The sequence below is a fragment of the Phyllobates terribilis genome, unplaced genomic scaffold (genome assembly GCF_046119375.1).
Source record: "Phyllobates terribilis strain yellow unplaced genomic scaffold, ASM4611937v1 Scaffold_9__5_contigs__length_417890890, whole genome shotgun sequence".
Classification (NCBI taxonomy): Eukaryota; Metazoa; Chordata; class Amphibia; order Anura; family Dendrobatidae; genus Phyllobates; species Phyllobates terribilis.
In genome coordinates this window covers 308,216,662-308,793,377 of record NW_027362769.1, presented here as the reverse complement: position 1 = coordinate 308,793,377, position 576,716 = coordinate 308,216,662, and the positions used below count along the sequence as shown (strand labels likewise).

The 576,716-nt window shown below is 47.0% G+C and overlaps 1 protein-coding gene and 1 long non-coding RNA gene across 7 annotated transcripts in view; one reads left to right on the top strand and one right to left on the bottom strand.

The window, feature by feature from the left end:
* Nucleotides 1-155,049: 155,049 nt before the first annotated feature.
* On the top strand, nucleotides 155,050-460,602 carry LOC141162151 (uncharacterized). Of its 3 annotated transcripts, XR_012250742.1 has the most exons (4): nucleotides 155,050-155,529; nucleotides 193,604-193,717; nucleotides 241,883-241,962; nucleotides 250,137-250,204. It is a non-coding gene; the product is annotated as an uncharacterized lncRNA (long non-coding RNA). The 3 variants fall into 3 exon arrangements; XR_012250744.1 differs by lacking the exons at nucleotides 241,883-241,962; nucleotides 250,137-250,204 and adding an exon at nucleotides 460,513-460,602; XR_012250743.1 differs by lacking the exon at nucleotides 241,883-241,962 and having other exon boundaries at nucleotides 250,137-250,171.
* A 53,605-nt stretch (nucleotides 460,603-514,207) lies between these two features.
* HIBCH (3-hydroxyisobutyryl-CoA hydrolase) overlaps nucleotides 514,208-576,716 on the bottom strand; it is a 535,761-nt gene continuing 473,252 nt past the window's right edge. For all 4 annotated transcript variants that reach the window (XM_073647944.1, XM_073647946.1, XM_073647947.1 and 1 more), the window contains 2 exons: nucleotides 558,142-558,175; nucleotides 514,208-514,348 (listed from right to left, as the gene is read on the bottom strand). In XM_073647944.1, the coding sequence (XP_073504045.1) occupies nucleotides 514,227-514,348; nucleotides 558,142-558,175 (156 nt within the window). In that variant the 3' untranslated portion in view covers nucleotides 514,208-514,226. The remainder of the gene's footprint in view (nucleotides 514,349-558,141; nucleotides 558,176-576,716) is intronic.

Here is a 576,716-nt window from a genome sequence, read left to right as displayed (position 1 = left end):
TGTATAACATAGGAGATATGCAAAAAACTATTTCAAACTGAGATGTCCTCTGCTGTATAACGTTAGTAACAGAAGGAAGTATTTTTTCAGTGTGGATGATGCTTGTATAACATAGCAGATATCCTACAAACCATTTCAAACTGAGATGTCTCCTGCTGTATAACGTTAGTAACAGAAGAAAGTATTTTTTTTTTACTTTTGTCATGGGTGTGTCAGAGGTGACAGACCGTCGCCCTGCAGTTGGTTACAGGAGATGTCTACGTTTGGCATTACAGACATCTTCTTAGAGGTTGTCTCTAGGACCCAGCGGCTACCTCCCTCTGGCTAATTAACACCCTGCCTGGGTGTATAAATACCTGCTGTGTTTCAGAGGGAGGTGCCGGCGATATTCATTACTACTTATGAAGGCTTTTGCAGTGCAGTACTCGTCCTCTCTGGAGCTTGAGGATGTGTGCGCATTTGTCTGGATTCATCTAAAGCTAAACAAATTCCCCTGTTTTTCCACCCTTGTCTTTAGTGTTTAGTGGATATCGACTAGTGCTCATCTCCTCCCTTCCCTAGCCTTAGCCATCCACCAGGGAAAGACAGGGCGAGGCACAGGTGGGGTTGATTGGTGAAGAGCCAATACAGGGACATTAGGGGAGACAGGGTGATGCTAGATCAACCTATGAGGTCTCCACTTTCCCCCTTTCCCTAGAGTCTGGGCTTCCTTTCCCTCTTCCCTTTGTATTGCACTAAGTCTTTCCCACACCTTCAGTGACAGATATGCTCCAAGCTATTTCAAACTGAGATGTCCCATGCTGTATAACGGTAGTAACAGAAGAAAGTATTTTTTTTAGTGTGGAAGATGCCTGTATAACATAGGAGATATTCTCCACACTATTTCAAACTGAGGTGTACCCTGCTGTATAATGTTAGTAACAGAATAAAGTATTTTTTTTACTGTGTATGAGGCCTATATAACATAGAATATATGCTTCAAGATATTTCAAACTCAGATCTAGCCTGCTGTATAACGTTAGTTACAGAATAAAGTATTTTTGTAGTGTGGATGACGCCTGTATAACATAGAAGTTATGCTCCAAACTAATTCAAACTGAGATGTCACCTGCTGTATAATGTTAGTAACAGAAGAAAGTATTTTTTTTAGAGTAAGTTGACGCCTGTATAACATAGAACATATGCTCCAAGATATTTCAAACTCAGATCTAGCCTTCTGTATCACGTTAGTCACAGAAAAAATTAGTCTTTTTTTTACTCTGCATACAGCTGAATTTCACCACCACAAAATGACACGGTGACATATGACGTAATGTATCACATTTGTCAAAGAAAAAAAAATATATTTTTTACTCTTGTTAGCAACAGAAATAAAAATAGTTTTTTTACCCAGTCTCTACCCGTGCTCCATGCCAGACTGGGATTACAGGGGTGAGCTGAAATTTTCTCTTTATTCATATTATCCAGTCTATACATAGCTTAATTTCCCGGCCACAAAAGGACGAGGTGGCTTATGGCAGACTGTATCACGTTGGCTACAGAAAACAACATTGTTTTTACTCTGGTTAGCAACAGAAAAAATAGATTTTTTTTTATTGTGAAAACAGTTGAATTTCACACCCCAAAAATGACAAAGTGGCTTATGGCGTGCAGCGTCACGTTACTCACAAAAAAAGTTTTTTTTTACATCTGCATACAGCTTAGTTTCACCGCCACAAAAGGACTAGGTGGCTTCTGGAAGACTGTTTCACGTTTGTCACAGAAAACAATATTTTTTTACTCTGATTACCAACAGAAAAAATTGATTTTTTTTTACGGTGCATACAGCTGAATTTCACCCCCCAAAATGATAAGATGGGCTACTATAACTTGCACTATCAAATTAGCAAATGAAAAAAATAGATTTTTGTACTCTGCACTCAGGAGCTCTGCATACAGCTGAATTTCAACCCCACAAAATGAAAAGGTGGGCTAGTAGGGCTTGCTTGCTGTATCATATTAGCAAGTGAAAAATATTTTTTTTTTAAGGGATACTCGTGCGTGGAGCACAATAGAAGCAGTGCACAACAAAATTCTATGACATGGGCCCTGCTGTGTTTGTCTGGACCGTAGTATTGGCACAAGAAAAAAAAAATCTGCTGGAAGGTCGATTTCACAGACACACAGGACACTAGTTATCTAAACTATCTGACGTAGAAGCAACTGCCTATCTATCTAGCTAAAATCGCTCACTATGCAGGAGCAGGGTCCAGCAGCATCGTCTGTGACAAGTTATAAGCATAAAATGGCGCTCACACTCCGCACTTTATATAGAGAGAACGTAATTTCAGCAGCCAATGGCACAAGCCCTTGTGTCTGGACAGTGTGTATGCTTCCTGCGACCTGACTGGCTAATCGCGATTTGCAAACATAAAGTTAGGGGAAAAAATTATATGCACGGCGCTGCTCTCAGCCTCTGTCAGCTCTCCTCCCAGCCCCTCCCCTCATCAAACATGTCCCCCTGCTCATCATACACAAGCAGTATGCTAGCTAAACTGTTAAACACTTCAGTTGCACCGCAATCATTTTCCCGCACTTTTCCACTGAATGTTACCGATTTTTGCCGATTTTAAGAAAAAATGCTTGTGTTTCCGATCACGAATCCAAATGTGTCATATTCGTGTTGAATTTAACATTTGCAATCGGTTTTCGAACATATTCGCTCATCACTAGTCATAATCATTAATGGATGTCATAATCATTCGATGATGTCATAATTATTCAATGTTGTCATAATCATTCAATAATGTCACAATTATTTGATGATGTCACCATTATTTGATGATGTGATAATTATTTCATGATGTCATAATTAACTGATGTCTTAATTGTTTGATGTTCTCCTAATTGTTTGATGTTGTTATAGTTAACTGATGAGGTCATAATTATTCGATGGTGTCATAACCATTCAATTATGTCATAATTATTAGTGTTGAGCCACCCCCGTAGTGTTCGAGTTCGGTTCGGTTCGTCGAACACCCGTGTGTTCGCCGAACTGTTCGTCGAACTGTTCGTCGAACACCTTCGAACACCGTTAAAACCAATGGCAGGCAAACAAAAACACATAGAAACACATAGAAAACACCTTCAAAGGTGTCCAAAAGCTGACAAACTGCTCAGAAGACACAACTAACACATGGAAAAGTGACAAGTACATATAGTCATGCGAAAATAAAAGAGGTGGAGGAGTAAAAGGAGGGGGAGACACAGATATAGGCATGTCATGCCCTTCTAAAATCCAAAAAGTGAGAAGCCGACACGGCCAGTCCGCTCCTGCCCGTGCCACCTCCGTGTCGCCGGGTTTGTGCCAGAGCCGCGGTGAACCCTGATGGCCAGCCCCCCTCTCCCAATACTGGTGCCTGTCCGCTGGTGGGTCGAGCGAGCCCCCCTGTGGTGGAGGCAGCTCTAAGCTTTTTAATTTAAATTGTCTCTCTAATTTGAATGAATACACTTTAAATCCATTTACAAGGATCTATTGGAGGGCAAGTCTCATGCCAGCAGCCGCGGTAATTCCAGCTCCAGTAGCGTCCACTAAAGCTGCTGCAGTTAAAAAGCTTTTATAAGGATCGAGCTCGGCTTTCCACCGCAAGGCATCCTACTGCCAGTCCCAGCCCCTATGCCTTGGGGTGCCTCCTGATGCTCTTCACTGAGTATCCCATGGTCCCGAAGCATTTCCTTTGAAAAAATTAAGTGTCTAAACTACAGGTGGTGTAGCTTGCTTAACAGCCGGGATAATCCGCTGACTAGCAGACACTGCTACTAGGCACAAAGTATTTCCTGGGCTAGATGCAGTTAAAAATTTGTAATTAGATACTCTCGTTGGATGCTGAGAAAGCATTCCATAGAGTCTCCTGGCACGCCATATATGATTCTCTTAAAAAGCTTGGGGTAGGGGTCTAGGGGACCCTTTTATAGCCAAAATCACGGCCCTGTATCGCAATACGTCACCTAGGCTGAAGATAAATGGAACTGTAGCACCCTGAGGGCTCGGTTGCTACAGACGTATTGCACCTCACCCAGAGGTGTGATATCTCACTCTCAGGTAAGGATGGAGTGTGGATCAGGACCCGACACCTGCATGCATTACACCACATTGCCGTGGGGCAGGGCGACCAATATGCCCCTGAGATGGGCACGACAGTCCCTGTCCCTGGCTGGAGTGGGGGGAGGGAACACTGAGGAAGGGGAACCCTGTAGTGCAGGAGCAGGGAGGAAGCAGTTCCTGGGTGCATTGAGAAGGGAGTATAAAAGGTGGGCACCATCTTAGTTCAGTGCAGAGAAGTCTGAGCAGAAGTGGCAGGGAGCAGGGGCTCTGCATGAGCTCTGCTCCGGAGGCGGGCCTAGTAACAGAGGCCCAGGCCTGGAAGAGGGAGAAGGAAGGAAGAGGAGCGGAGAAGGCTCCAGGAACGAGAAATGAAGGGATCCCAGGGGTGCGGACGGGCGAGTCGCCACCGCACGTCCGAATCCACCTGCGTGGAGGGGTCAGGCCAAAGGGGGAGACCGGTCCCCGAACTAGTGGAGGCAGGAAACGACCCTCAGCTAGAAACCGGAGGCTCTGACATTTTATGTGGCGCAGCCCCTCGCTACACCCGCTAGGAAGGCACCACATAGGGTCAGGGAAACTGGCGCCAAGTTTACCAAGAGGAGGCCCGAGGCAGCCGGACAGAAGTGTTGGTAAGAAAGGCCAGACAAAGGACACACAAAGGGGGTCCTGTGAAGTGCTCCAAAGTTATCTGGGAGTTGTCTGAGCCCCTCACCTGGTGAGCACAGTACGACGTGGGCAGCCGTTACCTGCAGACGTGGTCTGGATAATAAGAACTGTGAGTAAAGGCCCTGGACTGCATCACTGACTCCGTGTCGTTACTGCTTCTGCCCTGCACCATCACCCCCATCCTCCGCATACACTGCCCTGAGGCTATACTCCTCCCGTGGGGAGTTATGCTACGCTCTGCTGCACCCACAACACCAGCCTCAGCGGTCTGCCCTGTAGCGGCGGTTCACTCTGACCGCAATCCACGGGTGGCGTAGTCGGACATTTAAACATCAAAACCACATAAATAGTTCCGCCACTGGTTTGACCGCCCTGAGCCACGGAACCGGGTCGCCGCCACGAAGACTACAACCACCAGCATCCACCAAAAAGGGTCCGGCTCCGGGTGTCCCAAGGCCCAGGGGGTGCGTCAGAACATTTTCATCACCTTTCACAATCACCAATGGGACAAGGCAGGGATGTCCTCTGTCCCCTCTCTTATACATCCTAGTGACGGAGCACCTGCTCTCATCAATTCGCCATAACCCCAATATTAAGTGGATTGAGGTGGGAGGCACCGAGTACAAGTGCTCTCTATTTGCTGATGATGTCCTAGTATATATCACTCAATCACATATATCCATCCATGCTGTTATGGCTGAAATAGATCACTTTGTTACATGGTAAAATTTTAAAATCAATGCAGCGAAGTCTGAGGCCCTCGATGTCTCCCTCCCCAAATCCATATAGGATTCCATCCAGTCCAACTTTCCCTTTGCCTGGCCCTCACAGGGTATCAAATACTTAGGAATTCCTATTCATAGAGACCTCTCCCATCTATGTTATCTTAATTTTGGGCCCTTTATTGAACAATTCCATACAGACCACGGTTGGCAAGTTAGAACTGTAAGATTCACTACGTGAACCGCTGGTGTTTTGTGGAAAAGCACATGTACACCGCGTTCCAAATTATTATGCAAAAAGTGTTTAGGAGTGATAAGGGAAGAATTTGTTTGTCAGTTAAACTCATTGATGGTGATGTGTGTCAGGGCTCTTTATATCACTGTAAGCAATTGCAGACACCTGTGCTAATTAGTTTGGCAGGTGTGTCCAATGAAAGGCAAGACTACTTAAGAAGGCTCTCTCACATTATTAAGCAGCCTACATTTTCTGCCAAAATGGGAAAGAAAAAGGATGTGTCGGCTGCTGAGAAGCAACAAATTGTGGAGTGTTTAGGTCAAGGCATGACTACAATCAACATTGTGCGATGATCAGGATGAAGTGTCTTGGCAATCAAGAAGTATGTAGCTGATTCACAGTACACACGTGTGCGTGCTGATAAGGGCAAATTGAGGACTCTTTCCTACAGGCAATTACGTCAGGTTGAAACAGCAGCGGCAAAAAAGCCTTGTCATAGCAGCAGACAAGTTTTTGAAGCTGCTTGTGCCTCCAACGTCCCCCGAACAACAAGATGCAGGGTCCTTCAGAGGTTTGCAGCTGTGCATACGCCATCCTGTCGACCTCCTCTATCCACTTCACACAAGCAGAAACGGCTCCAGTGGGCCAAACATTACATGAAGACTGATTTCAAAACTGTTTTGTTCACGGATGAGTGCCGTGCAGCGCTCGATGGTCCAGATGGATGGAGTGGAGGATGGCTGGTTGATGGACACCCCACGCAAACACGTCTACAGCGCCAACAAGGAGGAGGTGGAGTAATGTTTTGGGCTGGAATCATGGGGAGAGAGATTGTCGGCCCCTTTAGGATCCCTGAAGGCGCTAAAGATGAACTCCATAATGTATGTGGATTTTCTCAAACAGCACTTCCTGCCATGGTTCAAGAAGAAGAACCGTGTATTTCACAGCAAGATCATTTTTCTGCATGATAATGCACCATCTCATGCTGCACATAAAACATCTGCATCTCTGGCTGATATGGGCATAAAAGGGGACAAACTTATGGTGTGACCCCCATGCTCCCCTGACCTCTACCCCATTCAGAAACTTTGGAGCATCATTTAAAGGAGTGTCTATGATGGCGGGAGGCAGTTCACATCTAAGCAACAGCTCTGGGAGGGTATTCTGTCCTCATGCAAAACAATTGAAGCAGAAACCATCCAAAACCTGACAAATTCAATGGACGAGAGAGTTCAGAAGCTCCTTTCGAACAAGGGGTCCTATGTGAAAATGTAACATCACCTAGAATAAAGTTTTGAGTTGAAAACTGTTTGATTTCAGTTTCTAACAACCTGCTAATGCTTATAATTTCAAAAATGACCATTTTTTTGGTCTTTATTAAAATGAAAAGGTTGATCGAAAAGTTTTAGGAATCTAAGAGTGTGGCAACCCAGTAGTCATGATTACTTCGAATTCTGACAATATGAGGGTCATGCTGCAGGTAGTGCAGCAAGAAGGCACTTATGTGTCTTGCGCATCTCGGAGCCCCAAAATTATTTTCCGGGCTAGATGCAGCTAAAAATTATTTTTAATTTTAAATCTGGTGGAGCTTATTATAGATGGCCTAATAGGATCAGTGCTGCACACTGCTACAAAGCCCAAATTATTTTCCAGTCAAGATACAGATAAACATGATTAGTAATTTGAAAGCTTAAAACGGTTGGTAGGGTGATTTTAACCAATCATCAAGCTTTTACTCTCCCCAGGATGACACAGGGGTAGAAAAGTCGTTTCGGATCCATGATTTGTTCATCTTTATGAACGTGAGTCTGTCTACATTATCAGTGGAGAGCCGCGTGCGCTTATCTGTCAGCACACCACCAGCAGCGCTGAACACACGTTCAGACAGAACGCTGGCTGCGGGGCATGACAAGATCTCCAAGGCGTAAGTGGCTAGCTCCGGCCATTTATCCAGATTGGAAGCCCAAAAAGAGCAAGGGTCCAGTGACACAGTCGTGGCTTCAATGTTTACTTGGAGATACTCCTATACCATCGTCTCTAGGCGTTGACTATGTGTCAGACTTCTTGTCTCCTGTGGCCTTGCAAAGGATGGGCTAAAAAAGTGGTGAAATGATTCCGCAAAATTGATGTTACCAGCAGATACTGTGGTTCTGTTACGGTTTGAGTGCTGAACACTTGACGGTCCCACGGTTGGCAAGTTGGAACTGTGAGATTCACTACGTGCACCACTGGTATTTTGTGGAAAAGCACATGTAAGATTCTGCAACAGTCTCTGCTGATACTCCTGCATGCGTGCATCCATTTCTATGGCAGGAATAATTTCTGCAAATTTACTTTTGTACCGGGGATCTAACAGTGTGGCAACCCAGTAGTCAGGATTATTTCTAATTCTCACAATTCGAGGGTCATGTTGCAGGTAGTGCAGCAAGAAGGCACTCATGTGTGTTGCGCATCCAGGAGCACCAAGTCCCTGTTGTGTTGGTGGCGAGGTAACAATCATGCTTCCTTCCTCTGTCCTCTCCCCCCAACCTCGCACAACAGAAATGTGATCAAGGTCTCCCTCATCTGATGAGTCTTCCATCAGTTCGTCCTCCACTTCTTCCTGGGCTCCTGCACCTTCCTCACTAGTTTGGCTGCTACCATGCGCCCTGGTAAAACCATCTCCCCCACCCTCACATGCCTGCCGCCTTGGTGCTGCCGACCTTCTGGACCTTTCAGATGTTAGCCCTTCCGCATACAACTCCTCCTCCTCTACTTCCTCCACCTCCTCTTGTGCCACCACCTGACTCCGAATTCTGTTTAACATGTGCTCCAGCATGTAAATCACCGGAATAGTCATGCTGATAATGGCATCGTCAGCACTAAACATCTTCGTCGCCATTTCAAAACTGTGCAGAAGGGTGCATAGGTCCCTGATCTGAGACCACTCCTCCAGCGTGATTTGCCCCACCTCTGAATCTCGTTGGCCCAGGCTATACGTCAGAACGTATTGCACCAGGGCTTGTCGGTGCTGCCACAGTCGCTGCAACATGTGCAGAGTTGAATTCCACCGGGTAGGCACATCGCATTTTAGCCGGTGAAGTGGCAGGCCCAACGACTTCTGTAGAGATGTAAGTCGCTGAGCTGCGGGATGCGAACGGCGGAAGTGAGCACACAGCGACCGTGCCCTCTGCAGAAGGCCATCTAGTCTGGGATAGTGGGCTAAAAATTGCTGGACAACCAGGTTCAACACGTGAGCCATACAAGGCACGTGTGTGACATTGCCCCGGCGAAGGGCCGCACCCAGGTTTGCAGCATTGTCGCACACGGCCTTCCCTGGTTTCAGGTTTAGTGGAGACAACCATTCATGAAATTGGTTCTCCAGAGCTGACCACAACTCCTCAGCTGTGTGACTCACATTTCCCAGACATTTCAATGTAAAAACCGCCTGATGACGTTGAGCCCTACTGCCAGCATAGTAAGGAGGTGTGCAGGATCCCTTCTGCGCAGTTAGAAAGCTTGTGGCATGACCTGACAGGCTTTGGGTGCAGGTGGAAGACCGAGAGGAGGTTGAGGAGGCAGAAGCAGTGGAGGAACTTTGACATAAAGAGGATTGACGCACAACTCGTGGGGACGGCAAGACTTGGACAGCAGCCCCTTGTCCTGCTGTCACCATAGTTACCCAGTGCCCAGTCAGCGACATGTAACGCCCCTGTCCATGCCTACTCGTCCAAGTGTCTGTGGTGAAATGCACCCTGTCACACACAGAGTTTCTCAAAGAAGCGGTGATGTTGTGTGCGACATGCTGGTGGAGCGCAGGCACACCTTTCTTTGAGAAGTAGTGACGACTGGGCATCTGGTAGTGGGGCACTGCGACGGACATAAGGTCTCGAAAATCCTCTGTGTCCACCAGGCGGAAAGGCAGCATTTCTGTAGCCAAGAGCTTGCAGATGGTGAAATTCAACCTCTTAGCTTTCTCATGGCTAGGAGGAAATGGTCTTTTACTTGTCCACATCTGAGGGACCGAGGGCTGGCTATTGTGCTTAGACGGGGTTGATAAGGGTGTCCCCGGCAAACTGCCGGTCTGTGAGGAAGATGCAGGCGGACATGTTAGGTTGCCTTCATCCAAAGGTGGTGCTATCGATGTCGGACAGCGCTCAACACCAGCTGGTGTTATCACCTCCAAAGAAAATGATGACCTGCCAATCACGCTGGCTGTTGCGGGTAAAGAGGTGGCAGGTCTGCGCCCCAAAACAGGTGTGACTGCTGTCCCCCCAGTCACAGAGGATGAAGAGGCCGCGGATGCACAAGATAAGGCAGACGGTGGTTGGCCCGGCCGGCTAGGCCGCATTGTAGCACACTGAGCTTCCCACTGCAACTTATGCTTCATGTCCATGTGCCGGTTCATGCATGAAGTACTCAAACTATGTATTTTTTGGCCTCTACTTAGCTTTTGCTGACAAATGTTACAGATAACACGAGTTGGGTCATCTTTATCGATCTGAAAAAATGCCCAGGCTATGCAAGGCTTAGCACCCATGCGACCTGAAGAGCCACCACGACTTGTGGTGAGAGGCAGAGTTGTGTTTGAGGATGCAGTTGTTGACGTGCTTCCAGTACTACGTCTCTGTCCAGGAAGGCGCAACCTGACCTCGTCGTCACTAGCATCTTCCTCCACCTCCTCTGCTGACCTCATCTCTTGGCTGACTGTGGGTTGACAGTAAGTGGGATCTCCGACCTCATCATCATCACCCTGTGCGTTATCACACCCGTCGTCCTCAGAGCCAACCTGTTCCTGCCCTGACAAAAAACTAAAGTTGTCGCTCCAATCAGGTATTTGAGTCTTATCATCGTCTTCCTCATTGTCTCCACCAACAGGAGTTACAGTTTGGGAATGAGGGTCTACATTATGGTCAGAACCTTCTGCGTCTGATCCTGGATCCGACTCATAAAGATTCTGGGCATCAGTGCAGATCATTTCCTCGTCTGGATTCACAGAAGCGCTGGAGTCGACCTCTGATTCCCAGGCTATAGTATGAGTAAACAGCTCTGCAGACTCAACCATCTGTTCTACCTCATACTCAGACGGGCAGCTGGAGATTTGGGAGCTGTGAGGAAGCAAGTTCGATTGGGGTGACACCTTTGAGGACTGGAGTATTTGTGATGTTGAAGTTGATGTGGAGGAGAGCCCACTTAAAGGAGCACTTGATATCCGTTGAAGCACCTGCTGTTTTTGTGCCTCATCTGGAATTTGTAGCGATTGGCGTGGCCGTAAGAAAGGGATCTTATCACATTGTCCGCTAAAAGAAGTAGACATTTTAGTTTGGCTGGAAGATGGTCTTTCTTCTGCAGATGTTACTGTTGCTTTAACACCTACCCCACGGACACAACCTTTTTTCCCCTTCCCAACACGCCTATTCCCCTTTCCACCAGCAGCAGGCCTTTTTCCACTCATTTTGGTGGTTAACTAATTCACAACTCTGGAGTTGTTTGCACAAAAAAACAATGGATGGTAACCGAGCAGAGCTGAGTGGCCAAACTGTGGTATTAGGCCAAAACTATTGGCTGGGTTAGATGCAGAAAAAAATTATTTTGAATTTGCAACCTGATGGAGGTCAGTATAGATGGACTAATACAACAAGTCCCACACACAGCTAGAAGCCCAAATATTTTTTCAGAGGTACTGTAGATGCAGATAAAAATTAGTTTTAATTTGCAACCTGATGGAGGTCAGTATAGATGGACTAATAGAGAAAGTCCGACACACTACTAGAAGGCCAAATATTTTTTCAGAGCTAGATGCACAAAAAAATTATATTCAGTTTGCAACCTGATGGAGGTCAGTATAGATGGACTAATAGAGAAAGTCCGACACACTACTAGAAGGCCAAATATTTTTTCAGAGGTAGATGCAGAAAAAAATATATTCAGTTTGCAACCTGATGGAGGTCAGTATAGATGGATTAATAGAACAAGACCCACACACAGCTAGAAGCCCAATATTTTTTCAGAGGTAGATGCAGAAAAAAATATATTCAGTTTGCAACCTGATGGAGGTCAGTATAGATGGACTAATAGAACAAGTCCCACACACTGCTAGAAGCCCAAATATTTTTTCAGAGGTACTGTAGATGCAGATAAAAATTAGTTTTAATTTGCAACCTGATGGAGGTCAGTATAGATGGACTAATAGAGAAAGTCCGACACACTACTAGAAGGCCAAATATTTTTTCAGAGGTAGATGCAGAAAAAAATATATTCAGTTTGCAACCTGATGGAGGTCAGTATAGATGGACTAATACAACAAGTCCCGCACACAGCTAGAAGCCCAAATATTTTTTCAGAGGTACTGTAGATGCAGATAAAAATTAGTTTTAATTTGCAACCTGATGGAGGTCAGTATAGATGGACTAATAGAGAAAGTCCGACACACTACTAGAAGGCCAAATATTTTTTCAGAGGTAGATGCAGAAAAAAATATATTCAGTTTGCAACCTGATGGAGGTCAGTATAGATGGATTAATAGAACAAGACCCACACACAGCTAGAAGCCCAATATTTTTTCAGAGGTAGATGCAGAAAAAAATATATTCAGTTTGCAACCTGATGGAGGTCAGTATAGATGGACTAATAGAACAAGTCCCACACACTGCTAGAAGCCCAAATATTTTTTCAGAGGTACTGTAGATGCAGATAAAAATTAGTTTTAATTTGCAACCTGATGGAGGTCAGTATAGATGGACTAATAGAATGATGCTATGCCCAAAAGATTTTACTTCACTAGGTGCAGTAAAAAAATTGGTATTCTATACACAGGTGGTATATCTTGCAACACAGATAGGCTACTCCACTGACTAACACACTCTGCAATAGGCCAAAAAGGATTAGCTTTGCTAGATTCAGCCAAATGCTGTGAAAAAAACTTGCACAGCACTGGCACAGACCTGCCTGGCAAAAACTGATAGGAACTCATGTAACCTAGTCCTGAAAAGGACTCCAATTACAATTAGTCTTTACTCCCACAACTTATCTATTTAAGAGCACAGACCTCCCTGATAAAAGTCGTAGGAAATGCTGTAACCTAGTCCTTAAAAGGACTGCAATCACAACTATTCCCTACTCCCAAGCTATCTGTATATTTGTGCGAAAATTGGCTTGAAATTAACAAGGTATAGCGCACACAGCAACAGCGGTGCAGTCTAACACGCAGCTGCAGCAGTGAGAAAATGGTGGCGACGGGGAAAATGGCTTGGTCTTATAGGGCAAGGACATGTGACATACACTGCCAATGACACATGCCCTTGCTTGTGTGAAAAAAAGCACTTCGCTCCGTGTGTGCGCTGCTGATAGGCTGACAGATTGCACCTCCCCACTGTAAATGCGGGAAAGAAAAAAAAAAATGGAGATCTTCATTGTTCCTGCAGAGATCCATCCCCTGCCCCTCCCCCCACCCCGCTGTACACTCAAACTGCGTATTAACATTAATTTTCATCATTACTGAGAAAAAAATCCAGTTATGATTTTGGTGCACGAACAGTTATCGAACATAACCTCGAACAGCCGAATTTTTCTCAAATCGTTCGTGTTCGCCGAACGGCTCGAACACCGCCCAAAACAGCTCGAATTTGAGATTGGCGAACAGTTCGAGTAGAACAACGCTCATCTCTAATAATTATCTCATGATGTCATAATCATTTGATGATGTCATCACTCTATGATGTCATAATTATTCAATGATGTCATCACTCTATGATGTCATAATTATTCAATGTTGTCATAATCATTCGATTATGTCAAAATTATTCGATAATGTCACAATTATCTGTTCATGTCATAATTATTACATGATGTCAAAATCATTTAATGATGTCACAATTATTCGATGATGTGATAATCATTCAATTATGTCATTATTTCATGATGTCATAATCATTTGATGATGTCATCACTCTATGATGTCATAATTATTCAATGATGTCATCACTATATGATGTCATAATTATTCAATGATGTCATCACTCTGTGATGTCATAATTATTCAATGATGTCATCACCCTATGATGTCATAATTATTCAATGTTGTCATAATCATTCGATGATGTCAAAATTATTAGATAATGTCACAATTATTTGATCATGTCATAATTATTCCATGATGTCAAAATCATTTCATGATGTCACAATTATTCGATGATGTGATAATCATTTGATGATGTCATAATTAACTGATGTCTTGTTTGATGTTGTCCTAATTGTTCGATGTTGTTGTAATTAACTGATGAGGTCATAATTATTCGATGGTGTCATAATCATTCAATTATGTAATAATTATTTCATGATGCCACAATTAATAGCGATGTCATAATTATTTGATGTCATAATTATTCAATGATGTTATTATCATTTGATAATGGCACAATTACCATTATGTCACAATTATTCAATTAGATCATTAATATTTGATGATGTCATAATTATTCCATAATGTCATAATTAACTGATGATGTCATAATTATTCCATGATGTTAAAATCAACTAATGTCATAATTATCCGGTGAACTCGATGGCACTGTGAGCCACCCTTCTTCTTCTAAGACTTCCCTTGGGGGACCTCGGTCACTTTCGTCTGAGGTCCGGCCACAGTGCGCCCTTCTGCTTCAGAAGAACAGGGCTGCAACATGTTTCGGTGCAACACCTGAGGTAACGCCCCATCATCTTCCTCAGGCCTGACCTCGTAGACTGGGTTATCTGGGTGAATCTTCCTCAATAATCACTAATCAACTGATGTCATATTTGAACCATGAGGTCATAAACATTTGATGATGTCACAATTATTCAATGCTGTCCTAAATATTCGATGATGTTATTATTCAATTATGTCAATCATTCGATGGGGTCATAATTATTAGATGATGTAATATTTATTTGATGATGTCATAATTATTCGATAATTGTATAAAAAATGTGATGTCACAATTGTTTGATGATTCCATGATGTCATAATCATTCGATTGTGTCATAATTATTCAATGATGTCAAAATTATTTGATAATGTCATAATTAACTGATGATGTCATAATTATTTGATGATATAATTATCCAGTGAACTCAATGGCATCGTAAGCCATCCTTCCTCTTCTTCTAGAACTTCCCTTTGGAGGACCATTGTCACTTCCATCTGAGATCCAGCCTCAGTGTGCCCTTCTGCTTCAGAGGAACAGGACTGCAACATGTTTCAGGCCTGACTGCATAGACTGGGTTATCTGGGTGAATCTTCCTCACTACTCACTACTCAACTGATAATGTCATCATCATTTGATATTATAAACATTCGATGATGTTATAATTATTCGATTATGTCATAATCATTCGATGAAGTCATAATAACTGATGATGTCATAAACCTTAGAAGATGTCATAATTAACTGATGTCATAATTATTTGATGTCATAATTATTCATTGATGTCATAATTATTTGATGTAATTAACTGACGATGTCATAAACATTCAATTATGTCACAATTAACTGATGACGTTATAATTAACTGATGTCATAATTATTCATCGATGTCATCATTATTTGATGATGTCATTATTTGATGGTGTCGTTATCAACTGATGTCATATTTAATCAATGAAGTGATAAACATTCAATGTCACACAATTATTCTAAAATCTTGTTATTATTCGATGATGTTCTAAAAAATGTTATGGTGTCACAATTGTTTGATTTCATAATTATTCTGTTACGGGTCCAGATGGTGGAACCACTGCGCCGTGGTACAAGGACCAGAGGCGTGTAACTAAGTGCCATCATCATCAGTATCATTCGATGATGTTCTAAAAAAATGTATGGTGTCACAATTGTTTGATTTCATAATTATTCTGTTACCGGTCCGGATGGTGGAACCACTGTGCCGTGGTACAAGGACCAGAGGGGTGTAACTAAGTGCCTACCCGGACCGACCATGGCTGCACGGCGGCTTAGTCGACTCAGTGAACCAAGGAGGGACCGGAAAGGTGAACCAGGTGCCACTCTGGGACCGACCTCATGTGAGAACAGGCGACTCCCACGGGGCTGATAACCAAAGCGGACTGGCACCACAGATGGGCAGACAGATGTGCCCGGCTGGTAGGCAGACGGACGGAGATGACTGACGGACAGGCACGGCTGGCAGGCTGACTGACAGGCACGGCTGATGGACAAGCTGGCGGGCACAGCAGATAGGCAGGCTGGCGGGCCCGGCTGAAAGGCTGGCGGACACGGCTGAAAGGCAGGCTGGCGGACAGCACTGGGACCTGAGGGCTGGAGAGAGTGTTCACACATAAACTACTACATTGCACAGGCACCTCCATTTTGGAGGAGGTGCCTAAAATATCAGCTGTCCTCTGGCCATTGGCCAGGGACATATTAGGACGGCGCGCGCGGCCCCTTTAAGAAGCAGGGAGCACGCGCGCCCTAAGCACAGTGTCCGGGGATTTGGGCGCGGCGGTAAGGGGGTCGGCGTCTCTGCCGGGCAGGAGGCAGAGACGCCTGCGCTACACTACCCCCCCCCCCCTTTACGCCCCCTCTTCTTCAAGCCTGCAAGAAATCTTTCCAGAAGAAGGGGAGCATTAATGTTCTCCCTGGGCTCCCATTATCTCTCCTCAGGACCAAACCCCTTCCAATCCACACGAAAGAAAGTTTTTCGTCTTACCCTCTTGGAGGCCAAAATGCTCTCTACCTCAATAACGTCCTCAGCACTGATTGGAGCTGGAACAGTACCTGGATCATCAGAGAAAGAATTGAGAACAACAGGCTAAAGGAGAGACACATGGAAGGAAATGGGGGATCCGTAACGAGGCAGGGAGTTTCAACTTGTATGCCACTGGATTAATTTGGCTCAGAAGCTCGAACAGACCAATGAACTTCGGACACAACTTGTAAGAAGGCATCTTGAGGCAGACATACTTAGAGGAAAGCCACACCTTGTCCCCTGGACGGAATAGAGGTGGGTCCAGACGTCTCTTGTCAGAATGTCTCTTCATTTGCTCAGAGGATTGTAGCAATGCTGTTTTAGTGTCCTCCCAAATCACCGAAAAGTTTCTGATGAGAGACTCCGCAGCAGGATTGTTCGCCGAAGTAGAAACATGAAACGGATTATTGGGATGCTGACCGTACACCACAAAGAATGGAGATTTGCCTGAGGATTCACTCACATGGTTATTGTAGGAAAATTCAGCCCAAGGAAGGAGCTCCACCCAGTCACTATGGTGAGCGTTGACGAAATGCCGAAGGAAACTAGTGAGGGTCTGATTGATACGTTCAATCTGACAAAAGTACTGAGGATGATAGGCCGAAGAGAAGCACAAAGCAACATTCAGCAGCTTACATGTTGCTCTCCAGAAGCGTGAAGTAAACTGAACTCCTCTATCCAAGACAATATGGAAAGGTAGGCCATGGAGACGGAAGATGTGAAGGATGAAGTCTTTAGCTAGCACTGGCGCAGAAGGAAGACTTGGCAAGGGAATGAAGTGAGCTATCTTGGAGAAGCGGTCAGCGACCACCCAAATGACAGTACAACCAGCCGATACAGGAAGATCCGTGATGAAATTCATCGCGAAGTGTTGCGACGGAGCAGAAGGCATGGGAAGAGGAAGAAGACAACCAGTTGGAAGTTGCCTGAGTGTCTTGCTGCGGCCACAGGAAGAACAAGCAGCGACAAAATCTGCAATGTCTTTGTGCAGAGTCGGCCACCAGTAATGTCGGGAAATTAACAGAAGCGTCTTCCTCTGACCAGCATGTCCAGCCAATTTGGAAGAATGACCCCAGATTAAGACCCTCCTTCTATCTGGAGCTGCCACAAAGGTCTTACCAGGAGGAAGATGAGACAGATCAAACGGGGCGACAGTCATTATTCTGCAGGGATCAATGATGTGCAGAGGCTCCTCCTCTTGATCGGTAGACAGGAAGGAATGGGAGAGTGCGTTTGTCTTAATATTCTTGTCTGCTGGACGGAAATGAAGGGGGAAGTTGAAGAGAGAAAAGAACAGAGACCATCTGGCCTGATGTGGATTGAGTCACTGAACGGAGTGCAAGTAGGAGGGATTCTTTTGATCCGAATAGATGACCACAGGGTGCAGAGCCCCCACTAGCAAGAACCGCCATTCCCCCAATGCCAGTTTAATAGCAAGCAGTTCTTGATCACCAATGCAGTAACATAGTAACATAGTTTTTAAGGTTTAAGGAAGACTAAGTACATCTAGTTCAACCCATAGCCTAACATGTTTATCCAGAGGAAGGCAAAAAAAAAACCCATGTGGCAAACACTAAGCTCCACAATGGGAAAAAAAATTCCTTCCTGACTCCATACGACAATCAGACTAGTTCCCTGGATCAACGCCATATCAAGGAATTTAGTATATAAAACCTGTAATATTATACTTTTCAAGAAAGGCATCCATGCCCTTCTTAAATTTTAGTAGTGAATCACTCATTACATCATGTGGCAAAGAGTTCCATAGTCTCACTGCTCTTATAGTAAATAATCCGTGTCCGTGATTATGATTAAACCTTTTTTCCTCCAAACGTAGAAGATGCCTGCCCCCTTGTCCCCGTCTCAGGTCTCAGAGTAAAAAGATCAGTAGAAAGGTCTTTGTACTGTCCCCTCATATACTTGTACATAGTAATAAGATCACCCCTAAGCCTTCGCTTTTCCAAAGTAAATAACCCCAAGTGTAATAACCTGTCTTGGCATTGCAGACCCCCCAGTCCACTAATAACCTTGGTCGCTCTTCTCTGCACCTGCTCTAGTTCAGCTATGTCTTTCTTATACACCGGACACCAGAACTGTACACAGTATTCTAAGTGTGGTCGCACCAGTGACTTGAATAGAGGTAAAATGATGTTCTCCTCATGAGCATCTATGCCTCCTTTAACCACTTTGCACCAGAGCCTGTTTTTGTCTTCGTGACCGGGCCAATTTTTTCAATTCTGACCACTGTCACTTTATGAAGTAATTACTCTGGAACGCTTCAACGTATTCCCCTGATTCTGAGAATGTTTTTTCATGACATATTGTACTTCATGATAGTGGTAAAACTTCTTCGATATAACTTGCGTTTATTTGTGAAAAAATCGGAAATTTGGCGAAAATTTTGAAAATTTTGCAATTTTCAAACTTTGAATTTTCATGCCCTTAAATCAGAGAGATATGTCACCAAAAATAGTTAATAAATAACATTTCCTACATGTCTACTTTACATCAGCACAATTTTGGAACCAAATTTTTTTTTTGTTAGGAAGCTATAAGGGTTAAAAGTTGACCAGCGATTTCTCATTTTTCCAACAAAATTTACAAAAACATTTTTTTAGGGACCACATCATATTTGAAGTCACTTTGAGGGGTCTTTATGACAGAAAATACCCAAAAGTGACACCATTCTAAAAACTGCACCCCTCAAGGTGCTCAAAACAACATTCAAGAACTTTATTAACCCTTTAGGTGCTTCACAGGAATTTTTGGAATGTGGAAGAAAAAAATTAACATTTAACTTTTTTCACAAAAATGTTACTTTAGACCCAATTTTTTTTATTTTCACAGGGGAAACAGGAAAAAATGGACCCCAAATTTATTTGTGCAATTTCTCTTGAGCATGCTGATACCACATATGTGAGGGAAACCACTGTTTGGGCGCACTGCAGGGTTCGGAAGGGAAGGAGCGCCATTAGACTTTTTGAATGTAAAATTTGTCTGAATAATTAGCAGATGCCATGTTGTGTTTGTCGAGCTCCTGATGTGCCTAAACAGTGGAAACCTCCCACAAGTGACACAATTTTGTAAACTAGACCCCTTAGGGAACTTATCTAGATGTGTGGTGAGCACCTTGAACCCCAAGGTGCTTCACAGAAGTTTATAATATTGAGCTGTAAAAATAAAATTTTCACATTTTTCCCACGAAAACGTTTTTCATCCCTTAATTTTGCATTATCATAAGGGTAATAGGAAAAATTGCACCATGTAATTTGTTGAACAATTTCTCCTGAACACGCTGATACCCCATATGTGGAGGCAAACCACTGTTTGGGCGCACGGCAGGGTTTGAAAGGGAAGGAGAGCCATTTGCCTTTTTGAATGTAAAATTTGTTTGAATAATTAGCAGACGCCATGTCGCATTTGGGGAGCCCCTAATGTGCCTAAACAGTGGAAACCCCCCACAAGTGCTACCATTTTGGAAACTAGACCCCTTAGGGAACTTATCTAGATGTGTGGTGAGCACCTTGCACCCCCAGCTGCTTCACAGAAGTTTATAATATTGAGCCGTAAAAATAAAATTTTCACATTTTTCCCACAAAAAATGTTTTTCATTCCCTAATTTTGCATTATCATAAGGGTAACAGAATAAATTGCACCATGAAATTTGTTGTGCAATTTCTCCTGAACACGCCGATACCCCATATGTGGGGGAAAACCACTGCTTTGGTGTACGTCAGGGTTCGGAAGAGAAAGGAGCGCTATGTTGGCTGGGATAGGTGGCAGACACCATGTCACATTTGAAGAGTCGCTGACATGCCGAAACAGCAGAAACCCCCACAAGTGACCCCATTTTGTAAACTACACCTCTCAAGGAATTCATCTAGGGAAGTAGTGAGTATTTTTAATTTTTAAATTTATACCATTGGGCAGTGAAAAAAGCATAATTATATTTTTACCACAAAAAAATGTTTTACCCCCAGATTTTACATTTTCACACAGGGCAATGGGTAAAAATGGTGCCGAAATGTGTCACACAATTTCTTCTAAAAGTGGCAATACCCCATATGTGGCTGTATCGTACCGCTCAGCCATACGGCGAGATCTGGGGGGGACGGAGTGCTATTTGACAATTGGAGAACAAATTATTGTAGAATAGGCATTTGGATTTAGGAGCACAACATTTTCTGAATTTCTTTTGGGGGGCAAGGGCCATTTCACTTTTCCAGAGCCTTTCTGCTACCAGTAACTTGAAAGTCCCTTATATTTTTAACAGATGACGGACCTGAGTGGGGACTAGCTTTTTTTGAGGACTGAGTTGAAGCTTTTATTGGGAACATTTTACGTAACATTTATCCGGCACTCAAGGCTGAGCACTTACATCGGGGTTTCCATCTAAATTTCCAAGTGATGTAATTCAGATGAAACCCCTGCAGGATCCATTCACTGTAATGAGGCAGCAGAGTTACTCTGGACTCCGTCTGGCCTCTTTTTAGCGGTGTCCTTTTTTTCAGAAGTGCACAAAACTGTGGCCAACCGCACTTTTATGCATGCCTAAAACAAATGACACCGTGGGATCCCAGGCTACACGGCGTCCACAGTGGCCTATATCTGCCTCATTACAGGGAATCTTCCATTATGGGTTCCGTCTGAATCACGTATTTCAGAGATTTACACGGAAACTCTGGTGTAAGCGCTTAGTGCAGAGTGCAGGATAAATGTGAGCAGAGCCTTACTGCGATCTTTGGGAGACAGAATAAACAAATCAGTAGCAGGTGAAGAATTGTTTTTATTTATTTATTACGCCGTTCCTCGTGTGATATAACTGATTAGATTACTTTATTCTTCGGGTCGGTGCGATTACAGAGATACCAGATTTATATCTGGTTTTTATGACTGACAGCTGTCACACACTAAGAGACGCTTTTTTTTGCAAAATCTAGTTTTTGCATCACCATATTTTGAGAGCTATAATTTTTCCATATTTCGGCCGACAGAGTCATGTGATGGCTTGTTTTTTGTGGGACGAGTTGACATTTTTATTGGTACCATTTTTGGGTACGTGACATTTTTTGATCGCTTTCTATTCCATTTTTTGGGAGGTAAAATTAACAAAAACCAACAATTCAGGAATTGTTTTTTGAGGTTTTTTTTATGCCGTTCTGCGTGTGGTAAAACAATTTTCTAGAAAAAAATATTTTTTGCATTGCTTTATTCTGAGCGCTATAACTTTTTTATTTTTCGGCTGATGGAGCTGTATGGCGGCTTTTTTTTTGCAGAACAAGATGACGTTTTCAGCAGTACCATTTTTATTTCTATTTTGATTTTTGGTCGCATTTTTTTCCACTTTTTGTTTGGCGATATGATGAAAAAGCATATTTTTTTGCTCCGTTTTTATTTATTTTTATTACGGTGTGCACAGAAAGAGTTAATTAGTGTGACAGTTTTATAGCTCGGGTTGTTTCGGACGCGGCGATACCAAATATGTGTACTTTTTTTGGTTTTGTAAAAATATACGGATTTATTGGTTTAATATTTTATTTATTTATTTTTATTTATTTTGTGATTTTTTTAAACAGTTTAAAAACATTTTTTTTTACTTTTTTTTACATTTTTATTTAGTCCCTGTATGGGACATTAATTTTTATTTTTCTGATCACTGATCTCATGTAATGTAATAGACATGTATTACATTACATGAGATCTTCGCTGACTGTTTCACAGTCAGAGTCTCCTGCCTGGCTTCAGCTGCAGGCTGAGCCAGGCAGGACACCATATATGGCAGATCTGGAGGCGGTCATGTGACCTCCAGCTGCCATAGCAACCCCAGGTCCTGGAAGGTATCGGGGTCGTCGGAGAGGTAAGTAAGACGACCCCCTCTCCTCTGTCTATGTTCTATATGCCGCGATCACTATAGATCGCGGCATATAGAACATAGCAAAAGGTTAACATCACTGGGACCTGATCCAATCAGGTCCCGATGATGTCCCCTGTCAGAGCTAATGCTCTGCACCGGAATCGCAGCACTTGCAGAACCCTGGGGGTCCTGAGCGCTGCGAGACCACCCACCGTTTTTAAACGTCGGCGCTGCACAGAGCCCAGCAAGCGCCGACGTTTATCTACAGTGGGCGGTCGGGAACCGGTTAATGCATCCCATTATTTTATTTTCCTTTGCAGCAGCTGCCTAACACTGGCCACTAAACGTGAGCTAGTTGTCCACCAATACACCCTGGTCTTTTTCAGTTACAGTTTTGCCCAGTGTTTTACAATTAAGCATATAATTATACTTTTTATTTCCTCTGCCCAAATGCATTACCTTACATTTTTCCCCATTAAAGCTCATTTGCCATTTATCAGCCCAAGCTTCTAGTTTACATAAATCCTCCTGTAATATAAAATTGTCCTCCTCTGTATTGATTACCCTGCAGAGTTTAGTGTCATCTGTAAATATTGAAATATTACTCTGTATGCCCCCTGCAAGGTCATTAATAAATATGTTAAAAAGAAGCGGGCCCAATACTGACCCCTGTGGTACCCCACTGTTAACTGAGACCCAGCCTGAGTGTGTTCCATTAATAACCACCCTTTGTTTCCTATCACTGAGCCAGTTCTTAACCCACATACATATATTTTCCCCTATCCCTATTGTTCTCATTTTATGTATCAACTTTTTGTGTGGAACCATATCAAAAGCTTTGGAAGAGTCCATATACACAACATCCACTGCATTTCCTTGGTCCAGTCCGGAACTTGCCTCCTCATAAAAGCTGATCATATTAGTTTGACAGGAACGGTCCCTCGTAAACCCATGTTGATATTGGGTCATGAGGTTATTCTTCTCCAGATACTCTAGTATAGCATCTCTTAGGAAACCCTCCAGGATTTTACCCACAGTAGAGGTTAAGTTTACTGGCCTATAATTCCCAAGTTCGGTTTTTGTCCCCTTTTTGAATATTGGCACCACATTTGCTATACACCAGTCCTGTGGTACAGACCCTGTTATCATGGAATCTTTAAAGATTAAAAATAATGGTCTATCTATGACGTTACTTAATTCCTGCAGTACTCGCAGGTGTATCCTTTCCGGGCCAGGGGATTTGTCAACTTTAGTGGTTTTTAGATGCCGCCGTACTTCCTGCTGGGTTAAGCAAGTGACATTTAATGGAGAATTTTTGTCATCACTAATCATGTTTTCTGTCATGCGATTTTCTTGTGTAAATACGGTTGAAAAAAAATCATTTAGCATATTGTCTTTTTCCTCATCCACTATTTCACCCAGACTATTTTAAGGGGCCAACACTATCATTTTTTAATTTTTTACTATTTATGTAGTTAAAGAATATTTTGGGATTATTTTTACTTTCTCTGGCAATGAGTCTCTCTGTCTCAATCTTTGCTGCCTTGATTTGGTTTTTACAGAATTTATTTAATTTTCTGTATTTAATGCCTCATCACTACCTACTTGCTTTAGTTCTCTAAATGCTTTCTTTTTGTCACTTATTGCACCCCTTTCAGCTCTATTTAGCCATAGTGGTTTCCTCCTATTTCTAGCATGTTTATTCCCATAGGGTATATACTGTGCACAGGTCCTATTCAGGATGCTAATAAATGTCTCCCATTTGCTTTGTGTAGTTTTATGTCTCAGGATATCGTCCCAGTTTATTGCACTAGGCTCATCTCTCAACTGTTGGAAATGTACCTTCCTGAAGTTTAGTGTCCTTGTAACGCCTCTACTACACATCTTATTAAAGGATACATGAAAACGTATTATTTTGTGATCACTATTACCCAAGTGACCCCCAACTCGTATATTTGATATGTGGTCTGGCCTGTTGGTTAATATTAGGTCTAGCAGTGCCCCCCTTCTTGTTGGGTCCTGAACCAGTTGTGAAAGGTAATTGTCTCTCATAGTTGTCAAAAACCTATTACCTTTGCTTGAACTACAGGTTTCTGTTCCCCAATGTATTTCAGGGTAGTTGAAGTCCCCCATAATAATGACTTCTCCTTGAGTCGCTGCTTCATCTATTTGCTCTATGAGGATATTCTCCACTGCTTCCATTATTTTTAGCGATTTTTAACAAACCCCTATAATTAATTAATTATTTTTCCCCCTCCCCTTATCTCCAGCCACAGGGACTCTACATTTTCATTAGATTCACATATATTCTCACGCAAGATGGGTTTTAAGGATGATTTTACATATAAACACACACCCCCCTTGTTTGTACGGTCATTTCTGAACAGACTATAGCCCTGTAAATTCACTGCCCAGTCATGGCTCTCGTCCAGCCATGTCTCAGATATCCCCACTATGTCATACTTATTTTCCAAAAAAATTAATTCTAATTCCTTCATTTTGTTGGTGAGGCTTCTGGCATTAGTGTACATGCATTTTATGTATCTCTCTGTACCTCTATTCCTTCTTACTATATTGACTGTTCTAACCCAACCCCCAGTTTCTTTATTTGTGCCCAGGTCACTATCTGCACTATCTTCCCCACTTATAAAATGAATACCCTCCCCCTCAATCCCTAGTTTAAACAATCCTCCAGCCTTCTAGCCATATTCTCCCCCAGCACAGCTGCACCCTCCCCATTGAGGTGCAGCCCGTGCCTAGCGTAGAATCTATAGCCAACCGAGAGGTCGGTCCAGTTCTCCAGAAACCCAAACACCTCCTTCCTACACCAGTTCCTGAGCCACTTACTTGTCTCCTTAATCTCCGGTTGCCTCTCTGGCGTGGCACGTGGTACAGGTAGTATTTCAGAGAATACCACCTTGGAGGTCCTTGCTTTAAGCTTGCAGCCTAATTCCCTGAAATCATCTTTACGGACCTTCCACCTACCTGTAACTTTGTCATTTGTGCCAATGTGCACAATGACCGCTGGGTCCTCACCAGCCCCTCCCAGTAATCTGTCAACCCGATCAGCGATGTGCCGGACTCGAGCACCAGGTAAGCTTCACACCTTTCGACTATCCTTGTCTTTGTGACAGATTGCCCTATCTGTTCCCCTAATAATTGAGTCCCCCACTACCAGCACCTGCCTGGCCTGCTCTGCTCTCCTATTTCCCCTTACTGGAGCTGACACTCCTCCGGCTTTCAGAGAACATTCCTTGCTGCAGCAGTGCTACCCCTGTACCGACACCCCCCTCATCTGCCAACTTTGCAAACTTATTGGGGTGTGCCAGATCAGGACTAGCCTCCCTGGCACTCTTCCCTCTACCCCCCTTCTAACTGTCACCCAGCTAGCTGCCTCACTGTCCTGCAGCTCTGATTTTCGAGGTATAAGGCTACGTCCCCACGATGAGCTTCTAGTGAGTTTTAGATATAGCAGATTTTCTGCTACATTAAGTAAAATAGGTTACTTGCATTTTTTCTAAAATATACAGCATAAAAAACTCACCCAAAACTCATTGTGAGAACGTAGTCTAAGGGTATGTGCACATCATTTAGACGCCGGTGAGTTGTCCTTGGTGAAGCTCTGCCACCGGCGGTTTTCACTCTATACTTTAAAGGAAACCTGTCATGTCCCTAAACGCTATTAACCTGCAGATATGGGGTTAATATGCAGGTTTATAAAGCTGCCGGGCGTCTTACTGAAAGGCCGGCTACCGGGAGGAAATGCACTTTATTCCCCACGGCAGCCTCCAGCTTTCAGTCATAGAGGCGCGGCCGGCGTGGCTTCAGTCATTGTTCAGTACATAGTGAGCGGCGGCTATAACCGCACCCTGGCACTGACTGACAGCCGGCTAAGCGGCCCCTGTAACCTCACCCTGGCACAGACTGACAGCCGGATCTGTACTGCTGAGCTGTCAGTCAGTGCTGGGGCGTTGTTACAGCTGCCGATCACTGTATATTGAGCGGTGTCTGAAGTTGCGCCGGAACCTTTAACCCCTTTCTGACATTGTGCATAATAATACGTCCCTGTGCCCTGGGCCTTATGTGGCGCCCCTGAGGGTTCAGTCGCCACAGAGGTACCACACCTCACCCAGAGGTGTGGTTTCTCCTTCTCTCAGGTAAGGAGAGAGTGCTGCCCGGAACCCCAACACCTGCATCCAACACTACACTGCTCCAGGCCGGCTTAAAGGGCAAGAAGCAATGTGTTTCCTGCTGAGCCCTGACCCTGGCTGGAGTGGGGGGAACCTAGAGGTAGGGGGAACCAGTAGTGGGTGTGGGTGGAGGAAGCAGTTTAAGGGAGCACTATAGAGTGAGGTATAAAAAGGGAAGCCATCTTAGGGTGGCAGGTTCAGTTCAGAAGAACAGTTCAGGAAGTCAGTCAGGGAGCAGAGTCTCTTTAGGAGCTCTGCTCCACAAGTTGGGGCCTAGTCTTAGAGGCCCAGGAGGGGAGCAGAGGAGTAGGCTCTGATCTAAGGAAGGGATCCTAGGGGTGCGGCAAGTGCAAGACTGCACCCGTACGCCCCAAATCTGTCAGAAGACAGAGGGATCGTAGGCCACAAGAAGGGGACCGGCCCCTGGTCTAGCCGTGTTACTCCAGGTCTTGGCTGGGAAAACCGGAGGCTTCTGGCTTATATAGTCAGTTGCCAAAGCTGCATTCTAATCCCCGTGAAGGTCAAGCAGGTCCAGGAACTCCGATGTAAAGGAGGGCCTTCAGAGCACCCGAGCGGGATTGAGAGTGGGCAGCGCAGGGCAGGAGGGAGAAAGACCCAGCGTGAAGACGGTCTAGCTATGAACACAAGAAAGTGGGGTTCTGTCAGGTACTCCTAATCTGCCTGAGGAAGTGCTGAACCCTTGCCTGGTGCACCAGTGAAACTGTCATAAGAACTGTGAGTAAAGACTCGGATGACTGCACCATACTGCCTCCATCCCTTCTTTCATCTGCGCCATCTTTCCCTCCCGGCACTACAGCGCCCAGCGCGACTTACACCACCTACACTGCCCTGGAGCTAGTGACGCGCCCCCTGGGCCTGTGCTGTGCAAGGGGATACCCGGAGCCGGATCGCTGGGGGTTGTAGTTCTCCGTGGCAGTGACCCGGTCCGTGCCCAGGGTGGTCAAACCAGTGACAGTCTATTGGTGTTATAAAAAGTGTCCGACTACGCCACCCGTGGATTGCGGTCAGTGGGGACCGCCGCTGCGCTGCAGACCGCTGAGGCTGATGTTATATGCGCAGCCAAGAATGGGATAACTCCCCACGGGAGAAGTATTGCCTCAGGGCAGCTAGAGTAGATGATGGTAGTGATGGTGTGAGCGTCCCAGTACTAATGGTGCTGGTGCGGCGATGAAACACAGAGACGTGTGGTTGCAGTTTCCAATGCTTTACTCACAGTTCTTTACTGGTCCTAGTCACCTCGGTACCGGCGGTGACTGCCCAAGCCGTGCTGCGTCCACCAGGCAAGGGGCTCGACCAACTCCCAGGCAATTCCAGAGCATGGCACAGGACTCCCTTCCTTTCCTTTCTCTGGCCGTCCCCACCAGTGACCCACCTTTGTCCAGCTTCCTCGGGCCTTCTGTCGGCGAAACCTCTCTCCGGTTCCCCTGACCCTATGTGGTATGCTTTCCTGGTGGATGTAGTGAAGGGTCGCACCAAGATGTGGTCACAACCTCCGGTTTTGGCTGAGGATTAGTCACCTCCACCAATTTGGGTTCCGGTACCCTGCTCTGCCAACCCTTCACCCTGTATCTCCTGGGCCTATGGGGTTCCTTCTGTCCTCGTGTCTCTGGGCCTTTCTCTGTGTTTCTGTTCCTTCCTTCCTTTCTTACTGTCCTTTCTGTTCATTCTCCTTTCTCTCTCTCTCAGGCTCCAGCATCCTGACAAGGCCTGCCTGCGGAGCAGAGCCCATGCAGGGGCTCTGCTTCCTGTCTTCTCCTCTCACCCTTAGCTTCTTCTCTGCACTGCACTGACCACTGTCCTAAGATGGTGCCCACCTTATATACCTCCTTCTAACACCCGAGCCCAGGTGACTAGCAACCAATGGGCTCCTACCTATGCCCAGAGACCCACCCCTATCTGCTCCTACACCACTGGGTTTTCCTCCCCCTCCCCACTCCAGCCAGGAACAGATGCTGTCGTGCCTGCACTTCTGTCTAGTGGGAGCACCGTTGAGCTGTCCCTCGGAAATGGGGTGTGTGTGGTGCATGCAGCTTACTGAGTCCTGGTCCACACTCCATCCTTACCCGGGAGTGGAATATCACACCTCTGGTTTGAGGTGCAATACCCCTGTAGCAGCCGAGCCCTCGGGGTGCTACATTCCCCCCTGGTAAATCACAGCACGTCCTCGGGCTGGAAAAGAGCAAAACAATTTAAAACATACAAATTTTTAGAATGCATTCGCATATAAGACATTAACTTTTCACTCATCCCTTTATGGGAGGTACTCTTTTCTTTCCAACGTTACTGGTATAAACATTATAAGACTTTCTTCACACACACATAAAATACCATAAACTCTTTTAGCAGCATATAAAACTTTTTCAGTATAAGACATTCTTAAGTAAAACATTTTTTTTTTTTCAAAAACACATTCTTGAGTTCTGGCCGTGGTGCGACTTGCGACCAGGTGTTCTTTCTTCTCAGGGGAATGGCTGCTCTCAGTCCCCAGCCAGATTAGGAAAAAGGGATGGCTGTTCTCAGTCCCCAGCCAGATAAGGGATATAGGGGGTAACTTCTACACAGTTCTATATCAGTCCCAACGGGGACCACACTCCACTCAGTAACAGTTTTTATACCCTTACGGGTAACTATATACAGTTCCATTTACCGTTCACTGGTAACGGTGTCCTCCTGATGCTTCCTTCTTGTACTCTTCAGACCCGTCCGGGCCCTCAGGGTAGTCCATGTCTGGGCGGTACCGCAGCTCCTCCTCTGTTAGACGGTGGACATGGAGGGCGTACAGTCCCTTTGCGCCCTTGTGCCGGGTGTAGGTGACCACGTCGCCGGGGTACAGGTCACGGCCGTGATGTCCCTCTGGCAAGTGGCTTTCAATGTCCCTTCTAGTGACGAAGACGTCGGTGTCAGCCTCCGGGTCTCTTATGAAGCCCCAGCCGTGCTCCAGCTGGAACTTTACTACGGTCCCAGTGGCTCGGGGACCGCGGATGGCTTAGGAGTCCTGACGGGCTCTCCTCTTCTGCTCCGCGCTCCGGGCTTGGAGTCGATCCTCCCTGATGCGCCTCTGCCGCCGCTCCCTTTCAAAGGTGGCCAGCTGGTGACGGCAGCAATCCAGGTGACGAGCTGCGTCCGCCTGGGTTTCTTGGGGGAACTCCATTAGATCTTCGCCGGTAGGGTCCCATTCGCGCTGGGCTTCCTGCAGTGCGGGCTGGGCGACTTCCGCGGGCTCCGGAGCCGGTATTAGAGACTCACGCGGGGGTGGAACTCTCCAGGGCTGACCGCTGGTCAGTTTGGCCGGCCACACCAGGGGCATTCCATCTGGGCCCGTATGCTGGGCGAAGAGATCCGCGCCCAGGGGTGGTATGGCGCGGGACCCCCTTTGGGGAGCAGCGACCGGGGGCACTCGGCCTTGCGACCAGGCCGGTGGTCGTCTGATGGTCGTGCCCAGGGATGGCACAGTCACGGTAGGGGGCGCTGGTGGGGCAGCGGCGCACGGGTGTACTAGGCCCTGCGTCCCGGCCTGTGACGTCTCCTGCTTTACGACGCCCGGATTCAGAGGGCACAGCGCGGGGCGGGGCGTGTCAGCGACGCCTGCAGCCTGAGGCCTAGCTGGCGGCGGTGGAGGCGTGGTGTCAGGTACGGTCCCCAGGGCTTCGGGTCCCGCAGCGGAGGGTGGGGGCAGGCTGGTGATCTCAGGGCTTGGGGTGATGATGTCCCCGTTACCTGCCTCGGCCTCCGTGGCTTCCTCCGCGGTGTCGTCTGCAGCCGCCGGTCCATCTTCTCCGCCCTCAGAGGCAGGCGCACTGCTCGGTCCTCGCGGTGTCTCCTGCTGGCCGGTTACGTGCTGCCGGGCCAACTCCTCCTTCCACCCGGCAAACACATCTCGCTGCGCCCGGACCATCCTCCGATTTAGGTCCTCCAGTGCAGCTCGGGCGCACCCCGGGTCTCTGGGCAGCTGCGCCAGCAACTCCATCAAGCTGCAGGGTGGCTCAGCCTGTAGCAGGCTGCGGGCCAGGGTGCTGATGGGGTTCGCTGCTCCCTCCATCTCCGGGTGCAGTAGGTCCAGACTGATCCAGGCCGCACCCGGCCCCACAGTTTTCTTTCCTATCCGCCCCCATGGGGGGTGGTCTTGGGGGCATCTGCTGACAATCACCTTTAGGGGCAGCCCCCCCACGTTGATGGACATCTCCACTGCTGCATTCATGGCTGGTGGGGGCGGGCTCCTTCTTTGGCGCCATTCTGGGACCTGGCCCACGATGGGAGGCGGCTTCCTGCTGTCTTTTGGTTCGCACATAATGGAGTCCGCTCTGCCAGGCCGGGAAAGGCGGATGAAGATGGCGGGAAACGGTCCAAGATGGCGTCCGATGGCGGGAATCGGCTCCGGATGGCGGGAAACGACTCCGGACGGCGGGAAACTTCTGGAAATGGCGGGAGACTTCTTTTCAAGGTACATGTACAATCTTCTTCAGGCACGCAATACCCGCTTGTGGCAGGTTGGTAAAGATCCTGCCGACTACGCCAAAGTTGACGCGCCCCCTGGGCCTGTGCTGTGCAGGGGGATACCCGGAGCCGGATCGCTGGGGGTTGTAGTTCTCCGTGGCGGTGACCCGGTCCGTGCCCAGGGTGGTCAAACCAGTGGCAGTCTATTGGTGTTATAAAAAGTGTCCGACTACGCCACCCGTGGATTGCGGTCAGTGGGGACCGCCGCTGCGCTGCAGACCGCTGAGGCTGATGTTATATGCGCAGCCAAGAATGGGATAACTCCCCACGGGAGAAGTATTGCCTCAGGGCAGCTAGAGTAGATGATGGTAGTGATGGTGTGAGCGTCCCAGTACTAATGGTGCTGGTGCGGCGATGAAACACAGAGACGTGTGGTTGCAGTTTCCAATGCTTTACTCACAGTTCTTTACTGGTCCTAGTCACCTCGGTACCGGCGGTGACTGCCCAAGCCTTGCTGCGTCCACCAGGCAAGGGGCTCGACCAACTCCCAGGCAATTCCAGAGCATGGCACAGGACTCCCTTCCTTTCCTTTCTCTGGCCGTCCCCACCAGTGACCCACCTTTGTCCAGCTTCCTCGGGCCTTCTGTCGGCGAAACCTCTCTCCGGTTCCCCTGACCCTATGTGGTATGCTTTCCTGGTGGATGTAGTGAGGGGTCGCACCAAGATGTGGTCACAACCTCCGATTTTGGCTGAGGATTAGTCGCCTCCACCAATTTGGGTTCCGGTACCCTGCTTTGCCAACCCTTCACCCTGTATCTCCTGGGCCTATGGGGTTCCTTCTGTCCTCATGTCTCTGGGCCTTTCTCTGTGTTTCTGTTCCTTGCTTCCTTTCTTACTGTCCTTTCTGTTCATTCTCCTTTCTCTCTCTCTCAGGCTCCAGCCTCCTGACAAGGCCTACCTGCGGAGCAGAGCCCATGCAGGGGCTCTGCTTCCTGTCTTCTCCTCTCACTCTTAGCTTCTTCTCTGCACTGCACTGACCACTGTCCTAAGATGGTGCCCATCTTATATACCTCCTTCTAACACCCGAGCCCAGGTGACTAGCAACCAATGGGCTCCTACCTATGCCCAGAGACCCACCCCTATCTGCTCCTACACCACTGGGTTTTCCTCCCCCTCCCCACTCCAGCCAGGAACAGATGCTGTCGTGCCTGCACTTCTGTCTAGTGGGAGCACCGTTGAGCTGTCCCTCGGAAATGGGGTGTGTGTGGTGCATGCAGCTTACTGAGTCCTGGTCCACACTCCATCCTTACCCGGGAGTGGAATATCACACCTCTGGTTTGAGGTGCAATACCCCTGTAGCAGCCGAGCCCTCGGGGTGCTACATTCCCCCCTGGTAAATCACAGCACGTCCTCGGGCTGGAAAAGAGCAAAACAATTTAAAACATACAAATTTTTAGAATGCATTCGCATATAAGACATTAACTTTTCACTCATCCCTTTATGGGAGGTACTCTTTTCTTTCCAACGTTACTGGTATAAACATTATAAGACTTTCTTCACACACACATAAAATACCATAAACTCTTTTAGCAGCATATAAAACTTTTTCAGTATAAGACATTCTTAAGTAAAACATTTTTTTTTTCAAAAACACATTCTTGAGTTCTGGCCGTGGTGCGACTTGCGACCAGGTGTTCTTTCTTCTTAGGGGAATGGCTGCTCTCAGTCCCCAGCCAGATAAGGGATATAGGGGGTAACTTCTACACAGTTCTATATCAGTCCCAACGGGGACCACACTCCACTCAGTAACAGTTTTTATACCCTTACGGGTAACTATATACAGTTCCATTTACCGTTCACTGGTAACGGTGTCCTCCTGATGCTTCCTTCTTGTACTCTTCAGACCCGTCCGGGCCCTCAGGGTAGTCCATGTCTGGGCGGTACCGCAGCTCCTCCTCTGTTAGACGGTGGACATGGAGGGCGTACAGTCCCTTTGCGCCCTTGTGCCGGGTGTAGGTGACCACGTCGCCGGGGTACAGGTCACGGCCGTGATGTCCCTCTGGCAAGTGGCTTTCAACGTCCCTTCTAGTGACGAAGACGTCGGTGTCAGCCTCCGGGTCTCTTATGAAGCCCCAGCCGTGCTCCAGCTGGAACTTTACTACGGTCCCGGTGGCTCGGGGACCGCGGATGGCTTGGGAGTCCTGACGGGCTCTCCTCTTCTGCTCCGCGCTCCGGGCTTGGAGTCGATCCTCCCTGATGCGCCTCTGCCGCCGCTCCCTTTCAAAGGTGGCCAGCTGGTGACGGCAGCAATCCAGGTGACGAGCTGCGTCCGCCTGGGTTTCTTGGGGGAACTCCATTAGATCTTCGCCGGTGGAGTCCCATTCGCGCTGGGCTTCCTGCAGTGCGGGCTGGGCGACTTCCACGGGCTCCGGAGCCGGTATTAGAGACTCACGCGGGGGTGGAACTCTCCAGGGCTGACCGCTGGTCAGTTTGGCCGGCCACACCAGGGGCATTCCATCTGGGCCCGTATGCTGGGCGAAGAGATCCGCGCCCAGGGGTGGTATGGCGCGGGACCCCCTTTGGGGAGCAGTGCCCGGGGGCACTCGGCCTTGCGACCAGGCCGGTGGTCGTCTGATGGTCGTGCCCGGGGATGGCACAGTCACGGTAGGGGGCGCTGGTGGGGCAGCGGCGCATGGGTGTACTAGGCCCTGCGTCCCGGCCTGTGACGTCTCCTGCTTTACGACGCCCGGATTCAGAGGGCACAGCGCGGGGCGGGGCGTGTCAGCGACGCCTGCAGCCTGAGGCCTAGCTGGCGGCGGTGGAGGCGTGGTGTCAGGTACGGTCCCCAGGGCTTTGGGTCCCGCAGCGGAGGGTGGGGGCAGGCTGGTGATCTCAGGGCTTGGGGTGATGATGTCCCCGTTACCTGCCTCGGCCTCCGTGGCTACCTCCGCGGTGTCGTCTGCAGCCGCCGGTCCATCTTCTCCGCCCTCAGAGGCAGGCGCACTGCTCGGTCCTCGCGGTGTCTCCTGCTGGCCGGTTACGTGCTGCCGGGCCAACTCCTCCTTCCACCTGGCAAACACATCTCGCTGCGCCCGGACCATCCTCCGATTTAGGTCCTCCAGTGCAGCTCGGGCGCACCCCGGGTCTCTGGGCAGCTGCGCCAGCAACTCCATCAAGCTGCAGGGTGGCTCAGCCTGTAGAAGGCTGCGGGCCAGGGTGCTGATGGGGTTCGCTGCTCCCTCCATCTCCGGGTGCAGTAGGTCCAGACTGATCCAGGCCGCACCCGGCCCCACAGTTTTCTTTCCTATCCGCCCCCATGGGGGGTTGTCTTGGGGGCATCTGCTGACAATCACCTTTAGGGGCAGCCACCCCACGTTGATGGACATCTCCACTGCTGCATTCATGGCTGGTGGGGGCGGGCTCCTTCTTTGGCGCCATTCTGGGACCTGGCCCACGATGGGAGGCGGCTTCCTGCTGTCTTTTGGTTCGCACATAATGGAGTCTGCTCTGCCAGGGCGGGAAAGGCGGATGAAGATGGCGGGAAACGGTCCAAGATGGCGTCCGATGGCGGGAATCGGCTCCGGATGGCGGGAAACGACTCCGGACGGCGGGAAACTTCTGGAAATGGCGGGAGACTTCTTTTCAAGGTACATGTACAATCTTCTTCAGGCACGCAATACCCGCTTGTGGCAGGTTGGTAAAGATCCTGCCGACTACGCCAAAGTTGACGCGCCCCCTGGGCCTGTGCTGTGCAGGGGGATACCCGGAGCCGGATCGCTGGGGGTTGTAGTTCTCCGTGGCGGTGACCCGGTCCGTGCCCAGGGTGGTCAAACCAGTGACAGTCTATTGGTGTTATAAAAAGTGTCCGACTACGCCACCCGTGGATTGCGGTCAGTGGGGACCGCCGCTGCGCTGCAGACCGCTGAGGCTGATGTTATATGCGCAGCCAAGAATGGGATAACTCCCCACGGGAGAAGTATTGCCTCAGGGCAGCTAGAGTAGATGATGGTAGTGATGGTGTGAGCGTCCCAGTACTAATGGTGCTGGTGCGGCGATGAAACACAGAGACGTGTGGTTGCAGTTTCCAATGCTTTACTCACAGTTCTTTACTGGTCCTAGTCACCTCGGTACCGGCGGTGACTGCCCAAGCCGTGCTGCGTCCACCAGGCAAGGGGCTCGACCAACTCCCAGGCAATTCCAGAGCATGGCACAGGACTCCCTTCCTTTCCTTTCTCTGGCCGTCCCCACCAGTGACCGACCTTTGTCCAGCTTCCTCGGGCCTTCTGTCGGCGAAACCTCTCTCCGGTTCCCCTGACCCTATGTGGTATGCTTTCCTGGTGGATGTAGTGAGGGGTCGCACCAAGATGTGGTCACAACCTCCGGTTTTGGCTGAGGATTAGTCGCCTTCACCAATTTGGGTTCCGGTACCCTGCTTTGCCAACCCTTCACCCTGTATCTCCTGGGCCTATGGGGTTCCTTCTGTCCTCGTGTCTCTGGGCCTTTCTCTGTGTTTCTGTTCCTTGCTTCCTTTCTTACTGTCCTTTCTGTTCATTCTCCTTTCTCTCTCTCTCAGGCTCCAGCCTCCTGACAAGGCCTGCCTGCGGAGCAGAGCCTATGCAGGGGCTCTGCTTCCTGTCTTCTCCTCTCACTCTTAGCTTCTTCTCTGCACTGCACTGACCACTGTCCTAAGATGGTGCCCACCTTATATACCTCCTTCTAACACCCGAGCCCAGGTGACTAGCAACCAATGGGCTCCTACCTTTGCCCAGAGACCCACCCCTATCTGCTCCTACACCACTGGGTTTTCCTCCCCCTCCCCACTCCAGCCAGGAACAGATGCTGTCGTGCCTGCACTTCTGTCTAGTGGGAGCACCGTTGAGCTGTCCCTCGGAAATGGGGTGTGTGTGGTGCATGCAGCTTACTGAGTCCTGGTCCACACTCCATCCTTACCCGGGAGTGGAATATCACACCTCTGGTTTGAGGTGCAATACCCCTGTAGCAGCCGAGCCCTCGGGGTGCTACATTCCCCCCTGGTAAATCACAGCACGTCCTCGGGCTGGAAAAGAGCAAAACAATTTAAAACATACAAATTTTTAGAATGCATTCGCATATAAGACATTAACTTTTCACTCATCCCTTTATGGGAGGTACTCTTTTCTTTCCAACGTTACTGGTATAAACATTATAAGACTTTCTTCACACACACATAAAATACCATAAACTCTTTTAGCAGCATATAAAACTTTTTCAGTATAAGACATTCTTAAGTAAAACATTTATTTTATTTTTTTTCAAAAACACATTCTTGAGTTCTGGCCGTGGTGCGACTTGCGACCAGGTGTTCTTTCTTCTTAGGGGAATGGCTGCTCTCAGTCCCCAGCCAGATAAGGGATATAGGGGGTAACTTCTACACAGTTCTATATCAGTCCCAACGGGGACCACACTCCACTCAGTAACAGTTTTTATACCCTTACGGGTAACTATATACAGTTCCATTTACCGTTCACTGGTAACGGTGTCCTCCTGATGCTTCCTTCTTGTACTCTTCAGACCCGTCCGGGCCCTCAGGGTAGTCCATGTCTGGGCGGTACCGCAGCTCCTCCTCTGTTAGACGGTGGACATGGAGGGCGTACAGTCCCTTTGCGCCCTTGTGCCGGGTGTAGGTGACCACGTCGCCGGGGTACAGGTCACGGCCGTGATGTCCCTCTGGCAAGTGGCTTTCAACGTCCCTTCTAGTGACGAAGACGTCGGTGTCAGCCTCCGGGTCTCTTATGAAGCCCCAGCCGTGCTCCAGCTGGAACTTTACTACGGTCCCGGTGGCTCGGGGACCGCGGATGGCTTGGGAGTCCTGACGGGCTCTCCTCTTCTGCTCCGCGCTCCGGGCTTGGAGTCGATCCTCCCTGATGCGCCTCTGCCGCCGCTCCCTTTCAAAGGTGGCCAGCTGGTGACGGCAGCAATCCAGGTGACGAGCTGCGTCCGCCTGGGTTTCTTGGGGGAACTCCATTAGATCTTCGCCGGTGGGGTCCCATTCGCGCTGGGCTTCCTGCAGTGCGGGCTGGGCGACTTCCGCGGGCTCCGGAGCCGGTATTAGAGACTCACGCGGGGGTGGAACTCTCCAGGGCTGACCGCTGGTCAGTTTGGCCGGCCACACCAGGGGCATTCCATCTGGGCCCGTATGCTGGGCGAAGAGATCCGCGCCCAGGGGTGGTATGGCGCGGGACCCCCTTTGGGGAGCAGTGCCCGGGGGCACTCGGCCTTGCGACCAGGCCGGTGGTCGTCTGGTGGTCGTGCCCGGGGATGGCACAGTCACGGTAGGGGGCGCTGGTGGGGCAGCGGCGCACGGGTGTACTAGGCCCTGCGTCCCGGCCTGTGACGTCTCCTGCTTTACGACGCCCGGATTCAGAGGGCACAGCGCGGGGCGGGGCGTGTCAGCGACGCCTGCAGCCTGAGGCCTAGCTGGCGGCGGTGGAGGCGTGGTGTCAGGTACGGTCCCCAGGGCTTTGGGTCCCGCAGCGGAGGGTGGGGGCAGGCTGGTGATCTCAGGGCTTGGGGTGATGATGTCCCCGTTACCTGCCTCGGCCTCCGTGGCTTCCTCCACGGTGTCGTCTGCAGCCGCCGGTCCATCTTCTCCGCCCTCAGAGGCAGGCGCACTGCTCGGTCCTCGCGGTGTCTCCTGCTGGCCGGTTACGTGCTGCCGGGCCAACTCCTCCTTCCACCCGGCAAACACATCTCGCTGCGCCCGGACCATCCTCCGATTTAGGTCCTCCAGTGCAGCTCGGGCGCACCCCGGGTCTCTGGGCAGCTGCGCCAGCAACTCCATCAAGCTGCAGGGTGGCTCAGCCTGTAGAAGGCTGTGGGCCAGGGTGCTGATGGGGTTCGCTGCTCCCTCCATCTCCGGGTGCAGTAGGTCCAGACTGATCCAGGCCGCACCCGGCCCCACAGTTTTCTTTCCTATCCGCCCCCATGGGGGGTTGTCTTGGGGGCATCTGCTGACAATCACCTTTAGGGGCAGCCCCCCTACGTTGATGGACATCTCCACTGCTGCATTCATGGCTGGTGGGGGCGGGCTCCTTCTTTGGCGCCATTCTGGGACCTGGCCCACGATGGGAGGCGGCTTCCTGCTGTCTTTTGGTTTGCACATAATGGAGTCCGCTCTGCCAGGGCGGGAAAGGCGGATGAAGATGGCGGGAAACGGTCCAAGATGGCGTCCGATGGCGGGAATCGGCTCCGGATGGCGGGAAACGGCTCCGGACGGCGGGAAACTTCTGGAAATGGCGGGAGACTTCTTTTCAAGGTACATGTACAATCTTCTTCAGGCACGCAATACCCGCTTGTGGCAGGTTGGTAAAGATCCTGCCGACTACGCCAAAGTTGACGCGCCCCCTGGGCCTGTGCTGTGCAGGGGGATACCCGGAGCCGGATCGCTGGGGGTTGTAGTTCTCCGTGGCGGTGACCCGGTCCGTGCCCAGGGTGGTCAAACCAGTGACAGTCTATTGGTGTTATAAAAAGTGTCCGACTACGCCACCCGTGGATTGCGGTCAGTGGGGACCGCCGCTGCGCTGCAGACCGCTGAGGCTGATGTTATATGCGCAGCCAAGAATGGGATAACTCCCCACGGGAGAAGTATTGCCTCAGGGCAGCTAGAGTAGATGATGGTAGTGATGGTGTGAGCGTCCCAGTACTAATGGTGCTGGTGCGGCGATGAAACACAGAGACGTGTGGTTGCAGTTTCCAATGCTTTACTCACAGTTCTTTACTGGTCCTAGTCACCTCGGTACCGGCGGTGACTGCCCAAGCCGTGCTACGTCCACCAGGCAAGGGGCTCGACCAACTCCCAGGCAATTCCAGAGCATGGCACAGGACTCCCTTCCTTTCCTTTCTCTGGCCGTCCCCACCAGTGACCCACCTTTGTCCAGCTTCCTCGGGCCTTCTGTCGGCGAAACCTCTCTCCGGTTCCCCTGACCCTATGTGGTATGCTTTCCTGGTGGATGTAGTGAGGGGTCGCACCAAGATGTGGTCACAACCTCCGGTTTTGGCTGAGGATTAGTCGCCTCCACCAATTTGGGTTCCGGTACCCTGCTTTGCCAACCCTTCACCCTGTATCTCCTGGGCCTATGGGGTTCCTTCTGTCCTCGTGTCTCTGGGCCTTTCTCTGTGTTTCTGTTCCTTGCTTCCTTTCTTACTGTCCTTTCTGTTCATTCTCCTTTCTCTCTCTCTCAGGCTCCAGCCTCCTGACAAGGCCTACCTGCGGAGCAGAGCCCATGCAGGGGCTCTGCTTCCTGTCTTCTCCTCTCACTCTTAGCTTCTTCTCTGCACTGCACTGACCACTGTCCTAAGATGGTGCCCACCTTATATACCTCCTTCTAACACCCGAGCCCAGGTGACTAGCAACCAATGGGCTCCTACCTATGCCCAGAGACCCACCCCTATCTGCTCCTACACCACTGGGTTTTCCTCCCCCTCCCCACTCCAGCCAGGAACAGATGCTGTCGTGCCTGCACTTCTGTCTAGTGGGAGCACCGTTGAGCTGTCCCTCGGAAATGGGGTGTGTGTGGTGCATGCAGCTTACTGAGTCCTGGTCCACACTCCATCCTTACCCGGGAGTGGAATATCACACCTCTGGTTTGAGGTGCAATACCCCTGTAGCAGCCGAGCCCTCGGGGTGCTACACTAGCTCTACCTGTGGAGAGCCACACCATCCCTGCTGCTGTAACACCAGCTCCAGAGGACTGCTCCGCAGCGGCGGCACCCTTTAGCCGCAATCCACAGGTGGCGTCACAAACTTTTCCAAAATCCCATATAAATAGTAATCGCCCTTTTCATTTACCGCCCTGGGTCACGGACCGGGCCAGCCACCGTGATATCCCCCATACCGGCATCCATATGTCCGGCTGCCGAGTACCCCATGGCCCAGGGGGCGCGTCAACCTTGGCGTCACGAACAGGATACGTGACCAACCCGTTAACCGCGGGTATTGTGTGCCTAAAGAACTGTGTTATGTTACTGAATGTGGCGCCCGCCCCAGAAGAACGGGCGCCATTATGTGCATGTTCAAAGACAACAATATGGAACCTCCCATCGTGGGCCGGGTCCCAGAATGGCGCCAAAAGCACACCCTGCCCCTTGCAACAGTGACTGTCCATGTAGATGTGTCCGTCAAGGCAGGGAGGACGTTACAAGGAGTGACCGACAGCAAACAGCAATGGGACCGCCCCCGAAAGGGGAGGGGAGGAAGAGAAAAGGAATGGAGACAGGGTGTGGTCTTAACCTGTCTAGACAGACCACACCCGGCAGCCAGCATGGACGGACGCCAAGACCAAGCCTCCACCTCTGGCCTGCTACAGTGGCAAGCGAACCCCCTCACCCTGGAGGGAGAAGCCAATAAGTTATCCCCGGAGGACGAGGAGTTCCTCCAGAGTGAAGTCCTGGAGCTGAGCCAACAAGTGGAAAGGGCTCAGCAGGAAGCGGTCACCAAATGGAGGAGCGAGCTTCTAGAGAAGTTGGCTGCACAGTGGATAGCAGCACCGGATGCCAGCAGCGGCACCCCAGCCCCGGTGGAGCCAGCGGAGCACCAGAAGGTCGTATACAGCACAGGAGCAGCTAGGAAGGAATCCCCTGTCCCGGGCGCTGCAAACGCCAACCTACTCCTGGGCCTCTTTCACCAGCACTCCCCGTATCCTCCCATGCCCTCTCTGGAGCATCTGCTCTGCCTGGAACCTCCACCCCCGGGCGCTGACCCTGAGGATCCTCCACTTAGTGCCCTCCCGGAACCTTCACTCCTGGGCACTGAAACCAGGAACCTCCTACTTGGTTCCTTCCCGGCACCTCCACCTCCGGCACCCGAGTGGGTGTACGGCGCGCCGGTCTTCGATTGGTCCGCCCGGTTCGAGGACCAGCAGCCGTGCCTGCTACTCCCGACACCAGCACCCTCGGTTGCCTACTCCAGTGCACAGGAGTTTTGCTGGGACAACCAGGGGGGGGGACACCTGATGGGGTTACCGCGGGAGACCCTGGCCGAAGCCCTGCAGAGGAAGGAATTCTGCAGGCGGGAGCTCCAGCAGCTGGAGAAGGAGCAGCGCACTCGGCGGGCACGTTGCGAACGGCTAGAGGCCCGGAACAAAGCCGCGAAGGCTCAAGTCCGGCAGGCGGAGTCTGCCCACCCCAGCCCCCGCAATGAAGGACTCGTGGTAAAGTTTGACCTGAAGGCTGGGTGGTGCTTTATTAGAGATCCTAACTTTGCGAGGGATATTTTCGTAAACCGGCAGGATGTGGAGCCCGAGCTGGAACAGGGCCATCCCGACCAGAACCTCTACCCCGGTGACAAGGTCACCTACACACGTCACCACGGGGAGCGAGGGTGGTACGCCCTACAAGTGTACCATATAATTGAGGACGCACCCCCGCAGGACATAACTTATGACCCGGCTGGGTCAGGTAAGAGCGAGAAGTATCCCAGGCGGGGACCCCACTACTAGGCCAGTAGTTGGGACTAACTGTAAATAGTCACCCGGAAGGGTGCAGTAGTTTAAAGTTTGAAATAATGTTTTTCTTTTACTAAAAGTGTTTTCATAATTACCCATCAGGGTATACAGACTCCAGGCTGGGGACTGTGAACAGCCAGAAACTGATTGTGTAAATAGTTCTGCACTTCTTAAAGTGCTTCCTATTGGTTTTATATTAGTAACCATGACTAGAGATGAGCGTTGTTCTACTCAAACTGTTCGCCAATCTCAAATTCGAGCTGTTTTGGGCGGTGTTCGAGCCGTTCGGCGAACACGAACAATTTGAGAAAAATTCGGCTGTTCGAGGTTATGTTCGATAACTGTTCGTGCACCAAAATCATAACTGGATTTTTTCTCAGTATTGATGAAAATTAATACGCAGTTTGAGTGTACAGCGGGGTGGGGGGAGGGGCAGGGGATGGATCTCTGCAGGAACAATGAAGATCTCCATTTTTTTTTTCTCTTTCCCGCAGTTACAGTGGGGAGGTGCAATCTGTCAGCCTATCAGCAGCGCACACACGGAGCGAAGTGCTTTTTTTCACACAAGCAAGGACATGTGTCATTGGCAGTGTATGTCACATGTCCTTGCCCTATAAGACCAAGCCATTTTCCCCGTCGCCACCATTTTCTCACTGCTGCAGCTGCGTGTTAGACGGCACCGCTGTTGCTGTGTGCGCTATACCTTGTTAATTTCAAGCCAATTTTCGCACAAATCTGCAGATAGCTTGGGAGTAGGGAATAGTTGTGATTGCAGTCCTTTTAAGGACTAGGTTACAGCATTTCCTATGACTTTTATCAGGCAGGTCTGTGCTCTTAAATAGATAGATTGTGGGAGTAAAGACTAATTGTAATTGGAGTCCTTTTCAGGACTAGGTTACATCAGTTCCTATCAGTTTTTGCTAGGCAGGTCTGTGCCAGTGCTGTGCAAGTTTTTTTCACAGCATTTGGCTGAATCTAGCAAAGCTAATCCTTTTTGGCCTATTGCAGAGTGTGTTAGTCAGTGGAGTAGCCTATCTGTGTTGCAAGATATACCACCTGTGTATAGAATACCAATTTTTTTACTGCACCTAGTGAAGTAAAATCTTTTGGGCATAGCATCATTCTATTAGTCCATCTATACTGACCTCCATCAGGTTGCAAATTGAATATATATTTTTTCTACATCTAGCTCTGAAAAAATATTGGGCTTCTAGCTGTGTGTGGGACTTGTTGTATTAGTCCATCTATACTGACCTCCATCAGGTTGCAAACTGAATATATTTTTTTCTGCATCTACCTCTGAAAAAATATTGGGCTTCTAGCTGTGTGTGGGACTTGTTGTATTAGTCCATCTATACTGACCTCCATCAGGTTGCAAATTAAAAATAATTTTTATCTGCATCTACAGTACCTTTGAAAAAATATTTGGGCTTCTAGCTGTGTGTGGGACTTGTTCTATTAGTCCATCTATACTGACCTCCATCAGGTTGCAAATTGAATATAATTTTTATCTGCATCTAGCTCTGAAAAAATATTTGGCCTTCTAGCAGTGTGTGGGACTTTCTCTATTAGTCCATCTATACTGACCTCCATCAGGTTGCAAATTAAAAATAATTTTTATCTGCATCTACCTCTGAAAAAATATTGGGCTTCTAGCTGTGTGTGGGACTTGTTGTATTAGTCCATCTATACTGACCTCCATCAGGTTGCAAACTGAATATATTTTTTTCTGTATCTACCTCTGAAAAAATATTGGGCTTCTAGCTGTGTGTGGGACTTGTTCTATTAATCCATCTATACAGACCTCCATCAGGTTGCAAACTGAATATATTTTTTTCTGCATCTACCTCTGAAAAAATATGTGGCCTTCTAGCAGTGTGTGGGACTTTCTCTATTAGTCCATCTATACTGACCTCCATCAGGTTGCAAACTGAATATAATTTTTTTCTGCATCTAGCTCTGAAAAAATATTTGGCCTTCTAGCAGTGTGTGGGACTTTCTCTATTAGTCCATCTATACTGACCTCCATCAGGTTGCAAATTAAAAATAATTTTTATCTGCATCTACAGTACCTCTGAAAAAATATTTGGGCTTCTAGCTGTGTGTGGGACTTGTTCTATTAGTCCATCTATACTGACCTCCATCAGGTTGCAAATTGAATATAATTTTTATCTGCATCTAGCTCTGAAAAAATATTTGGCCTTCTAGCAGTGTGTGGGACTTTCTCTATTAGTCCATCTATACTGACCTTCATCAGGTTGCAAATTAAAAATAATTTTTATCTGCATCTACCTCTGAAAAAATATTTGGGCTTCTAGCTGTGTGTGGGACTTGTTCTATTAATCCATCTATACAGACCTCCATCAGGTTGCAAACTGAATATATTTTTTTCTGCATCTACCTCTGAAAAAATATTGGGCTTCTAGCTGTGTGTGGGACTTGTTGTATTAGTCCATCTATACTGACCTCCATCAGGTTGCAAACTGAATATATTTTTTTCTGCATCTACCTCTGAAAAAATATTGGGCTTCTAGCTGTGCGTGGGACTTGTTCTATTAATCCATCTATACAGACCTCCATCAGGTTGCAAACTGAATATATTTTTTTCTGCATCTACCTCTGAAAAAATATTGGGCTTCTAGCAGTGTGTGGGACTTTCTCTATTAGTCCATCAATACTGACCTCCATCAGGTTGCAAATTCAAAATAATTTTTTGTCTGCATCTAGCTCTGAAAAAATATTGGGCTTCTAGCTGTGTGTGGGACTTGTTCTATTAATCCATCTATACAGACCTCCATCAGGTTGCAAACTGAATATATTTTTTTCTGCATCTACCTCTGAAAAAATATTGGGCCTTCTAGCAGTGTGTGGGACTTTCTCTATTAGTCCATCTATACTGACCTCCATCAGGTTGCAAATTCAAAATAATTTTTTGTCTGCATCTAGCTCTGAAAAAATATTGGGCTTCTAGCTGTGTGTGGAACTTGTTGTATTAGTCCATCTATACTGACCTCCATCAGGTTGCAAACTGAATATATTTTTCTCTGCATCTACCTCTGAAAAAATATTGGGCTTCTAGCTGTGTGTGGGACTTGTTCTATTAATCCATCTATACAGACCTCCATCAGGTTGCAAACTGAATATATTTTTTTCTGCATCTACCTCTGAAAAAATATGTGGCCTTCTAGCAGTGTGTGGGACTTTCTCTATTAGTCCATCTATACTGACCTCCATCAGGTTGCAAATTCAAAATAATTTTTTGTCTGCATCTAGCTCTGAAAAAATATTGGGCTTCTAGCTGTGTGTGGGACTTGTTCTATTAATCCATCTATGCAGACCTCCATCAGGTTGCAAACTGAATATATTTTTTTCTGCATCTACCTCTGAAAAAATATTGGGCCTACTAGCAGTGTGTGGGACTTTCTCTATTAGTCCATCTATACTGACCTCCATCAGGTTGCAAATTCAAAATAATTTTTTGTCTGCATCTAGCTCTGAAAAAATATTGGGCTTCTAGCTGTGTGTGGGACTTGTTGTATTAGTCCATCTATACTGACCTCCATCAAGTTGCAAATTAAAAATAATTTTTATCTGCATCTACAGTACCTCTGAAAAAATATTTGGGCTTCTAGCTGTGTGTGGGACTTGTTCTATTAGTTCATCTATACTGACCTCCATCAGGTTGCAAATTGAAAATAATTTTTATCTGCATCTAGCTCTGAAAAAATATTTGGCCTTCTAGCATTGTGTGGGACTTTCTCTATTAGTCCATCTATACTGACCTCCATCAGGTTGCAAATTGAATATAATTTTTATCTGCATCTAGCTCTGAAAAAATATTTGGCCTTCTAGCAGTGTGTGGGACTTTCTCTATTAGTCCGTCTATACTGACCTCCATCAGGTTGCAAATTAAAAATAATTTTTATCTGCATCTACCTCTGAAAAAATATTTGGGCTTCTAGCAGTGTGTGGGACTCATTGTATTAGGCCATCTATACCAAGCTCCACCAGCCTTGAAATTAATAATAATTTTTAGCTGCATCTAGCCCTGAAAATAATTTTTCCCAATAGTGGTAGCAATAGAAATATGGGGCGCGCGCCTGGCTAACAAAAATATACGCTTCATAACACAAAACACCAGCCTAGCGCACTGCATTAATAAGATGGCATCATCGTCTCTCCCAGTGCTAAGCCTACTACGCAGGCTAGTATTCCTGTGCCTAAAACACAATGTATGGGTCCGCGCTAGCCACTATGCTGAGGGGTATAAAGCTGCTGCTAACGCTTTATAACAATTCAATTGGCAGATTTTCACAGAGCTCTTCCACAACGCCCACCCATCGGGCAACAGTTGCCCACCCTCCCTATGGGATCTAGTGGCGAATAGTTGATGCCATTAATCAGAGCGTCAGTTGCCCCGTCAACGTGGCAAGCATACGGTAAGGCATGGGAAGAGTGGACACGACTAGTAGCAGGCAGACGGGTTGACCAATGTGAACAAGCCAGATCACAAGTCACCATAGAATTTCTCCACCAGCTAATGATGAGGGGCATATCAGGGGCGTCAGCGCAGCGGTGTCTGACCGGAGTAGCATTTCACTTCCAACTACTGAATTGGGGAGATGTGACAAAGATTCATCATCAGACAATCCATAAAAGGGTGGAAAAGGGGTCAGCCAAGTCAGGAATGTAGACGTCCCGTCCCGTGTCACTAAAACTGATTTCTCACATCTTATCCCTAACACCATTAACATGACACTCACAATTTGAAGCAACACTAATGTCTACTGCATTTGTGATCGCCTTCTTCGGGGCGCTATGTATAAGCGAATTAGTCCCTCAATCCTAAATTACCACCAGTGGACGCTTATTACACCAGGAAGTAGTCATAGCCAATAATGCAATACGTGTACGCATACACCAATCGAAAACGGTTCCAGCGGGCAGGGGTACTTGGGTACTTCTACAACCCACAAACGGTACACTGAGTCGGGTAACAATAGTAAAAACATATCTAACCATCAGATCACAAAGTAATTTCTTCGTATCACACATTGATGGAACGCCATTATCAAGATACCTGTTCCAAGCTATATTTAATAAATGCATAACATCGGCAGGGAACCACCCCAAAGATTACGGGACACACTCATTCCGCATAGGTGCGGCCACGGAAGCAGCAAGAGCAGGACTGTCAGAAACGGAAGTTCAGAGGATAGGGAGATGGCGATCCACGTGTTTGGCGAGATACATAAGACCGGACTTGTTATCCTAACGTGGTTTGTTTCTTTTACAGGTGACGCTAAGCCAACAGTGTGAGTGATAGGCCACTCGCATATATATTGGGCACAAAAAAGGGCGAAAGTCCGCCCAGGCGGGAGGAAATTAGAGTTTCATAACACATATTTCAACTGGAGAGGTATTAGAGGCCTGCTATGGCCACAGGTACTAATGGAGGTAATCAAGGTAGGGAGAGAGGCAAGAGGTCCGGTCATCTTAGTTATACAGGCCGGGGGAAACAACCTAGGTCATCACAAGAGCGCATAACTAATGGCAATAATGAAACTAGACACTGAGCGCTTCAGAGAATTTTTCACAAAATTAGCTATAGTATGGTCAGAGATTGTGCCGATAGCGGTATGGCAAGGTGCGCGAGACATCACGGCCATCGAATGGACAAGGCGGGTAATAAATATTCGGATGGCAAAATTTAGAAGAGACAGAGGCGGTGTAGTGATACGACACCGACAACTGGACGGAGATAAAGCAGGCCTCATACGGCCCGACGGTGTTCACTTAATAGATATTGGACTGGACATATTCCTGTCAGGACTCCAGGACGGAGTGGAACAAGCATTAAGAGTGATGGGTGGGGGTCAGAGTCCTGCATACGAGTTCGCTGGATCCTCCGTGGCCTGGAAATAGAAAGGACATGTTGGAGAGTTACACTTGTTGGCCAACTTGCCGGAGTGGGGACCCAGGGCATGCTGCAACAAGCTGAATTATTTTAGAAATAAAATGCCTTTCTAATGGAATGAGTATAAAGAGTTAGTAAAGCTGTGACCGATCCTCACCCATCCAGTTGTAAGAGTTACATTATTGGGTTGTCCATGAAAGGGGGGCGGTAGGGGGGCTGAGCATCTGGGTTTGGTTGGGGGTCCCCACAGTCTGCCTAGGCTAGATTAATTTAAAAATTCTTATTAGATACACAGGCGGTGCAGCTTGCTTCGCAGCTGGGCTACTACGCCCAAAGTATTGCCTAGGCTAGATGCAGTTAAAAATTCTACGCTGACTAGCAGACACTGAAGATTTGGAGCAGACCTCTGAGTAAACAGCTCTTCAGACTCAACCATCTGTGTTACCCCAAGCCATAGTGTATGTAGTTTCTTACAGTTAAAAGGGGGGGGTGCGACCCAACCCACCTGGAATTGACGATGCCAACATCACGTAAGACACAGCAAGGGGACTCCCAAAATTGTGGCACAGACACCACTTAACCCTAGAACGCATACCTGTGGCCTTGCAGGCCCGCCCAGTTAATTGTTTTCTATTTTCTGCAAGATTGCTTTAGTTAGAATTTTGAAACTCTAAGTATTCTTCATGTATATAGTTGTTTGTCATGTGAGTTTGAGTTATTCCATGTTATTTGCACACGGGCCTAAAGGGCCCCAGGTATGTGAAAGTGTAGATTTTTATGGTCATGCGTTCTAGGGTTAAGTGGCATAAATTGCCCCACTGTTGCTTAAAACGGTTGGTGAGGTGATTTTACCAAATCCCCAAGCTTTTAGTCTCCCAAGGATGACTCAGCGGTAGAAATGTCCTTGCGAATCCATGATTTGATCATCTTTATGAACGTGAGTCTGTCTACATTATCAGTGGACAGCCGCGTGCGCTTATCTGTCAGCACACCACCAGCAGCGCTGAACACACGTTCAGAGAGAATGCTGGCTGCATGGCATGACAAGATCTCCAAGGCGTGAGTGGCGAGCTCCGGCGATTTTTCAAGATTGGAATACCAAAATGAGCAAGGGTCCAGTGACACAGTCATGGCTTCGATGTTCACTTGGAGATTCTCCTGTACCATCCTCTCTGGGCATTGACTATGTGTCAGACTTCTTGTCTCCTGTGGCCTTGCAAAGGATGGTCTAAAAAAGTGGTGAAACGATTCCACAAAATTGCTGTTACCAGCAGATACTGTGTTACTGTTACTGTTTGAGTGATGAAGACTCGACAGTCCCACCGTTAGCAAGTTAGAACTGTGAGATTCACTACATGCACCACTGGTGTTTTGTGGAAAAGCACATGTAAGATTCTGCAACAGATACTCCTGCATTCGTCAATACCTTTTTATGGCAGGAATTATTTCGGCAAATATACTTTTGTACCGGGGATCTAAGAGTGTGGCAACCCAGTAGTCGGGATTACTTCGAATTTTGACAATCCGGGGGTCATGTTGCAGGTAGTGCAGCAAGAAGGCACTCATGTGTCTTGCGCATCCAGATTGACCAAGTCCTTGTTGTGTTGGTAGCGAGGTAAGAATCATGCTTCCTTCCTCTGCCCTCTCCCTCCAACCTCGCACAACAGAAATGTGATCAAGGTCTCCCTCATCTGATGAGTCTTCCATGCCCATTGCCAGTTCGTCCTCCACTTCTTCCTCGGCTCCTGCACCTTCCTCAACAGTTTGGCTGCTACCATGCGCCCTGGTTAATCACTCTCCCCCACCCTCCCATGCCTGCCGCCTTGGTGCTGCCAACCGTCTGGACCTTGGAGATGTTATCCCTTCCGCATACGACTCCTCCTCTACTTCCTCCACCTCCTCTTGTCCCACCACCTGACTCCGAATTCTGTTTAACATGTGCTCCAGCATGTAAATCACCGTAATAGTCATGCTGATAATGGCATCGTCAGCACTAAACATCTTCGTCGCCATTTCAAGACTGTGCAGAAGGGTGCATAGGTCCCTGATCTGAGACCACTCCTCCAGCGTGATTTGCCCCACCTCTGGATCTCGTTGGCCCAGGCTATACGTCAGAACGTATTGCACCAGGGCTTGTCGGTGCTGCCACAGTCGCTGCAACATGTGCAGAGTTGAATTCCACCGTGTCGGCACATCGCATTTCAGCCGGTGAACTGGCAGGCCCAACGACTTCTGTAGAGATGTAAGTCGTTGAACTGCGGGATGCGAACGGCGGAAGTGAGCACACAGCGACCGTGCACTCTGCAGAAGGCCATCTAGTCCGGGATAGTGGGCTAAAAATTGCTGGACAACCAGGTTCAACACGTGAGCCATACAAGGCACGTGTGTGACATTGCCCCGGCGAAGTGCCGCACCCAGGTTTGCAGCATTGTCGCACATGGCCTTCCCTGGTTGCAGGTCCAGTGGAGACAACCTTTCATGAAACTGGGTCTCCAGAGCTGACCAAAACTCCTCAGCTGTGTGACTCACATTTCCCAGACATTTCAAAGTAAACACTGATGCGTTGAGCCCTGCTGCCAGCATAGTAAGGAGGTGTGCAGGATTCCTTCTGCGCAGTTAGAAAGCAGGTGGCATTACCAGACAGGCTTTGGGTGCAGGTGGAGGACCGAGAGGAGGTTGAGGAGGCAGAAGCAGTGGAGGAAGTTCGAGATAAAGAGGATTAACACACAACTCGTGGGGACGGTAAGACTTGGACAGCAGCCCCTTGTCCTGCTGTCACCATAGTTACCCAGTGCCCAGTCAGCGACATGTAACGCCCCTGTCCATGCCTTCTCGTCCAAGTGTCTGTGGTGAAGTGCACCCTGTCACACACAGAGTTTCTCAAAGAAGCGGTGATGTTGTGTGCGACATGCTAGTGGAGCGCAGGCACACCTTTCTTTGAGAAGTAGTGCCGACTGGGCATCTGGTACTGGGGCACTGTGACGGACATAAGGTCTTGAAAATCCTCTGTGTCCTCCAGGTGGAAAGGCAGCATTTCTGTAGCCAAGAGCTTGCAGATGGTGAAATTCAACCTCTTAGCTTTCTCATGGCTAGGAGGAAATGGTCTTTTACTTTTCCACATCTGAGGGACCGAGGGCTGGCTGTTGTGCTTAGACGGTGTTGAGTAGGGTGTCCCCGGCAACTGCCGGTCTGTGAGGAAGATGCAGGCGGACATGTTAGGTTGCCTTGATCCAAAGGTGGTGCTCTCGATGTCGGAGAGCGCTCAACACTAGCAGGTGTTTCCACTTCCCAATGAACTGACGACCTGCCAATCACACTGGCTGTTGCGGGTAAAGAGGTGGCAGGTCTGCGTCCAAAAACATGTGTGACTGCTGTCCCCCCAGTCACAGAGGATGAAGAGGCTGCGGATGCACAAGATGGGGCAGACGGTGGTTGGCCCAGCCGGCTAGGCCGCATTGTAGCACAGTGAGCTTCCCACTGCAACTTATGCTTCATATCCATGTGACGGTACATGCATGAAGTACTCAAACTATGTATTTTTTGGCCTCTACTTAGCTTTTGCTGACAAATATTACAGATAACACGAGTTGGGTCATCCTTATCGATCTGAATAAATGCCCAGGCTATGCAAGGCTTAGAGCCCATGTGACCTGAAGAGCCACTACGACTTGTGGTCAGAGGCAGAGTTGTGGTTGAGGATGCAGTTGTTGACGTGCTTCCAGTACTCCGTCTCTGTTCAGGAAGGCGCAACCTAACCTCGTCGTCAATAGCATCTGTGATGCCCCGCTGCGCTTGGTATCACAGATCCTACAAGAGTGCATTGATGGAATCCTCCACAAGAGGCCCCCATAAACATTCACACATCTCCACCTTCCACCTCAGACCAGCAGAGGGAGCCCGTTAGGGATATAAATAGGGAAGGTGGAGCTAGGCAGTTCAGTTCCTCTGAAGAGTTCCTGCAGTAGAGAAGCCTAAGAGAGGTCAGTCTGCAGTGGAGCTCAGTCTAGTCTAGAGAACGCAGTTAATAGTTCAGCAGTGGAGCACGAGGCTCCTGCTTGCTAGATTCAGGGAGCCCAGATAGAGCTTAAGGTGTGCCGGTGCCGTAAGATCAGTGAAGCGCGGCAAGCTGCCGTTAGTGTGTATAGCCTAGTGAGGGCCCGAGTAGGCCGAAGGCGAGTGGTGAGTTAGTACATAAGGGGCAGAGGAGCTTAACCAGCTCACCCCGAAGCATTTACCGGACACAGGATCCGAGCTTACCGGTATCTCTATGACCCAGTAAGGCATAACCGGAATCCCTGGAGAACTACAAGTCCCAGGATCGCTAAGGTGCTGATATGTAACAGAGCCAGGAGACGCTTAGGCCCCGCATACTGGGAGCGTGAACTCCAAGAGAAGGCCCTACCACAAGGTCAGCCAGCGCAGGACAGAGACAAAGTTAGGCCTAGCTTCAGGCAGGTCAGAAACTTACTACGCAGAGGCAAGAAACAGGAGGCCCTACACCCGCTCATTGGGGAGGATCCTGATATGCACCCTTCACCCTACAGTGCTCCGGGATGTGCCTGAATTTCCACCAGTAAAAGGTACTGAAGTGACTACCGTGTCTGTTCCCGTTCTTGCTCTGACCCAGCTGGGTCTCGCCTGTCCTGCATTCCCCCTGCATACGCTGCCCTGAGACCTAGCTCCACCTGTGGGGAGCTATACCATCGAGCTGCCTTATCACCGGCCTCAGTGGACTGCTGCAGCGCTGGTGCTTGTCACCAGATACCACAGGTGGCGTCATGAACTCTTATAAAATTAACAATTATCCACCCTTTTAAAGAGAGACCCCAGGGTACGGGCCAGGGAGCCGACCACCGCGACATCCCCAAGGCCAGGCAAATGCCCGGGTACCGAGTCATCCCCATCCCCAGGGCTAGTCACATCCTCCTCCACCTCCTCTGCTGACCTCATCGACTGTCTGACTGTGGGTTGACAGTAAGTGGGATCTCCAACCTCGTCATCATCACCCTGTGTGTTATCACACCCGTCGCCCTCAGAGCCAACCTCTTCCTGCCCTGACCGAAAAGTCAAGTTGTCGCTCCAATCAGGTATTTGAGTCTCATCATCGTCTTCATCATTGTCTCCACCAACAAGAGTTACAGTTTGGGAACAAGGGTCTACATTATGCTCAGAACCTTCTTCATCTGGTCCTGGATCCAACTTATAAAGATTCTGGGCATCGGATCAGATCATTTCCTCATCTGGATTAACAGAAGCTCTGGAGCAGACCTCCGTTTCCCAGGCTATAGTATGAGTAAACAGCTGGGCAGACTCAGCCATCTGTATTACCCCATACTCAGACGGGCAGCTGGAGACTTGGGAGCTGTGAGGAAGCAAGTGCGATTGGGGTGACACCTCTGAGGACTGGAGTATTTGTGATGTTGAAATTGAGGTGATGGAGAGCCCACTTGAAGGAGCACTTGATATCCGTTGAAGCACCTGCTGTTTTTGTGCCTCATCTAGAATTTGTAGCGATGGGCGTGTCCGTAAGAATGGGATCGTATCACATTGTCCACGAAAAGAAGTCGACATCTTAGTTTGGCTGGAAGATGGTCTTTCTTCTGCAGATGTTACTCCCCCCCCCCACCGTGGGGGGCCTCGACCCACCAGCGGACAGGCACCAGTATTGGGATAGGGGGGCTGGCCGTCAGGGTCCACCGCGGCTCTGGCACAAACCCGGCGACACAGAGGTGGCACAGGCAGGAACGGACTGGCCGTGTCGGCTTCTCACTTTTTGGATTTTAGAAGGGCATGACATGCCTATATCTGTGTCTCCCCCTCCTTTTACTCCTCCACCTCTTTTCTTTTCGCATGACTATATGTACTTGTCACTTTTCCATGTGTTAGTTGTGTCTTCTGAGCAGTTTGTCAGCTTTTGGACACCTTTGAAGGTGTTTTCTATGTGTTTCTATGTGTTTTTGTTTGCCTGCCATTGGTTTTAACGGTGTTCGAAGGTGTTCGACGAACAGTTCGGCGAACACACGGATGTTCGACGAACTGAACCGAACTCGAACACTACGGGGGTGGCTCAACACTAACCATGACCTCAGAAGAAAAATCCGTTTGGCGTGGTGGAAGACGTGGTCCAACTCCAGGATCACCTATGCCCTGCAGCCAGGCCCAGGGCCTACGTTGAGGGTTTGTGGACGGGTCCCTCATGCTGCTACATTTGCACTCGCTTACCAGTAAAAAGGGCACCCTGTTGCAAGAACGTTATGAAAAGTGTTTTATAATGTTTGATAAATATACCCTGTAAAGTTAAAGTGATGTGCCTCCCATAAAGGGAAGAAAGTTTTATTATCTTATATGCGAATGCATTCTTAAAAATTTGCATGTCAATAATATCCCTGTTTTGCTCTGTTCCAGCCCGCGGACGTGCTGTGTTTTACCAGGGGGGAGTGTGGCGCCCCTGAGGGTTCAGTCGACACAGAGGTACGGCACCTCACCCAGAGGTGTGGTATCGCCTTCTCTCAGGTAAGGAGGGAGTGCTGCCCGGAACCCCAACACCTACATCCAACACTACACTGCTCCAGGCCGGCTGAAAGGGCAAGATGCAATGTGTTTCCTGCTGAGCCCTGACCCTGGCTGGAGTGGGGGGGAACCCAGAGGTAGGGGGAACCAGTAGTGGGTGTGGGTGGAGGAAGCAGTTTAAGGGAGCATTATAGAGTGAGGTATAAAAAGGGAAGCCATCTTAGGGTGACAGGTTCAGTTCAGAAGAACAGTTCAGGAAGTCAGTCAGGGAGCAGAGTCTCTTTAGGAGCTCTGCTCCACAAGTTGGGGCCTAGTCTTAGAGGCCCAGGAGGGGAGCAGAGGAGTAGGCTCTGATCTAAAGAAGGGATCCTAGGGGGTACGGCAAGTGCGAGACGGCACCCGTACGCCCCGAATCTGTCAGAAGACAGAGGGATCATAGGCTGCAAGAAGGGGACCGGGCCCTGGTCCAGCCGTGTTACTCCAGGTCTCGGCTGGGAAAACCGGAGGCTTCTGGCTTATATAGTCAGTTGCCGAAGCCGCATTCTAATCCCCGTGAAGGTCAAGCAGGTCCGGGAACTCCGAAGTACAGGAGGGACTTCAGAGCACCCGAGCGGGATTGAGAGTGGGCAGCGCAGGGCAGGAGGGAGAAAGACCCAGCGTGAAGACGGTCTAGCTAGGAACACAAGAAAGTGGGGTTCTGTCAGGTACTCCTAATCTGCCTGAGGAAGTGCTGAACTCCTGCCTGGTGAACGCAGCACGACGTGGGAGGCTGACACCTGTACAGTGCACTAGTGGAACTGTCATAAGAACTGTGAGTAAAGACTCGGATGACTGCACCGTACTGCCTCCGTCCCTTCTTTCATCTGCGCCATCTTTCCCTCCCGGCACTACAACGCCCAGCACAACTTACACCACCTACACTGCCCAGGAGCTAGCTCTACCTGTGGAGAGCCACACCATCCCTGCTACTGTAACACCAGCTCCAGAGGACTGCTCCGCAGTGGCGGCACCCTTTAGCCGCAATCCACAGGTGGCGTCACGAAGTTTTCCAAAGTCCCATATAAATAGTAATCACCCTTTTCATAGACCGCCCTTGGTCACGGACCGGGCCAGCCACCGTGATATCCCCAATACCGGCATCCATAGGCCCGGCTGCCGAGTACCCCATGGCCCAGGGGGCGTGTCACTTATGGACCAGGTACGTATTATTACGACACAGGCTGTGCGGGCTCAATCGCCGCCGGGTGTCAGCTGATTTTGACAGCTGACACCCGGCACTTTAACCCCCTAAATGCTGCGATCGCAGCATTTAGCAAGTGAGTGGAGGGACAGAAGCACCTCTGCTCTTGGATCGGAGACCCTGCGCTGTCCTCACGGGGTCCCGATCGTTGCTATGGTGACCCGATGTCGTCATGATGACATCTGTGTCACCAGTAGAGATGAGCGTTGTTCTACTCGAACTGTTCGCCAATCTCAAATTCGAGCTGTTTTGGGCGGTGTTCGAGCCGTTTAGCGAACACCAACAATTTGAGAAAAATTCGGCTGTTCGAGGTTATGTTCGATAACTGTTCGTGCACCAAAATCATAACTGGATTTTTTCTCAGTAATGATGAAAATTAATGTTAATACGCAGTTTGAGTGTACAGCGGGGTGGGGGGAGGGGCAGGGGATGGATCTCTGCAGGAACAATGAAGATCTCCATTTTTTTTTTCTCTTTCCCGCATTTACAGTGGGGAGGTGCAATCTGTCAGCCTATCAGCAGCGCACACACGGAGCGAAGTGCTTTTTTTCACACAAGCAAGGGCATGTGTCATTGGCAGTGTATGTCACATGTCCTTGCCCTATAAGACCCAGCCATTTTCCCCGTCGCCACCATTTTCTCACTGCTGCAGCTGCGTGTTAGACGGCACCGCTGTTGCTGTGTGCGCTATACCTTGTTAATTTCAAGCCAATTTTCGCACAAATCTACAGATAGCTTGGGAGTAGGGAATAGTTGTGATTGCAGTCCTTTTAAGGACTAGGTTACAACATTTCCTATGACTTTTATCAGGCAGGTCTGTGCTCTTAAATAGATAGGTTGTGGGAGTAAAGACTAATTGTAATTGGAGTCCTTTTCAGGACTAGGTTACATCAGTTCCTATCAGTTTTTGCCAGGCAGGTCTGTGCCAGTGCTGTGCAAGTTTTTTTCACAGCATTTGGCTGAATCTAGCAAAGCTAATCCTTTTTGGCCTATTGCAGAGTGTGTTAGTCAGTGGAGTAGCCTATCTGTGTTGCAAGATATACCACCTGTGTATAGAATACCAATTTTTTTTACTGCACCTAGTGAAGTAAAATCTTTTGGGCATAGCATCATTCTATTAGTCCATCTATACTGACCTCCATCAGGTTGCAAATTGAATATAATTTTTTTCTGCATCTAGCTTTGAAAAAATATTGGGCTTCTAGCTGTGTGTGGGACTTGTTGTATTAGTCCATCTATACTGACCTCCATCAGGTTGCAAACTGAATATATTTTTTTCTGCATCTACCTCTGAAAAAATATTGGGCTTCTAGCTGTGTGTGGGACTTGTTCTATTAATCCATCTATACAGACCTCCATCAGGTTGCAAACTGAATATATTTTTTTCTGCATCTACCTCTGAAAAAATATTGGGCTTCTAGCTGTGTGTGGGACTTGTTGTATTAGTCCATCTATACTGACCTCCATCAGGTTGAAAATTAAAAATAATTTTTATCTGCATCTACAGTACCTCTGAAAAAATATTTGGGCTTCTAGCTGTGTGTGGGACTTGTTCTATTAGTCCATCTATACTGACCTCCATCAGGTTGCAAATTGAATATAATTTTTATCTGCATCTAGCTCTGAAAAAATATTTGGCCTTCTAGCAGTGTGTGGGACTCTCTCTATTAGTCCATCTATACTGACCTCCATCAGTTTGCAAATTCAAAATAATTTTTTGTCTGCATCTAGCTCTGAAAAAATATTGGGCTTCTAGCTGTGTGTGGGACTTGTTGTATTAGTCCATCTATACTGACCTCCATCAGGTTGCAAATTAAAAATAATTTTTATCTGCATCTACAGTACCTCTGAAAAAATATTTGGGCTTCTAGCTGTGTGTGGGACTTGTTCTATTAGTCCATCTATACTGACCTCCATCAGGTTGCAAATTGAATATAATTTTTATCTGCATCTAGCTCTAAAAAAATATTTGGCCTTCTAGCAGTGTGTGGGACTTTCTCTATTAGTCAATCTATACTGACCTCCATCAGGTTGCAAATTCAAAATAATTTTTTGTCTGCATCTAGCTCTGAAAAAATATTGGGCTTCTAGCTGTGTGTGGGACTTGTTGTATTAGTCCATCTATACTGACCTCCATCAGGTTGCAAACTGAATATATTTTTTTCTGCATCTACCTCTGAAAAAATATTGGGCTTCTAGCTGTGTGTGGGACTTGTTCTATTAATCCATCTATACAGACCTCCATCAGGTTGCAAACTGAATATATTTTTTTCTGCATCTACCTCTGAAAAAATATTGGGCTTCTAGCTGTGTGTGGGACTTGTTCTATTAATCCATCTATACAGACCTCCATCAGGTTGCAAACTGAATATATTTTTTTCTGCATCTACCTCTGAAAAAATATTGGGCTTCTAGCTGTGTGTGGGACTTGTTCTATTAATCCATCTATACAGACCTCCATCAGGTTGCAAACTGAATATAATTTTTTCTGCATCTACCTCTGAAAAAATATTGGGCTTCTAGCTGTGTGTGGGACTTGTTCTATTAATCAATCTATACAGACCTCCATCAGGTTGCAAACTGAATATATTTTTTTCTGCATCTACCTCTGAAAAAATATTGGGCTTCTAGCTGTGTGTGGGACTTGTTGTATTAGTCCATCTATACTGACCTCCATCAGATTGCAAATTAAAAATAATTTTTATATGCATCTACAGTACCTCTGAAAAAATATTTGGGCTTCTAGCTGTGTGTGGGACTTGTTCTATTAGTCCATCTATACTGACCTCCATCAGGTTGCAAATTGAATATAATTTTTATCTGCATCTAGCTCTGAAAAAATATTTGGCCTTCTAGCAGTGTGTGGGACTTTCTCTATTAGTCCATCTATACTGACCTCCATCAGGTTGCAAATTGAATATAATTTTTATCTGCATCTAGCTCTGAAAAAATATTTGGCCTTCTAGCAGTGTGTGGGACTTTCTCTATTAGTCCATCTATACTGACCTCCTTCAGGTTGCAAATTAAAAATAATTTTTATCTGCATCTACCTCTGAAAAAATATTTGGGCTTCTAGCAGTGTGTGGGACTCAGTGTATTAGGCCATTTATACCAAGCTCCACCAGCTTTGAAATTAATAATAATTTTTAGCTGCATCTAACCCTGAAAATAATTTTTCCCAATAGTGGTAGCAATAGAAATATGGGGCGCGCGCCTGGCTAACAAAAATATACGCTTCATAACACAAAACACCAGCCTAGCGCACTGCATTAATAAGATGGCATCATCGTCTCTCCCAGTGCTAGGCCTACTACGCAGGCTAGTATTCCTGTGCCTAAAACACAATGTATGGGTCCGCGCTAGCCACTATGCTGAGGGGTACAAAGCTGCTGCTAACGCTTTATAACAATTCAATTGGCAGATTTTCACAGAGCTCTTCCACAACGCCCACCCATCGGGCAACAGTTGCCCACCCTCCCTATGGGATCTAGTGGCGAATAGTTGATGCCATTAATCAGAGCGTCAGTTGCCCCGTCAACGTGGCAAGCATACGGTAAGACATGGGAAGAGTGGACACGACTAGTAGCAGGCAGACGGGTTGACCAATGTGAGCAAGCCAGATCACAAGTCACCATAGAATTTCTCCACCAGCTAATGATGAGGGGCATATCAGGGGCGTCAGCGCAGCGGTGTCTGACCGGAGTAGCATTTCACTTCCAACTACTGAATTGGGGAGATGTGACAAAGATTCATCATCAGACAATCCATAAAAGGGTGGAAAAGGGGTCAGCCAAGTCAGGAATGTAGACGTCCCGTCCCGTGTCACTAAAACTGATTTCTCACATCTTATCCCTAACACCATTAACATGACACTCACAATTTGAAGCAACACTAATGTCTACTGCATTTGTGATCGCCTTCTTCGGGGCGCTATGTATAAGCGAATTAGTCCCTCAATCCAAAATTACCACCAGTGGACGCTTATTACACCAGGAAGTAGTCATAGCCAATAATGCAATACGTGTACGCATACACCAATCGAAAACGGTTCCAGCGGGCAGGGGTACTTGGGTACTTCTACAACCCACAAACGGTACACTGAGTCGGGTAACAATAGTAAAAACATATCTAACCATCAGATCACAAAGTAATTTCTTCGTATCACACATTGATGGAACGCCATTATCAAGATACCTGTTCCAAGCTATATTTAATAAATGCATAACATCGGCAGGGAACCACCCCAAAGATTACGGGACACACTCATTCCGCATAGGTGCGGCCACGGAAGCAGCAAGAGCAGGACTGTCAGAAACGGAAGTTCAGAGGATAGGGAGATGGCGATCCACGTGTTTGGCGAGATACATAAGACCGGACTTGTTATCCTAACGTGGTTTGTTTCTTTTACAGGTGACGCTAAGCCAACAGTGTGAGTGATAGGCCACTCGTATATATATTGGGCACAAAAAAGGGCGAAAGTCCGCCCAGGCGGGAGGAAATTAGAGTTTCATAACACATATTTCAACTGGAGAGGTATTAGAGGCCTGCTATGGCCACAGGTACTAATGGAGGTAATCAAGGTAGGGAGAGAGGCAAGAGGTCCGGTCATCTTAGTTATACAGGCCGGGGGAAACAACCTAGGTCATCACAAGAGCGCATAACTAATGGCAATAATGAAACTAGACACTGAGCGCTTCAGAGAATTTTTCACAAAATTAGCTATAGTATGGTCAGAGATTGTGCCGATAGCGGTATGGCAAGGTGCGCGAGACATCACGGCCATCGAATGGACAAGGCGAGTAATAAATATTCGGATGGCAAAATTTAGAAGAGACAGAGGCGGTGTAGTGATACGACACCGACAACTGGAAGGAGATAAAGCAGGCCTCATACGGCCCGACGGTGTTCACTTAATAGATATTGGACTGGACATATTCCTGTCAGGACTCCAGGACGGAGTGGAACAAGCGTTAAGAGTGATGGGTGGGGGTCAGAGTCCTGCATACGAGTACGCTGGATCCTCCGTGGCCTGGAAATAGAAAGGACATGTTGGAGAGTTACACTTGTTGGCCAACTTGCCGGAGTGGGGACCCAGGGCATGCTGCAACAAGCTGAATTATTTTAGAAATAAAATGCCTTTCTAATGGAATGAGTATAAAGAGTTAATAAAGCTGTGACCGATCCTCACCCATCCAGTTGTAAGAGTTACATTATTGGGTTGTCCATGAAAGGGGGGCGGTAGGGGGGCTGAGCATCTGGGTTTGGTTGGGGGTCCCCACAGTCTGCTTAGGCTAGATTAATTTAAAAATTCTTATTAGATACACAGGCGGTGCAGCTTGCTTCGCAGCTGGGCTACTACGCCCAAAGTATTGCCTAGGCTAGATGCAGTTAAAAATTCTACGCTGACTAGCAGACACTGAAGATTTGGAGCAGACCTCTGAGTAAACAGCTCTTCAGACTCAACCATCTGTGTTACCCCAAGCCATAGTGTATGTAGTTTCTTACAGTTAAAAGGGGGGGGTGCGACCCAACCCACCTGGATGCCAACGTCACGTAAGACACAGCAAGGGGACTCCCAAAATTGTGGCACAGACACCACTTAACCCTAGAACGCATACCTGTGGCCTTGCAGGCCCGCCCAGTTAATTGTTTTCTATTTTCTGCAAGATTGCTTTAGTTAGAATTTTGAAACTCTAGGTATTCTTCATGTATATAGTTGTTTGTCATTTGAGTTTGAGTTATTCCATGTTATTTGCACACGGGCCTAAAGGGCCCCAGGTATGTGAAAGTGTAGATTTTTATGGTCATGCGTTCTAGGGTTAAGTGGCATAAATTGCCCCACTGTTGCTTAAAACGGTTGGTGAGGTGATTTTACCAAATCCCCAAGCTTTTAGTCTCCCAAGGATGACACAGGGGTAGAAATGTCCTTGCGAATCCATGATTTGATCATCTTTATGAACGTGAGTCTGTCTACATTCTCAGTGGACAGCCGCGTGCGCTTATCTGTCAGCACACCACCAGCAGCGCTGAACACACGCTGGCTGCATGGCATGACAAGATCTCCAAGGCGTGAGTGGCGAGCTCCGGCGATTTTTCAAGATTGGAATACCAAAATGAGCAAGGGTCCAGTGACACAGTCATGGCTTCGATGTTCACTTGGAGATTCTCCTGTACCATCCTCTCTAGGCATTGACTATGTGTCAGACTTCTTGTCTCCTGTGGCCTTGCAAAGGATGGTCTAAAAAAGTGGTGAAACGATTCCACAAAATTGCTGTTACCAGCAGATACTGTGTTACTGTTACTGTTTGAGTGATGAAGACTCGACAGTCCCACCGTTGGCAAGTTAGAACTCTGAGATTCACTACGTGCACCACTGGTGTTTTGTGGAAAAGCACATGTAAGATTCTGCAACAGATACTCCTGCATTCGTCAATACCTTTTTATGGCAGGAATTATTTCGGCAAATATACTTTTGTACCGGGGATCTAAGAGTGTGGCAACCCAGTAGTCGGGATTACTTCGAATTCTGACAATCCGGGGGTCATGTTGCAGGTAGTGCAGCAAGAAGGCACTCATGTGTCTGGCGCATCCAGAAGGACCAAGTCCTTGTTGTGTTGGTAGCGAGGTAAGAATCATGCTTCCTTCCTCTGCCCTCTCCCTCCAACCTCGCACAACAGAAATGTGATCAAGGTCTCCCTCATCTGATGAGTCTTCCATGCCCATTGCCAGTTCGTCCTCCACTTCTTCCTCGGCTCCTGCACCTTCCTCAACAGTTTGGCTGCTACCATGCGCCCTGGTTAATCCCTCTCCCCCACCCTCCCATGCCTGCCGCCTTGGTGCTGCCAACCGTCTGGACCTTGGAGATGTTATCCCTTCCGCATACGACTCCTCCTCTACTTCCTCCACCTCCTCTTGTCCCACCACCTGACTCCGAATTCTGTTTAACATGTGCTCCAGCATGTAAATCACCGTAATAGTCATGCTGATAATGGCATCGTCAGCACTAAACATCTTCGTCGCCATTTCAAGACTGTGCAGAAGGGTGCATAGGTCCCTGATCTGAGACCACTCCTCCAGCGTGATTTGCCCCACCTCTGGATCTCGTTGGCCCAGGCTATACGTCAGAACGTATTGCACCAGGGCTTGTCGGTGCTGCCACAGTCGCTGCAACATGTGCAGAGTTGAATTCCACCGTGTCGGCACATCGCATTTCAGCCGGTGAACTGGCAGGCCCAACGACTTCTGTAGAGATGTAAGTCGTTGAACTGCGGGATGCGAACGGCGGAAGTGAGCACACAGCGACCGTGCGCTCTGCAGAAGGCCATCTAGTCCGGGATAGTGGGCTAAAAATTGCTGGACAACCAGGTTCAACACGTGAGCCATACAAGGCACGTGTGTGACATTGCCCCGGCGAAGTGCCGCACCCAGGTTTGCAGCATTGTCGCACATGGCCTTCCCTGGTTGCAGGTCCAGTGGAGACAACCTTTCATGAAACTGGGTCTCCAGAGCTGACCAAAACTCCTCAGCTGTGTGACTCACATTTCCCAGACATTTCAAAGTAAACACTGATGCGTTGAGCCCTGCTGCCAGCATAGTAAGGAGGTGTGCAGGATTCCTTCTGCGCAGTTAGAAAGCAGGTGGCATTACCAGACAGGCTTTGGGTGCAGGTGGAGGACCGAGAGGAGGTTGAGGAGGCAGAAGCAGTGGAGGAAGTTCGAGATAAAGAGGATTAACACACAACTCGTGGGGACGGTAAGACTTGGACAGCAGCCCCTTGTCCTGCTGTCACCATAGTTACCCAGTGCCCAGTCAGCGACATGTAACGCCCCTGTCCATGCCTTCTCGTCCAAGTGTCTGTGGTGAAGTGCACCCTGTCACACACAGAGTTTCTCAAAGAAGCGGTGATGTTGTGTGCGACATGCTAGTGGAGCGCAGGCACACCTTTCTTTGAGAAGTAGTGCCGACTGGGCATCTGGTACTGGGGCACTGTGACGGACATAAGGTCTTGAAAATCCTCTGTGTCCTCCAGGTGGAAAGGCAGCATTTCTGTAGCCAAGAGCTTGCAGATGGTGAAATTCAACCTCTTAGCTTTCTCATGGCTAGGAGGAAATGGTCTTTTACTTTTCCACATCTGAGGGACCGAGGGCTGGCTGTTGTGCTTAGACGGTGTTGAGTAGGGTGTCCCCGGCAACTGCCGGTCTGTGAGGAAGATGCAGGCGGACATGTTAGGTTGCCTTGATCCAAAGGTGGTGCTCTCGATGTCGGAGAGCGCTCAACACTAGCAGGTGTTTCCACTTCCCAATGAACTGACGACCTGCCAATCACACTGGCTGTTGCGGGTAAAGAGGTGGCAGGTCTGCGTCCAAAAACATGTGTGACTGCTGTCCCCCCAGTCACAGAGGATGAAGAGGCTGCGGATGCACAAGATGGGGCAGACGGTGGTTGGCCCAGCCGGCTAGGCCGCATTGTAGCACAGTGAGCTTCCCACTGCAACTTATGCTTCATATCCATGTGACGGTACATGCATGAAGTACTCAAACTATGTATTTTTTGGCCTCTACTTAGCTTTTGCTGACAAATATTACAGATAACACGAGTTGGGTCATCCTTATCGATCTGAATAAATGCCCAGGCTATGCAAGGCTTAGAGCCCATGTGACCTGAAGAGCCACTACGACTTGTGGTCAGAGGCAGAGTTGTGGTTGAGGATGCAGTTGTTGACGTGCTTCCAGTACTCCGTCTCTGTTCAGGAAGGCGCAACCTAACCTCGTCGTCAATAGCATCTGTGATGCCCCGCTGCGCTTGGTATCACAGATCCTACAAGAGTGCATTGATGGAATCCTCCACAAGAAGCCCCCATAAACATTCACACATCTCCACCTTCCACCTCAGACCAGCAGAGGGAGCCCGTTAGGGATATAAATAGGGAAGGTGGAGCTAGGCAGTTCAGTTCCTCTGAAGAGTTCCTGCAGTAGAGAAGCCTAAGAGAGGTCAGTCTGCAGTGGAGCTCAGTCTAGTCTAGAGAACGCAGTTAATAGTTCAGCAGTGGAGCACGAGGCTCCTGCTTGCTAGATTCAGGGAGCCCAGATAGAGCTTAAGGTGTGCCGGTGCCGTAAGATCAATGAAGCGCGGCAAGCTGCCGTTAGTGTGTATAGCCTAGTGAGGGCCCGAGTAGGCCGAAGGCGAGTGGCGAGTTAGTACATAAGGGGCAGAGGAGCTTAACCAGCTCACCCCGAAGCATTTACCGGACACAGGATCCGAGCTTACCGGTATCTCTATGACCCAGTAAGGCATAACCGGAATCCCTGGAGAACTACAAGTCCCAGGATCGCTAAGGTGCTGATATGTAACAGAGCCAGGAGACGCTTAGGCCCCGCATACTGGGAGCGTGAACTCCAAGAGAAGGCCTTACCACAAGGTCAGCCAGCGCAGGACAGAGACAAAGTTAGGCCTAGCTCCAGGCAGGTCAGAAACTTACTACGCAGAGGCAAGAAACAGGAGGCCCTACACCCGCTCATTGGGGAGGATCCTGATATGCACCCTTCACCCTACAGTGCTCCGGGATGTGCCTGAATTTCCACCAGTAAAAGGTACTGAAGTGACTACCGTGTCCGTTCCCGTTCTTGCTCTGACCCAGCTGGGTCTCGCCTGTCCTGCATTCCCCCTGCATACGCTGCCCTGAGACCTAGCTCCACCTGTGGGGAGCTATACCATCGAGCTGCCTTATCACCGGCCTCAGTGGACTGCTGCAGCGCTGGTGCTTGTCACCAGATACCACAGGTGGCGTCATGAACTCTTATAAAATTAACAATTATCCACCCTTTTAAAGAGAGACCCCAGGGTACGGGCCAGGGAGCCGACCACCGCGACATCCCCAAGGCCAGGCAAATGCCCGGGTACCGAGTCATCCCCATCCCCAGGGCTAGTCACATCCTCCTCCACCTCCTCTGCTGACCTCATCGACTGTCTGACTGTGGGTTGACAGTAAGTGGGATCTCCAACCTCGTCATCATCACCCTGTGTGTTATCACACCCGTCGCCCTCAGAGCCAACCTCTTCCTGCCCTGACCGAAAAGTCAAGTTGTCGCTCCAATCAGGTATTTGAGTCTCATCATCGTCTTCATCATTATCTCCACCAACAGGAGTTACAGTTTGGGAACAAGGGTCTACATTATGCTCAGAACCTTCTTCATCTGGTCCTGGATCCAACTTATAAAGATTCTGGGCATCGGATCAGATCATTTCCTCATCTGGATTAACAGAAGCTCTGGAGCAGACCTCCGTTTCCCAGGCTATAGTATGAGTAAACAGCTGTGCAGACTCAACCATCTGTGTTACCCCATACTCAGACGGGCAGCTGGAGACTTGGGAGCTGTGAGGAAGCAAGTGCGATTGGGGTGACACCTCTGAGGACTGGAGTATTTGTGATGTTGAAATTGAGGTGATGGAGAGCCCACTTGAAGGAGCACTTGATATCCGTTGAAGCACCTGCTGTTTTTGTGCCTCATCTAGAATTTGTAGCGATGGGCCTTGTCCGTAAGAATGGGATCGTATCACATTGTCCACGAAAAGAAGTCGACATCTTAGTTTGGCTTGAAGATGGTCTTTCTTCTGCAGATGTTACTCCCCCCCCCCCAACGTGGGGGGCCTCGACCCACCGGCGGACAGGCACCAGTATTGGGATAGGGGGGCTGGCCATCAGGGTCCACCGCGGCTCTGGCACAAACCCGGCGACACAGAGGTGGCACAGGCAGGAACGGACTGGCCGTGTCGGCTTCTCACTTTTTGGATTTTAGAAGGGCATGACATGCCTATATCTGTGTCTCCCCCTCCTTTTACTCCTCCACCTCTTTTCTTTTCGCATGACTATATGTACTTGTCACTTTTCCATGTGTTAGTTGTGTCTTCTGAGCAGTTTGTCAGCTTTTGGACACCTTTGAAGGTGTTTTCTATGTGTTTCTATGTGTTTTTGTTTGCCTGCCATTGGTTTTAACGGTGTTCGAAGGTGTTCGACGAACAGTTCGGCGAACACACGGGTGTTCGACGAACCGAACCGAACTCGAACACTACGGGGGTGGCTCAACACTAGTCACCAGGCACCAGCAAGTTCGTTTGACCATGCGCAGTGCATGATCAAACTAGCTTGTGTCTGCAGCACTGACAGTTTACAAGGTATAGCAGTGAACAACACACATACCTCCTTATAGGCAACATTAAGGAGTATACTGGAGTATGGACACAAGTGAAAGTTTAAAATTTTTCTATATTTTATTGAATCATTATTAAAACAATCATCACAACGTTAAAAATTAAGCAGGAAAACGATTTCTATCAGCACACAGGATTGTACATGTGGGTCTCAAGCCAAGGCTGAATTTTAGGATTTTAAGTAGTCCAAAAGTAGTTAGATTAGTAAAAATAAAGTTCATCAATAAATTTATAATCTCCAAATGGGTCTAAAGTGTCCATACCATAAAGTGACAGTGCCGATAACATAGGCTTAGTGCCCAGACTATATGATCTAAAGTGACTGTGCTAGCAGCAATACTATATTGTTAAATTGATACCTGAAAGAATAATATCCATCAATGAACTATTGCTTCCAACCCGGCCAATCTAAATATCCTGGCAAAATTATAATTAATAGGTGGACCTTTGCTCACATCAATGTAAATTCAAAAGAACATCAAGTCTCAAATAAAAGATGGAGTGGCTCAGCAGGAGAAGAGTTGAATAAATAATTGAATAAATAAGTAGTTGTCAAAAACTGCTTACAGCCAAATAGTGTAATCATCAGTGGACCTCCAAACAGTATTATGGGAATAGAAACTAGCTCACATTGATGTAGATTCAAAGGACTGGACACCAAGTCCTCAAGGAGCGATGAAGTAGCCCAGCAGAGTAAGAATAAATGACTAAATGGTTACAGAGAACTACTTACAACCAAACAGAATGAGAAAAGGTAACCCACGATTCCAGGTGCTGCACCCCAACGATGCCGTTTCGCCACGCTTCTTCCAGGGGGCGTTAACTATTCCAAGTAAACCTGCACCTTAAGTAGTACCTGTGCCCAATCAAATCGCGTTGCAAGTGCGTCGCTTGGTATTCTGGACGCATGAGCGCCATCCGGCAGCCCGCATTACAAACAGAAGACTTCCGCTTCCGGCGCTTGGAACGCAAGCGTGGAACGCTTCGCCCTCCTGTGTGCGCCCAAGCGGAAGTCAGCAAGCCCCGTCAGCTGCGCATGCGCACCTACCAAGCAGGGCATATTGCGTGCGATATCTGGCAGCAGAGAACTGACAGAACGGAGACACTGCAATGGTGGTGAGAGAATCCTAGTAACAGAAATAGAAGAAAATGGAGGAGAACACATTGGATTGGAGTACACAGAGGAAGGAAGAAGAAAAGAAAAAAGAAAAGGTAAGTGAAGAATGAAAAGATAAATAAACCGATGAAAACTGGGAAGAAATAAATAGAAAAAGAGAAAACAAATATAATGTACAGGTCTAGAGGGAAAAGCAAGAGACAAAAATATGTGAATACAAGAGGGGGAGACAGAGAACACAATCGTAGATAAAGAAAAGAATGAACATAATCATTCATAGAGGGAAAAGATGTTGAACGGAGAGGAATGAAAGGGGCAAGCTTTAAAGAAAGCTGTCCCAACTGACACTCACTAAAAATCCCTCCGACGTTAATCGCATAATCTCCAACCATTGTAAACTTAAAGCCCTATCATACCACCCAAATTGAGGTCATCTCGAAAGGAACCAAATGGTTATGTATTATGTGTGAATAAGGGTGAAAGGAGGATTAGTCCAAGGCCAATTGTATCCCAAGGTACAACCACCCATATTGGAATCAAAACAAACACATATACCATTTGTCCCTTATAGGCCAATTGCCCTTAATCACCAATTATACAATGGGTGGTAAAACCATATATCAGAAATCTGCTAGAGTCCAAAACTTGGTTAGCAGCCCAGGCAGTCTTCCTTTTTCTCCTTCCATGGAACCTGATGTTGGTAGATAGAGTATTCTTCCAATGTGTAGTCATCGTCAATTAATTCAGGGATTCTCCCTAGCAAAAACTCCCAGATGTATCGTACCACTAAAGAGCAAAATATAAAATACACACAGTGAATATACATAATTAAAAATCAGGATTAAAAACACACACTTAGACCAAGAGATTACCACTATAAATCTATCACAAGAAGGAAGCAAACCCCAGGTTTTCATTTAAGCCCTGTGGAGATATGGTACCCAACCTATATATCCACTTGCTTTCAACTTGGGCCAAAATCCTCCCCAGGTCACCTCCCCTAGGGCCCAGGGTGACCTGATCAATAGCTTTGATCACTAAACCCTCTGTTTTGCAGCCATGATATTCTTTAAAATGTCTGGGTAAAGTTTTCAACATTTTGATGTCATTTACAGTTATAACCTTCTCAATATCTCTAACATGTTCACGTACACGTACCTTCAATTCCCTCGTTGTCAGACCTATATAAATCATCCCACAGGGACATTCGGCGTGGTAAATAACACCTTTTGAGGTACAAGTCAGGTATTTCCTCATTTGGAACGTTCTTGAAGCATCATGGTTAGAAAAGGTCTTACTCTTTTTCAAATTCCTACATGCCTTACAAAAGCTACAAGGAAAGAAGCCCACCGATGTACTGGTGACTGTATTCATAAGTGCAGTGTCCGGTTGGTAGTGGCTATGTACCAGGACATCCTTCAAGTTCCTGGATCTTCTAGCCACTATGGATGGTGTCTCAGGCAGAATTCTCTTCAATGTTGGATCCATTAACAATATGCCCCAATGTTTCTGCACTATATTTGAAATCTCTTTCCATTGCTTGTTGTACGTAGTGATAAGTCTTATTTGGTGACTTGATGCCCGCGTTTCCCTTGCGGTCGTTCCAAATAATAATTCCCTTCTCGGGGTATGATGTGCTCTTAGGAATCCCTTCCGTATACATCTCTTGTTGTATCCCCTTTCCTCAAATCGACATGCCAGATCTTTGGCCTGATTCATAAAGGCCTCATCACTCGAACAGATCTTCTTAGTCCTCAAGAATTGGCCAATCAGTATTCCTCTGATTGTAGAGGGGATATGTGATGATGAAGCATGTAAAAGAGTATTTGTAGAGGTGGCTTTTCGAAACACATCGGTGACAATCCGTCCATCCAGGAGGGTCCCAATACGGATGTCAAGGAAATCCAATAATCTCCCATGATTGTATGTCAATTTGATGTTCAAATGATTGCAATTCAAATCAAGGGGCCCTCCCAGATGAACCAGACGTCATCGATGTAGCGCATCCAACCATGTACATTGCCTATACCAGACACCGGTTCAACCTGGAAAATTTGGCGTTCCCAAGCTCCTAGGAATGCATTTGCATAGGAGGGGGCACACGCAGCCCCCATTGCTGTCCCTTGTGTTTGCAAATACACTGTATTGTTAAACATGAAAGCATTGTGCTCCAGGATGGATTCCAGGAGAATAACTAAAAGTTCAGCAAGGGGGGGATCCATTCCACTTGATTCCAAAAACCATTTCACTCCCCTAATGCCATCGGTATGTTTAATTGAAGAGTATAAAGCTTCGACATCGGCTGTCACCATTGTCATATTGTCTTCTAATTGAAGATCACTTAACCGTTGCAATGCATCCGTTGTATCCTGGATAAAGGAAGGCAGGGTACGGACTATAGGTTTGAGGTAATGGTCAATGACAAGGCATACAATTTCACACAGGCCCCCGTTGCCTGACACTATGGGCCTCCCCGGGGGGTCTAGCTGGTTCTTATGTAGTTTGTGTAATAAATAAAAGGTGGGAAGTTTGGGATGTAGATTTATCACAGCATCGAGGAATCTTTTAGGAATAATATCCTGTTCATATGCTTTCATGAGAATATTTATTAGTTGTTCATGAAATTCATTGGTCGGGTTCCGAAAGAGTTTCCTATAACATGTGGGTACTAGTGTTGAGCCACCCCCGTAGTGTTCGGGTTCGGTTCGGTTCGTCGAACACCGGGATGTTCGAGGAACTGTTCGTCGAACTGTTCGTCGAACACCTTAGAACACCGTCGAACACCGTTAAAACCAATGGCAGGCAAACAAAAACACATAGGAACACATAGAAAACACCTTCAAAGGTGTCCAAAAGCTGACAAACTGCTCAGAAGACGCTTTCTTTAAAAAAGCCGGCCGGCAATTCAGCAGCGGCATACACCGGTACCCGACAATTTAGACATGAAGGAATAGAGCATCACACATAGATTAGATAGATAGAAACATGTCAGTCACATATATATGAAGTACAGTGACAGTGTTGCTTACTGTACTTGTCATTTAGTGTAAAGGATTTATTAAAAAATATAATAGTGTTTTCGTGCACCGTCTCTTTAAAAAAGCCGGCCGGCAATTCAGCAGCGGTACCCGACAATTTATAACAGACAGAATAGAGCTTCACACATAGATTAGATAGATAGAAACATGTCAGTCACATATATATGAAGTACTGTGACAGTGTTGCTTACTGTACTTGTCATTTACTGCAAAGGATTTATTAAAAAAAATAATAGTGTTTTCATGCACCGTCTCTTTAAAAAAGCCGGCCGTCAATTCAGCATCTGTACCCGACAATTTATAACAGACAGAATTGAGCTTCACACATAGATTAGATAGATAGAAACATGTCAGTCACATATATAATAAGTACAGTGACAGTGTTGGTTACTGTACTTGTCATTTAGTATTAAAATAAAGGATTTATTATTAAAAAAAATTGGCGTGGGGTTCCCCGTAATTTTAGTCTCTAGCGGAGGTTAAGCAGACAGCTGGGGCAGATGTTTGAAGCCTGGGAAGGGGGTAATACCCACGGAGCTTCCCAGGCTACTAATATCAGCCCCCAGCTGAATACCTAGCCTTTACTAGCTATTAAAATGGAGGACCCCCCAAAAAAAATGACGTGGGGTCCCCCCTAATTTAATAGCTAGCAAAGGCTAGGCAGACAGCTGGGGGCTGATATTAATAGCCCAGGAAGGGAACCATGAATATTGGCCCCCTCCCAGGCTAGAAACACCAGCCCTCAGCCGCCCCAGAAATGGCGCATCCATAGGATGCGCCAATTCTGGCACTTAGCCTCGCTCTTCCACGCTGCCCTGGTGCGGTGGCAGGGGGTAATAGGGTTGGGGTTGATGTCAGCTTATAATGCCAGCTGACATCAAGCCCAGGTTAGTAATGGAGAGGCGTCTATAAGACACCCCCATTACTAACCCCATAGTCAAAGTTAAAAAAAAAACACAAACACCCAGAATAAAGTCCTTTAATTGAAATAAAGACACAATTCTTTATTGTTCTAAATTAAACCATACTTACCATCACGCCCATTCCAGCTGAAGCCAAGGATCTCCTGCAATAAAAGAAAAATAATAAAGCAACCTCATCCTTACCTTTCCATGGTTCCCAGGACAGCTCCAGCTCTGCTACATCGAGATGACAGGCTGGACCGCAGCAGAACGCTGCCATCCAGCTTGCCATGCCGCACACACTGAGAAGCGCAGGCATGCTTGCGCTCCTCAGTGTCTGACTGTGACGGCATCCAGATGAGCCGACAATGAACTCGGCTCACCTCATGTACGTCACTGACAGCGTGGGAAAATTCTCCTGCACTCAGCGCTTCAGCGTGAGAATTTTCCCACGCTGTCAGTGACGTGCATGAGGTGAGCCGAGTTCATTGGACATGACCTCGGCTCATCTGGATGCCGTCACAGCCAGACACTGAGTAGCGCAAGCATGCCTGCGCTTCTCAGTGTCTGCGGGATGACAGGCTGGATGGCAGCGTTCTGCTGCGGTCCAGCCTGTCATCTCGATGTAGCAGAGCTGAAGCTGTCGTGGGAGCCATGGAAAGGTAAGGATGATGTTGCTTTATTATTTTACTTTTATTGCAGGAGATCATTGGCTTCAGCTGGAATGGGCGTGGCGGTAAGTATGGTTTAATTTAGAACAATAAAGAATTGTGTGTTTATTTCAATTAAAGGACTTTATTCTGGGTGTTGTGTTTTTTTTAAATACTTTACTAGAAATTCATGGTGGTCATGTCTAATATTGGCGTGACCCCATGAATTTCGGGCTTAGGGCCAGCTGATAATGCCAAGCTGGCCTTAACCCCTTTATTACCCAGTGAGCCACCGCACCAGGGCCCTGGATGAGTTGGGTACAGCGCCAGAAGATGGCGCTTCTATGAACGCGCCATTTTCCGGGGCGGCTGCGGACTGCAATTTGCAGCGGGTGGGGCCCAGAAAGCTTGGGCCTCCCTGCGCTGCAGATTCCAGCCCCCAGCTGCCTAGTTGTACCTGGCTGGACACAAAAATAGGGCGAAGCTCCACGTATTTTTTTTTTAAATTCATGAAATTCATGGAATAATTAAGAAAAAAAGGGCTTCCCTATATTGTTGTGTCCGGCTAGGTACAAATAGGCAGCTGGTGGTTGGGAGCAGCCCGTTCCTGCCTGCTGTACCTGACTGGACACAAATATAGGGCGAAGCCCCACATCAATTTTTTTTTCATTATTTCATGAATTTCCTGAAATAATTTAAAAAAAATTGACGTGGGGCTTCGCCCTATATTTGTGTCCAGTCAGGTACAGCAGGCAGGAACGGGCTGCCCCCAACCACCAGCTGCCTATTTGTACCTGGCCAGACACAACAATATAGGGAAGCCCTTTTTTAAAAAAATTATTTCATGAAATAATTAAAAAAAAATTGACGTGGGGCTTCGCACTATATTTGTGTCCAGCCAGGTACAGCAGGCAGGGACGGGCTGCCCCCAACCACCAGCTGCCTATTTGTACCTGGTTGGACACAACAATATAGGGAAGCCCTTTTTTTCTTAATTATTCCATGAATTTCATGAAATAATTTAAAAAAAAAATGCGTGGGGCTTCGCCCTATTTTTGTGCCCAGCCAGGTACAACTAGGCAGCTGGGGGCTGGAATCTGCAGCGCAGGGAGGCCCAAGCTTTCTGGACCCCACCCGCTGCATATTGCAGTCCGCAGCCGCCCCAGAAAATGGCGCGTTCATAGAAGCGCCATCTTCTGGCGCTGTACCCAACTCATCCAAGGCCCTGGTGCGGTGGCTCACTGGGTAATAAAGGGGTTAAGGCCAGCTTGGCATTATCAGCTGGCCCTAAGCCCGAAATTCATGGGGTCACGCCAATATTAGACATGACCACCATGAATTTCTAGTAAAGTATTTAAAAAAACACAACACCCAGAATAAAGTCCTTTAATTGAAATAAACACACAATTCTTTATTGTTCTAAATTAAATCATACTTACCATCACGCCCATTCCAGCTGAAGCCAATGTCTTCTGCAATAAAAGTAAAATAATAAAGCAACCTCATCCTTACCTTTCCATGGTTCCCACGACAGCTTCAGCTCTGCTACATCGAGATGACAGGCTGGACCGCAGCAGAACGCTGCCATCCAGCCTGTCATCCCGCGGACACTCAGAAGCGCAGGCATGCTTGCGCTCCTCAGTGTCTCGCTGTGACGGCATAAAGATGAGACAAGCTCATGTCCAATGAACTCGGCTCACCTCATGCACGTCACTGACAGCGTGGGAAAATTCTCCTGCACTCAGCGCTTCAGCGTGAAAATTCTCCCACGCTGTCAGTGACGTACATGAGGTCAGCTGAGTTCATTGGACATGAATGAGCTCACCTCATGCACGTCACTGACAGCGTGGGAAAATTCTCACGCTGAAGCGCTGAGTGCAGGAGAATTTTCCCACGCTGTCAGTGACGTGCATGAGGTGAGCTCATTCATGTCCAATGAACTCAGCTGACCTCATGCACGTCACTGACAGCGTGGGAGAATTCTCACGCTGAAGTGCTGAGTGCAGGAGAATTCTCCCACGCTGTCAGTGACGTGCATGAGGTGCGCCGAGTTCATTGGACATGAACTCGTCTCATCTTTATGCCGTCACAGCCAGACACTGCAGAGCGCAAGCATGCCTGCGCTTCTCAGTGTCTGCGGGATGACAGGCTGGATGGCAGCGTTCTGCATGGAAAGGTAAGGATGAGGTTGCTTTATTATTTTTCTTTTATTGCAGGAGATCGTTGGCTTCAGCTGGAATGGGCGTGACGGTAAGTATGGTTTAATTTAGAACAATAAAGGAATGTGTCTTTATTTCAATTAAAGGACTTTATTCTGGGTGTTTGTGTTTTCTTTTAACTTTGACTATGGGGTTAGTAATGGGGGTGTCTTATAGACGCCTCTCCATTACTAACCTGGGCTTGATGTCAGCTGGCATTATAAGCTGACATCAACCCCAACCCTATTACCCCCTGCCACCGCACCAGGGCAGCGTGGAAGAGCGAGGCTAAGTGCCAGAATTGGCGCATCCTATGGATGCGCCATTTCTAGGGCGGCTGACGGCTGGTGTTTCTAGCCTGGGAGGGGGCCAATATTCATGGTTCCCTTCCTGGGCTATTAATATCAGCCCCCAGCTGTCTGCCTAGCCTTCGCTAGCTATTAAATTAGGGGGGACCCCCACGTCATTTTTTTTGGGGGGGTCCTCCATTTTAATAGCTAGTAAAGGCTAGGTATTCAGCTGGGGGCTGATATTAGTAGCCTGGGAAGCTCCGTGGGTATTACCCCCTTCCCAGGCTTCAAACATCTGCCCCAGCTGTCTGCTTAACCTCCGCTAGAGACTAAAATTACGGGGAACCCCACGCCAATTTTTTTTAATAATAAATCCTTTATTTTAATACTAAATGACAAGTACAGTAACCAACACTGTCACTGTACTTATTATATATGTGACTGACATGTTTCTATCTATCTAATCTATGTGTGAAGCTCTATTCTGTCTGTTATAAATTGTCGGGTACAGATGCTGAATTGCCGGCCGGCTTTTTTAAAGAGACGGTGCATGAAAACACTATTATTTTTTTTAATAAATCCTTTGCAGTAAATGACAAGTTCAGTAAGCAACACTGTCACAGTACTTCATATATATGTGACTGACATGTTTCTATCTATCTAATCTATGTGTGAAGCTCTATTCTGTCTGTTATAAATTGTTGGGTACCGCTGCTGAATTGCCGGCCGGCTTTTTTAAAGAGACGGTGCACGAAAACACTATTATATTTTTTAATAAATCCTTTACACTAAATGACAAGTACAGTAAGCAACACTGTCACTGTACTTCGTATATATGTGGCTGACATGTTTCTATCTATCTAATCTATGTGTGAAGCTCTATTCTGTCTGTTATAAATTGTCGGGTACAGATGCTGAATTGCCGGCCGGCTTTTTTAAAGAGACGGTGCATGAAAACACTATTATTTTTTTTAATAAATCCTTTACACTAAATGACAAGTACAGTAAGCAACACTGTCACTGTGCTTCTTATATGTGTGACTGACATGTTTCTATCTTTCTAATCTATGTGTGATTCTCTATTCTTTCTGTTCTAAATTGTCGGGTACCGGTGTATGCCGCTGCTGAATTGCCGGCTTTTCATGTTTCACTGTGAGCACTGTTCCCATCGATTTGGGCAATCACTGTAATGCCACAACCACCATGGCTGTGGCATTACAGTGAGTGGCAGACAATCCCTGCATGATTGGTGCTCTAAATAGCGCCAGACATGCAGGACACGCTTTTGGTGCACGAACAGTTATCGAACATAACCTCGAACAGCCGAATTTTTTGCAAATCGTTCGGGTTCGTCGAACAACTCGAACACCACCCAAAACAGCTCGAATTTGAGATTGGCGAACAGTTCTAGTCGAACACCGCTCATCTCTAGTGGGTACATCCAGAATTTTATGGGCTTGCTTCTCATAGAGTACATTGGGCCATATTACCAAGTTCCCCCCTTTATCTGCCGGTTTTATAGTAACACCCTTTAGAGACTGTAGTTCCTGAAGTGCCATCCTTTCATCTCTAGATAAATTAGATACCCATTTAGGGCTGGGTGGAAGTCTTTCAATTTCGGCCACAACCATTTTTGTAAAGATATCCACAGAAGCACACAACCCTAGAGGGGGAAAGTTTTAGACTTTTTAATCAGATTTAGAGGAAACTTACCATTATTGAGAGGCGGCTGTTCCTCAGACAATTCTTCAAGAATCTGTAACGCCTGCTGTTCTTGGATTGTCTGGAGTGTTTGGTCGTTACCCGTTCGGTGGTGAAACTTTTTTAAAAGAATTTTTCTGGCAAATAAGTGTATATCTTTCACCACCTCGAAATTATCTAAATGACACGATGGGGAGAATGTTAGCCCTCTTTCCAATAACCGAAGTTGCGGGTCAGTAATGATATGATCAGACAAGTTCACTACCTTTAGTTGGTCATTCCTTTTTCTTGTTCCTTTCCGGGAAAAAATATCCGGATATCTCCTTGCTCCATTCTGACCTGCTCTGGTCCTAGGGTATGAATCTCCTATACTCTCCGTCTCACTACAGGACGTGCTTCCTTCAGACCTAGAGGTTTGGCTCTCCTGTGGCTGGTTATTGCAAGCCATATATGTTTGTTTTCTCAAATTCTGCCATTTAAAAATTTTGTCATTCTCATAGTCTCTCATGTCTCTCTGGTATTTCTTAGATTTTATTGCACTGATGTCATTCTCCCATTTATCCAACTCCTTCTCAATATTCTTTAGAGATGATTCCAATTTATCTTTTGAGACATCTTTCTGCAGAGACCTATGGATATCATCAATTTCCTTATCAATTGTGTTCAAAGACTGCGTATTTTTCTCTATAGTGATGTTTATAAATTCTAGAGAGCAAGTTTGTGCCGCCAACTTCCACCTCTTTACTAATTCCGTATCGTCCAAATCAAATGACGGATAGACTTGAACACTGAAGCCCCGTGGTATGATTTTTTGTTCGAAGTATTAGTTTTTTTCTGTACTGCATTCCTATAGTGTGCAATAAGATCTTTACCCTCTTGAGAAATCTCTTGGGAAGTATATGTGTTTCCCTGCTTAAATAGCATTACTGCTGTAGAAAATATAAATAAATGAGAAATCTTAGCACATAAATTGGCCAATTCATGTGTACCTGACAGCCGCGGTAAGGCGTTTCGCAGAGCCAGGACCCTACCAATGTGAATACCTCTCTAAGGGACAGGTACACATGAATTGGCCAATTTATGCGCTAAGATTACTCATTTATTTCTATTTTCTATAGCAGTAATGCTATTCATATTCCATATTTCATGTTTACATACTTAGCATTGCAGTTTGCTACTTTATTTGTTAATTGTATATGGAGGTAGCTTCTCCTAGTAAGCACCTGTTCACACCTATTTCTCGTATTGGAAGTGCTGTCAGTTTTTTCTGTTTACAGTGTCCAGAGTAAGGCCGGTTTCACGTGTCCTGATATTTCCAGTATCGGAAAAACCGGTACGGGAGATATCCGTGTCCATGTGCACCTGTGTGGCAACCATGTGCCGCATCAGGAGCGCAAGTTCCGCCACCTTGGAATCAGCAGTAAAGTTACCGCTGTTCCCAAGCACTGGGTGCTGAATGCTGCCCTCATCATTGTCCCCTGCTGGTGCTGCGATCAGCACAAGCAAGGGACAATGATGAGAGTAGTAGTCTGCTCCCGCTGTGTCCTAGTGTAAAAATAAGAATAAAATTAAAAAATCCTTATACTCACCTGCCTGAAGATGTCCCCCATTGTAACCCATTTGACTGCTCACGCCGAGGAGAATGACCCACTCTAGCAAGTGGGCCCCGGAGCTGCGCTCAGCAAGCGGTGTCCTGTCACTCACTGAGCTCAGCGCAGCTCCTGGGCTTGCTCACTGAAGTGAGTCATTGTTCCCGACTCCTCTGCGTGAGCGGTCAGGTAGATTACAGCGGGAGACATCTTCGGACAGGTGAGTATAAGGATTTTTTTTATTTCATTCTTATTTTTACAATAGGGTACAGTCGGAGCAGAATACTAAGAAAGAGGAAAACCAGCTTACAAAAAATGTCAAGATTTATTGATTAAGTAAATCCACGCAGTTAAAAAATACATGTCACTGGGGAATCTCACATGATGGAATGAGCAACACGTTTCTAACACAGTCCTGTGTTCTTTGTCAAAGCTTTGCTCATTCCATCATGTGAGATTCCCCAGTGACATGTACTTTTTAACTGCGTGGATTTACTTCTTCAATAAGTCTTGACATTTTTTGGAAGCTGGTTTTCCTCTTTCTTGCTTTTTGAACAAACACATGAGGCCGCACGTCTTCTTGCTTCCTTGCACCAAGAGCCTACAGCAATCAGATGATCTGATTATCTTCTTCCTTTTTTTCATGTCGTTGGAGCAGAATACTACCTTCATCATTGTCCTTTGATGCCCTGATGAGGGCAGCGTTCAGCACCCAGTGCTTGGGAACAGCACTAACTGTAGCACTTATTCTCAGGCACCAGTACGTGTCACACTGATGAAAGACGGATTTCATCAATATTATATACATGGCGCTCCTTCCCTTCCGAGCCCTGCCGTGTGCCCAAATAGTGGGTTTCCCCCACATATGGGGTATCCTCATGCTCAGGAGAAATTGTATAACAGATTTTGGTGTTCATTTTTTCCTGTTCCCTTGCGAAAAGAAAAAATTGGGGTCTAAAGTAACATTTTTGTGAAAAAAAGTTAAATGTTCATTGTTTTCTTCTACATTCCAAAAATTCCTGTAAAGCACCTGAAGGTTTAATATACTTTTTGAATGAGGTTTTGAGCACCTTGAGGGGTGCAGTTTTTAGAATGGTGTCACTTTTGGGTATTTTCTGTCATAAAGGCCCCTCAAAGTCACTTCAAATGTGATGTGGTCCCTAAAAAATGGTTTTGTAAACTTTGTTGGAAAAATTAGAAATCGCTGGTCAACTTTTAACCCTTATAACTTCCTAAGAAAAAAAAAAAATTGGTTCCAAAATTATGCTGATGTAAAGTAGACATGTGGGAAATGTTATTTATTAACTATTTTGCGTGACATATCTCTCTGATTTAAGGACATGAAAATTCAAATTTGAAAAAAAGGCCATTATATCAAATAAATGTTACCACTATCATGAAATACAATAGTGGGATCCGTTGAAGCGTTCCAGAATTATTACCTCATAACGTGAAAGTGGTCAGAATTGTAAAAATTGGCCTGGTCATTAACATGCAAACACCCTTAGAGGGTAAAAGGGTTAATGTTCTTGACCAAGTTTGAAAGCCCAATATCCAAATGCTATTTTATTGGAATCTGAGGTAACAGAAGGGACCCCTTCTGTATTCTCATCCATTAGTCAGAATGAAAACGACCACCAAACAGCGTCTCCTGCCCTGGAGGACTCAACACTTCCACGATTTCCATGTACAACCCATTGATTACAGAGAATCATATGTAATACTTCATTTCTCCTTTGGAGGCGCTGTAGGGAAATTCAGCACCTGCTGCTGGGTACTCGCTTACTGCAGAAGGGATCAGTTTGGTCTTTATCCGCAGCACATTGAGGCTTCACCTCTGACCCATATGGAGAAACCTTACATGAGACCGGACAACCCCATCAAGACTCAGGGGCTAAACCCACATTCACTACATGGACGATCGATGGAATAAAGACTAGAACAACGATGCAGGGGGTAAACAAAAGATTTTATTTATAGATGGGGTTATTATATGTTATAGTATCATGTATATGTGTAAATTATTCATCTATTACAATAATCCTATTTATGGGCCGTGTTGATCCAGAGGAAGGCGAAAACCCCCTGTGAGGAATAAGCCAATTGTCCTCATATAAGGGGGAGGGAATTCCTTCCTAACCCCAAATATGGTGATCAGAATAAATCCCAGGATCAAGGGCTGAGACCCAGATTAAATTAATTTCTAAAAAATGTATTAAACTATTTATCTTTTTCTTATTTTTGTACAGAGCTACTGTATATATTATACATTATCTAAAAACCTGTCTATACTTTAAAATGTGTTTTATGTATTTATAATAAGCAATTAATATGGGAATTACTTATATAACTGTCAGTTTATATCTATTTAAGGCCGTGATGATCCAGAAGAAGGTGAAAAATTCCTTCTTGATCCCAAATATGATGATCGGGATGAATCCGGGATCAAGGGCTCATAGCTAATGTGTGATACGTAAGTGTAATTTAAAACTAAATATATAAAGTGATTATTATACAGTATATTATATAAATTGTTATGATATATTATTATTATTATATACAATTTTATTATCTAAAAATATAAAAGTATTTTCAATTTTTAGACTCATTTACGTTTATATTTGTGTCAACTAAATTATTGTAAATCAAAAATATTACATTTATATTATTATTTTACATAAATTCTAATACTTTTTATTTTTATTTTAATTTTGTTATAAACATGAGAACCTACTTATTTATTGTATCTTACTAAACCTATCTATGGGCCGTGTTGCTCCATAGGAAGGCGAAAACCCCACGTGAGAAATGGGCCAATTATTCTCATGACGAGGGAAAAATTCCTTCCTGACCCCAAATATGGCGATCAGATTAAATCTCAGGATCAAAGGCTCGTACCTCCCTGTGTATAATGGAAGTGAGATTTTTTTTTAAATATTTTATTTATTTGTTATATATTTAGATTTAAAATGTTTTGTGTAAAATAAACTATTTTTAAAAATACTTTTTAACATTTTTAAAACTTTTTTTTTCGCTATTTATGTGTGAATCTACTTATTGATATATTACTAAACCTATTTAAGGCCGTGTAGATCCAGAGGAAGGCGAAAACCCCCTATGAGGAATGGGCCAATTATCCTCATATTAGGGGGGAAAATTCCTTCCTGACCCCAAATATGGCGATCAGATTAAATCCCAGGATCAAAAGCCGAAATCTCTATCTACGTGCTATGTGTCTATGTGTGTGTGACTATACCTGTAGTGTAGTGTGGGGTCTACACCTATCATGTACTGTGGATGTAATGGATGATGGGTGCAGTACTTACCGGGCCTGTGCTAATGTGAGTTCAGGGATAATAGCCTATATTAGATAATTATTTCTGAACTCACCAGATGGACACTTAGCAAAGGCCGCTCCTGGGGCGCAGAAGACCTTCGGGCTGGAGGGATCTCAGATTCCAGCCCTGGATTGGAGGAGGCCAAGTCAAGGGCCTGGTGCAGCAACACAATGGTAGTGGTCCGACATGAAGATGTTAAGGAGAGACATGATGTTCTAGGGCAGCCGAGGTGACAAACAGCAGCAGAGATGAGGTACGGGTCAGGAGTAGAGATGATCGTTGTTCTACTCGAACTGTTCGCCAATCTCAAATTCGAGCTGTTTTGGGCGGTGTTCGAGCCGTTCGGCGAACACGAACAATTTGAGAAAAATTCGGCTGTTCGAGGTTATGTTCGATAACTGTTCGTGCACCAAAATCATAACTGGATTTTTTCTCAGTAATGATGAAAATTAATGATAATACGCAGTTTGAGTGTACAGCGGGGTGGGGGGAGGGGCAGGGGATGGATCTCTGCAGGAACAATGAAGATCTCCATTTTTTTTTCTCTTTCCCGCATTTGCAGTGGGGAGGTGCAATCTGTCAGCCTATCAGCAGCGCACACACGGAGCGAAGTGCTTTTTTTCACACAAGCAAGGGCATGTGTCATTGGCAGTGTATGTCACATGTCCTTGCCCTATAAGACCAAGCCATTTTCCCCGTCGCCACCATTTTCTCACTGCTGCAGCTGCGTGTTAGACGGCACCGCTGTTGCTGTGTGCGCTATACCTTGTTAATTTCAAGCCAATTTTCGCACAAATATACAGATAGCTTGGGAGTAGGGAATAGTTGTGATTGCAGTCCTTTTAAGGACTAGGTTACAGCATTTCCTACGACTTTTATCAGGGAGGTCTGTGCTCTTAAATAGATAGGTTGTGGGAGTAAAGACTAATTGTAATTGGAGTCCTTTTCAGGACTAGGTTACATGAGTTCCTATCAGTTTTTGCCAGGCAGGTCTGTGCCAGTGCTGTGCAAGTTTTTTTCACAGCATTTGGCTGAATCTAGCAAAGCTAATCCTTTTTGGCCTATTGCAGAGTGTGTTAGTCAGTGGAGTAGCCTATCTGTGTTGCAAGATACACCTGTGTATAGAATACCAATTTTTTTACTGCACCTAGTGAAGTAAAATCTTTTGGGCATAGCATCAGTCCATCTATACTGACCTCCATCAGGTTGCAAACTGAATATAATTTTTTTCTGCATCTAGCTCTGAAAAAATATTTGGGCTTCTAGCGGTGTGTGGGACTTGGTCTATTAGTCCATCTATACTGACCTCCATCAGGTTGCAAATTAAAAATAATTTTTTTCTGCATCTAGCTCTGAAAAAATATTTGGGCTTCTAGCGGTGTGTGGGACTTGGTCTATTAGTCCATCTATACTGACCTCCATCAGGTTGCAAATTAAAAATAATTTTTTTCTGCATCTAGCTCTGAAAAAATATTTGGGCTTCTAGCGGTGTGTGGGACTTGGTCTATTAGTCCATCTATACTGACCTCCATCAGGTTGCAAATTAAAAATAATTTTTTTCTGCATCTAGCTCTGAAAAAATATTTGGGCTTCTAGCAGTGTGTGGGACTTGGTCTATTAGTGCATCTATACTGACCTCCATCAGGTTGCAAATTAAAAATAATTTTTTTCTGCATCTAGCTCTGAAAAAATATTTGGGCTTCTAGCAGTGTGTGGGACTTGGTCTATTAGTCCATCTATACTGACCTCCATCAGGTTGCAAATTAAAAATAATTTTTTTCTGCATCTAGCTCTGAAAAAATATTTGGGCTTCTAGCAGTGTGTGGGACTTGGTCTATTAGTCCATCTATACTGACCTCCATCAGGTTGCAAATTAAAAATAATTTTTTTCTTCATTTAGCTCTGAAAAAATATTTGGGCTTCTAGCAGTGTGTGGGACTTGTTCTATTAGTCCTTCTATACTGACCTCCAGCAGGTTGCAAATTGAATATAATTTTTTTCTGCATCTAGCTCTGAAAAAATAGTTGGGCTTCTAGCGGTGTGTGGGACTTGGTCTATTAGTCCATCTATACTGACCTCCATCAGGTTGCAAATTAAAAATAATTTTTTTCTGCATCTAGCTCTGAAAAAATATTTGGGCTTCTAGCAGTGTGTGGGACTTGGTCTATTAGTCCATCTATACTGACCTCCATCAGGTTGCAAATTAAAAATAATTTTTTTCTGCATCTAGCTCTGAAAAAATATTTGGGCTTCTAGCGGTGTGTGGAACTTGGTCTATTAGTCCATCTATACTGACCTCCATCAGGTTGCAAATTAAAAATAATTTTTTTCTGCATCTAGCTCTGAAAAAATATTTGGGCTTCTAGCAGTGTGTGGGACTTGGTCTATTAGTCCATCTATACTGACCTCCATCAGGTTGCAAATTAAAAATAATTTTTTTCTGCATCTAGCTCTGAAAAAATATTTGGGCTTCTAGCGGTGTGTGGGACTTGGTCTATTAGTCCATCTATACTGACCTCCATCAGGTTGCAAATTAAAAATAATTTTTTTCTGCATCTAGCTCTGAAAAAATATTTGGGCTTCTAGCAGTGTGTGGGACTTGGTCTATTAGTCCATCTATACTGACCTCCATCAGGTTGCAAATTAAAAATAATTTTTATCTGCATCTACAGTACCTCTGAAAAAATATTTGGGCTTCTAGCAGTGTGTGGGACTATTTGTATTAGTCCATCTATACTGACCTCCATCAGGTTGCAAATTCAAAATAATTCTTTTCTGCATCTAACCCAGCCAATAGTTTTGGCCTAATACCACAGTTTGGCCACTCAGCTCTGCTCGGTTACCATCCATTGCTTTTTTGTGCAAACAACTCCAGAGTTGTGAATTAGTTAACCACCAAAATGAGTGGAAAAAGGCCTGCTGCTGGTGGAAAGGGGAATAGGCGTGTTGGGAAGGGGAAAAAAGGTTGTGTTCGTGGGGTAGGTGTTAAAGCAACAGTAACATCTGCAGAAGAAAGACCATCTTCCAGCCAAACTAAAATGTCTACTTCTTTTAGCGGACAATGTGATAAGATCCCTTTCTTACGGCCACGCCAATCGCTACAAATTCCAGATGAGGCACAAAAACAGCAGGTGCTTCAACGGATATCAAGTGCTCCTTTAAGTGGGCTCTCCTCCACATCAACTTCAACATCACAAATACTCCAGTCCTCAAAGGTGTCACCCAAATCGCACTTGCTTCCTCACAGCTCCCAAATCTCCAGCTGCCCGTCTGAGTATGAGGTAGAACAGATGGTTGAGTCTGCAGAGCTGTTTACTCATACTATAGCCTGGGAATCAGAGGTCGACTCCAGCGCTTCTGTGAATCCAGACGAGGAAATGATCTGCACTGATGCCCAGAATCTTTATGAGTCGGATCCAGGACCAGACGCAGAAGGTTCTGACCATAATGTAGACCCTCATTCCCAAACTGTAACTCCTGTTGGTGGAGATAATGAGGAAGACGATGATAAGACTCAAATACCTGATTGGAGCGACAACTTTAGTTTTTTGTCAGGGCAGGAACAGGTTGGCTCTGAGGACGACGGGTGTGATAACGCACAGGGTGATGATGATGAGGTCGGAGATCCCACTTACTGTCAACCCACAGTCAGCCAAGAGATGAGGTCAGCAGAGGAGGTGGAGGAAGATGCTAGTGACGACGAGGTCAGGTTGCGCCTTCCTGGACAGAGACGTAGTACTGGAAGCACGTCAACAACTGCATCCTCAAACACAACTCTGCCTCTCACCACAAGTCGTGGTGGCTCTTCAGGTCGCATGGGTGCTAAGCCTTGCATAGCCTGGGCATTTTTTCAGATCGATAAAGATGACCCAACTCGTGTTATCTGTAACATTTGTCAGCAAAAGCTAAGTAGAGGCCAAAAAATACATAGTTTGAGTACTTCATGCATGAACCGGCACATGGACATGAAGCATAAGTTGCAGTGGGAAGCTCAGTGTGCTACAATGCGGCCTAGCCGGCCGGGCCAATCACCGTCTGCCATATCTTGTGCATCCGCGGCCTCTTCATCCTCTGTGACTGGGGGGACAGCAGTCACACCTGTTTTGGGGCGCAGACCTGCCACCTCTTTACCCGCAACAGCCAGCGTGATTGGCAGGTCATCATTTTCTTTGGAGGTGGTAGCACCAGCTGGTGTTGAGCGCTGTCCGACATCGATAGCACCACCTTTGGATCAAGGCAACCTAACATGTCCGCCTGCATCTTCCTCACAGACCGGCAGTTTGCCGGGGACACCCTTATCAACCCCGTCTAAGCACAATAGCCAGCCCTCGGTCCCTCAGATGTGGACAAGTAAAAGACCATTTCCTCCTAGCCATGAGAAAGATAAGAGGTTGAATTTCACCATCTGCAAGCTCTTGGCTACAGAAATGCTGCCTTTCCGCCTGGTGGACACAGAGGATTTTCGAGACCTTATGTCCGTCGCAGTGCCCCAGTACCAGATGCCCAGTCGGCACTACTTCTCAAAGAAAGGTGTGCCTGCGCTCCACCAGCATGTCGCACACAACATCACCGCTTCTTTGAGAAACTCTGTGTGTGACAGGGTGCATTTCACCACAGACACTTGGACGAGTAGGCATGGACAGGGGCGTTACATGTCGCTGACTGGGCACTGGGTAACTATGGTGACAGCAGGACAAGGGGCTGCTGTCCAAGTCTTGCCGTCCCCACGAGTTGTGCGTCAATCCTCTTTATGTCAAAGTTCCTCCACTGCTTCTGCCTCCTCAACCTCCTCTCGGTCTTCCACCTGCACCCAAAGCCTGTCTGGTCATGCCACAAGCTTTCTAACTGCGCAGAAGGGATCCTGCACACCTCCTTACTATGCTGGCAGTAGGGCTCAACGTCATCAGGCGGTTTTTACATTGAAATGTCTGGGAAATGTGAGTCACACAGCTGAGGAGTTGTGGTCAGCTCTGGAGAACCAATTTCATGAATGGTTGTCTCCACTGGACCTGAAACCAGGGAAGGCCGTGTGCGACAATGCTGCAAACCTGGGTGCGGCCCTTCGCCGGGGCAATGTCACACACGTGCCTTGTATGGCTCACGTGTTGAACCTGGTTGTCCAGCAATTTTTAGCCCACTATCCCAGACTAGATGGCCTTCTGCAGAGGGCACGGTCGCTGTGTGCTCACTTCCGCCGTTCGCATCCCGCAGCTCAGCGACTTACATCTCTACAGAAGTCGTTGGGCCTGCCACTTCACCGGCTAAAATGCGATGTGCCTACCCGGTGGAATTCAACTCTGCACATGTTGCAGCGACTGTGGCAGCACCGACAAGCCCTGGTGCAATACGTTCTGACGTATAGCCTGGGCCAACGAGATTCAGAGGTGGGGCAAATCACGCTGGAGGAGTGGTCTCAGATCAGGGACCTATGCACCCTTCTGCACAGTTTTGAAATGGCGACGAAGATGTTTAGTGCTGACGATGCCATTATCAGCATGACTATTCCGGTGATTTACATGCTGGAGCACATGTTAAACAGAATTCGGAGTCAGGTGGTGGCACAAGAGGAGGTGGAGGAAGTAGAGGAGGAGGAGTTGTTTGCGGAAGGGCTAACATCTGCAAGGTCCAGACGGTCGGCAGCACCAAGGCGGCAGGCATGTGAGGGTGGGGGAGATGGTTTTACCAGGGCGCATGGTAGCAGCCAAACTAGTGAGGAAGGTGCAGGAGCCCAGGAAGAAGTGGAGGACGAACTGATGGAAGACCCATCAGATGAGGGAGACCTTGATCACATTTCTGTTGTGCGAGGTTGGGGGGAGAGGACAGAGGAAGGAAGCATGATTGTTACCTCGCCACCAACACAACAGGGACTTGGTGCTCCTGGATGCGCAACACACATGAGTGCCTTCTTGCTGCACAACCTGCAACATGACCCTCGAATTGTGAGAATTAGAAATAATCCTGACTACTGGGTTGCCACACTGTTAGATCCCCGGTACAAAAGTAAATTTGCAGAAATTATTCCTGCCATAGAAAGGGATGCACGCATGCAGGAGTATCAGCAGAGACTGTTGCAGAATCTTACATGTGCTTTTCCACAAAATACCAGTGGTGCACGTAGTGAATCTCACAGTTCCAACTTGCCAACCGTGGGACCGTCAAGTGTTCAGCACTCAAACCGTAACAGAACCACAGTATCTGCTGGTAACATCAATTTTGCGGAATCATTTCACTACTTTTTTAGCCCATCCTTTGCAAGGCCACAGGAGACAAGAAGTCTGACACATAGTCAACGCCTAGAGACGATGGTACAGGAGTATCTCCAAGTAAACATTGAAGCCACGACTGTGTCACTGGACCCTTGCTCTTTTTGGGCTTCCAATCTGGATAAATGGCCGGAGCTAGCCACTTACGCCTTGGAGATCTTGTCATGCCCCGCAGCCAGCGTTCTGTCTGAACGTGTGTTCAGCGCTGCTGGTGGTGTGCTGACAGATAAGCGCACGCGGCTCTCCACTGATAATGTAGACAGACTCACGTTCATAAAGATGAACAAATCATGGATCCGAAACGACTTTTCTACCCCTGTGTCATCCTGGGGAGAGTAAAAGCTTGATGATTGGTTAAAATCACCCTACCAACCGTTTTAAGCTTTCAAATTACTAATCATGTGTATCTGTATCTTGACTGGAAAATAATTTGGGCTTTGTAGCAGTGTGCAGCACTGATCCTATTAGGCCATCTATACTAAAGCTTCACCAGATTTAAAATTAAAAATAATTTTTAGCTGCATCTAGCCCGGAAAATAATTTTGGGGCTCCGAGATGCGCAAGGCACATAAGTGCCTTCTTGCTGCACTACCTGCAGCATGACCCTCATATTGTCAGAATTCGAAGTAATCATGACTACTGGGTTGCCACACTCTTAGATCCCCCAAACTTTTCGATCAACCTTTTCATTTTAATAAAGACCAAAAAAATGGTCATTTTTGAAATTATAAGCATTAGCAGGTTGTTAGAAACTGAAATCAAACAGTTTTCAACTCAAAACTTTATTCTAGGTGATGTTACATTTTCACATAGGACCCCTTGTTCGAAAGGAGCTTCTGAACTCTCTCGTCCATTGAATTTGTCAGGTTTTGGATGGTTTCTGCTTCATTTGTTTTGCATGAGGACAGAATACCCTCCCAGAGCTGTTGCTTAGATGTGAACTGCCTCCCGCCATCATAGACACTCCTTTTAATGATGCTCCAAAGGTTCTGAATGGGGTAGAGGTCAGGGGAGCATGGGGGTCACACCATAAGTTTGTCCCCTTTCATGCCCATATCAGCCAGAGATGCAGATGTTTTATGTGCAGCATGAGATGGTGCATTATCATGCAGAAAAATGATCTTGCTGTGAAATACACGGTTCTTCTTCTTGAACCATGGCAGGAAGTGCTGTTTGAGAAAATCCACATACATTATGGAGTTCATCTTTAGCGCCTTCAGGGATCCTAAAGGGGCCGACAATCTCTCTCCCCATGATTCCAGCCCAAAACATTACTCCACCTCCTCCTTGTTGGCGCTGTAGCCGTGTTTGCGTGGGGTGTCCATCAACCAGCCATCCTCCACTCCATCCATCTGGACCATCGAGCGCTGCACGGCACTCATCCGTGAACAAAACAGTTTTGAAATCAGTCTTCATGTAATGTTTGGCCCACTGGAGCCGTTTCTGCTTGTGTGAAGTGGATAGAGGAGGTCGACAGGATGGCGCATGCACAGCTGCAAACCTCTGAAGGACCCTGCATCTTGTTGTTCGGGGGACGTTGGAGGCACAAGCAGCTTCAAAAACTTGTCTGCTGCTATGACAAGGCTTTTTTGCCGCTGCTCTTTCAACCTGACGTAATTGCCTGTAGGAAAGAGTCCTCAATTTGCCCTTATCAGCACGCACACGTGTGTACTGTGAATCAGCTACATACTTCTTGATTGCCAAGACACTTCATCCTGATCATCGCACAATGTTGATTGTAGTCATGCCTTGACCTAAACACTCCACAATTTGTTGCTTCTCAGCAGCCGACACATCCTTTTTCTTTCCCATTTTGGCAGAAAATGTAGGCTGCTTAATAATGTGAGAGAGCCTTCTTAAGTAGTCTTGCCTTTCATTGGACACACCTGCCAAACTAATTAGCACAGGTGTCTGCAATTGCTTACAGTGATATAAAGAGCCCTGACACACATCACCATCAATGAGTTTAACTGACAAACAAACAAATTCTTCCCTTATCACTCCTAAACACTTTTTGTATAATAATTTGGAACGCAGTGTACATGTGCTTTTCCACAAAACACCAGTGGTTCACGTAGTGAATCTTACAGTTCTAACTTGCCTACCGTGGTCTGTATGGAGTTGTTCAATAAAGGGCCCAAAATTAAGATAACATAGATGGGAGAGGTCTCTATGAATAGGAATTCCTAAGTATTTGATACCCTGTGAGGGCCAGGCAAAGGGAAAGTTGGACTGGATGGAATCCTATATGGATTTGGGGAGGGAGACATCGAGGGCCTCAGACTTCGCTGCATTGATTTTAAAATTTTACCATGTAACAAAGTGATCTATTTCAGCCATAACAGCATGGATGGATATATGTGATTGAGTGATATATACTAGGACATCATCAGCAAATAGAGAGCACTTGTACTCGGTGCCTCCCACCTCAATCCACCTAATATTGGGGTTATGGCAAATTGATGAGAGCAGGTGCTCCGTCACTAGGATGTATAAGAGAGGGGACAAAGGACATCACTGCCTTGTCCCATTGGTGATTGTGAAAGGTGATGAAAATGTTCTGACGCACCCCCTGGGCCTTGGGACACCCGGAGCCGGACCCTTTTTGGTGGATGCTGGTGGTTGTAGTCTTCGTGGCGGCGACCCAGTTCCGTGGCTCAGGGCGGTCAAACCAGTGGCGGAACTATTTATGTGGTTTTCATGTTTAAATGTCCGACTACGCCACCCGTGGATTGCGGTCAGAGTGAACCGCCGCTACAGGGCAGACCACTGAGGCTGGTGTTGTGGGTGCAGCAGAGCGTAGCATAACTCCCCACGGGAGGAGTATAGCCTCAGGGCAGTGTATGCGGAGGATGGGGGTGATGGTGCAGGGCAGCAGCAGTAACGACACGGAGTCAGTGATGCAGTTCAGGGCCTTTACTCACAGTTCTTATTATCCAGACCACGTCTGCAGGTAACGGCTGCCCACGTCGTACTGTGCTCACCAGGTGAGGGGCTCAGACAACTCCCAGATAACTTTGGAGCACTTCACAGGACCCCTTTTGTGTGTCCTTTGTCTGGCCTTTCTTACCAACACTTCTGTCCGGCTGCCTCGGGCCTCCTCTTGGTAAACTTGGCGCCAGTTTCCCTGACCCTATGTGGTGCCTTCCTAGCGGGTGTAGCGAGGGGCTGCGCCACATAAAATGTCAGAGCCTCCGGTTTCTAGCTGAGGGTCGTTTCCTGCCTCCACTAGTTCGGGGACCGGTCTCCCCCTTTGGCCTGACCCCTCCACGCAGGTGGATTCGGGCGTGCGGTGGCGACTCGCCCGTCCGCACCCCTGGGATCCCTTCATTCCTCGTTCCTGGAGCCTTCTCCGCTCCTCTTCCTTCCTTCTCCCTCTTCCAGGCCTGGGCCTCTGTTACTATTCCCGCCTCCGGAGCAGAGCTCATGCAGAGCCCCTGCTCCCTGCCACTTCTGCTCAGACTTCTCTGCACTGAACTAAGATGGTGCCCACCTTTTATACTCCCTTCTCAATGCACCCAGGAACTGCTTCCTCCCTGCTCCTGCACTACAGGGTTCCCCTTCCTCAGTGTTCCCTCCCCCCACTCCAGCCAGGGACAGGGACTGTCGTGCCCATCTCAGGGGCATATTGGTCGCCCTGCCCCACGGCAATGTGGTGTAATGCATGCAGGTGTCGGGTCCTGATCCACACTCCATCCTTACCTGAGAGTGAGATATCACACCTCTGGGTGAGGTGCAATACGTCTGTAGCAACCGAGCCCTCAGGGTGCTACAGTTCCATTTATCTTCAGCCTAGGTGACGTATTGCGATACAGGGCCGTGATTTTGGCTATAAAAGGGTCCCCTAGACCCCTACCCCAAGCTTTTTAAGAGAATCATATATGGCGTGCCAGGAGACTCTATGGAATGCTTTCTCAGCATCCAACGAGAGTATCTAATTACAAATTTTTAACTGCATCTAGCCCAGGAAATACTTTGTGCCTAGTAGCAGTGTCTGCTAGTGAGCGGATTATCCCGACTGTTAAGCAAGCTGCACCACCTGTAGTTTAGACACTTAATTTTTTCAAAGGAAATGCTTCGGGACCATGGGATACTTAGTGAAGAGCATCAGGAGGCACCCCAAGGCATAGGGGCTGGGACTGGCAGTAGGATGCCTTGCGGTGGACAGCCGAGCTCGATCCTTATAAAAGCTTTTTAACTGCAGCAGCTTTAGTGGACGCTACTGGAGCTGGAATTACCGCGGCTGCTGGCATGAGACTTGCCCTCCAATAGATCCTTGTAAATGGATTTAAAGTGTATTCATTCAAATTAGAGAGACAATTTAAATTAAAAAGCTTAGAGCTGCCTCCACCACAGGGGGGCTCGCTCGACCCACCAGCGGACAGGCACCAGTATTGGGAGAGGGGGGCTGGCCGTCAGGGTTCACCGCGGCTCTGGCACAAACCCGGCGACACGGAGGTGGCACGGGCAGGAGCGGACTGGCCGTGTCGGCTTCTCACTTTTTGGATTTTAGAAGGGCATGACATGCCTATATCTGTGTCTCCCCCTCCTTTTACTCCTCCACCTCTTTTATTTTCGCATGACTATATGTACTTGTCACTTTTCCATGTGTTAGTTATGTCTTCTGAGCAGTTTGTCAGCTTTTGGACACCTTTGAAGGTGTTTTCTATGTGTTTCTATGTGTTTTTGTTTGCCTGCCATTGGTTTTAACGGTGTTCGAAGGTGTTCGATGAACAGTTCGACGAACAGTTCGGCGAACACACGGGTGTTCGACGAACCGAACCGAACTCGAACACTACGGGGGTGGCTCAACACTAGTCAGGAGGCAAGAAGTTCTGGGCAGTTGGCACAGGTTCATCCTGCAAGACATAAGGAGGAAGACATTTCAATAACTTCTATCTCTTCGATCTTCTGTTATCTTAGAGGAATGGTCATTATAATGAACCATTCCCCTATGTAACATCAGATATAATGTACACATCTAATGATCGGTGTACTGTGTGTACAGCGGTCACTCACCAGATGATTCTTTCACAGCCCAGATATTCTCATCCACCTAGTAACAAAGATACAGTCATTGACAGAAACAGTGAGAGAAGACAAGGATGGTCATAATGGCCACAAGGTGAGAAGAACATTTGATGGAATTTATCCTCAGAGAGGATGATCTTACCGAGCCCAGCTTGATGATACGTAATTAAATCTGGGCACGGGGTTAAAGGCTTTCGTATCCTCCGGCCACTGCAGATGATTGTGTGAGGCCCTCCCTGAGAAATGGGGTATACTCGGAGCCGGGTCGGTGTAAGGGTAGCGGGGGATGCCGTCGTGGCCCGGACCTGGTCCGTGCCCAGGGCGGTCACATAAAAGATTTTTGGGCTTTCAGGGTTGAGTGGTATTTTCCGACTACGCCACCTACGGTTTCCGGTGATAGTCACCAGCGCTGCTTCAGACCACTGAGGCCGGTGTTAAAGGGACAGCTTAGATGGGACTGCTCCACCCAGACGGAGCAGGCCTCAGGGCAGTGTGAGGAAGGATGGTGGGTGCAGTGCCGCGCAGGAAATAACAGGCTGAAGCGGGGTGTGAAGTCATCCAGGGTTTTTACTCACATTAAGATGAACTCTAGCCGCAAAGCTTCCCTCTGCTCCTCGCGATGTGCTGCGGCCACCAGGAAGAGGGTCCAGCACTTTCCAGATAGATCAGGAGCACCTGTCGAGACCCCTCTGGTGTGTGTGTTCCTCTCCTTGGTGAGTTCTCTCACTAAGTCTTCACTTGACTGTTTGTGTGGTTAGAACTAGGTGTAAGGCCGGGTCCCACTGGATGAACGCAGGTAGAGAGGTACAGGTGGCGTATGCCGCTCCGTCTGTATCCCTCCTGGGATCCACTAAGCCTCCGGGCTTTTCTGACTGAGACGTGAAGTAACAAAGTCAGATATCGGGGGCCGGTGACCCCTCTTGCAGCAGGAATCCCTCTGACTAGGCCAGTGTAAGAAATACAGGTGGCGTGTGCTGCTGGCAACCTGGACCTTATAGCTGAGCAAAGCTAATCTATCGGTATAATGCACTATCTGCTCCATGAATGCTCTATGGAGAGGTCTTAAAGGAGCATTCCATTATCACCATATGGGAACAAATAGGACAAACACTGGATGGCAGTTTGAGCTGGTTGGGGTCAGTATTGGTCTTATATCAATGTGCAATTTGTAACATACCTGGCGGCATCCTTGCATAGTGGTTCATCTCCCACTGTGCAAGAGCGCGCACTTGATCTCCAGTCCAGTCTGCTAGCCTGGCTTCCCTCCATGCTGTTTGCTTGCCTCTGTTTCTGCTGCTTAAGGGCGGCGCCCGATCACTTCCTGTTTCTTGTACCTGCTGCGGGCACACCCCTTGTGCGTCCTCAGCCTATTGTTGTCTGTCATCTGGTATTTAACCCAGCTCCACCCAAGAAACCCTGCCTGAGCATTGTGTTTCATTCAGTGTGCTCTTTCACTCTGAATGTGCCAGGTCCCTTTCTGTGTTTGCTTGCCTGCCTTTCCTGGAGGCTGTATTTCCAGGCCTGTCTGAACTCGCTCCTTGCCTGTTCGTTCCGCCTTCTAGGGGCCGCATACCTAGACCCGCTCCTGTATCTTGTCTGTCCTGTCTGAACACGCTCCTAGCCTGTTCCTTCCGCCTTCTAGGGGCTGCATACCTAGACCCGCTCCTGTATCTTGTCTGTCCTGTCTGAACACGCTCCTAGCCTGTTCCTTCCGCCTTCTAGGGGCTGCATACCTAGACCCGCTCCTGTATCTTGCTACTGTGTCTGTTCTTGTCTGAATACTCTTCTAGCCTGTTTCCTGTTTTTCTCTATGTCCGTACCTTTCCTTTTTCTGCAGAGTCTGAACTCGTACCTAACTCCTGTTCGTTGTCACTGTACTTCCGTTTGTGAGTTTGTGGTCCACTCGCTACTTCACTGCAAGTACCCTGTGGGTATCTGGCTCTGCCTTTCCCTTCCTGTCTGTTCCGTGTGAACAGAGCCCTGTCCCCTCTGCCCTGCCTCGCTCTCCGCTCCTGCGGTTCTTGCTCTGCTCTGACCCTTTGCTCGCTGCTCCGGCAGTCTCGCTCTGCTCTGACCCTTTGCTCGCTGCTCTGGCAGTATCGCTCTGCTCTGACCCTTTGCTCGCTGCTCCGACAGTCTCGCTCTGCTCTGACCCTTTGCTCGCTGCTCCGGCAGTCTCGTTCTGCTCTGACCCTTTGCTCGCTGTTCCGGCAGTCTCGCTCTGCTCTGAGCCTTTGCTCGCTGCTCCGGCAGTCTCGCTCTGCTCTGACCCTTTGCTCGCCGCTCCGGCGGCCTCGTCCTGCTCTACTCTTGCTCACCGCTCCAGGCGGCCTCGTCCTGCTCTACTCTTGCTCACCGCTCCAGGCGGCCTCGTCCTGCTCTACTCTTGCTCACCGCTCCAGATGGCCTCGTCCTGCTCTACTCTTGCTCACCGCTCCAGGCGGCCTCGTCCTGCTCTACTCTTGCTCACCGCTCCAGGCGGCCTCGTCCTGCTCTACTCTTTCTCACCGCTCCAGGCGGCCTCGTCCTGCTCTACTCTCGCACACCACTCCAGGCAGCCTCGTCCTGCTCTACTCTCGCTCACCGCTCCAGGCGGCCTCGTCCTGCCCTGCTCTCGCTCACCGCTCTAGGCGGTCTCGTCTTGCCCTGCTCTCGCTCACCGCTCTAGGCGGTCTCGTCTTGCCCTGCTCTCGCTCACCGCTCTAGGCGGTCTCGTCTTGCCCTGGTCTCGCTCACCGCTCTAGGCGGTCTCCTCTTGCCCTGCTCTCGCTCACCACTCTGGGCGGCCTCACTCTGCTGTGTTTGTCCGCCACATCTGTAGTTCTGTTCCTGAGTCCCAGTGCGTACTAGGTCCTATCCCGCCTGTGTTCCTACCTGCTAGTGCCTCCCTGTCTGCACTCTAGCCGTGCTTGCCTGTACCCCCCTGCCTGCATACCCGCCTGCCTGCATACCAGTCGTGCTCGCCAGCATCCACCCGTCTGTATTCCAGCCGTGTCTGCCTATACCCACCAGTCGGTGTGCCAGCCTAACCAAACTGTTCCAGTATTCCCCTGTGTGGGTCAACAGCCGTGTCCGGGGTCTGACCTGGAGTAGCACCTGGTCCCTCTGCCCGGTTCCTCCCTGGTGCACTGGCGTCGTATGCCATCGTGCGACCTTGGTCGGATCGGGCAGATACTTAGTTACGCCCCTCCAGGCACTCTCCGGTTCATGGCACAGTGGAATCACTACATATACACGCACACGCCGCTCAGCCCGGGCGTGTGCATTACACAATTGATTTAAAGTTTACTGAAACATTGAGGGCAACGAATATATTGTATCCCGATTGCAGCATATATGGACCAGGGCATGGACAGAAATAAACCATGTCTCCCCAACTCCCCACAGATGTGATCCCAGAGATCAGCTCTCCGATGAATCAGAATACCCATTTATAGCAGCACTAGATCTAACTATGGTGATCAAATGAGCCAATATGTTCAATTATCAAAGGCTCAGAGGAGCATCTGGATGTTTTTTCAGTCATCCCATAGAAGAGCACTTCAATGAATATCTACCTACTGAAGATAACTAATGGAGATAAATTGGCAAATATAGGTTGATAAAGAAAAATATGTCAGATAAATTTCAATTTAACCCAAATTTTTAGATTATCGGATATACTCAAGTATAAGCCGACCTGAATATAAGCCGCGGCACCTAATTTTACCATAAAAAATTGGGAAAACGTATTGACTCGAGTATAAGCCTGGAGTGGGAAATGCAGCAGCTACTTGTAAATTTCCCCATCCTGGTAAGCATTGCCCACTCATCTCCAATCCTGGTATGTATGGCCCCCTCATCCCCAATCCTAGTATGAATGGGCCCATCATCCCCAATCATGGTATGCATGGGCCCCTCATCCCTAATCCTGGTATGCATGGGCCCCTTGTCCCTAATCCTGGTATGTATGGCACTCCTCATCCCCCAATCCTGGTATGCATGGGCCTCTCGCCCCCAATCCTGGTATGCATGGGTCCCTCGTCCCCAATCCTGGTATGCATGGACGCCTCATCTCCAAATCCTGGTATGTATGGCCCCATCATCCCCCCAATCCTGGTATACATGGCGCCCATCACTGTGCACATGAAAAAAATAAACACTTCTACTCATCTTCCTCCCCTCTGCTCCAGCGCTGTGTCCTGTTCTCAGCATCTGAGCAGCGCATGACATCACTGACATGCGCCCTCAGATGCTGAGGTGAGCTGCGGGGATATTCACTCCTTTCCACGCCGGGACCATGGGAGTGGAGAGGAGTGAATATTAATTTCTTTAATAGCGGACGCACACTGTCAGCAGCGCCACAGCTCCCGCTGCTGTTCAGCGATCCTCCATGCCCGCTACTTAAGAGAATGAATATTCACTCTTCTCAACGCCCATGGGAGTGGAGAAGAGTGAATATTCATACTCTCTAATAGCGGGCACAGAAGATTGATGAGCTGCTGCAGGAGCTGCGGCGCTGCTGACAGTGTGCGTCCGCTATTAAAGAAATTAATATTCACTCCTCTCCACTCCTATGGGCATGGAGAAGAGTGAATATTCATTCTCCTTTAACAGCTTGCACATGTGGTAGCTGCAGCAGCCGGCCACTGCATGTGTCCCGCTCCTCTCCCGCCTAAACCCCCCACACACAACACTATCCACCACTGGAATGTATATACTATATAAAGAATATACACAAGTATAATCCTAAAAAATGTGCTGAAAAAGTCGACTTATGCACGAGTATATACGGTAATTAAAGTCCCCATAAGCCACAAAAGCAAATAAGTAACCAAAGAGAAAAAAGGAGGATGTGCCAGGAACAACGTACAACAGTGTTTTTAATAAAAACATTAATTTTATTGAGTCAGTCAAAAAATATATATAAATATATATAAGCAGCAAAACAGTAAAAGCAAAAACAGACACAACACAGACACTGGCGACAAAGAAAGTTGGTGAGTGAGCTAATCACATAGAAGATTGAGTAAGTAAGTACACGTGTACATGGGTATACCAAAAGCAAATCACTGGTTCACCTACACTGCTAAAGCCTATCTAGAGGGCCTTAAGTATGGCAGCTGCTAGTAATGTATCACAATTACAGGTGAATCCCCTTTAAGAGGAATAATGTATATAATCCATAGCAGAGAATAAATACAATAAAAAGAAGCGGAAGAGTTGCAAATGGTATACATACAAAAGATCAATAATATCTAAATGTGGTCAGCTCACCCATCAAGAGACCCGACACGTGTTTCACCACAGCTTCATTAGGGGTCAAAAGAAAAATATATAAAAACTTACTTGGCCAAAACTGCCCCTTCCCAAGATACCATGGATGGTAAAATTGCTCATGTTAAGCCTGGGGTAGGTGCTGGATGTTCCGGGGTCCCTGCTGCATCCAGGTGTTGGCTCTTCATCCTCCAATCCATTGCCTTTGGCCTCTCTCCTCTTCTTCATGATCTTCTTGAATCCAGAAGTATCACTGTCCTCTTCTCTCTTCCTCTTGACTTCTCTCTTCTTCTCCTCTCTTTCTCTGTGTCCAGTAGACGCCATTTGCAGTAATATCTTCCTGCCTGTAGACCTCCGTCCGATCGCTTCAGCCGACAGTAGAGAGTAAACGGCAGTTGGTCGTGTGCAGGTGATGTCAGAGGTGACGGAACCTCAGGTGGCCCCTGCCAGGTAGCGGCTCATGGCCTGCTCTGCCCTATACACTGATGTGGGCATCATGGGTGACAGTTTAGAGTCCAGAGGAACGACACAGAACTTCATGGCAGCTTCTAGTGCTGTTTTTTTAAATTTCACAATACATTCTTTTTATTCACATTATACAGACAGGTAATAATAAGCCAAGAATATACATATTAAAAAACCTAATATAATATAAAATACCAGCTCTTCCCATTACCAATGTAATTCTAATTTTTCCAAATATTTAAAAAATCAGAACTTTTATCTTTCGTGTTATAATACTATTTCTCATATATCACATCTGGAGATGAGTAAATCAATATGATGCAAGTTTAATTTGCATCAAAATTAAACAAATTCTCTGAAACCGGCTAATTAGAACAATTTGTGATTTAAGTCAACTGAAAAGCCAAAAATGGCCTCTACCATTATAAACAAACCAAAAGTAAGCAAGAGAAGGCTGAGATGACCTCCAGGGCGGCTGCACCGGCTTCTCCATACAGCCCTGCAGCTATCCCATCACATGATATTACACGGCCTATTACGAGGGTGTAAGAGTTCATCTGGTAAGGAGGTTTCATGACGCTCCAGGTAAATCAGAGGCTTCCACTGTGAGGTAAAAGGGCCTGCTGACATGAGGATGGTGTGGGACCGGAGCATTGGAAATATTCGATTTTACTTCTTGGAAGGCTCGGTGTAATTTAGTGAAGATGATAGCACCTTTAATCCTGGCATATGAGTTTGAAATGGAGGGCAATGGATAACGGTCTTCCAGCATGATTTTATTCAGACCCTGATAGTCTGTGCACGTTCTCATAGACCCGGCTTTCTTTCTGATGAATAAGCAGCCTGCACTGGCTGGAGATGAAGATTTTCGGATGAACGCTTTTTCCAGATTCTTTTTAATGTAGGCGGACCCTCCTTTCCCCATACCTTATTGGTTTCTCTAGGTCACTGAGTATTGGGTCATAGATGTCATGTGACTTATCTGCCATATTGCCTCTGTTACATTAAGTCATTTCTACTTATTGAGTATCTTTTATTATACTTGTATTTTTCCTGGGAACCCTTGCTCTTATTTGGAGTATGGGGTGGTTTGTTCTTTCCATCCATAACTTAGGACATGGATTGGTCATTTTACACACATTGATGTGTTTTTAGCTTTCTTTATTCTGTGGATTTGTTCTGCTTTTTTCTTGATAGAATTTACAATAAGGATATCCTATTATTTATGTGGATGTCCTGATGAGACTTAGCTCGCTCTTCCATCGTTGCTTTTAACTGTATCCAGCCCTTTGCAGGTCTACAATTTTGTCCCTGGTGTTATTAGACAGTTCTTTGGTTTTGGCCATGGTGGAGAGGTTGGAGTGTGATTGAGTGTGTTGACAGGTGTCTTTTATACAGGTAACGAGTTCAAACAGGTGCAATTAATACAAGTAATGAGTGCAGAGCAGGAGTGCTTCTTAAAGAAAAACTAACAGGTCTGTGAGAGCCAGAATTCTCGCTGGTTAAATACTTATTTCATGCAATAAAATGCAAATTAATTATGTAAAAATCATACAATTTGATTTTCTGTTTTTTTATTTTTAGACTCTATCTCTCATAGGTGAAGTGTACATACGATAAAAATTACAGACCTCTCCATTCTTTGTAGGTGGGAAAACTTGCAGGATCAGCAGAGAATCAAATACTTATTTTCCCCACTGTAGATGATGAAAACACTTGGACTGTAAGGTACAAATCAGGTGAAATTATGTAACCTGGAGGGAATGTAACTTCAGGTTGTGTGTTATCCATTGATAGAAGTCATTATTTATCCGCCATTAATGAAATGTTTTGTCCATTTTTTCTCTTCAAATCTGAGGCCGATGAATGGGGGAATGGCACCAATGCTATGGAGAATGCCTTGAAAATTGAAAAGGGCGTAAATCAGGCTCTGCTGGACCTCCACAAGATTACCACGCGGACCCTCATGTAAATGACTCTCCTATAGTATAGAGATACCACATGTTCATTTTAAGGGTATGTGCACACGATGCAGAAATGCTGATTTTTTTTCCTGAGCATTTCTGCATCTCCCTAGCAGGAAAAAACGCATGCGGATTGTACATGTGGATTGTACATGCGGTTTCCTGCCAGGGACATGCGGAAATGAAGCGGTCTTCACTTTCATTTCCGCATGCGGGTTGACAAGCGCTTCCCAAGCGATTTTAGCATCACTTGGAAAGTGCTGGTCAACTTCACACTATATAAATCCATGCAACCGGCATGGATTTATATAGTGTGTGAATGTCAAAAAATAAAAAATAAATATATACTTTACCGTCTGATGGCCCCCGGTGTCCTGCTTCGCTCGGTCCCGGCTGCCGGCAGTGAAGACTTTAGGACCTGCCGACGTCAGCGTCACGTGACCCGTCACATGACTCTGACGTCAGCGAAGGTCCTTCTTCATTCAACCCCGAAGTGCCGGGAACCAAGCAGGAGCGCTGCGCGGGCCGTCAGAAGGTGAGTATATATATATTTTTTATTTTATTCTTTTTTTAATGGTACCTGGGTCTGGATGAGAGTCCTCTCCTCCACACCCGGGTACCATCCGCACATTAGATCGCACGGAATGCGCATCAACATATACATATGGGGTTTCCGGCTAATTCTCTAACTGAGACTTTTTAAAAAGCTGCCAAATTTTTACTCAAAGATATTTTAAGTGATTTTATGGTCCGTAGTCCTGGAGATTTTTTTTGCAAAAACATTTTAGCATGCCACTGTTTTTGCGCTAAAAAGTCACAAAACAAGATTAAAGACAAAATAAAACATGCGCCGAAACCTTTAATGTTTTTGACCAGTTTAGAAAACCCAACATCCAAATGCCATTTTATGGGAATCTGAGGTAACAGAAGGGACGCCGCTCTGTATTCTCATCCATTAGTCAGAATGGAGGCGACCAACAAACAGTGTCTCCTGCTCTGGAGGACCCAAAACTTCCATGATTTCCATGTACAGCCCAGTGATTACAGAGAATCATGTGTAATACTTAATTTTTCCTTTGGAGGCGCTGTATGTAAATTCAGCACCTGCTGCCGGGTACTCGCTTACTGCAGAAGGGATCAGTTTGGTCTTTATCCGCAGCACATTGGGGCTTCACCTCTGACCCATATGGAGAAACCTTACATGAGACCGGACGACCCCATCAAGACTCAGGAGCTAAACATTCACTACATGGACGACCGATGGAATAAAGACAGGAACAACGATGTAGAGGGTAAACAAAAGATTTTATTTATAGATGGGGTTATTATATGTTATAGTATCATGTATATGTGTAAATTATTCATCTATCAGAATTATCCTATTTATGGGCCGCGTTGATCCAGAGGAAGGCGAAAACCCCCTGTGAGGAATAAGCTAATTGTCCTCATATAAGGGGGAAATTCTTTCCTGACCCAAAATATTGCGATGAGAATAAATCCCAGTATCAAAAGCCAAAATCACTATCTACGAGTATGTGTCTATGTGTGTGCGCCTATACCTATAGTGTAGTGTGGGGGCCCATACCTATCATGTAGTGTGGGGGCCTATACCCATAGGCAGATTATAATGAGGGCAATCTGGGCAACCGCCCGGGGCCCCGGGCCTACAGGGGGCCCGGGGCTCAGGGGTGTCTATGGCCCGATTGCCCTCATTATATGTGCGGCGCCGCGGCACATACTGGCAGACAGTGGCAGGGGGGCCCCCGGACCGCACCTCCAGCAGCGGCGCACGGCCGCGACTTCTTCTTCGGCCGGGCCAGCACTGCAGCTGTTAACTTCCCTGTGCTGGCCCGGCCGCATCACAGATAGGAGACACAGCCCTGTGCGCGGCCGTGTCTCCTAGCTGTGACGACACGCAGTGTGCGCCCGGCCTGCACTGCTGCATCGGAGAGGAGCAGGAGGACTGGAGCCGGGGGATGGTGAGTGTGTGTGTGAGTGTGTGTGAGTGTGTGAGAGTGTGTGTGAGAGTGTGTGTGTGTGTGATTGAGTGAGTGTGTGTGTGTGCAGGCAGATATCATTGTGTGATGTCTGTTTATATGTATTTTTGTGTTTCAAATGTGTTTATGCGTGTATATATATGTCTGTATATGTTTGTGTGTACGTGACTGCGTGCGGCGCCGTGCGGCCTCCTGCTGTGTATAGATGGCTCCGTGCGGCCTCCTGCTGTGTATAGATGGCTACGTGCGGCCTCCCGCTGTGTATAGATGGCTACGTGCGGCCTCCCGCTGTGTATAGATGGCTACGTGCGGCCTCCTGCTGTGTATTGATGGCTACGTGCAGCCTCCTGCTGTGTATAGATGGCTACGTGCGGCCTCCCGCTGTGTAAAGATGGCTACATGCGGCCTCCCGCTGTGTATAGATGGCTATGTGTGGCCTCCTGCTGTGTATAGATGGCTACGTGCGGCCTTCCGCTGTGTATAGATGGCTACGTGCGGCCTTCCGCTGTGTATAGATGGCTACGTGTGGCCTCCTGCTATGTGTAGATGGCTACGTGCGGCCTCCCGCTGTGTATAAATGGCAACGTGCGGCCTCCTGCTGTGTATTGATGGCTACGTGTGGCCTCCTGCTGTGCATAGATGGCTACGTGCGCCCTCCTGCTCTGTTTAGATGGCTACGTGTGTTCAATATTGAGTCATACAATTAATGTAAGGCTATGTGCCCACGATGCGGAAATGCTTTGGATTTTTCCTGAGTGTTTCTGCATCTCCCTGGCAGAAAAAACGCATGCGGATTTTACATGCGTTTTTCCTGCCAGGGACAAGCGGAAGTGAAGCGTTCTTTACATGTATTTCTGCATGCAGGTTGAAAAGCGCTTTCCAAGCGATTTTAGCATCACTTGGAAAGTGCTTGACAACTTGGTCACATTATATAAATCCATGCAACCAGCATGGATTTATATAGTGTGACCGTAAAAGAATGGTAAAAAATAAATATGTACTTACCTTCTGATGGCCTGCCGACGTCAGCGGTCGCGTGACCCATCACATGACTAAATGACGTCATGGCAGGTCCTTTTCAGACCATCGCGAGCTGCCGGCAAGCCAGGACGCATTGGATAAAGACACCGGAGGCCATCAGAAGGTAAGTATAATATTTATTTTATTCATTTTTTACAGGTTCTATGGTACCCGGGTCCGGAGGAGAGTCTCCTCTTCTCCAAACCCGGGTACCATCCACACATTGAAACGCATGGAATGCGCATCTACATATACAGTGATGCGGATTCCATGCGTTCCAATGCAAGTCAATGGCGGCGAAAACTCCGCGCTTCCGCACATGCGGATTATCATTGGAGAACATGGCAGACCTTCTACCAAGCGTTTTTTAAGCGTTTTTGCAGCGGAATTGCCGCTGCGGAAACGCTTAAAAAACCCATAGTGGGCACACAGCCTAAACAAAATAGTTTGGCACAATATTAATTATAATAAATTTCACGTGAACGATCACATGATCTATCAAAGGGGATCATGTGACATGTGATACATCAGGTGTGTGTAGGGGGGGGCGCACCTTATTAACTGCCTGGGGCCCTTGCTACTCTTAATCCACGCCTGCCTATGCCTATCATGTAGTGTGGGCCTATACCTATCATGTAGTGTGGAGGCTTATACCTATCATGTAGTGTGGATGCCTATACATATAGTGTAGTTTGGGGGCCTATATCTATCATGTAGTGTGGTGGCCTATACCTATCATGTAGTGTGGGGGCCTATACCTATCATGTAGTGTGGGGGCTATACCAATCATGTAGTGTGGGGCCTATACCAATCATGTAGTGTGAGGCCTATACCTATCATGTAGTGTGAGCCTATACCTATCATGTAGTGTGGGCCAGTATCTATCATGTAATGAGGGGGCCTATACCTATCATGTAGTGTGGGGCCTATACCTATCATGTAGTGTGAGCCTATACCTATCATGTAGTGTGGGCCAGTATCTATCATGTAGTGAGGGGGCCTATACCTATCATGTAGTGTGGGCCTATACCTATCATGTAGTGTGGTGGCCTATATCTATCAAGTAGTATGGGCCTATACCTATCATGTATTGTGGGGGCCTATAGCTATCATGTAGAGTGGGACTATACCTATCATGTAGTGTGGGCCTGTATCAATCATGTAGTGAGGGAGCCTATACCTATCATGTAGTGTGGAAAAACCAAGCTATGTGAACTGAGGTCTAAGATGGTACACATGCAAGAAATAAGAGCATGTTCACACTAGCAAAAAGTACTAAACCTACAAAAGACAAAAAATATATCACATACCCTACCATCATTATATATAAATGTAAAGCAAAGTTGCATATGAAATATAGGGTACTTAGTGAACTATTTTTGATCAAAAAAAGGATATAAGCCATCCCACCAGCGACAAGGTGATCCTAATTGGGACCGTCCTACACTGTCTAAGTATCCTATATTTCATATGCAACTTTGCTTTACATTTATATATAATGATGGTAGGGTATGTGATATATTTTTTGTCTTTTGTAGGTTTTCTATCTTGTAGTGTGGGGCCTATACCTATCATGTAGTGTTGGCCTATACCTATCATGTAGTGTGGGGCTTATACCTATCATGCAGTATTGGCCTATACCTATCATGTAGTGTGGGGCTTATAACTATCATGTAGTTTGGGGGCCTATACCTATCATGTAGTGTGGGGCCTATACCTATCATGTTGTGTGGAGGCCTATACCTATCATGTAGTGTGGGCCTATACCTATCATGTAGTGTGGGGCCTATACCTATCATGTTGTGTGGAGGCCTATACCTATCATGTAGTGTGGGCCTATACCTATCATGTAGTGTGGGGCTTACACCTATCATGCAGTGTTGGCCTATACCTATCATGTAGTTTGGGGGCCTATACCTATCATGTAGTGTGGGGCCTATACCTATCATGTTGTGTGGGGCCTATACCTATCATGCAGTGTTGGCCTATACCTATCATGTAGTTTGGGGGCCTATACCTATCATGTAGTGTGGAGGCCTATACCTATCATGTAGTGTGGGGCCTATACCTATCATGTAGTGTGGGCCTATACCTATCATGTAGTGTGGAGCTTACACCTATCATGCAGTGTTGGCCTATACCTATCATATAGTTTGGGGGCCTATACCTATCATGTAGTGTGGAAAACAAAAGCAGTTGGAGCGCCAATGGTGAAGAGCCTGAGGCTTGGGGGGGGAAATGAAGGGGGAGATGTTGTGACCACTCACCTGGTCCTGTTGTGCAAAGGAGCCCCGCACAACAAGGGAAAACGCTTCCAGGTGGGAATCTGTAAGATGACCGCAGCTTAGCAGGAACTGCTGTAGGGAGTTTCTGTCTGCTTCAGCGGTCACATGACCAGGACCGTGTGACCGAAGTGGGCGTTCCACAATGACATCACGGCAGGTCCTGTAGTAGGCTAGTTGTAAACAGAGCAGCTTCCACCGCTCTCCACAGGGGAGATTAGCAATCAAGAAAGAAGGAATTGTGCGGTGTTAGTGAAGCGCTAGAAAAACTAGACAGGGAATTAGGTTATAACACACAAACCTTTTATTGTTTAGTACGCTCTCTAACGCCACGTTTCGATAGCAGACGCTATCTTTCTCAGGTAGATTAGAGAGCAAATGAAAGAGCAACCATTATATAGGGTAGATGCACCAATCAAAGGACACTAACAATTATGACAAAACAGGAAGAAAAAAAAAAAAAAGTAAGTAAAAGAAATGAATATCATATAAATATAAATATAAATACTAAATTAGATCAGCAGATTAAAAAAGAGGATAAAAGATGCCACAGTATACCCAATAGTGTCATGATGTACTAAAAGCAGGGATTATAAATAAAATATAAAATTAATAAAAAATGAATAAAAACAAGTAATGCGTGAATAAGAACCAAGAGAGAAATAGGGTTAATGAATCGCATTCTCAATCGTTAAATTAAGTCCCTCAGGGGACAGAGTGCCCATTCTAAAAATCCAATAACTCTCACAATTAATTAAACGACCCAAGCGGTCAATCGTGGTTTCAGCTATCTGATCAATAATTTTAAGCCTTAAGTCAGTAGGATCCTTATTATGCGCCACAGAAAAATGTTTGGAAACGCTATGTAGAAGGAAACCACTACGAATGTTAGACCTATGCTTATTCATCCGTGCATGCATGGCCTGTATCGTACAGCCCACGTATTTTAGGCCGCACGTACATTCAAGAAGATATACCACGAACATGGAGTGACAGTTTAAAAATTGTCTAATGGTATATGTTTTGCCAGTGGTATTCGAGGAGAAAGTCTTTGAACCACTCAAGATGCTCTGGCAACACATGCATTTTGGGGACCCACAAGAGAAACTACCACTAATCAAATTGCCCATGCCGATAGGTTGGGTTGGAGAGGATTCACATAGCGTATTGCTAGGAGCCACCATATTGCGGAAGATCTTACCCCTTCTGAACACCACCCTTGGTTTATCAGGAAGGTGCCTAGAGAGGACCGGATCGCTCTTAAGGATAAACCAGAATTTGTCTAGTAACTTCTGGATGTTCCTGTGAGACTGGTTATAAGTAGTCACCAGGCTCCAGTTACTCAACTCAGTAGCGTCATCAGGGTTTTTATCACTGGCCGAAGTCATACTCTTAACAATACTGTCTTGGGAATGGAGCTGGAGTTTTTTGATACAGGACTCTTGAGATAATGCTCTACATTTCTGAAAGGCATCACTCAGTAATTTCCGTGGATATCCTTTTCGCCTGAACCGTTTGTTGAGGATTTTGGCATCCAGGGCAAAATCAGAATTATTAGTGCAGTTTTTTCTGATCCTCCAGTATTGTCCATATGGTACGTTTCTGACCCATCTAGGGAGGTGTCCACTGTCAAAGCAAAGGTAGCTGTTAACATCAACCTGTTTAAAATGGGTAGACGTGGACAACCTCCCCGACGGGTCAACCCGCACCAAAAGGTCCAAATAATGGAGGGCTGTTTCTGACACAGTTGCTGTAAAGGTAAGACCCCATGTATTCAAATTTAATTCTTCCACAAACATAGATGCCTCCTCTTTAGTCCCTGACCACAAAAAGAAGAGATCATCAATGAAACGCTTGTAGAGGAGAACATGTCCAGCTGCAGAGGGGGACTGCGCGATGAAGACAGACTCAAACACCCCCATAAACAGGTTAGCGTAACTGGGGGAGAATCTCGTCCCCATCGCGCAGCCCCTCAACTGCCTGTAAACAGATGTCCCAAAAGTAAATACGTTGTTGTTCAAAATGAATAGGATCCCCATCTTAAGAAATTCCTTCTGGTCCTCCAAGATAGTATCATCCAAGGACAGAAAATGATCTACCGCAGATATGCCTAGCTCGTGAGGAATATTGGAATAAAAAGCTGTGAGATCTAAAGTCATCAGCAAACAGCCTGGCACTGAAGGAACATCTCTAAGGTGTCTGATCAATTGGGATGAGTCCTTCAGATAGGACGCTAACTTAAGAACAAACTTTTGCAAAAAAAGGTCTATATAATGTGATAAGTTGCAAGTAATAGAACCTACCCCTGAAATTATGGGGCGGCCAGGAGGGTTTTTGGCGTCCTTATGGATTTTGGGCAAAAAATAGAAAAAAGGGGTCTGATACCTCGAGATGTTTAAATATTTCATCTCTTTCTTATTTAAAATGCCTCGAGCATAGGCATTCTTAATAAGTTTATTGTAATTTAGAAAAATAGAGACGGAAGGATCATTATCAAGTCTCTCATAGTAATTTACGTCGTCGAGAATTCGTTTACCCTCACTCAGATACCAAATGCGATTCATCACCACTATGCCCCCCCCTTTATAACAATCTCCCTATTTTCTCTTAGAGTATTAATAGCCTGCCTTTCCCCCGGAGTTAGATTATCTCTCTTTCTAATATTCGCAAAGGACCGGATTTCTTTTAAGGCTAAATGTTGGAAGGTTTCCAAGTGGGGGCCCCTATGATGTAAAGGGAAAAATTTACTGGTATTTTTTGGGTTAACATGTTGGAATCCATCTGTAAGAGGTTCATTAGGGGCACTCATCGTATCAATTGGACCAGATTTTTTGCGCTGCCTTTCTAAAATAAAATGGCGTTGAACAGTTAGTTTCCTCATGTACTCATTAAAATCAAGATACAAGGTAAAGGGATTAGCCGGTGAGTTTGGGCAAAATGAAAGGCCCCTTTTGAGTAGTGACACTTGTTCCTCCGTGAGAGTAATATCGGAGATATTAAAAATCCCCGTGCACTCAGAGGAACAGTCAGAAAGGGATTTTAATTGATTTTCGTCCTTTTCAATGTGAGATCTGTCGCCATCAACAGCTCGGCGGAAGCTTCGTCCACTGCCTCTGCATCCACGCCTCCTCTTTTTCTTTTCGGGTGGCGCCCTGGAGCCACCCGAAAAAACTGTGTAATTTTTGTGTTCTTGAGAGTTTTAGCAGAAGGAGATTTCCTTACTAATTCAACAGATGGCAACAAAGAATCATTAGCCACTACTTCTTGTAAAGGTACAATAAGATCCAGTGAGGAGGAAAAGCTCAACCTAGGAGGAGGTTTATTGAGGATTAGGTCAATCTCATTACCCCTTGATTCACTGCTTACTAGCTCAATGTTTATTTTATTAGATGAATCCTCAATAATAATTTCAGATGGGTGTAAAGGCATGGAGTCCTGTTGAGGATGCAAGCACGATGCAGTTTTTGGGGCTATATTATCTATTATACTAGTTATTGGGAATATATAATCTGTTATAGGTGGCACAGCTGAAGGTACTGGTATAGCAGGAGGTTCTGGCAAAGGTTCAGGTAGAATTTGGTACATCGTTTCATCAAGTGGAGAAAGGGACTGTGTTTGGGTTTTTTGGGAATAAGTTACTTCGTGTGTAGTTAATAGGGATAAATTAAGGGAATCCGTATTACCTTGTGTGGAGACTAGTGGTTGTGAAAGGTCTAAACCAAAATCAAAAGTGGGGGAAATACGTGGAACAGTAGATTCTGTCTCAATGGGGACTGGTGGATCAGGCAATATTACCGGAGCAAATAGCCGTGTATGGGGTGCAGAGGTGTCCAAATTAATTATAGTGTCATGTGATCTATTCGTTAAAAGTGATAATGCCTTTTGAGTCCCTAACATGGTATCATCCACCATTTGCTTACGAAACAAGGAACCCTTCTTCAAAGTTTTTTTATGTAATTCGTAGAAATTCCTCTGTTTGTACGTTTTTAGTACACTTAAGGAATTACTACTGGGCAATTGATCCATATGCGATTCAACCCCCACCGACTTCTGTGAGATTTGGATTGGGACCCGTGGGCCTTCCAGTATCGGCTGTGGGGATTTTTTTTTTTCCCCTGTTTTGTATTTCCTGTGTTGTCATAATTGTTAGTGTCCTTTGATTGGTGCATCTACCCTATATAATGGTTGCTCTTTCATTTGCTCTCTAATCTACCTGAGGAAGATAGCGTCTGCTATCGAAACGCGTCGTGGCGTTAGAGAGCGTACTAAACAATAAAAGGTTTGTGTGTTATAACCTAATCCCCTGTCTAATTGTTCTAGCGTTTCCCTAACACCGCACAATTCCTTCTTTCTTGATATCATGTAGTGTGGGGCTTATACATATCATGCAGTGTTGACCTATACCTATCATGTAGTGTGGGGGCCTATACCTATCATGTAGTGTGGGGGCCTCTACCTATCATGTTGTGTGGAGGCCTATACCTATCATGTAGTGTGGGCCTATACCTATCATGTAGTGTGGGGCTTATACCTATCATGCAGTGTTGGCCTATACCTATCATGTAGTGTGGGGGCCTATACCTATCATGTAGTGTGGGGGCCTATACCTATCATATAGTGTTGGGGCTTATACCTATCATGTAGTGTGGGGCCTATACCTATCATGCATTGTGGTGGCCTATACCTATCATGTAGTGTGGGACTACACCTATCATGTAGTGTGGAGCCCCAGACCTATCATATAGTGTTGGCCTATACCTATCATGTAGTGTGGGGCTTATACCTATCATGCAGTGTTGGCCTATGCCTATCATGTAGTGTGGGGGCTATACCAATCATGTAGTGTGGGACCTATACCTATCATGTATTATGGGGGCCTATACCTATCATGTAGTGTGGGGCCTATACCTATCATGTAGTGTGAGCCTATATCTATCATGTAGTATGGGCCTTTACATATCATGTATTGTGGGGGCCTATAACTATCATGTAGTGTGGGCATATACCTATCATGTATTGTGGGGGACCATACCTATCATATAGTGTGGAGGCCTATACATATCATGTAGTGTGGGCCTATACCTATCATGTATTTTGCGGCCTATACCTATCATGCATTGTTGGCTTATACCTATCATGTAGCATGGGGGCATATACCTATCATGTAGTATGGGCCTATACCTATCATGTAGCGTGGGGGCCTATACCTATCATGTAGTGTGGGGGCCTAAACCTATCATGTAGTGTGGGGGCTAAACCTATCATGTAGTGTGGGGGTCTATACCTATCATGTAGTGTGGGGGTCTATAACTATCATGTAGTGTGGGCCTATACCTATCATGTAGTGTGGGGCCTATACCTATCATATAGTGTTGGGGCTTATACCTATCATATAGTGTGCGGCCTATACCTATCATGTAGTGTGGGCCTATACCTATCATGTATTGTGGAGGCCTGTACCTATCATGTAGTGTTGGGGGCCTATACCTATCATGTAGTGTGGGCCTATACCTATCGTGTAGTGTGGGGGCCTATACCTATCATGTAGTGTGGGCCTATACCTATCATGTAGTGTGGGGGCCTATACCTATCATGTAGTGTGGGGCCTATACCTCCTATCATGTAGTGTGGGCCTATACCTATCATGTAATATGGGCCTATACCTATCATGTAGTGTGGGGGCTATACCAATCATGTAGTGTTGACCTATACCTATAATGTATTGTGGGGGCCTATGACTATCATGTAGTGTGGGCCTATACCTATCATGTAGTGTGGGGGTCTATACCTATCATGTAGTGTGGGGCCTATAACTATCATGCAGTGTTGGCCTATACCTATCATGTAGTGTGGGGGCCTATACCTATCATTTAGTGTGGGCCTATACCTATCATGTAGTGTTGGTGCCTATACCTATCATGTAGTTTGAGGGCCTATACCTATCATGTAGTGTGGGGATCTATACCTATCATGTAGTGTGTTGGCCTATACCTATCATGTAGTGTGGGGCCTATACCTATCATGTAGTGTGGGGCCTATAACTATCATGTAGTGTGGGGCCTATACCTATCATGTAGTGTGGGGCCTATACCTATCATGTAGTGTGGGACCTATACCTATCATGTAGTGTGGGGCCTATACCTATCATGTAGTGTGGGGCCTATACCTGTCATATAGTGTTGGGGCTTATACATATCATGTAGTGTGGAGCCCTATACCTATCATGTAGTGTTGGCCTATACCTATCATGTAGTGTGGGGCTTATACCTATCATGCAGTGTTGGCCTATACCTATCATGTAGTGTGGTGGCCTATACCTATCATGTAGTGTGGGGCCTATACCTATCATGTAGTGTGGGGCCTTTACCTATCATGTAGTGTGGGGCCTATACCTATCATGTAGCGTGGGACCTATACCTATCATGTAGTGTGGGGCCTATACCTATCATGTAGTGTGGGGCCTATACCTATCATGTAGTGTGGGGCCTATAGCTGTCATATAGTGTTGGGGCTTATACATATCATGTAGTGTGGAGCCCTATACCTATCATGTACTGTGGGCCTATACCTATCATGTAGTGTTGGCCTATACCTATCATGTAGTGTTGGCCTATACCTATCATGTAGTGTGGGGCTTATACCGATCATGTAGTGTGGGCCTATACCGATCATGTAGTGTGGGGGCCTATGCCTATCATGTAGTGTGGTGGCCTATACCGATCATGTAGTGTGGGGGCCTATGCCTATCATGTAGTGTGGGCCTATACCGATCATGTAGTGTGGGGGCCCATACCTATCATGTAGTGTGGAGGCCTATACCTATCATGTAGTGTGGGGGCCTATACCTATCATGTAGTATGTGCCTATACCTATCATGTAGTGTGGGGGCCTATACCTATCATGTAGTGTGTTGGCCTATACCTATTGTGACGGGAGCTAGTTACCCCATCCGCAGATGTCCAATCTTCTTCTGCTGGCCCCTGACATGGAAAGGCTTTTCTTACACTGGGATATATAAAATATGACTATCGCACAGTGTCTCCAAGATGAACTTAACTTTTATTCTTACAATCAGGTTTTATAGAGAATCACACAGGCTATTTTTAGCACCCATTGTTCTCACCAGATAATACCCACAGTAGGCTCCCAGACAACAGTTAGGCAACAACCCATTAATTAGCACATTGTCTGTTTGCCCCTGCTAAGTGAGCACAGGAAGGTGGGGGCCAGGAGTGCTTCGGTCACATCACAAAATGTCCAGCAATATGTGATCCACATTATTCACCCCACTTTGTAACATTATGTCCCATTAGCTGCATAGGCGCTACGACAACCCCCATGTGGCAAAATCTTGGAGTACGGGGTTGTTACGTCACAACTATCATGTAGTGTGGGGCCTATACCTCCTATCATGTAGTGTGGGCCTATATCTATCATGTAGTGTGGGGGCCTATACATTTCATGTAGTATGGGCCTATACCTATCATGTAGTGTGGGCCTATACCTATCATGTAGTGTGGGCCTATATCTATCATGTAGTGTGAAGTCCTATACATTTCATGTAGTATGGGCCTATACCTATCATGTAGTGTGGGCCTATACCTATCATGTAGTGTGTGGGCCTATACCTATCATGTAATATGGGCCTATAACTATCATGTAGTGTGGGGGCTATACCAGTCATGTAGTGTGGGGGCTATACCAATCATGTAGTGTGGGGCCTATACCTATCATGTAGTGTGGGGGCCTATACCTATCATGTAGCGTGGGCCTATACCTATCATGTAGTGTGGGGGCCTATACCTATCATGTAGTGTGGGGGCCTATACCTATCATGTAGTATGGGCCTATGCATATCATGTATTGTGGGGGCCTATACCTATCATGTAGTGTGTGCCTATACCTATCATGTAGTGTGAGGGCCTATACCTATCATGTAGTGTTTTGGCATATACCTATCATGCAGTGTGGTGGCCTATACCTATCATGTAGTGTGAGACCTATACCTATCATATAGTTTGGGGCTTATACCTATCATGTAGTGTGGAGGCCTATACCTATCATGTAGTGTGGGGGCCTATACCAATCATGTAGTGTGGTGGCCTATAACTATCATGTAGTGTGGGCCTATACCTATCATGTAGTGTGGGCCTATACCTATCATGTAGTGTGGAGGCCTATACCTATCATGTACTGTGGGGGCCTATACCTATCATGTAGTGTGGGGGCCTATACCAATCATGTAGTGTGGTGGCCTATAACTATCATGTAGTGTGGGCCTATACCTATCATGTAGTGTGGGCCTATACCTATCATGTAGTGTGGAGGCCTATACCTATCATGTAGTGTGGGGGCCTATACCAATCATGTAGTGTGGTGGCCTATAACTATCATGTAGTGTGGGCCTATACCTATCATGTAGTGTGGGACCTATACCTCCTATCATGTAGTGTGGGGGCCTATACCTATCATGTAGTGTGGGCCTATACCTATCATGTAGTGTGGAATCCTATACCTATCATGTAATATGGGCCTATACCTATCATGTAATATGGGCCTATAACTATCATGTAGTGTGGGGGCTATACCAATCATGTAGTGTGGGCCTATACCTATCATGTAGTGTGGGCCTATACATATCATGTAGTGTGGGGGCCTATACCTATCATGTAGTGTGGGGCCTATACCTATCATGTAGTGTGGGGGCCTATACCTATCATGTAGTGTGGGCCTATATCTATCATGTAGTGTGGAGTCCTATACCTATCATGTAATATGGGCTATACCTATCATGTAGTGTGTGCTTATACCTATCATGTAGTGTGAGGGCCTATACCTATCATGTAGTGTGGGGCTATGCCTATCATGTATTGTGGGGGCCTATACCTATCATGTAGTGTGTGCTTATACCTATCATGTAGTGTGAGGGCCTATACCTATCATGTAGTGTGGGCCTATACCTATCATGTAGTGTGGGGGCCTATACCTATCATGTAGTGTGGGGGCCTATACCTATCATGTAGTGTGGAGGCGTATACCTATCATGTAGTGTGGGGGCCTATACCTATCATGTAGTGTGGAGGCCTATACCTATCATGTATTGGGGGGCCTATACCTATCATGTAGTGTGGGCCTATACCTATCATGTATTGGGGGGCCTATACCTATCATGTAGTGTGGGCCTATACCTATCATGTAATATGTAAAGAGAGGAGAGAACAAGGCGCAATGGGTGACTCAGTATTGCAATTTGTAGAGGGGTGTGGGGATGGCTACTAACCTTATGAAGTTGTGCACCTCTGCACAACCCCAGTGTAAAGCTCCACAAGCTCCGCTCTGTTGGTGGCTGTCATCTATTTCCAGCGGCGTTCACAGATCCTGATCTCTTGGTGGTATATCACGTGGTCAGGTTAGTAGCATGTAATGCCGAGATAGACGCCCAGCTTCACCAACACCCCCGGCAGCGTTCCGGAGGGGTTAAGGCAGCGCAGCTTGGAAAACCAGGGCAGTAATTTTAATTAAATTGCTCCCACAGGTGAAAAAACAATAGATTAAAGGCAGCTCTACCGCACCCCAACAGGGGGAAAAGGACAATCAGTGAATATGAATAGCGGTACCAGAGCGCCAATAACAGGGCAAAAATATTAAAAGGACTGATTTATTAATACACAACGCGTTTCGGTGGACACAGCCACCTTCATCAGGTGTGACAAGCAGCAAACAATTGATCCTTATATACATTTGACTAGGTATACAATTACTTAAAAGGGGCGGGGCCAGATACAGAGTAATACCTCTATATTAACCCCTTGAGTTCATATATGCTCAATAGAGTAAAAAGGATTGTTATAAAATAATGCCTAATGAAGCATATAGGGTTCTTATAAAAAAGATTCGCTGTAAAAAAAAGCAAAAAACTTGTGAATCCTATAATCTTAATACTTCATAGGATATATTGTCATCTACCACCCTATATTTTAGATTATATAAAAAAATAATAATAATAATAATTTTTACATACAACATAAAACAATGCATAAATATAAAGTTATAAAATTACAATCAGTTTCTATCATTGTAATTAGGAAAAGTAGACGAAGAAAGGAAAGAGAGAAAAAAAAAAAAAAAAATTCCAAAAAAAAATCCCAAAAAAATATAAAAAAATAAAAAAAAAATAAAAAATTTCTCTTTAAATAACTTACAAGATCCTCAAAAAAACTTTTTATTGAGGGGTATAACTTTCATTCTTGAGAACAATGTATTTCCTTTGAGGGGGTGATGTATCGGCAGCTGAGGGGCTGCGTGATGGGGACGAGGTTTGCCCCCAGTTATGCAAATCTATATATGGGGGCATTCGAGTCTATCCACATCGCGCAATCCCTCGGCGCCGATAAACCCATCGTTATGTACCGCCGCTTTATAGATGATCTGTTTATCATATGGAGGGGAAATACTGTGGAGGCTGCCAAATTTATTGATGAATTAAACTCTAACGACTGGGGTCTTTCCTTTACCTCTACCATATCTGAGAGTAATATTCAATATCTTGACCTTCAGATAAATATAGACAATTCGGGTAAAATATCCACATCTACCCACTTTAAGGAAGTGGATGTAAATAGCTATCTGGAATTTGACAGTGGCCATCTACCCAGCTGGATTAGAAATATTCCATATGGTCAATATTGGCGTGTCAGAAAAAATTGTACACATGATTCGGATTTTTTTCTGGAATCTAAGGTTTTACAAAAACGTTTTAGAGCTAAGGGATACCCCCGGAAATTATTAGAGGATGCTTTCTCCAAAACTAGATCCCTATCACAGAACCTGTGTATCAACAAATCCAAGAATACCAGCCTAGAGCCAAACAACGATTTCAGTTTAAATCTGATTACTACTTATGGTAAACCTACGCAAGTGTTATCCAGTTTATTAAAAAAATACTGGTTCATTTTAAGTAATGATCCAATATTAACTGGTCATTTACCGGAATTTCCTCATGTCATATATCGGAGGAGTAAAAATCTAGGAAACTATATAGCCCCTAGCAATACAACAATTGGTAGAAGACCGAACCATTCAGCTCCTATTAGCAATAATGGATGTTATAAATGTAATGTCCCTAAATGCTTATGCTGTCAATCCATTGATAACGGAGCTAAAACATTCGTCTCTGCGGTCACTGGAGAGATATATCCCATTCGCTTTAGACTTACATGTCAGTCCTCATATGTGATCTATCTGCTCCAGTGCACCTGCGGCCTGCAATACATTGGCCGCACTATCCAGGAAATGCACTCCAGATTAAATAAACATCGCCAAAATATTAGAAACGGCTTTCCCCTACATAGTGTTTCTAATCATTTCTTAAAAGAACATCAAAAAAATCCTAATAACCTAAAACTAACTATCATTGATCATATAGTTGATACACACCCTGATAGACTAAATCGTCTCATTACACGTGAAAATTATTGGATTTTCAAAATGGGAACCTTGTCTCCTGAAGGTTTGAACCTTAATATAGAGAAGACAACTTTTTAAATAATTGTTTTCATATTTTAGCAAATTTATTATATATATCTTTTATATGGAGGAGGAGGGGGGAGGAGAGAGAGAAGGAGGGAAGAGGGGAAAGGAGAGAGGGAGGGGAGGGGGGAGGAGATAGAGAAAGGAGAAAAAATTTAAAGAGAATTTTTTTTTTTCCTTTATTTTTTGGGAGGATTTTTTTTTGGAATTTTTAAAAATTTTTTTTTTTTTTCTCTCTTTCCTTTCTTCGTCTACTTTTCCTAATTACAATGATAGAAACTGATTGTAATATAACTTTATATTTATGCATTGTTTTATGTTGTATGTAAAAATTATTATTATTATTTTTTTATATAATCTAAAATATAGGGTGGTAGATGACAATATATCCTATGAAGTATTAAGATTATAGGATTCACAAGTTTTTTGCTTTTTTTTACAGCGAATCCTTTTTATAAGAACCCTATATGCTTCATTAGGCATTATTTTATAACAATCCTTTTTACTCTATTGAGCATATATGAACTCAAGGGGTTAATATAGAGGTATTACTCTGTATCTGGCCCCGCCCCTTTTAAGTAATTGTATACCTAGTCAAATGTATATAAGGATCAATTGTTTGCTGCTTGTCACACCTGATGAAGGTGGCTGTGTCCACCGAAACGCGTTGTGTGTGTATTAATAAATCATGATAGATATAGGCCCCCACACTACATGATAGATATAGGCCCCCACACTACACGATAGGTATAGGCCCACACTACATGATAGGTATAGGCCCCCACACTACACGATAGGTATAGGCCCACACTACATGATAGGTATAGGCCCCCACACTACATGATAGGTATAGGCCCACACTACATGATAGGTATAGGCCCCCACACTACATGATAGGTATAGGCCTCCACACTACATGATAGGTATAGGCCACCACACTACATGATAGGTATAGGCCCCCACACTACATGATAGGTATAGGCCCCCACACTACATGATAGGTATAGGCCCACACTACATGATAGGTATAGGCCCCCACACTACATGATAGGTATAGGCCACACACTACATGATAGGTATAGGCCCCACACTACATGATAGGTATATGCCCACACTACATGATAGGTATAGGCCCCACACTACATGATATGTATAGGCCTCCACACTACATGATAGGTATAGGCCCCCACACTACATGATAGGTATAGGCCCCCACACTACATGATAGGTATAGGACCACACTACATGATAGGTATAGGCCCCCACACTATATGATAGGTATAGGCCCCCACACTACATGATAGTTATAGGCCACCACACTACATGATAGGTATAGGCACACACTACATGATAGGTATAGGCCCCCACAATTCATGATAGGTATAGGCCCCACACTACATGATAGTTATAGGCCCCACACTACATGATAGGTATAGGCCCACACTACATGATAGGTATAGGCCCCCACACTACATGATAGGTATAGGCCCACACTACATGATAGTTATAGGCCCCCACAATACATTATAGGTATAGGCCCCACACTACATGATAGGTATAGGCCCCCACAATACATGATAGGTATAGGCCCACACTGCATGATCAGTATAGGCCAACACTGCATAATAGGTTTAGGCACACACTACATGATAGGTATAAGCCCACACTACATGATTGGTATAGCCCCCACACTACATGATAGGTATAGGCCCATATTACATGATAGGTATAGGCCCATATTACATGATAGGTATAGGCCCACACTACATGATAGGTATAGGTCCATACTACATGATAGGTATAGGCCTCCACACTGCATGATAGGTATAAGCCCCAACACTACATGATAGGTATAGGCCCCCACACTACGCTATAGGTATAGGCCTCCACACAACATGATTGGTATGGACCCCCACACTACATGATAGGTATAGGCCCCCACACTACATAATAGGTATAGGCCCACACTGCATGATAGGTATAGGATTCCACACTACATGATAGGTATAGGCCAACACTGCATGATAGGTATAAGCCCCACACTACATGATATTTATAGGCCCACACTACATGATAGGTATAGGCCCCCACACTACATGATAGGTATATGCCCACACTACATGATAGGTATAGGCCCCCACACTACATGATAGGTATAGGCCCACACTACATGATTGTTATAGGCCACTACAATACATTAAAGGTATAGGCCCCTCACTACATGATAGGTATAGGCCCCTACAATACATGATAGGCATAGGCCCACACTACATGATCGGTATAGGCCAACACTGCATAATAGGTATAGGCACACACTACATGATTGGTATAGCCCCCACACTACATGATAGGTATAGGCCCATATAAGATGATAGGTATAGGCCCATATTACATGATAGGTATAGGCCCACACTACATGATAGGTATAGGCCCCCCAATACATGATAGGTATAGGCCCACACTACATGATAGGTATAGGCCCCCCAATACATGATAGGTATAGGCCCACACTATATGATAGGTATAGGCCTCCACACTACATGATAGGTATAGGCCCCCACTCTACATGATAGGTATAGGCCTCCACACTACATGATAGGTATAGGCCCCCACACTACATGATAGGTATAGGCCCCCACACTACATGATAGGTATAGGCCCCCACACTACATGATAGGTATAGGCCCACACTACATGATAGGTATAGGCCCCCACACTACATGATAGGTATAGGCCCCACACTACATGATATGTATAAGCCCCAACACTATATGACAGGTATAGGCCCCACACTACATGATAGGTATAGGCCCCCACACTACATGATAGGTATAGGCCCCCACACTACATGATAGGTATAGGTCCCCACACTACATGATAGGTATAGGCCTCCACACTGCATGATAGGTATAGGCCCCACACTACATGATAGGTATAGGCCCCACACTACATGATAGGTATAGGCCTCCACACTACATGATAGGTATAGGCCCCCACACTACATGATAGGTATAGGCCCCCACACTACATGATAGGTATAGGACCACACTACATGATAGGTATAGGCCCCCACACTATATGATAGGTATAGGCCCCCACACTACATGATAGTTATAGGCCACCACACTACATGATAGGTATAGGCACACACTACATGATAGGTATAGGCCCCCACAATACATGATAGGTATAGGCCCCACACTACATGATAGTTATAGGCCCCACACTACATGATAGGTATAGGCCCACACTACATGATAGGTATAGGCCTCCACACTACATGATAGGTATAGGCCCACACTACATGATAGTTATAGGCCCCCACAATACATTATAGGTATAGGCCCCACACTACATGATAGGTATAGGCCCACACTGCATGATCAGTATAGGCCAACACTGCATAATAGGTTTAGGCACACACTACATGATAGGTATAAGCCCACACTACATGATTGGTATAGCCCCCACACTACATGATAGGTGACGCGCCCCCTGGGCCAGTGTTGTTGGGGATACCCGGAGCCGGATCAGATGGGGGTTGTAGTCTCCGAGTGGCTGTGACCCGGTCCGTGCCCAGGGTGTCAAGCTCAGTGTGTGGCAGTCCTTATGATGTTTCTAGATGTTCTTTTGTGTCGACTACGCCACCCGTTGAATTGCGGTCAATACGGCCGCCGCTGCAGCAGGGTCCGCTGAGGCTGGTGATGTATGTGCAGCTCAGGTAGTATAACCCCCAACGGGAGGGGTATAGCCTCAGGGGGTCAGTTGCAGAGGATGGGGGTTGTGGTGGTGCAGCGAGGATGGAAATGAGACTCAGAGTCGGGCTGTGCAGTTCAGGGTTTGTTTACTTACTGCAGTTGTTCTGGTCACTCCGGCCTTAAGTGACCACCCGAGCCGTGCTGCGTCCACCAGGTCCTGGACTCAGCCAACCCCCAGGTGATTCTGGAGCGTGGTCCTGAGCTCCCTTTCTGTCCTGTCCTCTTCTCTGGCCTTCCCCACCAGGGATCCACCTATGTCCGGCTCCCTCGGGCCTCTTGGTGGTAAACCCTTGTCTCTGGGTTCCCTGACCCTATTCCTGGTCTGCCTTCCGGGTGGATTTAGTGGGTGATCGTGGCAGATCGATCCTGCCCACGACCTCCGGTTCCTGGCTAAGGTGTGCTGTAGCCTCTGCCAGCTTGGGATCCGGTACCCTGTTGCCAACTCTTCACCCTCTGGTCTAATTTGGGCTCTTGGAGTTCCTCCTTTCTCCCCCTCTGGGTCTTTCTTTCTCCTCTCTCTCTCTCTTGGCCTTGGAGCTGCTCTTCTCCTCTGCTCTGACAGACTGACCTCACTCTGCAAAAGACTGACCCTGATCTAAGATGGTTCCCACCTTATATACTCCCTCTATGTGTGAGCTCAGGTGACCAGCACCCAATGAGCTCCTAACTTTACCCAGACTGCTCCCCCTATCTGCCCCTACACTACTGGGATGTTCCACCCCCCTCCCACTCCAGCCAGGAACAGACACTGTCGTACCTGCACATTTCTCTAGTGGGAGTACCATCGGTCTGTTCCTCGGAAATGGGATGTGTGTAGTGCATGCAGCTAACTGAGCTCAGTTCCACACTCCATCCTTACCCGGGAGTGGAATACCACACCTCTGGCTTGAGGTGTAATACCCCTGTAGCAGCCAAATCCTCAGGGTGCTACATAGGTATAGGCCCATATTACATGATAGGTATAGGCCCATATTACATGATAGGTATAGGCCCACACTACATGATAGGTATAGGCCCACACTACATGATAGGTATAGGTCCATACTACATGATAGGTATAGGCCTCCACACTGCATGATAGGTATAAGCCCCAACACTACATGATAGGTATAGGCCCCCACACTACGCTATAGGTATAGGCCTCCACACAACATGATTGGTATGGACCCCCACACTACATGATAGGTATAGGCCCCCACACTACATAATAGGTATAGGCCCCCACACTACATGATAGGTATAGGCCCACACTGCATGATAGGTATAGGATTCCACACTACATGATAGGTATAGGCCAACACTGCATGATAGGTATAAGCCCCACACTACATGATATTTATAGGCCCACACTACATGATAGTTATAGGCCCCCACAATACATTATAGGTATAGGCCCCACACTACATGATAGGTATAATAGGGCGGCACGGTGGCGCAGTGGTTAGCACTGCAGCTTTGCAGCGCTGGGGTCCTTCGTTCAAATCCCACCAAGGACAACATCTACAAAGAGTTTGTATGTTCTCTCCATGTTTGCGTGGGTTTCCTCCGGGTTCTCCGGTTTCCTCCCACACTACAAAGACATACTGATAGGGAATCTAGATTGTGAGCCCCGATGGGGACAGCAACGATAATGTCTGTACATAATGTATGTAAAGCGCTGCGGAATATGTTAGCGCTATATATAAAAAAAAAAAAAAATAATAATAAAGGTATAGGCCCTCAAACTACATGATAGGTATAGTGTAGTGTGGGGGCCTATACCTATCATGTAGTGTGGATGCCTATACCTATCATGTAGTATGGGCCTATACCTATTGTGATGTAGCAGACATCCCTTTAATGGTTCAGTGTGTTTGAAGGACCATGTACCTTCCCCTTTAACTGACTGGTCACATGACCGTGACATCACACAGGTCCTTATGCACACAGTTAAGGTCCTGTGTGTGTGTGTGTGTGTGTGTGTGTGTGTGTGTGTGTGTGTGAGTGTGTGTGCGTGCTGCAGTATATATAAACCCTGTGTGTTCCGGTGTGTAGGAGTTCCGGTGTGTTGGGAGCTCCTGTGTGGGCATCGTGTGCGAGGCACGAGGCTGTTCCCTGTGTGTGTGGGGGAACACCGCTCGTGTGAGGCCTGGAGTGGCCTGGTGGACTCCGGTGGAGGTGAAGCCTGGATCCCTCTGTGAGAGTGTGGGGGATGCCAGTAAGCCTCTGAGTGCCACACAAGCGTCCTGGAGGGCAGAGTCTGGATCTGAGTATGTGAGAGATGCCAGTGGCCTTGGACGGGAGGAGGGCTGGAGACCATGCTTGGTAAACCCTAGAGCCACAGTGGTGGTGGAACAAAAAGGACTGAAGCAGCCATAAGCCAGCAAAGGTAATAAACAACGTTATATGGACATTGCTGTATGATTACCTTGCTGAGGGCTGTACCTGGAGCAAGTGGGCCTGTGTGCCACTTGGCTCATGAACATTATATGTGTGTCGGCGGGCCACGGAGTGGGACCCGGTAATATGCGGTTTATGACGAGATAATAAACCCATAAGTTGAGAAAACGGAAAGACATTGCAGGTGTGCATTGATTGGCGCAGCGAAGCGAGTATCCCCCAGGATAATGACAAGCGCTGCCTTACATGTGGTTCGAGAGTGCGGGCAGCTGCAGTCTGGTTGCTGGGGGCAGCTGCAGTCTGGTTGCTGGGAGCAACTGCAGTCTGATTGCTGGGAGCAACTGCACAGGTCGACGAGTGTGGTGGAGCATCTGGCTGCAACTCGGCGGGGTTGCGAAGGTTGTCGTCGAACTCAAACCTGGTTTGCTGTGGCTTGGCGGGGCTCACGAAGTTCAAAGCATCTTGCTGCAACTCGGCAGTCCTCCTTACGAAGATTAACATCGCACTCAGTTCAGGTGAACAAGGGGGCCATGTCATTATTTTTTCTTCTTTTAGACCTTTACTGGCCAGCCACGCTGTGGAGTAGTTGGATGCATGTGATGGAGCATTGTCCTGCATGAAAATCATGTTTTTCTTGAACGATACCGACTTCTTCCTGTACCACTGCTTGAAGAAATTGTCTTCCAGAAACTGGCAGTAGGTCTGGAAGTTGAGCTACACTCCATCCTCAACGCGAAAAGGTCCCACAAGTTCATCTGTGATGATACCAGCACATACCAGTACCCCACCTCCACCTTGCTGGTGTCTGAGTTGGAGTGGAGCTCTCTGCCCTTTACTGATCCAGCCTCTGGTCCATCCATCTGGCCCATCAAGAGTCACTCTCATTTCATCAGTCCATAAAACCTTTGAAAAATCAGTCTTAAGATATTTCTTGTCCCATTCTTGACGTTTTATCTTTTGTTTCTTGTTCAAAGGTGGTAGTTTTTCAGCCTTCCTTACCTTGGCCATGTCCCTGAGTATCGCACACCTTGTGCTTTTTGATACCTCAGTAACGTTGCAGTAACGATACCCCATCGACATCTGAAGGGGATGAGTTCCCATTGTGTGTCCTTTCTGGTGACGAGGACGAGACTGTGACCGAGGAGGCCGACCTCCCCGAGTTAGAGGTGACAGGCGAGAACTTTGGGTCTGCTCAAGTTCGGGACTTGACCTTGAAGGGGGCATGGGACAATGTTACTGTCTGTACTGGGGTTGCTTAAGAGCCGGGGGCAGACACCAGGTACCCACACTTTGCAGTTCAGGGTGAGTTATTGTATCGAGTGACCAAACCAAGGGGTGATAAGATAATGGAGCATCTATTAGTTCCAGGGCCATACCGACAGAGGGTATTAGATATGGCCCATTCACATGTTCTGGCGGGACACCTGGGGGTTGAGAAGACTCAGGAGAGGATATTGAGGAGGTTTTATTGGCCAGCGTGTTACCGGAGATCCTGAACTATTGTACAGTAGGTCCTGCCCCACCTGCCAGATAACCACCCCTCTTCCCTCTTCCCACTTCCATAGTCCTCTAATCCCCCTACCTGTGATAGAAATCTCCTTTGAGAGGATTGCCATGGACCTAGTGGGGCCTTAAGTCAAATCGTCCCATGGCCACCAATACATCTTGGTGGTCATGGACTATACAACTCAGTACCCGAAAGCAGTACCACTGAGGAACTCATAGAGTAGGAGCATAGCCCGGGAACTTGTCCATATATTTGCCAGGACCAGACTGCCGAAGGAGATACTAATGGACCAAGGAACCCCGTTCATGAGCAAGGTAATGAAGGAGCTGTGTAAAGTGCTTCAGATTACCCAGCTGCGAACCTCCATTTACCATCCGCAGACAGACGGCCTGGTGGAACGCTTTAATAAAACCTTAAAAGCAATGCTCAAAAAGGTCGTAGAGAAGGATGGTCGTGACTGGGACTACCTGCTACCATTCCTGTTTTTTCTCTTCTTGGTAAAAGAGGTCCCACAAGCCTCTACGGGTTTCTCCCCATTTGAGCTACTGAATGGACAACATCCGCGCGGGCTCCTGAATATTGCCAAGGAAACCTGGGAAGCTGAGGTTACGCCCCACCGAGCATCATAGAACATGTCGCCAGATGCAGGAGAGAATGGCAAAAGTGATGCCTATCGTGAAGGCACATCTCCTCCAGGCACAAAAGGCTCAGGCAAGGGTCTATAACCGGTCAGCGGGACTGAGACAGTTCCAGTCTGGGGATTGCGTTTTGCTGCTAAGTCCCACCATCGAGAGCAAGTTCCTGGCCAAGTGGCAAAGCCTGTATGAGGTGGTGGAGAAACTCCGTGAAGTGAACTACAAAGTTCACCAGCCTGGCCGAAAAAAGCCGCACCAAGAGTACCATGTGAACTTGCTCAAGCCATGTCGAGATCGGGAAACGTTGGGGGCTTCTTGTTTGGGAGCCAGTCTGAAAGCCAAAGTCGAGGACATCACGATAGCAGAGACTCTATCGCCAGCACAGAAGCAACAATGTAGAGAGCTGCTGCAACGGAACCGTGACCTGTTCTCAGAGTTTCCGGGGCGTACGCAAGTGGTCGAGCATGACGTGCTGATGTAATGGCATGTTAGGGTAAACCTGAATTCCTATAGGTTAGCTGAAACCCGCTGCAGGTAATCTCAGCCGAGGTGAAGAGGATGCTGGACCTCGGCGTGATAGAGGAATCAAAGAGCGGATGGTCGAGTCCCATCGTTCTCGTGCCGAAGCTCGACGGGGAGTGGAGATTTTGTAATGACTACCACAGGCTGAATGAGGTATCCAACTGTGAGGCATACCTGTTGCCCCGCGTCGATGAACTCATCGAGAGGCTTGGACCTGCGAGGTATATTACCACCCTCGACTTGACGAAGGACTACTAGCATATCCCCATGTCTAAGAGGGCCAAGGAGAAAACAGCTTTCTCAACACATGATGGGTGCTTCCAGTATACCCGAATGCCTTTCGGATTGGAGGGGGTGCCAACCACTTTCCAGAGGGCCATGGATCGAATCCTCGGCCCACATAAGAAGTATGCCGCAGCCTACCTTGATGATATTGTTGTCTTTAGCCCAGACTGGGCTAGTCATCTGCCAAAGGTACAGGTGATTTTGGATGCTCTAAGGAAGGCGTGATTTACGCTAAATCCGAAAAAATGTGGCATTGGAAAGGAGGAGGCCAAGTACTTAGGCTACATCATCGGGAGAGGTGAAATTAAGCCACAGGTAAATAAGATCGAGGCAATTCAGAACTGGCCACAACCTCTCTCCAAGAAGCAGGTAAGAGCGTTTCTTGGAATCATGGAATATTACTGTCGGTTTATCCCAAATTTTGCTATGATTGCCGCACCACTGACGGACCTTCTGAAGGGCACAAAATCAACGATGGCGAAATGGACGGTTGAAACTGAGATGGCGTTCCAACAGCTGAAGCTGGCACTCTGTAAGCAGCCGATCCTGGCCGCACCAGACTTTACTAAAGAGTTTGTGCTCCCGACAGACGCTTCAGAAGTTGGCCTAGGAGCTGTGCTGTCACAGGAGATATATGGGGAAGATCATCCCATCCTGTATGAGTCAGAAGCTCTCTTCCTGCGAGAAAAATTATGCCATTGTGGAGAAAGAATGCTTAGCCATAAAATGGGCCATAGACACGCTAAAATATTACCTACTTTGCCGAAAGTTTAAATTGGTGTCAGACCATGCCCCTTTGAGATGGTTGAGGGAAAAGAAGGGTAAGAATGCCCAGGTAACTAGATGGTTCTTATGTCTCCAAGACTTTAACTTTCACGTGGAGCATAGACCCGGTAAGTTACACGCTAATGCTAATGCTCCCTCCAGAATTCCCTGCTTGGTGTCTGAAGGTGCCCAAACCCCTGGCTTTTTAGCAGAGAGGGGGAATATGTGACAGAGTCACTGGTGTGATATATGAGGGGAGGTATGTGTCACCCAGGTTGCTCTCCTGTGTGAACTGAGACCTACTGAATTTCTGCCAGCATGTTATATGCTGGGGGTTAACTCTTTTAAAGGGTGTGGTTTTATGTGAATGACATAGAGATTGGAGGGATGTTATTCACCACACCTCCCCTCAGGGTGTGGCTGAGCATGGTTTAAATGTTCAGTCCTGTTTTTTTTTTCTGTGTTGTGGTCTGGAGAGGCAAGGTCTCCAGACTAGGAAAGCTTCAGCTCAAGACAGAGCTGAAGGCTGGGATTACACCCTGCATGGGCGTATTCCCTATACATATGGACTGTGCTATCGTTTATCTTTTGTTTTGTCATTTGCCAGTAAGGCCGTGTTTATCTTTGCTGGAGTGGCAGGGCTTTATGCCATATAATAAAGCCTGCAGAGAAAACCCGGTTCCTGAGTCTTCTTCCAGGAAGCGGCAGAGCGAGTCATCTTCCCACAATATATATATATATATATATATATATATATATATATATATATATATATATATTTCATAATTAGAGCAGATACTGAGATTTACACCATGTATACAGGACAGAAGAAATATATATGACGCACACAGCTCCACAATATATACTGTGTTAAGGAATATAGAGTGGATCAGTGTATATCCTATATAGTGTAGAGATATGTATATATATGTATAAAAATAAGCAGCACTCTGATTAATTGTGGAAAAAGTGGAGGACTCTTTATTAGCCCATAAAGTGGCTAATAAGTGGCAACTTTTCGGTTCCATAACAGAATATCTCTCTGCTATGGAACTGAAATGTTGCCACATGGGCTAATAAAGAGTTCTCCACTTTCTCCACAATTAATCGGAGTGCTGCTTATTTTCTTTTTATAAATCCCTTTGATTTAAGAGTATGTGTCCTATAAGCATTTCATGCACTGATTAATATTTGATGGTGCTCAGTTATGACACATATCAAGGCAAACGTCACCACCCAGGCAAGTTCTGAGGCCCTGGACAAACAGGGGGGTCCACTAGCCGTCGGGGACACAGCACGCTATGGGGTTTGTGAGTCGTGGGGACCCAGTGCCAGCGCCCCCCGCATCGTACTTTTAACGTTCGGAATCCAGGATGCCAATACAGTTGAAGACAATGATGGGTGAGGGAGCCGTCCCTCAGACCCTAAAACTAGGGGGCGCCCTAGCTCGCCGTATTCCCCGGGATACCTCTGAAGGTGAGGATGCCGAGGCTTCTGCCCTCATCCTAACTCCTGAGTCAGCCTTCCGCTTGTTCTCCTCCCCCACCCAGGGAAGAGGGGCGCTTCTGTGCACCGTAGTACACCCACCCGACAAAGAAGGCAACACAGACAGGGATAAACAGAAAACTCCAGGCACACAAAATATTCTCTCACATATAACAGCGGGAAGCACCAGGGCATGTAGGTAGGTGGAATAAGCCAAAATGGAGAAGGAGAAGGAATAACCACGCATGCAAACCAGGCAACAGTCATAAGTTATTCCTCCCAAACTCCTTCTCATAGCAACTTCTCACTCTCCTTTAGCCATGCTGCAAATGCTAGCTCTGCCAAGGATTCAGTATCAGAGCCCACATTACAAAGGGAAAAGAAGTGGCTAACCGAGCACAGGGAAATCCAACATGGCCACTTAACTCCTGTTCTGCCGGAAGAAATAAATACATTTAAAATGACGGAGAAGTGCTTCTTCTCGGAACATTAGCCATCCGGCGCTGAGGTCATCTGGCTCCAACCTGTTGCGGTAACCCCGTGAGATGCTCTCTCTCTATTCATTCCCCCTCTGCATTTGAGCTCTGTAATCTCTCAGGCAGAGGGTGCGATGACGTCACTACAGAGCGCCTTCTGTGCCGAGTAGTGCAGAGAGTCAGAAGATGCTGAGGATATCGGCACAACGAGGGAACGGGGAGAGGGGAGTATTTGATTATTTTTTATGTATGGAGCATTATATGGAGCCCATTACATTGTGTGGAGTAATATATGGGGCCCATTATATTGTATGGAGTAATTAATGGGGCCCATTATACTAAATAGAGTAATATATGGGTCCCATTATGCTTTATGGAGGACTGTGTGGTGCCCATTATACTGTATGGAGGACTGTGTGGGGCCCACAATACTGTATGGAAGACTATGTGGGGCCCATAATACTGTATGGAGGACTATGTGGGGCCCATAATACTGTATGGAGGACTATGTGGGGCCCATAATACTGTATGGAGGACTATGTGGGGCCCATAATACTGTATGGAGGACTATGTGGGGCCCATAATACTGTATGGAGGACTATGTGGGGCCCATAATACTGTATGGAGGACTATACTGTCTGGTCTGCACTGTGCGCTGCGAGGATTCGCCGGTTTCTGAGCTATTGTAGAATTTACAATAGATATCACTCATGTAATGGAAGAAGTAAGTGAAATCTTTGGCATTGTACTACGGTATACCTATATTCCTCTGCCGTATCTGTGCATCAAATATAAGTATCTGTTATTTTCATCCAGAAAAGTAGGCTGATTTTCTTCTCACTTGTCATCCATGTGCAGCCATTTTTTTTTTTCCTCAGCAGCTATTAATCTTTTACAGGACCATTTACAGTTCCTTATGCTACAGAATTGTAATGTATCCGTAAATATTGGAGTCAATTCGCAGCATGATACAATCTTTTTTCTCACATGGAATCGATATGAGAAACAAAATGTTTCTCTGCTCGGCCTCATTGCATAACATCAGTCAGTGTGCTATCTGATAGAAAAATCGGATAGCATGCCTGATTTATATACTTGTTTGAACAAGACCTTGGCGGCATTGGACTTCTGGATTGTTATTATTGGGTTATTATTTTATACATTCCTATGGGCAAATAAAAATAAATCTTGAAAAACCTGTTTAAATGGGAGAACCGGAGCTCTGAAGAGCACCATGTAAATGGAGCTGTGGCCGGTCATATGCAATGCTGCGCAATTCAGATGTGGGTCTTCAAGTAACTCCCTTAAGAGAGTGATGAGGGGCATGACATAGTATAGCAAAATACACTGATCGAGGGTAATGAGTGTTAGGCTGTGTGCCCACTATGCGTTTTCCAAGCGTTTATGCTGCGGAATTTACGCAGCGTAAACGCTTGGGAAACGCTTGGTAATCCGTCCCCCATGGTCCCCAATGACCAGCTGCAATGTCAATGCCCATGCTGCGGATTTTTCCGCAGCGTTTATGCTGCGCTCAAAAATCCGCAGCATGTCCATTAATTTTGCGGAAGCACGGCGTAATTGCCGCCATTGACTTGCATTAGAACGCATGAAAAGCGCATCACTGCATCTGCAGATGCACATTCCATGCATTCTAATGTGCGGATGGTACCTGGGTGTGGAGGACAGGAGACTCTCCTCCGGACCCAGGTACCATAGAACCTGTAAAAAAAAGAATAAAATAAAAATTATATTCACCTTCCCTGTGCTTGCCGGCAGATCGCGAAGGACTGTAGGACCTGCGGTGACGTCACAGTCATGTGACGACAGGTCCTTCAGTACAGGGCACCGCGATCTGTCGGCAGCAAGGACAGAGCGAAGCAAGACTCCGGGAGCCATCGGAAGGTAAGTATAGATTTATTTTTTATTTTTTGACATTCTCTCGGGTCACACTATATAAATCCATGCCGGTTGCATGGATTTATATAGTGTGACTGACTCGCCCCCTGGGCCGTGGGGCACTCGGATCTGGGCAACAGGGCAATAATTGGGGTAGTAGTGGCAACCCGGTCCGTGGCTCAGGGTGGTCAGACCAGTGGCAGTCTTCTATATGTTTTGCAATGTCCGACTACGCCACCCGTGGATTGCGGTCAGGGCTAACCGCCGCTGCAGTGCAGATTGCTGGGGCAGATGTAAATGTGCAGCACTGAATAGTACAACTCCCCACGGGAGGAGTATGGCCCCAGGGCAGTATAGAATGGATGATGGAGGGGATGATTCCGACCGCAATACCCAGGAAACGAGGCCTCTTAAACAGTTCAGGGTCTTTATTCGAACAGGTGAAATGACCCAAAAACAGGCCCGGCTAGGAGGTGGCCTGGATGTCTGAGAACAAGTGGGAAGCTGGCCCTGATCAGGGTGAGGATCTAGGCCTACTGTGCTCTCTGCGCTCTCTCTGGCTATTTCCCTCCTCGTGGTGTAATAGCCCACGTTCCTGAGCTCACCGTGTCTTCTCGTCCATATGGCTGGCGACTTGGGTCCCTTTTTACTCTTAGCCTGGTGTGGCTTCACTGGTCCCTTCTGCTGTGGCGGAACCTCCAGGCTTCTTAGGCCAAAGGACATACAGTCCCCTGCGGACTGGTTATTTGCTGCAGGACTTGGAATCTTAACAGCCTCGGACACCAAAGTCCGGTAGATTAGCTTCTCTATCTGCCAGGACAGGCTCGCTTCGCCTCTTGTCCCTGGCTCGTGGCTCTCCTACTGCCACACGGCCTCTTAGGCTGCAACACAACTGTCTGTCCCTGCTCTGGGACACCTCTCAATCCAGAGACAGGTTGTCCAGTTCTCTCTAACCCTGACCCCAGCTCCAGCTTTTATAGGGGCAGCCTGCTCCCCCTACTGGCCTGGGACAGGAGGTGCTGCATGCTAATGGTCCTTGACTAGAGAACCTCCCCCCTTGCTCTCAGACACAGCTTTATTATATTTGTGGCATCCAGGCCAGGGTGACACATTCCCCCATAGTAAAATTTAGTACTCCGGGACTAAACAAGAAACAAGAATAATATGCATGACCATAAAACATTAGTAGACAAACGACGCACAGGTTGAGTTCTTAAGGTCACAGTGTGGTCTGTGACCGGGTGTCCATATCACCAACACAACGGGGAGCCTTAACCAGGTGGGGGTCTGTCTTAGCCCCAAGTCCTTTACAGTCTTAGTTCATTCCTGGTTAGGCTCCGAACGCAGTCCATACAAAGTCCCGGTTATTAAAAGTTCATAACCTTTGAGTCCGTACGGCAACTGTAAGAAACTGAAACACACAATTACCAATCATGCATGTAACTTTGCAAACATTTCAACACTTGGCAACAGGGTTATTTACAGTTTTAGTGCACCCTATATTCTCCAGCGAGCGGGTATCTGCCCCTTTCTGCTCCTGGTTGACCTGAGTAACCAACTGTCTGGTGGTGGTCTAACCTGGCTTTCTTCACTACCATTTAGGGTACAGTCACTGGCTAGACTTACAGGCAGGGCAGGCAGCCGCCTGTGGGTCCTTTGGCTTACCGCAGGCATGGCAGGCTCACTGTCAGCAGAGGGTTGACTCTCCTGGGCTGCTGGTACAGGCTCTTCTGCCTCTGGAACTGCTTGTTCTTCTTCCCTTTCCCGCTCTGGTGTAGGTTGCTGCTGAGTTGGTTGCAGGAAATGCAGGATGGATACCACTATGGCATCGTTTATTCGAGTCCAGGACTGCGGGAACTCCCCAAGAACGGTACTGATCGTTTCTTCCTTGCCCTTTGTGGGTTCAAGGTCACTTTGATCCGCTTCTGCATTCCGCAGTTGCTCGGGGCACCGTTTTAGGTGGTCTCTGGAGACGATACTAGTGGTTTCTCCTCCATCCTTGGTGATCACGCACACCTTTGGGTTGTCGTGATCAGACTGCAGTACGGTGTAGGGTTCCCTTTCCCACTGGTCATCCAGCTTGTGTAGCCTTCTCTTTCGCTTCAGGACCTGCTCACCAGGTTCTAGGGGACCAGCAGGGGCGTTTTGGTTGAAGAGTCTTTCTTGCCTTTCTCTCACCTGAGCCAGGCTCTTCTCCACACTCTCCTGTACCTTCTTGTACTGCAGTCGCCTTTCCGTATCCCAGTCTGCATCTGGGGAGGTGTCCTCGGGTGTTAGGACTCCCATCTCCAGGTCTATGGGCAGCTTACCTGGTCTGGCTCGCATCAGGTAAGCCGGGGTGCAATTTGTAGAGTTCACCGGGATATGGTTGTATAAGTCTATCAGGTCCGGTAGCTTTTCTGGCCACAGGCTGCGTTCCTCCAGGGGCAACGTCTTCAGGAGATCAATGACTATATTGTTCATTTTCTCACACATCCCGTTGGTTTGTGGGTGGTAAGGCGTTGTTCGAATCTTCTTACAGCCATAGAGGTTGCAGAACTCTTGGAAGATTTCGGCCTCGAACGCTGGACCCTGGTCTGTCAGAACTTGTTCCGGATACCTGTGTGGGCGGCAGAAGTATTGCTGGAAGGCCCTGGCTGCCGTTTGAACTGTCAAGTCTTTTACAGGGACCACCACTAGAAATCGGGAATAGTGGTCCACAATGGTCAGGGCATAAACATATCCTGACCGGCTTGGAGCCAATTTGACGTGGTCCCGAGCTAACAGCTCAAGAGGCTGCGTGGTGACGATGGGCCTCAAGGGTGTCTTCTGGCTGATGCGGTCCTTCCTCCTTAGGTTACAAGGCCCACAGTCTCTGCACCACTTTTCTACAGCCCCTCTCATGCCGACCCAAAAGAACCGTCCTCTTAACAGGAACTCCAGTTTCTTCCAGCTGAAGTGCCCCGCTCTGTCATGGTAAGCCCCCAGGACCATAGCTGGATCCTGCCTTGGGACCACGACTTGCCAGGTCAGCTCATGTGTCCGGTGGTTGACAAGTCTTCTGCACAGCTTGCCTTTGTAGAGGAACAGCTTGCTCTTCTCTTTCCATAGCTGCTTGGCTTCCTCTGGAGCATCCGGATCTAAGCGGGCGTCTTCCTGGGTCAGCAGATCTTTCACCATGCGGATTGCAGGGTCACTATCTTGGGTCTCATCCCAGCTGTGGTGAGGTAGGGGATTGATCATAACGGTTGTTAAATCTTCCTCCTTCACGCGGTGGGAGTATTGAGCGGCTCCATACCGGTGAAACGCGGGAAGTTCTACCTCCTCCAGCTCTTCTGGGTCTTCGTCACCTTCAGGTAAGTGAGGCATTCTCGATAGGGCATCAGCGTTGGCATTGGTTTTGCCTGCCCGGTACTTGATCACGAAGTCATAATTCGAGAGTCGCGTCATCCACCGCTGTTCTAGGGCACCCAGTCTTGCATTGTCCAGGTGTGTCAACGGGTTGTTGTCCGTGTACACGGTGAACTTTGCGGAGGCCAGGTAATGCTTAAACCGTTCTGTGATGGCCCACACCACTGCCAAGAATTCTAGCTTGAAGGAGCTGTAATTCTCCGGGTTCCTTTCAGTGGGCCTCAGCTTCCGGCTGGCATACGCGATCACCCTTTCTTTGCCCTGTTGGTTTTGCGACAGTACGGCTCCCAGCCCCACATTACTGGCATCTGTGTGGAGGATAAAAGGCTGGCCATAATCGGGGTAGGCCAGAATCTCATCCCCTGTGAGGGCCATCTTCAACTGGCGGAAGGACTCCTCTTCCGGCTTGTCCCACTTGAAGGGTGGCTTTTGGCTTCTGGACTTAGACTGTCCTATCAGGAGGTCCTGCATAGGGGCTGCCATCTTAGTGAACCCGGGGATGAACCTTTGGTAGTAGCCTACCAACCCGAGAATTTGCCTCACTTCTTTGAAGTTTGAGGGGCTTGGCCAGCTCTTGATTACCGTGACCTTGTCAGGGTCGGGGGCTACTCCTTCTGCACTTACCACGTGCCCTAGGTACTGGACCTTCGGTTTCAACAGGTGACACTTTGACGGTTTCACCTTCAGGCCATAGCCTGCCAGGGCTTCGGACACCTCTGCCAGGTGTTTTAGATGGTCCTCGTAGGTCTTCGAATAAACAATCACGTCGTCCAGGTAAAGTAGGACCGTCTCGAAGTTTTGGTGCCCTAGACAGCATTCCATCAGCCTCTGGAAAGTCCCTGGTGCGTTGCAGAGCCCGAAGGGCATACAGTTGAACTCGCTCAGTCCCATCGGGGTGGTGAAGGCGATCTTCTCCTTGTCAGCCTCTGCCACAGGAACCTGCCAGTACCCACTAGTAAGGTCCAAAGTAGAAAAGAAGTTAGCTGATTTTAGTGCGGCTAAAGACTCCTCTATTCTAGGCAGCGGATATGCGTCTTTGTGGGTGATACGGTTGATTTGTCTATAGTCCACGCACATTCTCATGGTGCCGTCTTTCTTTTTTACCAGAACCAAGGGGGCTGCCCAGGGGCTACAGCTATCTCTAATGACCCCAGCTTCTTTCATTTCCCTCAGCATACCCTTGGCGTTCTGATAATGTGCAGGGGGTACAGGCCTGTGTCTCTCTTTTATTGGTGGGTGGCTCCCCGTGGGGATATGGTGTTCTATCCCTTTTACTCTGCCGAAGTCTAGCGGGTGCTTACTAAAAATTCTCTCGTACTCCTGAACCACCCGGTAGACTCCTTGTTTTTGGTGCAGGGGAGTGGAGTCAGCACCCACATGGAGTTTCTGGCACCAGTCCTCCTTTTGTTTCTGGGAGCCATTACCCTCCGCCTGTGGAGATGGAGACAAAGACTCCACGGCCCTGATAGCTTTGTGTTCGACAGCAAACAGTTTGGCAAGTGTAGCGTACCTGGGTAAGTGTACCTCCCTCTCCCCAATGTTGAGAATGCGAACGGGCACCATCCCATGACGAACATCAACCACCCCCCGGCCTGTCAAAATGGTGGGCCTGCTGTCTGAGTACACGGGTTCTACCATGGCTTGGTAGTCTCTACCTCTCAACCCGATTGCAGTCCGACACCAGATCATCATTTCACTTTTAGGAGGCATGGAAATGGGGAATGGGTCACTCATTCTTACGCTACCGATCTCATCACCAGACAGTTCTACCTGCTGCCGTCTCATCAGGGCTTTTATCTCTTTGTTGAGGACTCTCTGTTGGCTGGAACTAGCATTCACCGCCACCTGTTGTAGAATTACAATTACCTCTGAAAGACAATTTTCAATCACGTTAGTACCCACAGTTATTTTAGGGTGACTTTCACGACGGTCAATGTCCACAATAATCACCCTCTGTGCCGGCAGTTCAACTTTACCAATCTTAATGGTCATCTCCTTGAACCCCATCTGCGGCACGGGCAAGCCATTACTGGCGATGATGCTCAAGTTACTGTCTGGATACCGTGTTATATCAGCATCAGTCCAATACTGCTTAAAAAGTACATAAGGGATAGTAGTTACTTGCGACCCGGTATCCAGCAAGGCGCTCATGGGGATACCGTCCAGCACCACGGGTAAAACCGGGCGCCCCCCAATGTACTTATTACGCCAATTGTAAGGGCCTGGTGATCTTATGCCTGGTGGTTGGCCCTCTGCCCCAGGTTGGACCCGTTTAAATTACAGTACCTGGAAATGTGTCCTGGCAGGTTGCATCGACGGCAAATGGGCTGTCCATCCTCTGCATAGCGGTCTGTGGGCCTCCCTCGGAACGACAGGGTCCTCCTCTGTCGACGCCATGGGACATCCTCCGGGCTTGAAGCCAACTCGATGGGTCTTGGCGGGAATGGCGTTTCCAACGCCTGGACGGTCCTGGTCAACGCCGCGCTTCTCCTTGTCAGCTCCTGGACTTGGTGGTGCAGATCTTTCGACGGGGCTTGGTTCCGGGCCTGTGCATCGGCCCCCACAGAGTCCATAGAGGAGGGTGCCGCCTCCTGGTGGTAGGTGAGAGCAGGGCACCGGGGGTTTATAGCGCCACTGGTTGCGGGTTCACGGAGCACCCTTATGGCCCTGTCCTTGAATTGGGCAAAGGTCAGATCAGAGTTCTGAAAGAACATGAGGCGCAGCTGGGTCCTGTGGGCGCTAGACAGCAGACCTTCTATGAACTGTTCTCTTAGTGGCTAATCCGTATCCTGCACGCTGCCAGGGTCAGCTTGTTTGATGGCCCTCAAGGCTTCCTGCAAATTTAGGGCATAGTCTCTGATGCTGTCCTGTGCCCGCAGCTTACATCCGTAGAACCGCATTTTAATTTCAGCGGAGGCGCGTGTATCAAAGGTACCCCGCAGCCGGGCCAGAATGTCCTTTACAGTTCTTTTCTCCTCAGCGGGCCATGACTTTACCTCCCGCTGGGCTGCGCCAGTTAATTGCCCTGTCAGTATGCTAACCTTCTGTTCCTCTGTCAGGGGGTAAACTTGGAATAAACTGTACAGCCTTTTCTTAAAGTCAGTTAGTGCATGGGGCTCCCCTGAATACTTGGGCAGCCAGGCCGCTCCAGGGATGTAAGGCAGGGAGAATGGCATCACTGCTGCTGCAACTGTGCTGGTGGTAGTGGGCGCCTCCGTGTCCGACATCTTCCCCCCCCCCCAGTTAAGCGTGGCCTACCTTCCGACGATCCTCTTCTGTAGGCTGTGGCTCCGCTGGTGCTCCTCCGGACGTGGACCTTGCGTCGCGTCCTGGTGACGTCAGCGTCGCTCTGTCTCCCTTCCAGGACCTTGCGCGTCGGTGCGTAGGGCGGAGCTTTGGGTCTCGCGCGGTTTGGACATCCACGCCCCTCTTCTTCCCACGCGGCGTCCTGCAGATAGCGTCCGATGGCGAGAAAACGGCTGAAGATGGCGGGAAGCCGCGGGAGACGGCTGAAAATGGCGGGAAACGGCTCCGGATGGTGGGAAACCTCTGTTTTCAGGTACGTGTACAGTCTTTTTCAGGCGCGCAATACCCGTTTGTGGCGGGTTGGTCACAATCCTGCCAACTACGCCAAAGGTAACTCGCCCCCTGGGCCGTGGGGCACTCGGATCCGGGCAACAGGGCAATAATGGGGGTAGTAGTGGCAACCCGGTCCGTGGCTCAGGGTGGTCAGACCAGTGGCAGTCTTCTATATGTTTTTTGCAATGTCCGACTACGCCACCCGTGGATTGCGGTCAGGGCTAACTGCCGCTGCAGTGTAGACCGCTGGGGCAGATGTAAATGTGCAGCACTGAATAGTACAACTCCCCACGGGAGGAGTATGGCCCCAGGGCAGTATAGAATGGATGATGGAGGGGATGATTCCGACCGCAATAGCCAGGAAACGGAGGCCTCTTAAACAGTTCAGGGTCTTTATTCGAACAGGTGAAATGACCCAAAAACAGGCCCGGCTAGGAGGGGGCATAGATGTCTGAGAACAAGTGGGAAGCTGGCCCTGATCAGGGTGAGGGTGTAGGCCTACCGTGCTCTCTGCGCTCTCTCTGGCTATTTCCCTCCTCGTGGTGTAATAGCCCATGTTCCTGAGCTCACCGTGTCTTCTCACCCATATGGCTGGCGACTTGGGTCCCTTTTTACTCTTGGCCTGGTGTGGCTTCACCGGTCCCTTCTGCTGTGGCGGAACCTCTGGGCTTCTTAGGCCAAAGGACATACAGTCCCCTGCGGACTGGTTATTTGCTGCAGGACTTGGAATCCTAACAGCCTCGGACACCAAAGTCCGGTAGATTAGCTTCTCTATCTGCCAGGACAGGCTTGCTTCGCCTCTTGTCCCTGGCTCGTGGCTCTCCTACTGCCACACGGCCTCTTAGGCTGCACCTGTTATGTTCTGCTACCAAAGCTAAGGAAAGAGAGGAGATCTGTCCCTACTATAAGACTCAGCTGAATCCCTACGATGTAACAGGGAACCTGATCCTGCGATCAGACCTGCTAAAGTCCTAATCTAGTCTGTACGGAGACCTATAGATGTGAGGAGGGAATCCCTACAAGTACTAAGGACTGGGAGGAATATGGGACACCTCCTAACAGAAATAGTAGCAGACAGACGAACAAACAAAATAGATAGAACATAGAGGTCCGTAGACCAAGCAAACTAACAGAGTTAGATACAGAGCACAGGCTAGCTAGAAAGTAGATATACAATGAAGTCCAGCAAAGCCAGAAGGGCGGAGCAGGATTAAATAGGCCAACAAGGTCATGTGACCAGCAAAGGAAAAAAAACCTAACAGCAAGGTTCTAACAGTACCCCCCCTTCTAAGAGGATCCTCCGGATCCCCTAGGACCAGGCTTATCAGGAAATCTCCTGTGAAACGCTCTGATAAGTCTGGACGCGGAAACATCATCTGACCTCACCCAAGAGTTATCCTCGGGTCCGAAACCTTTCCAGGCCACAAGATACTGCAAACTACCTCTATACCGTCTAGAGTCAAGGATGCGAGAAATTTCATATTCCCCGTCCTCCACCACCGGAGGAACAGAGGCAGAGGCGTCACCATCCGACACAACAGCTTTTTTTAACAGAGAGACATGAAAGACCGGATTAATTCTCCAGGAGGTAGGAACCTCCAACCTAACAGCAGATTGGTTGACAACCTGAAGCACCTTAAAGGGCCCTACAAACTTGGGACCCAATTTCTTAGAAGGAATCCTCAACCGCAGATTCCTAGAGGACAACCAAACCATGTCACCAACAGCGAACAAAACCTCCTGTCGTTTCCTATCAAAGTAGTCTTTAGATTTTCTGTTGGCCTCCTGAAGATTACCACGCACATCCGTCCAAACTCTTTCCAAATCACCGGAAAAATTCTCCTCCTCAGGCACGGCAGATCCCAACTTGGAGAACGACCCAAACGACGGATGTCTCCCAGAACAACAAAAAAAAGGCGAACAACCAGCAGAAGAAGATGTATGATTGTTCAGAGCAAATTCGGCAAGTGACAGAAACTCAGACCACCCCTCTTGATTGTCTGCCACAAAACAACGCAAGAACTGCTCAACATCCTGGTTTTTCCTTTCTGTCTGGCCATTAGATTCAGGATGATATCCGGACGAAAACGACAAATGAATTCCCAACCTGTCACAAAAGGCACGCCAAAAACGAGCCACGAACTGAGGACCCCTATCAGAAACAATGTCAGTAGGAACGCCATGAAGTCTGACAATTTCCTTGACAAAGGCCTTAGCGAGAGTTTTAGCGCAGGGCAGTTTGACGAAGGGAACCAAGTGACACATCTTGCTAAAACGGTCCACGACCACCCAGATGACAGTAAAACCCTCAGAGGAGGGAAGGTCAGTTATAAAGTCCATAGCCAAATGTGTCCAAGGAGCACTGGGGACCTCCAAAGGACAAAGCAACCCCGCAGCAGGAGTATGTGAGGCCTTAGATCTAGCACATATAGTACATTGGCGCACCCACTTAATGACTTCCTTCTGCCATCCAGGCCACCAAAAACTGCGACCCACCAGTCTCTTGGTCTCAGAGATTCCGGGATGACCTGCCAACTGAGATTCGTGACACTCAACAAACAAATCTCTCCTAAAGGTCCCAGGCACAAACAACCTCCCATGAGGAGTGTTAGATGGGGCATTCTCCTGTGCTTTAAGAATCTCATCTTCCAAAACGGAGTCTAAAGCAGCTATCACAACACCTTCTTGTAAAATGTTTTCCTCTTTCTCAGCACCGACTATGGGAGAAAAACTGCGAGACAAGGCATCCGCCTTAACATTCTTAGTACCAGGGATGTAAGTAACGGAGAAATTAAACCGCGAGAAAAACAGTGCCCACCTAGCCTGACGGGCATTCAGGCGCTTGGCAGCATCAAGATATATCAGATTTTTATGATCCGTAAGAACCTGAACGGGAAATTCCGCACCTTCCAAGAAGTGGCGCCAGTGTTCAAATGCGAGTTTAATAGCCAATAATTCCCGATTACCAATATCGTAATTCAGTTCAGTCTCCGAAAAATTTTTTGAAAAAAAGGCACAGGGATGTAATCCATCCCCGTTATCCTGAGACAATACTGCGCCAACCCCCACAGAGGAAGCATCAACCTCAACCAAAAACGGCCTAGTAACATCAGGCTGCATAAGGATGGGAGCAGAGGTGAACCTCTCCTTGAGATACACAAAAGCTTCAATGGCCTCAGAAGACCACTGAACCGCATCAGCACCTTTCCTGGAGAGATCAGTCAGAGGTTTGACAATACTAGAAAACATTTTTATGAATTTTCTGTAGTAATTGGCGAAACCCAAAAACCTCTGTATCGATTTCAAACCAATAGGCCTAGGCCATTCCTGCACAGCCTGAACCTTAACCGGATCCATCTCAAAACCTTTGCTGGAGATAATGTAGCCCAAAAAACTAATTCTCTGTACAGCGAACTCACATTTCTCCAGCTTAGCAAAAAGCGAATTGTCCATTAATAACTGTAATACCTCACGCACGCTCCGCCAATGAGACTCCAGATCTGGCGAATAAATCAAAATGTCATCCAAATACACAACCACATTTTTACCGATCAAAGGTCTAAGGATGTCATTAATCAGATTCTGAAAAAATGCAGGAGCATTAGTAAGACCAAAAGGCATAACCAGATTCTCAAAATGACCCACAGGAGTGTTAAAAGCAGTCTTCCATTCATCACCCTCCTTCATGCGCAACAGATTGTATGCCCCCTTAAGGTTAATTTTAGAGAACCACTTGGCCCCCAATAACTGGTTAAACAGATCAGGAATCAATGGCAGTGGGTAAGGATTGCGTACCGTAATTTTGTTAATCTCACGAAAATCCAGACAAGGACGTAAACCGCCGTCCTTTTTTTTTACAAAAAAAAATCCAACCGCCACAGGAGACTTAGAGGGCCTAATGTGACCGGCGGCCAAACTTGTCTGTATGTATTCCTCCAAAGCCTTCCTCTCAGGAATGGTAAGGTTAAATAAACGACTTTTAGGAAGAGTCGCTCCAGGGACAAATTCAATAGAACAATCATAGTCTCTATGGGGAGGCAAAACCTGCGATTCCTTCTCAGAAAAAACTCTCCAAAAATCCTGAATAGGAACAGGCAATTCTCCCCTATCCAAAGCTGCAATACGCCCGTTACAACACTTGTCATAACATTTATGGCTCCAGGATTTAATTTCACTGGTAGACCAATCCAGTACAGGATTGTGAAATTTTAACCAGGGCAAACCCAATATTACTGGAGAAGGCAAGTTATTCAACACTACCAAATCCAATTTCTCATGGTGAACACCATTAATAGTGAGAGGAAATTCACTGACCTTGAGAGTAATATTCTTCAAAGGGGAGCCATCCACAGAAACCACAGCAATGGGGGATGATAAAGGTTCAGGTTTTAAATTGAGTTTTTCCACGAATCCCCCATCAATTACATTCAGTGTAGACCCGCAATCAACAAACACCCGAAATTCCATTAATTTTTCCTGAGCAATCGTGGAAGCAGCTAAAAATATACCCTTGGAATTTAAACAGGCAATACGGGCGTGACTGACCATTTTTTTTTCTTTCTACATACGAAGCTCACAGCCTTTAATCAAATGACCAGATTTTCCGCAATAGAAACACAAGCCTTCTGAAAAACGACGGTCTTTTTCTTGAGAGCGAGGTGCCACCGATCCAATCTCCATCGGTTCACCACTGTTAGTACACACATTATCATAACCAGAAACTGACATAGCAGAGGATTTGCTCTCATTAACCCTAGCACGCAGTCTTCTATCCACCCGTATAGCTAATTGCATAGCCTGTTGCAAATCCTCAGGTGTAGGATAAGCAATTAGCAGGTCTTTAACCCTTTCACTGAGCCCAGCAAGAAATAGACTTTTCAGAGCAGAATCGTTCCACCCTGTTTGAGTGGACCAACGACGAAAATGAGTACAATATTTTTCGACATTACCTGATCCTTGTTTTAAACGTCTCAACTCAGTCTCAGCTGATGCCACACGGTCAGGATCATCATATAATAGTCCTAAAGCAGAAAAAAAACTATCCACTGATCTGAAGCATGTATCACTAGGTTGCAAAGAAAAGGCCCACTCCTGAGGCTCTTTGCGCAAAAGTGACATTATGAACCCTACGCGCTGGGATTCATCCCCAGAGGACTTGGGTCTCAAACGAAAATACAATAAGCAAGCATTTTTAAATGAAAAAATTCTCGATGTTCACCAAAAAATAAATCCGGCAAACATACCTTAGGCTCCAAGAAATATGCTCCAGGACAGTTACTCACGTGCTGACGGAGCTCGGCCACTTCCAGAGAGAGTCCCTGCAGGTGTTTAGCCAAATCCTGAACCGACACCATGATGGAACAAAAAAAAAAAAAAAAAAAATCTTTCCTTAGAGAATTTGCAGGCTGGACTTACTGCTATGTTCTGCTACCAAAGCTAAGGAAAGAGAGGAGATCTGTCCCTACTATAAGACTCAGCTGAATCCCTACGATGTAACAGGGAACCTGATCCTGCGATCAGACCTGCTAAAGTCCTAATCTAGTCTGTACGGAGACCTATAGATGTGAGGAGGGAATCCCTACAAGTACTAAGGACTGGGAGGAATATGGGACACCTCCTAACAGAAATAGTAGCAGACAGACGAACAAACAAAATAGATAGAACATAGAGGTCCGTAGACCAAGCAAACTAACAGAGTTAGATACAGAGCACAGGCTAGCTAGAAAGTAGATATACAATGAAGTCCAGCAAAGCCAGAAGGGCGGAGCAGGATTAAATAGGCCAACAAGGTCATGTGACCAGCAAAGGAAAAAAAACCTAACAGCAAGGTTCTAACAGCAACACAACTGTCTGTCCCTGCTCTGGGACACCTCTCAATCCAGAGACAGGTTGTCCAGTTCTCTCTAACCCTGACCCCAGCTCCAGCTTTTATAGGGGCAGCCTGCTCCCCCTACTGGCCTGGGACAGGAGGTGCTGCATGCTAATGGTCCTTGACTAGAGAACCCCCCCCCCTTGCTCTCAGACACAGCTTTATTATATTTGTGGCATCCAGGCCAGGGTGACACATGACCAAGTTGTCAAGCACTTTCCAAGTGATGCTAAAAACGATTGGAAAGCGCTTGACAACCCGCATGCAGTAATTCATGTGAAGAATGCTTCACATCCGCTTGTCCCTGGCAGGAAAACGCATGTAAAATCTGCATGCGTTTTTTTCTGCCAGGGAGATGCAGAAACGCTCAGGAAAACATCCGGAGCATTTCTGCATCGTGGGCACATACCCTTATAGTAGTTTGGACTGGTGGGGTTTGTGTGGCAGGGCTGCTTTTTGGTTCCAGTCCGGCCCTGATCTGAGTTATCTAATATGAGATTCTGCAGCAGCTGAGGTATGCATTATGAGATTCTTCAGCATCTGAGGTTTCTAATATGAGGTACTGAAGCAGCTGAAGTATCTTATATTAGGTTCTGCAGCAGCTGAAGTATCTAATATGAGGTTCAACAGTAGCGGATGTGTGTATTATGAGTTTCTGCAGCTTAAAACATGGCTATGTTTGTGTCCAGGGAAACAGGGTAAAAAATGAATAAGATGAGGGCCCCAAAGGGTAGTTTTGCAAAAGGGCACCATTATGGCTAAGGCAGGCCCTGGTGCCAAAAAGCGTTCTTTATTGTTTAACATAGTGTTATAGTGCACTACACAGTAAAATTGTCATGTTTTGTGCCCACACAGTAATAGAGATTGTCTGAGTGTCCCAAAACAGTAACAGTGCTCCTCTTAGTGCCCCAAATAATAAAAATGCCCACCATAGTGCACATTACAAACAGACAGTAAAAATGCACCCTAGAAAATAATTCTCACTGTGTGTTTTATAGATAGTAACACCGCCTTCCGTCTTGCTCCATATTCCCCTTTGAAGAGGATCATAGATAATAACAAGAGCCCCTGTATAGAGTAATGTTGTGAGTGCCACCTTATAAAGTTATAATGCCATGAGTGTCCATATGCTGCTGAAGGCACTTCTTTAAAAGCAGTAATGCCCCTTAAAGGGAACCTGTCATATCCTATCTACTATCTACACTGCCGCCATTGCTTTGTTAGTGATGCAATGTGCATAACTAACAAGCTGTTTTCAGTAAAATCGGTGGTAGTATAATGATTTTATAACATTAAATACACTTTGTCCTACCTGCTGTATTCAGTCATAGGGGTGTGATTCTCTCATTCAGTCATGGGCAGCACCGCATTCACTCACTGTTGGCGCCGCCCATGTATTTGAATATTGCTCCCGGCGAGGTTGTGTCTAGATTGGAGTTGATTTTTTGAGGCCCTCACTCCAGCAACTCCGATCTAGTGGTGTCAGTGCTGAACTGTCTACATCAGAGTGGCTAAAGTGAGGAGCATGAAAAATCACCTCCGATCTAGACATTTAACTGCTGATGAGACTAGATCGGAGTTTCTGGAGTGAGGGCCTCAAAAAATCAACTCCAATCTAGACACAACCTCGCCGGGAGCAATATTCAAATACATGGGCGGCGCCAGCAGTGAGTGAATGGGGTACTGCCCATGACTGAATGAGAGAATCACACCCCTATGACTGAATACAGCAGGTAGGACAAAGTATATATAATGTTATAAAATCATTAGACTACCACCGATTTGAATGAAAAAAGCTTGTTAGTGATGCACATTGCAGGTTCCCTTTAAGTACCTCTTTAGCAAGTAATCATTAGATGAGTGTCACTTAAAGGGAATGTGTCACCCCCTGGGGGATATCAGACCTCTACTATGGCCATACAGGGTATAGAGAAGTAAATTTATACTTACCTGTATGGCCCATAGTAGAGGTCTGATTGCAGAGAAAAGCACTATAATCAATTCTTTTTTCCACAGGCTTGGCGTCCTATCTGCTAATTATTCCCCTAAATCCCTGCCTATATGCTTAATTATCATATCCCCCCTCCCCTGCACGTCACAGGGCCCTGTGACAGGCCTTGTGACGTGCACTGTGCTTCCTGACTTCCAGGCATGCGCAAAGCAACGCTCACATAGAGCGCGCTTTGCTTCATCCCGGCCCCGTCTGCCTGTGCACTGCGCTGCAGGTTTCTATTACACAGGCGCTGGAAAGTGAAAGTAACCCCCCGGCTCCTGCGCAATAGAAACCTGCAGAACAGAGCACGGAGAGACGGGGCCGGGATGAAGCAAAGCGCGCTCTATGTGAAAAAAAGATTGATTAAAGTGCTTTTCTCTGCAATCAGACCTCTACTATGGGCCATACAGGTATGTATAGATTTACTTTTCTATACCGTGTATGGCCATAGTACAGGTCTGATATTGCCCACGGGGGTGACACATTTCCTTTAACAAGTAATAATACGCTGTGAGTTACTTCTATAATTGAATAATATTTTGAGTCCCCCTAAAAAGAAATATTGCCCAAGTGCTCCTTTAACAATTAATACTGCCCTCTGAGTGCTCCCCAAAAGCAATGCCATCTATGCGCCCCCACAAAAGTACTAATTCCCCAATTATACTCACCTTACCTTGAGTCCCCATTGAGCACAAAAGCAAATTCAATTATCGTTCAAACTCAAGCTGACAGAGATGGGTCGTTCGAGACCCATCCAAGTAAAACAGACAGCTCCCTGCTGGGAATGATGGGAGCCAGAAACTCAGTGAGTGCCATGAATTTCTCAGCATGGCTCTCACTGAGCATAAAATGACAGTGTTCAGTGCTAAAACCCCGCCCACCCAAATCAAACCCGCCATTCATTGGCTGGCTGCAAGTAGGTAGAGTTTCGGCCACCGGTTGGCGGAATTTCAGGTGCGTTCATTTTATCTTCAATGTGTGTTCAGTTCACCTATAGTGAGCATATATTTAATAGGGATCCATTTAGGATCCAAAAGAGTTGTCTTTTCTTGGTGAGCTAAGCCAAGTGATCCAGATGCCAAAAAGAGTCGGGCTGCCCATTACTACAGACTGGGTGATGCGGTGACATCATTATAACAGTTCTACTGAGACGCTGATGTGGCGCCCCTGCGGGTCCAGTTGCCACAGAGGTACTGCATCTCATCCAGAGATGTGGTACCCCACTCTCAGGTAAGGAGGGAGCACTTCCCAGGACCCACCCACTCACATCCAACACCACACCACTCCATTAGGGAAGGTCCAGATTGCTCCTGAGGGAGAGCACAGACCTTGTCCCTGTCTGGAGGATGGAACTAGGTAGAGGAGGTGGGTGGAGGAAGTAGTTTAGGGGAGCACTGAAGGAAGGACTGAGGGTAGAGGGGACCACATAGAGTGACAGTTGGTGACGTGGGTCACATGACAGACAGTATAAAAGACAGGTAGAAACATCTAGAAGAGGCAGTGAGTGAGGACCATTGCGGAATAGGGTCCAGACAGAGTGGGGGCCCAGTCAGAGGGGCCCAGTAGGAGAGAGAAGACCGGAGCAGTGAGAAAGGCTCCAGTGCGAGAGAAAGGATCCTAGGGGCACGGGAAGTGCGGAGTCCACCCATGCGCCCGAGTTCACGCTGACCATGAAGGGATCAGGTCGCAGTAGGGGATCGGTCCCAGACTAGTGGAGGACTGCAAGACTCAGCTAGCAAACCGGAGGTTGCGGTATCTTTAAGTGCCGTAGCCAAAAACCACACACATTCGCTGAAAAGGTGGCCATATAGGACCAAGGGGACAAAGAGGACGTCGCCAGACAAGGCCCACAGCCACTGGCTCGTGACACTGTGTGTGGGACGCAGGGCAGGAGGGCGAGAGCCAGCGCAGAGAGACGACCTGGAAAGGTACACAAGAAGGGGGTCCCATTCAAGTGCACCCAAGATATCTGAGAGTTGGCTGGATCGCTTCCCCGAAGGACACAGTACTCGGTGGGCTGTCATAACCTGTAAACACTTTAAGACTGCACCCCACTGTGTTCTTTACTTAATTGCTGCGTCACCTGCCTTGCATTACAACACTAACATCTTAGAACACCTCTTTAAACGCCCTGGGGCCTAGTTCTACCCGTGAAGAGCTGAACCATCTCTGCTGCGTCACCAACAGCCCCGGTGGATCTGAACAGCAGCGGCGGCATACCACGGGTGGCGTCACGAATCTTTATTCCACAATTGACTGCCCTGGGCCACGGACCGGGTCATTGCCACCGTGACTACCCCAAGAAGGACCGGCCCGGCTACCGAATACCCCACAGCCCCAGGGGGCGCGTCACTGACATCCCCACTGCCCAATAGGCCACAAGCCCAAAGTGATCTGTGGCCTAACAGACCAGAGTGGTAGCACAGGGAGACCAACCAAAGGTCTTCACTGTATCAGTGTCCTGGGTTGCCAACCGTCCAGAAATTCCAAGACAATCCATAAAAATAGGACACTTTTTTGTTCGTAAAAAAAAAATGTAAGGCATATGCAAATTTTTTTTGAAGAAGAAACTTCTACAGATTATTTTGACAGTTTACAGTGATTGCAGCTGATGTCTTCTTATCAGAATTATGGGCTGCAGGCAGGTATCACTTGTAATCATAATTTTTATTATGTTTTGTTCCGGTTTTTCAATTTTTCCGTAAAAAATATTGTCTGTCTATGATTTTTTGCTAAGCTATCCAGAAAAATAAAAAGTCAAGTTGGTACATCTGCTGTGGACTCCAGTTCAGTTGAAAGTGAAAGTGATCTGGAGATCCGGATTAACTACACTGTGTGCAGAATTATTAGGCAAATGAGTATTTTGATCACATGATACTTTTTATACATGTTGTCCTACTCCAAGCTGCAGAGGCTTGAGAGCCAACTACCAATTAAGTAAATTTAGTGATGCGCATCTCTGTAATGAGGAGGGGTGTTGACTAATGACATCAACACCCTATATAAGTTGTGCTTAATTATTAGGCAACTTCCTCCTTTACTTTGGCAAAATGGGTCAGAAGAGAGATTTGATGGGCTCTGAAAAGTCCAAAATTGTGAGATGTCTTGCAGAGGGATGCAGCAGTCTTGAAATTTCCAAACTTTTGAAGCGTGATCACCGAACTATCAAGCGTTTCATGGCAAATAGCCAACAGGGTCGCAAGAAGCGTGTTGGCCAAAAAAGGCGCAAAATAACTGCCCATGAATTGAGGAAAATCAAGTGTGAAGCTGCCAAGATGCCATTCGCCACCAGTTTTGCCATATTTCAGAGCTGCAACGTTACTGGAGTATCAAAAAGCACAAGGTGTGCGATACTCAGGGACATGGCCAAGGTAAGGAAGGCTGAAAAATGACCACCTTTGAACAAGAAACATGAGATAAAATGTCAAGAATGGGCCAAGAAATATCTTAAAACTGATTTTCCAAAGGTTTTATGGACTGATGAAATGAGAGTGACTCTTGATGGGCCAGAGGCTGGATCAGTAAAGAGCCGAGAGCTCCACTCCGACTCAGACGCCAGCAAGGTGGAGGTGGGGTACTAGTATGGGCTGGTATTATCAAAGATGAACTTGTGGGACCTTTTCGGGTTGAGGATGGAGTGAAGCTCAACTCCCAGCCCTACTGCCAGTTTCTGGAAGACAATTTCTTCAAGCAGTGGTACAGGAAGAAGTCGGTATCGTTCAAGAAAAACATGATTTTCATGCAGGACAATGCTCCATCACATGCATCCAACTACTCCACAGCGTGGCTGGCCAGTAAAGGTCTAAAAGCAGAAAAAATAATGACATGGCCCCCTTGGTCACCTGATCTGAACCCCATAGAGAACCTGTGGTCCATCATAAAATGTGAGATCTACAGGAAGGGAAAACAGTACACCTCTCGGAACAGTGTCTGGGAGGCTGTGGTGGCTGCTACACGCAATGTTGATCGAAAACAGATCAAGCAACTGACAGAATCTATGGATGGAAGGCTGTTGAGGGTCATCATAAAGAAAGGTGGCTATATTGATCACTAATTTTTTTGGTTTTTGTTTTTGCATGTCAGAAATGTTTATTTCTAAATTTTGTGCACTGATATTGGTTTACCTGGTGAAAATAAACAAGTGAGATGGGATTATATTTGATTTTTATTAAGTTGCCTAATAATTCTGCACAGTAATAGTTACCGTCATTAACAGATATCCTCCTAAGATAGCCAAATCTAAAAAAAACTCGCTCCAACTTCCAAAAATATTAGGCTTGGATATTTATGAGTCTTTTGGGTTGATTGAGAACATAGTTGTTGATCAATAATAAAAATAATCCTCTAAAATACAACTTGCCTAATAATTCTGCACACAGTGTACACTATATAAGTGTGAAGGCCACCGCCCTCCCTTATGTCCTTCTAGGTGAACTACTTTTGATGTCACTGATGTCAGAGTTGTTATAGAATCACATTAAAAAGCTGGAACCATGTGTCCTGTCTTCTCATCAGTCTTGACTATGTATCTGATGCGCCCCCTGGGCCAGTGTTGTTTGGGGGATACCCGGAGCCGGATCAGATGGGGGTTGTAGTCTCCGAGTGGCGGTGACCCGGTCCGTGCCCAGGGTGTCAAGCTCAGTGTGTGGCAGTCCTACAGATGTTACTGGATGTTCTTTAGTGTCGACTACGCCACCCGTTGATTTGCGGTCACTACGGCCGCCGCTGCAGCAGGGTCCGCTGAGGCTGGTGGTGTGTGTGCAGCTTCGGGTAGTATAACCCCCAACGGGAAGGGTATAGCCTCAGGGGGTCAGTTGCAGAGGATGGTGGTTGTGGAGGTGCAGTGAGGATGGTAATGAAACTCAGAGTCGGGCTGTGCAGTTCAGGGTTTTTACTTACTGCTTTTGTGTTGGTCACTCCGGCCTTGAGTGACCGCCCGAGCCGTGCTGCGTCCACCAGGTCCTGGACTCGGCCAACCCCCAGGTGATTCTGGAGCGTGGTCCTGAGCTCCCTTTCTGACTTGTCCTTCTCTCTGGCCTTCCCCACCAGGGATCCACCTAAGTCCGGCTCCCTCGGGCCTCTTGTTGGTAAAACCCTTGTCTCTGGGTTCCCTGACCCTATTCACGGTTTGCCTTCCGGGTGGATTTAGTGGGTGGTCGTGGCAGATCCTGCCCACGACCTCCGGTCTCTGGCTAAGGATTAGGGCCCTCCACCAGCTTGGGATCCGGTACCCTTGTGCCAACTCTTCACCCTCTGGTCTAATTTTGGGTTCTTGGAGTTCCCTCTTCTCCCCCTCTGGGTCCTTCTTTCTCCTCTCTCTCTCTCTTGGCCTTGGAGCTGGCTGTTAACTTTCAGACCAAACCTCTACAAAAGACCCTGTCCTAAGATGGTGCCCACCTTATATACTCCCTCTATGTGTGAGCTCAGGTGACCAGCACCCAATGAGCTCCTAGCTTTACCCAGACTGCTCCCCCTATCTGCCCCTACACTACTGGGATGTTCCACCCCCCTCCCACTCCAGCCAGGGACAGACACTGTCGTACCTGCACATTTCTCTAGTGGGAGTACCATTGGTCTGTCCCCCGGAAATGGGATGTGTGTAGTGCATGCAGCCTACTGAGCTCAGTTCCACACTCCATCCTTACCCGGGAGTGGAATATCACACCTCTGGCTGAGGTGCAATACCCCTGTAGCAGCCGAATCCTCAGGGTGCTACATTCCCCCCTAGTAAATCACAGCACGTCCTCAGGCTGTAAGAGAACAAACATCCAAAACATACAATTTTTTTCATAAACATAAACATAGAAAACATCATATATATATCATCAGCAATAAACTTTTCATATAAATAACATTCTTGTTCCTCCGGCCACGGTGCAACTTGTGACCGGGTAAAGTGCGACAGTCTCTTTAAGAAAAACAACAGTTTCCTATAAAACCGGTAGGGGGCGCCTTAGGAAGCGCAACTATATACAAGGGGAATATGGCCGCTCTCAGTCCTCGGCCAGGTAATGGGAATAGGGACACACGGGTTAACAGTTCACTCTTGTCCCAACGGGGACATATTTAAAGCAACAACAGTTCACTGTACCCCGATGGGTAACTATTTACAGTCTCTTTACCGTACTTTAACGACGGCGTCCTCCTGCTCCTTCTTTGGATTCAGACCCGTCCGGGTCCTCTTGCTCCTCCTCACACCGCAGCTCCTCCTCCGTCAGGCGATGCACATGGAGGGCGTAGGGTCCTTTGGCACACTTGTGCCGGGTGAAGGTGACCTCGTCCCCTACATACAGGTCACGACCTCTGTGTCCCTCCGGCAGATGGCTTTCTACGTCTCTGCGGGTGACAAAGACGTCGCCGGGGGTATGATGGTCTCTTATGAAGCCCCACCCATGCTGCAGGTTGAATTTAATCACAGTCCCGGTGGTACGGGGACCATGAGCTGCACGGGGGTTCCTCCTGGTCCGGCTCTTCTGCTCCGCGCTCCTTATCTGTGCTTGCTGTTCCCGGACCCGCCTCTCTCTCCGCTCCTTCTCGAAGACCTCGAGCTGCTGGCGGCAGCACTCTGCACGCTCCGCTGCGGCCGCCCGAGTCTCCTGAGTGAACCCCATGAGGTCTCCTCCGGTGGGGTCCCACTCAAACTGTGCCTCCTCTAGCGGGGGCTGGGTCCTCCTGACGGGCTTCGGAACCGGAATCAGGGGCTCATCTAGGGGTCTTTCTTTCCGGAGTCGGGGATGGTGAAACTCCGGTGGCCACACAAAGGGCTGCCCATCCGGGCACGTATGCTGGGCGAACAGGTCCTCACCCAGGTGCGGTACTTTAGGTGTTATGGGCGCTGTGGTGGTAGCGGCGCCCGGGTTGACCAGGCCTTGCGACCAGGCTTGGGGCACGCTAAAGGAAAAGGGCACCGTAAGAACGGCGGCGCCCGTGGTTACTCGGCCTTGCGACCAGGCTGGTGGCTCCGCGGAGGTAGGGGGCGCTGTTGGAATGGCGGCGCCCGGGTGTACTAGGCCTTGCGACCAGGCCGATGGTATTTCCTGCTTTGCCGCGCTCAGGGTCGAAGCGCGTGACGTCATAGGGGTCGCGGCCGCGGTTTCCGGTTGAGGCCTAGTCTGCGGCGGTGACGATGCAGCGACGGGCACGGCAGGGGGAATTTCGGGCTCTGCGACGGGGAGCTGGGGCAGGCACGCGGTTTCCCGGCTCGGGGTAGAGACGTCCCCTTTACCTGCCTCCGTCCGTTCAGCTCCCTCCTCGGCGCCGTCTCCGGCCTTCACTCCTCCTGCACCATCCTCAGAGGCGGTCTGTCTCCTCGTCTCGGGTGGCGTGCTCCGCTGACGGGTTCCGGTCTGCTGGGCCATCTCTCGGCTCCACTCCGCCAACGTGTCTTGCTGCACCCGGGCCATCCTCCGTGCGAGGCCCTCCAGCGCAGTCTGTGCACACTCCCGGTCTCGGGGGAGCTGTGCCAGGACCTCCACTAGGCCTAGTGGGGTTGTGGCTTGTAGCAGGCTCCTGACCACTGGGTCGGTGCTGCCTGACTCTCCCTCCATCTCCGGGTAGGCTTTCTCTGGACTCCTCTCCAGACTTCTTGTCTCCGGGTGCGCTCTCTCCAGACTGCTCCAGGCGACACCCATCTTTGCTCTCTTGTTCTGTCTCCGCCCACATTGAGGGTGGTCCCGGGGCAACTTAGTGATTGTCAGTTCCAGGGGCAGTTCTCTCACGCTGATGGACACTTCCAGCATCACAGTCTCTGTTGGTGGGCGCGGTTTCCGCTTTTGGCGCCATTCTTCGACCTGGCCCACGATGGGAGGTGGCCTCTTGCCACCCTCTGGCACGCCCATAATGGCGTCCGCTCTTCCAAGGCGGGAAATCTTTGGAAATGGCGGGAAAAAGCTGCAAATGGCGGACAACCGGCGGGAAACGACCTGTGATGGGGTCCGTTGGCGGGGACCCTCCGGAACCGGCGGGAGACTTCTTTTTAAGGTAACGGTGAACTTCTCTTCAGGCACGCAGTACCCGGTTGTTGCGGGCACGTTATCCTGCCGACTACGCCAAAGTTGACGCGCCCCCTGGGCCAGTGTTGTTTGGGGGATACCCGGAGCCGGATCAGATGGGGGTTGTAGTCTCCGAGTGGCGGTGACCCGGTCCGTGCCCAGGGTGTCAAGCTCAGTGTGTGGCAGTCCTACAGATGTTACTGGATGTTCTTTAGTGTCGACTACGCCACCCGTTGATTTGCGGTCACTACGGCCGCCGCTGCAGCAGGGTCCGCTGAGGCTGGTGGTGTGTGTGCAGCTTCGGGTAGTATAACCCCCAACGGGAGGGGTATAGCCTCAGGGGGTCAGTTGCAGAGGATGGTGGTTGTGGAGGTGCAGTGAGGATGGTAATGAAACTCAGAGTCGGGCTGTGCAGTTCAGGGTTTTTACTTACTGCTTTTGTGTTGGTCACTCCGGCCTTGAGTGACCGCCCGAGCCGTGCTGCGTCCACCAGGTCCTGGACTCGGCCAACCCCCAGGTGATTCTGGAGCGTGGTCCTGAGCTCCCTTTCTGACTTGTCCTTCTATCTGGCCTTCCCCACCAGGGATCCACCTAAGTCCGGCTCCCTCGGGCCTCTTGTTGGTAAAACCCTTGTCTCTGGGTTCCCTGACCCTATTCACGGTTTGCCTTCCGGGTGGATTTAGTGGGTGGTCGTGGCAGATCCTGCCCACGACCTCCGGTCTCTGGCTAAGGATTAGGGCCCTCCACCAGCTTGGGATCCGGTACCCTTGTGCCAACTCTTCACCCTCTGGTCTAATTTTGGGTTCTTGGAGTTCCCTCTTCTCCCTCTCTGGGTCCTTCTTTCTCCTCTCTCTCTCTCTTGGCCTTGGAGCTGGCTGTTGACTTTCAGACCAAACCTCTACAAAAGACCCTGTCCTAAGATGGTGCCCACCTTATATACTCCCTCTATGTGTGAGCTCAGGTGACCAGCACCCAATGAGCTCCTAGCTTTACCCAGACTGCTCCCCCTATCTGCCCCTACACTACTGGGATGTTCCACCCCCCTCCCACTCCAGCCAGGGACAGACACTGTCGTACCTGCACATTTCTCTAGTGGGAGTACCATTGGTCTGTCCCCCGGAAATGGGATGTGTGTAGTGCATGCAGCCTACTGAGCTCAGTTCCACACTCCATCCTTACCCGGGAGTGGAATATCACACCTCTGGCTGAGGTGCAATACCCCTGTAGCAGCCGAATCCTCAGGGTGCTACATATCTCTATATGCTGTAGCCATCTTTTTGTTAAAGAATGTTCCCTATTTCCAGCATAATGGCAGTACACATAATGTGGTTCTAGAATAATAAACAAATCAACAAATGTTGTTAGCTTAAGAGCTAAGAGTAATGATCAAAAGATGATGAGGATAGAGCTTGTATTTTATTAAATGCCAAATTATTAAAACAAGAGACTTGTATATAAAAAATACAGAAAGCATGGTGAATTTCATCTATGATTGTAATCTGTCAATTCTCAGATGAACAGCTAGGACTTAAAAAATCGATAACTAAAGTGCACTAATGGTTATGTCCAGAAGGTGGCCCCACAATGTCGTATATTATCTGCACAGCACAGCCCTGACATTTTGTATTTTTAATACTGTGCCTTGCTTACTACATGAAGCTTTCCAGTCAAAAGAAATCAAGTCAGCTGTGTCAGATTTGGGAAGGGATCCCAGCAGGAGCATTGTTTTTCTTCTGGTGGTAACCTAGTACGCAGTAGTATTGTTTGCTCGCCATGCCAAACAGGATTTCTGTAAAAACAAGAATAAATGCACAGGTGCAGAAACAGGAAGAAGTCTTGCTGAAAACAAAACACCTGATTCCGTAGATCCAGCCGTGGCACTCCACCTGGGCTCTTCCGAGATAAAGATATCTGGATTTGTGCAGCTTTACCGAGTTACTGAACCGCGAGTATTTCTTGCCTGTTTTCAGTTTTTCCATAAGGGCTAGAGCATTTTTGCAGTTTTGATCCATATTAAATCTACACTGATCCTGAAAAATGAAGTGCCTTGGCTTCGACTTGGAGTGGAGACAACTTGATTAATTTCTTAAGGTAATATCTTATCTCTGTAAAAATGGAAGTAATTGTTTTGTTTTTTCTGCTGCAGACAATCTGCATTTATATTATTAACAATGTCTGATCAAATGGGATAAACAAGGATTTTCCTACCTACACATTTGTCTCCATTGATGAACTTGCAAGATTATATTGCTACCTGATATGTGACATCCACAGTGTTTTTAACTGTACTTCACAAACAGTTGTATAGACAGTGTCTATGCCTGCTGTATATAATAAAATGCCAGATTCACAGGCAAGCAGGCCTAATGCTAATTATTAGAAGGACACTTGAGATGTCTGAAAAATATCCACTAAAGTCCCACATGTTTTTTTTTTTTTTTTTATATCACCACTGAGTAGGTATAATCATTAGTGAGGAGTGAGCACTAAAATGCTCGAGTGCTCGTTGCTCGGGTCAAGCAAATTGGAATGCTCGACCCGAGCAACGAGCCCAATGTAAGTCAATGGGAAACTCGAGCATTTTTCCGGTGGCCCTCCCCCGGAGTTCTGCAGGGGGCCTAAAAATTGCCCAAATCAATGGGAACAGTGCTCAAATGACATGGGAACAGCATAGGGAAGACCCCTGGAAGCATCTTTGACTCCCAGTTCGCTGCTGTGAACAATGTTGTCAGAATATTACGTCACTTTTATGGGCTCACAATAAAACATACAAAAACAAAATGGATTTTCCTTGGAAAAATGTTAAGGAACATCCATTCCAGTGTAATAACTTGTATATAAGGCAAAATAAATAACCAAAAATGAAAATGATCCTCCACATTTTGGGCTATGTTCACACATAGCGTTTTTGATGTGTCTTTATACTTTTGCATTGCTTTCAATGGTGAAAAAAACATTTACCAGTAAATGACATTATACTACCTTATCAGGCCTTGTGGTGTGTGAGACATAATCAGACACATCCTGTTTCATTTATGAAGGTCTGAAAGTCACAAAGGCTATTTTTATAGGGGCCTCAGGTGGTCCTTACTATTCTTAAAGGCAAGCAGTCGGCCCTCACCATTGATAGAGATCCATCAGCTGGCTATGCTTTGTTGTTCCCATTATTAAAGAGTGGGTCTCCTATACTGTTATTGCGTATGCAGTGACTCCAAGGGCTGCCAAAAATTTGAACACACCCCAATACCCTTTTGAAGAGACATAGGGGAGAACCTCAGTTACAAAATGTTCCCATTTTAAAGGAGCAGTTCTGCTATACAGTTATTGCATATGCAGTGACTGCAACGGCTGCCTAAATTTAGGAAAACCCCCAAAACTAATTTAAAGACACATACAGGAGAGCCTCCGTATCAAAATGTTCTCAATATAAAGGAGCAATTCTGCTATACAGTTATTGCATATGCAGTGACTGCAACGGCTGCCTAAATTTAGGAAAAAACCCAATATCAATTTAAAGACACATAGAGGAGGGCCTCGGTAACAACATGTTCCCATTATAAAGGAGCGGTTTTGTTATACAGGTATTGTGTATGCAGTGACTTCAATGGCAGCCAAAATTTAGGAAAAACCCCAATACCAATTTACAGACACATAGAGGAGGGCCTCTTTAACAAAATGTTCCCACTATAAAGCAGAGGTTCTGCTAAACAGTTATTGCGTATGCAGTAACTGCAATGGCTGCCTAAATTGTGGAAAAACCTGAATACAAATTTAAAGACACGTAGAGGAGGGTCTCCGTAACAAAATGTTCCCATTATAAAGGAGAGGTTCTGCTATACAGTTATTGTGTATGCAGTGACTGCATGGGCTGCCTAAATTTAGGAAAAACCCCTATACCTATTTAAAGACACATAGAGGACAGCCTCCATAACAAAACGTTCCCATTATAAAGAGCAGGTTCTTCTATACAGTTTTTGCGTACGCAGTGACTGCATGGGCTGCCTAAATTTAAAGACACATAGAAGAGGGTGTCTGTAACAAAATGTTCCCATTATAAAGGGCAGGTTCTTCTATACAGTTATTGTGTATGCAGTGACTGCAATGGTTGCCTAAGTTGTGGAAAAACCCCAATACTAATTTAAAGACACAAAGAGGAGGACCTCCGTAACAACATGTTCCCATTATAAAGGAGTGGTTTTGTTATACAGTTATTGTGTATGCAGTGACTTAAATGGCTGCCTAAATTTAGAAAATACCCCAGTACGAATTTAAAGACACATAGAGGAGGGCCTCGGTAACAAAATGTTTAGATTATAAAGGAGAGGTTCTGCTATACAGTTATTGCATATGCAGTAACTGCAACGGCTGCCTAAATTGAGGTAAAACCCCAATACCAATTTAAAGACACATAGAGGAGGACCTCGGTAACAAAATGTTCCCATAATAAAGGAGCTGTTCTGCTTCTACAGTTATTGCATATGCAGTGACTGCAACAGCTGCCTAAATTTAGGAAAAACCCCAATACCAATTTAAAGACACATGCAGGAGGGCCTCAGTAACAACATGTTCCAATTATAAAGGAGCAGTTCTGCTATACAGTTATTGCATATACAGTGACAGCAACGGCTGCCTAAATTTAGGAAAAAACCCAATACCAATTTAAAGATACATAGAGGAGGGCCTCGGTAACAAAATATTCCCATTATAAAGGAGAGGTTCTGCTATACAGTTATTGCGTATGCAGTGACTGCATGGGCTGCCTAAATTGTGGAAAAAACCCAGTGCCAATTTAAAGACACATAGAGGAGGGCCTCCGTAACAAATTGTTCCCATTATAAAAGAGCGGTACTGCTATACAGTTTTTGCTAATGCATTGACTGCAAAAGCTGACTAAATTGTGGAAATACCCCAATACCAATTTAAAGACACTTAGAGGAGGGCATCGGTAACAAAATGTTCCCATTATAAAGGGCAGGTTCTTCTATACAATATTGTGTATGCAGTGACTGCAATGACTGCATAAATTGTGGAAAAACCCCAATACCAATTTAAAGAAACAAAGAGGAGGACTTCCATAACATGTTCCCTTTATAAAGGAGTGCTTCTGTTATACAGTTATTGTGTATGCAGTGACTTCAATGGCTGCCTAAATTTAGAAAATACCCCATTACCAATTTAAAGACACATAGAGGGGGGCCTCAGTAACAAAATGTTTGATTATAAAGGAGAGTTTCTGCTATGTAGTTATTGCATATGCAGTGACTGCAACGGCTGCCTAAATTTTGGAAAAATCTCAATACCAATTTAAAGACACATAGAGGAGGGTGTCCTTAATGTTCCCATTATAAAGGGCAGGTTCTTCTATACAGTTATTGTGTATGCAGTGACTGCAATGGCTGCCTAAATTTAGAAAAAACTCCAATACCAATTTAAAGCCACATAGAGGAAGGCCTCGGTAACAAAATATTCCCATTATAAAGGAGAGGTTCTGCTATACAGTTATTGCGTATGCAGTGACTGCATGGGCTGCCTAAATTGTGGAAAAACCCCAACACCAATTTAAAGACACATAGAGGATTGCCTCGGTAACAAAATGTTCCCTTTATAAAGAAGTAGTTCTGCTATACAGTTATTGCGTATGCAGAGACTGCAACGGCTGCCTGAATTGTGGAAAAACCCCAATACCAATTTAAATACACAAAGAGGAGGGCCTCCGTAACAACATGTTCCCATTATAAAGGAGTGCTTCTGTTATACAGTTATTGTGTGTGCAGTGACTTCAATGTCTTCCTAAATTTAGGAAATGCCCCAATACCAATTTAAAGACACATAGAGGAGGGCCTCGGTAACAAAATGTTTTGATTATAAAGGACAGGTTCTGCTATACAGTTTGTGACAGAGTCACTGGTATGATATATGAGGGGAGGTATGTGCCGCACAGGTTGCTAGCCTGTGTGAACTGAAACCAATGAACTTTCTGCCAGCATGTTATTTGCTGGTGGGTTAACTCTCTTAAAGGGCTTGGTTTTAGGGGAATGACAGTGATGGGAGGGACGTCATTTCCCATACCTCCACCTCAGGGTGTGGCTGAGCATCCTTTAAATGTTCAGCCCTGTTTTTTTTTTTCTCTGAGTTGTGTTTGGAGAGGCAAGGTCTCCAGACTGGACAGCCATAGCTCAGGAGGGAGCTGAAGGCTGGACATAACTTGTGTGTGCGACCCGCACACACATATATGGACTGTGCTATAGCTTATCTTTTGTTTTGTGGTTTAGCCAAGTAGGGCTGTATTTATTTTGCTGGAGTGCCGAGCTTTATGCTGCTAATAAAACCTGCAAAGAAAACCCGGGTTTCTGAGTCTACTTCCGGAAGTGGCCGAGCTAGCCGTCCTACCACAGTTGGTGCGAGAGTGCGTGCAAGATTCCAGGAACACGTGTACCTGCCACAGAGACCAGTGGATGTCCTGGGTAAAGGCTGCCAGCCAGCCAGAGAAGTCCGGCAGCATGGATGAGCTCATTAAGCACCTGGTCCAAAGCCAGCAGAGCATGCAGCAACTGCACTTGCAGACCCAGCAGAGCATGCAGCAGAGCATGCAGGAGCAGCACAGAGAACAGCTTCAGCAACAACAGGAACAGCAGCAGGAGACAAATAAACTGCTGATACAGCAAATCCAGCAGCAGCAACGACAGATGGCGCTCCTAGCAGCGGAGATACGTGGCAGGACATCCGCTCCACCCCCAGATCCAGGTGAGGACGCACACGTCAGGAAAACGGTAAGGAGAACCTTACAGAAGATGACCCCAGGGGATGACGTTGAGGCATTCCTGACTGTTTTTGAAAGGGTGGTGAAACGGGAGAGATTACTTCAGAAGCAGTGGGCAGAGGTTCTGGCGTCATATTTGACCGGGGAGCCGCAGAAGGCCTATTATGATCTGACTTTACGAGACGCAAAGGCATATGCGAAATTAAAAACCGAGATATTGTCACTCTCAAGAGTGACTATGTCTGTCAGAGCGCAAAGGGTCCACCACTGGGCGTATGCTGGCGACAAACCTCCACGCTCACAGATGCTCGACTTGTTACATCTAGTCCAGAAGTGGCTGCAGCCAGAGTCTTCTTCTCCTGCCCAGATGGTTGACTGTGTGGTGATCGACAAGTTCATCCATTCCCTACCCAGGCCGGTGCAGTCCTGGGTTGCCCAGGGCGACCCTCGGAATGTGGACGACCTTGTTGGCCTGGTAGACAGGTACCAAGTGGTCGAAAAATCCCTAGGGAAACCCGACATAATCACCTTCCTCTACTGGAGTGCCCAAAAGGGGGCGGGTTTACCACGGAAGGGGTTCAGAGCCACAACTGGGGGGCGTCCCACTTTCACTGAAGGTGCCGCAAGGACTGTTGTTAAGGATGTGATCTGTTGGTGGTGTCGCAATCCGGGACACGTACCCACCCAGTGTCATACGTCTGCTGAGCCAATGGACTGCAGTCTAGGCAGACGATGTTCATACTATGCTTACCCAGCCTGCAGTGTTGACTGTCAACCTGGCGAGGGGCCGCAGGTGTGAGCCCTATCCGTTAACGGAGTGATGGTCCTGGGACTATTGGACTCTGGGAGTCTGGTAACCTTAATCAGTGCCACCCTTCCCCACCAGCTGATCTCTACCAAATCTGTGGGCATCCGCTGCATACATGGGGACGCCAAGAACTACCCGGTGGTCAGAGTGACAGTCAGAACAGACTGTGGCTTCCAATCCCACGAGGTCTGGGTGGTCAAGGACCTGATACATCCCGTCATTTTGGGGTGCGATTTTCCCTTGTTCTGGGACTTGTGTGGGAAAGGATCCAGACCGAGTCCCGTGGAAAAAAGCCAGGACCCTAGAGAAATACCCCTGTGGACATCGGAAGTGGATGAGTTCCCACTATGTGTCCTTGTCGATGACGAGGACGAGACTGTGTCTGAGGTGGTCGACCTCCCTGAATTAGAGGTGCCTGGAGAGAACTTTGGGTCAGCTCAGGTTCGGGACTTGACCTTGAAAGGGGCGTGGGATAATGTTACTGTTTGTATTGGTGTTGCTCAAAAACCAGGGGCGGACACCAGGTACCAACACTTTGCAGTTCAGGGGAAGCTATTATACCGGGTGACCAAACTAAAAAGTGAAGAGGTAGTGGAACAGCTGTTAGTTCCAGGTTCATACCGTCAGAGGATATTAAACATGGCACACTCACATATTCTGGGGGGACACCTAGGGGTTGAGAAAACCCAGGAGAGAATTATAAGGAGGTTTTATTGGCCAGGATGTTATCGAGAAATCTTAAACTATTGTAGGTCCTGCCCCACCTGCCAGATAACCGTGCCCATCTCCCACTTCCGTAGTCCATTAGTTCCACTACCTGTCATAGAGGTTCCCTTTGAGAGGATTGCCATGGACCTTGTAGGTCCCTTAGTTAAATCGGCCCGGGGCCGCCAATACATCCTGGTGGTCATGAACTATGCGACCCGGTACCCCGAAGCGGTACCCCTAAGGAACTCGCCCAGTAAAAGTATAGCCCGAGAGCTAGTTCATATTTTTGCTCGGACAGGAACCCCCTTCATGAGCAAGGTGATGAAGGAGCTATGCAGAGTCCTTCAGATTGCCCAGATTCAGACCTCAGTTTATCATCCGCAGACTGACTGCTTAGTGGAACGCTTCAATAAGACTTTAAAGGCGATGCTCAGGAAGGTCGTTGAAAAGGATGGGGGCGAGACTGGAACTACCTGCTTCCATTTCTGCTTTTCTCTGTCAGAGAAGTTCCTCAAGCCTCCACTGGCTTCTCTCCATTTGAGCTCCTGTATGGACGGCATCCAAGAGGTCTCCTAGACATCGCCAAGGAAACCTGGGAGGCCGAGGTCACGCCCCACCTGAGCATCATCGAACATATTGCCCAGTTGGAGGAGAGAATCTCAAAGGTGATGCCCATCATGAAGGAACATCTCGTCCAGGCGCAGGAAGCCCAGGCGAGGGTGTATAACCAGTCAGCAAGGCTGAGACAGTTCCAACCTGGGGATCGCGTCCTGGTTCTTATTCCCACCATTGAAAGTAAGTTTCTGGCCAAGTGGCAAGGCCTATATGAGGTGGTGGAGAAGCTCGGTGAAGTGAACTACAGAGTCCACCAGCCTGGCCGAAGAAAGCCACACCAGGTGTACCATGTAAACCTGCTCAAGCCGTGGCGAGATCGGGAACCCGTGGGAACTCCTTGCCTGGGAGCCATTCCCGAAGGCCAGGTGGAAGATGTCACGATAGCGGAGACCCTTTCGTCAGCCCAGAAGCAACAGTGTCGAGAAGTGCTCCAGCAGAATCGGGACCTTTTCTCAGAGTTGCCGGGGCATACCCAGGTGGTAGAACATGATATGCTAACAGAGCCCCATATAAGGGTGAACCTGAAGCCATACAGGATTCCTGAAGCACGCCGGGAGGTGATCTCGGCTGAGGTGAAGAGGATGTTAGACTTCGGTGTGATAGAGGAGTCAAAGAGTGGATGGTCGAGCCCCATCATCCTCGTGCCAAAGCCCAATGGAGAGTGGAGGTTTTGTAATGATTACCGCCGGCTGAATGAGGTGTCCAAGTGTGACGCATACCCGACGCCCCGCGTCGATAAACTCATCGAGAGGCTTGGACAGGCGAGGTACATCACCACTCTGGACCTAAAAAAGGGCTACTGGCAGATCCCCATGTCCCAGACGGCCAAGGAGGAGACGGCTTTCTCAACACCTGATGGGTGCTTCCAATACACTTGGATGTCGTTCGGACTACAGGAGGCCCCAGCCACCTTCCAGAGGGCTATGTATCGGATCCTACCCCCACATAAGAAGTATGCCGCAGCCTACCTTGACGACATTGTAGTCTTTAACCTAGACTGGGAAAGTCATCTACCTAAACTACAGGCAGTTCTAGATGCTCTAAGAAAGGTGGGATTTACAATAAATCCCCAAAAATGCGCCGTTGGAGAAGAGGAGGCCAAGTACTTGGGCTATGTCGTCAGGAGAGGCGAAACAAAGCTAATAAAGTGGAGGCAATCCAGACCTGGCCGAAACCACTCTCCAAGAAGCAAGTGAGAGCATTCCTGGGAATGGTGGGATATTACCGGCCGTTTATCCCAAATTTTGCCATGATGACCACGCCACTGACGGATCTCCTAAAAGCCACCAGATCAACCATGGTAAAGTGGACGGAGGAAAGAGAGACTGCGTTTCAACTGTTGAAGTCAGCACTGTGTAAACAGCCGGTCCTGGTCGCACCAGACTTCAAGAAAGAGTTTGTGGTCCAGACAGACCCTTCAGAGGTTGGTCTAGGAGCTGTGCTCTCTCAAGAGATAAATGGAGAAGAACATCCCATTCTCTATTTGAGCCGGAAGCTTTCATCCTATGCAATAGTAGAAAAAGAGTGTCTAGCCATAAAGTGGGCCGTAAATACACTAAGATGCTACCTACTAGGCCGAAAGTTTAAGTTGGTATCAGACCATGCCCCATTGAGATGGTTGAGGGAAAAGAGGCGTAAAAATGCCAGGGTAACTAGATGGTTCCTAGCTCTTCAGGACTTCAACTTTCACGTAGAGCATAGACCCGGTAAGTTACACGGGAGCGCCAATGCCCTTTCTAGAATTCCCTATCTGGTATCGGAAGGTGCCCAAAGCCGGGGCATGGGGGGGGATATGTGACAGAGTCACTGGTATGATATATGAGGGGAGGTATGTGTCGCACAGGTTGCTAGCCTGTGTGAACTGAAACCAATGGACTTTTTGCCAGCATGTTATATGCTGGTGGGTTAACTCACTTAAAGGGTGTGGTTTTAGGGGAATGACAGTGATGGGAGGGACATCATTCCCCATACCTCCACCTCAGGGTGTGGTTGAGCATAGTTTAAATGTAGACATGTGGGTACTGGCAGGCACGGCTGGTATGACGGCAGGTGGGTACTTAGCAGGCACGGCTGGTATGAAGGCAGGTGGGTACTGGCAGGCGCGGCTGGTATGCAGACAGGTGGGTGCTGACAGGCACGGCTGGAATGCAGACAGGCAGATACTGGCAGGTATGAACGCAGGCTGGATAGGGACCAGTACAGACTGGGAGACGAGAACAGAGCCGCAGGTGCGGTGGACTAGCAGAGCAAAAACGCAGGAGCGGTGAACAAGCTGAGCGGAGCAAAACCACAGGTGCAGTGAGCAGGCAGAGCGGAGCAAAGCCGCAGGTGCGGTGAGCAAGCAGAGCGGAGTAAAACCGCAGGTGCGGTGAGCAAGCAGAGCGGAGCAAAACCGCAGGTGCGGTGAGCAAGCAGAGCGGTGCGAAACCGCAGGTGCGGTGAGCAAGCAGAGCAGAGCAAAACCGCATGTGTGGTGAACAAGCAGAGCGGAGCAAAACAGCAGGTGCGGTAAACAAGCGGAGCAGAGCGGAACCGCTGCACCGGTCAACAAACAGAGCAGAACAGAACTGCAGGTGCGGTAAACAAGCGGAGCAGAGCAGAACCGCTGGAGCGGTGAACAAGCAGAGCAGAGCAGAACCGCAGGTGCGGTAAACAAGCGGAGCAGAGCAGAACCACCGGAGCGGTGAACAAGCAGAGCAGAACAGAATCGCATGTGCGGTAAACAAGCAGAGCAGAACCGCCGCAGCGGTGAACAAGCAGAACAGAACAGAACCGCATGTGCGGTAAACAAGCAGAGCAGAACCACCGGAGCGGAGAACAAGCAGAGCAGAACAGAACCGCAGGTGCGGTAAACAAGCGGAACAGAGCGGAACTGCCGGAGCGGTGAACAAGCAGAGCAGAACAGAGCAGAAGGTGAAGGCAGACAGGACAGGGCTCTGTTCACATGGAACAGACTGGAAAATACAGGAAGATGGTTAGAACACAGGAGGTAGATATGGAGCCAGGGAAAGGGTACAAGCAGAACCAGATACACACAAGGTACTTACAATGAAGTAGCGAGTGGACACAAAACTCACAAACTGAAGTACAGAGACAACGAGTTGGAGTTAGGTGCAGGTTCAGACACAGCAGGCAAAGGGAAGGTACGGACTTAGAGAGAAACAAGTAACGGGCTAGGACACTGTTCAGACAGGAACTGAACCGGGAACAAGATACAGGAACGAGCCTGGGAACTCAGCCCCCAGGGTGGCAGAAACAGACTAGAAGTCACAGGTACAGGAAAAGGCCCTGGGTACTCAGCCGCAAGGGTGGCGGACAGACTAGAGTCAGGACAAGACCTGGCACCTCAGTTGCAAAAGACAAACTGAGTGAAAGTGTTGCTCAGGCACCTCCTACTGGGTGGAGGGGGTTTAAGTATCCAGTGACTCACAGCAATAGGCTGGGGACGCATTAGGACTGTGCACACAGTAGCTATAAGAAACAAGCAGAAAGCTGTGCCGACGCCCTACGCAATCAGACAAGAGACATGGACAAAGCAGGTACTGCAGCATGGACTGACAGGTAACATTGCGGTCTTGCATGGTGGGAGTTGGTGCACCATGCAAGCACGCCGCCAGGGATGTTACACCCGGGTTCCTGAGTCTACTTCCGGAAGTGGCCGAGCGAGCCATCCTACCACAAGTTATTGCGTATGCAATGACTGCATGGGCTGCCTAAATTGTGGAAAAACCCCAGTACCAATTTAAAGACACATAGCTGAGGGCCTCCATAACAAAATGTTCCCATTATAAAAGAGCGGTTCTGCAATACAGTTTTTGCTTATGCATTGACTGCAACAGCTGCCTAAATTGTGGAAAAACCCCAATTCCAATTTAAAGACACATAGAGGAGTGCCTCGGTAACAAAATGTTCCAATTATAAAGGGCAGGTGTTATGATCTGCAACATAAACTAGGGAAAGAAGGGGAGAGCTGTCCCTACAGTAAGACTAAGCTGAGTCCCTACGTTGTAGCGGGCGACCTGTTCCTTGTGAACAGACCCGCCTTTGTCCTCGGCTAGTCTGAACGGAGACCTATAGAGAAAGGGAGGGGTCCCTAAAAGAACTAAGGACTGGGATAAAAATGGGACACCTCCTAACAGAAGTTGTTGCAGAGCAAAAGATAAACTGACAAAAGTACTAGAGGTCCAGAGGACCAAGCAAACTAGAGATTGATAGGTACAAAAGCACCTGGCTAGAGAGACAGTCAAAACAACACTGAAGTCCAGCAAGGCCAGAAGGGCGGAGCTGGAATATATAGGAAGATGGTCACGTGACCGCAAAACACAAGATAGAAACAAAAATAAACAGGAGGGTTCTAACAGTACCCCCTCTTTTATGAGGATCCTCCGGATCCTCCAGGCCCAGGCCTATCCGGAAATCTCCTGTGGAAAGCTCTGACAAGTCTAGGAGCAGAGACATCATCCGCCTTAACCCAGGAGTTATCCTTTGGACCAAAACCTTTCCAAGTGACGAGATACTGCAATCTCCCTCTATGCTCTCTGGAATTCAGGATACGAGAAATTTCATATTCGCCGTCTTCCTCCTCCGGAGGAACTGTGACAGTGGCCTCCCTATCCGATACATCAGCCTTTTTTAACAAGGAAACATGAAACACAGGATTAATCTTCCAGGAGGAGGGAACCTCCAACCTAACAGCAGACTGGTTAACCACCTGAAGCACCTTAAATGGCCCCACAAACTTCGGACCCAATTTTTTAGAGGGAATCCTCAACCGCAGATTCTTTGAGGACAACCAAACCATGTCACCCACAGTAAACAAAACCTCTTTACGTTTCCTGTTAAAATACTTCTTGGACTTTTTGTTAGCCTCTTGAAGGTTACAACGTACATTAGTCCAAACTCTCTCCAAATCACCGGAAAAATTCTCCTCCTCCGGCACCGCCGACCCCAATTTGGAGAACGAACCAAAAGACGGATGTCTCCCAGTACAACAAAAAAAGAACACCCAGCAGAGGAGGATGTATGGTTAAGAGAAAATTCTGAGAGTGGCGGAAACTCAGACCACCCCTCTTGATTGTCTGCCACAAAACAACGCAAAAACTGTTCAACATCCTGGTTCTTACTTTCAGTCTGTCCATTAGACTCAGGATGATAACCAGACGAAAATGACAAATGGAATCCCAACCTGTCACAAAAAGCACGCCAAAAGCGAGCCACGAACTGAGGTCCCCTATCAGAAACAATGTCGGTGGGAACGCCATGGAGCCTGACAATTTCCTTAACAAACGCCTTAGCGAGTGTCTTAGTGCAGGGTAGCTTAATGAATGGAACCAAATGACACCTCTTGCTAAAACGGTCCAGGACCACCCAGATGACAGTGAAACCCTTGGACACAGGAAGGTCAGTAATAAAATCCATTGCCAGATGCGTCCAAGGCGCACTAGGAACCTCCAGAGGGCAAAGCAACCCCGCAGCAGGGGTATGTGAAGCCTTTGACCTAGCACACACCGTACATTGACGCACCCACTTGATGACTTCCTTCTGCAACCCAGGCCACCAAAAACTGCGACTGATAAGTCTCTTAGTCTCAGAAATTCCTGGATGACCTGCCAACCGAGACTCATGATACTCCATAAACAAATCTCTCCTAGAGGTTCTAGGCACAAACAACCTCCCATGAGAAGTGTTAGATGGGGCATCCTCTTGGGCTTTCAGAATCCCATCTTCCAAAACGGAGTCCAATGCTGCTACCACAACTCCTTCCTGTAAAATGCTCTCCTCCTCCTCGGTACCAACCATGAGAGAAAAGCTGCGAGATAAAGCATCAGTTTTAACATTCTAAGTACCAGGGATATAGGTAACAGAAAAATTAAACCGAGAAAAAAAAAGTGCCCACCTAGCTTGACGGTCATTCAAGCGTTTGGCAGCATCCAGATAGATAAAATTCTTATGATCTGTGAAAACCTGAACAGGAAATTTAGCACCCTCCAAGAAATGACGCCAATGTTCAAACGCAAGTTTAATAGCCTGCAATTCCTGATTACCAACATCGTAATTAAGTTCGGTTTCTGAAAAGTTTTTTTAAAAAAAAGCACAGGGATGTACTCCATCCTTGTTCTCCTGAGACAAAACTACACCGACCCCCACCGAAGAAGCATTAACCTCGACCAAAAAAGGCTTGGTCTCATCAGGCTCATCCAGGGACGAAGCATTTCCTATGCGAAACGCGCGTCGGGTGCGTGGTGGATGCCTGGACTGTTGATCTATGCTACTTGGGTAATTATGGCTACTTTGTAAACCATTTTTGGGCTACTCTTACTGACGCTGGTCATTTATATATGCAGCTATACTAGCACAAGGTATTTATTGAGGTTATCTAGCGGTTCATATATCTATGTACGTATCTTTGAGGCAGAGTCACTGTATATTTTTATATACTGATCTTATTAGCAATATGTGAACTGCCATTTGTGATATTAATATATCTATTTATATATGAAATATCTGTTTGGTAACTTCATTATTTTCCATCCTTTTTTTATTTATTTTTTGCTGCCTTCTGTATTCTATGCCCTTGGTTTTATATTATTATTACATATTACCTGTGGGAGCTCTATGTTAGATTATAATGTCTTCCTTTATACTATTTAGTCCAGGCACTCCACTTTTTTCATCTGTGGTGTGTCTTTGATTTTATTATTGTTGTGTGTATTTACCTTTATGTGTTATTATTAAAGCTTTGGCAACTTTCAACCTGGGCTGTTTGTCTGCCTTATTTTTATTGGTGTAGGTTGCATAAGGATAGGGGCAGAACTGAACCTCTCCTTGAGATACACAAAAGCTTCAATGGCCTCAGTAGTCCACTGGACCGTATTCGCACCTTTCCTGGTGAGATCGGTGAGCGGCTTAACAATTATAGAAAAATTCTTAATAAATTTCCTGTAATAATTGGCGAAACCCAAAAATCTCTATCGATTTCAAACCAATAGGCCTAGGCCATTCCTGCACAGCCTGAACCTTCACCGGGTCCATCTCAAAGCCCTCGCTGGAGATAATGTAGCGCAAAACACTAATTCTCTGCACAGCAAACTCACATTTCTCCAGCTTAGCAAAAAGTGAATTATCACTCAATAACTGCAACACCTCACGTACGCTCTGCCAATGGGACTCCAGATCTGGTGAATAAATCAGAATGTCATCCAAATACACAACCACATTTTTACCAATCAAAGGTCTCAGGATGTCATTAATAAGGTTCTGAAAAAACGCGGGTGCATTGGTAAGACCAAAAGGCATCACCAGATTCTCAAAATGACCTACCGGAGTGTTGAAAGCAGTTTTCCATTCATCATCCTCCTTCATTCGTAACAAATTGTATGCCCCCCGGAGATCAATTTTAGAGAACCACTTGGCCCCCACTAACTGGTTAAACAAGTCTGGAATTAACGGCAATGGGTAGGAATTGCGTACGGTAATCTTATTAATTTCACCACAGTCCAGACATGGACCTAAACCACCGTCCTTTTTTTTAACAAAGAAAAATCCAACGGCCACAGGCGACTTAGAAGGTCTAATGTGACCAGCAGCCAAGCTCGTCTGTATGTATTCCTCCAAGGCCTTTCTTTCAGGGATAGTCAGATTAAATAAACTCCAGGAACAAACTCAATGGTGCAATCATAGTCCCTATGAGGAGGTAAAACTTGCGACTCCTCCTCTGAAAAAACGTTCCAAAAATCCTGAATAGGTACAGGTAATTCCCCTTTTTCCACAGCCGCAATGCGACCATTACAACATTTATCATAGCACTTAGGAGGACTCCAAGACTTAATCTCATTAGTAGACCAGTCCAGTAAATGATTGTGCAGTTTTAACCAAGGCAAACCTAAAACGACCGGAGAGGGTAAATTATTTAATACCACCAAATCCAAATTTTCTTGGTGAATGCCATTGATAGTGAGGGGAAATGCAGCAACCTTGTGAATAATACTTTTCAAAGGAGTGTTATCAATTGCAATCACAGAAATAGGTGATGACAAAGGTTTGGATTCCAATTTAAGTTTTTCCAAAAAACCCTTATCAATCACATTAAGTGTTGAACCACAATCCACAAATACCTGAAATTCAATCAAATCTTCCTGCAATGAGGTACTCCCTGAAAGAAATACTCCCTTAGAGCTCAAACAAGCAATACGGGCGTAACTGACCTTTTTTTTTTCTTTACTTAAACGAAGCTCACAGTTCTTAATCAAATGGTCAGGTTTACCACAATAAAAACACAATCCCTTGGAAAACCTGCGGTCTCTTTCCTGAGAGCGGAGTGACATTGCCTCAACCTCCATCGGTTCTCTGCCATCCGAGCAGACCCTCTGGGGACTAGGAGCTGCCATTGCAGGATTTTTTTCATCATTAACCCTGGCACGCAGTCTCCTGTCCACACATATAGCTAATTGCATGGCTTCCTGCAAGGTCTCAGGTGCAGGAAATGCAATCAGCAGATCCTTAACCCTTTCACTTAGACCAGCAAGAAAAAAACATTTTAACGCCGAATCATTCCATTTCACTTCTGAGGACCACCTTCTGAAGTGTGTTCAATAAATTTCAACATCATCTGATCCCTGATTCAAACGCCTCAGTTCTGTCTCAGCAGATGAGACTCGATCAGGATCGTCATACAATAGCCCCATAGCAGAAAAAAAATCCTCCACTGACCTAAAACGCGGATCATTAGGTTGGAGAGAGAAGGCCCACCCCTGTGGTTCCTTGCACAAAAGTGACATGATAAACCCAATGCGCTGTGATTCATTCCCTGGGGACCTTGGTCTCAAATGAAAATATAATAAACAAGCATTTTTAAAGGAAAAAATATCTTGTTGTTTACCATAAAAAATATCAGGGAGTGCTACCTTCGGTTCCACAAAATGCGCTCCAGAACAGCTATTCACGTGTTGCCGGAGCTCGAACACCTCCAGAGACAATCCCTGCAGGCGTTGAGCCAAATCTTGAACAGAAACCATACTGATCCCCGGATTTCTTTCCTTAAAGTTTTTTTTTTGTTTGGGCTGGACTTACTGTTATGATCTGCAACATAAACTAGGGAAAGAAGGGGAGAGCTGTCCCTACAGTAAGACTAAGCTGAGTCCCTATGTTGTAGCGGGCGACCTGTTCCTTGTGAACAGACCCGCCTTCGTCCTCGGCTAGACTGAACGGAGACCTATAGAGAAAGGGAGGGGTCCCTAAAAGAAGTAAGGACTGGGACAAAAATGGGACACCTCCTAACAGAAGTTGTTGCAGAGCAAAAGATAAACTGACAAAAGTACTAGAGGCCAGAGGACGAAGCAAACTAGAGATAGATAGGTACAAAAGCACCTGGCTAGAGAGACAGTCAATACATCACTGAAGTCCAGCAAGGCCAGAAGGGCGGAGCTGGAATATATAGGAAGATGGTCACGTGACCGCAAAACACAAGATAAAAACAAACAGGAGGGTTCTAACACAGGTTCTTCTATACAGTTATTGTGTATGCAGTGACTGCAACGGCTGCCTAAATTTAAGAAAAACCCCAATACTGATTTAAAGACACCTAGGGGAGGGCCTCGGTAACAACATGTTCCCATTAGAAAGGAGCAGTTCTGCTATACAGTTATTGCATATGCAGTGACTGCAACGGTTGCCTAAATTTTGAAAAACTCCCAAAAACAATTTAAAGGCATATAGAGGAGGGCCTCTGTAACAAAATGTTCCCATTATAAATGGCAGGGTCTTCTATATAGTTATTGTGTATACAGTGACTGCAATGGCTGCCTTAATTGTGGAAAAACCCCAATACCAATTTAAAGACACAAAGAGGAGGACCTCTGTAACAACATGTTCCCATTATAAAGGAGTGGTTCTGCTATACAGTTATTGTGTGTGCAGTGACTTCAATGGCTGCCTAAATTTAGGAAATACCCCAATACCAATTTAAAGACACATAGAGGAGGGCCTCCGTAACAAAATGTTTTGATTATATAGGAGAGGTTCTGCTATACTGTTATTGCGTATGCAGTAACTGCAACGGCTGCCTAAATTGTGGAAAAAAAACAATACCAATTTAAAGACACATAGAGGAGGGCCTCGGTAACCAAATGTTCCCATAATAAAAGAACAGTTCTGCTATACAGTTATTGCATATGCAGTGACTGCAACGGCTGCCTAAATTTAGGAAAAACCCCAATACCAATTTAAAGACACATGCAGGAGGGCCTCAGTAATAACATGTTCCCATTATAAAGGAGCAGTTCTGCTATACAGTTATTGCATATGCAGTGACTACAACGGCTGCCTAAATTGTGGAAAAACCCGAATACCAATTTAAAGACACATAGAGGAGGGCCTCCATAACAAAATGTTCCCATTATAAAGGAGCGGTTCTGGCATACAGTTATTGCCTATGCAGTGGCTGCAATGGCTGCCTAAATTTTAGATGCATCCCAATACCCCTTTGAAGATACATAGAGGAAGATGTGAAGACCCGGGGTCTTCCGTGGGCGTAACGCTACTCAGACAAGACAGGGTGAGGATAAAACAGTGTGGCAATACTTTATTGAACTATAAAGCAGACGATAAACACACAGAACAGTCCCAGCAAATACTCAAGATGGTATAAATGTGCAAAGGACATTATTATGCTGTATCGTGTGACCGTGGCTGCTGAAATATTTGGGCATTGCTACACTTGTTCTTGTCTTGCCCTGCTTGAAGCTAGCCGGGCGAGAAGCCCGAATCTATAAATGGAAAAGTGAACAGCTCTTCGGAGTGTCCAAGTGTGGAATCAGTTGTCTCCGGGCACTCGCCATGGTGGAAGGAAGTAGGATCGGGTTGAGGAATATGCGGTCCAGACTCAGTGCTACTGAGACTTGGATGTGTGGAAGACAGGGTGGTGGTGGTAGCGGCAAAGTGACTGGAAGCATTATCTGCTCTCCAACCAACAACCTTTTGACACTGCTCTGGGTGCAGTAGTGGTGTGCTGCAGGTTCCTTAGTAATTGGGACAGGAAGGTCGGGCGACAAGATGTGGGTGTTTGTTGTGGCACAATTTCAGCTTGTCCATGGCCTCGGCCTCTGCATGCACAATCACCATCAAGTCCACTTCCCCTTGCCTTGCCCATTTTAAATGGAGTACAATATTTTGCACAGTCACTACAAATGGCTGGATTTGTACCACAGTTATGTGATATGTGTGATGGATGCCCATGGTTTTAAATAGCAGGCTTGTAGTTTCCTATTATTACCAGCAACCACATGTGAATAACTTCACTGACATACTGCTGCCAAACTGTAAATGGAGTACAATATTTTCCACGTTCTCTACAAATTTCTGGATTTTTATCGCTGTAATATGGGCATGAGGTTGCGGAAAGCTTCAGTCTCTACAAGCCTAAACGGCACCATTTCCAGTGCAAGCAGCCTGGAAATGTGGCCGTTTAGTATTGTGGCCTGTGGATGGGTGGCTGTGTATTTCCGCTTGCGTTTTAAGGACTGGGATAGGGATAACTGAAGGCTATCTTGGGACAAGGATGTGGACGTGGTTGCTGATGGTGGTTGTAAGTGTGCAACGACAGGTGCAGGGTGGAAGGCATATTTTCCTGTGTCATGGACAGGGGATTGATGCGCACAGGGGGAGAGACAGTGGGGTCACCCGCAAACACTGTTTCTGGACACTAGCGTTCAGCTCAACTAGTGAGGGTGCTTTGCTGTCATGTGCCTGAGCATGCTGGTGGTAGTCAGGCTGGTAGTTGTGCTGCCCTTGCTGATGCTCGCATGGCAGATGTTGCAAATGACCTTTTTTGGGTCATCTGGACAGTCTTTAAAAAAGCGCCAGACTCAGGAAGACTTAACCCTTGGTCTGGCACTTCCCTTGTGTTGATGTTTTGGGAAATAGTTGCCTGCCTTGTGTCTCTGGTCACCCCACTGCCTCTTCCTGCCTGATGTGGTGCTACAGATCCCTCCTTCTCTGCGCTGCTGTCCTCGCTCTGCATGTCACCTTCCCAGGTTGGGTCAGTGACCTCATTGTCCACCACCTCGTCTTCCACTTCCGCACTCTGGTCCTCCTCCTGACTTGCTAGCAATTGTATCTCATCATTATCCACCTCTTGCGACAGTAATTGCAGTTTCCCACCGTCGCCTTCTTGTGACCATGGCTGCTCAAATATTTGAACATCGCTATGTGCGATCTCCTCATGTCCTGCTTGAAGCGGGCAGAGTGAGAGGCCAGAATCTATAAATGGAAATGTGAACAGTTCTTCGGAGTGCCCAAATGTGAAATCACTTGTCTCTGGTATTCAACATGGTGGGAGGAAGGAGGATCAGGGTGAGGACTGAGACTGAACCATATGGAAGACAGGGTGGTGCTGGCAAACTGACTGGAAGTATTATTTGCTATCCAACCAACAAACTTTTCACACTGGTCTGGCTTCAAGAGTGGTGTTCTGTGCTCCCCTACAAAGTGAGACAGGAAGCTAGATCAACATGATGTGGATGTTTGTTGTGCTCCCGCAGCAGGCACCGTTTCACTTTGCCCATGGCCTCAGCCTCTCTGTGCACCATCAGCATCACATCCACTTCCCTATCCCTTACCACATGCCTTGCCCATTTTAAATGGAGTATAATATTTTGCAGCTTCAAAAAAATTTCAGGGTTATTACCAGTAAAATTTGACCACCGCAGATAGATGAGTTTCACTGGGGTAGCAGTATAGTGATGCTATTGGTTACTAGCCAAGTCTGGATGTATGTTTTTAAAGCACAGCTAACGCAGTTTAAATGGTGTATAATATTTTGCAGTGTCAAAAAAATTTCAGGATTATTAGTGCAGCAAAATTTAACCACCTCAGATGGAGAAATTTCAATGCTTTCACTATATAGCAATGCCATTCAAATCAACCAAGAGTGGCTGTATGCTCTTAACAAAAAAATAAATACAGTGTAAATGGTGTATTATATTGCTTTAAACAAAAATTAGCAGGATTAAGAGCAAAAAGAATATTATTATTCCTGAGAAGTAGGGCTATTGATAGGAGTTCCAGCAACAGAAAGAATGTGCAATGAACCCTATTCTGTACTACACTATCTTTCCACAAAATTTCCTAGCTACTTCTAACAGCAGTATTAATATTCATCAGAATGAGCCCTTACAAGAGCTGTTAGTGCAGATGAAATAAATAAAAGTGGTGTGGAATCCCTGTCAGGATTTCTGTTGCCTTCTACAGTTTGACCACTAGTGGCCGCTATTGTTAACTTTAACAATTTTGCTGCAGTTTCACTCCTTACCACTAGAGGCTGCTATTGTGTTCTGCAACTGCCCCTTACCAAGATGGTGGGTTCTGAATCTATGGAATCCATCTTGTTTCCTTTTTCGGCCTACTTAAAGCCACATGGAAATCTCACTCATTGCTTGAGTATTGTGTCTAGCTATTAGCCTAGTTTCGGTCTCCAGCTCCTGAACATTTTTACCCAGACTGTTCTAATTCATCGATGGATTGTTTCTTACAACTCCTTGCTAACTTCAAGAACTTCTACTACCTCTTGCTGTTCCTGTTTGTACTCCTTTGGCCACTGGTTTCCAGCAGTATCGTAACAGGATACTCAAGCCTCATCATGGATGCCGCCGAGGGAGAAAAATGGGAGGTGCCTGTAATGAAGATGAACTGTTTGCTTACAAACACCTATGCAAACACTAAAAACAAAATACATGATATTTGAAAATCAAAACACTCATACAGTTCAAATTTTTGGACAAGCTATCTGCAGGATCTACAGAATATTGTGCAAGATCTAAGCAATAAGATTGCACAGCAGTCTGAGCAGACCCTTCAATTACAAAATCAACATATAGCTCTGGCCCCTCCACCCAGCCTTTCACTGGCACCTTTCAGGTTTGGTGGAGACAGTGACAAATTTTGTGGATTCATCAACCAGTGCAGATTGTACTTTGGTGCACATCCTGCTCACTTCCATACTGACAGATCAAAAGTATTGTGTATCATTATGCTACTGACACACAAAGCATTGGCCTGGGTCAGCCCCCTCCTTGAAACTCCTGATGATTGATGATAGACTTAATGATCTGGAGGCTTTGCTATCAGCCTTGAGCCAGGTGTTTGATGATCCTAATCGTTGTGCAACAGCTTTAGCTACACTGATGGCGCTACATCAGGGTAAATGCTCTGTTGCAGAGGACACTACAGAATTCAGACCGTGGGTGATTGATACCATGGAATAATGCTGCAAAATTATCTTTCTTTAAGAATGGACTCTCCAGCGCACTCAAACATTAACTAGCCCAGGCCGATGCTCCCAGAAACTTTGATGACTTCATTCAACATTGTATTTGTATAGACAACCGATTATCAGAGAGAATATTGAAAAAGTTGAATTCAAACTAGTCCCGCAACAGTAATCGTTATCCACCTGTTTCAACCACCAGTCCCAGAGACTTTGAGATAGAGTCCTCACATATCTGAAGTTGAATCCATGCAGGTTGGCAGCCTGTTAAAATGTGAAAATGCTGAGAAAAAAGAACGGAGACTTTGGGAAAATCAATGTTTTTATTGTTGCAAGACTGACCACTTTCTCATCAATTGTCCTTCTCGACTATGTAAAACAGTGGCAGTGGTAGCGGATCCCAACTTTTCCGACGAAGAATCAGTCTTGTCTGTACCAATGGTTCCAGTGAATGCTGTCATCCATTCAATTTCTTCTATTGCACCCAACACTAAAAAGGAAAACAAGGACTCTCATTGCTTCCTTTCTATGAAGTTTCAAGTAGATTCTCAGTGGATTTCCACATTTGCCATGGTTGATTCAGGATCAAATGGAAATTTTATGGACATCTCTTTTGCAAAGCAATGTGGGATAAAAATTCAAAACAGACTTTTATCTATTATCATGGAAACTGTTGATGGATCTCCACTAAATTCGGGACCAGTGAAGCAAGAGACTGAACCCCTAGAGATAGTTATGGAACCTAATCACCATGAGGTCTTATCCTTCTTACTAATCTCATTTCTACATTTTCCAATAATCCTGGGGTTTCCATGGCTACAGACACAAAAATCCCACAATCAATTGGGACACCAAAGAAGTGTCTTTTCCATCTACTGTTCACAGGGCTGCCATTAGGAGTTTCAGGGCCCAATACTGGCAAAATTTCCGGGGCCCCTTGAGACTCCACCCCAGCTCTGCCTCCACCCTTCGAACCTTCCACAGTCCCACCGCTCACTCTTGGAAAAACTCCACTTCTGCATCACGTCCTTACCAATCACACATTTACAGTTCCTATCAAACCATATCACATACATAGACAGCAGCTTTTTCTTTGGACAAAAGATATTTTAAGCTGCCACCACGACAAGGTAGAGTCTTCTGGCCTGGCCCTACTCTACTCTAACCTATTACATATTTATTATAATACCCAATACACTTTTTAGGTATATCTTTGTTTTTTTTAAGGGAATGTGCCACATCCATTTTTTAAAATGACCAATAATACCACATACATGGGACAAATACCGTCACACCATGGCCGAACCACATATTAACACCACATAGTAACCGAATAATACCAATTACAAGAGACAAATACCACCACATAATGAACGAATAATGCCACGTACAAGGAACAATGACTAGACCACATATTACCACCACAGTGACGGAATAATACCACATACAAGGAACAAATACCTCCACACCGTGACCGGATCACATATTGCCACCTCATAGTGATCGAATACTACAATATTGATTATTAATAAAAAAACACAATACTAATATTACTATAAGTGCCATTATTCACAGGAGCGCTGTACATAGTATACAGTGTATAGTGTCAGTGCACAGGTAATACAGGGATCACCAGTGACATAAACAGGAGCTCTGTATATAGTGTCAGTGCACAAATAATACAGGGATCATCAGTGACATTATACACAGGATCTCTGTATATAGTGTCAGTCTACATGTAATACAGGGATCACCGGTGACCTACACAGGAGGTGTACCAAACTATATTAGTGACACATATCCATCTCAACAAACAGCCCTTCTGAGGACTAATCCATCTGCAGAGATATCAGGCAGGCAGAGTATATAGCAGACTGCAGTGCACATAGCACAGGAGGCTCCATTCCAGTTCTGTCTGCTGCTGCTGTTAGATATTTCTAGAAATAAGCCCAGGTCTCAGGGGCCAGGAATAATCTTTTTTTTGGATCTTAATCCTCATTATTTGCTTAAAAAGCAATCCAGAGAACACCGTTGTTCTGTGCCATTTGCTTGTTGGCACTGCAGAATAAAGCCAGGTCCTTTCCATATTACAGCGCTAAAAATCCATCTATTTAAAACTGTGGTTTGTCCATCACACGGATCACATATAATTGCGCAGAAAATACTGCCATTTCTGGCCTCCATTAAACTTTTTTTTCAGTGTCTCAGTGAAGCACTGACACCAGTTTGCTGTTCAAAATAGTTACCTACAGGCCAATTATTTAAAACTGTGTTTTCTCCATCACACGGATCACATATACGGTTTCAGAAAATACTGCCATTTCTGACCTCCATTAGAAAATTGTTTCAGTGTGTCAGTGAAGCAATTGACACCAGTTTGTGGTTCAAAATAGCTATCTACAGACCAGCTATTTAAAACTGTGTTTTCTCCGCCACACGGATCACATATAAGTTTTCAGATAATACTGCCATTTCTGGCCTTAAAAATTTGTTTCATAGAAACCCTTGAGGTAGCCCACAAACATGCCCTCTCCACAGCAACACTCTGAGACCTATTAGCAGCCAGACAGGAAGCCAAAAAACTATTAGACTTGGGATATAGATGCTATCTCCAGGTCTGTAGCAGTAAGTTCTATGAATATAGCAATAAATGTGGACGCATGCTAGCGTGAGCTCTAAAATCCCAACAAGCCCAAAATCACATCCCAAAGATAAAAGACAACTCGGGTCAAATGCTAAACAAAACAGAAGATATTACAACTGAATTCCATAAATATTATACTCAACTATACAATCTCGATGGTATACCAAATAACACATCCCCTGTTAATACTTCCTTGATTGGGACAGACACGCCTGAGACACAAGCACAGAACCCTTTAAAAATGTCTCCCGCCACATCTCTAGATGAACCCTTAACAGAGTCCGAATTGCAGTTAGCTACCCAGTCGTTAGCGAGTGGAAAAAGTCCAGGCCCAGATGGATATAGAGTCAAATTCTATAAAACATTCCTTCCCCTCCTTTCACCTCTCCTGCTGGGAGGATTTAATCACGCATCCTGCACAAACCCATTCCCTAACCAAACTACAGAGGCACATATCACTGTTCTCCCAAAAAAGGGTGGGGACCCACACTTATGTTCTAGCTATAGACCAATCTCTCTGCTGAACGTGGATCTGAAGATCTACACGAAAATATTGGCGAATAGGCTGCAACCTTTCTTAACCGCACACATACACTTGGATCAGGTTGGATTCCTCCCTGGGCGGGAAGCTCGGGACAACACTTTAAAGACAATTGACATTATTCATCATGCCCAATCAAGAGGTATCCCTCTACTGATACTCTCGTTGGATGCTGAGAAAGCATTCGATAGAGTCTCCTGGCACGCTATATATTACTCTCTTAAAAAGCTTGGGGTAGGGGACCCTTTTATAGCCAAAATCATGGCCCTGTATTGCAATCCGTCAGCTAGGCTGAAGATAAATGGAACATTATCATCACCTTTCATAATAACCAATGGGACAAGACAGGGATGTCCTCTGTCCCCTCTCTTATACATCCTAGTGATGGAGCACCTGCTCTCATCAATCCGCGATAACCCCAATATTAGGGGGATTGGGGTGGGAGGCACCGAGTACAAGTGCTCTGCATTTGCTGATGATGTCCTGCTATATATCACTCAACCACATATATCCATCCCTGCTGTTATGGCTGAAATAGATCACTTTGGTACATGGTAAAATTTTAAAATCAATGCAGCGAAGTCTGAGGCCCTCGGTGTTTCCCTCCCCAAATCCATACAGGATTTCATCCAGTCCAACTTTCCCTTTGCCTGGCCCTCACAGGGTATCTATTACTTAGGAATTCGTATTCATAGAGACCTCTCCGGTCTATTTTATCTTAATTTTGGGCCCTTTATTGAACAACTCCATAGAGATCTTACTTCTTGGACGGTGAAGGATTTTTCCTGGTTCGGCAGAATAAATATACTAAAAATGAACGTCCTACCTAAACTCTTATACCTCTTCCAAACCATTCCCGTGGTAATTCCCTCAAATTTTTGGAAAAGACTGCGCAGTAGCTTTTGCCGATTTATCTGGGCAAATGGGCGTCCAAGCATTCGGGGAGACGTTCTGATCAGACACAAACAAAAGGGGGGCCTTAGCCTTCCGGATTGTAGAAGGTATTACATGGCAGCAGTACACGCTAGAATCCTGGACTTCTTCCATCATTTGGAGGGGAATTTATGGGTCAAAATAGCTCAATCCATTTGTCCTAAAGCTCTTACCACTCTCCCATGGTGCGCCCATTTAGCTGTCCCCTCTCTTGGCCTCATGTCATATAGTACTTATGCCACTGCTCTGGCTTTGAGATCCCATAAAAAAAGCTTATCCTTAATCGACCCCCAGGGTCCCTTGCTCCCGATTTCAGATAAGCCGGATTTCCCACCAGGACTATCTGCAAATAGTTTTCTCGGTTCAAACAAATCCCATACGATATTCTTTTCTCATGTCATCTCCAATACTTCGCTGCTCCCCCTCAATGACTTGTTACAGGGAAGAGCCACTTCCCCGAAGGCTAATTTTGAATATAGTCAATTACAACACTTCTATTCAACCGTGAAGAAGCGCACACATCTTCATAGAGATCTCACAAACTTTGAAAAATTGTGCCTATCATTGTCACCCCCTACACACTCCATCTCCCTACTGTATAATCTCCTCATTGCCCAGGTAACTGACAATAGGCCAGGATTCTGCGGTGCATGGGAAAGGGAACTGGGGAAGTCCTTCTCTGACTCACAATGGGATAAATGTTTCTTCCTAACACATAAAACCTCAATAGGGTCCAAAGCTCAGGAAACCTCCTTCAAAATTATCTCTAGATTGTACCGGGTACCAGCAGTCCTTCATAGATGGTACCCAGTGGTCTCAGACAGATGTTGGAGATGTGGGGAGGGGGAAGGGACAATGTTACACATATGGTGGGGGTGCCCTATAATAAATGCATTTTGGGCAAAGGTGGTTCCCATGATTGAGAAAATAACTGGTTTGACTATCCCTAATATGCCAGAAGCCCTCCTTTTATCAATGTTACCAATAAGTAAACGTAGTTATAAAAGGTCATCAATAGGCTACCTAATACAGGCGGCTAAGAATGTCATTCCACGACACTGGAAAAGCAGAGACCCACCCACTGTGGAGGAATGGTTTGCGGAGATCTCCCTCCTTAATAGGATGGAGCATCTGATTGCCATCTCACCGGCTGATGTTGATAGATACTGTGTGATTTGGAGGGATTGGATGGATTTCCAAAACTCTGACGCCTACTATCTAGCTCCCAACTAAAGTTATCCGGGATGTCGTCACAACAATGATCATAATCGCACTCTATTGATTGGTGGTCTGCCGTGGTCCGCTCCCTCTCTATCTTTCATATGGAAAAATACATGCTTGATCTGGATATTGATGGAAAACCCTCCCTGTACCCCCCCAATGTACTGTAGTTATGCATAGATTTATAGTTACGTTACCCCTTTTACTATTTATATTGTATTTTCTTGTAGTTTTTCAACACAAAAAATAAAAAAACTTGAATTTGAAAAAATTTGTTTCAGTGTGTCAGTGAAGTAATTGACACCAGTTTGCTGTTCAAAATAGTGACCTACAGGCCAGCTATTTAAAACTGTGTTTTCTCTGTCACACAGATCACATATACGTTTTCAGAAAATACTTTCATTTCTGGCCTCCATTAAAAAAAAAATTGCAGTGTCTCAGTAAAGCAATTGACACCAGTTTGCTGTTCAAAATACTTACCTACAGGCCAGGTATTTAAAACTGTGTTTTCTCCGTCACACGGATCACATATACGTTTTCAGAAAATACTTCCATTTCTGGCCTCCACTAAAAAAATATTTCAGTGTCTCAGTGAAGCAACTGACACCAGTTTGCTGTTCAAAATAGTTACCTACAGGCCAGCTATTTAAAACTGTGTTTTCTCCGTCACACGGATTACATATACTTTTTCACAAAATACTGCCATTTCTGACCTCCATTAAAAATTTGTTTCAGTGTGTCAGTGAAGCAAATGACACCAGTTTGCTGTTCAAAATAGTTACCTACAGGCCAGCTATTTAAAACGTGTTTTCTCCGTCACACGGATTACATATGCGTTTTCAGAAAATACTGCCATTTCTGACCTCCATTAAAAATTTGTTTGTCTGTCAGTGAAGCAATTGACAACAGTTTGTTTTTCAAAATAGTTACCTACAAGCCAGGTATTGAAAACTGTGTTTTGTCTGTCACACGGATCACATATACGTTTTCAGAAAATACTGCCATTTCTGACCTCCATTAAAAATTTGTTTCAGTGTGTCAGTGAAACAATTGACACCAGTTTGCTGTTCAAAATAGTTACCTACAGGTCAGGTATTTAAAACTATGTTTTCTCTGTCACACGGATCACATATAAGTTCCCTCCAAATTCAGTCATTTGTAGTGTGCGTGGAAGATATTGTCCTCCATTTAAAATGGGCAAGGCACATGGTAAGGGACAGGGAACTGGACGTGATGGTGATGGTGCATGCAGAGGCCGAGGCCATGGGCATGCTGAAATTGTGCCACAACAAACACCCATATCTTCTCGCTTGACTTTCCTGCCCCAATTAATAGGGGACCGCAGAACACCACTATTGAACACAGAGCAGTGTGAAAAGGTTATTGGTTGAATAGCAGATAATGCTTCTAGTCACTTAGCCACCACCACCAGCACTTTGTCTTCCACACGGTCAAGTCTCAGTAGCTGTGAGTCTGGACCGCATATTTCTCACCCTGAACCTCCTTCCTCTCACCATGCCGAGTGCCCAGAGACAACTGATCCCACACTTTGACACTCTGAAGAGCTGTTCACTTTTCCATTTATAGATTCGGGCCTCTCGCCCGGTCCACTTGAAGCAGGACAAGAGAAGATCGCATGTAGCGATGCCCAAATATTTGAGCAGCCACGGTCACACGAAGGCAACGGTGGGAAAGTGTGACAAGAGGTGGACGATGATGAGACACAATTGCCAGAAAGTCAGGAGGAGGACTATGGTACGGAAGTGGAAGATGAGGTGGTGGATGATATAGTAACTGACCCAACCTGGCAGGAGAAATGCAGAGGGAGGACAGCAGCACACAGGGGGGGAGGGAGGCAGAGCACCCCAACAGGCAGGAAGAAGCAGTGTGGTGGCCGCAGACAGAATGCAGGCAACTGTTCCCTGTAACACCAACACGAAGGAAGTTGCCAGTAAAACTGTTAGGTCTTCCTGAGTCTGGTTGATTTTTAAAGACTCTGCTGATAACCCCAAAAAGGTCATTTGCACCACCTGCCAGGCCAGCATCAGCAGGGGTGGCAAAACGACCAGCCTGACCACCACCAGCATGATCAGGCACATGGCAGCAAAGCAGCTGACATTGTGGGCCGAACCCCAGGGTCCAGGAACAGTGTCTGCGGGTGGCACCATTGCTTCTTCCGCTGTTGTGCATGCAAGCCAATCCCCTGACCATGGTGCATGCGAAGATGCCTCCTGCCCTGCACCCGTCATTGCAGACTCTCAAGTAGCAGCATCACGAAGCACGTCCTTGTCCTAGTGCAGTGTTCAGTTGTCCATACCCCAGTCCTTGGAACGCAAGTGCAAATACGCAGCCAATGCCCCACTGGCCACACTACTAAATTCCCACATTTCGCGATTGCTTGCGCTAGAAATGTTGCCTTTTAGGCTCGTGGAGACAGAAGCATTCCGCAATTTGATGGCGGCGGCCATTCCTCAGTACTCGGTCCCCAGCCACCACTCTTTCTCCCGGTATGCCGTCCCGGCATTACACAAGCACGTGTCCCAAAACATTAGCTGTGCCCTCAACAACGCAGTTACCGGGAAAGTCTACCTAACCACAGACACGTGGATAAGTGCTTGTGGGCAGGGACGGTACATCTCACTGACGGCACACTGGGTTAACATAGTGTAAGCCGGGACCCAGTAGGACCTTGGGACGGAACACGTCCTCTCGACGTCAAGGATCGCAGGCCCTAGGTAAATCAGGGTTGCCCCCACAGTCTTCAGCTCCTGCACCTCGTCCTCCTCAGCCCCCTCCTCCTATTCAGCCTCCATCTTTGAACTGACCACATCAATCACAAGCTGGAAGCACTACATCGGCCAAGCGGCAACAGGCTGTGCTGAATCTAATATCCTTAGGTGACAAACCGCACAATGCTGAAGAGTTGTGGACAGCTCTGAAAGAGCAGGCAGATCTGTGGCCAACACCGCTGAACCTACAGCCAGGCATGGTCGTGTGTGACAATGGCCAGAACCTAGTGGCGGCTCTGAGGCGAGGTGAGCTCACACACGTACCATGCCTGGCCCATGTGCTTAAACTCGTGGTTCAGCGATTTCTCAAATCCTACCTGGCGCTGCCAGATCTGCTTGTCAAAGTACGCCGCTTGTGTGCCCATTTTAGAAAGTCACCTACAGCTTCCACTGCCCTTTCCATGCTTTAGCAGCGTTTGCAGCTTCCGGCTCACAGACTGGTGTGTGATGGCCCCACGCGTTGGAACTCTACACTGCAGATGTTGGGAAGGATTAATGAGCAGAAAAGGGCAGTTGTTGAGTACCAGCATCAACAAGGCTGTCGGTATTCAGTTCAGACTCCACACATAAGACCTGAGGAGTGGACATGGATGTCAGACATATGTACCATCCTCCAAAACTTTGAGGACACCACCAAGAAGGTAAGCGGCGATGATGCCATAATTAGCTTCACCATCCCGCTTCTCTGTCTTCTGAAACTCTCTCTGCTCACAATCAAAGAGGGTGCATTTCAGGCGGAGCACGATGAGATGGAGCAAGGAACCATACAGGGTGATTACACCCAGCCCAGCCTCATCTCATCCCAACGTGGATTGGGTGACAATGAGGAAGAGGAGGAGGAAGAACAGGAGATAGTTTCATGCTCTTTAGACGGTACTACCTGCACAACTGTCATATCGTCTGTTCAGCGTGGATGGCTTGAGGACTTAGAGGAGGAGGAGAAGAGCATGGTCACTCGTCCTCTTGGTGAGGACACGGAAGTCTTGCCTGTTAGCAGTCTGGCATGCATGGCTGAGTTTATGTTATGTTGCCTTTCCCATGACCCTCGCGTTCTCAAAATTTTGGATGACAGTCATTTCTGGCTGGTGACACTTCTAGACCCATGCTACAAGGAGAACTTTATATCTCTTATTCCTGAGGCGGACAGGTCTACAAAAATGGGGCAGTACAAGATGGCCCTTGTTGCGGAACTATTAAAAAAATTCCCATCTGACGGCAGAGGTCATAGTTCGTTGGACAACCAAGGACTACAGGTGAGAGAGACACAACTCCAATCCAGCAGAGGCAGGGGAAGACTGTCAAAGTTCTGGGAGAATTTTCTCAGCCCCTCCCTTCGCACAAGCCCTGAGTCGCGGGGTACGCTCACAAGGAGTGCAAAGTTTGGGAAGATGCTGAGGGAGTACCTTGCCGACTGTACCAACATCATCTGTGCCTTATAATTATTGGGTATCCAAAGTGGATACGTGGAATGAACTGGCTGTCTATGTCTTGGAGGTCCTGGCCTGCCCTGCCGCTAGCGTTTTATCAGATCGGGTTTTTAGTGCCCTGGTGGAATTATAACCGATAAGCGCATCCACCTGTCAACTGAAAATGCTGACAGGCTGACTCTTATAAAAATGAACAAGGTCTGGAATGGGCCAGACTTCTCAACACTACCGAATGATAGCGGTGTAATATACTCTCAAATCCAGTGTCTTTTTTTGGGAGGTGTATTCCCATGCACATTTTCACACCCACACATGGGTATACGCTTCCTGATTTTGGCTATTTGCTCTTGCTCTCCTCCTTCTCCTCATCCTCATCCTCCACCACCATATCAACAGGGTGACTGTGGTCCATGATGCAACACCCACATAATTTTTTTTTAATAGTGTTTATGATGCCCGTAAAAAAATTTTTTATACAGTATGTTCATGTATACCCCCCAGGGATAAATGTTTGTCAGCCCATACACTTAGTGCATGGGCATTACAAGTATAGGCGACCCGTTCCTTTCTAATGGGAACATTATTTTTATGAAGCCCTCTAAGTCTCTTCTAAGTGGCATTGGAGTGCCTCCCAATTTTTAGCAGCCCTTGCATTCACTGCATAGGCCAACACTAATGGAGACTCACTTCCTAATAATGGGAATATTTTTTCATGAGGCCCTGTATGTCTCTTCTAAGTGGCATTGGAGTGCCTCCCAATTTTTGACAGCCCTTGTATTCACTGCATAGACCAACACTATGGGAGACCCTCTCCTTTCTAATGGGCATTTGTCATTACTCTGGCCCTACTCTATGTGTCTTTAAATTGTTAGTGGGGTTTTTCCTAAATTTGGTCAGCCGTTGGACTCACTGCATACCCTATAACTGTATAGCAGACCCTCTTCTTTCTAATGGGAACATGTCGTACTCGTTACTGTGGCCCTGCTCTGTGTCTTTAAATTCTTAGTGGGGTTTTTCCTAAATTTGGTCAGCCGCTGGACTCACTGCATACCCTATAACTGTATAGCAGACTCTCTCCTTTCTAATGGGAACATGTCGTACTCATTACTGTGGCCCTGCTCTACGTGTCTTTAAATTCTTAGTGGGGTTTTTCCTAAATTTGGTCAGCCGTTGGACTCACTGCATACCCTATAACAATATAGCAGACTATCTCCTTTCTAATGGGAACATGTCGTACTCGTTACTGTGGCCCTGCTCTATGTGTGTTTAAATTTTTAGTGGGGTTTTTCCCAAATTTTGGCAGCCCTTGCAGTCACAGCATGGGCATTACCACTATAGGAGACCCGTATTTTTTTTTACTGAGACCCTCCTCTATGTCTCTTCAAAGGGGTATTGGGTAACGTCTGAATATGTCAGCCCTTGCAGTCACTGCATACGCAATAACAGTATAGGAGACCCGCTCGTTAAAAATGGGAACAACAAAGAATAGCCAGCTGATGGCTCTCTAACAATAGCGAGGGCCGACTGCTGGCTTTTTAAGAATAGTAAGGGCTGCCTGATGGCCCTATAAAAATATGCTTTGTGACTTTCAGAGTCCCTCCATCATAAATGAAACAGGATGTGTCTGATGATGTGTCACACACCATATTGCCAGATAAGGTTGTAAAATGTTAAAATGACATTTCCAGGTGAATGCATTTGTATTAAAAAATAACGTAAAAAAAAAACCCCAAACAGTAGGATCTTTCTTTAGCATAAAAAACAGAGTCGCCAATGTAACCTCAATGTAACCACATTGTTCAGCTCCTGCACCTCCTCCTCCATCTCCGAAATGACTACATCAGTCTCAAGCTGAAAGCACCGCAGCACTGCCTTGGCCAAGCGGCAACAGGCTGTGCTGATGAGAACATGCTTAATGCTTAGGTGACAAACCGCCCAGCGCTGCAGAGTTGTTGAAAGCTGTAACACAGCAGCCTGATCTGTGGCTCTCACCGCTGAACATACAGCCAGGCATGGTCGTGTGTGACAATGGGCTGAACCTGGTGATGGAGGAATGACAGCCGGAGTAGATACGGCTTTCCTCTATGCCAGTCCTTTCACCGAGCTAAAGAATATGGCTGTGGTGAAATACAACTCCCACTGAGAAGCTGTTTCAGATTGAAAAACATTGGGCCCACCAGAGGATTTGATTCTGAGGGATCACCTGTCTCCCCCGCTTAAGAGCCCCATAGCAGCTGCAGAGTTAGCGCTATCAAGAACTCTCCTGATGTAGAAGCCAGGACACAGCAGAGGATTCTCTGGTGGGACAGTCCAACCCTGCCAAGAAGCAGTCCTGGCTAAGAAAAGTGTGTGGGAAGGTTCATGGACACTCTATGGCTGCTTTTTTACTGAGGTGGAAACCCACGCAAACACAGGGATAACATACAAAATCCTTGCAGATGTTGTCCTTTCTGGGATTTGAACCCAGGATCCCAGCGCTGCAAGGCTTCAGTGCTAACCACTGATCCAATGTGCTGCCGTTCACCCTCTGATATCTAACAGACTGGAGAAACTTGCAACTGCTGCCACTCTATCTTCAGCTCCTTTGTGAGAAACTAATGTATTTGGGCAGCCACTCAGTCTACCAAATAAAATTCCTGTGAAGGAAATTGGGGAAGACTTTGTTACTGGTACTGGGGGCAGTGCTAATACCATGGCGTCGTACCATAGTTTACTGGAAATATTCCAGGCTGGTAGGAGGCAAGCAGATTCCCACAGAAAAGTAGCAGCAGTAATGTTCAGGGACCGCGCTTGTAGAAGGCGGAGACAACACTGGGAGAGATAGCGGCGGCTGGGGACCAAGTATGTACACGAGGCATGAGGTTGTGAAAAGCTTCCGCCTCCACGAGTCTAAAAGGCCACATTTCAAGTGAAAGCAGCTTTAGAGGACTTACTGGGAGAAATGACAGCTGGAGTAGATATGGTTTCCCAAGTCCTTTCACCAAGCTAATGAATATGGCTTTGGTGAAATACAACTCAGCAAAAAAAGCTGTAGACTTGCTCCGTACCGTCCCTGGCCACATTCACTTGACCATGTGTTTGTGGGTAAGCAGTCCTTCCCAGTAAGTTCACTGGGGAGGGCACGGGTAATGTTGTGGGACCCATGCTTGTGGAAGATGGAGACGATATCGGGAGAAATAGTGGCGGCTGGGGACCGAGTATGGACACCCAGCCGCCGCCGGCATTAGGTTGTGAAAAGCTTCCGCCTCCACGAGCCTAAAAGGCCACATTTCAAGGGCAAGCAGCTGCCCAGAAATCTGGCAGTTTAGTATTGCGGCCTGTGGGTAGGTGGGTGGGTGGCTGGCTGCATACTTGCACTTGCATTCCAAGTAACAGAAAACTAAGCAGATGGTGGCCTCTATCATCATCATGGTCTCACCTCGGCACCATGAACTCTCCTGAAGGTGAAGTCAGGGCCCAACGCAGGAGTCTCCGGTTTTCTGGTGGGCCCGTCTAACCCTGCCGAGAAGCAGCACTGGCTAAGAAAAGTGTGTGGGAAGGTTCCCAGACACTCTATGGCTGCTTTTTTAATGTGGATTGGACATGCTTATGCATGTTATTTCTCAAACCGCATTGCAGATCAGGCCATTGCCCAACTCTGTAGTCATGAAATTAAATGCGCAAAGAAAGATGTGTGTGTGTCAAAGCACCACCGACAAGTGCCAGCTGATGTTGAATGGGCTGCCATTGCTTCTGCAACAAGCTGCATTAGAGGACTTCCTGGGAGAAATGACACCCAGAGTAGATACAGTTTCCCTCTATCCCAGTCCTTTCATTGAGCTAAAGAATATGGCTGTAGTGAAATACAACTCTCAGCAAAAAATGCTGTGGACTGGCTCCGTACCGTCCCTGGCCACATTGACCTGTCCATGTGTTTGTGGTTAGGCGGTCCTTCCCAGTAAATGCACTGGGGAGGGCACGGGTAATGTTGTGGGACCCGTGCTTGTGGAAGGCGGAGACGATACCGGGAGAAATAGTGGCGGCTGGGGACCGAGTATGGACACTCGGCCGCTGCCGGCATGAGGTTGTGAAAAGCTTCCGCCTCCACATTTCAAGTGAAAGCAGCTTTAGAGAACTTCCTGGGAGAAATGACAGCTAGAGAAGATATGGTTTCCCAAGTCCTTTCTCCAAGCTAAAGAATATGGCTGTGGTGAAATACAACTCTCAGCAAAAAAAGCTGTGGACTGGTTCCGTACCGTCCCTGGCCACATTCACTTGACCACGTGTTTGTGGGTAGGCAGTCCTTCCCAGTAAGTTCACTGGGGAGGGCATGGGTAATGTTGTGGGACCCGTGCTTGTGGAAGGTGGAGACGACACCGGGACAAATAGTGGTGGCTGGGAAGTATGGATACCCGGTCGCCGCTGCCATAAGATTGTGGACAGCTTTTGCCTCCACAAGCCTAAAATGCCACATTTTAAGTGCAAGCAGCTGTCAAAAATTTGGCAGTATAGTATTGCAGCCTGTAGGTGGGTGGGTGGCTGGCTGCATACTTGTGCTTGCATTCCAAGGAATGTGGTTGAGACAACTGAACGCTGCTCTGGGACAAGGACGTGGATGGTGATTGTTGCATGTCTGCAATGACAGGTGCATGGTGGGAGGCATCTTCGCATGCGCCAAGGATCACTTATGATGGGCACACTTTTAGGCAGTGACCTGGGAGTCAGAGATGCTTCCAGGGGTCTTCTCCATGCTGTTCCCATGTCTTTTCAGCACTGTATGCATGTGTCTGATGATGTGTCACACACCACATGGCCAAATAAAGTTGTAAAATGTTAAAATGACATTTCCCAGTGAATTTGTCTTGGTTGAAAGCAATGCAAAAGTGCAAAAACACATCAAACACCCTATGTGTGAACATAGCCCAAAGTGTGGAGGAGTATTTTTGGTTTTGGTTATTTATTTTGCCTTATATACAAGTCATAAAAGGCCTGGAAAGGATGTTCCTTAACATATTTCACAGGAAAATCCATTTTGGATTAGTTTTTGTATGTTTTATTGTGAGTCTGTAAAAGTGGCATAATACCTCTGACAACGTTGTTGACAGCTGTGACCTGGGAGTCAGAAATGCTTCCAGGGGTCTTCCCCATGCTGTTTCCATGTCATTTGAGCTCTGTTCCCATCGATTTGGGCAATTTTTAGGCCCTCTGCAGACCGCTAGGGGAAGCCACCTGAAAAATGCTCCAGTTTCCCATAGACTTACATTGGGCTCGTTTCTCGGGTCGAGCACCCGAGTATTCCAATTTGCTCGACCCGAGCATTTTAGTGCTCGCTCATCACTACTCCCTAGACTATGATGGTCACATGTTCTTTCCTTAAAAAAACATGATTATAACTCTTTCATGAGAATAGAACCGTCTGACTAATACCTCATCCTTGTGCAGTATAATTCCAAGTGGTCTCCTTATTCATGAATGGTAGGTGTGAATAACTGTTTGACTAGTGTCTGAACTAGTATCAGTAAGTATAGCCACATAGGTGATCATGTATCAGATGTCTGATAAATTTGGCCAATGACTCCTGCAAGTTCTACACTGATATGTCAGAACATTAGCTGTATGGAATATCCAAATATCCCATTATCTGTGTACAATGGCACCTGTCAAATAGGAGGATATATATCAGATTTATTAGACGATCAGATGGTAAGTGAACAATTGGTTATTGAAGTAGATGAATTGGAGGCAGGAAAGGGCCAAACTGTGACAACAAATTAAGACCTCCAAAATGGAAGGTTTGTGAGTTGTTCTAGGTATGCAGTGGTATGTGCCTACTAAAAGTGGTTGAAAGAAGGAAAACCAGTGAAAAGGAGACAGGGTCATGAATATTGAGGATTCATTAATGCGCTTAGGGAACAAAGGTCGAGTGGGACAATCACGCTGTAGCACAAACTGCTTAAAAAAGGTTAATGCCGGATGTGATGGAAAAATGTCAAAACACATCTCATCACAGTTTGCTGCATAGCTGTAAAAATTTGAGGACTCTCCAGCACCAATTTCTTTTGATACAGGAGGCTTATAAAAAGCTTATATGGACAAAATATTCTCTTTGCTGTTATGCTGAGCTAAATAATACAAGCTACATTTTTATCACAAAAAGAAGAGTGCCTAAATAAAGGCCCAAAAGACCAGAGTTTTATACACAAAATTACAAAATCTTTATTAAACATCTATAATAAAATGAAAACACATGGTGCCACACACTGAGGATACATCCTATTCCCAATCTCCACAGCTGATGATCAAAACAACAATACAGCGGTATATACTAAATTGTAATTACATTAATATAACAATCATAACATCCTATTGCTTCAATAAAGTGGTGAGTGCATCATATTATAACAATGAAATCTCCATCCGCTGCAGCTGCTATTTAAAGATCAAAAGATCATATTTATATATGAATAGTGTCCAGGAAATCCTCCAAAGCACACGGAGTGCCCGGATCCCTTGTAAGCAAATTACAAGACTGTCAGAAATAACAAGCACAAACTTAATATCAAGTGTGTGCCCAAATATATTGTAAGTAAGACAGTTAACAATAAAGGAAACATTATCTAGAGATCACTCTGTATATGTACAGGGGAAATGGGAGCAGAGCATGTATCCTCACGCCCCTACGCGTGTTTCGCCATCGCTCCATCGGGGGGGGGTGTTTAGAAATGGTCTGGCATAACCTTATATAGGGTACCTCATCCAATTGCACCCATGAAAAATGCCGGAGTGCGCTAGGAGTGGGCCGGATATGAACATCTCACATCCCCATGTTGCGGCGCCGCACATCATATCCTGGAGGGCACCTCCGCCTACCGATGGTGGAATGCAAGCGTGTCACCGCTGCGGTACGCATGCCGGCGCACACAATGTCAGCAGGAGGAAAAGCCAGAATGAGGGCAGCACGCATACGCACTGGGGAGCAAGAAAAATTATGCCGTAGCTTCAAACAGGTAAAATCCATCACTCCATATCCCAGTATGCAGGAACAGCACAGGGATGCTACCCATCAATATTCAATTAAGATACAGTATGGAGTGCTATTCCCAATCCTAAACCCAATATTTTAAAGCAGGATAAGAGTGTAGCCGGGAACACCTCCATACCCATCCCAAGAGTAGAAACTAGAAGTATCTAAATTAGAGAGGGCAGTGACATAACAACTATATAAAATTATCATCATGTAGGGCAATATTGACATTCACTTATATGACAAAACCAATATACAGTACATTTGTGAAGGTCTAAGATACAGTACAAGATATCTTCCATCCTTTCAGGTGCTTCATTAATTCTGGGTTCCATATAAAATCATTACTGGAACCGCATATGATGGATGATCCTTTTTCACTCGGGTGAGTGTTAGCTTGAATTCATAGTCCATGTGGATATCACTAATAAAGGATCCTTTTTCCTTCTTCCATAGAAGGTGGCATACGACGCCGAGCACGGATCCACACACAGCTACGAAGGAAGTCACGCACCCATCACAGGAGGAGAGGACTCTCTGCCGGGACGAAACTCTCCAACAGCCCACCAGGTAAGTGTTCTGTATAGGTGTCCACTTAACTCCTTGATTCATATCCATGGCACAACCTCCTATTTCTGGATTGGACCACACACTAGACAAAATCAAAAACTATGAAACAAGAGGGGATTATAGGGAGAGAAAATAGGAAGCGCAGGCTTCTAAGTGTAGCAGTTAGATTCCAAGTGTATATACTCAGTATTAATCCACTCACCTATTTGGTGTCTTGAGATACCGCATGTAAATCCAATCAGTGAATTACTCCACTCCTCTTTCCATACAGTTTGCTGCAGAAATCTGGGAGCTGATGAGAGCACTGGACAGTGTTTTCATGGGTGATACCACTTTGTAAATGTTTTTCCCAGCAATATGCGCTCCTGAAGGATGATGACGGAACCTGAGGAAGGCTCAAAGAAGTCGAAACCGATTGTATTTTAGTTTGAAATAAAAATTATCTTTAAATCCGAATATCAAGTTCCATCATTATCCTTCAGAAGCGCATATTGCTGGGAAAAACATTTACAAAGTAAAATCTAAAACTAGGCAAAAATTTTTTTTTTAAATTCAAATACAAATCCAAAGTTAAAAACATACCCAGTACCCATAAAAGAAAGTAGGGAAAGGGAACCACATAAATCACAGAAAGGAGCTAAACCCAAAGTTTTCATTTAACCCAAATGGAGTTACAGTTTTGAGCCTGTAAATCCAAAGGCTTTCCACATGAGAAAGGACCTTGAATAAGTCCCCACCTCTAGACCCCAGTGATACCTGGTCTATCGCTCTGATTTTCAAGAATCTTGCATCGCTGTTGTGAAAATTTTTTAAATGTCTCGGCAGGGTCTTCAATTCCCCGTCGTCTTCTATGTCCTTCTATTTTTGGATATCCCTTATGTGCTCACACACTCTGACTCTTAAGTTCTCGGGTGGTCATACCCACATATAATTTTGAACAGGGGCATTCAGGCAAATAAATAACCCCTTTTGAAGAGCATGTAAAAAAATTACGAATTTTGAATTCTCTAGTTCTATCAGAGTTAAAGAAATTTTTGGTTTTAATCAAGTTTAAACAGGCCTTGCAATGCCCACAAGGGCAGAAACCCTTAATATGGTTCCTGAAAGAATCTTCCCTAGTTTTCTTATTTAGGTAATGGTTTTGAATAGTGTTGAGCGATACCTTCCGATATCAGGAAATATCGGATTGGATCGGGCCGATACACAAAAAGTATCGGATATCGCCGATTCCGATACCGGAAACCAATGCAAGTCAATGGGACACAAATATCGGAATAAAAATAAACCCTTTCTTTCCTTGTAGGTTAATTCTACATGAAGGAAAACAACTAACAATAATGTAGAATGTATTGGGGGAGGTGGTTGCCCAAATCGATGGGAACAGTGCTCACAGTGAAACATGAAAAGCCGGCAATTCAGCAGCGGCATACACCGGTACCCGACAATTTAGAACAGAAACAATAGAGCTTCACACATAGATTAGATAGATAGAAACATGTTTTTATACTTATGCATTAGTTCCTTATTATCCAGGTGGTTCCCAATAAAACCGTCGGCAGCACCATGTTGAAACAAATCAGAGATTTTATTTTGCCAGGTTTTTTCCCTGGCTTTTAGATCCAAAATAAGTGGGTAGGTCAGTCTGCTATAAAACAGAAATAATATAAACAACATTATACTCATTAGCATCCAATATACAGGGTGGGGCATTTATATGGATACACTTAAATAAAATGGGAATGGTTGGTGATATCAACTTCCTGTTTGTGGCACATTAGTATATGGGAGGGGGAAAACTTTTCCAGATGGGTGGTGACCATGGCGGCCATTTTGAAGTTGGCCATTTTGGACACATCAAACTTATTGAGAATTTCATAAGAAAACTATGGTGTGCTTGGTTTTAGCGTAATTTTATTCTTTCATGAGTTATTTACAAGTTTATGGCCACTTATAAAATGTGTTCAAAGTGCTGTCCATTGTGTTGGATTGTCAATGCAACCCTCTTCTCCCACTCATGACACACTGATAGCAACACCGCAGAAGAAATGCTAGCACAGGCTTCCAGTATCCGTTGTTTCAGATGCTGCACATCTCGTATCTTCACAGCATAGACAATTGCCTTCAGATGACCCCAAAGATAAAAGTCTAAGGGGGTCAGATCGGGAGACCTTGGTGGCCATTCAACTGGCCCACGATGACCAATCCACTTTCCAGGAAACCGTTAATGTAGGAATGCTCGGACCTGACACCCATAATGTGGTGGTGCACCATCTTGTTGGAAAAACTCAGGGAACGTGCCATCTTCAGTGCATAAAGAGGGCAACACATCATCATGTTGCATGTAGTGGCATTGAGGTTTCCATTGATGAAGAATGGCCCCACTATCTTTGTACCCCATATACCACACCATACCATTAACTTTTGTGTTCCAACAGTCTTTGAGAGATCTATCCACTGTGGTTTAGTGTCAGACCAATAGCAATGGTTTTGTTTGTTAACTTCACTATTCACAAAAATGTTTGCCTCAGCACTGAACATAATGTTCTGTGTAAACTGAGGGTCCTGTTCCCATTTTTGTTTTGCCCATTCTGCAAATTCAGAGCGCCAATCTGTGTCATCCTCATTGAGATGCTGCAGCAGCTGAATTTTGTAAGGGTGCCATTTGTGAGTAGCTAATATCACCCGAAGGGATGTTCGACTGATGCCACTCTCCAGTGACATGCGGCGAGTGCTACGCTGTGGGCTCTTGCTGAATGAAGCTAGCACAGCCACTGATGTTTCTTCATTAGTGACAGTTATCCAACACTGAACCTGTTTCACGAAATTTGGCAAGCAGTTTGCTAACTGTAGCATGGGAGATGGGTGGTCTTGTAGGGTGTCTTGCATTGAAATCTGCTGCAATGACCACGTTACTGCGTTCACCAGACATCAATACAATTTCTATCCGCTCCTCACGTGTTAACCTCTACAACATGTCAATGTCTGTAACAAAGAGAAACTTGTAAATAACTCATGAAAGAATAAAGTTACGTTAAAACCAAGCACACCATTGTTTTTCTTATGAAATTCTCAATAAGTTTGATGTGTTATATGACCCTTTTCCCATTGAAAAAAATAAAGTTGGATCCAAAATGTCCTACTTCAAAATGTCCGCCATGGTCACCACCCATCTGGAAAAGTTTTCCCCCTCCCATATACTAATGTGCCACAAACAGGAAGTAGATATCACCAACCATTCCTATTTTATTTAGGTGTATCAATATAAATGGCCCACTCTGTAGATCACCTGTATAACTCCTAGAACATATAAATCACAAAAAGAAGAGTGCCTAAATAAAGGCCCAAATATACACCAGAGTTTTATACACAAAAATACAAAATATTTATTAAACATCTATAATAAAATTAAAACACATGGTGTCACACACCAAGGATACAGCCTACTCCCAATCTCCACAGCTGATGATCAAAACAACAACCCAGCGGTATATAGTAAGTTGTAATTACATTAATATAACAATCATAACATCCTATTGCTTCAATAAAGTGACGAGTGCATCATATTATAACAATGAAATCTCCATACGCTGCAGCTGTTATCTAAATATTATATATACAACCTCTGGCAAAAATTATGGAATCACCAGGCTCGGAGGATGTTCATTCAGTTGTTTAATGTTGTTGAAAAAAAGCAGATCACAGACATGGCACAAAACTAAAGTCATTTCAAATGGCAACTTTAGGGCTTTAAGAAACACTAAAAGAAATCAAGATTAAAAATGTGGTACTCAGTAAGGGTAATTTTTTTCAGACCAAGCAGAGGGAAAAAATTATGAAATCACTCAATGAGTGCCTGGGTCCCTAGTAAGCAAATTCCAAGACTGTCAGAAATAACGAGTACAAACTTAATATCAAGTGTGTGCCCAAATATATTGTAAGACAGTTAACAATAAAGGAAACATTATCTAGAGATCACTCTGTATACTTACAGGGGAAATGGGAGCAGAGCATGTATCCTCGTGCCCCTACGAGCGTTTTGCCCTCGTTTCGTCGGGGGGGCATGTTTACAAATGGTCTGGCATAATCTTATATAGGGTTATCCAATCCAATTGCACCCATGAAAGCTACATTTTTGCAGCTTTCTACTGCAGACAAATGAGTGTCCATGCTGACTCTTGTCCCCTGACTGAAAGTGCCAACAATTAGCATGTGAGCATCTGAACTTTCATAAAACAATAGCCTGCTTTGATGATTCACATTTTTTCTATCATGTGGACATCTGAATGCATGTGCACTTCTTTACTGGGGAAAACATAGTACAAGAATGCAGGAAAGGAAGAAAAGAAGGCAATGAAATCTTAGATCCATGTGTATGCTAGTTTGACACATATCACATTCTTAAGCATTATTGCAGCCCAATTATGGCACTTTATAGCAAAGGCCACGACTTCATGGCAGTTTCCCTTTTTTAGCTGCTTCCTGCCACACTGCAAACACTGTTCTGGATTGGATTCCATTACAAAGTGTTCAAAGCTGAGCTCACATCTTTCCCGGCAGATGATGTTTATGACATTTATCCATCATCTACCTCTAACAGCTGTACACAGACAGGAAAAAAGGTCTATTCACCCAAACTTGACAACTTTTTACATGCTTAAGAAAATGTCAAGTTTCTGTTAGGAAACCTGCAGCTAGTTTGTGCATCAGTGTGAGACCGGACTGATTGTTTTAATTTTATGGCTGATTGGTGTATATGTTATGTAGCCATGTGATTAAGAAACAGGGAGATACAACACACACACCACTAGAACATCAACAATCTGAGAAATCAGTATGTATTTTGTTTGGTTTTGCAGGGGATGTCCAGTGCTGGGCAACTCCTCTAAGGATCACTAAAGCTGAGGGAGGAGTCCCCAAAAAACTTGTGTTCTACTGTTATGGCATTCTGACTGCGCGGGTACTACTGCTGTGCTCATATAATCAGATACAGGACAGCTGCTTTAGTACAGTTGATCGTAGTAAAATTGAACAATGAAAAAAGTAAACCAAGAGACACAATATTATTGCTTTTCATTAATTTTATTACACAGCAATTGCAAAAGTCTAAATAACATACTACATTTATTTACCAAGGTTATATAAATATGTGTATCAGTATCAAGCTCAATGCGTAAATATGATACCAATACAAAGATCAGTACATTTGTACAGTTCCAAAAAATACAAAAATACCCATAGTAAGAACACCTCAAATGAGGAAAAGTCAATTAACCACAAGTTTCAGAACCGCATAATGAATATTTAAAAAAATATCAAATTTCAAATTCGGTAATTTTTAACTGAACAGAACAGCAGGGTTAAGATAAAACTTAAGGCAGAAAGACCCACAAACAAGCAACAACTGAAGTCAGTCACAGAAAAGGCCTGGCAAAGCATCACAAAGGAGGATGCCAAGCATTTGGTGACATCCATGGCTTCGAGACTTTAGGCAGTCATTGCCTGCAAACGATTCTCTACAAAGTATTAAAAATGAACATTTTATTTATGGTAAAGTTATTAAGAAGCCACAGGTTACCATGCGACCGGAAGAAGACTTCTGGGTGAGAACGCTCCGGCCCCTAAAGAAGAAGCATCCGCCTCCATAAAGAACTGTTTGTTAGTGTCCAGGCGATGCAGCATAGGAGCTGATGAGAAGTCTGTTTTAAAGACACAAAGGAATCGTTCTCTGCCTCTGGAGTCCGTATCTTAGAATTGGCCCCCTTGCGAGTCAAGGCAGAAATAGGAGCAGTCGGAAAGGAGAAATGCGGAATGAACTGGCGGTTGTAATTCGCGAATCCGAGAAACCGCTGGATAGCTTTCAGACCATCTGGACGAGGCCACTTCAAGACGGCCGTCTTCCATTCATCTCATTGGCGTATTTAGATCAGGTTGTATGCCCCCAAAGGTCAAGCTTCCTGAAAATCCTGGAACCTTTAAGATGATCAAACAACTTGGAAATGAGAGGCAGAGGATATTTATTCTTGATTGTAATTTGGTTGAGACTCCATTAATTGATACAGGGTCAAACAGAACCATCCTTTTTCTTCACAAAGAAGAATCCCGCTGTAGCCAGGGAGGAAGACTTCTGGATAAATCCCCTGGCAAGATTCTCTTAGTATACTCGAACATGGTTCGGGTCTCAGCCTGCGACATGGGGTAGATTTGGTTTGGCCTCGTGGAGGGGAAACGCCTGGTAGAAGGTTGATAGTGCAGTCATGCGGCCTATGAGATGGTGGTAGTGTCTCAGCCCTTTTTTTTATTAAAGATGTCAGCATACCTTCAATATGTAGCAAGCAAGCCAGGTAAATTAGATGGAGAAGCCGGAGGTCGAGCAGAACAAATGGGAACTAGACATCTCTCGTGGCACTCTTGTCCCCAACGAAGTACTTCTCTGGACTTCCAATCCAAGGCAGGCTCATGTTCTCGCAGCCAAGGCAGACCTAGAACCAGAGGGTGAGACAGAATCTTCTCCATGTGTAGCATGCCTACTCAAAGTTCCACATGCTCGATCACTTCACTGATGAGGTCCTGTAGAGAGTGTGACACTCACCCCGATGTGCATTTTGGTGCGTACCTTCCCCTGATGCAGGGTTTTGGTTCTTCTCTGATTGATCTATCCGATCTATCCAGCAGACATTCATCTACCACTGTGAGGGTGATTCCCTTAATAAATTATTTATACAGACATAAATATATATCATCTGCTCGTCCTTTACAATTTTTGGTGTAATCACTCTGGCAAGTGCAGATGGGTTCGGCTGATATATTTACATGGCAGGTGCAGGCGGTTCATGCTCGGGAACTCTCTAATGTGGCTGAATTACAACAGTTTTGCAAAGATGAGTGGCCCAAAATTTCTTCAGAGCGTTGTAAAAGACACATTGCCAATTATCACAAAAGCTTGATTGCGGTTGTTGTCGCTGAGGGTGGCCTAACCAGTTATTAGGTTTAGGGACAATCATTTTTCACACAGAGCCCTGAACCTTCATTTAAAAATGGCATTTTGTGTTTACTTGTGTTATCTTTGTCTAATATTTAAATTGTTGTGTGATCTGAAACACTTTAATGTGACAAACATGCAAAAGAATTAGAAATCAGGAAAGGAGCAAACACTTTTGAACACCACTGTATATATAGTGTATTTTAGACTGTCCAGTCTAGTTTATACCAACTATTGGTTGACTTATTTTATGACATACCAAGGTTTTGGAGCATATGGTTGCATGTTGAACCATTCTCTCACCTGAAAGCCAGACCCCTTTTCAGTTAAGCAACTCTCTATTGTCTGAGAAGGTGGAGAAAGTGACTGAAAAAAACAAGACATGTCCTACTTTGGTTCAATATGTTCCCATCACACTTACCCATTCAAGTGAATAGGTGCAAAAAATAAATAACAAATTGTACATGGATGCTTTTCGAGTTATATCAATATGTATCCACTGAGATTGTCTGAGAAAGCGGAGAAAGTGTCTAAAAAAGACAAGACACGTACTACTTTTTTTCAACATGTTCCCATAACACTTATCTATACAAGTAAATAGGTGCAAAGAAAAATATAACAAACTGTACATGGATGCTTTTCAAGTTACATCAAAATGTATCCACGAACTGGTTGCTAGGAAAACCTCCCTTTCTTTTCTCTTTTTTTTAACTTAATAAGGGAAAATTGGAAACATGGATGGGAAAAATGGACACATTGACAAAAATGGATCAAAATTGAATTCAACACACTGAAGTAAAATTGTGTGAATTTGGCTTTATATAAAAGTGCATGACATTTAGTAATGAAATAATTTTTAACAGCAGTCTCACATTGACCAAACTGCAAAATACCAATACTCATAACTAGTGTTGAGCAATACCTTCTGATATCGGGAAATATCGGATCGGATTGGATCGGACCGATACCCAAAAAGTATCGGATATCGCCGATTCCGATACCGGAAACCAATGCAAGTCAATGGGACACAAATATCGGAATAAAAATAAACCCTTTCTTTCCTTGTAGGTTAATTCTACATGAAGGAAAACAACTAAGAATAATGTAGAATGTATTACATGAAAAGCCGGCAATTCAGCAGCGGCATACACCAGTACCCGACAATTTACAACAGGCAGAATAGAGCTTCACACATAGATTAGATAGATAGAAACATGTCAGTCACATATATATGAAGTACAGAGATAGAGTTGATTACTGTACTTGTCATTTAGTGTTAAAATAAAGGATTTATTAAAAAAAAAATTGGCGTGGGGTTCCCCATAATTTTAGGCTCTAGCGGAGGTTAAGCAGACAGCTGGGGCAGATGTTTGAAGCCTGGGAAGGCGGTAATACCCACAGAGCTTCCTAGGCTACTAATATCAGCCCCCAGCTGAATACCTAGCCTATACTAGCTATTAAAATGGGGGACCCCCCCAAAAAATGACGTGGGGTCCCCCTTATTTTAATAGCTAGCAAAGGCTAGGCAGACAGATGAGGGCTGATATTAATAGCCCAGGAAGGGTGCCATGAATATTGGCCCCCTCCCAGGCTAGAAACACCAGCCGTCAGCCGCCCCAGAAATGGCGCATCCATAGGATGCGCCAATTCTGGCACTTAGCCTCGCTCTTCCCACTGCCCTGTAGCGGTGGCAGTGGGGTAATAGGGCTGGGGTTGATGTCAGTTTATAATGCCAGCTGACATCAAGCCCAGGTTAGTAATGGAGAGGCGTCTATAAGACACCCCCATTACTAACCCCATAGTCAAAGTTAAAAAAAACCCACAAACACCCAGAATAAAGTCCTTTAATTGAAATAAACTCACAATTCTTTATTGTTCTAAATTAAACCATACTTACCGTCACGCCCATTCCAGCTGAAGCCAACGATCTCCTGCAATAAAAATAAAATAATAAAGCAACATCATCCTTACCTTTCCATGGTTCCCACGACAGCTTCAGCTCTGCTACATTCACATGACAGGCTGGACCGCAGCAGAACGCTGTCGGCTTAACCTCCGCTAGAGCCTAAAATTATGGGGAACCCCACGTCAATTTTTTTTCAAATAAATCCTTTATTTTATCACTAAATGACAAATACAGTAAGCAACACTATCACTGTACTTCTTACAGTGCCTACAAGTAGTATTCAACCCCCTGCAGATTTAGCTGGTTGACACATGCGGAATTAACTTGGCATTGTGACATTTGTACTGTAGATCAGCCTGGAAGTGGGAAATGCACTGCAGCAAATTTTGTTTTTGTTTTTGTTTTTTTAAAAAAACGTTAAAAGTTAATTCAGAGTGTCATTTATTATTCAACCCCTCAAACCACAAGAATTCTGTTTGGTCCCCCAAAAGTATTAAGAAGTAGTTCAGGCACCAAGAATAATGAGCTTCACATGTGTGGATTAAAGATCTCTTTTGCCAGCCTTTTCTGACTATTTAAGACCCTCCCCAAACTTGTGAACAGCACTCAGACATGGTCAACATGGGAAAGACAAAGGAGCATTCCAAGGCCATCAGAGACAAGATCGTGGAGGGTCACAAGGCTGGCAAGGGGTACAAAACCCTTTCCAAGGAGTTGGGCCTACCTGTCTCCACTGTTGGGAGTGCCGGCCTGATCAGGTCTTATAAAAGACGATTATTAGCTGTAATTGCAAACAATGGTTATTCCACAAAATATTAAACATAGGGGTTGTATAATAATTGACCCACACTTTTATGTTTAAAATTTAATAAAATTCAACTGAGCAACATAACTTTTTGGTTTGTAAGATTTATGCTTCTGTTCATAAAACCTACTATCGTTTGCAGTTTGAAGGCTCTAACTTATTTGCATCTTATCAAACCAGCTAAATCTGCAGGGGGTTGAATACTACTTGTAGGCACTGTATATATGTGACTGACATGTTTCTATCTATGTAATCTATGTGTGATGCTCTATTCTTTCTGTTGTAAATTGTCGGGTACCGCTGCTGAATTGCCGGCCGGCTTTTTTAAAGAGACGGTGCATGAAAACACTATTATTTTTTTTAATAAATCCTTTACACTAAATGACAAGTACAGTAAGCAACACTGTCACTGTACTTCATATATATGTGACTGACATGTTTCTATCTATGTAATCTATGTGTGATTCTCTATTCTTTCTATTCTAAATTGTCGGGTACCGCTGCTGAATTGCCGGCCGGCTTTTTTAAAGAGACGGTGCATGAAAACACTATTATTTTTTTTAATAAATCCTTTAACACTAAATGACAAGTACAGTAAGCTGGCATTATGGGTACTTCCGATTCCGGTATTCGATATTCTAAAAGTATCGGAACTCAGTATCGGAACTCCGATACCGCGAATATCGGTCGATACCCGATATTTCAGTATCGGAATGCTCAACACTACTCATAACATTTTGCTAATTAGAAATACCTATGTGATACTGAAGACCAATTTCTAGGTTCCTCACTCAAAAGGGTATTCCCACAATTGCATTCTTTTTCACAAAGCACAGTAAATGCATACTTATTCTTTATATACAAACTAATACCTACCTATATTTTTTTTCTTGTAATGTGTCAATTTTCATTTCCATCTGCCTCCTCAATGCATCCAGCTTCACATAGTTGAATGGGTGGTCTTCTTTTTGTCTGTTAAAACTGCATTTCCCAGCAGAACTTGCTTCTCAGTGCTGAAGACCCTTCCCCCCTCTCATGTGCACCTGACTAGCCCCACTTTTCTGAGTTAACATAAAGCTAATCTATGTGTACAATTCACCTTGTGTTTCTGTACACTCTCTGCCCCTGCACAGAACCCTGCCTGACAATTTTTTTTTGTCTTCTGCCATCTACATCAGTATTGTTGCAGATTGGTTTTACATTATTCACTGGTTCCAGAAGAAATCAACTCTACTGCCTTGCTCCACAACGTCAGTTAAGAGTTGTGTTTGTTGCGTGCTGCTAACAGATCAGTGATTTGAAATATCAAATGCTGCTCTGTTGATGCATACAGTACAGACCAAAAGTTTGGACACACCTCATTTAAAGATTTTTCTGTATTTTCATGACTATGAAAATTGTACATTCACACTGAAGGCATCAAAACTATGAAATAACACATGTGGAATTATATAGTTAACAAAAAAGTGTGAAACAACTGAAAATATGTCTTACATTCTAGGTTCTTCAAAGTAGCCACCTTTTTCTTTGATGACTGCTTTTCACACTCTTGGCATTCTCTTGATGAGCTTCAAGAGGTAGTCACCAGAAATGGTCTTCCAGATGGCGTAGCACCTCATCACTCTCCTCCTTGGTCAAATAGCCCTTACACAGCCCGGAGGTGTGTTTGGGGTCATTGTCCTGTTGAAAAATAAATGATGGTCCAACTAAACGCAAACCGGATGGAATAGCATGCCGCTGCAAGATGCTGTGGTAGCCATGCTGGTTCTGTATGCCTACAATTTTGAATAAATCCCAAACAGTGTCACCAGCAAAGCATCCCCACAACATCACACATCCTCCTCCATGCTTCACGGTGGGAACCAGGCATGTAGAGTCCATCCGTTCACCTTTTCTGCGTTGCACAAAGACACGGTGGTTGGAACCAAAGATCTCAAATTTGGACTCTTCAGACCAAAGCACAGATTTCCACTGGTCTAATGTCCATTCCTTGTGTTCTTTAGCCCAAACAAGTCTCTTCTGCTTGTTGCCTGTCCTTAGCAGTGGTTTCCTAGCAGCTATTTTACCATGAAGGCCTGCTGCACAAAGTCTCTTCTTAACAGTTGTTGAAGAGATGTGCCTGCTGCTAGAACTCTGTGTGGCATTGACCTGGTCTCTAATCTGAGCTGCTGTTAACCTGTGATTTCTGAGGCTTCTGACACGGATAAACTTATCCTCAGAAGCAGAGATGACTCTTGGTCTTCCTTTCCTGGGGTGGTGCTCATGTGAGCCAGTTTCTTTGAAGCGCTTGATGGTTTTTGCAACTGCACTTGGGGACACGTTCAAAGTTTTCCCAATTTTTCGCACTGACTGACCTTCATTTCTTAAAGTAATGATGGCCACTCGTTTTTCTTTACTTAGCTGCAGGCAGGCAGTGTATATAGCAGACTGCAGTGCATATAGCACAAGAGGCTCCATTCCAATTCTGCCTTCTGCTGCTGTTAGATATTTCTATACAAAGGCCCAAGTCTCAGGGGCGAGGAATACTTTTCTTTGGATCTTAATCCTCATTATTTACTTAAAAAGCAATCCAGAGAACACCGTTTTTCTGCGCCATTTGCTTGTGTAGGGAGAGGTGCTGCTGCATCAGGGATAGATTTGCTTGTGTATTAGGTAGTGTAGGGAGAAAAACCGTACAGTACACATATCCTCCATTAAAAATTTCCTTTAGTGTGTCAGTGAAGCAATTCACAGCAGTTTGCTGTTCAAACTACTTACCTACAGGCCAGGTATTTAAAACTCTGTTTTCTCCATCACATGGATCACATATACGTTTTCAGAAAATACTGCCATTTCTGGCCTCCATTAAAAATTTCTTTCAGTGTGTCAGTGAAGCAATTCACAGCAGTTTGCTGGTCAAACGAATTACCTACAAGCCTGGTATTTAAAACTGTGTTTTCTCCATCACACGGATCACATATAAGTTCGCTCCAAGCTCAGTCATTTGTAGTGAGCGTGGAATATACTGTCCTCCATTTAAAATGGGCAAGGCACATGGCAAGGGACGGGGAACTGGACGTGATGGTAATGGTGCATGCAGAGGCTGAGGACAAGGCCATGGGCAAGCCGAAACTGTGCCACAACAAACACCCACATCTTCTCGCCTGACCTTCCTGTCCCAATTTCTAGGGGACCGCAGCACACCACTATTGAATTCAGAGCAGTGTCAAAAGGTTGTTGGTTGGATAGCGGATAATGGTTCCAGTCACTTAGCCACCACCACCCTGTCTTCCACACGGTCAAGTCTCAGTAGCCATGAGTCTGGACCGCATATTCCTCACCCTGATCCTCCTTCCTCCCACCATGCCGAGTACCCAGAGACAACTGATCCCACACTTGGACACTCTGAAGAGCTGTTCACTTTTCCATTTATAGATTCGGCCTCTCGCCCCCTCCTCTTGAAGCGGGGCAAGAGGAGATCGCGTGTAGCGATGCCCAAATATTTGAGCAGCCACGGTCACACGAAGGCGACAGTGGGAAAGTGTGACAAGAGGTGGACGATGATGAGACACAATTGCCAGAAAGTCAGGAGGAGGACCAGGGTGCGGAAGTGGAAGACGAGGTGGTGGATGATATAGTAACTGACCCAACCTGGAAGGAGGACATGCAGAGCGAGGACAGCAGCACACTGGGAGGGAGGGAGGCAGAGCACCCCAACAGGCAGGAAGAAGCTGTGTGGTGGCCACAGACAGAAGACAGGCAACCGCTCCCCGTAACATCAACACGAAGGAAGTTGCCAGTACAACTGTTAGGTCTTCCCGAGTCTGGTTGTTTTTTAAAGACTCTGCCGATAACCCCAAAAAGGCCATTTGCACCACCTGCCAGGCCAGCATCAGCAGGGGTGGCAAAACGACCAGCCTGACCACTGCCAGCATGATCAGGCACATGGCAGCAAAACACCCGACTTTGTGGGCCGAACCCCAGGATCCAGGAACAGTGTGTGCAGGTGACACCATTGCTTCTTCCGCTATTGTGCATGCAAGCCAATCCCCTGTCCATGGTGCATACGAAGATGCCTCCTGCCCTACATCTGTCGTTGCGCACTCTCAAGAGCAGCATCAGGAAGCACGTCCATGTCCTTTTCCCAGCGCAGCATTCAGTTGTCCATACCCCAGTCCTTGGAACGCAAGCGCAAATATGCAGCTAACGCCCCACAGGCCACTCTACTAAATTCTCACATTTCACGACTGCTTGTGCTCGAAATGTTGCCTTTTAGGCTTGTGGAGACGGAAGCATTCCACAACCTGATAGCGGCGGCCGTCCCTCAGTACTGGGTCCCCAGCCTCCACTATTTCTCCTAGTGTGCTGTCCCCGCATTACACAAGCACGTGTCCCAAAACATTAGCCGTGCCCTCAACAACGCAGTTACCGGGAAATTCCACCTAACCACAGACACGTGGACAAGTGCTTGTGGGCAGGGACGGTACATCTCGCTGACGGCATACTGGGTTAACATAGTGGAAGCCGGGACCCAGTCGGACCTTGGTGTGAGGACCTGGCCACTTTCTAAATACTTTTCCAGCACTGAGCACCCCTTTTCGTCAATCTTAATTTTGTGTTTTGTTAGAAATTTGCTTGCCGTGTTTTGTTAGTGATTTGTTTGCTCATCAGTTCAACCTCAGGTATTTATTCCATTCAGTGACCATATCTCCGAGACCTTGGGCCATTGTTCTCTCCGTCATCATAGGTAGTCTCACATGCAAACCCAGGGGATGGGTTCCACCTGAGAAAATATCTCCACTAAGGCACAGTTAGCTGGGGGAGGGAGGGGTGAACTCTTCTGCTGGTTCAGGGGGCTGAACCCTGTGCAGGAGAAAGAGAAGATTCATTGCTAGTCAGACTGAGAGCTGGGTGGTATCACGGGCTGCGGTCGTGATATCCATCATCCAAAGGAGCATATGCTGTGACTGCCAATATACCAGCGGGAGATACAAAAAGCTGTGGGCCAACAAAAAGTTGGGGGACAGTGGGTATCACCTGGTACGGGGCAGTGAAACTACTGATCCCAGGTTGGAAACTCAAGGACTAAGAGAATTGCCTGTTGAACATTGACCTGGAATTGCTGTTCACCGTGGTCGGAAGGAATAAAACTAACTGCCTAGGTGATTATTAAAATCCACAACTGCACATCTTTACACTTGGGACGGAACACGTCTTCCCGACGCCAAGGATTTCGGGCCCTAGGTCATTCAGGGTTGCCCCCACGGGCTACAGCTCCTGCACCTCATTCTCCTCAGCCTCCTCTCCCTCTTCAGCCTCCATCTCCGAAATGACCATATCAGTCACAAGCTGGAAGCACTGCAGCACTGCATCGGCCAAGCGGCAACAGGCTGTGCTGAAGCTAATATGCTTAGGTGACAAACCGCACAATGATGAAGAGTTGTGGACAGCTCTGAAAGAGCAGGCAGATCTGTGGCTCACACCACTGAACCTACAGCCAGGCATGGTCATGTGTGACAATGGCCGGAACCTGGTGGCGACTCTGAGGCGAGGCGAGCTCACACACATACCATGCCTGGCCCATGTGCTTAACCTCGTGGTTCAGTGGTTTCTCAAATCCTACCTGGAGCTGCTGGATCTGCTTGTTAAAGTACACCGCCTGTGTGCCCATTTTAGAAAGTCAGCTACAGCTTCCGCTGCCCTTGCCATGTTTCAGCAGCATTTGCAGCTTCCGACTTACAGAGTGGTGTGTGATGTCCCCATGCATTGGAACTCTACACTGCAGATGTTGGGAAGGATTTGTGAGCAGAAGAGGGCAGTTGTTGAGTACCAGCATCAACAAAGCCGTTGATATTCAGTTCAGACTCAACACATAAGACCTCAGGAGTGGACATGGATGTCAGACATATCCAAATCTTAGAGGACTCCACCAAGACGGTGAGCAGCGATGACGCCATAATTAGCATCACCATCCCGCTTCTCTGTCTTCTGAAACACTCCCTGCTCACAATCAAAGAGGATGCATTGCAGGAGGAGCACGATGAGATGGAGCAACCATACAGGGTGATTACACACAGCCAAGCCTCATCTCATCCCAATGTGGATTGAGTGACAATGAGGAAGAGGAGGAGGAGGAAGGACAGGAGCTAGTTTCATGCACTAAAGATGGTACTACCTGCACAGCTGTCATACCATCTGTTCAGCATGGATGGCCAGAGGACAGAGAGGAGGAGGAGAGCATGGTCAGTCATCCTCTTGGTGAGGACACGGAAGTCTTGCCTGTTAGTAGTCTAGCACACATGGCTGAGTTTATGTTACGCTACCTTTCCCATGACCATCGCGTTCTCAAAATTTTGGGTGACAGTCATTACTGGTTGTTAACACTTCTAGACCCACGCTACAAGGAGAACTTTATATCTCTTATTCCTGAGTCGGACAGGTCTACAAAAATGGGGCTGTAACAGAAGGCCCTTGTTGCGGAGCTATTAAAAAATTCCCATCTGAAAATGTTGGCGGCAGAGGGCATACTTCGTTGGACAACCAAGGAGTACAGGCGAGAGAGACACAACTTCAATCCAGCAGAGGCAGTGGAACACTGTCAAAGTTCTGGGAGAGTTTTCTCAGACCCTCCCATCGCACAGGCCCTGAGGCACGGGGTTAGCTCACAAGGAGTGAAAAGTTTGGGAAGATGCTGAGGGAGTACCTTGCCGACCGTACCAACGTCCTCCGTGTTTCCTCAGTGCCTTATTATTATAGGGTATCCAAGCTGGATACGTGGAATGAACTGGCTCTCTATGCCTTGGAGGTCCTGGCCTGCCCTGCCGCCAGTGTTTTTTCAGAGCCGGTTTTTAGTGCCACTGGTGGAATTATAACTGATAAGCGCATCTGCCTGTCAACTGAAAATGCTGATAGGCTGACTCTTATAAAAATGAACAAGGGCTGGATTGGGCCAGACTTCTCAACACCACCGAATGATAGCAGCACAACATAAACTCAAATCCAGTGTCTTTTCTTGGGAGGTGTATTCCCATGCACCTTTTCACACCCACACATGGGTATACGCTTCCTGATTTTGGCTATTTGCTCTTGTCCTCCTCCTTCTCCTCATCCTCCACCACCATATCACCAGGGTGACCGTGGTCCGTGATGCAACACCCACATAATTCTTTTTAAAGGGTGTTTATGATGCCCATAAAAAAATATTTTATACAGTATGTTCATGTTTACACCCCAGGGGTAAATGTTTGTCAGCCCATACACTTAGTGCATGGGCATTACAAGTATAGGAGGCCCGCTTCTTTCTAATGGGAACATTTTTTTATGAGGCCCTCCTCCAAGTCTCTCCCAAAGGGCATTAAAGAGCCTCCAAATTTTTGGCAGCCCTTGCATTCACTGCATAGGCCAACACTATGGGAGACTCTCTCCTTTCTAATGGGAATTTGTCATTACTGTGGCCCTGCTCTGTGTGTCTTTAAATTCTTAGTGGGGTTCTTCCTAAATTTGGTCAGCCGTTAGACTCACTGCATACCCTATAACTGTATAGCAGACTCTCTCCTTTCTAATGGGAATTTGTCATTACTGTGGCCCTGCTCTATGTGTCTTTAATTTCTTAGTGGGGTTTTTCCTAAATTTGGTCAGCCGATGGACTCACTGCATACCCTATAACTGTATAGCAGACCCTCTCCTTTCTAATGGGAACATGTCGTACTTGTTACTGTGGCCCTGCTCCATGTGTCTTTCAGAGTCCCTCCATCATCAATGAAACAGGATGTGTCTGATGATGTGTCACACACCACATTGCCAGATAAGGTTGTAAAATGTTAAAATGACATTTCCCGGTGAATGCATTTGCCTTAAAAAATAACGTAAAAAAAAAGTAGGATCTTTCTTTAGTATAAAAACAGAGTCACCAATGTAACCTCAATGTAATCACATTGTTCAACTCCTGCACCTCCTCCTCCATCTCTGAAATGACCACATCAGTCACAAGCTGAAAGCACTGCAGCACTGCCTTGGCCAAGCGGCAACAGGCTGTGCTGAAGATAACATACTTAATGCTTAGGTGACAAAACGCCCAGCGCTGCAGAGTTGTTGAAAGCTGTAACACAGCATCTTGATCTGTGGCTCTCACCGCTGAACATACAGCCAGGCATGGTCGTGTGTGACAATGGGTGGAACCTGGTGACGGATAAATGACAGCTGGAGTAGATACGGTTTCCCTCTATGCCAGTCCTTTCACAGAGCTAAAGAATATAGCTGTGGTGAAATACAACTCCCACTGAGAAGCTGTTTCAGATTGAAAAACATTGGGCCCACCAGAGGATTTGATTCTGAGGGCTCAGCTTTCTCCCCCGCTCAGAGCCTCATAGTAGCTGCAAAGTTAGCGCTATCATGAACTCTCCTGATGTAGAAGCCAGGGCACACCAGAGGATTCACTGATGGGACCGTCCAACCCTGCGGAGAAGCAGTCCTGGCTAAGAAAATTGTGTGGGAAGGTTCCCGGACACTCAATGGCTGCTTTTTTACTGAGGTGGAAACCCACGCAAACACGGGGAGAACATACAAAATCCTTGCAGATGTTGTCCTTGCTGGGATTTGAACCCAGGATCCCAGCGCTGCAAGGCTTCAGTGCTAACCACTGATCCAATGTGCTGCCGTTCACCCTCTGATATCTAACAGGCTGGAGAAACTTGCACCTACTGCAACTCTATCTTCAGCTCCTTTGTGAGAAACTAATGTATTTGGGCAACCACTCAGTCTACCAAATAAAATTCCTGAGAAGGAAATTGGGGAAGGCTTCGCTACTGGTACTGGGGCAGTGCTAATACCATGGCGTCGTACCATAGTTTACTGGAAATATTCCAGGCTGGTAGGAGGCAAGCAGATTCCCACAGAAAAGTACCAGCAGTAATGTTCAGGGACCCGCGCTTGTAGAAGTCGGAGACAACATCGGGACAAATAGTGGCGGCTGGGGACTGAGTATGGACACGAGGCATGAAGTTGTGAAAAGCTTCCGCCTCCACGAGCCTAAAAGGCCACATTTCAAGTGAAAACAGCTTTAGAGGACTTCCTGGGAGAAATGACAGCTGGGTAGATATGGTTTCCCAAGTCCTTTCACCAAGCTAAAGAATATGGCTGTGGTGAAATACAACTCAGCAAAAAAAGCTATGGAGTGGCTCCGTACCGTCCCTGGCCACATTCACCTGTCCACGTGTTTGTGGTTAGGCGGTCCTTCCCAGTAAGTGCCGTGGGGAGGACACGGGTAATGTTGTGGGACCCGTGCTTGTGGAAGGTGGTGACGACATCGGGAGAAACAGTTACGGTTGGGGACCCAGTATGGACACTCGGCCGTTGCCGGCATGAGGTTCTGAAAAGATTCCGCCTCCACGAGCCTAAAAGGCCACATTTCAAGTGAAAGCAGCTTTAGAGGACTTCCTGTGAGAAATGACAGCTGGGTAGATATGGGTTCCCAAGTCCTTTCACCAAGCTAAAGAATATGGCTGTGGTGAAATACAACTCAGCAAAAAAAGCTGTGAACTGGCTGAGTACCGTCCCTGGCCACATTCACCTATCCACGTGTTTGTGGTTAGGCAGTCCTTCTCAGTAAGTGCACTGGGGAGGGCACGGGTAATGTTGTGGGACCCGTGCTTGTGGAAGGTGGAGACGACATCGGGAGAAACAGTGGCATCTGGGGACTGAGTATGGACACGCGGCTGCCGGCATGAGGTTATGAAAAGCTTCCGCCTCCACAAGCCTAAAAGGCCACATTTCAAGTGAAAAATGCTTTAGAGGACTTCCTGGGAGAAATGACAGCGGGGTAGGTATGGTTTCCCAAGTCCTTTCACCAAGCTAAAGAATATGGCTGTGGTGAAAAACAACTCAGCAAAAAAAGCTGTGGACTGGCTCCGTACCGTCCCTGGCCACATTCACCTGTCCACATGTTTGTGGTTAGGCGGTCCTTCCCAGTAAGTGCACTGGGGAGGGCACGGGTAATGTTGTGGGACCCGTGCTTGTGGAAGGCGGAGACGACACCGGGAGAAACAGTGGCATCTGGGGACCGAGTATGGACACGCGGCTGCCAGCATGAGGTTATGAAAAGCTTCTGCCTCCACAAGCCTAAAAGGCCACATTTCAAGTGAAAAACGCTTTAGAGGACTTCCTGAGAGAAATGACAGCGGGGTAGATATGGTTTCCCAAGTCCTTTCACCAAGCTAAAGAATATGGCTGTGGTGAAAAACAACTCAGCAAAAAAAGCTGTGGACTGGCTCCGTACCGTCCCTGGCCACATTCACCTGTCCACTTGTTTGTGGTTAGGCGGTCCTTCCCAGTAAGTGCACTGGGGAGGGCACGGGTAATGTTGTGGGACCCGTGCTTGTGGAAGGCGGAGATGACACCGGGAGAAACAGTGGCAGCTGGGGACCGAGTATGGACCCGCGGCTGTCGCCAGCATGAGGATATGAAAAGCTTCTGCCTCCACAAGCCTAAAAGGCCACATTTCAAGTGAAAACAGCTTTAGAGGACTTCCTGGGAGAAATGACAGCTGGGTAGATATGGTTTCCCAAGTCCTTTCACCAAGCTAAAAAATATGGCTGTGGTGAAATATAACTCAGCAAAAAAAGCTGTGGACTGGCTTCGTACCGTCCCTGGCCACATTCACCTGTCCACGTGTTTGTGGTTAGGTGGTCCTTCCCAGTAAGTTCACTGGGGAGGGCACAGGTAATGTTGTGGGACCCATGCTTATGGAAGGCGGAGACGACACCGGGAGAAACAGTGGCATCTGGGGACCGAGTATGGACACGCGGCTGCCGGCATGAGGTTATGAAAAGCTTCCGCCTCCACAAGCCTAAAAGGCCACATTTCAAGTGAAAAACGCTTTAGAGGACTTCCTGGGAGAAATGACAGCATGGTAGATATGGTTTCCCAAGTCCTTTCACCAAGCTAAAGAATATGGCTGTGGTGAAAAACAACTCAGCAAACAAAGCTGTGGACTGGCTCCGTACCATCCCTGGCCACATTCACCTGTCCACTTGTTTGTGGTTAGGCGGTCCTTCCCAGTAAGTGCACTGGGGAGGGCACGGGTAATGTTGTGGGACCCGTGCTTGTGGAAGGCGGAGACGACACCGGGAGAAACAGTAGCAGCTGGGGACCGAGTATGGACCCGCGGCTGTCGCCAGCATGAGGATATGAAAAGCTTCTGCCTCCACAAGCCTAAAAGGCCACATTTCAAGTGAAAGCAGCTTTAGAGGACTTCCTGTGAGAAATGACAGCTGGGTAGATATGGGTTCCCAAGTCCTTTCACCAAGCTAAAGAATATGGCTGTGGTGAAATACAACTCAGCAAAAAAAGCTGTGAACTGGCTGAGTACCGTCCCTGGCCACATTCACCTATCCACGTGTTTGTGGTTAGGCAGTCCTTCTCAGTAAGTGCACTGGGGAGGGCACGGGTAATGTTGTGGGACCCGTGCTTGTGGAAGGTGGAGACGACACCGGGAGAAACAGTGGCATCTGGGGACTGAGTATGGACACGCGGCTGCCGGCATGAGGTTATGAAAAGCTTCCGCCTCCACAAGCCTAAAAGGCCACATTTCAAGTGAAAAATGCTTTAGAGGACTTCCTGGGAGAAATGACAGCGGGGTAGATATGGTTTCCCAAGTCCTTTCACCAAGCTAAAGAATATGGCTGTGGTGAAAAACAACTCATCAAAAAAACTGTGGACTGGCTCCGTACCGTCCCTGGCCACATTCACCTGTCCACATGTTTGTGGTTAGGCGGTCCTTCCCAGTAAGTGCACTGGGGAGGGCACGGGTAATGTTGTGGGACCCGTGCTTGTGGAAGGCGGAGACGACACCGGGAGAAACAGTGGCATCTGGGGACCGAGTATGGACACGCGGCTGCCAGCATGAGGTTATGAAAAGCTTCTGCCTCCAGAAGCCTAAAAGGCCACATTTCAAGTGAAAAACGCTTTAGAGGACTTCCTGAGAGAAATGACAGCGGGGTAGATATGGTTTCCCAAGTCCTTTCACCAAGCTAAAGAATATGGCTGTGGTGAAAAACAACTCAGCAAAAAAAGCTGTGGACTGGCTCCGTACCGTCCCTGGCCACATTCACCTGTCCACTTGTTTGTGGTTAGGCGGTCCTTCCCAGTAAGTGCACTGGGGAGGGCACGGGTAATGTTGTGGGACCCGTGCTTGTGGAAGGCGGAGACGACACCGGGAGAAACAGTGGCAGCTGGGGACCGAGTATGGACCCGCGGCTGTCGCCAGCATGAGGATATGAAAAGCTTCTGCCTCCACAAGCCTAAAAGGCCACATTTCAAGTGAAAACAGCTTTAGAGGACTTCCTGGGAGAAATGACAGCGGGGTAGATATGGTTTCCCAAGTCCTTTCACCAAGCTAAAAAATATGGCTGTGGTGAAATATAACTCAGCAAAAAAAGCTGTGGACTGGCTTCGTACCGTCCCTGGCCACATTCACCTGTCCACGTGTTTGTGGTTAGGTGGTCCTTCCCAGTAAGTTCACTGGGGAGGGCACAGGTAATGTTGTGGGACCCATGCTTATGGAAGGCGGAGACGACACCGGGAGAAACAGTGGCAGCTGGGGACCGAGTATGGACACCCGGCCGCCGCCGGCATGAGGTTATGAAAAGCTTCCACGTCCACGAGCCTGAAAGGCCACATTTCAAGTGAAAGCAGCTGTCAAAAATTTGGCTGTATAGTATTGAAGCCTATGGGTTGGTGGGTGGCTGGCTGCATACTTGCACTTACATTCCAAGGAATGGGGTTGGGACAACTGAATACTGCATTGGGACAAGGACATGGACGGTGATTGTTGCAAGTCTGCAATGACAGCTGCATAGAGGGAGGCATCTTCGCATGCGCCAAGGATCACTTATGATGGGCACACTTTTAGTCAGTGACCTGGGAGTCAGAGATGCTTCCAGATGTCTTCCCCATGCTGTTCCCATGTCTTTTCAGCACTGTATTCATGTGTCTGATGATGTGTCACACACCACATGGCCAGATAAGGTTGTAAAATGTTAAAATGAAATTTCCTGGTTAACGCATTTGTCTTGGTTGAAAGCAATGCAAAAGTGCAAAAACGCATCAAATACGCTACATGTGAACATAGCCCAAGGTATGGAGGAGTATTTTTGTTTTTGGTTATTTATTTTGCCTCATGTACAAGTCATTACCCTGGAAAGGATGTTCCTTAATATATTTCCCAGGAAAATCCATTTTGATTTTATTTTTGTATGTTTTATTGTGAGTCTGTAAAAGTGGCGTAATACTCTGACAACGTTGTTGACAGCAGTGATCTGGGAGTCAGAAATGCTTCCAGGGGTCTTCCCCATGTTGTTTCCATGTCATTTGAGCACTGTTCCCATCGATTTGGAAAATTTTTAGGCCCTCTGCAGACCGCCGGGGGGAGCCGCCTGATAAATGCTCGAGTTTCCCATAGACATACATTGGGTTCATTGCTCAGGGTGAGCACCCGAGTATTCCAATTTGCTCGACCCGAGCAACGAGTGACCGAGCATTTTAGTGCTCGCTTATCACTAATTGAGGCCGCTTTCTTGCGTCATTGTCATTATATTGTTCCTCATCAGGGGGATCAGGTGATAAACTCCCTTTATTAGTGCTTGATGGTTGTGACATCTTATAAGACACTCTTTATATTAGAGATAGGGAGCAAACAATGACCTTATGGTATTCTCTTATTTTTAATTCACCAATTGTCCATATGTATTTTCACCAAGTATGTATATTTGGCTATTGTTTAGTAAAAAAACTCTCAGTATATAATTGAGAGAAAAATGAGGAGCAAGACCACACTAGATAATTAAAGTAGAAAAAAAGAAGTCAGCTCACCCTGTTTGAGACCGTATGCATGGATCCATGGAGTCATGTAGAGGAAGGATCAGCAGAAGAGGAAAATCCAGCAAGGTGATCTCCAATAAAAAAACATATTCATTGATTCATTTAAAATACTTCATATCGCCAAATAGATGCGGTTTTAGGTCACAACCATCTCAAGCATGGGAGAACGATTCGGTAGCAGACACATTTCGGAAATGAATCCTTAGTCATTGCATAGGCGCATGTGTTCACGGGGAAGCGTTTTATGTCATATCCTCTCGAGGCACATGACTTGCCCCCTCCAATGAAATAACTTTTAAAAAAACATATCCATACAAGTATTAAAAAATAACATACAGAACACAATGAAAAACAATATAATCAATCATAGTAGTAAATCATGTCCTGTCTTAAATTCATTCCCTTTGGAGATCTTGTATCCAGTTCATAGATCCACCAGGACTCTCTATTAAGGAGTTTTCTCCGATAATCCCCTCACCTGTGTGGTTTCCTAACCATTTCAATACCTATTATCTCACAGCTGGAAGTATTTCCTCCGTGTTCCACACTGAAATGTCTGGATGCTGCTGAGCATTTAGTTGTCATTTTATTATTGGCATCCGCTAGATGTCGTCTTATTCGGGTTTTTAATGAATTGGTGGTACATCCTACGTATTGAATATTGCATATATTACATGTAAGAAGATATATAACATATGTGGTATTATAATTTATATAGTTTTTAATATTATATATTTTATGAGTACTTAAGGAGGAAAAGGTTTTAGTATTTTTTATGTGTCCACAGCATAGGCAAATATTGTGGCCACATTTATAACAACCGTTGGTAGGTAGCCATGTTTCCCTATTCATCTTTGATTCATTTAAATATAGACTTGGGGAAAGAAGGGTTCCCAGTGTTGGAGCTTTTTTTGCAGTAAATCTTATTCCATGGCTTAATATTTCCCGTACTCTGTTATCCTGATCGAGCATCGGTAGCTAAGTATTTATAATGTTCTTTATTTGTTGGAATTGGGGGCTATAATTAGTAACAAATGTTAATTGTTTATTATTAGTTTTCTTATATTTATTTATATTTTTCATAATTTCCGTTCTTGGAATATTATTAACTATATTATTTGCTCTTTGAAGCATCCATTTAGGATATTTACATGCTCCTAATCTATCTATCACTTTATTTGCTTCTTCCTTGTATTTGTTCCATAATGTGGTATTCCTTTTTGTACGGATAAGCTCACCCACCGGTATATTTTTTATCACCTGTTTAGAGACACAGGCGGTTGCCCATAAGGTGGAATTAACTGCCATATTTTTTCTATATGGTGATACTGAAATATAAGAGTGATCATTATTATCTAGAGTAATATCCAAAAAATCGATAGTATGAGTTTCAATCTTATATGTGAATTTCAAATTATTATGATTAATATATTTTATAAACTCCAATGCCGATTTCTCCGTGCCCCTCCACACTAGCAGCAGATCGTCCATATATCGACCGTACCATCCAATGTTAGAGGAGAACGGGTTAGACTCAGAGAAAATAAACAATTCTTCCCAATAAAACATATACAGATTGCCTTTAGAGGGGGAGAAGGATGAGCCCATCGGGGCTCCCTGTTTCTGAATATAATATGCATCATTAAATGAGAAATAATTATTCTCCAACAGTAAATCAATCACCATGATTAAAAATTCTTGGATATTCTCCTCATAATTTTTTATTGCAGATCGCCTTGCTGGATTTTCCTCTTCTGCTGATCCTTCCTCTACATGACTCCATGGATCCATGCATACGGTCTCAAACAGGATGAGCTGACTTTTTTTTTTCTACTTTAATTATTGAGTGTGGTCTTGCTCCTCATTTTTCTCTCAATTATATACTGAGAATTTTTTACTAAACAATAGCCAAATATACATACTTGGTGAAAATACATATGGACAATTGGTGAATTAAAAATAAGAGAATACCATAACAATCTCCTAACCAAAGAACTAAAAATATGGTGGGACAGTACCACACTCCGTTCCTATTTGGAAAAACATATGATCCCTAGAGGACTACAGTACAGACCAAAAGTTTGGACACACCTTCTCATTTAAAGATTTTTCTGTATTTTCATGACTTTGAAAATTGTACATTCACACTGAAGGCATCAAAACTATGAATTAACACATGTGGAATTATATACTTACCAAAAAAGTGTGAAACAACTGAAAATATGTCTTATGTTCTAGGTTCTTCAAAGTAGCCACCTTTTGCTTTGATGACTGCTTTGCACATTCTTGGCATTCTCTTGATGAGCTTCAAGAGGTAGTCACCGGAAATGGTCTTCCAACAATCTTGAAGGAGTTCCCAGAGATGCTTAGCACTTGTTGGCCCTTTTGCCTTCACTCTGCGGTCCAGCTCACCCCAAACCATCTCGATTGGGTTCAGGTCTGGTGACTGTGGAGACCAGGTCATCTGGCGTAGCACCCCATCACTCAGCTTCTTGGTCAAATAGCCCTTACACAGCCTGGAGGTGTGTTTGGGGTCATTGTTCTGTTGAAAAATAAATGATGGTCCAACTAATCGCAAACCAGATGGAATAGCATGCTGCTGCAAGATGCTGTGGTAGCCATGCTGGTTCAGTATGCCTTCAAATGCCCAACAGTGTCACCAGCAAAGCACCCCCACACCATCACACCTCCTCCTCCATGCTTCACGGTGGGAACCAGGCATGTAGAATCCATCCGTTCACCTTTTCTGCGTCGCACAAAGACACGGTGGTTGGAACCAAAGATCTCAAATTTGGACTCATCAGACCAAAGCACAGATTTCCACTGGTCTAATGTCCATTCCTTGTGTTCTTTAGCCCAAACAAGTCTCTTCTGCTTGTTGCCTGTCCTTAGCAGTGGTTTCCTAGCAGTTACTTTACCAAGAAGGCCTGCTGCACAAAGTCTCCTCTTAACAGTTGTTGAAGAGATGTGTCTGCTGCTAGAACTCTGTGTGGCATTGACCTGGTCTCTAATCTGAGCTGCTGTTAACCTGCGATTTCTGAGGCTGGTGACTCGGATAAACTTTTCCTCAGAAGCAGAGGTGACTCTTGGTCTTCCTTTCCTGGGGCGGTCCTCATGTTAGCCAGTTTCTTTGTAGCGCTTGATGGTTTTTACAACTACACTTGGGAACACTTTCAACGTTTTCCCAATTTTTCGGACTGACTGACGTTCATTTCTTAAAAAAATGATGGCCACTCGTTTTTCTTTACTTAGCTGCTTTTTTCTTGCCATAATACAAATTCTAACAGTCTATTCAGTAGGACTATCAGCTGTGTATCCACCAGACTTCTGCACAACACAACTGATGGTCCCAACCCCATTTATAAGGCAAGAAATCCCACTTATTAAACCTGACAGGGCACACCTGTGAAGTGGAAACAATTTCCAGTGACTACCTCTTGAAGCTCATCAAGAGAATGCCAAGAGTGTGCAAAGCAGTCATCAAAGCAAAAGGTGGCTACTTTGAAGAACCTAGAATATAAGACGTATTTTCAGGTTTCACACTTTTTTGTTAAGTATATAATTCCACATGTGTTAATTCATAGTTTTGATGCCTTCAGTGTGAATGTACAATTTTCAAAGTCATGAAAATACAGAAAAATCTTTAAATGAGAAGGTGTGTCCAAACTTTTGGTCTGTACTGTACGTATAAAGAAATTTCCAACACTGATCTTTTCAGATGATTTCCATAAGAAGTGGTATGAAATATTGGACCACTGTTTCAATAAACTAATGCAATTGATTGTAGAATATAAGAAGGACTCCCTTAAAGTAGTGAGATCGCATATTATGAAAACAAAGAACTTATTCACCTCACATACTGCAACCAAAGAATATGAAGAGTGGGACCTTCATATAAAAAATAAAACTATCCAATTAGAGGAGCAAATTATGGCTACAAAAAAATCAAAATTTGAGAGATATTAGTTGGACTATACAAATAATGAAGTCTACACTTGGAACAAGAATAAAACTAAAAAATCTTGGAGGAAGAATAACAGAAAACCAATATTGAAATATGATGGAGATAATAGACACACTCGAAAAACTCCTCCTTTTTTTCTGTGAGGACATGGCCGCTTTCTAAATACTTTTCCAGCACTGAGCACCCCTTTTCGTTAATCTTAATTTTGTGTTTTGTTAAGCCCCCGTCTCACATAGCGAGATCGCTAGCGAGATCGCTGCTGAGTCACGGTTTTGGTGTCGCTATGTGTGACACTTTGCAGTGATCAGGCCCCTGCTGTGAGGTCGCTGATCGCTGCAAAATGTCCTGGACCATTTTTTGGTCTTTGCCCTCCCGCTGGTCAGCACACATCGCTGTGTGTGACCAGCGGGACCAGCGATCAGGCTAGTAACCATGGTAAACATCGGGTTACTAGGGGCACACGCGCACCTAGTAACCCGCTATTTATCATGGTTACGAGCCTGCTAAAGTGAGCGGTAACCTCCCGCTCCCCGTAGCAGAGTGGTAACCATGATAAACAGCGCGTTACTAGGGGCACACGCGCACTTAGTAACCCGCTGTTTATCATGGTTACCACTCTGCTACGGTGAGCGGTAACCTCCCGCTCCCCGTAACAGAGTGGTAACCAGCCAGCCTGCTCCTGCTTCAGCAGGCTGATAACCAGGAGCAGGACATCGTGGAAAGATTCTTTCCACGATGTCGCTGCTCCCCTGATCGCTGGTGAGCCTGCCTGTTTGAGAGCTCACCAGCGATCACATAGCGACGCAGCAACGATCCCTGACAGGTCGTATCATTATCGGGATCGCTGTAGCGTCGCTATGTGTGAAGGGGCCTTTAGAAATTTGCTTGCTGTGTTTTGTTAGTGATTTGTTTGCTCATCAGTTCAACCTCAGGTATCTATTCCATTCAGTGACCATATCTCCGAGACCTTGGGCCATTGTTCTCTCCGTCACCACAGGTAGTCTCACATGCAAACCCAGGGGATGGGTTCCACCTGAGAAAATATCTCCACTAAGGCACAATTAGCTGGGGGAGGGAGGGGTGAGCTCTTCTGCTGATTCTAGGGGCTGAACCCTGTGCAGGAGAAAGAGAAGATTCATTGCTAGTCGGAAAGAGCTGGGTGGAATCACGGGCTGCGGTTGTGATATCCATCATCCAAAGGAGCATATGCTGTGACTGCCAATATACCGGCGAGAGATACAAAAAGCTGTGGGCCAACCAAAAGTTGGGGGACAGTGGGTATCACCTGGTACGGGGCAGTGGAACTACTGATCACAGGTTGGAACTCTAGGACTAAGATAATTGCCTGTTGGACATTTACTTGGAATTGCTGTTCACCGTGGCCGGAAGGGATAAAACTAATTGCATCGATAACCTCCCTAGGTGATTATTAAAATCCACAACCGCACATCTTTACAAGTGGTGGCAAGCGGTGGGATCACCTATCTCTGGACAGTATACCAGGGAAAGTTACTGAGCGGTGACTTGACAGAAGAGATGGCAGACTCCATCTACAAGAGGCTAAAAAAGGAGGAGCTGAGAACTCTTTGCTTTGGTAGAGAGCTAGAGTGGTTGCCAGAGGATAACGTACGACCCTAATACAACGCTTGGACGATTGGGACCGTGAACAGCCACAGGAGGAGGTCAGTTCAGACGTGGAGGAGGGCATCTCCCTGGAGGGACCACAGCCCAGGACTGTCATCCAGATGGCAGAGGATCAACCAACTGAGTTGAGGCGGCTGCTGGACGTGCTAGGAGAGCGGGCCATGGAGATGGAGCGGGCGGCAGTGGACAATGGATAACAGGAGGGAGGGGCCTACATCTTTAAGGTACCGAGATATACCACAGTTTAATGAGGACACCTCAGATATTCATGAACATCTCCGGTTATTTGAGAACCTCTGCCTGCTGCATGAGGTGTCAGTCCGTGACTGGCCCAGATTTTTGAGAGTTGGCCTGACCGGAAAAGCAAGAGAAGCTTTTAGTAACTTGTCTTCGGCGGATCAGAGATGTTACTCTACCATTCGCAGCGCATTACTAGAAAGGTATGCCATCACTCCGGAAACCTACCGGAGGAAGTTTCGGGAGACTGACAAGCCCACTGCACACACACATTGGGAGTTTGCCAACACGCTACGTACGGAATGCACTCGGTGTATAGAAGGACTGGGGGCTTGGGAAGCAGAACATCTAATGGACATAATCATGCTGGAACAATTTATGTCAAAGCTCCCAGGTAATTTAAAAGAATGGGTGGCAGATAGAAAACCACTCAGTCTGGATGAGGCTGCCAGATTGGCTGATGATTGGTGGGAGGAGCAGCCCATTTTCTAAAGACTATGATACTTTTCCAGCAACGGACCACCATTTTTGTTGATATTATTTTTGTGTTTTATTAGTGATTTACTTGTTATGTTTATATAGTTCTGCTAACTTGTCAGTATGTGGACTAGATTCACTTGTAAAATGTCCAGCATTCCACTAATCTGTATCTCAGGACATCTTTATCTCAGGAGTCCATTGTTTCAACAGCCAATGGTCTCTTAGGTGAGTTTGGATTGAGACACAGTGGAGCCGTCATCACAGGGGGTCTTACATGCAGTCTAAAATGAAGGCTTCTACGATATCCTTCATTGTTTTTGGCTTACAGTGAATGCTTGAGTGGGAGGGTGATCACTTCTGTGCTGGGAAGGGGCTGACCCCAGAGATGTAGAGGAGAGACATGTTTTAGTGGAGAAGTTGATGGAAGGACACTGGAGGGATAGGACATATGGCTGTGGACGTGGAGCTGATGGATGGATGGCTTATGGAGTGTTGGAGATCAGTTATCAACTGGGCTGGATAAACGTACTACAGTTGTGGATATGTCGTTGGATATCAACTTTATTCTAGGACTGTTGCTACTGGATATCTGTGCTTCTATTGTTCTATCCGTCATCTGGAGGATCGTGGACTGTGGCAACAGACTATATTGGCTGGAGATACAAAATCTGTGGGCCAACCAAAAGTTGGGAGACAGTGAGTATGGCCTGATACAAAGCAAGTGGAACTACTGATCCCAGGTTGAGAACTTAACGACTGAGAGAACTGTATTTTGGCCATTTACTTGGAATTGCTGCATTACCATGGATGTGATTAATAAAATATTGTTGCATCGTTAACCTGCCTAGGTGATTACTTACAACCCACAACCGCACATCTTTACAATTGGTCTGCCAATCGACCCGGGCAACGTGGAAGTACAGCCCCAGTGAGTCGGGAACCAGGGCTTACACAGGGGCCAGTGAGACCCATGGACCACCGAGAGAAGGCACTGCAGGGATTTTGTACTTCACAAAGAGGGGGAGGGTTCCCAAGACCCCAAGTATGGCCCATGTCAGGGCGACGAGGGTTAAGTTGCCATAACTGTGGACGCATGGGACACTTTGCCAGAGAATGCTGGGAATGTTCTAGCTCACATCATTCACGTCCCCAATAAGTGAACACTGTACAGCAATGGGGCTGGAATACTGAGGGAGAGAGGATTCCACTACCCCGACCAGAAGAGGAAGAGGCACATGTGGTACAAGGACAAGTGTCTCGGACTAGATGGGACACCTCAGCGTCCTTGAACCAGCATCTGCAGCTGGTTTGGGTAGAGGGCGTGGAGGCTGTGGGGCTCCGTGACTCCGGAGCCTCAGTCACATTGATCAAAGACCACCTAATACCGGACCAATGTATTGTTCCCGCCAGCCAGATGTTAGTCCATGTAGCTGGGGGAGAATCTCTGAACATTCGAAGGGCCCGACTACATTTAGACTGGGGTCATAGTCATGGAATAGTGGATGTAGGAGTAGTTCGGCACCTACCAGTAGATGTGTTGCTGGGAAACAACCTAGGAGCTGGTTTGGTTTGCCACTGGGCCAATGTTGTAACCCGAAGTCAAGGACCAGTTCACACTGCATCAGCCGAGAGGGAACAAAGCGATCTCGACATGCTGACAACCCCCCTGCCAGTGGTGAGTAATGCACAAAATACAACGCCTGTTAGCATGACAGAATGTGACCTGGGGGAGGTAAATGACATCAGAGAGGAGTTACAGGAAGATCCATCCCTAGCGAGATTGAGGAGTGCAGAGGCTGCCGAAGGGTCTGAAGAAGAGGGGGTCCATATTATATGGGAAAGGGGGTTGATGTATCGAGTGACACAAGACACAGTGGGGCGAGATAACAAGCAGTTGGTGGTGTCGGAGAAATACAGAAGGGAGATTCTGTCCTTAGCCCACAAAGGTCCATTAGGGGGACACTTGGGAGTGAGGAAGACCCAACGCAGGGTTATGAGCAGGTTCTTGTTGCCCGGGGTGACCCTTGAAGTAAAAAAGTTTGTAAGCTCCTGTGAGACTTGTCAAAGAGTGGGAGGCCCCTCGCGCAGAGCTCCTTTACAACCCATGCCGTTAATAGCAGAACCTTTTCAATGGGTAGGGGTGGATTTGATAGGTCCCCTGCCTCGACCCAGTCGCTCAGGGAAGAGATATATATTAACGGTTGTAGATTATGCCACCCGATACCCTGAGGCGGTAGCTCTCCGAGGAATAGATGCAAAAAGGGTGGCCCACACATTAGTTGAAATATTTAGCAGGGTGGGTTTCCCAAAGGAGGTTGTTTCGGATCAGGAAACCCAATTCACGGGTGAGGTGTTGCGTACCCTGTGGAGTCGGTTTGGGGTCCGACCAGTGTTCACCTCTGCATACCACCCACAAACAAATGGACTCTGTGAGCCGTTCAATGGGACCCTGAAACGGTTGATCTGCGCATACTTAGAGGCAGAGGGGGGGGGACTGGGAAGAAGCTCTGCCCCAGCTCCTGTTTGCCTACTAAGAGGTGCCACCGGCTTCTACCCGTTTTTCACCACTCGAACTCTTATATGGCAGGCAGCCTCGGGGCCCGCTAGACTTGGTGCGAGAACACTGGGAAGACCGATCCGATTCTGGGGCGGTGCCAGTGCTCCGCTATGTGAGGCAGTTGCGAGAGAGGATACAACACCTTGGGCGTCTTGCATGGGTACATCTAGGGGAGGTACAAGGGCAACAGAAAACCTACTATGGTAGGAGCACCCAGCCCCGAGAATTCACAGTAGGCCAGCAAGTGCTGGTACTATCTCCCGCCCGCCATGACAAGTTACAGGCCAACTGGGAGGGTCCTTATACCATAGTCGACAAAAAGGGTGCAGTCACCTATCGGGTAGCATTTGACACCCACCACACCCAAACCAAGGTTATTTATGTTAACCGATTAAAAGCATACCAGGCCAGAGATACATGTGCGGTAGCTATATGCTGTCCCCCTCCAGATGCCTCAGAACCTGATCCCCTGCTAGACTTATTACAGCACACCAAAGAAAAGGGAGGGGTGGAGCAAGTCACCTTAGGGGATCATCTCTCCCCTGCCCAATCCAGCCAACTACGGGAGTTATTAGACCAGTATTGTGGGCTCTTCTCTAACCAGCTTGGCCGGACCACTCTGACTGAGCATCGAGTGGACACTGGGACAGCAAGGCCAATTCGACAGCCGCTGTACCGAGTGGCACCCGAGGTTCAGCAGATGATTCGGAGGGAAGTGGAAGAAATGTTAGTGTTGGAAGTGGTGGTTCCCTCGTGCAGTCCCTGGGCGGCCAGCGCAGTCCTTGTTCCGAAAAAGGACCAGAGCACAAGGTTCTGCGTAGACTACAGGAGGCTGAACGAGATAACCATCACTGATGCCTACCCCATGCCCCGAATAGATGATCTGTTAGACCAAATGGGGGGAGCAACATTTGTGCCCACCTTAGATCTCAGTAAAGGATACTAGCAGATCCCTTTGTCACCAGACGTCCAGGAGCGTTCAGCTTTCCTCACTCCCTTTGGTCTGTTCCAATTTACGGTCATGCCATTTGGGATGAAGAATGCACCAGCTACCTTTCAACGAATGGTGGATGTCATACTTGCAGGCTGTCAGGAGTTCTCCCAGGCTTATCTGGATGATATTGCCATATTCAGTAAGACCTGGGAGGAGCGCCTGCAGCATGTGAGGGAGATGCTCCAGCACATTCAGCAGGCTGAGGTAACCATCCGGGCAGACAAGTGCCAAATGGGGATGGCTGAGGTCCTGTACCTAGGACATCGAGTAGGGGGTGGTATGATAAAGCCTGACCCAGCCAAAGTGGAAGCAATAACTCAGTGGCCCCAACCACGCAACTAAAAGCAAGTGCAAGACTTCTTGGGTACCCCCGGGTATTACCGAAAATTCATTGCGGGGTACAGTACTATAGCAAAGCCTCTGACTGACCTGACGACAAAGAAATTCCGAAGACAGATAGAATGGACTGAACCATGTGAACAGGCTTTTGTGCAGCTTAAACAAGCCCTGGCGGGGGCCGCCGTGCTGGCTGCAGCCGATTACACCAAGAGATTCCTGGTGCAGACTGATGCCTCAGACAGTGGGTTGGGCGCTGTCCTTAGTCAGGTGGGTGGCACAGGGCAGGAACACCCATTGGTATACCTTTCAAGGAAACAGACCGAGAGAAAGCATATGCCACCATAGAAAAGGAATGCTTGGTTATTGTCTGGGCCCTGAAAAAACTATTACCCTATGTGTATGGGAGGGAATTCACCATAGTAACGGATCACAATCCACTGACCTGGCTGCACCGGGTGGCGGGGAGAATGGGCGATTATTACGATGGATCCTGGCATTGCAACCGTTTAACTTTACTATTTCTCACAAAAAAGGGAGAGACCATGGCAATGCTGATGACCTATCGAGACAAACTGAGGAAGCCCTGAACCCTGGTAATTGCCGCCAGAGGAAGCTGGATAGTAAATCCCAGGAAATGGAGACCAGCGCTGGCCGTGCTGGAAAAGTGGGGGAGGAGTGTGAGGACCTGGCCGCTTTCTAAATACTTTTCCTTTTTTGCTTGCTGTGTTTTGTTAGTTCAACCTCAGGTATCTATTCCATTCAGTGAACATATCTCCGAGACCTTGGGCCATTGTTCTCTCCGTCACCACAGGTAGTCTCACATGCAAACCCAGGGGATGGGTTCCACCTGAGAAAATATCTCCACTAAGGCACAATTAGCTGGAGGAGGGAGGGGTGAGCTCTTCTGCTGATTCAGGGGGCTGAACCCTGTGCAGGAGAAAGAGAAGATTCATTGCTAGTCGGAGAGTGCTGGGTGGAACCACGGGCTGCGGTCGTGATATTCATCATCCAAAGGAGCATATGCTGTGACTGCCAATATACCGGCGGGAGATACAAAAAGCTGTGGGCCAACCAAAAGTTGGGCGAGAGTGGGTATCACCTGGTACGGGGCAGTGGAACTACTGATCACAGGTTGGAACTCTAGGACTAAGTGAATTGCCTGTTGGACATTTACCTGGAATTGCTGTTCACCGTGGCCGGAAGGAATAAAACTAATTGCATCGATAACCTGCCTAGGTGATTAGTAAAATCCACAACCGCACATCTTTACAAGTTGAAAAAAATCAGCTTTGTGGATAAAGATTCCTCTTTTGAAGACTCAGAAAGAAATACTTCTGGGGAACAATCAGACTCCTCAATGGATTACCATCAACACAGTACTACTAGGAGGAACACCGTTTACAATAAGAGTCCCTCAGAATTCAATTTTGCAAATATGGATCACACAAAGAATCCAAAAAACCAAAAGGGAGAAGATGGGGACGTAGAAAACATAAGAAGATACAATCGTCCAAATATGAAATTCAAGAAGAACTACAATGCCCAGTGATCAATATATCGAGTTATATCGTTGACGAGACACAAATTTCATTATTGTCTAAGGGTCTTACTTTTGCCCCTACCAATGAATTCAATGTATATAAGACCTTGTTAGATGTTAATAGATTGATTTGCTAGACTATTGACATTGAAATGCCACTTTAAAGATGATATAGTTATAATGAAGGGAGAAAATCCAACTATGCTGGAAGACCTTTTCCCGATAATTACTGATATAGAGAATTTTACAGAACTGACTGCTATATATAATTTAAACTCACTGAGAAGTGAACAGAGAGATGACACAATTAATTTTAATTATCTCTTTAATGTAAAAAAGCCATATTTCTACCCAATCCAATCTTGGAACAGTAGAAAAAGAACTTCACAATTTAAAGAACTCACTAACAGTACAACAAAAATTTACCAATACTACTAGAAAGGAGAAGGAAGCTATTAAAGAACTAAAAAATAATCAAGACCTACTAATTCGCCAGGCAGATAAAGGAGGGGCTATCATTCTGATGAACGCGGGACTATATGAACGATTGAACTTTCAGATGTTGGAAGATCAAACGATCTATAGAAAATTGGACTATAATCCTACTATTAAAATATCTTTGAAATTGGAAAAACTTTTGGAAAAAGGACTACAGATGGGAGCTATAAATAAAAAATTATCAGAAGATCTGTTAATTAACCCCTTTACAACCCAAGGTGGTTTGCACGTTAATGACCACTGTCACTTTATGAGGTAATTACTCTGGAACGCTTCAACGGATCCCCCTGATTCTGAGATTGTTTTTCGTGACATATTGTACTTCATGATTGTGGTAAAATTTCTTCGATATCACTTGCGTTTATTTGTGAAAAAAATGGAAATTTGGCGAAAATGTTGAAAATTTTGCAATTTTCAAAATTTGAATTTTTATGCCCTTAAATCAGAGAGATATGTCACACAAAATAGTTAATAAATAACATTTCCCACATGTTTACTTTACATCAGCACAATTTTGGAACCAACATTTTTTATGTTAGGGAGCTATAAGGGTTAAAAGTTGACCAGCGATTTCTCATTTTTCCAACAAAGTTTACAAAACCATTTTTTAGGGACCACATCATATTTAAAGTCACTTTGAGGGGTCTTTATGACAGAAAATACCCAAAGTGACACCATTCTAAAAACTGCACCCCTCAAGGTGCTCAAAACCACATTCAAGAACTTTATAAACCCTTCAGGTGCTTCACAGGAATTTTTGGAATATGGAAGAAAAAAATTAACATTTAACTTTTTTCACAAAAATGTTACTTTAGACCCAATTTTTTTTTTTTTTTCGCAGGGGTAACAGGAAAAATGGACCCCAAAATTTGTTGTGCAATTTCCCCTGGGCACACAGATACCCCATATGTGTGGAAAAAACACTGTTTGGCGGCACGGCAGGGTTCAGAAGGGAAGGAGTGCCATTTGACTTTTTGAATGTAAAATTTGCTTGAATAATTAGTGGACGCCATGTTGCATTTGGGGAGCCCCTGATGTGCCTAAACAGTGGAAACCCCCCACAAGTGACACCATTTTGGAAACTAGACCCCTCAGGGAACTTATCTAGATGTGTGGTGAGCACATTTGAACCCCCAGGTGCTTCACAGAAGTTTATAATATTGAGCCGTAAAAATAAAATTTTCACATTTTTCCCACAAAAATGTTTTTCAGCCCCCACTTTTGCATTTTCATAAGGGTAACAGGAGAAATTGCACCATGCAATTTGTTGTGAAATTTCTCCTGAGTAAGCAGATACCCCATATGTGGGGGAAAACCACTGTTTGGGCGCACGGCAGGGTTCGGAAGGGAAGGAGCGCCATTTGACTTTTTAAATGTAAAATTTGCTTGAATAATTAGCGGACGCCATGTTGCATTTGGGGAGCCCCTGATGTGCCTAAAAAGTGGAAACCCCCCCTCAGGGAACTTATCTAGATGTGTGGTGAGCACCTTGAACCCCCAAGTCCTTTACAGAAGTTTATAACATGGAGCCGTGAAAATAAAAAAATCAAATTTTTCCACAAAAATGATGTTTTAGCCCCAATTTTTTTATTTTCACAAGGTTAAGAAGAGAAAATTGACCCCAAAAACTTTTGTGCAATTTCTACTGAGTACGCCAATACCCCATATGTGGGGAAAATACAGTGTTTGGGCGCACGGCAGAGTTCAGAAGGGAAGGAGCACTGTGTGACTTTTTGAACGCAAAATCGGCTGGAATCGAGAGCGGACGTCATGTCGCGTTTGGAGAGCCCCTGATGTGCCTAAATAGTGGAAACCCCCCACAAGTGACCCCATTTTGGAAACTACACCCCTCAAGGATTTTATCAAGGGGTATAGTTAACATTTTGAACCCAGAGGCACGACACAGAATTTGATAACATTAGGTCATCATATTGAATAAGTTGTCATTAGTCTTGAGCGCAAGTGCCCTCTACTTGAGTTTGCATCGGGTACTCAGGTGTGCACCATGTGTCACGGGTGCTCAAGTGAAATGCTCGAGCCCCCGCCCGCATGTTTCACGGTTATTACACACCCCAAAAAAAACATGCGGGGATCGCTCGTGCATGGTAGGCAATCCCCGCAAGGTTTTTTTGGCCGTGAAGCATATGGGGTGGAGACTTGAGCACCCGCGATACTCAATGCATACCCGAGCACCCGATGCAAAGTCAAGTAGCGAGTACTTGCGTTCAACGCTAGACGCCATATCGTCATCTTTTTTTTTTTTTTTTTTTACTTTGAAAAAAAAAAACAACCCTAACCCTACCATAGCCCAACCCTAACACCAATCCTAACATTAGTACAACCCTAACCCTAACCCCAGTCCTAGCGTTTATTTTTTACGCCGTTTCTAGTGCGGTATAAGTGATTAGATGACCTTATTCTTCGGGTCGGTGTGACTACAGAGATACCAGAATCATATCGGGTTTTTATGATTGACAGCTGTCACACACTAAAAGACACATATTTTGTAAAATCTAGTTTTTGCATCGCCATATTTTGAGAGATATAATTTTTCCATATTTTGGCCGACAGAGTCATGTGACGGCTTGTTTTTTGCGGGATGAGTTGACGTTTTTATTGGTGCCATTTTCAGGCATGTGACATTTTTTGATCGCTTTCTATTCCAGCTTTTGGGAGGCAGAATAAACAAAAACCAACAATTCAGGAATTGTTTTTTATTCATTTTTTTTATTTCTACTCCGCGTGTGGTAAAATTGATAAGGTAGCTTTATTCTTTGGGTCAGTACGTTTACAGCGGTACCACATTTATATCGTTTTTCTATGTTTTGGCGCTTTTACACAATAAAAGTTATTTTATAGAAAAAAATATTTTTTGCATCGCTTTATTCTGAGAGCTATAACTTTTCGATTTTTCGGATGATGGAGCTGTATGGCGGCTTGTTTTTTGTGGGACAAGATGATGTTTTCAGCGGTACCATCTTTTTTTATATTTGTCTTTTTGATCGCGTGTTATTCCATTTTTTGTTTGGCGGTATGATGATAAAGCATTGTTTTTTGCTTTGTTTTTTTTTTGCTGTTTTTTGTTTTTTTTACCGTGTTCACTGAAGGGGTTAACTAGTGGGACAGTTTTATAGGTCAGGTCGTTCCGGACGCAGCGATACCAAATATGTGTACTTTTATTTATTTTTTTTTTTTCATAATAATATTTATTGATGGGTACATTATATTTTTATTTTTGGTGGATTATTTTATTTTATTATTTTTTTAAATATTTTTACATTTTTTTTTTTTTTTTTCACTTTCTGACAGTTTTTTTATTTGTATACTTTGTCCCACTATGGGACTTTCACTTTTTTTATTCTGATCGCCTGCATAGCATAGGGATGGAGCACCATCCCTGTGCTATGCAGGCTGTCAGCGATGCACAGTGAGAAGATAGTTTGGTCTTCCTGCTGTCTAGTGACCCGGATGTTGTCATAACGACATCGGGTCGTCATGGCAACATCCGGGAAGCCGCGGCAGACAGCGCTGGAGGCCGGAAGAGGAGGTGAGTATACCAATCACCTCCCCTTAACCACTGCAATGCTCCCTGCACATAGGACCGGGTGTCAGCTGTGACAATCAGCTGACACCCAGCAGCGATCGCACCCGCACAGCCTGTGTGCGTGCGCGATCGCCATGACATACTAATACGGGTCAAGCTCTTAAAGCCCAGGGCACTGACGCGTATTAGTACGTCAAGGGCTTTAAAGGGGTTAAAAATCCGGTGACACCTATCTGTCACTCATTTCCAAAAACACATAAAAACATATTTCCCCCTCCACTAACGCCGATAGTTGCGGGAATTGGGAGTCTGGGAGAACAATTGAGCTCTTGGATTTACTTGTACCTTCAACCTTTGATAAGGACATTGCCCAACTATGTAAAAGGTACGAAACATGTCATCTCTTCATTGGATAAAAAATTCCATTTGGTTAAATTGTGATGTAGTTAGCCTGTACCCAAGCTTAGTACACAGGGAAGTTACTTATATACTCACAGAATATCTACGAAAGTACAGTAATTATGAGGAGAATTTTTAATCATGGCGATTGATTTCCTGTTGGAGAATAATTATTTCTCATTTAATGATGCATATTATATTCAGAAACAGGGAGCCCCGATGGGCTCATCCTTCTCCCCCTCTAAAGGCAATCTGTATATGTTTTATTGGGAAGAATTGTTTATTTTCTCTGAGTCTAACCCGTTCTCCTCTAACATTGGATGGTACGGTCGATATTTGGACGATCTGCTGCTAGTGTGGAGGGGCACGGAGAAATCGGCATTGGAGTTTATAAAATATATTAATCATAATAATTTGAAATTCACATATAAGATTGAAACTCATACTATCGATTTTTTGGATATTACTCTAGATAATAATGATCACTCTTATATTTCAGTATCACCATATAGAAAAAATATGGCAGTTAATTCCACCTTATGGGCAACCGCCTGTGTCTCTAAACAGGTGATAAAAAATATACCGGTGGGTGAGCTTATCCGTACAAAAAGGAATACCACATTATGGAACAAATACAAGGAAGAAGCAAATAAAGTGATAGATAGATTAGGAGCATGTAAACATCCTAAATGGATGCTTCAAAGAGCAAATAATATAGTTAATAATATTCCAAGAACGGAAATTATGAAAAATATAAATAAATATAAGAAAACTAATAATAAACAATTAACATTTGTTACTAATTATAGCCCCCAATTCCAACAAATAAAGAACATTATAAATACTTAGCTACCGATGCTCGATCAGGATAACAGAGTACGGGAAATATTAAGCCATGGAATAAGATTTACTGCAAAAAAAGCTCCAACACTGGGAACCCTTCTTTCCCCAAGTCTATATTTAAATGAATCAAAGATGAATAGGGAAACATGGCTACCTACCAACGGTTGTTATAAATGTGGCCACAATATTTGCCTATGCTGTGGACACATAAAAAATACTAAAACCTTTTCCTCCTTAAGTACACATAAAATATATAATATTAAAAACTATATAAATTGTAATACCACATATGTTATATGTAATGGGTCTGGGAGGCGGAACCTCTGAGCTACTATACAAGGGGGCGGTCCTTGTAAGGGAGCGGGTGGCGACCAGGGAAGACGGGCAGGAAGTCACAGCAGGTGACCGGGACAGTCTCTGAGTGAACGGGCTGGAGGTCACGGCAAGTGACCGGGGCAGTCTCTGGATGAACGGGCAGATGGTCACGGCAAGTGACCGGGGCAGTCTCTGAATGAACAGGCAGATGGTCACGGCAAGTGACCGGGGCAGTCTCTGAATGAACGGGCAGAAGGTCACGGCAAGTGACCGGGGCAGTCTCTGGATGAACGGGCAGATGGTCACGGCAAGTGACCGGGGCAGTCTCTGGGTAAAGGGTTGGTACGACCTGTGGCGGCAGATGATAGACGTGAGCTCCCAGGTGAGCAGGCGAGAGTCTCTGGATGAACGGGTGGTCACAGCATGTGACGGCGGAGCCTCCAGGAAGACCAACAGACAGGCGGCAGATGAGCGCTCCCAGGTGAGCGGGCAGAAGTCTCTGGACAGGCGGGTGGTCACAGCACGTGACGGCAGAGCCTCCAGGTAGGCTAGCAGACAGGCAGCAGATGAGCGCTCCCAGGTGAGCGGGCAGGAGTCACTGGACAGGCAGGTGGTCACAGCACGTGACGGCGGAGCCTCCAGGTAGGCTAGCAGGCAGGTAGCAGATGTGTTCTCCCAGGTGAGCAGGCAAGCTGGTCCATAGACAGACTGACAGGAGTTGGAAGGCAGACCGTCGGACCTCAGGCAAGCAGGCAGGTGGCTGAAGTGCGCTCCCAGGTGAGCGGACAGGCTGGTCCTTAGACAGACTGACAGGAGTAGTAAGGCAGACCGTCGGACCTCAGACTAGCAGGCAGGTAGCAGATAATCAGGCAGGAATAAGACAGCAAGCTGGCAGGAATCTGGCAGGTATCTGGCAGGTAACTGGCAACGGGACCTGAGGGCTGAAGCAGAGTAGTGAACAGTGCAACAACATTGCTCGGGCACCTCCATTTTGGAGGAGGTGCCTTATATATGGTGAAGTCCTCCGGCCATTGGCCGGGGACTCCTTAGGACGGCGCGCGCGGCCCCTTTAAGAGGGAGGGAGAGCGCGCGCGCGCGCCCTAAGCACAGTGGCCGGGAAGGAGCGCGCGCTGCCAGCAGAGCGGGAGGAGGACGCCGGGCACGGTGCAGAGAGGTGAGGGGAACAGCGTCCCTGCCTAGCAGAGGGCAGGGACGCCGGCGCTACATTATATATCTTCTTACATGTAATATATGCAATATTCAATACGTAGGATGTACCACCAATTCATTAAAAACCCGAATAAGACGACATCTAGCGGATGCCAATAATAAAATGACAACTAAATGCTCAGCAGCATCCAGACATTTCAGTGTGGAACACGGAGGAAATACTTCCAGCTGTGAGATAATAGGTATTGAAATGGTTAGGAAACCACACAGGTGAGGGGATTATCGGAGAAAACTCCTTAATAGAGAGTCCTGGTGGATCTATGAACTGGATACAAGATCTCCAAAGGGAATGAATTTAAGACAGGACATGATTTACTACTATGATTGATTATATTGTTTTTCATTATGTGTCACGGGTGTGTCGCCACGAAGATCGTCGCGATTACACAGCCTGACTTCTCGCAGCTGAGTTTTTGCTGCTTGGTGTTTTTCGGCAGGGAGGGAGTTAATTCGCTCTCTCTGTGCTAGACGAGGCCCAGCCTCGCCCAGCTGCAGTTAATTCTGCAGTATTGGGACTCCTTCAAATACCTGCCGGTCTGATAGGGTGGTTGTCGGTGAAAGCTTTTCATGCAGACTATCAGAGCGATGTGTGGTATTGTGGAGCTAGGAGCGAAGTGTACTCTGTGTGGTTTTTTCCCTTCCTCGCTTTATCCTTTATCTCCTTACCCGTTGGTGTTCCCTCTGTTGTAGTGGAGTAAGTTTTTGTATGCGAGGTGGTTTTTGGTTTGCCCCTTGTACTGTCTCGTTCGTCTTGTACTGTGTTTGGCATATACTGTCCTGTCCCCAATTGTTGTGATCGGGGTCCTTCTCAGGACTAGATTACTGAGGTTCAGGGATTTCCAGGAGGTAGGTTTACGCTGGCGGCCTGGACCTCTGTACCATCAACAGTACCTCCAGGTAGAGGGATTAGGCAGGGCCTCAGTTTAGGGTCAGCATAGGCTCCAGACCTCCTGAACGCTGAGACAGCGTGACATTTTCACCGACCCACAAAAGATTCTCTTCAGCCACCATGGATCCAGTAGCCAATCTAGCTCGGCAGTTGCAGAGTTTGTCCTTGGAGCTGGCGGCAGTTAAGTCCAAGGTTTTGTTTCCCCTGGAGCAAGCCGGACCAGAACCCAAAGTAGCTCTCCCTGACAGGTTCACGGGGGGGCGGGACAAGTTTTTTGTTTTCCAGGAGGCATGTAAGTTGTACTTTCGGCTGCGGCCTCGGTCATCGGGGAGTGAAGAACAAAGGGTGGGAATAGTCATCTCGCTCCTACAAGGGGACCCTCAATCTTGGGCGTTCTCTCTTCCCCCGAGCTCTCCGGTTCTCCGGTCAGTGGATGGGTTTTTCTCTGCTCTGGGTCTCGTATATGATGACCCGGATCGGATCTCCCTTGCTGAATCTAAGTTATGTAGGATCCAGCAGGGAGATCGTCCAGCGGAGGAATTCTGTTCGGAGTTCCGTAGGTGGGCCACGGACACCCAGTGGAATGACCTGGCTCTTAGGAGCCAGTTTTGTCAAGGGTTATCTGACAAATTAAAGGATGTGTTGGCACTGTATGACTCTCCCGCGTCGCTGGAAGCCGCTATGGCCCTTGCTATTCGCATGGACAGACGGCTTCGGGAAAGGTGCGGGATAACTCCGCCCCCTGTGATGACTCCACCTTCTACAAGGGCCCCTTATATGGAGGTTCCCCTGGTCAGTCAAGAGGAGCCTATGCAGTTAGGAGGGACATCTTTTCGGGGGAGGGGACCGGCGGTACGTCACAAGACAGGAAGGTGTTTCTTCTGCGGGAGAAAGGGACATTTTATTGGGGGGTGTCCATCCCGTCCTTTGCAGAGCGAAGAGTCGTCGGAAAACTATTGATCCCAGGTTGTGTGGTGGACGGCAATCTGGGAGTAGGTATTTCGTCCCTAGGTTCGTCTCAGTTTCTTGTACCGGCGGAGGTGGTGGTGGGTACGAGAACTGAGAGGTTATCTGTTCTTCTGGATAGTGGGGCCGGGGCTAATCTGGTGGACGCTCGGTTTGCCCGGGTTCAAGGTATGCGATTGAGTGTGTTGGCTAAACCCATCCCCATATTCTCGATCGACGCCAGGCCTCTCGGTCAGGGAAGTTTTTCGCAAGCGGTGCATAACATAAATCTTCAAGTGGGGGCGATACATAAAGAACTGTTGTCTTGTTACGTGTTGGAGGGTCTTCCCACTCCTATTGTGTTGGGCCTTCCTTGGTTAACTAAGCATAACCCGGTTATTAATTGGCAATCCAGAGAGATAAGCCAATGGAGTGAATTCTGTAAAAAAAACTGCATGAATACGGTCATCGGTGCGGTCGCTCCTAGGGTCTTACCCCCATTCCTGGCGGACTTTGAGGATGTGTTCACGGAGAAAGGGTGTCAGGAACTACCTCCTCATCGCGTGCATGACTGTTCGGTAAAACTGCTTCCTGGGGCCAAGTTACCTAAATCTAGGTTGTATAACTTATCTGGTCCTGAGAGGCAGGCCATGAAGGATTATATTTCAGAGAGTCTGGCTAAGGGGCATATTAGACCTTCATCTTCCCCGGTGGCCGCGGGGTTCTTCTTTGTGAAGAAGAAAGATGGAGGCCTACGCCCTTGCCTGGATTTCCGTGAACTTAATCGGATTACGGTCCGAGATCCGTATCCGCTCCCACTTATCCCCTATCTCTTCAATCAGATCGTGGGCGCCAAATGGTTCTCTAAATTGGATCTCAGGGGGGCGTACAATCTGATTAGGATGAAGGAGGGGGATGAGTGGAAGACGGCATTTAACACTCCGGAGGGACATTATGAGAACCTTGTCATGCCATTTGGTCTGACTAATGCCCCGGCGGTGTTCCAACACTTTGTTAATGACATTTTTCGCCGCCTGGTGGGTCAGTTTGTTGTTATATATCTGGATGACATCTTAATTTACTCGCCTGATCTTGTGTCTCACCAGGAGCATGTTAGGCAGGTGTTACAGATCTTGCGGGATAATAAACTGTACGCCAAGTGGGAAAAGTGTGTGTTCGTCGTACAGGAACTCCAGTTTCTAGGCTTCCTGGTGTCAGCGTCTGGTTTTCGTATGGACCCTGGGAAAGTGCGGGCAGTTCTTGAGTGGGATCTGCCAGAGAATCTTAAGGCACTACAACGTTTCCTGGGGTTTGCTAATTATTACCGGAAATTCATTCGTAATTTCTCGTCCATGGTTAAACCTCTCACAGACAAGACAAAAAAAGGGACGGATTTTTCTAGGTGGTCTGACAAGGCTTGTCAAGCTTTCTCCTCCTTGAAAAAATGTTTTGCCTTGGCACCCATACTCATTCAACCTGATGCGTCACAGCCATTCATTGTAGAGGTAGACGCTTCTGAGGTAGGGGTGGGAGCAGTTTTATCACAAGGTTCGTCTCCTGGTAAATGGCGTCCGTGCGCTTTTTTCTCTAAAAAATTGTCGTCCGCTGAGAGGAATTGCGATGTCGGCAATAGGGAACTCTTGGCCATTAAGTTAGCTTTTGAGGAGTGGCGCCATTTTTTGGAGGGGGCAATCCATCCGGTCACCGTCATCACCGATCACAAGAACCTGCTATATCTGGAGTCCGCAAAACGTCTGAATCCCAGACAAGCTAGGTGGTCATTGTTTTTTACCAGGTTTACTTTTGTCGTCACATATCGTCCTGGATCAAAAAATGTAAAGGCGGATGCCTTATCTCGTAGTTTCCCTGGGGCCGGGAATACGGATGACCCGGTTCCTATCCTTCAGGAGGGGGTGGTGGTGTTGGCAGTATGCTCTGAGCTTGAGGAGGAAGTATTGGAGGCTCAGGGGGACGCCCCTGTTGGACCTCCTGGGAGACTGTTTGTTCCAGATCAGTTGCGACAAAAGGTGATCGAGGCACACCATAACGCAGCTTTGGCAGGACACCCAGGGAGTAAAGCAACTGTGGATCTCCTTTCGCGTCGGTTTTGGTGGCCTAATTTACATAGGGAGGTGGGAACTTTTGTTGCGTCCTGTGGGGTTTGTGCGCGCTCTAAGACCCCACGTACCTGTCCGTCTGGGGCTCTCTTACCTTTGAAGATCCCGGAGCGTCCTTGGACTCATCTGTCTATGGACTTTATTACGTACCTCCCGCTGTCTTCGGGTAAAACGGTCATACTCGTTGTAGTGGACAGGTTCAGCAAGATGGCACATTTTATCGCTCTTCCTGCTCTTCCAAATGCTAAAACTCTTGCGCAGGTGTTCATTGGGGAGATTGTAAGGCTTCACGGGGTACCCTCTGATGTGGTGTCTGATCGGGGGTCTCAGTTTGTGTCCAAATTCTGGAAGACATTTTGTACACCGCGGGGGATACATTTATCGCTTTCTTCGGCTTTTCATCCTCAGACCAATGGTCAGACGGAACGTCTGAACCAGAGTTTGGAGACATATCTCCGGTGTTTTGTGTCAGAGAACCAGGAGGACTGGGCTTCTTTCTTACCTCTGGTGGAGTTTGCTCTTAATAATAGGCGGAGCGAGTCCACTGGTAAGTCCCCGTTTTTTGGGGCATATGGTTTTCACCCCCAGTTTTGTACTTTCAGTAGGGGGGGCTCTTCGGGGGTTCCTGAGGAGGAACGATTTTCGTCATCACTCGCTTCGATATGGAAAGGGGTGCTGAATAATCTGAGTACTATGGGGAACCGATACAAACGTATGGCTGATAGGAGGAGAGTGTCTAAGTGTGAACGATCGGGTATGGTTGTCTACTAAGAATATAAAACTTAAGGTTCCCTCCTGGAAACTGGGTCCCAGGTTCATCGGGCCGTATAGGATCTGCTCTATAATTAATCCGGTGGCATTTCGTCTTGACCTCCCCCCTACTTTTAAAATTCACAACGTGTTCTACAGATCTTTGCTTAAGAGGTATGTGGCGCCGGTGATACCATCACCTTTACCTCCTCCTCCTGTGGTGGTCAATGGTAACTTGGAGTTTCAGGTATCGAAAGTCATCGATTCACGTTTTAATCGCCAGTCCCTTCAGTACCTGGTTCATTGGAAGGGGTATGGTCCTGAGGAGAGGATGTGGGTTCCTGCGTCGGATATTAATGCAGACCGATTAATTCGGGCCTTCCACATGACTCACCCAGATAAACCTGGCCCTGAGGGTCCGGAGGCCCCTCGTAGAAGGGGGGGTACTGTCACGTGTGTGTCGCCACGAAGATCGTCGCGATTACACAGCCTGACTTCTCGCAGCTGAGTTTTTGCTGCTTGGTGTTTTTCGGCAGGGAGGGAGTTAATTCTCTCTCTCTGTGCTAGACGAGGCCCAGCCTCGCCCAGCTGCAGTTAATTCTGCAGTATTGGGACTCCTTCAAATACCTGCCGGTCTGATAGGGTAGTTGTCGGTGAAAGCTTTTCATGCAGACTATCAGAGCGATGCGTGGTATTGTGGAGTTAGGAGCGAAGTGTACTCGGTGTGGTTTTTTCCCTTCCTCGCTTTATCCTTTATCTCCTTACCCGTTGGTGTTCCCTCTGTTGTAGTGGAGTAAGTTTTTGTATGCGAGGTGGTTTTTGGTTTGCCCCTTGTACTGTCTCGTTCGTCTTGTACTGTGTTTGGCATATACTGTCCTGTCCCCAATTGTTGTGATCGGGGTCCTTCTCAGGACTAGATTACTGAGGTTCAGGGATTTCCAGGAGGTAGGTTTACGCTGGCGGCCTGGACCTCTGTACCATCAACAGTACCTCCAGGTAGAAGGATTAGGCAGGGCCTCAGTTTAGGGTCAGCATAGGCTCCAGACCTCCTGAACGCCGAGACAGCGTGACATTATGTTCTGTATGTTATTTTTTAATACTTGCATGGATATGTTTTTTTAAAAGTTATTTCATTGGAGGAGGCAAGTCATGTGCCTCGAGAGGATATGACATAAAATGCTGCCAGGCGGCTATGCAATGACTAAGGATTAATTTCCGAAACGCATCTGCTACCGAATCGTTCTCCCATGCTTGAGATGGTTGTGACCTAAAACCGCATCTATTTGGCGATATGAAGTATTTTAAATGAATTAATAAATATGTTTTTGTATTGGAGATCACCTTGCTGGATTTTCCTCTTCTGCTGATCCTTCCTCTACATGACTCCATGGATCCATGCATATGGTCTCAGACAGGGTGAGCTGACTTCTTTTTTTTCTACTTTTATTATTAAGGAGTGGGTCTCCTATACTGGTAATTTCCAATTTTTATGTTCCGCTGCTATCATTCGGTGGTGTTGAGAAGTCTGGCCCCATCCAGCCCTTGTTCATTTTGATAAGAGTCAGCCTGTCAGCATGTTTAGTTGACAGGCGGATGCACCTCAGTTCTAATACCCCCAGCGGCACTAAAAACCAGCTCTGACAAAACGCTAGTGTAGCGCCCCGAGGGTTCGGCTGCTACAGAGGTATTGCATCTCAACCAGATGTGCGATATCTCACTTCCAGGTAAGGATGGAGTGTGGATCAGGACCCTGACACCTGCATGCATTACACCACATTTCCGGGGGGCAGGGCGACCGATATGCTCCAAGTAGAGCACGACAGTCCCTGTCCCTGGCTGGAGTGGGGGGGGAGGGAACACCTAGGAAGGGGGAACCCTGTAGTGCATGGGTAGGGAGAGTAGTTCCTGGGTGCACAGGAGAGAGAGATATAAAAGGGAGGAGCCATCTTAGATCAGGGCTCAGAGTGAGAGGAGAAGACAGGGAGCAGAGCCTCTGCATGGGCTCTGCTCTGCAGGCAGGCCCTGTCAGGAGGCCCGAGCCTGAAGGAGAAGAAGGAGGCTCCAGGAAGAGGAGTGAAGGGACCCCAGGGGTGCGGACCGGCCAGTCGCCACCGCACGCCCGTCGCTACTTGAGTAGGGGGGTCAGGCCAAAGGGGGAGACCGGTCACCGAAACTAGTGGAGGCGGGGAACTACCCTCAGCTAGAAACCGAAGGCTGTGACATTTTATGTGGCGCAGCCCCTCGCTACACCCGCTAGGAAGGCACCACATAGGGTCAGGGAAACGGCACCAACGTTGACAAGAGAAGGCCGAGGCAGCCGGACAGAAGCGTGGTCACTTGTGGGGTATGACAGGCCAGAGAAAGGACACACGAAGGGGGTCCTGTGAAACACTCCAAAGTTATCTGGGAGTCGGCCGAACCCCTCACCTGGTGAGCGCAGAACGACGTGGGCGGCCATTGCCTGCAGAATTGGCCTGGAGTATAAGAACTGTGAGTAAAGACCCTGGACTGCTTCACTGACTCCGTGTCGTTATTGCCGCTCCTGCACCATCATCCCTATCATCAGCATTCACTGACCTGAGGCTACACTCCTCCCGTGGGGAGTTATACTATCTCTGCTGCACACACCATCAGCCTCAGTGGACTGCCCCGTAGCGGCGGTTCATAATAGCCGCAATCCACGGGTGGCGTAGTCGGACATTTAATCATAAAAACCACATAAATAGACTGCCACTGGTTCGACCACCCTGAGCCACGGGACCGGGTTGCCACTACTACCCCCATCAGCATCACACACTAGAAGACTCGGTTTCGAGTACCCCATGGCCCAGGGGGTGAGTCACTAGTGGCAGGGCAGGTCAGGACTTCCAAGGCGTAGAGAGCCAGTTCATGCCACGTGTCCATCTTGGATACCCAATAGTTATAAGGCATAGACGAATCACAGAGGATGCTAGTACTGTCGGCAAGGTACTCCTTCAGCAATCTTCCACAACTTTTCCCTCTTTGTCAGAGTACCCAGCGCATCAGGGCCCCGGCACTTGCCCGGGTGTGCCGGGTGCTGACGCCAGCCCTGTTGCCCCAGCCTCAGAGTCGCCAACAGGTTCCGGCCATTGTCACACACGATCATGCCTGGCTGTAGGTTCAGCGGTGACAACCACAGATCTGCTTGCTCTGTTACAGCTTTCAACAAATCTGCAGTGGTGTGCGGTTTGTCGCTTAAGCATATTAGCTTCAGCACAGCCTGTTGCTGCTTGGCCGAGGCAGTGCTGCAGTGCTTCCAGCTTGCTACTGATGTGGTCATTTCGGAAGGTGCAGGAGCTGTAGAATCTGGGGGCAACCCTGATTGACCTAGGGCCCGCAAACCTTGGTGTTGGGAAGACGTGTTCTGTCTCAGGGTCCGACTGGATCCCAGCTTCCACAATATTTACCTAGTGTGCCATCAGTGAGCTGTAGCATCCCTGGCCACAAGCACTTGTCCACATGTCTGTGGTTAGGTGGACCTTTCCAGTAACATTAGTGAGGGCACGAGTAATGTTCTGGGACACGTGTTTGTGTAAGGTGGGGACGACACACTGGAAGAAATAGTGGCGGACGCCGCCATGAGGTTGCAGAAAGCTTCCGTCTCTACGAGTCTAAAAGGCAGCATTTCCAGTGCAAGCAGTCATGAAATGTGGCAGTTTAGTATTGTGGTCTGTGGGTGGTTGCGCACGTGTGCATCGGAACTATAGGCACAGAACCAGCATGGAATGCATAAGATGATCTGGAAGTGAAAAAGCAAAAAACACAGTGTTGCCAAGACGGCAACACCTTCCAATAGAAGATAGTAATTCTGGCGCAAGCGCAGATGAAGTGATACTTAGGTAGTTATTATAATCATACATACTCTAAAATGGTATAATTTGCTAAATAAATTCATATGGAGTAATTTAGCAATTTATTCCTTGTTACAGAATGTATGACTGTAATAAATACCTAAGTATCTCTTCATCTGCGCTTGCCCCAGAATTACTATTTTTTTCTCTGCGTTGTTTTCTCCTCTCTTTTGCTAACAGTATTTATATCTGCATCTTTGATTTTTATCTTTGGTAAATTGTGCCAGCAGCATATATTATGTACAAATGGCTCTATGATATTTAATAACTATGTTTAGCACATGCACTTTATTCTTTGCATGTTTGTACTTGGAGAACTACTTATGTAACATGACTAGACATTATGACTAACACTGTATATGCATTTTTAAATGATCATATTTGATATCTCATATAGTTAACTTGCTTATGGATATATGGTGACACTTATTTTGTGAGTAAATTATCTATTGCTTTGATGAATACTTTTATTTATTTAATAGAATTTTGAGGATTGGACCATATAGTGGTCTTGAATATTGTATAGCTTTTTTTTGCTTTTTATTGTTTTTTAAATTGTTTTGGTTTGCCTTGTTTTGTTAATAAAAATTGTTTTGAATTTATTTGGTGATTCCTGTCAGTGCATACTGTCTTTTTTTCCTTGGGTTTCATATGGCTTGGTCTTTCCGGTGACATCATCAATCACAGTAGAAGCTCTGTTCTACACACAGCACAACTATGCTGGCAAGAAGCCAGCTGCGAGAGAGTCTGCTTTGTGTAAGATCGACCAGGGCTCTGGGAACCACAGGATGTTGCAATGGCAACTGAAGGATAAATAGCATCTGAAGTGACATCCATTGGGGGGTGATATGTACAAAACATGAAATATTTAAAAATTGGTTATTATTTGCCCAAATTATTAAATATACAGTACAGACCAAAAGTTTGGACACACCTTCTCATTTAAAGATTTTTCTGTATTTTCATGACTTTGAAAATTGTACATTCACACTGAAGGCGTCAAAACTATGAATTAACACATGTGGAATTATATACTTAGCAAAAAAGTGTGAAACAACTGAAAATATGTCTTTTATTCTTGGTTCTTTAAAGTAGCCACCTTTTGCTTTGTTGACTGCTTTGCAGACTCTTGGCATTCTCTTGATGAGCTTCAAGATGTAGTCACGGGAAATGATTTTCACTTCACAGGTGTGCCCTGTCAGGTTTAATAAGTGGGATTTCTTGTCTTATAAATGCGGTTGGGACCATCAGTTGTGTTGTGCAGAAGTCTGGTGGATACACAGCTGATAGTCCTACTGAATAGACTGTTAGAATTTGAATTATGGCAAGAAAAAAGCAGCTAAGTAAAGAAAAACGAGTGGCCATCATTACTTTAAGAAATGAAGGTCAGTCAGTGCGAAAAATTGGGAAAACTTTGAAAGTGTCCCCAAGTGCAGTTGCAAAAACCATCAAGCGCTACAAAGAAACTGGCTAACATGAGGACCGCCCCAGGAAAGGAAGACCAAGAGTCATCTCTGCTTCTGAGGATAAGTTTATCCGAGTCACCAGCCTCAGAAATCGCAGGTTAACAGCAGCTCAGATTAGAGACCAGGTCAATGCCACACAGAGTTCTAGCAGCAGACACATCTCTATAACAACTGTTAAGAGGAGACTTTGTGCAGCAGGCCTTCATGGTAAAATAGCTGCTAGGAAACCACTGCTAAGGACAGGCAACAAGCAGAAGAGACTTGTTTGGGCTAAAGAACACAAGGAATGGACATTAGACCAGTGGAAATCTGTGCTTTGGTCTGATGAGTCCAAATTTGAGATCTTTGGTTCCAACCAACGTGTCTTTGTGCGACGCAGAAAAGGTGAACGGATGGACTCTACATGCCTGGTTCCCACCGTGAAGCATGGAGGAGGAGGTGCGATGGTGTGGGGGTGCTTTGCTGGTGACACTGTTGGGGATTTATTCAAAATTGAAGGCATACTGAACCAGCATGGCTACCACAGCATCTTGCAGCGGCATGCTATTCCATCCGGTTTGTGTTTAGTTGGACCATCATTTAATTTTCAACAGGACAATGACCCCAAACACACCTGCAGGCTGTGTAAGGGCTATTTGACCAAGAAGGAGAGTGATGGGGTGCTACGCCAGATGACCTGGCCTCCACAGTCACCAGACCTGAACCCAATCGAGATGGTTTGGGGTGAGCTGGACCGCAGAGTGAAGGCAAGAGGGCCAACAAGTGCTAAGCATCTCTGGGAACTCCTTCAAGATTGTTGGAAGACCATTTCCGGTGACTACCTCTTGAAACTCATCAAGAGAATGCCAAGAGTGTGCAAAGCAGTCATCAAAGCAAAAGGTGGCTGCTTTGAAGAACCTAGAATATAAGACATATTTTCAGTTGTTTCACACTTTTTTGTTAAGTATATAATTCCACATGTGTTAATTCATAATTTTGATGCCTTCAGTGTGAATGTACAATTTTCATAGTTATGAAAATACAGAAAAATCTTTGAATGAGAATGTGTGTCCAAACTTTTGGCCTGTACTGTATGTGTAAATTAATATAAGACCTCATTGTGATTTATGGAATACCGAAAGTGTTTGCACCTTTGAAATTGTTCAAGAAAATGAAGTGTGGCACACAGACACACAATACAAAGATTGAGTCAACTTCTCCCCTTTTTATCTGGTTTCAGGTGTGATTTTCATATTGCCCACACCTGTTACTTGTGTAACAGTTTGACACATGCTTGAAACAAAGTTGTTTACCCACAATTTTGTAAAGGTGCCAACAATTATGTCTGGCCTATTTTGGGGTCTCGTGTGAAATGATGTTCAATTTGCCTTTTTTCTCTCTACTTTTTTGTGTTGTTCCAATACACACAAAGTAAATAAACATGAGTATAACAAAACGTGTATTTGCAATAATTTTCTGGGAGAAATACATATTTTTTTGGAACAATTTCAAGGGTGCCAACACTTTCGACCATGATTGAGATTACACAAAGAATTGTTTCAGCCAAGTAGTTCCAATTGTACCTGCCAAATCGTAGTACTCATGCAGTTATGTCCACTTTATATGCAGTTTTGTCCACTTTAGACACACTGGTATCTTTTCTTTCATATTAATTTATTCAGGTTTTTACATAAGTATTTGTAAGACAAAATCCAGGCATGGAAGATAAACAGTTCCATGTTATGTTCCTTTACTGTATTTCTGACCCACTCCTTGTTTTGACTTCAATACACTAATGCAAAATAATGATGAAAATACTGCCTTGTAGGGCCTCCCCGCCTCACAGTTCCTCGAAAGTCAGGCCACATTTAACCCCTTTACCACCTTAGGTTTTTCCCTTTTTGCATGTTTTTTGTTGCCAGAGCCATAACTTTTTTATTTTTCCATCAACATGGCAATGTGAGGGCTTGTTTTTTTGTTGTACTTTTGAATGACACCATTATTTTTACCATATCGTGTACTGAAAAAACGGGAAAAAAAGTGCGGTGAAATTGCAACAAAAGTGCAATTCCACAATAGTTGTTTTTTTTTTTTTTTTACCATGTTCACTAAATGGTAAAACTGATGTGCCATTATGATTTTCCAGCTCATTACAAGTTTGTAGATACCAAAAATGTATAAGTTTGCAAAAAAAAAAAAAATGGCGCCATTTTCCGAGACCCGTAGCGTCTCCATTTTTTGGGATCTGGGGCTGGATGGGGCTTATTTTTTGTGTGTCAAGCTGAAATTTTTATTGATACCATTTTGGTGTAGATGCGATGTTTTGACCGCCCGCTATTGCATTCTATTGCAATGTTGTGGCAACCAAAAAAACATAATTTTGTATTTTTGACTTTTTTTCTTGTTATGCCGTTTACCATTCAGATTAATTATTTTTATATATTAATAAATTGGGCAATTCTGACCGGGGCGAAACCAAATATGTGTATTTTTAATTTTGTTTTAATTGTTTTATTTTGAATGAGGCGAAAGGGGGGTGTGATTTGAACTTTTATATTTTTTTTATTTTTTTAATATTTTTAAAAACTTTTTTTTCACTTTTCACATGCTTCAGTCGTCTCCATTGGAGACTTGAAGCTGCGATCATTTGTTCGACTGTGCAACAAATAGCAGGCCTTCAGCCCTGCTATGTGTTGCAGAAATACTCATCTGCTATGAGTGCCGACCACTGGGTGGCACTCATAGCAGGTCGACTATTGTAAAGGGAAGTGTCCTAGGTTGTACATGTATATATGTATCTGTATGCTAGCCATGCTTGCAGATAAGTGTACATGTATATATTGGCCCCCATCTCCTTATGTGTTTCAGTCTGTTTGCTGCTGTTGGGGGCAGGATCAACAAACTGTCCAGCCATGTACTAAAACAGGTTTTGCGAGTATGGCTGGACATGTACAAAGACCTTAGCCAGTGGGCGGGGAATACCACCTCATTTCCTGTGCAGGACTAAAAAAACCCCAGAGCACTCATGTGCTGCCCTTTTTGTTTTTTGGACTGAGTTGGAGACATGGAGAGATGGACCTAACACATGGCTGAGTATCTCTCTTCCCCTGTAACTCTTTACTTACTAGCCCTACATACATTGTACTAACCTTACTATCATTGTCAAAGGATGAGGTTTCCCTCCAAAAACATCAGTAATTAATGGGGGAACTCTCCTACTCCTCTATTGAGGTCCGATATTAACTATTAACATCAAACTTGATTATTAATAATTAATATCCACTAACGTTATCTGTGCCTTATACTATACACCAACTGAGACAAAACCGTGTGCTAATAAAAGGTATTTATTACACAAAAGTCTGCAGTTAATATACTACTATTTATCCCATTAACACAGTACACAATAATAATAACAATATACAATTCCCAATTACCTATTTTCCACCCATGTTTCCTAATGACTCATGCAATATCAGCCCACCCAACTATACTAACTTTCCCTATATACAGTATATATATATATATATACAAGGATAGTAAGGTTAGTACAATGTATGTAGGGCTAGTAAGTAAAGAGTTACAGGGGAAGAGAGATACTCAGCCATGTGTTATGTCCATCTCTCCATCTCTCCATCCAAAGAGCAAAGAGGCCAGCACATGAGTGCTCTGGGGTTTTTTAGTCCTGCACAGGAAATGAGGTGGTATTCCCCGCCCACTGGCTAAGGTCTTTGTACATGTCCAGCCATACTCGCAAAACCTGTTTTAGTACATGGCTGGACAGTTTGTTGATCCTGCCCCCCAACAGCAGCAAACAGACTGAAACACATAAGGAGATGGGGGCCAATATATACATGTACACTTATCTGCAAGCATGGCTAGCATACAGATACATATATACATGTGCAACCTAGGACACTTCCCTTTACAACTATGATAACCACAGTGATCTCTTGCAGACCCCGGCTTGTCATGCCAACTCATCCGCGACCTGAGATCATGTGACGGGCGTGACGATGGACTGGTCTCATGCATCGCTTCCGGTGTGGCCATGTTAAATGCCACTGTCGGAGTTTGACAGCAGTATAACATGTTAACAGCCGCGAGTAGATTGTGATTCTACCCGCGGATGTTAGGGGCACATGACAGCTGATCAGATCTGCTGTCATGTGCTGGAAAAGAGACCTTGGACATACCTATATGTTAATAGTACAAAGTATGCATACTTATGTACAGTACATAGTGGACTCATTTTCTTTTTTTCCCATTATAGGCAATCAAAGAAGTCTTGAAAAACAACAGTTTTTATATAAGCGCATTTATTACTCTAGTCGGCATGATACATACCTGGAGCTACAATTTATGTTTTTATTTGGTATGCTGATATTATGGGGTGCATACAGTCCAAAACTGATTACACTGTAAAGAACACCAGTCACCTGAAGAAAAAGCGTGGCAAAGAATCTAAAAAAGGTGATGAAAACATTGCTTTGGTTAGAGATATTCCAGGAAGTAAAGAAGACTTGAAACCTGCTAACCCAGTTGTTTTGAAATATGCTCACCAGCTGTCAGAAGAAATTGTTAATAAAGCAGTAAAACAATGGTCAGAAGTGGACAACAAATACAGTGACATCCCGTACATTGAGAGTGACATTCCTTGACATCAAATAAATCTTATTTTATTGTGCTTCTTAGAAAAACGTCTGTAGCACACTTACCATGGTAACAATTATTCACTATAATTTTATCTGCATAAACAAGTCTATTTTTCTAATATAAATCCAAAGATGTTTGCTTTCTATTACTGTAAGAATGAAAGGTTACTTTTAATTTCTCTCAGCCTGCTTTTAGTGATGTTGCAAATACAGAATGAGTAAAAATGCAATTGAAGCAACATGACAAAAAATAGACTCTATTCTTGTAAGCTAAGACACAGCATGTGTGTGCATATATGTGTGTGCATATACTGTGTGTGCATATACTGTGCATATACTGTGCGTGCATATATGTGTGTGCATATACTGTGCGTGCATATATGTGTGTGCATATATGTGTGTGCATATACTGTGCGTGCATATATGTGTGTGCATATACTGTGCGTGCATATATGTGTGTGCATATACAGTACTTTGAAAAAGTATTCATCTCCCCTGAACTTTTCCACATTTTTTCATGTTACACTCACAAACTTAACTGTTTTTTTATTGAATTTTATGTGATATACTAAAACTAAGTAGCATTTGTGAAGTATAAAGGAAATGATGCATGGTTTTATAAATATTTAACCCCTTAAGGACGGAGCCAAATATGTCCTTAATGACCAAGCCAAATTTTACAATTCTGACCACTGTCACTTTTTGAGGTAATAACTCTGGAACTAATCCCACTGATTCATTCTGAGAAAGCGTTTTCATGACATATTGTACCTTATGATGGTGGCAAAATTTCTTCAACATGACTTGCGTTTACTTGTAAAAAAAACCCGGAAATTTGGCAAAAATTTTCAAACTTTGAATTCTTATGCTCTTAACCCCTTCCCGACGTGCGCCGTACATGTACTGCTCTGGGGGAGTTGTGTTCTCGCAAAGAGCAGTACATGTATGGCGCGGTGATCAGGCGGGCTCACGCTGAGCACCGCTGCGATCACATGCGGGTGTCAGCTCTGTGTGAGAGCTGACACCCCGCAGCAGCGCCCATGATCGGTGCTCGCACTGATCTTGGTCGTTTAACCCCTCTGATGCCGCTGTCAGTAGTGACAGCGACATCGCAGGGCATCACAGAGGGAGTGGGCTCCCTCTGTGATCCCATCAACACAATGCGATGTGATTGCATTGTGTTGATGGTCTCCATTGTGACCCCAGGTCCCAAGATGGCCGCGGAGTCCTTCAAGAAGGTGGCCTGTCAGCGCCTGCTCAGAGAGCAGGAGCTGAGACACCTCCTTCCTGCCTGTCTGACGCTGCTCTGATGCTCTGCATTGCAGATGCATTGCAGAGCATCAGATCAGCGATCTGAAAGTTTGATAATGATGTTCCACCCTGGGACAATGTAAAAAAGTAATAAAACATTTAATAAAAATTATAAAAATATTTTTTTTTAAAATCACAAAATAAAGAAAAAAAAAGAAAAAATATTAATCTAATAAATATATTTATCTGTGTAAAAAAAGCAAAGAAACAATAAAAGTACACTTATTTGGTATCGCTGCGTCCGTAATGACCCGACCTATAAAATTGTTCCACTAGTTAACCCTTTCAGTGAACTCACAAAAAAAAGAAGTAAAAAACAAGGCAAAAAATGATGCTTTATCATAATGACGCCAAACAAAAAGTGGAATAAAACGCGATCAAAAAGACGCCTGTAAATAAATATGGTACCACTGAAAACGTCATTTTGTCCCACAAAAAACAAGCTGTCATACAGCTCCGTCAGCAGAAAAATAAAAAAGTTACAGCTCTCAGACTAAAGCGATGACAAAATAATTATTTTTTCTATAAAATAGTTTTTATTGTGTAAAAGCGCTAAAACATAAAAAAGATATAAATGTGGTACCGCTATAATCGTACCAACCTGAAGAATAAATCTGCCTTATCAATTATACCACATGCGGAACGGCATAAAAAAATCCCCAAAAAACAATTCCTGAATTGCTGGATTTTGTTCATTCTGCCTCCCAAAAAACGGAATAGAAAGCGATCAAAAAATGTCACATGCCTCAAAATGCTACCAATAAATATGTCAACTCGTCCCGCCAAAAACAAGCCCTTACATGTTGGCCAAAATATAAAAAAATTATAGCACTCAAAATATGGTGATGCAAAAACTTGTTTTTACAATAAAAAGCGTCTTTTAGTGTGTGACAGCAGGCAATTATAAAAACCCGATATAAATCTGATATCCGTGTAATCGTACTGACCCGAAAAATAAAGTCATCTATTCACTTATACCGCACGAGGAAAGGCGTAAAAAAAATATATAAAACCAATTCTTCACATGCTGTTGATTGGTTCTTTGTGCGTCCCAAAGATTGCAGTAAGGCACGGCTCACATTTATCTGCTTACGTCCGGGTTTCTATGTAAATCTCTGAAATATGTGATTCAGACGGGACCCCCGGTGGAAGATTCCCTGTAATGAGACAGATGGAGGCACTGTGGATGCCATCTGGCCTATGATCCCACTGTGTCTGTCTTTTTATTGGGCGTGCATAAAAGTGCCGTCGGCCACAGTTCTGTGCAATTCTGAAAAGAAGGACAGCGCTGAACAGAGGCTAGTCGGAGTCCAGACTAACTCTGCTGCCTCATTATATACTATCCCTTGGGGATTTCATCTAAATCACATCACTTGGAGATTTAGATGGAAACCCCGATATAAGTGCTCAGCGTTGAGCGCAGGAAAAACGTGATCCAAAATGTTATGTAAAATGTTCCCAATAAAAGCTTCAACTCCATTCACAAAAAAAGCCCCCACTCAGGTCCGTCATCTGTTAACAATAATATAGGGCCTTCCACATTACTGGTAGTACAAAGGCTCTGGAAAAACTAAATGGCTCCTCGCCCTCCAAAAGAAATCCAGTGAATTCTGAGCTCCCAAATCCAAATGCCCCCTTCCATTCTGTGCTCCAGTGTGTGTCTAAACCACAGTTAACGTCCACATGTTTGGCATTCCTGTAGCAATGAGGGTCTGCCTAATTTATGGGTGCATGTCTCCAGAAGAACAAGCTGGGCATAATGTACTGGTCACTACAACGGCAGTTTGCAATCTTCAATTTTCCTGTTACCTTAGTGAAAATGCAAAATTTGGGGCTGAAAAAAACATTTTTGTGGAAAAATTTGATTTCTTTATTTTCACGGCTCAACATTATAAGCTTCTGTTCTTCTAGATAAGTTCCCTGAGGGGTCTAGTTTCCAAAATGGTGTCACTTGTGGGGGGTTTCCCTGTTTAGGCACATCAGTGGCCCTCCAAACACGACATGGTGTCCGTTAATTATGCCAGCAAATTTTACATTCAAAAAGTCAAATGGCGCTCATTCCCTTCCAAACCCTGCCATATGCCCAAACAGTGTTTTTTCCCCATATATTGAGTATTGGTGTGCTCAAGAGAAACTGCACAACATATATTTGGGGTCCATTTTCTCCTGTTACTCTTCTGAAAGTAGAAAAAAATGAGTCTAAAGTAACATTTCTGTAAAAAAAAGTTAAATGTTTATTTTTTTCCTTCCACATTCCAAAAATTCCTGTGAAGCACCTGAAGGGTTAATAAACTTCTTGAATGTGGTTTTGAGCACCTTGAGGGGTGAAGTTTTTAGAATGCTGTCACTTTTGGGTATTTTCTGTCATATAGACCCCTCAAAGTCACTTCAAATGTGATGTAGTTTTGTAAATTTTGTTATAAAAATGAGAAAATGCTGGTCAACTTTTAACCCTTAGAGCTTCCTAGCGAAAAAAAAAAATTGGTTCCAAAAATGAGCTGATGTAAAGTAGACATGTGGAAAATGTTATTTATTAACTATTTTGTGTGACATATCTCTCTGATTTAAGGGAATAAAGATCAGAAATGTGCAAAATTTTCAAAATTTTTGCCAAATTTACAATTTTTTCACAAACGCAAGTTATATAGAAGAAATTTTACCACTATCATAAAGTACAATATTTCATTGAAAAACGATCTCCGAATCACCGGGATCCATTGAATCATTCCAAAGTGATTACCTCATAACGTGACAGTGGTCAGAATTCAAAAAATTGGCCTGGTCAGGAAGGTGAAACAGGCTTCGGGATGAAGGGGTGAAAGCTCACCTGTCAGCAGGATTGTGCTAAGGAAATTACATACACTGACAGGTGGGCACATTACACTGATTAAAATGATACCTTGGTTGATGAAATCCATCCTGTGGTTCTTGTTTAATATTTACTTTCACTTTGGAGATAATGATATGCTCGTGCTTTGGGGCGGGACTGTGGGCTCTACCTGGTGCTCTGCTTATATATTCAGCTATATGCTCTTATGACAGCTCACTGTCCCTTCACTGACCAACCTCCTATTTTACCTAGCCCCGCACTATTAGATGCATTATGTAAAATAGGAGGCAGGTCACTGAACGATCAGTGAGCTGTCATAAGAGCATACAGATAAATATGTAAGCAGAGAACCAGATAGAACCTCCAGGTGCTTCACAGAAGTTTATAACGTAGAGGCGTGAAATAAAAAAATCAAGTTTTTTTTAAATAAAAATGGACTTTTAGCCCATATGTAGGGGAAAACTATTGTTTGGGCACACGGCAAGGCTTGGAAATGAAGGAGTGATGTTTGGAGTGCAGACTTTGATGGAATGGTCTGCGGGCGTCATGTCGCGTTTGAAGAGCCCCTGATGTGCCTAACCAGTGGAAAACCCGACAAGTTTCCCAATTTTGGAAACTGCACCCCTCAAGGATTTTATTCATGGGTATAGTGAGCATTTTGAACCCACAGGTACTACACAGAATTTGATAACATTAGTTCGTCATATTGAACATTTTCATTTTTTTTTCACAAAATGTAGTTTTAGCCCCAAATTTGTAATTTTTACAATGGATAATAGGAGAAAACGGACCCCAGAATTTGTTATTCCATTTCTCCCGATCATGATGATGCCTCATATGTCATTAGAAATTACTGTTAGACTACACATCAAGGCTGAGAAGGAAGTATTTGACTTTTGGATCATAGATTTTGGTAGAATTTGTGGGCGACATTTGAGGAGCCCCAAAAGTGCCAGAACAGCAGAAAAAATCCAAAAGTGTCCACATTGTAGAAATTACACATCTCAATGAATTCATCTAAGGCTGCAGTGACTATTATGTACCATCCATGCCAGGCTTTATTCTGGAGAATTGCAAATATACCAGTTTAGTGCCCATACATTGTGCCCCCAAAAAGTGTAGTGCCCCCATACATTTCTCCTGGTGACACACACCCAGTAAATTGTTAAGTGTTCATTCCGCTACAATAATGTGAAAATTGTGGCCGCTTTCTACAGTTTAGGCACAGTGGTACTCATAAGGAGGAGTGTATTTGGATTTGGGAGCGCAGAATTCACTAGATTTTATTTGAGGGGGTGGGAGCTGTCGCTTTTCCAGAGTCTTTGTTCTGCCAGTAACGTGGGACCCCTATAGTTCCAGTGATGGGATAAATTAGAAGCTTTATTGGTAATATTTTGGGGTACATAATTTTTGATTGCTTCCAGAATAAGACTGGATCGCAAGTCTACACTGAGCACTTTCTTTGGGGTTTCTGTGTAAATCCCACAAAAATGTGATTCAGATGAAACCCCCGAAGGAACCAACCACAATAATGAGGCAGATGGAGACACTTTGGAGTCTGTTTGACGTCTGCTCCGGTGGTCTCCATCTTAATAGGCTTGCATAGGTCTGTGATCGTCCACACTTGTGCGCTAAACAAAAGCCTAAAATGAAGAGACGCCGCCGGAACAGAGACCAGTCCAAAGAGACTCCATCGGCCTCATAAGTGAGTGTCTCCATATGGGGTTTTGTGTGAATTGCAGCCTTGGGGAATTTACATGGAAACCACGACGTAGGCACTCAGCGGAGAGCGCAGGATAAATGTGAGCCAAGCCTTATGCGTTTTTTTTTGGAATAGTCCTTACTTTTATTTTTGCGCTGTTCATCGTGTGGTATAAGTGATAAGGCGGATTTATTCTTCGGGTCGGTGTGATTACAGTGATACCAGATTTACAGTGGGTACGGAAAGTCTTCTGATCCCTTTAATTTTTTCGCTCTTTGTTTCATTGCAGCCATTTGTTAAATTCTAAAAAGTTAATTTTTTTTCTCATTAAAGTACACTCTGCTCCCTATCTTACAACCTAAACTTGGAATAAATCCATATACCACCTGCAATTAATATAACGACAATCTTTATTGAAATTTTTTTTTAAAAAAAATTATTATTACAAAACCACAAATGATTAAAAAGATTCAAGAGGAAAGGATGAATCAAAAGAATGTCGGCACGTGTGGATCAGGATACATCTCCGATGTTGAGATCTCATACATATAAATTAGTAGTCATAGGAGGAGTTTTCTTTCCAATATAGGCCCCACCTCTCTACCCAGTGAACAACATAGGGTGTAAATATGCAAAAAACGTCCCTACATAGGGCTCAGCTCGATATAAACCTTGCTGTTAAATATACTAATACAAATACTGAAATAATATGAGTCTATGCAAAAGAGTTATAAGTTAATGCCCTCCCAAATAGGAGCACCGGTTTAAGCTTATCGAACTTACCCATCAGGAATGTAAAAATGCCCGATCCCGGGCGTTACTTGTGGTGCTGGACCAGGCATTTTTACATAAACCCCTCCTATGACTACTAATTTATATGTATGAGATCTCAACATCGGGGATGTATCTTGGTCCACATGTGCCCACATTCTTTTGATTCATCCTTTCCTCTTGAATTTTTTTAATCATTTGTAGTTTTGTAATAAGATTTTTTTAAAAAAAAAAAAATTTCAATAAAGATTGTCGTTATATTAATTGCAGGTGGTATTTTGATTTATTCCAAGTTTAGGTTGTATCATTAGGGATCCACTGCATAGTTTTGTCCATATTTACTAAATGGGGAGGTATGACCAAGTTGATCTCCAGCCAATATGCATCATATATGTCTTTGGAATAGTGTTCTGTACCCTATCTTGACTGAAAAAAAAACAGAAATGTAGACATTTTTTGCAAATCTATTAAAAAAGAAAAACTGAAATACCACATGGTCATAAGTATTCAGACCCTTTGCTCAGTATTGAGTATAAGCACCCTTTTGAGCTAGTACAGTCATGCGTCTTCTTGGGAATGATACAACAAATTTTTCACACCTTGATTTGGGGATCCTCTGCCATTCTTCCTTGCAGATCCTCTCCAGTTCTGTCAGGTTGAATGGTGAACGTTGGTGGACAGCCATTTTCAGGTCTTTCCAGAGATGCTCAATTGGGTTTAGGTCAGGGCTCTAACTGGGCCAGTCAAGAATGGTCACAGAGTTGTTATGAAGCCACTCCTTTGTTAATTTAGCTGTGTGCTTAGGGTCATTGTCTTGTTGGAAGGTGAACCTTCGGCCAAGTCTGAGGTCCAGAGCCTCTGGAAGAGGTTTTCATCCAGGATATCTCTGTACTTGGCTGCATTCATGTTTCTTTCAATTTCAAGCAGTCGTTCTGTCCCTGCAGCTGAAAAACACCACCATAGCATGATGCTGCCACCACCATGTTTCACTGTTGGGATTGTATTGGGCAGGTGATGAGCAGTGCCTGGTTTTCTCCACACATACCGCTTAGAAGTATCACCAAAAAGTTCTATCTTTGTCTCATCAGACCAGAGAATCGTATTTCTCATAGTTTGGGAGTCCTTCATGTGTTTTTGAGAAAACTCTATGCGGGCTTTCATATGTCTTGCACTGAGGAGAGGTTTCCGTTAGGCCACTCTGCCATAAAGGCCCGAATGGTGGAGGGCTGCAGTGATAGGTGACTTTGTGGAACTTTCTCCCATCTGCCTACTGCATCTCTGGAGCTCAGCCACAGTGATCTTGGGATTCTTTTTTACCTCTCTCACCAAGGCTCTTCTCCCACGATTGCTCAGTTTGGCTGGATGGCCAGGTCTAGGAAGACTTCTGGTGGTCCCAAACTTCTTCCATTTAAGGATTATGGAGGCCACTGTGCTCTTAGGAACGTTGAGTAATGCAGAAATTCTTTTGTAACCTTGGCCAGAGCTGTGCCTTGCCACAATTCTGTCTCTGAGCTCCTTGGGCAGTTACTTTGAGCTCATGATTCTCATTTGCTCTGACATGCACTGTGTGCTGTGAGGTCTTATATAGACAGGTGTGTGCTTTTCCAAATCAAGTCCTATCAGTTTAATTAAACACAGCTGGACTCCAATGAAGGAGTAGAACCAGCTCAAGGAGGATCACAAGGAAATGGACAGCATGTGACTTAAATATGAGTGTCTGAGCAGAGGGTCTGAATGCTTATGACCATGTGATATTTCAGTTTTTCTTTTTTAATAAATTTGCAAAAATTTCAACATTTTTTTTTTCAGTCAATGTGCAGGGTATACTTTAACCCCTTTCCAACCCTTGCCATATTAGTACGCACATTTGCGTACCCCCGGTTCAGTGAGGGCTGCTGCGCTGAGCCCTCACTGAACCGAGCACATGTCAGCTGATTCTTACAGCTGACATGTGCCCGCAACAGCCGCGGGTGGAATCGCGATCCAACCGCGGCTGTTTACATGTTAAATGCCGCTGTCAATCTCCGACAGCGGCATTTAACGCGCGCTTCCGGGTTGCGCGTCATAAGCCCCGCCCACCGGCGACCCCGTCACGTGATCGCGGGTCACCGATGGGCGTGCATGACAAACCAGGGTCTGCAGCAGACGCCTGTGGTTGTCATGATCTCGTGGCTATGAGCGCCACCTTGTGGTCGGCGCTCATAGCACAGGACCATTTCTGCTGCATGCGGGGGATCTGCTTGTCCCCTGTATGTAGCAGAGACAATCAGACAACTGCTGCTTCTAGTCTCCTGTGGAGACTATTGAAGCATGCAGTAAGTGAAAAAAAAATGTTTTTAAAAATATAAAAAAAATAAAAAAAATATAAAAGTTTAAATTACCCCCCTTTCGCCCCATTCAAAATAAAATATATATAAAAAAAAAACCCACATACACATATTTGATATCGCCGCGTTCATAATCGCCCCATCTATCAATATAAAAAAATAATTAATAAGATCGGTAAACGGTGTAACGAGAAAAAAATTCTAAACGCCAGAATTACGTTTTTTGGGTGCCGCAAAATTGCAATAAAATGCAATAACGGGCGATCAAAACATCGGATCTATCCCAAAATGTTATCAATAAAAACGTCAGCCCGGCGCGCAAAAAATAAGCCCTCACCCAGCCCCAAATCCAGAAAAATGGAGACGCTACAGGTCTCGGAAAATGGCGCTATTTTTTTTTAGTTTTTTTTACCAAATTTTGGAATTTTTTTTCACCACTTAAATATAAAAGAACCTATACATGACCTGGAGAATAAGAATGGCAGGTCAGTTTTAGCATTCAGTGAACGTGGTAAAAAAAATAAATAAAAAACAACTGTGGTATTGCACTTTTTTTGCAATTTTACCGCACTTGGAATTTTTTTCCTGTTTTCCTGTACAAGATATGGTAAAACTAGTAATGGCGTTGAAAAGTACAACTTGTATCGCAAAAAATAAGCCCTCACACGGCCATATTGTCCAAAAAATAAAGGCGCTATGGCTCTGGGAACAAGGGGAGCAAAAAACGAAAAAGCAAAAACGACAAAATCCAAGGTTGCGAAGGGGTTATTGAGGAAAAAAAATAACTTTTTAGAATTTACCAAATGGCTGCAATGAAATAAAGAGTGAAAAATTTAAAGGGGTCTGAATACTTTCCATACCCACTGTATATATATTTTTTTTAGGATTTGCTGCTACCACACAGTAAAAATGCTTTTTTTTTTTTAATAAAAAGTAGTTATTTTTGGCACCATATTCTAAGAGCTGTAACTTTTTTATTTTTTGTCAAACAGAGATGTATGAGGGCTTATTTTTTGCGGGACGAGATACAGATTTTTTTGGTACCATTTTGGGGCACATAGTAATTTTTGATTGCTTTTTATTCTGATTTTTCAGACACAGAATAAACAAAAAACAGCAATTTAGTTATTGTTTTTATTTTTTTTGCACCGTTCGGTAAAAGTAATAAGACTGATTTGTTCGTCGGGTTGCTACGATTACAGCAATACCAGATTTATCATTTTCAATTATGCTTTGCTATTTTTACACACTGAAACACTATTTTACAAAAAAGAATTTAATTTTGCATCGTCATATTCTGAGAGCTGTAACTTTTTATTTTTTTGCCGAATGAGCCATATTATGGCTTGTTTTTTGTGGGACCGTTTGGTATTTTTATTTGTATAATTTTTTTTTACATACAACTTTTTGATCACTTTCTATTCACTTTTTTTGTGAGTCAACAAAAAGCGTAATTTTTGGCGTGTTTTTTTTTTTTTTTTTTTTTACAGCGTTCACCAAATGAAATAAATAACGTGAGAATTTTACTGAGCGGGCTGTTCTGGATGCAGTGATACCAATTATATGTAGGTTTTTTGTTTACTTTTAGTTTATCACAAACGCTGCTTTTTGAGCAGCGAAACAGATTTTAGTTATTTGTGTGCACTTTTTTTTATTTATTTTTTTTTACATGTTTTATTACACTTTTTTTTTTTTTTTACTAAGTCACACTGTGGGACGTGTAATTTTCACTTTGATCCCTGGTCTCATAAACTGCAGTTCTCATGTATTGCAGTGCATGAGACTTGGCTGTGACTCACTGACTCATCTTGACTGTGACTCTCTGACTCATCTTGACTGTGCCTGTGAGATCCAGCTTAGTGCTGGATCTCACAGGTCACCATACCCTGGGATCATCACATGACCATTGGGACCTGCGATTCTCATCGCTGGGGGTCTGATGGTTACTAACAGGGTCTTGCAACCCCCTTGTAATCACTTAAATAATGCTGTCACAATTGATAGCGGTATTTAAAGGGTCAATCTGCCCCGATCGGTATCAAAAGCGGTCGGGGTCAATACTGCAAAGTGTCACCTGTCATATACAGCTAACACCCGCGGGAATCGCCCCCACCGGCTGTGCTATCGACTTATGCCTCAGCGACGTGAAAGAGCGGCACTGAGGCATAAGTGCCCTTAACGACCGCTGTGAAAATGCGTTACGGCGGTCGTTAAGGGTTTAAACAATATAAATTTGAAAACTGTGATGTTCATTTGTATTCAGCCCCTCTGAGTCAATTATTTTGTAGGACCACCTTTTGCTGAAATTACTGCTGCAAGTCTTTTGGGTTATGTCTCTACAGCTTTGCACATTTAGAGGCTGAAATTTTTGCCCATTCTTCTGTGTAAACTAGCTCAGTGAAATAGGATGAAGAGCATCTGTGAACTGCAATTTTCAAGTCTAGCCCGAGAGTCTCAATGGGAATTAGGTTTGGATTTTGAATGGACCATTCAAAGACATAAATATGCTTTGATCCAAACCATTCCATTGTAGGTGTGGCAGTATGTTTAGGGTCGCTGTCATGCTGGAAGGTGAACCTATGTCGCAGCCACTTTTGCAGCCACTAACATGTTTTCCTCCTGGATTGCCCTGTATTTAGCTCCATTGATCTTTCCATCAACTCTGACTAGCTTCATTGTTCCTGATGAAGAAAAGCATCCCCACAACATAATGCTGTTAGGGTATGTGCCCACGTAGCGTTTTTCAAGCGGATATACTGCAGAATTTCCGCAGCGTAAACGCTTGTGAAACGCTATGTTATCCGCCCCCCATGGTCCCCAATGTGATTACGCAAGGTCAATGCCCATGCTGCGGATTTTTCCGCAGCATTTTTGCTGCAGGGAAAAATTTGCATCATGTTCATTCATTTTGCGTTTCCGCAAGCGGAATTGCCTTTGCAGTGCAATAAAAAATGCAAGGCAATTCCGCATGTGGAAATCGCACGATAAACGCACGATAAACACGTGCGGAATTCCGCATGCATTTATCCGGGAGAGGACATGCAGAAATGAAGCAGAAAATTTCTGCTTCATTCCGCAGCTTGGGCACATAGCCTTACCATCTTGTTTGACAGTGGGGAAGATGTTATAAGGATGATGTGCACTGTTAGTTTTCCGTCACACATAGCATTTTGCATCTAGCCCAAACAGTTCTACTTAAATCTCATCAGGTCAGAGCACCTTCTTTCACATGCCAGCAGTGTCTCCTACATGGCTTTTTGCAAACTGCAAACTGAATTTCTTATGGCTTGCTTTAAAAAAATGACTCTCTTTGCCACTCTTCCATAAAGCCAAGATTTGTGGAGTATATGAATAATAGTTGTCCTGTGGGCAGATTCTCCCACCTGAGCTGTGGATCTATTCAGTTTCTCCAGATTGACCATGGTCTCCTTAACTGCTTCTCTAATTAGTGCTCTCCTTGTTTGGGATGTCAGTTTAGGTGGATGGCCATGTATTAATAGGTTAGCAGTAGTGTTGAGCGAGCACTAAAATGCTCGGGTGCTCGAAGCTCGGGCCGAGCTCACCGTGATACTCGGGTGCTCGACCCAAGCAACGAGCTCAATGTTAGACTATGGGAGACCCGAGCATTTTTGTGGCGGCACACCCGGCATTCTGTAGAAAGCCTAAAAAGTGCCCAAAACGATAGTGACCATGCTCAAATTACATGGGGACAGCATGGGGATCGTCCCAGGAAGCATTTCTTACCCCCAGGTCACTGCTGTCAACAACGTGGTCAGAGGTATTAAGCCACTTTAACGGGCTCACAATAAAACATTCAAAAACTAAACTGAAACTGCTTTCCTGTGAAATATGTTAAGGAACTTCCTTTCCAGGGTAAAGACTTGTGTATAAGGTAAAATAAATAATCAAAAACAAAAATACTCCTCCACACCTTGGGCTATGTTCACAAGTAGCATTTTTTATGAGTTTTTGCACTTTTGTATTGCTGTCAACCGTGACAAATGCATTCACCGGGAAATGTGATTTTAACATTTTACAACCTTATCTGGCCATGTGCTGTGTGACACATGCATACAGTGCTGAAAAGACATGGGAACAGCATTAGGAAGACCCCTGGAAGCATCTCTGACACCCAGGTCACTGCCTAAAAGTGTGCCCATCAGAAGTGATCCTTGCCGCATCAGAAGATGCAGACTTGCAACTATCCCCGTGCAAGTCCTTGTCCCAGGGCAGTGTTCAATTGTACCTCCCCCATTCCTTGCAATGCAAGCGAAAGTATGCAGCCTGCCACCCACCCACCCGCAGGCTGCAATACTATACTGCTAGCTTGCACTTGAAATGGGGCCTTTTAGGCATGTGGAGGTGGAATCTGGCCACCACGTCATGGCTGCGTCGGCGGCTTAGTATCCATACTCAGTCCCCAGCTGCCTAGCGGCCGGGTGTCCACGCTTGGTCCCCAGCCGCCAGGAGGCGGCCGGGTGTCCATACTCGGTCCCCAGCCGCCCCGCGGTCGGGTGCCCACACATGGTCCCAGCCGCCTGGGAGCGCCCGGGTGTCCATAAACGGTCCCCAGCCACCCCTATTTGAAGGACAGCCTAACCACAAACATGTGGACAAGTGAATGTGGCCAGGGATGGTCCATCTGACTGACACCGTCACACTGGGTTAATATTGTGGTAGCCGGGACACAGTTGGACACTGGAATGAAACACGTCCTCCAGACATAGAGGATTGCGGGTCCTGGGTCAATCAGGCTTCAACACAAGGTTCAGAAGGTAGACCGCAGCAGTGGTTGGCCTCCTACACAATGAGTAAATTATTCATGATCATGAGGCCATCCATCTCCTTAGCTTTCTGTTCCTTGGAATGCAAGCGCATGCATGTAGTAGCGGCTAGGCCTGAGGTGGTCAGCGTTTTGGCGCATATCCTACCTCCTCCGAGGATTGCTGGATGTTTTCCAGCTACTATCCCAGTTCTATGACTCCCGTTAAAACAAAGCTTCAGGTGATGAATGATGGATGAGGTGGTGGCAAAGGAGAAAGAGCAGGAGGAACAGAGACCATTCACATCAATATCAGGCCAGTCAACCACACATGTCTTGTAGGATATGTTTCTGTACCAAAAGGAGCGGTTTGGCTACACAGTTATAGGGCATACAGTGAGTGCAATGCCTACCAAAAATTTCGAGGCACTCCAATGCCCCTTGGAAGTGACATGGAGGTCAGAGGGCCTTAACTAAACTGTTTTTTCCATTTATAGCAACTGGGTCTGCTGTACACTGTTGGCCTAAGCAGTGAATGTAAGGCTTTCCAAAAAGGAAACTGCAATGCCCCTTGAAACAGACGTGGATTACAGAGTACTAAAAACCTTCTACACATTATTGGGGAGTGGGTATCCCTTAGTGTTTGCCTATGCATTGAAAAGCAAAAACTGACTAAAATTAGGAGGAAATGCAATGCCCGTTGGAAGGGTCGTGGAGGTTAGAGTTAATTAAAAACAACATTTCAATGCCCCTTGGAAGAGCTGTGGAGTTCAGAGTGGTTTAACAAGACGCTTTTAATGCCCCTTGGAAAAGTGGTGGAGGTCACAGTAGCTTAACAAGACAGTTTTAATGCCCCTTAGAAGAGTTGTGGAGGTCACAGTAGCTTAACAAGACAGTTTTAATGCCCCTTGGAAGAGTGGTGGAGGTCACAGTAGCTTAGCAAGACGGTTTTAATGCCCCTTGGAAGAGTGGTGGAGGTCGCAGTGGAATAAAAAGACAATATCAGTGCCCCTTGGAAGAGTGGTGGATGTCACAGTAGCTTAACAAGATGGTTTTAATGCACCTTGGAAGAGACGTGGAGGTCAGAGTGGTTTAACAAGACGGTTTAAATGCCCCTTGGAAGAGACGTGGAGGTCACAGTAGCTTAACAAGACGGTTTTAATGCCCCTTGGAAGAGACTTGGAGTTCAGAGTGATTTAACAAGACGGTTTTAATGCCCCTTGGAAGAGACATGGAGGTCCGAGTGGTTTAACAAGACGGTTTTAATGCCCCTTGGAAGAGATGTGGAGTTGAGAGTGGTTTAACAAGACAGTTTTAATGCCCCTTGGAAGAGACATGGAGGTCATAGTAGCTTAACAAGACGCTTTTAATGCCCCTTGGAAGAGTGGTGGAGGTCGCAGTAGCTTAGCAAGACGGTTTTAATGCCCCCTGGAAGAGTGGTGGAGGTTGCAGTGGAATAAAAAAGACAATATCAATGCCCCTTGGAAGAGTGGTGGAGGTCACAGTAGCTTAACAAGACAGTTTTAATGCCCCTTGGAAGAGCTGTGGAGTTCAGAGTGGTTTAACAAGACGGTTTTAATGCCCCATGGAAGAGTGGTGGAGGTCACAGTAGCTTAACAAGACGGTTTTAATGCCCCTTGGAAGAGTGGTGGAGGTCACAGTAGCTTAACAAGACAGTTTTAATGCCCCTTGGAAGAGTGGTGGAGGTCACAGTAGCTTAACAAGGCGGTTTTAATGCCCCTTGGAAGAGTGGTGGAGGTCGCAGTGGAATAAAAAGACGGTTTTAATGCCCCTTGGAAGAGCTGTGGAGTTCAGAGTGGTTTAACAAGACGGTTTTAATGCCCCTTGGTAGAGTGGTGGAGGTCACAGTAGCTTAACAAGATGGTTTTAATGCCCCTTGGAAGAGTGGTGGAGGTCACAGTAGCTTAACAAGACGGTTTTAATGCCCCTTGAAAGAGACGTGGAGGTCACAGTAGCTTAACAAGATGGTTTTAATGCCCCTTAGAAGAGACATGGAGGTCCGAGTGGTTTAACAAGACGGTTTTAATGCCCCTTGGAAGAGACGTGGAGGTCACAGTAGCTTAACAAGATGGTTTTAATGCCCCTTGGAAGAGACGTGGAGGTCAGAGTGGTTTAACAAGACGGTTTTCATGCCCCTTGGAAGAGACGTGGAGTTCAGAGTGGCTTAACAAGATGGTTTTAATGCCCCTTGGAAGAGACGTGGAGTTCAGAGTGGTTTAACAAGACGGTTTTAATGCCCCTTGGAAGAGACGTGGAGGTCAGAGTGGTTTAACAAGATGGAAGATGGTTTTAATGCCCCTTGGAAGAGACGTGGAGGTCACAGTAGCTTAACAAGACGGTTTTAATGCACCTTGGAAGAGACGTGGAAGTCAGAGTGGTTTAACAAGACAGTTTTAATGCCCCTTGGAAGAGACGTGGAGTTCAGAGTGGTTTAACAAGACAGTTTTGATGCCCCTTGGAAGAGACGTGGAGTTCAGAGTGGTTTAACAAGACTGTTTTAATGCCCCTTGGAATAGTGGTGGAGGTCACAGTAGCTTAACAAGACAGTTTTAATGCCCCTTGGAATAGACGTGGAGGTCAGAGTGGTTTAACAAGACAGTTTAAATGCCCCTTGGAAGAGACGTGGAGTTCAGAGTGGTTTAACAAGACGGTTTTAATGCCCCTTGGAAGAGATGTGGAGGTCACAGTAGCTTAACAAGACGGTTTTAATGCCCCTTGGAAGAAACGTGGAGTTCAGAGTGGTTTAACAAGACGGTTTTAATGCCCCTTGGAAGAGACGTGGAGGTCACAGTAGCTTAACAAGACTGTTTTAATGCCTCTTGGAAGAGACATGGAGTTCAGAGTGGTTTAACAAGACGGTTTTGATGCCCCTTGGAAGAGACGTGGAGTTCAGAGTGGTTTAACAAGACTGTTTTAATGCCCCTTGGAAGAGTGGTGGAGGTCACAGTAGCTTAACAAGACGGTTTTAATGCCCCTTGGAAGAGATGTGGAGTTCAGAGTGGTTTAACAAGCTGGAAGATGGTTTTAATGCCCCTTGGAAGAGACGTGGAGGTCACAGTAGCTTAACAAGACGGTTTTAATGCACCTTGGAAGAGACGTGGAGGTCAGAGTGGTTTAACAAGACAGTTTTAATGCCCCTTGGAAGAGACGTGGAGTTCAGAGTGGTTTAACAAGACGGTTTTAATGCCCCTTGGAAGAGATGTGGAGGTCACAGTAGCTTAACAAGACGGTTTTAATGCCCCTTGGAAGAGACGTGGAGTTCAGAGTGGTTTAACAAGACAGTTTTAATGCCCCTTGGAAGAGACGTGGAGTTCAGAGTGGTTTAACAAGACGGTTTTAATGCCCCTTGGAAGAGACGTGGAGGGCACAGTAGAATAAAAAGACAATATCAATGCCCCTTGGAAGAGTGGTGGAGGTCGCAGTAGCTATACAAGACTATTTGAATGCCCCTTACAAGAGCCATGCAGTACAGCATATTCAAAACATTATTCCCATTATTGGGGAGTGGGTCTCCCATAGTCTTTGCCTATGTCTTCCAAGCAAAAGCTGCCAAAAATTAGGACGGAGGAACTTGCAATGCTGGCAAAGAAGAGCCATGCAGTACAGCATATTCAAAACATTATTCCCATTATTGGGGAGTGGGTCTCCCATAGTCTTTGTCTATGCCTTCCAAGCAAAAGCTGCCAAAAATTAGGATGGAGGAACTTGCAATGCTAGAAAACAAGAGCCATGCAGTACAGCATATTCAAAACATTATTCCCATTATTGGGGAGTGGGTATCCCATAGTCTTTGCCTATGCCTTCCAAGCAAAAGCTGCCAAAACTTAGGACGGAGGAACTTGCAATGCTGGCAAACAAGAGACCATGCAGTACAGCATATTCAAAACATTATTCCCATTATTGGGGAGTGGGTATCCCATAGTCTTTGCCTATGCCTTCCAAGCAAAAGCTGCCAAAACTTAGGACGGAGGAACTTGCAATGCTGGCAAACAAGAGACCATGCAGTACAGCATATTCAAAACATTATTCCCATTATTGGGGAGTGGGTCTCCCATAGTCTTTGCCTATGCCTTCCAAGCAAAATCTGCCAAAAATTAGGACGGAGGAACTTGCAATTCTGGCAACACGGACCACGGTCACCCTGGTGGAGGCTGAGGATAAGGAGAAGAGCAAAATACAGCCGAAATGAGGAAGCGTATACCCATGTGTGGGTGTGAAGCGGTGCATGGGAATACACTTCCCGAAATAACACAGTGGATTTGACTTCATGTTACTCTGCTGTCACTTAGTGGTGATGAGAAGTCTGGCCCAATACAGCCCTTGCTCATTTTGATAAGGGTCAGCTTGTCAGCATTGTCAGTTGACAGGCGAGTGCGCTTATCAGTTATAATTCCAACAGCGGCACTAAAAACACGCTCCGATAACACGCTAGCTGCAGGCCAGGCCAGGACCTCCAAGGCGTACAGAGCGAGTTCATTCCAAGTGTCCAGCTTGGATACCCAATAATTAAAAGGCACAGAGGAATCATGGAGGATGCTGGTACGGTCGGCAAGGTACTCCCTCACCATCTTTTGAAACTTTCCACTCTTTGTGAGAGTACCCCGCGCCTCAGGGCCTGTAAGCTGGGCGGGTCTCAGAAAACTGCCCTAGAATGTTGACAGTGTTCCCCTGCCTCTGCTGGATTGCAGTTGCGTCTCTCTCACCTGTTGGTCAACGAACTGTGACCTCTGCCGCTAGCGTGTTTAGATGGGAATTTTTTTAACAGTTCTGCAGCAAGGGCCTTCTGGTACTGCCACATTTTTGTAGACCTCTCCACCTCAGGAATAAGAGAGTGAAAGTTCTCCTTGTAGCGGGGGTCTAAAAGTGTCACCAACCAGTAATAACTGTCACCCAACATTTTGACAACGCGAGGGTCACGGTTAACGCAGCGTAACATAGCGTGCCGAACTGGTAATGGGCAAGACTTCCGTGTCCTCACCAAGATGACGACTGACCATGCTCTCCTCCTCCTTCTCCTCCCCCCTGTCCTCAGGCCACCCACGCTGAACCGACGGTATGACAGTTTTACAGGTACTACCGTCTACAGCGCATGATACCAGCTCCTGTTCTTCCTCCTCCTCCTCTCCCTCCTTGTCCCCCAATGCACGTTGGGATGAGATGAGGCTGGGCTGTGTGTAATCGCCCATTACGGCTTCTTGATCCATCTCATCATACTCTGGCTGCAATGCCTCCTCTTTAATTTTCTGCAGAGAGCGTTGCAAAAGACAGACAAGTGGGATGCTGACGCTAATGATGGCGTCATCGCCACTCACCATCTTGGTGGACTCCTCAAAGTTTGTCAGGATGGTACATATGTCAGACATCCAGGTCCACTCCTGAGGTCTTATGTGTGGAGTCTGACCTCAATATCGACGGCCTTGTTGCAGCTGGTACTCCACAACTGCTCTCTTCTGCTCACAGATCCTTTGCAACATGTGGAGGATAGAGTTCCAATGTGTGGGGACATCACACACCAGTCGGTGTGCGGGAAGCTGCAAACACTGCTGCAACACAGCAAGGGCGGCGGAAGCTGTAGCGGACTTGCGAAAATGAGCTGACAGGCGGCGTACTTTGACGAGCAGATCTGGCAACTCGGGGTACGATTTAAGAAACCGCTGAACCACGAGGTTAAGCACATGAGCCAGGCATGGTACGTGTGTGATCTCGCCTCACCTCAGAGCCGCCACCAGGTTACGGCCATTGTCACACACGACCATGCCTGGATGTAGGTTCAGAGGTCTCAGCCACAGGTCTGCCTGCTCTTTCACAGCTGTCCACAACTCACAAGCAGTGTGAGGTTTATCACCTAAGCTTATGAGTTTCAGCACAGCCTGTTGCCGCTTAGCTGAGGCAGTACTGCAGTGCTTCGAGCTTGTAATTGATGTGGTGATATCCGAGATGCAGGCTGAACATGAGGAGGAGGAGGAGTAGGAGGATGCGCAGGAGCTGTAAACTGTTGGGGGCAACTCTGACTGACATAGGGCCCGCAATCCTCGGTGTGGGGAGGATGAGTTCTGTTCTAAGGTCCGACTGGGTCCCGGCTTCCACTATGTTTACCCAGTGTGCCGTCAGGGAGATGTACCGTCCCTGGCCACAAGCACTTGTCCACGTGTCCGTTGTCAGGTGGACTCTCCCAGTAACTGCGTTGTTGAGTGCACGGCAGATGTTTTGGGACACGTGCTTGTGTAGTGCGGGGATGGCACACCGGGCAAAATAGTGTCGGCTGGGGACCGAGTACCGAGGGACAGCCACCGCCATAAGGTTGCGGAAGGATTCCATCTCCACCAGCCTAAAAGGCCGCATTTCCAACGCAAGCAGTCGTGAAATGTGCGAATTTAGGACTGTGGCCTGTGGGGCGTTGACTGCGAATTTGCGCTCTCATTCAAAGATCTGGGATATGGACAGTTGAACGCTGCGGTGGGACGTGGACGTTGATGCTGTTTCTTGAGAAACTGCCATAACAAGTGAAGACTGAGAGGAGGGGGCATCTTTGCATGCAGTATGGACAGGGGATTGCCTTGCACGCACAACAGGGGGTTATATTACACGCACAACAGTGGAAGAAGCAGTGGTGACACCCGCTGACACTGGTAGTGGACCCTGGGGTTCGCCCCACAAAGTCGGGTGCTTTGCTGACATGTGCCTGATCATGCTGGTGGTGGTCAGGCTGGTAGTTTTGTCACCCCTGCTGATGCTGGCATGGCAGGTGGTACAAATGGCCTTTTTTGGGGTTATCAGCAGAGTCTTTAAAAAAATTCCAGCCTCTGGAAGACCTACCGGTTGTACTGGCAATGTCCCTCGTGTTGTTGTTACGGGGAATGGTTGCCCGCCTTCTGTGTGTGGCCACCACACTGCTTCTACCTGCCTGTTGGGGTACTCTGCCTCCCTCCCCCTGTGTGCTGCTGGCCTCGCTCTGCGTGTCCTCCTGCCACATTGGGTCAGTTACTAGATCATCCACCACCTCCTCATCTTCCACTTGCGCACCACGATCCTCCTCCTCACTTCGTGGCAGTTGTGTCTCGTCATCGTCCACCTCTTGTGACAAATTGCCAGCGTCGACTTCCTCTGGCCGTGGCTGTTCAAATATTTGGGCATCGCTACATGGGATCTCCTCTTCTACCACTTCAAGGGGAGCAGGCGAGGGGCACAAATATGGAAATGGACCAGTGAACAGCTCTTCAGAGTGTCCAAGTGTGGGATCAGTTGCTGTCTGACGACACTCGGCATGGTGGGAGGAAGGAGCATCAGGGTGAGGAGGAGTATGCGGTCGAGACTCACGGCTACTAAAAATTGACCATGTGGAAGACAGACCAGAGGTGATGGTGCCCAGGTAACTGGAAGTATTATCTGCTATCCAATTAATAACCTGTTCACACTGATCAGTTTGCAATACTGGTGTTGTAGTGTGCTTCCCTAGTAATTCGGTCAAGAAGTGGGAGCGAGAAGATGTGGCTGTTGGTTGTGGCACATTTTCACCTTGGCCATGGCCCCGTCCTCTACACGCACCATCACCAGAACGTCCAGTTCCACGTCCCTTGCCACGCGCCTTGCCCATTGTAAATGAAGTAAAATAACTTACACTCACACTATCAATGGAAAAAGGGTAATAAAAAGGAGATTAGAATCGTGGAAGAGGAAAGCCACAGTTCTATTTCTCTGGCCTACACAAGAATCTTTTAAACAGATATATATGTGTCTGAACACTGAGCGAGACACTCAATTTTTTTATATAAAAAAGACCAAAAGCTGGATAATACAGAGATTTGAACCGTGGAACTGCAAAACCACAGTTATAGTTATGTGGCCTACACCAGAATCTTTTAAACAGATATATTTGTGTCTGAACAGTCAGGGAGACACTATTACTGTTTTTTTTTACGGAAATACGGCCAAAAGCTGGATAATACAGAGATTTGAACTGTGGAACTGCAAAATCACAGTTATAGTTATGTGGCCTACACCAGAATCTTTTAAACAGATATATTTGTGTCTGAACAGTCAGGGAGACACTATTACTGTTTTTTTTTTACGGAAAAACAGCCAAAAGCTGGATAATACAGAGATTTGAACCGTGGAACTGCAAAACCACAGTTATATTTATGTGGCCTACACAAGAATCTTTTAAACAGATATATTTGTGTCTGAACAGTCAGGGAGACACTATTACTGTTTTTTTTTACGGAAATACGGCCAAAAGCTGGATAATACAGAGATTTGAACTGTGGAACTGCAAAACCACAGTTATAGTTATGTGGCCTACACCAGAATCTTTTAAACAGATATATTTGTGTCTGAACAGTCAGGGAGACACTATTACTGTTTTTTTTTTACGGAAAAACGGCCAAAAGCTGGATAATACAGAGATTTGAACCGTGGAACTGCAAAACCACAGTTATAGTTATGTGGCCTACACCAGAATCTTTTAAACAGATATATTTGTGTCTGAACAGTCAGGGAGACACTATTACTGTTTTTTTTATGGAAAAACTGCCAAAAGCAGGATAATACAGAGATTTGAACCGTGGAACTGCAAAACCACAGTTATAGTCATGTGGCCTATACCAGAATCTTTTAAACAGATATATTTGTGTCTGAACAGTCAGGGAGACACTATTACTGTTTTTTTAATGGAAAAAATGCCAAAAGCTAGATAATACAGAGATTTGAACCGTGGAACTGCAAAACCACAGTTATAGTTATGTGGCCTACACCAGAATCTTTTAAACAGAAATATTTGTGTCTGAATAGTCAGGGAGACACTATTACTGTTTTTTTTTACGGAAAAACGGCCAAAAGCTGGATAATACAGAGATTTGAACCGTGGAACTGCAAAACCACAGTTATAGTTATGTGGCCTACACCAGAATCTTTTAAACAGATATATTGGTGTCCGAACAGTCAGGGAGACACTATTACTGTTTTTTTATGGAAAAAATGCCAAAAGCAGGATAATACAGAGATTTGAACCGTGGAACGGCAAAACCACAGTTCTAGTTATCTGGCTACCAGACTCTTCTAAACAGATATATTGGTGTCTGAACAGTCACAGACACACTCAATTTTTTTTTTTTTTTTGGGGGGGGGGGGGGGGGGGAAATACCAAAAGCTTAATAAGACTCGTATTTGTACAGTCTGACTGAGGGAAAAAAAATACAGGATTTAGATGAAAAAAAAAGGATTTTTCCTGGCCCCTGAGACCAGGGGATAAGTCTAGCAATTTGACCAGCAGGAGCACACAGGACTGTAATGCACTGCTTGTTGGTATAACCACTGCATCTCCTATACAGTCTGCCTGCCTGCCTGATATATGGGATGGATATTAGTCCCCAGAAGGACTGTTTGTTTGATTTGGCAGGCTTTAGAGACCCTACACTACCTATTTCACACTATATATCTCTCCCTAACTCAGCAGCACTGACCCTACACTGTCTGATCCCGGGCGACTGTGTCCAAGATGGCGGCGCCCGGTTTTAAATACTCGAGGTGACGCTGTGCGGCCAGCCAATCACTGTAATGCCCACAAACAACATGGCTGCGGAATTACAGTGACTGGCTGGCAATCCCTCCATGTTCATTGGCTCTGTAAAGAGCGCCAAACGTGCAGGGCGGAGACCAGAGCTCCCGCCCGAGTAACCCGGAAATGCTCGGTGCTCGCCGAACATCCCGAGTAGTGAGATGCTCGGGCGAGTACCGAGCAGTGTCGAGCATGCTCGCTCAACACTAGTTAGCAGTTGTGCCATACTCCTTCCATTTTTGGATGATGGATTGAACAGTGCTCTGTGAGATGTTCAGAGCTTGGTCCATTTTTTATAACCTAACTTTGCTTTAATGTTCTCCTCAATTTCATCCTTGACCTGTCTGTTTTGTTCCTTGGTTTTTATGATGCTCTTTGAACCCTAATGTTCTCCAACAAACCTTTGAGGTCTTCACAGAAGAGCTGTTATAGTGAGAATAAATTACACACAGGTTGACTCAATTAACTCATTGTGGGACTTCTAGAGGAAATTGGTCATTCAGAATTTTATTTCGGAGTATAAGACTACATGGGGGCTGAATACAAACAAACATCACAATTTTCAGATTTAGATTTTTTAAATAATTAGAAAACCATGTATCATTTCCTTTACTCTTAACAAATGCTTGCTACTTGTGTTGGTATATCACATAAAATCCCAGTAAAATACATTTAAGTTTGTGGGCGTACCGTGGAAAAGTTTACAGGGGTATGAATAATTTTTCAAGGCACTGTAATTTAAAAGGAAACAGTAAGATCAATCCCCTAAACCTTGTAAATGGAGCTTCAGGTCTTTTAAATGTAAATGAATCAACACCTTCATCTCTTCTGTGTGTTGTTGAATTCTGAGTAATTAGCTTTTGAATTCCTTTGCAAATGAAGTGTTAAGTACTGACCAATGCGAGTCAATGTGTTAGTTCACATGAATGTTTTCACACACTGAGGGATGGTCTGCAGATAATTAATTTGCAGCATGAACTACTTTGATGCAGGTTTCAGGTCAAACAAATCACATACAGATTACATCCATAAAGCATAAATTTTTAATCCATTACAATTATTAACACAGAAAACTATTTGGCTTTTTATTATATTTTCAATTGTTGATGTATAAAACGGATGTCATATGGAAGTCAAAAACGAACATATGTATGACATTGCTGGCATATGAATGGAAATTGTCAGTTTTTACTAAATGAAAATTGGACAAATTTACATACATTCATTTGAACTCAGCTTAGATTAAAAGGCAGTAAACAAGTAGCAAAAAACAAAGATAAAAATTGTGTAAAGAATAAAAGCATGAGCGAATCAAGATATTAAAGAAAACATCATGATTAGTGTTGATCGAGCACTAAAATGCTCGGGTGCTCGAAGCTCGGGCCGAGCTCGCTGTGATACTCGGGTGCTCGACCAGAGCAACGAGCCCAACGTTAGTCTATGGGAGACCCGAACATTTTTGCGGTGGCACCCCCGGCAGTCTTTTAAAAGCCTAACAAGTGTCCAAAACGATAGTGACAGTGCTCAAATGACATGGAGACAGCATGGGGATCGGCCCAGGAAGCATTTCTGACCCCCCAGGTCACTGCTGTCAACAACGTGGTCAGAGGTATTAAGCCAATTTTACGGGCTCACAATAAAACGTTCAAAAACGAAACTGAAACTTTTTTCCTGTGAAATATGTTAAGGAATTTATTTTCCAGGGTAAAGACTTGTGCATAAGGTAAAATAAATAACCAAAAACAAAAATACTCCTCCACACCTTGGGCTATGTTCACAAGTAGCATTTTTTATGCGTTTTTGCACTTTTGTATTGCTTTCAACTGTGACAAATGCATTCACCGGGAAATGTCATTTTAACATTTTACAACCTTATCTGGCCATGTGCTGTGTGACACATGTATAAAGTGCTGAAAAGACATGGGAACAGCATGGGGAAGACAACTGGAAGCATCTCTGACACCCAGGTCACTGTCTAAAAGTGTGCCCATCATAAGTGATGCTTGTTGCATCAGAAGATGCAGACTTGCAACTATCCCCGTGCAAGTTCTAGTCCCAGGGCAGTGTTCAATTGTACCTCCCCCATTCCTTGCAATACAAGCGCAAGTATGCAGCCTGCCACCCACCCACCCCCAGGCTGCAATACTATACTGCTTGCTTGCACTTGAAATTAGGCCTTTTAGGCATGTGGAGGCGGAATCTGGCCACCACGTCATGGCTGCGTTGGCGGCCTGGAATCCATACTCAGTTCCCAGCCGCTCGGCGGCCGGGTGTCTATGCTCGGTCCCCAGCCGCCCCGCGGCTGGGAGTCCACACACGGTTCCCAGCCGCCTGGGGGCAGCCGGGTGTCCATAAATAGCCGCCCATATTTCTCCTTGGAACATCCCCCCACACACTTTTCTTAGCCCGGCCTGCTTTAGGGCAGCATTGGACGAGCCCACCAGAGAACCAGACTCCTCCGGTGGGCCCTGGCTTCTCCATCAGGGGAGTTGAGAGTGCCAAGGTGAGGAGCATGATGATGATGACAGAAGTTAGCATCTGCTTTGTTTTCTTTTAATGCAAGTGTAAGTGTGCAGCCTGCCACCCACCTACCCCCAGACTGCAATTCCATACTGCTAGCTTGCACTTGAAATGGGGCCTTTTAGTTTGGAGGAGGCCGAAGCTGGCCACTACCTCATGGCTGCTTCGGCAGCGAGTTATCCATACTCAGTCCCCAGCCGCCCCTATTTGTCCTGGTGTGCCTTATACATAAGATTAAGCGCGTATACCAAACATTACCTGTGCCCTCCCCAGTGCATTTAGTGGGAAGGAGAGCCTATTCCGCTGTAGTGTGTGCATGCCAAACTCCTGTTCATGGTACATGCGAAGATGCCTCCCACCCTGCACCTGTCGTTGCCGACTTGCAACTATCCCCGTTCAAGTCCTTGTCCCAGGGCAGTGTTCAATTGTACCTCTCCCATTCCTTGCAATGCAAGCGCAAGTATGCCGCCTGCCACCCACCCACCCCCAGGCTGCAATACCATACTGCTTGCTTGCTTGCACTTTAAATTGGGCCTTTTAGGCATGTGGAGGTGGAATCTGGCCACCACGCCATGGCTGCGTCGGTGGCCTGGTATCCATACTCAGTCCCCAGCCGCCCGGTGGCGGAATGTCCCCGCTTGCTCCCCAGCCTCCAGGGGGCGGCCGGGTGTCCATACTCGGTCCCAAGCCACCCCTATTTGTCCTGGTAACCTTTCCCACACTTTTCTTAGCTGGCCTGCTTTAGGGCAGCATTGGCCGAGCCCACCAGACAACCAGACTCCTCCGGTGGGCCCTGGCTTCTCCATCAGGGGAGTTGAGAGTGCCAAGGTGAGGAGCATGATGAGGATGATAGAAGTTAGCATCTGCTTTGTTTTGTTGGAATGCAAGCGCATGTATGTAGTAGCGGCTAGGCCTGAGGTGGTCAGCGTTTTGGCGCATATCCTACCTCCTCCGAGGATAGCTGGATGTTTTCCTGCTACTATCCAAGTTCTATGACTCCCATTAAAACAAAGCTTCAGGTGATAAATGATGGATGAGGTAGTGGCAAAGGAGAAAGAGCAGGAGGAACAGGGACCATTCACATCAATATCAGGCCAGTCAACCAGATATGTCTTGTAGGATATGTTTCTGTAACAAAAGGAGCGGTTTGGCTACACAGTTATAGGGCATACAGTGAGTGCAATGCCTACCAAAAATTTTGAGGCACTCCAATGCCCCTTGGAAATGACATGGAGGTCAGAGGGCCTTAACTAAACCTTTTTTTCCATTTATAGCAACTGGGTCTGCTGTGCACTGTTGGCCTAAGCAGTGAATGGAAGGCTTTCCAAAAATTATGAGGAACTGCAATGCCCCTTACAAGAGCCATGCAGTAACGCATATTGCAAACATAAGTCCCATTATTGGGGAGTAGAAAAAGAAAGGGAAAAATCAGCTCACCCACCTAGAAGATCAACAGCACGGAGCCAGGAGTGCTACCAGAAAAACAATGAGGAACCAGGAAGATCCAGCTGAACAAATCTTCTAAAATCCATATTTTATTGGGTCATGCAAAAAATATTAAAAGTCCACCTTGGAGAGGAACAGCAAACGCGTTTCGAAGTATAAGTTCTTAATCATTGCAATGATTAAGAACTTATAGTTCGAAACGCGTTTGCTGTTCCTCTCCAAGGGGGACTTTTAATATTTTTTTGCATGACCCAATAAAATATGGATTTTAGAAGATTTGTTCAGCTGAATCTTCCTGGTTCCTCATTTTTGGGGAGTGGGTCTCCCATAGGATTTGCTTATGCCTTCCAAGCAAAAGCTTCCGAAAATTAGGACGGAGCAACTTGCAATGCCCCTTACAAGAGCCATGCAGTACAGCATATTACAAACATAAGTCCCATTATTGGGGAGTGGGTCTCCCATAGGATTTGCTTATGCCTTCCAAGCAAAAGCTTCCGAAAATTAGGACGGAGCAACTTGCAATGCCCCTTACAAGAGCCATGCAGTACAGCATATTACAAACATAAGTCCCATTATTGGGGAGTGGGTCTCCCATAGTATTTGCTTACGACTTCCAAGCAAAAGCTGACAAAAATAAGGACGGAGGAGCTTGCAATGCTGGCACCCTGGTGGTATAGTGGTGGTGGAGGCTGAGGATAAGGAGAAGAACATAAAGCAGCCGAAATGAGGAAGCGTATACCCATGTGTGGGTGTGAAGCGGTGCATGTGAATACACCTCCCGAAATAACACAGTGGATTTGACTTTATGTTACTCTGCTGTCATTTGGTGGTGATGAGAAGTCTGGCCCAATCCAGCCCTTGTTCATTTTGATAAGGGTCAGCTTGTCAGCATTGTCAGTTGACAGACGAATGCGCTTATCAGTTATAATTCCCCCAGCGGCACTAAAAACACGCTCCGATAACACGCTAGCTGCAGGCCAGGCCAGGACCTCCAAGGCGTACAGAGCGAGTTCATTCCAAGTGTCCAGCTTGGATACCCAATAATTAAAAGGCACAGAGGAATCATGGAGGATGCTGGTACGGTCGGCAAGGTACTCCCTCACCATCTTTTGAAACTTGTGAGAGTACCCCGCGCCTCAGGGCCTGTAAGCTGGGCGGGTGTCAGAAATCTGTCCCAGAACGTTGACAGTGTTCCCCTTCCTCTGCTGGATTGGAGTTGCATCTCTCTCGCCTGTACGCCTTGGTTGGGCAACGAACTGTGACCTCTGCCGCTAGCGTGTTCAGACGGGAAATTTTTTAAGAGTTCTGCAGCAAGGGCCTTCTTGTACTGCCCCATTTTTGTAGACCTCTCCACCTCAGGAATAAGAGAGTGAAAGTTCTCCTTGCAGCGGGGGTCTAAAAGTTTTTCTAACCAGTAATGACTGTCATCCAACATTTTGACAACGCGAGGGTCACGGTTAAGGCAGCGTAACATAAAGTCAGCCATGCGTGCCAGACTGGTAACGGGCAAGATTTCCGTGTCCTCACCAACATGATGACTGACCATGCTCTCCTCCTCCTCCTCCCCCCTGTCCTCAGGCCACCCATGCTGAACCGACGGTATGACACTTGTACAGGTGCTACCATCTACAGCACATGAGAGCAGCTCCTGTTCTTCCTCCTCCTCTCCCTCATTGTCCCCCAATGCACGTTGGGATGAGATGAGGCTGGGCTGTGTGTAATCGCCCACTACGGCTTCTTGATCCATCTCATCATACTCTGGCTGCAATGCCTCCTCTTTAATTCTCTGCAGAGAGCGTTGCAAAAGACAGACAAGTGGGATGCTGACACTAATGATGGCGTCATCGCCAGTCACCATCTTGGTGGCCTCCTCAAAGTTTGTCAGGATGGTACATATGTCAGACATCCAGGTCCACTCCTGAGGTCTTATGTGTGGAGTCTGACCTGAATATCGACGGCCTTGTTGCATCTGGTACTCCACAACTGCTCTCTTCTGCTCACAAATCCTTTGCAACATGTGGAGGGTAGAGTTCCAACGTGTGGGAACATCACACACCAGTCGGTGTGCCGGAAGCTGCAAACGCTGCTGCAACACAGCTAGGGTGGCGGAAGCTGTAGCCGACTTGCAAAAATGAGCTGACAGGCGGCGTACTTTCACGAGCAGATCTGGCAACTCGGGGTACGATTTAAGAAACCGCTGAACCACGAGGTTAAGCACATGAGCCAGGCATGGTACGTGCGTGATCTCACCTCGCCTCAGAGCTGCCACCAGGTTACCGCCATTGTCACACACGACCATGCCGGGATGTAGGTTCAGCGGTCTCAGCCACAGATCTGCCTGCTCTTTCACAGCTGTCCACAACTCACAAGCAGTGTGAGGTTTATCACCTAAGCTTATGAGTTTCAGCACAGCCTGTTGCCACTTGGCGGAGGCAGTACTGCAGTGCTTCCAGCTTGTAACTGATGTGGTGATATCTGAGACGAAGGCTGAACATGAGGAGGAGGAGGAGGATGATGCGCAGGAGCTATACACTGTGGGGGCAACTATGACTGACATAGGGCCCGCAAACCTCGGTGTGTGGAGGACGTGTTCCGTCCCAAGGTCCGACTGGGTCCCGGTTTCCACTATGTTTACCCATTGTGCCGTCAGAGAGATGTACCGTCCCTGGCCACAAGCACTTGTCCACGTGTCCGTTGTCAGGTGGACTCTCCCAATAACTGCATTGTTGAGGGCACGGCAGATGCTTTGGGACACGTGCTTGTGTAGTGCGGGGATAGCACACCGGGCAAAATAGTGTCGGCTGGGGACCGAGTACCGAGGGACGGCCACCGCCATAAGATTGCGGAAGGATTCCGTCTCCACCAGCCTAAAAGGCAGCATTTCCAACGCAAGCAGTCGTGAAATGTGCGAATTTAGGACTGTGGCCTGTGGGGCATTAGCTGCGAATTTCCGCTTTCATTCAAAGGTCTGGGATATGGACAATTGAATGCTGCGGTGGGACGTGGACGTTGATGCTGTTTCTTGAGAAACTGCCATAACAAGTGAAGACTGAGAGGAGGGGGCATCTTTATAATAATAATAATCTTTATTTTTATATAAAACCTACAAAAGACAAAAGACAAAAATATATCTCATACCCTACCATCATTATATATAAATGTAAAGCAAAGTTGCATAATAAATATAGGGTACTTAGTGAACTATTTTTGATCAAAAAAAGTATACAAGCCGTCCCACCAGCGGCAAGGTGACCCTAAATTGGGACGGTACCTATACTGCCTATATTAAAAACCTTACTGTATATCAAAGTTGAAGCAATGCATATAAAAGGGTAGACAAATAGGACCGGGTCCCAACTCCAGACCACCCAGGCCCGTGGTAAGCTACATATATACCAGTCAGCTCAACAAAGGGGATGCCACACCCTTAAATTGCACAGAATGCAAACAAGACAAAAAACCAGGCAATGTGAACTGAGGTCTAAGATGGTAGACATGCAAGAAATAGGAGCATGTTCACACTAGCAAAAAAGAAACAAAACCTACAAAAGACAAAAGACAAAAATATATCTCATACCCTACCATCATTATATATAAATGTAAAGCAAAGTTGCATAATAAATATAGGGTACTTAGTGAACTATTTTTGATCAAAAAAAGTATACAAGCCGTCCCACCAGCGGCAAGGTGACCCTAAATTGGGACGGTACCTATACTGCCTATATTAAAAACCTTACTGTATATCAAAGTTGAAGCAATGCATATAAAAGGGTAGACAAATAGGACCGGGTCCCAACTCCAGACCACCCAGGCCCGTGGTAAGCTACATATATACCAGTCAGCTCAACAAAGGGGATGCCACACCCTTAAATTGCACAGAATGCAAACAAGACAAAAAAACAGGCAATGTGAACTGAGGTCTAAGATGGTAGACATGCAAGAAATAGGAGCATGTTCACACTAGCAAAAAAGAAACAAAACCTAAGTACCCTATATTTATTATGCAACTTTGCTTTACATTTATATATAATGATGGTAGGGTATGAGATATATTTTTGTCTTTTGTCTTTTGTAGGTTTTGTTTCTTTTTTGCTAGTGTGAACATGCTCCTATTTCTTGCATGTCTACCATCTTAGACCTCAGTTCACATTGCCTGGTTTTTTATTTTTATATAGCGCTAACATATTCCGCAGCGCTTTACATACATTATCGTCGCTGTCCCCATCGGGGCTCACAATCTAGTCCCACTCCCATGAGCACTTCATCGCATTCAAACAGTCCCTCACTACCTTCAAGTCCACACTCACTGCAGCAAAACAAACATACTTCACATCTCTCATATCCTCCCTGTCCCACAACCCCAAACAACTATTCAACACCTTCAATTCTCTCCTCCGTCCCCCAGTGCCTCCTCTCTCTCCTCTTATTTCAGCCGAAGACTTTGCCTCATTCTTCAAGCAGAAGATTGACACCATCAGACAAAGCTTTTGCCTAAAGCCCCCACAGCCCCTCCCCACACCTACTCAACCCTCCTCCAAAACTACATTCTCCACCATTTCTGAAGATAAACTTTCCTCCTTACTCTCCAAATCACACCTCACCACCTGTAAACTTGACCCAATCCCGTCCCACCTCATCCCAAACCTTACCACTATCTTCATCCCAGCCCTAGCCCACCTCTTCAACCTGTCACTAACAACTGGTGTCTTCCCCTCATGTTTCAAACATGCCTCAATCACACCCATCCTCAAAAAGCCCTCCCTTGACCCATCCTCTGTGTCTAGCTATCGCCCCATATCACTTCTCCCCTATGCCTCAAAACTACTGGAACAACATGTCCATTCTGAACTGTCCTCCCACCTCTCCTCCTGCTCCCTCTTTGACCGCCTACAATCTGGTTTCCGACCGCACCATTCTACTGAAACTGCACTGACTAAAGTCACAAACGACCTACTAACCGCCAAATCTAAGCGACACTACTCTGTCCTCCTCCTCCTAGACCTGTCATCTGCCTTTGACACAGTGGACCATTCCCTCTTACTACAGACTCTCTCATCTCTCGGCATCACAGACTTGGCCCTATCCTGGATCTCCTCATACCTAACAGACCGGACATTCAGTGTCTCCCACTCACACACCACCTCTTCATCTCGCCCCCTATCTGTCAGTGTCCCCCAAGGTTCAGTTCTAGGACCCCTGCTCTTCTCCATCTACACCTTAGGCCTGGGACAGCTCATAGAGTCTCATGGGTTTCATTATCACCTCTATGCTGATGACACACAGATCTACCTCTCTGGACCCGTTATCACCTCCGTATTAACCAAAATCCCACAATGTCTGTCTGCTATTTCATCCTTCTTCTCTGCTAGATTTCTAAAACTTAACATGGACAAAACAGAATTCATCATCTTTCCGCCATCTCATTCAACCCTCCCAACTGACCTATCCATCATAGTCAATGGCTGCCCACTCTCCCCAGTCCCTCAAGCTCGCTGCCTCGGGGTAACCCTGGACTCAGAACTCTCCTTCAAACCACATATCCAAGCCCTTTCCACTTCCTGCCGACTCCAACTTAAAAATATCTCCCGGATCCGCACATTCCTAAACCATGAATCTGCAAAAACACTAGTGCACGCCCTCATCATCTCCCGCCTTGACTACTGCAATCTCCTGCTCGGTGGCCTCCCCTCTAACACTCTCGCACCCCTCCAATCTATCATAAACTCTGCTGCTCGACTAATCAACCTGTCCCCCCGCTATTCCCCGGCCTCTCCTCTCTGTCAATCTCTTCACTGGCTCCCCATTGCTCAGAGACTCCAGTTCAAAACCCTAACCATGACATACAAAGCCATTCACAACCTGTCTCCTCCATATATCTCCGACCTAGTCTCCCGTTACATACCTGCACGCAACCTCCGATCCTCACAAGATCTCCTGCTCTACTCCCCTCTTATCTCCTCCTCCCACAACCGTATACAAGATTTCTCCCGTGCTTCCGCCCTACTCTGGAACTCTCTACCCCAACGTATCAGACTCTCGCCTACCGTGGAAACCTTCAAAAGGAACCTGAAGACCCATCTCTTCCGACAAGCCTACAACCTGCAGTAACCACCGCTCCACCATACCGCTGCACGACCAGCTCTACCCTCACCTACTGTATCCTCACCCATCCCTCGTAGATTGTGAGCCCTCGCGGGCAGGGTCCTCGCTCCGCCTGTACCAGTCGCTGTCACATTGTGTTCAAGATTATTGAAATTGTTCTTGTATTATACCCCCTTTTTCACATGTAAAGCGCCATGGAATAAATGGCGCTATAGTAATAAATAATAATTCCCTATCAGTATGTCTTTAAAGTGTGGGAGGAAACCGGAGAACCCGGAGGAAACCCACGCAAACACGGGGAGAACATACAAACTCCTTGCGGATGTTGTCCTTGGTGGGATGTGAACCCAGGACCCCAGCGCTGCAAGGCTGCAGTGCTAACCACTGTGCCACCGTGCCGCCCAGTATGGACAGGGGATTGCCTTGCACACACAACAGGGGGTTCTATTGCAGGCACAACAGTGGAAGAAGCTGTGGTGACACCCGCTGACACTGGTCGTGGACCCTGGGTTTCGCCCCACAAAGTCAGGTGCTTTGCTGCCATGTGCCTGATCATGCTGGTGGTGGTCAGGCTGGTAGATTTGTCACCCCTGATGATGCTGGCATGGCAGGTGGAACATATGGCCTTTTTGGGGTTATCAGCAGAGTCTTTAAAAAAATTCCAGACTCTGGAAGACCTACCGCTTGTACTGGCAACGTCCCCCGTGTTGGTGTTACGGGGAATGGTTGCCCGCCTTCTGTCTGCGGCCACCACACTGCTTCTTCCTGCCTGTTGGGGTACTCTGCCTCCCTCCTCCTGTGTGCTGCTGGCCTCACTCTGCATGTCCTCCTGCCACGTTGGGTCAGTTACTAGATCATCCACCACCTCCTCCTCTTCCACTTGCACACCACGATGCTCCTCCTCACTTCCTGGCAATTGTGTCTCGTCATCGTCCACCTCTTGTGACAAATTGCCAGCGTCGACTTCCTGTGGCCGTGGCTGTTCAAATATTTGGGCATCGCTACATGGGATCTCCTCTTCCACCACTTCAAGCGTATCAGGCGAGGGTACAAATATGGAAATGGACCAGTGAACAGCTCTTCAGAGTGTCCAAGTGTGGGATCAATTGCTGTCTGACGAGACTCTGCATGGTGGGAGGAAGGAGCATCAGGGTGAGGAGGAGTATGCGGTCGAGACTCACGGCTACTAAGAATTGACCGTGTGGAAGACAGACCGGAGGTGGTGGTGCCCAGGTAACTGGAAGTATTATCTGCTATCCAATTAATAACCTGTTCACACTGATCAGTTCTCAATACTGGTGTTGTTCTGTGCTTCCCTAATAATTCGGTCAAGAAGTGGGAGCGAGAAGATGTGGCTGTTGATTGTGGCACATTTTCACCTTGGCCACGGCCCCGTCCTCTGCACGAACCATCACCATAACGTCCACTTCCAAGTCCCTTGCCACGTGCCTTGCCTATTGTAAAGGAAGTAAAATAGCTTACACTTGCACTATCAATGGAAAAAGGGTAATAAAAAGTAGATTAGAACCGTGGAAGAGGAAAACCACAGTTCTATTTCTCTGGCCTACACCCGACTCTTTTAAACAATCTGAACAATCAGGGAGAAACTATTACTGTTTTTCTTTACGGAAAAAATACCAAAACCTGAATAATAGAGATTTTTTGCCGTGGGATGGCAAAACCACAGTTATTGTTTACTGGGGTATACCAGACTTTTTTAAATAGATATAATTGCGGCTGAACAGTGAGCGACACACTCAAACTGTGTTTTTTTAGATACCAAAGGCCCAAAACTGGATAGTACAGAGATTTGACCCGTGGAATTGCAAAACCACACTGGGATTTGTCGGGCCTACACCAGACTATTTTCAACAGATATATTTTTGTGTCACAACAGTCAGGAGACACTACTGTTTTTCTTTACGGAAAATATACCAAAACCTGAATAATAGAGATTTTTTACCATGGGATAGCAAAACCACAGTTATTGTTTACTGGGGTATACCAGACTTTTTTAAATAGATATAATTGCGGCTGAACAGTGAGCGACACACTCAAACTGTGTTTTTTTAGATACCAAAGGCCCAAAACTGGATAGTACAGAGATTTGACCCGTGGAACTGCAAAACCACACTGGGATTTGTCGGACCTACTCCAGACTATTTTCAACAGATATATTTTTGTGTCACAACAGTCAGGAGACACTACTGTTTTTCTTTATGTAAAAAATACCAAAACCTGAATAATAGAGATTTTTTACCGTGGGATGGCAAAACCACAGTTATTGTTTACTGGGGTATACCAGACTTTTTTAAATAGATATAATTGCGGCTGAACAGTGAGTGACACACTCAAACTGTTGTTTTTTTAGATACAAATGGCCCAAAAGTGGATAATACAGAGGTTTGAACCGTGGAAGTGCAAAACAACACTTCTGTTTCTCTAGCCTACACCTGACTATTTTCAACAGATATATTTGTGTCTGAAAAATCAGAGACACGCTTTTTTTTGTGGGGGAGGGGGGACACCAAAAGGTTAATAAGACGGGTATTTGTACAGTGTGAAGGAGGGAAAAAAAAAGAGGATTTAGATGAAAAAAAAAGGATTTTTCCTGTCCCCTGAGACCTGGAGCTAAGTCCAGCAATTTCAGCAACAGAAGCAGCACACAGGACTGTAATGCAGCGTTTACTGGTATAACCACTGCGTCTCCTATACAGCCTGCCTGCCTGTCTGATATCTGGGATGGATTTTAGTCCTGAGAAGGACTGTTTGTTTGATCTGGCAGCCTTTACAGACCCTACACTAACTATTTCGCGGTTTATATCTCTCCCTAAATCAGCAGCGCTGTCCCTACACTGTCTGATCCGGAGCGACTGTTCCAAGATGGCGGCGCCCGGTTTTAAATACTCGAGGTGACGCTGTGCGGCCAGCCAATCACTGTAATGCCCACAACCAACATGGCTGCGACATTACAGTGACTGGCTGGCAATCCCGGCATGTTCATTGGCTCTGTAAAGAGCGCCAAACATGCAGGGCGGAGACCCGAGCTCCCGCCCGAGTAACCCGGAAATGCTCGGTGCTCGCCGAACATCCCGAGTAGCGTGATGCTCGGGCGAGTACCGAGCAGTGTCGAGCATGTTCGCTCAACACTAATCATGATGCACACAATATACAGACACTGACTTGTTCTTTGAATGGCAAACAACTAAATGAAACTTATCTTTGTGTGAGAAAAGTTATTGTAGAGTATGAATGTACATTTTTACTTCACATAAAGCACATGCAAATTAGTATCAATTAACACAACATACAAAGTGTGAATGGAGACTACAGTCAGTCTCACACATCTGTGAAACACACCATGATCTGCTCACTTAATGAGTGGGTCTCCTAACCTGAGTTAAAGGAAATCTATTAAAGCAAACCTGTCAACAGGATTGTGCTCAGTAAACCAAATACACATAATGCATCTAGTAGTGTGGGACTAGGTAAAATAGGAGGCAGGTCAGTGAACGATCAGTGAGCTGTCATAAGAGCATATAGCTGAACTAGCTATTCAACCCGTTCTATGCCCGGGTGGCGAGCATTTTTATTGGTATACGCACCCGCATTCTGTTATGTGCAGCCCCCATCCAGAAGGGGGCTGGAAGCAAGAGTAACTAGAAGGAAGCCCTACATGACCGGGATGGGCCACGAGGGTGTAATTTTAATCCCAATATCGGGATTGGTTATAAGCCTGGAGGGGCGGGCATTGGGAAAGGGGGGGGAGATATAATAAGGAAAAGTGCGGGAAAACGGTCAGTCCAGGAAGGAAGTCAGCGGGGAAAGTTGCTGAACTTAAAAAAAAAAAAACTGCCACTTTCCCATTGTTTGGTACACTTACCAGGACTATGGAGACCGTTGATTCCCTGATCACCAAGCTGAGGGAGGCTGCTAGATCCAGGCGTGGAGGGTGTCTCGAGTCCCAGCTGTCGGGATTGCTGGGGAACGCTGGGGCAGAAGAACCCGCGTCGGGATCTGGAAGAAGCGGCAGGAGGACGCGGCCCCCCGAGAGGCTCTCCCCGGAGATGGTTAGCACGGGCAGCAGGCGCAGGCTGCGGAGCCCCTCAGGGGACCCTGCGTCCGGTGAGCGGGCCAGCGGAAACCCCCGCCGGCGCGCCCGCCACGGCAGGAATCTGCCCAGCCGGCCTGCGGGCTCCTCCAGCATTGGGTCGCGGTCCGCGACCAAAGCGCCCCGCTCGGCTGTAGTGCGGCCTGCTACGGCGGCGCGCCGCAATACTAGAGCCCGGGCTGCGCCGGAAGCAAGGCCCGCGCTGCAGCCGCGTCACCTTCCGGTGGGCGGGGCTTTACCGGAAGTGCGTCAAACGTCACTTCCGGAACCGGAGTCATGTGACAGGGGTGCTCAGGAAGCGAGCGGAGGGCCAATGACGGCCAATGCAAGTTCGGGACCTCCTGTAAATTTAAACATGTGTGCTCCCATTGTAACGGAAGTTCGCACGGAGCATCAAAATGATTTAAGAAGGGTAAGGGAAAGCCGACAGTGGGTACCGGTTAAAGGGGTGACTCCGGTGAGGGTTCACGCGATGGCCCCCCTTTCTAAGTAGGTATCCGGATCAATTGAAGGCTAAGGTCATTGCGGATGGTTTTTTGGAAGGGTTTAGAATCCCTCCTCCTGATCATGAGGCCCCCCTTTTTAGTTAAAAATTTGACGTCGGCTTCCCTTCATCCGGAAGTGGTTAGTGTGAAATTGGCTAAGGAGGTGGAATTGGGCAGGGTGGCTGGACTGTTTCAGGAATTGCCTAGTAGCAAGGTGATTATCTCGCCTTTGGGGGTTGTGCCAAAGAAAGAGCTGAATAAGTTTAGTTTAATTCAGCATTTGTCGTACCCGAAGGGGCTTTCGGTTAATGATGGTATTGCGCAGGAGTTGTGTTCGGTTGAATATACATCATTCAATGCGGCAGTGCATTGGGTATGGAGATACGGGCCAGGCTCGTTGCTAGCTAAGACAGATATCGAGTCAGCCTTTAGGTTGTTGCCAGTTCACCTGGATAGCATCCCGTTGTTAGGTTGTTTTTGGGAAGGGGAGTACTATGTGGATAGGTGTTTGCCAATGGGTTGTGCGATTTCGTGTTCTTTGTTTGAAACGTTTAGCTCCTTTTGGAATGGGTAGTGAAGGACCTGGCTTCTGTTAAGTCGGTCATTCATTATTTGGATGACATCTTGTTTATAGGCCCCCCGCAATCGTTGTTGTGTAGGAATTTGTTAGTTACTATGGTGTGGGTAGCGGAGCATTTTGGCGTGCCGTTAGTAGAAGAACAAACGGAAGGACCTGGCACCATTTTAAGTTTTTTAGGCATTGTAATTGATACCGAATGAATGGAGTGTCGGTTACCGGATGATAAATTGAGTTTGCTTAAACAGGAGGTCGATAGGATCAGGAAGTTGCGCAAGGTGACCCTGAGGGAGCTACTGTCGCTGTTAGGGCATTTGAATTTTTGCCTGCTGGATTATGCCAATGGGCAGAATATTTTGTCGCAGGTTGTCAGGAGCGACAGCAGGAGTGCGCGCGCCGCATCATTTCATTCGCCTTAATAAGGACCACAAGGAGGATCTAAAAGTTTGGAAATTGTTTTTGGAAAGTTATAACTGCAGGTCGGTAATCCCGCAGGAGTTCTTGAGCAGTTTTGATTGTGAGATATTTACGGATGCGGCAGGAGGTGTCGGTTACGGGGCCTACTGGAAAGGGCGGTGGAGCGTTGGCGAGTGGCCGAAGGTGTGGAAAGAGAGGGGTCTTACGAGGAACTTGGCATTTTTGGAATTGTTTCCTATGGTTGTTGCGGTTACCATTTGGGAGAGTGTTTCGCCAACAGGAGAATTCGGTTTCACTGCGATAACATGGGAGTGGTGTCTGTCATCAACAGCCTCGTCTCCGCCTGTGATTAGGCTACTGAGGGAACTAGTACTTTGTTGTCTTAAGCTGAACGCTTGGATTACAGTGGTACATGTTCCAGGTGTACAAAAGTCCATAGCAGATGCCTTGTCTCGTTTTCAGTGGGATCGTTTTCGGACGCTAGCTCCAGAGGCAGAAGACGTGGGACAGGAATACCCTTCGCGCTTGTGGCAGCTGGTTATGGAAGAGCGGGACGGTTAATACGGGAGTCCATCATGAGACAGACCTGGGCATCATACGAGGCATCGTGGTGAGTATGGCAAAGTTGGATTATGCAGTGGGGTGTGATGGAGAGTGATGGAGATAGAGGGATGGCGGTGTTGTTTCTCGTGGGAAGGGCAGCGGAGAGCGGATGGTCGGTTTCAAAAGTTGGCAAGTTTGTTGCAGGTTTAGCGTTTGGTTTTAAATTGCAGGGGATAAAGGATGTTATGAAGTCCTTTTTAGTGAAGCAAGCTCTCAAGGGCTTTAGGAGAAGAGATAAAGAGTTGGATAAAAGGAGGCCGGTTACCTTTAGTATTTTGGAACGTTTGGGTTTTGTATTGGATAAGATTTGTTGTTCAGTTTTTGAAGCCACACTGTTTAGGTTGGCTTTTTCATTGGCGTTTTTTGGCGCGCTAAGAGTAGGTGAATTGGTGGCACCAAGCAGGAATAAGGTTGGGGGTTTGTTTGCTGAGGATATGAGTGGTCGAGATGGGGGTATTGAATTTTGGATTAGGTGGGGGAAGACGGATCAATTGGGCAAAGGTAAACGAGTAATATTGGGTGAGGTTATGGGATCTTTTCTTTGTCCTAAGAGATGTTTATTGGCTTATTGGCAGGTTTGGCCAGGGCGGAAGGGCCCATTATTGTGTCATGAAAATGGAAACTTTTTGTCACGTTTCCAATTCATAGCGGTGTTTAAAAAGGGGATTGCTGAGCTGGGCCTTAGCCCTGAGGTATACGGTATTCATTCAGAATTGGTGCGGCGTCAGAAGCGGATGGCTTGGGGTTAGGCAACGATGTGATAAAACGTATTGGGAGGTGGAGTTCTGATTGTTACCTGTCTTATGTAAGGCATTAGGTATGCGGTCTTAGGTAATTTGCCTTTTGAGATTCGAATACCTTTTGGTTGTCTTGTTGCTGGTGGCGTCCCGTTGTTAGTTTGGATGCTAGGACACTCTTTCGTCCATTGGGGGGCGCTGAGGGCGGACGTGAAGCCGGACGGTAGGCAAATGGGTTTTAGCAGGGACCAAGCGGTGGTTCGGTGGTTGGGTTTTTCGAGGGATGGTATGGAGAAGGGTGCTGACAGAATTCCATAAAGCAGCTCGTTTGGATCGGGCTCCGGATATTTTGGTGGTGCATATGGGGGGAAATGATTTGGACGGCTCGGCCGGTTAGGGAATTGATGAGGGACATTCGAATCGGTCTGTTAAGGTTATGGACATCTTTTCCTGAGGTGTTGATAGTGTGGTCTGACATTGTGCCCAGAGGAAAATGGAGGGAGGCCAGATCATTGAAGGGAATTAATAGGGCACTTATAAAGTTGAACAGAGCTATATCAGCTTTTGTTACCAGGAACGGGGGAGTAAGCATGCGGCATCTTGATCTGGGAGCGGGAGTTGGAGATTTTTGGAAAAAGGACGGCGTACATTTGAATGATATTGGCATTGATTTATGGGCATTGGTCATACAGGAGGGGATCGAAAGGGCTTTTGCGGTGTTGGGGCGCTCACGAGCCTGAGGTGGTCAGAGCTGTTCGTTGGTGGTGGGGGGTGGGGTTCTTGGAGTTGGCACAGAAGTGCCGGTGGAAAGAATATTGGATAATCACAGGCAGTGCTTTGATTAACCGGGGTGATCTGGCATTTGGTTTTGGGCTCTGGACGGGGTTTTACCCTGGGAGCTTTTGGTGCCCTTGAGCTGGTGATGGATGGCTGAGGGTAATACGGTGGTTCGAGTTCGGTTTAATTTATGCCAGATCTAATTTTAACTCCAAGAACCCTCCCTTCTTATTTATTTTATAACACTGTTAATATGTTAATGTTGTTTGTTAATAAAATGGCCGCTGTGGCCAAATTTATCCAAAGAAATACAGGTGCAGTGTTTTTATTTGGTGGGGGAAAGGTGAGTGCTGGAAGATGGGGGCATGTTGAACCATGGAACCCGTGTTGGCAGTACACGGTCAAGAAGGGGGCTGGAAGCAAGTGTAACTAGAAGGAAGCCCCACATGACCGGGATGTGCCACGAGGGTGTAATTTTAATCCCAATATCGGGATTGGTTATAAGCCTGGAGGGGCAGGCATTGGGAAAGGGGGGGGAGATATAATAAGGAAAAGTGCGGGAAAACGGTCAGTCCAGGAAGGAAGTCAGCGGGGAAAGTTCCCACCCACCCACCCCTTCTTTCTGTTGGTATTCTGTGAAGTTAATGGTGAAAGGGTGGTTTTACTGAGGAGGAGATAAAGGAGTTATTGATATTGTGTATTATCGATGGGTTATATTAAAAAAGGACATGTAAAGTTTTATGAGGGTTTGTCGCAGTGGCTTGGCGGGGGGTGGGGTTCTTGGAGTTGGCACAGAAGTGCCGATGGAAAGAATATTGGATAATCACAGGCAGTGCCTTGATTAACCGGGGTGATCTGGCATTTGGTTTTGGGCTCTGGAAGGGGTTTTACCCTGGGAGCTTTTGGTGCCCTTGAGCTGGTGATGGACGGCTGAGGGTAATACGGTGGTTCGAGTTCGGTTTAATTTATGCCAGATCTAATTTTAACTCCAAGAACCCTCCCTTCTTATTTATTTTATAACACTGTTAATATGTTAATGTTGTTTGTTAATAAAATGGCCGCTGTGGCCAAATTTATCCAAAGAAATACAGGTGCAGTGTTTTTATTTGGTGGGGGAAAGGTGAGTGCTGGAAGATGGGGGCATGTTGAACCATGGAACCCGTGTTGGCAGTACACGGTCATGTTATGTGCAGTCCCCATCCTGTGCCCCTATCCTGTTATGTGCAGCCCCCACCTTGTTATGTGCAGCCCCCATTCTGCGCCCCCATCCTGTTATGTGCTGCCCCCATCCGGAGTCCGGGGGAGTAGTGTGGCGCCAGAGTACGCGTGTGCCCTTACCGCGCTGTCCAGCGCCAATGGTTCTTCACTAAAATGGCACCGGATAGCGCATGCACCGATTCAGACGCCACACTCCTCCCCCAGACTCAGGCCACAACAGATGTACGGCGGCAACATTCCTTCGGGTCAGGTATGTACCTATGATGCCGAAGCTCACGATATGCATTCAGTATTTACGCATACCCCGATCTCCGGCGCCATATACTTCTCTAACCAGTAATGGCAGGATGCCTTCCTCTGTCTGGAGCCGGACTGCGCAGGCGCGTCGCGCTTGTGCAGTCTATAGAGGCTTCGGACAGAAAAACATATCCCTGGTTATATTATAGATGTCCCCCAATTCTGTTAATATCCCCCATCCCGGTATACATGTCACCCCTCCATCCCGGTATGCATGGCTCCCCTCATCCTAATCTTGGTATGCATGGCACCCCCTCTTCCCCATCCTGGTATGCATGGTACCCCCTCTTCCCTATCCTGGTATGCATGGTACCCTCTCATCCCCAATCCTGGTATGCATGGCCCTTGATCCCTATCCTGGTATGTATGGCACCCCTCATCCCTATCCTGGTATGTGTGGCACCCCTCATCCCTATCCTGGTATGCATGTCACCCCTCCATCCCGGTATGCATGGCTCCCCTCATCCTAATCTTGGTATGCATGGCACCCCTCATCCCTATCCTGGTATGAATGGTACCCCCTCTTCCCCATCCTGGTATGAATGGTACCCCCTCTTCCCTATCCTGGTATGTATGGTACCCCCTCTTCCCTATCCTGGTATGCATGGTATACTCTCATCCCCAATCCTGGTATGCATGGCCCTTGATCCCTATCCTGGTATGTATGGCACCCCTCATCCCTATCCTGGTATGTGTGGCACCCCTCATCCCTATCCTGGTATGCTGGTCACCCCTCCATCCCGGTATGCATGGCTCCCCTCATCCTAATCTTGGTATGCATGGCACCCCTCACCCCTATCCTGGTATGCAAGGCACCCCTCATCCCTATCCTGGTATGCATGGTACCCCCTCTTCCCCATCCTGGTATGCATGGTACCCCCTCTTCCCTATCCTGGTATGCATGGTACCCTCTCATCCTCAATCCCGGTATGCATGGCCCGTGATCCCTATCCTGGTATGTATGGCACCCCTCATCCCTATCCTGGTATGTGTGGCACCCCTCATCCCTATCCTGGTATGTGTGGCACCCCTCATCCCTATCCTGGTATGTATGGCCTCCTCATCTCCCAATCCTGGTATGCATGGCACCCCTCATCCCCAATCCTGGTATGCTTGGCCACTCATTCATATCCTGGTATGCATGGCCCCTCAGACCTATCCTGGTATGTATGGCCCTCCTCATCCCTATCCTGGTATGTATGGCCCCTCATCCATATCCTGGTATGCATGGTACCCCTCATCCCTATCCTGGTAAGCATGGTACCCGTCATCCCTATCCTGGTAAGCATGGTACACCCTCATCCCCAATCCTGATATGTATGGCACTCTTCATCCTTATCCTGGTATGTATGCCTCCCTCATCCCCAATCCTGGTATGTAAGGTACCCCTCATTCCTATCCTGGTATGGATGGCCCCCCTAATCCCTATCCTGGTATGTATGGTCATCCTCATCCCCAATCCTGGTATGCATGGCCCCTCATCCCTATACTGGTATGCATGGCCCCCCCTCATACCTATCCTGGTATGCATGGCATCCCTCATCCCCCAATCTTGGTATGTATGGCACCCTTCATCCCTATCCTGGTATGCATGGTACCCCCTCATCCCCAATCCTGGTATGTATGACCCCCCTCATCTCTATCCTGGTATTTATGGCACCCCTCATCCCTATCTTGATATGTATGGGTTCCTCATCCCCCATTCTTGGTATGCATGGCCCCTCATCTGTACCCTGGTATGCATGGCCCCTCATCCCCCAGTCCTGGTATGTATGGCCCCCCTCATCCATATCCTGGTAAGCAAGGTATTCCTCATTCCCCAATTTTGGTATGCATGACCCCCCACGCTGAACACACACAAAAAAAAACAAACACTTCTACTCACCTTTCTTCCCTGTGCTCCAGCGCTGCGTCCTGTTCGGCCGGGGGAGGAGTATGGCGCCGGAGTACGTGCGTGACCATACCTCGCTGTCCGGTGCCATTTTGTTGAAGACACACTGCAAATGTGTCTTCAGTAAAATGGCGCCAGATAACGCGCTATGCGCATGTGCCGATTCCGATGCCTCCAGCCAGAACAGAGGGGCCATGGCAACATTCCTCCACGTCAGGTAAGTATGTCCTTATAGCGCCAGAGATCGCGGTATGCATTCAGTGACTACGCATACCGCGATCTCCAGCGCCAAACATTCCTCTTACCTGTAACAGCTGGATGCGGTCTTCTGTCTGGAGCCAGACTGCGCATGCGCGTCGTGCTTGCGCAGTCTACAGAGGCTTCAGACAGAGGGACGCATCCCTGGTTATATTATAGACTAGATGGAGGCCCGATGCTATCGCATCGGGAGGGCGATAATGTCATGATGGGGGCAGGCTTTCCAGCGTTAAGAATCTCTCCCCCCCATGTGCTCACCCACCTCTCCACTCTCTCTTTCCCCCATGTGCTGACTTCTCCCGTCTGTGTTCTCTTCTTTGACCTGTCTACCCCATGTGCTATCCCCCTTGTATGCTGTCTCTCTCCTTCCTGGGCTGTGTTCTCCCCTTATGTGTGGTCCCGTTTGAGCTGTCTCCCCCCTGTGACTTGTCTCTCTCCCCCCTGTGCACTTTCTCTCTCCCCCATCTGCTGTCTTCTCCTCACATGTGATCTCTTCTTTGACCTGTGTACCCCATGTGCTCTCCCCCTTGTCTGCTCTCTCTCTCCACCCCTGTGCTGTCTTCTTCTCTCATGTGTTCTCTCATTTGAGCTGTCTCCCCCGTGTGTCCTCTTTCCTATGTGCACTCACCCCTTCCCCTGTGTTAAAATTCGTGTTGAGCCACCCCCGTAGTGCTCGAGTTCGGTTTGGTTCGTCGAACACCCGTGTGTTCGCCGAACTGTTCGTCGAACTGTTCGTCGAACACCTTCGAACACCGTTAAAACCAATGGCAGGCAAACAAAAACACATAGAAACACATAGAAAACACCTTCAAAGGTGTCCAAAAGCTGACAAACTGCTCAGAAGACACAACTAACACATGGAAAAGTGACAAGTACATATAGTCATGCGAAAAGAAAAGAGGTGGAGGAGTAAAAGGAGGGGGAGACACAGATATAGGCATGTCATGCCCTTCTAAAATCCAAAAAGTGAGAAGCCGAGACGGCCAGTCCGCTCCTGCCCGTGCCACCTCCGTGTCGCCAGGTTTGTGCCAGAGCCGCGGTGAACCCTGACGGCCAGCCCCCCTCTCCCAATACTGGTGCCTGTCCGCTGGTGGGTCGAGAGAGCCCCCTTGTGGTGGAGGCAGCTCTAAGCTTTTTAATTTAAATTGTCCCTCTAATTTGAATGAATACACTTTAAATCCATTTACAAGGATCTATTGGAGGGCAAGTCTCATGCCAGCAGCCGCGTAATTCCAGCTCCAGTAGCGTCCACTAAAGCTGCTGCAGTTAAAAAGCTTTTATAAGGATCGAGCTCGGCTGTCCACCGCAAGGCATCCTAGTGCCAGTCCCAGCCCCTATGCCTTGGGGTGCCTCCTGATGCTCTTCACTAAGTATCCCGTGGTCCCGAAGCATTTCCTTTGAAAAAATTAAGTGTCCAAACTACAGGTGGTGTAGCTTGCTTAACAGCCGGGATAATCCGCTGACTAGCAGACACTGCTACTAGGCACAAAGTATTTCCTGGGCTAGATGCAGTTAAAAATTTGTAAGTAGATACTCTCGTTGGATGCTGAGAAAGCATTCCATAGAGTCTCCTGGCACGCCATATATGATTCTCTTAAAAAGCTTGGGGTAGGGGTCTAGGGGACCCTTTTATAGCCAAAATCACGGCCCTGTATCACAATACGTCACCTAGGCTGAAGATAAATGGAACTGTAGCACCGAGGGCTCGGTTGCTACAGACGTATTGCACCTCACCCAGAGGTGTGATATCTCACTCTCAGATAAGGATGGAGTGTGGATCAGGACCCGACACCTGCATGCATTACACCACATTGCCGTGGGGCAGGGCGACCAATATGCCCCTGAGATGGGCACGACAGTCCCTGTCCCTGGCTGGAGTGGGGGGAGGGAACACTGAGGAAGGGGAACCCTGCAGTGCAGGAGCAGGTAGGAAGCAGTTCCTGGGTGCATTGAGAAGGGAGTATAAAAGGTGGGCACCATCTTAGTTCAGTGCAGAGAAGTCTGAGCAGAAGTGGCAGGGAGCAGGGGCTCTGCATGAGCTCTGCTCCGGAGGCGGGCCTAGTAACAGAGGCCCAGGCCTGCAAGAGGGAGAAGGAAGGAAGAGGAGCGGAGAAGGCTCCAGGAACGAGGAATGAAGGGATCCCAGGGGTGCGGACGGGCGAGTCGCCACCGCACGCCCGAATCCACCTGCGTGGAGGGGTCAGGCCAAAGGGGGAGACCGGTCCCCGAACTAGTGGAGGCAGGAAACGACCCTCAGCTAGAAACCGGAGGCTCTGACATTTTATGTGGCGCAGCCCCTTGCTCCACCCGCTAGGAAGGCACCACATAGGGTCAGGGAAACTGGCGCCAAGTTTACCAAGAGGAGGCCCGAGGCAGCCGGACAGAAGTGTTGGTAAGAAAGGCCAGACAAAGGACACACAAAGGGGGTCCTGTGAAGCGCTCCAAAGTTATCTGGGAGTTGTCTGAGCCCCTCACCTGGTGAGCACAGTACGACGTGGGCAGCCGTTACCTGCAGACGTGGTCTGGATAATAAGAACTGTGAGTAAAGGCCCTGAACTGCATCACTGACTCCGTGTCGTTACTGCTGCTGCCCTGCACCATCACCCCCATCCTCCGCATACACTGCCCTGAGGCTATACTCCTCCCGTGGGGAGTTATGCTACGCTCTGCTGCACCCACAACACCAGCCTTAGCGGTCTGCCCTGTAGCGGCGGTTCACTCTGACCGCAATCCACGGGTGGCGTAGTCGGACATTTAAACATCAAAACCACATAAATAGTTCCGCCACTGGTTTGACCGCCCTGAGCCACGGAACCGGATCGCCGCCACGAAGACTACAACCACCAGCATCCACCAAAAAGGGTCCGGCTCCGGGTGTCCCAAGGCCCAGGGGGTGCGTCAGAACATTTTCATCACCTTTCACAATCACCAATGGGACAAGGCAGGGATGTCCTCTGTCCCCTCTCTTATACATCCTAGTGACGGAGCACCTGCTCTCATCAATTCGCCATAACCCCAATATTAGGTGGATTGAGGTGGGAGGCACCGAGTACAAGTGCTCTCTATTTGCTGATGATGTCCTAGTATATATCACTCAATCACATATATCCATCCCTGCTGTTATGGCTGAAATAGATCACTTTGTTACATGGTAAAATTTTAAAATCAATGCAGCGAAGTCTGAGGCCCTCGGTGTCTCCCTCCCTAAATCCATATAGGATTCCATCCAGTCCAACTTTCCCTTTGCCTGGCCCTCACAGGGTATCAAATACTTAGGAATTCCTATTCATAGAGACCTCTCCCATCTATGTTATCTTAATTTTGGGCCCTTTATTGAACAATTCCATACAGACCACGGTTGGCAAGTTAGAACTGTAAGATTCACTACGTGAACCACTGGTGTTTTGTGGAAAAGCACATGTACACCGCGTTCCAAATTATTATGCAAAAAGTGTTTAGGAGTGATAAGGGAAGAATTTGTTTGTTTGTCAGTTAAACTCATTGATGGTGATGTGTGTCAGGGCTCTTTATATCACTGTAAGCAATTGCAGACACCTGTGCTAATTAGTTTGGCAGGTGTGTCCAATGAAAGGCAAGACTACTTAAGAAGGCTCTCTCACATTATTAAGCAGCCTACATTTTCTGCCAAAATGGGAAAGAAAAAGGATGTGTCGGCTGCTGAGAAGCAACAAATTGTGGAGTGTTTAGGTCAAGGCATGACTACAATCAACATTGTGCGATGATCAGGATGAAGTGTCTTGGCAATCAAGAAGTATGTAGCTGATTCACAGTACACACGTGTGCGTGCTGATAAGGGCAAATTGAGGACTCTTTCCTACAGGCAATTACGTCAGGTTGAAACAGCAGCGGCAAAAAAGCCTTGTCATAGCAGCAGACAAGTTTTTGAAGCTGCTTGTGCCTCCAACGTCCCCCGAACAACAAGATGCAGGGTCCTTCAGAGGTTTGCAGCTGTGCATATGCCATCCTGTCGACCTCCTCTATCCACTTCACACAAGCAGAAACGGCTCCAGTGGGCCAAACATTACATGAAGACTGATTTCAAAACTGTTTTGTTCACGGATGAGTGCCGTGCAGCGCTCGATGGTCCAGATGAATGGAGTGGAGGATGGCTGGTTGATGGACACCCCACGCAAACACGGCTACAGCGCCAACAAGGAGGAGGTGGAGTAATGTTTTGGGCTGGAATCATGGGGAGAGAGATTGTCGGCCCCTTTAGGATCCCTGAAGGCGCTAAAGATGAACTCCATAATGTATGTGGATTTTCTCAAACAGCACTTCCTGCCATGGTTCAAGAAGAAGAACCGTGTATTTCACAGCAAGATCATTTTTCTGCATGATAATGCACCATCTCATGCTGCACATAAAACATCTGCATCTCTGGCTGATATGGGCATAAAAGGGGACAAACTTATGGTGTGACCCCCATGCTCCCCTGACCTCTACCCCATTCAGAACCTTTGGAGCATCATTAAAAGGAGTGTCTATGATGGCGGGAGGCAGTTCACATCTAAGCAACAGCTCTGGGAGGGTATTCTGTCCTCATGCAAAACAATTGAAGCAGAAACCATCCAAAACCTGACAAATTCAATGGACGAGAGAGTTCAGAAGCTCCTTTCGAACAAGGGGTCCTATGTGAAAATGTAACATCACCTAGAATAAAGTTTTGAGTTGAAAACTGTTTGATTTCAGTTTCTAACAACCTGCTAATGCTTATAATTTCAAAAATGACCATTTTTTTGGTCTTTATTAAAATGAAAAGGTTGATCGAAAAGTTTGGGGGATCTAAGAGTGTGGCAACCCAGTAGTCATGATTACTTCGAATTCTGACAATATGAGGGTCATGCTGCAGGTAGTGCAGCAAGAAGGCACTTATGTGTCTTGCGCATCTCGGAGCCCCAAAATTATTTTCCGGGCTAGATGCAGCTAAAAATTATTTTTAATTTTAAATCTGGTGAAGCTTATTATAGATGGCCTAATAGGATCAGTGCTGCACACTGCTACAAAGCCCAAATTATTTTCCAGTCAAGATACAGATAAACATGATTAGTAATTTGAAAGCTTAAAACGGTTGGTAGGGTGATTTTAACCAATCATCAAGCTTTTACTCTCCCCAGGATGACACAGGGGTAGAAAAGTCGTTTCGGATCCATGATTTGTTCATCTTTATGAACGTGAGTCTGTCTACATTATCAGTGGAGAGCCGCGTGCGCTTATCTGTCAGCACACCACCAGCAGCGCTGAACACACGTTCAGACAGAACGCTGGCTGCGGGGCATGACAAGATCTCCAAGGCGTAAGTGGCTAGCTCCGGCCATTTATCCAGATTGGAAGCCCAAAAAGAGCAAGGGTCCAGTGACACAGTCGTGGCTTCAATGTTTACTTGGAGATACTCCTGTACCATCGTCTCTAGGCGTTGACTATGTGTCAGACTTCTTGTCCCCTGTGGCCTTGCAAAGGATGGGCTAAAACAGTGGTGAAATGATTCCGCAAAATTGATGTTACCAGCAGATACTGTGGTTCTGTTACGGTTTGAGTGCTGAACACTTGACGGTCCCACGGTTGGCAAGTTGGAACTGTGAGATTCACTACGTGCACCACTGGTATTTTGTGGAAAAGCACATGTAAGATTCTGCAACAGTCTCTGCTGATACTCCTGCATGCGTGCATCCCTTTCTATGGCAGGAATAATTTCTGCAAATTTACTTTTGTACCGGGGATCTAACAGTGTGGCAACCCAGTAGTCAGGATTATTTCTAATTCTCACAATTCGAGGGTCATGTTGCAGGTAGTGCAGCAAGAAGGCACTCATGTGTGTTGCGCATCCAGGAGCACCAAGTCCCTGTTGTGTTGGTGGCGAGGTAGCAATCATGCTTCCTTCCTCTGTCCTCTCCCCCCAACCTCGCACAACAGAAATGTGATCAAGGTCTCCCTCATCTGATGAGTCTTCCATCAGTTCGTCCTCCACTTCTTCCTGGGCTCCTGCACCTTCCTCACTAGTTTGGCTGCTACCATGCGCCCTGGTAAAATCATCTCCCCCACCCTCACATGCCTGCCGCCTTGGTGCTGCCGACCGTCTGGACCTTGCAGATGTTAGCCCTTCCGCATACAACTCCTCCTCCTCTACTTCCTCCACCTCCTCTTGTGCCACCACCTGACTCCGAATTCTGTTTAACATGTGCTCCAGCATGTAAATCACCGGAATAGTCATGCTGATAATGGCATCGTCAGCACTAAACATCTTCGTCGCCATTTCAAAACTGTGCAGAAGGGTGCATAGGTCCCTGATCTGAGACCACTCCTCCAGCGTGATTTGCCCCACCTCTGAATCTCGTTGGCCCAGGCTATACGTCAGAACGTATTGCACCAGGGCTTGTCGGTGCTGCCACAGTCGCTGCAACATGTGCAGAGTTGAATTCCACCGGGTAGGCACATCGCATTTTAGCCGGTGAAGTGGCAGGCCCAACGACTTCTGTAGAGATGTAAGTCGCTGAGCTGCGGGATGCGAACGGCGGAAGTGAGCACACAGCGACCGTGCCCTCTGCAGAAGGCCATCTAGTCTGGGATAGTGGGCTAAAAATTGCTGGACAACCAGGTTCAACACGTGAGCCATACAAGGCACGTGTGTGACATTGCCCCGGCGAAGGGCCGCACCCAGGTTTGCAGCATTGTCGCACACGGCCTTCCCTGGTTTCAGGTCCAGTGGAGACAACCATTCATGAAATTGGTTCTCCAGAGCTGACCACAACTCCTCAGCTGTGTGACTCACATTTCCCAGACATTTCAATGTAAAAACCGCCTGATGACGTTGAGCCCTACTGCCAGCATAGTAAGGAGGTGTGCAGGATCCCTTCTGCGCAGTTAGAAAGCTTGTGGCATGACCAGACAGGCTTTGGGTGCAGGTGGAAGACCGAGAGGAGGTTGAGGAGGCAGAAGCAGTGGAGGAAAAATGACATAAAGAGGATTGACGCACAACTCGTGGGGACGGCAAGACTTGGACAGCAGCCCCTTGTCCTGCTGTCACCATAGTTACCCAGTGCCCAGTCAGCGACATGTAACGCCCCTGTCCATGCCTACTCGTCCAAGTGTCTGTGGTGAAATGCACCCTGTCACACACATGGTTTCTCAAAGAAGCGGTGATGTTGTGTGCGACATGCTGGTGGAGCGCAGGCACACCTTTCTTTGAGAAGTAGTGCCGACTGGGCATCTGGTACTGGGGCACTGCGACGGACATAAGGTCTCGAAAATCCTCTGTGTCCACCAGGCGGAAAGGCAGCATTTCTGTAGCCAAGAGCTTGCAGATGGTGAAATTCAACCTCTTAGCTTTCTCATGGCTAGGAGGAAATGGTCTTTTACTTGTCCACATCTGAGGGACCGAGGGCTGGCTATTGTGCTTAGACGGGGTTGATAAGGGTGTCCCCGGCAAACTGCCGGTCTGTGAGGAAGATGCAGGCGGACATGTTAGGTTGCCTTGATCCAAAGGTGGTGCTATCGATGTCGGACAGCGCTCAAGACCAGCTGGTGTTACCACCTCCAAAGAAAATGATGACCTGCCAATCACGCTGGCTGTTGCGGGTAAAGAGGTGGCAGGTCTGCGCCCCAAAACAGGTGTGACTGCTGTCCCCCCAGTCACAGAGGATGAAGAGGCCGCGGATGCACAAGATATGGCAGACGGTGGTTGGCCCGGCCGGCTAGACCGCATTGTAGCACACTGAGCTTCCCACTGCAACTTATGCTTCATGTCCATGTGCCGGTTCATGCATGAAGTACTCAAACTATGTATTTTTTGGCCTCTACTTAGCTTTTGCTGACAAATGTTACAGATAACACGAGTTGGGTCATCTTTATCGATCTGAAAAAATGCCCAGGCTATGCAAGGCTTAGCACCCATGCGACCTGAAGAGCCACCACGACTTGTGGTGAGAGGCAGAGTTGTGTTTGAGGATGCAGTTGTTGACGTGCTTCCAGTACTACGTCTCTGTCCAGGAAGGCGCAACCTGACCTCGTCGTCACTAGCATCTTCCTCCACCTCCTCTGCTGACCTCATCTCTTGGCTGACTGTGGGTTGACAGTAAGTGGGATCTCCGACCTCATCATCATCACCCTGTGCGTTATCACACCCGTCGTCCTCAGAGCCAACCTGTTCCTGCCCTGACAAAAAACTAAAGTTGTCGCTCCAATCAGGTATTTGAGTCTTATCATCGTCTTCCTCATTGTCTCCACCAACAGGAGTTACAGTTTGGGAATGAGGGTCTACATTATGGTCAGAACCTTCTGCGTCTGGTCCTGGATCCGACTCATAAAGATTCTGGGCATCAGTGCAGATCATTTCCTCGTCTGGATTCACAGAAGCGCTGGAGTCGACCTCTGATTCCCAGGCTATAGTATGAGTAAACAGCTCTGCAGACTCAACCATCTGTTCTACCTCATACTCAGACGGGCAGCTGGAGATTTGGGAGCTGTGAGGAAGCAAGTGCGATTTGGGTGACACCTTTGAGGACTGGAGTATTTGTGATGTTGAAGTTGATGTGGAGGAGAGCCCACTTAAAGGAGCACTTGATATCCGTTGAAGCACCTGCCGTTTTTGTGCCTCATCTGGAATTTGTAGCGATTGGCGTGGCCGTAAGAAAGGGATCTTATCACATTGTCCGCTAAAAGAAGTAGACATTTTAGTTTGGCTGGAAGATGGTCTTTCTTCTGCACCTACCCCACGGACACAACCTTTTTTCCCCTTCCCAACACGCCTATTCCCCTTTCCACCAGCAGCAGGCCTTTTTCCACTCATTTTGTTGGTTAACTAATTCACAACTCTGGAGTTGTTTGCACAAAAAAACAATGGATGGTAACCGAGCAGAGCTGAGTGGCCAAACTGTGGTATTAGGCCAAAACTATTGGCTGGGTTAGATGCAGAAAAAAATTATTTTTAATTTGCAACCTGATGGAGGTCAGTATAGATGGACTAATAGACCAAGTCCCACACACCGCTAGAAGCCCAAATATTTTTTCAGAGCTAGATGCAGAAAAATTTTTTATTCAATTTGCAACCTGATGGAGGTCAGTATAGATGGACTAATAGACCAAGTCCCACACACTGCTAGAAGCCCAAATATTTTTTCAGAGCTAGATACAGAAAAAAATTATTTTTAATTTGCAACCTGATGGAGGTCAGTATAGATGGACTAATAGACCAAGTCCCACACACAGCTAGAAGCCCAAATATTTTTTCAGAGCTAGATGCAGAAAAAAATTATATTCAGTTTGCAACCTGATGGAGGTCAGTATAGATGGACTAATAGAATGATGCTATGCCCAAAAGATTTTACTTCACTAGGTGCAGTAAAAAAATTGGTATTCTATACACAGGTGGTATATCTTGCAACACAGATAGGCTACTCCACTGACTAACACACTCTGCAATAGGCCAAAAAGGATTAGCTTTGCTAGATTCAGCCAAATGCTGTGAAAAAAACTTGCACAGCACTGGCACAGACCTGCCTGGCAAAAACTGATAGGAACTGATGTAACCTAGTCCTGAAAAGGACTCCAATTACAATTAGTCTTTACTCCCACAATCTATCTATTTAAGAGCACAGACCTGCCTGATAAAAGTCGTAGGAAATGCTGTAACCTAGTCCTTAAAAGGACTGCAATCACAACTATTCCCTACTCCCAAGCTATCTGTATATTTGTGCGAAAATTGGCTTGAAATTAACAAGGTATAGCGCACACAGCAACAGCGGTGCCGTCTAACACGCAGCTGCAGCAGTGAGAAAATGGTGGCGACGGGGAAAATGGCTTGGTCTTATAGGGCAAGGACATGTGACATACACTGCCAATCACACATGCCCTTGCTTGTGTGAAAAAAAGCACTTCGCTCCGTGTGTGCGCTGCTGATAGGCTGACAGGTTGCACCTCCCCACTGCAAATGCGGGAAAGAGAAAAAAAAATGGAGATCTTCATTGTTCCTGCAGAGATCCATCCCCTGCCCCTCCCCCCGCCCCGCTGTACACTCAAACTGCGTATTAACATTAATTTTCATCATTACTGAGAAAAAATCCAGTTATGATTTTGGTGCACGAACAGTTATCGAACATAACCTCGAACAGCCGAATTTTTCTCAAATTGTTCGTGTTCGCCGACCGGCTCGAACACCGCCCAAAACAGCTCGAATTTGAGATTGGCGAACAGTTCGAGTAGAACAACGCTCATCTCTAGTTAAAATGAAAGCAAAGTTGGTAAAGGTAACATTTTATTAACATGGAAAAATTTATGACAAAGGTGCTTTAATTTACATTGTATCCACATAAGGACAAAACGTACGTACGGCGTATACAGAGTATGTGTGTGTGGTGCGTACGGCGTATACAGTGTGTGGTGCGTACGGCGTATACAGTGTGTGGTGCGTACGGCGTATACAGTGTGTGGTGCGTACGGCGTATACAGTGTGTGTGTGTGTGTGTGTGTGTGTGTGTGTGTGTGTTGTGTGTGTGTGTGTGTGTGTGTGTGTGGTGCGTACGGCGTACAGAGAGTGTGTGTGTTTGGTGCATACGGCGTATAGAGAGTGTGTGTGTGGTGCATACGGCGTATAGAGAGTGTGTGTGTGTGGTGCATACGGCGTATAGAGAGTGTGTGTGTGGTGCATACGGCGTATAGAGAGTGTGTATGGTGGTGCGTACGGCGTATACAGTGTGTGTGTGGTGTGTACGGCGTATATAGTGTGTGTGATGCATACAGCAATTACAGTGTGTGTGGTGGCGCGTACGGTGTATACAGAGTGTCTGTGGTGGGTACAGCGTATACAATGTGTGTGTGGTGGGTACAGCGTATACAGTGTGTGTGTGTGTACGGAGTATACAGTGTGTGTGTGGCATGAATATGGCATATACAGTGTGTGTGTGTGGTGCGTACAGTGTATACAGTGTGTGTATCTGGTGCGTACGGCGTAAACAGTGTGTGTGTGGTGCATACGGCGTATTAAGTGTGTATGTGTGTGTGGTGCATACGGCGTATTAAGTGTGTATGTGTGTGTGATGCATACGGCATATACAGTGTGTGTGTGGTGTGTACGGCGTATACAGTGTATGTGTGGTGCGTACGGCATATACAGAGTGTGTATTTGGTGCGTATGGCGTATACAGTGGTGTGGTGTGTGCGTGTGTGTGTGTGGTGCGTACGGCATATACAGAGTGTGTGTGTGATGCGTATGGCATATACAGTGTGTGTGTGTGATGCGAACGGCATATACAGTGTGTGTGTGTGTGGTGCGTACGGCGTATACAGAGTGTGTGTGGTGCGTACGGCGTATACAGTGTGTGTGTGTGGTGCGTACAGCATATACAGTGTGTGTGGTGCTTACGGTGTCTACAGTGTGTGTGTTGCGTACGGTGTATACAGTGTGTGTGTGTGGTGCGTATGGCATATACAGAGTGTGTGCGTGTGTGGTGGTGCGTACGGCGTATACAGTGTGTGTGTGGTGGGTACAGCATATACAGTGTATATAAACAGGAGGAGAAACGAGTATGTTGGCATGAAAAAACTTTATTAATAATTCTTATAAAACTCCATACATTAATGGCAGAGTACGTAATGTAAAGTGCGGACATGCAGATCAAAAAACCCCACTTAATCTTTAGGCCAAGAAAAGGTAATATAAATGTATTAAAAAAATACATAAATGGCCTGAAACATACAAATAGTATTTATTGCATTCCTTCCATTCCAGGAGGATCAGTGTGCACTAAGTATAAATAAGAAGCAATAGGGGCAAAAAAGAAAGAAAGACCGGGGCAAGAAGAGGTGGTATACATGGACATATCGGTATAACACAAAGTATATGGGGATCCCGTCTATCACAGTCCTGTTATATTAGTCAGCTGCCATAGTGCATCACATTGACAGGACAAAGGTGACTCACCCCAGGATAGTGTCACATGTAGAAAGGGGACCACAGGAGGGCAGGTGTCTGTCGTGGAGGACAGCCTCGACGCGCGTTTCGCGTGTGCTTTTTCAAGAGGCGTACATCAGGGAAGCACAAGGACCTTTTTATATATGTCCGCCCCCTCAGAGGCATCACAGGTATTATCATGTGATAGATGAAGATGTCCGATAATGGGACGGTGTAAACGGCGCATGCGCCGGGATAGTCACCGCCCAACGCGGCCCCGCACCACCCGTCATGACGTGGGCGCAACCCAGAAGCGTCGCTAGGACCACATCCGGGGGGCGCCGACGCCATGGAGACAGATGACGCAAGGATGTGGGGCACGAGCCACCCAGCGCATGCGCACAGCAACATCCCATAGCCCTTCCCAGTGTCACAATGCAACGGGCCCCAACTCCGTGCATCGACTTGCGTAAGATGAATGACATAATGAATGGGAACATAGAGTAATCGCTGTAGTGGATGAAAGACCACTATAGTTAAAGAAAAATGAAAAAGAAAATATGTAGGAAAAATAATAAAGACAAGGGAAAAAGGGGAAGGAAGAATATAAATATAAAGAAGAATAAATAAAAAACATCAATAGAACAATTATCAAAAATGACAGAGAATAATGATGTACAGACGGCTATATTATAGTGAATCATTCATCCAAGGGAATTGCTGTGGAAAAAGCTATGATATCCCAGATGTCTGGACATCAAGACAAAGATCAGGTGAGGTCCTTGAAGAAAAATCACTAAATAGAGAAATAAACATAAATTAAAAATGAATAAAAAAAAAAAAAGGTAATTTAAAAGACAGAAAACCAAAACAACCCCCATACTTTGGAATATACAGCAGGGATCGCAGGAGAGCACAATCAATCAGTTCCATCAAGTATCTTAATATCCAAATATAGGACATAACATATACTCAATGGTAAAATATTAAATAAAGTACAGAACAAGGATGAGTCTAATCAAAGGAATGGCGCAAACCCCAAGCTCTCATTCAGACCCCGTGGCTCCAGGGTATCCAGAGTAATGATCCGACCACATCAATGCCACGTATTTTCAGTGACCGTGGATCACAGTTGTGCACGGCCCTGAAATGTCGAGGCAGTGTCTTGAGCTCCCGGGGATCAGCGGCCGCCTGGGCCGCACCAATGTCCCTAACGTGCTCGCGAACCCCGATTCGTAGCTCCCTAGATGTTAGTCCAACATATATTAACCCGCACCCACATGTGGCGTAATACACCACATGTGTGGTGCTACAGGAAACATAGTGGCGAATATCAAAGTGGCGGGAGCCGTCAGAGCTCGCGAACGACGTACTACGTAGGACATTGGTGCAGGCAGCACAGTGTCCACATAGGAAAGTGCCCATCCTGGGGCCACGGGATCCGAAAGAATTAGGTATAGGGGGAATATAATGGCTGGTGACCAATAAATCCCCTAGAGTGTTCGACTGTCGTGGTGTCATACACGGAGATTCTCCGCGCTCAAAATGTTCCAATGCCGAGAGAGGATCCGCCGCATTGCCCCCCACTCATGATTGAATGTAGAGATGTAGCGGTTCCTCTCCGGTACCCCATGTGTGTGTCTGGGAGGGGGATGAATGAGATGGTCACGAGGAGTGTTACGAGCCCTCATATACAGTGTGTGTGTGTGTGGTGCATACTGCGTATACAGTGTGTGTGTGTGTGTGTGGTGCATACTGCGTATACAGTGTGTGTGTGTGTGGTGCGTACGGCGTATACAGTGTGTGTGTGTGTGGTGCGTACGGCGTATACAGTGTGTGTGTGTGTGGTGCGTACGGCGTATACAGTGTGTGTGTGTGGTGCATACTGCGTATACAGTGTGTGTGTGTGGTGCATACTGCGCATACAGTGTGTGTGTGTGGTGCGTACTGCGTATACAGTGTGTGTGTGTGGTGCGTACTGCGTATACAGGGTGTGTGTGTGGTGCGTACTGCGTATACAGTGTTTGTGTGTGTGGTGCGTACGGCGTATACCGTGTGTGTGTGGTGCGTACTGCGTATACAGTGTTTGTGTGTGTGGTGCGTACGGCGTATACAGTGTGTGTGTGTGTGGTGCGTACGGTGTATATAGTGTGTATGTGTATATGTGGTGAGTACGGCGTATACAGTGTGTGGTGGTGCGTACGGCGTATACAGTGTGTGTGTGTGTGGTGCGTACAGCGTATACAGTGTGTGTGGTGCATACTGCATATACAGTGTGTGTGTGTGGTGCATACTGCATATACAGTGTGTGTGTGGGTGGTGCATACTGCGCATACAGTGTGTGTGTGTGTGTGTGTGGTGCGTACGGCGTATACAGTGTGTGTGTGGTGCGTACGGCGTATACAGTGTGTGTGTGTGGTGCGTGCGGCGTATACAGTGTGTGTGTACGGAGTATACAGTGTGTGTGTAGCGTGAGTATGGCGCATACAGTGTGTTTGTGTGTGGTGCGTGTACGGCATATACTGTGTGTGTGGTGCGTACGGCATATAGAGTGTGTTTGTGTGTGGTGCGTACGGCGTATACAGTGTGTGTGTGTGTGGTGCGTATGGCATATACAGAGTGTGTGTGGTGCGTATACAGTGTGTGTGTGTGGTGCGTATGGCGTATACAGTGTGTGTGGTGGTGCATACGGCGTATACAGTGTGTGTGTGTGGTGCATACTGCGTATACAGTGTGTGTGTGTGGTGCATACGGCGTATACAGTGTGTGGTGCATACTGCGTATACAGTGTTTGTGTGTGTGGTGCGTACGGCGTATACAGTGTTTGTGTGTGTGGTGCGTACGGCGTATACAGTGTTTGTGTGTGTGGTGCGTACGGCGTATACAGTGTGTGTGTACGGAGTATACAGTGTGTGTGTAGCATGAGTATGGCGCATACAGTGTGTTTGTGTGTGGTGCGTACGGCGTATACACTGTGTGTGGTGCGTACGGTGTATACAGTGTGTGTGTGTGGTGCATACTGCGTATACAGTGTTTGTGTGTGTGGTGCGTACGGCGTATACAGTGTGTGTGTACGGAGTATACAGTGTGTGTGTAGCATGAGTATGGCGCATACAGTGTGTTTGTGTGTGGTGCGTACGGCGTATACACTGTGTGTGGTGCGTACAGTGTATACAGTGTGTGTGTGTCTGGTGCGTACGGCGTATACAGTGTGTGTGTATGGTACGTATTGCATATACAGAGTGTGTATGTGGTGCATATGGCGTATACAGTGTGTATGGTGCGTACGGCGTATACAGTGTGTGTGGTGCGTACGGCGTATACAGTGTGTGTGGTGCGTACGGCGTATACAGTGTGTGTGGTGCGTACGGCGTATACAGTGTGTGTGTGGTGCATATGGCGTATTAAGTGTGTATGTGTGTGTGGTGCGTACGGTGTATACAGTGTGTGCGTGGTGCATATGGCATATACAGAGTGTGTGTGATGCGTACGGCGTATACAGAGTGTGTGTGTGGTGGTGCGTACGGCGTATACAGTGTGTGTGAGGTGCGTACGGGGAATATAGTGTGTGTGGTGCGTACTGCATATACAGAGTGTGTATGTGGTGCGTACGGCGTATACAGTGTGTGTGTGATGCGTGCGGCGTATACAGTGTGTGTGAGGTGCATACGGGGAATATAGTGTGTGTGGTGCGTATGACGTATACAGTGTGTGTGTGTGGTGCATACTGCATATACAGAGTGTGTATGTGGTGCATACGGCGTATACAGTGTGTGTGTGGTGCATATGGCATATACACAGTGTGTGTGTGATGCGTACGGCGTATACAGTGTGTGAGGTGCGTACGGGGAATATAGTGTGTGTGATGCGTGCGGCGTATACAGTGTGTGTATGTGGTGGGTACGGCGTATACAGTGTGTGTGTGTGTTTGGTGCATAAGGCGTATACAGTGTGTGGTGAGTACAGCGTATACAGTGTGCGTGTGGTGCATACGGCGTATACAGTGTGCGTGTGGTGCATACGGCGTATAGAGAGTGTGTGTGGTGCGTACGGCGTATACAGTGTGTGTGTGGTGCGTACGGCGTATACAGTGTGTGTGTGGTGGCGCGTACGGCGTATACAAAGTGTGTGGTGCGTACGGCGTATACAGTGTGTGTGTGTGGTGTGTACGGCGTATACAGTGTGTGTGTGTGTGTGTACGGTGTATACAGTGTGTGGTGCGTACGGTGTATACAATGTGTGAGTGTCTGGTGCGTACGGCGTATACAGTGTGTGTGTGGTGCGTACGGCGTATACAGTGTGTGTGTGGTGCGTACGGCGTATACAGTGTGTGTGTGGTGCGTACGGCGTATACAGTGTGTGTGTGGTGCGTACGGCGTATACATTGTGTGTGGTGCATACGGCATATACAGAGTGTGTGTCATGCATATGGCATATACAGTGTGTGTGTGGTGTGTACGGCGTATACAGAGTGTGTGTGGTGGTGCATACGGTGTAAACAGTGTGTGTGGTGCATACGATGTATACAGTGTGTGTGTGGTACGTACAGCATATACAGTGTGTGTGTGGTGCGTACGGCGTATACAGTGTGTGTGTGTGTGGTGCATATGGCATATACAGAGTGTGTGTGATGCGTGCGGCGTATACAGTGTGTGTGAGGTGCATACGGGGAATATAGTGTGTGTGGTGCGTATGACGTATACAGTGTGTGTGTGGTGCGTACTGCATATACAGAGTGTGTATGTGGTGCGTACGGCGTATACAGTGTGTGTGTGTGTGTGTGTGTGTGTGTGTGTGTGTGTGTGTGTGTGTGTGTGTGTGTGTGTGTGTGTGTGTGTGTGTGTGTGTGTGTGTGTGGTGCATATGGCATATACAGAGTGTGTGTGTGATGCGTACGGCGTATACAGTGTGTGTATGTGGTGGGTACGGCGTATACAGTGTGTGTGTGTGTGTGTGTTTGGTGCATAAGGCGTATACAGTGTGTGGTGAGTACAGCGTATACAGTGTGCGTGTGGTGCATACGGCGTATAGAGAGTGTGTGTGTGGTGTGTATGGCGTATGCAGTGTGTGTGGTGCATACGGCAATTACAGTGTGTGTGTGGTGCGTACGGCATATACAGTGTGTGTGGTGGCGCGTACGGCGTATACAGAGTGTGTGTGGTGGGTACAGTGTACACAATGTGTGTGGTGCGTACGGCGTATACAGTGTGTGTGTGTGTGTACGGTGTATACAGTGTGTGGTGCGTACGGTGTATACAATGTGTGTGTGTCTGGTGCGTACGGCGTATACAGTGTGTGTGTGTATGTGGTGCGTAAGGCGTATACAGTGTGTGTGTGGTGCGTACGGCGTATACAGTGTGTGTGTGTGGTGCGTACGGCGTATACAGTGTGTGTGTGTGGTGCGTACGGCGTATACAGTGTGTGTGTGGTGCATACGGCATATACAGTGTGTATTTGGTGCGTATGGCGTATACAGTGTGTGTGTATGTGGTGCGTACGGCGTATACAGTGTGTGTGTGGTGTGTACGGCGTATACAGTGTGTGTGGTGTGTACGGCGTATACAGAGTGTGTGTGTGGTGGTGCATACGGTGTAAACAGTGTGTGTGGTGCATACGATGTATACAGTGTGTGTGTGGTACGTACAGCATATACAGTGTGTGTGTGGTGCGGTGCGTACGGCGTATACAGTGTGTGTGTGTGTGTGTGTGTGTGTGTGTGTGTGTGTGTGTGTGTGTGTGTGTGTGGTGCGTATGGCATATACAGAGTGTGTGCATGTGTGGTTACAGTGTGTGTGTGTGTGGTGCATACTGCGTATACAATATGTGTATAGAGAGTGTGTGTGGTGCGTACGGCGTATACAGTGTGTGTGTGGTGGCGCGTACGGCGTATACAGAGTGTGTGGTGCGTACGGCGTATACAGTGTGTGTGTGTGGTGTGTACGGCGTATACAGTGTGTGTGTGTACGGTGTATACAGTGTGTGGTGCGTACGGTGTATACAGTGTGTGGTGCGTACGGTGTATACAATGTGTGTGTCTGGTGCGTACGGCGTATACAGTGTGTGTGTGTGTGGTGCGTACGGCGTATACAGTGTGTGTGTGGTGCGTACGGCGTATACAGTGTGTGTGTGGTGCGTACGGCGTATACAGTGTGTGTGTGGTGCGTACGGCGTATACAGTGTGTGTGTGGTGCGTACGGCGTATACAGTGTGTGTGTGGTGCGTACGGCGTATACAGTGTGTGTGTGGTGCGTACGGCGTATACAGTGTGTGTGTGGTGCGTACGGCGTATACAGTGTGTGTGTGGTGCGTACGGCGCATACATTGTGTGTGTGGTGCATACGGCATATACAGAGTGTGTGTCATGCATATGGCATATACAGTGTGTGTGTGGTGTGTACGGCGTATACAGAGTGTGTGTGGTGGTGCATACGGTGTAAACAGTGTGTGTGGTGCATACGATGTATACAGTGTGTGTGTGGTACGTACAGCATAAACAGTGTGTGTGTGGTGCGTACGGCGTATACAGTGTGTGTGTGTGTGTGTGTGTGGTGCATATGGCATATACAGAGTGTGTGTGATGCGTGCGGCGTATACAGTGTGTGTGAGGTGCATACGGGGAATATAGTGTGTGTGGTGCGTATGACGTATACAGTGTGTGTGTGTGGTGCGTACTGCATATACAGAGTGTGTATGTGGTGCGTACGGCGTATACAGTGTGTGTGTGTGTGTGGTGCATATGGCATATACAGAGTGTGTGTGTGATGCGTACGGCGTATACAGTGTGTGTGTATGTGGTGGGTACGGCGTATACAGTGTGTGTGTTTGGTGCATAAGGCGTACACAGTGTGTGGTGAGTACAGCGTATACAGTGTGCGTGTGGTGCATACGGCTTATAGAGAGTGTGTGTGTGGTGTGTATGGCGTATACAGTGTGTGTGGTGCATACGGCAATTACAGTGTGTGTGTGGTGCGTACGGCATATACAGTGTGTGTGGTGGCGCGTACGGCGTATACAGAGTGTGTGTGGTGGGTACAGTGTACACAATGTGTGTGGTGCGTACGGCGTATACAGTGTGTGTGTGTGTACGGTGTATACAGTGTGTAGTGCGTACGGTGTATACAATGTGTGTGTGTCTGGTGCGTACGGCGTATACAGTGTGTGTGTGTCTGGTGCGTACGGCGTATACAGTGTGTGTGTGGTGCGTACGGCGTATACAGTGTGTGTGTGGTGCATACGGCATATACAGAGTGTGTGATGCATATGGCATATACAGTGTGTATTTGGTGCGTATGGCGTATACAGTGTGTGTGTATGTGGTGCGTACGGCGTATACAGTGTGTGTGTGGTGCATACAGCATATACAGTGTGTGTGGTGTGTACGGCGTATACAGAGTGTGTGTGTGGTGGTGCATACGGTGTAAACAGTGTGTGTGGTGCATACGATGTATACAGTGTGTGTGTGGTACGTACAGCATATACAGTGTGTGTGTGTGGTGCGTACGGCATATACAGTGTGTGTGTGGTGCGTACGGCGTATACAGTGTGTGTGTGTGTGTGGTGCGTATGGCATATACAGAGTGTGTGCATGTGTGGTTACAGTGTGTGTGTGTGTGGTGCATGCAGCGTATACAGTGTGTGTGTGGTGCATACTGCGTATACAATATGTGTGTGTGGTGCATACTGTGTATACAGTGTGTGTGTGTGTGGTGCGTATGGCGTATACAGTGTGTGTGTGTGGTGCATGCAGCGTATACAGTGTGTGTGTGTGGTGCATACTGCGTATACAATGTGTGTGTGTGTGTGTGGTGAGTACGGCGTATACAGTGTGTGTGTGTGTGTGGTGCGTACGGCGTATACAGTGTGTGTGTACGGAGTATACAGTGTGTGTGTACAGAATATACAGTGTGTGTGTAGCGTGAGTATGGCGTATACAGTGTGTGTTTGAGTGTGGTGCGTACAGTGTATACAGTGTGTGTATGTCTGGTGCGTACGGCGTATACAGTGTGTGTGTGTGTCTGGTGCATACGGCGTATACAGTGTGTGTGTGTGTCTGGTGCATACGGCGTATACAGTGTGTGTGTGTGTGTGTGTGTGTGTGTGTGTGGTGCGTACGGCATATACAGTGTGTGTGTGGTGCGTACTGCATATACAGAGTGTGTATGTGGTGCTTATGGCGTATACAGTGTGTGTGGTGCGTACGGCGTATACAGTGTGTGTGGTGCATATGGCATATACAGAGTGTGTGTGTGTGATGCGTACGGCGTATACACAGTGTGTGTGTGTGTGGTGCGTACGGCGTATACAGTGTGTATGAGGTGCGTACGGGGAATATAGTGTGTGTGGTGCGTACGGCGTATACAGTGTGTGTGTGTGTGTGTGTGTGTGTGTGTGTGTGTATGTGGTGGGTACGGCGTATACAGTGTGTGTGGTGGTGCGTATGGCGTATACAGTGTGTGTGGTGCGTACAGCATATACAGTGTGTGTGTGTTTAGTGCATAAGGCGAATACAGTGTGTGTGGTGCGTACGGCATATACAATGTGTGTGTGTGTGGTGCGTACGGCGCATACAGTGTGTGTGTGTAGTGGTGCGTATAGTGTATACAGTGTGTGTGGTGCGTACAGCGTATACAATGTGTGTGTGGTGCATACGGTGTATACAGTGTGTGTGGTGTGCATGGCGTATGCAGTGTGTGTATGGTGGTGGTTACAGCGCATATAGTGTGTTTGTGTGTGTGGTGCGTACGGCTTATACAATGTGTGGCATGCGTATTGCGTTTACAGTGTGTGTGGTGCATACGGCATATACAGTGTGTGTGTGGTGCGTACGGCGTATACAGTGTGTGGTGCATACGGCATATAGAGTGTGTGTGTGGTGCGTACGGCGTATACAGTGTGTGTGGTTGGTGTACGGCATATACAGAGTGTGTATGTGGTGTGTAAGGCGTATACAGTGTGTGGTGCGTACGGCGTATACAATGTGTGTGGTGCATACGGCATATACAGAGCGTGTGTGTGATGTGTATGGCGCATAGTGTGTGTGTGGTGCGTACGGCGTATACAGAGTGTGTGTGTGTGGTCGTGCGTACGGAGTATACAGTGTGTGTGTGGTGCGTACGGCGAATATAGTGTGAGTGTGGTGCGTACGGCGTATACAGTGTGAGTGTGTGTGTGTGTGTATGTGGTGCGTATGGCGTATACAGTGTGTGTGTGTGTGTGTGTGTGTGGTGCGTACGGCATATACAGTGTGTGTGTGTGTGTGTGGTGCGTGCGGCGTATACAGTGTGTGTGGTGCGAACGGCGTATACTGTGTGGTGCGTACGGCATATACAGTGTGTGTGTGGTGCGTACGGCGAATATAGTGTGAGTGTGGTGCGTACAGCGTATACAGTGTGAGTGTGTGTGTGTGTATGTGGTGCGTATGGCGTATACAGTGTGTGTGTGTGTGGTGCGTACGGCGTATACAGTGTGTGTGGTTGGTGTACGGCATATACAGAGTGTGTATGTGGTGTGTAAGGCGTATACAGTGTGTGTGTGTGTGTGTGTGTGTGGTGCGTGCGGCGTATACAGTGTGTGTGTGGTGCGAACGGCGTATACTGTGTGTGTGTATGTGGTGCGTACGGCGTATACAGTGTGTGTGTATGTTGTGCGTACGGCGTATACAGTGTGTGTGTGTGGTGCGTACAGCACATACAGTGTGTGTGTGGTACGTATGGCGTATACAGTGTGTGTTGTGCATACAGCGTATACAGTGCGTGTGTGAGGTGCGTATAGCGTATACAGTGTGTGTGTGGTGCGTACGGTGTATACAGGGTGTGTGTGTGTGGTGCGTACGGCGCATACAGTGTGTGTGTGTGTGTGGTGCGTACGGCGCATACAGTGTGTGTGTGTGTGGTGCGTACGGCGCATACAGTGTGTGTGTGGTTTGTACAGAGTATACAGAGTGTGTGTGTGGAGCGTACAGCGTATACAATGTGTGTGTGTGTGTTGCGTACGGCATATACAGTGTGTGTGTGGTTTATACAGAGTGTGTGGTGGTGGTGGGTACAGCGTATACAGTGTGTGTGTGGTTTATACAGAGTGTGTGGTGGTGGTGGGTACAGCATATACAGTGTGTGTGTGGTTTATACAGAGTGTGTGGTGGTGGTGGGTACAGCGTATACAGTGTGTGTGGTGCATACGGCGTATACAGTGTGTGTGTGTGTGTGGTGCATACGGCGTATACAGTGTGTGTGTGTATGTGGAGTGTACAGCGTATACAGTGTGTGTGGTGCGTACGGCGTATACAGAGTGTGTGTTTAGTGCGTACGGCATATACAGTGTGTGTGTGTGTGTGTGTAGTGCGTAGGGCGTATACAGTGTGTGTGTCATGCGTACAGCGTATATAGTGTACAGTGCCTACAAGTAGTATTCAACCCCCTGCAGATTTAGCTGGTTGACACATGCGGAATTAACTTGGCATTGTGACATTTGTACTGTAGATCAGCCTGGAAGTGGGAAATGCACTGCAGCAAATTTTGTTTTAGTTTTTTAAAACGTAAAAAGTTAATTCAGAGTGTCATTTATTATTCAACCCCTGAAACCACAAGAATTCTGTTTGGTCCCCCTAAAGTATTAAGAAGTAGTTCAGGCACCAAGAATAATGAGCTTCACATGTGTGGATTAAAGATCTCTTTTGCCAGCCTTTTCTGACGATTTAAGACCCTCCCCAAACTTGTGAACAGCACTCAGACATGGTCAACATGGGAAAGGCAAAGGAGCATTCCAAGGCCATCAGAGACAAGATCGTGGAGGGTCACAAGGCTGGCAAGGGGTACAAAACCCTTTCCAAGGAGTTGGACCTACCTGTCTCCACTGTTGGGAGCATCATCCGTAAGTGGAAGGCTTATGGAACTTCTGCTAGCCTTCCACGGCCAGGACAGCCTTTGAAAGTGTCCTCCCGTGCCGAGGCCAGGCTTGTCCGAAGAGTCAAGGCTAACCCAAGGACAACAAGGAAGGAGCTCCGGGAAGATCTCATGGCAGTGGGGACATTGGTTTCAGTCAATACCATAAGTAACGTACTCCACCGCAATGGTCTCCGTTCCAGACGAGCCCGTAAGGTACCTTTACTTTCAAAGCGTCATGTCAAGGCTCATCTACAGTTTGCTCATGATCACTTGGAGGACTCTGAGACAGACTGGTTCAAGGTTCTATGGTCTGATGAGACCAAGATCGAGATCTTTGGTGCCAACCACACACGTGACGTTTGGAGACTGAATGGCACTGCATACGACCCCAAGAATACCATCCCTACAGTCAAGCATGGTGGTGGCAGCATCATGCTGTGGGGCTGTTTCTCTGCCAAGGGGCCTGGCCATCTGGTCCGCATCCATGGGAAGATGGATAGCACGGCCTACCTGGAGATTTTGGCCAAGAACCTCCGCTCCTCCATCAAGGATCTTAAGATGGTTCGTAATTTCATCTTCCAACAAGACAACGACCCAAAGCACACAGCCAAGAAAACCAAGGCCTGGTTCAATAGGGAAAAAGTCAAGGTGTTGGAGTGGCCTAGTCAGTCTCCTGACCTTAACCCAATTGAAAACTTGTGGAAGGAGCTCAAGAATAAAGTCCACATGAGACACCCAAAGAACCTAGATAACTTGGAGAAGATCTGCATGGAGGAGTGGGCCAAGATAACTCCACAGACCTGTGCCGGCCTGATCAGGTCTTATAAAAGACGATTATTAGCTGTAATTGCAAACAAGGGTTATTCCACAAAATATTAAACATAGGGGTTGTATAATAATTGACCCACACTTTTATGTTTAAAATTTAATAAAATTCAACTGAGCAACATAACTTTTTGGTTTGTAAGATTTATGCTTCTGTTCATAAAACCTACTCTCGTTTGCAGTTTGAAGGCTCTAACTTATTTGCATCTTATCAAACCAGCTAAATCTGCAGGGGGTTGAATACTACTTGTAGGCACTGTATGTGTTGCGTACGGCGTATACAGTGTGTGTGTGTGGTGCGTACGGCGTATACAGTGTGTGTGTGTGTGTGTGTGTGTGTGTATGTGGAGTGTACAGCGTATACAGTGTGTGTGGTGCGTACGACGTATACAGAGTGTGTGTTTAGTGCGTACGGCGTATACAGTGTGTGTGTGTGTGTGTGGTGTGTATGACGTATACAATGTGTGTGGTGCGTACGGCGTATAGTGTGTGTGTGATGCGTACGGCGTATACAGTGTGTGTGTGGTGCGTACAGCATATACAGTGTGTGTGTGGTGCGTACAGCATATACAGTGTGTGTGTGGTGCGTACGGCGTATACAGTACGTGTGTGTGTTGCGTACGGCGTATACAGTGTGTGTGTGTGTGTCGTGCGTAGGGCGTATACAGTGTGTGGGTCATGCGTACGGCGTATATAGTGTGTGTGTTGCGTACGGCGTATAAAATGTGTGTGTGTGTTGGGGACGGCGTATACAGTGTGTGTATGTGTTGCGTACGGCGTATATGACTCGCCCCCTGGGCCGTGGGGCACTCGGATCCGGGCAATTAGGGAAACGATGGGAGTAGTAGTGGCAACCCGGTTCCGTGGCTCAGGGTGGTCAGGCCAGTGGTAGTCCGTTATGTGTTATTAATTATGTCCGACTACGCCACCCGTGGATTTGCGGTTATTAGGAACCGCCGCTGCATGCAGACCGCTGGGGCTGATGAGGTGTGCAGCTAGGGTAATGTGACTCCCCACGGGAAGAGTGCGGCCGCAGGGCAGTATAGTGGATGGTGGGAGTGATGGTAGTGAGAGTCCCAGTGCTGATAGTGCTGGAGGAGCAAGGAGCACACAGACAACAGGTTGCAGTCCAGGGTCTTTACTAAACAGGCAAACTGACCCACAAACAGTCCCAGCTAGGAGGGGACCTGGATGTCTGAGAGCAACGGGGAAATTGGCCCTGGTCAGGGTGAGGGTGTAGGCCTACCGTGCTTTCTGCGCTCCTTCTGGCTATCTCCTTCTTATAGGGTAACAGCCCACGTTTCCGAGCTTTCCGTGTTTTCTCGCCTGTATGGCCTGCGACGTGGGTTCCTTTCTGCTCCCAGCCTTGTACGGCTTTACTGGTCCCTTCGGTTGTGGCAGGGCCTCCAGGCTTCTTAGGCCAAGGAATGTACAGTCCCTTGCGGACTGGTTCTCTGCTGGGGGATGTGGAATCCTTCCAGCCTCAGACACCAAAGTCTGGTAAAATTAAGTCCTCTTTCTGCCAGGACAGGCTTTCTTTGCCTCTTGTCTCTGGCTTGTGGCTCTCCTCCTGCCACACTTCCTCTTAGGTGCAGTGCAACTTTCTGTCCCTGCTCTGGGACACCTCTTAGTGCTGAGGCAGGTCGTCCAGTTCTCTCTAACCCTGCCCTCAGTACCAGCTTTTATAGGGGCAGCCAGCTCCCCCTACTGGCCTGAGACAGGAGGCATTGCATGCTAATGTTCCCCTGACTAGAGAACCTCCCCCTTGCTCTCAGACACAGCTTTAATTACACTTGTGGCATCCAGGTCAGGGTGACACATTCCCCCCTAGTGAAATTTAGTACTCCGGGACTAAACAGTAAACAAAGACAATATGCATAACAATAAAACATTAATAGACAGATGACGCACAAATTGAGTTCTAAAGGTCACAGTGTGGTCTGTGACCGGGTGTCCATATCACCAATACAACGGGGAGCCTTAACCAGGTGGGGGTCTGTCCTACCCCAAGTCCTTCACAGTCTTAGTTCATTCCTGGGTTAGGCTCCGAACGCAGTCCATACAAGGTCCCGGTTATAAAAAGTCCATAACCTGTGAGTCCTTACGGTAGCTGCAAGAAACTGAAACACAGAATTACCGAACATGCATGTAACTTGGCAAACAATTCAACATTTGGCAACAGGGTTATTTACAATTTTAGTACACTCTATATTCTCCAGCGAGCGGGTATCTGCCCCTTTGTGCTCCTGGCTGACCTACGTAGCCCACTGTCTGGTGGTGGACCAACCTGGCTTTCCCCACTAGCGTTAGGGGTACAGCTACCAGCTGGGTGTACAGGTAGGGCAGGCAGCTGTCTGCGGGTTCTTTGGCTTACCGCAGGCATGGCAGGCTCACTGTCAGCAGAGGGTTGACTCTCCTGGGCTGCTGGTACAGGCTCTTCTGCCTCTGGAACCGCTTGCTCCTCTTCACCTTCCGGCTCTGGTGTTGGTTGTTGCTGGGCCGGTTGCAGGAAATGCAGGACGGGTACCACTATAGCATCATTTATGCGAGTCCAGGACTGAGGGAACTCTCCGAGAACGGTGCTGATCATTTCTTCCTTGTCCTCTGCGGGTTCAAGGTCACTCTGATCCTCTTCTGCACTACGGAGTTGCTCGGGGCATCTTTTGAGATGGTCTCTGGAGACGGTGCTAGTGGTTTCTCCTCCGTCCTTGGTGATCACGCACACCTTTGGGTTGTTGTGGTCAGACTGCAGTACGGTGTAGGGTTCCCTTTCCCACTGGTCGTCCAACTTATGTAGCCTTCTTTTTCGCTTTAGGACTTGCTCACCAGGTTCTAGGGGACCAGCAGGGGCGTGTTGGTTGAAGAGTTTTTCTTGCCTCTCTCTCACCTGGGCCAGGCTCTTCTCCACACTCTCCTGTACCTACTTGTACTGCAGTTGCCTTTCCGTATCCCAGTCCGCATCCGGGGAGGTGTCCTCAGGTATTAGGACTCCCATCTCCAGGTCTACGGGCAGCTTACCTGGTCTAGCTCGCATCAGGTAAGCCGGGGTGCAGTTTGTAGCATTCACCGGGATATTGTTGTACATGTCTACCAGGTCCGGCAATTTTTCTGGCCACAGGCTGCGTTCCTCCAGGGGCAACGTCTTCAGGAGATCAATGACTATATTGTTCATCTTCTCACACATCCCGTTGGTTTGGGGGTGGTAAGGCGTTGTACGAATCTTCTTACAGCCATAGAGGTTGCAGAACTCCTGGAAGATTTCAGCTTCGAACGCTGGACCCTGGTCTGTCAGGACCTGTTCCGGATACCAATGTGGATGGCAGAAGTATTGCTGGAAGGCTCTGGCCGCTGTTTGGGCTGTCAAGTCCTTTACCGGGACCACCACTAGAAAACGGGAATAGTGGTCCACGATTGTCAGGGCATAGATGTATCCAGACCGGCTTGGAGCCAATTTGACGTGGTCCAGAGCTACCAGCTCAAGAGGCTGCGTGGTGACGATGGGCCTCAAGGGTGTCTTCTGGCTGGTGCGGTCCTTCCTCCTCAGGTGACAAGGGCCACAGTCTCTGCACCACTTTTCTACAGCTCCTCTCATGCCGACCCAAAAGAACCTTCCTCTTAGTAGGAACTCCAGTTTCTTCCAACCGAAGTGTCCCGCTCTGTCATGGTAAGCCCCCAGGACCATAGCTGCATCTCGCCTTGGGACCACGACTTGCCAGGTCAGCTCGTGCGTCCGGTGGTTAACAATCCTTCTGTACAACTTGCCTTCGTAGAGGAACAGCTTGCACTTCTCCTTCCATAGCTGCTTGGCTTCCTCTGGGGCATCTGGATCTAGGCGGGCATCTTCCCGGGTCAGCAGGTCTTTCACCAGGCGGACTGCAGGGTCACTATCTTGGGTCTCGGCCCAGCTGTGGTGAGGTAGGGGATTCATCATCACAGTTGTTAGATCCTCCTCCTTCACGCGGTGAGAGTGTTGAGCGGCTCCATACCGGTGAAACGCGGGGAGTTCTACCTCCTCCAGCTCTTCTGGGTCTTCGTCACCTTCAGGTAAGTGAGGCATTCTTGATAGGGCGTCCGCGTTGGCGTTGGTTTTGCCTGCCCGGTACTTGATCACGAAGTCATAGTTGGAGAGACGGGCCATCCACCGCTGTTCCAGGGCACCCAGTCTTGCATTGTCCCGGTGTGTCAACGGGTTGTTGTCCGTGTACACGGTGAACTTCGCGGAGGCCAGGTAATGCTTGAAGCGTTCCGTCACGGCCCACACCACCGCCAAGAATTCTAGCTTGAAGGAGCTGTAATTCTCCGGGTTCCTCTCGGTGGGCCTCAGCTTCCGACTGGCGTATGCGATCACCCCTTCTCTGCCCTGTTGGTTTTGGGACAGTACGGCTCCCAGTCCCACATTACTGGCATCTGTGTGGAGAATGAAAGGCTGGCCGTAATCAGGGTAGGCCAGGATCTCATCCCCTGTGAGGGCCATCTTTAGCTGGCGGAAGGAGTCCTCTTCCGGTTTATCCCACTTGAAGGGTGGCTTTTGACTCCTGGACCTAGACTGTCCGATCAGGAGGTCCTGCATAGGAGCTGCCATCTTAGTGAACCCGGGGATGAACCTTCGGTAGTAGCCTACCAACCCGAGAAACTGTCTCACCTCTTTAATGTTTGAGGGGTTTGGCCAGCTCTTGATTGCCGTGACCTTGTCAGGGTCGGGGGCCACTCCTTCCGCGCTTACCACGTGCCCTAGGTACTGGACCTTTGGTTTCAGCAGGTGGCACTTCGATGGTTTCACCTTCAGGCCATAGCCTGCCAGGGCTTCGAACACCTCGGCCAGGTGCTTGAGATGGTCCTCGTAGGTCTTCGAATAGACGATCACGTCGTCCAGGTAAAGGAGGACCGTCTCGAAGTTTCGGTGCCCTAGACAGCATTCCATCAGCCGCTGGAAGGTCCCTGGTGCGTTGCAGAGCCCGAAAGGCATACAGTTGAACTCACTCAGTCCCATCGGGGTGGTGAAGGCGGTCTTCTCCTTGTCAGCCTCTGCCACAGGAACCTGCCAGTACCCGCTAGTAAGGTCCAAAGTAGAAAAGAAGTTAGCTGATTTTAGTGCGGCTAAAGACTCCTCTATTCTAGGCAGCGGATATGCGTCTTTGTGAGTGATACGGTTGATTTGTCTATAGTCGACGCACATTCTCATGGTGCAGTCTTTCTTTTTGACCAGAACCAAGGGGGCTGCCCAGGGGCTACAGCTGTCTCTAATGACCCCAGCTTCCTTCATTTCTCTTAGCATCCCCTTTGCGTTCTGATAATGTGCAGGAGGTACAGGTCTGTGTCTCTCTTTTATTGGTGGGTGGCTCCCTGTGGGGATGTGGTGTTCTATCCCCTTTACTCTGCCGAAGTCTAGCGGGTGCTTACTAAAGACTCTCTCGTACTCCTGTACCACCCGGTAGACTCCTTGTTTTTGGTGCAGGGGAGTGGAGTCAGCACCCACATGGAGTTTCTGGCACCAGTCCTCCTTTTGTTTCTGGGAGCCATTACCCTCCGCCTGAGGAGATGGAGGCAAGGGTTCCACGGCCCTGATAGCTTGGTGTTCGACAACAAACAGTTTGGCGAGTGTAGCGTACCTGGGTAAGTGTACTTCCCTCTCCGCAATGTTGAGGATGCGGACGGGCACCCTCCCATGATGGACATCAACCACCCCCCGGGCTGTCAAAATGGTGGGCCTGCTGTCTGAGTACACGGGTTCTACCATGGCTTGGTAGTCTCTACCTCTCAACCCGATTGCAGTCCGACACCAGATCATCATTTCACTTTTGGGAGGCATGGAAATGGGGAATGGATCACTGAGTCTTACGCTACCGATCTCACCACCAGACAGTCCTACCTGCTGCCGTCTCATCAGGGCTTTTATCTCCTTGTTGAGGACTCTCTGTTGGCTGGAACTAGCATTCACCGCCACCTGTTGTAGAATTACAATTACCTCTGAAAGACAATTTTCAATTATGTTAGTACCCACAGTTATTTTAGGGTGACTTTCACGACGGTCAATGTCCACAATAATCACTCCCTGTGCCGGCAGTTCAACTTTACCAATTTTAATGGTCATCTCCTTGAACCCCATCTGCGGCACGGGTAAGCCATTACTGGCGATGATGCTCAAGTTACTGTCTGGATACCGTGTGATATCAGCATCAGTCCAATACTGCTTAAAAAGTACATAAGGGATTGTGGTTACTTGCGACCCAGTATCCAGCAAGGCGCTCATGGGGATACCGTCCAGCACCACTGGTAAAACCGGGCGCCCCCCAACATACTTATCACGCCAATTATAAGGGCCTGGTGATCTTATGCCTGGGGGTCGGCCCTCTGCCCCAGGTTGGACCCGTTTAAATTACAGTACCTGGAAAGGTGTCCGGGCTGGTTGCATCGACGGCAAATGGGCTGTCCATCCTCTGCGTAGCGGTCTGTGGGCCTCCCTCGGAACGACGGGATCCTCCTCTGTCGACGCCACGGGACATCCTCCGGACTTGAAGCCAGCTCGATGGGCCTTGACGGGTCCACTTGCAACGCCTGGACGGTCCTGGTCAACGCCGCGACGCTCCTGGTCAGCTCCTGGACTTGGTGGTGCAGGTCTTTCGACGGGGCTTGGTTCAGGGCCTGTGCATCAGCCCCCACGGGATCCATAGAGGAGGGCGCCGCCTCCAGGTGGATGGTGAGAGCAGGGCGCCGGGGATTTATAGCGCCACTGGTTGCAGATTCACGGAGCACCCTTATGGCCCTGTCCTTAAATTGGGCAAAGGTCAGGTCGGGGTTCTGAAAGAACATGAAGCGCAGTTGGGCCCTGTGGGCGCTAGACAGCAGACCTTCTATGAATTGTTCTGTTAGCAGTTTGTCCGTTTCCTGCACACTGCCAGCGTCAGTTTGTTGGATAGCCCTCAAGGCTTCCTGCAGATTTAGGGCATAGTCTCTGATGCTGTCCTGTGCCTGCTGCTTACACCCATAGAACCTCATTTTAATTTCAGCGGAGGTACGTGTGTCAAAGGTACCCCGCAGCCGGGCCAGAATACCCTTCACAGTCCTTTTCTCCTCAGTGGGCCATGATTTTACCTCCCTTTGGGCTGCGCCAGTTAACTGCCCTGTTAATATGCTGACCTTCTGTTCCTCTGTCAGGGGGTAAACGTGGAACAAACTGTATAGCCTTTCCTTGAAGTCAGTTAGGGCATGGGGCTCCCCTGAGTATTTGGGCAGCCAGGCCGCTCCAGGGATGTAGGGCAGGGAAAAGGGCATCACCGCTGCTGCAGCTGCGTTGGTGGTAGTGGGGGCCTCTGTGTCCGACATCTTCCTCCCCCCTAGTCAAGCGTGGCCTACCTTCCGACGATCCTCTTCTGTAGGCCGCGGCTCCGCTGCTGCTGCTCTGGACGAGGACCTTGCGTCGCGTCCTGATGACGTCAACGTCGCTCTCTCTCCCTTCCAGGACCTTGCGCAGCGTCGGTGCGTGGGGCGGAGCTTCGGATCTCGCGCGGTTTTGACGTCCACGCCCCTCTTCTTCCCGCGCGGCGTCCTGAAGATGGCGTCCGATGGCGGGAAACAGCTGCGGATGGCGGGAAGACGGCGGGAAACGGTCCAAGATGGCGTCTGATGGCGGGAATCGGCTCCGGATGGCGGGAAAAGACTCCGGACGGCGGGAAACTTCGCCACAGGTAAGTTACAAAAGTCTTTTTCAGGCACGCAGTACCCGGTGGTTGTGGGCACGAAATCCTGCCGACTACGCCAAAGCTGACTCGCCCCCTGGGCCGTGGGGCACTCGGATCCGGGCAATTAGGGAAACGATGGGAGTAGTAGTGGCAACCCGGTTCCGTGGCTCAGGGTGGTCAGGCCAGTGGTAGTCCGTTATGTGTTATTAATTATGTCCGACTACGCCACCCGTGGATTTGCGGTTATTAGGAACCGCCGCTGCATGCAGACCGCTGGGGCTGATGAGGTGTGCAGCTAGGGTAATGTGACTCCCCACGGGAAGAGTGCGGCCGCAGGGCAGTATAGTGGATGGTGGGAGTGATGGTAGTGAGAGTCCCAGTGCTGATAGTGCTGGAGGAGCAAGGAGCACACAGACAACAGGTTGCAGTCCAGGGTCTTTAGTAAACAGGCAAACTGACCCACAAACAGTCCCAGCTAGGAGGGGACCTGGATGTCTGAGAGCAACGGGGAAATTGGCCCTGGTCAGGGTGAGGGTGTAGGCCTACCGTGCTTTCTGCGCTCCTTCTGGCTATCTCCTTCTTATAGGGTAACAGCCCACGTTTCCGAGCTTTCCGTGTTTTCTCGCCTGTATGGCCTGCGACGTGGGTTCCTTTCTGCTCCCAGCCTTGTACGGCTTTACTGGTCCCTTCGGTTGTGGCAGGGCCTCCAGGCTTCTTAGGCCAAGGAATGTACAGTCCCTTGCGGACTGGTTCTCTGCTGGGGGATGTGGAATCCTTCCAGCCTCAGACACCAAAGTCTGGTAAAATTAAGTCCTCTTTCTGCCAGGACAGGCTCTCTTTGCCTCTTGTCTCTGGCTTGTGGCTCTCCTCCTGCCACACTTCCTCTTAGGTGCAGTGCAACTTTCTGTCCCTGCTCTGGGACACCTCTCAGTGCTGAGGCAGGTCGTCCAGTTCTCTCTAACCCTGCCCTCAGTACCAGCTTTTATAGGGGCAGCCAGCTCCCCCTACTGGCCTGAGACGGGAGGCATTGCATGCTAATGTTCCCCTGACTAGAGAACCTCCCCCTTGCTCTCAGACACAGCTTTAATTACACTTGTGGCATCCAGGTCAGGGTGACACATATACAGTGTGTGTGTGGTGCGTATGGCGTATGCCGTGTGTGTATGTGTGTGTATGGTGCGTACGGCGTATACAGTGTGTGTGGGGGGGGTGCGTACGGCGTATACCGTGTGTACGTGAGTGTGTGTGGGGTGCATACAAAGTGCGTGTGTGTGTGGTGCTAACTGCGTATACAGTGTGTGTGTGGTGCGTACGGCATATACAGTGTGTGTGTGTGGTGCGTACGGCATATACAGTGTGTGTGTGTGTGTGTGTGTATCGTGCGTACGGCGTATACAGAGTGTGTGTGTGTGGTGCATACGTCGTATAATGTGTGTGGTGCGTACACAGTGTGTGTGTGCGTGTGTGCGTGTGTGTGTGTGTGTGTGTGTGTGTGTGTGTGTGTGTGTGTGTGTGTGTGTGTGTGTGTGTGTGTGTGTGTTGCGTACGGCGTATACAGTGTATGTATGGTGCATACGGCGTATACAGTGTGTGTGGGGGGTGCATACGGCGTATACAATGTGTGTGTGTGGGTGCGTACAGCGTATACAATGTGTGTGTGGGTGCGTACGGCGTATACCGTGTGTATGCGAGTGTGTGTGGGGTGCGTACAAAGTGCGTGTGTGTGTGTGTGTGTGTGTGTGTGTGTGTGTGTGTGTGTGTGTGTGTGTGTGTGTGTGTGTTGCGTACGGCGTATACAGTGTGTGTGTGTGTGTTGCGTATGGCATATACATTGTGTGTGTTGTGTACGGCGTATACAGTGTGGGTGGTGCGTACGACATATACAGAGTGTGTGTTTAGTGCGTACGGCGTATACAGTGTGTGTGTGTGTAAGACGTATACAGTGTGTGTGGTGCGTACGGCGTATAGTGTGTGTGTTGCGTACGGCGTATAGTGTGTGTAGTGCATATACAGTGTGTGTGATGCGTACGGCGTATACACAGTGTGTGTGTGTGTGGTGCGTACGGCATATACAGTGTGTGTGTGTGTTTGTTTGGCGCGTACGGTGTATACAGTGTGTGTGTGTGGTGCGTACGGCATATACAGTGTGTGTGTGTGTGTTTGTGTGGCGCGTACGGCGTACAGTGTGTGTGTTTTTGTGGCGCGTACGGCGAATACAGTGTGTGTGTGTGTGTGTGTGTGTGTGTTTGGTGCGTACGGCATATACAGAGTGTGTGTGTGGTGCGTACGGCGTATACAGCGTGTGTGTGTGTGGTGCGTATGGCGTATACTGTGTGTGTGGTGCGTACGGCATATACAGTGTGTGTATGTGTGTGTATGGTGCGTACGGCGTATACAGTGTGTGTGTGTGTGGTGCATACGTCGTATAATGTGTGTGGTGCGTACACAGTGTGTGTGTGTGTGTGTTGCGTACGGCGTATACAGTGTGTGTATGGTGCATACGGCGTATACAGTGTGTGGGAGGGGTGCATACGGCGTATACAATGTGTGTGTGGGTGCGTACGGCGTATACAATGTGTGTGTGGGGGTGCGTACGGCGTATACCGTGTGTATATGAGTGTGTGTGGGGTGCGTACAAAGTGCGTGTGTGTGTGGTGCGTACGGCGTATACAGTGTGTGTGTGTGTGTTGCGTATGGCGTATACAGTGTGTGTGTGTGGTGCGTATGGCATATACATTGTGTGTGTTGTGTACAGCGTATACATTGTGTGGTGCGTACGACATATACAGAGTGTGTGTTTAGTGCGTACGGCGTATAGTGTGTGTGTGTGTGTGTGTGTGTGTGTGTGTGTGTGTGTGTGTGTGTGTGTGTGTGTGTGTGTGTGTGTGTGTGTGTGTGTGTGTGTGTGTGTGTGTGTGTGGTGCGTACGGCGTATAGTGTGTGTGTTGCGTACGGCGTATACAGTGTGTAGTGCATATACAGTGTGTGTGGTGCGTACAGCATATACAGCGTGTGTGTGTTGCGTACGGCGTATACAGTATGTGTGTGTGTGGTGCGTACGGCGTATACAGTATGTGTGTGTGTGTGTCGTGCGTAGGGCGTATACAGTGTGTGTGTCCTGCGTACGGCGTATATAGTGTGTTTGTTGCGTACGGCGTATACAATGTGTGTGTGTTGGGGACGGCGTATACAGTGTGTGTGTCATGCGTACGGCGTATATAGTGTGTGTGTCATGCGTACGGCGCATACAATGTGTGTGTGTGTTGGGGACGGCGTATACAGTGTGTGTATGTGTTGCGTATGGCGTATACAGTGTGTGTATGGTGCGTATGGCGTATACAGTGTGTGTGTGTGTGTGTGTGTGTGTGTGTGTGTGTGTGTGTGTGTGTGTGTGTGTGTGTGTGTGGTGCGTACACAGTGTGTGTGTGTGTGTGTGTGGTGCGTACGGCGTATACAGTGTGTGTGTGTGTGGTGCGTACGGCGTATACAGTGTGTGTGTGTGTGTGTGGTGCATACGGCGTATACAGTGTGTGTGTGTGGGGGGGGTGCGTACGGCGTATACCGTGTGTATGTGAGTGTCTGTGGGGTGCGTACAAAGTGCGTATGTGTGTGGTGCTAACTGCGTATACAGTGTGTGTGGGTGTGGGTGTGTGTGTGTGTGTGTGGGTGTGTGTGGTGCGTACGGCGTATACAGTGTGCGTGTGTGGTGCATATGGCATATACAGTGTGTGTGTGGTGCGTACAGCGTATACAGTGTGTGTGTGATGCATACGGCGTATACAGTGTGTGTGTGATGCATACGGCGTATACAGTGTGTGTGTGGTGCATACGGCATATACAGTGTGTGTGTGGTGCGTACGGCATATACAGTGTGTGTGTGTGTGTGTTTGTGTGGCGCGTACAGTGTGTGTTTTTGTGGCGCGTACGGCGAATACAGTGTGTGTGTGTGTGGTGCGTACGGCGTATACAATGTCTGTGTGGGTGCGTACGGCGTATACCGTGTGTATGTGAGTGTGTGTGGGGTGCGTACAAAGTGCGCGTGTGCGTGTGTGTGGTGCGTACGGCGTATACAGTGTGTGTGTGTGTGTGTGTGTTGCGTATGGCATATACAGTGTGTGTGTGGTGCGTATGGCATATACATTGTGTGTGTTGTGTACGGCGTATACAGTGTGTGTGGTGCGTACGACATATACAGAGTGTGTGTTTAGTGCGTACGGCGTATACAGTGTGTGTGTGGTGTGTAAGACGTATACAGTGTGTGTGGTGCGTACGGCGTATAGTGTGTGTGGTGTGTACGGCGTATACAGTATGTGTGTGTGTGGTGTGTACGGCGTATACAGTGTGTGTGTGTGTCATGCGTAGGGCGTATACAGTGTGTGTGTGTGTCATGCGTACGGCGTATATAGTGTGTGTGTTGCGTACGGCGTATACAATGTGTGTGTGTATGTGTTGCGTATGGCGTATACAGTGTGTGTATGGTGCATACGGCGTATACAGTGTGTGTGTGTGTGTGTGTGGTGCGTACGGCGTATACAGTGTGTGTGTGGTGCGTACGGCGTATACATTGTGTGTATGGTGCATACGGCGTATACAGTGTGTGTGTGTGTGTGTGTGGGGGGGTGCGTACGTCGTATACCGTGTGTATGTGAGTGTGTGTGGGGTGCGTACAAAGTGCGTGTGTGTGTGGTGCTAACTGCGTATACAGTGGGTGTGGGTGTGTGGGTGTGTGTGGTGCGTACGGCGTATACAGTGTGCGTGTGTGGTGCGTATACATTGTGTGTGTGTGTGGTGCGTACGGCATATACAGTGTGTGTGTGGTGCGTACGGCATATACAGTGTGTGTGTGTGTGTGGCGCGTACGGCGTACAGTGTGTGTTTTTGTGGCGTGTACGGTGTATACAGTGTGTGTGTGGTGCGTACGGCATATACAGTGTGTGTGTGTGTGTGTGTGTGTGTGTGTGTGTGTGTGTGTGTGTGTGTGTGTGTTTGTGTGGCACGTACGGCGTACAGTGTGTGTTTTTGTGGCGCGTACGGCGAATACAATGTGTGTGTGTGGTGCGTAGGGCGTATACAGTGTGTGTGGTGCGTACGGCGTATAGAGTGTATGTATGGTGCATACGGCGTATACAGTGTGTGTGTGGGGGGGGTGCATACGGCGTATACAATGTGTGTGTGGGGGTGCGTACGGCGTATACAATGTGTGTGTGGGGGTGCGTACGGCGTATACCGTGTGTATGTGAGTGTGTGTGGGGTGCGTACAAAGTGCGTGTGTGTGTGGTGCGTACGGCGTATACAGTATGTGTGTGTGGTGTGTACGGCGTATACAGTGTGTGTGTGTCATGCGTAGGGCGTATACAGTGTGTGTGTCATGCGTACGGCGTATATAGTGTGTGTGTCATGCGTACGGCGCATACAATGTGTGTGTGTGTTGGGGACGGCGTATACAGTGTGTGTATGTGTTGCGTATGGCGTATACAGTGTGTGTGTGTGTGTATGGTGCGTACGGCGTATACAGTGTGTGTGTGAGTGTGTGGTGCGTACACAGTGTGTGTGTGTGTAGCGTACGGCGTATACAGTGTGTGTGGTGCGTACGGCGTATACATTGTGTGTATGGTGCATACGGCGTATACAGTGTGTGTGTGGGGGGGTGCGTATGGCGTATACCGTGTGTATGTGAGTGTGTGTGGGGTGCATACAAAGTGCGTGTGTGTGTGGTGCTAACTGCGTATACAGTGGGTGTGTGGGTGTGTGTGGTGCGTACGGCGTATACAGTGTGCATGTGTGGTGCATATGGCATATACAGTGTGTGTGGTGCGTACAGCGTATACAGTGTGTGTGTGGTGCGTACGGCATATACAGTGTGTGTGTGTTTGTGTGGCGCGTACGGTGTATACAGTGTGTGTGTGTGTGTGTGGTGCGTACGGCATATACAGTGTGTGTGTGTGTGTGTTTGTGTGGCGCGTACGGCGTACAGTGTGTGTGTTTTTGTGGCGCGTACGGCGAATACAGTGTGTGTAGTGCGTATACAGTGTGTGTGTGTGTTTGGTGCGTACGGCATATACAGAGTGTGTGTGTGGTGCGTACGGTGTATACAGTGTGTGTCATGCGTACGGCGTATATAGTGTGTGTGTTGCGTGCGGCATATACAATGTGTGTGTGTGTTGCACACGGCATATACAGTGTGTGTATGTGTTGCGTACGGCGTATACAGTGTGTGGTGCGTATGGCGTATACTGTGTGTGTGGTGCGTACAGCATATACAGTGTGTGTATGGTGCGTACGGCGTATACAGTGTGTGTGTGTGTGGTGCATACGTCGTATAATGTGTGTGGTGCGTACACAGTGTGTGTGTGTGTGTGTTGCGTACGGCGTATACAGTGTGTGTATGGTGCATGCGGCGTATACAATGTGTGTGTGGGTGCGTACGGCGTATACAATGTGTGTGTGGGTGCGTACGGCGTATACAATGTGTGTGTGTGGTGCGTATGGCATATACATTGTGTGTGTTGTTGCGGCGTATACAGTGTGTGTGGTGCGTACGACATATACAGAGTGTGTGTTTAGTGCGTGCGGCGTATACAGTGTGTGTGTGTGTCGTATACAGTGTGTGTGGTGCGTACGGCGTATAGTGTGTGTGTTGTGTACGGCGTATACAGTGTGTAGTGCATATACAGTGTGTGTGGTGCGTACAGCATATACAGCGTGTGTGTGTTGCGTACGGCGTATACAGTATGTGTGTGTGTGGTGCGTACGGCGTATACAGTGTGTGTGTGTGTGGTGCGTGTGTCGTGCGTAGCGCGTATACAGTGTGTGTGTCATGCGTACGGCGTATATAGTGTGTGTGTTGCGTACGGCGTATACAATGTGTGTGTGTTGGGGACGGCGTATACAATGTGTGTGTGTGTATGTGTTGCGTATGGCGTATACAGTGTGTGTATGGTGCGTACGGCGTATACAGTGTGTGTGTGTGTGTGTTGCGTACACAGTGTGTGTGTGTGTGGTGCGTACGGCGTATACAGTGTGTGTGTGTGTGTGGTGCATACGGCGTATACAGTGTGTGTGTGTGGGGGGGTGCGTACGGCGTATACCGTGTGTATGTGAGTGTGTGTGGGGTGCGTACAAAGTGCGTATGTGTGTGGTGCTAACTGCGTATACAGTGTGTGTGTGTGGTGCGTACGGCGTATACAGTGTGCGTGTGTGGTGCGTATACAGTGTGTGTGTGTGTGTGTGTGTGTGGTGCATATGGCATATACAGTGTGTGTGTGGTGCGTACAGCGTATACAGTGTGTGTGGTGCGTACGGCGTATACAGTGTGTGTGGTGCGTGTGTGTGTGTGTGGTGCGTGTGTGTGTGTGTGGCGCGTACGGCGTACAGTGTGTGTTTTTGTGGCGCGTACGGCGTACAGTATGTGTTTTTGTGGCGCGTACGGCGTATACAGTGTGTGTGTGGTGCGTACGGCATATACAGTGTGTGTGTGTGTGTTTGTGTGGCGCGTACGGCGTACAGTGTGTGTTTTTGTGGCGCGTACGGCGAATACAGTGTGTGTGTGTGTGGTGCGTACGGCGTATACAGTGTGTGTGTGTGTGTGGTGCGTACGGCGTATACAGTGTGTGTGTGTCGTGCGTAGGGCGTATACAGTGTGTGTCATGCGTACGGCGTATATAGTGTGTGTGTTGCATACGGCGTATACAGTGTGTGTGTGTGTGGTGCGTACACAGTGTGTGTGTGTTGTGCGTACACAGTGTGTGTGTGTTGTGCGTACGGCGTATACAGTGTGTGTGTGTGGTGCGTACAGCGTATACAGTGTGTGTGTGGCGCGTACGGCGTACAGTGTGTGTTTTTGTTGTGCGTACGGCATATACAGTGTGTGTGTGTGGTGCGTGCGGCGTATACAGTGTGTGTGTGTGGTGCATACGGGATATACAGTGTGTGTGGTGCGCACGGCATATACAGTGTGTGTGTTGCGTGCGGCATATACAGTGTGTGTGTTGCGTGCGGCATATACAGTGTGTGTGTGTGTGTGTGTGTGTGTGTGTGTGTGTGTGTGTGTGTGTGTGTGTGTGTGTGTGTGTTGCGTACGGCGTATACAGTGTGTGTGTGTTGCGTAAGGTAGCGCTATTCATCACGCTGCAGGGGTACTCGCTACACCGGGTCAATTAAAGCACACATGCAACGTTTTCCGGTAATCTGAAGTCCAGCAGTTTATTACACATCATAAACCGCACATAACATAGTCCATCTCAGTGGTTCGCAGGAATGTTACACATGTATCCTAGAGCCTTTTCAGTGGCAGCTATGCCCGTTTGGCTTCAAATATAGACTTCAGCAAGGTACAGCAACACTATTCACTTATAGCGCCGATTTACCTTTGCCCGGTCTCAGCTGCTTCTATCTGCTCGGTTCTGCCACAGCTGTGGCTTTAAGGCTTCCCAGATGTAGTCTCCAAGCCACGTGCCTTCCAAGGCTACTGGTATCTCAAACACAGGGATCCAGGCTTCACCAGGCCTTTCTCTCTCTGTCTCAAAACCACCAGGATTTATGTATCCTTCTGTGCACAGAGGACCTGTGATGATGTCACAGTCATGTGATCAGTCACCTGAGGGGGAGGTAAATGGTCAGCCAGAACACACCCCCTGGACATTTTAGCAATGCAGCAAGCCGCTGCATTACAATTGCGTACAGCGTATACAGTGTTTGTGTGTGTGTGGTGCGTATGGCGTATACAGTGTGTGTGTGTTGCGCGTATGGCGTATAGAGTGTATATGTGTGGTGCGTACAGCATATACAGTGTGTGTGTGATGCGTACAGCGTATACAGTGTGTGTTGCGTATGGTGTATACAGTGTGTGTGTGTGGGGGGGTGCGTACGGCGTATACAGTGTGTGTATGTGGGGTGCGTACGGTGTATACAGTGCATTTGAGTGTGTGGTGCATACGGCGTATACAGTGTGTGTGTGTGTGGTGCGTAAGGCGTATATAGTGTGTGTGTGTGGTGCGAACGGCGTATACAGTGTGTGTGTGTGTGGTGTGTGCGGCGTATACAGTGTGTGTGTGGTGCGTACGGCGTATACAGTGTGTGTGTGGTGCGTACGGCATATACAGTGTGTGTGTGGTGCGTACGGCATATACAGTGTGTGTGGTGCGTACGGCATACACAGTGTGTGTGGGGGGCATACGGCGTATACAGTGTGTGTGTGGTGCATAAGGCAATTACAGTGTGTGTGTGTGTGGTGCGTACGGCGTATACAGTGTGTGTGTGGTGCGTACGGCGTAAACAGTGTGTGTGTGTGTGTGTGTTGCATACGGGGTATACAGTGTGTGTGTGTGTGGTGCGTACGGCGTATACAGTGTGTGTGTGGTGCGTACGGCATATACAGTGTGTGTGTGGTGCGTACGGCATATACAGTGTGTGTGTGGTGCGTACGGCATACACAGTGTGTGTGGGGGGCATACGGCGTATACAGTGTGTGTGTGGTGCATAAGGCAATTACAGTGTGTGTGTGTGGTGCGTACGGCGTATACAGTGTGTGTGTGTGTGGTGCATACGGCGTATACAGTGTGTGTGTGTGGTGCGTACGGCGTAAACAGTGTGTGTGTGATGTGTACGCGCATGCAGTGTGTGTGTGTGTGTGTGTGTTGCATACGGGGTATACAGTGTGTGTGTGTGTGTGTTGCATACGGGGTATACAGTGTGTGTGTGTGTTGCATACGGGGTATACAGTGTGTGTGTGTGTGTGTGTGGTGCGTACGGCGTATACAGTGTGTGTGTGTATGTGGTGCGTACGGCGTATACAGTGTGTGTATGTGTCTGGTGCGTAAGGCGTGTTCAGTGTGTGTGTGTGTGTGTGTGTGTGTGTATTTGTGGTGTGTACGGCGTATGCAGTGTGTGTGGTGCGTATGGCATATACAGAGTGTGTGTGTGGCGCGTATACAGTGTGTGTGTGGTGCATATGGCATAAACAGAGTGTGTGCGTGTGTGGTTGTGCATACAGCGTATACAATGTGTGTGTGTGGTGCGTACAGCGTATGCAGTGTGTGTGTATGGTGCGTACGGCGCATACAGTGTGTGGTGCGTACGGCGTATACAGTGTGTGTGTGGCGTGAGTATGGCGTATACAGTGTGCGTTTGTGTGGTGCGTACGGTGTATACAATGTGTGTGTGTCTGGTGCGTACGGCGTATCCAGTGTGTGTGTGTCTGGTGCGTACGGCGTATACAGTGTGTGTGTGTCTGGTGCGTACGGCGTATACAGTGTGTGTGTGTCTGGTGTGTACAGCGTATACAGTGTGTGTGTGTCTGGTGTGTACAGCGTATACAGTGTGTGTGTGTGTGTGGTGTGTGTGTGTGTGGTGTGTGTGGTGTGTACTGCATATACAGAGTGTGTTTGTGGTGCGTATGGCGTATACAGTGTGTGCGTGGTGCGTACGGCATATACAGTGTGTGTGTGTGGCGCGTATACAGTGTGTGTGTGGTGCATATGGCATAAACAGAGTGTGTGCGTGTGTGGTTGTGCATACAGCGTATACAATGTGTGTGTGTGGTGCGTACAGCGTATGCAGTGTGTGTGTATGGTGTGTACGGCGCATACAGTGTGTGGTGCGTACGGCTTATACAGTGTGTGTGTGGCGTGAGTATGGCGTATACAGTGTGCGTTTGTGTGGTGCGTACGGTGTATACAATGTGTGTGTGTCTGGTGCGTACGGCGTATACAGTGTGTGTGTGTCTGGTGCGTACGGCGTATACAGTGTGTGTGTGTCTGGTGCGTACGGCGTATACAGTGTGTGTGTGTCTGGTGTGTACAGCGTATACAGTGTGTGTGTGTCTGGTGTGTACAGCGTATACAGTGTGTGTGTGTGTGTGGTGTGTACTGCATATACAGAGTGTGTTTGTGGTGCGTATGGCGTATACAGTGTGTGCGTGGTGCGTACGGCATATACAGTGTGTGTGTCTGGTGCATACGGCGTATACAGTGTGTGTGTGGTGCATATGGCATATACAGAGTGTGTGTGTGTGTGGTGTGTACGGCGCATACAGTGTGTGTGGTGCATACGGCATATACAGTGTGTTTATGTGGTACGCATGGCGTATACAGTGTGTGTGGTGCGTATGGCTGTGACGGGGTATGCGGCAGAGCAAGAAGAGACCACCGGACTAAGAACGCTCCAATGGGATTTATTAAGGCAGGCAGTATACCAAATGAAAAATCCATGTTATTCCTAAGGTTCATAATAAGTCCACAATCACCAACGGGCGTGAGGTCTTGCCGCAGCTAAGAGCCCCCACCCTTCTTCCTCCAGAGATCTCCCAACACAACACTGGTCACGCATAAGTCCATTGTCTTGGGCTACCGGGAACAGCCCAAGGGTAGGGGAGGAGAGGTTTCCCCCCTCCTAGTCAATGGTTTAGTCCATGGCATGGCTCCGATGTGTCTATAAAGATGTGTACTGTGAGTTCTCCCCCTGCTTAAGAGAACAATGGGGAGTCCTCTAGCGGTGTTGACACAAGTCCAAGTTAAATTATGGTTGAGGAACAAAGATCTGGGAAAGAGCATGGGTATTTACATCACATCATGACATTTTATACAGAAATGCAGGACAGGGAAAACGATGTACCATGACAATTCCTTCCCCTCTAATTTTGTGTACGTACGAGGGACCTCTACAGGTCGCTTGTTAAGTACACACAGGCAGGGCTGACCGGACTCAGGGCTCCTCCTGCCTGGACAGTCCATCTGCATTTTGGTGTTGGCTGCCTCTTCTATACTGTACTGTAAAGTTATAGGGTTGTAGAGCCAGGCTCCATCGTAGTAAGCGTCCATTGTCCCCAGAGGCTCTGTTCAGCCAAGTGAGGGGATTGTGATCAGTAACCACAGTGAATTCTCGTCCATACAGATACGGCTTTAGTTTCCGGAGGGCCCACACTATAGCCAAACATTCTTTTTCTACAGTTGCATAGGCCACTTCTCGGTCCAGCAGTTTCCTGCTGAGGTAGGCGACGGGGTGCTCGTCCCCCACTGCATTCACCTGGCTGAGTACAGCTCCCAATCCATAAGCAGAGGCGTCCGTCTGCACAATGAATCGCCTCTTGTAGTCCGGAGCAGCCAGAACAGGGTCACAAACCAGGACGTCCTTCAGCCGGTTAAAAGCCTCCTGTAGCGCTGGCGTCCCTGCCCTCTGCTAGGCAGGGACGCTGCTCCCCTCACCGCTCTGCTCCGTGCCCGGCGTCCTCTCCCCGCTCTGCTGTCAGCGCGCGCTCCTTCCCGGCGTCCTCCTCCCGCTCTGCTCTCAGCGCGCGCTCCTTCCCGGCCCCTGTGCTTAGGGCGCGCGCGCGCGCGCTCCCCTCCTCTTAAAGGGGCCGCGCGCGCCGTCCTAAGGAGTCCCCGGCCAATGGCCGGAGGACTTCATCATATATAAGGCACCTCCTCCAAAATGGAGGTGCCCGAGCAATGTTGTTTGCACCTGTGTCTCACCTGTGCTTCAGCCCTCAGGTCCCGTTGCCAGTTTCCTGTCAGTTACCTGCCAGTTTCCTGCCAGTTACCTGCCTGATTCCTGCCTGAATACTTGTTACCTGTCTGCCAGTCTGAGGTCCGACGGTCTGCCTTACTACTCCTGTCAGTCTGTCTGAAGGACCAGCCTGCCCGCTCACCTGGGAGCGCACATCAGCTACCTGCCTACTTTCCTGAGGTCCGACGGTCTGCCTTACAACTCCGGTCAGTCTGTCTATGGACCAGCTTGCCCGCTCACCTGGGAGCGCTTCTCCGTTACCTGCCTGCTTGCCAGCCCGGAGGCTCCGTTGTCACGTGCTGTGACCATCAGCTACTTCAGACTCTTGTCCGCTCACCTGGGAGCGCTTCTCCGTTACCTGCCTGCTTGCCAGCCCGGAGGCTCCGTTGTCACGTGCTGTGACCATCAGCTACTTCAGAGACTCTTGCCCGCTCACCTGGGAGCGCTTCTCCGTTACCTGCCTGCTTGCCAGCCCGGAGGTTCCGCCGTCACGTGCCGTGACCACCTGTTATTCCAGAGACTCTCGCTTGCTCACCTGGGAGCACACATCTACCATCTGCCTGCTAGCCTACCCGGAGGCTCTGCCATCACAGGTCGTACCTACCCTTTACCCAGAGACTGCCCTGATCACTTGCCGTATCTCCCTGTCCGTTCATCCAGAGACTGCCACCCGCTCCCTTACAAGGGCTGCCCCCTTGTATAGTAGCTCAGAGGTTCCGCCTCCCAGACCCGTTACAGTTTGCTCGGGCCATGGAACCCGGTGGCACCCAAGCTCCCTCGCTCTCGGACCTCTGTCTTGAACTGTCCCGTCAGAGGTCCCAACAGGAGGCCATCCTGGGTCACCTGCGGAATGTTAATACTCGCCTGAACACTCTGTCTGATCCACCAACAACCTCCGCCAGTGCCATATCTTGCAATCCGGCAGCTCCGCTGCCCACTAATACCATGGTATCCTACCCCGGACCCCGGCTTTCTGCACCTCCTCGCTTCGGAGGCGACTCCGTCCAGGCTCGGGGCTTCTTAAATCAGTGCACCCTGCATTTTGAACTTTTGTCCTACCAGTTTAACTCCGACCGGGCCAAAATTGCCTTCATCATGTCCCATCTCACCGGGGAGGCCCTGGCCTGGCTAAATCCTCTATGGGAGAGAGGAGACCCCCTGGTGTCCAACTTGCCTGCTTTTCTCACGGCTTTCCGGAAAGTCTTCGACGAACCCGGACGGAAGACCTCATCTGCATCATCGTTGCTACGCCTCCGTCAGGGGAGTCTCACCGTGGGCCAATATGCCATACGGTTCCGTACCCTTGCCTCGGAGCTGACCTGGGATAACGACGCTCTGGTTTCCGTCTTCTGGGAGGGTCTGTCCGGCCGTATTAAAGATGAACTTGCCGGTCGGGACACTCCTACCACTCTCGATGACTTAATAACTCTTGCCACCCGGATTGACCTACGGTTCCAGGAGCGTGCCAGAGAGGTCACCCGTGAGAGGAGGTTACCACGTCTAGCTCCTACTTTTCAGAAACCCGTCACTCCTTCTGTCTCTAACCAGGTACACCCTCCTGAGCCTATGCAGGTCGACCAGACCAAGATAGTCAAGACCCGTCAGGACTTACGCCGTGCCGAGGGGACCTGCTTCTACTGTGGCAGTAAGGAGCACCAGATCCGTGCCTGCCCGGAAAGGTCGGGAAACGCCTGTGTCTAGGTTCGCTCAGAGAGGTCCACCTAGACAAGAATAAATCCTCTCCATCCCTGCTGTTGTCAGTTTCAATCGTCTACGGGGAGAACCGTTATTTCGAACTAGCCCAACTGGACTCTGGAGCAGCCGGGAATCTTATTTCACAGTCCCTGGTAGAGAAATACCGCATCCCCACCAAACCTCTGGCTGTACCCTTGTCTGTGGCTGCCGTGGATGGGGGGCTCTTACCACGCCCCATCCAACTCATCACCGAATCCATTACTCTGCAGGTGGGAATGCTGCATTCTGAGAGTATCTCCTTTCATGTTCTGCCTGGACTCTCTCACGCCCTCTTGCTAGGTCTGCCTTGGCTCCAGAGACATGCACCCGTGCTTGACTGGCAAACCGGAGAAGTCCTTCGCTGGGGACAAGACTGTCATAAGACCTGCCTGGTTCCCGTCCATCCCGTCCGTCCCTCTCCTGCCCCAGCTAATCTACCTGGACTTCCAATTCCTTATTGGTCTTATGCTGATGTCTTTAATAAAAAGGAGGCAGAGACATTACCCCCTCATAGACCATACGACTGTCCCATCGACCTGTTACCCGGTACTACTCCTCCCCGTGGGCGTATTTATCCTTTATCCGCTGCTGAGACCCGGTCGATGTCCGAATATATTGAGGAGAATCTGGCCAGGGGATTCATCCGGAAATCTACCTCCCCGGCGGGAGCAGGCTTCTTTTTCGTTAAAAAGAAGGACGGCTCTCTCCGTCCCTGTATAGACTATAGAGGCCTAAACCAGATCACGGTGAAGAATAAGTACCCCCTTCCGCTCATTCCAGAATTATTTGATCGTCTGAGGGGGGCTAGAATCTTCACCAAACTAGACCTCCGTGGGGCGTACAACCTGGTTCGTATCCGTCAAGGGGATGAATGGAAGACGGCATTCAACACCCGGGACGGCCACTATGAATACCTGGTAATGCCCTTTGGTCTCTGTAACGCTCCTGCCGTTTTTCAAGAGTTGGTCAATGACATCTTCCGGGACCTTCTCTACTCCTGCGTAGTGGTGTACCTGGACGACATCTTGGTCTTCTCTCCGGATCTCCAGACTCACCGGAGGGACGTTCGTCAGGTCCTGCTCAGGCTCAGGCAGAATCACCTCTTCGCTAAATACGAGAAGTGCCTCTTTGAGCAGACCTCGCTTCCGTTTTTGGGCTACATTATTTCTCAGACCGGCCTACGAATGGATCCAGAGAAACTGTCTGCCATCGAGAAATGGCCTCGACCGGAGGGGCTGAAGGCCATTCAGCGGTTCCTGGGCTTCGCCAACTACTACCGCCTCTTCATACCACACTTCTCTTCCCGGACTGCCCCAATTTCCGCGCTCACCCGTAAGGGTACTAATCCCAAAGAGTGGCCGCCCGAAGCAGAAGAAGCCTTTCTTTCCTTAAAACAGGCCTTCTCTTCCGCCCCGGTGCTGCATCGCCCGGACGGCAACAAGCAGTTCTTCCTGGAAGTGGACGCCTCCTCCTCTGGAGCTGGAGCGGTACTTACTCAAAAATCTTCTTCCGGGAGGATGGTAACTTGCGGCTTCTTCTCTAAACTCTTCTCCTCCTCAGAGCGCAATTATTCCATAGGAGATCGAGAGTTATTGGCCATCAAACTGGCATTGGAGGAGTGGCGTTACCTGCTTGAGGGGGCTCTTCACCCGGTAATAATTTACACTGACCACAAGAACTTGGCTTATCTCCAGCATGCCCAGAGACTTAACCCGCGCCAAGCCCGGTGGTCCTTGTTTTTTGCTCGTTTTGATTTTGTCCTTCATTTTCGCCCGGCTGACAAAAACGTCAAGGCGGACGCCTTGTCTCGATCCTTTCTGGTATCTGATCTCGAGGAAGATCCGAAACACATCATCGATCCCGCCAGAGTAATGCAGGTGGCTCCCGTGAGTCTAAATCGTCTTCCTCCCGGAAAGACGTTCGTATCAGTACCTGATCGGGAGAAGATCCTTCACTGGGGTCACTCGTCCAAACTGGCTGGCCACGCTGGTCAGAAGAAGACCCTCCAGCTTATTTCCCGGCACTACTGGTGGCCTACCCTGCACAAGGATGTAATAGACTTTGTTTCTGCCTGTGTGTCCTGCGCCCGCAACAAGGTTCCGAGACATCTGCCAGCCGGTCGCCTCCTTCCGCTCCCAGTACCTGCTGCCCCCTGGCAGCATATTGCAATGGACTTCATAACCGACCTCCCACTCTCTGCCGGTTGTACGGTCATTTGGGTGGTCGCTGACCGCTTCTCCAAGATGGCTCATTTCGTTCCCCTGCCAGGTCTCCCGTCTGCACCCGAGCTAGCTAGAGACTTTATTCGTCACATCTTCCGTTTTCATGGCCTGCCCCTCCACATCGTGTCGGATCGTGGGGTACAGTTCACCTCACGCTTCTGGAGAGCCACTTGTAAACTACTAGACGTCTCCCTGGACTTCTCTTCCGCTTACCACCCACAGTCCAATGGTCAAGTGGAGCGGATCAATCAGAACCTGACCAGTTACCTCCGACACTTCGTTAATGCCCACCATTCTGACTGGGTGGATCTCCTACCATGGGCCGAGTTCTCTTACAATAATCACGAGAGCGAATCCTCCTCCAAATCCCCGTTTTTTGTAGTCTTTGGTCAGCATCCTCGGATTCCTTTTCCTGTCTCCACCTCGGTGGACAACCCGGCTGCGGAATCTCTCGTTAGCAAATTTTCCTCCATTTGGGAGAGTACCCGATCCGCACTCCTTCAGTCTTCCGAGCGTATGAAAAGACACGCTGACAAAAAACGTCTGGACCCTCCTCAATTCCGTCCTGGGGATAAAGTCTGGCTCTCGTCCAAATATGTCCGGCTCAAGATCCCTTCCTATAAGTTAGGGCCTCGGTTCATCGGCCCACTGGAGGTCATCAGTCAGATCAACCCGGTGGCCTATAAATTGAAACTCCCGGCCAACTTACGGATCCCTAACTCCTTCCATGTATCTCTCCTCAAACCTGTGGTACTTAACTCTTTTTCCAAGTCTACAGGTACGCCTCCTGCTCCGGTTTCTGCTGTGGACGAGTTTGAGGTAGAGAACATTCTTGCCACCAAAAGGGTAAGAGGAAAGACCTTTTTTCTGGTAGATTGGAAGGGGTTTGGTCCTGAGGAGAGAACGTGGGAGCCCCGGGAGAACATCCATGCCCCTCTCATCCTAGCTAAATTTCTGTCTGGCCTAAAAAAGGGGGGGCCTAAAGGGGGGGGTACTGTAGCGCTGGCGTCCCTGCCCTCTGCTAGGCAGGGACGCTGCTCCCCTCACCGCTCTGCTCCGTGCCCGGCGTCCTCTCCCCGCTCTGCTGTCAGCGCGCGCTCCTTCCCGGCGTCCTCCTCCCGCTCTGCTCTCAGCGCGCGCTCCTTCCCGGCCCCTGTGCTTAGGGCGCGCGCGCGCGCGCTCCCCTCCTCTTAAAGGGGCCGCGCGCGCCGTCCTAAGGAGTCCCCGGCCAATGGCCGGAGGACTTCATCATATATAAGGCACCTCCTCCAAAATGGAGGTGCCCGAGCAATGTTGTTTGCACCTGTGTCTCACCTGTGCTTCAGCCCTCAGGTCCCGTTGCCAGTTTCCTGTCAGTTACCTGCCAGTTTCCTGCCAGTTACCTGCCTGATTCCTGCCTGAATACTTGTTACCTGTCTGCCAGTCTGAGGTCCGACGGTCTGCCTTACTACTCCTGTCAGTCTGTCTGAAGGACCAGCCTGCCCGCTCACCTGGGAGCGCACATCAGCTACCTGCCTACTTTCCTGAGGTCCGACGGTCTGCCTTACAACTCCGGTCAGTCTGTCTATGGACCAGCTTGCCCGCTCACCTGGGAGCGCTTCTCCGTTACCTGCCTGCTTGCCAGCCCGGAGGCTCCGTTGTCACGTGCTGTGACCATCAGCTACTTCAGACTCTTGTCCGCTCACCTGGGAGCGCTTCTCCGTTACCTGCCTGCTTGCCAGCCCGGAGGCTCCGTTGTCACGTGCTGTGACCATCAGCTACTTCAGAGACTCTTGCCCGCTCACCTGGGAGCGCTTCTCCGTTACCTGCCTGCTTGCCAGCCCGGAGGTTCCGCCGTCACGTGCCGTGACCACCTGTTATTCCAGAGACTCTCGCTTGCTCACCTGGGAGCACACATCTACCATCTGCCTGCTAGCCTACCCGGAGGCTCTGCCATCACAGGTCGTACCTACCCTTTACCCAGAGACTACCCTGATCACTTGCCGTATCTCCCTGTCCGTTCATCCAGAGACTGCCACCCGCTCCCTTACAAGGGCTGCCCCCTTGTATAGTAGCTCAGAGGTTCCGCCTCCCAGACCCGTTACACCTCCTCACAGGCTGGAGTCCAGATTACCAGCCTGGGCATTGTTTTCTTGGTCAGGTCGGTAAGAGGCTTGGCCACAGTGCTAAAATGAGAAACAAATTTTCGGTAGTAGCTAGCAGTGCCCAAAAAAGCCATAACTTGTTTCTTAGTTTGGGGTACAGGCCAGTCTCTAATAGCCTGGATTTTTGCAGGTTCTGGACGGAGCTTCCCTCCCCCTACTCTATGCCCTAGGTACTGGACTTCACCCATCCCCAATTGACATTTATCGGGTCGAATGGTTAGGCCGGCTGCAAGAATCAGGTCAAGAATAACGGCTACTTGATTCAGATGTTCCTCCCACGTCTGGCTGAAGACGGCGATATCATCTAAGTAGGCACAAGCAAAGTCCCCACATCCACGGAGGATCTGATCTACCATTCTCTGGAAGGTTGCCGGGGCATTTTTCATTCCAAAAGGCATGCTTAGAAATTCATACAGACCAAAGGGGGTTATAAAAGCGGACCGTCCTCTCCCTTCCTCCGTCAGAGGAATTTGCCAGTATCCCTTACTGAGATCTAAGGTAGTGACATATCGGGATCCAGCCATTCGGTCTAGAAGTTCGTCAATACGGGGCATTGGGTAAGGATCACTGACAGTATGTTCATTAAGTCATCTGTAGTCCACACAAAATCGAGTACTCCCATCCTTCTTTGGTACTAACACCACAGGAGAGGCCCAAGGGCTATGAGAGGCCTGGATTACCCCCAGCTGTAACATCTCCTCTAGTTCGTGCTGCATGGTGTGTCAAACTGATTCAGGTACACGGTAAGGAGCCTGTTGTATGGGACGGATACCCTGAGTGTCTACATGATGTTGGGTGATGGTGGTTCGACCTGGTTGAGATGAGAAAGCAGCCCGTCTCTGTTGAAGCACTCCCAGCATCTGGTCTTTCTGTAAGGGGTCCAGGTGATCTCCCAGAGGAACCTGTTCCACAGTGGACGGGGCTCTCGTGGCTTCCACGAGATCCGGTAGGGAGTCCTCTTCCTCGGGACCGTCTTCTGAAGCTAGCCGACAGCTTGCTATCATTGGAAGGTTCCGGTCGTGGTATTCCTTAATCATATTCACATGGACAGTCTTTTGTCTTAGTCCCTGATCATCTAGAGCAAGAAGGTAATTGGTGTCATTTAGTTTCTTGAGAACCCGGAAGGGACCCTCCCATGTGGTCTGCAGTTTATTTTGTGGATGGGGAATAATCATTAAGACCGGTTGTCCTTCTACAAACTCCCGATAGCGTGCTTTATGGTCATACCAGGTCTTCTGTCGGGTTTGAGCCATATGCACATGACTCTGGGCGAAACTAGCAAGTTGAGCCAGGGTTTCTCGCAGCTTTAGGACATAAGGGACAACAGGGGCTCCTGTATCTTCAACTTGCCCCGCCCAGTATTCATTGAGCAGAGTTAAGGGTCCTCGGACCTTTCTTCCATAGAGGAGTTCAAAGGGGGAAAACCCAGTGGACTCCTGAGGAACTTCCCGATAGGCAAACAAGAGATGGGGTAGGTATTTCTCCCAGTCTGAATCTCTGTCCGTGAAGGCCCTCAGCATATTCTTCAGAGTGCCATTAAATCGTTCACAAAGTCCATTTGTTTGTGGATGATACGGTGTCGTTCGAATCGCTTGTACTCCACAGGTGTGCCACAGACACTGGACTAGTTCTGACATGAACTGGGAGCCTTGGTCCGACAAGATCTCACTGGGAAATCCTACTCTGGTGAAAATGGTAACCAGGGCCTCGGCCACCTTGGCTGCAGAAATACTGGACAAGGCCACAGCTTCCGGATATCGGGTGGCGTAGTCCACAACAGTGAGAATGTACTGCTTTCCTGATCTACTTGGCTTAGCTAGAGGCCCAATGATATCAACAGCTACTCTTTGAAATGGCTCTTCTATGATAGGGAGTGGCTGCAGAGGGGCCTTTGGGTGATCTCGCCCTCTACGCTGACATATATCGCAAGTTCGGCAGAAATGCGCCACTGCCTGAGAAATCCCTGGCCAATAGAAGGTTTGAGTCAATCGTCTCTCGGTGCGGGTTTTGCCTTGATGGCCAGCAGTAGGGATATCATGAGCAAGGTGTAGCAGGGGAATCCTGTATTTCTGAGGAACAATCATCTGTTTGTTACAAGTCCAGGGCTTATCTGGGAAGGCAGCATTGGTAACCCCATACAAAAGTCAATTTTCTCGGATAATCCTTTCCCTGTTCTCCCCTAACTGCCCTGTTTCAGCTCGTGCTCTAAAACTAGCTAGGGTGGGGTCAGTGTCGACCTCTTGTCGAAACTGAACTCTATCCCAGGTATCACTCACATTGTCCCCACAAGAAGAATCACTCACCGGCGGTGTCGGCGGTTCTGGTGGCCTCATTTCCATGCATGAGTTGTATGCGTCCCCATCTGCTGCTCTCTTGGCTTGACTTCTGGTTACCGCACCGACGAAGTGGCAATGCAGATGTCCCACATCATTTCCTAAAAGAACGTCTGAGGGGAGGCCGCTCATCACACCGACCGCGCATTGTTTGGCCCCAAAGCCATAATCCAGGGTCACCCTCGCTCTTGGAATATATCTCTGGGTGCCTCCAGCCAATTCAATGGCAATTCCTGGTCCCTTTTGAATTGCTTCTGGCTGAAGTTCGCGGGGATCGGCTATGGTGAGAAAAGCCCCAGTGTCACGGAAGCCGACAACCTTTTGGCCATCCAGCACGACCTCCTGTAGATGTTTGTGCTGACGGTCAGAAGAACAGGTGGCTGGAGCTTGCACCCCATAGACTCCTGGTATGGGAGACAGGGTATCGGAGTCACTTGGCAAGTCGTCAGGGACTGAATCCAGCTCTTCTCCTGGTGAGGGTGTCTGTAGATAATGAACCGGCAAAGGCGGTCTGTAGCTGTCCTGCCTCCGAACACCTGGACATTGGAATTGCAGATGCCCAGGCTGCCCACATCTATAACATCTGCGCTCTGGGACTCTTCCGCCACGTCGTAGTCCCGAAGGCGGAGCAGGAGTAATGCGAGGCACAGTCACACGAAAGTCACCATGAGTGGATGGTCTATTGGGATGGTGAGTATGGGAGGCCGAAGGACCAGGGGCCGCCATCGTCAGGGTGCTGGTAGTTCTTTTCTCACTGAGTAGTAATTTTTTCCATTGAGGCTTGATGGTGAGAGCCTCATCCGCTAGAGCTGCAGCTTCCTCCACCGTGGCTGGTCTCCTTTCACGCACGCATTCTCGGATCTCAGCGGGACACTTGAAGTAAAACTGCTCTTTCAAGATGACCTGGAGGAAGGCCCCCCAAGTTAAGGCCTCCTCTCCCTCCAGCCAGCGATGACATATTTGTTTGAGTCTGTGGGCATACATCTTGAAGGACACCTCCTCATCACAGGCCAAAGTACGAAACTGGGTCCTATAAGTGTCTGGGGTCACAGCGTTGTGTTCCAGAATAGTCCGTTTATTGTCTGCATACTCACAGTCCCCCCGATGGTCCATAGCTCTATAGGCTGCGGCAGCTCCACCCTCTAAGAGCCCCACCAGATGTCGGACTCGCTCCCTTTCTGGGACTTCCATTAATCGACACTGAAGCTCAAAGTCCTGGAAGAAGCCCTCAATGTCACCTGCAGCCTCCTGGAACGGCTTGAAATCTTTGCGGGACACTCTGGGAAGTTCCCTAATGGTGGGTGCTGGGGTTAAAGTCTGTCTGGCGCTTCTAGCTGCTTCCAAAGCTATCTGCCTCTCCAGCAATGTCATCTCCTTAGCTCTTCGCATGACCTCCATCTTATAGTCTATGGAGACCTCCTCTCCCATCATTGCCATCTCCTCCTTGTACCACACAGCCCACTGACATTTTTGGGTATTTACCTCTGCCTGTCGCCTTTCCTCCATTGGCCGTGGAGGTGCTTCCTCAGCATCCTCTTGCAGGCGAACTCCTTCCAAAGCCTCAGTTAGCTGCTCCTTTGAGAGTCCCTTGTAGCTGACCCCCAGTTCACGGGCCTTTGTTTGTAAGCTGACCACAGTCCAGTTCTTGTACTCTGAGGCTCTGGTTCCAGCAGTTCATGGGCCGTTGTCCTCCATTCCTTCTGCTCTGATCCCACCGCTGCCAACCAGTTTGTGACGGGGTATGCGGCAGAGCAAGAAGAGACCACCAGACTAAGAACGCTCCAACGGGATTTATTAAGGCAGGCAGCATACTAAATCAAAAATCCATGTTATTCCTAAGGTTCATAATAAGTCCACAATCACCAACGGGCGTGAGGTCTTGCTGCAGCTGAGAGCCCCCACCCTTCTTCCTCCAGAGATCTCCCAACACAACACTGGTCACGCATAAGTCCATTGTCTTGGGCTACCGGGAACAGCCCAAGGGTAGGGGAGGAGAGGTTTCCCCCCTCCTAGTCGATGGTTTAGTCCATGGCATGGCTCCGATGTGTCTATAAAGATGTTTACTGTGAGTTCTCCCCCTGCTTAAGAGAACAATGGGGAGTCCTCTAGCAGTGTTGACACAAGCCCAAGTTAAATTATGGTTGAGGAACAAAGATCTGGGAAAGAGCATGGGTATTTACATCACATCATGACATTTTATACAGAAATGCAGGACAGGGAAAACTATGTACCATGACAATGGCATATACAGAGTGTGTGTGTGTGGCGCGTATACAGTGTGTGTGTGGTGCATATGGCATATACAGAGTGTGTGTGACGCGCCCCTGGGCCTGTGTCGCGCTGCGTTGCGCACGCGGGAGCTTACCCGGAGCCGGATCTCTTGAGGGTTGTAGTCTCGTGGCGGTGACCCGGTCCGTGCCCAGGGAGTCAAACTGAGCGGCGATGTAACAGCGGTAGATGCAGGACGACTACGCCACCCGTTGAATGCAGCTATGGAGCTGCCGCTGCAGGACAGTCCGCTGAGGCCGGTGGATGGATGGTGCAGCGTAGATGGTATAACCCCCAACGGGAGGGGTATGGCCTCAGGGCAGCAGATGTGGATGATGGGGGTAGCAGGAACCACTCAGAGACGGTGCGGTGTAATTCAGGGTCTTTACTGGTAACAACGATAGACCCTCCCGGAGTACTTGCTAGTGAACGGGGCCTGGTCAGTCCTTGAGCAGATGAGATCTCCCCTGGCCAGGCGGAGTTGTAGGCCTCCCAAACTGACTGTACTCTTCTGGCTACCTTGCTAGAAGCGGATATAAGTAGCCCACGTCCCTGAGTGTACCGTGTGGTGCTCACCCGTATGGCCGGTGACTCGGGGCCTTCTAATGGCTTCCGCTCCACGATGGCGGTGCTGGTCCCACGCGTGTGACCGTGCCTTCGGGTTTCTGGGCCTGAGGACCTGAAATCCCCTGCCGGTCGGCTTCTGCTGCTGGGTAAGAGTTAGTCCCCACAGCCTCGGACGCCGGGTCCGGTAAGAAAGCTTCTCAGTCAGGGCGAGCTCTGCAGCTGCCAGCCCCTGACTCGTAGTAGTATTGCTTCTGCTGTTTCTTGTCTCTACTCTCCTTGACTCCAGGCTCAGGCCCCTGGACAGGGCCTGCCTGTGGAGCAGAGCCCATAGAGCAGCTCTGCTCCCTGTCTTCTCCTCTCAGAACTCCTTACCCTGCCTCAGCCCCAGGTTTATATAGGGGAAGTCCTTCCCCTCCCAAGACTGGGCAGGAGGTGTGGCATGCACAGGATCCCTGACCAAAGGACCTCCCACCTGCTCTCAGACGTAATATCTCTATCACTGTGGCAACCAGACCCCTGGGGTGTCACATTCCCCCCTAGTGAAATTTAGTACTCCGGGACTAAACATATTTTTTTAGAAAAACATAACAAGGTATAACAATAACAATACAATAAGAAAAACACATAAGATGGTTACGGCGTGTCCGCAACCGGGTGCAGTTTTGAAAAGCAAGGTGTCCATTTCACCAAAACAGGGAGACGTAACCAGGTAGGGGTCTGTCCTACCCCGAGTCCTTAACAGTCTTTTAGTCCATCCTGGGTTACGCTCCACTAACTGTACAAAGGATTCCCGGTAAATCCACCAAGGACTCCTATAAATAACTGGAAACACATAATATTTACAAGATATGGCCGCTCTCAGTCCTCGGCCAGTGGGGATAAGGATTGGCTGCTCACAGTCCTCAGCCTGTGGGGAGATGGGATGGCTGCTCACAGTCCTCAGCCTGGTTAAGGATAGGGGACACACGGGAACAGTTCACACTTGTCCCAACGGGGACCATATTTTAATTAGCAACACAAGTACCCCTACGGGTAACTATGTACAGTTCCACTTTACCGTACTTCAGTAACGGCATCCTCCTGCTCCTTCTTGTGTGTAGGCTTCAGACCCGTCCGGGTCCTCTTGGCCTTCCTCGTATTGGTAGTACTGCAGTTCCTCCTCAGTCAGACGGTGTACATGGAGGGCGTACAGTCCTTTGGCACCCTTATGCCGGGTGAAGGTAACCACATCACCCGGATAGAGATCACGTCTGCGGTGCCCGTCCGGGCTGGCATGTTGTGCGAAAAGATCTGCGCCCAGGGGTGGCACTGTGGAGGTTGAGGGCGCCGTAGGGGCGGCAGCGCCCGGGGGTACTCGGCCTTGCGACCAGGCCGGGGGTGCTTTGGAAGTAGAGGGCACTGTTGGAACAGCGGCGCCCTGGTTCACTAGGCCTTGCGACCGGGCCTGGAGAGGGTCGCCGTTGATGACGCCCGGGGTCAGAGAGTGCGACTTTGGGCCTGGGCGCGGGCTGGTGGTGGTAGTGCCCAGGGCTGGAGGGCTTGGCCGCAGGGCTTGTTGCGGGGGCTGGAGCAGGTCGGTGTCTGCAGCGCCCGGAATCGGCGGCTCCACCAGGGGGCCCGGGAGCAGGCTGACGCTGGCAGCGTCCGGGACAGGGAGACTCCTCTTACCTGCTCCCGCGACCGCTCCTGCGTCACGCGTCTTCTCCCGGCGCTGGTCGGGGCCGGCGACGACTGGGGCACTGCCGATGCTGGGCAGCTTAGTCTGCTGCCGGTCCGCCATCTTGCTGTCCGTTCCTGGTGTCCTCCTCCCCCCTAGTGGACCGTGGCCTACCTTCCGGAGATCCTCTTCCGTAGGCCGCGGCTCCGCAGTCAATCGTCGGGGTAGAGGACCTGGTGTCGCGCTCCTGTGACGTCGGCATCTGCTGGGCTCCTTCCAGGACCTTACGCAACGTCCGGACGTGAGGCGGGGCTTCAATTCTCGCGCGCTTTCGGAGTCCACGCCCCTCTTCTTCCCGCGCGGCGTCTCCAAGATGGCGCCGGATGGCGGGAAAACTCCTCGGATGGCGGGAAGAAGGCAGAAGATGGCGCCGGATGGCGGGAAAACTCCACGGATGGCGGGAATCTTCACAGATGGCGGGAATCTTCACCACTGGTAAGTTTGAAAAGTCTCTTTTTCAGGCACGCAGTACCCGGTGGTTGCGGGCACGAAATCCTGCCGACTACGCCAAAGTTGACGCGCCCCTGGGCCTGTGTCGCGCTGCGTTGCGCACGCGGGAGCTTACCCGGAGCCGGATCTCTTGAGGGTTGTAGTCTCGTGGCGGTGACCCGGTCCGTGCCCAGGGAGTCAAACTGAGCGGCGATGTAACAGCGGTAGATGCAGGACGACTACGCCACCCGTTGAATGCAGCTATGGAGCTGCCGCTGCAGGACAGTCCGCTGAGGCCGGTGGATGGATGGTGCAGCGTAGATGGTATAACCCCCAACGGGAGGGGTACGGCCTCAGGGCAGCAGATGTGGATGATGGGGGTAGCAGGAACCACTCAGAGACGGTGCGGTGTAATTCAGGGTCTTTACTGGTAACAACGATAGACCCTCCCGGAGTACTTGCTAGTGAACGGGGCCTGGTCAGTCCTTGAGCAGATGAGATCTCCCCTGGCCAGGCGGAGTTGTAGGCCTCCCAAACTGACTGTACTCTTCTGGCTACCTTGCTAGAAGCGGATATAAGTAGCCCACGTCCCTGAGTGTACCGTGTGGTGCTCACCCGTATGGCCGGTGACTCGGGGCCTTCTAATGGCTTCCGCTCCACGATGGCGGTGCTGGTCCCACGCGTGTGACCGTGCCTTCGGGTTTCTGGGCCTGAGGACCTGAAATCCCCTGCCGGTCGGCTTCTGCTGCTGGGTAAGAGTTAGTCCCCACAGCCTCGGACGCCGGGTCCGGTAAGAAAGCTTCTCAGTCAGGGCGAGCTCTGCAGCTGCCAGCCCCTGACTCGTAGTAGTATTGCTTCTGCTGTTTCTTGTCTCTACTCTCCTTGACTCCAGGCTCAGGCCCCTGGACAGGGCCTGCCTGTGGAGCAGAGCCCATAGAGCAGCTCTGCTCCCTGTCTTCTCCTCTCAGAACTCCTTACCCTGCCTCAGCCCCAGGTTTATATAGGGGAAGTCCTTCCCCTCCGAAGACTGGGCAGGAGGTGTGGCATGCACAGGATCCCTGACCAAAGGACCTCCCACCTGCTCTCAGACGTAATATCTCTATCACTGTGGCAACCAGACCCCTGGGGTGTCACATGTGCGTGTGTGGTTGTGCGCACAGCGTATACAATGTGTGTGTGTGGTGCATACAGCGTATGTAGTGTGTGTGTATGGTGCGTACGGCGCATACAGTGTGTGGTGCATGCGGCGTATACAGTGTGTGTGTGTCTGGTGCGTACGGCGTATACAGTGTGTGTGTGTCTGGTGCGTACGGCGTATACAGTGTGTGTGTGTCTGGTGCGTACGGCGTATACAGTGTGTGTGTGTCTGGTGCGTACGGCGTATACAGTGTGTGTGTGTCTGGTGTGTACGGCGTATACAGTGTGTGTGTGTGGTGCATAGGGCATATACTGTGTGTGTGTGGTGAAGAGTGTTTGTGGTGCGTATGGCGTATACAGTGTGTACGTGGTGCATACGGCTTATACAGTGTGTGTGTGTGTGGTGCATACGGCATATACAGAGTGTGTGTGTGTGTGTGGTGGTGTGTACGGCGCATACAGTGTGTGTGATGTGTACGGGGAATATAGTGTGTGTGGTGCATACGGTGTATACAGTGTGTGTGTCTGGTGCGTACGGCGTATACTGTGTGTGTATGTGGTGCGTACGGCGTATACAGTGTGTGTGTGGTGCATACGGCGTATAGAGAGTGTGTGTGTGATGGTGCATATGGCGTATACACTGTGTGTGTGGTGCATACGGCGTATACAGTGTGTGTGTGGTGCATACGGCGTATACAGTGTGTGTGTGGTGCATACGGCAATTACAGTGTGTGTGTGGTGCATACGGCGTATACAGTGTGTGTGTGGTGCATACGGCAATTACAGTGTGTGTGTGTGTGGTGCGTACGGCATATACAGTGTGTGTGTGGTGCGTACGGCGTATACAGTGTGTGTATGGTGCGTACGGTGTATACAGTGTGTGTGTGGTGCGTACGGCGTATACAGTGTGTGTGTGGTGCATACGGCGTATACAGTGTGTGTGTGGTGCATACGGCGTATACAGTGTGTGTGTGGTGCATACGGCGTATACAGTGTGTGTGTGGTGCATACGGCGTATACAGTGTGTGTGTGGTGCATACGGCGTATACAGTGTGTGTGTGGTGCATACGGCGTATACAGTGTGTGTGTGGTGCATACGGCAATTACAGTGTGTGTGTGTGGTGCGTACGGCATATACAGTGTGTGTCTGGTGCGTACGGCGTATACAGTGTGTGTGTGGTGCGTACGGCGTATACAGTGTGTGTGTGGTGCGTACGGCGTATACAGTGTGTGTGTGGTGCATACGGCGTATACAGTGTGTGTGTGGTGCGTACGGCGTATACAGTGTGTGTGTGGTGCATACGGCGTATACAGTGTGTGTGTGGTGCATACGGCGTATACAGTGTGTGTGTGGTGCATACGGCGTATACAGTGTGTGTGTGGTGCATACGGCAATTACAGTGTGTGTGTGGTGCATACGGCAATTACAGTGTGTGTGTGTGGTGCATACGGCAATTACAGTGTGTGTGTGTGGTGCATACGGCAATTACAGTGTGTGTGTGTGTGGTGCGTACGGCATATACAGTGTGTGTGGTGCGTACGGCATACACAGTGTGTGTGTGGTGCGTACGGCATACACAGTGTGTGTGGGGGCGTACGGCATATACAGTGTGTGTGTGGTGGCGTACGGCATATACAGTGTGTGTGGTGTGTACGGCATATACAGTGTGTGTGGTGCGTACGGCATATACAGTGTGTGTGTGGTGCATACGGCGTATACAGTGTGTGTGTGGTGCGTACGGCGTAAACAGTGTGTGTGTGGTGCGTACGGCGTATACAGTGTGTGTGTGGTGCGTACGGCGTATACAGTGTGTGTGTGGTGCATACGGCAATTACAGTGTGTGTGGTGCATACGGCAATTACAGTGTGTGTGTGTGTGGTGCGTACGGCGTATACAGTGTGTGTGTGTGTGTGTGGTGCATACGGCATATACAATGTGTGTGTGGTGCGTACGGCGTATAGAGAGTGTGTGTGTGATGGTGCATACGGCGTATACAGTGTGTGTGTGGTGCATACGGCGTATACAGTGTGTGTGTTGTGCATACGGCGTATACAGTGTGTGTGTGGTGCATACGGCGTATACAGTGTGTGTGTGGTGCATACGGCGTATACAGTGTGTGTGTGGTGCATACGGCGTATACAGTGTGTGTGTGGTGCATACGGCGTATACAGTGTGTGTGTGGTGCATACGGCGTATACAGTGTATGTGTGGTGCATACGGCGTATACAGTGTATGTGTGGTGCATACGGCGTATACAGTGTGTGTGTGGTGCATACGGCAATACAGTGTGTGTGTGTGTGTGGTGCGTACGGCGTATACAATGTGTGTGTGTGTGGTGCATATGACTCGCCCCCTGGGCCATGTTGTGTAGCGTTGCGCACGCGGGGAATACCCGGAGCCGGATCCGATAGGGGTAGTAGTCCTCGTGGCGGTGACCCTGGTCCGTGCCCAGGGTGTCAAACTAAGTGGCGTTATTGGTATGATGGTATTAGTGTCCGACTACGCCACCCGTTGAATGCGGCTCTGAAGCCGCCGCTGCAGGGCAGTCCGCTGAGGCCGGTGGTAAGGATGTGCAGCGTGGATGGTATAACCCCCAACGGGAGGGGTATGGCCTCAGGGCAGAGGATGAGGTTGATGTTGGGAGTGATGGTGTAGATGTCCCAGCACTAATGGTGCGACAAGGAAGCACGGAGACGCGAGGGTACAGTTCAGGGTCTTTACTGATGGTACAAGGCAAATTCCCCCGGGAGTACTGGCTAGTAGTTGGGGCCTGGTTAGTCTGCGAGTAAGCCGGAGTTCCCCTGGCCAGGTGGAGTTGTAGGCCTTCCCGTTAGTCTGTACCCTTCCTGGCTACCCTGCTTTCGGCGGTTGCAAGTAGCCCACGTCCCTGGGTATACCGTGTGGTGCTCACCCGTATGGCTGGTGACCTGGGGCCTCCTGTTAGCCTCCGCTCCGGGATGGCGGTGCTGGTCCCTTCGTTGTGACTGAGCCTCCGGGCTTTTATGGCCAGAGGACCTGGAATCCCCTGCCGGATGGATTCTGCTGCTGGGTATATCTTAGTCCCCACAGCCTCGGACTCCTGTGTCCGGTTTTAGTACCTTCTCCCAGGGCGAGCTCTGCACAGCTCCAGCCCCTGGCACTTCTCCTTGTCTCCTACAGAGCTCCTGATGTCTATCTGTCCCTGTTTCTGCGTGTCCAGACCAGACTCCGTCTTTGTCTGGAACTCCTCTTTTCTAAACCTGCCTCAGCCCCAGTTTATGTAGGGGAAGTTCTTCCCCTCCCAGGACTGGGCAGGAGGTGCGGCATGCTTAGGATTCCTGCCCAGGAGACCTCCCACCTGCTCACAGACGTAATATTGCTATTACTGTGGAAACCAGACCCCTGGGGTGCCACACATACGGCGTATACAGTGTGTGTGTGGTGCATATGGCAATTACAGTGTGTGTGTGGTGCGTACGGCGTATACAGTGTGTGTGTGTGTGTGTGTTGCGTACGGCGTAAACAGTGTGTGTGTGTGTGTGTTGCGTACGGGGTATACAGTGTGTGTGTGTGTGGTGCGTACGGCGTATGCAGTGTGTGCATATGGCATATACAGAGTGTGTGTGTGGCGCATATACAGTGTGTGTGTGGTGCATATGGCATATACAGAGTGTGTGCGTGTGTGGTTGTGCGTACAGCGTATACAATGTGTGTGTGTGTGGTGCGTACAGCGTATGCAGTGTGTGTATGGTGCTTACGGCGCATACAGTGTGTGTGTGTATGGAGTATACAGTGTGTGTGTGGCGTGAGTATGGCGTATACAGTGTGTGTGTGGTGCGTACGGTGTATACAATGTGTGTGTGTCTGGTGCATACAGCGTATACAATGTGTGTGTGTCTGGTGCATACGGCGTATACAGTGTGTGTATGTCTGGTGCGTACGGCGTATACAGTGTGTGTGTGTCTGGTGTGTACAGCGTATACAGCGTGTGTGTGTGTGGTGCGTAGGGCATATACAGTGTGTGTGTGTGTGTGTGTGGTGCGTACCGCATATACAGAGTGTGTTTGTGGTGCGCATGGCATATACAGTGTGTGTGTGGTGCGTACGGCGTATACAGAGTGTGTGTGGTGGTGCATACGGCATATACAGTGTGTGTGTGGTGCATACGGCAATTACAGTGTGTGCGTGGTGCGTACTGCGTATAGAGTGTGTGTGATGCGTACGGGGAATATACTGTGTGTGGTGCGTACGGCGTATATAGTGTGTGTGTGTGTGTGTGTGTGGTGCGTGCGGCGTATACAGTGTGTGTGTGGTGCGTGCGGCGAATATAGTGTGAGTGTGGTGCGTGCGGCGTATACAGTGTGTGTGTGGTGCGTACGGCGTGTACAGTGTGTGTGTGTGTGTGTGTATGTGGTGCGTACGGCGTATACAGTGCGTGTGTGTCTGGTGCGTACGGAGTATAAAGTGTGTGTGTATGTGATGCTTATGTCATATACAAAGGGTGTGTCATGGAACGTACGGCGTATACAGTGTGTGTGGTGCGTACGGCGAATATAGTGTGTGGTGCATACACAATGTGTGTGTATGCGGTGCGTATGGTGTATACAGTGTGTGTGTGTGTGTGTGTTGTGCGTACGGCGTAAACAGTGTGTGTGTGGGGTTGGTACGGCGCATACAGTGTGTGTGGTGGTGCGTACGGCGCATACAGTGTGTGTGGGGGTGCGTACGGCGCATACAGTGTGTGTGGGGGTGCGTACGGCGCATACAGTGTGTGTGGGGGTGCGTACGGCGCATACAGTGTGTGTGTGGGGGTGCGTACGGCGCATACAGTGTGTGTGTGGGGGTGCGTACGGCGCATACAGTGTGTGTGTGTGGGGGTGCGTACGGCGCATACAGTGTGTGTGTGTGGGGGTGCGTACGGCGCATACAGTGTGTGTGTGTGGGGGTGCGTACGGCGCATACAGTGTGTGTGTGGTGCATACGGCAATTACAGTGTGTGTGTGGTGCATACGGCAATTACAGTGTGTGTGTGGTGCATACGGCAATTACAGTGTGTGTGTGGTGCGTACTTCGTATAGAGTGTGTGTGTGATGCGTACGGGGAATATACTGTGTGTGGTGCGTACGGCGTATATAGTGTGTGTGTGTGTGTGTGTATGTGGTGCGTGCGGCGTATACAGTGCGTGTGTGGTGCATACGGCGAATATAGGGTGAGTGTGGTGCGTACGGCGTGTACAGTGTGTGTGTGTGGTGCCTATGGCGTATACTGTGTGTGTGGTGCGTACGGTATATACAGTGTGTGTGTGTGGTGCGTACTGCGTATACAGTGTGTGGTGCATACGGCGTATACAGTGTGTGTGGTGCCGCGTACGGCGTATACAGTGTGTGTGGTGCGTACAGTGTGTGTGTGTGTGTGGTGTGTACGGCGTATACAGTGTGTGTGGTGCCGCGTACGGCGTATACAGTGTGTGTGTGTGGTGAGTACTACATACGGCGTATACAGTGTGTGTGTGTGTGTGGTGCGTACGGCGTATACAGTGTGTGTGGTGCATACTGCGTATACAGTGTGTGTGGGTGTGGGTGTGTGTGGTGGCACGTACGGCGTATTGAGAGTGTGTGGTGGTGTGCACAGCGTATAAAGTGTGTGTGGTGCGTACGGCGTATACAGTGTGTGGTGCATACGGCGTATACAGTGTGCGTGGTGCGTACGGCGTATATGACGCGCCCCCTGGGCCATATTCTTTAGGGGAATACCCGGAGCCGGATCAGATGGGGGTTGTAGTCTCCGAGTGGCTGTGACCCGGTCCGTGCCCAGGGTGTCAAGCTCAGAGTATGTGGCAGTCCTACAGATGTTACAAAGTTCGTTATGTCGACTACGCCACCCGTTGGATTGCGGTCACTACGGCCGCCGCTGCAGCAGGGTCCGCTGAGGCTGATAGTGTTGGTGCAGCTTTAGATAGTATAACCCCCAACGGGAGGGGTATGGCCTCAGGGGGTCAGGTGCAGAGGATGGGGGTTGTGGTGGTGCAGCGTAGATGATAATTAAAGACAGAGTCGGGTTGTGCAGTTCAGGGTGTTTACTTACTGCAGATATTCCGGTCACTCCGGCCTTGAGTGACCACCCGAGCCGTGCTGCGTCCACCAGGTCCTGGATTCAGCCAACCCCCAAGCAAGTCCGGAGCGTGTCCCTGAGCCCTCCTTCTTGTCCTTTCTTCTGGCCGTCCCCACCAGGGATCCACCTAGGTCCAGCTCCCTCGGGCCTTCTGTTGGGAGACCCTTGGCCTTGGGTTCCTTGACCCTACACGTGGTTTGCCTTCAGGGTGGATGTGGTGGGTGGCCGTGGCAGATCCTGCCCACGGCCTCCGGTCTCTGGCTGGGGTATGCTTTAGCCCCCACCAGTTTGGGATCCGGTACCCTGTTGCCAACTCTTCACCCTTTGATTTAGTTTGGGTTCTCAGAGTTCCTTCTGTGTCCGCCTCTGGGTCTTTCTTTCTTCTCCTCTCTCACTCTGGGCCTGGGGCTGCTCTGCTCCTCTGCTCTCCTCCTCTGACTTCTCTGCAAAGACTGATGTCTCTCTGGCTCCTCACAGACTGACCTCTCACAGACTGACCCTGATCTTAGATGGTGCCCACCTTAAATACTCCCTCTATGTGTGAGCTCAGGTGACCAGCACCCAATGAGCTCCTATCTTTACCCAGGCTGCTCCCCCTATCTGCCCCTACACTACTGGGATGTACCACCCCCCTCCCACTCCAGCCAGGAACAGACTCGGTCGTACCTGCACATTTCTAAGTGGGAGTACCGTTGGTCTGCTCCTCGGAAATGGGATGTGTGTAGTGCATGCAGCTTTCTGAGCTCAGTTCCACACTCCATCCTTACCCGGGAGTGGAATATCACACCTCTGGGTTGAGGTGCAATACCCCTGTAGCAGCCGAATCCTCAGGGTGCTACATTTACAGTGTGTGTGGTGCGTACGGCGTATACAGTGTGTGTGTGGTGGCGCGTATGGCGTATAGAGAGTGTGTGGTGGTGTGCACAGCGTATACAGTGTCTGTGGTGTGTACGGCGTATACAGTGGGTGTGTGTGGTGCGTACGGCGTATACAGTGGGTGTGTGTGGTGCGTACGGCGTATACAGTGGGTGTGTGTGGTGCGTACGGCGTATACAGTGGGTGTGTGTGGTGCGTACGGCGTATACAGTGTGTGTTTGTGTGTGGTGCGTACGGCGTATACAGTGGGTGTGTGGGTGTGGTGCGTACGGCGTATACAGTGGGTGTGTGTGGTGCGTACGGCGTATACAGTGGGTGTGTGTAGTGCATATGGTGTATACAGTGGGTGTGTGTGGTGCGTACGGCGTATACAGTGTGTGTTTGTGTGTGGTGCGTACGGCGTATACAGTGGGTGTGTGGGTGTGGTGCGTACGGCGTACACAGTGGGTGTGTGGGTGTGGTGCGTACGGCGTACACAGTGGGTGTGTGGGTGTGGTGCGTACGGCGTACACAGTGGGTGTGTGGGTGTGGTGCGTACGGCGTACACAGTGGGTGTGTGGGTGTGGTGCGTACGGCGTACACAGTGGGTGTGTGTTGTAAGGCAGCGCTAGTCATCATAATGGGGGATACTCGCTGCACCGGGTCAATTAATTCACACCAGCAATGTCTTTCCGGTATTTCACACTTCAGCAGTTTATTGCACTTTATAAACCACAGTTCACACATATAATGTCCACGAGCCCAAGTGGCAGACAGGCCCACTTGGCCCAGGTTACAGCCTTCAGCAAGGTAATACTTTAGCAATGTCCATACAAGTGTCCATATAACAAAGTGTATTACCTTTGCCGGGTTTAGTTGCTGCAGTCCATCTGATTTGCCACCACTGTGGCCTTGCGGCTTCCCAGATGGGGGTCTCTAGCCGTCGTCCCGTCTAAGGCTACTGGTATGCTTACACCATCAGCATCCAGCCTGCGCCTTTCAGGACTCTTCAATAGAGATGAGCGTTGTTCTACTCGAACTGTTCGCCAATCTCAAATTCGAGCTGTTTTGGGCGGTGTTCGAGCCGTTCGGCGAACACGAACAATTTGAGAAAAATTCGGCTGTTCGAGGTTATGTTCGATAACTGTTCGTGCACCAAAATCATAACTGGATTTTTTCTCAGTAATGATGAAAATGAATGTTAATACGCAGTTTGAGTGTACAGCGGGGTGGGGGGAGGAGCAGGGGATGGATCTCTGCAGGAACAATGAAGATCTCCATTTTTTTTTTCTCTTTCCCGCATTTACAGTGGGGAGGTGCAATCTGTCAGCCTATCAGCAGCGCACACACGGAGCGAAGTGCTTTTTTTCACACAAGCAAGGGCATGTGTCATTGGCAGTGTATGTCACATGTCCTTCCCTATAAGACCAAGCCATTTTCCCCGTCGCCACCATTTTCTCACTGCTGCAGCTGCGTGTTAGACGGCACCGCTGTTGCTGTGTGCGCTATACCTTGTTAATTTCAAGACAATTTTCGCACAAATCTACAGATAGCTTGGGAATAGGGAATAGTTGTGATTGCAGTCCTTTTAAGGACTAGGTTACAGCATTTCCTACGACTTTTATCAGGCAGGTCTGTGCTCTTAAATAGATAGATTGTGGGAGTAAAGACTAATTGTAATTGGAGTCCTTTTCAGGACTAGGTTACATCAGTTCCTATCAGTTTTTGCCAGGCAGGTCTGTGCCAGTGCTGTGCAAGTTTTTTTCACAGCATTTGGCTGAATCTAGCAAAGCTAATCCTTTTTGGCCTATTGCAGAGTGTGTTAGTCAGTGGAGTAGCCTATCTGTGTTGCAAGATATACCACCTGTGTATAGAATACCAATTTTTTTACTGCACCTAGTGAAGTAAAATCTTTTGGGCATAGCATCATTCTATTAGTCCATCTATACTGACCTCAATCAGGTTGCAAATTGAATATAATTTTTTTCTGCATCTAGCTCTGAAAAAATATTGGGCTTCTAGCTGTGTGTGGGACTTGTTGTATTAGTCCATCTATACTGACCTCCATCAGGTTGCAAACTGAATATATTTTTTTCTGCATCTACCTCTGAAAAAATATTGGGCTTCTAGCTGTGTGTGGGACTTGTTCTATTAATCCATCTATACAGACTTCCATCAGGTTGCAAACTGAATATATTTTTTTCTGCATCTACCTCTGAAAAAATATTGGGCTTCTAGCTGTGTGTGGGACTTGTTGTATTAGTCCATCTATACTGACCTCCATCAGGTTGCAAACTGAATATATTTTTTTCTGCATCTACCTCTGAAAAAATATTGGGCTTCTAGCTGTGTGTGGGACTTGTTCTATTAATCCATCTATACAGACCTCCATCAGGTTGCAAACTGAATATATTTTTTTCTGCATCTACCTCTGAAAAAATATTGGGCTTCTAGCTGTGTGTGGGACTTGTTGTATTAGTCCATCTATACTGACCTCCATCAGGTTGCAAACTGAATATATTTTTTTCTGCATCTACCTCTGAAAAAATATTGGGCTTCTAGCTGTGTGTGGGACTTGTTCTATTAATCCATCTATACAGACCTCCATCAGGTTGCAAACTGAATATATTTTTTTCTGCATCTACCTCTGAAAAAATATTGGGCTTCTAGCTGTGTGTGGGACTTGTTGTATTAGTCCATCTATACTGACCTCCATCAGGTTGCAAACTGAATATATTTTTTTCTGCATCTAGCTCTGAAAAAATATTTGGCCTTCTAGCAGTGTGTGGGACTTTCTCTATTAGTCCATCTATACTGACCTCCATCAGGTTGCAAATTAAAAATAATTTTTATCTGCATCTACAGTACCTCTGAAAAAATATTTGGGCTTCTAGCTGTGTGTGGGACTTGTTCTATTAGTCCATCTATACTGACCTCCATCAGGTTGCAAATTGAATATAATTTTTATCTGCATCTAGCTCTGAAAAAATATTTGGCCTTCTAGCAGTGTGTGGGACTTTCTCTATTAGTCCATCTATACTGACCTCCATCAGGTTGCAAATTGAATATAATTTTTATCTGCATCTAGCTCTGAAAAAATATTTGGCCTGCTAGCAGTGTGTGGGACTTTCTCTATTAGTCCATCTATACTGACCTCCATCAGGTTGCAAATTAAAAATAATTTTTATCTGCATCTACCTCTGAAAAAATATTTGGGCTTCTAGCTGTGTGTGGGACTTGTTCTATTACTCCATCTATACTGACCTCCATCAGGTTGCAAACTGAATATATTTTTTTCTGCATCTACCTCTGAAAAAATATTGGGCTTCTAGCTGTGTGTGGGACTTGTTGTATTAGTCCATCTATACTGACCTCCATCAGGTTGCAAATTAAAAATAATTTTTATCTGCATCTACAGTACCTCTGAAAAAATATTTGGGCTTCTAGCTGTGTGTGGGACTTGTTCTATTAATCCATCTATACAGACCTCCATCAGGTTGCAAACTGAATATAATTTTTTTCTGCATCTAGCTCTGAAAAAATATTTGGCCTTCTAGCAGTGTGTGGGACTTGTTCTATTAGTCCACCTATACTGACCTCCATCAGGTTGCAAATTCAAAATAATTTTTTGTCTGCATCTAGCTCTGAAAAAATATTTGGCCTTCTAGCAGTGTGTGGGACTTTCTCTATTAGTCCATCTATACTGACCTCCATCAGGTTGCAAACTGAATATATTTTTTTCTGCATCTACCTCTGAAAAAATATTGGGCTTCTAGCTGTGTGTGGGACTTGTTGTATTAGTCCATCTATACTGACCTCCATCAGGTTGCAAACTGAATATATTTTTTTCTGCATCTAGCTCTGAAAAAATATTTGGCCTTCTAGCAGTGTGTGGGACTTTCTCTATTAGTCCATCTATACTGACCTCCATCAGGTTGCAAATTAAAAATAATTTTTATCTGCATCTACAGTACCTCTGAAAAAATATTTGGGCTTCTAGCTGTGTGTGGGACTTGTTCTATTAGTCCATCTATACTGACCTCCATCAGGTTGCAAATTGAATATAATTTTTATCTGCATCTAGCTCTGAAAAAATATTTGGCCTTCTAGCAGTGTGTGGGACTTTCTCTATTAGTCCATCTATACTGACCTCCATCAGGTTGCAAATTGAATATAATTTTTATCTGCATCTAGCTCTGAAAAAATATTTGGCCTGCTAGCAGTGTGTGGGACTTTCTCTATTAGTCCATCTATACTGACCTCAATCAGGTTGCAAATTAAAAATAATTTTTATCTGCATCTACAGTACCTCTGAAAAAATATTTGGGCTTCTAGCTGTGTGTGGGACTTGTTCTATTAGTCCATCTATACTGACCTCCATCAGGTTGCAAATTGAATATAATTTTTATCTGCATCTAGCTCTGAAAAAATATTTGGCCTTCTAGCAGTGTGTGGGACTTTCTCTATTAGTCCATCTATACTGACCTCCATCAGGTTGCAAATTGAATATAATTTTTATCTGCATCTAGCTCTGAAAAAATATTTGGCCTGCTAGCAGTGTGTGGGACTTTCTCTATTAGTCCATCTATACTGACCTCAATCAGGTTGCAAATTAAAAATAATTTTTATCTGCATCTACCTCTGAAAAAATATTTGGGCTTCTAGCTGTGTGTGGGACTTGTTCTATTACTCCATCTATACTGACCTCCATCAGGTTGCAAACTGAATATATTTTTTTCTGCATCTACCTCTGAAAAAATATTGGGCTTCTAGCTGTGTGTGGGACTTGTTGTATTAGTCCATCTATACTGACCTCCATCAGGTTGCAAATTAAAAATAATTTTTATCTGCATCTACAGTACCTCTGAAAAAATATTTGGGCTTCTAGCTGTGTGTGGGACTTGTTCTATTAGTCCATCTATACTGACCTCCATCAGGTTGCAAATTGAATATAATTTTTATCTGCATCTAGCTCTGAAAAAATATTTGGCCTTCTAGCAGTGTGTGGGACTTTCTCTATTAGTCCATCTATACTGACCTCCATCAGGTTGCAAATTAAAAATAATTTTTATCTGCATCTAGCTCTGAAAAAATATTTGGCCTTCTAGCAGTGTGTGGGACTTTCTCTATTAGTCCATCTATACTGACCTCCATCAGGTTGCAAATTAAAAATAATTTTTATCTGCATCTACCTCTGAAAAAATATTTGGGCTTCTAGCTGTGTGTGGCACTTGTTCTATTAATCCATCTATACAGACCTCCATCAGGTTGCAAACTGAATATAATTTTTTTCTGCATCTAGCTCTGAAAAAATATTTGGCCTTCTAGCAGTGTGTGGGATTTGTTCTATTAGTCCACCTATACTGACCTCCATCAGGTTGCAAATTCAAAATAATTTTTTTGTCTGCATCTAGCTCTGAAAAAATATTTGGCCTTCTAGCAGTGTGTGGGACTTTCTCTATTAGTCCATCTATACTGACCTCCATCAGGTTGCAAACTGAATATATTTTTTTTCTGCATCTACCTCTGAAAAAATATTGGGCTTGTAGATGTGTGTGGGACTTGTTCTATTAATCCATCTATACAGACCTCCATCAGGTTGCAAACTGAATAAAAAAAAATTCTGCATCTACCTCTGAAAAAATATTTGGGCTTCTAGCTGTGTGTGGGACTTGTTCTATTAGTCCATCTATACCGACCTCCATCAGGTTGCAAATTGAATATAATTTTTTTCTGCATCTAACCCAGCCAATAGTTTTGGCCTAATACCACAGTTTGGCCACTCAGCTCTGCTCGGTTCCCATCCATTGTTTTTTTGTGCAAACAACTCCAGAGTTGTGAATTAGTTAACCACCAAAATGAGTGGAAAAAGGCCTGCTGCTGGTGGAAAGGGGAATAGGCGTGTTGGGAAGGGGAAAAAAGGTTGTGTCCGTGGGGTAGGTGTTAAAGCAACAGTAACATCTGCAGAAGAAAGACCATCTTCCAGCCAAACTAAAATGTCTACTTCTTTTAGCGGACAATGTGATAAGATCCCTTTCTTACGGCCACACGCTACAAATTCCAGATGAGGCACAAAAACAGCAGGTGCTTCAACGGATATCAAGTGCTCCTTTAAGTGGGCTCTCCTCCACATCAACTTCAACATCACAAATACTCCAGTCCTCAAAGGTGTCACCCCAATCGCACTTGCTTCCTCACAGCTCCCAAATCTCCAGCTGCCCGTCTGAGTATGAGGTAGAACAGATGGTTGAGTCTGCAGAGCTGTTTACTCATACTATAGCCTGGGAATCAGAGGTCGACTCCAGCGCTTCTGTGAATCCAGACGAGGAAATGATCTGCACTGATGCCCAGAATCTTTATGAGTCGGATCCAGGACCAGACGCAGAAGGTTCTGACCATAATGTAGACCCTCATTCCCAAACTGTAACTCCTGTTGGTGGAGACAATGAGGAAGACGATGATAAGACTCAAATACCTGATTGGAGCGACAACTTTAGTTTTTTGTCAGGGCAGGAACAGGTTGGCTCTGAGGACGACAGGTGTGATAACGCACAGGGTAATGATGATGAGGTTGGAGATCCCACTTACTGTAAACCCACAGTCAGCCAAGAGATGAGGTCAGCAGAGGAGGTGGAGGAAGATGCTAGTGACGACGAGGCCAGGTTGCGCCTTCCTGGACAGAGACATAGTACTGGAAGCACGTCAACAACTGCATCCTCAAACACAACTCTGCCTCTCACCACAAGTCGTGGTGGCTCTTCAGGTCGCATGGGTGCTAAGCCTTGCATAGCCTGGGCATTTTTTCAGATCGATAAAGATGACCCAACTCGTGTTATCTGTAACATTTGTCAGCAAAAGCTAAGTAGAGGCCAAAAAATACATAGTTTGAGTACTTCATGCATGAACCGGCACATGGACATGAAGCATAAGTTGCAGTGGGAAGCTCAGTGTGCTACAATGCGGCCTAGCCGGCTGGGCCAACCACCGTCTGCCATATCTTATGCATCCGCGGCCTTTTCATCCTCTGTGACTGGGGGGACAGCAGTCACACCTGTTTTGGGGCGCAGACCTGCCACCTCTTTACCCGCAACAGCCAGCGTGATTGGCAGGTCATCATTTTCTTTGGAGGTGGAAACACCAGCTGGTGTTGAGCGCTGTCCGACATCGATAGCACCACCTTTGGATCAAGGCAATCTAACATGTCCGCCTGCATCTTCCTCACAGACCGGCAGTTTGCCGGGGACACCCTTATCAACCCCGTCTAAGCACAATAGCCAGCCCTCGGTCCCTCAGATGTGGACAAGTAAAAGACCATTTCCTCCTAGCCATGAGAAAGCTAAGAGGTTGAATTTCACCATCTGCAAGCTCTTGGCTACAGAAATGCTGCCTTTCCGCCTGGTGGACACAGAGGATTTTCGAGACCTTATGTCCGTCGCAGTGCCCCAGTACCAGATGCCCAGTCGGCACTACTTCTCAAAGAAAGGTGTGCCTGCGCTCCACCAGCAAGTCGCACACAACATCACCGCTTCTTTGAGAAACTCTGTGTGTGACAGGGTGCATTTCACCACAGACACTTGGACGAGTAGGCATGGGAAATGTGAGTCACACAGCTGAGGAGTTGTGGTCAGCTCTGGAGAACCAATTTCATGAATGGTTGTCTCCACTGGACCTGAAACCAGGGAAGGCCGTGTGCGACAATGCTGCAAACCTGGGTGCGGCCCTTCGCCGGGGCAATGTCACACACGTGCCTTGTATGGCTCACGTGTTGAACCTGGTTGTCCAGCAATTTTTAGCCCACTATCCCAGACTAGATGGTCTTCTGCAGAGGGCACGGTCGCTGTGTGCTCACTTCCGCCGTTCGCATCCCGCAGCTCAGCGACTTACATCTCTACAGAAGTCGTTGGGCCTGCCACTTCACCGGCTAAAATGCCATGTGCCTGCCCGGTGGAATTCAACTCTGCACATGTTGCAGCGACAGTGGCAGCACCGACAAGCCCTGGTGCAATACGTTCTGACGTATAGCCTGGGCCAACGAGATCCAGAGGTGGGGCAAATCACGCTGGAGGAGTGGTCTCAGATCAGGGACCTATGCACCCTTCTGCACAGTTTTGAAATGGCGACGAAGATGTTTAGTGCTGACGATGCCATTATCAGCATGACTATTCCGGTGATTTACATGCTGGAGCACATGTTAAACAGAATTCGGAGTCAGGTGGTGGCACAAGAGGAGGTGGAGGAAGTAGAGGAGGAGGAGTTGTATGCGGAAGGGCTAACATCTGCAAGGTCCAGACGGTCGGCAGCACCAAGGCGGCAGGCATGTGAGGGTGGGGGAGATGGTTTTACCAGGGCGCATGGTAGCAGCCAAACTAGTGAGGAAGGTGCAGGAGCCCAGGAAGAAGTGGAGGACGAACTGATGGAAGACTCATCAGATGAGGGAGACCTTCATCACATTTCTGTTGTGCGAGGTTGGGGGGAGAGGACAGAGGAAGGAAGCATGATTGTTACCTCGCCACCAACACAACAGGGACTTGGTGCTCCTGGATGCGCAACACACATGAGTGCCTTCTTGCTGCACTACCTGCAACATGACCCTCGAATTGTGAGAATTAGAAATAATCCTGACTACTGGGTTGCCACACTGTTAGATCCCCGGTACAAAAGTAAATTTGCAGAAATTATTCCTGCCATAGAATGGGATGCACGCATGCAGGAGTATCAGCAGAGACTGTTGCAGAATCTTACATGTGCTTTTCCACAAAATACCAGTGGTGCACGTAGTGAATCTCACAGTTCCAACTTGCCAACCGTGGGACCGTCAAGTGTTCAGCACTCAAACCGTAACAGAACCACAGTATCTGCTGGTAACATCAATTTTGCGGAATCATTTCACCACTTTTTTAGCCCATCCTTTGCAAGGCCACAGGAGACAAGAAGTCTGACACATAGTCAACGCCTAGAGACGATGGTACAGGAGTATCTCCAAGTAAACATTGAAGCCATGACTGTGTCACTGGACCCTTGCTCTTTTTGGGCTTCCAATCTGGATAAATGGCCGGAGCTAGCCACTTACGCCTTGGAGATCTTGTCATGCCCCGCAGCCAGCGTTCTGTCTGAACGTGTGTTCAGCGCTGCTGGTGGTGTGCTGACAGATAAGCGCACGCGGCTCTCCACTGATAATGTAGACAGACTTACGTTCATAAAGATGAACAAATCATGGATCCGAAACGACTTTTCTACCCCTGTGTCATCCTGGGGAGAGTAAAAGCTTGATGATTGGTTAAAATCACCCTACCAACCGTTTTAAGCTTTCAAATTACTAATCATGTTTATCTGTATCTTGGCTGGAAAATAATTTGGGCATTGTAGCAGTGTGCAGCACTGATTCTATTAGGCCATCTATAATAAGCTCCACCAGATTTAAAATTACTAATCATGTTTATCTGTATCTTGACTGGAAAATAATTTGGGCTTTGTAGCAGTGTGCAGCACTGATCCTATTAGGCCATCTATACTAAAGCTTCACCAGATTTAAAATTAATAATAATTTTTAGCTGCATCTAGCCCGGAAAATAATTTTGGGGCTCCGAGATGCGCAAGACACATAAGTGCCTTCTTGCTGCACTACCTGCAGCATGACCCTCATATTGTAAGAATTCGAAGTAATCATGACTACTGGGTTGCCACACTCTTAGATCCCCCAAACTTTTCGATCAACCTTTTCATTTTAATAAAGACCAAAAAAATGGTCATTTTTGAAATTATAAGCATTAGCAGGTTGTTAGAAACTGAAATCAAACAGTTTTCAACTCAAAACTTTATTCTAGGTGATGTTACATTTTCACATAGGACCCCTTGTTCGAAAGGAGCTTCTGAACTCTCTCGTCCATTGAATTTGTCAGGTTTTGGATGGTTTCTGCTTCAATTGTTTTGCATGAGGACAGAATACCCTCCCAGAGCTGTTGCTTAGATGTGAACTGCCTCCCGCCATCATAGACACTCCTTTTAATGATGCTCCAAAGGTTCTGAATGGGGTAGAGGTCAGGGGAGCATGGGGGTCACACCATAAGTTTGTCCCCTTTTATGCCCATATCAGCCAGAGATGCAGATGTTTTATGTGCAGCATGAGATGGTGCATTATCATGCAAAAAATGATCTTGCTGTGAAATACACGGTTCTTCTTCTTGAACCATGGCAGGAAGTGCTGTTTGAGAAAATCCACATACATTATGGAGTTCATCTTTAGCGCTTTCAGGGATCCTAAAGGGGCCGACAATCTCTCTCCCCATGATTCCAGCCCAAAACATTACTCCACCTCCTCCTTGTTGGCGCTGTAGCCGTGTTTGCGTGGGGTGTCCATCAACCAGCCATCCTCCACTCCATCCATCTGGACCATCGAGCGCTGCACGGCACTCATCCGTGAACAAAACAGTTTTGAAATCAGTCTTCATGTAATGTTTGGCCCACTGGAGTCGTTTCTGCTTGTGTGAAGTGGATAGAGGAGGTCGACAGGATGGCGTATGCACAGCTGCAAATCTCTGAAGGACCCTGCATCTTGTTGTTCGGGGGACGTTGGAGGCACCAGCAGCTTCAAAAACTTGTCTGCTGCTATGACAAGGCTTTTTTGCCGCTGCTCTTTCAACCTGATGTAATTGCCTGTAGGAAAGAGTCCTCAATTTGCCCTTACCAGCACGCACACGTGTGTACTGTGAATCAGCTACATACTTCTTGATTGCCAAGACACTTCATCCTGATCATCGCACAATGTTGATTGTAGTCATGCCTTGACCTAAACACTCCACAATTTGTTGCTTCTCAGCAGCCGACACATCCTTTTTCTTTCCCATTTTGGCAGAAAATGTAGGCTGCTTAATAATGTGAGACAGCCTTCTTAAGTAGTCTTGCCTTTCATTGGACACACCTGCCAAACTAATTAGCACAGGTGTCTGCAATTGCTTACAGTGATATAAAGAGCCCTGACACACATCACCATCAATGAGTTTAACTGACAAACAAACAAATTCTTCCCTTATCACTCCTAAACACTTTTTGCATAATAATTTGGAACACAGTGTACATGTGCTTTTCCACAAAACACCAGTGGTTCACGTAGTGAATCTTACAGTTCTAACTTGCCAACCGTGGTCTGTATGGAGTTGTTCAATAAAGGGCCCAAAATTAAGATAACATAGATGGGAGAGGTCTCTATGAATAGGAATTCCTAAGTATTTGATACCCTGTGAGGGCCAGGCAAAGGGAAAGTTGGACTGGATGGAATCCTATATGGATTTGGGGAGGGAGACATCGAGAGCCTCAGACTTCGCTGCATTGATTTTAAAATTTGACCATGTAACAAAGTGATCTATTTCAGCCATAACAGCATGGATGGATATATGTGATTGAGTGATATATACTAGGACATCATCAGCAAATAGAGAGCACTTGTACTCGGTGCCTCCCACCTCAATCCACCTAATATTGGGGTTATGGCGAATTGATGAGAGCAGGTGCTCCGTCACTAGGATGTATAAGAGAGGGGACAGAGAACATCCCTGCCTTGTCCTATTGGTGATTGTGAAAGGTGATGAAAATGTTCTGACGCGCCCCCTGGGCCTTGGGACACCCGGAGCCGGACCCTTTTTGGTGGATGCTGGTGGTTGTAGTCTCCGTGGCGGCGACCCGGTTCCGTGGCTCAGGGCGGTCAAACCAGTGGCGGAACTATTTATGTGGTTTTGATGTTTAAATGTCCGACTACGCCACCCGTGGATTGCGGTCAGAGTGAACCGCCGCTCCAGGGCAGACCGCTGAGGCTGGTGTTGTGGGTGCAGCAGAGCGTAGCATAACTCCCCACGGGAGGAGTATAGCCTCAGCGCAGTGTATGCGGAGGATGGGGGTGATGGTGCAGGGCAGCAGCAGTAACAACACGGAGTCAGTGATGCAGTCCAGGGCCTTTACTCACAGTTCTTATTATCCAGACCACGTCTGCAGGTAACGGCTGCCCACGTCGTACTCTGCTCACCAGGTGAGGGGCTCAGACAACTCCCAGATAACTTTGGAGCGCTTCACAGGACCCCCTTTGTGTGTCCTTTGTCTGGCCTTTCTTACCAACCCTTCTGTCCAGCTGCCTCGGGCCTCCTCTTGGTAAACTTGGCGCCAGTTTCCCTGACCCTATGTGGTGCCTTCCTAGCGGGTGTAGCGAGGGGCTGCGCCACATAAAATGTCACAGCCTCCTGTTTCTAGCTGAGGGTCGTTTCCTGCCTCCACTAGTTTCGGGGACCGGTCTCCCCCTTTGGCCTGACCCCTCCACGCAGGTGGATTCGGGCGTGCGGTGGCGACTCGCCCGTCCGCACCCCTGGGATCCCTTCGTTCCTCATTCCTGGAGCCTTCTCCGCTCCTCTTCCTTCCTTCTCCCTCTTCCAGGCCTGGGCCTCTGTTACTAGGCCCGCCTCCGGAGCAGAGCTCATGCAGAGCCCCTGCTCCCTGCCACTTCTGCTCAGACTTCTCTGCACTGAACTAAGATGGTGCCCACCTTTTATACTCCCTTCTCAATGCACCCAGGAACTGCTTCCTCCCTGCTCCTGCACTACAGGGTTCCCCTTCCTCAGTGTTCCCTCCCCCCACTCCAGCCAGGGACAGGGACTGTCGTGCCCATCTCAGGGGCATATTGGTCGCCCTGCCCCACGGCAATGTGGTGTAATGCATGCAGGTGTCGGGTCCTGATCCACACTACATCCTTACCTGAGAGTGAGATATCACACCTCTGGGTGAGGTGCAATACCTCTGTAGCAACCGAGCCCTCAGGGTGCTACAGTTCCATTTATCTTCAGCCTAGGTGACGTATTGCGATACAGGGCCGTGATTTTGGCTATAAAAGGGTCCCCTAGACCCCTACCCCAAGCTTTTTAAGAGAATCATATATGGCGTGCCAGGAGACTCTATGGAATGCTTTCTCAGCATCCAACGAGAGTATCTAATTACAAATTTTTAACTGCATCTAGCCCAGGAAATACTTTGTGCCTAGTAGCAGTGTCTGCTAGTCAGCGGATTATCCCAGCTGTTAAGCAAGCTACACCACCTGTAGTTTGGACACTTAATTTTTTCAAAGGAAATGCTTCGGGACCACGGGATACTCAGTGAAGAGCATCAGGAGGCACCCCAAGGCATAGGGGCTGGGACTGGCAGTAGGATGCCTTGCGGTGGACAGCCGAGCTCGATCCTTATAAAAGCTTTTTAACTGCAGCAGCTTTAGTGGACGCTACTGGAGCTGGAATTACGCGGCTGCTGGCATGAGACTTGCCCTCCAATAGATCCTTGTAAATGGATTTAAAGTGTATTCATTCAAATTAGAGAGACAATTTAAATTAAAAAGCTTAGAGCTGCCTCCACCACAGGGGGGCTCGCTCGACCCACCAGCGGACAGGCACCAGAATTGGGAGAGGGGGGCTGGCCGTCAGGGTTCACCGCGGCTCTGGCACAAACCCGGCGACGCGGAGGTGGCACGGGCAGGAACGGACTGAACGTGTCGGCTTCGCACTTTTTGGATTTTAGAAGGGCATGACATGCCTATATCTGTGTCTCCCCCTCCTTTTACTCCTCCACCTCTTTTCTTTTCGCATGACTATATGTACTTGTCACTTTTCCATGTGTTAGTTGTGTCTTCTGAGCAGTTTGTCAGCTTTTGGACACCTTTGAAGGTGTTTTCTATGTGTTTCTATGTGTTTTTGTTTGCCTGCCATTGGTTTTAACGGTGTTCGAAGGTGTTCGATGAACAGTTCGACGAACACACGGGTGTTCGACGAACCGAACCGAACTCGAACACTACGGGGGTGGCTCAACACTACTCTTCAACATGCCACTGCCTTCCAAGGCCACTAGCATCTACACAAGATCCAGCCTCGACCTTTCAGGATGCCAGGCCTCGCACGCACGCACGCACGCCTATCACAGAACACACCTGTCTCCCATCAAGCAGGGTTTATATATCCATCCCATACACACACACAGACAGGACCTTGCTGATGTCACAGTCATGTGATCAGACAGATATTCTGTGCGAGCAGGACCTGTGCTATGTCACAGTCATGTGACCAGTCACCTGAGGGGGAGGTACATGGTCAGTCAAAACACACACACACTGGATCATTACAGTAATGCCAAGCACCTGCTGCATTACAGTGTGTGGTGCGGACGGATATATAGTGTGTGTGTGGCGTGAGTATGGCGTATACAGTGTGTGTTTGTGTGTGGTGCGTACGGCATAAACAGTGTGTGTGTCTGGTGCGTACGGCGTATACAGTGTGTGGTGAGTACGGCATAAACAGTGTGTGTGTGGTGCGTACTGCATAAACAGAGTGTGTGTGGTGCGTATGGCATATACAGTGTGTGTGTCTGGTGCATACGATATACACAGTGTGTGTGTGTGGTGCATATGGCATATACAGAGTGTGTGTGTGTGGTGCGTACGGCGTATACAGTTGTGTGTGGTGCGTACGGCGTATACAGTGTGTGTGTGTATGTGGTGTGTACGGCGCATACAGTGTGTGTGGTGCGCACGGCATATACAGTGTGTGTGTGTCTGGTGCATACGGCATATAAAATGTGTGTATGTGGTGCTTATGTCATATACAAAGGGTGTGTTATGGTGCGTACGGCGTATACAGTGTGTGTGGTGCGTACGGCGAATATAGTGTGTGTGGTGCATACACAATGTGTGTATATGCGGTGCATACGGCGTATACAGTGTGTGTGTGTGGTGCGTATGGTGTATACAGTGTGTGTGTGTGTGTGGTGAGCGTATGGCGTACAAAGTGTGTGTGTGGGGTTGGTACGGCACATATAGTGCGTGTGGTGGTGCGTATGGCGCATACAGTGTGTGTGGTGGTGCGTACGGTGCATATAGTGTGTGTGGTGGTGCGTACAGCGCATACAGTGTGTGTGGCGGTGCGTACGGCGCATAAAGTGTGTGTGTGTGTGTGTGGTGATGCGTATAGCGTATACAGTGTGTGTGTGGTGCGTATAGCATATACAATGTGTGTGTGGTGCGTACGGCGTATACAGAGTGTGTGTGGTGGTGCGTACGGCATATACAGTGTGTGTGTGTGGTGTATACGGCAATTACAGTGTGTGTGTGGTGCGTACTGCGTATGCAGTGTGTGTGTGATGCGTACGGTGTATACAGTGTGTGTGTGTGATGCGTACGGCGTATACAGTGTGTGTGTAATACGTACGGCGTATACAGAGTGTGTGTGTGGTGCTGTGTACGGTGTATACAGTGTGTGTGTGGTGCGTACGGGGAATATACTGTGTGTGGTGCGTACGGTGTATATAGTGTGTGTGTATGTGGTGCATACGGCGTATACAGTGTGTGTGTGGTGCATACGGCGAATATAGGGTGAGTGTGGTGCGTACGGCGTGTACAGTGTGTGTGTGTGTATGTGGTGCGAACGGCGTACACAGTGCGTGTTTGTGGTGCGTACGGCGTATACAGTGTGTGTGTGTGTGTGTGTGTGTGTGTGGTGCCTACGGCATATACTGTGTGTGAGGTGCGTACGGCTTATACAGTGTGGGTATGTATGTGGTGCATACGGCGTTTAAAGTGTGTGTGTGTGGTGCGTACGGTGTATATGTAGCACCCTGAGGATTCGGCTGCTACAGGGGTATTGCACCTCAACCCAGAGGTGTGGTATTCCACTCCCGGGTAAGGATGGAGTGTGGAACTGAGCTCAGAAGGCTGCATGCACTACACACATCCCATTTCCGGAGGGCAGACCAACGGTACTCCCACTTAGAAATGTGCAGGTACGACCGAGTCTGTCCTTGGCTGGAGTGGGAGGGGGGTGGTACATCCCAGTAGTGTAGGGGCAGATAGGGGGAGCAGCCTGGGTAAAGTTAGGAGCTCATTGGGTGCTGGTCACCTGAGCTCACACATAGAGGGAGTATTTAAGGTGGGCACCATCTAAGATCAGGGTCAGTCTGTGAGAAGTCAGTGAGACATCAGACTTTGCAGAGCAGTGGAAGAAAGCAGAGGAGCAGAGCAGCCCCAGAGCAAGAGTGAGAGAGGAGAACGAAAGACCCAGAGGGGGAGAAAGAAGGAACTCTGAGAGCCCAAATACAACCACAGGGTGAAGAGTTGGCAATAGGGTACCGGATCCCAAACTGGTGGGGGCTTAAGCACACCTCAGCCAGAGACCGGAGGCCGTGGGCAGGATCTGCCACGGCCACCCACCACATCTACCCTGAAGGCAAACCACATGTAGGGTCAGGGAACCCAAGGCCAAGGGTCTCCCAACAGAAGGCCCGAGGGAGCCGGACATAGGTGGATCCCTGGTGGGGAAGGCCAGAGACGAGGACAGGACAGAAAGGGAGCTCAGAACCACGCTCCAGAACTACTTGGGGGTTGGCCGAGTCCAGGACCTGGTGGACGCAGCACGGCTCGGGTGGTCACTCAAGGCCGGAGTGACCAGTACAAGAACAGCAGTAAGTAAAGAACCCTGAACTGCACAACCCGACTCTGACTCTCATTACCATCTTCCCTGCACTTCCACAACCACCATCCTCTGCACCTGACCCCCTGAGGCTATACCCCACCCGTTGGGGGTTATACTATCAAAAGCTGCACCAACATCATCAGCCTCAGCGGACCCTGCTGCAGCGGCGGCCGTAGTGACCGCAATACAACGGGTGGCGTAGTCGACATAAAGAACTTTATAACATCTGTAGGACTGCCACATACTCTGAGCTTGACACCCTGGGCACGGACCGGGTCACAGCCACTCGGAGACTACAACCCCCATCTGATCCGGCTCCGGATATTCCCCTAAAGAATATGGCCCAGGGGGCGCGTCATATACAGTGTGTGTGGTGGTGTGCACAGCGTATAAAGTGTGTGTGTGGTGCGTACGGCATATACAGTGTGTGGTGCATAAGGCGTACACAGTGTGTGTGGTGTGTACGGCGTATACAGTGTGTGTGGTGGCGCGTACGGCGTATACAGTGTGTGTGTGTGTGTGTGCACGGCGTATACAGTGTTTGTGTGTACGGAGTATACAGTGTGGTTGTGTATGTGGTGAATACGGCGTATACAGTGTGTGTGTGGTGTGTACGGCGTATACAGTGTGTGTGTGGTGCATAAGGCGTATAGAGTGTGTGTGTGTGGTGGTGTGTACGGCGTATACAGTGTGTGTGTGGTGCGTACGGCGTATAAAGTGTGTGGTGCATTCGGTGTATACAGTGTGTGTGTGGTGCGTACGGCGTATACAATGTGTGTGTGGTGGCGCGTACGGCGTATGCAGTGTGTGTGTCTAGTGAGTACGGCGTATACAGTGTTTGTGTGGTGCGTACGGCATATACAGTGTGTGTGTGTGGTGCGTACGGCATATACACAGTGTGTATGTGGTGCATATGGCGTATACAGTGTGTGTGAGGTGCGTACGGCGTATACAGTGTGTGTGTGGTGCATACTGCCTATACAGTGTGTGTGTGGTGCATACGGCGTATACAGTGTGTGTGTGTGTGTGTGCACGGCGTATACAGTGTTTGTGTGTACGGAGTATACAGTGTGGTTGTGTATGTGGTGAATACGGCGTATACAGTGTGTGGTGCATACGGCGTATACAGTGTGTGGTGCATACGGCGTATACAGTGTGTGTGTGGTGCGTATGGCGTATACAGTGTGTTTGTGGTGCGTACGGCATATACAGTGTGATGTGCATACGGCATGTACAGTGTGTGTGTGGTGCGTACGGCGTATACAGTGTGTGGTGCATACGGCGTATACAGTGTGTGTGGTGCGTATGGCGTATACAGTGAGTGTGTGGTGCGTACGGCATATACAGTGTGTGGTGCATACGGCATATACAGTGTGTGTGTGGTGCGTATGGCGTATACAGTGTGTGTGTGTGGTGGCTCGTACAGCTTATACAGTGTTGTGTGTGTTGCGTACTGCGTATACAGTGTGTGTGTGGTGCGTACTGCGTATACAGTGTGTGTGTGGTGTGTACAGCGTATACAGTGTGTGTGCTGCATACGGCGTATACAGTGTGTGTGTGTGTGTGGAGCGTACGGCGTATACAGTGTGTGTGTACGGAGTATACAGTGTGTGTGTGAGGCGTGAGTATGGTGTATACAGTGTGTGTTAGTGTGTGGTGCGAACGGCATATACAGTGTGTGTGTGTGGTGCATATGGCATATACAGAGTGTGGGTGTGTGATGCATACGGCGTATACAGAGTGTGTGTGTGGTGGTGTGTATGGCGTATACAGTGTGTGTGTTGTGCGTACGGAGTAAAAAGTGTGTGTGTGGTGGTGCGTACGGCGCATATAGTGTGTGTGGTGGTGCGTACGGCGCATACAGTGTGTGTGGCGGTGTGTACGGCGCATACAGTGTGTGTGGTGGTGCGAATAGCGTATACAGTGTGTGTGTGGTGCGTACAGCGCATACAGTGCGTGTGTGTTGTGCGTACGGCGTATACAGTGTGTGTGTGGTGCGTACGGCGTATACTGTTTGTGTGATGCGTACGGCTTATACAGTGTGGATGTGTATGTGGTGCATACGGCGTATACAGTGTGTGTGTGTGGTGCGTACGGCGTATACAGTGTGTGTGTGGTGCATACGGCATATAGAGAGTGTGGTGGTGTGCACAGCGTATACAGTGTGTGTGTGGTGCATACGGCGTATACAGTGTGTGGTGCATACGGCGTATACAGTGTGTGTGTGGTGCGTATGGCGTATACAGTGTGTGTGTACGGAGTATACAGTGTGTGTGTGAGGCGTGAGTATGGCGTATACAGTGTGTGTGTGTGGAGCGTACGGCGTATACAGTGCGTGTGTACGGAGTATACAGTGTTTGTGAGGCGTGAGTATGGCGTATACAGTGTGTGTTAGTGTGTGATGCGAACGGCATATACAGTGTGTGTGTGTGGTACATATGGCATATACAGAGTGTGGGTGTGTGATGCATACGGCGTATACAGAGTGTGTGTGTGGTGGTGTGTATGGCGTATACAGTGTGTGTGTTGTGCGTACGGAGTAAAAAGTGTGTGTGTGGTGGTGCGTACGGCGCATATAGTGTGTGTGGTGGTGCGTACGGCGCATACAGTGTGTGTGGCGGTGTGTACGGCGCATACAGTGTGTGTGGTGGTGCGAATAGCGTATACAGTGTGTGTGTGGTGCGTACAGCGCATACAGTGCGTGTGTGTGGTGCGTACGGCGTATACAGTGTGTGTGTGGTGCGTACGGCGTATACTGTTTGTGTGATGCATACGGCGTATACAGTGTGTGTGTGTGGTGCGTACGGCGTATACAGTGTGTGTGTGGTGCATACGGCATATAGAGAGTGTGGTGGTGTGCACAGCGTATACAGTGTGTGTGTGGTGCATACGGCGTATACAGTGTGTGGTGCATACGGCGTATACAGTGTGTGTGTGGTGCGTACGGCGTATACAGTGTGTGTGTGGTGGCTCGTACAGCTTATACAGTGTGTGTGTGTTGCGTACTGCGTATACAGTGTGTGTGTGGTGCGTACTGCGTATACAGTGTGTGTGTGGTGCGTACAGCGTATACAGTGTGTGTGTGCTGCATACGGCGTATACAGTGTGTGTGTGTGTGTGTGTGTGTGTGTGGAGCGTACGGCGTATACAGTGTGTGTGTACGGAGTATACAATGTGTGTGTGAGGCGTGAGTATGGCGTATACAGTATGTGTTTGTGTGTGGTGCGGACGTCGTATACAGTGGGTGTGTATGTGTGTGTGTGGTGCGTACGGCGTATACAGTGTGTGTGTGTGGTGCGTACGGCATATACAGTGTGTGTACGGAGTATACAGTGTGTGTGTGTGGCGTGAGTATGGCGTATACAGTGTGTGTGGTGCGTACGGGGTATACAATGTGTGTGTCTGGTGCGTACGGCGTATACAGTGTGTGTGTGTGTGGTGCGTACTGCATAAACAGAGTGTGTATGTGGTGCGTATGGCGTATAGTGTGTGTGTGGTGCGTATGGCATATACAGTGTGTGTGTTTCTGGTGCATACGGTGTATACAGTGTGTGTGTGTATGTGTGGTGCATATGGCATATACAGAGTTTGTGTGTGATGCATACGGCGTATACAGAGTGTGTGTGTGTGTGGTGGTGTGTACGGCGTATACAGTGTGTGTGTGGTGCGTACGGGGAATATAGTGTGTGTGGTGCGTACGGCGTATACAGTGTGTGTGTGTATGTGGTGCGTACGGCGTATACAGTGTGTGTATGTGTGTGGTGCGTATGGTGCATACAGTGTGTGTGGTGCATACGGCGTATACAGTGTGTATATGTGTGTGCTGCATACGGCGTATACAGTGTGTGTGTGGTGCGTATGGTGTTTACAGTGTGTGTGTGTGTTGTGCGTATGGCATAAACAGTGTGTGGGGGGGTTGGTACGGCACATACAGTGTGTGTGGTGGTGCGTACGGCACATACAGTGTGTGGTGCATAGGGCGTATACAGTGTGTGTGTGTGGTGTGTACTGCATATACAGTGTGTGTGTGGTGCATACTGCGTATACAGAGTGTGTGTGGTGCGTAAAGCATATACAATGTGTGTGGTGCATACGGCATATACAGTGTGTGTGTGTGGTGCGTACGGCGTATACAGTGTGTGTGTGTGGTGCGTACGGCATATACAGTGTGTGTACGGAGTATACAGTGTGTGTGTGTGGCGTGAGTATGGCGTATACAGTGTGTGTGGTGCGTACGGCGTATACAGTGTGTGTGGTGCGTACCGGGTATACAATGTGTGTGTCTGGTGCGTACGGCGTATACAGTGTGTGTGTGTGTGTGTGTGTGTGTGTGTGGTGCGTACTGCATAAACAGAGTGTGTATGTGGTGCGTATGGCGTATAGTGTGTGTGTGATGCGTATGGCATATACAGTGTGTGTGTTTCTGGTGCATACGGTGTATACAGTGTGTGTGTGTGTGTGTATGTGTGGTGCATATGGCATATACAGAGTTTGTGTGTGATGCATACGGCGTATACAGAGTGTGTGTGTGTGTGGTGGTATGTACGGCGTATACAGTTGTAGCACCCTGAGGACTCGGCTGCTACAGGGGTATTACACCTCAAGCCAGAGGTGTGGTATTCCACTCGCGGGTAAGGATGGAGTGTGGAACTGAGCTCAGAAGGCTGCATGCACTACATACATCCCATTTCCGGGGGACAGAACTACGGTACTCCCACCAGTATATGTGCAGGTACGACAGCGTCTGTCCCTGGCTGGAGTGGGAGAGGGGTGGAACATCCCAGTAGTGTAGGGGCAGATAGGGGGAGTAGTCTGGGTAAAGATAGGAGCTCATTGGGTGCTGGTCACCTGAGCTCACACATAGAGGGAGTATATAAGGTGGGCACCATCTTAGGACAGGGTCGGTCGGTCAGTCAGTCAGTCAGTGAGTCAGCAGTAACTCCAGGAGAAGAGAAGGAAGAGGGACCCAGAGGCGCAGGACGAGAGGGGACCCCAAGACCCCAGAATAAAGACAAAAGGGTGAAGGGTTGGCGGACAAGGGTACCGGATCCCAAGCTGGCAGAGGCCAAAACAAACCTTAGCCAGGAACCGGAGGTCGTGGGCAGGATCTGCCACGACCCTCACCAAATCCACCAGAATGGCACACCGAGCATAGGGTCAGGGAAGCCAGGGAAGGTTCAACCACCAAGAGACCCGAGGGAGCCGGCCAAAAGTGGATCCCTGGTGGGAACGGCCAGTAGAAAGGGAAAGTCAGAAAGGAGCTCAGGACCACGCTCCAGAATTGCCTGGGGGTTGGCCGAGTCCAGGACCTGGTGGACGCAGCACGGCTCGGGTGGTCACTCAAGGCCAGAGTGACCAAAAGAACATCAGTAAGTAAAAACCCTGAACTGCACCTCCCGTCTCAGAGTCTCCTTTCTACACCACAACAACCCCCATCATCCACACCTGCTGCCCTGAGGCCATACCCCTCCCGTTGGGGGTTATATCATCACTGCTGCACATACACCACCGGCCTCAGCGGACTGCTTTGCAGCGGCGGCTTCAAAGCCGCACTCAACGGGTGGCGTAGTCGACAATCAAAGTAACATCTACTGCCATAGACTGCCACTTAGTTTGACACCCTGGGCACGGACCGGGTCACCGCCACAAGGACTAATACCCCCATCGAGATCCGGCTCCGGGTATCCCCTACAGCACTGGCCCAGGGGGCGCGTCACCTTTTGGCGTAGTCGGCAGGATCACGTGCCCGCAACCATCGGGTACTGCGTGCCTGAAGAAAAGTTCGCATTTACCTCAAAAAGAAGTCTCCCGCCGGTTCCGGAGGGTCCCCGCCATCGGACGCCATCTCGGATCGGTTCCCGCCATTTGCCCGTCATCTGCAGTCTTTTCCCGCCATCCACAGAGTTTCCCGCCACTGGGAGAAGATTCCCGCCATTTCAGAAGATTTCCCGCCTTGGCAGAGCGGACGCCATTATGGGCGTGCCGGAGGGTGGCAAGAGGCCACCTCCCATCGTGGGCCAGGACCAAAAATGGCGCCAAAAACGAAGACCACCCCCACCAGCAGAGACTGTGTTGCTTGGGATGTCCATCAGCGTGGGAGGTCTGCCCCTGGAGCTGACAATCACCAAGTTGCCCCAGGACCGCCCTCAGTATGGGCGTATACAGAACAAAAGAGAGAAGATGGGAGCAGCTTGGAGGAGTCTGGAGGAGCCGTACCCGGAGGTGGAGGGAGAGGCAGGCAGCACCGACCCTGTGGTCAGGAGCCTGATGCAAGCAACCACCCCACAAGACCTGGTGGAGATCCTGGCACAGCTCCCCCGAGACCGGGAGCGTGCACAGACCGCGCTGGAGGGCCTCGCACGGAGGATGGCCCAAGTGCAGCGAGAAACGCTGATGGAGTGGAGCAGGGAGATGGCTCAGCAGGCTGGAACCCGCCAGCGGAGCACACCACCCGCAACGAGGAGCACGCCTGCCCCTGAAGAGGATGCAGAAGGGACGGAGGCCGGAGACGACGCCGCAGAGGGAGCTGAAGAGACGGAGGCAAGTAAAGGGGACGTTACTACCCCGAGCCCAGCCACCGTAAGCCTATCCCCGCTCCCCGTCGCAGAGCCCGAAGTCCCACTGATCGTGCCCGTTGCCGCACCGCTACCGCTCCAGACTAGGCCCCAAGCAGGAGCCGCGACCACGCCCCCTGTGACGTCACGCGCCTCAACCCTGAGCGCGGCCAAGCAGGAGACGCCACCGGCCTGGTCGCAAGGCCGAGTGCCCCCGGGCGCCGCCGTCTTCACGGTGCCCTTTACCTTCAGGGTACCCCAAGCCTGGTCGCAAGGCCTAGTGATCCCGGGCGCCGCTGCCACCACCGCGCCCTCAACTTCCACTGTGCCGCACCTGGGTGAGGACTTGTTTGCCCAGCACACATGCCCGGATGGGCAGCCCTTTGTGTGGCCACCGGAGTTCCACCATCCCCGATTCCGGAAAGAAAGACCTCTGGATCCCGGCTCCGGCGCCCGTCAAGATGACCCCGCTCTCGTTAGAGGAGGCGCAGTTTGAGTGGGACCCCGCAGGAGGAGACCTCATCGGGTTCACTCAAGAAACCCGGGCGGCTGCAGCGGAGCGTGCAGAGTGCTGCCGCCAGCAGTTGGAAGCCTTTGACCGAGAAAGAAGAGAGAGGCGGGTCCGCGAGCAGCGGCTGCAAATAAAAAGTGCAGAACAGAAGAGCCGGACCAGGAGGAACCCCCGTGCAGCCCACGGTCCCCGTGCCACCGGGACTGTAATTAAATTCCAGTTGCAGCACGGTTGGGGCTTCATTCGAGATCATCACACCCCCGGCGACGTCTTGGTGACCAGAAGAGATGTCGAGTCCCACCTACCGGAGGGACACAGAGGTCGTGATCTTTACCTGGGTGATGAGGTCACCTTCACCCGGCACCAATGTGCCAAAGGACCCTATGCCCTTCATGTGCACCGACTGACAGAGAAAGAGCTGAGGTGTCAGGAGGAGCAAGAGGACCCGGACGGGTCTGAAGAATACACGGAGGAAGGAGCTGGAGGACGTCGCTACTAAAGTACAGTAGGAGCACTGTAAATAGTTACCCGTGAAGGTACAATAACTGTTACCATTATAGTCCCCGTTGGGACCAGTGAACTGTTATAGTGTGTCCCATCTCCCCACAGGCTGAGGACTGTGAGCAGCCATCCCTAATCCCACTGGCCGAGGACTGAGAGCGGCCATACCTTCCCTTGTATATAGTTGCGCTTCCTAAAGTGCCCCCTACCGGTTTTATAGGAAACTGTTGTTTTTTTACTACAAGAGACTGTTGCACTTTACCCGGTCACAAGTTGCACCGTGGCCGGAGGAACAAGAATGTTTACTATGAAAAGTTTTATATGAAAAGTTTTATGCTGATGATATATATATATAATGTTTTATATGTTTATGATGTTTTGAAAAAAAAATTGTATGTTTGTGGATGTTTTTATTCTTTTACAGCCCGAGGACGTGCTGTGATTTACCAGGGGGGAATGTAGCACCCTGAGGACTCGGCTGCTACAGGGGTATTACACCTCAAGCCAGAGGTGTGGTATTCCACTCCCGGGTAAGGATGGAGTGTGGAACTGAGCTCAGAAGGCTGCATGCACTACATACATCCCATTTCCGGGGGACAGAACTACGGTACTCCCACCAGTATATGTGCAGGTACGACAGCGTCTGTCCCTGGCTGGAGTGGGAGGGGGGTGGAACATCCCAGTAGTGTGGGGGCAGATAGGGGGAGTAGTCTGGGTAAAGATAGGAGCTCATTGGGTGCTGGTCACCTGAGCTCACACATAGAGGGAGTATATAAGGTGGGCACCATCTTAGGACAGGGTCGGTCAGTCAGTCAGTCAGTGAGTCAGCAGTAACTCCAGGAGAGGAGAAGGAAGAGGGACCCAGAGGCGCAGGACGAGAGGGGACCCCAAGACCCCAGAATAAAGACAAAAGGGTGAAGGGTTGGCGGACAAGGGTACCGGATCCCAAGCTGGCAGAGGCCAAAACAAACCTTAGCCAGGAACCGGAGGTCGTGGGCAGGATCTGCCACGACCCTCACCAAATCCACCAGAATGGCACACCGAGCATAGGGTCAGGGAAGCCAGGGAAGGTTCAACCACCAAGAGACCCGAGGGAGCCGGCCAAAAGTGGATCCCTGGTGGGAACGGCCAGTAGAAAGGGAAAGTCAGAAAGGAGCTCAGGACCACGCTCCAGAATTGCCTGGGGGTTGGCCGAGTCCAGGACCTGGTGGACGCAGCACGGCTCGGGTGGTCACTCAAGGCCAGAGTGACCAAAAGAACATCAGTAAGTAAAAACCCTGAACTGCACCTCCCGTCTCAGAGTCTCCTTTCTACACCACAACAACCCCCATCATCCACACCTGCTGCCCTGAGGCCATACCCCTCCCGTTGGGGGTTATATCATCACTGCTGCACATACACCACCGGCCTCAGCGGACTGCTTTGCAGCGGCGGCTTCAAAGCCGCACTCAACAGGTGGCGTAGTCGACAATCAAAGTAACATCTACTGCCATAGACTGCCACTTAGTTTGACACCCTGGGCACGGACCGGGTCACCGCCACAAGGACTACTACCCCCATCGAGATCCGGCTCCGGGTATCCCCTACAGCACTGGCCCAGGGGGCGCGTCACAGTGTGTGTGTGGTGCGTACGGGGAATACAGTGTGTGTGGTGCGTACGGCGTATACAGTGTGTGTGTGTATGTGGTGCGTACGGCGTATACAGTGTGTGTATGTGTGTGGTGCGTATGGTGCATACAGTGTGTGTGGTGAATACGGCGTATACAGTGTGTATATGTGTGTGCTGCATACGGCGTATACAGTGTGTGTGTGGTGCGTATGGTGTTTACAGTGTGTGTGTGTGTTGTGCGTATGGCATAAACAGTGTGTGGGGGGGGTTGGTACGGCACATACAGTGTGTGTGGTGGTGCGTACGGCACATACAGTGTGTGGTGCATAGGGCGTATACAGTGTGTGTGTGTGGTGCGTACTGCATATACAGTGTGTGTGTGGTGCATACTGCGTATACAGAGTGTGTGTGGTGCGTAAAGCATATACAGTGTGTGTGGTGCATACGGCATATACAGTGTGTGTGTGTGGTGCGTTCTGCTTATACAGTGTGTGTGTACGGAGTATACAGTGTGTGTGTGGCGTGAGTATGGCGTATACAGTGTGTGTTTGTGTGTGGTGCGTACGGCGTATACAGTGTGTGTGTGTGTGTGTGTGTGTGTGTGTGTGGTGCGTACGGCGTATACAGTGTTTGTGTGTGTGGTGCGTACGGCGTATACAGTGTGTGTACGGAGCATACAGTGTGTGTGTGTGGAGTGAGTATGGCGTATACAGAGTGTGTATGTGGTGCGTATGGTGTGTGGTGCGTATGGCATATAGTGTGTGTGACGCGCCCCCTGGGCCATATTCTTTAGGGGAATACCCGGAGCCGGATCAGATGGGGGTTGTAGTCTCCGAGTGGCTGTGACCCGGTCCGTGCCCAGGGTGTCAAGCTCAGAGTATGTGGCAGTCCTACAGATGTTACAAAGTTCGTTATGTCGACTACGCCACCCGTTGGATTGCGGTCACTACGGCCGCCGCTGCAGCAGGGTCCGCTGAGGCTGATGGTGTTGGTGCAGCTTTAGATAGTATAACCCCCAACGGGAGGGGTATGGCCTCAGGGGGTCAGGTGCAGAGGATGGGGGTTGTGGTGGTGCAGCGTAGATGATAATTAAAGACAGAGTCGGGTTGTGCAGTTCAGGGTGTTTACTTACTGCAGATATTCCGGTCACTCCGGCCTTGAGTGACCACCCGAGCCGTGCTGCGTCCACCAGGTCCTGGATTCAGCCAACCCCCAAGCAAGTCCGAAGCGTGTCCCTGAGCCCTCCTTCTTGTCCTTTCTTCTGGCCGTCCCCACCAGGGATCCACCTAGGTCCAGCTCCCTCGGGCCTTCTGTTGGGAGACCCTTGGCCTTGGGTTCCCTGACCCTACACGTGGTTTGCCTTCAGGGTGGATGTGGTGGGTGGCCGTGGCAGATCCTGCCCACGGCCTCCGGTCTCTGGCTGAGGTGTGCTTAAGCCCCCACCAGTTTGGGATCCGGTACCCTATTGCCAACTCTTCACCCTAGGTTTGTATGTGGGTTCTCAGAGTTCCTTCTTGTTTCCCCCTCTGGGTCTTTCTTGCTCCACTCTCACTCTCTCTGGGGCTTCTCTGCTCTCTGCTCTCTTCCTCTGACTTCTCACAGACTGACCCTGATCTTTGATGGTGCCCACCTTATATACTCCCTCTATGTGTGAGCTCAGGTGACCAGCACCCAATGAGCTCCTAACTTTACCCAGGCTGCTCCCCCTATCTGCCCCTACACTACTGGGATGTACCACCCCCCTCCCACTCCAGCCAGGAACAGACTCGGTCGTACCTGCACATTTCTAAGTGGGAGTACCGTTGGTCTGCTCCTCGGAAATGGGATGTGTGTAGTGCATGCAGCTTTCTGAGCTCAGTTCCACACTCCATCCTTACCCGGGAGTGTAATATCACACCTCTGGGTTGAGGTGCAATACCCCTGTAGCAGCCGAATCCTCAGGGTGCTACATGTGTGTGGTGCGTGTGGCATATACAGTGTGTGTGTCTGGTGCATACGGTGTATACAGTGTGTGTGTGTGTGGTGCATATTAGTGTTGAGCCACCCACGTAGTGTTCGAGTTCGGTTTGGTTCGTCGAACACCCGTATGTTCGCCGAACTGTTCGTCAAACTGTTCGTCGAACACCGTTAAAACCAATGGCAGGCAAACAAAAACACATAGAAATACATAGAAAACACCTTCAAAGGTGTCCAAAAGCTAACAAACTGCTCAGAAGACACAATTAACACATGGAAAAGTGACAAGTACATATAGTCATGCGAAAAGAAAAGAGGTGGAGGAGTAAAAGGAGGGGGAGACACAGATATAGGCATGTCATGCCCTTCTAAAACCGAAAAAGTGCGAAGCCGACACGGCCAGTCCGTTCCTGCCCGTGCGACCTCCGTGTCGCCGGGTTTGTGCCAGAGCTGCGGTGGACCCTGACGGCCAGCCCCCCTCTCCCAATACTGGTGCCTGTCGGCTGGTGGGTCGAGCGAGCCCCCCTGTGGTGGAGGCAGGTCAAAGCTTTTTAATTTAAATTGTCTCTCTAATTTGAATGAATACACTTTAAATCCTTTTACAAGGATCTATTGGAGGGCAAGTCTCATGCCAGCAGCCGCATAATTCCAGCTCCAGTAGCATCCACTAAAGCTGCTGCAGTTAAAAAGCTTTTATAAGGATCGAGCTCGGCGGTCCACCGCAAGGCGTCCTACCGCCAGTCCCAGCCCCTATGCTTTGGAGTGCCTCCTGATGCTCTTCACTGAGTATCCCGGGGTCCCAAAGCATTTCCTTTGAAAAAATGAAGTGTCCAAACTACAGGTGGTGTAGCTTGCTTAACAGCTGGGATAATCCGCTGACTAGCAGACACTGCTACTAGGCACAGAGTATTTCCTGGGCTAGATGCAGTTAAAAATTTGTAATTAGATACTCTCGTTGGATGCTGAGAAAGCATTCCATAGAGTCTCCTGGCACGCCATATATTATTCTCTTAAAAAGCTTGGGGTAGGGGTCTAGGGGACCCTTTTATAGCCAAAATCACGGCCCTGTATCGCAATACGTCACCTAGGCTGAAGATAAATGGAACTGTAGCACCTCAAGGGCTCGGTTGCTACAGAGGTATTGCACCTCACCCAGAGGTGTGATATCTCACTCTCAGGTAAGGATGGAGTGTGGATCAGGACCCCGACACCTGCATGCATTACACCACATTGCCGTGGGGCAGGGCGACCCATATGCCCCTGAGATGGGCACGACAGTCCCTGTCCCTGGCTGGAGTGGGGGGAGAGAACACAGAGAAAGGGGAACCCTGTAGTGCAGGAGCAGGGAGGAAGCAGTTCCTGGGTGATTTGAGAAGGGAGTATAAAAGGTGGGCACCATCTTAGTTCAGTGCAGAGAAGTCTGAGCAGAAGTGACAGGGAGCAGGGGCTCTGCATGAGCTCTGCTCCAGAGGCGGGCCTTGTGACAGAGGCCCAGGCCTGGAAGAGGGAGAAGGAAGGAAGAGGAGCGGAGAAGGCTCCGGGAACGAGGAACAAAGGGATCCCAGGGGTGCGGATGGGCGAGTCGCCACCGCACGCCCGAATCCACCTGCGTGGAGGGGTCAGGCCAAAGGGGGAGACCGGTCCCCGAAACTAGTGGAGGCGGGAAACGACCCTCAGCTAGAAACCGGAGGCTGTGACATTTTATGTGGCGCAGCCCCTCGCTACACCCGTTAGGAAGGCACCACATAGGGTCAGGGAAACTGGCGCCAAGTTTACCAAGAGGAGGCCCGAGGCAGCCGGACAGAAGCGTTGGTAAGATAGGCCAGACAAAGGACACACAAAGGGGGTCCTGTGAAGCGCTCCAAAGTTATCTGAGCCCCTCACCTGGTGAGCACAGTATGACGTGGGTAGCCTTTACCTGCAGAAGTGGTCTGGATAATAAGAACTGTGAGTAAAGGCCCTGGACTGCATCACTGACTCCGTGTCGTTACTGCTGCTGTCCTGCACCATCACCCCCATCCTCCGCATACACTGCCCTGAGGCTATATTCCTCCCGTGGGGAGTTATACTACGCTCTGCTGCAACCACAACACCAGCCTCAGCGGTCTGCCCTGCAGCGGCGGTTCACTCTGACCGTAATCCACGGGTGGCGTAGTCGGACATTTAAACATCAAAACCACATAAATAGTTCCGCCACTGGTTTGACCACCCTGAGCCACGGAACCGGGTCGCCGCCACGGAGACTACAACCACCAGCATCCACCAAAAAGGGTCCGGCTCCGGGTGTCCCAAGGCCCAGGGGGCGCGTCAGAACATTTTCATCACCGTTCGTAATTACCAATGGGACAAGGCAGAGATGTCCTTTGTCCCCTCTCTTATACATCCTAGTGACGGAGCACCTGCTCTCATCAATTCGCCATAACCCCAATATTAGGTGGATTGAGGTGGGAGGCACCGAGTACAAGTGCTCTGCATTTGCTGATGATATCCTAGTATATATCACTCAATCACATATATCCATCCCTGCTGTTATGGCTGAAATAGATCACTTTGTTACATGGTCAAATTTTAAAATCTATGCAGCGAAGTCTGAGGCCCTCGATGTCTCCCTCCCCAAATCCATACAGGATTCCATCCAGTCCAACTTTCCCTTTGCCTGGCCCTCACAGGGTATCAAATAGTTAGGAATTCCTATTCATAGAGACCTCTCCCGTCTATGTTATCTTAATTTTGGGCCCTTTATTGAACAACTCCATACAGACCACGGTTGGCAAGTTAGAACTGTCAGATTCACTACGTGAACCACTGGTGTTTTGTGGAAAAGCACATGTACACTGTGTTCCAAATTATTATGCAAAAAGTGTTTAGGAGTGATAAGGTAAGAATTTGTTTGTTTGTCAGTTAAACTCATTGATGGTGATGTGTGTCAGGGCTCTTTATATCACTGTAAGCAATTGCAGACACCTGTGCTAATTAGTTTGGCAGGTGTGTCCAATGAAAGGCAAGACTACTTAAGAAGGCTGTCCCACATTATTAAGCAGCCTACATTTTCTGCCAAAATGGGAAAGAAAAAGGATGTGTCGGCTGCTGAGAAGCAACAAATTGTGGAGTGTTTAGGTCAAGGCATGACTACAATCAATATTGCCAAGACACTTCATCCTGATCATCGCACAATCAAGAAGTATGTAGCTGATTCACAGTACCCACGTGTGCGTGCTGATAAGGGAAAATTGAGGACTCTTTCCTACAGGTAATTACGTCAGGTTAAAAGAGCAGCGGCAAAAAAGCCTTGTCATAGCAGCAGACAGGTTTTTGAAGCTGCTGGTGCCTCCAACGTCCCCCGAACAGCAAGATGCAGAGTCCTTCAGAGGTTTGCAGCTGTGCGTAAGCCATCCTGTCGACCTCCTCTATCCACTGCACACAAGCAGAAACGGCTCCAGTGGGCCAAACAATACATGAAGACTGACTTCAAAACTGTTTTGTTCACCGATGAGTGCCGTGCAGCGCTCGATGGTCCAGATGGATGGAGTGGAGGATGGCTGGTTGATGGACACCCCACGCAAACACAGCTACAGCGCCAACAAGTAGGAGGTGGAGTAATGTTTTGGGCTGGAATCAAGGGGAGAGAGACAGTCGGCCCCTTTAGGATCCCTGAAGGGGTAAAGACGAACTCCATAATATATGTGGAGTTTCTCAAACAGCACTTCCTGCCATGGTTCAAGAAGAAGAACCGTGTATTCCACAGCAAGATCATTTTCATGCATGATAATGCACCGTCTCATGCTGCACATAACACATCTGCATCTCTGGCTGATATGGGCATAAAAGTGGACAAACTTATGGTGTGACCCCCATGCTCCCCTGACCTCAACCCCATTCAGAACCTCTGTAGCATCATCAAAAGGAGTGTCTATGATGGCGGGAGGCAGTTCACATCTAAGCAACAGCTCTGGGAGGGTATTCTGTCCTTATGCAAAACAATTGAAGCAGAAACCATCCAAAACCTGACAAATTCAATGGACGAGAGAGTTCAGAAGCTCCTTTCGAACAAGGGGTCCTATGTGCAAATGTAACATCACCTAAAATAAAGTTTTGAGTTGAAAACTGTTTGATTTCAGTTTGTAATAGCCTGCTAATGCTTATAATTTCAAAAATCACCATTTTTTTGTTCTTTATTAAAATGAAAAGGTTGATCGAAGAGTGTGGGGGATCTAAGAGTGTGGCAACCCAGTAGTCAGGATTACTTCGAATTCTGACAATCTGATGGTTATGTTGCAGGTACTGCAGCAAGAAGGCACTCTTGTGTCTTGCGCATCTAGGAGACCCAAAATTATTTTCCGGGCTAGATGCAGCTAAAAATTATTATTAATTTGAAAGCTGGTGGAGCTTAGTATAGATGGCCTAATAGAATCAGTACTGAACACTGCTACAAAGCCCAAATTATTTTCTAGCCAAGATACAGATAAACATGATTAGTAATTTTAAATCTGGTGGAGCTTAGTATAGATGGCCTAATAGAATCAGTACTGCACACTGCTACAAAGCCCAAATTATTTTCCAGCCAAGATACAGATAAACATGATTAGTAATTTTAAATCTGGTGGAGCTTAGTATAGATGGCCTAATAGAATCAGTACTGCACACTGCTACAAAGCCCAAATTATTTTCCAGCCAAGATACAGATAAACATGATTAGTAATTTTAAATCTGGTGGAGCTTAGTATAAATGGCCTAATAGAATCAGTACTGCACACTGCTACAAAGCCCAAATTATTTTCCAGCCAAGATACAGATAAACATGATTAGTAATTTTAAAGCTTAAAACGGTTGGTGAGGTGATTTTAACAAATCATCAAGCTTTTACTCTCCCCAGGATGACACAGGGGTAGAAAAGTCGTTTCGGATCCATGATTTGTTCATCTTTATGAACGTGAGTCTGTCTACATTATCAGTGGAGGGCCGCGTGCGCTTATCTGTCAGCACACCACCAGCAGCGCTGAACACACGTTCAGACAGAACGCTGGCTGCGGGGCATGACAAGATCTCCAAGGCATAAGTGACGAGCTCCGGCCATTTATCCAGATTGGAAGCCCAAAAAGAGCAAGGGTCTAGTGACACAGTCATGGCTTCAATGTTTACTTGGAGATACTCCTGTACCATCGTCTCTAGGCGTTGACTATGTGTCAGACTTCTTGTCTCCTGTGGCCTTGCAAAGGATGGGCTAAAAAAGTGGTGAAATGATTCCGCAAAATTGATGTTACCAGCAGATACTGTGTTTCTGTTACGGTTTGAGTGCTGAACACTTGACGGTCCCACGGTTGGCAAGTTGGAACTGTGAGATTCACTACGTGCACCACTGATGTTTTGTGGAAAAGCACATGTAAGATTCTGCAACAGTCTCTGCTGATACTCCTGCATGCGTGCATCCCTTTCTATGGCAGGAATAATTTCTGCAAATTTACTTTTGTACCAGGGATCTAACAGTGTGGCAACCCAGTAGTCAGGATTATTTCTAATTCTCACAATTCGAGGGTCATGTTGCAGGTAGTGCAGCAAGAAGGCACTCATGTGTCTTGCGCATCCAGGAGCACCAAGTCCCTGTTGTGTTGGTGGCGAGGTAACAATCATGCTTCCTTCCTCTGTCCTCTCCCCCCAACCTTGCACAACAGAAATGTGATCAAGGTCTCCCTCATCTGATGAGTCTTCCATCAGTTCGTCCTCCACTTCTTCCTGGGCTCCTGCACCTTCCTCACTAGTTTGGCTGCTACCATGCGCCCTGGTAAAACCATCTCCCCCACCCTCACATGCCTGCCGCCTTGGTGCTGCCGACCGTCTGGACCTTGCAGATGTTAGCCCTTCCGCATACAACTCCTCCTCCTCTACTTCCTCCACCTCCTCTTGTGCCACCACCTGACTCCGAATTCTGTTTAACATGTGCTCCAGCATGTAAATCACCAGAATAGTCATGCTGATAATGGCATCGTCAGCACTAAACATCTTCGTCGCCATTTCAAAACTGTGCAGAAGGGTGCATAGGTCCCTGATCTGAGACCACTCCTCCAGCGTGATTTGCCCCACTTCTGGATCTCGTTGGCCCAGGCTATACGTCAGAACGTATTGCACCAGGGCTTGTCGGTGCTGCCACAGTCGCTGCAACATGTGCAGAGTTGAATTCCACCGGGCAGGCACATCGCATTTTAGCCGGTGAAGTGGCAGGCCCAATGATTTCTGTAGAGATGTAAGTCGCTGAGCTGCGGGATGCGAATGGCGGAAGTGAGCACACAGCGACCGTGCCCTCTGCAGAAGGCCATCTAGTCCGGGATAGTGGGCTAAAAATTGCTGGACAACCAGGTTCAACACGTGAGCCATACAAGGCACGTGTGTGACATTGCCCCGGCGAAGGACCGCACCCAGGTTTGCAGCATTGTCGCACACGGCCTTCCCTGGTTTCAGGTCCAGTGGAGACAACCATTCATGAAACTGGTTCTCCAGAGCTGACCACAACTCCTCAGCTGTGTGACTCACATTTCCCAGACATTTCAAAGTAAAAACCACCTGATGACGTTGAGCCCTGCTGCCAGCATAGTAAGGAGGTGTGCAGGATCCCTTCTGCGCAGTTAGAAAGCTTGTGGCATGACCAGACAGGCTTTGGTGCAGGTGGAGGACCGAGAGGAGGTTGAGGAGGCAGAAGCAGTGGAGGAACTTTGAGATAAAGAGGATTGACGCACAACTCGTGGGGACGGCAAGACTTGGACAGCAGCCCCTTGTCCTGCTGTCACCATAGTTACCCAGTGCCCAGTCAGCGACATGTAATGCCCCTGTCCATGCCTACTCGTCCAAGTGTCTGTGGTGAAATGCACTCTGTCACACACAGAGTTTCTCAAAGAAGCGGTGATGTTGTGTGCGACATGCTGGTGGAGCACAGGCACACCTTTCTTTGAGAAGTAGTGCCAACTGGGCATCTGGTACTGGGGCACTGCGACGGACATAAGGTCTCGAAACTCCTCTGTGTCCACCAGGCGGAAAGGAAGCATTTCTGTAGCCAAGAGCTTGCAGATGGTGAAATTCAACCTCTTAGCTTTCTCATGGCTAGGAGGAAATGGTCTTTTACTTGTCCACATCTGAGGGACCGAGGGCTGGCTGTTATGCTTAGACGGGGTTGAGAAGGGTGTCCCCGGCAAACTGCCAGTCTGTGAGGAAGATGCAGGCGGACATGTTAGGTTGCCTTGATCCAAAGGTGGTGCTATCGATGTCGGACAGCGCTCAACACCAGCTGGTGTTACCACCTCCAAAGAAAATGATGACCTGCCAATCACGCTGGCTGTTGCGGGTAAAGAGGTGGCAGGTCTGCGTCCCAAAACAGGTGTGACTGCTGTCCCCCCCCAGTCACAGAGGATGAAGAGGCCGCAGATGCACAAGATGGGGCAGACGGTGGTTGGCCCGGCCGGCTAGGCCGCATTGTAGCACAGTGAGCTTCCCACTGCAACTTATGCTTCATGTCCATGTGCCGGTTCATGCATGAAGTACTCAAACTATGTATTTTTTGGCCTCTACTTAGCTTTTGTTGACAAATGTTACAGATAACACGAGTTGGGTCATCTTTATTGATCTGAAAAAATGCCCAGGCTATGCAAGGCTTAGCACCCATGCGACCTGAAGAGCCACCACGACTTGTGGTCAGAGGCAGAGTTGTATTTGAGGATGCAGTTGTTGACGTGCTTCCAGTACTACGTCTCTGTCCAGGAAGGTGCAACCTGACCTCGTCATCACTAGCATCCTCCTCCACCTCCTCTGCTGACCTCATCTCTTGGCTGACTGTGGGTTGACAGTAAGTGGGATCTCCAACCTCATCATCATCACCCTGTGTGTTATCACACCCGTCGTCCTCAGAGCCAACCTGTTCCTGCCCTGACAAAAAACTAAAATTGTCGCTCCAATCAGGTATTTGAGTCTCATCATCGTCTTCCTCATTGTCTCCACCAACAGGAGTTACAGTTTGGGAACGAGGGTCTACATTATGGTCAGAACCTTCTGCGTCTGGTCCTGGATCCGACTCAAAGATTCTGGGCATCAGTGCAGATCATTCCCTCATCTGGATTCACAGAAGCTCTGGAGCCGACCTCTGATTCCCAGGCTATAGTATGAGTAAACAGCTCTGCAGACTCAACCATCTGTTTTACCCCATACTCAGACGGGCAGCTGGAGACTTGGGAGCTGTGAGGAAGCAAGTGCGATTGGGGTGACACCTCTGAGGACTGGAGTATTTGTGATGTTGAAGTTGAGGTGGAGGAGAACCCACCTAAAGGAGCACTTGATATCCGTTGAAGCACCTGCTGTTTTTGTGCCTCATCTGGAATTTGTAGCGATTGGCGTGGCCGTAAGAAAGGGATCTTATCACATTGTCCGCTAAAAGAAGTAGACATTTTAGTTTGGCTGGAAGATGGTCTTTCTTCTGCAGATGTTACTGTTGCTTTAACACCTACCCCACAGACACAACCTTTTTTCCCCTTCCCAACACGCCTATTCCCCTTTCCACCAGCAGCAGGCCTTTTTCCACTCATTTTGGTGGTTAACTAATTCACAACTCTGGAGTTGTTTGCACAAAAAAACAATGGATGGGAATCGAGCAGAGCTGAGTGGTCAAACTGTGGTATTAGGCCAAAAGTATTGGCTGGGTTAGATGCAGATAAAAATTATATTGAATTTGCAACCTGATGGAGGTCAGTATAGATGGACTAATAGACCAAGTCCCACACACTGCTAGAAGCTTAAATATTTTTTCAGAGCTAGATGCAGAAAAAAATTAGATTGAATTTGCAACCTGATGGAGGTCAGTATAGATGGACTAATAGAACAAGTCCCACACACTGCTACAAGCTGAAATATTTTTTCAGAGCTAGATGCAGAAAAAAATTATATTGAATTTGCAACCTGATGCAGGTCAGTATAGATGGACTAATAGAACAAGTCCCACACACTGCTAGAAGCCTAAATATTTTTTCAGAGCTAGATGCAGATAAAAATTATTTTTAATTTGCAACCCGGTGGAGGTTAGTATAGATGGACTAATAGACCAAGTCCCACACACTGCTAGAAGCCTAAATATTTTTTCAGAGCTAGATGCAGAAAAAAATTAGATTGAATTTGCAACCTGATGGAGGTTAGTATAGATGGACTAATAGAACAAGTCCCACACACTGCTAGAAGCCTAAATATTTTTTCAGAGCTCGATGCAGAAAAATATTATGTTGTTCGAGTCGAACACCGCTCATCTCTAGTGCATATGGCATATACAGAGTGTGTGTGTGTGTTGCGTACAGTGTATTCAGAGTGTGTGTGTGTGTGGTGGTGTGTACGGCGTATACAGTGTGTGTGTGGTGCGTATGGGGAATATGGTGTGTGTGGTGCGTATGACGTATACAGTGTGTATGTGGTGTGTACGGCGTATACAGTGTGTGTATGTGTGTGGTGCGTACGGCGCATACAGTGTGTGTGGTGCGTACGGCGTATACAGTGTGTGTCTGGTGCGTACGGCGTATAAAGTGTGTGTGTGTGTGTGGTGCTTATGTCATATACAAAGGGTGTGTCATGGTGCGTACGGCGTATACAGTGTGTGTGGTGCGTACACAATGTGTGTGTATGCGGTGCGTATGGTGTATACAGTGTGTGTGTGTGTTGTGCGTACGGCGTAAACAGTGTGTGTGTGGGGTTGGTACGGCACATATAGTGTGTGTGGTGGTGCGTACGGCGCATACAGTGTGTGTGGTGGTGCGTACGGCGCATACAGTGTGTGTGTGTGGTGGTGCGTATAACGTATACAGTGTGTGTGGTGCGTACAGCGCATACAATGTGTGTGTGGTGCGTATGGCATATACAGAGTGTGTGTGGTGGTGCGTACGGCATATACAGTGTGTGTGGTGCATACGGCAATTACAGTGTGTGTGTGGTACGTAGTTTAAAGTGTGTGCGTGGTGCGTACGGCATATACAGTGTGTGTGTGGTGTGTACGGCGTATACAGTGTGTGTATGTGTGTGGTGCGTACGGCGCATACAGTGTGTGTGGTGCGTACGGCGTATACAGTGTGTGTCTGGTGCGTACGGCGTATAAAGTGTGTGTGTGTGTGTGGTGCTTATGTCATATACAAAGGGTGTGTCATGGTGCGTACGGCGTATACAGTGTGTGTGGTGCGTACGGCGAATATAGTGTGTGTGGTGCATACACAATGTGTGTGTATGCGGTGCGTATGGTGTATACAGTGTGTGTGTGTGTTGTGCGTACGGCGTAAACAGTGTGTGTGTGGGGTTGGTACGGCACATATAGTGTGTGTGGTGGTGCGTACGGCGCATACAGTGTGTGTGGTGGTGCGTACGGCGCATACAGTGTGTGTGTGTGGTGGTGCGTATAACGTATACAGTGTGTGTGGTGCGTACAGTGCATACAATGTGTGTGTGGTGCGTATGGCATATACAGAGTGTGTGTGGTGGTGCGTACGGCATATACAGTGTGTGTGGTGCATACGGCAATTACAGTGTGTGTGTGGTGCGTACTGCGTATACACTGTGTGTGTGATGCGTACGGCGTATACAGTGTGAGTGTGATGCGTACGGCGTATACAGAGTGTGTGTGTGGTGCTGTGTACAGCTTATACAGTGTGTGTGTGGTGCGTATGGGGAATATACTGTGTGTGGTGCGTATGGCGTATACAGTGTGTGGTGCATACGGCGTATACAGTGTGTGTGGTGCGTACGGCGTATACAGTGTGGGTGTGTATGTGGTGCATACGTAGTTTAAAGTGTGTGCGTGGTGCGTACAGCATATACAGTGTGTGTGTAGTGGTGTGCACAGCGTATAAAGTGTGTGTGTGTGTGTGGTGCGTACGGCGTATACAGTGTGTGGTGCATACGGCGTATACAGTGTGTGTGTGGTGCGTACGGCGTATACAGTGTGTGTGGTGCGTGTACAGTGTGTGTGTGGTGGCATGTACGGCGTATACAGTGTGTGTGTGGTGGCATGTACGGCGTATACAGTGTGTGTGTGGTGGGTATGGCGTATACTGTGTGTGTGTGTGGTGTGTACGACGTATACAGTGTGTGTGTGTACGGAGTATAAAGTGTGGGTGTGTATGTGGTGCGTACGGCGTATACAGTGTGTGTGTGGTGCGTACGGTGTATAAAGTGTGTGTGTGGTGCATACGGCGTATAGTGTGTGTGTGGTGTGTACAGCGTATACAGTGTGTGTGTGTGTGGTGCGTATGACGTATACAGTGTGTGTGTGGTGCGTACGGCGTATACAGTGTGTGGTGCATACGGTGTATACAGTGTGTGTGTGGTGCGTACGGCGTATACAGTGTGTGTGTGGTGGCGCGTACAGCGTATACAGTGTGTGTGTGTCTAGAGCGTATGGCGTATACAGTGCGTGTGTGTGGTGCGTACGGCATATACAATGTGAGTGTGTGTATGTGGTGCGCATGGCGTATACAGTGTGTGGTGCATACGGCGTATACAGTGTGTGTGGTGCGTATGGCGTATAGAGTGTGTGTGGTGCGTACGGCATATAGAGTGTGTGTGGTGCGTACGGCATATACAGTGTGTGTATGTGGTGTGTACTGCGTATACAGTGTGTGTGGTGCGTACTGCGTATACAGTGTGTGTGTGGTGCGTACAGCGTATACAGTGTGTGTGTGTGTGGTGCGTACAGCGTATACAGTGTGTGTGTGTGTGGTGCGTACGGCATATACAGAGTGTGTGTACGGAGTATACAGTGTGTGTGTGTGGCGTGAGTATGGCGTATACAGTGTGTGTTTGTGTGGTGCGTACGGCGTATACAGTGTGTGTGTGTGTGAGCGGTGCGTACGGAGTAAACAGTGTGTGTGTGTGTGTGTGGTGCGTACGGCGTATACAGTGTGTGTGTATGGAGTATACAGTGTGTGTGTGGCGTGAGTATGGCGTATACAGTGTGTGTTTGTGTGTGGTGCGTACGGCGTATACAGTGTGTGTTTGTGTGTGGTGCGTACGGCGTATACAGTTTGTGTGGTGCGTACGGTGTATACAGTGTGTGGTGCGTACGGCGTATACAGTGTGTGTTTGTGTGTGGTGCGTACGGCGTATACAGTGTGTGTGGTGCGTACGGTGTATACAGAGTGCGTGTGTGATGCGTACAGCGTATACAGAGTGTGTGTGTGTGTGTGTGTGGTGGTGTGTATGGCGTATACAGTGTGAGTGGTGCGTACGGGGAATATAGGCCGCGTGGTGGTGTATACAGTGTGTGTGTTGTGCGTATGGTGTAAACAGTGTGTGTGTGGGGTTGGTACGGCACATATAGTGTGTGTGGTGGTGCGTACGGCGCATACAGTGTGTGTGTGGTGGTGTGTACAGTGCATACAGTGTGTGTGGTGGTGCTTACGGCGCATACAGTGTGTGTTTGTGTGGTGCGTACGGCGTATACAGTGTGTGTGTGTGTGGTGCATACGGCGTATACAGTGTGTGTGTATGGAGTATACAGTGTGTGTGTGTGGCGTGAGTATGGCGTATACAGTGCGTGTTTGTGTGTGGTGCGTGCGGCGTATACAGTGTGTGTGGTGCGTACGGTGTATACAGAGTGTGTGTGTGATGCGTACGGCGTATACAGAGTGTGTGTGTGTGTGTGTGTGTGTGGTGGTGTGTATGGCGTATACAGTATGAGTGGTGCGTACGGGGAATATAGTGCGTGTGGTGGTGTATACAGTGTGTGTGTTGTGCGTATGGTGTAAACAGTGTGTGTGTGTGGTTGGTACGGCACATATAGTGTGTGTGGTGGTGCGTACGGCGCATACAGTGTGTGTGTGGTGGTGTGTACAGTGCATACAGTGTGTGTGGTGGTGCTTACGGCGCATACAGTGTGTGTGTGTGTGGTGGTGTGTATAGCGTATACAGTGTGTGTGGTGCGTACGGCGTTTACAGTGCGTGTGTGTGGTGCGTACGGCGTATACAGTGTGCGTGTGTGGTGCGTATGGCTTATACAGTGTGGGTGTGCATGTGGTGCATGTGGCGTATTAAGTGTGTGTGTGTGGTGCGTACTGCGTATACAGTGTGTGTGATGCGTACGGCGTATACAGAGTGTGTGTGTGTGGTGCTGTGTACGGCGTATACAGTGTGTGTGTGGTGCGTACGGGGAATATACTGTGTGTGGTGCGTACGGCGTATATCGTGTGTGTGTGTGTGGTGCGTACTGCGTATACAGTGTGTGTGCGGTGCATACGGCGTGTACAGTGTGTGTGTGTGGTGCGTACGGCGTAAACAGTGCGTGTGTGTGGTGCGTACGGCGTATACAGTGTGTGTGTGTGGTGCCCACGGCGTATACTGTGTGTGTGGTGCGTACGGCTTATACAGTGTGGGTGTGTATGTGGTGCATACGGCGTATACAGTGTGTGTGTGTGGTGCGTACGGCGTATACAGTGTGTGTGTGATGGTGTGCACAGCGTATAAAGTGTGTGTGTGGTGCGTACGGCGTATACATTGTGTGGTGCATACGGCGTATACAGTGTGTGTGTGGTGCATACGGCGTATACAGTGCGTGTGTGGTGCATACGGCGTATACAGTGTGTGTGGTGCGTACGGCGTATACAGTGTGTGTGGTGGCGCGTACGGCATATACAGTGTGTGTGTGTGGTGGGTACGGCGTATACAGTGTGTGTGGTGCGTACGGCGTATACAGTGTGTGTGTGGTGCGTACGGCGTATACAGTGTGTGTGTGTACGGAGTATACAGTGTGGGTGTGTATGTGGTGCGTACGGCGTATACAGTGTGTGTGTGTGGTGCGTACGGCATATAGAGTGCGTGTGTGGTGCGTACGGCATATACAGTGTGTGTATGTGGTGTGTACTGCGTATACAGTGTGTGTGTGGTGCGTACTGCGTATACAGTGTGTGTGTGGTGCGTACTGCGTATACAGTGTGTGTGTGTGTGGTGCGTACAGCGTATACAGTGTGTGTGTGTGGTGCGTACGGCATATACAGTGTGTGTGTATGGAGTATACAGTGTGTGTGTGTGTGGCGTGAGTATGGCGTATACAGTGCGTGTTTGTGTGGTGCGTACGGCGTATACAGTGTGTGTGTGTGTGTGTGTGTGTGAGTGGTGCGTACGGAGTATACAGTGTGTGTGTGTGTGGTGCGTGCGGCGTATACAGTGTGTGTGTATGGAGTATACAGTGTGTGTGTGTGGCGTGAGTATGGCGTATACAGTGTGTGTTTGTGTGTGGTGCGTACGGCGTATACAGTGTGTGTGGTGCGTACGGTGTACACAGAGTGAGAAGGGGGCTGGAGGCATGGGAACCTAGATGGAAGCCCCACATGACCGGGATTGGCCAGGAGGGTGCAATTTTTAAATCCCAATGGTCGGGATTGGGTATAGGCTTGGAGGGGCTGACATTTGGATGGGGGTGGGGTAAAGGGGGGGAGAGGTATAATAGGGAAAAGTGCGGGAAAACGGGCAGTCCAGGGAAGAAGTCATTGAGAGAAGTTCTGGAGCACTGATCAAAAAAAAATAAATAAATAAAAATAATTATTTTTACCTTTCTAATAGAGATGAGCGTTGTTCTACTCGAACTGTTCGCCAATCTCAAATTCGAGCTGTTTTGGGCGGTGTTCGAGCCGGACGGCGAACACGAACAATTTGAGAAAAATTCGGCTGTTCGAGGTTATGTTCGATAACTGTTCGTGCACCAAAATCATAACTGGATTTTTTCTCAGTAATGATGAAAATTAATGTTAATACGCAGTTTGAGTGTACAGCGGGGTGGGGGGAGGGGCAGGGGATGGATCTCTGCAGGAACAATGAAGATCTCCATTTTTTTTTCTCTTTCCCGCATTTGCAGTGGGGAGGTGCAATCTGTCAGCCTATCAGCAGCGCACACACGGAGCGAAGTGCTTTTTTTCACACAAGCAAGGGCATGTGTCATTGGCAGTGTATGTCACATGTCCTTGCCCTATAAGACCAAGCCATTTTCCCCGTCGCCACCATTTTCTCACTGCTGCAGCTGCGTGTTAGACGGCACCGCTGTTGCTGTGTGCGCTATACCTTGTTAATTTCAAGCCAATTTTCGCACAAATATACAGATAGCTTGGGAGTAGGGAATAGTTGTGATTGCAGTCCTTTTAAGGACTAGGTTACAGCATTTCCTACGACTTTTATCAGGGAGGTCTGTGCTCTTAAATAGATAGGTTGTGGGAGTAAAGACTAATTGTAATTGGAGTCCTTTTCAGGACTAGGTTACATGAGTTCCTATCAGTTTTTGCCAGGCAGGTCTGTGCCAGTGCTGTGCAAGTTTTTTTCACAGCATTTGGCTGAATCTAGCAAAGCTAATCCTTTTTGGCCTATTGCAGAGTGTGTTAGTCAGTGGAGTAGCCTATCTGTGTTGCAAGATATACCACCTGTGTATAGAATACCAATTTTTTTACTGCACCTAGTGAAGTAAAATCTTTTGGGCATAGCATCATTCTATTAGTCCATCTATACTGACCTCCATCAGGTTGCAAACTGAATATAATTTTTTTCTGCATCTAGCTCTGAAAAAAGATTTGGGCTTCTAGCAGTGTGTGGGACTTGGTCTATTAGTCCATCTATACTGACCTCCATCAGGTTGCAAATTAAAAATAATTTTTTTCTTCATTTAGCTCTGAAAAAATATTTGGGCTTCTAGCAGTGTGTGGGACTTGTTCTATTAGTCCTTCTATACTGACCTCCAGCAGGTTGCAAATTGAATATAATTTTTTTCTGCATCTAGCTCTGAAAAAATAGTTGGGCTTCTAGCGGTGTGTGGGACTTGGTCTATTAGTCCATCTATACTGACCTCCATCAGGTTGCAAATTAAAAATAATTTTTTTCTGCATCTAGCTCTGAAAAAATATTTGGGCTTCTAGCAGTGTGTGGGACTTGGTCTATTAGTCCATCTATACTGACCTCCATCAGGTTGCAAATTAAAAATAATTTTTTTCTGCATCTAGCTCTGAAAAAATATTTGGGCTTCTAGCAGTGTGTGGGACTTGGTCTATTAGTCCATCTATACTGACCTCCATCAGGTTGCAAATTAAAAATAATTTTTTTCTGCATCTAGCTCTGAAAAAATATTTGGGCTTCTAGCAGTGTGTGGGACTTGGTCTATTAGTCCATCTATACTGACCTCCATCAGGTTGCAAATTAAAAATATTTTTTTTCTGCATCTAGCTCTGAAAAAATATTTGGGCTTCTAGCAGTGTGTGGGACTTGGTCTATTAGTCCATCTATACTGACCTCCATCAGGTTGCAAATTAAAAATAATTTTTATCTGCATCTACAGTACCTCTGAAAAAATATTTGGGCTTCTAGCTGTGTGTGGGACTATTTGTATTAGTCCATCTATACTGACCTCCATCAGGTTGCAAACTGAATATATTTTTTTCTGCATCTACCTCTGAAAAAATATTTGGCCTTCTAGTAGTGTGTCGGACTTTCTCTATTAGTCCATCTATACTGACCTCCATCAGGTTGCAAATTAAAACTAATTTTTATCTGCATCTACAGTACCTCTGAAAAAATATTTGGGCTTCTAGCTGTGTGTGGGACTATTTGTATTAGTCCATCTATACTGACCTCCATCAGGTTGCAAATTGAATAAAAAAATTTTCTGCATCTAGCTCTGAAAAAATATTTGGGCTTCTAGCGGTGTGTGGGACTTGGTCTATTAGTCCATCTATACTGACCTCCATCAGGTTGCAAATTAAAAATAATTTTTTTCTGCATCTAACCCAGCCAATAGTTTTGGCCTAATACCACAGTTTGGCCACTCAGCTCTGCTCGGTTACCATCCATTGTTTTTTTGTGCAAACAACTCCAGAGTTGTGAATTAGTTAACCACCAAAATGAGTGGAAAAAGGCCTGCTGCTGGTGGAAAGGGGAATAGGCGTGTTGGGAAGGGGAAAAAAGGTTGTGTCCGTGGGGTAGGTGCAGAAGAAAGACCATCTTCCAGCCAAACTAAAATGTCTACTTCTTTTAGCGGACAATGTGATAAGATCCCTTTCTTACGGCCATGCCAATCGCTACAAATTCCAGATGAGGCACAAAAACAGCAGGTGCTTCAACGGATATCAAGTGCTCCTTTAAGTGGGCTCTCCTCCACATCAACTTCAACATCACAAATACTCCAGTCCTCAAAGGTGTCACCCAAATCGCACTTGCTTCCTCACAGCTCCCAAATCTCCAGCTGCCCGTCTGAGTATGAGGTAGAACAGATGGTTGAGTCTGCAGAGCTGTTTACTCATAATATAGCCTGGGAATCAGAGGTCGACTCCAGCGCTTCTGTGAATCCAGACGAGGAAATGATCTGCACTGATGCCCAGAATCTTTATGAGTCGGATCCAGGACCAGACGCAGAAGGTTCTGACCATAATGTAGACCCTCATTCCCAAACTGTAACTCCTGTTGGTGGAGACAATGAGGAAGACGATGATAAGACTCAAATACCTGATTGGAGCGACAACTTTAGTTTTTTGTCAGGGCAGGAACAGGTTGGCTCTGAGGACGACGGGTGTGATAACGCACAGGGTGATGATGATGAGGTCGGAGATCCCACTTACTGTCAACCCACAGTCAGCCAAGAGATGAGGTCAGCAGAGGAGGTGGAGGAAGATGCTAGTGACGACGAGGTCAGGTTGCGCCTTCCTGGACAGAGACGTAGTACTGGAAGCACGTCAACAACTGCATCCTCAAACACAACTCTGCCTCTCACCACAAGTCGTGGTGGCTCTTCAGGTCGCATGGGTGCTAAGCCTTGCATAGCCTGGGCATTTTTTCAGATCGATAAAGATGACCCAACTCGTGTTATCTGTAACATTTGTCAGCAAAAGCTAAGTAGAGGCCAAAAAATACATAGTTTGAGTACTTCATGCATGAACCGGCACATGGACATGAAGCATAAGTTGCAGTGGGAAGCTCAGTGTGCTACAATGCGGTCTAGCCGGCCGGGCCAACCACCGTCTGCCATATCTTGTGCATCCGCGGCCTCTTCATCCTCTGTGACTGGGGGGACAGCAGTCACACCTGTTTTGGGGCGCAGACCTGCCACCTCTTTACCCGCAACAGCCAGCGTGATTGGCAGGTCATCATTTTCTTTGGAGGTGGTAACACCAGCTGGTCTTGAGCGCTGTCCGACATCGATAGCACCACCTTTGGATCAAGGCAACCTAACATGTCCGCCTGCATCTTCCTCACAGACCGGCAGTTTGCCGGGGACACCCTTATCAACCCCGTCTAAGCACAATAGCCAGCCCTCGGTCCCTCAGATGTGGACAAGTAAAAGACCATTTCCTCCTAGCCATGAGAAAGCTAAGAGGTTGAATTTCACCATCTGCAAGCTCTTGGCTACAGAAATGCTGCCTTTCCGCCTGGTGGACACAGAGGATTTTCGAGACCTTATGTCCGTCGCAGTGCCCCAGTACCAGATGCCCAGTCGGCACTACTTCTCAAAGAAAGGTGTGCCTGCGCTCCACCAGCATGTCGCACACAACATCACCGCTTCTTTGAGAAACTCTGTGTGTGACAGGGTGCATTTCACCACAGACACTTGGACGAGTAGGCATGGACAGGGGCGTTACATGTCGCTGACTGGGCACTGGGTAACTATGGTGACAGCAGGACAAGGGGCTGCTGTCCAAGTCTTGCCGTCCCCACGAGTTGTGCGTCAATCCTCTTTATGTCATTTTTCCTCCACTGCTTCTGCCTCCTCAACCTCCTCTCGGTCTTCCACCTGCACCCAAAGCCTGTCTGGTCATGCCACAAGCTTTCTAACTGCGCAGAAGGGATCCTGCACACCTCCTTACTATGCTGGCAGTAGGGCTCAACGTCATCAGGCGGTTTTTACATTGAAATGTCTGGGAAATGTGAGTCACACAGCTGAGGAGTTGTGGTCAGCTCTGGAGAACCAATTTCATGAATGGTTGTCTCCACTGGACCTGAAACCAGGGAAGGCCGTGTGCGACAATGCTGCAAACCTGGGTGCGGCCCTTCGCCGGGGCAATGTCACACACGTGCCTTGTATGGCTCACGTGTTGAACCTGGTTGTCCAGCAATTTTTAGCCCACTATCCCAGACTAGATGGCCTTCTGCAGAGGGCACGGTCGCTGTGTGCTCACTTCCGCCGTTCGCATCCCGCAGCTCAGCGACTTACATCTCTACAGAAGTCGTTGGGCCTGCCACTTCACCGGCTAAAATGCGATGTGCCTACCCGGTGGAATTCAACTCTGCACATGTTGCAGCGACTGTGGCAGCACCGACAAGCCCTGGTGCAATACGTTCTGACGTATAGCCTGGGCCAACGAGATTCAGAGGTGGGGCAAATCACGCTGGAGGAGTGGTCTCAGATCAGGGACCTATGCACCCTTCTGCACAGTTTTGAAATGGCGACGAAGATGTTTAGTGCTGACGATGCCATTATCAGCATGACTATTCCGGTGATTTACATGCTGGAGCACATGTTAAACAGAATTCGGAGTCAGGTGGTGGCACAAGAGGAGGTGGAGGAAGTAGAGGAGGAGGAGTTGTATGCGGAAGGGCTAACATCTGCAAGGTCCAGACGGTCGGCAGCACCAGGGCGGCAGGCATGTGAGGGTGGGGGAGATGATTTTACCAGGGCGCATGGTAGCAGCCAAACTAGTGAGGAAGGTGCAGGAGCCCAGGAAGAAGTGGAGGACGAACTGATGGAAGACTCATCAGATGAGGGAGACCTTGATCACATTTCTGTTGTGCGAGGTTGGGGGGAGAGGACAGAGGAAGGAAGCATGATTGTTACCTCGCCACCAACACAACAGGGACTTGGTGCTCCTGGATGCGCAACACACATGAGTGCCTTCTTGCTGCACTACCTGCAACATGACCCTCGAATTGTGAGAATTAGAAATAATCCTGACTACTGGGTTGCCACACTGTTAGATCCCCGGTACAAAAGTAAATTTGCAGAAATTATTCCTGCCATAGAAAGGGATGCACGCATGCAGGAGTATCAGCAGAGACTGTTGCAGAATCTTACATGTGCTTTTCCACAAAATACCAGTGGTGCACGTAGTGAATCTCACAGTTCCAACTTGCCAACCGTGGTCTGTATGGAATTGTTCAATAAAGGGCCCAAAATTAAGATAACATAGATGGGAGAGGTCTCTATGAATAGGAATTCCTAAGTATTTGATACCCTGTGAGGGCCAGGCAAAGGGAAAGTTGGACTGGATGGAATCCTATATGGATTTAGGGAGGGAGACATCGAGGGCCTCAGACTACGCTGCATTGATTTTAAAATTTTACCATGTAACAAAGTGATCTATTTCAGCCATAACAGCAGGGATGGATATATGTGATTGAGTGATATATACTAGGACATCATCAGCAAATAGAGAGCACTTGTACTTGGTGCCTCCCACCTCAATCCACCTAATATTGGGGTTATGGCGAATTGATGAGAGCAGGTGCTCCGTCACTAGGATGTATAAGAGAGGGGACAGAGGACATCCCTGCCTTGTCCCATTGGTGATTGTGAAAGGTGATGAAAATGTTCTGACGCACCCCCTGGGCCTTGGGACACCCGGAGCCGGACCCTTTTTGGTGGATGCTGGTGGTTGTAGTCTTCGTGGCGGCGATCCGGTTCCGTGGCTCAGGGCGGTCAAACCAGTGGCGGAACTATTTATGTGGTTTTGATGTTTAAATGTCCGACTACGCCACCCGTGGATTGCGGTCAGAGTGAACCGCCGCTACAGGGCAGACCGCTAAGGCTGGTGTTGTGGGTGCAGCAGAGCGTAGCATAACTCCCCACGGGAGGAGTATAGCCTCAGGGCAGTGTATGCGGAGGATGGGGGTGATGGTGCAGGGCAGCAGCAGTAACGACACGGAGTCAGTGATGCAGTTCAGGGCCTTTACTCACAGTTCTTATTATCCAGACCACGTCTGCAGGTAACGGCTGCCCACGTCGTACTGTGCTCACCAGGTGAGGGGCTCAGACAACTCCCAGATAACTTTGGAGCGCTTCACAGGACCCCCTTTGTGTGTCCTTTGTCTGGCCTTTCTTACCAACACTTCTGTCCGGCTGCCTCGGGCCTCCTCTTGGTAAACTTGGCGCCAGTTTCCCTGACCCTATGTGGTGCCTTCCTAGCGGGTGGAGCAAGGGGCTGCGCCACATAAAATGTCAGAGCCTCCGGTTTCTAGCTGAGGGTCGTTTCCTGCCTCCACTAGTTCGGGGACCGGTCTCCCCCTTTGGCCTGACCCCTCCACGCAGGTGGATTCGGGCGTGCGGTGGCGACTCGCCCGTCCGCACCCCTGGGATCCCTTCATTCCTCGTTCCTGGAGCCTTCTCCGCTCCTCTTCCTTCCTTCTCCCTCTTGCAGGCCTGGGCCTCTGTTACTAGGCCCGCCTCCGGAGCAGAGCTCATGCAGAGCCCCTGCTCCCTGCCACTTCTGCTCAGACTTCTCTGCACTGAACTAAGATGGTGCCCACCTTTTATACTCCCTTCTCAATGCACCCAGGAACTGCTTCCTCCCTGCTCCTGCACTGCAGGGTTCCCCTTCCTCAGTGTTCCCTCCCCCCACTCCAGCCAGGGACAGGGACTGTCGTGCCCATCTCAGGGGCATATTGGTCGCCCTGCCCCACGGCAATGTGGTGTAATGCATGCAGGTGTCGGGTCCTGATCCACACTCCATCCTTATCTGAGAGTGAGATATCACACCTCTGGGTGAGGTGCAATACGTCTGTAGCAACCGAGCCCTCGGTGCTACAGTTCCATTTATCTTCAGCCTAGGTGACGTATTGTGATACAGGGCCATGATTTTGGCTATAAAAGGGTCCCCTAGACCCCTACCCCAAGCTTTTTAAGAGAATCATATATGGCGTGCCAGGAGACTCTATGGAATGCTTTCTCAGCATCCAACGAGAGTATCTACTTACAAATTTTTAACTGCATCTAGCCCAGGAAATACTTTGTGCCTAGTAGCAGTGTCTGCTAGTCAGCGGATTATCCCGGCTGTTAAGCAAGCTACACCACCTGTAGTTTGGACACTTAATTTTTTCAAAGGAAATGCTTCGGGACCACGGGATACTTAGTGAAGAGCATCAGGAGGCACCCCAAGGCATAGGGGCTGGGACTGGCACTAGGATGCCTTGCGGTGGACAGCCGAGCTCGATCCTTATAAAAGCTTTTTAACTGCAGCAGCTTTAGTGGACGCTACTGGAGCTGGAATTACGCGGCTGCTGGCATGAGACTTGCCCTCCAATAGATTCTTGTAAATGGATTTAAAGTGTATTCATTCAAATTAGAGGGACAATTTAAATTAAAAAGCTTAGAGCTGCCTCCACCACAGGGGCGCTCTCTCGACCCACCAGCGGACAGGCACCAGTATTGGGAGAGGGGGGCTGGCCGTCAGGGTTCACCGCGGCTCTGGCACAAACCCGGCGACACGGAGGTGGCACGGGCAGGAGCGGACTGGCCATGTCGGCTTCTCACTTTTTGGATTTTAGAAGGGCATGACATGCCTATATCTGTGTCTCCCCCTCCTTTTACTCCTCCACCTCTTTTCTTTTCGCATGACTATATGTACTTGTCACTTTTCCATGTGTTAGTTGTGTCTTCTGAGCAGTTTGTCAGCTTTTGGACACCTTTGAAGGTGTTTTCTATGTGTTTCTATGTGTTTTTGTTTGCCTGCCATTGGTTTTAACGGTGTTCGAAGGTGTTCGACGAACAGTTCGACGAACAGTTCGGCGAACACACGGGTGTTCGACGAACCGAACCGAACTCGAACACTACGGGGGTGGCTCAACACTACTTTCTAATTGCTTGGACACTCTTCTCGCTATTATGGAGTCCGTGGAGTACCTTATCGCCAGGCTGAGGGAGACTGCCAGATCCAGGCAAGGAGGGTGGCTTGAGGCCCAGCTGGCCGGACTTCTGGGGAATGCCGGAGAGGAAGAATCCCCGTCGGGTTTGGGAAGAATTGCCAGGAGGACGCGGCCCCCCGAGAGGCTTTCCCTGGAGATGGTCGGTACGGGCAGCAGGCGCAGGCTGCGGAGCCCCTCAGGGGACCCTGTGTCCGGGGAGCATGCCGGCGGAATCCCCTGCCGTCGTGCCCGCCGCGGCAGGAATCCGCCCAGCCGGTCTGCGGGCTCCCCCTGCATCGGGTCGCGGTCCGCGACTGAAGTTCCCCGGCAGACGCGTCGTCCGGGGGGCGGGGCCTCACCGGAAATGGGGACTACGTCACTTCCGGCCCCGGAGACAGATGAAAGGGACGCACAGCTAATGAGCGGCGGGCGCAGGGACACGCCCCCCGCTCCAAGATCCAGCGGCGATTCAAGACGCCGGTTATTCAAAAGAAAAAAGGGCGGCAATCATGCAGCGGGGAACGGAGGGACCACCAGCGCGGCAGGCACACCTGGCGACGTTCCTGTCGGGGTGCCTGCCAGACAGACCAGAGGGCGCAGACAGCAGCGGAGCTACACGGGCAGGCAACAATTCCAGGACCTGCTGCCTGGCTCAAGCTTCTCCAGGCAGAGGGATGGAGCGGCGGGCAGCAGCACGGAGTTGCCTGGCAGTTATCCACGGACCAACACGGATCGGGCTGGTGAGTCCGGGTCTAAAAATCGCGGATGTGCACGGTCGGCGGTGAGGACTGGAGCAGGGACGAGCGGAGGACGAACGGCGGGGAGGTCGGCACGGGCTCGGGTCCCCCCTGGTGACGAGGAGGCCAGGGGCGCGGGCCTTGAGCGGCAGGGGTCGGTCGAACTGGATTATGGAGAAGAACAAGACGAACCAAGGACTCATCAGGTCTCGGGGAGTACGGCTGGCGGGGACACAGCACCTGCGCAGCTTCGTGAGTATGCGTCTATGTATGGTTTGTCGCCCGCGGGGTCTGTAGCGGATGGGGTAGGCGATAGGCAGGTGTCTGGGCCCAGCAGGGAAAATGTTAGGGGAGATAGTGGGTCAGATGTAAGCGGGTTTAGGGATTTGTTGGTTAGCATGTCGCGCATTTTGGCGAGAATAGACGGCGGGGGAGCCATTCAAAGGGGGTTGTCACCGGCGGGGGCTTGGCTACCTAGTCAACCGGCGTTGTTGCAGGTGGGGAGCGAGTCGGCCAGGTCGGCGGGGTGTACAGCTGGGACACCTTCTGGGGTATCGGTTTGTGTGCAGACAGAAAAGGAAAATGCGGATACTATAAAACTGGATGATAGGGCGAAAGGGGAGATATATGTGTGCTTTGATGGGCCGTTGGGGGCGCATTTAAAAAAAGAGGTTAAAGAAAAAATTTAGCGGGCCGAGTATGTCGAAATTTCTTCCCTTCTTCCGTTGGAAAAGTTTAACCTGGATAGGGGAAAAAAGGAAGACAGTAAAAAAGAGGAGGAGGAGAAGCGTAGGTGGAGGTTGATTCCACAGACGTTTGTCAATTGGTTACAAGCTTTTGCAATAATGGGTAGCGTTATTGGAGAAAAAGCTCCTGATAATTGTTCGGGTTTGTTTTGCTACCTTGATGCTATTGGGGAGGCTCATAGGACTTACGGGGGTCAGGCGTGGTTACGATATGACGAGCAATTTCGGCAGAGGAAGGCAGTCCGCCCTGAGATCAGATGGGATCAAAAGGACATTGGTTTGTGGCTGAAGGTTATGGCCCCAGTGAGGTACGGGCAGTCCTTTCACGGGAGCAGCAGTAGTGGTAACTAATCAGCAGGACACGGGGGAAGTAGTCAGGGGGCACAAAGCACTAAGAAGGAAGTGGGAACTTGCTGGCAATTTAATGACGGCCAATGCAAGTACGGGAGCTCCTGTAAATTCAAACACGTGTTCTCCCATTGTAATGGAAGCTCACACGGAGCATCAAAATGCTTTAAGAAGGGTAAGGGAAAGCCGACAGTGGGTACCGGTCAAAGGGCTGACTCCGGTGAGGGTGCACGCGATGGCCCCCTTTCTAAGTAGGTATCCGGATCAGTTGAAGGCTAAGGTCATTTCGGATGGGTTTTTGGAAGGTTTTAGAATCCCTCCTCCTGAGCACGAGGTCCCCTTTTCAGTAAAAAATTTGACGTCGGCTTCCCTTCATCCGGATGTGGTTAGCGTGAAGTTGGCTAAGGAGGTGGAATTGGGCAGGATGGCGGGACCGTTTCGGGTATTACCTAGCAGCAGGGTGATTATTTCGCCGTTGGGGGTTGTGCCCAAAAAAGAGCTGAATAAGTTTCGTTTGATTCAGCATTTGTCGTACCCGAAGGGGCTCTCTGTGAATGATGGCATTGCACAGGAATTATGTTCAGTTGAATATACATCATTTGATGCGGCGGTGCGATGGGTACAGCGATATGGGTCAGGATCGTTGCTAGCCAAGACGGATATCGAGTCTGCTTTTCGGTTGCTGCCAGTTCATCCGGATAGTATCCCGTTGTTAGGTTGTTTTTGGAATGGGGCATATTACATGGATAGGTGTTTGCCAATGGGTTGTGCAATTTCGTGTTCTTTGTTTGAAACGTTTAGTACCTTTTTGGAATGGGTGGTGAAGGACCTGGCATCAGTTAATTCAGTCATTCATTATTTGGATGATTTTTTGTTTATAGGCCCTCCGCAATCGTTATTGTGTAGGAATTTGTTAGGTACTATGGTGTGGGTAGCGGAGCATTTTGGCGTACCATTGGCAAAAGAAAAGACGGAAGGCCCTTGCACAATCCTAAGTTTTTTGGGCATTGTTATTGATACGGAAAGGATGGAGTGTCGATTACCTGAAGATAAATTGTGTCTGCTCAAGCAGGAGTTCGATAGAGTCGGGAGGTTGCGCAAGGTGACCCTGAGGGAGCTACAATCGCTGTTGGGGCGCTTAAATTTTGCATGCAGGATTATGCCAATGGGCAGAATTTTTTGTCGCAGGTTGTCAGGCGCCACAGCAGGAGTGCGTGCGGCTCATCATTTTATCCGCCTAAATAAGGAACACAAGGAGGACCTGAAGGTTTGGAAGTTGTTTTTGGAAAGCTATAATGGCAGGTCATTAATCCAGCAGGAGTTTGTAAGCAGTTTTGATTGTGAGATATTTACAGATGCTGCAGGAAGTGCTGGTTATGGGGCCTACTGGAAAGGGCGGTGGAGTGTTGGGGCATGGCCGATTGGGTGGACGGAGAGGGGACTTACGAGGAACCTGGCGTTTTTGGAATTGTTCCCTATTGTTGTTGCGGTTACTATTTGGGGGGAGTGTTTTGCCAACAGGAGAATTCGGTTTCATTGTGATAACATGGGAGTGGTGTCTGTCATCAACAGCTTGTCGGCCTCGTCCCCGCCGGTTATTAGGCTGCTCAGGGAACTAGTTCTTTGTTGTCTCAATTTGAACGCTTGGATTACAGCGGTCCATGTTCCAGGTGTACAAAATTCCATAGCAGATGCCTTATCTCGTTTTCAGTGGGACCGTTTTCGGGCGCTAGCACCAGACGCAGGGGACGTGGGTCAAGAATGCCCTTCGCATTTGTGGCAACTGGTTATGGAGGAGCCGTACGGTTAATAAGGGAGTCCATTACGAGGCAGACCTGGACATCATACGAGGCATCGTGGCGAGTATGACAAAGTTGGATTCTGGAGTGGGGTGTGGTGGAAAGTTAAGGAGATAGAGAGATGGCGGTGTTGTTTCTTGTGGGAAGGGCAGCAGAGATTGGATAGTCTGTGTCAAAAGTTAGTAAATTTGTAGCAGGATTGGCATTCGCTTTTAAATTGCAGGGGATAAAAGATGTTACAAAGTCCTTTTTAGTGAAGCAAGCATTTAGGGGCTTTAGGAGAGGCGGTAAGGTGGTCCGTGCGGCGTATACAAAGTGTGTGTGTGTGTGTGGTGGTGTGTACGGCGTATACAGTGTGTGTGGAGCGTACGGCGTATACAGTGTGTGTATGTGTGTGGTGAGTACAGCGCATACAGTGTGTGTGGTGTGCACGGCGTATACAGTGTGTGTGTCTGGTGCGTACGGCGTATAAAGTGTGTGTGTGTGTATGTGGTGCTTATGTCATATACAAAGAGTGTGTCATGGTGCGTACGGCGTATACAGTGTGTGTGGTGTGTACGGCGAATATAGTGTGTGTGGTGCATACACAATGTGTGTGTATGCGGTGCGTATGGTGTATACAGTGTGTGTGTTGTGCGTACGGCGTAAACAGTGTGTGTGTGGGGTTGGTACGGCACATATAGTATGTGTGGTGGTGCATACGGCGCATACAGTGTGAGTGGTGGTGCGTACGGCGCATACAGTGTGTGTGGTGGTGCATACAGTGTTGTGGTGGTGCGTACGGCACATACAGTGTGTGTGGTGGTGCGTACGGTGCATACAGTATGTGTAGTGGTGCGTACGGCGCATACAGTGTGTGTGTGTGGTGGTGCGTATAGCATATACAGAGTGTGTGTGCTGGGGCGTACGGCATATACAGTGTGTGTGTGGTACATACGGCAATTACAGCATGTGTGTGGTGCGTACTGCGTATACAGTGTGTGTATGATGCGTACGGCGTATGCAGTGTGTGTGTGATGCGTACGGCGTATACAGTGTGTGTGTGTGTCGTGCTGTGTACGGCGTATACAGTGTGTTTGGTGCGTACGAGGAATATACTGTGTGTGGTGCGTACGGCGTATATAGTGTGTGTGTGTGTGTATGTGGTGCATACGGCGAATAAAGTGTGAGTGTGGTGCGTACGGCGTGTACAGTGTGTGTGTGTGGTGCATACGGCGTATACAGTGTGTGTGTGGTGGCGCGTACGGCGTATACAGTGTGTGTGTGGTGTGTACGGCGTATACAGTGTGTGTGTGGTGGCGCGTACGGCGTATACAGTGTGTGTGTGGTGCGTACTGCGTATACAGTGTGTGGTGCATATGGTGTATACAGTGTGTGTGTGGTGCGTACAGCGTATACAGTGTGTGTGTGGTGCGTACGGCGTATACAGTGTGTGTGTAGTGCGTACGGCGTATACAGTGTGTGTGTAGTGCGTACGGCGTATACAGTGTGTGTGTGGTGGGTATGGCGCATACAGTGTGTGTGTATTGCGTACGGCGAATACAGTGTGTGTGTGTGCACGGCGTATACAGTGTGTGTGTGTACGGAGTATACAGTGTGGGTGTGTATGTGGTGCATACGGCGTATACAGTGTGGTGCGTACGGCGTATACAGTGTGTGTGTGGTGCGTACGGCATATATAGTGTGTGTGGTGCGTACGGCGTATACACTGTGTGTGTGGTGCATGCGGCGTTTAGAGTGTGTGTGTGTGGTGGTGTGTACAGTGTATACAGTGTGTGTGTGGTGTGTACAGCGTATACAGTGTGTGTGTGTGTGTGTGGTGCGTACGGCGTATGCAGTGTGTGTGTGTCTAGTGCTTACGGCATATACAGTGTGTGTGTGTGGTGCGTACGGCATATACAGAGTGTGGTGCATACGGCGTATACAGTGTATGTGTGGTGCGTACGGCATATACAGTGTGTGTGTGGTGCGTATACAGTGTGTGTGTGTGGTGCATACTGCGTATACAGTGTGTGTGTGTGGTGCGTACTGCGTATACAGTGTGTGTGTGTGTGTGGTGCGTACTGCGTATACAGTGTGTGTGTGTGGTGCGTATGTAGCACCCTGAGGATTCGGCTGCTACAGGGGTATTGCACCTCAACCCAGAGGTGTGATATTCCACTCCCGGGTAAGGATGGAGTGTGGATCTGAGCTCGGTAGGCTGCATGCACTACACACATCCCATTTCCGAGGAGCAGACCGACGGTACTCCCACTTAGAAATGTGCAGGTACGACCGAGTCTGTTCCTGGCTGGAGTGGGAGGGGGGTGGTACATCCCAAGTAGTGTAGGGGCAGATAGGGGGAGCAGCCTGGGTAAAGTTAGGAGCTCATTGGGTGCTGGTCACCTGAGCTCACACATAGAGGGTGTATATAAGGTGGGCACCAACTAAGAACAGGGTCAGATGCAGAGAACAAGTCAGGAGCAGAGGAGAAGGAAAGACCCAGAGTGAGAGAGGAGAGAGAGAGACCCAGAGGCACAGAAGAACAGGACTCTAAGATCCCAAATTAAAACCCCGGGTGAAGAGTCGGCATCAGGGTACCGGAACCCAAGCTGGTGGGGGTAAAAACATTCCCCAGCCAGAGACCGGAGACCGTGGGCAGCGTTTGCCACGGTCACCCACTACATCCAACCCGAAGGCACACCACATGAAGGGTCAGGGAACCCAAGGCCAAGGGTGTCCCAACAGAAGGCCCGAGGGAGCTGGACCTAGGTGGATCACTGGTGGGGACGGCCAGAGAACGGGACAGAAGGAGAGCTCAGGGCCACGCTCCGGACTTGTTTGGGGGTTGGCTGAATCCAGGACCTGGTGGACGCAGCACAGCTCGGGTGGTCACTCGGAGCTGGAGTGACCAGTACAACATCTGCAGTAAGTAAACACCCTTAACTGCATAACCCGACTCTGTCTTCACTGCCGTCTGCACTGCACCACCACAACCCCCATCCTCTGCACCTGTCCCCCCTGAGGCTATACCCCTCCCGTTGGGGGTTATCATCACAAGCTGCACCTGCATCATCAGCCTCAGCGGACCCTGCTGCAGCGGCGGCCACAGTGACCGCATCACAACGGGTGGCGTAGTCGACACAAAAGAACTCTTAATAACATCCGTAGGACTGCCACATAACACTGAGCTTGACGCCCTGGGCACGGGGCCGGGTCACAGCCGCTCGGAGACTACAACCCCCCCCATCTGATCCGGTGCCGGGTATTCCCCTCAAAAAGGAATATGTCCCAGGGGGCGCGTCAACTTTGGCGTAGTCGGCAGGATTACGTGCCCGCAACACCCGGGTACTGCGTGCCTGAAGAAAAGTGCAAGTTTACCTCAGAAAGAGGTCTCCCGCCGGTTCCGGAGGGTCCACACCATCGGACCCCATCACAGGTCGTGTCCCGCCGATTGTCCGCCATTTCCAGCTTGTTCCCGCCATCTGCAGAGTTTCCCGCCACTGGGCGACGCTTCCCGCCAAATCCGAAGATTTCCCGCCTTGGAAGAGCAGCGGACGCCATTATGGGCGTGCCAAAGGAGGGCAAGAGGCCGCCTCCCATCGTGGGCCGGGACAGAAAATGGCGCCAAAAGTGGAAACCGCCCCCACCAACAGAGACTGTGATGCTAGAGGTGTCTGTCAGCGTGAAAGAACAGCCCCTGGAGCTGACAGTCACCGAGTTGCCCCGGGACCGCCCTCGAAGGGGGAGGAGACGAAAGGAGAGAACAAAGATGGGTGCCGCCTGGAGCAGTCTGGAGCGAGCACACCCGGAGGCAGGAAGCCTGGAGAGGAGCAGCAAAGAAGCTCACCCGGAGATGTCCAGAGAGCAGAGCAGCACCGGCCCGCTGGCCAGGAGCCTGCTGGAAGAAGAGCAGAGCAGCACCGACCCGTTGGTCAGGAGCCTGCTAGACACCACGACCCCGCTAGACCTAGTGGAGGTCCTTGCACAGCTCCCCCGAGACCGGGAGTGTGCACAAACTGCCCTGGAGGGCCTCGCACGGAGGATGGCCCGGGTACAGCGAGAGATATTGGCGGAATGGAGCCGGGAGATGGCCCAGCAAGCTGAAACCAAGACCCGGAGCACGCCAGCCAAGATGAGGAAACAGACTGCCTCTGAGGATGGCGCGGGAGGACCAAAGGCCGGAGACGGCGCCGAGAAGGGAGCCGAACGCATGGAGGCAGGTAAAGGGGACGTCTACACCCCAAGCCGGGACACCGCTTACCTGCCCCAGCTCCCCGTCGCAGAGCCCGAAAGTCCCCCTGCTGTGCCCGAAAACGCCATGTCACCGACGCAGACTAGGCCCCAACCGGAAGCCGCCGCCGCGACCCCTGTGACGTCACACGCCTCGACCCCGAGCGTGACCAAGCAGGAAGTACCACCAGCCTGGTCGCAAGGCCTAGTACCCCCGGACGCCGCAATACCAACAGCGCCCCCTACCTCCGCGAAGCCCCCGGCCTGGTCGCAGGGCCAAGTAGCCCAGGGCGCCGCTGTCCTTACGGTGCCCTTCACCTTCCAGATACCCCAGGCCTGGCCGCAGGGCCCGGGCATCCCGGGCGCTAACACCACCGCGCCCATAAGACCTAAAGTGCCGCATCTGGGAGAGGACCTGTACGCCCAGCATACGTGCCCGGATGGGCAGCCATTTATATGGCCACCGGAGTTCCACCATCCCCGACTCCGGAGAGAGAGACCCCTGGATGAACCCCTGATCCCGGCTCCAAAGCCCGTAAAGAGGATCTCGCCCCCGCTAGCGGAAGCGCAGTTCGAGTGGGACCCCACCGGAGAAGATCTCATGGGGTTCACTCAAGAGACTCGGGCAGCCGCAGCGGAGCGTGCAGAGTGCTGCCGCCAGCAGCTCGAGGTCTTTGAGAGGGAGCGGAGAGAGAGGCGGGTCCGGGAACAACAAGCCCAGATAAGGAGCGCGGAGCAGAAGAGCCGGGCCAGGAGAGACCCCCGTGCAGCGCATTGTCCCCGCACCATCGGGACAGTGATCAAGTTCAACCAGCAGCATGGGTGGGGCTTCATCAGAGACCACAACACCCCCGGCGACGTTTTTGTAACGCGCAGAGACGTTGAGTCCCATCTGCCGGAGGGGCACAGAGGTAGTGACCTTTATATCGGGGACGAGGTCACCTTTACCCGGCACAAGTGTGCCAAAGGACCTTACGCCCTCCACGTACACCGCCTGACGGAGGAGGAGTTGCGGTGCGAGGAGGAGGAGCAAGAGGACCCGGACGGGTCTGAAGTTACCACCAGCTATAAGCAAAGAGCAGGAGGAAGACGCCGTTGAGTGCGGCAGAGCAGGTGCTGTAAATAAGTTACCCAATCGGGGTATAAAGAAACTGAAACTGTTGCTACATATATATAGTCCCCGTTGGGACCAGCTGAGTGAACTGTTTACCCGTTAACCCCTTAATCCCACAGGCTGAGGACTGTGAGCAGCCATTCCCTTTCCCTCCTTACCTGGCCGAGGACTGAGAGCGGCCAACTTCCCCTGTATATAGTTGCGCGTCCTAAAGCGCCCCCTACCGGTTTTATAGAAAACCTGTTTTTCTAAGAGACTGTCGCACTTTTCCCGGACACACGTCGCACAGTGTCCGGAGGAGGAACCAGAAACAAGAGACGACGAGAATGTTTTATCTGAAAAGTTTTATATATATATAATGTTTTATATGTTTTATATGTTTATAAAAATTTGTATGTTTTGGTGATGTTTTATGTCTTACAGCCCGAGGACGTGCTGTGGTTTACCAGGGGGGAATGTAGCACCCTGAGGATTCGGCTGCTACAGGGGTATTGCACCTCAACCCAGAGGTGTGATATTCCACTCCCGGGTAAGGATGGAGTGTGGATCTGAGCTCGGTAGGCTGCATGCACTACACACATCCCATTTCCGAGGAGCAGACCGACGGTACTCCCACTTAGAAATGTGCAGGTACGACCGAGTCTGTTCCTGGCTGGAGTGGGAGGGGGGTGGTACATCCCAAGTAGTGTAGGGGCAGATAGGGGGAGCAGCCTGGGTAAAGTTAGGAGCTCATTGGGTGCTGGTCACCTGAGCTCACACATAGAGGGTGTATATAAGGTGGGCACCAACTAAGAACAGGGTCAGATGCAGAGAACAAGTCAGGAGCAGAGGAGAAGGAAAGACCCAGAGTGAGAGAGGAGAGAGAGAGACCCAGAGGCACAGAAGAACAGGACTCTAAGATCCCAAATTAAAACCCCGGGTGAAGAGTCGGCATCAGGGTACCGGAACCCAAGCTGGTGGGGGTAAAAACATTCCCCAGCCAGAGACCGGAGACCGTGGGCAGCGTTTGCCACGGTCACCCACTACATCCACCCCGAAGGCACACCACATGAAGGGTCAGGGAACCCAAGGCCAAGGGTGTCCCAACAGAAGGCCCGAGGGAGCTGGACCTAGGTGGATCACTGGTGGGGACGGCCAGAGAACGGGACAGAAGGAGAGCTCAGGGCCACGCTCCGGACTTGTTTGGGGGTTGGCTGAATCCAGGACCTGGTGGACGCAGCACGGCTCGGGTGGTCACTCGGAGCTGGAGTGACCAGTACAACATCTGCAGTAAGTAAACACCCTTAACTGCATAACCCGACTCTGTCTTCACTGCCGTCTGCACTGCACCACCACAACCCCCATCCTCTGCACCTGTCCCCCCTGAGGCTATACCCCTCCCGTTGGGGGTTATCATCACAAGCTGCACCTGCATCATCAGCCTCAGCGGACCCTGCTGCAGCGGCGGCCACAGTGACCGCATCACAACGGGTGGCGTAGTCGACACAAAAGAACTCTTAATAACATCCGTAGGACTGCCACATAACACTGAGCTTGACGCCCTGGGCACGGGGCCGGGTCACAGCCGCTCGGAGACTACAACCCCCCCCATCTGATCCGGTGCCGGGTATTCCCCTCAAAAAGGAATATGTCCCAGGGGGCGCGTCACGTACAACGTATACAGTGTGTGTGTGGTGCGTACGGCATATACAGTGTGTGTTTGTGTGTGGTGTGTACGGTGTATACAGTGGGGGGGGGGGTGGTGCGTACGGCATATACAGTGTGTGTGTGTGTGTGTGTGTGTGTGTGTGTGTGTGGTGCATATGGCATATACAGTGTGTGTGTGTGTGTGTGATGCGTACGGCGTATACAGAGTGTGTGTGTGTGATGGTGTGTACGGCGTATACAGTGTGTGTGTGGTGCATACGGGGAATATAGTGTGTTTGGTGGTGTATACAGTGTGTGTGTTGTGTGTACGGAGTAAACAGTGTGGGTGTGGGCTTGGTACAGCACATATAGTGTGTGTGGTGGTGCGTACGGCGCATACAGTGTGTGTGGTGGTGCGTATGGCGCATACAGTGTGTGTGGTGGTGCGTACGGCGCATACAGTGTGTGTGTGTGGTGGTGCGTATAGCGCAGGGTTCCCCAACTCCAGTCCTCAAGGCCCACCAACAGGTCATGTTTTCAGGATTTCCTTAGTATTACACAGGTGATAATTCCATCACCTGCACAGGCAATAATTCCATCACCTGTGCAATACTAAGGAAATCCTGAAAACATGACCTGTTGGTGGGCCTTGAGGACTGGAGTTGGGGAACCCTGGTATAGCATATACAGTGTGTGTGTGTGGTGCGCACAGCGTATACAATGTGTGTGTGGTGCGTACGCCCTATACAGTGCATGTGTGTGTGGTGCGTACGCCGTATACAGTGTGTGTGGTGTGTACGGCGTATACAGTGTGTGTGTGTGGTGCATACGGCGCATAGAGAGTGTGTGTGGTGGTGTGCACAGCATATACAGTGTGTGTGTGTGGTGCGTACGGCGTATACAGTGTGTGTGCGGTGCGTACGGCATATACAGTGTGTGTGTGGTGGCGCGTACAGCGTATACAGTGTGTGTGTGGTGCGTACTGCGTATACAGTGTGTGTGTGTGGTGCGTACTGCGTATACAGTGTGTGTGTGGTGCGTACAGCGTATACAGTGTGTGTGGTGCATACGGTGTATACAGTGGGTGTGTATGTGTATGTGGTGCGTACAGCGTATACAGTGTGTGTGTGTGTGGTGCGTACGGCGCATACAGTGTGTGTGTGGTGGCGCGTACGGCGTATACAGTGTGTGTGTGGTGTGTACGGCGTATACAGTGTGTGTGTGGTAGCGCGTACGGCGTATACAGTGTGTGTGTGGTGCGTACTGCGTATACAGTGTGTGGTGCATACGGTGTATACAGTGTGTGTGTGGTGCGTACAGCGTATACAGTGTGCGTGTGGTGCGTACGGCGTATACAGTATGTGTGTGGTGGCGTGTAAGGCGTATACAGAGTGTGTGTGTGTGTGGTGGGTACGGCGTATACAGTGTGTGTGTGGTGCATACGGCGTATACAGTGTGTGTGTGTTGGGTGCGGCGCATACAGTGTGTGTGTATTGCGTACGGCGAATACAGTGTGTGTGTGTGTGTACGGCGTATACAGTGTGTGTGTGTACGGAGTATACAGTGTGGGTGTGTATGTGGTGCATACGGCGTATACAGTGTGGTGCATACGGCGTATACAGTGTGTGTGTGGTGCGTACGGCGTATATAGTGTGTGTGGTGCGTACGGCGTATACACTGTGTGTGTGGTGCATGCGGCGTTTAGAGTGTGTGTGTGTGGTGGTGTGTACAGTGTGTGTGTGGTGTGTACAGCGTATACAGTGTGTGTGTGTAGTGCGTACGGCGTATGCAGTGTGTGTGTGTCTAGTGCTTACGGCATATACAGTGTGTGTGTGTGGTGCGTACGGCATATACAGTGTGTGTGTGTGTGGTGCGTACGGCATATACAGAGTGTGGTGCATACGGCGTATACAGTGTATGTGTGGTGCGTATGGCATATACAGTGTGTGTGTGGTGCGTATACAGTGTGTGTGTGTGGTGCGTACTGCGTATACAGTGTGTGTGTGTGGTGCGTACTGCATATACAGTGTGTGTGTGGTGCGTACATCGTATACAGTGTGTTTGTGGTGCGTACAACGTATACAGTGTGTGTGTGGTGTGTACGGCATATACAGTGGGTGTTTGTGTGTGGTGCGTACGGTGTATACAGTGGGTGTGTGTGTGTGTGGTGCGTACGGAGTATACAGTGGGTGTGGTGCGTACGGCATATACAGTGTGTGTGTGTGTGTGTGTGTGTGGTGCATATGGCATATACAGTGTGTGTGTGTGTGTGTGATGTGTACGGCGTATACAGAGTGTGTGTGTGTGATGGTGTGTACGGCGTAAACAGTGTGTGTGTGGTGCGTACGGGGAATATAGTGTGTGTGGTGGTGTATACAGTGTGTGTGTTGTGCGTACGGAGTAAACAGTGTGGGTGTGGGCTTGGTACAGCACATACAGTGTGTGTGGTGGTGCGTACGGCGCATACAGTGTGTGTGTGGTGCTCACAGCGTATACAATGTGTGTGTGGTGCGTACGCCGTATACAGTGCATGTGTGTGTGGTGCGTACGCCGTATACAGTGTGTGTGGTGTGTAAGGCGTATACAGTGTGTGTGTGGTGCATACGGCGTATAGAGAGTGTGTGTGGTGGTGTGCACAGCGTATACAGTGTGTGTGTGTGGTGCGTACGGCGTATACAGTGTGTGTGCGGTGCGTACGGCATATACAGTGTGTGTGTGGTGGCGCGTACAGCGTATACAGTGTGTGTGTGTGGTGCGTACTGCGTATACAGTGTGTGTGTGTGGTGCGTACTGCGTATACAGTGTGTGTGTGGTGCGTACAGCGTATACAGTGTGTGTGGTGCATACGGTGTATACAGTGGGTGTGTATGTGTATGTGGTGCGTACAGCGTATACAGTGTGTGTGTGTGGTGCGTACGGCTAATACAGTGTGTGTACGGAGTATACAGTGTGTGTGTGTGTGTGGCGTGAGTATGGCGTATACAGTGTGTGTTTGTGTGTGGTGCATACTGCGTATACATTGTGTGTGGTGCATAAGGGGTATACAATGTGTGTGTCTGGTGCGTACTGTGTATGCAGTGTGTGTGGGTGTCTGGTGCGTACGGCGTATACTGTGTGTGTGTGTGGTGAGTACGACATATACAGTGTGTGTATGTGGTGCGTATAGCATATACAGTGTGTGTGGTGCGTACTGCATATACAGAGTGTGTATGTGGTGCATACGGCATATACAGTGTGTGTGTTTGTGTGTGTGGTGCATATGGCATATACAGAGTGTGTGTGTGTGATGCGTACGGTGTATACAAAGTGTGTGTGTGTGTGTGTGTGTGTGGTGGTGTGTACGGCGTATACAGTGTGTGTGTGGTGCGTACGGGGAATATAGTGTGTGTGGTGGTGTATACAGTGTGTGCGTTGTGCGTACGGCGTAAACAGTGTGTGGGGGGTTGGTACGGTACATATAGTGTGTGTGGTGGTGCTTACGGCGCATACAGTGTGTGTGGTGGTGCGTATAGCGTATACAGGGTGTGTGGTGCGTACAGCGTATACAATGTGTATGTGGTGCGTACGGCATATACAGTGTGTGGTGCGTACGGCTTATACAGTGTGGGTGTGTATGTGGTGGATATGGTGTTTAAAGTGTGTGCGTATGGTGCGTACAGCATATACAGTGTGTGTGGTGGTGTGCACAGCGTATAAAGTGTGTGTGTGTGTGGTGCGTACGGCGCATACAGTGTGTGGTGCACATGGCGTATACAGTGTGTGTGTGGTGCGTACGGCATATACAGTGTGTGTGTGGTGCGTACGGCGTATATAGTGTGTGTGTGGTGCGTACTGCGTATACAGTGTGTGGTGCATATGGTGTATACAGTCTGTGTGGTGCGTACGACGTATACAGTGTGTGTGGTGCGTATGGCATATACAGTGTGTGTGTACGGCGTATACAGTGTGTGTGTGTATGGAGTATATAGTTTGAGTGTGTATGTGGTGCGTACGGCGTATACAGTGTGTGTGGTGGCGCGTACGGCGTATACAGAGTGTGTGTGGGTGGTGGGTACAGCGTATACAGTGTGTGTGTGGTGCGTACGGCGTATACAGTGTGTGTGTGTACAGAGTATATAGTTTGGGTGTGTATGTGGTGCGCATGGCGTATGCAGTGTGTGTGTGTGGTGCGTACGGCGTATACAGTGTGTGTGGTGCATACGGCGTATAGAGTATGTTTGTGGTGGTGTGTACAGCTTATACAGTGTGTGTGTGTGGTGCGTACGGCGCATACAGTGTGTGTGGTGCATACAGCGTATAGAGTATGTGTGTGGTGGTGTGTACAGCTTATACAGTGTGTGTGTGGTGCACACGGGGAATATACTGTGTGTGGTGCGTACGGCTTATACAGTGTGTGTGGTGCATATGGCGTATAGAGTATGTGTGTGGTGGTGTGTACAGCTTATACAGTGTGTGTGTGGTGCACACGGGGAATATACTGTGTGTGGTGCGTACGGCGTGTACAGTGTGTGTGTGTGTATGTGGTGCGTACGGCTTATACAGTGTGTGTGTGTATGTGGTGCGTATACAGTGTGTGTGTGGTGCATACGGCGAATATAGTGTGAGTGTGGTGCGTACGGCGGGTACAGTGTGTATGTGGTGCGTACAGCGTATACAGTGTGTGTGTGTGTGGTGCATACGGCGTATACAGTGTGTGTGTGTGTTTGGTGCCTACGACGTATACTGTGTGTGTGGTGCGTACGGCGTATACAGTGTGTGTGTGGTGGTGTGCACAGCGTATAACGTGTGTGTGTGGTGCGTACGGCGTATACAGTGTGTGGTGCATACGGCGTATACAATGTGTGTGTGGTGCGTATGGAGTATACAGTGTGTGTGTGGTGGCGCGTACGGCATATACAGTGTGTGTGTGGTGCTTACTGCGTATATAGTGTGTGGTGTATACAGTGTGTGTGTGGTGCGTACAGCGTAAACAGTGTATGTGTGGTGGCGCGTACGGCGTATACAGAGTGTGTGTGTGTGGTGGGTACAGCATATACAGTATGTATGGTGCGTACGGCGTATACAGTGTGTGTGTGTGTGTGTGTGTGTGTGTGTGTGTGTGTACGGCGTATACAGTGTGTGTGTACGGATTATGTAGTGTGGGTGTGTATGTGGTGCATACGGCGTATACAGTGTGTGTGTGTGGTGCGTACAGTGTATACAGTGTGTGTGGTGCATACAGCGTGTAGAGTGTGTGTGGTGGTGTGTACAGCGTATACAGTGTGTGTGTGGTGGCGTGTACGGCGTATACAGAGTGTGTGTGTGTGGTGGGTAGAGCGTATACAGTGTGTGTGTGGTGCGTATGGCGTATACAGTGTGTGTGTATGGCGTATACCGTGTGTGTGTGTATGGAGTATATAGTGTGGGTGTGTATGTGGTGCGTACGGCGTATACAGTGTGTGTGTGTGGTGCGTACAGCGTATACAGTGTGTGTGGTGCATACAGCGTGTAGAGTGTGTGTGGTGGTGTGTACAGCGTATACAGTGTGTGTGTGGTGGCGTGTACGGCGTATACAGAGTGTGTGTGTGTGTGGTGGGTAGAGCGTATACAGTGTGTGTGTGGTGCGTATGGCGTATACAGTATGTGTGTACGGCGTATACAGTGTGTGTGTGTGTATGGAGTATATAGCGTGGGTGTGTATGTGGTGCGTACGGCGTATACAGTGTGTGTGTGTGGTGCATACGGCATATAGAGTGTGTGGTGGTGCGTACAGCATATACAGTGTGTGTGTGGTGGCGCGTACGGCGTATACAGTGTGTGTGTGGTGTGTTCTGCGTATATAGTGTGTGGTGCATACGGTGTATACAGTGTGTGTGTGGTGCGTACGGCGTATACAGTGTATGTGTGGTGACGCGTACTGCGTATACAGAGTGTGTGTGTGGTGGGTACAGCGTATACAGTGTGTGTGGTGTGTACGGCGTATACAGTGTGTGTGTGTACAGCATATACAGTGTGTGTGGTGCATACAGCGTATACAGTGTGTGTGGTGCATACGGCATATAGAGTGTGTGTGTGGTGGTGTGTACATCGTATACAGTGTGTGTGTGGTGGCACGTACGGCGTATACAGAGTGTGTGTGTGTGTGGTGGGTACAGCGTATACAGTGTGTGTGTGGTGTGTACGGCATATACAGTGTGTGTGTGTGTACAGAGTATACGGTGTATACAGTGTTTGTGTGTGGTGCGTACAGCGTATACAGTGTGTGTGGTGCATATGGCGCATAGAGTGTGTGTGTGGTGGTGCGTACGGCGTATACAGTGTGTGTGTGGTGGCGAGTACAGCGTATACAGTGTGTGTGTGGTGCGTACGGCGTATGCAGTGTGTGTGTGGTGCGTACGGCGTATGCAGTGTGTGTGTGGTGCGTATGGCGTATACAGTGTGTGGTGCATACGGCGTTTACAGTGTGTGTGTGGTGTGTATGGCTTTTACAGTGTGTGTGTGGTGCGTACTGCGTATACAGTGTGTGTGGTGCATACAGCGTATACAGTGTGTGTGTGGTGCGTACAGCGTGTACAGTGTGTGTGTGGTGCGTACGGCGTATACAGTGTGTGTGTACGGAGTATACAGTGTGTGCGTGGCGTGAGTATGGCGAATACAGTGTATGTTTGTGTGTGGTGCGTACGGCGTATACAGTGTGTGTGTGGTGCGTACAGCGTATACAGTGTGTGTGTGTGGTGCGTACGGCGTACACAGTGTGTGTGTATGGAGTATACAGTGTGTGTGTGTGGCGTGAGTATGGTGTATACAGTGTGTGTTTGTGTGTGGTGCGTACGGTGTATACAATGTGTGTGTTGGGTGCGTACAGCGTATACAGTGTGTGTGTGTCTGTGCATACTACATATACAGAGTGTGTATGTGGCGCGTATGGCGTATACACTGTGTGTGTGTCTGGTGCATACGGCGTATACAGAGTGTGTGTGTGTGACGCGTACGGCGTAAACAGAGTGTGTGTGTGTGGTGGTGTGTACGGCGTATACAGTGTGTGTGTGGTGCATACGGGGAATATAGTGTGTGTGCTAGTGTATACAGTGTGTGTGTGTGTTGTGCGTACGGTGTAAACAGTGTGTGTGTGGGGTTGGTACATCACATATAATGTGTGTGGTGGCGCATGCAGTGTGTGTGGTGGTGCGTACGGCGCATACAGTGTGTGTGTGTGTGGTGGTGCGTACGGCACATACAGTGTGTGTGTGGTGTGTACAGCGTATACAATGTGTGTGTGGTGCGTACGGCGTATACAGAGTGTGTGTGGTGGTGCATACGGCAATTACAGTGTGTGTGATGTGTATGGCGTATACAGTGTGTGTGATGTGTATGGCGTATACAGTGTGTGTGATGTGTACGGCGTATACAGTGTGTGTGATGTGTATGGCGTATACTGTGTGTGTGATGTGTACGGCGTATACAGTGTGTGTGATGTGTATGGCGTATACAGTGTGTGTGATGTGTATGGCGTATACAGTGTGTGTGTGGTGCGTACGGGGAATATACTGTGTGTGGTGCGTACGGCGTATATAGTGTGTGTGTATGTGGTGCGTACGGCGTAAACAGTGTGTGTGTGGTCCATACGGCGAATATACGCTGTGTGCAGAATTATTAGGCAAGTTGTATTTTAGAGGATTATTTTTATTATTGATCAACAACTATGTTCTCAATCAACCGAAAAGACTCATAAATATTCAAGCTTAATATTTTTGGAAGTCGGAGTGGGGTATTTTTAGATTTGGCTATCTTAGGAGGATATCTGTTTGTGCAGGTAACTATTACTGTGACGAATTATTAGGCAACTTAATAAAAACCAAATATAATCCCATCTCACTTGTTTATTTTTCGGCCAGGTAAACCAATATCAGTGCACAAAATTTAGAAATAAACATTTCTGACATGCAAAAACAAAAACCAAAAAAATTAGTGATCAATATAGCCACCTTCTTTATGATGACACTCAGCAGCCTTCCATCCATAGATTCAGTTGCTAGATCTGTTTTCGATCAAAATTGCATGCAGCAGTCAGCACAGCCTCCCAGACACTATTCCGAGAGGTGTACTGTTTTCCCTCCCTGTAGATCTCACATTTTATGATGGACCACAGGTTCTCTATGGGGTTCAGATCAGGTGAACAAGGGCACCATGTCATTATTTTTTCTTGTTTTAGACCTTTACTGGCCAGCTACGCTGTGGAGTAGTTGGATGCATGTGATGGAGCATTGTCCTGCATGAAAATCATGTTTTTCTTGAACGATACCGACTTCTTCCTTACCACTGCTTGAAGAAGTTCCAAAAATTGGCAGTAGGTCTGGGAGTTGAGCTTCACTCCATCCTCAACCCTAAAAGGTCCCACAGCCCATACCAGTACCCCACCTCCACCTTGCTGGTATCTGAGTCGGAGTGGAGCTCTCTGCCCTTTATTGATCCAGCCTCTGGCCCATCAAGAGTCAGTCTCATTTCATCAGTCCATAAAACCTTTGAAAAATCATTCTTAAGATATTTCTTGACCCATTTTTGACATTTTATCTTATGTTTCTTGTTCAAAGGTGGTCATTTTTCAGCCTTCCTTACCTTGGCCATGTCCCTGAGTATCGAACACTTTGTGCTTTTTGATACTCCAGTAACGTTGCAGCTCTGAAATATGGCAAAACTTGTGGCGAATGGCATCTTGGCAGCTTCACGCTTGATTTTCGTCAGTTCATGGACAGTTATTTTGCCCCTTTTTTGTCCAACACGCTTCTTGCGACCCTGTTGGCTATTTGCCATGAAACGCTTGATTGTTCAGTGATCACGCTTCAAAACTTTAGAAATTTCAAGACTGCTGCATCCCTCTGCAAGATATCTCACAATTTTGGACTTTTCAGAGCCCGTCAAATCTCACTTCTGACCCATTTTGCCAAAGGAAAGGAAGTTGCCTAATAATTAAGCACACCTTATATAGGGTGTTGATGTCATTAGTCAACACCCGTCCTCATTACAGAGATGCACATCATCAGATTTACTTAATTGGTAGTTGGCTCTCAAGCCTATGCAGCTTGGAGTAGGACAACATGTATAAAAAGTATCATGTGATCATAATACGCATTTGCCTAATAATTCGGCACGCAGTGTAGTGTGAGTGTGGTGCGTACGGCGTGTACAGTGTGTGTGTGTATGTGGTGCGTACGGCGTATACAGTGCGTGTGTGTGGTGCGTACAGCGTATACAGTGTGTGTGTGTGTGTGGTGCCTACGGCGTATACTGTGTGTGTGGTGCGTACGGCTTATACAGTGTGGGTGTGCATGTGGTGCATACGGCGTTTAAAGTGTGTGTGTGTGTGGTGTGTACGGCGTATACAGTGTGTGTGGTGGTGTGCACAGCATATAAAGTGTGTGTGTGTGTGTGTGGTGCGTACAGCGTATACAGTGTGTGGTGCAGTGTGTGTGGTGCGTATGGCTTATACAGTGTGGGTGTGTATGTGGTGCATACGGCGTTTAAAGTGTATGTGTGTGGCGCGTACAGCGTATACAGTGTGTGTGTGTGTGTGTGTGTGTGTGTGGTGCGTACTGCGTATACAGTGTGTGTGTGTGGTGCGTACTGCGTATACAGTGTGTGTGTGGTGCGTACGGCGTATACAGTGTGTGTGTGTGGTGGCGTGTACGGCGTATACAGTGTGTGTGTGTGTGTGTGTGTGTGTGTGTGTGTGTGGTACGCACTGCGTATACAGTGTGTGGTGCGTACGGTGTATACAGTGTGTGTGTGGTGCGTACAGCGTATACAGTGTGTGTGTGGTGCATACGTCGTATACAGTGTGTGTGTGGTGGCACGTACGGCGAATACAGAGTGTGTGTGTGTGTGGTGGGTACAGCGTATACAGTGTGTGTATGTGTACGGCGTATACAGTGTGTGTGTGTGTGTACGGAGTATACAGTGTGGGTGTGTATGTGGTGCGTACAGCGTATACAGTGTGTGTGTGTGTGGTGCGTGCGGCGTATACAGTGTGTGTGTGGTGCATACGGCGTATAGTGTGTGTGTGGTGGTGTGTACAGCGTATACAGTGTGTGTGTGTGGTGCGTACGGCGTATACAGTGTGTGGTGCATACGGTTTATACAGTGTGTGTGTGGTGCGTACGGTGTATACAGTGTGTGTGTGGTGGCGTGTACAGCGTATACAGTGTGTGTTTGGTGCATACGGCGTATACAGTGTGTGTGTGGTGCGTACAGCATATACAGTGTGTGTCTGTGTGTGGAGCGTACGGCATATACAGAGTGTGTATGTGGTGCTTATGGCGTATACAGTGTGTGTGGTGCGTACGGCATATACAGTGTGTATGTGGTGCGTATGGCGTATATGACGCGCCCCCTGGGCCATATTCTTTAGGGGAATATCCGGAGCCGGATCAGATGGGGGTTGTAGTCTTCCGAGTGGCTGTGACCCGGTCCGTGCCCAGGGTGTCAAGCTCAGTTGTATGTGGCAGTCCTACAGATGTTATTAAGTTCTTAATGTCGACTACGCCACCCGTTGTATTGCGGTCACTATGGCCGCCGCTGCAGCAGGGTCCGCTGAGGCTGATGGTGTTGGTGCAGCTTTTGGTAGTATAACCCCCAACGGGTGGGGTATAGCCTCAGGGGGTCAGGTGCAGAGGATGGGGGTTGTGGTGGTGCAGCATAGATGTTAAATGAAGACAGAGTCGGGTTGTGCAGTTTAGGGTATTTACTCACTGCTGATGTTCCGGTCACTCCAGCTTCAAGTGACCACCCGAGCCGTGCTGCGTCCACCAGGTCCTGGATTCAGCAAACCCCCAAACAAGTCCGGAGCGTGACCCTGAGCTCTCCTTCTGTCCTTTCCTCTGGCCGTCCCCACTAGTGATCCACCTAGGTCCAGCTCACTCGGGCCTTCTGTTGGGAGACCCTTGGCCTTGGGTTCCCTGACCCTCCACGTGGTTTGCCTTCGGGGTGGATGTGGTGGGTGGCCGTGGCAGACGCTGCCCACGGCCTCCGGTCTCTGGCTAGGGTGTGCTTTTGCCCCCACCAGTTTGGGATCCGGTACCCTATTGCCGACTCTTCACCCGGGGATTGAATTTGGGTTCTCAGAGTCCTCTCTTTGTCTCCTCTGGGTCTTTCTTCTCTGCTCCACTCTCTCTCTGCAGGCTCATCTGGACCTCTGCTTCTTACTCTGACAGACTGACCCTGATCTCTGATGGTGCCCACCTTATATACTCCCTCTATGTGTGAGCTCAGGCGACCAGCACCCAATGAGCTCCTATCTTTACCCAGGCTGCTCCCCCTATCTGCCCCTACACTACTTGGGATGTTCCACCCCCCTCCCACTCCAGCCAGGAACAGACTCGGTCGTACCTGCACATTTCTAAGTGGGAGTACCGTCGGTCTGCTCCTCGGAAATGGGATGTGTGTAGTGCATGCAGCCTACCGAGCTCAGTTCCACACTCCATCCTTACCCGGGAGTGGAATATCACACCTCTGGGTTGAGGTGCAATACCCCTGTAGCAGCCGAATCCTCAGGGTGCTACATATACAGTGTGTGTGGTGCGTACGGCGTATACAGTGTGTGTTGTGCGTACGGCGTATACAGTGTGTGTGTGTCTGGTGCGTATGGCATATACAGTGTGTGTGTGTGGTGCATATGGCATATACAGAGTGTGTGTGCGTGGTGCATACGGCGTATACAAAGTGTGTGTGTGTGGTGGTGTGTACAGCATATACAGTGTGTGTGGTGCATATGGCGTATACAGTGTGTGTATGTGGTGCGTACGGCGTATACAGTGTGTGTAAGTGTGGTGCATACCGCATATGCAAAGTGTATGTGGTGTGTACAGCGTATACAGTGTGTGTGGTGCAATCGGTGTATACAGTGTGTGTGTGTCTGGTGCGTACGGCATATACAGTGTGTGTATGTGGTGCGTACGGCATATACAGTGTGTGTATGTGGTGCGTACGGCGTATACAGTGTGTGTGTGGTGCATATCGCATATACAAAGTGTGTGTGGTGGTGCGTACGGCGTATACAGTGTGTGTGGTGCGTATGGCGAATATAATGTGTGTGGTGCGTACACAGTGTGTGTGTTGCGTACGGCGTATACAGTGTGTGTGTGGTGCGTATGGCGTGTACAGGGTGTGTGTGATGCGTACGGCGCATATAGTGTGTGTGGTGGTGTATACGGTGCATACAGCTTGTGTGTGGTGCGTATGATGTAAAACGTGTGTGTGTGGTGCATACGGTGTATACAGTGTGTGCATGTGTGGTGCATACGGCGTATACAGTTTGTGTGTGGTGCGTAAGGCGTATACAGTGTGTGTGTTGTGTACGGCGTATACACTGTTTGTTGCGTACGGCTTATACAGTGTGTGTGTGGTGCGTACGTCGTATACAGTGTGTGTGGTGCGTACGGCATATACACTGTGTGTGTGTATGGTGCGTACGGCGTATACAGTGTGTTTAAGTGTGTGTAGTGCATACGGCATATACAGTGTGTGTGAGGTGCGTATGGCGTATACAGTGTGTGTATGGTGCGGACGGCGTATACAGTGTGTGTGTGCGGGGGGGGTGCGTACAAAGTGCGTGTGTGTGGTGCGAAAGGCGTATACAGTATGTGTGTGTGAGCGTGTGGTGCATTCGGCGTTGTAAAATAATACTCTTTCTGTATTATTTTTTCCTACTGAGGACTTCGCAAAGTATCAATATCACGATATTCTTATAAAAAAATGTATCGATTTATTCTTGAATTGTCCATTAAAAATAATCAGATTGCAGCAGGTACATTCAATAATTAGTTATAAAGTAATTGTCCATTTGTCCATAATTAGCTTAATTGTTAGGATTCACCCATCTTTCCTTGGATCCTGGCTGGTAAATCATGTGTTTGTCCAGCACGTGTCCAGGCCTACATCAGCTGCTTCTCAGCATGAAGATTCTGTGTCTTGTGGGGTGGGAAGAGCAAGAGAGCCCCCCCTTTCTGTACCATGGTCTTTTATAGCCAGTCGTATGGCACACCTGTTCTACATATGGTAGTGAACCAAAAATACACACACAAATAGCGCATGTCAAGTAGACACAATGGCTGAGGCATAGAACTCAGATTTAAGAAAAATGATTATCGATTATTAATTATTTAACAGGCGTATACAGTGTGTGTGTGTGTGTGTGTGGTGCGTACGGCGTATACAGTGTGTGTGAGGTGCGTACGGCGTATACAGTGTGTGTGAGATGCGTACGGCATATACAGTGTGTGTGTGGTGCATACGGCGTATACAGTGTGTGAGTGGTGCGCACGGCGTTTACAGTGTGTGTGTCTGGTGCGTACGGCGTTTACAGTGTGTGTGTTTGTGGTGCGTACGGCGTATACAGTGTGTGTGTGTATGTGGTGCGTACGGCGTATACAGTGTGTGTGTGGTGCATATGGCATATACAAAGTGTGTGTGGTGGTGCGTACAGCGTATACAGTGTGTGTGTGTGGTGCGTATGGCGAATATAGTGTGTGTGGTGCGTACACAGTGTGTGTGGTGCGTACAGCGTATACAGTGTGTGTGTAGTGGGTACAGCGTATACAGTGTGTGTGGTGCATACGGCGTATACAGTGGTGGCCAAAAGTATTGGCACCCCTGCAATTCTGTTAGATAATACTCAGTTTCTTCCTGAAAATGATTGCAATCACAAATTCTTTGGTATTATTATCTTCATTTAATTTGTCTTCAATGAAAAAACACAAAAAGAATTGTCCTAAAGCCAAATTGGATATCATTTCACATCAAACCTAAAAATGGGGGTGGACAAAAGTATTGGCACTGTTTGAAAAATCATGTGATGCTTCTCTAATTCGTGTAATTAACAGCACTTGTAACTTACCTGTGGCACCTAACAGGTGTTGGCAATAACTAAATCACACTTGCAGCCAGTTAACATGGATTAAAGTTGACTCAACCTCAGTCCTGTGTCCTTGTGTGTACCACATTGAGCATGGAGAAAATAAAGAAGACCAAAGAACTGTCTGAGGACTTGAGAAACCAAATTGTGAGGAAGCATGAGCAATCTCAAGGCTACAAGTCCATCTCCAAAGACCTGAATGTTCCTGTGTCTTCCGAGCGCATTGTCATCAAGAAGTTTAAAGCCCATGGCACTGTGGCTAACCTCCCTAGATGTGGACGGAAAAGAAAAATTGACGAGAGATTTCAACGCAAGATTGTGCGGATGGTGGATAAAGAACCTCGACTAACATCCAAACAAGTTCAAGCTGCCCTGCACTCCGAGGGTACAGCAGTGTCAACCCGTACTATCCGTCGGCGTCTGAATGAAAAGGGACTGTATGGTAGGATACCCAGGAAGACCCCACTTCTTACCCCGAGACATAAAAAAGCCCGGCTGGAGTTTGCCAAAACTTACCTGAGAAAGCCTAAAACGTTTTGGAAGAATGTTTTCTGGTCAGATGAGACAAAAGTAGAGCTTTTTGGGAAAAAGCATCAACATAGAGTGTACAGGAAAAAAAAAAAGGCATTCAGTGAAAAGAACACGGTCCCTACAGTCAAACATGGTGGAGGTTCCCTGATGTTTTGGGGTTGCTTTGCTGCCTCTGGCACTGGACTGCTTGACTCTGTGCATGGCATTATGAAGTCTGAAAACTACCAACAAATTTTGCAGCATAATGTAGGGCCCAGTGTGAGAAAGCTGGGTCTCCCTCAGAGGTCATGGGTCTTCCAGCAGGACAATGACCCAAAACACACTTCCAAAAGCACTATAAAATGGTTTGAGAGAAAGCACTGGAGACTTCTAAGGTGGCCAGCAATGAGTCCAGACCTGAATCCCATAGAACACCTGTGGAGAGATCTCAAAATGGAAGTTTGGAGAAGGCACCCTTCAAATATCAGGGACCTGGAGCAGTTTGCCAAAGAATAATGGTCTACAATTCCAGCAGAGCATTGTAAGAAACTCATTGATGGTTACCGGAAGCGGTTGTTCGCAGTTATTTTGGCTAAAGGTTGTGCAACCAAGTATTAGGCTGAGGGTGCCAATACTTTTGTCTGGCCCATTTTGGGAGTTTTGTGTGAAATGATCAATGATTTGATTTTTGCTTCATTCTGTTTTGTGTTTTTTCCTTGCAAGCAAATTAAATGAAGATAATAATACCAAAGAATTTGTGATTGCAATCATTTTCAGGAAGAAACTGAGTATTATCTGACAGAATTGCAGGGGTGCCAATACTTTTGGCCACCACTGTATACACCGTATGCACCACACACACTGTATATGCTGTACCCACCACACACACACTGTATACGCTGTACGCACCACACACACTGTGTACGCACCACACACACTATATTCACCATACGCACCACACACACACACTGTATACGCTGTACGCACCACCACACACACTTTGTATATGCCATATGCACCACACACACACTGTATACGCCGTACGCACCACATACACACACACACTGTATACGCCGTACGCACCACAAACACACACACTGTAAACGCCGTACGCACCAGACACACACACTGTATACGCCGTATGCACCACACACACACTGTATATGCCGTACGCACCTCACACACACTGTATACGCCGTACGCACCTCACACACACTGTATACGCCGTACGCACCACACACACACACACACACACACTGTATACGCCTGTTAAATAATTAATAATCGATAATCATTTTTCTTAAATCTGAGTTCTATGCCTCAGCCATTGTGTCTACTTGACATGCGCTATTTGTGTGTGTATTTTTGGTTCACTACCATATGTAGAACAGGTGTGCCATACGACTGGCTATAAAAGACCATGGTACAGAAAGGGGGGGCTCTCTTGCTCTTCCCACCCCACAAGACACAGAATCTTTATGCTGAGAAGTATCTGACATGTAGGCCTGGACACGTGCTGAACAAAGACATGATTTACCAGCCAGGATCCAAGGAAAGATGGGTGAATCTTAACAATTAAGCTAATTATGGACAAATGGACAATTACTTTATAACTAATTATTGTATGTACCTGCTGCAATCTGATTATTTTTAATGGACAATTCAAGAATAAATCGATACATTTTTTTATAAGAATATCGTGATATTGATACTTTGCGAAGTCCTCAGTAGGAAAAAATAATACAGAAAGAGTATTATTTTACAATGGTGAGCCAGCCAGTCCTGTTTTTTCATTTTTTTTAATTAAATAAGTGAATTTCTTCCGTGAACAAGGGGGGAAGTCCTGACGAGCTGAACAGCTGTTGTTCACGTGTCAGTAAATTCACTAATTTGTCACGAGAAGCAGAAAGAATCTACAGACTGAGGAAAGACAGGAAGCAGAGGTACTAACAAGGAACAGAATCACACAGGGAAAGAATCAGACGAACTGAAGACAGGACGTGCTGATAAAGAGAAGCTAAGGAATCTTAAGGTAAGCAAAATATGGATATAATTTCTACTTTTGCTAAACAAAGTAATATTAATTTCAAAGTTAATGTAGGAAATGACGTAGACGTTTTGTGGCTCAGTTTATACAAAGAATGTGAATTGCAGAATTTACAGTTAACTTCTAAATTGGTAAATAGAGAGAAACACAAATTGCAGAATATTCTACATCTTGTACAGGTATTTCATAATTTTGTACTTGACAGTTCTAAGCAGGAAAATAGTGTAGAAGTGTCAGATAGTGACAATGATTCTGACTGTAATGTGGAAATTGAGCAAGAAGTAAGACACGTGTCTGTAACTGAAGGTGACCTTGGGTCTGACCAAGAGACAGACATACAGAAACCTGACATGGGAGGAGACATGACTGACATACGAGAAACTGACATATTAGGTGATGTGGGAGGAGACGTGAGTGACGTAGGAGGAACGGACGTACAAGAGCCACTAAAAATATCAGAGAATTCAGGAATTACCCAGGCTCAACTACAAATTAAAATGAGGAAAAATTTGCTAAAATTATACAAAATCATGCCAAAATATGATGTCAAAATCCATGCCTGTAGAAATTCAGAGACATTTGAGAGCTTCTCTGATAAGTTTGATTTATCCAATGAGGAGAGGAATCAATTATTTAAAATATGGATTCCTGTGACATTGTCCAGACGTTTACATTTAATGCCCTGTGAAAATGACTCTCCTAATGGATGGGAAAATGATTCGGACAGATTAAGATATTTGATTTATTGTGTCACAAAGGATTTTCCCAACATAGAAGATCTGCAGAAACTAAGGATTGGTAGGAAGGAATGTACATATACATTCATGTCCATGTTTGAACGGTTGTACAAAGCTCTCATCAAAAATGGAAAAGTACAACAAATGATAACAACTTTTGTACAAAAATTCAAATTCCTAAATTCAGTTTCCCAAGTTATGGCATCACAAAAAAAATCATTATTTGAATGTGCGCAGATGCTGGATTTTGTTAGAAAACATGAGAATCGTGAAAAGAAAATAAATCAAGCTAAATTTATAAAACCAGGAAAGGTAAAATCTTACCAAAAGCCAATATCAAACTCTCCTAGACTGAGTCATCCCCATAGTGAACTCTATCAAATACGCAGAAGATTTCATATATGTTATAAGCCATATCAGCCAGTGCAAAGATCCATCTCTCCACAGAATGAGTTAATTCTCAGTCAGAACTGGGATTCTCTAAAAAAGAAAATGGCTGAAACTGATGGACAGAGTCAGGTGAGACGACCGGCTCACAGTGACGTCATGGAATGTGGACAGAAGAACAGGCAGTTCTCTGAGGTTTTGAAGGATAGAAAAATGTCTTTCCTAAATAGGGCGTTCCTGGAGATATTTGAGAGAGACAGAAGATTTGGTTTAGGGAGTGGCTAAGGAAAAAATGTAATTATATGTTGTGTTAAAGTGTTATACAATGTCTCAATATTTATTTATAATCTTATACAGTAAAAGTGTAGTTACATAGTTTCTAATAGTTCATATATATATATATATATATATATATATATATATATATACACTTGTCTAAGTAGAGATTGTGTATAATTGTATTTATATATATGTTTATAAAATATATATATATATTAATTAATAAATTAGAATTTCATATATAAATTTAAGAGAAAGAATTAGAACCGAGTACTAAGTTGCTAAATATGATTAAATATCCAATATATACATCATACATTTTGCAACCTACTCATGGACATATGTCTCTGACCACTCGTTTAAATCAGTTTTATAGGAAGGATGCCGAAGCAAAAACAACGAGTCTAAGGCCCATTATATGAAAAAATAGAAAATATTTTATTAGACATTATTGTTTAAACAGTATCCGGAGTGACGCAAATATGCAACCAATACGTGAGTGAGTTAAAACATACTAAAAACATATATGAGTATTACAGCAGATCACCACAGGTAACCGGTGTATATCTCACTGATATCCCCATTTCACCACTCATTATCACATAGAAAAAAATACACATAAGGGGAAAAAGGAGAAACCATCCAAATATCACAGATTGTCATATCCAATGACTCCCAAATATATTGTGTTCTCCCTCTCCTCCCTAAAAGCAAATGAAGAGTAGAATCTAGTTACCTTTGTAGCGTGGCACCGGTACTCTGTGTGACTCCCCGACGCGCGTTTCGGCGCTAATGCCTTTCTCAAGGGGATGGCCTTGGATGAGCCCGGAGTGTTTAAATATGACGTCGCCCATGTTTCTAGCCAATCAAGTAAAGGTCACGCCCATTCCGAAAAAGAGGGCGATCACATGGGCATCGTCATAGCGACCATAGCCGCTGTTAGAAATATCCCGCGACCCGGAAGTAGACGATCACGTGGGCATCGTCATAGCGACATAGCCGCTGTTTAATGTATCACACGACCCGGAAGTGGGTGATCACATGGGCATCATCATAGCAACATAACCACTGCTTATTGTACCCCACGACCCGGAAGTGACGCAGAGTGCGTCGCCGTAACCCAGACAACAGGACCCTCCGGCATCGCAGCAAAAACGCTACCCAGGATGTCGAAGGAACCAGGCGTGAGGGGACAGCGGTGCACCTGCGTACAGAGTCGATGGTAGATTACCGCCACATATCACACTGAACACTGCTGTCTAAGCCCTATTTCAACACAGATACTGATATTACCATTTTAGCCCTTATTTACCCCTATATTGTCCCTTAATACACATAGATGTTATTCACGACACCAATATTCAAAATACCGTAATATATATATATACTTCTATAGATACACATGTATCATTGATGGTTATTACCTCTACGTATTAGTATTGTGAGTAACATCAGTAACAACTGAGCATAAATACAGGACAAATTAATTAACAATAGACTTATTTACATGTAATTACACACCATGAATGGATATTAGGGATATCCAAATATAAATACATGTATTTCTCCCGTGACCATACCATCACTTCATATCACAAATTTTAAGTCCTAAATTATGGTTACATACCAATATTATGTGAATCAGGGCCAAATACTAGTACACAAAGGGGGGATCACCACCCACATATACATCATCTAACCCTCTATGTGTACATAGAATCATATAACATAGATAAAATATAATCACAACAACTGTGCGGGTACAAATACATAGAAATCATTGGATATATATTTTTTCTTCTTTTTTGCGAATTCCTCTGTATTCGTATGACATCTAAGGCGAAATATCACGGATTGTGATCACGGGTGTGATATATAGCAATGTTGCAAAGACGGCCCCATCTATGGACGCACAATGGACCATACTCATCCAAACCAATAAATTCATTAGGCCTGCTGAAAAGATATCATAGTTAAAAACCACATCAAAAACAACATAAAACCGTTATTACACATATGGGTTGTATAGGACACCATGATGTAACTACAAGATAGGTTCACAAAAATGGGGCAAACGTATTATTTTCATTAAGGCCATTTGGGTGTAGGGTTCCAAGGGTCCAGATCCACCTTGTCTCCATACGGGCAAGTTTCTGAATAAACCTCCCGGAAGGCCTATTATATCGGGTAGGGGGAATTACTTGGAGTCCATCAATAGATGGATAGATTCTAAATTGAACCCACTGGTGGAGAATCTCCCTTCGTTCTTAAAGGATACGAGTGACCTGCTTAGAAGAGTAGACGGACTCTTTCTAGAGACCGATTCTTTATTGGTAACAGCCGACGTGGAGTCGCTATATACCAATATTAGACATGATGATGGCCTACGTGCCACCCATTATTTTCTGAGAGGGTCATCTCTAGCTATGGATATACAAGCTCTAATAATGGAGTTATTGAAATTTACACTTACTCATAATTTTTTTGTGTTTAAGGGGTCCTTCTACCTACAGCTCCAGGGGACTGCTATGGGGGCGGCCTTTGCCCCCTCATATGCTAACCTATTTCTGGGGCTGTGGGAGAAGGACCTCTCCCTGCCCGATCAGGGGTCGTCAATGGGCCGCGTCCTTTCTTGGACGCGGTACATTGATGACATCTTTCTGATCTGGCAGGGTTCATGTGAACATCTTGTTATATTCATGGATTCTTTAAACATCAATACAATGAACATACATATCACGTTTGCATACGATCCGCACAGAATTGAGTTTCTGGACGTATGTTTAATACGTGATAGGGACAATGCCGTCCAAACTAATATCTTTAGGAAACCGACTGCATCTAACACCCTTCTCCACGCTTCCTCATCCCATCCATCACATATGGTTCGAGCTGTTCCGGTGGGGCAGTTTCTGCGTCTTCGCAGGATCTGCTCCACAGAGCAGGAATTTGAGAAACAATCATTGGAACTGAGGGAGCGTTTCTATGAGCGTGGGTATAGTCGTAGAATGATCAAAAAAGCCTATAATCGGGCCAAATACTCTTCACGGAATGATTTATTATATAAATCCCGTGATAAACAAGAGAATGATATGGTTAGATTTATAACAACATTCCACACTCAGATACCCGCCGTTAGAGATGCTCTCAACAAAGCTTGGCCAGTATTGAGAGCTGATCCTGTATTATCCCAATACGTCCCAAAAACACCGGCAATCGTATTTCGCCGTGCAAAAAATCTCCGTGACCATTTGGTCCGGAGCCATTATGAGGGTGGTAAAGTGCAGACATTTATGGACAATATTAGTGTCAATCCCGGATGTATACCATGTGGGCGGTGTGTGGCCTGTCCCAACGTGGCTAGAAGTACCACATTTGTCGATTCCACGGGCAAACAGATATATAAGATCAAAAAATATATTACATGTATATCACGCAATGTGATATATCATGCCACATGCCCATGTGGCCTTATCTACGTTGGGATGACCACGCGCTGCCTAAAAATACGGGTTAGAGAACATGTCCTTGGGATAATAGCTGCGTCTGAACAAAAAGATATATCATCCCTTAAGACGATACCTAAACACTTTAAAATCCACCACGATTGCAATGCTAAACTGTTGGTGGTAAAAGGTATAGATATGGTGGACGGGGGGATAAGGGGTGGGCCCATCTCACAGAAACTTGCCCGTATGGAGACAAGGTGGATCTGGACCCTTGGAACCCTACACCCAAATGGCCTTAATGAAAATAATACGTTTGCCCCATTTTTGTGAACCTATCTTGTAGTTACAACATGGTGTCCTATACAACCCATATGTGTAATAACGGTTTTATGTTGTTTTTGATGTGGTTTTTAACTATGATATCTTTTCAGCAGGCCTAATGAATTTATTGGTTTGGATGAGTATGGTCCATTGTGCGTCCATAGATGGGGCCATCTTTGCAACATTGCTATATATCACATCCGTGATCACAATCCGTGATATTTCGCCTTAGATGTCATACGAATACAGAGGAATTCGCAAAAAAGAAGAAAAAATATATATCCAATGATTTCTATGTATTTGTACCCGCACAGTTGTTGTGATTATATTTTATCTATGTTATATGATTCTATGTACACATAGAGGGTTAGATGATGTATATGTGGGTGGTGATCCCCCCTTTGTGTACTAGTATTTGGCCCTGATTCACATAATATTGGTATGTAACCATAATTTAGGACTTAAAATTTGTGATATGAAGTGATGGTATGGTCACGGGAGAAATACATGTATTTATATTTGGATATCCCTAATATCCATTCATGGTGTGTAATTACATGTAAATAAGTCTATTGTTAATTAATTTGTCCTGTATTTATGCTCAGTTGTTACTGATGTTACTCACAATACTAATACGTAGAGGTAATAACCATCAATGATACATGTGTATCTATAGAAGTATATATATATATTACGGTATTTTGAATATTGGTGTCGTGAATAACATCTATGTGTATTAAGGGACAATATAGGGGTAAATAAGGGCTAAAATGGTAATATCAGTATCTGTGTTGAAATAGGGCTTAGACAGCAGTGTTCAGTGTGATATGTGGCGGTAATCTACCATCGACTCTGTACGCAGGTGCACCGCTGTCCCCTCATGCCTGGTTCCTTCGACATCCTGGGTAGCGTTTTTGCTGCGATGCCGGAGGGTCCTGTTGTCTGGGTTACGGCGACGCACTCTGCGTCACTTCCGGGTCGTGGGGTACAATAAGCAGTGGTTATGTTGCTATGATGATGCCCATGTGATCACCCACTTCCGGGTCGTGTGATACATTAAACAGCGGCTATGTCGCTATGACGATGCCCACGTGATCGTCTACTTCCGGGTCGCGGGATATTTCTAACAGCAGCTATGGTCGCTATGACGATGCCCATGTGATCGCCCTCTTTTTCGGAATGGGCGTGACCTTTACTTGATTGGCTAGAAACATGGGCGACGTCATATTTAAACACTCCGGGCTCATCCAAGGCCATCCCCTTGAGAAAGGCATTAGCGCCGAAACGCGCGTCGGGGAGTCACACAGAGTACCGGTGCCACGCTACAAAGGTAACTAGATTCTACTCTTCATTTGCTTTTAGGGAGGAGAGGGAGAACACAATATATTTGGGAGTCATTGGATATGACAATCTGTGATATTTGGATGGTTTCTCCTTTTTCCCCTTATGTGTATTTTTTTCTATGTGATAATGAGTGGTGAAATGGGGATATCAGTGAGATATACACCGGTTACCTGTGGTGATCTGCTGTAATACTCATATATGTTTTTAGTATGTTTTAACTCACTCACGTATTGGTTGCATATTTGCGTCACTCCGGATACTGTTTAAACAATAATGTCTAATAAAATATTTTCTATTTTTTCATATAATGGGCCTTAGACTCGTTGTTTTTGCTTCGGCATCCTTCCTATAAAACTGATTTAAACGAGTGGTCAGAGACATATGTCCATGAGTAGGTTGCAAAATGTATGATGTATATATTGGATATTTAATCATATTTAGCAACTTAGTACTCGGTTCTAATTCTTTCTCTTAAATTTATATATGAAATTCTAATTTATTAATTAATATATATATATATTTTATAAACATATATATAAATACAATTATACACAATCTCTACTTAGACAAGTGTATATATATATATATATATATATATATGAACTATTAGAAACTATGTAACTACACTTTTACTGTATAAGATTATAAATAAATATTGAGACATTGTATAACACTTTAACACAACATATAATTACATTTTTTCCTTAGCCACTCCCTAAACCAAATCTTCTGTCTCTCTCAAATATCTCCAGGAACGCCCTATTTAGGAAAGACATTTTTCTATCCTTCAAAACCTCAGAGAACTGCCTGTTCTTCTGTCCACATTCCATGACGTCACTGTGAGCCGGTCGTCTCACCTGACTCTGTCCATCAGTTTCAGCCATTTTCTTTTTTAGAGAATCCCAGTTCTGACTGAGAATTAACTCATTCTGTGGAGAGATGGATCTTTGCACTGGCTGATATGGCTTATAACATATATGAAATCTTCTGCGTATTTGATAGAGTTCACTATGGGGATGACTCAGTCTAGGAGAGTTTGATATTGGCTTTTGGTAAGATTTTACCTTTCCTGGTTTTATAAATTTAGCTTGATTTATTTTCTTTTCACGATTCTCATGTTTTCTAACAAAATCCAGCATCTGCGCACATTCAAATAATGATTTTTTTTGTGATGCCATAACTTGGGAAACTGAATTTAGGAATTTGAATTTTTGTACAAAAGTTGTTATTATTTGTTGTACTTTTCCATTTTTGATGAGAGCTTTGTACAACCGTTCAAACATGGACATGAATGTATATATACATTCCTTCCTACCAATCCTTAGTTTCTGCAGATCTTCTATGTTGGGAACATCCTTTGTGACACAATAAATCAAATATCTTAATCTGTCCGAATCATTTTCCCATCCATTAGGAGAGTCATTTTCACAGGGCATTAAATGTAAACGTCTGGACAATGTCACAGGAATCCATATTTTAAATAATTGATTCCTCTCCTCATTGGATAAATCAAACTTATCAGAGAAGCTCTCAAATGTCTCTGAATTTCTACAGGCATGGATTTCGACATCATATTTTGGCATGATTTTGTATAATTTTAGCAAATTTTTCCTCATTTTAATTTGTAGTTGAGCCTGGGTAATTCCTGAATTCTCTGATATTTTTAGTGGCTCTTGTACGTCCGTTCCTCCTACGTCACTCACGTCTCCTCCCACATCACCTAATATGTCAGTTTCTCGTATGTCAGTCATGTCTCCTCCCATGTCAGGTTTCTGTATGTCCGTCTCTTGGTCAGACCCAAGGTCACCTTCAGTTACAGACACGTGTCTTACTTCTTGCTCAATTTCCACATTACAGTCAGAATCATTGTCACTATCTGACACTTCTACACTATTTTCCTGCTTAGAACTGTCAAGTACAAAATTATGAAATACCTGTACAAGATGTAGAATATTCTGCAATTTGTGTTTCTCTCTATTTACCAATTTAGAAGTTAACTGTAAATTCTGCAATTCACATTCTTTGTATAAACTGAGCCACAAAACGTCTACGTCATTTCCTACATTAACTTTGAAATTAATATTACTTTGTTTAGCAAAAGTAGAAATTATATCCATATTTTGCTTACCTTAAGATTCCTTAGCTTCTCTTTATCAGCACGTCCTGTCTTCAGTTCGTCTGATTCTTTCCCTGTGTGATTCTGTTCCTTGTTAGTACCTCTGCTTCCTGTCTTTCCTCAGTCTGTAGATTCTTTCTGCTTCTCGTGACAAATTAGTGAATTTACTGACACGTGAACAACAGCTGTTCAGCTCGTCAGGACTTCCCCCCTTGTTCACGGAAGAAATTCACTTATTTAATTTAAAAAAATGAAAAAACAGGACTGGCTGGCTCACCATTGTAAAATAATACTCTTTCTGTATTATTTTTTCCTACTGAGGACTTCGCAAAGTATCAATATCACGATATTCTTATAAAAAAATGTATCGATTTATTCTTGAATTGTCCATTAAAAATAATCAGATTGCAGCAGGTACATACAATAATTAGTTATAAAGTAATTGTCCATTTGTCCATAATTAGCTTAATTGTTAAGATTCACCCATCTTTCCTTGGATCCTGGCTGGTAAATCATGTCTTTGTCCAGCACGTGTCCAGGCCTACATGTCAGATACTTCTCAGCATAAAGATTCTGTGTCTTGTGGGGTGGGAAGAGCAAGAGAGCCCCCCCTTTCTGTACCATGGTCTTTTATAGCCAGTCGTATGGCACAACTGTTCTACATATGGTAGTGAACCAAAAATACACACACAAATAGCGCATGTCAAGTAGACACAATGGCTGAGGCATAGAACTCAGATTTAAGAAAAATGATTATTGATTATTAATTATTTAACAGGCGTATACAGTGTGTGTGTGTGTGTGTGGTGCGTACGGCGTATACAGTGTGTGTGAGGTGCGTACGGCGTATACAGTGTGTGTGAGGTGCGTACGGCATATACAGTGTGTGTGTGGTGCATACGGCGTATACAGTGTGTGAGTGGTGCGCACGGCGTTTACAGTGTGTGTGTCTGGTGCGTACGGCGTTTACAGTGTGTGTGTTTGTGGTGCGTACGGCGTATACAGTGTGTGTGTGTATGTGGTGCGTACGGCGTATACAGTGTGTGTGTGGTGCATATGGCATATACAAAGTGTGTGTGGTGGTGCGTACAGCGTATACAGTGTGTGTGTGTGGTGCGTATGGCGAATATAGTGTGTGGTGCGTACACAGTGTGTGTGGTGCGTACAGCGTATACAGTGTGTGTGTGGTGGGTACAGCGTATACAGTGTGTGTGGTGCATACGGCGTATACAGTGGTGGCCAAAAGTATTGGCACCCCTGCAATTCTGTCAGATAATACTCAGTTTCTTCCTGAAAATGATTGCAATCACAAATTCTTTGGTATTATTATCTTCATTTAATTTGCTTGCAAGGAAAAAACACAAAACAGAATGAAGCAAAAATCAAATCATTGATCATTTCACACAAAACTCCCAAAATGGGCCAGACAAAAGTATTGGCACCCTCAGCCTAATACTTGGTTGCACAACCTTTAGCCAAAATAACTGCGAACAACCGCTTCCGGTAACCATCAATGAGTTTCTTACAATGCTCTGCTGGAATTGTAGACCATTATTCTTTGGCAAACTGCTCCAGGTCCCTGATATTTGAAGGGTGCCTTCTCCAAACTGCCATTTTGAGATCTCTCCACAGGTGTTCTATGGGATTCAGGTCTGGACTCATTGCTGGCCACCTTAGAAGTCTCCAGTGCTTTCTCTCAAACCATTTTATAGTGCTTTTGGAAGTGTGTTTTGGGTCATTGTCCTGCTGGAAGACCCATGACCTCTGAGGGAGACCCAGCTTTCTCACACTGGGCCCTACATTATGCTGCAAAATTTGTTGGTAGTTTTCAGACTTCATAATGCCATGCACAGAGTCAAGCAGTCCAGTGCCAGAGGCAGCAAAGCAACCCCAAAACATCAGGGAACCTCCACCATGTTTGACTGTAGGGACCGTGTTCTTTTCACTGAATGCCTCTTTTTTTTTCCTGTACACTCTATGTTGATGCTTTTTCCCAAAAAGCTCTACTTTTGTCTCATCTGACCAGAAAACATTCTTCCAAAACGTTTTAGGCTTTCTCAGGTAAGTTTTGGCAAACTCCAGCCGGGCTTTTTTATGTCTCGGGGTAAGAAGTGGGGTCTTCCTGGGTATCCTACCATACAGTCCCTTTTCATTCAGACGCCGACGGATAGTACGGGTTGACACTGCTGTACCCTCGGAGTGCAGGGCAGCTTGAACTTGTTTGGATGTTAGTCGAGGTTCTTTATCCACCATCCGCACAATCTTGCGTTGAAATCTCTCGTCAATTTTTCTTTTCCGTCCACATCTAGGGAGGTTAGCCACAGTGCCATGGGCTTTAAACTTCTTGATGACAATGCGCTCGGAAGACACAGGAACATTCAGGTCTTTGGAGATGGACTTGTAGCCTTGAGATTGCTCATGCTTCCTCACAATTTGGTTTCTCAAGTCCTCAGACAGTTTTTTGGTCTTCTTTATTTTCTCCATGCTCAATGTGGTACACACAAGGACACAGGACTGAGGTTGAGTCAACTTTAATCCATGTTAACTGGCTGCAAGTGTGATTTAGTTATTGCTAACACCTGTTAGGTGCCACAGGTAAGTTACAAGTGCTGTTAATTACACGAATTAGAGAAGCATCACATGATTTTTCAAACAGTGCCAATACTTTTGTCCACCCCCATTTTTAGGTTTGATGTGAAATTATATCCAATTTGGCTTTAGGACAATTCTTTTTGTGTTTTTTCATTGAAGACAAATTAAATGAAGATAATAATACCAAAGAATTTGTGATTGCAATCATTTTCAGGAAGAAACTGAGTATTATCTGACAGAATTGCAGGGGTGCCAATACTTTTGGCCACCACTGTACAGTGTGTGTGTGGTGCATACGGCGTATACAGTTTTTGTGTGGTGTGTACGGCGTATACAGTGTGTGTGTGTGTATGGTGCGTACGGCATATACAGTGTGTGTGTGTGGGGAAGGGTGCGTACGGCATATACAGTGTGTGTGAGTGTGCGTGGGGGGTGGTGCATATACAGTGTGTGTGTGTGGTGCGTATGGCGAATACAGAGTGTGTGTTTGTGGTGCGTACGGCTTACACAGTGTGTGTGTGTGTGGTGCGAACAGCATATGAAGTGTGTGTGTGGTTTGTACGGCGTAGACAGTTTGTGTGTGGTGCGTACGGCGTATACAGTGTGTGTGGTGCATACGGCGTATACAGTGTGTGTGTGATGCGTATGGCGTATACATTGTGTGGTGCGTACGGCGTATACTGTGTGTGTGGTGCGCACGGCGTATACAGTGTGTGGTTCGTAGGGCGTATATAGTGTGTGTGTGGTGCATACGGCTTATACAGTGTGTGTGTGGTGCGTACGGCATATACAGTGTGTGTGTGTGGTGCGTACGGCGTATACAGTGTGTGTGTGGTGTGTACGGCGTATACAGTGTGTGTGTGTGTATGTGGTGCGTATGGCGTATACAGTGTGTGTGTATGTGTGTGGTGCCTACGGCGTATGCAGTGTGTGTGGTGCATATGGCATATACAGTGTGTGCGTGGTGCGTACGGCGTATACAGTGTGTGTCTGTGGTGCGCACGGCGTATACAGTGTGTGTATGTGTGTGTGTGTTTGTGCGTGTTTGTGTGTGTGTGGTGCGTACAGCGTATACAGTGTGTGTGTGTGTGTGGTGCGTACGGCGTATACAGTGTGTGTGTGTGTGTGGTGCGTACGTCGTATAAAGTGTGAGTGTGTCTTTGTGTGTGGCATTTACAGTGTGTGTGTGTGTGGCATATACAGTGTGTGTGTGTGGCATATACAGTGTGTGTGTGTGTGTGTGTGTGTGTGTGTGTGGCATATACAGTGTGTGTGTGTGGCATATACAGTTTTTGTGTGTGTTCCGTACGGCATATGCAGTGTGTGTGTGGTGCGTACGGTGTATACAGTGTGTGTGTGTGCAAGGCGTATACAGTGTGTGTGTATGTGTGTGGTGCGTACGGCGTATACAGTGTGTGTGTGGTGCGTTCAGCGTATACGGTGTGTGTGTGTGGTGCGTATGGCGTATAGAATCTGTGTATGTGTGTGGTGCATACGGCGTATACAGTGGGTGTGTGTGGTACGTATGCCGTATATAGTGTGTTTGTGGTGCGTATGGCGTATACAGTGTGTGTGTGCTTGTGGTGCATACGGCGTATACAGTGTGTGTGTGTGGTGCGTACGGCGTATACTGTGTGTGTGTGTGGTGCGTACGGCGTATACAGTGTGTGTGTGGTACTTACGGCGTATACAGTGTGTGTGTGTGTGGTGCATATGGCGTATACAGTGTGTGTGTTTGTGGTGCGTACGGCGTATACCGTTCGTGTGTGCTGCGTACGGCGTATACAGTGTGTCTGTGTGGTACGTACGCTGTATACAGTGTGTGTGTGTGGTGCGTATGGCGTATACAGTGTGTGTGTGTGGTACTTACGCCGTATACAGTGTGTGTGTGTGGTACTTACGCCGTATACAGTGTGTGTGTGTGTGTGGTGCGTATGGCGTATACAGTGTGTGTGTGGAGCGTACGGCGTATACAGTGTGTGTGTGTACGTACGGCGTATACAGTGTGTGTGGTGCGTACGGCGTATACAGTGTGTGTGTGTGTGTCACATCGGTGGAAACCCCGTGAAGCTTCACAATCTCATTTACAAACACCTGAGCAAGTGTCTTGGCATTTGTAAGTGTAGGCAATGCGACTAACTGAAGCATTTTACTGAACCTATCTGTCATGGTACATAGTTTTCCCTGTCCTGCATTTCTGTATAAAATGTCATGATGTGATGTAAATACCCATGCCCTTTCCCAGATCTTTGTTCCTCAACCATAATTTAACTTGGGCTTGTGTCAACACCGCTAGAGGACTCCCCATTGTTCTCTTAAGCAGGGGGAGAACTCACAGTACACATCTTTATAGACACATCGGAGCCATGCCATGGACTAAACCATCGACTAGGAGGGGGGAAACCTCTCCTCCCCTACCCTTGGGCTGTTCCCGGTAGCCCAAGACAATGGACTTATGCGTGACCAGTGTTGTGTTGGGAGATCTCTGGAGGAAGAAGGGTGGGGGCTCTTAGCTGCGGCAAGACCTCATGCCCGTCGGTGATTGTGGACTTATTATGGACCTTAGGAATAACATGGATTTTTGATTTGGTATGCTGCCTGCCTTAATAAATCCCATTGGATGGTTCTTAGTCCGGTGGTCTCTTCTTGCTCTGCCGCATACCCCGTCACAAACTGGTTGGCAGCGGTGGGATCAGAGCAGAAGGAATGGAGGACAACGGCCCATGAACTGCTGGAACCAGAGCCTCAGAGTACAAGAACTGGACTGTGGTCAGCTTACAAACAAAGGCCCGTGAACTGGGGGTCAGCTACAAGGGACTCTCAAAGGAGCAGCTAACTGAGGCTTTGGAAGGAGTTCGCCTGCAAGAGGACACTGAGGAAGCACCTCCACGGCCAATGGAGGAAAGGCGACAGGCAGAGGTAAATACCCAAAAAAGTCAGTAGGCTGTGTGGTACGAGGAGGAGATGGCAATGATGGGAGAGGAGGTCTCCATAGACTATAAGATGGAGGTCATGCGAGGAGCTAAGGAGATGGCATTGCTGGAGAGGCAGATAGCTTTGGAAGCAGCTAGAAGCGCCAGACAGACTGTAACCCCAGCACCCACCATGAGGGAACTCCCCAGAGTGTCCCGCAAAGATTTCAAGCCGTTCCAGGAGGCAGCAGGTGACATTGAGGGCTTCTTCCAGGACTTTGAGCTTCAGTGTCGATTAATGGAAGTCCCAGAAAGGGAGCGAGTCCGACATCTGGTGGGGCTCTTAGAGGGTGGAGCTTCCGCAGCCTATAGAGCTATGGACCCTCGGGGGGACTGTGAGTATGCAGACATTAAACGGACTATTCTGGAACACTACGCTGTGACCCCAGACACTTATAGGACCCAGTTTCGTACTTTGGCCTGTGATGAGGAGGTGTCCTTCAAGATGTATGCCCACAGACTCAAACAAATATGTCATCGCTGGCTGGAGGGAGAGGAAGCCTTAACTTGGGGGGCCTTCCTCCAGGTCATCTTGAAAGAGCAGTTTTACTTCAAGTGTCCCGCTGAGATCCGAGAATGGGTGCGTGAAAGGCGACCAGCTACGGTGGAGGAAGCTGCAGCTCTAGTGGATGAGGCTCTCACCATCAAGCCTCAATGGAAAAAACTACTACTCAGTGAGAAAAGAACTACCAGCCCCCCAACGATGGCGGCCCCTGGTCCTTCGGCCTCCCATACTCACCATCCCAATAGACCATCCACTCATGGTGACCTTCATGTGACTGTGCCTCGCATTACTCCTGCTCCGCCTTCGGGACTACGACGTGGAGGAAGAGTCCCAGAGTGCAGATGTTATAGATGTGGGCAGCCTGGGCATCTGCAATTCCAATGTCCAGGTGTTCGGAGGCAGGACAGCTACAGACCGCCTTTGCCGGTTCATTATCTACAGACACCCTCACCAGGAGAAGAGCTGGATTCAGTCCCTGACGACTTGCCAAGTGACTCCGATACCCTGGCTCCCATACCAGGAGTCTATGGGGTGCGAGCCCCAGCCACCTGTTCTTCTGACCGTCAGCACAAACATCTACAGGAGGTCGTGCTGGATGGCCAAAAGGTTGTCGGCTTCCGTGACACTGGGGCTTTTCTCACCATAGCCGATCCCCGCGTACTTCAGCCAGAAGCAATTCAAAAGGGACCAGGAATTGCCATTGAATTGGCTGGAGGCACCCAGAGATATATTCCAAGAGCGAGGGTGACACTGGATTATGGCTTTGGGGCCAAACAATGCGTGGTCGGTGTGATGAGCGGCCTCCCCGCAGATGTTCTTTTAGGAAATGATGTGGGACATCTGCATTGCCACTTCGTCGGTGCGGTAACCAGAAGTCAAGCCAAGAGAGCAGCAGATGGGGACGCATACAACTCATGCATGAAAATGAGGCCACCAGAACCGCCGACACCGCCGGTGAATGATTCTTCTTGTGGGGACAATGTGAGTGATACCTGGGATAGAGTTCAGTTTCGACAAGAGGTCGACACTGACCCCACCCTAGCTAGCTTTAGAGCATGAGCTGAGACAGGGCAGTTAGTGGAGAACAGGGAAAGGATTATCCGAGAAAATGGACTTTTGTATAGGGTTACCAATGCTGCCTCCCCAGATAAGCCCTGGACTTGTAACAAACAGATGATTGTTCCTCAGAAATACAGGATTCCCCTACTATACCTTGCTCATGATATCCCTACTGCTGGCCATCAAGGCAAAACCCGCACTGAGAGACGATTGACTCAAACCTTCTATTGGCCAGGGATTTCTCAGGCAGTGGCGCATTTCTGCCGAACTTGCGATATATGTCAGCGTAGAGGGCGACCCGGAGATCACTCAAAGGCCCCTCTGCAACCACTCCCTATCATAGAAGAGCCATTTCAAAGAGTAGCTGTCGATATCATTGGGCCTCTAGCTAAGCCAAGTAGATCAGGAAAGCAGTACATTCTCACTGTTGTGGACTACGCCACCTGATATCCGGAAGCTGTGGCCTTGTCCAGTATTTCTGCAGCCAAGGTGCCGAGGCCCTGGTTACCATTTTCACCAGAGTAGGATTTCCCAGTTAGATCTTGTTGGACCAAGGCTCCCAGTTCATGTCAGAACTAGTCCAGTGTCTGTGGCGCACCTGTGGAGTACAAGCGATTCGAACGACACCGTATCATCCACAAACAAATGGACTTTTTGAACGATTTAATGGCACTCTGAAGAATATGCTGAGGGCCTTCATGGACAGAGATTCAGACTGGGAGAAGTACCTACCCCATCTCTTGTTTGCCTATAGGGAAGTTCCTCAGGAGTCCACCGGGTTTTCCCACTTTGAACTCCTCTATGGAAGAAAAGACCGAGGACCCTTAACTCTGCTCAATGAATACTTGGTGGGGCAAGTTGAAGATACAGGAGCCCCTGTTGTCCCTTATGTCCTAAAGCTGCGAGAAACCCTGGCTCAACTTGCTAGTTTCGCCCAGAGTCATGTGCATATGGCTCAAACCTGACAGAAGACCTGGTATGACCATAAAGCACGCTATCGGGAGTTTGTAGAAGGACAACTGGTCTTAATGATTATTCCCCATCCACAAAATAAACTGCAGACCACGTGGGAGGGTCCCTTCCGGGTTCTCAAGAAACTAAATGACACCAATTACCTTCTTGCTCTAGATGATCAGGGACTAAGACAAAAGACTGTCCATGTGAATATGATTAAGGAATACCACGACCGGAACCTTCCAATGATAGCAAGCTGTCGGCTAGCTTCAGAAGACGGTCCCGAGGAAGAGGACTCCTTACCGAATCTCGTGGAAGCCACGAGAGCCCCGTCCACTGTTGAACAGTTTCCTCTGGGAGATCACCTGGACCCCTTACAGAAAGACCAGATGCTGGGAGTGCTTCAACAGAGACGGGCTGCTTTCTCATCTCAACCAGGTCGAACCATCGTCACCCAACATCATGTAGACACTCAGGGTATCCGTCCCATACAACAGGCTCCTTACCGGGTACCTGAATCAGTTTGAAACACCATGCAGCACGAACTAGAGGACATGTTACAGCTGGGGGTAATCCAGGCCTCTCATAACCCTTGGGCCTCTCCTGTGGTGTTAGTACCAAAGAACGATGGGAGTACTCGATTTTGTGTGGACTACAGACGACTTAATGACCATACTGTCAGTGATCCTTACCCAATGCCCCGTACTGACGAACTTCTAGACCGAATGGCTGGATCCCGATATGTCACTACCTTAGATCTCAGTAAGGGATACTGGCAAATTCCTCTGACGGAGGAAGGGAGAGGACGGTCCGCTTTTATAACCCCCTTTGGTCTGTATGAATTTCTAAGCATGCCTTTTGGAATGAAAAATGCCCCGGCAACCTTCCAGAGAATGGTAGATCAGATCCTCCGTGGATGTGGGGACTTTGCTTGTGCCTACTTAGATGATATCGCCGTCTTCAGCCAGACGTGGGAGGAACATCTGAATCAAGTAGCCGTTATTCTTGACCTGATTCTTGCAGCCGGCCTAACCATTCGACCCGATAAATGTCAATTGGGGATGGGTGAAGTCCAGTACCTAGGGCATAGAGTAGGGGGAGGGAAGCTCCGTCCAGAACCTGCAAAAATCCAGGCTATTAGAGACTGGCCTGTACCCCAAACTAAGAAACAAGTTATGGCTTTTTTGGGCACTGCTAGCTACTACCGAAAATTTGTTTCTCATTTTACCACTGTGGCCAAGCCTCTTACCGACCTGACCAAGAAAACGATGCCCAGGCTGGTAATCTGGACTCCAGCCTGTGAGGAGGCTTTTAACCGGCTGAAGGACGCCCTGGTCTGTGACCCTGTTCTGGCTGCTCTGGACTACAAGAGGCGATTCATTGTGCAGACGGACGCCTCTGCTTATGGATTGGGAGCTGTACTCAGCCAGGTGAATGCAGCGGGGGACGAGCACCCCGTCGCCTACCTCAGCAGGAAACTGCTGGACTGGGAAGTGGCCTATGCAACTGTGGAAAAAGAATGTCTGGCTATAGTGTGGGCCCTCCGGAAACTAAAGCCGTATCTGTATGGACGAGAATTCACTGTGGTTACTGATCACAATCCCCTCACTTGGCTGAACAGAGCCTCTGGGGACAATGGATGCTTACTACGATGGAGCCTGGCTCTGCAGCCCTATAACTTTACAGTACAGTATAGAAGAGGCAGCCAACACCAAAATGCAGATGGACTGTCCAGGCAGGAGGAGCCCTGAGTCCGGTCAGCCCTGCCTGTGCTTAACAAGCGACCTGTAGAGGTCCCTCGTACGTACACAAAATTGGAGGGGAAGGAATTGTCATGGTACATAGTTTTCCCTGTCCTGCATTTCTGTATAAAATGTCATGATGTGATGTAAGTACCCATGCCCTTTCCCAGATCTTTGTTCCTCAACCATAATTTAACTTGGGCTTGTGTCAACACCGCTAGAGGACTCCCCATTGTTCTCTTAAACAGGGGGAGAACTCACAGTACACATCTTTATAGACACATCGGAGCCATGCCATGGACAAAACCATCGACTAGGAGGGGGGAAACCTCTCCTCCCCTACCCTTGAGCTGTTCCCGGTAGCCCAAGACAATGGACTTATGCGTGACCAGTGTTGTGTTGGGAGATCTCTGGAGGAAGAAGGGTGGGGACTCTTAGCTGCGACAAGACCTCATGCCCGTCGGTGATTGTGGACTTATTATGGACCTTAGGAATAACATGGATTTTTGATTTGGTATGCTGCCTGCCTTAATAAATCCCGTTGGATCGTTCTTAGTCCGGTGGTTTCTTCTTGCTCTGCCGCATACCCCGTCACACTATCTACTACCACCAAAACCACTGTTTTGCCTGCAGAAACCGGTAGGTCAGTAATAAAATCCATGGACAAGTGTGTCCATATCCTACTAGGGATAGGTAGTGGACGAAGAGTACCAGATGGACGGGCATGCAAAACCTTAGAACACGCGCAAATACTACAAGCAGCTACATGTTCAATCACATCCCGATGCAACCCCGGAAATCAAAAAAGACGAGAGAGGAGGTGCACGGTTGCCTTACCACCTGGATGACCAGAAAGCACAGAGTTATGATGTTGCTTAATTACTTTGTGGGGCAGATCAAATGGTACATATAACCTTCCTGAAGGGCAGGAGGCAGGGGCATCCCCCTGAGCCTCCAACACTTCACCCTCCAGTTCAGGATACAGTGCCGAAATGACTACGCCTTTCTGTAATATCGGGGCAGGATTCTCATGGTTACCACCACCAGGGAAGCTCCGGGACAAAGCATCTGCCTTGACATTTTTGGCCCCTGGACGAAAAGTGACAACAAAATTTAACTTAGTAAAAAACAGGGACCATCTGGCTTGCCTAGGGTTGAGATGTTTAGCTGACTGGAGATATGACAGGTTCTTATGGTCAGTAATAACAGTAATAGGATGGACAGTCCCCTCCAGCCAATGTCATCATTCCTAGAACGCCAATTTGATCGCCAAAAGTTCCCTATTACCCACGTCATAATTTATCTCAGCCGAAGACAATTTTTTAGAAAAGAAGGCACATGGACGCCATTTACCATGGGACGGACCCTGAAACAACACAGCCCCAACCCCGACATCCATAGCATCAACCTCCACAATAAAGGGTTGGGAAACATCAGGTTGACTGAGTATAAGTACAATGGCAAAATGATCCTTTAAGGAAGAAAAAGCCGGGAGGGAGGCATCCGACCATTTGGAAAAATCAGACCCCTTTTTAGTCATGTCAGAAAGGGGTCTCACAATTAGAGTAATTTTGGATGAATTTACGGTAAAAATTAGTAAAGCCCAGAAAGCGCTGTAGAGTCTTCAGGTTCTCGGAAAGTTCTCAATCAAGAAGTGCATGGATCTTCTCCGGATCCATCCGAAAACTCAAAGATGACAACAAGTACCCCAAAAACTGCACCTCCTGAACAGCGAAAACACATTTTTCCAGTTTGGCATAAAGTTTGTTATCCCTTAATATCTGGAGCACCATGGGCGAAGATGAGGGTCTGATATGTCCCTTCTCCAGACTTTCCGCAATGAAATCCTTTATGGCTTGTCTCTCAGGGCCACAAAGATTATACAGTCTGGACTTTGGTAGTTTAGCTCCGCAGGTCAGGTTAATAGGACAGTCACAAGCACGATGAAGAGGCAAATCCTGACACCCCCTCTCAGAAAAAACGTCCTCAAAACCAATACCTAAAACAATCGGTGTGGGAAGATTGTCCAGGACATAGCAAGGCATTATTTCACAATAAACTGACCCCACCCTCAGTTTTACATTATGTACAATCTAAGTAAATGCTTTCTGTGCAAATGGCACCGAGTCGAGAAAAAACTCGCAAGACCATGAGTTTTCACAAACTCAGCATCAACCATGCTGACTCCGGCTCCACTGACAAGAAACACAGAAATTTTCTCGGTTTTGCTCGCTAGCACCACCTCTGGTGTCAGGACAAAGCGGGAACGGCAGGTTGGCAACAAATGCACCCCTTGTTTATCCAACTCCAGACTACCAAAAGTTAATCGAGTCTCCTTTTGTTTAGAAGAATTTAGAATTGAAGGACAGGTCCCAACAAAATGTCCCTTTTCCCCCCCAAAAAAAACCATACACCCTTTATCTTGCGAATCTCCGGGGAGATGTATGATGCAGAGACATCCCCTAACCCCGACAAGAAGGCCCCGGAGAAGGTGGTCTCACCCATCTATCCCGAAGGCGTCTATCAAGAAGTATGGCCAATGACATGGCAGCCTCCAAGGACTGGGGTGTTTCATATACTGCCAAGACATCTTTCACCCTTTCAGTAAGCCCCTCATAAAATTGACTTCTAAGGGCTGAGTCATTCTATTTGGACTCTGTTGCCCATCTACGGAATTCCAAACTGTACGTCTCCACTGACTAATTTCCCTGCTGAAGGCAACGTAGCCTAGACTCAGCCAAGGAGACTCTGTCAGGATCATCATAGATGAGGGCCAGAGCCCCAAAAAACCCTCCACAGACTGGAGACAAACCGAGTCTTGCAGTAAAGAAAACACCCATGACTGAGGATTTCCCTGCAGTAGAGAGATCACAATTCCAACCCGTTGCTCCTGATTTCCGGAGGAGTAAGGACAAAGTTTAAAATACAGTTTGCTGGCCTCCTTGAAAACAAAAAAACCTTGTCCCTACCTCTTGAAAACCTGTCCGGGAGGGCAACCTTGGGTTCAGGCTGGACAGGTCTACCTGCAGAGACCCCCACATTGGCGATCTGTAGCTGCTGATGTTGTTGCTGACCCTCACAGCGGAGGTCATTCACCTCCAGAGAAAGACTGCGCAGCCACTCTGCGAGCTCTGCAACTGAAAACATACCAAGGAAGAAAGGAAGAATAAAAAAGTCCACACCCAAAAACACACAGAGAGAAAAAAAAGTGTCAGGTTTTTTTTTTTCTTTTTCAAAATGTGCTTGGCCGGCGATAATGTCACGCAAGGTGTGGGAAAGACTAAGTGCAACAGATAGGGAAGAGGGAAAGGGAGCCCAGATTCTAGGAAAAGGGGGGAGTGGAGATCTCCTAGGCTAATCTAGTATCACCCTGTCTCCACTAACGTCCCTCTATTGGTTCTTCACCAATCGCCACACGCAAACCTCGCCCTCTTTCCCTGGCATTTGGCCCTGGCTAGGGAAGGGAGGGTGATGAGCGCTAGTCGATCCCCACTGACCACTAAAGACAACAAGGGAAGATAGCTTACCTTTAGTCGACTTCAGAGAGATGAACACCCGTCCTCATAGCTCCAGAGAGAAAATGAATTGGGAGTGGGGGATGGAGAAAGCAATAATGAATTGAGGGTGGGGAAGCGCAAATAATGAATTGAGGATGAGGATGGATAGAGCAAATGATAATGAATTGAGGGTGGGGGAAACAAATGATGATGAATTGGGGGTGGGGGAGAGAGACATGACAAAATGAATTTGGGCGGAGGGGGCATGTAAATATAATAAATCGGGAGAGGGGGGCATTGAGGATGATGGAGTGTGACTGGTAATGAATTGTGGGAAAGAATACAGGTTCTAATTAATTTAAATATTAGGTGGGGGAAGTGGCTATTTACAATTTATGTTTGCAATAGTGGGTTACATAATAACTAATTAATTATGTATTAATGGTGGGTGCACGTCTGTATTCAGCTGTGTAGTGTAGAAGTTGGGGAATGTGCTCTGAAAGAGGTGCTCTAGATAACTCTGTGTTATTTTATGCAGACAAGAGTCTTAGCTGGAAGGAGTGATGGTGGTCTGCGCTGGATGAAGGAGAAAAGCGAAGATGATGGAGTTCAACTAGAGACGTCACTGGTTAGTCAGTGTGTTACCTGTACAATTACACTATACACTATGTACCGAGCTCCTGTGTATAATGTCACTGGTGATCACTGTATTACCTGTACACTATACACAGAGCTCCTGTGTATAATGTCACTGGTGATCACTGTATTACCTGTACACTATATACAGAGCTCCTGTTTATTATGTCACTGGTGATCACTGTATTACCTCTACACTGATACTATACACTGTATACTATGTACAGAGATCAGTATTGTAGTATTCGATCACTATGTGGTGGCAATATGTGGTCTGGTCACGGTGTGGCAGTATTTGTTCCTTGTATGTGGTATTATTTGCTCACTATGTGGTGGTAATATGTGGTCTGGTCGTGGTGTGGTGGTATTTGTTCCTTGTATGTAGTATTATTCAGTCACTATGTGGTGGTAATATGTTGTCTGGTTATGGTGTGGCGGTGTTCCTTGTATGTGGTATTATTCGGTCACTATGCGGTGGTAATATGTGGTCCGGCCATGGTGTGATGGTATTTGTCCCTTGTGTGTGATATTATTGCTCATTTTAAAAAATGTATGTGACACCCTTAAAAAAAAAAAAAAAAATCTACCTAAAAAGAGTACTGAATATAAGAAATTTTTAATAGGTTAGTAGGGCCCAGCCAGAAGAGTCAACCTTGTCGTGGTGGCGACTTAAAAAATCTTTTGGCCAAAACAAAAGCTGATGGCTGTGTATGTGATATGGCTTTGATGGGAACTGTTAATGTGTGATTGGTGAGGATGTGGTGCAAAAGTGGAGTTTTTCCAAGAGTGAGCAATGTGACTGTGGAAGGTTTGAGGAGTGGAGGCGGAGCTGGGATGGAACTTGGGCGGAGTCTCAAGGGGGCCCAAAAATTTTGCCAGTATGGGGCCCTGAAATTCCTGGTGGCAGCCCTGCTTGTGCTCAAGAAATGTTGCCTTAGGATGGCACGACACCAGGACTTTCACCTTCTTCTGTATCAGAAGAGCTTCTCTTCTCCACCACATAATAGATCGAAAGGGTGTCATTACGAACACCAATGGTATTGGGAAAATGCCCCTGAGATTGTGAAGCAATATTGACACTCTATCCCCTTCAAAACATCCTCTATGGATATCCATTATTGGACTAAAAGGACATTCACTTTTTTAGTATTTTTTATTTTTATTTCATACTGTAAATTATTATTTATCTATTATGAATCACTTAAGAAATGGAATTGGTTTACTGATCATAATATGGTACTGCCTTCACATTGGGCACAGTTTTATACCCATTGTGGCAAGACGACTCGCTCGGCTCTCCTGGAGGCAGACTCAGGACACACGTTCTCAGGTTTCCTTTCTGCTGGTTTATTATCAGCCATAAACTCATGCAGGTTTCACAGGAAAAAACAAACATGACCCCTCTGGGTTAAACGAAAAAAAAACAAAACAAAGTATAACTCAGTCCATAGATGAGCGGGTTCCGCCCGCTCTCGGTAGCATAAACTGCACTGCTAAAGTCCATGTGAAAAGCTCTGCAGCTTCCACAATACTGTCTGGAGACTTCCCTCTCCAGAACACACTCCACAGGAAAAGAAAAGGGACTGAGCTTTTACACATTGCTCAGCCACACCCTGAGGGGAGGTAGAGGGAATGGCGTCCCGCCCTCTTTGCCATTCCCATAAAACTGCACACCCTTTAAAAGAGTAAGCCTACCAGCATATAACACGCTGGCAGAAAATAAAGTAGGTCTTAGTTCACACAGGAGAGCATCCTGAGTGACACATACCTCCCCTCACATATAAAACCATTGACACTGTCACATATTCCCCCCCTCTGCCCAAAGCCGGGGGTTTGGGCACCTTCTGACACCAGGCAGGGAATCCTAGAGAGGGCATCTGCATTCCCATGTCACTTCCCGGGCCTATGCTCCACGTGAAAGTTAAACTCTTGAAGTCCTAGGAACCATCTAGTTACCCTGGCATTTTTACCCCTCTTCTCCCTCAACCATCTCAACGGGGCATGGTCTGATACTAATCTAAACTTCTGGCCTAGTAGGTAATATTTCAGTGTATCCAAGGCCCATTTTATGGCTAAACACTCTTTCTCTACTATGGCGTAGTTCTTCTCGCAGGAGGACAGCTTTCGGCTTAGATAGAGAATGGGATGTTCTTCCCCATTTATCTCTTGGGAGAGTACAGCCCCTAGACCAACTTCTGAAGCGTCCGTCTGGACCACAAATTCTTTCTTGAAGTCTGGCGCGACCAGGACCGGCTGCTTGCACAATGTTAGCTTCAACTGTTGAAACGCGGTCTCCGTTTTTTCCGTCCATTTCACCATGGTTGATTTGGTGCCTTTAGCAGATCCGTTAGTGGCGCGGCAATCATGGCGAAATTCGGGATAAACCGCCGGTAGTATCCTACCATTCCTAGGAATGCTCTCACCTGCTTCTTCGAGAGTGGTTGCGGCCAGGTTTGAATTGCCTCCACTTTCTTGATTTGCGGCTTTATTTCGCCTCTCCCAACAACATAGCCCAGGTACTTGTCCTCCTCCTTCCCGATGGCACACTTTCTTGGATTTATGGTAAATCCTGCCTTCCTTAGCGCGTCCAGAACGGCCTGTAGTTTAGGTAGGTGACTAGCCCAGTAAAGACCACAATGTCGTTGAGGTAGGCTGCGGCATACTTCTTATGTGGGGCTAGGATCCGATCCATAGCCCTCTGGAAAGTGGCTGGGGCCCCCTGTAGTCCGAACGGCATCCGCCTGTATTGAAAACACCCATCAGGTGTTGAGAAAGCCGTCTTCTCCTTAGCCATCTGGGACATGGGGATCTGCCAGTAGCCCTTCGTCAGGTCGAGAGTGGTGATGTACCTCGCCGGTCCAAGCCTCTCGATGAGTTCGTCGACGCGGGGCATCGGGTACGCGTCACACTTGGATACCTCATTCAGCCGGCGGTAGTCATTACAAAGCCTCCACTCTCCACTGGGTTTCGGCACGAGGACGATTGGGCTCGACCAACCACTCTTTGACTCCTCTATTACTCCGAGGTCTAACATCCTCTTCACCTCGGCCGAGATCACCTCCCGGCGTGCTTCCGGAATCCGATACGGCTTCAGATTCACTCGTACGTCTAGGAGACCTCTTGGATGCCGCCCATATAGGAGCTCAAACGGAGAGAAGCCAGTGGAGGCTTGAGGAAACTTCTCTGACCGAGAAAAGCAGAAATGGGAGCAGGTAGTCCCAGTCTCGCCCATCCTTTTCAACGACCTTCTTGAGCATCGCCTTTAAGGTCTTGTTGAAGCGTTCCACTAGGCCATCCGTCTGTGGATGATAAACCGAGGTCCGAAGCTGAGTTATCTGAAGGACTCTGCAAAGCTCCTTCATCACCTTGCTCATGAAGGGGGTTCCTTGGTCTGTCAGAATCTCTTTTGGTAGACCTGTCCGAGCAAAAATATGGACCAGCTCTTGGGCTATACTTTTACTGGACATGTTCCTTAGGGGAACCGCTTCCGGATACCGAGTCGCATAGTCCATGATGACCAGGATATATTGGTGGCCCCGAGCTGATTTAACTAAGGGGCCCACGAGGTCCATGGCAATCCTCTCAAAGGGAACCTCTATCACAGGTAGTGGGACTAAGGGACTACGGAAGTGGGAGGAGGGAGCGGTTATTTGGCAGGTGGGGCAGGACCTACAATAGTTTTGAACTTCTCGATAACACCCTGGCCAATAAAACCTTCTCAATATCCTCTCCTGAGTTTTCTCGACCCCTAGGTGTCCCCCCAGAACATGTGAATGGGCCATATCTAGCACCCGCCGTCTGTATGGCGCCGGCACTAACAGCTGTTCCACTATCTCACCGCCCCTCAGTTTGGCCACCCGATATAGCAACTCCCCCTGCACTGCAAAGTGGGGGAATCTGGTGTCGGCCCCCGGCTCTTGGGCAACCCCATTACATACAGTAATCTGGTCAAAAGCCCCTTTTAAGGTCAGGTCTCGAACTTGAGCAGTCCCAAAGTTCTCTTTGGACATATCTAACGCAGGGAGGTCGGCCTCCTCGGTCACCGTCTCACCCTCATCCCCGACAAGGACGCACAGTGGGAACTCCTCCATCTGAGACTTCGTCAGGGGTTCTTCTTCAAGGACCTGGCTTTTCCCCATACTACTTAGTCCAGTTCCCTTCCGTGGTGAACCCACCCCCTTTTGGGTATCCCAGTAGGGAGAAGTGACTGCATCCGGTTTCCCAAGAGATCTCTCGACTACCTGGTACCTCTCTACCAGGCAGATGAAGTCATCTGCGTTCTGGGGATCACCCTGGGCAACCCAGGTCTGTACTGGCTTGGGAAGGGAATGCATGAACCTGTCAATCACCACCCGCTCAACCATCTGGGCCGGAGTGGAGGACTCCGGTTGTAGCCACTTCTGAACAAGATGCAGGAGGTCAAACATCTGCGAGCGAGGGGGTTTGTTGCTAGCATACGCCCAGTGATGAACTCGCTGGGCTCTTACCGCTATATTTACTCCTAGACATGCTAAGATCTCTGTATTTAGTTTGGCATATTCCTTAGCATCTTGCAGCACCAAGTCAAAATACGCCTTCTGGGGTTCACCCGATAAATATGGCGCCAGAACCTCTGCCCACTGTGCTGGAGGAAGTCTCTCACGATCAGCCACCCTCTCAAAAACAGTCAGAAATGCTTCTACATCATCCCCAGGGGTCATCTTCTGCATGGCCCGCCTTACCGCCTTCCTGACGTGAGAATCATCAGTCGTCCCTGGGGGTGGGGCGGCTGCCCTGCTCTGGATGGCGTCCGCCAAAAGCTGTATCTGCTGTTGCGCCTCCTGCTGGTGCTGCTGCGCCTCCTGCTGGTGCTGCTGCTGTGACTTTTGCTGCAACTGGATCTGCTGAAGCAACAGTTTGGTCATCTCCTGGTGCTGCTGCTGCATGCTCCGCTGGGCCTGCTGCATGCTCCGCTGGGCCTGCTGCATACTCTCCTGGTGCTGCTGCTGCATGCTCCACTGGGCCTGCTGCATACTCTCCTGGTGCTGCTGCTGCATGCTCTGCTGGACCTGCAGGTGTAGCTGCTGCATGCTCTGCTGGGCCTGGACCAGGTGCTGAATGAGCTCCTCCATGCTGCTGGACTTCTCTGGCTGGCTGGCGGCCTTCACCCAGGACATCCACCGGTCTTTGTAGCAGGTACACGTGTTCCTGGAATCCTGCACGCACTCTCACACCAACTGTGGCAAAACGACTCGCTCGGCTCTCCTGGAGGCAGACTCAGGACACACGTTCTCAGGTTTCCTTTCTGCTGGTTTATTATCAGCCATAAACTCATGCAGGTTTCACAGGAAAAAACAAACATGACCCCTCTGGGTTAAACGAAAAAAAAACAAAACAAAGTATAACTCAGTCCATAGATGAGCGGGTTCCGCCTGCTCTCGGTAGCATAAACTGCACTGCTAAAGTCCATGTGAAAAGCTCTGCAGCTTCCACAATACTGTCTGGAGACTTCCCTCTCCAGAACACACTCCAGAGGGAAAAAATAGGGACTGAGCTTTTACACATTGCTCAGCCACACCCTGAGGGGAGGTAGGGGGAATGGCGTCCCGCCCTCTTTGCCATTCCCATAAAACCGCACACCCTTTAAAAGAGTAAGTCTACCAGCATATAACACGCTGGCAGAAAATAAAGTAGGTCTTAGTTCACACAGGAGAGCATCCTGAGTGACACATACCTCCCCTCACATATAAAACCAGTGACACTGTCACACCATGCACACTTGCACTCTATTCCTATCTGCATTAGTATCACTTATTAATATATACAGTGGCATGTAAAAGTTTGGGCACCCCTGGTCAAAATCACTGTTATTGTGAACATTTAAGCAAGTTGAAGATGAAATGATCTCTAAAAGTCCTAAAGATGAAGATGACACATTTCCTTTATATTTTAGGGGGAAAAATATATATATTTTCATCTTTTACATTTTAAAAATTCCAAAAACAAAAATGGGCCGATGCAAAAGTTTGGGCACCCTGCATGGTTAGTACCTAGTAGCACCCCCTTTTGAAAGTATCACAGCTTGCAAATGCTTTTTGTAGCCAGCCAAGAGTCTTTCAATTCTTGTTTGAGGGATTTTCATTCATTCTTCCTTGGAAATTTCTTCCAGTTCTGTGAGATTCCTGGGTAGTCTTGCATGCACTGCTATTTTGAGGTCTAGCCACATATTTTTAATGATGTTCAGATCAGGGGACTGTGAGTGCCATTGTAAAACCTTCATCTTGCGCCTTTTGAGGTAGTCTATTGCGGATTTTGACGTGCGTTTAGCATCTTTATCCAATTGTAGAAGTCATCCTTTTTTCAACTTCAGCTTTTTTACAGATGGTGGTATGTTTGCATCAAGAATTTGTTGAAAATTTCATTGAATCCGTTCTTTCCTCTACCCTTGAAATGTTCCCTGTGCCATGGGCTGCAACTCAACCCCAAAGCATGATTGATCCACCCCCATGCTTGATGAGATGTTCTTTTCCTGAAATTCTATGCCCTTTTTTCTCCATGCATACCTTTGATCATTGTTGCCACAGAATTCTATTTTTACCTCATAGGTCCACAGGACTTGTTTCCAAAATGCATCAGGCTTGTTTAGATGGTTTTTTGCATACTTCTGACATTGAATTTTATGGTGAGGACTCAGGAGAGGTTTTCTTCGGATGACTCTTCCATGAACGCCATATTTGTGCATGTGTCTCTGAACAGTAGAACAATGTACCACAACTCCAGAGTCTGCTAGATCTTTCTGAAGGTCTTTTGCAGTCAAGCGGGGGTTCTGATTTGCCTTTCTAGCAATCCTACAATCAGCTCTCACCTTATCTTGACCTCCACTGTTCTTGTTAACTGCCATTTTTTAATTACATTTCGACCTGAGGAAAGGGCAAATTGAAAACACTTTGCTATCTTCTTACAGCCTGCTCCTGCTTTGTGGGCCTCCACCATTTTCATTTTCAGAGTGCTAGGCAGCTGCTTAGAAGAACTTATGGCTGCTGTTTTTTGGCAAAAGGTTAGTGGAGGCTGGATGTTTACAAAACTAGGAAATTTGCAAAACCTGGCCTTTCGTAACAATGATAGTGAACAAACCATGAGTCTAACAGGCTAATTAAGGTCTGAAACCTTGGTCAAAGTTATCTGAGCACACAAATCTCCAAGGGTGCCCAAACTTTTGCATCAGCCCATTTTTCTTTTTGTAATTTTCAAAATGTAAAAGATGAAAATATATATATTTTTTGCCTAAAATACAAAGGAAATGTGTCATCTTCATCTTTAGGCCTTTTAGAGATCATTTCATCTTCAAATTGCTTAACTGTTCACAATAACAGTAATTTTGACCAGGGGTGCCCAAACTTTTGCATGCCACTGTATATACAGTACAGACCTAAAGTTTGGACACACGTTCTCATTTAAAGATTTTTCTGTATTTTAATGACTATGAAAATTGTACATTCACACTGAAGGCATCAAAACTATGAATTAACACATGTGGAATTATATACTTAACAAAAAAGTGTGAAACAACTGAAAATATGTCTTATATTCTAGGTTCTTCAAAGTAGCCACCTTTTGCTTTGATGACTGTTTTGCACACTCTTGGCATTCTCTTGATGAGCTTCAAGAGGTAGTCACCGGAAATGGTCTTCCAACAATCTTGAAGGAGTTCCCAGAGATGCTTAGCACTTGTTGGCCCTTTTGCCTTCACTCTGCGGTCCAGCTCACCCCAAACCATCTCGATTGGGTTCAGGTCTGGTGACTGTGGAGGTAAGGTCATCTGGCGTAGCACCCCATCACTCTCCTTCTTGGTCAAATAGCCCTTACACAGCCTGGAGGTGTGTTTGGGGTCATTGTACTGTTGAAAAATAAATGATGGTCCAACTAAACGCAAACCGGATGGAATAGCATGCCGCTGCAAGATGCTGTGGTAGCCATGCTGGTTCAGTATGCCTTCAGTTTTGAATAAATCCCTAACAGTGTCACCAGCAAAGCACCCCCACACCATCACACCTCCTCCTCCATGCTTCACGGTGGGAACCAGGCATGTAGAGTCCATCCGTTCACCTTTTCTGTGTCGCACAAAGACACAGTGGTTGGAACCAAAGATCTCAAATTTGGACTCATCAGACCAAAGCACAGATTTCCACTGGTCTAATGTCCATTCCTTGTGTTCTTTAGCCCAAACAAGTCTCTTCTGCTTGTTGCCTGTCCTTAGCAGTGGTTTCCTAGCAGCTATTTTACCATGAAGGCCTGCTGCACAAAGTCTCCTCTTAACAGTTGTTGAAGAGATGTGTCTGCTGCTAGAACTCTGTGTGGCATTGACCTGGTCTCTAATCTGAGCTGCTGTTAACCTGCGATTTCTGAGGCTGGTGACACGGATAAACTTATCCTCAGAAGCATAGGTGACTCTTGGTCTTCCTTTCCTGGGGCGGTCCTCATGTGAGCCAGTTTCTTTGTAACGCTTGATGGTTTTTGCAACTGCACTTGGGGACACTTTCAAAGTTTTCCCAATTTTTCGCACTGACTGACCTTCATTTCTTAAAGTAATGATGGCCACTCGTTTTTCTTTACTTAGCTGCTTTTTTCTTGCCATAATACAAATTCTAACAGTCTATTCAGTAGGACTATCAGCTGTGTATCCAACAGACTTCTGCACAACACAACTGATGATCCCAACCCCATTTATAAGGCAAGAAATCCCACTTACTGAACCTGACAGGGCACACGTGTGAAGTGAAAACAATTTCCGGTGACTACCTCTTGAAGCTCATCAAGAAAATGCCAAGAGTATGCAAAGCAGTCATCAAAGCAAAAGGTGGCTACTTTGAAGAACCTAGAATATAAGACATATTTTCAGTTGTTTCACACTTTTTTGTTAAGTATATAATTCCACATGTGTTAATTCATAGTTTTGATGCCTTCAGTGTGAATGTACAATTTTCATAGTCATGAAAATACAGAAAAATCTTTAAATGAGAAGGTGTGTCCAAACTTTTGGTCTGTACTGTGTATATATATATATATATACATATATATATATATATATATATATATACACATATATATATATACACATACCAGATGGTGGCCCGATTCTAATGCATCGGGTATTCTAGAATATGTATGCGGCCGACGGGGCGCGACTAAGCTTTGAAGCAGTCTTTAAATGGGTTGTGCAGTACTTTAAATTAACCACCCAATGTACCCCCCCGGGGCCCCCAATGAATTTGGTAATTACGTCATGTTGTCAATACTGCTTGTGACAACATCACTGACCACGCACAGCCAGCACGTAATACCCCGGCTGTAGCCAGCTCTTGCTTCCGCTTACATCATGACTATTTGCGGCTGCAGCCAGGGGTCTCCTGTTCCGCGTACCATGGTGAATGACGGGCTGTGGGCGGGCTTATCCCCCATCGTGTCACACCCAGCATCCACTGCGCGCTCTGTCAATGAATGCACGTGCGGTGAATGCCGGGTGTGACGGGATTGGGATAACCCCGCCCACAGCCCATCACTCACCGTGGAACGCAAAACAGGAGACCCCTTGGCTGCAGCCACAAATAGTCGTGACATAAGCGGAAGCAAGAGCCAGCTGCAGCCGGGGGTCACATGCTGCCTGTGCGCAGTGACCAGAGTATAAACCCAGACCCATAATTTTTCAACAAAAAAAAGGGAAAATTTATTGACTTGAGTATAAGCCTAGGGTGGGAAATGCAGCACCTACTGTTAAATTTCCATATCCTGGTATGTAAGATGCCGCTATGAAGATTGATGAATAATACAATGAATACACAGGATTTTCTGGGTAAAATAATACTTTATCATTAAATATTATTGCTTATAGAACTTAATACAACTGAACGACATTATTAAACACATGATCCAAATATATAAACTATTCCAGGAATATCTAACTATATTTGTAAATAAATCATCGGACAAAAGAAGTACGACCCTAGAATATATTTCTTAACAATATCAAGCCAAAATATTTTTGTACACTACATTTTTTGTGAATACTTTTTGAAGCAACTTTCCTTGTAAATGGGTATCCAAAACTTGCACCTTGACGTTGGATCTCATTTTAACTCTTGAAAATGCAACATAGAGTTGTCCATGACCCAAAACGGGCTCCGGTGAATATAGGCCAACACGGTGTAGAGTTTGACCTTGTGACTTGTTTATTGTCATGGCAAATGCTGGTTTTATTGGAAAGTGTCGATGCCGAAGCCTAAATGGAAGACCGGTGTCCGAAGGACATAAATCAATGCGTGGAATGAACACTTCGTCTCCTTTCGCTGATCCAGTGATCACTCTTGATTGAATTATGTGGGAATGGAGTCCAGTAACAATAAGGCGAGTTCCATTACATAGACCATTTCTTGTATTTAGATTCTGCAGAAACATTACGATTGCTCCAACTTTAAGTTGTAGTCTGTGGGATGGTATTCCTGATAGCGTAACACTATTTAAAAATTCAACTGGATAATGCTCTCGTTCATCTTTATTGTCTACATCCACCGAATCATCACTTTTGTACAATTTATAGTCTCCAGGCATTCTACCCATCACACAGGAATTTAGCAGAGCTACGTCATCATTCTTGGGGCAGAGAATTGCATAGGAAGAGGCCCTCTCAACACTGCTTTGGTAGTTCACATCTATTTCAACACGTCCCAAAAACATCACTTACGATGCAGTCAGTGCACAACATGTCTTCTGGTATTTCAATAATGTCTTCTCCAAGGTTATATTCATTGCTAAGTTCACCATTACCAAGTTTAAGAAGCCAGTTGCTGTACTCTGGGTCAGAAGACTGTTAATTAGTTGGAGTTTATTAAACTCTTTCCAAAGGTCAGACATTTTTAAGGTGGACTCGATAATATTTGTTCTTGTTCCATTTGGTATAACTGGAAGGCATTGCCTAAAATCTCCGCCAATGACAAAAACTTTACCTCCAAAAGGAATTTCATTTTTTTCAGCAACATTTGTAGTCATAACTTCACGCAGAAGTCTGTCAATTAAGCTCAAAGCATATTTGGGTGCCATGGTGCACTCATCAATTATCAAAAGATTTGCACTGTTTAACTGTCTTCCTGCAAATGTGTCTTGTTTGATTCTGGAAACCGAGATTTCATTGACTGGAACTGGTATCCCAAAGAGTGAATGCATAGTGCGACCTCCTCGTAAAAGGTTTGCTGCAATACCTGTTGTAGCCGATGGCAATATGACTTTTCCCAACCCTCTAACTTGATGCATTAAAACTTCATAGAGGTTTGTTTTACCGCTGCCTCCAGGACCGTCAATAAAGAAACATTTTGGCGTTGGATCTGCTTGTTTTTCGACAGCGCTCACAATAGTGTCATATGCAATCCGTTGTTGTTCATTTAAGGAGTTTTTCTTCTCTGCTGCCAGCAATAATTCATAAGCTTCGTCATACTCTGGAATTTGTGGAACTTGACTTGCAGGCTGTGGCAAATTAAAGTCTGAAAACGTTTTTCCATGCAGTAGTAGAACATTTTGGACATCTTGCATGCCATAAGATTCGCAATTTTGACAATTTCCACTTCTGTTGTGAAGACGTAAGCACTAACCAGTAATCCTCAATTATATGTTCTTTGAAATTTGTCCAAAGTTGAGCAGGATTTGTAGGCGGTCCAAAGACACAAATGTAGGCAAACAATTCGCAAAGTTTCTTAGGCATATGTAGGGTAACTGCGTCTTCTAAAGTAAGTGTCCACACAGTATCATCCAATAGAAGTCCTAAAGCCAAAGCTGCAGCTTTAAATGTATCGTGCAATACTCCGTTAACTGTTTTCAAATCGTCTTAACTTCTAGCTCCTTTGACATGCAGTAGTAACAGCCGAAGGTAATATCTTTTTTGATCCTTGACACTTACAGTATACATGCATCCAATTATTCAGCTAAGTCCTCGTTGTCTTGGATTCCAAGTTTTATTCCAAACGTAATGCTCTGGAATCTCTCGATACAAATACTGCCTTGCATTTTCGTCATGTTGGTTCAGCAAAAACCATTCCAGTAATGTTGACGTCATGCTTAAAGTTTTTGAGACATCTTCGACTTGAGCATTTTCAAAGAAATAAAGCTGCTGTTGATTTGGTAAATGAATAGCTAAACGTATAATGGCATGGGACTGTGAATGCATTGGAAATGCAAATATCCTCCAAGCAGCTTCTGGAGCACTCACATATCTTGAGTCAACAAAACGTGATGATTCATCGTGATTGACTGTTTTCTGTTGTATTTCGACGTTAGCTTTGTCATGTCCCTTGTAGATGTACTTGAAAAGATATTTTACACTTTTTATTGAAGCGCAGATTTCAACGTTGATGTGACAGTTGTAGCATTTTAATAAGTACGGGTTGTATGGAACTATCCATGATTTATTTATATTTTTTTTGTTGTGTACAATGTTATCAATGAGTTGTCGCCGGTAGGATGGGTAGCCATCCAAATTTTTCACAGTGTGCTGTTTCAACTGCTTTGGAAACTCTTTTGTACACTTTCTGTTTTGCATGCATGGACTTTTTGGATTTGCTACACCGCATGGGCCATGAACCATATTACAGATTACAATCTTATACAATTCAGGATACTTTTCTTGGTTAGGAATTTCAGCCCACACTATGTTGTCAATTTCTTCCTCCGTGCGAAACTTGGAATCCGCGTCTAAGATAATTAGTATATGCGCATGTGGAAGACCTCGTTTCTGAAACTATATGACGTGTACCATTGTTACGACTGTTCCAAAAAGCCCATTTTTGATGTCTTTAAAAAGGCTGCTGAGTTTTAGTCGAAATACACGTGCAACTAAGTCCGGCCTGTGTTCAACTTGCTGCCAAGGTTGTAGGTTTTCGGTAATTTCTGGCTATTTAGGATTACAGGTCATTGTTACAAAAATGTCAGGTCTTTCATACTTTGTTACTATTGCCATTGCATCTTGATAACGCTGTTGCATGTTGCGGGAGCTACCTTCAAACGACGAGGGGAGAATTACTGTTTTCCCAATTGGAATTCCTTTTTGAATGGATTGTTTTTGCAAATGTTCTTGAAGAACGCAGTAGTCTTCAACTTTAAGTTGTTTTTGGTTCATTCGTATGAAATTAAGCTGATTAGATTCAATTTTAACGTATGCGTCGACTAAGTACTGTTGTGTCAGTTTCCCACCGTTTAAAATAGGATTGAAGTAATTTTGGACAGACAGAAGAAAACTGTAGTACTGCAGTTGTGTAATTCTTCTTGAAGTTCCTTGCTGGTGTAGATTTTCATGCCACCCTTGATCACCGCTTGGAAAGAATAGCGGATACAGAAGAGCATCAAGGTTGCTGTGCAAAATGCCAATTCGTTGTATTTTAGGAACGAAAGGGTTGTTTTGGTCTGGCTTAAGATGGACTAATATATCCTTTTGAAAAGGAGGCTTTCCATCATCATTTTGAAAAACAACTGCGACCTCACTTACACGTGGTTTGTTATAACATCGGGGATCTTGTTGACGTTCTTGTTTAATGGCCATGATAATAGAAGGCATTTCCGTCCAATTTTGTATAGCTCTCTGTTCCTCCTCAGCTTCGACGTCTTTTAGCATGCGATATGCGGCAGCAAATGGGCTGATTGTTTGTAAATGTACGGCAATTAGGTTCATCAGTTGAGCATTACACTATTCATTTTCTTTCAGGTTCATCCTTTGTTCTGTGGCCTCATTTGGATCAAAAATGTATAATTGTGCAAATTTTGGTGGTTGTCCTATTTCTGGGTGAAGTGTTCCATTGCGGTGGTAGATCTGGCCATGAATTTTAAAACAATATGGTCCGAATCCAGGGGGCGGTGCAATGTTGGCATCAAATGAAGCAAACGCATGAGAACTGTTGATACTTCTGATATTTTCGATAAAATTTCTACTGTGTTCATGTGTTCCTTTCATCAACTGCTGAAACAGATCTGAGTAGTGACGTCTCGGTAGCATAACTTTTCCTTTTTGGCAGCATTGAGTAAACTGATTGTCAGATGGTTTGTCCTCAATGAAATTCAGAGAGTCGCATTTAGAACAAACTACATTCATATTCCCAAAGCAGTGTTGAATAATTATAGTTTCATTGTCTGTTACGTAACGTGCAAGTTGTTGAATATTCTGCTGGTTTTGCCTTAGTTGGTAGAGCATTCGTTTTTAATAAATTTGGCGTTCGTATTGTTCTCTGTTTGCCCTGGATTCTGGAGATTCATTCACCCGACATTGTCTATGGGATTCCGCATCGTGTTCCTGTCTAGCGGCAGTGTGTTGCGGTGTCTCCCATTCCCGACGTTGTCAGTGAGATTCTGCATCCTGGACTTGTCTGGCGGCAGTGTGTTGTGGTGTCTCCTGTTCCCGACGTTTTCAGAGAGATTCCGCATCCTGGGCTTGTCTGGCGGCAGTGTGTTGTGGTGTCTTCTGTTTCCGACGTTTTCTGTGAGATTCCGCATCCTGGGCTTGTCTGGCGGCAGTGTGTTGTGGTGTCTCTTGTTCCCGACGTTTTGTGTGAGCTTCCACATCCTGGGCTTGTCTGCCGGCAGTGTGTTATGGTGTCTCCTGTTCCTGACGTTTTCTGTGAGATTCCGCATCCTGGGCTTATCTGGCGGCAGTGTGTTGTGGTGTCTCCTGTTCTCGACGTTTTCTGTGAGATTCCGCATCTAGGGCTTGTCTGGCGGCAGTGTGTTGTGGTGTCTGTTGCTCTCGACGTTGTAGTTTTCTTGCTGCTTCTGCTGTTTTTCTGTCATCCTCAGTGGCGTATTTTCGCTTACGACCCATTGGAAGACAGGAAGCGTAAAGAAGTATCTGTTCAGCGCACTGTGACTGGCAGAACGTGTTCACTAAACGTGACAGAAATCCATCACACACTGTGACTGACAAAACATGTTCAGTACGTTATGGGCAGTTGGTGAGTCACATGACCACATGGGCGGAGTCACCCCTGCTATCTCCCGACGGTGGCGTACTTATTTGAAATCTGGCGCCAATTGGCCGGAGAGCGTGTTTAAATTTGGCGCCAAACTCGCTGATTGGTCGCGGCCGCCGCCCGTGACCAATCAGCAGAGCGGTGTTTAAATTTGGCGCCAAACTCGCTGATTGGTCGCGGCCGCCGCCCGTGACCAATCAGCAGAGCGGTGTTTAAATTTGGCACCAATATCGCTGATTGGTCACGGCCGGCGGCTGCGACGAATCAGCGAACCGTGTTAGTGAGCACCGGGGAGTGGCGCTGCCTGAGCGGGTACTTCCGCTGTGAGCAGCCAGGTCATCGCCGCTGACCTCCATGCGGCTACAGTCGGGAGATCAGTGTGTAGGGCTTAATCATAATCAATACATAGTATATACTTATCTGATATAGGTTTCACCATGTTTTCACCTGATATCTAATAACTGCTATTACATTACTAAATATCTTAACTTGGCACCTTTTCTGCACTGCCACTTTATACATTAAATCATTCTTATCCATATTTGAACTGATTAGTTATTATTTTTTTTTAGAATTTGCCTTTCTTGACACTCCAGTTATAATGGATTCATGTATTACAGCACATTGCGCTAGTCTTTCCCCACGATCAGCAGACATTGATTACTGGTCCTTTCTATTCTCTGCACGGTGCGCATGCTCAGCCTCCTCAGCCCCATGAACTTCCAGAAGCAATTGGCGTTCCACCATGCGTGTCAATGAGCGCTATCCAGGAAGTTTTATTTACATATGGGGAGTGGTGGACTTGACATGCGGTGCTCATGTCATAGGCTCTTACCGGTTGCTTCATATTTTCATTGGTACACATATTACTAGTGATGAGCGAACGTGCTCGCCACTACTCAGTACTTGCCCGAGCATCATTGTGCTCAACAAGCTCGGCGAGTATTTCCGGGTTGCTCGGGCGGGAACTCGGGTCCCCTCCCTGCATGTTTGGCGCTCTTTAGAGAGCCAATGAACATGCAGGGATTGCCTGCCATGCACTGTAATGCCGTAGCCCTGTTGGTTGTAGGCATTACAGTGATTGGCTGGCCGCACAGCGTCATCAGGTGTATATCAGACCTGGCGCCGCCATGCTCGTCACAGTCACTCTGGATCAGACAGTGTAGGGAGAGCTGCTGCTGTGTCAGAGAGAGATTTGCTTGTGTATTAGGTAGTGCACATATCCATCTTAACAAACAGTCCTTTTGAGGACTAACTAATCCATCTGCAGAGATATCAGGCAGGCAGTGTATATAGCAGACTGCAGTGCACATAGCACAAGAGGCTCTATTCCAGTTGTGTCGGCTGCTGCTGTTAGATATTTCTGGAAATAGGCCCAGGTCTCAGGGGTCAGGAATACATTTTTTTGCATCTTAATCCTCATTATTTGCTTAAAAAGCAATCCAGAGAACACGGTTTTTCTGCGCCATTTGCTTGTTGGCACTGCAGAATACAGCCAGGTCCTTTCCATATTACAGCGCTAAAAATCTAGCTATTTAAAACCGTGTTTTCTCCGTCACACGGATCACATATACGTTTTCAGAAAAAACTGCCATTTTTGGCCTCCATTAAATTTTTTTTCAGTGGGTCAGCAAAGTTTTTGACACTGGTTTGCTGTTCCAGTTACCTACAGGCCAGGTATTTAAAACTGTGTTTTCTACGTCACACGGATCACATATACATTTTCAGAAAATACTGCCATTTCTGGCCTCCATTAAAAAAAAATTTCACTGTGTCAGTGAAGCAATTCACAGCAGTTTGCTGGTCAAAATAGTTACCTACAGGCCATGTATTTAAAACCGTGTTTTCTCCATCACACGGCTCACATATACATTGTCAGAAAATACTGCCATTTCTGGCCTCCATTAAAAAATTCTTTCAGTGTGTCAGTGAAGGAATTCACAGCAGTTTGCTGGTCAAAATAGTTACCTACAGGCAGGGTCGGTCTGGGCTGGCGGGATACCGGGAATTTTCCCGGTGGGCCCCGCCCCCTGCTGCAGAGTAGAGGGGGAGAAGAGAACAAAAAAAAAATCCTGCGGTTTTAAGGGGCACGGGCCCTTTAAAAGCGCAGGCACAGTGTATGCAGGGACGGGCGCACGCAGCGTTCATTACCTGAACCACCGCGGCGCACGTCCCAGTGAAGCAGCTGAAGCTGCGTGTCTCCCTTCGCCGGCCGGCGTATGACGTCATCGTCATGCGCCTGCTGTGAAGGAGGCGCGCAACTCAGGAGAAGGAGGACACCGCACAGGAGCTCAGGAAGGTAAGAGGTGTGTGTGTGTGTGTGTGTGTGTGTGTGTGATGGTCTGGACACACAAGGGGGGGCCCAGCTGGACACACAAGGGGGGTGGCCCAGCTGGACACACAAAGGGGGTGGCCCAGCTGGACACACAAGGGGGGTGGCCCAGCTGGAAACACAAGGGGGTAGCCTGGCTGGACACAAAAGGTGGATCCTGGCTGGACACACGGGGGGGGGGACCCTGGCTGGACACACAAGGGGGGAGCCAACTGGACACAAAAGTGGGGGTCCTGGCTGGACACACAAGGGGGGAACCCTGGCTGGACACACAAGGGGGGAACCCTGGCTGGACACACAAGGGGGGAACCCTGGCTGGACACACAAGGGGGGGCCCAGCTGGACAGACACACAAGGGGGGGCCCAGCTGGACAGACACACAAGGGGGTAGCCTGGCTGGACACACAGGGGGGCAACCCTGGCTGGACACACAAGGGGCAACCCTGGCTGGACACACAAGGGGAGCCCAGCTGGACACAAAAATGGGGGTCCTGGATGGACACACGAGGGGGGGAACCCTGGCTGGACACACGAGGGGGGGAACCCTGGCTGGACACACAAGGGGGGAACCCTGGCTGGACACACAAGGGGGGAACCCTGGCTGGACATACAAGGGGGGGCCCAGCTGGACAGACACACAAGGGGGTAGCCTGGCTGGACACACAAGGGGAGCCCAGCTGGACACAAAAATGGGGGTCCTGGATGGACACACGAGGGGGGGCCAAGCTGGACACACGAGGGGGGAACCCTGGCTGGACACACAAGGGGGAACCCTGGCTGGACACACGAGGGGGGGCCAAGCTGGACACACGAGGGGGGAGCCCTGGCTGAATACGCAAGGGGGTCCCTGGCTGGATACGCAAGGGGGAGCCCTGGCTGGACACACAAGGGGGGAACCCTGGCTGGACACACAAGGGGGGAACCCTGGCTGGACACACAAGGGGGGGCCCAGCTGGACAGACACACAAGGGGGGGCCCAGCTGGACAGACACACAAGGGGGTAGCCTGGCTGGACACACAGGGGGGCAACCCTGGCTGGACACACAAGGGGCAACCCTGGCTGGACACACAAGGGGAGCCCAGCTGGACACAAAAATGGGGGTCCTGGATGGACACACGAGGGGGGGAACCCTGGCTGGACACACAAGGGGGGGAACCCTGGCTGGACACACAAGGGGGGAACCCTGGCTGGACACACAAGGGGGGAACCCTGGCTGGACACACAAGGGGGGGCCCAGCTGGACAGACACACAAGGGGGTAGCCTGGCTGGACACACAGGGGGGAACCCTGGCTGGACACACAAGGGGCAACCCTGGCTGGACACACAAGGGGAGCCCAGCTGGACACAAAAATGGGGGTCCTGGATGGACACACGAGGGGGGGCCAAGCTGGACACACGAGGGGGGAACCCTGGCTGGACACACAAGGGGGAACCCTGGCTGGACACACAAGGTGGAACCCTGGCTGGACACACGAGGGGGGAGCCCTGGCTGGATACCCAAGGGGGTCCCTGGCTGGATACGCAAAGGGGAGCCCTGGCTGGACACACAAGGGGGGGAGCCCTGGCTGGACACACAAGGGTGGGGCCCTGGCTGGACACACAAGGGGGGAGCCCTGGATGGACGCACAAGGGGGGGAGCCCTGGCTGGACACACAAGGGGGGGAGCTCTGGCTGGACACACAATGGGGAGCCCTGGATGGACACAAAAGGGGGTAGCCTGGCTGGACACAAAAGGGGGTAGCCTGGCTGGACACACAGGGGGGGAACCCTGGCTGGACACACAAGGGGCAACCCTGGCTGGACACACAAGGGGAGCCCAGCTGGACACACAAGGGGGGAGCCAACTGGACACAAAAGTGGGGGTCCTGGATGGACACACAATGGGGGAACCCTGGGTGGACACACGAGGGGGGGCCAAGCTGGACACACGAGGGGGGAACCCTGGATGGACACACGAGGGGGAACCCTGGCTGGACACACGAGGGGGGGCCAAGCTGGACACACGAGGGGGGAGCCCTGGCTGGATACGCAAGGGGGTCCCTGGCTGGACACACAAGGGGGGGGAGCCCTGGCTGGACACAAAAGGGGGGAGCCCTGGCTGGACACACAAGGGGGGAGCTCTGGCTGGACACACAAGGGGGAGCCCTGGATGGACACACAAGGGGGAACCCTGGCTTGACACAGGCAAAGGGGGGGTGGGCAGGCTGGACACATGGAGGCCAGGATGGATATATGGGGGGCAGGCTGGACACTTGGAGGCCAGGATGGATATATGGGGGGGCAGGTTGGACTCATGGAGGCCAGGATGGATATATGGGGGGGGGCAAGCTGGACTCATGGAGGCCAGGATGGATATATGGGGGGGCAGGCTGAACACATGGAGGCCAGGATGGATATATGGGGGGGGGGACAGGCTGGACACATGGGGGGCTAGGATGAATATGTGGGGGGGCGGGCTCGATACACATGGGCTAGCATAAATATATGGAGGGGCACGCTGGATACATGGGGGGTGTCAGGATGGATATATGAGGGGGGAGGCTGGACACATGGAGGATATATGGGGGGATATATGGGGGCGCAGTCTGGAAACATGGAGGCAAGGATGGATATGTGGGGGGGGCTAGGATGGGTATATGGGAGGGGGTAGGCTCGATACACGTGTGCTAGGATAAATATATGGAGGGGTCACACTAGACAAATGGGGGCCAGAAGGGACATATGGGGGTGCCTGGCTAGACAAGGGACTTAATTACTGTTTGGGAGCCAGATTGAGGAACATACTTTATTAGTTTATGGTGGCCAGTGGGGAACATTATTACTTTAGATTCCAATTATTATTATTACATTATTACTTCTGTAATATAATTTACTTTTTAGGAAATTGTTTTCCATGGGATGGGACAAAAGAGGGGTCCTGTTACTGTGCAGGACGGCATTATGTTGCTTTTTTTCTTCAACTGGTATAGTGTAGAAGTCGGGGGGAAAAGTGGGAATATTCTCTAGAAGAGATTAGTTATTGAGAACTGTGTGTTATTTTCTGCAGAGATGATTCCTGGCTGGAAGAAGTGATGGCGGACTGTGCCAGATGAAGAAAAGCGAAGATGAAGGACTTCACCTAGAGACATCACTGGTGAGTCAGTGTATTACATGTACACTTACACTACACACGTGGTCAAAATTGTTGGCACCCCTCGTTTAATGAAAGAAAAACCCACAATGGTCACAGAAATAACTTGAATCTGATAAATTACACATTTTTGAAAATGAACAAATGAAAGTCAGACATTGCTTTTCTGCTTCCACAGAATTTAAAAAAAAATTAAACTCATGAAATAGGCCTGGACAGAAATGATGGTTCTTAATATTTTGTTGAAGAACCTTTTGAGGCAATCACTGCAATCAAACCATTCCTGTAACTGTCAATGAGACTTCAACACCTCTCGACAGCTATTTTGGCCCACTCCTCATGAGCAAACTGCTCCAGTTGTCTCGTGTTTGAAGGTTGCCTTCTCCAGACGGCATGTTTCAGTTCTTTCCAAAGATGCTCCATAGGATTTAGGTCAGGGCTCATAGAAGGCCACTTCAGAATAGTCCAATGTTTTCCTCTTAGCCATTCTCGGGTGTTTTTAGCTCTGTGTTTTGGGTCATTATCCTGTTGCAAGACCCATGACCTGCGACTGAGACCAAGCTTTCTGACACTGGGCAGCACATTTCTCTCTAGAATCCCTTGATAGTCTTGAGATTTCATTGTACCCTGCACAGATTCAAGACACCCTGTACCAGATGCAGCAAAGCAGCCCCAGAACATAACAGCCTCCCCCATGTTTCACAGTAGGGACAGTGTTCTTTTCTTGATATGCTTCATTTTTCCGTCTGTGAACATAGAGCTGATGTGCCTTGCCAAAGACTTCCATTTTTGTCTCATCTGTCCATAGTACATTCTCCCAGAAGCTTTGTGGCTTGTCAACATGTAGTTTGGCAAATTCCAGTCTGGCTTTTTTATTATTTTTTTTTTCAACAATGGTGTTCTCCTTGGTCGTCTTACATGAAGTTCACTTTGGATCAAACAACGGTGGATAGTACGATCTGACACTGATATTCCTTGAGCTTGAAGTTCACCTTTAATCTCTTTAGAAGTTTTCCTGGACTCTTCTGTTACCATTCATATTATCCGTCTCTTTGATTTGTCATCAATTTTCCTCCTGCGGCCACGTCCAGGGAGGTTGGCTACAGTCCCATGGATCTTAAATTTCTGAATAATATGTGCACCTGTAGTCACAGGAACATCAAGCTGCTTGGAGATGGTCTTATAACCTTTACCTTTTAACATGCTTTTCTATAATTTTCTTTCTAATCTCCTGAGACAGCTCTTTCCTTTGCTTCTTCTGGTCCATGTTGAGTGTGGTACACACCATGTCACCAAACAACACAGTGAGTATCTGTAGCCCTATATACAGGCCCACTGACTGATTACAAGATTGTAGACACCTGTGATGCTAATTAGTGGACACAACTTGATTTTAACATGTCCCTTTTGTCACATTATTTTCAGGGGTACCATCATTTCTGTCCAGGCCTATTTCATGAGTTTAATTTTTTTTTAAATTCAGTGGAAGCAGAAAAGCAATGTCTGACTTTCATTTGTTCATTTTCATAGATTTTTAATTTATTATTACTTTTGTCTGATTCAAGTTATTTCTGTGACCATTGTGGGTTTTTCTTTCATTAAATGAGGGGTACCAACAATTCTGACCACGTGTGTATATAGTATATACAGAACTCCTGTGTATGTCACTGGTGATCACTGTATTATGTATACACTATATACAGAGCTTCTGTGTATAATGTCACTGGTGACCACTGTATTACCTGTACACTATATGCAGAGCTCCAGTGTATAATGTCACTGGTGATCACTGTATTACCTGTACACTGACACTATATACAGAGCTCCTGTGTATAATGTCACTGGTGATCCCTGTATTACCTGTGCACTATACACTATATACAGAGCTCCTGTGTATAATGTCACTGGTGACCACTGTGTTACCTGTACACTATATACAGAGCTCCTGTGTATGTCACTGGTGACCACTGTATTACCTGTGCACTATATACAGAGCTCCTGTGTATAATGTCACTGGTGATCACTGTATTACCTGTACACTATACACTATGTACAGAGCTCCTGTGTATAATGTCACTGGTGACCACTGTATTACCTGTACACTATATACAGAGCTCTTGTGTATAATGTCACTGGTGACCACTGTATTACCTGTACACTATATACAGAGCTCCTGTGTATAATGTCACTGGTGACCACTGTATTACTTGTACACTATATACAGAGCTCCTGTGTATAATGTCACTGGTGACCACTGTATTACCTGTACACTATATACAGAGCTCCTGTGTATAATGTCACTGGTGACCACTGTATTACTTGTACACTATATACAGAGCTCCTGTGTATAATGTCACTGGTGATCACTGTATTACCTGTACACTATACACTATGTACAGAGCTCCTGTGTATAATGTCACTGGTGACCACTGTAATACCTGTACACTATATACAGAGCTCCAGTGTATAATGTCACTGGTGATCACTGTATTACCTGTACACTGACACTATATACAGAGCTCCTGTGTATAATGTCACTGGTGAACCCTGTATTACCTGTACACTGACACTATATACTGAGCTCCAGTGTATAATGTCACTGGTGGTCACTGTATTACCTGTACACTGTACACTATATACAGAGCTCCTGTGTATAATGTCACTGGTGATCCCTGTATTACCTGTACACTGACACTATATACAGAGCTCCTGTGTATAATGTCGCTGGTGGTAATAACAGTGTTATTAGTATTGTGGTTTGTATTCATGATCAGTATTGTAGTATTTTGTCACTTTGGGGTGGTAATATGTGGTCTGGTCATGGTGTGGCCGTATTTGTTCCTTGTATGTGGTATTATTCGGTCACTATGTGGTGGTAATATGTGATCTAGTCATGGTGTGGCGATATTTGTCCCTTTTGTATGTGGTATTATTGGTGTTGATATAGTGGACTGTGTTGTGTATGGCAGTCATTTTGTTCTTGCTGATATTAACTAGGAAAAGATTTTTTTCCATTAGGCCACAGCCCCACCATTAGTATTCGGTTAGTATTTTTTCTCAGGAGTCGCTGCCAAAACCAGGAGTGGGTGATAAATGAAGAATTGGTGACTTGTTTCTATTATACCTTTTCTCTGATTGTTCCTCACCTGGTTTTGCTCCCACTCCTGAGAAAAAATACTGACCAAATACTGATAGTGGGGCCGTGGCCTTAGAGATTAAATACTTGGACCAGAGCGGCAGAGATGCACTTACAGGGGTTCTCTGGTGAAAACAAGTAATCACCTCTCCACAGGATCAGTGATAATATTGATTGGCGGGGGTCTGACTGCTGGCACACAATCGGCAGAATGTGGAGCTTTTCTCCCCATTAGACTGGAGCGGCATGTGAGATGCGACCACTGATCCATTTATTCCCTCAGTGACTGTGAGCGCTGCTCTTTTTTGGAAGCTGCATTTTAAAATGGGGATAAGTGTCCTGTCAGGGATGAAACTTCCCCATTCTTCCGATAGGTGCGTTTTCCAATGTTCGGACCCAAACGATCAATAAGTGATCACCGATCCTGTGGATCCCATGGATCGGTGATAACTTGTTTTAACCAAAGAACCCCTTTAATGCAAACTACCGTAATTGTACATCCCAGTTAGTGTCGCACAGTAGATGTGCAGGAGCCGCCTGTCAATGCTCCACTATAACAGGGATAGCGGATAACAGATATTTGCATATGGCTGTAGGTGGGCCCCTAGAGTCAGTTCTCCCTGTGGGCCCCAGACACCCCAGTCCGACCTTGCCTACAGGCCAGGTATTTAAAACTCTGTTTTCTCCGTCACACGGATCACATATAAATTCGCTCCAAACTCAGTCATTTGTAGTGAGCGTGGAAGATACTGTCCTCCATTTAAAATGGGCAAGGCACGTGGCAAGGGACGGGGAACTGGACGTGATGGTAATGGTGCATGCAGAGGCCGAGGACAAGGCCGTGGGCAAGCCGAAATTGTGGCACAACGAACACCCACATCTTCTCGCCTGACCTTCCTGTTCCAATTTCTAGGGGAACGTAGCACACTACTCTTGAACCCAGAGCAGTGTTAAAAAGTTGTTGGTTGGATAGCGGATAATGCTTCCAGCCACTTAGCCACCACCACTCTGTCTTCCACACGATCAGGTCTCAGTAGCCGTGAGTCTGGACCGCATATTCCTCACCCTGATCCTCCTTCCTTCCACCTTGCCGAGTACCCAGAGACAACTGATCCCACACTTGGACACTCTGAAGAGCTGTTCACTTTTCCATTTATAGATTCGGGCCTCTCATCCAGTCCACTTGAAGTGGGGCAAGAGGAGATCGCGTGTAGCGATGCCCAAATATTTGAGCAGCCACGGTCACACGAAGGCGACAGTGGGAAAGTGTCACAAGAGGTGGACGATGATGAGACACAATTGCCAGAAAGTCAGGAGGAGGACCAGGGTGCGGAAGTGGAAGACTAGGTGGTGGATGATATAGTAACTCACCCAACCTGGCAGGAGGACATGCAGAGCGAGGACAGCAGCACACAGGGGGAGGGAGGCAGAGCACCCAAACAGGCAGGAAGAAGCAGTGTGGTGGCCGCAGACAGAAGGCAGGCAACCGCTTCCCGTAACACCAACACGAAGAAAGTTGCCTGTACAACTGTTACGTCTTCCCGAGTCTGGTTGTTTTTTAAAGACTCTGCCGATAACCCCAAAATGGCCATTTGCAACACCTGCCAGGCCAGCATCAGCAGGGGTGCCAAAACGACCAGCCTGACCATGACCAGCATGATCAGGCACATGGCAGCAAAGCACCCGACTTTGTGGGCCGAATCCAAGGGTCCAGGAACAGTGTTTGCGGGTGGCACCATTGCTTCTTCCGCTGTTGTGAATGCAAGCCAATCCCCTGGCCATGGTGCATGCGAAGATGCCTCCTGCCCTGCAACTGTCGCTGCACACTATCAAGTAGCAACATCAGGAAGCACATCCATGTCCTTGTCCCAGCGCAGTGTTCAGTTGTCCATACCCCAGTCCTTGGAACGCAAGCGCAAATATGCAGCCAACGCCCCACAGGCCACACTACTAAATTCTCACATTTCACGACTGCTTGCGCTTGAAATGTTGCCTTTTATGCTCGTGGAGATGGAAGCATTCCACAACCTGATGGCAGCAGCCGTCCCTCGGTACTCGGTCCCCAGCCGCCACTATTTCTCCTGGTGTGCCATCTCCGCATTACACAAGCACGTGTCCCAAAACATTAGCCGTGCTCTCAACAACGCAGTTACCGGTAAAGTCCACCTAACCACGGACACGTGGACAAGTGCTTGTGGGCAGGGACGGTACATCTCGCTGACGGCACTCTGGGTTAGCATAGTGGAAGCCGGGACCCAGTCGGACTTTGGGATGGAACACGCCCTCCCGATGCCAAGGATTGCGGGCCCTAGGTCAATCAGGGTTGCCCCCATGGTCTACAGCTACTGCACCTCATCCTCCTCAGCCTCCTCCTCCTCTTCAGCCTCCATCTCCGAAATTACCACATCAATCACAAGCTGGAAGCACTGCAGTACTGCCTCGGCCAAGCGGCAACAGGCTGTGCTGAAGCTAATATGCTTAGGTGAAAAACCGCACAATGCTGAAGAGTTGTGGACAGCTCTGAAAGAGCAGGCAGATCTGTGGCTCACACCGCTGAACCTACAGCCAGGCATGGTCGTGTGTGACAATGGCCAGAACCTGGTGTCGACTCTGAGGAGAGGCGAGCTCACACACGTACCATGCCTGGCCCATGTGCTTAACCTCGTGGTTCAGCGGTTTTTCAAATCCTACCCAGAGCTGCCGGATCTGCTTGTTAAAGTACGCCGCCTGTGTGCCCATTTTAGAAAGTCAGCTACAGCTTCCGCTGCCCTTGCACTGTTTCAGCAGCGTTTGCAGCTTCCGGCTCACAGACTGGTGTGTAATGTCCCCACGCATTGGAACTCTACTCTGCAGATGTTGGAAAAGATTTGTGAGCAGAAGAGGGCAGTTGTTGAGTACCAGTATCAACAAGGCCGTCAGTATTCAGTTCAGACACCACAAATAAGACCTCAGGAGTGGACATGGATGTCAGACATATGTACCATCCTCCAAAACTTTGAGGACTCCACCAAGATGGTGAGCGGTGATGACGCCATAATTAGCGTCACCATCCCACTTCTCTGTCTTCTGAAACGTTCTCTGCTCACAATCAAAGAGGATGCATTGCAGACGGAGCATGATGAGATGGAGCAAGGAACCATACAGGGTGATTACACACAGCCAAGCCTCATCTCATCCCAATGTGGATTGGGTGACAATGAGGAAGAGGAGGAGGAGGAAGGACAGGAGCTAGTTTCATGCACTATAGACGGTACTACCTACACAGCTGTCATACCGTCTGTTCAGCGTGGATGGCCAGAGGACAGAGAGGAGAAGGAGGAGAGCATGGTCAGTCATCCTCTTGGTGAGGACACGGAAGTCTCGCCTGTAAGTAGTCTGGCACGCATGGCCGAGTTTATGTTACGCTGCTTTTCCCATGACCCTCGCCTTCTCAAAATTTTGGGTGACAGTCATTACTGGTTGGTGACAGCATGGTGATCCATGCTACAAGGAGAACTTTATGTCTCTTATTCCTGAGGCGGACATGTCTACAAAAATGGGGCTGTACCAGAAGGCCCTTGTTGCGGAACTATTAATACAATTCCCATCTGAAAACGCTGGCGGCAGAGGGCACACTTCATTGGACAACCAAGTAGTACAGGCGAGAGAGACACAACTTCAATACAGCAGAGGCAGGGGAACACTGTCAAAGTTCTGGGAGAGTTTTCTCAGACCCTCCCATCGGACAGGCCCTGAGACGCAGGGTGCTCTCACAAGGAGTGCAAAGTTTGGGAAGATGCTGAGGGAGTACCTTGCCGACCGTACCAACTTCTTCCGTGATTCTGCTGTGCCTTATAATTATTGGGTATCCAAGCTGGATACGTGGAATGAACTGGCTCTCTATGCCTTGGAGGTCCTGCCTGCCCTGCCGCCAGCGTTTTATCAGAGCGGGTTTTAGTGCCGCTGGTATAATTATAACTGATAAGCGCCTCCGCCTGTCAACTGAAAATGCTGACAGGCTGACTCTTATAAAAATGAACAAGGGCTAGAATGGGTCAGACTTCTCAACACCACCGAATGATAGCAGCGTAACAAACTCCAATCCAGTGTATTTTCTTGTGAGGTGTATTCCCATGCACCTTTTCACACCCACACATGGGTATACGCGTCTTGATTTTGGCTATTTGCTCTTGTCCTCCTCCTTCTCCTCATACTCCACCACTATATCACCAGGGTGACCGTGGTCCGTGATGCAACACCCACCTAATTTTTTTAAAGGGTGTTTATGATGCCCGTAAAAATATTTTTTTATACAGTATGTTCATGTATACCCCCCAGAGGTAAATGTTTGTCAGCCCATACACTTAGTGCATGGGCATTACAAGTATAGGAGGCCCGCTCCTTTCCAATGGGCATGGAAGTACCTCCAAATTTTTGGCAGCCATTGAATTCACTGCATAGGCCAACACAATGGGAAACTCTCTCCTTTCTAATGGGAATTTGTCATTACTGTGGCCCTGCTCTGTGTGTCTTTAAATTCTTAGTGGGGTTTTTCCCAAATTTTGGCAGCCCTTGCAGTCACAGCATGGGCATTACCACTATTGGAGACCCGCTCCTTTATAATGGGAACATTTTTTTTACTGAGACCCTCCTCTATGTCACTTCAAAGGGATATTGGGTTGCGCCCAAATTTTTGGCAGCCCCTGCAGTTACTGGATACGCAATAACAGTATAGGAGACCCACTTGTTAATAATGGGAACAACAAAGCATAGCCGGCTGATGGCTCTCTAACAATAGCTAGGGCCGACTGCTGGCCTTTTAAGAATAGTAAGGGCCATCTGATGTCCCTATAAAAATAGGCTTTATGACTTTCAGAGTCCCTCCATCATAAATAAAACAGGATGTGTCTGATGATGTGTCACACACCACATTGCCAGATAAAGTTGTAAAATGTTAAAATGACATTTCCCGGTGAATGCATTTGTCTTAAAAAAAAAAAAAAAAAAACGTAAGAAAAACAACAATAGGATCTTTCTTTAGTTTAAAAAACAGCGTCACCAATTTAACAACAATGTAATCACATTGTTCAGCTCATGCACCTCCTCCTCCATCTCCGAAATAACCACATCAGTCACAAGCTGACAGCACTGCCTTGGCCAAGCGGCAACAGGCTGTGTTGAAGATAACATGCTTAATGCCTAATTGACAAACCGCCCAGAGCTGCAGAGTTGTTGAAAGCTGTAATACAGCAGCCTGATCTGTGGCTCTCACCGCTGAACATAGAGCCAGGCATGGTCGTGTGTGACAACAGGTGGAACCTGGTGACGGAGAAATGACAGCTGGGGTAGATACGGTTTCCCTCTATGCCAGTCCTTTCACTGAGCTAAAGAATATGGCTGTAGTGAAATACAACTCCCACTGAGAAGTTGTTTCAGATTGAAAAACATTGTGCCCACCAGAGGATTTGATTCTGAGGGCTATTCTTTCTCCCCCGCTCAAGAGCCCCATAGCAGCTGCGAAGTTAGCACTATTATGAACTCTCCTGAGGTAGAAGCCAAGACCATGTCCCCCATGAGACCTGCAACTGAGTCCAGACTCTTAACAGGAAAGAGATCTTCTGTATTCATAAGCTGAACACTATAAATCCACATGGACTCAATGAAACAACTGATTTGTTCAATTAATTGAGATATACCTATGGACCCTACTTTGTTCCTCTGTACGACCCACCTCCTTTTTCTCTGTATTTTGTAATGATGAATGTTACTGACAAACATCCGCTTTTTCTAGGAAGGGGTTTCATCCCTTCATTGTGGTTTGTCTTTGCTTCCCTTTTTCTAACGCCCATTTTTTCCATTAGTTTTTACCCATCAATTGCTAGGTGATTTTTATAAGTATCAACTAACTGCAATTTCTTATAATATTGAATATTCCTTCTTTTAAACTAGTCTAAGAGCTTTGGAGCTTCTTTTATCCATTATTATTATTTATTATTATTTTTATATTATTTTTTTTGATCTCATAGATTCTTGTGAAACTATCACCAAATAAAGAGATCAAATCAAATTCACCCATGGCTCAATGGTTTAAAACAGCAGCAGCAGGGTGCTGACAAAGAATGAATAGGTCAATATCATAGGTTCAAGCACTCCCCTAGCTTGTTAAATTTATTTATTCATTTAAATACTTTTTTAATATATTTCTTAATATATTTAAAAAAAAAAAAAAAAAATCTGCATTTATATTTTTAAATGTTTAAGAGATATACTCCATTATGCTTTATGATTGTTTTGTGTGTGCTTTACGGTGTATACATGCATTTAGTCTGATTCCCTGCCCACTGGGTATGGTGATTTTTTTGAAGGGAGGCGTCTCCATGTGCATTCTTTTACTATAAATAACAGACCCGGTATGTGTATGTGTATAGACTGTCCTGAGGAATTGGTGTGATCACCACGAAACGCGTAGAAATAAAGTCTATTTTATCATTACATCGACTTGGATTCCTCTGGTACATAATTCTGACAGGCGAGCAGTGCAGTCTGATGCCCCATTCTCTTCACCCAACAAAGGATCATTGCTTCGGGGTTTGCAGCAGCCGCCAATGCTAAGTACATTGGTTGTGTCTCACACAACCCTAATAAGTGAGTAAATTTGATTTATCTTTCACATATATTCCTTTCACCTCGGATAAGACCCTATGTGCGCTCTATATTCCTTCTAGTTACCGAGGTAGAAGCCAAGGCACACCAGAGGATTCTCTGGTGGGACAGTCCAACCCTGCCAAGAAGCAGTCCTGGCTAAGAAAAGTGTGTGGAAAGATTCCTGGACACTCTATTGCTTTTTTTTTTTTTTTTTTTTACTGAGGAGGAAACACACGCAAACATGGGGAGAACATACAAAGTCCTTGCAGATGTTGTCTTTGCTGGGATTTGAACCCAGGATCCCAGCGCTGCAAGGCTTCAGTGCTAACCACTGATTCAATGTGCTGCCGTTCACTCTCTAATATCTAACAGGCTGGAGAAACTTGCACCTACTGCCACTCTATCTTCAGCTCCTTTGTGAGAAAATGTATTTGGGCAGCCACTCAGTCTACCAAATAAAATTCCTGAGAAGGAAATTGGGGATGGCTTCGCTACTGATACTGGAGGCAGTGTTAATACCATGGCGTCGTACCATAGTTTGCTGGAAATATTCCAGGCTGGTAGGAGGCAAGCAAATTCCCACAGAAAAGTACCAGCAGTAATGTTCAGGGACCCGCGCTTGTAGAAGACGGAGACAACACCGGGAGAAATAGTGACGGCTGGGGACCGAGTATGGACACGAGGCATGTGATTGTCAAAAGCTTCCGCCTCCACGAGCCTAAAAGGCCACATTTCAAGTGAAAGCAGCTTTACAGAATGTTCTGTGAGAAATGCCAGTCCTTTCACAGAGCTAAATACAACTGTCAGCAAAAAAAGTTGTGGACTGGCTCCGTACCGTCCCTGACCACATTCACCTGTCCACGTATTTGTGGTTAGGCGGTCCTTCCCAGTAAGTGCACTGGGGAGGGCACGGGTAATGTTGTGGGACCCGTGCTTGTGGAAGGCGGAGGCGATACCGGGAAATATAGTGGCGGCTGGGGACCGAGTATGGACACCCTGCCGCCGCCGGCATGAGGTTGTGAAAAGCTTCCGCCTCCACGAGCTTAAAAGGCCATATTTCAAGTGCAAAAAGCTGCCCAGAAATCTGGCAGTTTAGTGTTGCGGCCTGTGGGTGGGAGGCTGGCTGCATACTTGCACTTGCATTCCAAGTAACAGAAAACTAAGCAGATGGTGGCCTCTATCATCATCATGGCCTCACCTCGGCACTATGAACTCTCCTGAAGGAGAAGCCAGGGCCCGCCGGAGGAGTCTCCGGTTCTCTGGTGGGCCCGTCCAACCCTGCCGAAAAGCAGCCCTGGCTAAGAAAAGTGTGGAGGAAGGTTCCCGGACACTCTATGGCTGCTATTTTAATGTGGATCAGCCATGCTTATGCATGTTATTTCTCAAACCGCATTACAGATCAGGCCATTGTCCAACTCTGTATTTAAGAAATTAAATGTGCAAAGAAAGATGTGCGTGTGTCAAAGCACCACCGACAAGGGCAAGTTGATGTTGGACGGGCAGCCATTGCTTCTGCAACAAGCTGCATTACAGGACTTCCTGTGAGAAATTACATGCAGGATAGATAGGGTTTCCCTGTATGCCAGTTCTTTCACCGAGCTAAATACAACTGTCAGCACAAAAAGTTGTGGACTGGCTCCGTATCGTCCCTGGCTGCATTCACCTGTCCACGTGTTTGTGGTTAGGCGATCCTTCCCAGTAAGTGCACTGGGGAGGGCACAGGTAATGTTGTGGAAGGCGGAGGTGATACCGGGAAATATAGTGGTGGCTGGGGACCGAGTATGCACACCCGGCTGCCGCCGGCATGAGGTTATGAAAAGCTTTCGCCTCCATGAGCCTAAAAGGCCACATTTCAAGTGCAAGCAACTGTCAAAAATTTGGCAGTATAGTATTGCAACCTGTGGGTGGGTGGGTGGTTGCCTGCATAATTGCGCTTGCATTCCAAGGAATGGGGTAGGGACAACTGAACGCTGCAGTGGGACAAGGACGTGGATGGTGATTGTTGCAAGTCTGCAATGACAGGTTCATGACGGGAGGCATCTTCGCATGCGCCAAGGATCACTTATGATGGGCACACTTTTAGGCAGTGACCTGGGAGTCAGAGATGCTTCCAGAGGTCTTCCCCATGCTGTTCCCATGTCTTTTCAGCACTGTATGCATGTGTCTGATGATGTGTCACACACCACATGGCCAGATAAAGTTGTAAAATGTTAAAATGAAATTTCCTGGTGAATGCATTTGTCTTGGTTGAAAGCAATGCAAAAGTGCAAAAACGCTACGTGTGAACATAGCCCAAGGTGTGGAGGAGTATTTTTGTTTTTGGTTATTTATTTTGCTTTATATACATTGTACATGTCATGGAAAGGATGTTCCTTAACATATTTCCCAGGAAAATCCATTTTGGCTTCGTTTTGTTATGTTTTATTGTGAGTCCGTAAAAGTGGCGTAATACCTCTGACAACGTTGTTGACAGACTTGACATGGGAGTCAGAAATGCTTCCAGGGGTCTTCCCCATGCTGTCACCATGTAATTTGAGCACTGTTCCCATCAATTTGGACAATTTTTAGGCCCTCTACAGACCACCGGGGAGAGCTGCCTGAAAAATGCTTGAGTTTCACATAGACTTACATTGGGCTCGTTGCTTGGGTCGAGCACCCGAGTATTCCAATTTGCTCGACCCGAGCAACGAGTACCTGAGCATTTTAGTGCTCGCTCATCACTACTCAAAATAGCAGTGTGATGACCCAGGAATGTCACAGAAATTTTCCAAGCAAGAATGGATGAAAATCCCTCAAAGAAGAATTGAAAGACTTTTTGCCTGGCTCCAAAAAGTGTTTACAAGTTGTCATACTTGCAAAAGGGGGTGCTACTAGGTACTAACCTTTTATTAAAAGGTGTCCAGATGCTAAATTAATGACACTTCAAATCATTACTATGTACACATACTCAGGCTAGAAGTAATTATCCAGAGTAAAGAAGAGAACCATTGAATAAAAAAATCAATAAATCTTTATTAGAAACCAATTTAAAAAAGTGCCTAATCAGGGGGACAACACAATATCCAGAGTAGTAAATAGTTCATTGCTATATTGATAGGGGGGTAACAAGCAGGATAGAAAAGGGGTACTTACGGTATTTAAGATAAAGTCAAATAACCAAAAACAAAAATACTCCTCCACACCTTGGGCTATGTTCACACGTAGTGTTTTTGATGCGTTTTTGCACTTTTGCATTGCTTTCAACTAAGACAAATGCATTCACCAGGAAATTTCATTTTAACATTTTCTACCCTTATCTGGCCATGTGGTGTGTGACACATCATCAGACACATGCATACAGTGCTGAAAAGACATGGGAACAGCATGGGGAAGACCTCTGGAAGCATCTCTGACTCCCAGGTCACTGCCTAAAAGTGTGCCCATCATAAGTGATCCTTGGCGCATGCGAAGATGCCTCCCGTCATGAACCTGTCGTTGCAGACTTGCAACAATCATCGTCCACGTCCTTGTCCCACTGCAGCGTTCAGTTGTCCCTACCCCATTCCTTGGAATGCAAGCGCAAGTATGCAGGCAGCCACCCACCCACAGGTTGCAATACTATACTGCCAAATTTTTGACAGCTGCTTGCACTTGAAATGTGGCCTTTTAAGCTTGTGGAGGCGGAAGCTTTTCATAAGCTCATGCTGGCGGCAGCCGGGTGTCCATACTCGGTCCCCAGCCGCCACTATATTTCCCGGTATCGCCTCCGCCTTCCACAAGCACGGGTCCCACAACATTACCCGTGCCCTCCACAGTGCACTTACTGGGAAGGTCCGCCCAACCGTGTACAGGTGAATGTGGCCAGGGACGGTACGGAGCCAGTCCACAACTTTTTTTGCTGACAGTTGTATTTAGCTCGGTGAAAGGACTGGCGTAGAGGGAAACCCTATCTACCCTGCATGTAATTTCTCACAGTAAGTCCTGTAATGCAGCTTGTTGCAGAAGCAATGGCAGCCCATCCAACATCAACTCGCCCTTGTCGGTGGTGCTTTGACACACACACATCTTTCTTTGCGCATTTAATTTCTTGAATACAGAGTTGGACAATTGCCTGATCTGTAATGCGGTTTGAGAAATAACATGCATAAGCATGGCCAATCCACATTAAAAAAAGCAGCCATAGAGTGTCCGGGAACTTTCCCCCACACTTTTCTTAGCCAGAGCTGCTTTTCGGCAGGGTTGGACAGGCCCACCAGTGAACCGGAGACTCCTCCGGCGGGCCCTGGCTTCTCCTTCAGGAGAGTTCATAGTGCCGAGGTAAGGCCATGATGATGATAGAGGCCACCATCTGCTTAGTTTTCTGTTACTTGGAATGCAAGTGCAAGTATGCAGCCAGCCAGCCACCCACCCACAGGCCGCAACAGTAAACTGCCAGATTTCTGGGCAGCTTTTTGCACTTGAAATATGGCCATTTTAGCTCGTGTAGGCGGAAGCTTTTCACAACCTCGTGCCGGCGGCGGCAGGGTGTCCATACTCGGTCCCCAGCCGCCACTATATTTCCCGGTATCGCCTCCGCCTTCCACAACATTACCTGTGCCCTCCCCAGTGCACTTACTGGGAAGGACCGCCTAACCACAAACACGTGGACAGGTGAATGTGGCCAGGGACGGTACGGAGCCAGTCCACAAATTTTTTTGCTGACAGTTGTATTTAGCTTGGTGAAAGGACTGGCATAGAGGGAAACCCTATCTACCCTGCGTGTCATTTCTCACAGGAAGTTCTGTAAAGCTGCTTTTCACTTGAAATGTGGCCTTTTAGGCTCATGGAGGCAGAAGCTTTGCACAACCACATGCCTCGTGTCCATACTCGGTCCCCAGCCGTCACAATTTTTCCCGGTGTTGTCTCCGTCTTCTACAAGCGCCGGTCCCTGAACATTACTGCTGGTACTTTTCTGTGGGAATTTGCTTGCCTCCTACCAGCCTGGAATATTTCCAGCAAACTATGGTACGACGCCATGGTATTAACACTGCCCCCAGTACCAGTAGCGAAGCCATCCCCAATTTCCTTCTCAGGAATTTTATTTGGTAGACTGAGTGGCTGCCCAAATACATTTTCTCACAAAGGAGCTGAAGATAGAAAGGCAGTAGGTGCAAGTTTCTCCAGCCTGTTAGATATTAGAGGGTGAACGGCATTAGAGGGTGGATCAGTGGTTAGCACTGAAGACTTGCAGCACTGGGATCCTGGGTTCAAATCTCAGCCAGGACAACCTCTGCAAGGACTTTGTATGTTCTCCCCGTGTTTGCGTGTGTTTCCTCAGTAAAAAAAGCAGCCATAGAGTGTCCAGGAACCTTTCCACACACTTTTCTTAGCCAGGACTGCTTCTTGGCAGGGTTGGACTGTCCCACCAGAGAATCCTCTGGTGCGCCTTGGCTTCTACCTCAGGAGAGTTCATGATAGCGCTAACTTTGCAGCTGCTATGGGACTCTTGAGCGGGGGAGAAAGGTTAGCCCTCAGAATCAAATCCTCTGGTGGGCACAATGTTTTAAAATCTGAAACAGCTTCTCAGTGGGAGTTGTATTTCACCACAGCCATATTCTTTAGCTTGGTGAAAGGACTGGCATAGAGGGAAACCGTATCTACCCCGGCTGTCATTTCTCCGTCACCAGGTTCCGCCCATTGTCACACACGACCATGCCTGGCTGTATGTTCAGCGGTGAGAAACACAGATCAGGCTGCTGTGTTACAGCTTTCAACAACTCTGCAGCGCTGGGCGGTTTGTCAATTAGGCATTAAGCATGTTATCTTTAGCACAGCCTGTTGCCGCTTGGCCAAGGCAGTGCTGCAGTGCTGCAAGCTTGTGACTGATGTGGTCATTTCGGAGATGGAGGAGGAGGTGCATGGTGCATGAGCTGAACTATGTGATTACATTGTTGTTAAATTGGTGACGCTGTTTTTTAAAGTAAAGAAAGATCGTATTGGTTTTTTGTTGTTGTTTTTTCTAAGACAAATGAATTCACCAGGAAATGTCATTTTAATATTTTACAACCTTATCTGGCAATGTGGTGTGTGACACATCATCAGACACATCCTGTTTTATTTATGATGGAGGGACTCTGAAAGTCATAAAGCCTATTTTTATAGGGACATCAGACGGCCCTTACTATTCTTAAAAGGCCAGCAGTCTGCCCTAGCTATTGTTAGAGAGCCATCAGCCGGCTATGCTTTGTTGCTCCCATTATTAAAAAGTGGGTCTCCTATACTATTATTGCGTATACAGTGACTGCAAGGGCTGCCAAAAATTTGGACGCAACCCAATACCCCTTTGAAGAGACATAGAGGAGGGTCTTAGTAAAAAGAAATGTTCCCATTATAAAGGAGCGGGTCTCCTATAGTGGTAATGCCCATTCTGTGACTGCAAGAGCTGCCAAAATTTGGGGAAAACCCCACTAAGAATTTAAAAACACATAGAGCAGGGCCACAGTAACAAGCTACGATATGTTCCCATTAGAAAGGAGAGGGTCTGCTATATAGTTATAGGGTATGCAGTGAGTCCAACGGCTGACCAATTTTAGTAAAAACACCACTAAGAACTTAAAGATACTTAAAGACACATGGAGCAGGGCCACAGGAACAAGTACGACATGTTCCCATTCGAAAGGAGAGAGTCTGCTATCCAGTTATAGGGTATGCAGTGAGTCCAACGGCTGACCATTTTAGGAAAAACCCCACTAAGAATTTAAAGACACACAGAGCGGGGCCACAGTAACAAGTACGACATGTTCCCATTAGAAAGGAGAGAGCCTGCTATACAGTTATAGGGTATGCAGTGAGTCCAACAGCTGACAATTTTAGGAAAAACCCCACTAAGAATTTAAAGACACACAGAGCAGGGCCACAGTAACGACAAATTCACATTAGAAAGGAGTCTCCCATAGTGTTGGCCTTTACAGTGAATGCAAGGGCTGCCAAAAATTTGGAGGCACTTCAATGCCCCTTGGAAGAGACGTGAAGGAGGACCTCATAAAAATGTTCCTATTAGAAAGGAGCGGGCCTCCTATACTTGTAATGCCCATGCACTAAGTGCATGAGCTGACAAACATTTACCCCTGGGGGGTATACATAAACATACTGTATAAAAAATTTTTTTTACAGGCATCATAAACACCCTTTAAAAAAAAATAGGTGGGTGTTGCATCACGGACCACAGTCACCCTGGTGATATGGTGATGGAGGAAGAGGAGAAGGAGGAGGACAAGAGAAAATAGTCAAAAACCGGAAGAGTATACCCATGTGTGGGTTTGAAAAGGTGCATGGGTTTGAAAAGGTGCATGGGAATACACCTCCCAGAAAAGACACTGGATTGGAGTTTATGTTATGCTGCTATCATTCGGTGGTGTTGAGAAGTCTGGCCCAATCCAGCCCTTGTTCATTTTTATAAGAGTCAGCCTGTCAGCATTTTCAGTTGACAGGCGGATGCGCTTATCAGTTATAATTCCACCAGCGGCACTAAAAACCCGCTCTGATAAAACGCTGGCGGCAGGGTAGGCCATGACCTCCAAGGCATAGAGAGCCAGTTTATTCCACGTATCCAGCTTGGATACCCAATAATTATAAGGCACAGCGGAATCACGGAGGACGTTGGTATGGTCGGCAAGGTACTCCCCTCAGCATCTTCCCAAACTTTGCACTCCTTGTGAGAGCACCCCGCGCCTCAGGGCCTGTCCGATGGGAGGGTCTGAGAAAACTCTCCCAGAACTTTGACAGTGTTCCCCTGCCTCTGCTGGATTGAAGTTGTGTCTCTCTCGCCTGTACTCCTTGGTTGTCCAACAAAGTGTGACCTCTGCCGCCAGCATTTTCAGATGGGAATTTTTTTAATAGTTCCGCAACAAGGGACTTCTGGTACAGCCCCATTTTTGTAGACCTGTCCGCCTCAGGAATAAAAGATATCAAGTTCTCCTTGTAGCGTGGGTCTTGAAGTGTCACCAACCAGTAATGACTGTCACCCAAAATTTTGAGAACGAGAGGGTCATGGGAAAGGCAGCGCAACATAGTAGTCTGGCACGCATGGCCGAGTTTAACAGGCAAGACTTACGTGTCCTCACCAAGAGGATGACTGACCATGCTCTCCTCCTCCTCCTCTCTGTCCTCTGGCCATCCATGCTGAACAGACGGTATGACAGCTGTGCAAGTAGTACCGTCTATAGTGCATGAAACTAGCTCCTGTCCTTCCTCCTCCTCCTCATTGTCACTCAATCCACGTTGGGATGAGATGAGGCTTGGCTGTGTGTAATCACCCTGTATGGTTCCTTGCTCCATCTCATCGTGCTCCTCCTGCAATGCATCCTCTTTGATTGTGAGCAGAGAGCATTTCAGAAGACAGAGAAGTGGGATGGTGAGGCTAATTATGGTGTCATCGCCGCTCACCATCTTGGTGGAGTTCTCAAAGTTTTGGAGGATGGTACATATGTCTGACATCCATGTCCACTCCTGAGGTCTTATGTGTGGAGTCTGAACTGAATACCGACGGCCTTGTTGATGCTGGTACTCAATAACTGACCTCTTCTGCTCACAAATCCTTCCCAACATCTGCAGTGTAGAGTTCCAATGCGTGGGGACATCACACACCAGTCTGTGAGTCGGAAGCAGCAAATGCTGCTGAAATACTGCAAGGGCAGCGGAAGCTGTAGGTGACTTTCTAAAATGGGCACACAGGTGGCGTACTTTAACAAGCAGATCCGGCAGCTCCGGGTAGGATTTGAGAAACCGCTGAACCACGAGGTTAAGCACATGGGCCAGGCATGGTACGTGTGTGAGCTCGCGTCGCCTCAGAGCCGCCACCAGGTTCTGTCCATTGTCACACACGACCATGCCTGGCTGTACGTTCAGTGGTGTGAGCCAGAGATCTGCCTGCTTTCAGAGATGTCCACAACTCTTCAGCATTGTGTGGTTCTTCACCTAAGCATATTAGCTTGTTGCCTGTTGCCGCTTGGCCAAGGCAGTGCTGCAGTGCTTCCAGCTTGTGACTGATGTGGTCATTTCGGAGATGGAGGCTGAAGAGGAGGAGGAGGCTGAGGTGCAGGAGCTGTAGACCGTGAGGGCAACCCTGATTGACCTAGGGCCCGCAAACCTTGGCGTCGGGAGGACATGTTCCGTCCCAAGGTCCGACTGGGTCCCGGCTTCCAAAATGTTAACCCAGTGTGCCATCAGCGAGATGTACCGTCCCTGCCCACAAGCACTTGTCCACGTGTCCGTGGTTAGGTGGACTTTACCGCTAAATGCGTTGTTGAGAGCACGGCTAATGTTTTGGGACACGTGCTTGAGTAATGCGGGGATGGCACACCGGGAGAAATAGTAGCGGCTGGGGACCGAGTACCAAGGGACAGCCACCATCAGGTTGCGGAATGCTTCCGTCTCCACGAGACTAAAAGGCAACATTTCAAGCGCAAGCAGTCGTTAAATGTGAGAATTTAGTAGTGTGGCCTGTGGGGCATTGGCTGCATATTTCGCTTGCGTTCCAAGGACTGGGGTATAGACAACTGAGCGCGGCACTGGGACAAGGACATGGATGTGCTTCCTGATGCTGCTACTTGAGAGTGTGCAATGACAGGTGCAGGGCAGGAGGCATCTTCACATGCACCATGGACAGGGGATTGGCTTGCACAACAGCGGAAGAAGCAATGGTGCCACCCACCGACACTGTTCCTGGACCCTGGGATTCGGCCCACAAAGTCGGGTGCTTTGCTGCCATGTGCCTGATCATGCTGGTGGTGATCAGGGTGGTCGTTTTGCCACCCCTGCTGATGCTGGCCTGGCAGGTGTTGCAAACGGCCTTTTTGGGGTTATCGGCAGAGTCTTTAAAAAACAACCAGACTCGGGAAGACCTATCAGTTGTACTGGCAACTTCCTTCGTGTTGGTGTTACGGGGAACGATTGCCTGCCTTCTGTCTGCGGCCACCACACTGCTTCTTCCTGCCTGTTGGGGTGCTCTGCCTCCCTCCCCCTGTGTGCTGCTGTCCTCGACCGGCATGTCCTCCTGCCAGGTTGGGTCAGTTACTATATCATCCACCACCTCGTCTTCCACTTCCGCACCCTGGTCCTCCTCCTGACTTTCTGGTAATTGTGTCCTTCGTGTGACCGTGGCTGCTCAAATATTTGGGCATCGCTACACGCGATCTCCATATCCTCTTGCCCCGCTTCAAGTGGACCGGGTGAGAGGCCCGAATCTATAAATGGAAAAGTGAACAGCTCTTCAGACCAGCAAACTGCTGTGAATTTCTTCACTGACGCACTGAAAGAAATTTTTAATGGAGGCCAGAAATGGCAGTATTTTCTGACAACGTATATGTGAGCCGTGTGACGGAGAAAACACAGTTTTAAATACCTGGCCTGTAGGTAACTATTTTGAACAGCAATCTGGTGTCAATTGCTTCACTGACACACTGAAATTTTTTTTTAATGGAGGCCAGAAATGGCAGTATTTTCTGAAAACGTGTGACGGATCACATATACGTGTGTAAATAGATGGATTTTTAGCGCTGTAATATGGAAAAGGACCTGGCTGTATTCTGCAGTGCCAACAAGCAAATGGCGCAGAAAAACTGTGTTGTCTGGACTGCTTTTTAAGCAAATAATGAGGATTAAGATGGAAAAAAAAATTATTCCTGGCCCCTGAGACCTGGGCCTATTTCCAGAAATATCTAACAGCAGCAGCCGACAGAACTGGAATGGAGCCTCTTGTGCTATGTGCACTGCAGTCTGCTATATACACTGCCTGCCTGATATCTCTGCAGATGGATTAGTTAGTCCTCAAAAGGACTGTTTGTTAAGATGGATATGTGTAATGTATGTTTTTTCTCCCTACACTACCTAATACACAAGGAAATCTACACCGAGTAGTGGCGAGCACGTTCGCTCATCACTAATTTTAAGGTCTAGCCAAAGGCTTTAAATGATGTTCAGGTAGTCTATTGTGGATTCTAACTTGTGTTTAGGATCATTATCCATTTGTAGAAGTCATCCTCTTTTCAACTTCAACTTTACAGATGATGCTATGTTGCATCAAGAACTTGTTGAAATTTCATTGAATCCATTATTCCCTCTACCCCTGAAATTTTCCCTGTGGCATTGGCTGCAACACAACCCCAAAGCATGAATGATCCATCTATATGCTGAATGGTTGGCGAGATGTTCTTTTCCTGAAATTCTGTGCCTTTTTTCTCCACACATACCTTTTGTAGCCAAAGAGTTCTATTTTAAACGCATCTGTCCACAGGACTTGTTTCCAAAATGCATCAGGCTTATTTAGATGCTCTTTTGCATACTTTTGACACTGAATTTTATGGTGAGGATTCATGAGAGGTTTTCTTCTGATGACTTTTCCATGAATGCCATATTTGTGCAGGTATCTCTGAACAGCAGAACAATGTAACACAAGTCCAAAGTCTGCTAAATCTTTCTGAAGGTCTTTTGCAGTCAAGCGAGGGTCTCTAGCAATTCTACAACTAGCTCTCAACTGATATTTTGCTTGGTCATCCAGACCTTATCTTGACCTCTACTGTTTGTGGTGTTAACTGCCATTTCTTAATTACATTTCAAACTGAGGAAAGGGCAACTAGAAAACGCTTTGCTATCTTCTTATAGCCTTCTCCTGCTTTGTGGGCTTCCACCATTTTCCTTTTCAGAGTGCTAGGCAGCTGCTTAGAAGAGCCCATGGCTGATGTTTTTTGGCAAAAGGTTAGAGGATGCTAGGTTTTTATAAAGCTGTGAAATTTGCATCACTTCGCCTTTCCTACTGATGATGAACAAGCCGTAGCCCTAACAGGCTAATTAAGGTCTGAAACCTTGGTCAAAGTTATCTGAACACACATATCTCCAAGGGTGCCTAAACTTTTGCATCAGTGCATTTTCCTTTTTGTAATTTTTAAAATGTAAAAAATTACAATATATATTTTGATTGAAATACAAGGGAAATGTATCATTTTTAACTTTAGCCCTTTTAGAGATCATTTTATCTTCAACTTGCTTAACTTTTCAACAGCTCACAGAAATTGTACCCCTTCAAGACAAATTCTAAAATATAACCTTTAATATATATTGACAGCCATAAAATAACAAACCACAACATCAGTGCACAATTAGAGGAGGAGATAGTGCCTCACCCTATTAAGGCCCTATTTCACCCTGCATTGCCGCGGAGGTTGGCACCCTATTTTTCTGCGCAATGGCGCCCCTGCTCAACGATGACTCTCCCTGAGGTACCTATGACACCCTATAATGTCGGACAACGGGGTACCGGGATTCTTAGGAGAACAAACAATTTCTTGTGACAAATAGAAAAAATACAGTACAGACCAAAAGTTTGGACACACCTTCTCATTTAAAGATTTTTCTGTATTTTCATGACTATAAAAATTGTACATTCACACTGAAGGCATCAAAATTATGAATTAACACATGTGGAATTACATACTTAACAAAAAAGTGTGAAACAACTGAAAATATGTCTTATATTCTAGGTTCTTCAAAGCAGCCACCTTTTGCTTTGATGACTGCTTTGCACACTCTTGGCATTCTCTTGATGAGCTTCAAGTGGTAGTCACTGGAAATGGTTTTCACTTCAGAGGTGTGCCCTGTCAGGTTTAATAAGTGGGATTTCTTGCCTTATAAATGGGGTTGGAACCATCAGTTGTGTTGTGCAGAAGTCTGGTGAATACACAGCTGATAGTCCTACTGAATAGACTGTTTGAATTTGTATTATGGAAAGAAAAAAGCAGCTAAGTAAAGAAAAACGAGTGGCCATCATTACTTTAAGAAATGAAGATCAGTCAGTGCGAAAAATTGGGAAAACTTTGAAAGTGTCCCCAAGTGCAGTTGCAAAAACCATCAAGCGCTACAAAGAAACTGGCTCACATGAGGACCGCCCCAGGAAAGGAAGACCAAGAGTCACCTCTGATTCTGAGGATAAGTTTATCCGAGTCACCAGCCTCAGAAATCGCAGGTTAACAGCAGCTCAGATTAGAGACCAGGTCAATGCCACACAGAGTTCTAGCAGCAGACACATCTCTTCAACAACTGTTAAGAGGAGACTTTGTGCAGCAGGCCTTCATGGTAAAATAGCTGCTAGGAAACCGCTGCTAAGGACAGGCAACAAGCAGAAGAGACTTGTTTGGGCTAAAGAACACAAGGAATGGACATTAGACCAGTGGAAATCTGTGCTTTGGTCTAATGAGTCCAAATTTGAGATCTTTGGTTCCAACCGCCGTGTCTTTGTGCGACGCAAAAGAGGTGAACGGATGGACTCTACATGCCTGGTTCCCACCGTGAAGCATGGTGGAGGAGGTGTGATGGTGTGGGGGTGCTTTGCTGGTGACACTGTTGAGGATTTATTCAAAATTGAAGGCATACTGAACCAGCATGGCTACCACAGCATCTTGCTATTCCATCTGGTTTGCGTTTAGTTGGACCATCATTTATTTTTCAACAGAACAATGACCCCAAACACACCTCCAGGCTGTGTAAGGGCCATTTGACCAAGAAGGAGAGTGATGGAATGCTACGCAAGATGACTAGGCCTCCACAGTCACCAGACCTGAACCCAATCGAGATGGTTTGGGGTGAGCTGGACCGCAGAGTGAAGGCAAAAGGGCCAACAAGTGCTAAGCATCTCTGGGAACTCCTTCAAGATCGCTGGAAGACCATTTCCAGTGACTACCTCTTGAAGCTCATCAAGCGAATGCCAAGAGTGTGCAAAGCAGTCATCAAAGCAAAAGGTGGCTACTTTGAAGAACCTAGAATGTAAGACATATTTTCAGTTGTTTCACACTTTTTTGTTAAGTATATAATTCCACATGTGTTAATTCATAGTTTTGATGCCTTTAGTGTGAATGTACAATTTTCATAGTCATAAAAATACAGAAAAATCTTTAAATGAGAAGGTGTATCCAAACTTTTGGTCTGTACTGTATATACACAAAAAAGTTTTTATATATCTGTAGCCTTGATCAGCACAATTTGACCACAGATACAAAAAGGTGCATAGATATAATCAATACGCATACATGGATCAATCTTTAAATTTTCCGTTACTGGATCTCATGCCACATAGAAAAATATGTAAATCTCAGAATGCACTGTTTAACTTTCATTACATGGACAGAGGATCCATTCCAAAACAATAAACACTGTCCGATCAGTTTATATAAAGCTCATGATCACTGTTTATAAATTGTCATGGACAAGGGATCCACTTAGAAAAATGAATATATATATTGCCCAGTCAGTGTATCCATAATTCAATGCCCATACATCACCTATCAGTTCCTATATAGCTCATGATCACTGATTATAAATTACATGTCATGAATAAGAATATATATATTGCTAAATCAGTGCATATATGACTCAATGCCTATACAACTCAGCGCGTTTCCCCTTTAACAAGGTTCATCAGGAGTATCTTATTTAGGCAAATCTCTCATGGATATAATGCATAATGACAATGTTTTACTTATCTGAGTCCTCCATATGTTAAATCACAGAATCTCCACCATCTCTCTTTAGAGCATTTTGGGAGTCCGGGGAGAGTCCCCCATATGATAAATGTGCTGGTATTGGGGAGTCCTCAAAAAGCCCCTCTTTTATAAGCCCCTTTTTCATTCATCTGTAAACCATTCAAAATGCACACAGCGCGCCTAATTGACCAGATATTACATCAGTTAGAGACCGGTGACACGGTCCAGCAAGCTATCATGCGTTCCATAGCACAAGGAATATGTGCTCACCAGAGTGCGTCTCAATTCCCGGAAGTTCACATGCGCTCCACCGCACAGGAGGTGGTGCGTTCCACAATGTGCATTCCAAATGCCAGCACTGACAAAATCTTGTCAAAGGCACATGACCGGAAGTCATCGGGCGCTCTACTGATAGCGCTCTAGGGATCACAAACTATGGTGTAGTTTTTAGGTAGCATGCGTCATGACTTTCCCACAGATCCCATCAAATATCATTCTCTTTGGGGATTATAAATGAGGGGGAGATTTTTATTGGGTATTATGGTGCAAGAACAGGCATAATCATCAAAGGTATCATCAATGATACGTGGCTACCCTACAGATAGAAAAAACCAACAAGGTGGGCATAACGTTGCAAACTACTTTACCCATTAGGGACAGTGTTACATAACAGAATTACATAGGTTCCTTTGGAAATCATATTTGAATCTGGAAGCATTCAAATAAAACAACGGAAATTCAGCTGTTCATTTAGCTCATGGGGTTGATGGGATTTCATTCTATATATCCAATTGAGCTCCTTCTGTAGAATCCTTTTATCCCAATCCCCTCTTCTGGCTGTGGGTGTTACCAACTCAATCACTGAAAAGTTAAAAAAACTCAGATCACCCCAATGTTTCTCCCCAATGTGTCTCAAGATACAGTACATTGTGAAAGTATTTGGCCCCCTTGAACTTTTCCACCTTTTGCCACATTTCTGGCTTCAAACATAAAGATATAAAATTCTAATTTTTTTGGGAAGAATCAACAACAAGTGGGATACAATCGTGAAGTGTAACGAAATTTATTGGATATTTTAAACTTTTTTAACAAATTAAAAACTGAGAAGTGGGGCGTGCAATATTATTCGGCCCCCTTGAGTTAATACTTTGTAGTGCCACCTTTTGCTGAGATTACAGATGCAAGTCGCTTGGGGTCTCTATCAGTTTTGCACATCGAGAGGCTGAAATTCTTGCCCATTCTTCCTTGCAAAACAGCTCAAGCTCACTGAGGTTGGATGGAGGGCGTTTGTGAACAGCAGTTTTCAGCTCTTTCCAGATTCTCGATTGGATTCAGGCCTGGACTTTGCCTTGGCTATTCTGACACCTGGATATGTTTATTTTAGATCCATTCCATTGTAGATTTTGCTTTATGTTTGGGATCATTGTCTTGTTGGAAGATAAATCTCCGTCCCAGTCTCAGGTCTTTTGCAGACTCCAACAGGTTTTCTTCCAGAATGGTCCTGTATTTGACTCCGTCCATCTTCCCATCAATTTTAACATCGTTCCTGTCCCTGCTGAAGAAAAGCAGGCCCAAACCATGATGCTGCCACCACCAATATTATTCGGCCCCCTTGAGTTAATACTTTGTAGTGCCACCTTTTGCTGAGATTACAGATGCAAGTCGCTTGGGGTATGTCTCTATCAGTTTTGCACATCGAGAGGCTGAAATTCTTGCCCATTCTTCCTTGCAAAACCGCTCGAGCTCATTGAGGTTGGATGGAGGGCGTTTGTGAACAGCAGTTTTCAGCTCTTTCCAGATTCTCGATTGGATTCAGGCCTGGACTTTGCCTTGGCTATTCTGACACCTGGATATGATTATTTTAGATCCATTCCATTGTAGATTTTGCTTTATGTTTGGGATCATTGTCTTGTTGGAAGATAAATCTCCGTCCCAGTCTCAGGTCTTTTGCAGACTCCAACAGGTTTTCTTCCAGAATGGTCCTGTATTTGACTCCGTCCATCTTCCCATCAATTTTAACATCGTTCCTGTCCCTGCTGAAGAAAAGCAGGCCCAAACCATGATGCTGCCACCACCATGTTTGACAGTGGGGATGGTGTTTTGAGGGTGATGAGCTGTGTTGCTTTTACACCAAAAATATCTTTTTGCATTGTGGCCAAAAAGTTCGATTTTGGTTTCTTCTGACCAGAGCACCTTATTCCACATGTTTGGTGTGTCTTACAGGTGGCTTGTGGCAAATTTCAAATGAGACTTTTTATGGATATCTTCTTGCCACTCTACCATAATTGCCAGATTTGTGCAGTGTACGACTGATTGTTGTCCTATGGATAGACTCTCCCACCTCAACTGTAGATCTTTGCAGTTCATCCAGAGTGATCATGGGCCTTTTGGCTGCATCTCTGATCAGTCTTCTCCTTGTTCGAGATGAAAGTTTAGAGGGATGGCCGGGTCTTGGTAGATTTACAGTGGTCTGATACTCCTTCCATTTCAATATGATCGCTTGCACAGTGCTCCTTGAGATGTTTAAAACTTGGGAAATCTTTTTGTATCCAAATCCGGCTTTCAACTTCGCCACAACAGTATCTCGGACCTGCCTGGTGTGTTCCTTGGTCTTCATGATGCTCTCTGCACTTGAAACAGAACCCTGAGACTATCACAGAGCAGGTGCATTTATACGGAGACTTGATTACACACAGGTGGATTCTATTTATCATTACCAGTCATTTAGGACAACATTGGATCATTCAAAGATCCTCACTGAACTTCTGGAGTGAGTTTGCTGCACTGAAAGTAAGGCTATGAGCTCACGATGCAGAAATGAAGCAGAAAATTTCTGCAGCATTTCTGCATCTCCCTGGCAGAAAAAACGCATGCAGATTGTGCATGCGTTTTTCCTGCAGAATACATGCGGATTCACCTGCGGATTCACCTGCGTATCCACATGCGTTAACGCATGTGTTTCCGCATGTGGACTGACAAACACTTTCCAGGCGATAGCATCACTTGGAAAGTGCTTGACAACTAGGTCACATTGTATAAATCCATGCAAACGGCATGGATTTATACAGTGTGACCGTAAAAATAAAAAAATAAAGCTATACTTACCTCCGATCCCCCGCCGCGTGTGCTGTCGCGCTTGTCCTGGCTTCTTCCGGGTTGCCGGCATCTCGCGAGACAGCCTGCGGTCACATGACCGCGACGTCATCTCAGGTCCTGGAAGGTAAGCGCTGCAGGGGCTGCTGGACAGGTGAATATAAACTTTATTTTTTATTTTATTCTTTTTTTTACAGGTACAATGGTACCCAGGTCTGGATGAGAGTCTTCTCTCCTCCAGAACTGGGTACCATCCGCACATTGAAACGCATATAATCCGCTTGTAAAAATGTACAGACACGGATTCTATGCGTTTCAATGCAAGTCAATGGCGGCGCTTCCGCAAAATTAATGAAAATGCTGCGGATTTATGAGCGCTGCAGAAACGCTGTGGAAAAATCCGCAGCATGTGCATTGACATTGCGGAATGCCATTGGGGACCATGGGGTGCGGATTACCATGCGTTTTTGATGCGTAATGAAAAACGTATCGTGTGCACGCAGCCTAAAGGGGCCGAATAACATTACACACCCCACTTTTCAGTTTTTAATTTGTTAAAAAAGTTTAAAATATCCAATAAATTTTGTTTCACTTCATGACTGTGTCCCACTTGTTGTTGATTCTTCCCCCCAAAATTTGAATTTTTATCTTTATGTTTGAAGCCAGAAATGTGGCAAAAGGTAGAAAAGTTCAAGGGGGGCAAATACTTTCACAATGCACTGTATACACTGTGGTTGTGGATGGTGGGGGTATGGGGGGAGCGACAGTGGCGGAGGAGCAGGGCACAGGAGGCAGGAGCCTCCTGCTGTAACCTATACTCTGCCCACTCCTAAAGAAATGAATATTTACTGCTCCCCATGGGCATGGAGCGTAGTAAATATTCATGCTCTTTAATAGCAGACATATGTGATCGCCGAGCCGCAGCAGGAGCCGTGCTGTGGCCAAACTGTGCCCGCTATTAAGGAGAATGAATAGTCACTGCTCCCCTCGCCCATAGTCCAGGTGTGGGGAGCACTGACTATTCCGGCACATCATCTCACAGTGTGAGGGCACATGGTAGTGACGTCATGTGCAGTTGAGATCAGTGCTGGCAGCAGAGCAGGATGCAGCGCTGGAGCAGAGAGAAGGAAGGCAAGTAGGATTGTTTATTTTTTGTGTGCAGCGTGTATACCAGGGTAGAGGATTGGGGTGCCATGCATACCAGTATTGTGGATGAAGGGGCCATGCATAACAGTATAAGGGATTGGGGTGCCATGCATACCAGGATTGGAGATGACGGCGCCATGCATACTAGGATGGGGATAAGGGGTGCCATGCATACTAAGGTGGGAATGAGGGATGCCATGCATACCAGGATGGAGATGGAGGCCACATTTAACATGAAGGAGGGGGCAATATATACCAGGATGTGGGATATTAAACAGAATTGGGGGAAATTAACCCTATAACAGTGTCAGCAACAGACCCCCTCCCCCTTAACAGTGCATCATGACTCCATATTTTGCTTAAATTTTTTTTCTATTTTCCACCTCTAAACCCTAACTTTGTCTTATGGTTTGGTGCGTGTTAAAGTCAGAAAAATACGGTATACATTTTTATTTTGTAGTTTATCTGTGAAGAGTCCCTCTAGTGCAACCTCCTCAGTTTCTTTTTTTAATAATTATACACACCTTGATTTGATAAAAGGATGTTGACATCCTTAAGCCTCATTACACAAACATACATTGCCTAATATGCTTCAAACCAAAGGGCACTCTGGTCATAAAAGCGTAAAAGCCATCCCACTGTGAAATGGTGTACCCAATCAGGACAGTCCTATCCTATATCTAGTATGAAAGCCTTACCTTGTGTCTGACGACCTTAATGTAGATAAGGTCAGACCAGGATAGGGGTCTGACCAGACACTTGCCCATGGGAAGATATATAGATGAAATATCGATCTCAAAAAGGGGAGCCACACCCCTGTTTGTACAGAGTACATGAAACTACAGCAAAACCAAAGAAATGAGCCGAAGCATAAGTTGTGCAATGTGTAAGGGCACGTTCACAATATGGCCATTTCAAAGTCAAAACCCAAGAAAGAGAACAAAATTAGCATATATCCTGTAGTAAGTAAACAGTACATGTAAATAACATAGGGTACTTAGTTAACACTTATTTTGATCAAAAAAGCATAAAAATTATCCCACCATGACAAGGTGTACCCAATCGGGAAGGTACTATCTTGTTTCTAGTATTAAAACCTTACATGGTGTCAGCTGACCTGTCTGAACAGTTGGGCCCCTGTCCTGCTCTGCCCTTATCTACTTTAAGGTCAGATGACACAAGGTAAGGTTTAAATATTAGAGACAGGATAAGGCAGTCTTGATTGGGTACACCTTGTCAGGGTATATGTTCATTTTGTTTTTTTCTCTTGAGTTTTGTCTTTGATATGGCCACAGTGTGAATGTGTTCTTACACATTGCACATATACCAACTTATGCGCTGGCTCATTTCTTTGGCACAGCGAATGCGATGTAGTGACAACAGAAGCACAGGGAAAATTATGGAGGAGAGAGCATCAGCTGATCAGCTGATGGCTCATTCTTCCATCATTACTTTCAACTGCATTTGAATCCAGGATGCCAATATAATTTAAAGTGTGATGCTGGGTAAGGGGGTCCAGTGCCAGCAACAGACTCCCCGACTCACAGGCCCCATAGTGGCCACGTGGTCTGCCGCTATTAGCAATACGCTACTGATGGTAGATTATAAAATAATCTAGCGAAAGAGCATGTATAACTGGTGGAGAACGCTTGAACTTGATGGACTTATGCCTTTTTTCAACCTATATAACTGTAACCAAGTTTACACAGCTTGGAGTAGAAAATTATGCATTAAAATGAAATGGTGAGAATATTCACTTGCTTAGTAATTCTGCACACATTGTACTGTATATACTGCAATACTGTAAATGAAAAAATTAGGCAGCATTGCAAGAGGTAAAGGTGCTTGATCATGCTTGGAGGTTCAAGTCCCCTAAGGAAATTAATAAAAAATAACACTAGAAAATTATCAAAACGTAATATGCATGGCAAAATGGTATTAAAAAAACTGCTTTAGTTCAGGGCACAAAATAACAAGCCCTCATCAACTCAAAAATTTTTTTTCACACATTTCAGAATTTTTTCACTCCAAAACAAAGGCTATGTGCTCATGATGCAGAAATGCTGCATATTTTTTACGCTTCTCCCTGGCAGGAAAAAGGCATGCGGATTTTACATGCGTCTTTCCCGCCAGGTAGAAGCGTTTGTCAAGCGTTTTTGCATGCGGGTTATCAAGTGCTTTTCCAAGCGATTTTAGCATCACTTGGAAAAGTGCTTGACAACTTGGTCACACTATATAAATCCATGCAACCGGAATGGATTTATATAGTGTGACCAAGTAATAGTTAAAAAAAAAGAATAAGAATGGTGAAAAATAAAAAATAAAGATTATACTTACCTTCCGATGGCCCCCGGTCTCCTTCTCCGCTCCGTCCGATCTCCTCGGTGTCTCGCGGTGATGTGAAGGACCTGCGATGACGTCATTGAGTCATTTGACAGGTCACGCGACCGCCAACGTCAGCGGTCGCGTGACCTGTCACATGATTCAATGACGTCATGTCAGGTCCTCACACCACCACGAGCCGCCCAACACACCGCACGCATCGCTGAGGAGGCCAGGGACATCGGAAGGTGAGTATAATCTTTATTTTTAATTTTAAATTCTTTTTTTAACAGGTTCTCTGGTACCCAGGTCTGGATGAGAGTCTCCTCTTCTCCAGACCTGGGTACCATCCACACATTGAACCGTGTGATATCCGCATGTGCAGATGCAGTGATGCGGATGTCACGCGGTCCAATGCAAGTCAATGGCGGCGATTACGCTGCGTGTCCGCAAAATTAATGGACATGCTGCGTATTGTTCCGCAATGATAATCCGCAGCGGAAAATTCCGCAGCATGTGCACAGCACATGCGGATTATCATTGGGGATCATGTGGCACGTATTACCAAACGTTTTTTTAAGCGTTTTCGCTGCGGAAATTCCGCGGCAAAAACGCTTGAAAAAAGCATAGTGGGCACACAGCCAAAAAGTTTAATATCTCCATAAATGTACTGACCTGGACATTCATACTTGTAGGTCATTGTTACTGTACGATGAACACTGTACAAAGAAAAAAAAGTAGTGAAATTACATTTTTTTTGCAATTTCTTTGCACTTGGATTTTTTTCCGGTTGTTCTGCACATTATATGGTAAGCGTGTTGTTTACTTTGCAGGGTTTAATATCTCCAAATATTGAAATTCTACTCTGTATGTCCTCTACAGGGTCATTAACCCCTCCACAACATGCGCCATACACGTAAGATGCAGCAGGAAGTGCATTCCCGCAAACCGCCATATATGTACGGTGCTGCAAGAGTCAGTCACCGTGCTGAACTGCACGGTGACCAAGTAAAGATGGCTGCTATCTCTGACAGCCGACCATCTCTGTACATCGTCTGGGGGATTTGCCGCACCCCTGCATCAGAGATCGCTGTGATTTACCAGGCAATTCTGACCAGCCCATCACAGCATTTTTCAATATTTTCATATATAAACGCCAGTCATATCAACCTAAATTTACCACTAATATGAATTACAATATGTCACGAAAAAACAATTTCAGAATCATCTGAGTAAGTTGAAGCATTCCAGAGTTATTACCACATATAGTGATGCTGGTCAGAATTGAAAAATTTGGGCTGGTAAGGAAGGTGAAAACAGCCTTTGGCGTGAAGGGCATATAGATATATATATATATATATATATATATTATTAAAAGAGAGGGTCCAACACTGGTGCACTGTGGTATCCCACTGATAAATGTGAACCAGAGTGTATTCTATTTGTAGTTTTTAAAACAAACTAAGAGTTTTCAATAGAATTAAGATATTGCTTTGCAATATTTCAAGTTTACAATAGTGGCTTCTAAAATAATTATTATTACAATGCGAGCTCACTGTACCTATTTAGGCCCGGATGACATTAGTGTCGGCAATGTTTTATAGAGAAAATTATAAATGAAAACTGTAAAGATGTGCGGTTGTGGATTTTAATAATCACCTAGGCAGGTTATCGATGCAATTAGTTTTATTCCTTCCGGCCACGGTGAACAGCAATTCCAGGTAAATGTCCAACAGGCAATTCACTTAGTCCTTGAGTTTCCAACCTGGGATCAGTAGTTCCACTGCCCCGTACCAGGTGATACCCACTGTCCCCCAACTTTTGGTTGGCCCACAGCTTTTTGTATCTTCCGCCGGTATATTGGCAGTCACAGCATATGCTCCTTTGGATGATGGATATCACGACCGCTGCCCGTGGTTCCACCCAGCACTCTCCGACTAGCAATGAATCTTCTCTTTCTCCCGCACAGGGTGCAGAAGAGCTCACCCCTCCCTCCCCCAGGTAATTGTGCCTTAGTGGAGATATTTTCTCAGGTGGAACCCATCCCCTGGGTTTGCATGTGAGACTACCTGTGGTGACGGAGAGAACAATGGCCCAAGGTCTCGGAGATATGGTCACTGAATGGAATAGATACCTGAGGTTGAACTGATGAGCAAACAAATCACTAACAAAACACAGCAAGCAAATTTCTAACAAAATTAAGAATGACGAAAAGGGGTGCTAAGTGCTGGAAAAGTATTTAGAAAGCGGCCAGGTCCTCACAAAAACCATGATGCAAATGTGAACATAGCAATACGACATGTATATATAATGAATAAAGCGATCAAAATTTAACAGTAACACAGTCATTTAAACAAAGATATTGCTTTATTTAGATAAGATCAGGTCATTTCTGCCAAGGGGTGCAAAACAGCTGTCTAGGTATTCATCAGTCACTTCTTCTAATTGCTCAGGCTTCCACTTTGGATTCTGATCTTTGTCAATCAGGACTGTAAAGCATAATAAAAACAAATTATAAATTACTTAGTTACTATTAACATCAGACTATATATTTTGCCAAATTCCAGCATAAAATCATAAACAATATAAAAAAATCTTTATACAGAGGAATACACACACAAGGTAATCTATAAGGGTAGGAAGAAAGTTGTGTATGGAGAGGCGGAAAATCCACAGCACATTCTGTGGGGTGGGGTAATTATACATTATCAATGTCAAGGAAGAAGAGATCCTTCATTGGCTATGGAAGGAGACGCAGTACAGGGATAATGTATATACGCTGTGAAAAGCAGTTGCACAGACTTAACAGCAGCAAAGCAACAGGAAATACACGCGTGGTCAAAATTGTTGGTACCCCTCGTTTAATGAAAGAAAACCCACAGAAATAACTTGAATCTGACAAAAGTAATAATAAATTAAAAATCTATAAAAATTAACAAATGAAAGTCAGACATTGCTTTTCAACCCTGCTTCCACAGAATTAAAAAATTAAAAAAAAAATTAAACTCATGAAATAGGCCTGGACAGAAATGATGGTACCCCTGAAAATAATGTGACAAAAGGGACATGTTAAATCAAGTTGTGTCCACTAATTAGCATCACAGGTGTCTACAATCTTGTAATCAGTCAGTGGGTCTGTATATAGGGCTACAGATACTCACTGTCCACACTCAACATGGACCAGAGGAAGCAAAGGAAAGAGTTGTCTCAGGAGATTAGAAAGAAAATTATAGGCAAGCATGTTAAAGGTAAAAGTTATAAGACCATCTCCAAGCAGCTTGATGTTCCTGTGACTACAGTTGCACATATTATTTAGAAATTTAAGATCCATGGGATCCGTGGCCGCAGCAGGAAAACTGATGACAAATGAAAGAGACGGATAATACGAATGGTAACAAAAGAGCCCAAGATAACTTCTAAAGAGATTAAAGATGAACTTCAAACTCAAGGAACATCAGTGTCACATCGAACCATCCATCGCTGTTTGATCCAGAGTGGACTTCATGGGAGACGAGATGACCAAGGAAAACCCCATTGTTGCAAAAAAATCATAAAAAAGCCAGACTGGAATTTGCCAAACTACTAGTTGACAAGCCACAAAGCTTCTGTGAGAATGCCCTATAGGCAGATGAGACAAAAATGGAAGTTTTTAGCAAGGCACATCAGCTAAAAACTTCACAGACGGAAAAATGAATCATATCAAGAAAAGAACAGTGTCCCTACTGTGAAACATGGAGGAAGCTCTGTTATGTTCTGGGGCTGCTTTGCTGCATCTGGCACAGGGTGTCTTGAATCTGTGCAGGGTACAATGAAATCTAAAGACTATCAAGGGATTCTAGAGAGAAATGTGCTGTCCAGGGTCAGAAAGCTTGGTCTCAGTCACAGGTCATGGGTCTTGGAACAAGATAATGACCCAAAACACACAGCTAAAAACACCCAAAAATGGCTAAGAGGAAAACATTGGACTATTATGAAGTGGCCTTGTATGAGCCCTGACCTAAATCGTACTGAGCATCTTTGGAAAGAGCTGAAAAATGCTGTCTAGAAAAGGCAACCTTCAAACATGCGACAACAGGAGCAGTTTGCTCATGAGGAGTGGGCCAAAATACCTGTCGAGAGGTGCAGAAGTTTCATTGACAGTTAAAGGAATTGTTTGATTGCAGTGATTGCCTCAAAAGGTTGTTCAACAAAATATTAACCGGTTCCCGACCGCCCACTGTAGATAAACGTCGGCGCTTGCGGGGCTCTGTGCAGCGCCGACGTTTAAAAACGGTGGGTGGTCTCGCAGCGCTCAGGACCCCCAGGGTCCTGCAAGCGCTGCGATTCCGGTGCAGAGCGTTAGCTCTGACAGGGGACATCATCGGGACCTGATTGGATCAGGTCCCAGTGATGTTAACCCTTTGCTATGTTCTATATGCCGCGATCTATAGTGATCGCGGCATATAGAAGATAGACGGAGGAGAGGGGGTCGCCTTACTTACCTCTCCGACGACCCCTGATACCTTCCAGGACCTGGGGTTGCTATGGCAGCTGGAGGTCACATGACCGCCTCCAGATCTGCCATATATGGTGTCCTGCCTGGCTCAGCCTGCAGCTGAAGCCAGGCAGGAGACTGACTGTGAAACAGTCAGCGAAGATCTCATGTAATGTAATATATGTCTATTACATTACATGAGATCAGTGATCAGAAAAATAAAAATTAATGTTCCATACAGGGACTAAGTAAAAATGTAAAAAAAAGTAAAAAAAAAATGTTTTTAAACTGTTAAAAAAAAATCACAAAATAAATAAAAATAAATAAATAAAATATTAAACCAATAAATCCGTATATTTTTACAAAACCAAAAAAAGTACACATATTTGGTATCGCCGCGTCCGAAACAACTCGAGCTATAAAACTGTCACACTAATTAACTCCTTCTGTGCACATCGTAATAAAAATAAATAAAAAACGGAGCAAAAAAATGCTTTTTCATCATATCGCCAAACAAAAAGTGGAAAAAAATGCGCTCAAAAAAGCAAAATAGAAATAAAAATGGTACCGCTGAAAATGTCATCTTGTTCCGCAAAAAAAAAGCCGCCATACAGCTCCATCAGCCGAAAAATAAAAAAGTTATAGCGCTCAGAATAAAGAAATGCAAAAAAAATATTTTTTTCTATAAAATTGTTTTATTGTGTAAAAGCGCCAAAACATTAAAAAAAATACAGTAAGTGTAGTATCGCTGTAAACGTACTGACCCGAAGAATAACGCTGCCTGATCACTTTTACCACATGCAGAACGACATAAAAAAAAAACCTCAAAAAACAATTCCTGAATAGTTGGTTTTTGTTAATTTTACCTCCCAAAAAACGGAATAGAAAGCGATCAAAAAATGTCACATACCCAAAAATGATACCAATAAAAATGTCAACTCGTCCCGCAAAAAACAAGCCATCACATGACTCTGTCGGCCGAAATATGGAAAAATTATAGCTCTCAAAATATGGTGATGCAAAAACTAGATTTTGCAAAAAAAAGCGTCTTTTATTGTGTGACAGCTGTCAGTCATAAAAACCAGTTATGAATCTGGTATCTCTGTAATCGCACCGACCCGAAGAATAAAGTAATCTAATCAGTTATATCACACTAGGAACGGCGTAAAAAATAAATAAAACCAATTCTTCACCTGCTACTGATTTGTTTATTATGTCTCCCAAAGATCGCAGTAAGGCTCTGCCCACATTTATCCTGCGCTCTGCGCTGAGCGCTTACACCAGAGTTTCCGTGTAAATCTCTGAAATACGTGATTCAGCCGGAACCCATGACGGAAGATTCCCTGTAATGAGGCAGATATAGGCTACTGTGGACGCCGTCTAGCCTGGGATCCCACGGTGTCATTTGTTTTAGGCGTGCATAAAAGTGCGGTTGGCCACAGTTTTGTACACTTCTGAAAAAAAGGACACCGCTAAACAGAGGCCAGACGGAGTCCAGAGTAACTCTGCTGCCTCATTACAGTGAATGGATCCCGCAGGGGTTTCATCTGAATTACATCACTTGGAAATTTAGATGGAAACCCCGATGTAAGTGCTCAGCCTAGAGCGCCGGATAAATGTTACGTAAAATGTTCCCAATAAAAGCTTCAACTCAGTCCTCAAAAAAAGCTAGTCCCCACTCAGGTCCGTCATCTGTTCAAAATATAAGGGACTTCCAAGTTACTGGTAGCAGAAAGGCTCTGGAAAAGCGAAATGTAAAGAGAGGAGAGAACAAGGCCAATGGGTGACTCAGTATTGCAATTGTTAGAGGGGTGTGGGGATGGCTACTAACCTTATGATAAAGCGAAATGGCCCTTGCCCCCCAAAAGAAATTCAGAAAATTTTGTGCTCCCAAATCCAAATGCCTATTCTACAATAATTTGTTCTCCAATTGTCAAATAGCACTCCGCCCCCCCCAGATCTCGCCGTATGGCTGAACGGTATGATACAGCCACATTTGGGGTATTGCCACTTTTAGAAGAAATTGTGTGACACATTTCGGCACCATTTTTACCAATTGCCCTGTGTGAAAATGTAAAATCTGAGGGTAAAACATTTTTTTGTGGTAAAAATATAATTATGCTTTTTTCACTGCCCAATGGTATAAATTTAAAAATTAAAAAATACTCACTACTTCCCTAGATGAATTCCTTGAGAGGTGTAGTTTACAAAATGGGGTCACTTGTGGGGGTTTCTGCTGTTTCGGCATGTCAGCGACTCTTCAAATGTGACATGGTGTCTGCCACCTATCCCAGCCAACATAGCGCTCCTTTCTCTTCCGAACCCTGACGTACACCAAAGCAGTGGTTTTCCCCCACATATGGGGTATCGGCGTGTTCAGGAGAAATTGCACAACAAATTTCATGGTGCAATTTATCCTGTTACCCTTATGATAATGCAAAATTAGGGAATGAAAAACATTTTTTGTGGGAAAAATGTGAAAATTTTATTTTTACGGCTCAATATTATAAACTTCTGTGAAGCAGCTGGGGGTGCAAGGTGCTCACCACACACCTAGATAAGTTCCCTAAGGGGTCTAGTTTCCAAAATGGTGGCACTTGTGGGGGGTTTCCACTGTTTATGCACATTAGGTGCTCCCCAAATGCGACATGGCGTCTGCTAATTATTCAAACAAATTTTACATTCAAAAAGTCAAATGGCGCTCCTTCCCTTTCAAACCCTGCCATGCGCCCAAACAGTGGTTTGCCTCCACATATGGGGTATCGGCGTGTTCAGGAGAAATTGCACAACAAATTTCATGGTGCAATTTATCCTATTACCCTTATGATAATGCAAAATTAAGGGATGAAAAACGGTTTTGTGGGAAAAATGTGAAAATTTTATTTTTACAGCTCAATATTATAATCTTCTGTGAAGCACCTTGGGGTTCAAGGTGCTCACCACACATCTAGATAAGTTCCCTAAGGGGTCTAGTTTCCAAAATGGTGTCACTTGTGGGGGGTTTCCACTGTTTAGGCACATCAGGAGCTCCCCAAATGCAACATGGAGTCCGCTAATTATTCAAACAAATTTTACATTCAAAAAAACAAATGGCGCTCCTTCCCTTTCAAACCCTGCCGTGAGCCCAAACAGTGGTTTTCCTCAACATATGGGGTATCAGCGTGTTCAGGAGAAATTGCACAACAAATTACATGGTGCAATTTTTCCTATTACCCTTATGATAATGCAAAATTACGGGATGAAAAATGTTTTTGTGGGAAGAATGTGAAAATTTTATTTTTACAGCTCAATATTATAAACTTCTGTGAAGCACTTTGGGGTTCAAGGTGCTCACCACACATCTAGATAAGTTCCCTAAGGGGTCTAGTTTCCAAAATGGTGTCACTTGTGGGGGGTTTCCACTGTTTAGGCACATCAGGAGCTCTCCAAAAGCAACATGGCGTCTGCTAATTATTCAGACAAATTTTACATTCAAAAAGTCTAATAGCGCTCCTTCCCTTCCGAACCCTGCAGTGCGCCCAAACAGTGGTTTTCCCTCACATATGGGGTATCAGCACGCTCAAGATAAATTGCACAAAAAAATTTTGGGTCCATTTTTTCCTGTTACCCCTGTGAAAATAAAAAAAATTGGGTCTAAAGTAACATTTTTGTGAAAAAAGTTAAATGTTAATGTTTTTCTTCCACATTCCAAAAATTCCTGTGAAGCACCTGAAGGGTTAATAAAGTTCTTGAATGTGGTTTTGAGTATCTTGAGGGGTGCAGTTTTTAGAATGGTGTCACCTTTGGTTCCAAAATTGTGCTGATGTAAAGTAGACATGTGGGAAATGTTATTTATTAACTATTTTGTGTGACATGTCTCTTTGATTTAACCCTCCGTCACATACAATAGGCCTGACAGGCACATCTCTTTTATTTGGCGGGAGTTTTGAAATGTTTGTATTTCAGAGTTATTAGTTTTATGTTAAGTAAATGGGTTTTTTTTGCACCTGATTATGTGTAGTCTCTTTTATTACATCCCTATGAAGGTCAGTGATCACTTTTAGAGCACTGAAATTGCAAACATTAGATATTATAGGTATTTTTCTAGCCTGCGCCTGACAGTCACATTGTATGTGAACTCGTTAGAACCGATATTGTATGTGACGGAGGGTTAAGGGCATGAAAATTCAAAGTTTGAAAATTGCTAAATTTTCGCCAAATTTCCGATTTTTTCACAAATAAACGCAAGTTATATCGAAGAAATTTTACCACTATCATGAAGTACAATATGTCATGAAAAAACATCTCAGAATCAGGGGAATACATTGAAGCGTTCCAGAGTAATTACTTCATAAAGTGACAGTGGTCAGAATTGAAAAAATTGGCCCGGTCACGAAGGCAAAAACAGGCTCTGGTGTGAAGTGGTTAAAGTTAAGAGTACCATCATTTCTGTCCAGGCCTATTTCATGAGTTTAATTTTTTTAAATTCTGTGGAAGCAGGGTTGAAAAGCAGTGTCTGACTTTTATTTGTTAATTTTCATAGATTTTTAATTTATTATTACTTTTGTCAGATTCAAGTTATTTCTGTGACCATTGTGGGTTTTTCTTTCATTAAACGAAGGGTACCAACAATTTTGACCACGTGTGTATTTAATAAAGACCAATTATAAAATGCTTTACATTTGCATTTAGAAAGTAATCAAATAATAAAAACAAACTAGGTGCAAATGAGAACATAGCCATTAGAGCAGTGCTTCTCAAACTATGAGGGTAGCCTCACCAGTGAAGCACAATCTCACTGTTGGTAAAGCTCAGATGGGGAATCGGTATTCAACAGAAGTGATTATAGGCTGCACAGCGATATTTCTAGCAGGGATGTGGAGTCGGTAAGCTAAACCTCTGACTCCTCAATTTCTATGACACAGACTCCAACTCCGACTCCCTCATGCATGGCTCATGTTTATGTCATTAAATTTACAGTATCACAGATTCATCTGAGCAAAAAGTCTAGACCCTTAGATTAGGAATATGACAGACATTTATAGGACATTTTATAACTTCCCAAATTCTTATGAAAAAATATTCCCCACAAACTGCATTGAACTACTGTACCCAATTTATTATATATTTTAGGAGTCGGAGTTTATACAGACTCCACAGCCCTGATTTCTAGTTTTCGGAAATCTAGTTTAACAGCATAATAACTAATTTTTCACTTGGTTTAATGTTAAAGGTCCGGAAACAAAAAAAATTTTTAAAACTGCTTATTTTGACTTAAAGAGGTTCTCCAAAAATGTTATAAAACTAGCAACCATAACATACATAAATCAGCAACCCATGCTAGTTGTGTGTCAGGAGGGGTTTCAGGCTGAAGAAACACCGCTAGAGACATGTATCTCGACTTTCAGAGGGGCAGCATCGTGAATAAACATAACTGATCTGCTCACTCACTCCCGGAGCAGGGCTGTAGCAGGAAAATAGTTGAAACTTTTCCTTGGCTGACTCAGCAGAGCTAACGTTTTTTCTCCAGCTTTGAAGGGAACCTGTCATGTCCTGACTACTATGTAAACTGCCCCCATTGCGTTGTTTTTGATACTTCCTGGTATTTGGCTTTGCCAGAACTTTATTGATACAGTAGTGTGAGGATTACATGCTTTTTTTTATGAGTTTCCGGCCCGGAAATGCACTAGAAACGCATATGCGGTTTTTACCTGCAGATTTTCTGCATCTAATCCAATTCTGTGGGAAAAATCTGCACATAAATCTCTGTTTGGTAAAGAAATGATCATTTTGCAGATGTGAAACACGCACCACAGGGCAGTTTACGCTGAGTTAAAAAAAGCAGAGTTGGTATGCAATTTCTATAAATCCCATCCATTTTGCTGGAACTGTTATATGCTGAGTTTTTGATGCAGCGAAAATATGCAGCTTCTCAAACTCGCCAAAACTCATCATGGGCACACAGCCTTAAGTACAGTAATCCAACAGAGTAAAAGCAAAATTAAACCAAACAACCCATTCAGGGGTTCTCGGAGACTGTTGTAAAAAGGCCAAGGTCATATATTTCAAGCTGCAACCCATCATAGTTCTATGTCAGGATGGCTTACATCTTGAATAAATACAGCTTGAGACATGTCTCAATTGCCAGAGGAGCAGCAACCGTGAACAAACATACCTGAACTTCTCACTCAGTCCTGTACCAGGTCTCTAACAAGAGAATAAAAACGGTCTGACTGAACAGAACAGGCTTTTTTTTCTTTCAGTCTCTGTGCCCTGTTGTAAAGCTCTCACACTGATTCACCAGAACGGGTTTACAAGTGAGTTCGGAACAAGATTAAAGGGAACCTGTCATGTCCTGTCTACTATGTAAACTGCCATATTATGATATGTAATATACCTTTCTCATTTGGGTTTGGACATCGATTCTGACGCTTCCCTTAGTGATACTACTTGATAGAAAATCATGCTCTAATATAAACTTACATATGAATTGCACATTGTATATTTAATGAGTATATAACTTTATTTGCATCAGCACTTTATATACAGGGTGGGTCATTTATATGGCTACACCTAAATTAAATGGGAATGGTTGGTGATATCAACTTCCTGTTTCTGGCACATTAGTATATGGGAGGGGGAAAACTTTTCCAGATGGGTGGTGACCATGGCGGCCATATTGAAGTCGACCATTTTGGATCCAACTTTATTTTTTTCAGTGGGAAAAGGGACACGTGACACATCAAACTTATTGAAACTTTCATAAGAAAAACAATGGTGTGTTTGGTTTTAATGTAACTTTATTTCATGAGTTTTTACAAGTTTATGACCACTTATAAATTGTGTTCAAAGTGCTGCCCATTGTGTTGGATTGTCAATGCAACCCTCTTCTCCCACTCTTGACACAATGATAGCAACACCGCAGAAGAAATGCTGTGTAATGACAGCAACACCCTGTATATTTGTTCTCATTTTTTACTTATTCTAGCATATATTGTTTAAAAAAAAAAAATTATATATATATATATATATATATATATATATATATATATATATATACAGTACAGACCAAAAGTTTGGACTTTTCTGTATTTTCATGACTATGAAAATTGTACATTCACACTGAAGGCATCAAAACTATGAATTAACACGTGGGATTATATACTTAACAAAAAAGTGTGAAACAACTGAAAATATGTCTTGTATTCTAGGTTCTTCAAAGTAGGCACCTTTTGCTTTGATGACTGCTTTGCACACTCTTGGCATTCTCTTGATGAGCTTCAAGAGGTAGTCACCGGAAATGGTTTTCACTTCACAGGTATGCCCTGTGAGGTTTAATAAGTGGGATTTCTTGCCTTATAAATGGGGTTGGGACCATCAGTTGTGCTGTGCAGAAGTCTGGTGGATACACAGCTGATAGTCCTACTGAATAGACTGTTAGAATTTGTATTATGGCAAGAAAAAAGCAGCTAAGTAAAGAAAAACGAGTGGCCATCATTACTTTAAGAAATGAAGGTCAGTCAGTGCGAAAAATTTGGAAAACTTTGAAAAGTGTCCCCAAATGCAGTTTCAAAAACCATCAAGCGCTACTAAGAAACTGGCTCACATGAGGACCGCCACAGAAAAGGAAGACCAAGAGTCACCTCTGCTTCTGAGGATAAGTTTATCCGAGTCACCAGCCTCAGAAATCGCAGGTTAACAGCAGCTCAGATTAGAGACCAGGTCAATGCCGCACAGAGTTCTAGCAGCAGACACATCTCTTCAACAACTGTTAAAAGGAGACTTTGTGCAGCAGGCCTTCATGGTAAAATAGCTGCTAGGAATCCACTGCTAAGGACAGGCAACAAGCAGAAGAGACTTGTTTGGGCTAAAGAACACAAGGAATGGACATTAGACCAGTGGAAATCTGTGCTTTGGTCTGATGAGTTCAAATTTGAGATCTTTGGTTCCAACCACCGTGTCTTTGTGCGACGCAGAAAAAGTGAACGGATGGACTTTACATGCCTGGTTCCCACCGTGAAGCATGGAGGAGGTGTGATGATGTGGGGGTGCTTTGCTGGTGACACATCTTGCAGCGGCCTGCTATTCCATCCTATTTGCGTTTAGTTGGACCATCATTTATTTTTCAACAGGACAATGAACCCAAACAGACCTCCAGGCTGTGTAAGGGCTATTTGACCAAGAAGGAGAGTGATGGGGTGCTATGCCAGATGACCTGGCCTCCACAGTCACCAGACCTGAACCCAATCGAGATGGTTTGGGGTGAGCTGTACCGCAGAGTGAAGGCAAAAGGACCAACAAGTGCTAAGCATCTCTGGGAACTCCTTCAAGATTGTTGGAAGACCATTTCCGGTGACTACCTCTTGAAGCTGATCAAGAGAATGCCAAGAGTGTGCAAAGCAGTCATCAAAGCAAAAGGTGGCTACTTTGAAGAACCTAGAATATAAGACATATTTTCAGTTTTTTCACACTTTTTTGTTAAGTATATAATTCCAGATGTGTTAATTCATAGTTTTGATGCCTTCAGTGCGAATGTACAATTTTCATAGTAATGAAAATACAGAAAAATCTTCAAATGAGAAGGTGTGTCCAAACTTTTGGTCTGTACTGTATATATATACTGTATATATCTATCTATCTATATATATTTTATATCTCTTTTGGCTTTCACTGGAGGCATAGACAGTCACAATATATGCAAATTTCAAAAACACTATATCCACAGCGACCCGTCTGATCAGGCTTCAACTCACCTCTTCATAAAAACTTATCAGGTTTGACAACTTCTGTCCTTAGTAAAACCATGCCTTGCGATCACTTATATTTTTTCTATTACATACCCCTATGTGTAGCCCCTTACAGGTCCCTCAAATATATTTCTCTTAATGTATGTTAATGTGTATCTGCCATTTTGTAAAATTGTTATATATTATACTAGCCATTGAACCCTTTCTACGCCCAGGTGGCGAGCATTTTTATTGGTATATGGTCTCCCATGCTGGTATGTGCTGCCCCCTCCTGGTATTTGTGCTGCCCCCATCCTGTCCCCACCATCCTATCCTGCATGGCACCCCTCATCCCTATCCTGGTATGCATGGCACCCCTCACCCTGAATTATGGTATGCATGGCACCCCTCACCCCCAATCCCGGTATGCATGGCACCCCTCACCCGCAATCCCGGTATACATGGTACCCCTCATTCCCAATCCTGGCATGCATGGCACCCCTCATCCCCATCCTGGTATGCATGGCACCCCTCATCCCCATCCTGGCATGTATGGCTCCCTCATCCCCATCCCGGTATGCATGGCACTCTCATCCCCATCCCGGTATGCATGGCACCCCTCATCCCCAATCCCGGTAGGCATGGCACCCCTCATCCCCAATCCCGGTAGGCATGGCACCCCTCATCCCCAATCCCGGTATGCATGGCACCCCTCATCCCCAATCCCGGTATGCGTGGCACCCCTCATCCCCAATCCCGGTATGCGTGACACCCCTCATCTCCAATCCTGGTATGCGTGGTCCCCGCACCCCCCAATCCTGGTATGCGTGGTACTCCTCAACCCCCAATCCTGTTATGCATGGTACCCCTCACCCCCCAATCCTTGTATGCGTGGTACCCCTCACCCCCCAATTCTGGTATGCATGGTACCCCTCACCCCCCAATCCTGGTATGCATGGTACCCCTCACCCCCCAATCCTTGTATGCGTGGTACCCCTCACCCCCCAATTCTGGTATGCGTGGTACCCCTCACCCCCCAATCCTGGTATGCGTGGTACTCCTCAACCCCCAATTCTGGTATGCATGGTACCCCTCAACCCCCAATCCTGGTATGCGTGGTACTCCTCAACCCCCCATCCTGGTATGCATGGGACCCCTCATCCCCATCCTGGTATGTATGGCTCCCTCATCCCCATCCCGGTATGCATGGCACCCCTCATCCCCAATCCCGGTAGGCATGGTACCCCTCATCCCCAATCCCAGTATGCATGGCACCCCTCATCCCCAATCCTGGTATGCATGGCACCCCTCATCCCCAATCCTGGTATGCATGGCATCCCTCATCCCCAATCCTGGTATGCATGGCATCCCTCATCCCCAATCCCGGTATGCATGGCACCCCTCATCCCCAATCCCGGTATGCATGGCACCCCTGATCCCCAATCCCAGTATGCATGGCACCCCTCATCCCCAATCCCGGTATGCATGGCACCCCTCATCCCCAATCCCGGTATGCATGGCACCCCTCATCCCCAATCCCGGTATGCGTGGTCCCCTCACCCCCAATCCCGGTATGCGTGGAACCCCCTCACCCCCCAATCTTGTATGCGTGGTACCCCTCACCCCCCAATTCTGGTATGCTTGGTACCCCTCACCCCCCAATCCTGGTATGCGTGGTACCCCTCATCCCCCAATCCTGGTATGCATGGTACCCCTCACCCCACAATCCTTGTATGCGTGGTACCCCTCACCCCCCAATTCTGGTATGCGTGGTACCCCTCACCCCCCAATCCTGGTATGCGTGGTACTCCTCATCCCCAATCCTGGTATGTGTGGTACCCCTCAACCCCCAATCCTGCTATGCGTGGTACCCCTCAACCCCCAATCCTGCTATGTGTGGTACCCCTCACCCCCCAATCATGGTATGCATGGTCCCCTCAACCCCCAAATCCTGTTAAGCATGGTACTCCTCACCCCCAATCCCGGTATCCGTGGCACCCATCATCCCCAATCCCGGTATGCGTGGCACCCCTCATCCCCAATCCCAGTATACGTGGTCTCCTCACCCCCCAATCCTGGTATGCGTGGTCCCCTCACCCCCCAATCCGGGTATGCATGGTACCCCTCACCCCCCAATCCTGGTATGCGTGGTACCCCTCACCCCCCAATCCTGGTATGCGTGGTACCCTTTCACCCCCCAATCCTGGTATGCGTGGTACCCCTCACCCCCCAATTCTGGTATGCATGGTACACCTCACCCCCCAATCCTGGTATGCGTGGTACTCCTCAACCCCCAATCCTGGTATGTGTGGTACCCCTCACCCCCCAATCCTGGTATGCATGGTCCACTCACCCCCCAATCCTGGTATGCATGGTACTCCTCACCCCCAAATCCCAGTATCTGTGGCACCCATCATCCCCAATCCCGGTATGCGTGGCACCCCTCATCCCCAATCCCGGTATATGTGGTCTCCTCACCCCCCAATCCTGGTATGCGTGGTCCCCTCACCCCCCAATCCTGGTATGCATGGCACCCCTCATCCCCCAATCCTGGTATGCATGGTACCCCTCACCCCCCAATCCTGGTATGCGTGGTACCTCTCACCCCCCAATCCTTGTATGCGTGGTACCCCTCACCCCCCAATCCTGGTATGCGTGGTACCCCTCACCCCCCAATTCTGGTATGCGTGGTACCCCTCAACCCCCAATCCTTTTATGTGTGGTACCCCTGACCCCCCAATCCTGGTATGTGTGGTCCCCTCACCCCCCAATCCTGGTATGCGTGGTCCCCTTAAACCCAATACTGGTATGCGTGGTCCCCTCACCCCCCAATCCTGGTATACGTGGTCACCTCACCCCCCCCGCAATCCTGGTATGTGTGGTACCCCTCACCCCCCAATCCTGGTATGTGTGGTACCCCTCACCCCCCAATCCTGGTATGCATGGTACTCCTCAACCCCCAATCCTGGTATGCGTGGTACCCCTCAACCCCCAATCCTGCTATGCGTGGTACCCCTCACCCCCCAATCCTGGTATGTGTGGTACCCCTCACCCCCCTCCTGGTATGCATGATCCCCTCACCCCCCAATCCTGGTATGCATGGTACTCCTCACCCCCCAATCCCGGTATCTGTGGCACCCATGATCCCCAATCCCGGTATGCATGGCACCCCTCATCCCCAATCCTGGTGTACGTGGTCTCCTCACCCCCCAATCCTGGTATGCATGGTCCCCTCACCCCCCAATCCTGGTATGCATGGTACCCCTCACCCCCCAATCCTGGTATGCATGGTACCCCTCACCCCCCAATCCTGGTATGCGTGGTACCTCTCACCCCCAAATCCTGGTATGCGTGGTACCCCTCACCTCCCAATCCTTGTATGCGTGGTACCCCTCACCCCCCAATCCTGGTATGCGTGGTACCCCTCACCCCCCAATCCTGGTATGCATGGTACCCCTCAACCCCCAATCCTTTTATGCGTGGTACCTCTGACCCCCCCAATCCTGGTATGTGTGGTCCCCTCACCCCCCAATCCTGGTATGCGTGGTCCCCTCACCTCCCAATCCTGGTATGCGTGGTACCCCTCAACCCCCAATCCTGGTATGTGTGGTACCCCTCACCCCCCAATCCTGGTATGTGTGGTACCCTTCATCCCCCAATCCTGGTATGTGTGGTACCCCTCACCCCCCAATCCTGGTATGTGTGGTACCCCTCACCCCCCAATCCTGGTATGTGTGGTACCCCTCACCCACCAATCCTGGTATGTGTGGTACCCCTCACCCACCAATCCTGGTATGTGTGGCCCCCTCATCCCTTTCATGCCGTACACACAAACAGAAAAATAAACACTTATACTCACCTTTCTTCTCTGTGCTCCAGCGCTGCGGTGTCCTGTTCTGCTGGAGGCCAGGGGAGGAGTGCGGCGCCCGAGCACCCCGCTGTCCGGCGCCATTTTGCTGAAGACACACTGCAAAAGTGTCTTCAGTAAAATGGTGCTGGATAGCGCTACGCGCATGCGCCGATCCGCCGCCTCACTCCTGCCCCGGTCTCCAGTGAAGAGGGGTGCCGCGGCAACGCTCCTCCCAGTCAGGTAAGTATGGCGCAGGAGATTGCGGTATGTGTTGAGTGACTACAATACAGCGATCTACGGCGCCATACACTCCTCTTACCTGTAACGGCTAGATGCGGTCTTCTGTCTGGAGCCAGACTGTGCGTTATGCATGTGCAGTCTATAAAGTCTTCAGACAGAGGGATGCATCCCCGGTTATATTATAGATGTGCTGTATAGTGTTTTTGATTGGTACGGGTTCATGTCTGTATGCTGCTCAGTGAGACTGAATGTACAGACCCATAGAAATTCTCGTATACCACTCTGTGTGTGCATTTCATGCAGGAGCTGCGTACTTCAGAGCAGTGTTCTGACCAATTGGTGAGGGTTTCAGGATCTGGGCCACTACAGATCAAATACACTACACAGAGCCTATCATATATATCAACCTTTACAAAATGACAGTTACACCAACATCCATTTTGGGGAAAAGGTTTGAGGGACTTGTAAGGGGTTATATACAACTGTATGTGATATAAAAAAATATTTGAAGTGATCACCAGTACAGTTTTATTAAGGACATAAGTTTATATATCTTAAATGCACTTTTTATACAATTATTGGCTTTTCTAACATTAGGTGTAAGCCAAGTAAGATTTAATTTTTGTAGTCTATGTTTGTTATCTATAGGAATACATTTTACAGGCTGATTTCAATATACATTAAAAACACTCCCATTCATCATTTCTATCACTATCAGACAGCAGCTCCTCCCAGTCTATGTCCTGAAGTGCAGCCTTCAACCTGGAGAAATTGCCATGTGCAAAATTAAGTGGTTTTTCCCCAGAGAACGTATTTTAAAGTTTAAGAAAAAATTTAATTATAATGCAGGTACCAAGGTTTTTTGCTAGCAGTGACATTTTCAACAAGCTCTATATTTTTAGAAATGACCAGGTACAAAAGAACTTTACCTTCTGTTGGGTGTTTTACAAAGTAGCCCATAAAATTTTTCGGCAACAAGCTGAGGAATTTACTACCTTTTTAATTGAAGTTGAACCATGATCCCAGTCACATCCAAGAGGAAATGATTAAAATTACTCTTTATTGGAAAAAAACTTAAAACATGCTAAAAATGAAACCTCAGAAACCTGACGCGTTTCTGGTGTATACAACACCCTTATTCATAGGACGACTGAGGTAACATGTAACAGACCAGACTTTATATCATACTTGCAATGAATGAGCAAAAACAATAGGTGGAGCTCAAATCAGTGCTGCAGGGGAAGTTTCAAACAATACAGGTGACGACCATAAAGAAATGAATGTAGTACAATGAATGATAAATAATTCATAAAGCATACCAAACATGTCAATAATATTCTGAATGGACAAATATAATTGCAATAATAATTCACTTAATAGCAACCCTTGAACATACCAGAGTGATTATTGTCATGAAAACAACACCCACTCTTGGGTCAGACCTTGCAGCTCTCTGGCGCCCCCTTATCCTGCTGGTCAAACACGGTATTGACAGAGGATAAGCACGGGTGCAGCTGCTCTAATTTATGTAGACTATTGTGGCACGTGATATGACAGGACGTATATATACCACCAGTTCCTTCCAGGAACGTATATATACCTCCGACCAGCCACCCTCAAACCACAATATCACATAAATACTGGTATACTGCCACCACCGATCGCTTAACAGGTGGATCGGGTACCTGGTAGGTAACGTGAATTAGCGAGTGAGGAACGTGTTTGCTCGACATAGGACAAGAAGAAAGAAACTGGTAAATAATTAATGATTTACTCCCAAAAGGTGGGCAGTGTTTACAAAATATATACAAGATATTATAAAGTAGACAATTTACATGTATGCATAAACAGTTATTAAAATAAAAGGGATAAGTAATAGCAAAACCTGCTTCACAAGGTGATGGTCTCAGATTCTGGGGGGGGACGGCTCCCCGGAAATTAGACTTGATTCCTTCACGCAGCGTGTAGTGCATGCGTCTGCGTCCCTGGTTGGAATGGCTTGAAAAATGGCCGATCTGGTTTTTAGCAAGCAGCCAAAACTCTGGGGAACACCCCTTATTTACCTTACAAGGGGGCTCGGCTTTGCGAGCCCACCCAGCTGCAGAAGACCTAAAAAATCCTTCAGATTGCATATCTTGGTGTGGGGGGGTCCCACATCCAAGAGGGAGACATCATCTTGACCGTCACCAATATTCATGAAGATAGATATTAAATATGAAACCTCTATGACGCTCAGAATCTCAGAATCCATTATCTCAGTTCCCGGTCATTCCTCAGTTATGCAAGTTATACTATTGTAATGGGAAAAAGGTGAGCATTCAAAAAACGTGGTTCCGATGTTTCTGTCAGACCTGTGCGTGATTAAAATTGGCATAAAACGTTTGTACAATTAAACAATGGGATTTTTTTGGAGGGATTTTCCGGTTTGTACCAGCGCTTGCCCTGGACTGAGGTTTTATGGCGGGTCATAAAAATTCCTGGTTTGGGGAAAAGCAAAAGTGAGTTCTATGTCTTCACTTACAAACAGATAGGGGGTGGGTTTTTTTTTTCCTTTTTTTAAAACATCTCTCATTTTTAAAAACTCGGGCAAAAATACCTTTTGCCTGACAATTATCATAAAAACTAGTGATGAGCGAGTATGTTCTGTTAACCCTTTCGCCGAGTATGCTCGGGCCGAGCTCCGAGTATTTACAGCTGCTCGGTGACATGGTTGAATCGCTCCCGTGTGCATGATTCGCAACTGTTGACAGTTTTATTACATGTGAGGAATGTCTATTTCTTACACATTCCTCACATGTAATAAAGCTGTCAAACAGTTGTAAATCATGCACATGGGAGCGATTCAACCATATCACCGAGCAGCTGGAAATACTTGGTGCTCGCCCCAGCATACTCGGCGAAAGGGTTAACAGAACATACTCACTCATCATTAATAAAAACTAATGGAAGCCGCATTTCAGTAGTCAAAAAAAAAAAAAAATTTAGGTGCAAAACTCAACAAGTAGCATAACCCAAGATAGGGTTAAGTGCACTTTCCAGCAAAAAGTATCACCCCATGGAGTAAAATGCACAGCTGAACAAACAGTATCGCACAGAACAAAATCAAATACACAGCCCAGCAGAAAGTATCACACAAGATAGAATCAGATACAGCAGCTCAACAGACAGTGTCACACGGGACAGAGCCAGATGCATGGCTCAATGAACAGTGCAACAACAGATACAAATAAATGCACCCAGACTAGGATTGAATACACTGCTCAATAGACTATAGCATGCCGAATAAATTAGACACACGGTTGAGCGCAAAATAAAAAAAAATAAAAAAGTGGTCACAATCACTAATAAATGAAGAATAAGTCATTTTTGAAATTCATGCTCCGCGTATATTTAATGTCCAAGGTCAATATCCAGTAGGCTTCTCTTATTTGTTTCTGCCAGCTGCCCCCCCCCCCCCCACCCGAATGGAATGATCAACTTTTTCAATCCCAAAAAAAGATGAACAGGAAAGATCTCCTCTATGTAATGGGCTTAAATGTTTAGATGCCCCAGAATAACCAGAGTTACCACTGCTGATGTTACCAATGTGCTCAGCTATCCTTTTTTGAGTTTACGTGTGGTGTAACCTACATATTGTAAATTGCAGATTTTGCAATGTATGCAGTAGATTACATGACTGGTCTCACAATTAATGAATGTTTTGATGGAATATGACACATCCGCAGAGGAACTGAAAGTGTGTTTCTTATTATCCGCATACTGACATACATTGCATCTGCACATTTGTAAAAACCTGTAGCTGAAAGCCAAGATGAGGGGTGTCAGGCTGGGCGATAGCACATCACCAAGTGATCAGCCTCTTTTAGCTACCACCTGACAACCACCATCTAGGATTGTACGAAGGCGGTTGTCTTGATTTACCACTGGTAATTATTTCTGGATAATGCCCTTAATAGTATGAAACTGATTGCTGAAGGCAGTGGAAAAAATAATGGTAGAGGGAGAAATCGATTTTTTTTTGTTTGCTTTTATTGACTGCTGAATTGCGGCTTCCATTAGTTTTTATGATAATCACTCTGGTATGTTCAAGGGTTGCTATTAAGTGAATTATTATTGCAATTATATTTGTCCATTCAGAATATTATTGACATGTTTGGTATGCTTTATGAATTATTTATCATTCATTGTACTACATTCATTTCTTTATGGTCGTCACCTGTATTGTTTGAAACTTCCCCTGCAGCACTGATTTGAGCTCCACCTAGTGTTTTTGCTCATTCATTGCAAGTATGATATAAAGTCTGGCTTGTTACATGTTACCTCAGTCGTCCTATGAATAAGGGTGTTGTATACACCAGAAACACATCAGGTTTCTGAGGTTTCATTTTTAGCATGTTTTAAGTTTTTTTCCAATAAAGAGTAATTTTAATCATTTCCTGTTGGATGTGCTGGTGGATTTCCCTTTTTCCTTTTTCATTTGCTTGTGTGATCACCAATGGGTGCGGCACCCTCAGGATGGACTCCAGCTGACATATGGTTTTGAAATCGACAACGTGGTAAGCTTTCTACATTTCCCCTCCCCTCCTCCCTTCTACGCCATGATCCCAGTCAATACTTTGTTAGTTAAAATCTCCCATAATCACTACTGTACATGCCAATGAAGCTTCCGCCACTTGATGATGTAGCCAACCTTCCAATTACTTAAGAGGTGTTTAGATTACACAAAAAATTACTTTTTTAGTGTTTAACTGTTCATGCAATTCCACCCACAAGGTTGCAACTTCCCCATAATCTTCTTCCCTTATTGACTCTGTCACACATCCTTTCCTTTCACTCCTAACATACAGACATACTCTTCCCCTTTCCTATTTTACCTGTCTTTCCGAAAGACCGTAAACCTCAAAAATTTCCAGTCCAATCATGTGAAGAGTCCAACCATTTTTCAGCAACACCAGCTGCATTAACTTGTTACTCCAGTACCAAAACCTCAAGCTCTCCCCTTTCTTCATGAGGGAATTCAAGCATTTGTGAACATATTCTAAGTTTCCTAACAGTTTTCCACATTTAGTTTCAGAAATGCTCAATTCAGAAACTTATTTGTTTGTAACACATGGATCCCCCCATTTACTGCCCTAATCATCCCCCCATAGTACACTCCTTGAATATAGTCTGACCCCTTTCTAGTATATTTCCTTATTTCCTGCCTTCTCTTCCCTCTCATCCCTTGTTTAACCCCTTTACCCCCGAGGGTGGTTTGCACGTTAATGACCAGGCCAATTTTTACAATTCTGACCACTGTCACTTTATGAGGTAATTACTCTGGAACGCTTCAACGGATCCCCCTGATTCTGAGAATGTTTTTTCGTGACATATTGTACTTCATGACAGCGGTAAAATTTCTTCGATATCACTTGCGTTTATTTGTGAAAAAAATGGAAATTTGGTGAAAATTTTGAAAATTTTGCAATTTTCAAAATTTGAATTTTTATGCCCTTAAATCAGAGAGATATGTCACACAAAATACTTAATAAATAACATTTCCCACATGTGTACTTTATATCAGCACAATTTTGGAACCAAAATTTTTTTTTGTTAGGGAGCTATAAAGGGTTAAAAGTTGACCAGCGATTTCTCATTTTTCCAACAAAATTTACAAAAACATTTTTCTAGGGACCACATCACATTTGAAGTCAATTTGAGGGGTCTTTATGACAGAAAATAACCAAAAGTGACACCATTCTAAAAACTGCACCCCTCAAGGTGCTCAAAACCACATTCAAGAACTTTATTAACCCTTCAGGTGCTTCACAGGAATTTTTGGAATGTGGAAGAAAAAAATGAACATTTAACTTTTTTCACAAAAATGTTACTTTAGACCCAATTTTTTTTATTTTCACAGGGGTAACAAGAAAAAATGGACCCCAAAATTTGTTGTGCAATTTCCCCTGGGCACGCAGATACCCCATATGTGGGGAAAAACCACTGTTTGGGCGCACGGCAGAGCTCAGAAGGGAAGGAGCGCCATTTGACTTTTTGATTGTAAAATTTGCTTGAATAATTAGCGGACGTCATGTTGCATTTGGAGAGCCCCTGATGTGCCTAAACATTGGAGCTCCCCCACAAGTGACCCCATTTTGGAAACTAGACCACCCAAGGCACCTATCTAGATGCATAGTGAGCACTTGGAACCCCCAGGTGCTTCACAAATTGATTCGTAAAAATCAAAAAGTGGAAAAAAAAACACACTTTTTCATTTTTACGAATCAATTTGTGAAGCACCTGGGGGTTCCAAGTGCTCACTATGCATCTAAATAGGTGTCTTGGGGGGTCTAGTTTCCAAAATGGGGTCACTTGTGGGGGAGCTCCTATGTTTAGGCACGCAGGGGCTCTCCAAACGCAACATGGCGTCCGCTAACAATTTGAGCCGATTTTCCATTCAATTTGTTAGCGTTTGGAGAGCTCCTGATGTGCTTAGACAGTGGAGCTCCCCCACAAGTGACCCCATTTTGGAAACTATACCCCTCAAGGATTTTATTAAGGGGTATAGTGAACATTTTAAACCCAGAGGTATGGCACAGAATTTGATAACATTAGGTCATCATATTGAATAAGTTGTCATTAGTCTTGAGCGCAAGTGCTCGCTACTTGAGTTTGCATCGGGTACTCAGGTATGCACCATGTACTGCGTGTGCTCGAGTGACATGCTCGAGTCTCTGCCCCGCATGTTTCACGGTTATTAGACACCCAAAAAAAACATTTGGGGATCGCTCGTGCATGGCAGGCAATCCCCGTAAAGTTTTTTTGGCCGCGAAGCATATGGGGCGGAGACTCGAGCATGTCACTCAAATACTCACGATACTCAATGCATACCAGAGCACCCGATGCAAACTCAAGTAGCGAGCACTTGTGCTCAACACTAGTCGCCATATGGTCATCTTTTTTTCTTACTTTTGAAAAAAATCCCAACCCCATCACAACCCTAACCCCAAACCCAGCCCTAACCCTAGCCCTAACCCTAGCCCAACCCTAACCCTAGCACAACCCTAACCCGAGAGTTTATTTTTTACACCGTTCCTCGTGCGGTATAAGTGATTAGACGTCCTTATTCTTCGGGTCGGTGAGACTACAGCGATACCAGAATCATATGGGGTTTTTATGACTGACAGCTGTCACACACTAAAAGACGCATTTTTTGTAAAATCTAGTTTTTGCATCGCCATATTTTGAGAGCTATAATTTTTCCAGATTTTGGCAGACAGTCATGTGACGGCTCGTTTTTTGCGGGATGACTTGACGTTGTTATTGGTGCCATTTTCAGGCACGTGACATTTTTTGATCGCTTTCTATTCCGATTTTTGGGAGGCAGAATAAACAAAAACCAACAATTCAGGAATTGTTTTTTTTCCATTCTGTTCCGCGTGTGGTAAAATTGATAAGGCAGCTTTATTCTTCGGGTCAGTAAGTTTACAGCGATACCACATTTATATCGTTTTTCTATGTTTTGCACTTTTACATAATAAAAGCAATTTTATAGAAAAAATTATTTTTTAGCATAGCTTTATTCTCAGAGCTATAACTTTTTTATTTTTTGGCTGATGGAGCTGTATGGTGGCTTGTTTTTTGCGGGATGAGATGACTTTTTCAGCGGTACCATTTTTATTTATATTCATCTTTTTGATCGCGTGTTATTCCATTTTTTGTTTGGCGGTATGGTGATAAAGCATTGTTTATACCTTCGTTTTTTTTTTTTTTTTTTACCGTGTTCACTGAAGGGGTTAACTAGTGGGACAGTTTTATAGGTCAGATCGTTCCGGACGCGGCGATACCAAATATGTGTACTTTTATTGTTTTTTTTGTTTTGTTTTTTTTATAATAATATTTATTGATGGGTACATTATATGTTTATTTTTGGTGGATTATTTTTTTTTATTTTTTTTTTAATATTTTTACAATTTTTTATTTTTTTTCACTTTATGACACTTTTTTTACTTTTTTACTTTGTCCCACTATGGGACTTTCACTTTTTTTCTCTGATCGCCTGCATGGCACAGGAATGCAGCACCATCCCTGTGCCATGCAGGCTGTCAGCGCTGGACAGGGAGAAGGTAGTTTGGAGATGCACTGCGCGTGTCCAAAAAATCTTCCTGCTGTCTGGTGACCCGGATGTTGTCATGACGACATCGGGTCATCATGGCAACATCCTGGAAGCCACGGCAGACAGCGCTGGAGGCCGGAAGAGGAGGTGAGTATCGGCGATCACCTCCCCTTGCCACCGCAATGCTGTGATCGACTTTGATCGCAGCATTGCGGAGGTTAATGTGCCGGGAGCGGTGCAGGACCGCTCCCTGCACATAGCCCCGGGTGTCAGCTGTGACAATCAGCTGACACCCGGTGGCGATCGCGCCCGCACAGCTTGTGTGCGGGCGAAATCGCCAGGGCGTATAAATACGTATCTGGTCCATAAGTCCCAGGGCACAGATACGTACTAATACGCCCTATGTCGTGAAGGGGTTAAACATTTCACCACACCTGGTAGAATTTTCTCCCCAGCACAGCAGATAGTTTTCCATGGATATAGATCCCATGCATTTGACTTCCTAAGCTTTTGACTTCCTAAGTCTTTTTTGTCTTGCACATGACACAGACAATATTCCAAAGAATACTATCTTGGATGTCCTTCCCTTCAGCTTGAAGCCTAATTCTTTAAAATTATTCTTAAGGATCCTCCACTTAGAGTTGTGGCCAAAAGTTTTGAGACGGACACTATTTTTTGTTTTCACAGAGCATGCTACTTCAGTTTTTATAGGGGCAATTTGCATTAACTCTAGATTGTTGTGAAGAGTATTCCAATGAGTTGGAAAAAAAAGTCATTCCTTGCTGATTAAATTACCTTAATCGCAAAAAAACATTTCCATTGAATTCAAGACCTGACACAAAATGTTATCCTCACATCACTTCAGTGATATTCTCGCAAGAGAAGGGGTTAGTGAGGACAATGCAGCTAATATTACTCAGTCATGCTGGTAGAATTTTAAAAGCAGACTGGTTACTTTAAAAGGGAGCACTACTTAAAATCATCATTCTGTTACCATAGCTACATTAAAGGAAATATGTAGAGTCATCATTGATTTTTCTCAAAAGGGCTTTGCAGGCAAAAGCATAGATGTTCGTAAGATTAAACTCAAAACAACCATCTATCGGATCATCAAGAACTTCAAAGAGAAAGGTTCAATTGTTGAAAAGTCTTCAGAATGGCCAAGGAAGTCCACCAAGGGCCAGGACCATCATCTAAAGTGGATTCAGGTACAGGATGGTGTGATTGGGTCCATGACAGAGCAGGCAGGGACAGCAGGCAGGTGAACAATCCAAAAGACCTTTATTGGGACAGGGAGAATATTCCACCAAATGTAGATACGATTAATTAGAGTCTACAATGTGGCCAAAACAAAAGAACAAATCCGGGGGCGCCATTCAGTAATCCGATGCCAAGGAAGATGCAACAGCAGTCCTTAGACTAGTTCCTCAAATCCAGCAGGGTGGGCAAGACATCACAATCCCACGTGGCAACTGATCTCCAATATTCCATACACCAGGACCTGACCGCAGAAACAGATCCTCGCCCTTCACAAGACACAGCACCCACTAATAAACTAAACATGTGGCTTATTGTTCTATCTCTCTTGTGATCAGCCCCCTGGTTGGGCAGAGTTACTCACACCTTACACACTTAAACATTGGCTACAGGTAGCTCAAAGAATGGAGAAGGTTCCAGAAGCCCAGTCACCACCCTGTCTGCAGGGTTATGTATTAGAGAGGCCCCCTGCAGGGAGAAACAAAGACCCACATGGTCCCACCAGATGCAGGACTAAGAATGCTAATGGGGGCCTGATTACAGTGTGGTCCATGAAAACAGGCTAGCGGTGACCCTGTTACAACCCCTTCCTCCCTCAACTTATGTACAGTACAGACAAGGGACCTCAACTGGTTTGCTTGTCAAGTACACGTAGACATGGCTGACATGACTCATGGCTCCTACTGCCTGGACAATCAGCAAGTTGATGTTGGTTCTCTTTTGGAAATCATACGATAAAGTTATAGGGTTGAAGTCCCGGGCTCCATTTCGCATCCTCTTTGACTTAAACTCTTCTTCCTGCACCCACAAATCGGTATTGTAGATTTTCCACATCATTTCCTAGAAGAATATCAGCAGGCAGGCCACTCATCACCCCAACCACATATTGCTTCACCTCAAAGCCAAAGTCCAGTTCTACACTTGCTTTTAGGATATTCCTCCATTGGCCTCCAGCTAATTCAATGGTAATCCATGGTCCTTGCTGTATCGCCTATGGTCGAACCACTCGGGCATCCGCTATTCTGAAAAAGGCCCCAGAGTCACAAAAACCAAGCACTCTCTGAATGTCCAGCACAACCTCCTGTAAATGCTTTTTTGATTATTAGAGTAACTTGCGGCTGTGGCCTGCACCCCATAAGCCACTAGTGGTCGAACATGGGTGTCTGAGACATTAGGCAAGTCAACTTAAAAAGGTCACACCTCTTCCTCCATTGTATTTGGCTGTAAATAATCAATAGGTCAATTTGGTACAGGGTCATTCCTCAATCGACCATGAGGGCATGTGTCTTGCAGATGCCCAGGCTGCCCACATTGGTAGCATCTGCGCTGTGTCACAGATGGGTTCAATACCAGTGCACAGGGTACTCAGGCATGGCAGCAGTATGTCTGCACTCACAGTGGAACAAAGTCTTTTGCAGACTGGTCTTGTTAGAACCCTCCTGTTAGTTTTTTCTATTTTGCTGGTCACATGACTTTTTGCCTATATTATCCAGCTCCGCCCTACTGGCCTTGCTGGACTTCAGTGTTACATTTACTCTTAAGCTAACCAGGTGCCTTGTACCTTTCTCTGTAGTTTGCTTGGTCTTTTGACCACTAGTACTTCTGTTTGTTTTTCTTTGCTCTGCTACAATTTCTGCTAGGAGGTGTCCAACTATATCCCAGTCCTTAGTTCTTGTAGGGACCCCTTCCTTATATCTATAGGTCTGCGTTCAGACTAGCCGAGGACTTAGGCGGGTCTGTTCACGAGGAACAGGTTCCCTGCTGCATCGCAGGGAATCAGCTTAGTCCTATTGTAGGGACAGTTTTCCTTTCTTTCCTTAGTGTTTGTAGCAGTTCATAACAGGTCTGGTATCAAAAAGAGCAGCAAAGAAGCAACTTCTCTATAAGAAAATCATCAAGGACAGACTGACATTCTGTAGGAAGTACAGGGATTGAACTACAGAGGACTGGGGTAAAGTTTTTTAGTCTGCTGAAGCCCTCTGAAAACTGTTTGGGACTTCTCAAAGAATGATTGTGCTGAGAAGAAAAGGTGAGCAGTATCATGTGGTCCGGTCTCATGCCAAAAGAGGAGTGGGTTCACTCACAAATTTTGAGTGCTTAAAACAAACGTCCTCCAAACATTTGTCACCCATCTACTGGTTAGATTATAAATGATTGACTGTTGGGGTCTGGCTGATTAGACTCCCATTAATCCCTAGAACAAGTGGCTGAAATGCAACGACTGTTCTACTAACTGTTGTGACAAAGTTACTAGCAAAGTACTGGAAGGGAGATATGTATCACTGAGGTTAATAGCTTCAGTGATAATAATCTAGAGAAATGCTCCAGCACACTAAATGCTGAGAGGGGTTAATCGGCCATGTTTAGGGCTTGGTTGAGTGAACAGCTATAGAGTTTGTGGGAGACTGTTCTCCATATCTCCACAGCAGGGTGGAGACTTCTGGCTCATTCAGTGTGGGGTGTGCCTGGACATGAGAGGTACAGAGCTGTATTTGTCAAGATAAGGAAAGTTGAACCTTTGTATTTTAGTTCCTGAGTGGGCGGATCCCCTCAGCAACATGGACTGTGTCACACGTTTTGTTTTGTTTTCAGCTAAACGCTGCACTGCAGTATCTATAATAAACCAGTGAAAGATTTAAGGAGATAGCGTTGCCGTGTCTACCTCTACGTGCAAGCGAGTGAGCCGATCTACCACAGTTGGTGCTACAAGTGCGGCCAACTTCCCCATGGAGCATGTGTGACAGCTGTGGATAACCTGCATGTCTCGGGTGAAGGTGGCGGTGAGCCAGAAAGCGAAATCAGACAGGATGAAGGACCTGATTAAGTATCTGGTGCAAGCCCAGAAGCAGCAACAGCTGGCACATCAGGAGACGAGTAAGCTGCTTATGCAACAGATTCAGCAACAGCAGCATCTCCAACAATAGCAACAGCAGCAACAGCACCAGCAGATTGAGCTGCTCACAGAGGCAGTTCATGGGAGATTGGCAGTAGTGTTGAGCCACCCCCGTAGTGTTCGAGTTCGGTTCGTCGAACACGAGTATGTTCGCCGAACTGTTCATCGAACACCGTTAAAACCGATGGCAGGCAAACAAAAACACATAGGAACACATAGAAAACACTTCAAAGGTGTCCAAAAGCTGACAAACTGCTCAGAAAACACAACTACCACATGGAAAAGTGACAAGTACATATAGTCATGCGAAAAGAAAAGAGGTGGAGGAGTAAAAGGAGGGGAAGACACAGATATAGGCATGTCATGCCCTTCTAAAACCAAAAAAGTGCGAAGCCAGCACGGCCAGTCCGTTCCTGCCCGTGCGACCTCCGTGTCGCCGGGTTTGTGCCAGAGTTGCGGTGGACCCTGACGGCCAGTCCCCCTCTTCCCAATACTGGTGCCTGTCCGCTGGTGGGTCGAGCGAACCCCCCTGCGGTGGAGGCAGGTATAAGCTTTTTAATTTAAATTGTCTCTCTAATTTGAATGAGTACACTTTAAATCCTTTTACAAGGATCTATTGGAGGGCAAGTCTGATGCCAGCAGCCGCGGGAATTCCAGCTCCAGTAGCGTCCACTAAAGCTGCTGCAGTTAAAAAGTTTTATAAGGATCGAGCTTGGCGGTCCACCGCAAGGCGTCCTACCGCCAGTCCCAGCCCCTGTGCCTTGGGGTGTCTCCCGATGCTCTTCACTGAGTGTCCCGGGGGCCCGAAGCATTTCCTTTGAAAAAATTAAGTGTCCAAACTACAGGTGGTGTAGCTTGCTGAACAGCTGGGATAATCCGCTGACTAGCAGACACTGCTACTAGGCACAAAGTATTTCCTGGGCTAGATGCAGTTAAAAATTTGTAATTAGATACTCTCGTTGGATGCTGAGAAAGCATTCCATAGAGTCTCCTGGCACGCCATATATTATTCTCTTAAAAAGATTTGGGTAGGGGTCTAGTGGACCCTTTTATAGCTAAAATCACGGCCCTGTATCGCAATACGTCACCTAGGCTGAAGATAAATGAACATTTTCATCACCTTTCATAATCACCAATGGGACAAGGCCGGGATGTCCTCTGTCCCCTCTCTTATACATCCTAGTGACAGAGCACCTGCTCTCATCAATTCACCATAACCCCAATATTAGGTGGATTGAGGTGGGAGGCACCGAGTACAAGTGCTCTGCATTTGCTGATGATGTCCTAGTATATATCACTCAATCACATATATCCATCCCTGCTGTTATGGCTGAAATAGATCACTTTGTTACATGGTCAAATTTTAAAATCAATGCAGCGAAGTCTGAGGCCCTCGATGTCTCCCTCCCCAAATCCATACAGGATTCCATCCAGTCCAACTTTCCCTTTGCCTGGCCCTCACAGGGTATCAAATACTTAGGAATTCCTATTCATAGAGACCTCTCCCGTCTATGTTATCTTAATTTTGGGCCCTTTATTGAACAACTCCATACAGACCACGGTTGGCAAGTTAGAACTGTAAGATTCACTATGTGAACCACTGGTGTTTTGTGGAAAAGCACATGTACACGGTGTTCCAAATTAATATGCAAAAAGTGTTTAGGAGTGATAAGGTAAGAATTTTTTTGTTTGTCAGTTAAACTCATTGATGGTGATGTGTGTCAGGGCTCTTTATATCACTGTAAGCAATTGCAGACACCTGTGCTAATTAGCTTGGCAGGTGTGTCCAAAGAAAGGCAAGACTACTTAAGAAGGCTGTCCCACATTATTAAGCAGCCTACATTTTCTGCCAAAATGGGAAAGAAAAAGGATGTGTCGGCTGCTGGGAAGCAACAAATTGTGGAGTGTTTAGGTCAAGGCATGACTACAATCAACATTGCCAAGACACTTCATCCTGATCATCGCACAATCAAGAAGTATGTAGCTGATTCACAGTACACACGTGTGCGTGCTGATAAGGGAAAATTGAGGACTCTTTCCTACAGGCAATTACGTCAGGTTAAAAGAGCAGCGTCAAAAAAGCCTTGTCATAGCAGCAGACAAGTTTTTGAAGCTGCTGGTGCCTCCAACGTCCCCCGAACAACAAGATGCAGGGTCCTTCAGAGGTTTGCAGCTGTGCGTAAGCCATCCTGTCGACCTCCTCTATCCACTGTACACAAGCAGAAACGGCTCCAGTGGGCCAAACAATACATGAAGACTGACTTCAAAACTGTTTTGTTCACTGATGAGTGCCGTGCAGCGCGATGGTCCAGATGGATGGAGTGGAGGATGGCTGGTTGATGGACACCCCATGCAAACACGGCTACGGCGCCAACAAGGAGGAGGTGGAGTAATGTTTTGGGCTGGAATCATGGGGAGAGAGATTGTCGGCCCCTTTAGGATCCCTGAAGGGGTAAAGATGAACTCCATAATGTATGTGGAGTTTCTCAAACAGCACTTCCTGCCATGGTTCAAGAAGAAGAACCGTGTATTCCGCAGCAAGATCATTTTCATGCATGATAATGCACCGTCTCATGCTGCACATAACACATCTCTGGCTGATATGGGCATAAAAGGGGACAAATTTATGGTGTGACCCCTATGCTCCCCTGACCTCAACCCCATTGAGAACCTCTGGAGCATCATCAAAAGGAGTGTCTATGATGGCGGGAGGCAGTTCACATCTAAGCAACAGCTCTGGGAGGGTATTCTGTCCTCATGCAAAACAATTGAAGCAGAAACCATCCAAAACCTGACAAATTCAATGGACGAGAGAGTTCAGAAGCTCCTTTCGAACAAGGGGTCCTATGTGCAAATGTAACATCACCTAGAATAAAGTTTTGAGTTGAAAACTGTTTGATTTCAGTTTCTAATAACCTGCTAATGCTTATAATTTTAAAAAATGACCATTTTTTTGTTCTTTATTAAAATGAAAAGGTTGATCGAAGAGTGTGGGGGATCTAAGAGTGTGGCAACCCAGTAGTCAGGATTATTTCGAATTCTGACAATCTGAGGGTCATGTAGCAGGTAGTGCAGCAAGAAGGCACTCGTGTCTTGCGCATCTAGGAGCCCCAAAATTATTTTCCGGGCTAGATGCAGCTAAAAATTATTATTGATTTGAAAGCTGGTGGAGCTTAGTATAGATGGCCTAATAGAATCAGTACTGCAAACTGCTACAAGGCCAAAATTATTTTGCAGGCAAGATACAGATAAACATGATTTTTATTAATAACACTGGTGTACAAAAAAAAAAAATTCTGGCATGGACTTTAAGAACAGTTTTAGACTAATTTGAGGGTGCTGAATTCAAATCTGATCTTATAATTTCTCTATCACATCACGTTTTTGCGCTATAGGTATATAGCCCATTTTCAATAATTCCAAGAAAAATATAAGTAGTGTATGAAAAGTGCCGGTTTATACGGTTCACTAAGGTAAATTTAGTTTTCATTTGGTCTCCCAATAAATGTGAGAATATCTTTGTTTTCTTTGAACATGCAGAATACCCATTTGTTATGATAAGAAAGTAAAAAAACTGTTTTCAAACACCCTTGTTTTCTGTGCTACTGGGACAGTAGAGCTACAGTAGAGCTACAGCAGAGCATTGGGTGAAAACTGAATGGCCTCAGCGACAGAGTTTGGCATCTGGCGATAAGAATGTCATCCATGATCCTCTAGTGGATAGGAAGAACACTGCCTTTCCTCCCTTGCACATAAAACTTGGATTGATGAAGCAGTTTGTCAAAGCTGTCAATCACAGTGGAGAATGCTTTAACTATATATGTTCAACTTTTCCTGGTCTTAGTGAAGAGAAGAAAAAGGCTGGAATATTTGATGTACCTCAAATAAGAACACTTATAAGAGACCCAAACTTTATCACATCCATGAATGAGACAGAAGAAAGAGCTTGGAATGCATTTTGTAATGTGGTGCAGAATTTTCTAGGGAATAAGAAAGCAGACAACTATGAAGAGATTGTGGAAGAGCTAGTAATGAGACTGCAAAATCTTGGATGTAGAATGAGTATCAAGATTCACTATTTACACAGCCATTTGGACTTTTTTCCAGAGAACCTTGGGGATGTGAGCGAGGAACAAGGGGAGCGTTTTCATCAGGACATTAAAACAATGGAAGAACGGTATCAAGGCCGGTGGGACTCAAAGATGAAGGCTGACTATTGCTGGAGCTTGATGAGAGACAACCCAGAAGCTGTACATCACAGATCAGCCAAGAAAAGAAAGTTCAAATAACTGCCATTTGCCATTCATCTGTGTGCCATATATATGTGTTTTTATATTTTGTAGTTTAATTTTGTAAGTATATTTGATTTGATGTACACAGACTTTGTAATTTTTGTTATTCCTGGATTAAAAATATACAAAATGTAGTAACGAAAATCATGAGGTTTTTATCAAAAAACATTCGATAGGAGTAATTTCCATCAAAAATATCTCGAAATCCTGATGTGATAGCCAAAAACGGAGTTCGTATTAGTAATCAGCAGCCAAAATTGACTTAAAATATGTTTTAAAACCTTTTGACAGAAAAATTGCGTTGACCAGAGTAATTTTAAATCTGTTGGACCTTAGTATAGATGGCCTAATAGAATCAGTACTGCAAACTGCTACAAGGCCCAAATTATTTTCCAGCCAAGATACAGATAAACATGATTAGTAATTTGAAAGCTTAAAACGGTTGGTGAGGTGATTTTAACAAATCATCAAGCTTTTACTCTCCCCAGGATGACACAGGGGTAGAAAAGTCGTTTCGGATCCATGATTTGTTCATCTTTATGAACGTGAGTCTGTCTACATTATCAGTGGAGAGCCGCGTGCGCTTATCTGTCAGCACACCACCAGCAGCGCTGAACACACGTTCAGACAGAACGCTGGCTGCGGGGCATGACAAGATCTCCAAGGCGTAAGTGGCGAGCTCCGGCCATTTATCCAGACTGGAAGCCCAAAAAGAGCAAGTGTCCAGTGACACAGTCATGGCTTCAATGTTTACTTGGAGATACTCCTGTACCATCGTCTCTAGACGTTGACTATGTGTCAGACTTCTTGTCTCCTGTGGCCTTGCAAAGGATGGGCTAAAAAAGTGGTGAAATGATTCCGCAAAATTGATGTTACCAGCAGATACTGTGGTTCTGTTATGGTTTGAGTGCTGAACACTCGACGGTCCCACGGTTGGCAAGTTGGAACTGTGAGATTCACTACGTGCACCACTGGTGTTTTGTGGAAAAGCACATGTAAGATTCTGCAACAGTCTCTGCTGATACTCCTACATGTGTGCATCCCTTTCTATGGCAGGAATAATTTCTGCAAATTTACTTTTGTACCGGGGATCTAACAGTGTGGCAACCCAGTAGTCAGGATTATTTCTAATTCTCACAATTCGAGGGTCATGTTGCAGGTAGTGCAGCAAGAAGGGACTCATGTGTCTTGCGCATCCAGGTGCACTAAGTCCCTGTTGTGTTTGTGGCGAGGTAACAATCATGCTTCCTTCCTCTGCCCTCTCCCCCCAACCTAGCACAACAGAAATGTGATCAAGGTCTCCCTCATCTGATGAGTCTTCCATCAGTTCGTCCTCCACTTCTTCCTGGGCTCCTGCACCTTCCTCACTAGTTTGGCTGCTACCATGCGCCCTGGTAAAACCATCTCCCCCACCCTCACATGCCTGCCGTCTTGGTGCTGCCGACCGTCTGGACCTTGCAGATGTTAGCCCTTCCGCATACAACTCCTCATCCTCTACTTCCTCCACCTCCTCTTGTGCCACCACCTGACTCCGAATTCTGTTTAACATGTGCTCCAGCATGTAAATCACCGGAATAGTCATGCTGATAATGGCATCGTCAGCACTAAACATCTTCGTCGCCATTTCAAAACTGTGCAGAAGGGTGCATAGGTCCCTGATCTGGGACCACTCCTCCAGCGTGATTTACCCCACCTCTGGATCTCGTTGGCCCAGGCTATACATCAGAACATATTGCACCAGAGCTTGTCAGTGCTGCCACAGTCGCTGCAACATATGCAGAGTTGAATTCCACCGGGTAGGCACATCGCATTTTAGCCGGTGAAGTGGCAGGCCCAACGACTTCTGTAGAGATGTAAGTCGCTGGTCTGCGGGATGCGAATGGCGGAAGTGAGCACACAGCGACCGTGCTCTCTGCAGAAGGCCATCTAGTCCGGGATAGTGGGCTAAAAATTGCTGGACAACCAGGTTCAACACGTGAGCCATACAAGGCACGTGTGTGACATTGCCCCGGCGAAGGGCCGCACTCAGGTTTGCAACATCGTCACACACGGCCTTTCCTGGATTCAGGTCTAGTGGAGACAACCATTCATGAAACTGGTTCTCCAGAGCTGACCACAACTCCTCAGCTGTGTGACTCACATTTCCCAGACATTTCAAAGTAAAAACCGCCTGCTGACGTTGAGCCCTGCTGCCAGCATAGTAAGGAGGTGTGCAGGATCCCTTATGCGCTGTTAGAAAGCTTGTGGCATGACCAGACAGGCTTTGGGTGCAGGTGGAGGACCGAGAGGAGATTGAGGAGGCAGAAGCAGTGGAGGAACTTCAAGATAAAGAGGATTGATGCACAACTCGTGGGGACGGCAAGACTTGGACAGCAGCCCCTTGTCCTGCTGTCACCATAGTTACCCAGTGCCCAGTCAGCGACATGTAACGCCCCTGTCCAGTCTTACTCGTCCAAGTGTCTGTGGTGAAATGCACCCTGTCACACACAGAGTTTCTCAAAGAAGCGGTGATGTTGTGTGCGACATGCTGGTGGAGCGCAGGAACACCTTTCTTTGAGAAGCAGTGCCGACTGGGCATCTGGTACTGGGGCACTGCAACGGACATAAGGTCTCGAAAATCCTCTGTGTCAACCAGGCGGAAAGGCAGCATTTCTGTAGCCAAGAGCTTGCAGATGGTGAAATTCAACCTCTTAGCTTTCTCATGGCTAGGAGGAAATGGTCTTTTACTTGTCCACATCTGAGGGACCGAGGGCTGGCTGTTGTGCTTAGATGGGGTTGAGAAGGGTGTCCCCGGCAAACTCCCGGTCTGTGAGGAAGATTCAGGCGGACATGTTAGGTTGCCTTGATCCAAAGGTGGTGCTATCGATGTTGGACAGCGCTCAACACCAGCTGGTGTTTCCACCTCCAAAGAAAATGATGACCTGCCAATCACGCTGGCTGTTGCGGGTAAAGAGGTGGCAGGTCTGCGTCCCAAAACAGGTGTGACTGCTGTCCCCCTAGTTACAGAGGATGAAGAGGCCGTGGATGCACAAGATGTGGCAGACGGTGGCTGGCCCGGCCGGCTAGGCCGCATTGAAGCACATTGAGCTTCCCTCTGCAACTTATGCTTCATATCCATGTGCCGGTTCATGCATGAAGTACTCAAACTATGTATTTTTTGGCCTCTACTTAGCGTTTGCTGACAAATGTTACAGATAACACGAGTTGGGTCATCCTTATCGATCTGAAAAAATGCCCAGGCTATGCAAGGCTTAGAGCCTATGCGACCTGAAGAGCCACCACAACTTGTGGTCAGAGGCAGAGTTGTGTTTGAGGATGCAGTTGTTGACGTGCTTCCAGTACTACGTGTCTGTCCAGGAATGAGCAACCTGACCTCGTCGTCACTAGCATCCTCCACCACCTCCTCTGCTGACCTCATCGACTGGCTGACTGTGGGTTGACAGTAAGTGGGATCTCCAACCTAGTCATCATCACCCTGTGTGTTCTCACACCCGTCGTCCTCAGATCCAACCTCTTCCTGCCCTGACCGAAAAGTCAAATTGTCGCTCCAATCAGGTATTTGAGTCTCATCATCGTCTTCCTCATTGTCTCCACCAACAGGAGTTACAGTTTGGGAACGAGGGTCTACATTATGGTCAGAACCTTCTGCGTCTGTTCCTGGATCCGACTCAAAGATTCTGGGCATCAGTGCAGATCATTTCCTCGTTTGGATTCACAGAAGCTCTGGAGCCGACCTCTGATTCCCAGGCTATAGTATGAGTAAACAGCTCTGCAGACTCAACCATCTGTTCTACCCCATACTCAGACGGGCAGCTGGAGACTTGGGAGCTGTGAGGAAGCAAGTGCGATTGGGGTGACACCTCTGAGGACTGGAGTATTTGTGATGTTGAAGTTGAGGTGGAGGAGAGCCCACTTAAAGGAGCACTTGATATCCATTGAAGGACCTGCTGTTTTTGTGCCTCATCTGGAATTTGTAGCATCTGGCGTGGCGGTAAGAAAGGGATCTTATCACATTGTCCGCTAAAAGAAGTAGACATTTTAGTTTAGCTGGAAGATGGTCTTTCTTCTGCAGATGTTACTGTTGCTTTAACACCTACCCCACGGACACAACCTTTTTTTCCCTTCCCAACACGCCTATTCCCCTTTCCACCAGCAGCAGGCCTTTTTCCACTCATTTTGGTGGTTAACTAATTGACAACTCTGGAGTTGTTTGCACAAAAAACAATGGATGGGAACCGAGCAAAGCTGAGTGGCCAAACTGTGGTATTAGCCCAAAAGTATTGGCTGGGTTAGATGCAGTAAAACAATTTTATTACATACACAGGTGGTGGAGGTTAGTATAGATGAACTAATAGAACAAGTCCCACACACTCCTACAAGCCCAAATATTTTTTCACAGCTAGATGCAGATAAAAATTATTTTTAATTTGCAACCTGGTGGAGGTTAGGATAGATGGACGAATAGAACAAGTCCCACACACTGCTACAAGCCCAAATATTTTTTCAGAGCTAGATGCAGATAACATTTATTTTTAATTTGCAACCTGGTGGAGGTTAGTATAGATGGACTAATAGAACAAGTCCCACACACTGCTACAAGCCCAAATATTTTTTCAGAGCTAGATGCAGATAAAAATTATTTTTAATTTGCAACCTGGTGGAGGTTAGGATAGATGGACTAATAGAACAAGTCTCACACACTGCTACAAGCCCAAATATTTTTTCAGAGCTAGATGCAGATAAAAATTATTTTTAATTTGCAACCTGGTGGAGGTTAGTATAGATGGACTAATAGAACAAGTCCCACACACTGCTACAAGCCCAAATATTTTTTCAGAGCTAGATGCAGATAAAAATTATTTTTAATTTGCAACCTGGTGGAGGTCAGTATAGATGGACTAATAGAACAAGTCCCACACACTGCTACAAGCCCAAATATTTTTTCAGAGCTAGATGCAGATAAAAATTATTTTTAATTTGCAACCTGGTGGAGGTTAGTATAGATGGACTAATAGAATAAGTCCCACACACTGCTACAAGCCCAAATATTTTTTCAGAGCTAGATGCAGATAAAAATTATTTTTAATTTGCAACCTGGTGGAGGTTAGTATAGATGGACTAATAGAATGATGCTATGCCCAAAAGGTTTTACTTGGCTAGGTGCAGTAAAAAAATTTGTATTCTATACACAGGTGGTGTAGCTTGCAACACAGATAGGCTACTCCATTGACTAACACACACTGCAAGAGGCCAAAAAGGATTTGCTTAGCTAGATTTAGCCAAATGCTGTGAAAAAAACTTGCACAGCACTGGCACAGACCTGCCTGGCAAAAAGTGATAGGAACTGATGTAACCTAGCCCTCAAAAGGACTGCAATTACAATTAGTCCCTACTCCCAAGCTATCTGTAGATTTGTGCGAAAATTGGCTTGAAATGAACACTCAAAGTATAGCGCACACAGCAACAGCGGTGCCGTCTAACACGCAGCTGCAGCAGTGAGAAAATGGTGGCTACGTGGAAAATGGCTGGGTCTTATAGGGCAAGGACATGTGACATACACTGCCAATGACACATGCCCTTGCTTGTGTGAAAAAAAGCAGTTCGCTCTGTGTGTGCGCTGCTGATAGGCTGACAGACTGCACCTCCCCACTGTAAATGCGGGAAAGAGAAAAAAAAATGGAGATCTTCATTATTTATGCAGAGATCCATCCCCTGCCCCTCCCCGCTGTACACTCAAACTGTGTATTAACATTAATTTTCAGCATTACTGAGAAAAAATCCAGTTATGATTTTGGTGCACGAACAGTTATCGAACATAACCTAGAACAGCCGGATTTTTTCAAATCGTTCGTGTTCGCCGAACGGCTCGAACAACACCCAAAACAGCTCGAATTTGAGATTGGCGAACAGTTTGAGTCGAACACCACTCATCTCTAATTGGCAGCCCCTAATCCAAGTCCAGATGATGACTTATACGGCCTGGAGTCGGTAAGACGAGCCATGCAAAAGATGGCAATGGGTGACGATGTTGAGACATTTTTGACTGTGTTTGAAAGGGTAGCAGAGCAGGAGAAGATGTCGCCAAAGCAGTGGGCAGAGGTTCCTGCCCCTATCTAGCTGGCAAGCCCCAAAAGGCTTATTATGACCTGGTCTTACAGGATGCACAGAAGTATGCCAAATTAAAAATGGAAATATTGGCATGCTCAGGAGTGACTATGTGTGTTAGTGCACAAAGGGTCCACCACTGAACGTATTGCAGTGACAAACCCCCTCGCTCCCAAATGTTCAACTTACTGCATCTCATACAAAAATGGTTGCATCCAGAGTCCTCCACTCCAGCCCAGATGGTCAATCGTGTTGTTATAGACAGATTTATCCGCTCCCTTCCTAGGCCAGTGCAGACCTGGGTTGCTCAGAGGGACGCCCGGAATGTGGACGACCTGGTTGGCCTAGTGGAAAGGTACCAGGTAGTTGAGAAGTCCTTAAAGAAACCAGGAGTTGTTGCATCCCTGTACTGGGGTACCCAGAAGGAGCCTGACGCCCAAAAGAAAGGTAATAGATCCACAGCTGTGGGGAGCCCGAGGTCCCAAGGAGTCGCCAAAGGCCGCTGGTTAGGACTTAATTTGTTGGAGATGTCACTGTCCAGGGCACATAGCCGTTCGTTGTCCTGTCTCCGCTGAACAGATGGACTGCAGCATAGGGAGGCACTGTTTGAATTATGGATAGCCAGCCTGCACTGTGGACTAGCAGTCAGGTGAAGGGCCGCAGGCATGTCCTGTGACAATAAATGGAGGACTGGTGTCTGGACTCTTGGACAAGGGGAGTTTAGTAACCCTGGTAAGGGTCACACTCCCCCACCAGTTGATCCCTGGAAAGCTTGTGGGTGTCCGCTGTATTCATGGGGACACAATGACTACCCTGTCGAAGGAGTAACTATAAAAACTACCTGTGTCACAGAACCCCATTAGGTTGGAGTAGTTAAAGACCTGCTGCACCCAGTTATAATAGGGCGTGACTTCAGCCTATTCTTGGACTTAAGGCGAAAGGTGTGGGTGCTAAGTTACTCAGACAGGAGCTGGTTCACCCATGAAGAACCCCCATCGCAGTCGTAGACGGATGAGTTCCCCCTGTGTGTCCTTGCTGGCGACAAGGATGAGACGGTCACCTAGGAGGCCTGAGTTGGGCTTTTTAGGGGGGAATTTCGGGACTGCTCAAATGAAGGACTTTATGTTAAAATGGACATGGGATAATGTTACTGTGATAAATGGGGTTGCCCAAGAGTCAGCCCCAGGTTTCCATATTTTGCGGTAAATGAGGATTTGCTATATCGGGTCACTAAACTGAGAGGGGAAGTGCTAGAGCAGCTGTTAGTACCGGGAAACTAAAGGCAAAGGGTACTTGACCTGGTCCATTCTCATGTCTTGGGTGGGCAAGTGTGGGTCCTTCAAAGGTTCTACTGGCTCCCGTCTCCCACTTCCTCAGTCCCCTAGTGCCGTTACCCATTACAGAGGTCCCATGTTACGCTCACGCTCGGACTGACTGGCGTGAGCGTGGTCCCACTGGGCCACGAACAGGGGAGTGCCTGGAGGGGCGTGACTAGGGGCCTCACCAGATCCGACCATGAACACACGGCGGCTTAATCGACTCCGTGTTCTGAGGAGGGAAGTGGGAGTTGGCCCAGGTGCTACTCCAGATCAGACCCCGGTCACAGCTGTTGACCCACACCGGGGAATGCAGGAACGGGCAGACACGGCTGGTATGCAGATAGGTGGGTACTGGCAGGCACGGCTGGCATGCAGACAGGCGGGTACTGGCAGGCACGGCTGGTATGCAGACAGGCGGGTACTGGCAGGCACGGCTGGTATGCAGACAGGCGGGTACTGGCATGCACGGCTGGTATGCAGACAGGCAGATACTGGCAGGTAGGAACGCAGGCTGGATAGGGACCTGGGATACAGGAACAGAGATGCAGGTGCGATGGACAAGAAGAGCGAAACCGCAGGTGTGGTGAAGAAGCAAAACAGAGCGAAACCGCAGGTGCGGCGGACAAGCAGAGCAGAGCGAAACCGCAGGTGCGGTGGACAAGCAGAGCAGAGCGAAACCGCAGGTGCGGTGGACAAGCAGAGCAGAACCGAGCAGAAGGTGAAGGCAGACAGGACAGGGCTCTGTTCACATGGAACAGACTGGAAAATACAGGAAGATGGTTAGAACACAGGAGGTAGATACGGAGGAAGGGAAAGGGGACAAGCAGAACCAGATACACACAAGGTACTTACAATGAAGTAGCGAGTGGACACAAAACTCACAAACAGAAGTACAGAGACAACGAGGTGGAGTTAGGTGCAGGTTCAGACACTGCAGGAAAAGGGAAGGTATGGACATAGAGACAAACAGGTAATGGGCTAGGACACAGTTCAGACAGGAACTGAACCTGGAACAAGATACAGGAACGAGCCTGGGAACTCAGCCCCCAGGGTGGCGGAAACAGACTAGAAGTCACAGATACAGGTAACAGGCCTGGGTATACAGCCCCCAGGGTGGCGGAAACAGACAAGATACAGGACAGAACCTGGCAACTCAGTTGCACAGAACAAACTGAAAGAAAGTGTTTCTCAGGCACCTCCTACTGGGTGGAGGGGGTTTAAGTATCCAGTGACTCACAGCAATAGGCTGGGGACGCATTAGGAGTACGCACACCGTAACTTTAAGAATCAGACAGTAACCGTGCCGCCGCCCTAAGCAATCAGACAAGAGACATGCACACAGCAAGTACTGGAGCAAAGTGTGCAGCCTGGACTGATAGGTAAGTTGGCGGTCTTGCATGGTGGGAGATGGTAAGCCATGCCAGCACGCCGCCAGGGATGCCACATCCCATTTGACCGGATTGCCATGGACCTTGTCGGGCCTCTAGTTAATTCCGCCAGAAGGCACCAATACATCCTGTTGGTCATGGTCTATGTAATAAGGATCCTGCAGATGGTACCACTGACAAACTCAGAGCTAGTCCATATTTTCTCCTGTATGGGCATGCCAAAGGAGATCCTGATAGACCAAGGAACATCATTCATGTCCAAAGTAATGAGAGAGTTATTTAGGGCTCTTCAGATTACACAACTCAGGACATCGGTGTACCATTTGCAGATGGATGGCCTGGTGGAGAAGACCCTGAAGTCCATGCTTAAGAAGGTCGTGGAGAAAGGCTGAGATTGCCTACTTCCATACCTATTGTTGTCTATTAAGGAAGTTCCACAGGATTCTCACCAATTGAGCTGTTTTATGGACAGCATCCTCGGGGACTTCTGAATATTGCGAAGAGGACCTGGGAAGCAGAGGTTAGATCCCACTGGAGCATCATCGAGAGGTGACAAAATACTTGGGCTACATAGTTGGAAGAGGTGAAATAAAGCCGCAAGTGAATAAGGTGGAGCCAATCAAAAATTAGCCGCAACTGGTCTCCAAGAAACAGGTTTGGGCATTTCTGGGAATTGTGGGATACTATCGGCAGTTTATCTTGAATTTCGCCATTATAGTCGCACCCCTGAATGACCTTCTTAAGGTCGGGTTGGGAGCTCTGTTATCCCAGGAAGTAAAGGGGGAGGAACAGCCAGTCCTGTATTTAAGTAGGAAACTCTCATCCTGCGATAAAAGCTAAGCCATTATAGAAAATGAATGCTTGGCCATCAAATGGGAAATTGACACCCTGAGGTACTAACTGTTAGGCCTGAAGTTCAGGCTAGTGTTAGATCATACGCCCCTTAGATGGATGAGGGAAAGGAAGGGGGAGAATACCCGGGAGACTAGATGATGTTTAGTGCTCCAGGACTTCAACTTTCATGTGGAGCACAGGACTTGGAAACTGCACGGTAAGGCAGATGCCTTGTTTCTTTTCTGGTGACTAAAGGTGCCAAACCCCCCGGATTTGGCAGAGGAGGAGATATGTGAAAAAGTCAATGGCAAAGTACTGGAGGGAAGATATGTATCACTGAGGTTATTAGTTTCAGTGATATGAACCTAGAGAAATGCTCCAGCACACTAAGTGCTGAGAGGGGTTAATAGGCCATGTTTAGGGCTTGGTTGAGTGAACATCTGTATAGTGGGTGGGAGGCTGTTCTCCATATCTCCACCCCAGGGTGGAGTCCAGAGTATAAATACACAGCCTTCTGGCTCCTTCAGTGTGGGGTGTGCATGGACATGAGAGGTCCAGAGCTGTATTTGTTGTGATAAGGAAAGCAGAACCTTTGTATGTTTGCTCCTGAGCAGGCGGATCCCCCCAGCAACATGGACTGTGCCACACGTTTTGTTTTCCCTTTAGGCCAGAAAGGCTGTGTTTACTTTGCTAAATGCTGCACTGGTTTATGCAGTATATTTAATAAACCAGCGGAAGATTTAAAGAGACAGCATTCCTGTGTCTATGTACAGCTGAGTGACACAATTTAACACATTGTCTATAGAACTGTTGCACATGCTCCCTAGTGTTTGATTATGACAGGGGACCTCAACCCTTTGTTCTCATAACCAAGGAGTTGTATCTACAGCGATGTGGGTCAACCCTTTTAACTTCTGTCAGAGGACCATAAAGTTGGTATACCAGCTCATGTTCTTAAATGGAATCTGTCACCCCCTGGGTGATATCAGACCTCTACCATGGCCATACAGTGTATAGAAAAGTAAATCTATACATACCTGTATGGCTCATAGTAGAGGTCTGATTGCAGAGAAAAGCACTTTAATCAATTCTTTTTTTCCACAGGCTTGGTGTCCGAGGAACGCCAGGCAATCCCCGCCTATCTGCTTATTATTCCCCTAAATCCCCACCTAACTGCTTAATTATCATATCACCCCTTCCCCTGTACATCACAGGGCCCTGTGACAGGCCCTGTGACGTGCACTGTGCTCTCTGACTTCTGGGCATGCGCAAAGCGCCGCTCACATAGAGAGCGCTTTGCTTCATCCCGGCCCCGTCTACCTGCGCTCTGTGCTGCAGATTTCTATCGCGAAGGCGCTGGAAAGTGAAAGTAACCCCCCGGCGCCTGCGCAATAGAAACCTGCGGCGCAGAGCATGGAGAGACGGGGCCGGGATCCTATATCACTAATGAACTAATATTTTATTTATTAATACAATCATAACATTTATTCAAACACTGTTTGAAAAAAATAAGTGCGGGAATCTGCAAAACATAAAATTATACAGAGTGGGCCATTTATATGGATACACCTAAATAAAATGGGAATGGTTAGTGATATCAACTTCCTGTTTGTGGCACATTAGTATATGGGAGAGGGGAAACTTTTCCAGAAGGGTGGTGACCATGGCGGCCATTTTGGATCAAACTTATTTTTTTCAATGGGAAGAGAGTCATGTGACACATCAAACTTATTGAGAATTTCATAAGAAAAACAAAGGTGTGCTTGGTTTTTACGTGATTTTATTCTTTCATGAGTTTTTTACAAGTTTATGACCACTTATAAAATGTGTTCAAAGTGCTGCCCATTGTGTTGGATTATCAATACAACCCTCTTCTCCCACTCTTGACACACTGATAGCAACACCGCAGAAGAAATGCTAGCACAGGCTTCCAGTATCCGTTGTTTCAGATGCTACACATCTCGTATCTTGATGGTATGGTGTGGTATATGGGGTTCAAAGATAGTGGGGCCATTCTTCATCAATGGAAACCTCAATGCCACTGGATATCTGAAATTGCTACATGATGATGTGTTGCCCTCTTTATGCACTGAAGATGGCACGTTCCCTGAGTCTTTCCAACAAGATGGTGCACCACCACATTATGGGTGTCAGGTCCGAGCATTCCTACATGAACAGTTTCCTGGAAAGTGGATTGGTCGTCGTCGGCCAGTTGAATGGCCACCAAGGTCTCCCGATCTGACCCCCTTAGACTTTTATCTTTGGGGTCATCTGAAGGAAATTGTCTATGCTGTGAAGATACGAGACGTGCAGCATCTGAAACAACAGATACCGGAAGCCTGTGCTAGCATTTCTTCTACGGTGTTGCTATCAGTGTGTCAAGAGTGGGAGAAGAGGGTTGCATTGACAATCCAACACAATGGGCAGCACTTTGAACACATTTTATAAGTGGTCATAAACTTGTAAAAAACTCATGAAAGAATAAAGTTACGTTAAAACCAAGCTCACCATTGTTTTTCTTATGAAATTCTCAATAAGTCTGATGTGTCACATGACCCTCTTCCCATTGAAAAAAGTAAAGTTGGATCCAAAATGGCTGACTTCTAAATGGCCGCCATGGTCACCACCCATCTGGAAAAGTTTTCCCCTTCCCATATACTAATGTGCCACAAACAGGAAGCTGATATCACCAACCATTCCCATTTAATTTAGGTGTATCCATATAAATGGCCCACCCTGTACAATGGAAAAAGTTGTCAATACTGTGGGAAATAGTACAAATATTACCCCTTTAGTGAATAAAGTTTTGTTATTTCATTAACCACCTTACCTGCTCTTACACCTTCATAAAAATCATGTCCTCTCTGTAAAGAGAAGAAGATAACATGTCAGTTTGTTTTAATACAATTACCTATACAGGTGCTTCTCACAAAATTAGAATATCATCAAAAAGTTAATTTATTTCAGTTCTTCAATACAAAAAGTGAAACTCATATTATATAGTCATTACAAGCAGAGTGATCTATTTCAAGTGTTTATTTCTGTTAATGTAGATTATTATGGCTTACAGCCAATGAAAACACAAAAGTCATTATCTCAGTAAATTCCTAAACGTTTAAATAGGTCCCTTAGTCTGTTTCAGTAGGTTCCACAATCATGGGGAAGACTGCTGGCATGACAGATGTCCAGAAGGCAGTCATTGACACACTCCACAAAGACGGTAAGTCACAAAAGGTCATTGCTAAAGAAGCTGACTATTCACAGAGTGCTGTATCCAAGCATATTAATGGAAAGTTGAATGGAAGGAAAAAGAGTGGTAGAAAAAGGTGCACAAGCAACCGGGATAACTGCAGCCTTGAAAGGATTGTTAAGAAAAGGCCATTCAAAAATTGCTGCATTCAGAAATGTCCGAACTATCAAAATATAAAAACAATTAATCTGATCGTTAAACGATGTAACAAGAAAAATAATCAAAACGCCAGAATTAGACTTTTTTGGCCGCTCCAACATTGCAATAAAATGCAAGAAGAGGATGTCAAAACATTGTATCTACCCTAAAATGGGAGAAATATAAATGTCAGGTCAGGGCAAAAAAATAAACCCTCGCACAGCCACAGATCCCGAAAAATGAAAGCAGTACGGATCTACGGAAATGGCGACATAATCAAAAAAATTTTTCTTAGAAATTGTGGACATTCTTTTCACCACTTAAGTAAAAAAAAAATATATATAAATGCTTGGTATCTGCATACTCGTACTGACCTGGAAAATAAGATTTCCAAATCAGTTTTAGCATACAGTTAACATGGTAAGTAAATAAATTTAAAAAAAAAAGTATTGTGGAATTGTATGTTTTTTGCAATTTCACTACACTTGCAATTTTTTTACCATTTTGTAGTACACTATATGGTAAACTCACTGGTGTTCTTCAAAAGTACAACCTGTCCCGCAAAAAACAAGCCCTCATATGGATGTACTCGTATTGAGGGAAAAATAAAAAAGTTATGGCTCTGGGAAGAAGGGGAGGAAAAAACGAAAGCATAACAAATTGAAACTCGCCAGGTCATGAAGGGGTTAATCAAAGTAAAGGGAATTAGAAACCTTTCCAAATATTAGTAAATTTTGCAACAAAACCTTCAGGTCTCTGCTAAAAAGCTGAAGATGAATTTCACCTTTCAGTACAACTATGACCCGAAGCATACCTTCAAATCAACAAAAGAATGGGTTGGCAAGAAGAATATCAAAGTTTTTAAATGGCTCAGAGCCCAGAAAGAATCCAGGTGAAAATCTGTGGTTTGACACAAAAAGGGTATTACACAGGTGATGCCCTCACAATCTGACAGATTTAGAGAGTTACTACAACAAAAAAGTGGGCAAAGATTGCTAATTCTAGATGACCCATGCTGATAGACTCCTACCCAAAAACATTGAATCAATTTGATCGATGAATTCAATTTCAACAAAATATTAGTTTAAGGCTGTGTGCCCACGTTGCGGATTACAAGCGTTTTTGATGCGGAATTTCCGCAGTGGAAACGCTTGTAAAACGCTAGGTAATCCGCACCCCATAGTCCCCAATGGGATTCCGCAAGTTCTATGAACATGCTGCGGATTTTTCCGCAGCGTTTATGCTGCGTTCATAAATCCGCAGCATGTCAATTTATTTTGCGTTTCCGCAAGCGGAATTGCCTTTGTCCAATGCATTAAAAAACGCAAGGCAATTCCGCATGTGGAAAACGCGCGATAAACGCGTGCGGAATTCCGCATGCGTTTTTCCGGGAGAGGACTTGCAGGAATGAAGCAGAAATTTTCTGCTTCATTTCTGCAACGTGGGCACATAGCCTAAGAGTGTGTATTTATAGAAAATGTACAAGATATAGGCACTTCCACTCTCTGTTTCCAGGATTTTTCAGTATGGTTTATTAAAATACAACGATAAAACACAACGCGTTTTGGCTGGGTCAGCCTTCATCAGGTGAATAGTTCAAAAATAAAACATGCAACCCATTTACACATTTTCCGGTGCTAATAGTGGGCGGTGCTCATTTGAAAAGCAAATGCTTTCAAAGCACCTTTTCTATACTTTTCCTTAATTTCTTTCTTTCTTAAATTATAGGTGTATAGATACTGTATAATGCAATCAAATTTGTAAAAGCATACATGATCTCACATATCTGTTCGTGCAACATATTAACAAACATTTTGTACCAACCCTTAGGTCAGATCGGTTTTAAAAACAAAGTCTTTTTTTGAGTGTTAGACTTATTTCATATTATATTACATAAAATGATAATACAGACATGAATTTTATACAAATTATGTGTTATGAGTAAGAGATAGGTGATGTAATGTAATTTTTGAATGGTTTATTCTTTATTTTTTTGTTTCAGTAGTTTATTTATTTGGTTCTGTTTTTTGAAAATGTTTTTTTATATTTAATTTTTTATTTGTTTTTTTTTTATATCTAGAAAACAAGATGACTTATCTATAAATAAATTAAAATATATTCCTATTTTCTATGTATTGTCTATGTATTTGTTTTTTTGTGTTCTAATTTATTCTCAAATGTTGTCCAGGGCTTATTTCCTTTTTTTATCTACATTTTTATTTTAGTTTCACTAAGCTGTTTCTAAACTGTTCCTTTCAGACAAAAAATATTATACTAAAATCTCCACAGATCCTTCAGATCAATATGAAAAAGAATATAAAAATTTCATGGAAGATTCAATTAGATTCCAAATATTAAATAAAAAAGAAAAACTTTTTTTTTAACAAATCCAGCTCTAAATCTGGAAAAAATTTTATCATTAGCCCATAGTGCACAAAGATCAGAAAAATATCCCTGGAGGACCAATAATTTCAGGATGGGCTCACACACAAGTTCCCTTTCCCATTACATTGACCTCCCTTTTGCAAGAGTATGTTATAAAGTTGCCATCCTATCTAAGGGACTCAGCACAATTGATTATGGAAATAAAAAACAAAAGTTGGGAGGATGATTATTATTTTATTACTTTGCAGGTCACTGCACTTTACTTGAATATTGACTATAAACTAGGTCTGCAGACAATAAACCATTACCTCTTCACTCACCTGCTATAAGCCAGAACAAAAAAAACTTTTCTATTGTTCATCCTGCAACATATTTTTTTTCATTCCAGGATGAGCTATATCTTCAGTGGTTCGGTACAGCGATGGGGACGAGGCTCGTCCCCAGTTTCGCTAATCTTTTCATGGGGTGATTCGAGTCCCTATCGCTGATTATATCCAACATGTATACCAAAAAAATAAAATACTATCGCTGTTTCATAGATGACCTCTTTATCATCTGGCATTGTAAGGAGGTCAAAGCCACATCCTTTGTTAAAATGTTGAATAACAATTAGAGATGGGCGAACCCGAACAGCTAAGTTTGGGGTACGTACCGAACAACTACTGTTCGGGCACAGACCCCAAACACCGACTTCCTCAGGAAATTCATGTTACTGTTCGAGTCAAGGTTAGGGTGTTTCCCGCACTGTCTTCTGTGTGACAGTGCGGGAAACAGGGGCTCTGATAGGCGGTAACATTATTACCGCAGGTTAAAGTGCTGCAGGATCACGCTATCAGAAGTCAGCATGATCCCGCAGTTATGACTGTGACCTGCGGTAAAAAGCTTACTGCGGGTGACAGGTGTCAGCTGATGGGACTACTAGCCCCATAAGGCGACTCCTCCTGTCACAGTAAAGAGCCAGCGCAAGTTGTCTCTCATCTGTCGATGCCTGTGCGCAAAGTAAAAAAAAAGTTAAAATTATCAAATAAATATTAAAATAAAAAACACCATATACTCACCTACTCCCCGATGTCTTTGTCCCCTGTAAAAGAAAATAAATGAAAAAATACCATATACTAACCTTAACGCCTAATCCTTGATGCCCATGTCTCCTGTAATAAAGAAAAAATAATAAACCACCATAACTCACCTATCCAGTGTAATCCACATAATCACGAGTGTCCCAGGCAAATTTCATTAACAGAATAGCCACATTCGGGAGATCTGACTATTCTATTTGGCAGCTGGCGATACACTGACAGGAGCATAATCACTCCTGCAGTGTATCTCGCTGAGCTGTTGGGAGTAAGGTAACTGGAGTTCAATCAGCTGATGAGCTCTGGAGACCTCACTTACTGCACTGCCGCGTGAGAAAATTCTCACGCAGCATCTGTGTCGTAAGTGAGGTCATCGGAGCTCATCAGCTGATTGAACTCCAGTGACCTCTTTCACTGCAGCTCAGTGCTATGCACTGACACAGAAGTGATTACACTCCTGTGTCAGTGTGTAGCCTGCTGTCTTGTAGAACAGTCACATAAGTGACTGTCCTACAAATAATCCAACCACACTCTGGATTATTTCAGCGCGTCGGACAGGTGAGGGATATGTTCGTTTTTTATTTTCTGTTTTTTTACAGGGGACATTGGCTTCAGGAGATTAGGCGTTAGGTGAATATAACGGTATTTTTTATTTTTAAAGAAATATGTAAAAAACAGTGTGGACTTTTAGTTCCAATTAAAGATTTTTTCTTGCTGTGTCTTTATTTCTGAGTTTTTACTATGGGGTTAGTAATGGGGGCGTCTTATAGATGCCTCTCCATTATTAACCTGGGCTTCATGTGAGCTGCCAATTCAAGGCTGACATGAAACCAAACCCTATTACCCCACTTATCACCGCACCAGGGCAAGAGGGAAGAGCATGCCGAAGCTAAGTGCCAGATTTGGCGCACCTTATTGATGCACCATTTCTGGGGCGGCTGAGGACTGATGTCATTAGCCTCTGAGGGGGCCAGTATCCATGGCCCCTTCCATGGCTATTAATATATTAATATCAGCCCTCAGCTGTCTGTTTAGACTCTGCTGGTAAGATTTTATAGGGGGACCCTACGTTAATTTTTTATGGGGGTCCCCTGTAAACTATATCTATTAACCCCTTTACCCCCAAAGGTAGTTTGCATGTTAACGACCAGGTCAATTTTTTCAATTCTGACCAGTGTCACTTTACGAGGTAATAACTATGGAACGCTTCAACAGATATCACTGATTCTGAGAAAGTTTTTTCATGACATGTTATACTTCATTATAGTGGTAAAATATAGTTGATATGGCTGGTATTTATTTGTGAAAAAAATGGAAATTTGGCAAAAATATTGAAAATTTTGCAATATTCAAACTTTGAATTTTCATGCCCTTAGAGAGATATGTCACACAAAATAGTTAATAAATAACATTTCCCACATTTACATCAGCACAATTTTGGAACCAAAATTTTTTTTCTAAAAAAGTTATAAGGGTTAAAAGTTGACCAGCGATTTCTAATTTTTCAAACAAAATTTACAAAACCACTTTTTTAAGGACCACATCACATTTGAAGTGACTAGGAGGGGCCTTTATGACAGAAAATACCCAAAAGTGACACCATTCTAAAAACTGCACCCCTCAAAGTGCTCAAAACCACATTCAAGAAGTTTATTAATCCTTCAGGTGCTTTATAGGATTTTTTGGAATGTGGAAGGAAACAATGAACATTTACATTTTTTTCACAAAAATGTTATTTTAGACCCAATTTTTTATTTTTGCAAGGGTAACAGGAAAAATGGACCATAAAATTTGTTGTGCAAATTCACCTGAGCGCGCCAATACTCTATATGTGGGGGAAAACCACTGTTTGGGCGCACGGTAGGGTTCGGAAGGGAAAGAGCGCCATTTGACTTTTTGAATGTAAAATGTGCTTGAATAATTAGCGGACGTCATGTCATGTTTGGGGAGCACCTGATGTGCTTAAACAGTGGAAACCGCCCACAAGTGACCTTATTTTGGAAACTACACCCCCCAAGGATTTTATCAAGGGGTATAGTGAACATTTTGAAGCCAGAGGTACGACACAAAAATTGATAACATTAGGTCATCATATTGAATAAGTTGTCAATAGTTTTGAGCGCAAGTGCTCGCTACTTGAGTTTGCCTGGGGTACTTGGGTATGCACCAAGAATCGCGGGTGCTCGAGTGACATGCTCGAGTCCCCGCCCCGCATGTTTCACGATTGCTAGACACCCGTGAATGACAGGCAATCCCTGCGTGTTTTTTTGGGCTGTATAACAGCCCCGAAACATATGGGTCAGAGACTCGAGCATGTCACTCAAATACCCGCGATACTTGGTGCATACCCAAGCACCCGATGCAAACTCAAGTATCGAGCACTTGCGCTCAACACTAGTCGCCATATCGTCATCATTTTTTTTTCTTTACATTTGAAAAACTCCCAACCCAAACACAACCCTAACCCTAACCTAACCCCAACCCTAACAGAATCCTAACTCTAATACTAGCCCTAACACAATCCTAACCCTAACACAACCGTAACCCTAATACTAACCCGAACAAACCCTAATCCTAACACAACCCCAACCCTATCTAGAGGGATCCGTTTACTATAATGAGGCAGCAGAGTTACTCTGGACTCCATCTGGCCTCTATTTAGTGGTGTCCTTCTATACTTTGTAGCGCCACCTTTTCCTGCGATTACAGATGCAAGTCGCTTGGGGTATGTCTCTATCAGTTTTTCACATCGAGAGGCTGAAATTCTTGCCCATTCTTCCTTGCAAAACAGCTCAAGCTCACTGAGGTTGGATGGAGGGCATTTGTGAACAGCAGTTTTCAGCTCTTTCCACAGATTTTCGATTGGATTCAGGTCTGGACTTTGACTTGGCCATTCTAACACCTGGATACGTTTATTTTAGATCAATTCCATTGTAGATTTTGCTTTATGTTTGGGATCATTGTCTTGTTGGAAGATAAATCTCCATCCCAGTCTCAGGTCTTTTGCAGACTCCAACAGGTTTTCTTCCAGAATAGTCCTGTATTTGGCTCCATCCATCTTCCCATCAATTTTAACCATCTTTCCTGTACCTGCTGAAGAAAAGCAGGCCCAAACCATGATGCTGCCACCAACATGTTTGACAGTGGGGATGGTGTTTTGAGGGTGATGAGCTGTGTTGCTTTTACGCCAAACATATCGTTTTGCATTGTGGCCAAAAAGTTCGATTTTAGTTTCATCTGACCAGAGCACCTTATTCCACATGTTTAGTGCGTCTCCCAGGTGGCTTGTAGCAAACTTCAAACTAGACTTTTTATGGATATCTTTGAGAAATGGCTTTCTTCTTGCCACTTTTCCATAAAGGCCAGATTTGTGCAGTGTACGACTGATTGTTGTCCTATGGACAGACTCTCCCACCTCAGCTGTAGATCTCTGCAGTTCATCCAGAGTGATCATGGACCTTTTGGCTGCATCACTGATCGGTCTTCTCCTTGTTCGAGATGAAAGTTTAGAGGGACGGCCGGGTCTTGGTAGACTTGTAGTGGTCTTATACTCCTTCCATTTCAATATGATTGCTTGCACAGTGCTCCTTGAGATATTTAAAACTTTGGAAATCATTTTGTATCCAAATCCAGCTTTAAACTTCGCCACAACAGTATCTCGGACCTGCCTGGTGCGTTCCTTGGTCTTCATGATGCTCTCTGCACTTGAAACAGAACCCTGAGACTATCACAGAGCAGGTGCATTTATACGGAGACTTGATTACACACAGGTGGATTCTATTTATCATTACCAGTCATTTAGGACAACATTGGATCATTCAAAGATCCTCACTGAACTTCTGGAGTCAGTTTGCTGCACTGAAAGTAAAGGGGCAGAATAATATTGCACGCCCGACTTTTCAATTTTTAATTTGGTAAAAAAGTTTAAAATATCCAATAAATTTCGTTCCACTTCACGATCATGTCCCACTTGTTGTTGATTCTTCCCCCAAAAATTTGAATTTTATATCTTTATGTTTGAAGCCAGAAATGTGACAAAAGGTAGAAAAGTTCAAGGGGGCCAAATACTTTCACAATGCACTGTATAAATATATATGTATATATAATAATATATATATATATATATATATATATATATATATATATACACACTTTTTTTTTACATACTGTGACAGAGTCACTGGTATGGTATATGAGGGGAGATATGTGTTGCACAGGATGCTAGCCCGTGTGAACTGAAACCAGTGGACTTTCTGCCAGCAAGTTATATGCTGGTGGGTTAACTCACTTAAAGGGCTTGGTTTTAGGGGAATGACATAGTGATGCGAGGGACATCATTTCCCATACCTCCACCTCAAGGTGTGGCTGAGCATCGTTTAAATGTTCAGCACTGTTTTTTTTTTCTTTGTGTTGTGTTTGGAGAGGAAAGGTCTCCAGACTGGACAGCCATAGCTCAGGAGGGAGCTAAAGGCTGGACATAACCTGTTTGAGCGACCCACACACATATATGGACTCAGCTAGAGTTTATCTTTTGTTGTGTTGTTTTGCCAAGTAAGGCTGTGTTTATTTTGCTGGAGTGCAGAGCTTTATGGTGTTAATAAAGCCTGCAAAGAAACCCGGGTTCCTGAGTCTACTTCCAGAAGCGGCCGAGTGAGGCATCATACCACAGTTGGTGCGAGAGTGCGTGCAAAATTCCAGCAACATGTGTACATGCCACAGAGACCAGTGGATGTCCTGGGTAAAGGCCACCAGCCAGCCAGAGAAGTCCAGCAGCATGGAGGAGCTCATTAAGCACCTGGTCCAAAGCCAGCAGAGCATGCAGCAACTGCTTTGCAGACCCAGCAGAGCATGCAGCAGACCCAGTAGAGCATGCAGCAGCACAGAGAACAGCTTCAGCAGCAACAGGAACAGCAGCAGGAGACAAAAACTCCTGATACAGCAAATCCAGCAGCAGCAAAGACAGATGGAGCTCCTAGCAGGGGAGATCCGTGGCAGGACATCCGCTCCACCCCCAGATCCAGGTGAGGACGCACATGTCAGGAAAACGGTAAGGAGAACCTTACAGAAGATGACGTTGAGGCGTTCCTGACTGTTTTTGAAAGGATGGCGGAACGGGAGAAATTACCTCAGGAGCACTGGGCGGAAGTTCTGGCGCCATATTTGACCGGGGAGCCGCAGAAGGCCTATTACGATCTGACTTTACAAGACGCAAAGGAGTACACAAAATTAAAAACCAAGATATTGGCATGCTCAGGAGTGACAATATCTGTCAGAGCGCAAAGGGTCCACCACTGGGCGTATGCTGGCGACAAACCTCCACGCTCACAGATGTTCGACTTGTTACATCTAGTTCAGAAGTGGCTGCAGCCAGAGTCTTACACTCCTGCCCAGATGGTTGAGCGTGTGGTGATGGACAGGTTCATCCATTCCCTACCCAGGCCGGTGCAGACCTGGGTGGCCCAGGGCGATCCTTGGAATGCGGACAACCTTGTTGGCCTGGTAGAGAGGTACCAAGTTGTGGAAAAATCCCTAGGGAAAAACGACATAATCACCTCCCCCTAATGGAGTGCCCAAAAGGGGGTGTGTTCACCACGGAAAGGGTTCAGAGCCACAACTGGGGGGCATCCCACTTCCACTGAAGGTTCCGCAAGGACTGTTAAGGATGTGATCTGTTGGCGGTGTTGCAATCTGGGACATGTAGCCGCCCAGTGTCATACATCTGCTGAGCCAATGGACTGCAGCCTAGGCAGACGATGTTCATATTATGCTTACCCAGCCTGCTGTGTGGACTGACAACCCAGCGAGGGCCCGCAGGCGTTTGCCATATCCGTTAACGGAGTGATGGTCCTGGAGCTGTTGGACTTTGGGAGTCTGAAAACCTTAATCAGTGCCACCCTTCCCCACCAGCTGATCCCTACCAAATCTGTGGGCGTCCGCTGCATACATGGGGATGCCAAGAACTACCCGGTGGCTAGAGTGACAGTCGGAACACAATGTGGCGCCCAATCGTACAAGGTCGGGTGGTCAGGGACCTGATACATCCCGTCACTTTGGGGAGCGATTTTCCCTTGTTCTGGGACTTGTGGGGGAAGGGATCCAGACCGAGTCCCGTGGAAAAAATCCAGGACCCTAGAGAAATACTCCGCTCGACATTGGAAGTGGATGAGTTCCCACTATGTGTCCTTGTCGGCGACGAGGATGAGACTGTGTCTGAGGTGGTTGACCTCTCTGAATTAGAAGTGCCTGGAGAGAACTTTGGGTCAGCTCAGGTTTGGGACTTGACCTTGAAAGGGGCGTGGGATAATGTTACTGTTTGTAATTGTGTTGCTCAAGAGCCGGGGGCGGACATCAGGTACCCACACTTTGCAGTTCAGGGGGAGCTATTATACCGGGTGACCAAACTAAAAAGTGAAGAGGTAGTGGAACAGCCGATAGTTCCAGGTTCAAACCATCAGAGGATATTAAACATGGCACACTCACATATTCTGGGGGGACACCTAGGGGTTGAGAAAACCCAGAAGAGAATAATAAGGAGGTTTTATTGGCCAGGATGTTATTGGGAAATCTTAAACTATTGTAGGTCTTGCCCCACCTGCCAGATAACCGCGCCCACCTCCCACTTCTGTAGTCCCTTAGTTCCACTACCTGTCATAGAGGTTCCCTTTGAGAGGATTGCCATGGACCTCGTGGGTCCCTTAATTAAATCGGCCCGGGGCCACCAATACATCCTGGTGGTCATAGACTATGCGACCCGGTACCCCGAAGCGGTACCCCTAAGGAACTCGTCCAGTAAAAGTATAGCCTGAGAGCTAGTTCATATTTTTGCTCGGACAGGTCTGCCAAAAGAGATTTTGACAGACCAAGAAACCCCCTTCATGAGCAAGGTGATGAAAGAGCTATCCAGAGTCCTTCAGATTGCCCAGATTCAGACCTCAGTTTATCATCCGCAGAACGACGACTTAGTGGAACGCTTCAATAAGACCTTAAAGGCGATACTCAAGAATGTCGTTGAAAAGGATGGGCGAGGCTGGGACTACCTGCTCCCATTTCTGCCTTTCTCTGTCAGAGAAGTTCCTCAAGCCTCCACTGGCTTCTCTCCATTTCCAGTATGGACGGCATCCAAGAGGTATCCTAGACATCGCCAAAGAAACCTCGGAAGCCGAGGTCACGCGCCACCGGAGCATCATCGAACATGTCGTCCAGTTACAAGAGAGAATGGCGAAGGTGATGCCCATCGTTAAGGAACATCTCCTCCAGGCGCAGGAAGGCCAGGCGAGGGTGTATAGTTCCAACCTGGGGATCGCGTCCTGGTTCTTATTCCCACCATTGAAAGTACGTTTCTGGCCAAGTGGCAAGGCCCATATGAGGTGGTGGAGAAGCTCGGTGAAGTGAACTACAGAGTCCACCAGCCTGGCTGAAGAAAGCCACACCAGGTGTACCATGTAAACCTGCTCAAGCCTTGGAGAGATAGGGAGCCCGTGGGAACTCCTTGCCTGGGAGCCATTCCCGAAGGCCAGGTGGAAGATGTCACGATAGCGGAGACCCTTTCGCCAGCCCAGAAGCAACAGTGTCGAGAACTGCTACAGCAGAATCAGGACCTGTTCTCAGAGTTGCCGGGGCATACCCAGGTGGTAGAACAGGACATGCTAACAGAGCCACATATAAGGGTGAACCTGAAGCCATACAGGATTCCTGAAGCACGCCGGGAGGTGATCTCGGCGTGCTTCAGTATAGTATAGTAATTGGATAAAGGTCATTAATTGTCTTTTTAATCTTTTTAAATAGTGAAGAATATGGTTCAATACAAAGATCATGATTCATGACTCAACCCATTCATATAGAATACACAAGAATTTTTGAATCTATTGAAGTTCAATTATGCGCTTTTGCCCCTCCTTTTTTTCTTTTTTATATGTTTTTCCTTTTTTATATTTAATTTTCTATTTTTATTAGTTTTTATTATCATTAAATCTACTTAATAAATTAGGGACACTGCCCCTTTAAGAAGCGATGTGGCATGAATGGGATATATCTTTCCAATGTGGAATTGGTGTTGTGAATTGTGTGCCACACAGGATACATGCCTCCATTGTTTCCCACTTTGGTGGGCATCCAGCCCCAGCTAATGGGTGTGCTTACGAAGTTGGATTGATCACTCAGCCTAAATATATACAAGTGGGCAAATCAGTGTTCCCTATGTCAATTTTGGATTGATTTTCCAATTAAAACTATTAAGTTTTGTGACATGCAACTATGTTGTCTCCTTTGTGGATGAAGTTTTGGTTAAGCAATATACAATGATATTAAGAAGAACTGGCACTGGCGCTTTGAATGATATATTTTGCCCTCATTGAGAATGGAATTGGAGAATTCATGGCGCTTTCAGCGCATGCGCCGGAGAGACGCGCACTTCCTTTGTTTTTTTCAATACTGACATGCGCAGTGTAATGAATAGGACGCCAAACTCGGTGTGTGTGTTGTGTATTTTGAATGGGGTAAGTCATTAAATGATAAACTATAGTATACAGCTGATATGGAATTGCTAATTAACTTTTATAAAGCCAAAATGAAGCTTTTACTGTATGCACATTATTTCAGTTCACTTTATTGTAATACTATTATCAAGTAAATTGTATTCACTATATGCGATCATGTTTAAATATTATGATGTTCTCCTATTATGTAAAATTTGTTAATAACTAGTATAAACTACGATGGCATAAAAAACCTGTATGTGCACTACTATGTTGCTTTAGAAAGGTTCTCCCTACAGAATCGAAACGTCGCCATGATGGGCCATTAAACAGCACTTTTTTGCTTAAACACTGAATGGTAAGATGCCTCCTACTTTTTTATCCTATATTGAAGGTTGGTCTATACTGGGGAGGCTCTGCACCCAGACATTATATGCTGGTGCTCCCTCTGTCTTTAAGTTTTCCATATATCTATCCATATATCTATCTGTATATCTATCTATTATCTATCCATATATCTATCTGTTGTGGTAGAGTCGCTCGCTCTGCTGCACTCGGAGGTAGATACAGGACACTGCATCTTTAAATGACTTGGTGGTTTATTGTAGGGCGCAGCATAAACCACGGTCAAGTGCATAACATAAACATAGCCTTTCTGGCATAACAGGAAATATAAAGGAAAAAGGTACAGAACAGTCTTTATTTTGGCCGAGGTCCGACCACTCAGGGTTAGCAAGAGCACATGGTCCAGTTTTAGCACAAACACAAGCTCCTCTCTCCCAGAAGTCAGCTTCCACACACTGAACACCACCTGAGTGAAAAGGCTGGCTATTCAAAGCCCAGACCCCACCCTGGGGTGGAGATATGGTGGATGGCCTCCCTCCTGCACTACAGCCATCCACCTATAAAACACATCCTTTTTAAATGGCTGTTTAACCCTCTCTGCACCTAGTATGCAGGAGAAGCTTACATTTTTCACATCACTGAAGCTAATAGCCTCAGTGAAACATATCTCCCCTCCAGTATTAGGTCAGTGACTTTGTCACATATCCCCCACCTCTGCCCAAAGCCGGGGGTTTTGGCACCTTCTCTTACTAAACATGGAAGTCTGGACAGGGCATCTGCGTTATCATGTAGTTTTCCGGGCCTGTGCTCCACTGAAAAACTAAAGTCCTGGAGTGCCAGGAACCACCTAGTCACCAGGGCATTCTTCCTTATCCTTTCCCTTATCCACCTTAGGGGAGCATGATCTGACACTAGCCTGAACTTCTGGCCTTATAAATAGTATCTCAGGGTGTCAATTGCCCACTTGATGGCCAGGCACTCTTTTTCCACAATAGCATAGTTCTTTTCACAGGCTGAGAGTGTCATGCATAGAGTGGGAAAGACTAAGTGCAACACGAAGAGATGAGGGGAAGGAAGCCCAGACACTAGGGAAAGAGGGAGTGGAGACCCCTAAGCAGATCTAATAACACCCTGCCGTCCCTATATTGGTTCCACACCAATAGCCGAGCAGGAAACCTAAGCCATGTATACCCCTAGAGCTAGGCCCTAGATAGAGAGGGGGTGAGCACTGGTCAGTCCCCACTATAAACTAAACACAACAAAGGAGACAAACAAGGGGGGGGGGACTTAGCTTGAGCAGGCAGCAGAGGGATAACAGCTAATGTCCTCCATGGGCACCAGAGAGGATGCTAGCAGACTGCTATAGCTCCTAGCCTTCACAAGGGAAAATAAGAACATCACCGGCGACTCCCTGAAGCAGACAGAGTTTATAAATACCCAGACAAGGGTGTGTCAATCAGAGCAGGAGGGAAGTTGAAGCTGGGTCCAAAAATCAGAAGGATTAAGAAGGCGTCTGCAATACCAAACGCAGTGACCTTCTGCAGCCAGATGCAGAGCGACTGTCTGTTACATTTGACACACCCGTGACAGTGCCCCCCCTTCTACGAGTAGCCAACGGACACTCAGGACCAGGTTTCTCAGGATAAGAGGTGTGTAATGAACGAACCAGCCTTGGGGCATTCACCTCTGATGCTGAAACCCACATCATTTCCTCTTGACCATAACCGTTCCACTGCACCGAGTATTGTAGGGAACGACGTTGGAGACGAGAATCAACAATCCTTGTAACCTGAAACTCCAGATTACCATCAACCATTATTGAAGGCGGTGGTAGGAGTGAGGACTCAAGAGGTTCCACTTCTTTCTTGAGCAGAGACTTGTGAAAGACATTGTGGATCTTAAGGGCCTGAGGTAACTCAAGACGAAATGCTGCTGAGTTTATGACGGCAGTTATTTTATAGGTACAAATAAATCAAGGTCCCTGGCAAGCTTTTTCTGTCAGCCATACATTTGGACCTGTCTCCCAAGATCTTCAAATAACTCAGAACCCCCGCCAAACCAATGAGAGCGACAAAGCAAAATGTTCCTCCTCGGGAACTCCCGAAGCCCCTCCCCCCTAAAAGTACCAAACTGTGGATGGTCACCATATGCCGTATGCACCAACGAACGGTGATCTGCCGGTAGATTCTTGACTATAGTTATTAATAGCAAATTCTGACAGCGGTAAGTAGGATGCCCAATCCTCCTGATTTTCAGAGACAAAATACCTGAGGTATGTCTCCAAATTCTGATTAACACGCTCGGTCTGCCCATTCGACGGAGGATGGAAGGCAGAGGGAAAGGACAGCAGCACCCCCAATCGAGAACAGAATGCTTTCCAGAACTTGGAAACAAACTGGGTCCCCCGATCTGACACCACATTGGAGAGAACCCAGTGAAGATTCACAATCTCATTTATAAACACCTGAGCAAGAGTCTTGGCATTCGCAAGTGCTGGTAATGCGACGAAGTGAACCATTTTACTGAACCTATCTACAACCACCAAAACCACAGTTTTATCAAAACAGTAGATAATGAAAGCTGCACTCACCCTCTTCATATAGTAAAAAGTCCTTTATTTCATCATAATGGTAAAAACAGTGGAAAGCAGGGAAGGATGACAGCTGTTTCACGCTTCAGTTAGCGCTTCTGCGGGTCCATGTGAAACAAGACGGAAACCTCACTTCCTTTAACAGGTGCCAATTAGGTTCACACCAGAACATAAATTAAAATCTATAAAAGCATTGAGAAATAGAATCGATCATTAAGCCCTAAAGGGCCGGTGGCATTTACACGAGAGATCTATTTAGCTTCTCTCTGTAGCAAAAACTTGTTATGATTGCCACCTCTAGATGGAAAATTTACTTGCTCCAAACCGGCAAATCTCAGTACTTGGGAATCGGCATTATGGATTTCATTCATGTGTGAAATAAATAGTTGGGAACCCTTTTTTGTAATAATTGAATGAAAGTGTTCTCTGATGCGGATAAACAAAGGGCGAATTGTTTTGTCTATATAATAAAAATCGCATGGGCAGAAGATTACATAGACTGTTAATTTAGACCTACAAGTTCTAAAATCTCTGACAAGATGTGTAATGGGTTTGGGTTCCTGGAGAACTGGGCCGACTTGTCAGTTGGCTATAGGTTCTACGCTAGGGACGGGCTGCACCCTCAATGGGGAGGGTGCAGCTGTGCTGGGGAAGAAAATGGCTAGAAAGTTGGAAGAGTGTTTAAACTAGGGATTTCGGGGGGAGGGTATTCTCTGATGCGGATAAATAAAGGGCGAATTGTTTTGCCTATATAATGAAAACCGCATGGGCAGAAGATTACATAGACCGTGAATTTAGACCTACAAGTTATAACATCTCTGACAAGATGTGTAATAGAACCAATACGTAAAGGATTATTAGTAAGATGCCTATCATAAAAGGAACAGGATCCACGTTTAAAACTTCCAGTTGGAATAGATTTTTGGAGCCAATTTGTAGATTCAACTGTAAGTCTGTGTTCACTAATGATATCTCCAATATTATGACTTATCTTATAAGAAACTATGGGCTTGTGACTAGCAGTCTCTGCAAGATCCTTGTCACTTTCAATTAGTTGCCAATTTTTGAAAATGGCTCTTCTAATAATGGCATTGACTGGACAATGCTTGAAAACAAAAACAAATCTTTGAGGAAAATTAATTTTGAGCCTTTTATTCTGCCTATGTAATAATTCAGATTGTGAAAATTTGCAAGCTTTTTCAAATGTGGTGTTCAATATTTCCAGTGGGTAACCTCTATCTAAAAAAATCACTTTTAATTCATTTGCTTGTTCTACAAAAGAGGCATCATTATTATTAATTTTTCTAAGCCGTAAAAATTGTCTGTAAGGTAAAGCATTTTTTGTATGTAATGGATGGGTACTGTGTTAATGAAGAAGGGAGTTAGTAGACGTAAGTTTTTTGAAACCTTTAGTGCAAATTTTATCATTTTTAATTGATACTGAAAAGCCCAAAAAGTTAAGTGCTAACCCACCAAATTTAGAAGTGAACTGCATATGAAAGGTATTAGATGTATTAAGGTATGTTACAAAATCTGAAAAATATTGATTTGTCCCAGCCCAAACAATAAATACATCATCTGTATAATGTAAATATAGTTTGATGAATTTAATGAATAGATTTTTAATGGTAAAAATATACAAGTGCTCAAAATGGGCGAGAAAAAGTTTAGCATATACACAAGCTGCCGGGGTCCCCATCGCGGTCCCTGTGCGTTTATTATACCATTTGTTTAAAAATTGGAAGCTGTTATATGTTAGAATGAAATCTAAACTTTCCGTTGTGAACGCTATGAAATCTTCATTTTTAATAGAATTTTGCAAAAAATGTTTGGCATCTATACCAGCATGATGGGGAATTCTGGTGTATAGACTAACAACGTCTAGTGAAACTAACGAAAAATCAGGTTGTCATTCAAAATTTTCCAAGGCTAATAAAAAATCACCGGTATCCTTTATGAAAGAAGGGACATTTTTTAACAAAGGTTTTAATAGTCAATCCAAATATTGTGAAAGTGGTTCAATCAAAGAACCCACCCCAGATATAATAGGGCGACAGAGAGGATTAGACACCGACTTATGGAACTTAATGGTATACCAATATGGTTTTGCGGGAAAATCAGAGAATAATTTCTCAGCCCATTTTTTAGATAAAGCACTCTCTTACACATATTTCCTCAATAAAGTCCGCAATGATATTTTATATTTGGCTGTAGGATCCCCTGGTAATACAACATACATGGAGGAATCTGACAATTGTGACAATGACTCAGCAATATAGTCATCTTTATGTACAGTGGTGGCCAAAAGTATTGGCACCCTTGCAATTCTGTCGGATAATACTCCGTTTCTTCCTGAAAATGATTGCAATCACCATCCAAAACCTGACAAATTCAATGGACGAGAGAGTTCAGAAGCTCCTTTCGAACAAGGGGTCCTATGTGCAAATGTAACATCACCTAGAAAAAAGTTTTGAGTTGAAAACTGTTTGATTTCAGTTTGTAATAACCTTCTAATGCTTATAATTTCAAAAACGACCATTTTTTTGTTCTTTATTAAAATGAAAAGGTTGAAAACTCTGCTGTGCATAATAATTTGGAACATGCATTTTGAGTGCAGTTTGAGTTTTTTATTTTTTTAAAAATATACTGTTATCATAGGCAGCTTGTACAAAAACCTTTCAATTGTACTCTAATAGTTATTTGACTGGAAAATTACAATGACTGCAATTCATATAGGTCATTTGGGAAAATCTGAGAAAATATTATTTGCATAATAATTTGGAACACAGTGTATATAAATCCATGCCGGTTGCATTGATTTATATAGTGTGACCAAGTTGTCAAGCAATTTCCAACTGATGCTAAAATCGCTTGGAAAGACGGATTTTGGTAAGAACTTACCTGTAAAATCCTTTTCAGCGAAGGAAGGAAGGGAGACACAGACATTACTAGTGGGTAGGCGGAGCCCACACAGGACAGAACACCTCAGATTACAAAAAAGTGTTGACCGGCCCCTCCAGCTTGGGCTCCTCCTACTCCAGCTCTCCAGTCCGTACACAAGCTAAGGAAGAGCAATTAACACCAGCGGAGCAACACAACCCCTTCTGAAAAACTTAAAAAAAAGCAAGAAGACAGGTTATGCATATA